The sequence below is a fragment of the Atheta coriaria genome, unplaced genomic scaffold (genome assembly GCF_025399875.1).
Source record: "Atheta coriaria isolate IRGN ID8LTWV9N9 unplaced genomic scaffold, Caltech_Dcor_3.1 hic_scaffold_1_pilon, whole genome shotgun sequence".
Classification (NCBI taxonomy): Eukaryota; Metazoa; Arthropoda; class Insecta; order Coleoptera; family Staphylinidae; genus Dalotia; species Dalotia coriaria.
In genome coordinates, this window is record NW_027045443.1 from 1,367,305 (window position 1) to 1,894,410 (window position 527,106).

A 527,106-nucleotide genomic window follows, 5' to 3' on the forward strand; every position below is an offset into this window, starting at 1 on the left:
TTGGCGTGTTAAGCAGCTACGTTCAGATCCAGATCCAGATTTGGCACAATGTGCTAAACTGCGAAGTGAACCTTGATTTTTTCTTATGAATTAAAATTTTATCTCTCAGTCTTCCGTTTAAACTAGCCTATCTTATGGAGAATTTTCCGTAAATTAAGAGTCCGCGATTCATTCTTGTTTATCTATCTATGTATCTGTATCTGTGGAACTGACGCATTCATAGATGGCACTAGGATGCACTAAAAATCATAAAATCGAGTTATACGGCTTGTTTTTATATTTATCGACAAACGTGGGCACGAGAATAGTTTTGTATACAATGTTTTTTATCGCATGTGTCTCCGCGCGCTGTCTCCTCGCGCCGCATCTACTTGCTTGCATGCAGCGTAAGTCTAGTTTGGTTTTAATCGCAGGTATCGTGCCTATTGCAATTCGCACACAAGGTCGCGTGCTGTCGACGCGCCGACTTTGCGCACTTCTTGCTTTCTTATCATACACGTCGTTGTTTAAGCAGTTTCGGCATGCACTTTCGGTGGATTGCAGCTAGTTTCGTGCCGGTCGCTGGTTAATCCAGTCGTGTTTTGAGAAACTTATATAGTTTATTTGGACTTCAATATTCTAACTTTGTGTTATACTCGAAGATCAATCGACTAATTATTTGTACTTTGCGACTATAGTAATTTGTTTAATGTTCAGTAATGCCAGATTTTGGTCGCGTTTGTTATGTTTATTACAAGTCACGTGATAGAGGATTTGATAACATTCTACACTCGGCGTTGTGTTTGGTGTCGGTTACTAAATTAATCAGATATATATCGCCCCCATGTTGATTCTCATCATTAAGAATGCTCCATCAGGCACTTGTAAGTATATTTTAACTAAACAGCACATATTGTTTATTTTGTGTTGATTGTTAATTATAACATAACTCTACTGTATGAAATATTTTTGTTTTAATTTATGCTTTCGTTTAGTTACAGCACTGGTTGTGCCTGGCAGTCCGATAAGCAGTACACTGGTAAGTTTATAATTCAATTATATTTTTCGGTCAAATTTACATTTGTTTATTAAAACCAAGTCGGACACAATTTGGAGATATTCGCAGTTAAAAAAGGGCCACAAAGGAAAAATTGCACTTTTTGTTACGTTTTTGGTCCTTTTATCCCACGAAATTAAATTATTGTAAATTCTTATCGAATGCAAAATTTTCCAATCTTTCATAACTTTCAATCCGTTGGTCGCTATCGCTTTTAGTTTAAAAGATATGCACTATCGTTTATTGACTCGAATATGTCAAGAAGGTTGATTTTTCCTTGTTTATTTAGTTATATTGCAATTAATCGCAATTGTATAGTTGAGTCTCATTCGGTTTACTGTAGCAGGGCGTCGATAGAAGTGACTTGTGTTCACAGCACCGTATGAGGGTAGCGGTAGAAGTGACTCGTGTTCAGGGCACCTTACGTGGATGAATGTATAGCTGACTCTCATTTGCTCATTTTTTCTTATGAATTGAAATTTTATCTTTTTGATTTTTAATTTAACTAACTTATTTGATAGAGAATTGTCCGTAGATAAAAAAAATCTGCGATTCGTTCTTCGTCATAGAAAACCTTTAGTTTACGAGATATTCGCGATTGAAAAATTTGAGCGCGATGTCTAGAGATGCAGAATTTAATTCTGTGTAAGGGTATATTAATTTGTTGAAGGAGATTTGTCTGCAACGTGAGTTATAGCAAAAAAATAATATTTTATCCGGTTTTTGCGCCCTCGCGTTAATTTGATGATCTTAAAAAAAATATTACTTGCCGATCGGGGGCGTCTCACCAACTTAAGCGTGGCGCCTAGAGATGCGGAATTAAATTCTCCGTCGGGTGGTATTTGTTTCTGTGTGTGCGCCGTTGCACTCGTTGCGCTAGGAATTGTAGTTTTAGTTTCTTTTTCATTCTGGAGTATGGTATACGTTCTACATCTTTTTATCCGATTCTTAGATTTAGTGCCATTAATTCGAATTATTGGTAAATGACGAGTAAGCCATTAACTGTTTTTCACACTCACACATATACACACGTAATGAAGAGCGGCCCGTTAGTGCGTATGTATGTAAACGATACAACTTAGCACTATTTGATATGTTTATTGTTTATTGTACAATAAAATTAAATGAATCATTTATTAAATACTGGTTTGTTTCGTGTATAACTTTCGTTGTTTTCAATTTCATTGCAATATCAGCCTTGTTGCATATTTGATGAATGTGTTTTGAATATTTTTAAGTTGATAAATATTTTCAAAGGTTAGATGGCGCTACGATGTTCGGTTTTGCATTAAATATTGCTTGTTGCTATTGTTGGTGGTAGTGAGTGCACACCGTGTCCGTGTGGATCACGCGATTTCGCGCAAGAGATAAGTTTGTTTACCAGCAGGTATCGAATCTTTATTTCGTGGAATCAAAACACACCGTTGCTGTTTATTATATTAGCATCGTAAATTTTCTTCAAATCTTTCATGGCTATAACTATCACTTTTATATTAATTCTAATAGTTTATTATAAAAATCATTAAGAATCAAGAATACCATACTAATCTAACTTTGGAAACTTCTGTATCATTTATACATGGCAAAAGCGTGGACTAAAGATTGTAAAATAAACTTTTCGAGAATTTTCCTGTCTTTCATAATCAGCAATTTGTTGGTTGCTATAGCTTTTAGTTTAAGAGATATTAATTATCAAAAATCGTAGAAAAAAAAAGTATCAAGCAGTATAAAGAATAGTCCGTAGATTAAGACGTTGCGATCGGATCTTAATTATCTGTTATAGTTTATGAGATATTCGCGATTGAATAAAATTGGCAAAAATTGCAAAATATCACTTTTTAGCACTTTCAGTCGCATGTTTCAACCTTTTACTCTAGGAAATATAATTATTTTATATTTTTATCTGATAGAGAATTTTCCAATCTTTCATAATCAGCAATTTGTTGGTTGCTATCGCTTTTAGTTTAAGAGATATTAATTATCAAAAATCGTCGAAAAAAAGTATCAAACAACCCCCCCTTGGCAATTTTTTCTTAAAAATTAAAATTTTGTCTCTCAGATTTCCGTTTTAACTAGCTTATCTTATAGGAAATAGTCCGTAGATTAAGACGCTGCGATCGGATCTTAATTATCTGTTTTAGTTTACGAGATATTCGCGATTGAATAAAATTGGCAAAAATTGCAAAATGTCACTTTTTAGCACTTTCAGTCGAGTGTTTCAACCTTTTACTCTAGGAAATATAATTATTTTATATTTTTATCCGATAGAGAATTTTCCAATCTTTCATAATCAGCAATTTGTTGGTTGCTATATCTTTTAGTTTAAGAGATATTAATTATCAAAAATCGTAGAAAAAAAGTATCAAGCACCCCCCCTTGGCATTTTTTTCTTAAAAATTAAAATTTCATCTCTCAGATTTCCATTTTAACTAGCTTATCTTATAGAGAATAGCCCGTAGATTAAGACGCTGCGATCGGATCTTAATTATCTGTTTTAGTTTACGAGATATTCGCGATTGAATAAAATTGGCAAAAATTGCAAAATGTCACATTTTAGCACTTTCAGTCGCGTGTTTCAACCTTTTACTCTAGGAAATATAATTATTTTATATTTTTATCTGATAGAGAATTTTCCAATCTTTCATAATCAGCAATTTGTTGGTTGCTATATCTTTTAGTTTAAGAGATATTAATTATCAAAAATCGTCGAAAAAAAGTATCAAGCACCCCTCCTTGGCATTTTTTTTCTTAAAAATTAAAATTTCATCTCTCAGATTTTCGTTTTAACTAGCTTATCTTATAGGAAATAGTCCGTAGATTAAGACGCTGCGATCGGATCTTAATTATCTGTTTTAGTTTACGAGATATTCGTGATTGAATAAAATTGGCAAAAATTGCAAAATGTCACTTTTTAGCACTTTCAGTCGAGTGTTTCATCCTTTTACTCTAGGAAATCTAATTATTTTATATTTTTATCCGATAGAGAATTTTCCAATCTGTCATAATCAGCGATTTGTTGGTTGCTATCGCTTTTAGTTTAAGAGATATTAATTATCAAAAATCGTCGCAAAAAAGTATCAAGCACCCCCCCTTGGCAATTTTTTCTTAAGAATTAAAATTTTGTCTCTCAGATTTCCATTTTAACTAGCTTATCTTATAGAGAATAGCCCGTAGATTAAGACGCTGCGATCGGATCTTAATTATCTGTTTTAGTTTACGAGATATTCGCGATTGAATAAAATTGGCAAAAATTGCAAAATGTCACTTTTTAGCACTTTCAGTCGAGTGTTTCAACCTTTTACTCTAGGAAATATAATTATTTTATATTTTTATCCGATAGAGAATTTTCCAATCTTTCATAATCAGCAATTTGTTGGTTGCTATATCTTTTAGTTTAAGAGATATTAATTATCAAAAATCGTAGAAAAAAAGTATCAAGCACCCCCCCTTGGCATTTTTTTCTTAAAAATTAAAATTTCATCTCTCAGATTTCCATTTTAACTAGCTTATCTTATAGAGAATAGCCCGTAGATTAAGACGCTGCGATCGGATCTTAATTATCTGTTTTAGTTTACGAGATATTCGCGATTGAATAAAATTGGCAAAAATTGCAAAATGTCACATTTTAGCACTTTCAGTCGCGTGTTTCAACCTTTTACTCTAGGAAATATAATTATTTTATATTTTTATCTGATAGAGAATTTTCCAATCTTTCATAATCAGCAATTTGTTGGTTGCTATATCTTTTAGTTTAAGAGATATTAATTATCAAAAATCGTCGAAAAAAAGTATCAAGCACCCTCCTTGGCATTTTTTCTTAAAATTAAAATTTCATCTCTCAGATTTTCGTTTTAACTAGCTTATCTTATAGGAAATAGTCCGTAGATTAAGACGCTGCGATCGGATCTTAATTATCTGTTTTAGTTTACGAGATATTCGCGATTGAATAAAATTGGCAAAAATTGCAAAATGTCACTTTTTAGCACTTTCAGTCGAGTGTTTCATCCTTTTACTCTAGGAAATCTAATTATTTTATATTTTTATCCGATAGAGAATTTTCCAATCTGTCATAATCAGCGATTTGTTGGTTGCTATCGCTTTTAGTTTAAGAGATATTAATTATCAAAAATCGTCGCAAAAAAGTATCAAGCACCCCCCCTTGGCAATTTTTTCTTAAGAATTAAAATTTTGTCTCTCAGATTTCCATTTTAACTAGCTTATCTTATAGAGAATAGCCCGTAGATTAAGACGCTGCGATCGGATCTTAATTATCTGTTTTAGTTTACGAGATATTCGCGATTGAATAAAATTGGCAAAAATTGCAAAATGTCACTTTTTAGCACATTCAGTCGCGTGTTTCATCCTTTTACTCTAGGAAATATAATTATTTTATATTTTTATCTGATAGAGAATTTTCCAATCTTTCATAATCAGCAATTTGTTGGTTGCTATATCTTTTAGTTTAAGAGATATTAATTATCAAAAATCGTCGAAAAAAAGTATCAAGCACCCCTCCTTGGCATTTTTTTTCTTAAAAATTAAAATTTCATCTCTCAGATTTTCGTTTTAACTAGCTTATCTTATAGGAAATAGTCCGTAGATTAAGACGCTGCGATCGGATCTTAATTATCTGTTTTAGTTTACGAGATATTCGCGATTGAATAAAATTGGCAAAAATTGCAAAATGTCACTTTTTAGCACTTTCAGTCGAGTGTTTCATCCTTTTACTCTAGGAAATCTAATTATTTTATATTTTTATCCGATAGAGAATTTTCCAATCTGTCATAATCAGCGATTTGTTGGTTGCTATCGCTTTTAGTTTAAGAGATATTAATTATCAAAATCGTCGCAAAAAGTATCAAGCACCCCCCCTTGGCAATTTTTTCTTAAGAATTAAAATTTTGTCTCTCAGATTTCCATTTTAACTAGCTTATCTTATAGAGAATAGCCCGTAGATTAAGACGCTGCGATCGGATCTTAATTATCTGTTTTAGTTTACGAGATATTCGCGATTGAATAAAATTGGCAAAAATTGCAAAATGTCACTTTTTAGCACATTCAGTCGCGTGTTTCAACCTTTTACTCTAGGAAATATAATTATTTTATATTTTTATCTGATAGAGAATTTTCCAATCTTTCATAATCAGCAATTTTTTGGTTGCTATAGCTTTGGATATTTTTGTTTCTTCTGTATTTCAGTATAAAATAGACTTGTATTCCTTTTAAATCATATCAGTGTTTGTGTATAAACCACTTTCTTATCGCATTCGCCGTGCGACATGCTACTCGTAAGATTCTCGTCGCGCTGTCGCATGCAGCACATTTTAGTTTAGTTCTTATCACAGGTAGTGTGTCTATTGCAATTAGTGCACATGGTCGTGTAGCATCGACGCGCTGGCTTTGCGCATCTATTGCTTTTACTTGCCGGGTTTATGCAGCAGACACAGAATCTTATTGTGAACTGCCACATCCATGCGTGCGCAGTTTCGGATTGCAGCTAGTTTCGTGCCGGTCTCTGACGTATCCAGACGTATATCGTCGTATTTTCAGACTTCTGTTTCAAAGTTTGCGTTATACTCGGTCATCAATCGACTTAGTCATAATATGCATCTGCAGTGTTTTATTAATAAGTTATTGTGCGTTTAATGTGCATAAATGTTTTTTTTTTGTTTGCTTTTGATGTTTATATTTTAAATCAAATATTTCGGTTATTGTGGGACGTGGTCGCTCGCTAGATCAACCGGAAACCTATTCGTGCTAGAGTAAGCTACTTTTATCTGAGTATTGCGATACTTAGCACAGAAAGTTTATTTTTGTTTTAACTTATGTTTTCTTTTAATTACAGCACTTGCCGTACCCTTGCAATCCGATGAGCGCTGCATTGGTAAGTTTATAATTATGTTATATTATTCGGTTAAATGTTTTTAGCGTGTTGCAATAGCCCGCGAATTAGGGGGGCTGTATATATATCATTTAATGGTAATATGGAAAGCAGATTATATTGCGGAAAACCTTTGTAAAATGTTTTAATTTTTTATCGGATTCTGATAGCGCAAGAGGGGTTTTGTTAATATATGTTAAAATATAGTTGTTTCTGAATAAATTTCTCTCGTCATGATATGAATATTGACCATATTCGTAGTTTTTAAAATTTTAATTTTGTAACACTCCGTATATTAGTTTTCCTAACAGTACGTAGAAAATTGCTTTTATTTGAGAGTTTTGAGTGTTCTTTGTTTTAAATTTGTGATTTTCCTTCTGGAACACCCTGTCTATTTGCTTTTCTTTGTGTCCGTGAAAATTTTCCTTCAGCTGTGGTTTTAAGGCTTTCTTCTTGCACTCTAATTTTTTGTAACACCCTGTTTGTTAGTTTCCCGGAGCATTGAGTGAAAATGAACAATATTTGTAGTGTTTAGATGTTTTCCTCTTTGATGATTGAATTTTCTATTTATGTCACCTTGTATAATCGTTTTCATTCACATCCCTGAAAATTTTGCTTTGCCTGTAATGAGAATTTAACTTCTTGCACTTTGAATTTTCTTTTTGTAACGCCCTGTATATTTGTTTCCCAGAGTAACGATGAAAAACGATTTTTGAGTGTTTAGATGTTTTCCTGTCTGCATTTAAACATTTTCTTTTGAAACACCCTGTATATTTGTTTCCATTATCCATCACCTAAAAAATAGGCAATTCGCTAATTTTTCTATGCCGGTAGAACATTTTGACGTGTTACTTGCTTATATGTGCGCGACGATGCAGGTCGAAAGTTCTGTATCAATATGGCGGCATGTATATTGTCGACTTGTAAAATCTAAACTTGTATTCTATTATTAATAAAATAGTATGATATATTGATTTCTTTGATTTGTGTTTACCTCTTCTATTATTTCAGGAACAGTTCCCTCTCTCAGGGGATGATCCCCACTATAAAAATTGTTAAGGTATCCTGTATGATTTGTGTACTCCATCTTTCATTTCAGCAACAGGTCAGAACTTGTAAGAATATTTTTAAATGGCCCCTCTCTTGAGACGACTTAAAACTTAGAAATATTTGAACAAGTCCTTTTAAGGATTGTCCTTATAAGGAGTTCCCTCTCTCTGGGGGTGATCCCCCACCATAAAAATTGTTGATATGCCTGAGTATTTCGGGGATGAAGCGCAGAGACATCGTAGCTGTAGGATGGGCCGGGAGCAATGCACACATCGAAGCTGTAGACTGTCTTATAACGACACGTGCCAAAAAATTTAAAAATTCCGTCCCTATTCTCTTTTCTTCCTGTACTCTCTCTCTCTTCTCTTCTTACTTCTCCTCTTATTCTCTCTCCTGCTGCTGCTGCTTTCTATTTGCTCCTCCACCATCTTCTACTTATTCCTATTGTTGCTCCGTACTCTGCTCTTCAACTTATTTCTAACATATGAATCTATATTCTTGTGGTATGCAACCCACATTTCTTAAATTTCTTATTATTTAATAAAACTGCTTTCTACAACTGAGATTCGAACCATAAACCTCAAGTCTCTAGCATGCTAGCGAATGCACATGCCACCTGAGCCACCGAGCTTTCATATCAAAGACTATTCGTTTCAGGTATAAATGTTGTTGTTTTTGTTACCTTTTTAAAAACAACAACATTTATATACTTGTTATTCGCATTTCAAACACGTACTATCAAATGTGGGCTTTAAATCTAATTCTGAAAACGACAAAAAGGAAACATAGACAAATATACTAGCAAATGCAATATTAAAAGTATAGTTTATTGCATACAATCACAAGAGTACATGTTGAATTTTGAAATTATTTGTTAAAATTGAATTATTTTCAAAGTATTTACTTATTCAACGGTTACCTCGCTTTTCCTTAACGTGTGATAAATTCATTTCGTCATTTTCATCTTCACTAATTGATTAACTCATCGAATGTTAATGTCGTAGTTACCTACGTGCACTTCCTCGGTTAAAATATTCCACACAGGGACAAACAGTGTTTAATTTCACAATTTAATATCATTACGCAAATAAAACCACTGGGACGGACCAACGTAAGATATCCGACGGCCGACGGTCAAAAACGTGCGCACATTATAAAACTACCCAATTCTGACTTCCATGCGCGATAATTCATTAACTGCACGCCGCACTAGTCCTAATTCAACTACCGACTTAAAATCACAAGAAACGCGCAAACTAGTTACGAAGATCGACTTGTGACCAAAACACGTGTGCACCGAACAACATCGCACGATCGACTAAACAAGGAAAAGATACCTATTGCAGGCTACGTGAATAAAGCAGGTATGAAAATGATAAGAATTTCAATACTCACAATTGAATGCGGGCACGATTGTACACCGAGGTCACGTTCAACTCCTTGACATCTAAAAACAAACACAAATCAGATGCGTTGTGATTTGTGACTTTAATTCATTTTTTATTCGCTAAATTAACTAAAACTTTATAGCACCTAACTATAAAGATAACAAAAATAAACTAATTTTTGCGGTTTGCAGGTCGAATTTCTGCAACAAACAAATACAATCTGACGGAGAATTTAATTCCGCATCTGCAGTTACTGCGCTGAAGTTAATAAGCCAATAAGGTCGCGTGCAAACACGAAAAAATACTAACATTTCACGAAAAAGGGTGAAAAAATCACACTTTTATGCTAATTTTCGCGGGTTGCAGGTCGAATCCCTGCAACAAACATTTAAACATTTTTCGGTGGAATTTTTTTTGTCAACTTTTTTTGGATCGAAATTTTTTGTAAACTTTTTTCGGTCAAATTTTTTTTTAACTTTTTTTGGTCGAATTTTTTTGTAAACTTTTTTTCGGTCGAATTTTCTTGTTAAAAATTTTTCGGTCGATTTTTTTTGTAAACATTTTTCAACAAAATAACTGGTTATAATCATATAGTTACAAGTTACCCACATTACAAAGGTTTTACAGGTGTATCTCCTAAAACAATAAAATATAACGCACAATTATTTTTATTAAATTACATTCGGAATTAAAACAAACGAAAATTGATCGTTTGCAACACAAAAACGCAATTTTAGGGGTCAATTCATGAGATAATCAAAAAAATTATTAAGGAAAATGATAAAGAAATATATTACTTACAATTTTCTGTAAGAATGGTTATTCTACGATATCGGACTCTGGCGGAAAATCCCTAAAACCATAAAAAATAGTCTATCGCAACACAAAAATGCAATTTTAAGGGTTAATTCGTAAGATAATCAAAAAATTTATTTAGGAGAATGATAGAGAAATTTACTACTCACAATTTGCTGTAAGAATGGTTCTTCTACGATATCGGACTCAGGCGGAAAATTCCTGAAACCATAAAAAAATAGTCCATTGCAACACAAAAATGCAATTTTAAGGGTTAATTCGTGAGATAATCAAAAAATTTATTTAGGAGAATGATAGAGAAATTTATTACTCACAATTTGCTGTAAGAATGGTTTTTCTACAATATCGAACTCAGGCGGAAAATCCCTAAAACCATAAAAAAATTGTCTATCGCAACACAAAAATGCAATTTTAAGGGTTAATTCGTAAGATAATCAAAAAATTTATTTAGGGAAATGATAGAGAAATTTATTACTCACAATTTGCCGTAAGAATGGTTCTTCTACGATATCGGACTCAGGCGGAAAATCCCTAAAACCATAAAAAATAGTCCATTGCAACACAAAAATGCAATTTTAAGGGTTAATTCGTGAGATAATCAAAAAATTTATTTAGGAGAATGATAGAGAAATTTATTACTCACAATTTGCTGTAAGAATGGTTTTTCTACAATATCGAACTCAGGCGGAAAATCCCTAAAACCATAAAAAAATTGTCTATCGCAACACAAAAATGCAATTTTAAGGGTTAATTCGTAAGATAATCAAAAAATTTATTTAGGGAAATGATAGAGAAATTTATTACTCACAATTTGCCGTAAGAATGGTTCTTCTACGATATCGGACTCAGGCGGAAAATCCCTAAAACCATAAAAAATAGTCCATTGCAACACAAAAATGCAATTTTAAGGGTTAATTCGTGAGATAATCAAAAAATTTATTTAGGAGAATGATAGAGAAATTTATTACTCACAATTTGTTGTAAGAATGGTTTTTCTACAATATCGAACTCAGGCAGAAAATCCCTAAAACCATAAAAAAATAGTCCATTGCAACACAAAAATGCAATTTTAAGGGTTAATTCGTGAGATAATCAAAAATTTATTTAGGAGAATGATAGAGAAATTTATTACTCACAATTTGCTGTAAGAATGGTTTTTCTACAATATCGAACTCAGGCTCAAAATCCCTAAAACCATAAAAAAATTGTCTATCGCAACACAATATTGCAATTTTAAGGGTTAATTCGTAAGATAATCAAAAAATTTATTTAGGAGAATGATAGAGAAATTTATTACTCACAATTTGCCGTAAGAATGGTTCTTCTACGATATCGGACTCAGGCGGAAAATCCCTAAAACCATAAAAAATAGTCCATTGCAACACAAAAATGCAATTTTAAGGGTTAATTCGTAAGATAATCAAAAAATTTATTTACGAGAATGATAGAGAAATTTATTACTTACAATTATCTGTAAGAATGGTTTTTCTAGGATATTGGACTCAGGGGGAAAATCCTTAAAATTAATAAAAATTAGTTCTTCGCAACACAAGTCTTCCATGTCACTGTCATATCAACATCTCAAGAAACGCGATTAATTAGTTTGATACAATTTGAGATCATTTACTTTCGGAATCCAAAAACAAAATTTAAAAATTAAAGCACAAATCGGAATTTTATTTTGAATCATGTAAAACAATTGGAAAGCGCAAACAAGTAAAGACAATAATGGATTTGATTTTCACATGCGAAAACATACCTTGATGCAAAATAAACTTTGCGTTTTGGTATATCCAATAAGTTGTAGGGACCTTAATTATGCACATTGTAGAACCGATGAAATACGCGTATAATACCAAAAGAATACGATGGCCGACAAAACACTCACGCTTTACCTCTGGGTAGGTACAATCAGCGTGGTACGAACCCCGCACATCAATCGCGCACAATTGAAGAAGCATTTAGCAACTCAAGAATTATGAAGAAAATGTGCGTGCAGATCACCTGACGCCAAAAATGAGACTAACGTGGTACACAAGCCAACCGCATGGCGATCGCACAAAAATTGCACGAGATAAGAAAACATGTTTGTTTGTTGTAAACACTGATACTTTCAGTGTGGTAGTGCAGAACATGAATAGAATTGTACTCGTACTAATCATGGAACTATTAATCACGATTAAATTTTAAATCGGATATCTGATAGATAATTTAATTTTACATCGATTATTTAAGTAACTTTTTATGCTAACATTAACCGTATAGGTCCTATTTGCAATTTTAATTAGGGCTTAACTTTAATCTGTCTTGTTCTATCGAACTAAATATCACTAAAATAATTTGTGCAAAATCGGGCAATCTTTCAATATAAGAAATCTGAACTACATATTTCATATTTTCATTTTCATTTTGAAATTTTGTTTGTTTATATTAACAGTATAATTTATATATGGGACTAGCATCAACCAAAAATTGCTGATTTATCAACGTTTGTGTATAAAGAACAATTTTTGTGTCGCGTTGGCATCTGCTCATATCGCATGCAGTATACTTTAGTTTAGTTTTGATCGCATATACCCCACGGAACAGTAACAAAACGTTTTCAAAATATTTTAATTTTGTCAAATTCATAATCCAATAAATGATTTTTAAGATATGATATTAATTTTCTAGGTCCACGTTTAAAGCGCCAGTGTTCACAAAAAATGGTACTTTAAACGCGGATGGCCAAAGCCGTAATTAAAGTACTTTAGGCACGGGTTTTCGTCACGGGGCGAAGCTTGCGCCTTGCTTACGGTATAGTACTAAGCTTGATACTTAATACTAAAACACTTCATACTTATTATACAATTATCTATATGTTACATGGAAGTTTAATTTAGTATAGTATGTAGTATTTTTAATAAATATTGTTGGATTTACTGATTATTGGATTTATTGGCACATCGCAACATTTTGTATAGAGTAAAAGAGGAAAACGAAACGAGTGGAAATTTCGAAGTAAAGAATAGCGGCAAACGCATTCAATGGTCGGGCGCCTGTAGTAGAGCATAGGAGTAACTTTAAAAGATTAATGATAAGTCACGGATGTGCCATAAACTACTAAAACAATGAAATGAAAACTCATGGAATCGCACAGCGGCGGCGAAGGTGGCGGGCCGCGCGTGCGAGCGCAACGACTTGCTGCCGAATGCCTTTTTGTAATTTAAAACCGACGCTCGAACAACTTTTCCAACCGAAGAACGCAACGCGCGTTTCGTTCGGATTACTTCCGAATGAACAGTCGACGCCCCGCGCGAAAACCAGCATCGCTCCTCGAAAGCCAACTAGCATCGCTAACACCTTTAGGAGAATTACTATAAAATATACTTTAAGAGAACATTAAAACAATATCCACTCGGTCTCGTGGAAGTGGTAACTTTGCGACTTTAAAAAGGAACACTTAAACTTTTTGCGCGCCGTGCTTCGGATGCTTATCCTTACGCGTGTTTTTGTTTGCGCGGATTTATGCGCCAGAGTAATAAAGTTTTTTTTAATTATTTGTTCGGCAAACCCATAAAAATATCATTTATCAATTGCAATAAAAAAAACATTTCTATCGCAAAGTTTACGGCCGCAATAAGAGAAATGGAACGTAACGTGTTTAGTTAGATTCGGGTTGATTCGGCGTTGCGTGCGACGACGGGCGAAAAGGGCTCGCGCCGGTTCAGGCGATGGCAATTTATTTTGCGGGTGGATAATTTGGCCGTGGTAATCCGTCTAGTCTCCGCCATCAGCGCTGGCGGGGGTGACAAACAGGCGACGACACATGGGCTCGTTTCGCTTTTAAATTGGCGGGCGACGAGTGGGCCGCGCCCGCACGCTTGGCGGCTGCGGCTGGAGGCAGCAGCAGTCGTATTGTGAGCTGCGGTGATGTTCGCTTCGCGCGCGCGTGTGTGTGCGCCGCACGGATTTTCCCATTAGTACGTAGATTAAAATGCCGCCCTTAACGCGTTTCATTTTTAACGGGTGGCGTAAAACAACCAGGCCCTCTTCTGAATTTTCAGATCCGGAGTTGCAACCTATGATTACACAATTTGGATCAAAATACCAAAAATAAACTAAAAATGCTTACGTTATAATCTGCTTCGCGTTTATTTGATTTGATTTTATTTAAAATTATAAATACGGCCCTTTTGCCTTCTATAGTATGTTTGTGTTTGCTTGATTTATTTATGGTGGGTACTCAGCCGGAAAAAATAACCGACATCTGTTCGTTATAACAACCAGTACACCAGCGTAAGCACCCTGCAATTTCACTTCGCTTTCCCCGATTCGAGCAGGACGCTTCATTCACTTCGCGTTTTTAATCGCGCGCCGACAAAACAAAAGCACGGACCTGACGCGAACATGCCGCGCGGATTTCTATAAAACATCAACAGGCAAAAGTCAGCCAAGACACGTTTGCCCTTGGTTCCCACGCACAAATGAAAATTGCGAAAGAAGCGCCCCAAGCCAAAAGAAAAGCGAGTTAATTGAGTCGGTGCAGGTTTAAATTTTAAAACCCACTTTTAAGGATTATAGTTACTCACGGCCGCCTGATAACGTCGTATGTTGGATGATGAGGGTCGCTCGTTAATTTTGACCGACCGCGGAACTAATTTCCCTTCTTTTTTCCTTGCCGGCCCACTTTTTCCGGTCGCGCAAAAGTTTCAGTGCATAATGTGAGTTCTGATACTGCGTGTATCGCACATATTCGTTTCGGCGGCGGCGCGAGACTGCGTGGCGCCGAGGAAGCGCGTTAATTTCATTCGGACCCAAGAAAAAGGAACGAGTAAGCCACGGAGATAGGTATAACGAACCTGGGGCGGATAGACTTTGGGTTTGGATTTAATGAACAAAATTAGTCCGGATAGCACGATGGACGTAATCTCATTTAGCGATAACGCAATCTCCGTGTTACTAAAAACCATTTTTCCATTTTTCGGTCGGGCGCGTCTTTTTATCCTGATGATTTAATATTGCGTAGGAAAACCTTCATAACGATGCGAAAGCGAAAGTGAAATTTAAACCTGTCGACTACTTTTCCCGTTTCTGTGTTTTTTTTTGCGGGGGGGGGTCGTAAAAAGGATGAACGAACGCGTGAAATTGCCATTAGACGGAATAGTGCCGGAGAGGAGATATGTTATTGTTGTCTCTAAACGTTGGCCCAACGGTTACAGTTCCGTCCTCGGATGGAATGCTTGACGAAATTTCCAAATGCCCCCTGTTTAAATGGCTTTCGTCACTTCGATGTTTTCGACGTGTTCGGTCGGTTCGGGTGCGCTTAGGGACCTCTTCGCCGGCATGAAACAATAGACGCTTTTAAACCTCAATGCCGGCACCTGCGCGCACACATTCACGGCGACACTATTTGAGCATGTTGGCCCGAAGCGTATCGAGGTGAGCGCTTCCATCCTCACCTTGAAGAGTGAAGCAACATGCTGCTTCTTGATGCCTTCAACTTGCGGCATAACGCCGGGGCGAAACTTAGAAAATTCAATGTCTCGTATGGCGTATTTATCGCCCACCTTCGCCTAAACTGATCTGAACACAACAAAGGAGCAGCATCGTCTCATTTGAGCCCGAAGGCAGGTATCCGACCGTCGACAGTTTCAGGCCTCTTATTCAAACGGGAAATTTACATGTTGAATGAAGTTTTAATCTAATCCAATAAGATTGTAGGAAAGCATTGGATGTGATTTTAATTGAAGTACGCTTTATTCAACCTCGACGAGAAAAAATAGTTTTTTTAATTTAAAATTAAATTCTTTGTGAATTTTTGTTTCCGGTTTTAAGATAAGAACTTTATTTCCACTTCAGATTTATCCGTAATGCCGGTAGTCGCGCGTAACTCATCTGACCGTAAACATGATACGAACGTGGCGGTCCTCTCTCGTGTAAGGACACCCGACACATTCCACCGGTACATTCGCCACCTGCTCGGGTGAATTAAGACTCCCCCGAGCATGCAATCCACGGCGACCTTTGAAAACCGGCGCTTCCCACATGCCTGCCAAAATTGAAAGCCTATTTTAATTATCAAGCCAAATTTAAAGTGCACAAAATGCTAATTAACGCGACTCGTATTGTTTATAATTGAGTTGTAATTAAAATTTGCACAAGTTTGCCAAGGGATGGCAATATCAATAGATGATGCCTGAATTGAATTAAGTTTCTTAGTTTACTTTGCAGGTTTAGGCAGGTTTATCGTCTACTTTCGTGTTGATTTACGCACACAACATGAAGGGAAATTCGGTGGCTAAACTATGCGTACACCGCACTTCGTCTTCGTGCGAGTTACACCCCTTTTGGCGGTATGTATACTTACCTCCACCTCCATAATCTTACACTCCCCATTACGAATATTAGAAGCCAAACTAATCAACCGCGTCACTAAGAAAATTAAGTCGTAAAGTTTACATCTTGAAATTATTTGTAATTGGCGGAAATATTGTGCCCTGGAAAGTAATAATTTAAAATATTAATTTACTTTTCAATTCCTGAGACTTGTGAGTGAATTTCAAGTCGTCAACAGTATGCTTCACTCTTCATACTCGTACGTATTAGATAAACATGTCGCATAGTTGGCATAGTTTCAATGAATTCAATGAAGACGTTAAAAGATTAATATAGAGTGCCAAGGGGGAGATTGCACCACACAACACGATAACTACAAGGGAGAGCAAACAGATTCCGTGCGCAGTCGGCTATGCCACACACTCGCACACACTGCCAGTTTTAGCAATGCGTTGAGAACGAAGGCACCGCATTCAATATTCAACGCCTATCCTAACGCTCAACGTTTACACTTATTTTTGCTCATGCGTTAGGAATGAAGAGAGAGAGCGTGAAATTAATTCGGTTGTTGAAATTCATATCATCCAAATATCAAAACTTAGTTAAACATAATATACCAAGTGATGTACCTTCATTTTGCTCTATCCCGTGGCTAAAGCTCGTGACTAACGTACTTTAATCACGGTTTTGGCCGCCAGTGTTGAAATTTTTACTTTTTTGTATAAAAACCGTGGAAAAATTGACGTTTTGAAGGTGGAAGCAGAAAAACAAAATTTTACAAGTACAAAAAACCCAATGAGAACATTTTTTACTAAATTATGGACATTTTAAAAGTATCTCGGAAACGACGATCCAGAAATGTAATAAAAAATCAACTGAGATAAAAAAATCTGCGACATCAAAGTAAAAAAATTTGCAGCTCTGCCCCAAATATAAAGTAATAAAAAGATGAATTGGTTGACATTCCAAGAATCCACGTCGTCTGATTCAAATCCTAAGTCGCCTCTTCCGTAATCAAGTTAATAGCCATGTGCAACGACAAGCACCAGCGTCTTTCTTGGCCAAGAAAATTCACCTCAATTCACGTATGCGTAACTGATCCCGATAGTGGATCAAACACTACTTATCGATGAGTGAAGGTTGAACGTCCCGGAGATAATAGTTTTCCTCCCCATAGAGGGCGGCGAAACGCTCGTGTGTGGATCGTCTGTGTGGCCGATATTGAAATCAAAATCTCTTCACTCGCAGAGCATACTGCATCACATCACGCGCCCTCACATCACATCCATATGCGCACATTCACAGCCACACGCTCGCATCAATATTTGTATCACCCACACACATACCCACGCGCGCATTGCTTTCCGTATCCTGGTGTCCTCGCAAAACGTGCTTTCAGTTCCCAGCCCAGCTGTGTGAGCTGACACACAGATTGCAAGGGCTTGTTGCCGAGAGGTCGAGCTTCTCTGTCTATCAAAATCAAGTCGATTGAGGTTGAGCGCATACGAGTGCGCGAGTTCCTGACGGCTCTCCCAAAACTATAGAAAGTATACGTATGTGCTCGTCCTTATCCGGCGTTATCTATATTCGTCGTCCTCGCTGCTAATTCTGTGCGTTTGTATGCGGCAGTCCCTAACGCGTGCGCGTCGTTACGTCGCTTCCCTGAATGCTTTCAGCTCGAGGTTTTGATACTTTACCACTACGCCCCGATTACGCTAGCCGAAACACAGGGTACACCAAAATCACCACCTACAATAACAATTCACGCACTGAAAACTAAAAATAAAATTGATAAACGTGGTAAAATTTATTCTAACACTCTAAGTATGAGTTCCAGAAGAGTTTTTTTTGTATTTTGTGAAATAATGCGTGATTATTATGATGGATACACTCAGTACATGGTTAGTTTCATATTCACCCCTTCGGCGTCTTCATCACTTCTGCGAGAATCACCCGGAATTGCCAGATTGAGCGTTTTAAATTAAGCAAATCAATGGCGTAATGTCGAAATTTTCTCCCATATAAATATGCGCCAGGTACCTATCGCTTCGCCCCTTTTCTCGGCGCCGAACTAGCAGTGTCACTAGGAGGTGCCTCCGGGGCATTTATCGAAGGGTGATTCGTTGGCGCGCTGCTTGCTCGTCTAATGCTAATGCTAATGGAAATGTCTTGTTACGGTTCTTGTTTTCTTGTTAACTTTAAATTAGCCACGGCTCGTTTGCCGTACAAAACGCGCTGAAATTTTCGTGCCTCGGCCTCGCCGTTTCATATTTTTAACGCTCCACCGAGCGAATCGATTACGTACCGAACACCATCGTCAGCTCGCCCGTACGCAATGAACATGCAAATGAACAAACAACTCTGATTCTGATTTTCTTAGCATTTTCGTAGCTTGTTAGTCCCCCGACTGCTTCCTGGCGCACGGTGATTTAAAATCGTTCCCTTGAGATTGCGTGCAATTGCACGGCCGCAGCGGGCAACAGCCGATAACATCAATGCCGGCGAGGTACATGGAAAAGGTGAGAACGTGCCTATATGCGATGGTGGCGGCGGAAAAGCGGTCCCCGATGAATGAGAGCGTGCGCTTTCCAGAGCGAGATGACGCGCGCAAATATTTGTTTGCATTTGTTAATAAATCCTAAGCAAATATTTACAGCCCAACGGTTTGCGTACAGCAAAACAGCTCCGCTCAGCAGCAACGCAGGCGGCGGCGTGCGGTGGGCGGCTGTGTAGCGGCAGGCATCTGCTCGTTACTCTCCGTTCAGCCGCCCGCTGCCGTTACGCGCGAGGGCATTGAGAAATCGGTCGAATCGACACCAGATCACGAATGTACGCCGTCAATTTCGCTGTGTAACATTACGGTGCTGGCGGCAGAAAGCTTGACCCAGCCGTCGCCACTGTGGATATACCCGCCGCCCACCATCCAAACATAATAACAAAGAGATCAATAGATATTAAGGAATAATGCAAATAGATACTGCTTTTCATTATTCAATTGAATTGCTCCCATTTATTTGTGTTTGCTCTCACGGAGTACGTAATTCTGTACTTGATCTGTACTTATGGGCGGCTCGCCGCCATCGTTTCGCGGCGGCGGCTGCGAGGGCGGACGAACGCGACCCTTTCACGCCGAGCGCACCCCACACTTTCCGTACGTTTATGCTTCGTATTCCCATCCGGTTTTGTTAATTTTAAATTAAGTTAATAAACGTTTGGGAATTAATTAAACGCTGTTGATTTTTGTTTATGCTATTTGGGAGTTTGCTTAAATACGGTGCGGTAACGTTTCATTGTGTCCGCGCATGTTTGCTTTCCAATTTTAAGCATCATTTCGTTCTGATGTGCAAATGCGTGGTAAATATTTTAAATTTTTCCTCTCGCATTCGCATGCAAATAAATGTGTTTAAACAAACATGAAATTGTTTAGCGTACGTACGTAGCAACGCATGAATACAGCATGCGGTACACTGCGCATGTCGACTACTTCGCTTTTCGCATGAACTGCATTGTAATTGAATACTATATCGATTATCGTTCTACCGCCTTGTTTTTTCTGGGTGCAATGATCTGGTTTGTAATTCTTTTTTGTCTCGCGTCGATTTATATTTCTGAATAGATACATTGTAGTAATATAATCGCTGACTCGGAAAAATTACTTTATTTTTTAAAAGAATTAGTATTATAAACATGGTGAGGTGAATAATAAAATAAAATATATTACACCAATTTTTTTTTTCAACTTTTATCTTTAAAGAATTAGTTTTTCACGGTTTGAGATACCAAAAGTGGTACTTTAAACACGAACGGCTAAGGCCGTAGACTAAAGTACTTTAGTCACGTGTTTTAGTCACATGGTGTAGTTTGCTGACAGAACTGCAAATATAATAATAATATAATGCTTGATACATCCACTAAAATTAGATATTAGTTTATTAAACATAATTCTTTCCATGAAAATTCCTGAAAGTTTCCGTCATGCAGGCCTGCAACACGATTAGAACATACCTCAATAGATCTCAATACAACAGCCATGGTGTATGAGTGGATTTTCATCGGCAAACGCGAAGTTTTGTCCTCACGCTGCGCGAAGGCAATTTGTCATCATTAGAAGATGGACGGGTGAAATTTTGCGTGGGAGTGCAAGAACAGATGACAAATGATACTTGTTGGAATCGTTAGAAAACTCCCCGAAACGTTAAAATAAAATCGGGAATTGCCTGCGCGAAGCAGCGTAGACATCTGATGAGCTGTAAAAAAAAAGAGCGGAATAATCAAGCGAGCGCGTACGTGGTCGGAATTAATCGTCATCGGGATTTAGTGTGCACATAAAAAACTCCGACTGGGACCCATGGCCCCGTATCTATTCTTTGCTTGCCTGGAAGTTTTATTGAAATTCTTTGTGCTGGCATATTTGGAAACTTGAGTAATTTTAACCAATTAAACTATTCATAGAGATTTAGTCCGGTTAACACATAGAAATCAAAAACGAGCGACTCCGCCAGTATTCAATCACTTGAAACCGGTGCGCGGAATGATTCCATTGACGTAAGTAATATAACTAGAAGCAATAAATCAAAGCAAAACCCCGAATGATGATTGGCCTGAGCCATGTCTCCACTAAGCAGCGCCGCTTTAGAAATGGAAGCATTATATTCGGATACATGCATTTGCATCATTCGAGGCGAATTGTGGAAACCAAATGCATCAAGTTATCTATTCAGGTTGAGTTGCTTGCATTCTGGTGTTCACCTATTAATGCAGTATCTCTTAAGTCCCACCGCTCGAGAAAGCCTTCGACTAATTGTTGCTAAGATTCGACGCAGAGCAATGCATTATGCTATTGCTCCTATGCCAGATCGAGTCTGCCTTGTTGTAGCCGCAAGGCCTCGCAATAGAGCAACTATCATTGTCTCCGTATCTCTTATTACCAAGTGATTGAAACGCCGCTATAATTGCTTCTTAATAATATCTCGTTATTGCTTCATTAACTGTGCTATTAAGTGTGCTAATATAATTAATATTGCTATGTAATGGCTCGCCGCCGTAGTCAGACAAGCTAGAGCGTTAATGCGAGCGTCTTAGGCTGGTTACGAAGATTTTAAGCGGCCATTAATGTCGTTAAAGAAGTTTTTAGACGGAGTTAGTAAAAGAGTTTGAGGCGCGGCTAACTTGAATCTTTCATTAATCAGAAAAACATGCTAAAGTGAGTATCTTCTTTAAAGTGGTGCAAATGATTATAAAATTATTTAATATTCATACATGTAAAATACTTTAGTCACGGCCTTGACTGTCCGTGTTTAAAGTATCATTATTGGTGTCTAAAAACCGTGAAAAACTGATGATATTTAAATAATGATATTTTAAGGTAATTTTTTTTCCTAAAAGCTCTTTGAATACAATAATAACATTAAAGCGATAAGCAACTTTTCTTTTGATAACAGGACACAATATCCACTACTAGTACTAGTATCGAATGAGATGTATCGATACCATACGAGTATAAGTACTCAGTAGTATCGTTTCATCCCTGGAAGGTAGAGCTTGAGGCCAGACCTTAAGCATAGCGCACTATTCAGTTAGTTGAGCTTTCTGGGTTAGGCCACTGTTTGCTTACCGTGCAGAGCGATTTTGCGTCTCTGCAATGTGCGCTTAAGCCGATGATAGTGTCTGAGGTACGCAGGACTACGCGACGCAGGTCTTAGAGAAACGGCGAGAAAGAGTACCGATTTAGAGATTAGCTCAAAAACCGACGAGATAGGATCGCTGTGGCAGATGATAAAAAGTTATGTAATTTGCGTTGTTGCATTTCTGTTAGAAAATTTTCTGTTTTGAAGAATGATGAAGGTGTTTATTCCTTCTGCTAGATTTGGTAACTAGAAAAGTAATGTCGTGATCATGACATATGCATATACCGTACATAAACAGCAGATTAAATAGAGAATCTGAGTACTCGTAAGCGACATTCTACAAGCAAACCAATTTGAGCTGTAAAGCTTCTTATGTGAATCCATATAGGCATGGAAAGCTTTACTAAGAATATTTTTCGCAGTTACATTTTACTCTATTCACTATTTACTGATTGTGGTCAATACAAATATTTGATTGATTAATGTCAAATAAAGCGTATTCCAAATTTAATAGTTGTGTACATATTAAAATCAATTTTTAGCATGACCTTAGAATATTCCAAGCAATTCTATGGTCTATCTTTACAATTCGGAGAACTGATATCTTTGCATAGGGGCAATATCTTATTTTCACAGAACAATGCGCTATTATCGCTGAAACGCTCCCGCCATCAGGTGCTATAAATAATTGATTGGCAATTAGTGGTTGATGCCTCGCAAAGCAAGAATACGTGGACCTGTGGGCCGCGTTAGACGGAAAGCAGGGATTATCGGCGAATGCATTAGGCCAGGAATAAGCGATGAGGGTGTCTTGGCGCGGCGCTGGGGGTGGCCGCGACTCGCTTCGAAACTTTGCGGTCTCCTTAGTCCTATTTATCACTTTTACATTATAACTTTTACTCCATATCCATCTACATAAGTTCGCCGTCGCCGGCACGCCGACGCTCCGCGGGCTTGAATTTCAAGCACGAACAAGAACAGGAAAAACTTCCCAGACGTAAACAGATGCTGCCTCCACATGCGATTATAAATTAATTATATGCCCCTGTGCGCAACGCGCCGCCCGGAAAATTTATCAAAAATGCGATCAAATATAAATTAATTTAATTCTAGTGCATGATTATGACGGGCTGATTGTTATTCATTGATTTTTAGATGTTTGCGTGAAAGCCGAATGCGAGCAGACGCGTGTAACATTTTAATGCGAATCATTTCAGCCTGGCGTCGAGTTCATTCGTTTCATTTCATTCCGGTTTAAATTAATTTTGCTTTTGTGCGCCGCGGTGATGGTGCGAGTGCAAAATTATTTACGTATAACAAATTGGAAAAGTTAATTTGTCACAAAACCGTGTGGCCACTTAATTTCGCCGTGATTAAACGGTACTCTTCCCTACTTAAACAATGCGTTTATGCGATATTTCACATTGAATGTCAATATCATCAAAATTAATTCTTATGTATAATTCAATAGAAAAATAATTTTTGTCTACTTCAATCTTTAAAGCGCCAGTTTTTCCACGGTTTTAAGACATAAAAAGTGGTACAAAGTGACTAAAGTACTTTAGTCACGGGCTTTAGTCACGGGGTGCTCGCTCTCAATCAATCTCGTGATTAAAACCCCCGTTTAGCCATTTCATACTTAAAAAACAATTTTCATCTTATTGATAGTTAGAAAAGCTGTATCATATTGCTTTAACGTATGCAAAAATGATGGCGAAGAGATGATACACAACAATGCAAAAGTTTATGCTAAACTTGGTGGTGAGTTTTTAGCTTTCAGAAGACATCCCGAATAACGACTGTTATGATGAATGGACCGGTTAGCGCACATATTCTTTACAAACCATTAGACAAATATAAATTATTAGCTATTACTGGAAGGGGCATCGCTCGCCATAAATCATTGTACAGTAGTCCGATGTTACGAACGATGGCCGGAAGGACGAACTGAGGGTGGAACGCACTGAAAAAAATCTAAATAAAACACACGTCAAGGACGGTTATTCAGCAAAAATGCATTTGCGTTTGAAGGATTATATACCGATCGCAGCCCGAGATGACTTAGACCGCAACGAAGAATTTATTAATATTAATTATGAGAAGTAATTTAATGTAAACGCGCGGTTGTGGGCTTCACGCACGTTTTGATGAAATTTTTGGCATTCGTGCTTCATCACAGCGCAGGTGAAATCCGACTGATGATGTTTCGCACCGTATATTAATTATTACAATCTACATAGGCATTAGGGCATACAAAAAGTATGAAAGTGAAAGTGAAAGTGAAATTAAACGTGAAATTAAAAATATTGCTCCGGAGCGTCTGGCGCCGAATAAATTAGTAAAATTTAATTTAATTTTAAATATGTTAATAGCAGTTAAAAAGGAATAGAAACATTTAAAAATAAAACACATTATGCGATCGGACAAGGGTGCGTCGTAAAAATATGGCACTTTTCTAGTGATGTTGTTTTAGGCACATCGTCGGACGGTTTTTACTCATTTATTAGGCGAGTGGGTACGAGGAGTGCGCTAGTATGGAAATGAAAAATGCTGCGGTGTTTTTCCCTGGCGTATAGATTAAACGATGCTGTACGCGTACACATCATTTTACATTACACTAAATCCATTCAATTTCTGGCAATGGACTGTTATTTCTACCATTCGCAAAATAACCTGCAGCCAAAACTAAAAATAAATTGATAAGAGTATATTAAGTATCAAGTGGCTAAACGGGAGTTTTAGTCATGAATGCGCAGGCGCAAACTGCACCCTGTGACTAAAACCTGTGACTAAAGTACTTTGGTCACAGATTAAGTCATCCGTGTTTAAAATACCATTTTTGTGTCTCGAAACCATGAAAAAGCTGGCGTTTTAAAGGTGGAAGTAGAAAAAAACATATAACCAGCCCTTTCCCCTCCAAAAGAAAAATAATTACGGTACTGAGCATCCCAAAAACACGTTCTCCAAACAACAGAAACTAGTAGGTACATAGCTATTTTTTTTTCCTCAAAGAAAAAAATACAAAGAAAACAACAGACTCTTTTCTTTAAAAAACCAGGAAAAGAATAAAAACGCAAAATTTAACAACGACAACAGTGCATTATCTCCTAAAATTTAATAAGTTTGAAATTCCGGTCAGGCGGAAATTCAAAAATGCTACGCAAAGTACGTTCGCGTTGTTTTTTTCACTTTCAAGCAGGATAAGCACCTTCCTTTGGCTACATAAATACATATTTAGAAGTTTGACGATGTTCTGGAGTGAGACAATGATAAGACTTATCATCATTGCCGACGATGCACGATCCCCGCAATTCCCATGTATTCAGCGTCAGATTCGCCGGGTCCCTTGGCTACACTAACTTGCCCCGTCGGTGTGTATATATATGTACGTATATATATCATGATAAATATGCCGAGAGTGCGACGTCGTCTCGCGACGGAGGCGGCGAACTGCGGTATAAGTGAGGAAACCAAGAGATGACGGAATGAAAAGCGGAATGAAAAGATTGAATGATAAAGAGATGCATGATGTAGGGACGGTTTTGAAAAAGTCTAGGCTATCATGCGCCACGAATGCGATGGAACTCCACCCTTAATGGCATATATATTAATATATACATATAGCTGAAAACCTTCTGCACGGCCTCCTTTCTTATTTTCATTTTTGTTACTTATTATGGCAGGCTAACGTGTACGCTGGCGCGCACAGCTTTCGCCACATGCGGGGAGTGAATTTCTGCGAAGATTTTAAAATTCATAGGCTATTAGTTTTTCAACAGCACGAGGACGCGCACCAACGCTGTGTTTATAAATCATCATGCTAAGAAAAGAATGACGTGATTAGGTAAATAAGTTTTCCATCTTTGGTACTAACTTTTTCATTGCGTGTGCTTTAAAAAGTTTGCGGGTCGCTCGATTCGAATTGTGTGTACTTCACGGCACCACATTGTTAGTTGTTGGTACAAAAGTTATACAAGTAGGTACTTAAATAACAGGGCATGGAGAAAGAGATCTTTTCAAATCTTCATTTTTTTTTTATTTTTTCTATTCTCACGTGAATAGTAAATAATAATTGTATAGTATATTTTGAAAGTTGTGGTGGCTAATTTGTTTGTGTTTGCATTAAAGTGCGAGATTGAAAAAATACCAGGAATTGCAGCTTTGCAGCTTTCGCGTCGAGCAATCTGCGCGGGTGGAACATAAAAAACATAAGAGGAATTGGCACGAAAAAAATCGACGCGTGCGAGGGAATGCGGGTTTGAAGGTTTGAGGGTGGCAGCACGGAGCGGGAGAAAATGGGAAAATGCGTTACGGTCGATTAGGCGGGCGCGAAAAGGCATCCGACGTCTTTCGTCTGCTAAACAAATCGTTTGCAAACAAAGCGCGCCAATGCAGTGTGCGTCGGGGTGGTGCGAAACATAAGAAAATATATTATGCTAGTGTATGTATACAGATACGCATGCAGCCAGACGCTTGCCGCCACCACCGGTGGTGGTGAAGGCGAGAGAGAAACGCGACTCGCGCCTGCAGCACGTAGATTTCAACTGTGTTCCCCTCTTGTTCAGCGTAATTAATTTCGTTAGGGACTTGTCACGTAAGTTGGAGCCGAACCCGTTGATCTTGCGCCGGCGAGGGTGTATGTTATACGCATGTCAATCAGAACAAAATCGCGGATGATGCAGCGAGGGTGTTTGCAACAGGGACGCGCAATTTCTTATTAACCATCCGAAAAGAAAATCAATATTGAAATTTTCCGCGTATTTGACGATCAAAGGCATATGAATATTAGTTACTTCATAAATAATGTTTATGTTTTCTTTTACATAGTACATTGACTGAGCAATTATTCAGCAAGTGATAATGGCAAAAAATTTGCCTTCGTAATGGTTGAGAAATGGTTACTTTTAGAAAGTGCATTCGAGATTTTTTGCGCCTTTTGGTTTTTCTAAGTCGCAGCGCGAGCTACTAGTGTTTGCTTCTGCTTGTCGTACTTGCGAAAACTCGTTTTTCGAGTGCATTAGCTTAACGGCACGCCGTTTCACGCAAGTGCTACTAGCAAAGTAATGAAATACCACCGAAAGTTAGGATTAAAATAAAATAAAAGAAGCATTTTTATAAAGCGAGCAAAACTGAAGACCGCCGGAAGCGGGAAACTATACGCGCGGACAAAAGGTTGGAGCGCTGGCGGAAAAATAAAAACATCGGGCAATGGAAGACCTCATCATCTTGATACTCATCTTAACATATTCGTCCATCAGCATAATAATGTCATAATAACATGATAACAAGATCGCTGGTACATGATACGCAATTGTAGCCAAATGTATCAAGCACATTACGAAATTAATTTTTTTCGTCCTTGTTTGCATTAAAATGTGTCCGTGACTGTTTTGTTACTCGGCTGCTCTATTTTTATATGATCTCACTGTGCTTTTAGGGCCTCTTCAAACAATTTACATATTTAGATGTTGATATTGCACAATCGTAAAATGCACGCGAAATAGTCTAAATGAAGAAACATACAAGCAGCGATGCTCGACATAATCTACCTTACAATAAGTATACCACTACTTGCTATCAGGTTACTAATAAAATGCTTATTTTGTCTTTGACAGAAGCGTAGCAGGCTAGGCTTAGGAAAATGCGCTTTCGCAGTTGCAAAGCTTCACGGACTTTTGAATAACTGATACAAAATGCGATTACTCTGAGGCCTGCCCTGGCTCTGCGAACACACAACACCGAAGAAATGCTCTTACTTTACAACACAACAAAAGTATTTCGAGTCGGGTGCACGCCGGGAACGGAAACCAATGGTAGAGCAGTGAGGAAAACCGAAACGCCGGACGGAAAAAGAGGATTTGAAAGTTATGGCAAGTCGTAACACTATCCATTTCACATATTACAATATCCATTTCTCAAGGCGGAATAACTGCGCCTCGCACTTCTTTGCGCGTCGCACCGTGTGTGTGCATGCCTCGTGAATAAGAAGATGGCGTGGGTGGCGGATAGTCAAAAGTCGTTCGCAGGGGCGCAACACAACGCGCGTGATGGTTATAACTGAAAAGCCGAAATGATACGCGCCGCACATAACCGATGATGTGCCATTTTTTTATGTTCGGCCGTCGATCGACGCGCTAACTCGGAGGAACGAATAAAACAGTCTCATACCCTCGGCACCGTAAGGTCGGGAACGTGTCAATTTTTTATACCAATGTTCAAATTGAATTCGCATGCGTCGCGTTCGTATGCGTTTACTTGTGTCGGGGGGACGTAAAGAACCGTACAGAGTCGTATTTGGCCAGATAACCTTCTCTATTTAGCGATAAACACGACCAGCAGTTGTGGCTGGATTTAAAAATGTAAGCCTGCGCTGTGGGCGGCCCAACACGTTAACAGTTTCGAGAGCAATGAAACTGCACAAAACAGAAACAGACGTAGGAGTGTGAAAGGCTAGACGGTGGCGATTTGGAATACGAGAAGACGAAATATTCGGAAAAACGATATTTTCACTGATACTACGGCAAAAACCAATATCTAATAATACTGTAACGCTTGCCGCAATGTATCTGTGGCAAAAATCGGATCAGTCTCAACATTTTTCTTGCGTTTTGTGTGTTTTTTTTTTTGGCTTCGGTGTGTGTGCGTTTTTCGTTTCTTTTGCCGGCGCTCTCGTTTTAACACTTTTCTATTTGTATTTATTTATTTCTACCCTCGCCGCCGACACGAAAATCGTTTCGATCAGCGCAGGCGATTTTCATCTAAACATATAGGATCCAAAGAGCGTAGTATGCGAAAAATTTATGGATTGAACGTCGCCCAAGTTATGCGCTCAGGTGTGCGGGAATTTATTAAAACTAATCAGACGTGACCATCGATCGTTGGGGCTCATCCTGATGCGAATCCCCCGCCTGCACCCTTCGCGCTGGTGAACGTCGACGGTCGTGAAACGTCTAGCTTTTTGATTTTCTTCTTTGCTGCACACATTATTACACGCTCCAATTGATAATAATCATTATTATCTACGCCACATTTGAATTTTTCCCGGATTTTTTTTGCGGTTACTTTAACTGCCAGCACATCGTTCGCGCTTCCGCACGCAGTGCAAACACATTACGTAACATAGCTTCGACACCGCGCGTTTTTCTCCTAATTTGCTTTTAAATTACATTTCCTAGGGGAGTTTTTCGGTATTGAATTAGCGCGAAATTAGTCGTTTCGACGATTCAAATGCCTTTGGATGAATTGACGCTCGAACCGTACAAGACTTACTCTGCCAAATTGAACAACCCGACGATTCAGGCAAAACAAGGCAAAAAATCTGCCGATGGTTCTTGCAAGAGACATTTTGTCTCTCGATTGCTTATTACGCTCCTTTATTCCTGCGTTTCTTTTATTCTTTCATCAATCGAAATGAGACTGCGTCGTCGATTCAATTGAAGAGTGTACGTCGACGCACGGAGAAAAGGAAATAATGAACGGGATAGATGGACAAACGATCGTACGAAAATTGTTGTGATGAGAACAAATACGAAATACGAAAAGGAGCGAGGCCCGCGACAAAGGAATGGGAAGACGCGGAGTAAATACAATACTCTCAACTATCTGTTGGTTCAGCTACGATGAAGTGATGGAAAAATATGAAAAAATCATCAAATAAATGTGAACAACCGCTGAACAATCGCTAGAATTATTTTGCAGTGTTACTACGCGACTCTTATACAGTAATACTGATCAAGGAAGCATGAAATTCCAGGAATACCTGATAAGATAAGCAATAAATCGCTTAAAAGTATTTTTCTTGTTTTTCAAGGTTTTGAGACACAAAAAGTGGTACTTTAAACACGGACGGCCAAAGCCGTGATTAAAGTACTTTAGTCACGGATTTTAGTCACGGGATGGAGCTTGCACCTGCGCATTTGCAAATCAAAACATGCTCTGCTAGCCTAAGTATCACCTGGCAAAACGTTATTTAACTACTTGATACTTAATATACTATTAAGCTACATTTTTCATCAGGTGTACATTTTTATTATTGATTTTTCTTTGCAATGAAAAAAAAAGTCTCCTCTAGACAGTTTACATAACACAAACCCTAGTCATTTCTACTGGTTACAAGTGCAACCAGTTTTTGTCGTTTTTTTATATTTGTCTCTCTCGCTTTCCCTGTTTTCCTGCATCACAATACATCTTCGAATAGTTGTAATAAATTATTGTGTCTAAAATGTGCGAAGAGAAATGTGCTGCGACTGTCTCGTCTGGGAGCGCTTTTGCGACGCCGGCGGGCCGGGTAGCGACATAAAAAAGACGTCGGGGTAAATTTCGCCTAGGTTTAGCGGCGCGTCGAAACGACGAGTTTATTAGATAACACCCGAATGTTACGTTTTGGGTTAACATTAGCGGCGGGAGTTTTTCATCTGCGGTCGAGCGCGCTTGCACACACGTTGGCGTGCACTCGACGCATACGTAATTCGAGGGTGGATATGTAAAAATAGCGCGCGCGAGCGCGGTGTAGGCTCGAAAGTTCAAAAAAATTGCTCCGGCCTTCCGGTCATACGAGAAAGTTAACTCACGCCCGCAACTTGATGCGATGCGGCGTTGCGCGCGTTTAGCTTCGGTAAACTTGCACTTTTTTGCGCCCCGCATTTCCCCGAAGTGTTTTTTGCATGTTGCTTGTTTTTGCCCGGAACGGCGCGCAACTTTTTAAAAGGGCCGCTTGAAAAATCGCATGTAAGTTTAGATTAAAAACTTCTTCGCGTATGCCAAACGTGTGCGGCATTTAAACCGCGCCTTGGACATTTTGTTCTATTCCCTAATTCCCACCGCGAGGCGCGTGACGAAAAAAGAAACGAGACTCATTCCCGGCATGAGTGACAGCGCACGGTGATAAGTTGAAATATAAAAAAATCGAACAAAATTAGTTTGATCGCTGCGAAACCTCCATAATAACTCGTTATATGTTGCCAACTGGTGAAGATAGAAGCATTTTTTTGGGGTCAGAAGCAGTCTTTCCATTGATATGTCTATAGCTTGACTTATGAAGAGGTTTGCACACAGCAACGATTTCTTCGTCATTTTTGATGCCTCCACCCCCCTCATCGTTATATCGTTATATATAGATATTTTGATGTGACCCCAGGGACATCGAGCGAAAGTTAACTCGCAAAGTTCATACCTGCTCGGACGCGTAGTTTGCGGCGGATAATTCTCAACTGGATGTGTTTGGCGTGAGTGCAGCTCAGCCAGCCCTTCAATGTTGTTGCCCACACGTTAGCGGTCGAAGATTCTGATCCTGCAAACAGTAGCATCGCAAAGTATAGAGAGGAGTGGAGAAGGGGAGTGCGCGGGTGACACCGGTCGTAAAAATATTTTAACTTGAAGAAAGCTGATACATTTTTAAAGAGGTTTCTATCCTATGACACTTGAAATATAGTCACAAAAAATAAAAATTAAAAATCAAACACTTTAGATTATTCTTTTCATATTCAAGAAAAACTGTTGAATCAGATGATGTTCAGTAAACTTTGAACATTGATTTACTCGCACATCCTTGGTCGTGATGTCTTGACGTTTATATTCCGCTGCACATCTCAATTACAACAAAATTTGCAATTAGTCACCATTGCTAATATCCTAATGCACGAATATGTAACGCTGGTACTGGGACAGCCGTCCGGCGATGTAATCGTAATAGATGCACCATGGTGTGCGCCATTCAGACCCAACGATCATAAATGTTACACATTGTGCGCTCGCTGCGCTCATTATGCACGCTATTGTCCATCACCGAGGCTTCGATTGTATACATAAGCTTGGCGTAATTGGATGTTATTTAGCCGATTAATGCTTTAATTATGAATACATCGTACGCGCGCGTCTGACGTGCGCTGCGCTTCGCCTGCAATTTTCAATTATGTAGAAAGTTAATCACTTAACTGCGGCAGCGATGCAGCACGCTGTGTAAAACCATCGGAAACAGCGCCGAAGTTTTGTTAGTTTTACGAGGGTAAGTCAACAGCACGCGCCGCATTGCTAAATAAATCCAAACGCGTGCAGCCAATGCCAGCGCGTTAAAATTGTATCGAAATAAATGTCACAACAAGCTTCCACTTTTAATACATCGTATTGACGTATGCATTATTAATAACCCTAAAAGCACAGTAAGTCTTTTCGAAATACGAAGAACACGAAATGCTTTTCAAATATTCCGGTAATGTGTTTTTATTCAAATTTAGAATCATATGGATGTGTGTTGAATTTTGTAATGTTAGCACACATGTCAGTAACACGTATTGTATATTATATTAATTATTATGTACCATCGAAATGCAGCATGCGCTAATAATAGATTCTATGCCATTTCATGTGTGTGCGCAAGCCATAAACACCAAATGTTTTCAGCTGTAAATTTCATGTATTTGTCATTTTCTGCGAAAATCAATGCGCTCTCGCGTAATTACAAAACATTCTTCACCAGTGACACGGATATTTTATCTATCAACGCTGGATTTTTATGATACTACTAGAAATTAATTATGTGAATAAAAAACTAAATTCTCGAAGGCATTAATAAATTCACACTACAAAAATCGTAATTTTATCAGACATATCCAAACAAACAAACGCGGCAACATGAACAGCAGAAGCGCATGCTTTGCGCTGGCACAAGATCCACCTCGTAACTAAAACCCGTGGATAAAGTACTTTAAACACTGTCTTGGTCGTCTTTACTTAAAATAACACCTATTTGTTTTTCATGTCTTCTATATTGAGGAATACGTAATAACATAGTAAAATTACATGAAACTTGGTTCCGTAACTTTAGCGCTAAAGCGTAACAAACAAACAAAACAAAGAAATTCCTCCAATTAAAGTTTCAATATTAATATACGCTTCAGTTAATACCGACTTGAATTTTGCACACTAATGACATCACCAGGTTAGCACAACCATTTTTGTACTTTAATTGTCATTATATGATTTTTCCTGCTTTGCATGTTTGGCAGCAGCTAGATTTCATAGAAAGTTATTGAGGCGAAAGTAAGAAACAGCCAATGTCCAAGACCTCTAGTCTGGCGTCTCTAATGGATGTAATTAATTAGGAAACGTGTTGACGATGTGTTTGAAGCAAGACAGATGAAAAGATCGCTTGTTATGGTTGCAACTCGACGGCGCGGTATTAACCCTCGTGCTGCCGCCGGTCGGGTTGGCGAGGAAATCGTATCTCTTCCGCTTTGATCCTCAAAGCGCGGCGGGCATGCACGGGCTACGCGAAAAGGGTCTCTCACTATTATAACTTAATGCAAAGGTTGTTTGCGGAAAGGGATCTGCAGATCAACTTCATAACGTAATCACAGCTTTTATTCATTTACGTTCGGGAATGATTCGCTCGAAGCTTCATACTTCGAAAGCGGTCAATTCATCCTAGAATAGACCAAACTAACACAAACATCAAATTATGAAATGTTTATTAGCAGTAAAAATCTCCAATTTTACATTCAAATGTATGAAGTTTCAATTTAAGTTGATAACATCCACAAACGATGTAAATGTTGATGCACTTTAGAAACGTGTTACGCTGTAGGGCCGTTTCCGGCTAGGAAGCATGCACCCGAGTTATTAGTTGCATTTTCCTCGGATGCTACTTCTTGGGGGACGCATTGGGTTTAAAGGTGCCTGTCCTGTTATGCGTTCCGTCCGTGTGAACGCGGTGTTGGGCAACCCCTAGACGTCCTCGAGTAGAACGAAGGAAGTGTCTCTTCCGCACTAACTAGGCCGGATAACGTGTTCTCGTACACAATGGCGCACTAACTAGGTACTTAGGGGTTATGCGCCTCTTTCAAATCATCCAGCGCCGAGCGGTGTGACACGTTCCTGCACCAACACAACGCAGAGAGTAGATTGCTAGGACAAGTGTGCGACAACAACGCGAGCCATGTCCGACGTACAACGCGTTTGGAGCTCCTTTCAAAAATAGACAAAAAAATCTGCAACAAAGTGCACCTCGCGGTATTCTCCATTCTAGAGTTTTCTGGAGCATGGCAAAGAAAATATTCGATTCGGAGGTGTCATAAGATTACGTTACTCGTCAGGCGAACGCACGATCATAAAAGAAAATGGACGCATAGTGTATAGTATAGCTTTGTGCGCCGCGCAGTTGTGTCAAACAAACGTTTGAAAGAGATTCTCAGCGAAATGTCATAGCGGGAGGATGTTGGCACGTTACTGGAGGAAACGAAAGGAAGCGGCGTGGATCCAGGACGGAACCATGCAGCGATGAAGCGAAGGAAACGGTGGAAGAGGCGAGGAGATGGAGGAGTAGGCGATGGGTGTAACGCAGCGCCGGAATTAGAAAGGACGATGAATCGTTATGACGCATAGTGAAGACATCCATTTGTGTGTGCTGTGTGCACACACGCAGGTAGAGAGGCTAGGAGATGCGAAAGTCGAGATTCGCGCCTCGCATGCCGCGGGGACGCTGCGGGGGCCGGGGGGCGGGCGGGCACAAAACAAAAACGACAAGGACGAAATAAAAACTTTCCTCATCAGCGGCGTCCTGGCGCACCCCGAGAGCAGAGTAGTTCGCAACGCTCGCGTCGCAAACGTCGAGGCTTAGATGGTTATTATTGAGTTACCCAGGGCGAAAGTTTTCTCAGTCTTAACGAGTGTAACATCGTTCAAGTATATAAAAAGGGAAAAATGCATGGAAAAATGGCGCACATCTGAAAAAGCATGGAGAACGGCGCGAAAAATTGTAGAAAACAGAAAAAATCTTTTATGGCGCTGCCGGCGGAAAGCAAGGAAAATGTAAACGTAAAGGGTATGAATTGTAAAGGTAGATCAAATCGGCAATAATGTGGCAATTTGTTTCTTTCATCAAAATCATGATGAACTAATAAAATATTAAAATTTATGTTTTAGATATAGTTATAGCTAAATCATTTAATCCGAGATGGCGCTAAAATGCATTATTCGCATTTATTTCTTCAAAATAAAACAAAAATTAGATAGTATTATATGAAAGGCAGACCAACAAACTTGCACACGATGTTGTCAGATAACGAATACTTCAAGCCAGTTTTTGTCATGTTGCTTGTTGTTTTGTTTTACAAGGACGTTTAGAATGCGCACTCTCATTTACTTCACAATTTCTTTCTATCTGCATATGACATGACATATTCAATATTTATCTGGCTGATTTCTTGACAAATTTCTTAACGTGCAATTAAATACATATATTACTTATTTATATTTTTCAATTTAAAGTGTTCAACTATCTGTACAACCACTACAGCAAAATTTGTCAAAGATTAAAAAAAATCTGTAACATCACACGAAAATTAATAACAAATCAAAATTTTTATTGAAATTTTTATCATTTGCAACGATGCGTTTTAGAGTTAAGAGTGCGAATTTTCCCCAATTTATATCACTTCTCCATTCTACCACTGCCGGCAGACGGGATTTTTTTTCAAACCGTAGCACATAAAAAAAGCGTACGAAGCCGCAAAGAAAAGCATTCGCATATTGTGTGCAAGAAAGGGCATTATCCCGTTTAACTTATCGCTTATAGTCAATAGTAAATCCCAAATTTCGTTTATGGTTTAACCGTAACAATCCCCACGAGCCGACGCAATGTTTTCGCCTTTTTTGAATCGCAGTCGAGTTCTCCGCTGCTTTTCAGCCCGCCGCCGTCGACCCGACAAACTTTTCTCCTATTTCGCGCGCACAATCTATAGCAGGGAGCGTGAAAGCAAGGGGAGGCTCGACTAGTCGTTGTCGACATTTTCCATTTACCGTTTCCAGCTGCATGATGCAACCAACATTGGCTTTCGCAGGACCGACTTAATTGTACCTCGCTGCGGAAATTCGAAAATAATCGAAGAACAACCGTAGAGTAAACAAGCCGATTCTCGGGCGATTGTAATTCGGTTTGCCGACATTGACGGATTTTCTATCTGGTCTACACTAACACTATTTGAGAAGAATAAGGCCAACGCTGTTTTTCAGGAATGTTTTTCGTTTATCACCCAACTTACTTCTTTGCATTCGGATCTACTATTCAACTATAGCGCATAGAGTCGGCTAGCGAAGCGGATGTGAAGAGGTTCTTAAGACCCAAGTCTCCACGTTGCCGTACCTATCTAATACCCAAAGCTAATGCCTAATACGACAATACCCCGGCCTGCATATGCTACCAGCCTGCCACCTGGCACAGGACACACAACTCTGCTGCGACACAATCCTGATCTGATCTGATTGTGGCGTTGCGTGTAATTCGAATACAATCGCAATCAACATATAAATACATTGTGACAGGCATGCATACTAATGTAATACGTGCGCGTTCGGCTACGTGAGAAGAAATTGACTTTGCAAACGGAGTGGAAGCGAAAATGAGATTAAGCGTCTTATTATCGAATACAACCAAGAAGCACAAAATTAGCGTTTTTATTTGAATATAAACCAAAATAAGAATATTCCAATGTGTTAGTTGAAAATGACAAAATATTGAATGCACGCGTGCATGCATGCGAAGGGAAGCAGAGTCGTTAGGACACGTTTCATAAAAATATAAATTATAAATGAATTTTCTTTTCGGTCGTTCGGCGAGGCCCATATTTTATGCTTAAGCCGCGCGGCACCCAAGACGGACGACTCAATTTGAGCGGTAGACATTCGGCGTTGGCAATACACTCGCCAGCAACACGCAATATCGAGATTATGTTGTTGTTTGCGTTACCATTACCGTCGCCATTACTTCACTTGATATTGTTCGACACGGTACACAAGAATCCACTTACAGATGATATTGAATGTGTCTCATTTATAAATAAATTTCGGTTTGGCTGATTTTTCGTTTTGGCAACTGCCAAGCTTTCAAAAATTACTCCCAATGCCTTTCAAACCCACCAGCGGGCTTTTAATGTATACTGATTATAATTATTGAAAATAAATTTTATATCAATTCCCAATAAAACAGAAATGATTGATGTTTGTTCAAATTTAAGAAGATTAAGACTTTTGTAGTTTAAATAAAACCTAAGCTTAAGATATTAATCAATTGGGACTTCAATTAGCCACAATAAGTGGGTTGAGTATCACTGTGCTAAGCCTTCCAGCTTCAGTAACATGCGCTGGTTGCCCGTGTGCCAACCCAGTTTTCTGGCATACTGGTCAGTGAACTTGCAAAGCATAACGCGCGCGCCGCAGCCAGACACTTCCTAGACACCCGGAAGCAACCAACGCTTCCTGCTCGCCGTGCACGAGCACAATGGCACATATCCGCTTACTATTGTTAGCTTTACCAACCTGACCAGTTTAGTTCCCGCGTCAGGAAGACGCACCCACCAAACCATGTACCTACCAGAGTCGTTTCCACGGTCGAAATTGAATGAAACACTTCAATAAATTACCTATACACAAATTTGTATATTCAAATAGATAGTTCTTGAAGTAATTATAAATGTCTTTTTGCATTATATAGTATCTAGTGATGATTATAATAAAGCGTCACAAATTAGAGAGAAGATTAGTCAAGCCGCTTAACATTAACCCGTCAGTCTCACTCTCGGTTTCCGGTCGACCAAAGCGCCCTCCTCTGCTTCGAGGGGTCGCTTGATAAATTAAGCTTAATTAGCGCGCTAGATAAGCATTTATTTATCCGCAGAATCATTGGCGCGCATATGTGCGCTGTACTAATAACTGTTCGGCGTGGGCTTTTGCCGGCCCCGACCACAAAAGGTCGCGCGCGCCGATGCTGTAAATAGTGACTAATAAGTCTTAATCACTCCCTTGTTAAATTAAGCTGGCTTGCGTCCAGTCGAACCCGGCCTTCGCCGCCGCAAACTTATAAATTAAGACTTATCGCCGTGGCAGCGGCGTCGCAAACTCGAACGGGTGGTTTCGCCTCCCAAGAATGCAAATACGGGTCGGCTGTAAACAATGCTGCGATGATGCGATAGAAAGTACGACAAGAGGACCAAACTTTGCCATTTTTGCCATCGCCAGCTTGATGAACAGTCACTAGTGAACAGCCAACACAGAATTTCCCGGGCTGACACCAAACAAGTCAAAGTGTTAAAAATTCGCATCTAAATCATTTGGTTTCATTTATTAGCCGAGTAATTAGGCTAATGCCTTAATGAAAATTTCTGTAACAAAATTTTTCCTAGGGATTCATTAATAATGTAATTTTCCTTTGGCTCTTCTTGGCTGCAAACGTTTTTCTTGCTGCTTTTTGTTTTATTTTTATATTTGCAGTCTTATGTATTTGTTTGCCTCGTTTTCTTGAAACGCTGGCTTTGTTTAGCGAAGTGCTTGTGAGGGAAAAGGCGCCGCAGCCTCCTCCGTCTTTCGATACGGACCTGCTTACGGCATATTTTATTATGCGGTGCTAAATTTAGCTGTCCCTCGGCCGCCTCCTGAAACCGTGCCCGACTTGCATTTTATATTATTTATTAGTGCGTCTTTAATGGTAACGCTAACGTGCAAAAGTGCTTTTAAGAGAAATCCCTTCGTGCATTTAACAGTAATTAATATTATAGAGCAGTGGGGCCGGTCGAGCGGGACGCGCTCCCTATCATTAAAATTTTAACCGTTTTAAAGTATATAATCGGATATCCGACATTTTTAAACCCGCCAAAGTTTTCTTCCGTTTTCCAGCTACAAGGAACGTAGATAAGCACTTTCGTTGGCACAGACAAAGTGAAGGTGCTGTGCACAAATGTCATTTTGTTGCTCTAACTGCAAACTGTAAGCCAATAATGTTTAATTATGAAAATGAAAGATAAATTATTGATTGTTTACTTATCGAGTGCTAGATGTCTTATTTCTTGCCGTGAGAATTTTTTATTTTATGGAATTTTAATAATAACTAGTATTTGTATATTAAGTATCAAGTGCCTAAACGAATGCTTTAGTCACGGGATTGATTGAGCGCGCGTAGCAAGCGTTTACTTTTTTTTACTTTTGTATTTTAAATCTTTGAAATTTGCTCGCACACTACAGGGAAATGTAAAGTTATAAATGCACCCGGTGACTAAAGTACTTTAGTCACGGCCTTGACCATCTGTGTTTAAAGTACCACTTTTTGTGTCTCCAAACTGTGGAAGTAGAATTCAATTATGCATTAGAAAAATTTTACTGGTTTTACATTATATAGCTTCTATCAAATCAAAGTATAAATAATAATAACGTTATTACCGGTTGTTTTATATTTAAATTTGCTCATGCAAACGCTCGTTCAAGGGAGAGGATTTTCGCCTAACGGGCATATCGTCAGTCGGGGAGAAAACGATGTCGTCGCAGTCTTTCTGGTGCTGAAATAGGCGTCGTTTACATTCGGCATTTCGTATTCACAATAATAAACGTTGATCGATGGTGAAATTTAAGTAAATTATGAACTCGATGCGCACACAACGCCCCACCGAAAGAAGCAGAACAAAAAACATATTTTTAGCGCATCATCATCACGCCGAAGAAGACAATAAAGGTTTTTTTAGCGCTTTATCTTGTTGTTTATTATACTGATCTAACACACAGCGTCATTAAGGACAAAAACAATTCATGTTCAACACATCTATTCATTTTTCGACGGTGTTAGAAATTAATCATTCATGCACCCGTTTTTAGCATACTAAATTTTTCGATTATCTTGAAATGTAATATATCTGGGACGGGAGAAGCAATGTAACTTTTGATAATTTTTGGATTTATGATCTGTCTTTTGCACCGAATTTGATAAGAAAGTTACTTTTATATCTCTTCCTCGCGGCGCAGCGTTACTGCTTTACTCTTTTATGAACGATGGGTATAATACGTTTCATTACGTCCATACATGTCACGACCGCGGATGTTGAAAACTCACTAGTTTCATGTTCCATTTCCAGGACTCCATAAAGACAATAAACGTGTGGTATTGCCGAATGCACTGGTTATTCATTCATATTTTTACTTTATTTCACCAACAGTATGTCCATTGATAAAGAAATAAATTTAACGAGGAATGTTTGATGTGAAAATATACAAAGGAAAATAAAAATGGAAAATAGACGAAGGCGAGAAGGAAACTCGTGGCAGAAAGTGGAGAAGCGCATTTTCTAATGGCGATATTGCGTTCAGTAATACGAAGCTTAAGTTCCGTTGAGTTAAGCACCGATTCGAAAATCGATTTTGCAAATTTTCCTCGCTGCTCCAACACAACAACCTATTACCTATTTCCCGTCAACCGACTTTTTGATTTCACTAACCCGCCGCACGTAACACTTCGTGTAATAGTGTACTCTTGCTTGGCGCATGCTTTTATGTGCTACTTCACAAAATAAAAAAGCTCATGAAAATGCAACCAATAATGTAATATGTTGTGAAACTATAATGGACTTTACATTTCCATTTTATGCTAATATTTTAATTTTGTTGCGTTTTATGGATACGATAACCCAGCGTACATGCAAACAACATAAATTATATTTCTATGGACCTTATTTTTGCATCACAAAAAAGCAAAAGGCAAATATTTCAGAGATTATTAATCGTTTTTTGGGCAACGAATATGATGATCAGTTTCATTTGCTCAAAACTAAAAATCACATAAATAATTCTTTACAAGAATTTTTATTATATATTTGAAACCGATTTAAGACTATTTTTGGTAAAAATTCTAAAAAAAGAAAACAAGTTCCACCATGTGCCTAAAACCCGTGCCTAAAGTACTTTAGTCACGACCTTGGGCGTCCGTGTTTAAAGTACCACTTTTTGTGACACAAAACCGTGGAAAAACTGTCGTTTTAAAGAAGAACGTAGAAAAATAACTTTAATGTATTACGTTTTTATAAGTAGGTAGTTGACTTAATAAAATAAAACTTATTGTGTCGAATGGATTCAAAGAACACAATGCTTTTCATTGATATTCAACAACATATAAGCTATTTCTATATCAATACTTTTTGTAGCTGACAAACACACACCGACACATCGAAGGTAATCTCGCAACATAATGAATATTAATTAATGATCTTACGCGGCAGATAATCATGTCTCGAAAGCCGCGTGAATAATGCACGTAATTAATTAATCGTGTTTGTGCGATTACAGCGTCAGAGTGCAGTTTATTATTTACGGAATAATAAAGTACGCCGAAAGAACTTCGCCGTCGTCGCGCCGTCTTCGCCTCCAACACCATTGCTGAAATGCTGCTGCATTGATGGGTATGCGAAAGCATGGCGCGAGTCGATCTCGATATTAAGTTACGATTCCACTGAAGCATGCCAGCTCACCCGCATTGACGGCTGGAAAATAGCGAACGCAAAGGAGTAAGAATCGTGCACGTACGAATGCGCGCACAACGAAACAGTCGCGCGACGGTGGCGGCGGCGGCAAAGATCGCGCGCGGCGCAATAAAAAGTAAAATGTCTTGTACTCGTAAATAACAAGAGTAACGATTCAGCCATACATTACGATTGACTATTTATCGTAGTAGCGCATAATAGGTAGCAAGTTGGGAGCATATAAAGCGCATGAATATCGATGAGAAATAAAAACTGATTCGCATCGCATAAATCCTTCACAGAAGAAATTCTGTTGATAGTCAGTCGCCCCACAAAGTACTTAATATTGTTAAAAAAAATGAAGAGAGTTCAACGCGCAATCAATTTTATTTTGTTAAAAATTAAAAGTGGCGAATAAAGTGCCTCAGAACGTATTAATATCCAACCCCACTTTGAATTTCACTTCAACAATGTGAATTGTTACTGGACTAAAATTACCGTGAACTTTTAATTAAACATATTCACATGTTTATGTTGAAAACGACATAATCAATATGTTATGTAAAATATTCTCGTCTGTATATATATTATTAAATCCCCAGCCGCATTTCCTAAATGCCGCCCAATTGAATGCAAACTCACATAATAAATAGCGTTTTCGTTGCATACATGCATGATATAAATGTGTATCGGTGAATGCCAGCGGCATGTACTGCCTGGTGGACATCTAGTGGCAGCCTGCATTAAACTTTCGACCTCGCCACATCATAATCATTCTATATTGCCAGTTATTTTAATCAGGGGCGAGAGTTAGTGTCTGCGCGGCACCATTGTCGCTCGTTGTTTGTGAATTACAATATTTGCATACTCGATCATCATCTACTTTTCTGCTTTAACTTACTTTCGGTGTTCACGTTACTTTATTTCGGTTTGAATGTGCGATAAATTGGATTATGTTGGATTTCAGTAGGTGAAGTTAAAAGTGTGTTGTATGACTAACAATTAAAACATCCTGTATACGAATATTATTGCGATGGGATGGTGATTTCATGATTGTGTCGGGCGGGCGGGATATTAGAGTTAATCGGGAAGTTGGGGTTTCCAGTTGAGGCCAACGGGATGTCGAAACTTTTGTTCTATTTCCGACGTCCGATTCAATTCAATAACACACACTCGCCTCGATACGATGGCTGCCGCAGTGCACATCAATAATAAGTCACAATTTTGCGCCGCTGCGGCGTGCGAGATGTTAGAAATAATCAACGGTTTGGGTGGTGGTCGCCGCTGTCGACGCCGCCGCCTCGACCCTCGACTCGTCTTTGATTATTGTCGCCGCTCCAATTTTCATCGGCCGACATCAATTCGAGCATTAGGAATTGTGCCGGCCTAAAATTAGCGCATTCAAGGGGTCAACACATTTTATTTTTAATCGGGTAGCGTAATAATCATGTATTAATTAATATTTAGAAAAAAAAAAAACAATCGATAAATACCTTTGATCTCGATAGACTACGCTGTTTTGCGCGTTGAAGTATTCAAAGCTCTACTAAGCCAAAATTAGCGGAGTTTTTTTTTAAATTTTTTTGCTGTAGTAAAAGTAGTAGCAGTAGTAAGCCAAAAGAATTCTGGTCTATAGATGAATTTTTTTTATATTTTCAGTCAATAAAATTAGAAAGTAAAAAATAAATATTATTACCAAAAACATAAATGAAAAATTTGTCGAAATTACGTTATGTCTAGCGGGTAAAACGAGTTTTGCTCGCTTCATTTTTCCACGGTCTTCGTGTTAGCATTTTTGACGGCGGCGATGCAAGCCATCGCTCACAGGAAACGATTGTGCAAGGCAATGGCGAATGCATTTGATTGTATCTGCGGTCTGTGCACTCGGCGCAGCGGGGGCGACGAACAATGCAGCCTACGCGCGGCACGCCGCCGTGACACCAACACCGGCGGCGCGCCGCCGCCGCTTGCACTCGCAGGCGAGCATGAACCGCACAATTCCCAAAACGCGCGCGCTATTCGTCGGAATTGTAAAGAGCAACTTACAATTTGAAACTCGAAACTTACCCCGGCGCGGTCGGCGCCTGCTTTGCCTCGGAAGTTGCAACTTTTCCCAGCTCTTGGTCAGAGAGGGGTGTCGGTGGGCTTTCTCTGCGTTGCGTCGCCTGTCGACGGCGGGGTGGCGACGACGGCAGCGGCACAATGCCACATTGCTGTCCTTGGCAAGCGGGCCGCCGCTGCCGCCGAAAAGCGTTGAATGCAGATGTAGTGTGTCCGCATTACGATTATTATTATCATCATGTAGCGCGCCGAAAACGTTTTCGCGCTCACGACTCGCGTATTAATTTCCCCGACGAAGTTGCCCACCCACCACTACTTGTTTACGTTCGCGACATGCACCAAAGCATCAGCAACATCTTGGTGCGCCATTTGTGCATTCAGTGCGCAGCCTTTCGGATAATGCTCCGGAAGAGGCAAGAAATAAACAATCACCGGTAGGACCAACTTTTACTCCACAATAGAATTATATATAAACAACAAAATGTAATTGAAAAAAAACCAGAAATAAACAACAGTTAACCTTATCAAATAAAAAGGTTTATTTTGTTTCCAGCGGTGGTGACACGCAGGCCTCGATGCGTGCACACGCCAAAATTAAGCGCAGATACATAACTACATAGCATAGATTGCATTTTATATGGAAAAGCGTATCGCACGCCGCAAAGGGCAGCTTTTTAACGTACGACTTTTTAATTTTTAATGGTCGGACGCGTGCGCTCCCATATGCCTGTGGTGCATATTTTGTGCGCATTTATACGTACGACTTTTTCTCGTGCTATGAGGTAAGCTATGAGGCAGTTTTCCACCCGTACAAATACTCCATAAAATTCCATTACGTGAACTGAAGCAAAAAGTTATAAATATAATAAATCAAAAACGCAGCGGGCCTTTTTTATACCCCCACATCAGACGGGATATTTTATACGAGTATACATAAACAATTCAAAAATTAGGTTAGGTTTAGTTAATTATTTTCTTTTTCTACTTTCCTCTTTGAAACGCAAGCTTTTCTACGGCTTTGAGACACAAAAAGTGCTACTTTAAATACAGGCAACCGAAGCTGTGATTAAAGTACTTTAGTCACGGGGCGGAGCTCTACGCTCGCTTTTAATCAATTTTATGACTAAAACCCCGTTTAGCTACTTGATACTTAATATACTATTTATTTCTACAACAATGGCCGCAGGTATAAACCTAATTATACAAATTACAATTCTTTAATGATTATAAGTTTTGTCAGGAGGTAGACTCACACGTGGGAAAGTGGATGGTGCGTAGACCTTATCCTGCTGCGATGGAGCTATTCATGTCGGGTTAGAACTTGATGCTTTTTAATGCGTGAGCTCCAAGTTCGAAAACTCGCCGACTTTCGCAACTTCAAAAAGGTGAAATTTCTTTAATTAGATTTCTTCATTTCTTTTTAAAGCATTTATTGGCATTAAACGATGTTGTTTACGGCTTTTAAAAGTTTCCCCCGAAAGCCGCTTTTATGCGCCGAACGTTTTTCACTTGCAAGGCGCACGCGAATAAAAGTAAAAACGTGCCATATAAACATAAAAAAGTTTTAAGTTTTTAATGTGTTTCGGTATTAACATCAGACGTGTTTTTCCTTTGTACCTGCAGGCAAATTTCAGGCATGAGCGGGGCGACTTTTCGAAAATGTGATTTTAATTATCCGAAGCTGTGTGCGGACGCGAATGATTCAATTACATGAAATAATGGGCGGTAATAATTTATGAAACAAATAAATCAAATATTTTTTGCCCGCATTGTCCGCACCGAGAGTATAAAATGAACGTTCAACGCACAATATGGTTCAATTCGTCAATACATCGTTCGATGCGTTCGTTTTGTTCCTTTGTGCGGCATGTGAGTGAGTTATAATCGTCGTTTATCAATTGGCGGCGTGTGCCCTCTTATTGCTTTTGCTGTTGTCGGTTGGTGTACGACTCAACGCTCAACGCCTGTTTAGTTTAGAAGAAATTACTAAACGTTCAGATAGATATATGAACGAGGCATTAGTGCGCCAACGCACTGGTACAAATACGCTGTTGTTGCTGACGACGCCGCACTCCACACTCATTAGCGAACCGACCGGAGAATGGAAGGATGCAGGCGAAAGGGGCTGGCGCGATGGATGGGGAGGCATGCGAGTTTGTTCAACATTCCTCGAATACCAAACAGTTGCATATTTGACCCTCGTATCGTTCGTTAAACGTTCAGATTCGCTCTTTTGCGTCTATCAAAACGTACGAAAACCCAACCGAAGCCATTACACGCCGCGAATATTAAGTACGCGCATGTATTACCGGCAGCAAAATTGGTAGGGGGTTGCGAAAACCGCCGCTTCTCGCCGTCGCGCCTCGTTGCTTTTGTCTTGCGTCGATGCCGCCTTTGTCCTTTTGCAATTTGAGCAAAATACATACCCGGCAAATAAAGAAGCGCAGTCGGCACACGGCTTGGTGCGACGTTGAGTAATCGCCGGCGCCGTAAAATAATGTTGATGTGGATCAACCCGACTACCCCGTCTGAATTCGCGATTAAGCGCACACCTATACAGCCGGGGAATAATATAATATAATATACCTACTCGTATGTGTACTTGTATTATATATTACCAGCATATATCTATAATGAGTTGGGCTTTTATTTTTACCTTTTGTCTGCACGTAGATTTTAATTATGAGAAATTTTATGCAAATATGTGAATATTTGCGTCAGCTCGATTCGAATTATAAAATTTAAACTTTAATTGTATTTTCACACTAACTTAAGTCATATTTATGTAATAAAAAGTAGTTTACTTAATTTTCTATGGCCTGTAATATAACTATACCAAAATTGACAAAAATTGCTTCAGTGGTTTTTGAATAAACGCGACAGAAGCAACCGAGCAAACTCAAATTTGCGTTTAGAATTAATTTTCAATGTCTATAATTTGCCACAACACATGAAATAGTAAATGTGTTAGACCTATCTATTAATTGCCCATTAATTTCCAGAATGTTTAAACAAAACCTGAAACCGTCATCCACTTACAACATTTGATTATCCAGGAATGAGCTTTATTATAAACAATGCAGCCCATCGCCAAAGTATTGAATTACCTATTTGTGTGTGATAATGAAATGCATTCATTTACTTTCCTCATGATACAGTGTATTGTATTAAAAGACAGTATGTAGGTATTTACCTTTTACTCCATATTTATCAAATGAAATTAATTTTTAAATACATTTCTCTCGGGAAATTAGCTAATTCCTTTCACACGTCATACGTCACGTGTTGTTACATTAGTTAATTGATTAATAAGATTAGCCAACATTAAAATATTGTGCAAATTGTATTTTAAAATTAAATTTTGGTTGATTCAGAAACTTTTCTCTTGTATGCATGATGATGTTTATGTCTTTGCGATTTTTTTATTTCGAGATATAATCCAGAATATAGTAGTTCATTAGCTCTTGTCAATTCGCAAAATTTAAATAGCCGCGCAAGATTCTATGTAATTTAAAACATTGAAATTCATAAAGCAGCGCACGCTTCCCCAGCGCAGACATGATGATACAATAGAACCACTCGACACAATAATTTCTTGCATCGTGCAAGATATCAAAAAGCCGACGTTCTTTGCAAGTTGTTTTCGGGGAGAACGTCACGACGTATCGTAATTTTCGGCTCTGTAGTCGCTCTTCCTTCCACCCGCCGCATAGCTCATGCTGCTGATGGCAAAATGTTTGTTTATTTTATTTCGTAATTTTTGGTGTTTCCCTACATCGCCCGGCTTTGATTGAAAGCACCACCGCGACGCGAGGAGCCAGTGCGGCCAGATGGCAGGGCGCAGGGCGAGTGCAATGCGAAAGGGTCGACGGCAACAATCAAGACTTAATGATATTCAAATGCTCTACGTAAATAAACCTGCCCGATCCTGATGACTGCTTGCCGTCTCCCATCAACCGCACGAACACGGACGTGCGCGCTGCCAAATCTGTGCCGCGAGCTCCCCGGCCTTTTCACCGCACCAGCCGACCCACACCGCCCGCCGCCACTTCGGGACCTCGGCCTCGTCACATTACCGCGCAGCGCCTTATACCCTTCGCCGAATTCCAATAAGCGATATTCGCAATATAAGCAAGCAATTACGTCGACGAGCGCAATTCGGGTGCGCACCCACTCTCGGGTCGAAAGCTTCTAAACTGTCGCGCAAACAGTTTTAATTAGCCTCTCAAACATACGTGCGGATTCACACGTGCGGCCGGATGCTGATATTTCGGTATACAATTTGTTACATACACACAGGTTTGACATTTCAATTAACCTCAAGATTACATTTGCAATGTTTTGCTATATCACCTACGCAGATATATGCCTAGTGCATATCACATTGTATATGCACAGGTATCAACTTCACATGCGCGGATTTGATTTATATTTTCATAGAACCTGCAAATGTAGAGTATTCTACATCAATATCAATAATTTTCAACAAGTTTCTGCAATATTTTTTCACCCCGTGACTAAAATCCGTGACTAAAAAATTTTTCGTCACGCCCGTGCTTAAAGAATCACTTTTTGTGTCTCAAAACCGAGTAAAAACTGACGTTTTAAAGGTGTAAGTAGTAAAAAATTGTTTAGAGCTGTATTCTTGCTCTTTTCAAATAAAACCAGAAATAAGAAATCAATAATGTGTTATTATTTGAAAAATAAATTTTACAATCCTATATTGATCCGTGTTAAACCTCATGAGACAAAAACAAAACGCATGCCTGAAGCACAGTTAGAACTTGCGAGCAAAGCAAGAAATCGAACTAGAAATTACACCGGTGCACAGTGGGCAGTTAGCAACCGTTGTTAGGAAGTATAAATAGTAGTTGTATCGCATCCGGTCACGCATAATGTTGATTACGACGATATTTAGCCGGCGTTGCGACCGCCTTGGTCGTAGGTGTGAAGAAAATTTGTTACAGATATTAATAAATGATATGCATTCATAAATTGGTTTGCAGCAAAATGAAAACCTGCTTAGACGAAGCGATAGAGAAACTAGCGCACCATGGAACGATTGCATGAAGGCGAAAGGGATGGGCATAAACAGGCTAACGCCGGCTAATTTCATTGCCGTGTTGCCACCGCCTGCTCGAGGTTGCGCTGTGAAAAAAGACGTGAAGCAATATTAGTTTCGTGCACGCCATATACCTCAACGAGTCAGTTATTTTTTGAATAGTTAATTAGGCAATTTATTCACGTGCATTATTTATGCACGCGCCGCCCCCGCCCACGACGCGGCATTTATTTAGAACATCGGCTCGCGAACTCTGCGCTGAAAATTACATGCGTTTGATTGTGATTGCGATTTTTCATCGTTTGAACAACGCTCACTCGGCTGGTTTGATGTGCGTTAAACACAAAATCCCGCACAGTTGTTTAGGTCGACGACGCGCGGCGGCGGTTTTGGCCACATGTAACATCATCATCAATGCGTGGAATTTAATTTGCTTTTTGGCGTTTTCGGCGCGGCAGGGTTTTCGGTGGCTTTTGTGGCGCGTTTCGCGTTTGTATTATCGATTGGCAATTGGGAAATAGTTTCAAAACGTAAACATAAAAGCGGGCAGCGGGCGGCCGGCGTTACTGGCGGCGGGTTAAATTGGCCCCCGCATCAACGTTTAATGTTTTCGAAGCTGGCTGGCCACGTCCGAGCAATAAAGCGCGTTCGTTTGCGACTAACATTATCATAGCGCAACATCGCGCGCGTCCACGCCGCCCCCTCGCAGCGCGCGTCCCGTGTGGCTTTGTTGTACCTTTATTATCGCAACTAATGGTGTTCTGGAAAATTTCTTGTTTTCTCATTGTGCGGTGCACTGAGATTTTCGAAACCATTAGCGCGCCGCGTCGGGTGTAAAATTATTGCCCTAAATGTGGATATTTATTATCTTGATTGAGGGCAAAAACAGCACGCCGGGACGTGCATGAGCTCACATGCTTCTGACTTATTTGTTCCGATTTGCGCCCGCCGCCGGGCGCAGCCCCATTGTTTGTTCAAAACTTAACCTTTCACTTATAGCAGAACCTAGGCATAGTCAACCTCGGTTTGCCAAATTTTCCAAGGCGATTATCAATAGTTCCTCAGGGCGCCTTCCAACTTCTGTTTCTGTTTCACATGTGAAGGGATACTTGATTTCGACCCAACTCAACCACATGAATATCCAAATATCCCTATAATATACAATTCGCCGAGATATAGATATTTGGGATTTTGGTCAAAGTTGATAATTTATTGCTTCATTTGCTCTTTCTTTCGGGCGTGCTGCGTGGGAGGCCAAGGATGAAAATCAGGAATCTGTGATTGGAAGTGGAGCAAACGAAGATATATTCGTATTCGTTTAAAATACGATTAAGTAAGTTTTCCGAACCAATCTTTTATTTTCTTAAAGCTCTCTTATAATTCAAAATTTAATGAATGTGTTTTTGGTTCGAGCAAATAATCGAAATAGTTATATTCACATAAATTTCTTCAGTGTACTTTAAATAGAATAACATTCCATTCTAGTTTGAAAACAATAGATAAGTAGGTACTATTTAATATGTAAATATCAAAAGGGAGCTTATTTACGGTAAATGCAAAGTTTGTTTATAGTAGGTGTGGATGGTAACTACAAATACTTTGCATAGACATTTGCGTTCTAGCAATAATAACAAGGGGGTTTACCTATTTATTCATCTGGAGAGAAATGTGATCAGAATTATTTAATACTCTGCAAAATATCGCCCCGTGACTAAAGCCCGTGACTAAAATACTTTAGTCACCAGTTTGGCCGTCCGTGTTTAAAGTACCACTTTTTGTATCTTAAAATCGTGGAAACTAGAAGTAAAAATACTTACTTAAGTTTTATCTTGTTTAAATATTTACTATTGTATTACAGACACGATCAGTAAACAATCGACTTTGTTATATTGCCCTTGTTTGTTATATTTAAAGTGCATATTGCGCAGTTTGTTATTTTCAAAGTGTAAATGAATTACAATTTTTCTAGGAGTTTTTAACATGTTTCGCTTCGAGGGTATCATCAGAAAAAGGAAGCCCTCGACGCGAAACATGCTAAAAACTCATAGGAAAATTGTAATTCATTAACACGTTAAAAATAAAAAAAAAAATAAAAAAAATTAAAAACATGAATTACGTAGTTGTAAAAGAAGATAAATGAAATATCAATAACTATATGAACCTATAACAATAATTACTAGTTAATAACTGGTGAAAATACTACTAAAAAATATTTATTATTAAATTCCCATTAAATATAGATTTTGACATAATGAAGGGCAATTAATTATTCACTAGAAAATCAAAAATATTTTTTTAGACGAATAAAACAAAACGCAAAACGCAAAACGTGTGCAGTCAAAAAACTGCGGGTTTGTTTGAAACGCTATATGAGAATTCAATGCAATATGAGTTTTACTGAACGCCGAGGGGCGGAGGGTCGCGAGCAGATTGCTTTTTGGTTTGAGAAGTTTTTTTTTGCCGACGGTGTGCATTCGTCTTCGGCGCTCCACGCTCCGAATTGGGAGCCATCGTTCCATTCGTCCGGGACATATGTATGTCAAGGTATTAAAAAATCTATTCGCGCGCGTCAAGATGAGAACGTGAACAAGCTCGTTAAATAAAATGTCGCATTAACGATCGGCTGGAGTGTCGATCGTCGACGACGAGGGTTCGCGCGCCGCCAGCGGGGGTGAGCGCGAGAGTAATTTGGATAGATTCGGAGGCAACCATTAAAGGAAAGTGCGCCCTCGGTCCCGGTAGCAGCGTATAGGCAAACATAAAATTTGTATTTTATGATGGTTTAAACGCTCGGCAAAAAAGCGTCAGCGACAAGAAGTCGCTCATTTTCAAGTCGGTGCGTTATGAATTAAAGGCGAGTAAAAAGTCGCGCAATCGTATTTCAACTCGCGAGTTGGAAAAATTGCGCGAGTGTAAGATGCGTATGTAAGCAATCTGAAGAACCTTTGATGTTTGATTGAGGCGCGTAGTTCTATTAAAGACCCCGCTCCCACCACGCTCCGGATTCCGGCGCGGCGAAATTATTTGCACCGTGATCGTGCGTCGTGCGGCGTTTTCGCCTTCATCCACATGTGGTTATTAAATTTCTGACCCGCTCATGAACGACGTTTCGATAACGAGAGATTTGCGCGCGCTGTGAGCGGAGACTTAACGAGCGTCGTTCTTTTCCAACGCGGCTGCAGCTTTTCGTGTTTGATTTTAAATCGAGTAGGGAAAACTATAAGATTACCAAAAGCGTTGTGCGCGGATGTCACTTGGATCATTAATCACGATTTGTTAATTAATTACCTCAAAAAAGGTAACTGCAATGACCGGAGGTGGTGCAGGTGTTGCCACTGTAATCACCTGTGAAAAAATGTTTTAAGTAAAAGTTAATTGGAGTTAATTAGCAGCACATACGTAGATTAAAACATATATTATATTTAAATAATATTCTGTGATTTTAATAAGGAAACCAAAATGACAAAAACAAATTATTTTGAACAAACTTTATGTCGCGCAGGATTTTCTCCTTTGTCGTTAATTAATTACCCCAGTGTAGACAGGGTTTGATTGTTCGGTTGTTTACAATTTGCACTGCCGTGAGGCAAAAAATAAATAAAACGCCTGCGTCGAAACTTAATTTTTGCTCTCATATATTCCAGCCTTCGTGCGCTTTAATTATGCCGGAGAAAGTACCGGAGCGACGAAAATAAGGACGCGAAAAATATTGAAATTAATGTCGCATCAACATCAGCACGACGCGGCGCGCGCGCAACGATGTTGACGCCCCGCATTGGTGCTCGTGATTAGGTTCCGTAATTAAATCATGTATATTTTGTGTGTGGCGGAGGGAAATTATTAAAAAACTTTGGCAGGATCTTTGAGGCGCGCACGCGTTGCGAAAACGAGGCAAAAATGCAAAGTTTTATAATTAAAAATCAAAATATCAACTTTGTATTAAAATTAACAAAATTAACATGATAAGTTTGGGAAATGATCTGGCAAGTTTCCGAAAGTACAGTTTTATGCATAAGCCGCCGGTTAATACTGCAACTACGCTCTTTTTTCTTCTCTCCACAAACTTGGATAGCTAATTTGTGCCACAACATATTTAATAAAATTAAAAAGTAAAAAAACTGACAAACTTGATTTTCATTCTGCCGCTGATCATTAGTGAGTTTAATTTTGCGGGTACGACGCTAGATGCGAATTCAATTTGGCGTTTCTTTTATTAAATTCTTCCCATCGTTCAACTTGGTTAAGTTAAGGCGTGCGATAAATTTATGGTTGGGAAATAATTAAGCAATATGTTATAGCATTAGATCCGTGCGTCAGTCGTGAGGTCTGCGCGCTTAATTAAGAAAGGTCTACCTAAGGAAGTAATTAATTAAGATGCCATAGCGGCGAAAGTACAGTTTGAGCTCGAAGAGGAAATCGTCTCGTCGCTGGTAATGCACTCTAAACGCGACGACTGCCACACGTCTATATTGCTGACAAAGTGCACGTAGTACTATGAAGGTGTAGCTAATTACAAAAATTATGCAATGGATGTCAGGCGCCTCCACCATCCGACAGTGTTATGACATTATTTGACCAAAAATTGATTAAGTGTGGGGCGGTCGAAGATACCCGACGGAGCTAATGTCAGATGAAAACTGAAGGAGCGCGCAAGCTGTCTACGATCACATCGCTGCTCTAGTTTCAAATGGCACTCGTCTACCCGCGATACAGGCGCAGCGGAGGTGAAGTAATCCCGCGGAGTTTTCAAGAGTTGCACGTCTTGAAATGTGCACCACGCAGTGAAGGCGCCGGGTAAAAGGTAGAATGTGCAGCGGGAGAGGCGAGAAGCTAAGGACTCATCGCTGGAAGTTGCATTGCATCTCTGGAGCGAAAAAGGAAGACGAGCATGAGAACAGTGATAGCGTGATGTTGAAATGAGGGCTGGTGCGGAGTTAGTGGGGCCACAGGCAGGAGCAAGATGTGTTTGCGAGCGGAGATAGATCGCAGCTAGACGATGGCGATAGTGACAACGATAGGGACTTACGTAAAGACGCGTCGAGACGCTACGTTACGTTGCAACGAAGACGAATTGCATGTGGTGTCAACCGGTATTCGAATGTCGGGCGACAAAATTACGGACTACCTATGCGCATCCAAGTAAATTACAAAAGACGAAATTGTTGGCGGTATTATTCTCAGTGCCTATTATATAAATGTTCATTAACCTATCACAGTATTGCCGGTCAACGTATGGTATAATCTATATAAAAATGTTCTATTGACAAATAGTTTTTGATATCAGTATCGATATCGTTATTTCATACTGTTAGTTAGTATGCGTGATGTTTTGTAATAAAAAAAGTAATCATAGTTTAAAGCGGCTTTTGCGGTAAATTTTATAACGTGTAAAGTATAGGTAGTTAAATTCATAAATATAGACGGAAATAAATGTATACAATAAGGAATCACGCTTTTTTATGTTATTGAGAGATTTTTATACTGGAAAATGATTAAAAAAATTGTTTTTTTTTCTCCCAGCTTTAAAACGCCAGTTTTTCTACGGTTTTCAAACACAAAAAGTGGTGCTTTAAACACGAACGGCCAAGGTTGTGACTAAAGTACTTTCTCTACGGGCATTATCTACGGGGCGGAGCTTGCGCCTGCGCATATGCGTAGGGTGTAGCCCTAGACCATAAAAAATGCCTTAAAAAAATTATACATTAATTTTCATTAATTTTAATCAATAATTGCATTTGTATTTTAATAAAAAATGTATTATATAATCAATATGATGTGAATTAACGATGTGGATACGTCGAATTCAGTAAATCCTAAACTTCCAAATTTGAAACATCGATGAAACAATACCTTTTGTATTTAGTGCGATAGTTTTTGAATGAAGTGCAAAAGTCCCGCTTAAGCTGAAGTGGAATTTGTACCCATAGTTATAGGTATATTCAATGCACTGAATTTTAAAATATACTGCGCCAAAAAGCATGTGATGCTCGATAGGAATAATACTTTTCTCTATCGTTACAAACAACATAAAATTAACGTGAATTTACTTGATTATTAATTTTATAAATCCGATTTTTTTGTGTTTTGTGTGAAGTAGCGTCATTCTTGTTCTTCCCATGTATTCCTCCAGTTATGTACACAATGACATAGCTACTGTATATCAAGAACGCAATGCGTGGGGAGAAAAGGGGTCCTTTAACGCTGAAAGTTTGGTAATTAAATATACGTACGTACCGGCCCGCGGCAAACAGTCCTATCTTTTTGAAGTGTGGCAATATTTAAAGAAATGCAAAGTAAGCAAATCTCTGTGGTCTTCTTGCTTGTTTGTTTCTTTATAAACGTATCTACTAGAGAAGAGTGACAGATCGTTTATGTGGCCTTGAGTTTTATGTAAGTATTTTCATGTTCGCCGATTGATGTGTTTATGTTAATGTTATTCAGATCGTTTGTTTACGTTAGACCGGGTTATCTCGAACACCACAATCATATAGTGATAGAATGTGTATAAAATTTGGCTGCACGAGTGCGTGCAACATTATGAAAAATAAAACCGTACTAGCGGAGAAGTTGGACGCGTCGCGCTCGCGCGGCGCAAAATAGCGCGCCCGCTATGGGCGGCGTTCGCGACGTTCCGCCGCCGGTCGCGGCGGTTCGATCGCGAGAGAGGCCGCGCTGCCGGTAGGAATGCGCTCAGTGTGCAGACAGTACGTCGGCGGGGGCGACGCGTTTCGTTTCGTTCCGTTTGCCCTTCTCCGGGCCTCGTGCAAGGAGCATTGCCGTAGCGGCAGCGCATAGACTCTTCGGTCCTCCTGCTGCAAACCCCGTGTACGCATTGGCAACGCGTGGCGTCGCACCACGCGTGCTTCGCGAAGAGCTCGCGTCGAGTACAGTGCAGTTGCCCGGTCGCCGCAGCTGGATTATTGTAAAAATGTGGCTCGCGAGGGCGGAAGTTTGACATGACTGTTCGTGCCAGCGCAAGTTGCCGCTCGAAGAATGTTAAGTAAATAAAGCTAGTGAAGAAAAATGCTGATTTCGACGCGATTTTAAACGATCGCGCAGTGGAAACAACGGACGTTGGCGAGAAACACAGCGCAGCGCGCGGCATCAACGCGATTCGCTACGAAAGCGCAGCATAACGTCAGCGTGGAGAGATTGAATTGATTAAAAGAGATGGCAACGCTAATGATGCAAAGGCTCGCGCTGGTGCTGCTGATGGTCGTCTTGTGCATCCGCTGCTACCACGCCAGCCCGTCACCAATCAAGCGAAGTAAGACTTTTTCTTGTTGTTTCATTTCTGTTTGCTGAATAACTGACGTGCATTTTGCCGCCAGAGTCGGTGATGTGCTCCGTACAAATTGTATGATAAAGGAGAGACCTACTCGTCGGATGATGTGACTTTTCCATTTTTGTCTAATTTAATTTAGTGACAGAATTTTCCAGCTTTAGGGAGACATAAAAACTGACTCAAATCGTGTGAATACTGTTTGTTTCATAATTGATTACTGTTTTCAGTGCCGGATTTACGTATGCGAGCTAAAACACGATGCACACCGAGTTGCGACGTATTAGACAGATCATATTTTCACGAAAAGGGTTGAGTAGTAAATCCGGCTCTGGCCGTTTGACGATTTCCAACTTGAAATTAATTACGTGCATTACACGCTCATCCGCATTGTATTTGAAGTGCTATCAAATTCCAGCGGGTTGAGTTTTTTCCTGAATATGTATTCAAATTTCTCGATCAGCGCGCGAGATGCTTGTAACTAATGGTAAACATTTTCAATTCGGATTTTGTTGTCTACGAGCCGTAAACGTATTTCAAATGAAATTCGATGAAACGAAATGAAATGACATATAATAGATATATAAAACGAAACACAAGAGTATATGATTCCCGTGGGCATAAAACTCGGACGATTGTTCCACTCGCTTGTGACTTGTTTCGAACTTTTGTCATCGCAATTAACTAGACTTTAATACCCAAAGAGAATACCCGACATTATACTCATGGTTGAGAATGATTGCATGTGCAAATTGAATAAACCATTTGCATATTTATGTATTTGGGCCAATTGGACCGACATCGCGAGATATGTTAAATTTTTATAGATTTATATTTGCTTCTCTTCGTTGAAATTATTCTATTGGAACATGTTGTGATACTGTGTATGGGAGGACATGTTTCGTCCATAACTTGATAGTGATACGAGTTATCAACAGGACGTTTGGAAATTTTTTCCTGTGTGAAACATGTTCTTCCAGTTCCGCTAAACATTACTATCGAATCATTTAAAGCTATATCATAATCCGCATCCGCAGCATAAAAATATAATTCGCTGTTTTCATTAAACATTGAAATTCAGACGTTCTGATACATCAATCAGAGATAATGCATGTTTATAAGGCTCAGAAAACATTCATATAAGAATTGTCGTCAGAGCAAATAAAATATTGTGTATGCGACGAGTGAGGAGACGAATTCAAAGAGTGCGTGATTGTGATTGTGTGCCGCGCTGGCGGTACGAGCGTATTAAAAGTTCTGTCAGACTTTTAAAAAGTTTTTAATACATTTAAATGAAGAGGAGAGCGAAGCGGGAGCTCTTTTGTGTCATAACTTTTTCTTGTGTACTCAGAGGTGGATTTAGCCATTGCCCTTGTTTTGTAATCCCCGCGGTGGCAAACTTTTGTCGCTCGTAACTCTTTTTTCGGTACTAATTTTTAATAATGTGGTGGGATAATAAATGCGCGTCCAGCTGTACACATGCCTGCTTTGTACTCATACATCGGCATACTTTTTGATTTTTATTTTATTAGCATATTTCAAAGCTGAGAATTTTACTTTGGTAATATCATAATAACGTTTTTAGCAAAAATGTGTGTTAATTTTTTTCAATTTGAAATTACGAAAATGTGATGCAATTTTATGACGGATTACAGTGATTGCAGCGAAGTGCACAAATCAAAAAATCGGCGGGTGCATGCGCATCGAATATTTTTATCATTACATATACATAGCGAAAAAAAAAACACATCGCACTGGATTTCGGTGTGTCAAAACGCTCAAAACGCTCAAATGAAAAAAAATTATCAATCTAGAAAATTGGAAGCGAAAATCAAAATCAAAATGGAAATGTAGCAGTTTGCTAGCGAAATGCGCTGAATATTGAAATATTCCGCACGGCGGCCGCTTGTTATGCGGGTCGAACGACGTGCGGTTGTCAGCTCGTAAACTAGCGGAACGTGAGTTCGCGGACGCGTCGCAACGCCGCGGACCGCCACCGACGCGCCTCCGTTGCCGTCTCCGCCTATGTGGATGTCGTCATTCGGATTGCATCGCTTTACATCCATATTTTATTCGAAATTCGAATTTCGATTTTGGATTTGATTTTAGCGCACTGACACCGGCCGTCCCGCACAGATGCACTCAATTCCCATACACGAACGTCGAATTATTATTCATTGACTGCGCGATGTTGTTGTATCATAACCGCTGACAGCGTCATCCTTGACCATTAACCGTCAGAATAACATCTGCAAAAGAAAAAAAAAACTTTTAAAGATTTTATATCTTTATTCATTTAAAATTGGTCATATAAACACAGTGTGTAAATTTCATAGGAAAGTATTAACGTTTTATTAAAATTGATTGAAATGCAATTACGAACATTCAGCGCCACAAAAAAAATTAATTTCCCAGCGATTCGATTTATTTTTAATGCAAACATCAGCCGTATGAATCAGAAAAATTAATAAAACTGATCAACATTTAATTGGAATACATCGATTTTAAATTTGTTCACTCAGAATTACTTTGATGCTTAACTAAAAGTTTATTTAATAATTTATATTTAAATGTAACGTGAAAAGCAAAATAGGATTAAAATAAAACAAAATGCATTACATTGCAAAAACAATGCTTTGCACCATTATTGAAATATTGAAATTTTTTCTTCAGAAATTTGAGTTTTTCCATTTTTTAATAAATAACTTATACTGGTGCCAATATATTCATCATATTCAGGTGTATTTTTTGCACAACTTTACGTCGATTGAATAAAATATTTCCACGAAAACTACACAAATTGATTTCGACACGGTGTGTATACAATTCTATCCATTATATGGGCAAATCACTGAACCAAATTGCGCAAATTGGCAAAATTTAAACTGCGCCGATAAAATCAATACATAATACAACCGAAAAGTTAAACTAAGCAAAAAAAATAAAATAACTGGCGTTTGTGTTTTCATAAATTGACACGTGGTTATGAAACTGCGCGCTTTCGTCTTCACGTAGAGCAAAACAATGAAGTGTAGTTCAGTATATCAAGAAGTTTCCCATCATGAAGTTTACGAAACTAATAATAAATGAAGAGTATGCGGTTGTGGGGCGGCGCTGACGTGTGGCATGTATGGCATCATGCATTTCTCCTTCTGGATCGCACCTAATTGTCGGAGTGCGTACGAAAAGTCCGCCGAAACAATATAACAAAAGCTTCATTAATTATACAAGCAGGTCGATGAAGCCCATGAAAACATGCATTATGTACGGATAATAAAAGGCATTTCCGGGTTTTAGCTGCCAGCCTCGCTTTGCATGCGGCAACATGATACATTTTGCTTGTCATTATTGAGCTATCAGAGTACCTATGGCTGAAAAATATTAAATATCGCTTTGACGGCGCATGAAATCATCATTTTTTTTTTGTTACCTCGTCAAGTTTTCGCCTTGTTGCTCATTTGTGTTGTTTCCAATTTCTGCACGGTTACCGTTGCCGTGGTTTTTTGCACTGCGTGTTGTATAACCGTCGATTACGCGCGCATTGATATCTTCATCAATTATTTTGTCCTCGACTGCTTATGCGGATTATACGTCTAGTAATTTAGTTGTCATGTATTTAGCACAATTGTTTGTTTTATTTTTTAATGGCTATTGTGTTCTTCAGGCGCATCACAATGTTCAAATAGCGTATATTTGACTTTTTAACTATCGTGTAAATTTGGCTGCATTCATTTCCAATAACCTATTTTTACCAAAACGTTTTCTTAATCGAATTTAAGAAAAAGTTGCGTAATGAGCAAAATATGATTTATTATTGATCATATTAAGGCTTTATTTAAATAAAAGTAAATATTCGTTCTAAAATGTACAAATTTAAGCAGATGACCGTTTTATGATGACCGCGAACGATATTCGTAGTTTAATTAGGAGTAGTTTGGTTGGTTGAATTCGCCCAAACCGAATTGCAATTCCTACACCTGTTAATATTTCTAATACCTTCCAAATACCAAAATAATTAAATGTAAATTAATTGACAATTCATTGGTATATACGCAATTTAAAATTTTGACATGAATGATGTCAAACCATGGCGCAAAAATATCAGTTACATTTGTACAGTATATATTTGTATGACAACATGTTCGTATATCCAGATGCCAGTACTTGTTTAAGGGCACTACATATTTATACTACAGTGCTGTATTTACTTGGCTAATGCATCAGAAAATCCGATTAAATAGCGAATTAGCGGATGCGAAGATCCATTTTCACGGCTCAAAGTTTCATGTGTTTCGCCGATCCATTTTGCGAATAAATGATCTGTCTAAATAAACTAAAATACGGTCAAATCCGGCACTGCAGCACGTGCAGCGCATGTCAGGTGCATGTTGGTACAACAATGTCGGAAATGTGATTTAGTGCATTCCCCCGTTCCGCAGCCGCCCCAATGGCTGTGTCTACGGGGCGCTCCCGGCATGTATTTTGACGTACGTCCACAATTATAAAATATAAATATTACGCGCGTTGTATGCGTGGTCGCACACAAGGCCGGTGCGGCGACTGGACGCGCAAAACGTAAACGAATTACATAAATTTGATAAATCTATTAGCGATAAAAATTAGTTAATTACATAAATGGATGACCCGGGCGCGCACGGCGTGTCATGAAATTTCTGTTTTAAATATGCATCTACCGCGCATTGGAGGCGGCAGATATGAGGTATATAATTATGGCGCACGTAACTGCGTGCAAACTGCTCGCGCGCAAATAAACCAATAAATTCATTATTTGCATTGGACAATTTAATGCGCGTGTTTTCGAAGCGGTGAAATATTTATTTTCTCGTTGGTGGGTCTTTGTGCATTATGTGTACGATGATAATTTACCTATAAATGTGAAATATAGCAAAATTAGGTATAATTAATTGAAAAATAAACGAATGATATTTATTGACTTATCTAAGGCAGAAAGTAATGTTTATTAAAAAAAATCAGCGATATTTGAATCTTGATCTGTCTGTAGTCGCCTTGGTTTGCATTGTTATCTTAGCTGATACGTAAATCCACAAATCGCACGTCTAGGCTAATTGAACACGAATTACTCAGGCACCTGGCGATGCAGGTCGGCTCGTCTAATTATGCAATGCGACCAAAAATAAGTTGCTTGCGATGGAAACACTCGAAGACGCCACGAAGAGAAGAAGATCGTGCACGCTCTGTTTAACTTTACCAAATAATTGCCAACCAAGTCAAACCAGAAAACCGGACAAAACTCATGCATGCAAATTTTGTTTGTCAAAAAAAATGGTCGACAGGACTGCAGATCTTTGCTTTTAACAATTAACCAGACATCGCATTACTACTGCCTTAGGTAAGTAAATCAACTAATCATTCATTCTAACGGCGGTGACATCAACATAAACATTTTTATGCGATAGATGGGAAAAAAGTTGTTTATATGCTTGGAGGTTGCAACATGCAATCGGTGGGCACATGTGCCCTCACGACTGACAACCGCATAGGATGCACAAGTTATTTAATTATGTCGGCCGTCAGCGGCGGATGCCTCCGGATAACGTGTCTTGTTACCATTGCAGCAGCAACTCCGGTGCTGGCTGCATTTAGTCGACTTGTTTTTACGCGGCATGGTTCAATGTACCCTTCCACCACCAATGAGTCGGGGGCGCTCATCTAGTTGGTAACTAGCAGACATGTCCGCTTCGACGAGCGTGTGCACATTCATGTGCATTTGTAGTTACACGTTCGTTTGCAAGAAGTTGTGTGTTCAAGCTTAATTTTCTCCGCCGGTTTTTTGGGAGTTTTTCGCGCTGCCCTGTGGACTTTATACTGATACTTGTAATTTTTAGGTGCGAGCATACTCATACCCTCTTTTAGAAACTTGAAATTAAATCGAAAACAGAAAAAAACACGCGCCGAAAACGAGAAATGTTACATTTAACGTTTTTTTTTTATACGATCTGTATATAAATTCTGTAACAAAATTGAAACATTTTGTTCTACCTGCAGGAAGTGAATGCGTTGCTAATTAAATCGAGATCACAATAACAGCTATTTTCTTATTGTTTGCCTGCCGGCAACGTCGTTAAGACACAGAAGAATTTCCGCTCGCTCGTGTTTTCGGCGATTGGTCCCCAGTATTGAATTTTCGGTCGAAATCGAATTAAGATCAAAAAGCACCAATTAGGAGGTCCAATTAAGGGGCCGCTTTTCTTCTCGGCTGTCCGTTCGCGGCGCCCCATCCACTTCAAGCGCCAAACTCAGCTCGTTGCATCACTTCATTGGCGTCGGCATCGCTTAGCAAACGTTCCATCATAGAGTCATCATCATCAAGCCGTCAATTTTGAACTTTTTAACGCTTACGTTCTCGGACTGTCGCGCTTTGCGCAGTGCTTTCGCTTTAACTTTCGATTCCTCTTCCCGTTTTCTCCTCGCCGTCGTTCGAAGGGTGCGAAGGACGTGTCTCCAAGACTTCAACTCCAGTCAATTAATATACTTTTTGGCTCGTTATATTCATTAAATTTGGTGTGTTTTTGTTTGAAAATTTTCGCTTTTTCTCCAACGGCCGGCGAAAGTGAAATTTCGCTGAACAATTCCGTCCGTGACTTTGCAATCGCTAATTTACTTTATTTTCACGCGCCACATTTCCTTCTTGCCAACGCGGCAGATAAACGAAGACATTTGAATGCCACTCAATTCTTTCCGCCAACTCCAATTTCTGCCAATTGCTTCGTTTTTTCTTATTATTCCGACCTCTTGTGATTTTAATTTCGGTCTCGAGGCGGTTACCATTTCGATTCCTTTCTTGTCTAATGCATTACGCGTTACCTTAATTAAAACTTATATTTCTTGTTCGAGCGCTTTCCTTGTTTGTAGGCCTTTTTAGTTACCCTACTTTTTCTCCGATCCGGCGCATGCCATTAGGCAAACGAAAATAATGAAAAACATTGTCACGGAAATTACCATCATGAAAATTGATTGATTCACCAATTTTGGCGTTTTTAAACACATTTCCTGGCTTCCTTTTTGTGCTTCTCAGTTATTATATAAAAACTGAAATGATTAATTAATCTAGAGGGAGCGATCCAAAAATTTTGCATTTCTGCTTCGTGGATGCAATAAATCTCGAAAACGAAGAAGAAACAAACGTAGCTTCAAAACATGTCATATTTTTATGCAAAAATTGACTAACTTTCATTGCATCTAATTTATTTTATTCCTAAAGGGAATAATATATTTCAGATAGATTGCAAATTGCTGAACAAAATGTATAACCATAATAATATGAAAAGTTACAAAATTTTTTAACGAAAAATAAAATATGCAAAAAATCTGCGCAAACTTTTTTGAACTTGGAGCGTGGAGACTAGACATGATTAATGCAAATGCCGCGTAACTCTCCTGGATGCCCGAACTCATAACTTTATTTTTTGCCTCGTTTTTGTCGTTTGCCGGTCGTTGTTGTTTTAAATTAGAACAAACTAAAAACTTCGCGCTCCATGCCCGTATATATCTATATGCACATCGGTTTTTTGTTAATCTCAAAGGGAACATTAAGCGCAGCAAATTAAAACCGAAAAATAAAAATAACGAGCGCCCACTATGCACCACAGGTCCAAGTGGACAAAATAAAAAGTTTAGGCAGTTGAAACTTCCATAGAAATTCTCCACATTATTTCAATGTGAATATATAAAATAAAAAAGCTCTCCAACAAAAAAAAAATAGAAAAAAAAGAGAGAGGAAAAAAACACAGTAAACGATTCTACAAGGTGAATTGGTGTTTTGCATTTCATGTCATAAAGTTGAAAATTTAGAAAAACTGAATTCGGTATTAATAACACTTATTTTTTTACAAAAGCTTACTTTTCTGTTGTTTTATTGCGTCTATTCTAACTTATAATACACTAAACTCAAAGTAGACTCACTATAAAAAATTGCCCGAGGTACGGATTGTTGGTCATCGTCTGCAGCAGTCGTAAAAATTACAAAAAGTCACGCAAAAAGCAACTCCCAAGAAACTTGCAATTCCAAGTTTTAAAGGCGACTTTTATTTACTCGAGACTTACAAGCAAACTTTGCTCAAACTGCCGCACCGCCGTCAAATCTTCATCGCTTTCTGACACTTTCGGTGCTTTAAATGATAAATGACAAATTTATAAATAGCGGATGCAGCGTGGGTTGACAGCGTCAGTTATGTGTTGTGTTAGAATCGTAGAAATGCCTATTATATTTACGCTGATCGCGAGAATCCAGGCATGTGGGGCATGTATACACTTGGGCGGTCACCTCACCCCCACGTCGCATTACAATAAGCATTTTGGGAAAATTTCCACACCGCACTAACGATATGCGTAGTTACGCGGTTAGCCATTGTCAGGTACGCGTACACGCGCCCGGCGCCTCCACGCGCTCGACGCGTTTGCTTTGCTGTACGATTATTCGAGTAAACAAGTGCGTTCGTGCCGTTCATACTCATAAATCAAGTTTATATGACGCACGACGTCGACGGTTTCAGCCAGGCTAAACTAAACAGTTGTTGTTGAAACAAAACGATTGGTAGCTTATCCCACCCCCCAAAGCTCGACGTTGTGGCATGCCTTTTTATTTGCGCTTTCATTGCGCTTTGTCGTTTTATATCGTGCATATTTCATTATGTTTTACGTACTTCTATTAATACTCGCGGCGGAGAAATGTGGATTTATTGAACCGCAAAATCATCAAGGTGCAGAAGTATCAAAGTGAGAACTTGGCATAATTAAATCAAAGCTCGGGGATCTTATAATGAAGCGATTATGGCTATTAGCAAACTTAGTAAATTCTCTGTTACAGTTATATACAGTCATTTGATAACAACTTATACGCAGTTTTGTTATTAACAAAAATAGCAGTTTGATATTGCTTTAGCAAATGTTCAATAAATTTGAAAAAAATATTTTTCTGTCCAGTTTTAAGTATATTGTTTGATGTTTATGCTATTTCTTCAATTTCCTACACACTACAGGGAAATGTAGGCAAATGCGCAGGCGCAAGCTCCGCCTCGTAGACAATGCCCGTAGCTGAAGTTCTTTACTCACGCACCTCGCGCTCAAGTGCCACTTTTTGCGTCTAAAAACCGAGGAAATCTTGCGCTTTATAGGTCGAAGTAAAAAAACAAATTTGTATATAAAAGATTGAAGGAAGATCAATTTCATATTTTCAAAATTAACAAATAGTAATAACTGACATATTATTAAATGAAAGCTTATATATTTGACCGGATGCACCTTTTATCCACGCGTTTTAAATCTGAATATTATATAGGCATTTATTCGTCAATATGCGTTGTAAATAGTTTATTAGAGAGGGCTGGCGATTATCGTATTCCATCGTGAATTTATTACATTCAAAAATTAATTAGGTGCCTACTGAATGATAGGTATGTTATACGCGGAAATAATAGGATATCTGCGGAATAATCCCTTGTTATATATTTGAATCGTACTTTTGAATTTGATAAATATGGCTTTGCAAAATTCCTCCATTTGTATAGCGGCCATTAGCGGCCGCGTATCACTCCAATTGCAGTTCTATGCAGTAAAATTTTAATTTACTTATTAAAAATCGTAAGAATGCGGTATATGGCGCATTTTTACGATAACAAAATAAGTAAGCATTAAAAAATTCTAAGCACAAAATTACCCTACAAAACGTTTACATAAAATTGTTATTTATGTACATATGCTAATTGCTTTGTTGTGTTTCTTTATTTCTTTCTTTACGTACAAGGCACGAATGAGGCACGAATAGCATATATATTTATTTTTGTGTTCAATTTAATTTCTTATTTTTGAATATACAACATGAATGTTAAGGAGTTTCAATAATTTTCATAAAAATATGATGCGCAGATATTTGTCTTAAGAATATTCGTCAAACGTTTAAATAAGAATATACCGTAGACAGAAATCTAAGAATTTGATATCTGTTTCTTCTTTGAAATCTCGCCACAAATGATATTTTTTTAAGATTTTTAATTGTAGTGCCTTTGCTTGATGGAATTCAAGCTTTTTAAAACCTGCGTTTAGTTTCCTTATCAACTCTGCTCGTTAACTCGGGTTTCTCATTATATTATTTAATGACTTTCACCATTTACTCACCGATACAATGTCTCCAACAAATGAAAACACAAAAAAAAATCGCAGGCAGTACATAAAAAAGAGCAATTTATGCTTCTCATTTGTTGACAATTCGTTAATTTTTATTTTAACTTTATCTAGGATTTGATGTACAATCTAATAATATTTAATAATGATGTTTAGTAGTATTATATGATGCATTCTGATAAAATTACGAGCACATTGTTATTACATACGCTTCATTACCTATTATTCTATGCTCCCTTACATGTAAATCATGTGGAAATTCTCCTTCAGCCTAAAATCCGTTTATGTGGCAATTTCGACCATTTCTTTCAACGCCGACCCGACTGTCGTCAACCAGAAATCAATTCATTTTGGTTTCCCTTATTTTACGAACCAATTCCTATATACCCCGGCATCCTTCAGCTTTAGCTAAACTTATTTCCCTTGCCCACCCTTGCTCAGCAAGGCTCGCATTCGTCGTGGCGAGCGTTTTTAGTAAATTTCAAGCCCCCACTCGTCACTCAACTCGGCCAAACAGACATCAACCGCCCTTGATTGATGGATTGGATTTCATTTGATGGTCTAATTACGTACCGGGTTTGCTACGGCCTAGTGGAACTTCAATCAAATTTCACGCATGCAAATCATTCGACGCGCGTAATCATATTTAAATCATCTTTGAGTACAATGAAAAAGTAAAGCAAATATTTAATAATATAACAGCATAATAAATGTGAACTGCATAATCTTAGACATCTTTCAAAGTCGGTGTCCTTTATCCCTTTGTATACAGATTTTATATACGTTATAGTTCATAATGATCCGCGCAATTACCGATCTTTATACTCTCGTCATAATCGCTTATAAAATGATCCCTTACGCAGCGTTGAACGATAAGCTATAAACGTAAAGTCGAACTGGGGAGATAAAAATAAAAACGACGTATAACGGCTGAGGGCCGAATATTTAAAGGAACGGTTCGTTTAACTCTGCGCCCGCAAGATATAAACAAATGACGCAATGGCTAAATGCGTTAGCCGTCGAATAAAATATTAAACATCCGGCCGGCCGGTTTTCTGGATTCATATTTGAAATGTGCTTACTCTACAAGTTGCCGTGTTAGTTTCGCGTGAGTTTGCCTACTTTCTAGCTGCAGAAAAAGGACGAGTGAAATATCCGACGGGAGGGAAATTGTAATCGATACTATTTGAAGGGTACTTTTGCAAATACATTGAAACTCGCAATACAAGTGAATATTATTAAACTATTTTTAGTGAAAATAGAACTTGGAGAAGTATGTATTTATAAAAATTGTATATTAAATATCAAGTGGGTAAACGGGAGTTTTAGTCACGAGATTGATTAATAGCGAGGTTTTAAATAATCGGGTGTTTAATAATGTTTAGTCACGTGTGCTGCACCGTAGGTAAATTCACAAACGCAAGCTTCACCCCGTGACTAAAGTACTTTATTCACGGTCTTCACCCATTTTAGTGTCTCAAAACTTAGGTTAAAGTAAAAAAAAATATGTTTCTAAATTGTCCTCATACTAAAAACGCTAGTAAATAGTTTCTTTTGTAGTAACCAGGGACAAGCAATTTTTTGATGGCAGCAACATTGAACATCATAGTGAACTGCGCACTTGCTTGCACTATTGGGCTGGCGCGGCAGGGCAGATTATAAACTAGGGCGATGTATGGGTGGTTCGGTAGCACGCGACACAACGTTTTGCTCTTATGGTGGCGGGAGTGTATATCCTCTAATGTACGCTCGACAATGTGTTCACGCCGCACGCACGCTCGAAAAGAAAGTTGAGGAAATTTTATAAAATCGCGTGAGCTAATAATAACATTCCATTAGATTGCAGTACATTAGGTGGATTATGCCTGGGGTGGGCGCTGTGGCATATCTTTCTCCTTCTCGCTTTCTCTCTCCTTCTTGTGTTCAGTAATATTCGCTCAAATATGTTTGAGATTGGGTTGTTTTTCTCGTGCACTCCGTACAGCGTCAATTATAAGGTCGTAAATATTATCACGACTGACGACTTTCTGAGATATTTTTTAATCAATACCGAGGCGGAAAACATTTCGCCGAAAAAATGGTTTGGGGAGCATAGTTGGCAAATCGTGAAATTTGTTACATAATTTGTATGTCGCTTATGAGCCTTAATGGAAACAAAAATAGGCAACGGGGTGGGGGGTGGATAATGTTTTTGTCGAATATCTTTTAAACTAAAAGCGATAGCTGTCAACGGATTGAAGATTATGAAACTATGTAAAATTCTTTATAAGATATGATAAGAAAATAATTAAATTTTGGTGGGTAAAGGTTCAGAAAACGCGATTAAAATTGTAAAAAGAACGAATTTTCATTATTTTTCTTCAAAATTTTTCGAATGCGAATATCTCGTAAACTAAAAGCGATAGAGAGGAACGGATTGAAAATTCTTAATCTTTCTTTGTGTTTTTAAAAATACCTGTCATGCCTTTTGCTACTTTTTGTAGCTTCAGGCTCTAAATATAAATCCAAATATCCAAAAAACTATTGATAATTCGGCTTAAACAATTCCTTTTCGAAGAACGAAATTCACAATCACACAAACTTCTCCCGGACGTTCCTACGTCTAAAAAATACTACTATCTGTTAAGAATTGTAGAAAAGGAAGCCGAAGAGACCGCAAGTTCAACAAAAGAGCTGCGGACGGTGGTGGCGGCTCCCGCACGTTGGCGCAGTACACCCGTTTCTAATCGCATGTTAGACCGTCACCAGTGTTGCGCAGAAAAACGCCAGCGCAGCCGGTGAAGAGGGTAAAAAAAGGGTGCAAACGACATGAATTAAGGGCGCATCTGTGGGTGATTGCGTGATTTGGTGGTGCTTATTTTCTGACGCTCAGCCACCACCGTCGCCCGGTGTGCATGTTCATCTCCTCTATTTTCCTACTTTATTATATCAATTTTCACCTCCTCTTCCTTTCCCCTACACGCCTTGAACTTATATTCATTTCGCATACTCGGTGCTCATTGTTGGTACGTGCAGGTGCAACAAGTTCACCACGCAATATACACTTCACTATTCTTGTTTTTTAGCAAAAATAATTTTTGAAACTATCAATTAAAGCAAATGTGTATGAAGAATGTTTTCATAGCTTATTTTTTGTGGCGCGCTGTGGGTCTTCTTAACCCATGTCAATCTGTCAATCAGGTTGCGTTGTACACAATTTGCGATGCGGGAATGGAAGCAGGATTGCGAAACGGAATTTGAGGCGAAGCGGGAAACGTTGCAGTCTTTCCTACGCGCGGTTTTTTTTTATCCGTCGAGTCTGACGGCCAAAACTGATGAAATTTTAATGTCGTAGCTGCGCGCTAGGTGCCAGGCAGAGCGCGTCGGGTTAACGCGCCCGAAATGATAAAGATTATTGAAAATGCATGCGTAAGAAACAAGGCACTGGACGTGGAAAACGCTTTAAACCGTTAGCATCCGGAGCGCGCGTCAATAGCAGAGACAGTGATAACGAATTGTTATATTTCCCATTCGGCGGGTCTTGCACATGATGCGCGTCCTGAACCATCGTCGCTGGAGCGACCGAGAACCCAATTTTTTCCGGTTATTTATCTTGAGATGCCGCAATAAATAAATGAAAGGAACGATAGGCAATATTTTATCTATTCGGGTATGTTATTTCTTAATAATCGATGGCATGAACGAGGACGCCGAATGCGCGCGAGCAAAGGACGCGTTTTCTCCGGTCACCCTACCGAGGGCAAATATCAAACCGGCCAACTTGCGACGAGACCTAACTTACGAGCGTCGTCCTGCGACGTGAATAAGGGAAAGATCGCACCGGCGCGTCGGCATCGAGTGGAGGAGTTTGTGAATGCGCGCGTTCAGGATTTATAAATTTAATATGAGAGATGTCTACATAGGGGATAGTACGAGGAGAGATAGGTGGAGATAGAGATGCGGGATGCTGATACCATACCGTGCGCCGTATGAGACCACGAATGGGGGCAGCGTCGAAGAAGCGAGATTGTGAAACCATGAAAACCATGCATGCGATAGCAGCGAGTTCTCGGGTTTGGCTGGCCAGACGTCAAATGGGATCCGCACACCTTGTCAGAATGTAGGTACGAATTTTCGAGAGCAAATTATTTACGAGCAACGCGAAAGTTCGCCCGCAGAAGAACATTGCGAAACGCATGCGCACATGACTGTGACCGAACTTTTGTCGGATTTGCAACTCCTGGGGAAAATAATAGACATTGTCCGATTTACGAGTTATTTCACTTGCATTTCACATGCGTCTGCATTGATTCACAAAAATAGAATAAATGCCGAAATTCTAGTCTTTCAGCTAAATAAATTGCCCAATAGATACAGCTTAGGAAAATTGGCTAATGTGAAAGAAAGCCGGCGTTGTTCTATTTTATTTGTGCACTCTAAATATGTAAAAGCGCTCGCAGTTTATCTAACTTTTCACGCAGCGTTTTATTTAGTGCGGTCTTAAGCTGGTGTGCGCTGTTCCTTCCTAAAATATAACCGAATGTAACCCTTTCGCGACGAGTGATTTACGTGCGATTCTTGCCAGTTGATAAAGTTAAAAGGGCAAAAAAGGAGTTAGCAGAAATACTTTAAACGCTTTTCTAATAGTCGGAGCATTACAACATTACCAGTAAATTTTCGCACTTTCCGCCGAAAAGACCATTTCGTACGCTTGAAGCTACTCCACCAATTTGTCAGCAATGCAATTTTCTTTCCAAGAATTTTTTTTGATAAAACATTGTTGAAAATAATTTATTGGCGAATCAAAAGTTCGAAATCTTAATTTAACCGCACGGACATCACTGGCGAACCTCTTACTCGTTCCGCAACCCGTATTTGTTAAATTACGGTAAATGCGAGAGAATTAAACAAAGTAATGCTGTTAGCACAGGTTAGTGCAGTCGAACGCGCAGCGGACAGTTTCGGCTGACCGGCCGGGAGCACGTATATCCTACACGGATCGTTGAGCGGTGGTTGAGGCGAGCGGTGACTTTGTGAATTGCGGCCGCTGCGGCCGGTGCTGCTGCTGCCGCCGCCCGACCGCCCCGCCGGCATGCACGACGGACGTGCGACCATCATCGTCACGGTGAGACCGAGCGCGCGCGGCGCTTGCAACGCAAATTTGCGCGCCGGGACGCAGCCAGCATGCAATAACATGCAATGCGGGCGCGCTTCTTTGCGCACGGACGGGCATTTCGCTTTGCATTAAACCCAGCCTCCTCCTGCCACGGAATGCATCTTCTGCCGGCGCGCGCGGCGCTAAACATACTAAACGTCAGCATCGATTCCACTGTGGCAGTCGGCCAGGCAGGGTTTTATGCGTGGGGTAGCTGTAGCGACAGCTTAATGCACGCGCGAACGTAAGACGATAATGCCGTCGGACAGAAGGACAATTTAATTAGGGCGCAAAAACGGGCCGAATATTATATAGTGGAGGTGTATGCGTGGGCCCAACCGGTACAACCACGCGATACGTAATGCGGCTAAGGATTATTTAATGCGGCGTTAGCCTTATTAAATCATCCAACTTGGCAGACTTAATAATAATCTAAAGATTTACTCATTACCATTAGCGACATTAATAGACATTAGTAGTCCGGGCAAGGGTGGCGCAAGATACAAGAACGAGCTTATCTATATTTATTCGCGCGCTTGTGTTGAAATTATCAACGTCTTCACGCTTCTTCGTTTTTTCTGACGACTGCCGGCACCTGATAAAGAATCCGTTCTCCCCTTCGCATGCAATGCCGTGCTTATTTAATTATAATGCTTGTGTTTTGGGTACGTGTTACATCCGAGTAACCGTGATGAATGATTCTCGGTAAAGCGTGAAAAAGATTATTAGAGTGGCGCGTTGTTGTGACCATGGATACAGCAGAAGAATGAGCAGGGTGCGCGCTGGGACTAGAAACCGATGCGAAAATTAACGAACGAAAACAAACCCGGTATGTGTGCTGGTGTGAGGGAAAATATTGTCGCCAAAAATGCTGCAATGCAGGTATAACACTTGTGTTCATATAATCGCCACGGAGAGAAATTCGGGAAGGGTGTAAATTGTACTCGGACAAGGGGAATATTATTCTGTTCAGTAAAATTGAAAATGTTGATGATTACAAAATTATTTGCATCATCTTTATTTCAAAAATAAAAAAAAATGCAAAAAAGTTAATTTTGGTCCATTGCGAAACATTTACCACATCAAAACGACAAATGAATCTTTTTAAATATTTGATAAAAGTGCACAAATCTGTTTGCCAATTAAATTCAACTTGTTTTTGACCCAAAACTTTTTTTTCAGCGATTTGTTAGCGTACTTTTTGTTTAAGTTAGTTTGCGTAACAACTCAGTTAAAAACACGTGCGTATCACCATTCATTTTCTATCTGTAATCCCAGTTGTGCATTTTCCTGTGAACCTACCAACGCTATTTGAACATTTATTTAACACTCGCTGGAGTCGCGCTGGAGTTGTTAGCGGAATCGAGGATGCAAATGCTCTCGGCCTGCCGTTTAATTCACATAACCAAATTCAGATTGCAACCTAGCGATATCTGCTCGCTTTTAATTAATACACTAGCGTGATTTTTACACAACAATTGTGGGCGGCTGTGGAGGTGTTTTCTGCGCGCGCTTCGGATTTAATTTGCGCGTTTGTTCGTTTGTTCCACTAAGCGCAACGCGAAGTGCTCTCCTTCAGAGAGGGTGGCAGTTTTGAAAGTGAAGCTGCCCGACGAGCGAGTTAATTTCCTTCTAGTCTGTTTGTCGTAGATAATGTCGGAATGGAATTAATATGTGTCGAAGAAGCGAACGGAAATAATAAGCCTTTTCTCTACGATACGTTTCAGTGAACTTCCTGGTGCGAAACGAAAGTATTTTGCTAATTGAAATGCACTTTTCAAGTTTCTCGCATTTGTAAAACACTATAATTACTAGTAGCTATCAATTTTCTTAAGTGTTATGTGAGAACAGCACGGATTTATTTATGATATGTCTTTGCTTTCCACTTCCCTGCTTTGTCTTCGATGTGTATAAGATTTTTTCTTTGCTTTTGCCTCGTTTTGATCTTCACTTTGAGCTGTTAGCTTTTTCGCCCTTTTCTCCCTCGACGCTTTGCCGTAACGGCGTTCCTCGTATTTCAGGCGCTAGCCATAACCATAAATTGAATATCAAATATATCGACCATATTAGATATATTGAGCTGAAACATGTAAATCTCTTTCTCTGGGCATTCTTCCGCAGAGCGGCAATTCGACTTCAGTTACGTTCGAGAGTCGTTTGTATTTGTTACGCCGTCACCGCCGCAACTGCCTCCGGCGCTAGTGGCGATTGCGATTACACCCCATGCTTTTCCATGCTTACGATTCCATAATACTTATTTTTATTTATGACTGCACGCCCTGTAACTACTATAATTCAAACTCATTGATATTTTCCGCGCTGCCCAATCATTAATATCAATAGTTTGTGCGGAATTAAAACATTGATGCATATTTCAACGCATCGACCATCGGAGTTCCATTTGTTTACAATGCTGATACAAACAGAGGGCTGCTGCAGCGTCGCGAGCTAAAAGTATAACCACGGAAAGCGAAATGCAAATATGCCATCGGAAAATATTTGCGCAGCGCTCTCCTGTTGCTTTAAACAACTAGACCAGCATTTTAATATTATTCAACTATACAACTGCGCTTTTCTATTCGTTTACTTTGTATTCTTTCGGTGGGCATGTTCAGTGCCAACAATGCTACCTGACCTACTCGTAAGTCGCCAAGTGTATACACATAGATACTCTTCTATCGGTCAGCAGGGTTTCTGTTATTACAAAATGTGAGCACCTCGACTCGTTCATCGCCCCGGACAATAAATTTGCGTTTGGTGGTTCATTTATCACGCTGCATTCATCTCGTTGAATGTTCAATAGCTCGTCCATCATCCCAATGCTGCCCCATGCTTAATATCCGATTTGGCGACGGGCATTGCCACATTGATAGAAATTCGTTCATGAGGATGTGATACGAGAATACGCCCGAAACATACACACTACTGCTATTTCGATTGATACCTTGCCGATTGATGAAAATCTCGTTGACGTCGCATTTTACACAATCTACGACTCTCTGTCTCCATCGTTGCGACGTACTGAAACGGTCCGATATTGTCAACATAATATCGGTTTTCGTTCGAGCGTTGTTTGTGTTTGCCTCGCCCTTCGATTGACTTAAAAACGACAAAAGGCAAACCGAAAATATACGCTGACTACCCATTCAAGCGCACAAGGCTCGAGCACACATCGGCATAGACCAAGCAAGCGGAAAGAAAGTTTCCTTGTCCATGCATTGCGCCACGCGTCAGTTGACTTGCCGTCGTTGCGAAAGTATTCACCTAGTTTTTCTACCTATTTGCGGACATATTCGAGTGGAAACTTAACAAAAGCGCATTTTACGATCCGCAATCGCCTCCCTCCAGCACACCACTCATGATATATGTAGCCTTTCTTGTATTCTGACGTATTCGGAACTCTTGTACACAAATTAAGCTGAATGTATTGCGAAAAAGGCCAAATAAGAAGTGTAGGAGTTCTTTCGACTAGCTTTTCAGACTGCTAGCAAACACGCGGGAAGACAGGAATTAGATCTCAAATATGGGATAAAGGCCAGTGGCCTGAAGACTGAGGTTGGGTCGATGGATAAGGTCTGGGTGCGGGGCAGCTTGAATTGCGCTATAAATTTTCTCAAACTACAAATTGGATATAAATTAGCTTATTTTCAAGTATAAATCCAACGACACTCATAGAGCAATTTCAATTTCAGTTTATAGCATGTTTTAAAGTGATAAACATTAGGTTCTGATTGCTTTCAATTGATCATAAACTATTTGAAACAGAATATAAATATTATTTTATTCAGAATCAACAAATGCAAATATATAGGAATAGTAAAATATAAATTTGCGATTTTAATGACTTAAAAATTCAAAGAAAAAACACAAGAACAATTGTTCCTTTAGAGGAAAATAGACAAGTTTTTTTATTATATGTGCCAAATAATTCAAAAATCTAAAAATGTATCAAAAGAATTAATTTAAAGTTGTATTTTTCAGTCAATTCTAGCGAATAAAATAATGCTGTTAAAGTTAAAGTGCTGTAAAAATTTTGAAAAGCATATTTATTACAATTTTTATTTCCTATTATATATTTAATATGGACAACCAGTACGGTCAAATAGATCATTTAATAGACGCGAAAATAAAACGGAAGAACATTGTGTGAGCACAAAAATATCATAAATATAGTGAAAGCAACGATATCACACCAATACATATCCATTATTATTATTATGATATACGAGTATGTATTATTAAATACCCATTTATACGAAACAGAGAAAAATTACCATCTACTAAAACGACTATCGATTTTTATCGTTTTATAAAATTGTTATATTTGTGTTTAACTTTTGCTACTATATGAAGTATTAGAAGATTTTATAACGTCGTAAATTTCTATCAATGTTTACTGATCCTTTATGAAACATGTATATTTATGGCGGGTACTTGACGCCTCGTTGGGGTGATAATTTAATACCATTACTTTTTTATTCAACGCCCGTTACTATTTCATGCATACGGGCAACATATGCATACGAACAATTCGCTTGTTTAAGTTCAATAAAAACACATGATTGATTTCTTTTGAGAATATTTGCGAGTGAATTCCGCTGGGTATTGAGTGCAAGCCGCATGAAAGAGTTGTTTGCAGGCCATACGCTTAGTTCCACTTGTTCTTGTCGAGTCTGCTTGTTTCTTGTTCTGGTTAGCCTCGCAGGAAAAGCGCGAGCTTTGGCCCGACTAATGAATTTGACGGCTAGCCACTCGAACCGTGTAAATTCTGTTCCGAAACATTTGTTGTTAAGAAGACCATTTACTCACTAGTTCATTCCAGCGACCACCTACCTTTTAGCTTCGACTTCAATTCCAAAATTTTCACATAATATTTTTATGATATTTGTAATTTATGCTCTTGAAGTTGTTGATGTAAATCAATCCATAAATTTCACAATTCGAAATGAAACCAATTAAAAAGATTGCGCTGCAAATAGAGACATTTCCTTAAATTACGTTCGCGCAAAATTTGGGTGCAAATTTCGCTTCAGTATCGGCCGGGCTGGGAATGCAAAAGCGCACGTCACGGGAGGACAAACAGCAGGAACCAACTTTTCTAATTATACCAATTTTACTTGTTGTATTGAATCGCGCGACACTGCCTTGCGAGGAGCGCCGGGTTCTGCCAGCGTACAACGCTATTACAGTCATTGATTTTACAATTTATGTACTCGTTTGCTGTGTTTTATTGTTGAAACTTTCGACGCAACTTCTTCGTACAGCGTTCGTGCGCACGACCCTAGCAAGCAAGCAAGTCGGCAAGGCGCGCCTGGAATATGACTTCGATCGGGCAGAAAAATAATATGGAAAATCTTGCAATTACTTCAATTATTCATTGAACGCATTAAGGTTTATTTTAGCTTTATATAACAAAAACAATTTCAACCTGAATTGAAGATGCATTTTAACGCCATTTAGTTTGATTTCTTATTTTTACCATGAAAGTTATATTTTTACATCAATAAAAGTATCTATTTAACAAACAATAAAAAGAAAGTTTATTAATTATTATTTACTTTTATTTATTTATTATTAATTATTGTTTGGTCCAATATGACAAACAGCAATTTTTGAATTTGAAATTTTCGGAGTTTGGTTTTTGAAACTTACGAGTAGTTTATGGTACCAGTTTATAGGATATTATGTTTGTTCAAATAATGTATATTTTCGAGGACTTCTAGTTTTGCATCCGCAGTATCTTCATATCTCGGTCGACATTAGCATCTCTTGAATCGACCACTCACTGCTCCGACCTCACTCAAATCTATGTCGCATATGTGACCGCCGCTTGTGGCCCCACTCTAACATTACTCCCTTAAGGGTGGAGGCGCCGGGCCTTGCATCTATGTGTATCCGGACCGGAAGTATTTTACGCCTATGAAGGATAACACATAGCGCCTTCAATCCACACCAACACAACGGAATTATATTAGAATAAGGTGCTGACAGAGGTGAAGAACACGATAGAAAAACAATTGTAGTAAGTAATCAATAATTGTTTTAATTTTGCGTTTTCTGAATTTCCGATTTACCATCCATTCGAATTAAAACTACCGTTTAGCGTTACGGTCGGGAGTTAAGTTCCTGCAATTCCATTTTCACATTTTCATATTTAATCGATGCCGAACTTGGCGGAAACTTCGCCCGAAGATCGAAACTCAAATTCGTAAATTGTAGCTATAGGAAAAGTCAACGCGCAAGTTTGCTTTTAATAGGGTAAGACGAAATAATTGCCGAAAATTGAACGAAATTGTTTTGATTATGTTTATTAAGTCGGGACGAGTTTCTGCGAATTTCTATTAGCGCTCAAGCGGTTCCGCACCGCTTCATGTTCGCGTAACGCTCTCCCCCGAGAACGGCGGCGTATTCCCCGTCATTAATGCGTACTTGCCCGAAGAAAGTATTTGCTGGTTGAATCGCTCTCATCTGCCAAACACAGAAATACAAGCTTACAAATAATCTTTAATACAAATCCACCGCCAGTCTCTAAATTTGTCTCTAGGAGTAAATCATACAGTAGCTAACCTACGACTAGAATTTAATTGTCATACGCGTAGTTTTATTTTTAGTGCACACTTGGCACTTACTAAGTCTGCGTCGGATATAATGCAATAAAGTAAAAACTAAAATCCAAAGTTGTTTTCGTTCGCCTAGCCTTGGGCGCCTGCAAACGGACGTGCGAAGGGTTGTTATTCTAACTGTAGTAGATTTAATGGCTTGTTTTCGGGAGGAAGGACTTCCAAAGAATGCAAGAATGCTCGTACAGCAACGCCGCCATCAGGCATGAAGGGAACGTAAAATTTGCATCTCCGACTTTCGTAATTTAAGTAGCACGTGTTCCCTTCCACATCGATCTGTGCGGCTCTTTTTCTGCGCCATTTTCGTCCTCCTTCGAAACCAACACCTGCAAACACTAGCGCCGGAGGACTCATAGAAGTTGTTGACAATGCATGAAATATACTCAATACAATTTCGCCGTTGTTCGCGAGTCTGTCGTAAATCTGGATGCATTTGAAGGAAAACAAGTACCTGGCTGCGCAATAACAACTTTTATTGATAATAACAAAATTTATAAGACTATTAAAATCGTCTTCGGGATAACAAGAAAAAAATGTGAGCGTGCTTAATGTTCGCATTAATAATTTTTGCCTCGGTTAAACTGTCGGCATTCCGAAGCTGTTTAAACTATGGCTTCATACATGCGAGAGACTTAATTAATGGACAGTTACGCCAAACTTATTACTAATTTATTGCATTTTTAATTAACACCAGGACAACGGGGCGGTGGAATAGCGTTCATTTACTATTCAAGTATTCACGACGCGAAGTTTAAGCCGCTTGCGAGCGTGCTGTCTCGCGCACATTCGCCCGCCGTCTGCACGAAAGGGAAACTTCTCGCTCGCTCAAACTTTAATCCTTCGCCAAAATGTTAAATAAAATTAATTTTCCTTTGGATTTGCATGTTTCAACCATTTGCAAATATTTTCTTAACGCCGCACAAAAACATCAACAAAAACGGGAGATAATTTCGCTCGGGATGTTATTATCGGTCCAGGCGCGGGTGTTGCGAATGTAACGTAATACTTTGAAGTACGATGCGGGCCGATACAAACCTGGAATGCTGCTAGGCTTTGTAGAATTAAAACGAACACCTAATGTGCACGCGCGCGTCCACCAAATACGACCGGGTGCGCGCAGCGCAGGACCGCGAGTGGAAGTAACGGTCGCGGTGACCGAATGGCGCCATTCGTGACTCGCAAGTAGTATATCATCCCGTGCGGGCGGCGAACGGCGGCGGCAGCCCGAATGGCTGGCCGGTGGGATCACGTCGCTGCCGTTTGTGCCGTTTTCCATTGCGGCTGCAACCGAAACCGCGTTGCGTGTCCTGAATTTAATTGCGTGCGTATTTCAGCCTCCGCGGGCCGCCAGCGGACGCGCCACACGTGATATCCAGAGTACACCCCCGCGAACGTAACATAATTCCCTGCTGCTACCGGCTCAAGTTGGTGCTTCGGATGGAGGAGCAGGAACTGCCAACAGTCTTTAGTCCTTTCGATGCGCAGCCACCTCCTAATTTTGGCCGACTTGCACACTAAGTCCAACTTTAACCATAACCAATTTTATAAAATTTGTTTACTCATTATAGGCCTAGAAGTTGTTTCTTGGAGCCTGTTTCTCAATTAATATTCTGTAAACCACTAATTTCATTTAAGAATCAAGAGAATCAAGAGATTGATTGAAAGGGAGCGTAGTGCGCATTTAATAAATTGAGTGTTTAATAACGTTTAGCCACGCTTACGCTATTTTTTACACATACACTTAATTTCTACGTGGAAGTTTTTATATTTCAATTTTTGTATTTAAATTCTTTGAAATTTGTTCACACACTCACAGAAAATGTAAGGTTATAAATGGATGCCGTGACTAAAGTACTTTATAACGATATAAATTGCCAAACTTTTGAAGTATACATTTTTTGTAAATATTCATACGTCGTTGGTTTTTGAATGTAGGTACTTTTGAAGTTCTTTGCCTTTTTTGAGTGTCCTGCCTGTTCCGCTATACAAGGGGTACAAGTTCGATAGCATTTCCTCATTTTGCAGCCACCCCCGGATGCTAAACTCTACCCGTGCGCATTTTCAGCTGCGACAAGGAGTTGCAAGCATCTATACTGCTATGCTCCACCGTATACAAGTGCCGCTTGTATGTGACTAGTTATTGGAGCTTATAAAGTGTAAGTTGCTACTTCAAGTCGGAATTTACGATAGAGTGAACAAGTTCATATTAAGTGGTTAAGCTGCGCCACGTGCACTCTGCATGGATCTTCACCATTCCGCATCTTGTTCGGCAATTCCAGTCGTATTGTTTTCCACGCAAAACAAAATCAATTTTTACCTGAAACAAATTCTCTCTTTAAAATTTTGTGTTTGTTCCGTAATACTTAAAATTTAAGTGAAATTAACATTTAACGCACGGGTATGGCATTGCGGTTTGCACGTTGGCATCAAAGATTAATAATGCGCTAGTTAATTCAGTATTTATCGCGGCTCGTTTTCATTTTGCCATCGCCGCTAGCAGCAGGAATGTGCATGACGCGTACATTGTGCACCGTACGTGCACGTCGCTGTCACTGCTAGCGACGTCGCGGGGGCGGCGCTCATGAGATGCGGATCTTACATGTAAACACATGCCCGCCATTGCCATCGCGGGGGATACCTTCTCGCCGTTACCTCATTTACTCTTTACCTAGTCATTCTTTAGCGGCGGCGGGGTGCGGCGGCGCCCTCAACAGACGCTTTTGTATATTCAAGCAATCCATCATGCTTACGCTTGAGTTATGCCAACATTTAGAAAATTTATTATGCACACACGCCCAAGTCGTGGTGCGCGGAACGCGGCAGGAGTTTCCAGTCGACTCGAAATGATCAAATGAAATTTGCGTTGGCCGCCCGACCCAACCAAATCCACCACACCTTGTAAACTCTCGGCAACACTTTTGCATATTTATACTTTTTTCGTGCAAATTAAATATTTCTTAATCGCTTGTAATTTATGGAAATAATTATGCATTTTGCTAGGCACTCAGTATAAAAATGGAAAAGAAACTTGAAAGAAAATAAAAGCTTATCTTGTTCACTAGTATATTGCAGGGCAGAGGTGTTCTGAATGCTTGAAACAAATTCATAGTTCCATAGAAACGTCTTGCGGTAAATATCATTGAATCTATCAATAATTCTTTAAATCAAGCGAAGATGGAGTTAGAATGCGCATATTTGCATTGAATTCTAAACGCACTTAACGCTGCAAGTTGTTTGTGAGTGAGTGAGTGGTAGTGAGTGCACATCGCCTTAAAAGGAAATATTCCTGTCCGATCGCGCCAATTGGTGCAGCAGGTTTTGTTTTTATCTCTTAGATATATTTGTTTACATTCATGAGGCAGTGTACCGCACAGCACAGGTCGGTTAGTTTGTGCGTTTCTTCCGCGTGCTACGTTGTTCAGTGTAAACCTGAAAAACTGAAACAATAAAAGTGCTTCATTTATAGTCTAATTGCAGCTATAAATGGATAGGTAAATAATTACAGTTATATTAATTCATTTTTCATATTCATTCGAAAATAATTGTAATCGGTTTATGAGAACCCAGGCCTCTAAAATGGCTTCTACAACGTAAATTTAGAACCTCAATATTGTAGCAGTGCGTTATCGCTTCAAGCCTCAACTACCTAAGAAACTATTGATGAAAAGTGCAGAATATACAAAGAAAAATAAAAATTTAGCGTTGATCCAATCGTATTTCCGCCTATTTTCCATAGAAAACTATTTATATTGTTAAGATATTTAGTCAATTATGCACGTTTGTGATATCCTAGGACCCAGATATCTCCTGTAATTATAACTTTGAATTGCGCTCTGAATTATTAATAAATCCGCCTGTGGATGTCCTGCGCCTGGTGCTATTGCTAATGCTCCTGTTTGATATATGTCGCAATGGCCGGCGCACGATTATTCGGGCCACGCCGGCAATAAAAGCATTTAATTTATATTAACGTTACATGTTTAATGCCTTTTTAATACTCTATTGACAGCCGGCCCGGGCTGGCGCGCCATATCGGCGTATTGACTTCATGAATAAGTCCGTTTAACATAATCTACCCCAATTGTCCCTGCGTATAGGTACTTCTACGCAGTACCTATGTGTTATCGTTAACCGTAATACACAATTAAACGTGAATGAAAAGAAATTAGTCGTCAATTTGCCTCGTATTCAGCGTGTGCTTTGCATGTAACTCCATAAATATATTACCGTATAAATTAATCGTGTGGTTGTTGTTTCAGCCGAAGCCACGAAAAAAGACCATTGCAACAAGACAGTGGACATCTACGATGACGTGTCCAGCCCGGAAGTAACCGGCGATAATGTCGGCAAGCCGATGACATGCTCATATCGCTTTCGATCGTTTCGCGGCACGCCGAAAGATTGGATCCTGCGCATCAAGTTCAACAAGTTCAAAGTGGGCACGCTGGTGAACGCCAGTCATTGCGATGGCGGGTACATGCAGGTGAGTGTCTCAGTTTTCGTATTTTACTGTTTTGTGCCGAAGAGGAGCACCGGGATACGCTTCTCTATCAAATTAATATAATTTATGCAAGCAACAGTTGTCGTGCGCCACCCGCTACAAACCGCTCGGATGTGTGGCTACGGTAAACAAATTGAGAACGTGTGTGCAACTCGTACTCGTTAGCAACTCTTGCACCGATGTTCCCAAGTTGTTCAGGCTGCGACGTGATGCGAAACAATATCACGTAGCTAATTTCAAGTTATAATGTGATGTGTAGCCGCGTATTCAACAAAACTAAGCATTGCGGACACCGGAACAAGTGGACGCTCGGTTTAACAAAATATTTTGCTTTGCTACTTAGTTTACCACAAATATTTTCGGTTTAATTTATGAGTGTAGTGTACCTAGCTTAAAACGAGAAAATATTTTTCAATACTTAAGTAATAATGATGAAAAATTGAAAAATTTGAAAAGGTTTAAAATTGTTATTGAAATATTGCACAGATCAGAATATATTAGATATTTAAGATGTCGATAGCGAAAGGTCAGCCGTACCTGGCTCTTAGACAATGAGCTGGAGAAAAAAATGAATGTAGTATCGGAAATGGGTATAGGCCAATACCAACGTCTAATATTAAGTATACTTTGTAACATAAAGCATAGTTTTAAAGATGTACCGAGTGCGAGGGACGACAGTTGTAAAATTGTAAAATATGAGAGCAGAGAAGTGGGAAGAATGGTTGCGAGGCCTGAGGGTCACTTTTCTGACCTAAGGGCAGGCAGAATAATTTTGGCGTACGACTAGTGAAGACGTGTTTTGTTATTTCTTTAAATATTTTGTATCAATTGAATAAATTGGTTTAGCTTACTCTCTGTTTTTTACATTGGTATTAAATCCGATCTTACATGAATACATTACTAATATAAGCCACATTTATTAGTTTAAAATACAATTCTGATTTGTATTGATTTTGTATTGCCAATGTACTGATTAAAGCCAATGCACCGTCATTGTATGCCTACTGTTGCCCAAAAAAGTTTGGAAGGATTGGAGTCACATGGTGCTGAGGTTTCTCGTTTCACCGTCACCGACCCGCGCGTTTTACTTCAAACAAGTTTATTCCGCTGTACTTAAAAAAGTATCAAATTTTCAGCACTCGTGCTCGCATGTTAAATGTTCCTGCGCCAGTCGCAGAAATATCCACTCACATAAACCGCATTGAAAGGCAATTCATTATTTTATGTTTCCTGTTTTATTTATCCAGTACGTAAGAAAACGTTGGTCCAGTATTTTTCAAATAAACATGACATACTTTCTATCATGTTTATTATAGATTTATTTATATTTTTGTAGAAATAATGATGTTTTGAAGAAAGTAACGATATTAAATTTTTGCTTGTTAATAAGGGTTAATCAATGGCGTGACGTCTTTTTAGACGTTTTCTGCCTCCCTTGGGTTAAATTTGCACTCCGCGACGCAATATTTCTTCCCGCTTGGTGCCAGCCCAAGATGAAGCATTATTACTAGGGATAATATGACGACGATGCGCTGATCCCACGACTTAACTCTCGATGCTTAATGACGATTATTACTCGCTGCGAAGAATGAGAAAAGAGACACTGAGTGGCGTGCGCACAGAAAAAAAAATATCATAGAGGGAATGTAGCGACAACGGACAGTTTAAGTTTGCTTGCGCTAAGCGCCCCAGCAAAGTTTATTAAATCTGATGATGACAGAAAGCCGGCAGGTCGTCTTAATTAAATCTAAGCGGCGTGTTTTCGATGCGCCTCCTTCGTGTGTTTGTTTCATTTTGAGTCCGGGCGGAAAAATGTGGATGTGGCGAGGTTGAAATACTTTGAAATAATGCGGACTCCCGCTGACGGTGTAATAAGAGTTTCAGCTGGTGGATGGCAATTTTTGATTGCTGGAATTACGTTGACTTACGTCGGAGTTATTAAATTCACAGCTAGTTGCGCTGCACTCTTGTATTAATTAAACAAGGGAGTGCACGGGTAAACGCGTACTTATGTGTGCGACGCAAGACTAATTAGACAATCAGTCGGTGTCTTTAAGGTGGAAGTTTGCTGAGTCAATTCGGGCGGGCGGGGAAGTTAGCGTTCGTTTGCACGCGCGGCTGCCTCGCGCCTGCACTCATAATCGTATGCGCACTCGGCAAATAAATGCGGCACATAATTGTGTGCAAAACACCAACAATGCGAAAGCTCTCTCATCGTGCTCGGAAAGCATCGAAGCGTTTTGCTCGCGCGCGCCCGCGCGGTAATATGGTCGCGATTCGTGACTATCGTACATCGCATCGCATCACATCGCTTTCGGTAGGTGCGAGCGTCTATATGTCGGTAAGAACAACGCCATTGTGTCGCCTCGTCGTCATTAGTTTGATGGTAGCGCGTCGTCGGCTGTCGCCCGAGTAGTTCACGCGCTTTGTTCTAATTGATGACTATCTCGGTGGATGCTGATAAAGGCGGTTGGAAACGGAACCATCTAGAGCGTAGTGTGCCGCAGGGTAGACGCCGACCTCCGCACTCAGCCTTCCTCCTCCTGTCTTCCTGTTTGCGAAGTGACGTGCGCCTGCTTATTGCCTACAGATACATATTTACGATAATTCGCAACAAATTGTGTCTAAACTTGCGCATCGGACTATCATGGCCAGCCGAGCGAATCCGTAATGCGCAACGTGATGTTTGCGCTCGCTTATCGCAATTTGCGTTTGTTATAATTCGGTCGAAAGTTTTGGCACGTAGCAGAAAACTAAATGACAACCACTAAAACAACGCCGCGGAACTTTCGCGGAAAACTGCGCCGCGCCGCACATCATGCCAGTAACACGATATCAGCTCAACAACTAACTAAATAAACACGATAGTCCCGAGAATGCAACGCCATATCCTCGTCTATTAAGTAATTAAGTTTATTCGCTGGTTACGTGCGCAAATATTTAATGCGTATCGAGTAACATGTACGCAAAGTTAAATATGTTTATCTGTACTGGCGTGCACGCAAACAATTGAACAGTTGCAACCGATCGTGTTTACCTAAAGATTCAGCATGCTGAGCATAGTTACCAGATGATGACACACACACAAAAAAAAACACGCGAAACTATGGTATGATGAGCGGAATGCTTAGTTATTTATTTATAAATAATCCCAGTTTCTTCTGTATGTAAATGAAACTCATTTTCGCAAAATGCGCCTTTGTTCACCTTCGGGGTTTTGTAGCAGCCTTAAAAAATGTTAGCGAAAGGAGCATGAACGCGTGCCCTCCAGGCCATATAGTGTTATTCGGTATCATAATAAATTCAAGGCGTAAAAAATGACCCATTTCGTTGCAGCGCGCAGGTCGGTTAGTCCATCGTTGTTACTGAGCGCATCACAGCCGCTCGTTGCCGCCGCCCAGACGCGTTATCATTTATTACCGTTCGTTGTTATTCTTCGCGTCATTTGTTTGTCCATTCGCTTCACTCCCGGCGTGATGCGAGGCGCGCGCGCTTCACTCACACGCATTTCGACGAAAACTACAACTATAATGGAGAAGCAAAGGGAGAAGCGCAAGTTGTGTGTTTGCGCGCCTTCCGTGGGTGCCAAACATTTCGAGCATTTATATAATGCGCGCCGGTTGCCGTCGCTTTCACCCGCTTGCTCATTCATTCATTCGTTCATTCGCCCCCGTCCGTTTGGCGCACTATTATTTGGCCGGTCGGGCGAAAGGGTAGGTAATAAACGTGGCACATTCTGCGCGGTTCCCATCAGTAATTACTCTCAATTAACGAACGAAATTGATATAAATCACTACAATTGCTGATTTGCTCCGAAGGCGTCGGTTTCGATTAGAAGGGATGTGTGCCAGCCGTGGTGGCGTGTGGGTTTTCTCAACGCCTCGACTCCACTTATTTCCACTCGCCGTCTAGTACCTTCTATTACTTTTAACTAGAGCTTTATGGTTGCATTTATGTGCGCCCTATATGACCGGGGCATTATTACACGGTGCTTCTTTTTCATTTTCATTTAAGTGGTTAGTTTGGGTCGAAGACGTTTTCGGGAACGAATGAACCGTATAGCGGACGCTATACCCCGTACGATAAGGAAACTTGAATTTTTCGAATGCAGCCGCCCAGAATAAATGCCGCACGAAACGCAGATCAAAAACGAGGCCAACATGCAGAATATTATTTTCGGAAACGTTTATTTATTGGCATCCCTTCGGCGATATAATAGGGGTGGTTGCATCATAAACAAAAGAATAATTTAAATAATTATAGCATAAACGCAGTCAACTTAAACCCCGGCGTCATTTAATTAATGAATTAACAAGGACTCGAGCGGATAATAAACGAAAGACAGGCTATCGACCCCACTACACTATTAATCATCTTAATGTAATCGCAGGCGGGTCGTAATTAAACTATAATAAGTAATTATGGACATCCGGTCGAAATATTAACATCATTCCTGATGAATACCAAGAAACGCGGGAATCTGGAGGGCTATAATAATATATTGGGTAACAAGTGCGGAAAATTATGTTTGGCAGCACGAACTAATTACACATCTGGAAGCTGGAAGTCATTGCCATACTGCAAAAAGAAATTTAAAAAATGAAAATTTTTTTTTTAGCGCTTGCTGAATAGGTATTTATGGGGTCTTTTTCCTTAGGGTTTTCCATTGCATATTGACTTGTAGTATTTTTATTTTTTCCTTTCATGGTGCACAACAATGCACAATGCGCAACAAATTTCAACACTTGATTGTCAGAAATCATTATTTTTCTTTACTCAGACTTTTTAGTACTTCTTCAATTGTTATTTTTGCACGCGCAGCATCTACAACATTCTCTAATGCAACTATCGAATCTCCAGGTGTTTTTTATGTCAGTTTACCTGGAATATAAAATTGATAGCATTATACAGAGATTTTTACCTTATCAACTGTGAATTAGTTTAGATGCTTTCTATATTGTTTTCATATAGCCCGATTCCTGGTTTTCTTCTTGACGTTGTCAATACGGTTCATCATAGTCAATGTGTGATATCATCGGTAATACCATTGATATACTGCCGTTACTCAACATTAACCTTACCTATGCATTTAGGCTTTCTTCAGGTCAGAGAGTTTCCTCCTAGGCATTGAATCCGCATTTTGACTTTGCTTCGAGTTCTGCAGCGAGTCCTCTACTTCAGTACCTATAGGTAGTTTTTGTGTCTGTTATATCCTTACAATTCCCATGAGTATGAAGGAAGTAAATGTCGCTGCGCTTAGAGCCTTATAAACGTAGAAGGTTGAAGTACTCTCCTAGCTTTCGTTCGGGATGCGTGGGTAGCCTCTTAAGTCCCTGGTTTCAAATTCGTACGGCGCGGTTCTAACCATGGGTTTTATTCATAAAATAATATAATTTTCAAAAATGAAAACCCAATAGAGGAGAGAGTATTATACGTCAAAGATACATAATATTTTTTTGGGTTTTACAAAACAAGCGTGACGTGAGTTCAATAATTTCTTCTTTGGAGGCAATATTAATCTAAATATACTATACACATAGTTGTCCAGCAGCTTCTCAAACTTTAATTGACTTTTAATTGTTAATTTAAATTGTTATAAAACTGCTTTTTTTTAATATGATTACATGAAACACGGCGGAAATCACTGAGAATTTTCTTCTACGATGTGTTGAGATGCGCTAGGTCATTCAGGACTGAAGATGTAATTACAAAAATCATTCTTCTCGTGCGAGAATTCTAACGGCCCCATTGAGGTCACCGAAGGTCCGACATAGCGCGCGTAGATTGGCGTCAGGATCAGTGTAGCCCATTCGTTGAAGTTGATCCAGTTGGTTTCGGTACCGTACCTGTGGTGGCTGGATCGGCGGTGGCGGACGTTGTTGAGCCATCTGAGCCATATAGTCGCGTAGCCCACTTGCGGAATCCATTGTCTCCAGATTCTCAAAAATGCTAGATAGATAGTGGCCTAGATTGGTGCTGCTAAGATTCGGCGTGCTTTCCACAAAGGTTTGCAGATTATTTGAGTCACTAGCGCCGTCTTCAATTGAACTCAGGGGGTTTGAGCTATTGAGGACCTGGTTAATACCATGTGTTGTTCCAAATTGTTGTGTTCCTTCCGTTGCCCAAGGGTTGGAATATGGGTTATTGTTGTTGTTTTCGAACTGATATATGTTGGGATTAGTCCGATTGACAAGACTCGGGAAAGTGCAGGATTCTTCTTGAGAATGAGGATACTGCAAACGGGGCAACGTCTCGAAGTTACCTACTAACAACAAAACAAATTCGATAAATATTAAAATCAGAAAAAAAAAGTAGGAAGATTAAGGTGCTATAAACAACTAAAAACACAAAAAAATTAAGCCAAAACACCAAGTAGATAAATGTGTTCGTAAAATGCATTTTTGATTAGAATAAAAACTGGGAGAGAAAAAAACCAAAAATGCGCTCAGTTTTCCCATACAGTATCGACGAGCGCGAAAAAATTTGCAATTACGTTTTTTATGCGCGCTCGTAAAACGAATGCCATCGGCATTAAGTAAATGTGTGCTAGAGGTCATAGCGCGATGCAAAGGAATGTTTCATTCGCACCAGACGCGTAAAACAAAAGGAGCTTAGGGTGGATGCAAACGCGGCAATAAAAATTACCCAGCGCACTAACGCCGCCGCTGCACTCACTAAAGTTGAGTGCCTTTCGCGTGTTGGTTTTTTTTTGACACCTGAACTCAAAGATTTGTCACCGGTTGCCAACATACCAGTCATGGTGTTCTCTAGATCTGCATCCTGGTCGTCATCCGATGTGTCCTCAAAATCGTCAGTAAAAGCTTTCAAGTATTCCTGAAGCATATTCGGATGTCGAATAATATTTACAACATCAGGATTTAATACGACGTTTTGGAATTCAGGGTGAAGCTTTCGGAGAGTTCCCAAAAACTTATCATTACTGAGTAAATGAGCTACGGGGTCTGCTTCATCCGTGGTGTCTTCTTCTTCTAACCTTGTATTATCTGTTGAGCTGGCCGCGATGCTTTGTAAAACGCAGTTCTTAAATCTGCATGTATCTACTTGGTCATCACGGATGACCAAGTGAACCGTACAACCATGCGTCATGTTACAATCGAAAAGGTTCTCCGTATCCGCGAGGACCCTACCCGCGTAGATCAAGCATAGTTGCCGCATGTTCACATTGAAGCGCCTCGCGACTAGTGTTTTCAATTCGCCAATCCTTTGTGAGAGTCTTACTGCTATTTCTTCGATGTGTTCATTGTTTCTTACGACTACGTATATTAGATCGCCCTGTACGCATTCTGGTTGTTTTCCCATTTTGATTCGGTTAATATTTCCGCCGGTATTTGATCAATTTTGTGAGTGTGTGGTATGTGATTGAACTGAAAATTTTGCACTGTCAACATATTGACATGATGATGTAGACTAGAAATATTTCAAGGCATACGCGATTATAAGAATAGGAGAATATGTGAATTTAATTTGTAAACATGGACATATTTTGCGCGTTCGATTTTCTTTCTCTGCAATTTTCTAGTATTCGATAAATACCGATCGCACACTAACGTCTTTCCGGTCAAAGCCATTTTAAATTCGTATGCTCCGAACAGATGCCCCTGGGGAGTTTTTTAATATTTTATGTTTTGGAGCGTTTATTCGATCCACGAAAATTAAATAAAAATGATTCCGGTAATATCCAGCAAATTGGTACATATGAGGCTTAGAAAACTAATCATATTTATTTCTAGGAATTATATTACTCTTAATTACTCAACTCAATTCAAGATATTAAATATTTCTTTATGAAGTTAAAGTTATTTCGATTAAATTTGGAATTTGTGTAACGATTTAACTCGTCTCTCAACTATAGATAGTCGAATGCCCTACATCTAGGTACAGAATAAATATTTACCATATAATTTTCCAGCGCAAAGGAACTGTGTCCTCAATTGCTAACTATAGCGAGATGGTCCATAATATTGTATTTGTATTTTCGCGGAGGATTGCCAACGTTGAGTTGTTACAAGTCGTACGTGAGTGAGACTTTAATATAAATCAAAGTTTATGTTTTGGATAAATTTGCGCCGCACGGACACGCAAGTACATCGCAATCCGACCCAGCTACCCGATGGGCGAAAACGTTATGTGGACATAATATATGTTCATTGTTTCCAGCAGTCCACTCCGGTGGCCGCAGCGATCACTAATACTAATACTCCTTGAACTAGTTGGGACAACTGAGACGGCGGAAAGCGTGCGCGCGTGTGGTGGTGCGGCATTTCGGGGTGAAACTAGAGCAAACAATAGCGCTGAATGTGTTGGAAGCGTAGCGAAACATTGGCGAAAGCTTCGGAATTCAATGGCCTGTCCGGACGGCCACGCGGCGAACGAATCAAATGAATAACGACTCTTGAATCGATTGTTTCGATCTTTTCATATGCTAACAACAAATGAAATATTTTTCCGAGATGTTGTTTTCATTGCTTTTGATCGCACACACACACGCCAGCCCGCCGCTTCGTGTCCGGTGTTCATTTGTTCGGTTTTTCAGCCGGCGGATGTGCGCGCAAAAAGCTAAGTGAAAAGTAAACATTCCTTAAAATTGACAGCAAATAAAAACTCGCCGGCGGCGAAACGAACCGATATAAACTGGCAAACGACATTAAGCGCCGAATGCACGCGTACGCGTGTAATCATTAAATTTCATACACTAGCGTGTGGTGCGCGCAAAACTGTTAGCGTTTAGTGCGCGCCGCGTACTTGCGAAGAATGCCACCGGTGGATGGATTCAACGGGGTTTGTTAGTTCTGCAAACGCAGACAGTGTTCCGGTGCGCCGGAGGGTTCACGGGCGCAAAATCAACAGATATACGCTCGCAGATTCGTTTTTCGAAATTTCGAATTGGAAAACACAGGACTGAATAAACGAAACAAATCCGATCAATCAACCCGAATAGACACTAACCGTATTAGCACTTTAAGTAAATTTCTAATTTTTCTCGATTTTTCAACCATCCAAAGTTGTATAGAAGTAGGATTCACTTGAAAGAAAATACATTTTTGCATTTTATATACGGACGGTGATGTCGTGAGTAATATTCATTATTTACGGGCCGGAGCTTGCGCCTGCGCATTTACCTGCGGAGCAGCACAAGATTGTTTGAAATGTCATGCGACCTCAGTCAAACACGTCAGTATGTTATTTATAACCTTACATTTTGTAGTAGTGTGTGCGCAAATTTCGATTATATAAAATACAAAAGTTGAAATACAAAAATCTTATCAATTAGGAACTAGTGTGTAAGTAGAAAAAATGGCGTAAGCACCACGTGGCTAAACGTTGTTAAAGACTCGATTGCTTAAACGCTCGCTCTCAATCAATCTCGTGAGTAAACTCCCTGTTTAGCCACTTGTATACCATCCAAAGTTGTATAGAAGTATATATTGATTGGTAATACATTTTTATGCTCTGGTTTACCTCGAATTCGGTAGTGGACTGCAATTTGCTGCCGCAACATTCGGTGCACTGCATTCAAACCGACCTGACAATAAGAATAATTGCTAAATCGGCGTTTGCAAATCGCGTATTCAATGATCGCACGTGCCCGAACTTTATCGGCTGGTACCTAATAACTTTATAGTTTCGCCAAGTAAAATTATTGCAACGTTTAGAATGTATTCATTCAAAGTTATGGAATTATTACCGCCGTCAACGTCGCCAGCGTCGCCCCTCGGTCCTACCGTTATCACACGCTACGACGGCGGCACGTTGACTCGTGGGAGTTTTATTAAGTGGCATATCAAAGAGGACGACGCGCGCGGGCCCGTCTCGAGATGAAGGCAGAAGGCAGAAGGCAGAAAGCAACGCTCCCTAGACGCGACGCGAGCCGACACTAAATGGCACTAAACTCGACAAACTTTCGATATCGAAAGATTACCTACCCCCGCAGCTGCATACCTGGATGCGAGGAGTGTAGGTGTGTACGTGCGTGGCGCGCAACAAAAGGAGGTGGCAACTGCGGCTCCCGACATGCCAGCGGATACCAGCGCCGACTTGTTTGTTTCAACCTGGACGTCAATTTGGTTAATTGAATTACCCTTGCGATCCCAGAAATTAATCAAGTTACATTCCGGGCCGACGCATGCAGTGCGTTGTACACCCCGCCCGCGCGCGCGATGCAAAATTTAATTCAATTACGAACAATTTGTACTCGTATCAATTAGCGTGCGCCCGCTAGTCGCACGGAATGCTGGACATGGATTTTCTATCTAATCTTGGCATGTCTTGTAGCGCACGCAACACGATAACAGCTTTATATCAAGGCGTATACGTTCTTTTTATCTACTTAAATCTTCTACATAAATTCGATTATAAAACTGTCCGTAGATTAATGAAGACTTTGATTGTCACACTTGACAAGCATTTAATTATGAAGTAGATGCAGATATTTTCATTTTTATTGCTTTTTATTAATTGCTATATTTTTTACTTCTACTCTGTTTCCATATTGCACTATAGGAAAATGCGCAGTCGCAAACTCCACCCCGTAACTAAAACCCGCGACTAAAGTACTTTAGTCACGGTTTTAGCCGCTCGCGTTTTAAGTACCACTATTTCTGTTTCAAAACATTGGAAATATTAGCGGTTTAAAGGTGAAAATAGAAATATGCATTATAAGCATATGAATAATGCATTAAAAGCATTTTTCATATTCTTTTTAATAAAATGCAGAATGTTATGAGAGGGATCGGCATATATTAGGCCCAGGAGACATGAAACTAATTTGTAATCTATATCGTAGAACCAATGCACGCACACAAGAAAATATTGCGTGTACCACTTGATCACCTACATCTTGTCAGCTGTTTATTATCAGCAATCTGCCCGAACTTGAGAAGTTTGCCGCAAATAAGCTAGATACGAGTATATACGTGTTGTACCAAATAACCAGTACCATGGCAGTATTGCCAACACTATTGATTTAAAACCTATAGATTTTAAAGAAGGCACATTACCTATGTACTTAATTGTATTTATACATTCAATTTAATTAGTTTCTGTACATCTGTGGTCATTTTCAATGTTGTTTTTGTCGCCAAGCTTTGTACATACACAATTAAATCCGCAATGTCTGTTTGCATGCCTGTGATGGTCGCTTGTATTATCTTATAAAATACTACTTACCAATTAACACTGTCCACGTAATACCCACGGTACACCAGTAAACACTAGGAATTGTTGCCAATAAGCTTTAAAACGGCTTGAAAACCAAAATTTGTTGGCACTTAATATGCAGTTTTCGCGGGAGATATAAATTGGCAATTTTGCATCGAACAGTGACTTTTCGTAATAAAATAAATAAGCCGGATTGTTATGGTAACCAAAATTATTTTCATAGGCATAGTGATCTGCGTTGAAAACATTTTGTGTTTCTGCCATTTGGAGAAATGCGCAACACATTACCACTCAATGAAATTAAAGCGGTTGCGAGATTGCATGCCTGCGCTAAGTAAGACAACGCGTTAACGGCGTCGAACGCGCGTAACTTTTCGAGTTGTCGAACCTGGGCGTAAGCGCGTGTCGAGCCGGTAAACTCTAAACTTTCGAACGACGCGAGTTGCTTCCCGGATTACGGAAGAGCAAAAGCTGAGTAGTTTTCCAATGCAATGGCAACCCAAAGTCCCAAGTGTATGCGGAGACGTTGGAGACGTGGTCGGGGTAATGAGCAACGGCGTAAATAAGGAAATGCGCGTATAGCTATCATGTTGTAAATTGAATGATTAATTAATCTGTTATTTGCTAATTACGAAATTTTCCGTGACTAATTCAAGTTCGCGTTTCTCGGGAAGGAAAGCAGCGCGCTATCGGAACGCTCGATGATTTTTGGATGCTATCCATGGAAGCAATTCAAAGTTTCATGACTTGATCAGTTTTCATGCTTCATTTACAAATTAATGTTAGGATTCACTTGAAAGAAAGTACATTTTGCATTTTATATACGGACGGTGATGTCGTGAGTAATATCCATTATTTACGGGCCGGAGCCCGCGCCTGCGCATTTACCTGCGGAGCAGCACAAGATTGTATGAAATGTCATACGTCAGTCAAACACGTCAGTATGTTATTAATAACCTTACATTTTGTAGTAGTGTGCGCGAAAATTTCGATTATATAAAATACAAAAGTTGAAATACAAAAATCTTATCAATTAGGAACTAGTGTGTAAATAGAAAAAATGGCGTAAGCACCACGTGGCTAAACGTTGTTAAACACTCGATTGCTTAAACGCTCGCTCTCAATCAATCTCGTGAGTAAACTCCCTGTTTAGCCACTTGATAGTTAATATACTATTAACAATAATTCATAAAATTAACCAATACTTATCAGATGTATTTTACCCGTTTTGATTTCAAGTTGTTTTGTGTTGTATTGCTGAATGTTTTCACCTTACCTGCTGACCGCCTTGAACACGTCAGTGGTTTCGTCTTCACACTAAAACCGAAAAAAGAATATATACCCCGTAAGTTTAACGCCACGTAAAATTTGATGGGCATGCAATGTGTGCATGTGCGTGTGTTAGCTTTTACGCGTAAGCCGCCAAAAGAAAATAAATCGCGCACCAAGGCAGGAAGCCACCCAGGCGGTGACAAAGTGCTGAGCAGGCATTACGCCACTTGTCATCGGGAAATAATAAAAATAATATGAAGCGACGCGCAAGTTTTACGAGAATTCTTATTTTATCATGCCATTTGTCTGCAACTGCTTCATTGTGTCAATTCGCCGAGCTATGCATTTGTCATTGAGAAGAAAAAGAGAGATAATGTAGGAAAAACCTTAGGCCTCCATAAGTGCTCCTTCGCCGATGAAATCTGCTACACTAGATAAAGATGATGATGGCCGAAAAGTTTAATAACAAATATTCGCTCAGTGGCGATGGCATGCCGTTGAGGATCATCTTTTCTTCGCTTCGCGCTGCTGGCTGCCGCTCTCTCGAGTGCAATTTGTCAAAAACGGGAAGAAGGTAACTGATTATACTACTCCCAGAAGGTGCATTAGTTCGATTACATCAATACCTAAGATTAATGTGCCGATATGTGTATATAATGGCGGTGAATTTTTCACCTTCCTTCGGCGAACGTGTATGCTTTGGATAGCGTCGAAGCCGGCGCGATATGAAAGAGAAGCCAGTGCGAATGGTAAACGAGCCGTGCATGTCAGGAGTGAAGACACAGTGCGCAAGACATGTAAAAAATACGATAGCCGACAGAAGGGCATGTTTTCCTACAAATATACAGCGAAAATAAATCGAACACAACCGACCCCACATATGAAAAATCTTTTTTGCGTAATAAACGACAACACTGAGTCGTAGACTGGTCCAGAGCGTAAAAAAACATAAACAGTTGACGATTCTATGTGAAGAACCTCGGACTGGCTTCAGACCCTCAAAATTCATAACAAATTCAGTTGGAGCATAGATAAATGTCTCGATTTGCGGTTCATAATATACCTGCATTGCATTATTAAGCGAAATTGTATTAAAATATGTTCTAGTGCAAATGGAAAACGATTTGCTATGGAGATACGCACTATAATCGGGTGAAATGAAAGTATGAAAAACGAATGCTTGCGCGGACAGCAACGAGGTGGTGGCCAGAAATGGGAAGAACGTGGAAAGTGGGCGAAACAAAAATACGGCTTTATAATTTCATTTTAATGGCGCCTTTCTAAGCCGCCGCGCGGTTGCGGGTTGTACAATTTTTTTATTGCCAACAGGAGCGCGTTTTTTCGGCGCAGTGTTCCGGGCGCAAGCACATTATAAGAAAATTTATTGGCCCCGACGGCGCGCCCGAGCGTCCCAGCGTGTTTTATTCTTATTAAATTTAAAAAATTAATTCGCTTTCTCAAATTATCTTCCCGGTAATACCATTGAATAACTTTGTGTTTTTCGCCGGCAAATAAAGCACGTACATGAACTGAACTGAAAAATGTGACGGAGGGGGAGGTAAGAAAGGTGTGCGAAAGTCGCGTCACACACAAACAAGGAAAAACTTTTTATAATACGCCGAGTATTACGAGTGGCCGTAAAGTAGTTGTAACGCTGCGCGGAGCCGCGCGGCGGCGGCGACGGCGGCATGGAAGTGCAACTGTATCGGACATAGCGGCGGCGGAACGTGTTTGTCGACTCGGCAGAGCGTCGACGTATATCGAATTCGGATCAATCCAGCCACAAAACGTTACGACCGGCTTTGTATGCTATGAGGCGTATGGGCCATCGCGCGCCTCGAACACCGCCGCCCGCCGTCCTCGGTTCTCCCAAGTTGGTTTGCGGCGGCGGTCCGCAGACCCATTTCAACTCCGTCGCGTTACTTATATCGTGGCAGCAGCATATAACTTTTTGGCGTTTATATGATCCCGATTTGTCACGATGTCGACTTTTTTTTTGTCTCCGGCCGCGTTTTTCTATTTTCCTTCGGTCCGGACGCCGCCGCCTGCTGCCATTCGATATTATTCTTCTTTTTGTCTTTTGCCTCCGTTTTAGTCATGTTCAGTGTGTACTATATAACGTTTTATCAAGGAAAATGTGGCGAAAGCGTGGCGTGAGTTTTTCAATACGTGCTTAAACTTTCGAGAGACTGCATCGAGCTCACGCTTCTTCTGGCGAGTAAGTAGTTAAAGTAAAACCAGTAAACCTATCGGATCATTAATAACTGACCGAACAGTCGATATCAATTTGGCAAATAAAGATTGATCGCCTTTTGCCTACGTTTCATTTTTTGCTTGTTTATTGCCGCGCGCAAGTTATTTACTTTTCCATCCAGGACCTCGAAGTTCGGTCGATGTTCCTCCGCGTATATACCACTCGAGTGCCATTATTGCTCGCCTTCCATTGTCTTAAAATCATCAAATTCGAGCGCCGAGCATCGTGAGGATCACCTGAGAACAGCTAGTTTGCATCGAGATGTGCTCGATCCTAGTCGAACACCGACGAATAATAATCCACGCGGAATGAAGTTGTCTGGGTCCTAATTACAATTTAGATTAATTATAGCCACTTGAATCGGGACCGGCGTGTATCGAATCCGAACCGCATGTTGCGGCGGCGTTGATGAACAAGACCGCATGGTAAACACAGTAAGACAGCGTGTGTACGTTGGCGGTGAAGATGACGGGCGATCGAGTTTGACGAAACGTAGTCATCGTCGACGAAGAAGTTTGACGATCCCCTTAGCGGCGGATGAAGACTGCGGCAACAACAGTTATCATGCGCTATAATTATTAATTAACCATCCAGGCTTGACATCAAACACTGGCGTGCACGGTGAGACGTCGAGACAGGAATGACAACAGTTGCGGGGGTGATTAATCGAAGTGGTGCGAAAGTGTCAAAGAAGTACGCGCGCGACGCTTGCATTTTTGATTCGGGCCAATCCACCCTTATCTTCGTATTCCGCTTGCTTGCGATCGCAGCTTCTAATTTCGAATTTACAAAACGAAGCGCCGCGTTCGCGAATTGTCTGGGAATTAAGTGGCCATAAAAGAGTCGCGCGCGTTGATGGCGCGCGCGCTCCCCGAGTTTGTAATCACAAATTAAAAAGAAAAGAGTTGAAGCACGACACGCGCACTCGCCTCGCAGAGGTCGGCGGCCGTTGAGCGCCCGGCTTTGCGAGAAAAATGGAGATTTGATCGATTTTGGAGGCCGCGCGACGGAAAAGCACTCAGCTTAATTCGGAAGTTGCACGCCGGGAACGCGCCAACAAGCCAACAAAGCGCGCTCGCTACGACTTCGGGAGTGGGGCAAGTATCCTCGTCCTGCTGCCCTTCGCATTGTGCGCAACCAACGCAGTGCACTCGACCAAGAAACAAGAAAACACACCAAGGGTCGAGGACTCGAGGCCAGGCGAGCGAGCTGACCACAAGTACATTGTTACTTTGACCACCATTGTTTACGATCTGGGGTTTATCCACATTTCAAGCCCGGCCGACTATTATGATACTTATACGAAAATAAGGATGCAGTCGGAACGCACCCAAGCAGCGACAGAATTTTGAATGTTTCGCCAATTGAAATAATTGAAAAAATTGAAATAATTTTTTATATTAGCGGATTACTTGGTTGGTAGCCTTTTCGCGTATCGGCGGAAACAACTAATTGAAATTGCAATTTTCCAAGGTTCAAAATGATAGCAATACAAATATGTTTACGAGCAACCCCCAGTGCAGAAATGATACCTCAAATTATACCTTATCGCCCTTACGTAGTACGAGCATTCCATATGAGTTTGGAGAGCCTAAATAGCAAACAAAGGCATTCATGTATATTTTGTACACATGCAGCAAGCGAGCATTCCTCGCTGTGCTCTATTTGTAACCCGTCGTGTATCTACGATCAGGACGTGCAGGCGTGGAGATGCTGTACCAGGGCGTATGATGAAATCAGGAATCAGTGCTGTTTTACTTGAATAGATTGAATTTAATTAACATACATGCATGGCTGCGGCGGCAGAATTCAACGCGCGCGCGGTACACGTGGGCGGATGACATGTACTGAGCGAAAACACCAAACGACGTGAACGCATTTCAAATGGCGATGCCAGTGCCGGGCATTGTTCGGACACGAGATCTTCTGCCATTTCGGCCATTGAATTTGCATTGCTGAATTTACACCGATCCGCATAAATTTCGCGTAAAAACGTCTTGAAGATTTATTACTTATTTATAATCTCATTCTGGCGGCGGCGGCGGCGGCTGGATCGGGATGTTTGTACGGTTGCTTACTCTGCGGCGCGAACGATGCGATTTTAATTATTGCGAGGGAAGGTGTTGGGGTATAAGGTGGCTGGGCAGTTCTTAAGCTGCATCAAATTACAACCTAAAGTTCAAAATAATCTGAGCGTAGAATCAAAATAAGTATAACCAAAAATATAAAATATTATTTTATATCAAATTGTTTGTCTTTCATGTACATAAGCAGGACCGAAATTTTATATAAACTAAAGTAAATCACAATTTTTCTACTTCCACCTTTGAAGCGAGAGTTTTTCTGCTGTTTTGAGACACAAAAAGTGGTATTTTGAACACGGACCTGCATGGGCGTGACTGAAGTACTTTTGCCACGGGGTTTAGTCACGGGGTGGAGCTTGCGCATGTGTCATGCGCCCTTAGCCAAACATTACACACCCGACAATTATAACCTTATGTTTTCTAGTTGTGTGCGAACGAATTTCGAAAATTTAAAATACAAAAAACTTAACGTTGATAAAAACTCCGGTTTAGCCACTTGATACCTAATATACTATTTTGAACATTTCGAGTGTTTGAGAACACTTAGTCGTGTGTGTGTGTGCTATTTGAATTCTCGTGCGTAAAGTCACTACCTGACGAATTCACTCCTGATATTCACTAGAATGCTGAATATTGAAATTAATATCAATATTTCGATATAGAATCGTCAAATATTAGTGCACGAAAATTTCGGGGTCGACCGATATTTATAAATTAAATAATTTCTAATTAATTATTTAATTAAAATAAATTATTTGGGAGAGCGAGTGTGGCAAATGAATGAAAATATATATTCTTAGTTTTAAACAACTCCGCTAACGCTTACATACAAGTAATTGGTCCTAATTCGTTATAAAATTTTCTGATACACTGCGTGCTTCGTTGTTCGAAAGGGTAACATCCGCCATTCACGATGTTGTTGGAAATTTCATTAATTAACGTAACTAAGTGCCTATTTAATTATATTCAGCAGCTTATATATACGTTTTCCGTACGCGTCGCGCGCTGATAGACATTTAGTCAGTCAGAAGCTCGGCGGCGGAAAGTTTTTAGCAAACAAATCGCGCGCAGGAGGCGGCAGCAGGTATCAGAGAGCTCAGGCCACGGCCTTTGCGCGATAATAAGAAAACACGAAAACATTGCTCCAATGCGCCTCGTACGTCGCACGCCTCCGGCACAGGCACACTTATTATCTACCTGCCTCCCGCTTCTTACAGGTAACTTAAGTCGACGTGCACTCTCCAAGCCACCGCTTTCGGGAAACATTAGTTTGGAAATTATTGCAATTTATGTCGGGCGCATATCAAAATAACTGCTGGAATTAAATTCCCCACGTGCTCCCACACATTTACCTACAACTGTTTAAGGCAACATACGAGTGCACGGAATAGTAACTTCCAATCTGCAAATTTCTGCAGCTGCTTTCAACCCTACTCTATGTAATCTCGCATATTAAAGCTTAAAAATTAATGCGTGTTTTTAATGGGATGTTTGCATTATATGAAAAAAATATAAATTTTTCACTTAAAATATCCGCTCACTCCATATTTACGTTGAATTAGCACCGAGTTTACATTAAAAGATGAAATTTATCCAAAGTCTACTTTCGCAATTTGAAACGGTGTGCGCGTGTGTTCGTGTTGGCCAGTTTTGCACGTCTCTCCGCCGCACTGTAAACGCAGATATGATGGACAGGCCGTGTTTGGTTTAGCAAAAGTTGGACTCAATGTACGCAGCGGAAATGTAACTGTGAAATTGGAAAAGGCTTCATTTCCCAGTTGCTTGCACGCGTTAATATGCTACCATGTCATGTTGGTACATGCATAAATGAGCGGCACTTTTGACTACTCGCTGCCGGGAACTGCATAGTGCGAAATACTCAAATCATTGAGAGCCGTAGTGAGGGTTTCCTTTTTTTATAAAGATTACTACTAACAACTGCTAAACTAGCAAACAGATGAACCAACAGCAACAAAATAACAACGCTGAATCAAGATTTGGGTTCGTAGTGCGCACGCAAATGTCGAGTAACAAAAATTTGTCGATTTACACCGCACCTAGAGGGAGAGCGGTAAAATTTTAATGGAGTATGCGACGGGATTTTGCGTTATGTTTTGTATTCACTCGAGCGCTACCAGGATGGTATTAAAAACGAGTATTTTCTGGTCACAAAAGCGCTTACTCTGGAGTTTAATAACTAACAAAAAACAATTATATTTGGATAGCTATTGCGCAGATATATTTCATTTCTAGGCCATACAGAGAATACCTGATGAGAAAAATGTGCGGTCTGCACTTATAAATAGTAGGTTATTATCATGCATGCTGCACTGCATTCGTGCTCGCAGAAAATGCACATGAAGCGTCGACAAAATCGAATTATGGTAGTTAATTGTAATTCCGATTAGTTGCGCAGGCGACATGCGATGCGGAGCTCTGGGCTGCTGGATGCATAGCTTTCGCGCGTTTGGTGTTTTTGCTCGTCCGCGGACTCTCCTGACCCCTCTCCATGCATGGGTTATAAATCTCCACGCATTAGTCAATAATCAAATTAAATTTTAATTAACAACGCTTCGCCATGCCCCCGATCGCGAATGCGATTTTTGAGGTTGGCGCCTGCGTCGATCATGTTTGCGCTCCTCGATGTCTAATCCTTTGTTTATGGCATGCGAACTCGTCGGTTTCGTTGCGCACGGGAGTCGGGCGCACAACGACGATTCAATTAGGAAACTCGAGAGGAGATTATCATGATTTCATCACATTATTACCAGACGACAAAGTAGCGCGCGTCTGCGACAACCTAATCGCGTCGGTGTGCCACCATAAAGATCAATCTAGTTTTAATAGATTCAACGACGATGTGATGAGAATCTGAGCGATTCCAGCTGGATCGAAGGAGTCTGGCAAACATGAATACGTCGGCGTGTTTTCTTTCAATGCGTTGCGCGTTAACAAGTCGAAATGTCGCATTTCACTTTACGTCTGGAAACTAATGGATATATACGAGTACGTTCGATTTAAAGTAAATTGTTTTCATTGCAAATCCACGTCACAATAAACTAAATAAATAAATAAATGCATTGCTAATTGCCAATTAAAACATGCCTATGGCAAAGTATTACTCCGGAACTTACCTTTGCTCCTTACCCCTAGCAAACATTTTTGTTTGTTGTACAGCAGCTAACGAGACACAAAAACAAACAGAAATCAACGACGTTTGTCACAAAAAGGACTTATTTGTTTATGTTTTGTTTTATTTTATTTCATCATTTTTATTCGGTATCAGACATGGAACTAGAATGCTTGGTTACCAGAACATATATTTGATTATAGTTTTTTCACGGTTTTGAGACATAAAAAGTGTTACTTTAGACACGGATGGCCAAAGCCGCGACTAAAGTACTTTAGTCACAGGCTTTAGACACGGGGTGGAACTTGCGCCTGCATAAAATACCAAAGTTGAAATACAAAAACTCAACGTGGAAATAAAGTGGAAGTTGAAAACATCACGTCGTTAAACGTTGTTAAACACTCGATTGATTTATCGCTCGCTACTCTCGCTCTCAATCTATTCTCGTCTGTAATGCCCACGTGACCAAAAACAACTGTTTACCCACTTGATACCCAATTGATCAAATTTATAAAAGTCAATTCATTAATTCTTCATATTAGCCCTCAATTAGTTAGATATTTGGAATACATCGTGATCAGATTAATCTCTCTTAATTATTACGCTATTCCTCAATTAGTCAAGCGTTATTCGATATACACAATCAATCGTCTCATTATCTTTATCAATTCTTCGCCGAGGCTCTTGTTTCGGGCTACATTCTTTTCGGTCCTGCGAATCTGTTCGCCTCTTTTAATTTGGCGCGCACAAAAGAATCCCATTTAATCTGTGCTCCGATGTGTGAAAGCATGTATGCGGGAAATTGGAGCGCAGCGGAGGGAGAAAAAAACTGAAAGATCAGCGCGCCATTCGCCAGTGCTTGCGGTCGCAGTCATGCGCGTAATATTGATATATCTTATGATGGCTTTTTCCTCGTCTAATTGTCCTCCACGACCGCCGTCTTTGGCGAGTAAGAGCGAAACATTTTTTCGTTAATTGATACAATATTCTGTTACGGCTCCATTTAATTGATCTCCTCGCAACCAACCACTCGAATTCTATATACCAACTGTTTTCAGCTGCTTTTTATCTCCTGTCGCTAATGCCGCGATTGTGGAAAAATTTGATACTTTCTGGATGTAGTTGTTAGGTGTGCGGTGGAGACATCTGACACATTGGACATGTGAGAATTTAATATGCCCTGACAGTCGGTGCGCGTCACACTCATCCCGATGTTTTTATTTTCGCCTCCGCGAACCGATTGGCGGCCGTCATCGTTGATAATTTCGGTCCCCATTTCTATGCTTTTATTTTCTGCGCGCGCTCGCGGTGTTTGTTCGCTGCGCGCGTGTAGACGGTAGCAGAATGTTTGCGGCAAATACTGCGGCCGTATAGTGCACACATACTCGGTGCCAATCAATTAGCTACAGACCAATAAACCTCTGCGTTTGGCGTCCTGCCAGTCGCAGCGAAATTCGTCCGAGTGCCGGGGCGCCCTACTTCTCCGCAATGCAAACCGACGAAAAGTTTATGCCGGTCGGCCGCGGCGCGGGCGACGTAATATAACCCTCTCTCGCCGCTATCGTCAATCGCCCACGACGCGCGTCAATGCTTTACTTGCTCCGCCCTTTTGCTTTATTGTTCCACTTCGAAACTGTATTCGCGACAATTATGAATGAATATTCAAAACTAAGCAAGCAAGTGTCGGAACTTCGTAAATAACGAAAATTTCTCCTTGTTCCAAATGATACATGTTATTAATATTGTACCGTATTGTATAAATTTCCAAAAAACTAGCTTATTTTGCAATCGGATCCTATATCTCCCTTATCTCCCCCTTGGCATTTTTTTCTTAACAATTTAAATTTCATCTCTCAGATTTCCGTTTTAACTATCCTATCTTATAGAGAATAGTCCGTAGATTAAGACGCTGCGATCAGATCATATTTTTATCTCTTTTAGTTTACGAGATATTCGCGATTGAAAAAAAATGGGCTAAAATTGAAAAATGTCACTTTTTAGCACTTTTAGTCGCGTTTTTGAACTTTTACTCTTAGAAATATAATTATATTATATTTTTATCTGATGGAGAATTTTCCAATCTTTCGTAATCAGCAATTTGTTGGTTGCTATCGCTTTTAGTTTAAGAGATATTAATTATCAAATATGCTTGATAAAAATTATCAAGCACCCCCCTTGGCAATTTTTTCTAAAGAATTAAAATTTTATCTCTCAGATTTCCGTTTTAACTATCCTATCTTATAGAGAATAGTCCGCAGATTAAGACGCTGCGATCAGATCATATTTATCTCTTTTTGTTTACGAGATATTCGCGATTGAAAAAAATGGGCTAAAATTGAAAAATGTCACTTTTTTGCACTTTTAGTCGCGTTTCTTGTCCTTTCACTCTTAGAAATATAACTATATTATATTTTTATCTGATAGAGAATTTTCCTATCTTTCATAATCAGCAATTTGTTGGTTGCTATCGGCTTTTAGTTAAAGAGATATTAATTATCAAAAATGCTTGATAAAATTGAAAAATGTCACTTTTTAGCACTTTTAGTCGCGTTTTTTGACCTTTTACTCTTTGAAATATAATTATATTATATTTTTATCTGATAGATAATTTTCCAATCTTTCGTAATCAGCAATTTGTTGGTTGCTATCGCTTTTAGTTTAAGAGATATTAATTATCAAAAATGCTCTATAAAAATTATCAAGCACCCCCCCCTTTGACAATTTTTTCTAAAGAATTAAAATTTTATCTCTCAGATTTCCGTTTTAACTATCCTATCTAATAGAGAATAGTCCGTAGATTAAGACGCTGCGAGCAGATCTTATTTATCTCTTTTAGTTAACGAGATATTCGCGTTTGAAAAAATGGTCTAAAATTGAAAAATGTCACTTTTTAGTACTTTTAGTCGCGTTTTTTGACCTTTTACTCTTTGAAATATAATTATATTATATTTTTATCTGATAGATAATTGTCCAATCTTTCGTAATCAGCAATTTGTTGGTTGCTATCGCTTTTAGTTTAAGAGATATTAATTATCAAAAATGCTCTATAAAATTTATCAAGCACCCCCTTTGGCAATTTTTTCTAAAGAATTAAAATTTCATCTCTCAGATTTTCGTTTTAACTATCCTATCTTATAGAGAATAGTTCGTAGATTAAAACGCTGCGATCAGATCTTATTTATCTCTTTTAGTTTACGAGATATTCGCGATTGAAAAAAATGGGCTAAAATTGAAAAATGTCACTTTTTAGCACTTTTAGTCGCGTTTTTGAACTTTCACCATTGGAAATATAAGTATATTATAGTTCTATCTGATGGGGAATTTTCTTATCTTTCATATTCTGCAATTCGTTGGTTACAACTGGTAATTAATAAAAAAAAATTTGGACAGTTAGCCATTTAAAAACATTAACTTATTGTTTCACAAACTCCCTCTGCAGATAAATTAATCTGTAGACTTCGCATACGGATAGGAACAGAATTTGCGAGGCGAAGGCACATAATATATTTATGAATGTTTCATGTAGAAATGAATAAAAAAATAAAGCGTGCGCATTCGGCGCGCAGATAAAAGGTGGAAAAAAGAAACAACGCGCATAATGGAAATATTTTTGCGGGCGCCAGTTCATGGAAATCATGAAAATTTCGACGCGACCGTACAGCATCGCGCTTCGAAGCGCGACTCTGCATTCCGCGCGTGGCGAATCCGATTTAACATTTTTCCATACATACATATAAATGCGCACGGCGAGATGCGGCTCCACCTCCACGTCCACAATGCATTTGTACTCCGCCACATCGAGAAAAGAAGAGAAAAACATACACTAATTTTGTTCTGCGCTGGGTTAGGTTACGAGTTTACTGTACAACGACGTAAATAAATGTTTGTTACAAATGTACATACAGCGCATTGAAACACAATCAACATGCATATGTCACGGAAACGCGAAGCGCTAAGAAATCGCGCAGGCGTTATACTGCGTAAATTGCTGACTCCAAACGCGATACGGTTGAGAATCGCATGAATATTATGCTTGTACATTTAATATTTAATATGCAATTTTTAATTTGTTAACAATAATGTACCCACTGAACCTAGGTGCAGTTGAGGAATAGGTAGCCAGTCAGGTATACTTGTAACATATCTCGTAAATTGGCAAAAACAGGTTTTTTGTTGTTTTTTTTTTCGCGTGTTTTCCACACCCTTGTTTTTTTGATTCAGGGAAAAAGTTAGGCAACTATTTGAATTGCCGTTTTTGGCAAAAGTGTGTTTCTTATCAATTTAGCCCATTTAAATATTGTACGTGTCAGGCAAAAAGTTTGCTACGGCCAGATGAGGGCGCCATCGCGGGCCTACTCGAACTTCAGTTATAACTTTTGTCGACTAGCTCGCTTGTTTTTGTTCTGCCGGTGTCGATGCGATGCGTCTCTAGAAACTTACGATCTTTTTCGATCTTTCTGCCAGGCAGCGAATCGCTTCTACAAAACTTACTAACCATGCTTTATTAAAAAATGCTCCTGGTTTTATCTTTAAAAATCGCGACTTTTTGAACAAAGTTTATTTGAATATCCTATGTCGAAATTTTCTTATTATTTAAATATAAATAATGAATTAATCACGAGAGCGGAAATCTCTTATTGTTATCGAAAACATTCCGCCGTTTTAATTGTATATTGATCTCAAGTATACCTATGCGGAAGCAAACGAGATAAATTTTTCGCCTTTGATGACTTTATTTGACATTTAACCTGGCGACTGGTTGCGTTCGTTCGCTCGGGATGTGCTCATTTCGTTGCGCATCAAAAGAAAAAGAAGCGAGGGCGCGGAACAGGGAACTTCTTTTGTTATCAGAAAGCAAGGGTTTCTTTCCCTCATTTTGCGACTCGTTTCTCGAACTATCTGTTGTTGCTCCAATCGTTCAATTGTATTCCAAGCGGACGGAGATCAAGAGATGAGACAACATCGATTTATTGTCCCGGGACAAATGCTACGTGGCTGGCAATGCAAGCCCGCTGCGCGAACACAAAACAAAAACGGAAGGAGTGACTATATAACTTGCGATTGCAAGCGCTCGACATTCCGCATTTTTGCGCAAATGCACAAAAGAAATCAGCGACGCGAAAATTCCTAACTTTAGCGTAATCGACAAATAATGCACGCCGCTTTCGTAATTTACTCGCAACGCACCCCGGCGATGCGAAAATCTTTTCGCTACTACTGCCGCCGCCGCCGCCGTGGAAATAACTAAGCCTTGCCTTGTTGTGCGCCTTGAAAATACTAATGTCATATTGTAATGCCAAAGCGCAACGGAATGTGATTATGCATTCCATTCCATCTCAATACACGCGGGTATCTTGAGACTTTATAGTTTTCTGCAATTTTCACCGTTCGGCGCGGCTGCGAAATGTGCAGCGCTGCGTCCCCATCCCGGCTCACAATAAACTTCCTCTTTATCCTTCTCTATGCATTTTCGAGCTGGAACATTTCAATTTTCAATTCGCACCGTTACAAGATCGTGCGTCGCGTAAATATTACAATAGAAATTGTGAATGTGCAGGCGTACTGTAGCACTTTACTGAAATGGCGACTCGCTGGGACTTGGTTACACCGAACACGGCGCGTCGACGAGACGTAACACGAAAGAAAAACAATAGGTGCGGATGGAAATTCAAGACTGCTGTGATGGTACGCGCAGCGACGAAATGCAAAAAAAAACAGACACGCGGCAAAGATGCGAATTATAACCGAGGATTGTTTTCCATTGCCAAAAAGTTGGCGGAGAATTCATATTTTTTATTTAAAAAAAATAACCTATACTTTGGTCTATGCTATAATTCATATGACCACTGAGTTCGCATGAATTAAATAAATTTAAAATAAAATCCGAATGATTTTTTGCTAGATTTTAGTTTTAGTGCATGAGGGCATGAATTATTCCGCAGCGTGGGTTGGTGTTTTTGTTGGAACACATCCTTCAAGCAGGACAAATAATTCTCACACATGGACGTTATTATTATTATTACTTTTTTCTCTTTTCGTCAGATTCGCATTTTTTTGCGTTTCTTTCTTTGATACACATTTTTTTCATTTCATATGCTGCCTGGCTCAGCGTGCCCGTATCACACGTATCCGAGGAAATATATTTTCCTTTTTGAATATAATGATTTAAGGATGGAGGCTCCCCTGACTGTCGTCCGTTCTGTGCATAAGTCTCCTTTATTTATATTTTTCTGGTTTTGTACCTAGCGTCGGTTCACAATGGGGTCATCTTTATGATTAAATTTATTAAAGCGCAATTTTACGCTTTGGCTCGTTTTCCATATTCGGCGCGCGAATTTGTATGGCAAATGTTTTTCACGCCGCACAATTTCCATTTGTAAACGTTGTAGTTGGGCAGTTCTCGTCGTTTCGTAATAGTAAATTGGTGAATTGACAAAAAACCGATCGCGCTACAACGATGGATATGCGAAAGTCGTTTGTCGTATCTGGTTCGGTCGTGCCCTTAAGGGTTTTCCCCGGCCGATGCGGGCGAGACCCGAAACGCACTATATAGTCATGGCAGGCCAGCGTAAGAACTGCAAAACCGACGTCGGCGGCAGCAGCCTTTCCACTCCGCCTTGCGCGCACCCTCAACGCTGAATTGCCCCGAAGGCATCGTCGGAAAATGATGATTCCGAGCACGCCGGACGAGAATATTTCATCGCGAATGGCAATGGCGTCCGGAGCTTTTAGTGCAAACCTGGTTGTGACAGCCCGGCGCGCCAGCCCAACCGACGGCGTCCGCCATCCGACACCTTCCACTCGGTGGCCGCGACGGCGGGTGCCCACTAAAAAGCCTCGCACATATACACCACCGATGCCGAAATGTATCATCGTATACACATTATGATACCGCAGCGACGCACCACTCACCGCTGGAGCTGTTTACTGCCGCCGGTTCGTTTAAGCTACATCACCTCTTCCTGGCACCACGTTCGCCTTTATATCTTGTAAATTGAAAAACAAAGTTCGCGCATAAATCTGATCGGTAAGCATATTCATGGTGTTGTGCTGGACCAGGGTGGCTTTTGCATAAACATGTGAATTACACCCCCACACACATAAAGCGCGCACGTGCCTACTGTGTCCACCGCTTGTTTCCGCGTGCAAGGAATGCGGAAAAACCGTGTCCACCCAAGCGAAGCGCTCGGACAGCTGTGTCCAGTAGGTAAGTGCGCGCTTTACAATTAAACGGTTTTATGAGCGCGTTGGCAAATATTGCGTTCACAATAACGTTTTCATTACACATTACACTTGCGTTCGCACCAGCGCATTGTAGATGTAGGTAGCCGGAGGTGGGACGCAATCTAAATGGACATAAGCTGGATGAGAGGACGATCCCTCTTTGACGGCGGCGGCGCGGCGGGCAAAGAAACCCTCTGGAAAACACCTCACACATTCCTACAGCCAGCGTGTATGCGAAATGCACGTTTATGTTTGTTTTATGGCCGGCACACTGACCACCGAGTGCCGTAAATCTTCGTACAACGCGCGCGCCGGCCAGTGTCGTCGTTTTATTCTCCCGCTCCGAAGCGAAAACTCATGCGTACATATATGAAGTAAAATATAGTCGGCGAATATTCGCTCGTTGCCTCCACTGCCACCACCGCTTGAAAGTGTTTATAGATGGAAGATAGAGCTGTGGATTTGCGAATGGCAATTTCGTTATTGGTGGGCACGGAAATTGCTTTACAAACTTCCCGAAACGAGACTTTAACCAGTGCAGCAAATAATTTGTTATAGTTAACGTTATAAAATCAACAGTGCGCAATATTCATAATTAACGATGACAATGTACGCGCTGTGTTTGCATTTGAGCGAATTGAGATGTGCGGTGAGTTGACGCTTAGCAAGTACCAAAAAAAAAAGGACGAGGAACAACAACGCCGACAACTAACGATGAGCAAAATCGGGGGTAAACTAGAAAAAGCCGCAGGGCAAAAATCCTTTTTGCACGCGATGCCAAACAAACATCTCGCTGCGTTCGTTAATTTGTAACTGTCCGCCACTGACGTCTCAAAAGTCGTCTCTGACTCATGTCCGGAACGTTCCGCCGCCTCCGGGCTGAGACACGCATCCCTTTGAGTAATCATACTGTCCCATTTCGCTATGACGCAGGCCAGCCCGCATACAAAAAAAAAAAACACACAGGATGCGTATTTGCTCGGCGCGCAAAGAAACGTCGCACCAAGATGGCAATCTGGCAACACCAGGCGACAAAAATCTAAAGAAAAAAATGCGAGATGCAGTAGCATCTACATGGTTAGAAAATCTGCCGGCGGAAAACGTTTGCTAGTGTCTAGATAAATCACGCATGTTTATCGCACATGGCGTCAACTTGCAGCGCGCGCGGCGAGTGCACAAAAAGAAAAAGGGAAATACGCCACAAAAGGACACTCATTAGCTCTCATTATGTCTCATTAGTTCTTTGAGGAATATGGGTACATCTTCCGACTTTTAATTTCTCTCGGCGTTGTGTTCCGCTTCTTTTGCATCTTTTTTTCCGTTGCATGAACAATGCACGTTGGTAAGTTCAGACGGAACCTTCATTCAGCGCGTTTTTATTCTTTGTCTACTACAATGGGAATTACGTAAAAACATAGTTTTCTATGCAATAAGGTGGCGTTAAAAATAATGCATTTATGTCAACAACACCATCGTGAGAACACTTGACCAAACACGATTTGCATGGTGGATAGTTTTCGTTTTCATTAATTTAATTATTTTTTCTGTAGAATTATAAAGAAAGTCGAGAGTGAAAGACGAGCTTCAGTTAGATTGGTTCAATACGTGACATATCCACGGTAACTCGATCTAATCCTTTCTGCTGCTTTCTACTATTCTCCAACATTTGCTTGCTACCAGCATTAAAATATAAATAATGCAAAGAGTGCCGCCAAGAATAGTTTAAATTAGGGAAGGCAAAAGTCACTTCGTGACGGAGAGATTCTCCTGAATGACAAAAGTTTTTCTTATTTTATAAATAGACCGTGAATGATAAAATTTGGGATTCGCCAATATTTTGATAATATTATTGTTTGGTATTCGATTCCACATGATGATTGTTGTGATTATCGCGACCCTCGAAACAAAGGTACAGAAGGGAAAAAAGCGCCTTGCTGCCTTGCAAAACCGATCCACGTCAAGTAAACGCATCAACGTTGGAGGCAAACAAAAAAGCGGCGCGCCGGCAGCTGTCCTTCGCGGTACAAAAGACGTTGTTTTTCATGCGGGAGGCTGACGTACCCGCCGCGCACTTAGCCCAAAAAGCGCGCTCAAGCCGAGGAAGACAACTTGAATCCGGCTGCCAAATAAATGAGACAAGGGACTGTCTTGCGGAAAGCAGCCCCCCAGAAAGACGATATACAATGGTGGGCGCAAGCGGAGCAAACCGAGCGCGTCCGACGTTCGGAGATGGAGGGCACCACACACAGGTAGGCACGCAAAAAGTTTTTGTCGAAGGTAAATAGAGTAAGCGGTAGGAATACACAAGGATACACGATATATACACGACTGGCGTCGGAAGGCGGTCGATACCGTGATGTGTCCTGAGACGAAGACAAGAAAAGTGGATGGAAATGAATGGCAAACGGATGGCAACTGATGGGTAGAAGAAATGAGCACGATGTAAAGTGGATGTGTCGATTTGGATCTCGAGCTGCCAGTATCTAGCGTTTCGCCGCCCGCTCCCTTTTTAAGTCTCGAGTAGAAAGCAGCGGCGGCACCAGCAACCGGAGTAAGTAAAGATGCGAAAACTCTGCTTGCCGTTGTTGAGCGTCGCTGAACGCTTCTGACATATTGATCTAATTCAGATTGATTTTACATTCTCCGCGTTTTCTTTCCCATTCACGACTTTTTTGCCTGCTGGTTCTTATTCAATTTTCTGGTGAACAAGGACGCGAAAGACGCTTGTTTGGTTTTCCCTTGAAAAACGACGGGAATCCTGAGCGTGCTTGGTGTTAGGGCTGGAGCAAATCTTTGAAAGTGACGGAAAAACCAGCATGCTCTCCACCCTCGCCGTCACCCTTAGCACGTTTTCTACATATTCCGCATTCAATGAGGTTGCTTATCAGCACACGATGGATGAAATATTCGTCCGCCCGCAATTGTTTGCAACTTTAATTCTTTCAAAGAATATTTCACCGCAGCCCTTTTTTCCGGTTGTCAGGTTTTCTCGCCGTTCCACCCAACACAGCAGCGGTGGTTTAAGAACAATTCGGGTGAGATTAAAAATGTGGGTCTAATGCTGCGTTACGTTTAATTTATTTGTTTTTATTTCTGCTTTCCGTTTCTACCACATTCTGTCGACAAGTTTCGCGACAAACCCAAAACACCGCTTTCGCTTTACGAACCATTGATTTGTCAAATCCTATTCTGCTGGCGTTCGTCCAAGATTTAGGAAACGTAGAGCGCACTTTGTTCGCTTCTACCGACGCATCTGCTACGTTCTTTCGGCAGGCCCGCCCTTGTATCGTGCAAAATTGCAAAGAGACGGTAACCGCAATATTGTGCGACACATATCTGTTCGATGCCTGCGCCTTCGACAAACAGCGGCACGTCTGCGGAAGAAAAAACAAAGAAGGCGAACCAGCGACGACTTACGATGCCGCCCGCCGCAATATTTACCACTCAAATGTCTCGTAAATATCTACGCGACACACACCATGCGCGTTCGCCACAATACCGCCCACGCAGAGCACGAAATTCATGTAAAATCACAAAAAACAAGCGCACAGCATGGGTGCTTCCAAAAGATTTCATGAGAAAATAATGGTGTAAGGTACGAAATGTCGAGCAGCCTGTAAATATGATTTTAACACATTACTTAAAATAATAAATGTGGAGGCGCCGAATATGTTTTCGCACAAGCAGAAAGAACAACCGGAGAATTATTGGCGGTGCGACGGCGGCGATGACAAAACACGTCGAAATGACAACGAAGGACGAGAGACAGTTATTTACGATGGTAATAAAATCAAAATAATATGAAAAGAATTCATTATACACCAATGAAAATAGAAGCTGAGCCGCCCAGTCTCGTCAAGTAGCTGTACGCCGGACAAAATATAATTACGCCTGGGTTTTACGAGGCGAGCATGTTGAGCAGATGCTAAGTCGACGTTTGACGAACAAAAAAGGATGATGAATCGCAATGAGCCAAAATCGCAGGATCTCGAAAGTTGAGAAGTTAAGCGCCGGCGGAGTGGAGGAAATAAATTTTATATTGACGCAGGGATTTATTCATATTTTATTTAATTTCGTCGGAAGCTTTAGTCGCGATGGTGGCCGTCGCGCTCCAGCGTGCTCTCGCGATGGGATAATAAAATAAGGGAGCAATAAGCTTTTAAAATCGCAAATGTCTGGCGCCCTCGCGTCTCGTATCGCATGCGCTAAATCCATACATGTCAAAACCGATCGTCGCTGTCGGGCTTAGAGACGAGCGGAGAAGAGGATTCGCACACAGATGACTTTTTTCCAATCAAACTTTTTCAATATAGATCAATCAATTTCTAAAACTGACGCGCGGTTATATGAAGTCTATATGAGTTTTTAAGTGGTAGTGAGGTGAGTGTTTGTCGAGACAAAAATAAAACGGATGAACAAAAAACACAAAAAAAAAACAAAAATAATAACTACGAATTTCTGTTTTGCTCTAGAACTGTCTAGATTAGAATCTTTGTATTTTTGTGGTTTTGGAATTTTTACGAATATTAAAATAAGTTTTTTCACGATTTTGAGACACAAAAAGTGGCACTTTAAATACAGACGACCAAGGCCGTGACTAAAGTATTTTAGCCACGGGCTTTTGTCATGGGGTGGAGCTTGCGCCTGCGCATTTGCCCACGGTGCAAACCAATATTTATAACCTTACATTTCCTAGTAGTGTACGAGCGAATTTCGAAGATTAAAAATACGAAAGTTCAAATACAGAAACCCAAACGTGGAAATAAAGTGGAAGTAGAAAAAATTGCGTAAGCATCACGTGGCTAAACGTTATTAAACACTCGACTGATAAATCCCTTGTGACAAAAACTGCCGTTTAACCACTTGATACATAAAATACTATTTTTGAGGTATTCGAATTTTTAAGAACGTGAATGGGCAATGTGGATATTAGATGCGCTCTCTATATGTGCGCAAAGACGAGCGCAAGTAAAAACCGAAGAATTTTCACAATTGAAAGACAGTCGATATGATAATGCCGCCTATGCAGTGATGCAGCATATTAAACGACAAGGACGTGACGTGAACCCAAAAGCAACGTGCTGCACTGCAAACGGAAAATTGGAATTGTAACAATGACGCAACGCATTCGCACACCAAGAATGGTACGCATAGCATGCAATGCCATCTCCGCACCTGTGCGGTTTTAATATCTTTTCAATGATCTACTACTGTCGTTGTCGCCGGAACTGCCGGCGCAATGCGGTGCGGTAGAGTAAAACTCCTGGCGCACATCTTGCAACGCGTTTGAAATTAAAACTTCGGTGGTGAGCGATTGACTAATCAAAAATACAAACAAAAAATAAATGCAAATTCACGTCACATCGCTCCTGCCGTAAGTTGTGGGATTGAGGGATTTCTGGAAGTTGCCATTGCACGCAAACACCCTTTTGTTAAATTAATGCAAGCGCAATATTGATTTCCGGATGTAGTCGCACATAACTCAAGATTTGCTGGCAAGTCGACAGCGCCGATTTTATTTTATCCGCGCGTGCAGGCCCTTTGTGCGGCCTGTTTTAATATATTGGGGATCAAAAACAGGAACAATGACCACAAGCGCCCAGTGGAGGTCCGCATCGGGCATAATCCAAGCGTTAACACGTGCACCGATTATGCATAACAATTAGGTATAGATTGAAAACAGGTTCCGCAATTTGTTCGAAATTAAATCATGATTACAACGCCGCATCCTGAGGTGATTACGTCGATAAAATGCTGCCCGAAAGTCCATTAGTAGGTAGATAATAATTAGCACACCGGAGTAGTCGATGTATTCTACGTAAAATGTGACCGCAACGAAATTTGCTGACAGAATTATAGAATTATAGACGAATTGTTTACTGGGTAAATTATGCTGGTGAAAATAAAGCGTTCGTTGCATTTTTTTTTTCGTTGTTTGTTTTAAAGACGTCGTAATTTGAGCCTGCTGAATATCACATAACAGTTGTTGGCTGTTGGTGCATAATTGAAAAAATATATATAATACATAAAAATAGAGGCGCAATCATAAACGACAAGTTTTACGTTTAATTTGCCGGACGGACGAATGCGCCGGGCATGTCGAGCAAATTCCGAGAGCAAAAATAAACTAAATTTGCGCGTAAAACGAGTCATGACGACTTAATTACACCGACTTTTAGAACGTCTGTCACTTTTCTGCAGAAAAAAAAATAACACGCGCTGGGATGAATGCATAATAAGTACGAACGGCCGCTAGCGACGTTCACTTACAAGGCTTTTCATTTGTTGTTTACAAATACGTATTAACAGCATATTTTCTGCTTGAAATTAATAAATTATTTCACGCAGAAAACTATTATCATGAAAAAAAAAGATTTTTTTTTTAAATTAGTAAAAATGATTATTTTGAGAAAACATAGCAATGAAACTTGATTGATCTACAACGGGTGGTTAGGAACCTAAATGCTAGTAACAATTTTTCGTTTGGTTGCAGATTGTGGACGGAAACGCCAAGACGGACGTGTCCAATCGAAAAGAACCAGGCATCTTTTGTGGCGAGAGCGAGCAACCGCAGACGTTCATGTCCGAGACGTCGTTCGTGAAGGTCGTCTTCCATACTGACAACTTCACGGACCAGACCTACTTTAGCTTCGACACGCGTGCCGAACAACAACTCGTCGTCTATCTGCGCTATGGCCAACATCCCGAGCTGTATCCGAATCGGCGCGGCGAAGTCGTCCAGGGGTACGGCTAATCACGCCCGCCGATTGCGTGTGTTTTGTAATAATTCGATGCAAATTGATTTTCAGGTCGTACTGCGAGCGCATCTTCCGTGACTGCCGCCTTCAGACGTGCTACGTGCAGTCGCCGGCCTTTCCCGGCGTCTATCCGCGCAACCTTCACTGCCGCTACTACTTGAACACGCGTCTGCCCTTCATCAAGCTGTACATCGAGAACGAGGAGTTCAACATCGATGGGCAGCGCTGCGAAAACATCATGACGTGTCCCATGCGGCCGATATCGTCAGGTTCGTGCATACCGGCCAGCACCTTTTGCACCATCCCAACCCATGCCCCATCACGTTTAGAAACTCGACTGCAGCGCGTGAAGATTACAATTCCGCCACGACGCGTTTTATATTACCCGACCATAGCCGCCGCCTCGGCGTGTATAATACCACCTTATAGGACGGTAATGTAATAAAGACGAACCCAGTGTACGGGCGCGTTGTCGTCGCGCTACAGCCGGAGGAATATTTTATTCAAATTTCATTTCGCAAAATGCTTTTAAAACGTTCGCCCCCGTGTAACGTGCGCTTGGTGCGCGACGTCGCGCAATCGTGAATGTTTCATGTTGAAACGTGTCGGATTTATATGCGCAAAGTTCATCGCCGAGCGCAAACCGTCGAACCTGATCAGACGATTTGATTACGTAGGCGTTTTTCTGATAGCGACAAAGAAGCGCGGCGAGACTGGGACATCGTTTTGCGTTATGCTTTAAGCGAACGTTACACAGTTTCTCGCATTCATTTTTAAGCGCTTTTGTTTTGTCTCCGATTTATTACTGCTCTCATCCCGCAAAAACATTTGCGACTATTTTTTAATAATTTTTGCATTTATACATTTACCAAATGAATTAAATTACTGGAAATTTTTTGCATGAGTTTCTCGTTTTACTTAATCTTTCTCCGCGGCATTTTATGCGCGAAAAACCTTTATGATTTCATAATGAAAAAATCTGCCAAATTTCCCAATATTCTGAGAGTGTCAAGGGATTAGGCGAGGTTATAACACGCACAATATTCGCGGTGAAAGTACGCGGTGCTTTCGTTTTACGGGTTTTCCGGGCTTTATATGAACTCGCGTTAGGTGTGAATGTAGCAGCGCCCACATTGCGCCAACTTCATAATGAATTTAAAAATCGTATTCTATGAAACACGCATAATAACCGCCGGTCGAGTTGTGCGTTGGCCTATCCATTGTTTGTGGCAGCAGGAAATAAATTTATTGGAATTACAAGCGCGAATATGTAGCCCGCGGGCTAACGATTGCCGCGGCACTTCGCTGGTTCAAAGCGCGCAAAACATAAAAGAGACAAGCCTTCTATTATATTAAAAGAATCGCCAACACAACAGATTTTTTTTATATACTTCCACCGTAGCAAATTCAACTCAGCGAAATGTAACGCAATAAGAAAGTTTTTTCGTTTTCATTCGGCGCGGCGGCTTCTTTCTATCCCCTGGGCTGTTAACGCTTGCCCTCGTCGCGCGGTGCTCAATCTATGAAACAAATTGCGCTAATTAATAACTAGGATTTTTACATGGCGGAGATACTTCGGGCTGGTGTGCTGCCCGCCGCGCTATTCGTTCGCAGCATAACGAACGTTACTGATCGATCGGGCCTGAGCAACCGATGTGAACTAATTGAATTTTCATTATGGAATTTCATTAGTATTCAACTTACATGAATGGAAATTTTAATTGATTTTCATGTAGCCATTATGTGCGCCCGAACTCTTTGCACTCGAGCGCACAAGCGCGTGCGTGGTCTAGAAAAGTTGTTCGCAATTATTTCTTGATCAATCATTTTAAATTGCGGTTTTTCAAAGGCACACGCCCGCATTATGCATCGCTTAAAAAATACCCAACCCCCGATATTCGCTAACCGCGCTGTAATATGCAATATATCCTCCGGGGTATTGTTAATGCGTAATAAACGCTCCTCGTTAATGCAGCAAACAAGAACGGGCTCATCATCATTTCGCAAGAAATCAATTTGTGAACTGCAAGCAAACTAGAAAAAAAAACAGTTACAATGCCGACTCTGCGCGACCAGTCGAACAGTGGAATAACCGAGCGCTACGAGCGTAATTAAGTTAATTAAATTTTAAAACTTTTGATGACACAATATAACTTTCCGGCTTGCGAGATGGTTTAGCGTGTATACTTTCGTCGCATCTCACATACTCGGGACGTCTGATATCTTTGTTCGCTCAAGTGCACATGCTCACATGAAGTATTCAAACAAACACAAGCTGCGCCCAGGCAAATAAACGAATCTTTTGAGACACAGCAGCGATATGCCATCTTGCTCCTTACCACCACGTCTCGGTGTGCGGCTGCCACAGTGTTGTCCGGGCGTCGTTATTCCCGACTATTAGTTACTCTTGGCTACTAGTGTTTGTTCGCCGCGTTATCTGGCCGGCCGTTATCCGAAACATTAAGTGTACGTGTTCGGGCGATAAGAGTGCCTGCAAACTGAGGGCAATTCCTTCCACATGATGGGACCGCAGAGGGTGCTGCTGCATAAAAGCTTGATTTATATTTATGTACGTCCTGTGCCGCGCGCGCGCGCGCGCGCACAAAGGACGACACTGCTTTCCTCTTGCGGCGGCGGCGTTGTATACAACGGCGGACAATCGAACACATAGAAAAAATGTAAAATTGGATATCCGCAGGCTTTTCCTAGTGTAGTGCTTAATTCACTTTTGTGAATTCCGCTCGTCTGATGTATAGGAAATGATTTACCTACATGATTCGTACTTCGCAGGTCAAGAAAGCTGCCCATATGATTACATCAAGATATACGACGGCAAGAACGAGTTCAGCCCCGTTATCGGAACATTCTGCGGGATGGGCAAGTTTCCCTACTCTATAATCGGAACCTCGCAGGATTTATTCGTCGAATTCGTTTCTTCACCAGCAGGTAGTTTTTCTATTACGTTTTGCTTATTAAAAACAATACGCAGTGTAAGTATGGTGGCGCATCTTGTTCACAACATAAATATGAAATGATATCATGAAGAACATAAAAGTTTAGTGTCTACACTTGACTCCTCATAAAATGTCGCGTTTATTCGCATTTTTATTGCACAGCGAAGGACTCAATGTGAGTTGTGTCGGAATGAACACAAAAGCGCACCTTTTCATGTTTAATTGTTTAATATGTTATGCCCGTAACAATTCGTGAATATTTGTGCCAGATTGATAATTATGTGTCTTGTGTTTGCATTTTTTGCTAGGCCCACTGTTGAATACTGGTTTCCATTTCAACGTCGGCAATTGGCCGGGACACGTGGACACAGCCGGCAGTCGGAACGGCACGTGCGACTGGCTGCTATCGTCGGAGAGTCTTCGCGCGTCCGGCGACTCCGAGGGGATCTTCCTGTCCGTCGCGCATTGGTATCCGCCGCACACGAGCTGCACGTATTTGATGCAAGGCGAGGAGAGCGAGATCGTTCGTCTTTATTTCCCCAGGTAGCACGCCAGCCATTTGCTTCAATTTTCCATGCTTCAGATTCGCTCTTATTCGCTCGACGGCTCTTATCCTCATCCCCCCACTCATGCACAAACATCATCCTTCAGCAATACTTCAGAATTTCAATTATTTTCAATATTCCATTCTTTTACCCTTACGGATTCTTTTTGTTCTCGAACCGGTTGGTGACGGCATCATTTCAAAGTTTGCTTTTTTCTGTCACGTATTTTCTCTGCTTTCATCAGGCATACTCTCGTACACGTAGGAATAAGACCTAATGTTTTTCATATTTTGCAAGCGCCTCTGCGCGCTCGCTCACTTTCGAATTCCCATTGGTTTATTTCTCGTTTCATTGTGCCAACAACGCGCTGCGCTGTTTTTATTCCATGGAATTATTTATTTGCAATGTAATGCGCGCCTTTTCTTTCCGAATGCAGCTTTCGTATAAATCGAATCGAATCGCCGATCCAGCCGATCGATGGCGATTGCGGCGAATCCCTCACTTTGTACGATGCGCCGTGGCCGGATGATTCGAAAATCATCAAAACTTTTTGCGACACGTTCTCCAAGGCAATGGAGAAGCACGATTTCGTCTCGACTGGGAACGCACTTTTTGTGCGCTTTGAAAGCAAAACTGGCAGCTACAGCGGGTACGTAATTCCGCGCGCGATAATAATAAGGAAAAACTCTAAAGTTGCGTCAATATTTTCCCCGAATAGATCATCATTGTACTACTGGGCACATTACGACTTCTTCAACAATACGAAGCTTGGCGAACCGGTGCCGGGGAAACAGTGTGATGAAGTGTTTGCTTCGTGGAGAACCACCAAGGGCTGGCTGCGCTCGCCACTTAACACGCTCGTTTACAAGCAAGCACCTGCCGGTGAAGACGTGCAGTGCTTGTATCGCTTTGTAACTGATAAGCGACTGTACGCCCGCGTCATCGTCACCGTCTTCAACATCCATTTCAAGGTAAACCTGTACTTAACCAACGACACGACTCGTTACATTAATGCGTGTGCACTTTTAGGATCATCCCTACAATCCAGGTCTTTGTACCAATTGCCTGGAGGACCGTGTAGATAAACTAGTGATCTGGGAACCTCTTCCTCCCGGCGTAAACTCATCCCATCCAATGACGCCATTATCGAAAGCTGCACATAGCGGAGAAGTGACCTGCCTTTGCAACCGGCACATTGGCTCCACCACAATCATCTCCCGTGGTGAACAAATGAACCTTCAGCTAATTGTGGACAACGCGCATGCAGCGCTCAGTTATTTCAAACACACCTCGCCGCTTTTTGAGGCGAGCTACGAATTTGTCCATGGTCCACTCTGTGGCCCACCAATTGTCAATCCGACCACCGACGGTGAAATCCACTATCCGTATTATGAGGCAATTGGATATGTCGAGCCACCGAAAAGTATTCGTTGCATTTGGGAAATCAAAGTGAACAAAGAGCGCGACTTGTGGATGCATTTCGATCGCATCAAGTTTGCTTCAAAGCACTGCGATGATGGTGTGGTTGATATTTTCATCAAGGGCAAGGTTGATCCGTATTTGAGCATCTGTGGCGAGAATGTCTCTATGACCAAAGAACTGCCCATTCTGTCCGCTGCTGAGCTTAGCCCGGATGGGCATGATCCCAGCATCACAATACAGTTTGTTGGAAGGACGTCCCCAACGCGTGCGGCTTTCAAAATCGCATGGACCGAGTTGTTCCATCTGCCGCGGAATACGGACGGTAGTCTGATGAGCAGTCGGTTGACGGAGGGTGGAAGCGTGGATGATGGGGGGTGTGAATTTCAGTGCCCAGGTGAAGCAGGCCTATGCATACCAGCTCGCTTGGTTTGTAATGGCGTCATAAACTGTCCCAACGTTACTGCTCATTCAGGTATGTTGAAAATTTTTGTTTAACATTGATATAGAAATTGATTTTTGTGTTCTGTTATGGCAGGTAACATCATAAGCGACGAATCAGAGGAAATCTGCAAAGGCGATGCGATACCGGAGATCAATCTACTCTACGTTGCGGTTGGCATTATACCCGTCGTAGTGATGTTGTTCTGCATATGTTATTGCTTGTGTCGATGTTGCTGTAAATATTGTTGTGTGGACGATTAAAACAATGCAGCAGAATTGAAATGCTGATCGGTCAACGTATATAAGTAACATTGTTTAAGGAACGCGCGGATGTATCCATTAACAATTAATAAAAACGACAAACATGCAACTAATCAGGCAGTGAACGAACGCTTAAACAAAGTGAAATAACAAAAACTTTTAACTTACTAATAAATAAATGTAGCGCGCGTTTCAATCGCGTATAATGTGACTACAATTTATCCTTTTTACCAAAAAGAATATGAATAATGTTACAAATTTAAGGGTAAAGCGCTGCGTGCAAGTTAAAAAGTAATTTTAAACCAATGTAAACACGCCGCGGCGATCCTCGTCGATAAGATACAAAACACCCACCAAACTTCAATCCCGTTGAATGGACTAACGTTTTAATTAGAAATTTTAGTTAAATAAAAAAAAATCAAACACTCTAATCCTAAATAAAAAAAAAACTCTTGCTCCTAAGAACGAAGTTCATAATTGATTCGAATCATACTATTACGAATTACCCCTGGCTGATGTCGCCCCGTTGAAACTAATGTTTAATATGTGACTGATGACTGTTGAAAGTGGAATTATAATAAAGCAGGAGGCGAAAATTGCACGAGCAGAGATGCTCAGTTTTCACTAATCCTTTCACTTTACTTTTGGAACAATTGCGATCCTTTGTCATGACGTGTTGCACCTAAAATGCAATATCGGAACAATGTTTTCTTTCCTTGTATTGTATATACTAACTTCTATGCAATTCACGTACATATGTGATAAATATTACAATTGCAACAATAATAAAGTATTGTTTTGAAAAAATACCCGAGTATATACACGATGTAAATAAACCATGTTATTTGTGCAAAATTATTTTAAATTTTGAATTTGTTTTTTTAGGTTATCGTTTCAAATAGTATTGCCATTTTCCTACATTAAAAGGACTTGTGGCACGCGTCGTAAAACCCAATAATATTTTTTGCCACAAGTGCGAAACATGTTTAATTTGAAGAGTATGGTTTCACTATACATTACCGGAAAGCAACTCAACATTCTAACAAGAAATGTTTTGAATTCTGAACCGACCCGATAAGCTAAATGTTATGGACATTCTATATGGACACCGCTAATTGTTATTCTCAACAATTTTAAATCTACTTAATTGTAATCTACGTCTACTTAGTAATCAATATTCACCTCTTTAGCAAAGACTTTTGTTTTTTACTTTTGCTGCACTTTTCGAACTTTTTTAGTGTGAAATGCTTTATCTCTCTTTTCTTTTATATCACAGCATTTCAATGGCAATTGAGAAGTGAACTATATATGTATTACATTAAATGTTGATTTTTATCCTTAAATCTATGTTTACTTCGAATTTGCGCTCAGGAAAGCTCAGCTGAATTTGGCTATTTTGAATTAATTTGAAACGTATGGAGCGCCTCTACAGGAACAAATCAAAACTAAAGTTAGCAGCGTGATCGCATGTTCCAATCGTTTGCAAGTCAGTCTGTTGGTCAGCCATGTAGCAGGTAAACACTTGTTTTGTTTTGTTTTACGAGGGTATTCTGTTTTGTGGGGTTTACGAGCAATTTGTGGGAGACTCTAAATTAATTACGCGTAGATTGAGCACTTTCGCGTTGTTTTTCCGCGAAATACTAACTTTTACATGGGGAGCCGGCATTCAAAGCACTTAACCAAACCAAAGAATTTTAAACAAAATACATATAGTAATCACAGCATGGGTTCAACGTAAAAAACATATTTGTTTTGATAATGTTCAGGATCCAAGTTTCCAGGTTAATTTTTATATTGTTTTATTTCAAATTTGAAATATTGCCTTACAACCGTTACTATGAATTCAGGTTATAACAAAAAAAAATTAGTTTTCAAATGATAGATCACAATGCAAGATTTACATCAGATCATTTGCAGCATTATGGCTGATGAAAAATACTCTGAGCAGTTTGATGACAATGGAAATGAAACCGAAAGCGCCAGTAAACGGTTCAAAGCTAACAATTGTGAAGAAGTCACAGAGAACAAAATTGAGATAAGAGTTCAAAATACATCAAAAGCTCAGAAATGTGTCATCTGTAAACAGTATGAGGATCAAGTCATTTTATACAATGGACATCCAACCGATTCAGTTCCTGAGTATATTGCATTGACTGATGATGACCTAATTGCTGCTGGGGATGAGGATGCCATGGATAAGCAGGATGAACGTCCTAGTCATAAAGTAATTTTAATCCAATGAAACAATGTAGTAAGAAATATAACCATTTCCATATTTTAGATTACTTTATATAATGTTTATGATAAGCTGGGGCACTTGGTGCCAATAGACACTGGTTTAATTGAAGAGGAAGTCTTATTGTTTGTGTCTGGCTATGTGAAGCCAATTTATGATGAAGATGAGTCTGCTGAGACTGGAATACCAACTCATGATATTGGACCCATCACAGCCTGGTATTATTGCCATTCTGGATTTACTAGTGATGATCTGACTGTATCATTTGAAACGCCTTATGCTGAGTATTGCATGATGGCGCCATGTGAAACATACGCGCCTATAATGAAATCATTAAAGGAAAAAATTCAAATATCCAAGATTGTGATGGAATTCCTAATGTCTGAATCATTGCAACAGCCTACTTATGAAGATATCCTGCAGAAACTCCACACTTGCAAAGACGCGAATATGAATGAGGAGTGTTTACTTCGGAATGCGCAGTTTGTATGTGATCAGATCCTGCGCGTTGATCAGACGGCTGATGAGGATGATGCTACACTCTTGACTTTGCCATGTATTCGAAGTCTGATCAAAATCGCAGGAGTTTCTTTTGCCGGGCGAAAATGGAATCAAATGATTAATGTCAGTTTGCAACGGAGTGTGAAGAAGTCTTCGAAGGGTTCAGCCACCACAACGGTGTTAGTTCGAAAAGTATTGGAAAATTTCTTCACCAATCATATTGCGAATAATAACGATGAGATTAAGACTCCAAAACAGACCGGTTGTGGAACATGTGAGGCTTGCCAACAGTCTGACTGTGGCCATTGCCTTGCCTGTCGCGATATGCTTAAGTTTGGCGGGATAGGGTGGTCGAAACAACCTTGTAAAATGAGGTGGTGCCCAACTGAGGCTCTACAAGAAGCAGAAGACTGCGATACGTTCGATGCGGATGAGGACTCTGAAACACTCGCAGTAGACGAAGAGACGTTTTCTTGTTCGAAGAGAATTATTAACCAAGTTGAATGGATTGGTGATGCATTAAGTGAACAAAACGGCCGGACATATTATCAGTTCGCTACTGTTGGTAAGTTTATTTGAATCTTTTTGAAATTAATTCAAAAATTATTCTGTATTAAATAATTATAGGAAATGCGCAAATAACAACTGGAGACTATGTAATTCTAAATCCAGTCGTGCCAAACCACCCACTTCTTGTAGCCGAAGTTGTCTACATGTGGAATGATACCGAAAAAGGTCCAATGTTCCACGCGCATTTTTTCATCCGCGGATCGAACACGGTTTTGGGCGAAACAGCGGATCCCAGGGAGATTTTTGTGCATGACAGTTGCGACAATTGCCCTCTGGGCACAATTGTCCGTAAGGCCATCGTAGAGAAACGTTTACCAACCATTGATTGGGCCCTGATTGGTGGTGGCGACAGCCTATCACCTATATTGGAAGATGATGGGGAAACGTATTTCTTTTCAAAACGTTACAATGCAGAACACGCCAGATTTGAGGATTTGCGGTCAGCAGATTTTGGATCGGAATCAATTTCCCCGTGTGAAGCATGCACGTTAGTAAAGTTTAACTTATTACGTTAATTATTTCATAATAATTACTTTCACAGTGCCAATCATCAGAGGCGTTTATTTAATACTCCTAAGATGGAAGATAACTCTGTGATATACCATGGTGAAGAATACAAAGTAGGGAGCGCGGTGTACTTAACGCCCGGAGTGTTCAAATACTTGAAAATCTCGTTTGACACTGAGGACGATTGTTTATCAACAAAAAGCGACTTCGATAGTGCTTTATATCCGGAGTCTTACCGCAAGAACCATGAAAATATTAAAGCATCTAATTTGGGTGCAACTGAACCATTTGCTATTGCATTGATCGAGGCAATTTTTGAGGAACATTCCACTACGAATGAATCAAACATCAAACTCAGGGTTAAGAAGTTCTATAGACCTGAAAACACGCATAAAGGCGCGGCTTTAAATCGTCAGTGCGATCTGAACATGTTGTATTATAGCGAAGAAGGTACTTTATTTTTGTTGGATGATTCTTTTTAGTTTTTTTTTTTAATTTCATTTCTAGAGGATATAGTTGACTTCCTCGATGTACAAGGTAAATGCTTTATCACTTATGGTTATAACATAGAGGGTTCTCTGAACGAATGGACGACTGAAGGTCCTCACCGGTTTTATTTTCTCGAGAAATACGATTCGGAAACGTTGACCTTTGAGGATGTTCCGTCCAGCGCGATGAGAATGGGCCAGAGAGGTAAAGATTCGAGAAAACAGAAGAATAAAAGCAAGAAAGGGTCAGTCAAGTCGTTCGAAGTTGCGCCAAACTATAAAAATATGGAAGAGTTGTCTTGTTTGGACGTGTTTGCAGGATGTGGAGGCTTCTCCGAGGGATTGCTTCAGAGTGGAGTTGCTAAAATACGTTGGGCTGTAAGCGCTTTCAATTTGATTCGTATCAGTAATTCTATATCGGTTTGCGCATGTCTGAATATTCCATCTTTACGTTGACAAATTCATTCACTCGTATAAGCAAAAAAATGTTTTCAGATTGAAAAAGATGCTGCAGCTGCAAAAGCATATCAGGTAAATAATCCGGACGTGCACGTATTTACCACTGACAGTAATCAGTTCCTAATGGATGTGATGGACGGCGATGGCTTTGCCCAGGGCATGCCATTCAAAGGGGAAGTGCAATTATTAGTGGGCACGCCACCGTGCCAGGCATTCTCCGGAATGAATAAATTCAACGCTGGAGAGTTTGCGAATTTTCAACATTCTCATATTGCTTCGTATCTCTCGTACTGCGAGTATTACCGCCCGAATTATTTAATTCTCGACAATGTTGGGGATTTCGTTTTCTTTAAGAAAAGTCTTGTGTTAAAGTTGACTCTGAGGTGCTTATTGGCCATGGGTTATCAGGCGACTTTTGGTGTCATTCAGGCCGGACATTATGGGGTGCCACAAAGTCACAGAAGGTTGATTATATTTGCTGCCGCGCCGGGATACGAATTACCGAATTATCCCGAACCATGTCATGTATTGCGAAAGATGCAATGTGAATCGTCGGTCCAAGTTGGAGATCATCGATACACTAATGGTACACGTTGGATAGGCTCTGCGCCACTCAGACCAATCACGGTGTATGATGCATTGGCCGATCTGCCGGCAATTCAAAACGGTGCCAGCATGCGTATCCTACCTTATGACACGGATGCCATTACGCACTTTCAACGCCAGATGCGGAACGCCGGCGGCCAGTTAAACACGATCTCCGACCACATCTGCAAAAACATGCCACCCTTGGTCGAAGCACGCATGTCTTACATCCCGCTAGCACCCGGCAGCGATTGGCGTGACTTGCCGAACCTGGAGGTGCGTCTTAAAGATGGCTCCTACACCAATACACTGCACTACGCATACCATACTAAGCAACAAGCCAATTGTGAGACACCCAGAGGAGTGTGCATCTGTGCCACCGAGGAGGCCTGCTGCGATCCGTCCGATCAACAGTTGAATACATTGATACCGTGGTGTTTACCGCACACGGCGGATCGCCACAATCATTGGACGGGACTGTATGGACGCTTAGAGTGGGATGGAGTCTTTAGTACGACGGTGACTAATCCAGAACCTATGGGCAGGCAGGGTCGCGTCTTGCACCCAGAGCAGCATCGGGTTGTTAGTGTGAGGGAGTGTGCGAGGTCGCAGGGATTTCCAGACAAGTACGAGTTTGCGGGCAATATATTCGATAAGCATCGGCAGGTGGGAAATGCGATGCCACCGCCTGTAGGCGCGGCACTTGGCAGGGAGATTTTACAAGCGTGCCTTAATTCGAAGGTTTAAAGATTTGAAGTATGAATTATTTTATTTTGTTATATTAAACTGTTTGTACCGCTACGTGATACTGCAAGATGTGTCGAAACGCATGTTAGAAAAAAGTTGAGAAGTTTGGCACTTCGAAAATTGTCAGATTGTTGCAATTGTTTGTGTTAATTTACGGCAGCAAAGTTTTAAGTCCATTTTACCATTGTTCTACCACCAAAGTATTTATATCCATATCTCATGTAATGATTAAGTAAGTTTATACGAATACCAATGCTAGTTTAATTCGAAATAGTCAGTTTTGGATGGTGAGATGTATGTAATAATATTTAATATATTTTGTAATTCCTTGCTGGGAATTTTGCTTGAGCGTTGAAAATTTAAAGCAGTTTAAAATATTTAAATTGTGAAATAAGCAGTTAAGCCTTGGCCTTGTGCCACTAGATTTAAATGTTTCGCATGCGCAGTACGGACTTCCGGTGCTGGCACATCTGCGCATGCCGTCCTGTATCTTGCATTTACCGCACGCTCGAGTCACGCGCATCTAGCCCGGCCTTTGAGTTGCAAGCATCTCTTTAACATTTTAATCGTGCTGTTCAAATCTTGTGAATGTAAGCTATCATAAATATTAGTTCTTATTGATCATGCATGTTCATGTACATATGTATATATTTCTCATTTCATTAAACCGAAGGCGCACTGTTCCAAAAGTTACTATCACAAATGTGAACAGTTTACACACGCTATATAGCACAGGTAATTTTAAATTTAATTATTTTTAATGTATCCAATGTAAGCGCACCAACACGCACTTCTGAACAGGATTTGATTGCTATTTAATAGTAATTTTTATTGAATAAAACCTCGAATGGAACCAGCTTCAAGTTTAGATTCGAATTTCGGCAGAGAATTGGATCCTATAAAATAAAATATATAAATCTGAAGGCAAATTAAACTTAAAGCGCACAAATTTGTTAAAATTAGTTAACTTACTATCGGTACTGCTGTTTATATATTTGCGTACATCTGAAACAATGTCTGTATTGCTTTCTTCAAATGTTGTATTATAACCGCTCTGACTGGTGGTGGTCGTGATGGAAATTGTTTCTTCGGTAGTGTCAAGACGTACGGCTTCAATCCATTCTGACTCTGATAATGCCGATAGCACTGCACAGCGTTTAATGCGTTGACGCTTTGGTGTCTGGTACACCCATTCCGACGATGGTATCCTAGGCAGTGTCGGCGATTCCACTGTAGGAGTTTGATTGCACATCGGATCCAACTTTGTGTTTAATATTTTACATTTTTTGCTCTGTCTCTTTTTCGCTGGTTTTCTTGGTTTCTTATCCATCTTGCCATTGTTTCCATTCAGTTTTTCAATTTCCTTTAATAATCTGCTCACGCTAGCATTGATATGGCATTTGCTGGACTGCACTTCAGCTTCTAAGTGTTTGCTGAAGTCGTCACTAATCTGCGTAGATGATTCTCCCATTAGAAATTCAGATGCTGTTGCACTGCGAGTACGAATCGGTGAACGAGCTGAAATTAATCATGTCAGATTTTATTTTCATTTACACGAACTAATGTTGTAATTATGACTTACCATATTGCTGTTTGCTAGAATTTTGTTTTGTCCTGCTAAGGTACATCTGTTGCATTAGGAGAACGTAGAAACAAAATTAGTATTTAGTGCAGCATTTCAGGGACATAAACAAGTAACAAGCTCATGTGTGCTTTTTACCGAAGTTTGCATCAAAATATTATGAATTTGTGGAGTTTGAAATATATGAGTACGAGTGAAACTAGTCAATCTACAAAAAGTGAACACTGACTCACCGTCATAATTCGAACTTGAACAATCAAATTTGAAAAATCACTGTAATTGATTTCAACTAAAATTTTCAACCAACTTGAACTCACTTAAATAACAAAAGAAAACTTTTCTGACGTTACCATGGAAACAGTATAGGCAACTTATGGTGCGTTCTGTAGTGTCCTAGACGCTATCCCTTCTTTACTTCGTCACAATCTCTTGATTGTCATCAGGAGCACCAAGGACATCGAGCGAAACGAGGGAAGTTTGATTCTTGTTAAATATAAGCAGATGGCGCAGGTATCGGAAGTCGTTTTGTCGGCGAGCAATATTTTGCACACTTAGTCGGTGTTACGCTGTCGTGGTGTTTAGACGCGTTGTATTTGTTCAGTGCAATAAGCGAAAAGCTAACGATTTACTCCGTGTGAAACTGAAAGTTGCGTGACTTCGTCTACTACGCGCTTATGTGCCGACGACCGCCGGATTTTTTTCCCTGGGTATGAATTCCAAGTGGATTTATTTATTAAACTTGTTCATTTGTTATTTCGTGTAAATACACAACGTGTGTAGCGCGTGTGAACAGATCGTAAGTTCCAGCAGATAACTTGCGGAAACGTGTGCGTGCACGTTTATTTTTCATCGATAAATGAATAAAATAGCATGCAAGTAAGGTCAAGTAAAAATTATGTCTTTTTAATATTTCAGGTTCAATCGCATTTTTATTATTTATGTTTATAATTCAGTCAATACATGATAATTTAATCTTATAATTTGGTTCACGTTTATTCCTTGTTTTCACGAAGTCTAATTTTTGAATGTTTTAGGAATTTTCCACCAGAATCCGATATCGTAGAAGAACCATTCTTTTAGCAGATGGTAAGTATTAAATTTCTCTATTGTTTTCATCAATAAATTTCGTGATTATCTTACGAAATAACTCAAATAACCCTTCAAATTGCATTATTGTGTTGCGAAGGACTAATTTTTGATGGTTTTAGGGATTTTCCACCTGAGTCCGATATCGCAGGAGAACCATTCTTTCAGCAGATGGTAAGTATTAAATTTCTTTATTGTTTTCATCAATAAATTTTGTGATTATCTTACGAATTAACCCTTAAAATTGTATTTTGGTGTTGCAAAGGACTAATTTTTGATTGTTTTAGGGATTTTCTACTTGAGTCCGATATCGTAGAAGAAACATTCTTTCAGCAGATGGTAAGTATTAAATTTCTCTATACTTTTCATCTATAAATTTCGTAACTATCTTACGAAATAACCTTTAAAATTGCATTTTTGTGTTGCGAAGGACTAATTTTGGATGGTTTTAGGGATTTTTCACCTGATTCCGATATCGTAGAAGAACCATTTTTCAGCTGATGGTAAGTATTATATTTCTCTATCGTTTTCATCAATAAATTTAGTGATTATCTCACAAATTAACCCTTAAAATTGCATTTTTGTGTTGCGAAGGACTAATTTTTGATGGTTTTAGGGATTTTCCACCTGAGTCCGATATTGTAGAAGAACCATTCTTGCAGCAGATAGTAAGTATTACATTTCTCTATCGTTTTCATCAATAAATTTTGTGATTATCTTACGAATTAACCCTTAAAATTGTATTTTTGTGTTGCGAAGGACTAATTTTCTATTGTTTTAGGGATTTTCTACCTGAGTCCGATATTGTAGAAGAACCATTCTTTTAGCAGATAGTAAGTATTAAATGTCTCTATCGTTTTCATCAATAAATTTCGTGATTATCTCTCGAATTAACCCTTAAAATTGCATTTTTGTGTTGCGAAGGACAAATTTTTTATTGTTTTAGGGATTTTCCACCTGAGTCCGATATTGTAGAAGAACCATTCTTTCAGCAGGTAGTAAGTATTAAATTTCTCTATCGTTTTCATCAATAAATTTTGTGATTATCTCACGAATTAACCCTTAAAATTGCATTTTTGTGTTGAGGAGGACTAATTTCGCTTCGACCTTGGCTTGCGCAGCATACTGTGCGCTGCCATTTTAATCCTTCATCGCGGGTTACCGGCTCAAGCCAGTCAGTGGTGCGCAGTTGTTCGGTGTGCACGTGTTTTTATCTTCTCCGTCGATCTTCATCCCGACTGTTAGCAATTCTGTTGTTTTAATACTGTAGAAGCGTTTGATCATCGATTGTCATCGACTACTGACTAAATGATTTATTGTGTATCGAATCCAGAATTAAGAGTTCACCTCGTTCCCGTGTGAATGCCATCAGCCACCGACCGTCGGATCTCCTCCGTTGGGCTACTGATTCCAATTAGATTGATTGTTCAATCGTTAATTCGTTGGGATAAATCACGTGTTTTGCTCGTGTGGAATGGTTGCCAGGGCAAAGGTAATACAATAGAGTAGTAATATCAGTTCTTCATTGTGCGATTTAGAACTTCATGGATGGATCAACACAGAAGTATGTAACATCAGGTAAAAAATTTCCTTAGATAAACCTTGTTTTAAATTTTACAGATATATTTGCATTGATAATACATGTATATGGTTCAGTAAATAAAGGATCATTTAATCTTAATTTCTCATTCATATTTAACCCTTGCGTTCACTTGTCGTTTTCAGTTTTAGTTGTAGTTGCAGGCATATAAGGCATCTTAGGTGTGTGGAGCGTACACAGCACAACTGTTGCTTATGTTGTGTTGTTGTTTTTAAAAAGTTGAATAAAGTAGAAATATAAATAGAAGAATCAAATATAAATAATAAAAATACTCGGTGGTCGAATGGAGACGTGCACCTGCTGGCATGCCAGCAGACACGGATCGAATCTCGGGTATGGAAGGCATTTTTCTCAAATATAAAAATATCAGGTGAAATTTGGGTTGCATATATGAATTGTAACGAAATATAAGAGAAATTGAAATACATGTGGAGGCAATGAGAGAAGTAAGAAGGTAAATGGAGAACGGGAGGAGAACAGAGAAATGGAAATAGAAGAATGAGAGTAGTAGAGATTAGGAGAAAGTGGAAGGAAGAGAACAGAGAGTGGAGTATAGAGAAGAGGGAGGAGATAGAAGAAAGAGAACAGGGGAGAGAATCAGATTTTTCAATTTTTTGGGCACGTGTCGTTATAAGACAGTCACAGGTCGATCTCCCAGAGCGCCTCCGGCGCTCTGGTCGATCACCTACTGCTTCGATCCGTCCATCGCTCCCGGCCCATCCTACAGCTACGATGTCTCTGCGCTTCATCCCCGAAATACTCAGACATATCAACAATTTTTATGGTGGGGGATCATCCCCAGAGAGAGGGAACTCCTTATAAGGACATCCTTTTAAGGACTTGTAAAAATATTTCTAATTTTTAAGTCGCCTCAAGAGAGGGGACACTTAAAAATAATCTTACAAGTTCTGACCTGTAGCTGAAATGAAAGATGGAGTACACAACTCATACTAGATACCTTAACAATTTTTATAGTGGGGATCATTCCCTGAGAGAAGGAACTCTCTTAGAGACCTGTACCTGAAATGATAGAAGGGGTACATTCAAAGAATAAGACATAATATTTCTTAACATTTCTTTATTAATAAATACAATGTAAAATAATAAAAGTTTAGATTTTACAAGTCAACAAAATTCATGCCGACATATTCAAACAGGACTTGCGACCTGCATCATCGCGCACATACAGGCAAGCACCAAATTAAAAACACTAACACATGGGCAGTAGAAAATAACTATTTATCACGGAAAACTAATGTACAGGGTGTTACCAAACGAAAAATTCATACTTCCAAAGGAAACTTGCAACAATAAACTTAACACATTTTTTGCAGATTGGAAAGGGATATTCAGGGTGTTACAAAAAGATAATCTACAGTTCAAGAAAGAAAACAGTTGAAAACAAAAAAATGGTCAAGTATTGATGTGAAATTAATAAAAACAAATATATAGGGTGTTATCAAAATAAAATGACAATATTTAAAAAGAAATGGTTTGGTCAAGCAAAAGATATCAGAAAATTTAAGTAGTTACCTGTTTCTCCCGGGATGGCTTAAAAATAAAGAACGAGAAAGTAACAATGAAGAAGGTGACAATTAAATGCAACACTATTATAAATATTATTGCAATATTGAGATTATATATTCGACGCAATATCTAGACAAAGTGCCGGCCGACGGCACGCACACGCGGAAGGAAATATTAAAATCGCGTATCATATACATTTTACGGACAGTAACTAATTGTCAACCTACTAGACGTATCAATAGCGATCCACGCGATAAAAAAGTTGTTTATACACAAACCCCGATAAACGGGCTGAGATGGAATTGCAACATGATGTGTAAATATAATTCTGCACTCTTCTGCATGCATTCACAAATGTCCCTATAACTCACGTTACGGAATTATCTCGCAACAAATTCAAATACAGGGTGATAAAGAATTAAATTCTGCACCTGGGAAAATTATTCCGAAGTTATTGTGATAACGCGTTCGCGTGTTATACTAAAAAAACAACAATTCCTAGCGCAACGAGTTCTAGTGCGTATACACACAACTTTCAATATAACTCGAGTTTCGGAGTTTTCTTGCAATAAATTTCAATACAAAGAGATACAGAATTAAATTCTGCATCTGAAAAAATTATTCCGAACTTATTGTGACACCCCGTTCGCGTGTTATATCAGAAAACTATAACTCCTAGCGCAACGAGTACTAACTAGTGCGTATACACACAACTTTCAATATTACTCGCGTTACGGATTTTTCTCGCAATAAATTGCAATACAGGGAAATACAGAATTAAATTCTGCATCTTGAAAAATTATTCCGAACTTATTGTGACACCGCGATCGCGTGTTATGCTGAAAAAACTACAATTCCTAGCGCAACGAGTACTCCGTAGCACACACACACACACACAACTTTCAATATAACTCGCGTTACGGATACTTTTTGCAATAAATTTCGATTCAGGGAGATACAAAATTAAATTCTGCATCTGGAAAAATAATTTCGAACTTATTGTGACATCGCGTTCGCGTGTTATGTTAAAACAACTACAAATTAGCAAATTTAGCCCATTTTCTAGGTGATGGAAAATGGAAACAAATATACAGGGTGTTACAAAAAGAAAATTCAAAGTCAAATTCTAATAACAGTCAAAGCAAAATTTTCAGGGATGTGAAGAAAAACAATTATACAAGGTGTCACAAATTGAAAATTCAACCATCAAACGTACGAACGTTTGTAGCGCGAGCTGGTTCAAGACGACAAAAAAGTTGTTTATATACAAAGTTTGTATTACAAACCACGAAAAGCAGGTAGAAATGAACACCAAACAAATCTCAAACGCATTTAATATTTAGAACTATTGCCTACGGTATTAAAAGAGCGCAAACGGTTCAGTAATAACCAATAGTGATAATAAACAATGTCTAAAAGAAGTGAAAATTACGCGTGAGATTTCCGGGACCGGGCACTCTCATATAAAATAGTATAAATCAGAGGTAACAGAAAATTATTACAACTTGTATTGTCTACGAGCCAAACAGAAAGGTATCATGAGGCCAGCAGTGTAACTATAAGACGACAGAGTTAGTAAAATTGACCGAGAAAATTTAAAATGGAAATTTAATTATTACAAATAATTACATGAATAAAACTTGAAAAATCTTTAAAATTCCCAAATTTACCGTAGTCTCTCACACACCAAAAGGAATTCTTCAAATCTCTATAAAATCATCATTTTTATTCGAGGATTTTCGATAATGAATATCTTTTAAACTAAAACCGGTAGTGCGTTAAAAGCCATAAAAGCGACCAGTAAATTAAAGAATATGAAAGATTAGAAAACTCTCTATAAGGCTTAAATTAAAAATAATATAATTCTGTGGGGAAAAGGTCCAAAATCGTGACTAAAAAGTGAAAGTTTTACCGCTACCCTCATACGGTGCCCTGAACACAAGTCACTTCCTCCGCTACCTTTGTACGGTGCCCTGAATACGAGTCACTTCTACCGCTACCCTCATATGGTGCCCTGAACACCACGAGTCACTTCTACCACTGCCCTCTTTTAAACTAAAAGCGCAGGCGATCAAATTATGTGCAAGATAGGAAAATTCTCTATCAGGTAAAAATTAAAAATAATTATATTCCGTAGGGTATATGCGATCAAAACTAAATTGAAATATACTGCATGCGATATGAGCAGATGGCAACGCGACACAAAAAATGTTGTTTATACACAAACGTTGATAAATTAGAAATTTTTGGTTGATGCTAGTCTCATCTATGAATAATACAGTAAATAAAAACATACAAAATTTCAAAATTGTCCTAAAAATGAAAATGAAAAAGTCTCAGAGAGATGAAACAAGAATTGTCCTAAGCAAATTTTTGTTTATGAATTATTCTCGACCTCTCCTATTTTCACAATTTGAATATTTTATTTTATAAAGTTTATGAAGATGCCCTCTGGGCGAAACATGTTAAACTCAACAAAAAAAAAAAAAAAAAAAAAACCTGTAAATCCAAAAAATCACGTTGTAATTTTAATCAATAAATATTTTTATATTTATAAAAAATAACATGGATTACGTATTCACCAAAGAAAGTAATAAATTTTATAAAGAATTCTCCGAAGATTTAGAATCTTCAATCCAAAATAGTTGGAATTGAAGAAACAGAGACAAAAGGGGATAGGGATGGTTAGGACATGATTCCGCGGAATTGCATCTTCAAGTACAACTCTTGCGCTTTTGTAAGCTAAGGAAAAACTAAACAATTAATTTTGGGATGTATCTGCCGGGTACGCGACTATCTTATGTATTTGCAAGACGCGGTGGAACGCGATAAATCAAAACAATGTAAATACAAACTAATGGAGGACGCAGAAATTAAAACGAAATATATGATTGAATTATAAACTTACCAATGCAGAAGTCATGGAACTCCAAGGCACGGCCACTACTGTAAATAACAGAAGAAAACATAAGTTAAAACAAAAATATTTCAAACGATTCAGTAATATTATAATCACACAGCGGAGAAAATCAAACAATCTGTGCTGAGACACAATAAAAAGCAATAATCACTAAGAACACCGAAAGTAATACGAGTTACCGAATTAAATCCGAAGAAAGGAGAATTGCGACGACCGCGTGCGAACCATCCGTCGGATACGGCGAAACTAATTTTATTCCTGCAGCGTGAGCAAACGACACACGCGGCGCCATCACACGGTCGCGTATATAGTAAAAAACTATACACGAATATCGTACGCGAATCACCTGACAATAAGAGATAAGAACAAACCGGTCGAATTCGAGTGCGACGTGAGATCGCAAGGCGGTTTAGACACTACCACATACAAACATTGGGCATGTATGTTCGTCAATGAAATATAAATGTTTGTTTACCTTTTCTTAAGCGGTCAAATCGCATCAAGCACCAAGCACCCCCAATTTTTTTTTAAGAATTAAAATTTCATCTCTCAGATTTCCGTTTTAACTATCCTATCTTATAGAGAATAGTCCGTAGATTAAGACGCTGGGATCAGATCCTATTTATCTCTTTTAGTTTGCGAGATATTCGCGATTGAATAAAATGGACAAAAATTGAAAAATGTCACTTTTTAGCACTTTTAGTCTCGTTTTTCGACCTTTTACTGTTGGAAATATAATCATTTTATATTTTTATCTGATAGAGAATTTTCCAATCTTCCATAATCAGCAATCCGTTGGTTGCTATCGCTTTTATTAGAGAATAGTCCGTAGAATAGTCTCTGCTATTTGTTCCTATTTATCTCTTTTAGTTTACGCGATATTCGCAATTGTAAAAAAAAATCATGGTATATCGAGGTAGAAGTGCTCCAAACTAATGGAGGACGCAGAAATTAAAACGAAAAATATAATAAATTATAAACTTACCAATGCAGAACTCCTGGGACTCCAAGGCACGGCTAATACTGTAGGTAAATAAACAAAGAAAAAATAAGTTAAAACAAAAACATTTAAAACAATTTAGTAATATTATAATCACACAGCGGAGATAAACAAACAATATGTGCTGTTTAGTTAGAAGTATCGAGTACTTACAAGAGCACGATGGGTCATCCTTATGATGAATATCAAATCAACATGGGGGCGATACACTTAACCGGCATTTATGGAAAATAAACGCGCAAACAGTAAATAACATTACTATAGTCGATTGATGATCGAATATAATGCGAATTTGGTGAGTAGATGCCCGGACAAACAATACTAGTCGCGTAAAATATTGGATCAACCAGATACCGGCACGAAACTGGCTGCAACCTGTGCAAGCAACGACGCGACAGTTTATGATAAGAAAGCAATAGATGCGCATAGCCAGTGCGTCGATGACACGCGACCTTATGCGCGAATGCTTTGGCACGTTACCTGCGATCAAAACTAAACTAAGAAGCGCCAACATGCGGCGTGAGGGGATCGCATGCGTTGCATTCTCGCGGCCAATGCGATAAGAAAGTGTAGGTAAGTTGTGTTCAAAACAAACACAATTCTCGTGTCGAATGCTCGCGCTTGCTGATAACTATGAAAATAAACAATACATGTCTATTTTACACTTTTTGTTAATGCTAGTGCCATCTATAAATAGTGCTAATAGTAGTCCCGGAATTTGGATTTAAGAAATATCAAAAATTTAAAATCCGAACTATGTAATTCAGATTACGTATACTAAAAGATTGCCCGATTTTACACAAATTATTTTAGCGATATTTAATTCGATAGAACAAGACCGATTAAAGCTTAAAAGGAACGTTTCGCAGGTTCTTAATCTACCGACAATTCTCTATAAAAGGAGCTAGTTAAATTCGAAATCTAAGAGAAGAAAAAAAAATCATCCGCATGCGGTTCCCTAAATACTACCGCTACCCTGTTACGGTACACCGAATGAGACTCAACTATACAATTGCGATTAATTGCAATTTTAATAAATAAACAAAAAAATCAACGTTCTTGTCATATTCAAGTCAATAAACTTTTATAGTGCATATCTTTTAAACTAACAGCGATAGCGACCAACAGATTGAAAAATATGAAAGATTGAAAATTTCTCTATAAGATAAAAATGAAAAATAATTCTATTCTGTGGGGTCAAAGGTCCAAAAATATAACTAAGTGCTAAAATGTGCAATGTTCTGATTTTTGTCAAAAGATAAGAAATAACAATACAACCGCTTCGGTTGAAGTGACAACACATGCCATGCAATTTTAAGCAAATTTATGTATATAACAATCTATAAAACACTACGAAAATATGATCAATGTGGTTGAGAATATTATTTAATTTACTTACTGGTTAGTACTGTAAAATTTCCATCGTAAACGGCATCCGTCGGCAGCCCGATCACAAACAAATACTTGCATATTTGCATTCCGCGAACATCTTATAAGCGATAAATCATTAGCGAGACACAATAAAAAACAATAATCACTATGAACACCGAATGTAATACGAGTTACCGAATTAAATCCGAAGAAAGGAGAATTGCGACGACTGCGTGCGAACCATCCGTCGGATACGGCGAAACTAATTTTATTCCTGCAGCGTGAGCAAACGATACACGCGGCGCCATCACACGGTCGCGTATACAGTACAAATCTATACACGAATATCGTACGCGAATCACCTGACAATAAAAGATAAGAACAAACCGGTCGAATTGTAGCCCGACGTGAGATCGTAAAACTACACACAAATATTGGGCGTGTATTTGCGTCAATAAAATGAAAATTATTGTTTACCTTTTCTTACCTTGAAGTTGCATCAAAACAATTAACAATTAAATCTTAAATTGGCTAAAATAAAGTTGGAATATAATTGATCAGTTTGAATTCGTTTAGTCGTCCTTAAAATTGCAATCGTACACATATATTATATATATTTATATAGATATTATATATGGTGTTACACATACCGCTATTTAACCGTTAATTGTTTTCTGCCTTCTTTAATTTGAAACAAATGAAACGGTGAGCAGACAAAAGGGATTACCCGTCACATGTCATCCGGATTTGATGATCAGCGGTTCATATGCAACTAGATTTTTTTAAATATAGGTTCCGGAGTGGTATGTTTTGCTAAAATTGATTCGTGAATTAATTGTCGGCTGTGTTGATAGTTTATAGTAGGCAACGGGCCCCCCTCCGCGCAGTCACCGAATTGCATTAGAACACCATCAATTCATTGCTGCTGAGGCATTTTCCTCCTGCAGTGGTCGTGCAACCCTTTTGAAATAACCATGCGAGAGTGTGGATGACTACATATGAAATAAATAAACACATAAATAAAAAGACATATCGTTATCATAAAATATATTTTTCGCGTCTTACATATAAAATACACTAGGTTTGTTAAGTTTCGATAAAAGTTTACCTGAATGCTTGTTCGCTTATCGTCTTAAATTAATCATGGATCGTATTGTTTCTATTTGCACATTACAATAGTATTATAATATATTCGCTTAACTTATTAAAATAATGGTCATAATTGTATAAAAATTTAATTGAATTCGCTGCCTAATAACAACCAGTGGACAAAACCACCAATTTCTCAAATTTCACCAAAAATTGTTTGCTTTCTTTTTTTCCTTTCTGTAAAAACTCAGTCAAGTTCATCGCAATTGAGCTTCGTTCGCGTTCGTTGTTTCTATCATCGGATCATTATTGTGTTCAATAGTTGTAAGGTCCATAAGCTGATCCGGTAGTGTAGTATGGTCCAGCAAACTGCTGATGTGCCATTGGATAACCAGCGTAGGCATACTGCTGCTTTTGTGGGTACACTAAAAATCAAATGTTTATTAGAATTGGTCGGCATTGGGTCCATGGCGGGTTAGTAATAAGAACGATGAAGGACATGCGACATGCAGGGCATGCAAACACTAAAAGCCTAAAGCATTAAACAATCTTCTATAAGCAAGTTACAAGCATAGCCACAAATAAATTGATTAAGTTGTGATGAGAATTTGATGAGTATGTACAATAATGGAAGCAGCAGTTTTTGATGCATCGAGTGAGTGATCAGATAATTAAAAGTGGAGTACAAGCGTTTGTCATATAGCGTTACCGGGCATAAGGTACTGCATATTGATAGCCTCCTCGCGTTCTCGCTCGCCTCGCAGACAGATTGCGGCTCCCGAAAAGAGGATAGCAGCGACTAGAGACCATGCGACACCGACCCACGCCAGCATGTAGCTCCAATCGTAATTGATGCGTGTGTTAACGCGCAACACCTACGGATTAGTATCGAAAACATCTGTGTTAGTCTTAACTTGTTAAGACGGCGCATGTACCTGGCATTATGTATTGCATATTGTTCAACTGCTCCTGTCGCTTTTCGCTGTTCAAACAGCATGAGCCAAACAGGAACAGGAAGAACGAAAAGCATGAGGCGAACACGCCCAGCCAGCCGAGGATGAAGCTCCAGTCGTACGATATCTCCGTATTGTCCTGCAGTATCTGTATTGTGCACAAATATATTGATTCTTAATATTGCTTAATAATAACAACGGCTTCTATCTCAATTGGAAGACAATTCCTATACGACACATAAGCACAAAGTTTGATTTGCTACGCCATGTAATAATGTTGCAATATTTGGATCCGGAATGAAATCTGAAATGACAATTGCATGCAAAAAAAAATTACTTACATTGCTCCACTGTTGATAGAATTCCTCTCCGACCACTTTCTCCTTTTCAAAATATTCCACCCCATGCCACAAACCCATCGCACCAGCGCTCAGTAAACCTAAAATAAATCATAAAAAGAACATTAGTTTCCCATTGCAGACAAATGGAAATACACATATAAAAGCCACTGCTCAAGATATGTGGAGTGGCTAATTTACTAGCTAAATTTTAAAAAAATGCTTCATTGAGATTGATATTTACTTTCGATTAGGCATACTAAAAGATGACCATCCGCTTGCCTACCTCTACTCCTTGTAGGCCACAACTACCTGTAGAATGTAGATGTACTAAAATGTTGTGGTTGTGGTAGAAAACTAAGGTGAACGAACTGACAATTGCCGCGTGTCGGTGTGCCACATACAAGAATTGCGTGAACCGACAAAAAGAGGTACGATGTTATTGGATTCAGTACCTGAGACGCGTTGAAAGTCGAGCCCCTACCTGGCAAACACGACCAACACAACAATTCCCTCCGCAAACAAGAGCGCATCATAGGCGGCGATGGCGTCTGTGCACATGGTGGGTTCGTCATACTATCTGTATTTTACTCAACAATTCGTGTAGAAAGTTCTACGCGCGTCTTATTCACCGTCCCGTCCGTAACTTTTGTTTGATGGTTGAAGGTCCGCTGCATAAAGAAGCATTCTGCATTGGAGCTCAATATAATTATATTGGAAAACTTTCAGAAATCATTGGCTTGCGTTGCTCTTGCAGTCGTTTAGTTTGTAAAGTAGCATACGCCCAATGATTTCACTAGCGGTGGTCAGAACGTTCACCAAAGATTGCCACGACCTCATTTTGGATGGATTTTTCGCTTGATGTTCGATCAGTTGACATATTTTACGCGATTTAAATTTAATTGTAATTGTTAAACTTTTAATGATTCATTTATACGGAACAATAGAATGACGAGTTTGCACTTCTTGTGTCTTTATACTTACAAGCTAAAAGCATTAATATCGCAGTGGCTGTGATGTTTCCAGGCGATCGTCGCCAGCAACCTGCCACACCAGTGCAGAATGCGGAAAATATTGACAGGAATGCAATCACGAAGAGGGCAATCATCGAACGACTCATATCTAAAATTAAATTAAATTCATCATAAAACTAGTTAAACTTTAATTTAAATCAAGCTAAAAACAGTAATGTCTTCAAATATTAATTAAAAACAGTAATTTGTAAATTTAATTTGTTGTCATTATTATTCGGCATTAACGCACAAACTAAAAATCCACATGCCTCTGTTCCTGAATTATTGTAATAACTGTATTATAGAATGAAATGATTATATATTCTTCAAAAATTTTTGTGCATGGTGTAAAGTTACTCCTATTCGCTTTGCGTTTGTGCTGCACCTCTTTGCAAGAATTTTATCTCAAACTTTCGAAGTCCAACTTTCAACAAGCACAAAAAGTTTATTTTGTTTCTTTCCCTGCCCTAAAATTAATTTAAAATCTTAAGACTCGAAATAATAGAAGAAATTGCCGGAATTTGCTTATTATTCCCAAAATTTCTTATTAGCCCCATTTAACCTGGTTCTATAATACAGATCAAATGAATACCAACTGAAAATTAAACGTTTTTTTAATGACATTGAAAGGTATGTAATTCACGTGGCAGCATATGCTTCATTGAAGCGTATCGACTTGACTCGCAATTGCACTACTTTCTTAATCACCTATTAAAAGATAAAATACAGAATACTATCGATTATCATAATCGACAATAGCCTCTATATATGTTCTACATAAATAATAAAAACCAGTAACAATAAATATGTGTACAAATAGGTACAATTTTAGGAAGTTTGTGATACGTTACGCTAATGACAGTAATAATAAATGACACTAGCACTAAATGATTTATTTATATAAGGTATAATTTTGTAAATCATTATAAAGTTGCACTTACGCAATTTCGTCCACGCGTCGTCGGTGAAATCCCTGGTGTCGTTGTCTTCGTCGGATATGTAGTAATTGATGTTATTGCAATGCGTTTCCACTGGACTTAAATAGGTTTTCACTGAAAGCGAAAAAAAATTCTTAAACCATTTTATCGACTAAGAGTTTCGTTGATTAGACTGAATAATTGACCAGAATTTGATTATATAAAACGTACTACCAGTAGGGAAAGTACATATTTATATTTACAAATAAAATAAGTATGTTTATTTTCTTTTAAAATTATAAATAGATAAAAAAGATAATCCTAGCGAATAATAAAATGATGGCCTTTCGCTAAAATCACATGAAATGGCACGTATGCATCCAAAACTTACATAATATGTATTATATCATATATGCTTGATTATTTCCGTCGCAATGGTTATAACCAAAATTTGCTTAATTGTGAAAATAATTGAGCAAATAACAAAGAACACCTGCTGTTCTTTGCATTTTAACCAAATTCCTGTCATTTTCAAGTTTAGAATATGAAATGATGATGCGCAAATAAATATTTTTTAATTATATTATATTATAAACGTTATAAATGTGACCCGTTGCGTAGGAATGTGTAGTAATACAAAATTTAATGTAAATTCATTCATTCACGATGTCGTCTACCAAATACGACGGTATTAGTGAACCCAATGTACAAACAATGCCATTGCGTGACTGCGCCAAACTGCAAATTGAGTTGTTGAGGATGTACGACAAAGTTCCACTCGCATAACTTGAACTACAAGGAAATAGTTAATTGGTGCCGTAGCCATACAAAGAAATCGAGTGCTTGATTAAAATTTCCACTATCACTTGTTATGTTATTGTCGTCTGCATGACTTCGTTTCTAACACCAACGATTCAAACGTGTCGACTGTAACCAAACAGTTTCAAGCCATGACGCTTTGAACTCATTATCAAACACAAAAGGAGTTCCTATGTTTCTTGGTATGCATTTATGCAGCTTCGCTTGAAACAAATATTGAAATGTTTGAAACTGAAATGTGAAATGCGAGAAACTCAAAGGTGGCATTGAAAAGTTTATGTAGGGCGTTTATAGTTAATGTGAGACACACGTTGGTAAAGAACTGAAGATGTTCGTAGCTTCCGCATAATCGAGCTCACAGTCGTGAGAAATCAGACGAAGAGAGCTACAACGTCCAGTAATTTAAGCCAAAAAAGAGGGTCAGCTGCGGAATGAAAGATAATAAGCTGTAAACTTGTATAAAGCCTTATTTTGGCATTCTACAGGTTGTCTCAAAGGTCGTAAAGTATGTGCCGGCGACTTAAAATATTCAAGGTCAAAGGTTTTTAATGCCATCTGCATTTATTATGAAAATTATATTGGACAACATTGATGCCGAACATCTTATATATTCGTTTTATATACTCAACCATTTTGAGATAGAGGGTGGAGAGCACGTCGCTCTTTGCGGTATAAGGCAAGTTCAACCCTAAATGCCGGAAAATAAAACGCTGTATGAAGGCATTTTAATCACATTTAAACCACATCGACATAAAATTTTCTACAAAACAGTTCGAAAACAAAATGTTGAAACTATTGCTTTCTATTTTGCAACACAGAGTATCTAGATGAAAGTCAAATCACCTTTCTAAGTGCTTATATTATCACACATGCTAATCAATTTTCCACGTTATTAATCCCAAATTAATAATATTTACACATTGGATTCGCAAATTGACGTTAATTGCGACTTGAAGATTCAAGTGCTGAGATACAGTGGATGTACTCTTATTGTTTGTTATGAAATCATTCAAGGCTACAAATAGCAAGTGTTGTAATGCGTGGACCATGCAGTTTTTGAAATGCAAATCAACAAACAGTGAGTAAGCTGGTATTTATAGTAACGGTATGCCAAGGTGTGAATTATGAATTTCACTAACCGTCTATCCGATCGACAATTCGGTCAGACCGATCTTTGTTGTCATATTTCGTGACATAATTACTTATAAAAGCATGATATAAAATAATATATGAAATTTTAAATTAATTTGATTTAGGGTAAACCTTATTCGTTATTAAGACGCTGTGACTCATCAAATTTATTGGCAAGTACTCCTTGCTACTTCGTACGTTATGGCATAAGAGCAGGAAAGCTGAACATCCCCTTCCCCCTCTTTTACTTCTTGTTGTGACTAATCATCGTAGCGCGCATCACATAACAGCGACCTACCCGCACCACTTTTTGCGGGTCACCCGCAGGTATAAAAGGGTAGCGCGCAGCGACCACGATGCTCAGTCGTGCCTGAGTCTTCCACCTGTCCAGTCGCAGGTCTATAGGGTCTCCTCTCCTCTCTTAGGCTTATGCGTAATGCGGTCCTGGTGGTTTAAATAGATCGAGCGGATCTCAAGTGATATTATTATTGTACAGATATCTTCAGACGTAATTATATACGCAGAAGAAGGTCGCGCAAATCGTAGTCCAGAAGCAAAAGTGTTTACAAATTGTGATATTCGCTATTAAAACGATGGTTATTATCCTGCTTCTGAACTACCTTAATTTATATTCTAAACAGCGTGCGTATTTTTTTCTTTAATATTGAAAACCTAATGTACAACCATTCGGTAATTACATGGATAATTATCTAACTAGAGTCATGTTTGATTTCGATGTGATGGTAACTTGTAATTTGGATGTAATCTAAAGCGCTCATGCCAATCCGTCTTTGTTCTTGTTCAAGCAGGTTGTATCGGTGTAAATCTCGATTTGTGTTTATTGGTACATATTACTTTAACAATCATAATCGGTTAAATTATAATTTTAAATTCGACACGTTAGGAAACCTTGTATAGTGATTGGATCGAAAAAGTTTCCGTTCAGTATGAATAGCCTTTGACACCGCGCCTCAAAACAAAGCTAATTGTATTCCAAAATGGTCAACAACATCTGCTTCCCAGCACTTCTTTTTTCAGGTTTGCCTACTTCAAGTTCAGCTAGACAGCACACGCCAGAAGGAAATTTAAATTAAAAATGTGACATTCAATTTTAGTCATATTCTTTGTTAACCATAATAATTATAAAAGAGCCAAAGTTTTCACAAGCTTCTCAGACTGAATATAAAAGAAGTATTACGATAAAGCTAAAAAAAAACAGGTATGATATAAAACATAATATGTAACATTTGGATTTATGAAATATTGCGGGAGTATCCAAAAAGTGTTTTAACATACGCAATTATGAGACTATAGCACAAAGTACGACATAAGTTGCAGAGGTATGAATTAAACTACCTACACATTCCCAACATCTCCCTACTTTTATCAAAAGTAATAAAACTAGTAAGTATCTAAAGAATGCATTCAAAGCTGCGTTACAGCAAGAACTACCGAAGACTTGAATCTGTGCGTTAACAACAAGAAACAGCAAGAAGCTTTCGTTCGATTGATTACACCGTAGTGCATAATGACCAAAAAATTTCGTGATGAGCAAAAACTATAACCAGATATGCAAATATTCATATTTCGATTTTGTTGTAGGCCAGTAATTAGAATTTAAAAAATAGAGGCCGGAAGGTTCGAATTGTTGTGTGCCACGTCAGGTATTCGAGTGGTTTGCCAGCGACGGGAATCATTGACACACCCAAATACCAACACAACTGCTTATTCATTCATTCCTGCATTTGCAACTACGCAATGGCGACAGCCAATGAATGCTGTATGAACCTCTGCGCCAACTTGTAATTATTTACTTATTTAAATTCCAGACTTTGTTTATTGTTACACAATTTCGTTTTGCTACTTTCAGAAACTAATGATCACCAAAACATTATGAGCATGCATTACTTTTAATTAATTGACTTTTGACTATTGATGAATAATATTTGGATGAACGTAGACATCATGTTCTTGTTTTTGAGTTAAGCTCAAATACTTTACTTCACATTGCATAATTAATAATTAATTTCACTTGAACACAATGAAACGAAATTGAAACCTTAATAAACCTCTGGAAAAATCTGTTTTTATTTCCTTATGAGTGAGTTTCCAGCAAATGCAAGAATGTGAATGGGCATACGTTGTTTTTATCTCTTTCAATTGCCAGGTAAAGATACCAGGTAAGTACCTTTTTCCGAAGTAAGTATAAACCACACCTTTAAATATTTAACATTTGACCACGCCGATACTAATTTCATGTGGTGTGTAATAACGATAAAACCTTATCATTCGGTCCTTTCAGAATAACCTTGAACACTTGTTTTTCTCGAAGTTCCATGAATGGTCTGGGGCAACAACCATAAAATAAAATATCGTGCCAAAACCGAGTTGTCCGTTATATGTGTAAAAGAATACGTTCTGGCAATTAAATTTCATTCATTCCATTGCATTCTGACTAAGGCATTGAGAATTTTGCAACGCGGCACTTGCGTGCGACTTGATTTAGATTCTAGTTTGGGATTTTATAATACCAACGTATTCACTTGTTTCTATTTTATTGCATTTGATTTATGGCTGGTCGTGTTTCAATATAATAGACATATTTACTTGTTTCGCCGAACCGAATAAAGTGTGAAATAAAATTTGAATAAACTTTTACAATTACCTGTTGGTGGGCGTTCCTTCGGGTAGCATATTCGAAATAATCCCTTAGTCCTCGTGAAGTAATAATACTTCGAGTTCACGCTCTCCAGCAGGGCTTGGCTCTGCGCATCAGAGTGTTTGCTCAAATAATTCTGCAATATAAAATAAAAAATAACATTTTAGTTGAAATTAGATTGAAATTGAAATTAGACTAAAACAAAACAACAGTAAACACGTTGAACGCGTAACGGATGGACTCCATTTTCAAAATAACCTGTAGGCCCTAAGCGAATTCTCCCCGCCACATCAATACCAGCATGCAGTATAGCATAAAGTTGCAATTCAGTTCAGTTACAATTTAAGTAATATTGCATGTTATAGGCATGTAAATATATTATATCCTTAAGAACAGTTTATGGAATATGCATGTAGCGCTACATTACTGTTACGAAAAACCTGCTCAATGTCAGAAGTCCAGCCGCTCGTTTGCGTGCATATTTTAAATACCCAGCGTTAAATGCAAGATTCGAAAACGGTTTCAAGATGTCAAGGGCGATTGTTCGTGTTCTTCGCACGTTTGACCCCATCACTTTTTAAAGCAGACGTACAACAATGGAAGCTGCTGCAACAACAGCGATGATGATCGTTCATGAAAAGCAGCAATCAAAAGTGACAGAAATGTTGAAAATCATTCCAGATTTCAACTTTCCCAACTTTTCGAGGCTGACATTCTCAATGCTTTTTATATTAGTTCAATAGTTCAATACAATGTATTGTGAATTTCATTCATTATGATCAATTAATGTATTTTAATTTGCATTATTAGTGAGTTTAAACTAAAATAAACTTAAAAACTTCATTTCATTTTCGACGTAGTTACAATTTATGTTACTACATCTCAGTGAACACCATTTACTCACAGCTTAAACAGATATCTGCCAAAATTAAACTTTGAGGAATGCGTGAATGAAATATACCTATATATAATTACATTATTCGCAAAATCTGTAGCTAATTTGCGGATAAGACTACATTTACAGAAAAAATTCGTTGCCCAGTCCGTCGTCGAAAATAATTATACCCTGTCGGGCGTAAAGAAGTTTCACTTTAAAACTCCAAACGACTTCGACCTGTATCAATGCAATGCTTGAAAACGGAAGTTAATGGCATGTGAGACAAGAAAAATGTTCCGCGTCACCAAAATGACCCACACTTTGCTTCATTGTGCCGTGATCGAATTCATGCGTTTGGTATGTGTAACATTTTGTAGCAGAGAATTTACGGCAAGTGGCACCTGTTTAAGCCAAGGGAAGCAAGCGAGCATTGTACCCTCACATTTTTGTATAATTTCGTGAGAAGAGGCAGCAACCGCCACATTAGCATTATTCGTACGGTTTAACAATAACTGCATGTGAAAGCAGCGCTGTTAAGAAACTCGTAGCTATTGCTATAAAATGTTTACTGATATAAATTACACTTATTATGTTTTGTCGTACCGGCTAACCCGATTTTCGATTTCTGTCATCGCTCTAATTGAGAAGAAATTTTATAATAATTTTGAAACTTGCTACTAAGTATATGTCCTATTATAGAGTTAAATTGCAATATGGCAACTGCTAAGCTGCGTGCGTGTATATACAATACATATATTTGTGCGTGCGTGCGTGTGTTGCATTCACATTAATCACGACCGTTAGATGCCAAGTTAGTTTGCTACGTATCTAGACATTTTAGCGCTGTTCTTCCGGCCTTCTGACCCGAATCGCACGCGGCAATATATTTCTTTCAAATTTAGCACGCGCCTTAATTCCTGGTCAGTTTTGAACCTAAGTACGAAAAATTCTAGATTGATAAACGCGCCATGTTCAACCCAAGTAGAATTCAATTGCTTTCTTTCAACTTGAAGGCATGATAATTCTTAATAATTCAATCCCAACAAAAACGTCCACCTCCCATCATAGACGAACGATCCGCGTTCGTCTGCCGGCTTTCTTTTCTGAGCTGACACACAAATAATTAACATAGTTTCCGATTCGAACTTGGCGCGTTTTCACTTCCAATTCAACCGCAAGTCCAAAACACATACATCGAATTCTTGCATCTACATCCAACGATGCAAAGATCAACTTTATATATTAAATACGGATTAATTACAGAGAGCAGTGGTATGAATATGTATTATTACGAGTTTCATATTGATTGTCAATTGCTCAACCTTCAATGACAAAAATGAGGAACCTCGTGCTGTGCGCACCGCCGTAACAGGTAGGTATTTATCGTCTTTGCATATCCAGCGTTAGAAATTCGCGCTGCATCGGCGCAGTGTAAACTATTTAGAAAGTTGTCCGCATGTCGCGACTTAACGCATTTTGAAACAGACCGTCCTGGGTAAAAAACACTACCAACTACAAACAACGAACTATGCACAATCTACACTATATATCGAAAGAAATAACAAGCAAACAAAAACATAACTTGGAGTCGTGAATTGTTAATTAAGTTTTTTTTTATTTGAGTCAATTGAAATTCAGTTCCATGATTGCTAACGGACTGCATATTACCGCGGCGTAATTAATAGCAGTTAGCACATTACATTGGAATGCAATTACCTGCCGATGGCTTCTCCCTCCCGCATTGACACATTCTGTTTGGCTTTACAACGAAACAGTTTGAAAACATAATTCACATTGGTTTTGAATTAAATTTTAAAAAAAGGCCAAGTTATATTTTTTCAAAGAAGAGGATGATGCCAAGGATGCCTGCACGCGATTGCACATCAAATACGCGAGACGAAGGAGACGGCAAAAGCTAGCGGGACAGTCAAGGCTTCTCGCATATTTTCGCTTTGCAACGCGTAATTATTAATTTCCTTCAACTGATGAATAATACATTGAAACAGTGACGTAGTAACGTAGACAAGTAAAAATAATTCTATGGATGACACCACCGAATGGTACCCGTGCTATCTACGCCACTGCATTTTAAATGCTTAGTAGGTTTTCTCCGCATAACACCTATTAGGTCATTAAAAATCGTGCGTCCTAGGCCGCCATTTACGGCAACTTCGATTTGTGCTTGAAATGACGTCGCTGTTAAAAGATGTGTAAAATGCAAGGAGAAGCCAAAGAACAGCTATTCGACTCATTAATATGCCGCGGTCGGGCATGAGCATTGAGCATGAAGCGCGTGTGGACATGGGCGATGGCCGCGTCAGACTTAAGCAAAGTTGAAATCAACTGAAGACACAGCTCGGTGAGCCAGAAGCCGAGAATTGCTGTAACTGTTGCTGGTATTTGCTTTGCAGTCACTGAGCAACTCTCCTTCTGGCTTTCGGCTTTGGAACTTTGTGTGTTTACCTGAATATTAGTCCTTTTCACTTCAATGTAGAGCCAGTTGTCGGTGGCAAATGCGATGGTGAGCAGCGCAACCGCAATGATGGACGTGATGGTCGCCAAGCTGAGCGTGACCGCCGAACAAGGCATCTTCGCTGCTGAGATGTAAATTCGAAACTCGGATCAAACTCTCCTCTATTCTACTGCGATTCCACTCTATAGCGTGCGCGTACACCACACAGGTTGATAAACAGGCGGTGTGATATGTAGTACACTTCAACAGCAGCAACTTTGTAAGCGCAGCACGTTCTTAGATCCGTCCCGATTTACCGGAGTTGCTGCACTTTCAGTCGGGCGCGTTATCAAATGGGTACTAACATTGGTTTTACTAACTATTGCTGCATACTTCGATTGAACAATCAAACTATACTAGAAGGTGCGCAGAACAGAGGCAGGTTTTTGCGAAACGCGGTACAGACGCGTCGAGTTCTGCCGGACCGCGAGACTATGGCTGACTAACTCCGGGCAAAGAATTTACTCCGGACTCCGGAGGCCATCGAAGAACCTGTCTACCTCTCGCTACCTCCACTTTTCTTCGTACCGCTCGGCGAGCCCGACCGTTCGTTCGTCCTTCCCCGCTCCTCGCTCGACACGACGTCTAGTCCGGTTTTATTAATTTCCCATTTATTGCTACTGCGGTGACGGTTATGCGCATCTCCGCATCATCGCATCACCATCGCGTGCATGCATGTATTCATTTAAAACCATCGGCATTATAAGATATATTTGCTTTATTAATCAACATCGGTATCATTTCCAACAATATTTTTAATTTATCACCGTTTTCGAGTATTTGCGAGAGAGAGTTAAGATAACCTTGGTTGCATTGTGACGTAAAATTTTAAATATATATGTGCTTGCAAACAAGTGCATGCTCACTCGTATAAACGATCACTATGCGCGGATTTCTCCGAATTGACTTGGCAGGCCGGCATTGTCCCTGAGGTCAATCAACAAATATATTGCAATGTTTTTGATTCGGGCGCGACGTAAAATATCACCATCACAGGAAACAAGATCAATGCGAAATTGCGGACATGCGAGTGCATTTCTTGAGCATGCATGAAAATTGCAAGTTATATTATTATCGTTAGCTACACAAAGACCTAACTCGCTGCGTGATTCCGCAGCACCTCCTTGAACCTGTCGAGACATGCGCGCAAACTAAGCTTGAGACCCTTGCTGACCGGCAGCAGAGGAAACTCGGGCTCCTTTTCGTGTACGCCGTCAATCCAAGCTCCCAGGCGTTGAATCATCTTGTGGCCGTGCTCGCGAAAATGCTTGTAAATCTCCGACCGGAATATCTCGTGCGGACTTTCCAACATGTCGGTCATGGACAGCACGAGACGCAACAGCACCAGTTCGTTGTATGTGCGAGAGTTTTCGTAGCCCTGCTGCGAGTTACACTGCTTCTCATAGCCGGCCTCGTTGTAGTACGGCTCAGCGACAAGAATGAGCCCCTGAATGCTGACAATGAGCTGTAAAAGAGTGCTTTTTGGGCCCCATACCTCTGTGCCGCGACCCATCCACGTGCCTAGCAATGAAACGCACACGCGTCCATTGGGATACAGGTTGGGGTTAAGGCGTTCTGTGTTATAGCTGATGTAACAACATTGGGGCGGGGACCGCGGATACTCCGGGCTCAATTGCAGGTCAAAAATAAACAAACCGTCCTCATAAGGAGTATTGTTGGGACCGCGAATCATTACGGAGTAGAGGTCTGTGCGGTTGGCAAACGCGTAAACCCACACGCCGGGCGGTAAAGACTCCCTTAATAGCATTGCTTCGTTCATTACAGCGCGATAGAAACATTGGTTGGCTACGGGTTGGATCTCCGTGCGGTAGAAGCGATGACTGTGCGGCGCTTCTTCAAGAACTTCGAACAAGTTGCTCATGTTTTCAGCACCTTTCACAACACACGGCTTGGTTGGTGCCAGGATTATTTCCAGAGCTGATGACTCGAGACTTTGCGATGTCTCGAACATCGCCTCCACATTGCAATCCGCCGGCTTGGGTGTCGTGAAACTAATACTCGTGAATGAATCGTCCGATGTAGGGGGTGCGCTTCGGATGGGCGTCGACGTGGCGGGTGTTGCAATCTCCGAGGACTTGGTGAATACGGAAAAGACCTGACTGCCGCCCATACGGCTGATCATTTCGGCAAGGGACAGATCCATACGACACTTAAGCATTGACAGCAGTTCGATACACAGACTTGTATTCGATTGGACATTTGTACCTTCGTCCGTTGTTGTGGGGGTCGAAGGTTCTACAATAGGATATTATTGATGATAAACAGGAATAGAAAATATAACAATATTTACCTTCATTGAGCTCGTTTGATTCGTTTACACAATCCTTTTGCAGATGGCACTCGAGTTTTAGCACCTTGTTGAGATTGTCCATCTCGGCAGCCTTCAGTTCATCAAGATTGTTTATATGGCACTTACTATGTATCGCGATGCCAGCTTCCTTTGCCTTCTCCTTAATTTTATAAAGCAGAGCTTGGTAGTGCCTGCTTCTAATGCTAAAAAAGTGTGTGTCAAGAAGCTTATCCAAATAAGTGGAGTTCTCGTAAACAGTGAGCAAATTTTTTAAAACCTAAAAGAAAATATCATTACCATCAGGACTGTATGACAATTACCCAATATCCTACCGATATATTTTCATCTGCACTATATTCCCGAGTTAACATGGCATCCCGAAGATACGTAATCCGCCCGCGCATTAACTCTAGCCGTGATACCAGCACGTGCCACGTTGGCTCCGTTAAAGTACAACCAGGACTAATATCAAAGCTCTCCGTCTCCCACGACATTTGCAAACTATTGTCCAACTCAAGAGAATCCTCGCTGTCCGTATCATGGGACATGTTCTCAGGCAACATACCGATGTGCGTTGGCCAGCAGTCTTCCTCCGTGCCATCCATCCACTTCACTTTCACGAACCCGTCCGGAAACGAATCAATCACAGTCCCTAGGTTGCCTGTACACGCTTTCATGCGATACACTATGCTGCTCGGCCGGAATACAAATGTCGGATGCCGTTTGATGTCATATACGCTGTGCTCTTCCTGATGGGAGAATATTGGCGTGTCCTCACAGGGGCTGTATATGAACCACTTGACTTGTGCAGTGCGTTCAAGGCACTCTACATTTTGTACGACTCCGTACATATCTCGGGTTTCAAAGGCACGAATCACCCACTCACCGGGAAAAAATTCGTGATCGTCCAGCGAGATGGAGTAGTACAGCTGGGTGGTGGGAACATCCGGTTCCATCGTACCGTCCTGCCAGATAATGGTGGCGTACGCTTCGGTGCACATAGCCTGTACCTCAACGGGATGGCCCAACGTCATTTTTTTCGGTTTCCGTTTCGGGGGCGACTCTTCGTCTTCTTCATCGGTGGTCCAATCGGTGTCCTCCTCATCTTTGGTGCTATTACGTAGAAACCGGATGTGACGCCAAGCGCGTACACCCTGAGTTCCATAAACAAATAAGTTGATTCGAAATTTCTCTTTCTTACACTTTTTCTGAATGACATTGTCTGGACGGTACTTGGCGGATTGCTTTGCAAACCAATTGCTTTTTACCAGGACGGTGTCTTCCGACGTGATTGTCACGCAGCGCGGATCGTTGAACGCTGGCACTGTCTCGTCCAGAGTTTGTAATACTTTTATACTGTAACAAACACAACAAACTAATTCACTACTATCCGAAAACTATGGGGAAACCCGAGACTTACTGCGAAAAGTCTTCTTCGGGTACGTCGTACAAGAAGCTGTTTTGGCCGCGAATAGGATGGACATGTATAGTTACCACGATAGGAGTAATCTTCTGCACCATGAAGAGATGACGCTTATGAGCAGCCAGCTTTATTGTCTTGGTTTTCTTTATCCATCTGGCGTATTTCAAATGCGCTGGTACTATGCTCTGTCAAAAAGAAAAATTGATAAAAACTGCCTTATTCCGCATTTTGGAGCAGAAGCAGCCTTATCCAAAACCAATTGATATCAACTTTAAAACAATACAAAGCAAAATACACGGAAAGTACGACGATAACCAAGCATACCTTAATATTGCCTACACTGAAGTCTTCTAGGTACATGCCGGAGTCCGAAGCAAAAATACGAGTTCGACTACTAGGCGCCATTGGATCTTCCGGCACAATCTCAATTACCGAACCATCACGACTGGTCAGTCTTACAACGTATTCACAGTTCTGAAAAATATGCATCTTGTGTAGTTTTCAGGAAGTTTTCATAACATACGAATATGTTAACAATCTCAAAAGAAAAAAAAACGAAAATATTTTCATAATTAAAAAAATATGGAGGAAAAGTTTAGAGGACCATCAAGATTTGAAAAATAGCAGTGCTTGACTTGAAGTTAAATAAAACTGGGCATGTTCAGGTTTAAAATGAATCAATTCTTACATATACACGTCCAATGCGCAATCCAACGCAAACAGGTGCGCCAACCTGAAGGGGATGCAGGTACATTAAGCGCGTGTGGGCAACATTCTCGACCACGGAATTGCAACCCACAATTTTTACCACCGAACGCCGCTTGATACTGCGGCAGTAACCACGTTGCGTCTCCTTTCCGTTCTCCAGGCGGCGCACAATGTCACCATCCAAGACATTCCGGCTAAGCAGCTTCACACGATTCTGCTTTATCACCTGCTCCCGCCCGACGGTACCTCTTAGCCAGTGCACTTCCATTTGGCCTTTGAGCAGCCCTTGGGAATCGTCAGAGTCCGAGGACTCGTATGTGTCCATCACAACGCCAAACGTGATAATTCCACGCTTGTCGAACCGGTAGACGATGTCATGGCTGTAGAACTCCTTCACACATTCCGTCATCCTTGTGTAGGCACCCCAGCGAAGCGAGCGAATTTCTTGGACCCTTCACACCGATCATGCACGCGGTACGCTCTCTGTGTACACTGGACCACGCCGGAAACGAATTTAATTAAATGCGCAGGATCTGCCCGCAGCGTGACTTCACGATGCGCGCAGGAAGCAAAACCGCTTCACGAACCTGATGCCGCGCGAACTTTTCAAGCTGCCATCGTGTTGATATTAAAAAACGAAAAATTTCGACGTTTACAAAAGGGGATAATATGTAAAAACTAACACCACTACGCATCAATTCGATGCATTAATTTGACATTGAATAGAAAATTAAAAACCGCTGCTATTCAACGGCTTTTTATCGATTGGCACCGGCAATGTGACAGCGCGCGCCACTATTGATTTGAATTTTCCGTTGCCCAGAAAACTGTTTTTAGCGCGCCCTGGTGGCTTGAACCCTCAGGTACAAATGAATGCGTATTTTTAATTACGGATCTGTAATTACAATTAAATAAGATATTCATAGCGTCGATTACAAAGTAGAAAATTCATTTGTTTCATATTTTTTGGTATATCTTCCTAATAAATAATGAATCTCAAACAGTAATCTAGACATTGTTAAATAAGACAAATTATGGTTTTGTTTAACTGGATTTTCCTTGGAATTTCTTTCAAAATATTTACCGTCTAATATAATGTTTTCTCATCAAACAGAAAATAAGGATTTGCTCTTTAAATTTAATGCTCAGTTTTCATCACCAAGGTTCCATTAATAACCTAAGAGGTACAGCATGTATTTCTTCCAAAATTTTATTGCCAGTGAATGAGTTGGTTATATTTCATTTTATAAAACAACGCAAGCGTACGTATATGCAGCTTTTTAGCACTGACGGAATGTAACATAATGATCAACTTATGGCGCACATTCTATGGCGATTATGACCTATTCAAATTTAATCAGTTATTAATTGTTTTGATTACTTTATCAACGATGAACTCTTTGCACACAGCAAACGCGCGGACTACTAGGTTGCATTATTTTGGTAAGTAAATAAAGCGCGCGAGTGCGATATTTTAATATTTATCACTCTTCTCACAGCCATACACATATACACAAACCCATCCACACGCATACACACAGAACGAAATCAAACAATCTGTATTCGCTTAACTAGATCAAACATTATGACAAACGTGATATCAATAAGAGTTTACTCTTTGGTAACCCACCGACTAGTAATTGATTTAGTAGAAATGAAAGATTCGTCATTAAATTGTAGATAGTCAGTGATCTCACCTAGTAGAGTATCACAGGTTTGGTGAGCGACATATGAGGGTCGAGCACATCTAAAGTAAAAATTTCCAGTCGAGTGTTGTGATGTCTAACTAGGTAGTATCTAACAAGCGTAACAAACGCGACTATGTGGTAACTTGGTTCTCCTTGTAGAAATCGCCTCGGATCGAGCTGCTAGCGTCTGCTGGCGGCGCCTCCGCGTCCGGCGACCGCTTATCGCTGTGGGCACCGTGCACGCCGACCGGAATTGTGTAGGTGATGCCGTATGGCCGCAAGTGGTAGATGAGATACTCCAATACGTACATCTGGTTAGGGCTTACGTAATGGAATGATATCGCGTTATCGCTGCAGCAATCCATGCCCTGCAAATGTTTGCCCAACAATAAATCAATGTAAAACTCGCATTTCGCAACGCCCCGCACACATGCTGGAAACTATGTGCAGCGGTTGTGTAACAGGTATGATGTAAAAAAATATAGTTCGCAAAAATATGTGAAAGTGTGAGACAATCACTTATGATGCGGGTAATCTCACCTCATGTGAGTCATAGTAAATGTACTTCCAGTACCAGAAGGACTTCGGTGAGTGCCCTGGAATAAGGTGGTGCTCGGGCACAAAAGGAAAGAAGCGGCCCCGACCTTGTGCATCTCGTGAGTCGCCTGCCTCTACTCCAACTGCTTCTAAACACTTTCCAATCTCTACGTCCTCGGAACCGCTATTACTCTGCTTACACAGAGTTGCATTTGGCAGAGCTACCTATATAAAAAATATTTTGTTAAAAAATAAGAAAATTGTTATAAAGTGCTGTTGCACTTACGTTGACGAAACGTTTCAAAGCATTTTTGCTCAGTACATAACCAGCACCGCCACTCATATACCCCTGCTTTACGTATGGCTTGAAACGACACCCAAAGTATATGGGCCGATCCTTGTCGTATGGCTTCAGCATGTAGCGCAAGTTCTCCACGACAACATAAGTGTCATCGTCAGCCTTGAGGAACCAGTCGGCTTTGTCGTGGTAGTGCAGATATACGTATTTAAAAGCCTCCTTAGTCTTACCCCAAAGATTATCTCGCCCCTCGGAAACGGGCAAAGCAACGCTTGGCAGCGAAGAATCTATAACATGCGTGGTTGTAATTCTGCAAGTTTCACCTAGCATCGTCTTACCTTCTGTGGAACTCATAAAAAGCAAGTGATTGCAGCGCTTGCCCCAGGTATTCTTCACGTGTCGCGCCTTCTTTTCGTGATTAGCAGGGCCGGTCATAACCCAACACAACACGCGCACTTCTTCAGCGAGTTGCTGCGCCACGGAGGCGTCTTCATCGTCGTGATTGTGCGTGCCCGGATCCACCTCGGGGCCCTGGAGATGAGCGATTTGGTGGCTGTAGTGAGGGTCGCCATAGTGCATCATGTAGCCAAGATCCGGTGATGTGAGCATAGTGTACGTCAGTGCGAATCCGATGAACATGCCGGCAATCAGCGGCGCCAGCGTGTAGCGTTTAACCACAGGCCTAAAACAACGTCATACAAATCTGGTCAAGTACCTCTGTTATTATAATCAACGCATTGTCAAGTTAAATATTTGACGATTATACTTCTACACAATTACACATATCATTGGAAAAATAGTAATGTTAACACATATTTCGATTTGTGGAATTCGCCGGAGTGTGAATAGGTGCCGCTTTGTGTGGACATTGGGTGCGAGACAATAATAAAATGCTGTATCAAGAAATCGGTAAAGATACGCGTTTTATTGTCACTATCAACATTGCATGCGGTATCACAGTAATACAATCAGCAATAAATGCAGAAAAAATACCGAAACCTACTAACATAGTATTCTTAGCAAACATACTCTCTTATCTTATGCACTCTATGAAATATGTGGCTTGCAATTGGGTATTTGCATGAACCGATGTAATGTGCAACATGTCTAAAGAAAAGTTAGCTTCGGATATGTACTCAGAATTATAGACACAATGGTGACTGTTTAATCACTTTTCTACGTCATGGAGTGATGGAGTTAGACATCTGTTACTGAAGACGGGAGAAACATATTTAACTCAACAAAGACAGTTTCACTACACGATTAAAAAAAAGCAATTAAACATTAAACATCTTTAAAAATTTCCTGGTATTATCAAAATGTTACACTACCCTATTTTGTTTTTTTTGCAGGCGTTTTCTGGACCTTTAAGAAACGAAAAATAGACATTCAAGGTTACATAAATTCCCTAAAAATGTATATATGTGAAACCATCACACACAAAAAAAGTTACATAAAAATATGTAATCTCTAAATAAAACGTATCAATAGCTAGTTGTCCGGTACCCAATTAATTCCGCAAACTGCCAACGACTGTCCTTGTGATTTGTTTATTATTTGTCGCTTGTTGATCATCACTCCGATTTTCACGTGACGCATTTGACTGACTTCTTCTAACTATGTCGTCAAATCGTCCTTCTTTATGGCCACAGCGACTTATTTTATAGAGAAAGGAATTTCCTCGATTTCGTCACAGGGCAAATTATGAAAAGTGCATGCTCAAAAATATGAAGTAACTGCCTGTGGCGCGCTGCTAATTGCCCCCGCTACGCCACTGGTAACTAAAAATTTGTATATTGCTACTCTATTTTTTTATGCAATTTAACATTTTGTTCAGAAACGGATGCACATTTATTTTGAATTCAAGTGGGATTATTATAGATTCATAAATTGTTGTGTTACCGCAGCTGACTAATATTATAAAATAACAATTGGCAAATGAGCAGCACATATTTGTGCGACGAATACATATCGTTTCTACACGTAATAAAATTGAAGGTATTATTGATAAATGTGGGCAATGTCGTGTGTTAAAATCGGATTGTCACAGCTACTGCTTTTTTACACGCAAACAAACACGTCGTTCAGTAAAGCAATACATGAGCAAAAATATGCTTGTGCATGGGCAATAAAAAGTGATTTTATTGTTTTGAATACTAATTCCAAATAGTTTTGCAGTAAACTCAAATAAAAAAACTGAAAAACGGTAGAATTGAGTTAGAGACGAACATTTCAGCATGTTTCTCATAATATAAGGGTAGTTTAAAGTACATAGTTTGATTAATTTTTAACTAATCAACTGCAAATTGTGAGACAAACACCATATTATTACATTAAAAAGAAAAACCGGACCTATTTATTTGTCTTTGCAATTTTAAATCAACTATAAAGGTTGATCGGGGCGAATAAAAGAAAATCAAAGCCAAAAGCACAATTACCATATTTATAAAAAGAGTTAGTACTTCAAGCAAATATAATTTAATACCTATTACATATAAATCGGATGCATGACTTTTACCATGAAGTGATTACAGATAGAAGAGTTGGTATTGTAATAAAGGTTATATTTCTATCGATAATTAATGGACTTCCAGATACTGTTTAACATGCATTACACTTTTGATACAACTCATATTGCTCATATTGTTGTATGATGGAATTACATGCATCAGGTTGCACTATCAACGAATTGATTTCATTACTGTTTCGCTGCACGTTAATAATAACTATGTATGTACGCAATTGAGCTGATACAAAACAAGGTTACTAAATTACAGTGAACTTAGTATTAAAATAAACAAAGGAATGCAAATTTGAATAGAAATGATAACGTAGCAAACACCACGAAGTAATGCACGATTCACCAGTAAAGTGCGCGTGAAATTTTAAATTAGCCAATAAGAAATGACAAATCGTTCCGATTGCAACATATAAACAAAGATAATTGAAGAGAAAAAATTGCAAACCTGTTCATTGTGGTCCAGAGCAGAAAATTCCTCATTAACGCCGCTGGTAGGATTCTTCTAGCGCGAATTTGTTTAATTTTTCTTGCGCCGAATAATGCCGATTGGTCCTTGGCTCATTATTATTAGTAGGTTCGCACTGCGTCAATTAGCCTGAGTGACCCAACGAGCCGCACTTTCCGGACATCATCCATGAAGGTTTACTTCGCCGGGAACACAATGGCACACAGCTCGACTAGCGAAGACTGTTACGGCTGATGGTTATGTTTTCCGTTGTCACTAGCCCTCTCTAAATTCAGTTTAGAATTTCACGCCGTTGCGCTACACGGCTACGCGACAACGCTCTTTGCGATTGCGACAAGCGAGGCAAAACCGTTTCACTCACCGCACTCAACGCGGCGAATAATTTCCTCCGACAGCGTATGGCCAGGAATCGCTCACGGCACAGAGTTGGTTTGGAGGGACTGTTGACAAACTTGCGTGTAGATTTGGTTGCCTACCAGACGGTGCGAACTTTACTTGTTTCAAATGTTTGTAAATGTTTACTGGAAAATGTTTGCAACTTTTTCAGTTTGCTCACATTTTTAAGGCTTACAAGTTTCTGTCATTTCATTGCTTTCATTTATTATCCAGATGAAAATCTTCGTTATGAGCTTTCCTACTTTTCCGCCGTGTGGCTCAAATTGCATCATTCCGATACTTTGTTTTAGCGCGAATATCTTGCCACTTCCTTCCGAGGTTCAGCCACAGGACCCATGTATAGAAGGAATTAGCGTGGTACCCTTATATTTAATAGAGATAGAGTCATCCTCAATTTGCCACTTGATAAGAGTTAACGGCTATTTCTAGCGATGAACACGTTGACTTTGAACTATGATTCGGAACGTTGCAAAAATTCTTGCCAAATTTTCTTCTCCATCTATTACAAATGCCGCAGATCGTTCCTAGACCCCATAGAACAGTGAGAAGAGCAGAGCCGGACCTCTTGAACAATAAAAGCAAATTAAAAAATATTTTAAAAAATGCAGCGTTTTTAATTTCAAAATCTATTATAGTTATTTGAAAATACACAAATATTACATGTACAAAGATTGATAAATTAAAATTTCTCCTTATGTAACTGGTTAAAAATACAATGAACATGAACGAACAAACATCCAGCCAATGCCATCGGCATTAAAGAACGAAAAATGCGGTTTTGTGAGAAAATGCAAAAATAAGCCGATGGGAAACGCATTGGTATTCGATGGTCAGCAACGTCACTCTTCTCTCCGTCACAAGTACAAACATAGGCCTTCGTATGCTTTTAACGCTGCCAAATCGCAACTGCGAATTGCATTTGACTACTAATTTGCACTGATTCGTTTGCTTGCCATCGTCAGGGAGTGTTGGGGGAGGTGATCCATTCGGAACGTGCCTCCGTTTAATTCCCAAGTAATTAGTTAATTATTATAATAGCTACCTACCTAAAGTTATAATTTGTTTCTTTTTATATGTATAATATATAATATATCTTTAAATGTATATTTCTGTATTGTGTCGCTAATGTTTCGCAAAGAAAAGTATTGACATCCATCCATCGGTTTACATAGCTAGCTTTGTTCATTTCAAATGTATCCACACATATGTATGCAAACATCATACATATTGCACTTGTGTCCAATACGTATGCGTGGCTTCTGTTATATTATAAATTTATTCAAATATTTCAAATATGCATTTCACGTTAAACGTACATAAGAGTAATGGTAGTAAAAAATATGTTCTGTATTTACATACACGTATGTATATAAATATATATATATAGCAGTATATATATAGATATACATAATCATTTAATAGTCTTATATCAATTCGAATCCTCATATCGTCGTAGTGTGTGTATGTGTGTGTGTGTACATTAGATCACCTCAATATCAAAAACGGTATGAATATAAACATCGCCAAATCTTAAGTGTAAACGTAAAGATTGTATGTTCATTAGTCATGCTCCCAAATGACGCAAACCTTTTTATGAAAAATAGTTCAGTCGGTTGTTTTGTGTATGCTTATAAAATACGTTGATGAACTGCAATGCTGCACATACCATGAACGTAGGTGCGAAAATTTTCAATTTTAACCAAATTGCAGCAAACCATAGAAAACTAAATCACATTTTTGTTCCAATTAAATAAAACCATAGAAAAATATATCTTTGATAATTTACAATTTGCTTCCAAGCAGTAATATCTACGCCCGAATATACTTTCTTCTGTTCTCCTATCAAACCTCAAACGTTTAACATCGTCACTTGCACCTTCGCGCGCGCACGAATTTAAGATTGCTTTCGATTTGCATCACCTCATATAGATGCGTCACATATTTTGGTTTCGGTATGAAAATATGAGTATAATATAAAATTCGTACAAAGATTAGGTATCTTCCAAAAAGTTGTCAATCTTCAGATTTTTGATATGTTCGTTCAGTGTTGCATCATGTTTGTTTGCTACTCGTCTTAGAATCGATTGTGCAGTCAAGTAAGCGCAGCACGTTTGAGTTCAATGAAGACGCTACGAACGACAAATTCGAGCAGTTTGAAAGAGAGAGAGAGAAGAAAGAAAGGGTGTTTGCATAACAGCACCCCCTTTCATATGCTTCTAATTTAGTCTCCTGAAGTGAGTAGTGGCAAATATCTATTTTCAAGACCTAATTGACTGCTTTCTTTAAAATACATATTTCATATTTCACATTAAACACATGTACACAAGCAACTTGAACACCAACCATACAACTTTGAATATTTCTCGCGTGTTCCATCTTTAAGAGTATTAATAAGTGCCTCAAAAACGACCAAAGAATATAAAAATATATTCCAGTGCATCAGCAACGATGCGTAATGTGAAAGTAGTCAAGCTTGAGAAATTGTATTTTGCTTGGACGAAACACGAACGAATTCGACAAAGCGTAGTAATTTAATTATAATATCGCAGAACTATTAATATTTGAATGAATCCTATTCATTTTCTTTTTGTTGTTGATGCAAGCTGATAGAAATTGAGAATATGCAATGATAATATGGAATTGTAAGAGATCATTAAATAATTCATTCCATAGTCGACGAACTTTGAAGTAATTCCTATCGCAATTTTGCCTATCTTCACAGATAGATGTCACATGAAAAATGCCTCTTGTATAATTTGAATCTTTTTCGCTTGAAAATTAACCGAATTCCAGGCTACATGCTGAATTAGACAAATTCGACGGTATGTAATATGCTTATGCGGTGCAGCAAATAAACAAGAACGCGGATGTTCTAAAGATTTAATACACACCGAATAGTCTTGAATGCCAAGTAAAATAATAACAGTTATATCTTGTCTTACCAAGAATTTAAAAAAAATGCATCTTTATACGATGCACACATTAGAAATTTACATAAACCTACTTATCTCATATTAAAATCTTCTCTTCGTCTCTGCAAATTTGTGTATGAAATTTGTTAAATTGTATGCAATAATATCCGTGTTCATATACGACGCGCTAAACTTTAGCCCTTACTTCCAGAATGATGCGCACCTCGCCATCGTAATAATGTAATACTGACGGAAATTTTATTGTTACCATATTATTGCGAATTTCGATCTTCCCATGCGCCCTCCACAGATTCAATTGCATACAGACCTAAAGCCCTAAGGTTCAGATGTTGTTGCCCATTATGAGCGTCTGGCAATAGGGGCATTCGTTCTGAGTCACCGCGCAGGTCTGGCACAGCACAAAATGATTACAATTTAGCGTTACAGTCCGATTTCTCTCTTCGCATACCATGCACTTGGACGCGGTCTCGCGATACAATACCTCGTCGACCTCTTCGAGGTCCTGGCGCAGCTGTGCCTGAATACCCTTGAGCACGGTGAGAGATAGCTTGCTCAGCTCCGACACCTTCCTAATACTGTGCAGATGCGGACCGCCCTGCAGGCAGTCGTAGTCATTCTTGAGCGCGTTGTACTGTTGTATTGTCTGCGCAAGCTTCGCCTCCGTCAGCTCCTGCTTGCGTTTCGACTCTTCAGTTTCGCGCTGCCATGCTTCGCAGGCGGCACGCGCCTGTTGCAAACGATCCTCCCAGTTGGTGATCTGCATGCGCGACGTGGATATTTCGTCGCGCAGACGCGCCAGCTCTAGATTAGCCATGCTCGGCGACATACTAAAGTTGTGATTCCGTGAGTTTGGTGAGATATTCTGCGGCTGGAAGTCGAAGAAGTTCGTGAACGAGTTGATCTTGGAGGCGCTACTGCTGAGCGGCAACGCGGTGTGATTGAGGAAAGAGTCCATGCTGGCACTGGGCGAGTAGTGGTTGGAGCCGAGGAACGATGAATGAATCAAAGGGCTATTTGGGCTGAATGTATGACGTGCGGCTCCCGGAATGTTGACTGGTGCAGAGCTGCCCAGCAGGCCGGACGATGCCAGGCCCACCGAGATCGAATTCGACACCGATTGCGGCTCGTCTAGATCCAGATTTAAAGAGTCGTCTAAATGCAAGTCGTCGAGTGCGGTGCCCACGAGGCTATCGACATTTTCATTATTGAAGTAGTTACCAATGTTGCCGTATGCCAGACAGAGGTTCTGTTTCTTCTGCTCGCGTTCAATAGCGTCTACAAACAACACAATGCTACATATGTTAACTGATCAAGAAGAAACCTGCGACGCGCGCTTACCCAATGCTGTATCGCTGTCGATTGTAAGCAACTGTTTGGTGAAATCTGCGGTGCCGACGGCGGCGCGATTGTAGGGTGTTTGGGTGTGCTTAAGCTGGGCGCCGGGTGCGCGATTGTGCGAGCTGTTCGAGCCGATTGACGAGGTCGACGCTGATTCGGACACTTCGCTGCTCCCGTTCTGCAAAGCGGCCTTACCGTTCCCATTTCCATCTTCCATATTATTAAACAGCAAACAACTTACGCTACTGTCGCTGCTCTTTTCCTTCTCGGTGATCGCGTTCGCAACCAGGTCAACCAGTTTCGTACCGCCGTCCAGCGGTCCATTCTCGCGCGATGCGGTCATCTCCTCTGTAACGAAAGCTGCATTTTATCTATAGTACGTCATGCTGGCGGTGAATTTTCGCAAGAGGATATTTTATTGGATGATTTCGGAATAAATGTAAAGCGCGTGTTTTTTTGTTTTAATGAAAACTCTTACGTTCAACGTGAGCAAACGCGCAGAAAACACCGCGTGGACAGTATCCGGCCTGCTGAACGTCGTTGCACTTGGTACTTTTGTAGATCTCCGGATGGAACTGTTGCTCTGTGCGAGTGTGACAATAGCTACACTGGTCGCCGGCTTCGCAATTGCCCGGCTCGCCCCATTCTTCCCCGTGTTTCACACTCGGGCATGGGGTCGATCTGAAATCACCTGTATATCAACAAACTGCTGCAATAATGAGACGCATGTACTTCATACCTATACTTATATTTCCTGGGACTACGACGCTTGTCCTTGCTATTATGATACTGAGGACACGCGTATCCTTGGCGGCACAACCTTGGAGGTCTTTTGCAGGAATCGGTCTTATAGTTTGATAACACGTGGTTGGTATCTAAACGAAAACACATCGATGAATACAAAATTGTAAAATGTGAGCTTTGTGGTACCAACCTTGCCACTTGGGATCTTCATTCATCAAGTTGCGTTCCTTGTCCAATGCATTGGGACCATTCGAGGCGCACCCGTCAGGTTCGGGGGTCTCCAGCGCCTGGATTTCTTTGATATCATATACGGGAGGCCGATGGTCCTGGCTGCCGTGCGCAAAGGCACAATGCAGGCCATTCTTAGCGCAAAAGCCGCGACTGTCCGTATCATGTACGCACATGCAGGTCTTGTAGTATCTCAAATGGTAACGACGCTCGGTATCCCCCGCAGTGCGATGTAAGTATGGGCAGCTTAAAATTTTAAAAATAGAAGAAAATATCAATTAGTGCGAAAACAGTATTTCGCCAAAATGCGCTTAGGTAACTAAAGTATAATAGGCGTAATGATTACATGTGAAAAACTGTCCGATCATTTTCGGAAAAAGATCTCGTTTACAAAACAATTCCGTGGAAATTGTATTTTTGTGATTTCGCAAAACATTCGATGCGTTCTGTGATTACAAAATTCGATTTGAACCAAATTTATTCGGGTTACACGTGACTGGGGTGGTAATAAATGCGTGCTTTGTGTTCCATGGCTCAACTTTCAGGTTTTGTGCATTCCTGTTACAATTATCCTCTGCCCACTGTGTCTATTAACAGAATTCCATATAATCGGAAAAAACAACGCAATTTTTATAAATTTTGTCTCTTCAATCTCCCGCGCGATGTGATCAGATAACATTTTCTAACGACATTTTTAATTAACACACAGAGGAATTTAGTCAATTTCATAAATTTGTAGCTTGCAGTTTTGTTTGAATACTGCTGAATGGCGATTAGCTCGTTCCCTGTGAGATTGGCAAAGTCTAATGCAACGCTTTTCATTAACAGGAGATAATATTCAAGGCTCTTGTTTGGTAGCATAAATTGATATCATGCAGATAGCTGCAGAGAAGTATTCCGACCATGTCCGCTTTTATTATTTAATCGCGACTAGTAAAAATGTGCGTAGTCTAAAATTTGAATCCTAAAAGCATCGTTGAAAATAATTAGATAAAAATGACCAACGCTCCTGGCCAGATCCTTTATCAGTAATCTCATTTTTTTGTACAATGTAAGATTTTTTTAATCTACACTCCACAACCTACCCTAATTACTAACACAAAAATGATTAATTTTGAACAAAACATTAGTAATTTAATGACATTTATGTTAGATTTGAATAAGTTATTACTAGGTAATGTGATGGTGCACAAGATTTCTGACCAAAATTATCAATCGTAATTGAATAATTTATATTTCGTAAAATATTAATCCGCATTAAACACATACACAATTAGCCTAAATATTTGATATCTGATGTTCTTAGAAAGATTGGATTGTAGTTGGTACGTGGCTAATGTAAAAATAAATAACTTATCTCAAATATTTCAAGATAACGCAGTTATCGCAATAAAAATTAGCACCAACACTCACCGAGATATTCTCACCCAGATCAGTTACATCATGAGAACCCACCAATCGAGGTGCGACATTTGTACCAAATGCAGTTAAGCACTAAATTATTAATCTCAAATAATGATCCTATTCAATATTAGATAGTGCGCATCAGGTGATAGTGCGATTGAATTTCAATCATTCATAACACTATTATGTAGATATTTGCAGATTGAATCAATATGCATTTTGAAATATTATTTTAATTATCACAAAGTCGATATTTCAAGTTCTTTGCACACTAATCAGCCATTAATGACCAATTATTTAGTAATGCCCAAGTAAACACAACAGAAGTGACTAATAAGTATAAAGTAGAAAACATGGCATGCATGAAAATGATTGGTAACCAAACTAAACAAACTACACAGTTTATGTATCACTTACAACTCATATCATTGATAAAACTTTGTTTACTATTAAAGTAACAATTAATCACATTGAAACGTTGATTAGTGTGCATTGCTAGAACTTGCTTACACTAGAATAGTAAAAACGCATATCTCAAAATACAGGAAAAATTACCCAAACAAAACGAACATGGTCAGGTAGAAAACACATCAATCTGCATTATTTTATGCACGAGATGTTTATCTAGGCGACTTGTGGGTGTTACAAGGCATGATCAGACGGAACAATACAATGTATTGAAGATGAAATATAAATCGCCAGAATCAAATGCAGATCGATGGCGGTTTAAACACGAATTATGCAATTTTACGATACGCGATTTCTTTTGTTGTGCTAAAGAGTTAGAGAGGAATGTAGGGTTATGTGCGTTGTATTACGCATTGTTTGGCCTCTTTGTGCACGCGGGGCATATGGAAAATCAGACACGCATTGATCGTCCGCGAATGAAAACAGCGCTGCGAATCCGCGACGCATTTTGCCGTCGTGAATCCCTGGTGCACCCTCAACTCTAACAAAACAATGCGAATGTACTTACTCGTCACCATCAGGACAGATCCCCGTGGTCTCATCGTATTTTGTGCAGTAGTTATCGGCGCTATAGTTGAAGGTACCATCGCGTCGGCGTACGGGCCGACGACGTCTTTGGTTCATGAAATGCCAATTGAAACATGTGAACGGCCGATGTTGGGTGCACTTGTGCTGCAAGAAGAGCGGGCATTGCTCCACGCGAAACTCTTTCAGATAGCTGGAAAACAAGACGGCGTTAGTGAGTGCCTTCGGCATGAGGAGCACGGGCGTGAGACGCTGTCACCGGTTCCGCAGATGTATCAAACGCCAAATGTACTTACGAGTAGTGATTCGGTTTTTCCGTTTGGGCTGTCAACAAAGGTTTTGCCTCTGACGGCATTTTGCAATCACTGGCGCGCAGGAACAACGCGCAGGGCACGCTCACAAAGGACCAATTATTCAGCGCTCGCGCGCGTCATGTGACCGCAGCGCGTTGTGCTGTGCACGCGTTTCAAGGACGGCAATGTTTTGGTCGAAATGCGAGACGTCGGACGACAGGGAGTATGCACCTGCACGAACCACTATTTGCATTAGCGCGCGCAACGTCGCAAGACGCACTTGATGGCACCTGATGGATTATTGTCGACGAGAAATTGATGCTCGGTGCGTTTGCTTCGAACTGCTGCACCGAGGAGAATTGAAGGTAGACGACGCGGGCTAGAGGCGAGACACAAAACAACGCCGAGAACGATTCGCGGGCTGTCTTATTACGGCGGCGCTAGAGTCGCGTAGCGAACGACGATGCGCGAACTAGCACGACCGTACGCTGTTTGAACATTCTGAATGGCTGCAAGCGGAGATTAGCGCACACGAAGGCGGCGCGCACAGGCGCACGACGAGCTAGGCACCACTGCATGCACCATTCGCTACGCAGCATCATGCGTCTAGGCTCGCACAGCGTTATCGGCTGTTGCACCCAGACTGGCGCGAACTGTGTTTGGAAAAATGACCCACCGAATATGTTCGATATTTTTGAGTAAAGAATAAATACTAGAGTTATCCCGATTCTCAAAACGATCATTGCTTTTGCCGGCGTGTTAGGGACTGTTTGTTTACATTTGCAAAAGTAGCCAAACAGGCTTATGGATTCATTGGACTTCTAAATATCCAATAATGTGCCTTGCTGTGGCTAACAAAGAACAACAAGTCCAGTCGTCCACTATGTTGAACCGTTTAGAGTAGCGGCCCCGAAAGGAGAGTCAGAAAGTCAGAAAGGAGAGATTTGGATTTTTTAATATCACGATTTACCACTTTTGAAATTTAATAACTTGAAACCTAATAAACTCATAGATTATCTCATTAATAATAACACGTTTTTTAATTATATTCATTAATTATATTGAACATTTAAAATAAGTTGCTTTATTATTCTAGTCGCAATATAATGTCAACCATGTCAATTCTTTATAAATACTGGGCAAACAGTTGTTTTTTACCGGCTATTAGACAACTAATCGCAATTAAATTGATGTTGAGTTATAATAATAGGTAATAACTAAACATCGGATTAAATACACTAGGAAACTGTTGAAATATGCATACCCATCTTATTTACTGGACACGTCTGGTCTTTACAACATGCTAAGTAAGTTTTTACTTGCACAAAGCTTCGATAAGCTTTCAAAAAGTCAAAGACGTCTCTGAAAATGCACTAATGCACCGTATTCACATTCAACTTCAAAGTCGTACAATGGTCATCGGTACTACCTATACTGAAATGAGATTTCGAGTAGAGACACATTTAAAATGCATTTGAAAATTCTCCATATCAAGGTATTCGTTAAGAATTGTGAGGAAGTAAAACAGAATTCTTTTAAGTTGAAAATTCATACAGCAGCGTATAAAAAGAAAAATAATTAGGATTTGAATATGTGCAGAAAAAAAATTCCCAATAGGACAATAGGGTCCCAATAGGATTAACAATTTCGCATAGAAATTTAATATTTTGTGTAATTTTACACACTGTTGTTTTGATAAACATAAATTACACACAGAAAACAAGTATACTAGAGTTCGGAGAGACACAGTTGAACTTGTTTCCTGAAATGTTTGAATTTTGAATGTAATGCACAATGGATTGAAACACAAAACTGCAGATTAGTGAGACAATTGACAAGTGATTCTGATTTAAATTCCAAGCATTATGTAAATATTTACGTGATTAATCAAATCTAAACATTGCGTCGAAATGCAAAGCCGAAATCGACAGGAAAATAGGTATTGAATGACAAATTATCGACTAATATAAAAGAGTTGGTAAAGTAGGTAAACATAAATATTACGAATGCGAATTCCTGAAATTGTTTTCTATAAGGGCCCATCAATTAGAAATTTGCCGCCTTGGAATACAATATGTAATATGTATATCCATATAGCACATTTTATTATTAAAATAAAATAACATTTGTACTCCCGATAAGTTTTGCTGTAGGTACTCTGCAACTACGCCAAGGCGATGTTTCTGAAAAGTTTGTATAGGTAGATGATATATTTTCGCGAAACGGGAAAAGAGGTAGGTAATCACGTCAACTAGAAAATATCAGAAGTCGTTACCGAATGGAAAGAAATGATCAAATCCTGACCCGCAGAATGTGATTGCGGTGCGCACTTTTCCGCGAATTCGACATTATACTCGTCTTCTTTTCATTATATTTTCTACAACTTCTTTTTTCTATGTAATACGTAGTAAACTAAACATTCAAACAAGTTGTTTATTTAATTTTTTTGTTTGCCTTCAACTTAAATCATAATTAAAATTCTAAAAAGTCTAAAAGTTGGTGAAAAACTGATTTGCTGGCTAAGGAATCTAAGGACATAGTATGAGAAGGATACAAAAGTACAACGCACAAGTAAAGAACTTCAGAACATGAATTTGACGAAAGCAAAAAAAAAAAAACACAATAATTTACTTGTGTTTGTTCAATTAAATACTATTTGTGTTTTAATATGCAACCCAATTATATTTTATTCAACATGTTTAACTTAAAATTAATGTAACAATAACTAAATGTATTGTTTACATTTAAATTTCTTAGTCGTTAAATTTGAGCCACTTTGCAAATCGATCCTCAATGAGCCTTCTAAGAAATAAATACTAAATGATAACACGTTTAATTGTAACGAAGCGTTGTAAATGAAACGCTGATTAAAGTAAGTGGCCTTATCTATTACCAGTTCCGATTAAATTTGATAGCTATAGTCGAGTTTAAACATACGTTGACAAAAGTATGAAAAAGAGTAAAGAAGTAAAGAATTAAAGATAATTTCATTCATATTACTTTGAAATAGTTGCCAAAATTCGTCAAATATTTGGTTTTAAATAAATGTACATATTGATATTTAAAATTGTGACATGTGAATACATTATTTCAATAATGTCTCAATAATTTGTCTTCATTTGCGTGTCAGTGTGAAAGTAGATACACTGGCTAATATTAATTGATAAACACAAACAATGCATAAATCTACTGACAACTAACCAATGGGTTTTATATATCGTATTTCTTTTAGTTTGGATCTCTCAAACAAATGCGGCAGCCCAAAGCGCAGCTCTGGAAAATCAATGAAAATTTTCCATACGCGCCATCTAGCGATGATTAAAACCACTATTCACTTTTGCGCATCTTAACCTTTATTGCGTAGTTAGGTAATATCCAAATAAAATGTTAAAACTTAACTATATACAATAATTTATGTGTTGAAAACTTAAAAATAACTATTAAGAGCATATCTCCCAATTTCGGTGCGGTATCAAATCCGTACCGGCTGCATTTGGTACTTTTTGCGAAGCGGACACCGCATTGTATATGTATCAATGACGTATTTGTTCTATAAATAACGCGTAGATTTTACAAATGTCATATAACGCTTATCACACCCAAAGTATACCATCAATTGCAAAGATTCATGTAAATTGTTTTGGATATCAAATTGGAAAATTGACAAAATTTGCGATTTTGTTCATTCAGGCACGCACAGATTTTTGAAATGGTGTAGTGTGCGACCGGCCGAGGCCCACGGACCAATCGCGTGGCTTGTTATTTCTACCAATCACACGCACGCTTTCCCGACCGTATGTCGGCCATCATGGAAATCGTCATTTCGCTGTCGTTCGTCGTGTGCTACAGTTCGTCTCTTTGTTAGTGCATTTACCCAGCGATTATATTGAAAAGGTATGTTTTTTGCATCTCTAAGCTACTATCGACATATCGATACCTTGATAATGCATGCACTAGTTCAATAATGGCGGTCGTACACATTTTGCACGATACATGGCGTCAGAGTGATTGCTCGCCAGGTGCAATAGTACAATGCAGGCGATAGCGAAGCTGAGCCGCCATTATGTTTGTTTTGTTTGATCGTGTCTATTCACCCACAACGAAATCGCACAAATCGCTCAGCTCGATGTCTTCGGTACATTCGAAATAACTGACGTTGATAACTAGAATGCACATGTATGATCCAGGCAACTGTTTGCGCCAAAAACAGTTTGCCGCCTTTTTTGTCTTCATGCAGTTAATTGTTCGTGTATTCTAGAACGGTGCTGCAATATGGCTCGTACCAAGCAGACAGCGCGTAAATCAACAGGAGGAAAAGCTCCTCGTAAACAGTTGGCGACCAAAGCGGCGCGTAAATCCGCACCGTCAACTGGAGGCGTCAAGAAACCCCATCGTTATCGTCCGGGTACTGTCGCTCTGCGTGAGATCCGTCGTTACCAGAAATCCACTGAGTTACTCATCCGTAAACTGCCCTTCCAACGTCTTGTCAGAGAGATCGCCCAGGACTTCAAGACTGATCTTCGCTTCCAGTCAGCTGCTATTGGCGCACTTCAGGTAACAACATTCGTTTTGTTTTTTTTATAAAATCATACTAATTTTTATTTTTTTGATTCTGTTTCCAGGAAGCCAGTGAGGCTTACCTGGTGGGCTTGTTCGAAGACACGAACTTGTGCGCCATTCACGCCAAGCGTGTCACTATCATGCCGAAGGACATCCAATTGGCCAGGCGCATCCGAGGAGAACGCGCTTAAGGCGTCTCGACGGTTCTCGTCCATCGCGTATCTTTACATTTGAATACTTATCATAACTTCATAGGAAAACAAGCAAACCTTGCCCTCAAATTCATCATAGCATTTTGTGTCCCATCATCTACACGTTCACACTTGTTCTCATTACTTTCGTGGAAAATTCGTGTCTATAATCTACATGATAACACAGTAAACTTGTAACTTTGGTAATAGTTTTTTTGATACATGTAATCGTACATACTTCTATAATAATCCGACGGCGTGGTGTTGATTCCAATTGCGGGAGCAGCACGTAGAAATCATGCAAATTGCTAGAGTACATGTGAAGGCATACGCCCGAAACATTTCGAGAGGGTTTGAGATTCGTAGAAAATAGGGTAGATCTTATATTTGTCACGCATCTAGCATAAAATTTATTTCAATTTAGTGTACTTGCGAGGGCGTCGTCGCACACCTCGAACATGTAATTATTATTAACATTTCTTAATTAGCACTTAAGTTGTATTATTTAGCACTTCAAAAAACACGACAACCACGTACGCCCTACACTAGATTTAAATTGCGTCGCTTGCCAAGTGTGGCGGCCGTTGTTCAAACGCGTACTTGGATATACATTATTCTGTATTTTGTTCTTTGAGTGTCAATATGGTATGATAAATTCTGAAATGCGATTTCAGTGAATATGTTCAGTTTGGTTCAGAAATCATTTCGGTGTTATTTTGTAAATGTATTCATTATTACATAAAAAAAAATTAACGACTAAGTTTGTCATCTCATCGTCATACTAATGTTTTTTGTAATTCATCATCATCTTAAAATACAGTGATTCAAAGAATTCTTGCTTTCTACTTTTTTATATTTCAGCAAATTCAACTCTAAACAAAGGTTTAGTTCCTATTTTTGGGTATATTTAAACATTTTCTATCGATTTAACGATGCTTCTTGAATTCTGTTAGCTCTTTTGGTGCGATTTGATGCAATAGTTAAAATGCAAAGTGCACACCAACGCATTTCTTATTTCAAAATTAATAAGAAATGCTTTACGGGTGACGTTATTAATTCCATTATGCCGATAAGATGTATTAATCGCTCGTTAATACAGTGTAGTTGCCAATACTCTGCACTTACTATCTTCGCGGAAATTCCAATTTTATAGAAAACGATTTTATGAATTTTAGTCTAAAATTGTAGAAAAATCATACCAAAAAAAGCTTATTAAGTGAGAACTGCACATGCAAAGTTGAGGCACTGCCCAGTGTCTTAAATACAAATAGAAACACAATGTATTTACATCCACAAATCTTCATTAATATTGTTTAATCTCATACTCCTTACAATTTTACATCATATGTTGCAATAAATATATCACCCTCATATATTTGCAAAAAGCAGACAATAATAAATCTTCATCCCCAAATGATAACTCAGTATCTACAATTCTACTTGTTACCTGAATGGTTAGCATCATTTTTTATCCTTGGCTAATTCAGACAATCGAGCTTCAAGCTCTACTGTACTTAAACCCAGGGATTTATTGTGTTCCAAAGAGGCATGCAATTGATACTCCTCCAGACCACTGATCCGACTGTACAAGGTTCTCTCCAACTCCTTGTCAATGTGATTCTCCTCCCTCAGGACACAGAAGTAAACTAGGAACACAAACAGGCTCCCAAGAATGACATAGGGTTCATACCAGAGTCTAGCCAATGTAACACCCGTGCGCGAGGATTTTGCCGTCCATTTATATGCTGGTGAACCTGTGTATTTAATAGGTGCATCGTCTTGGCTGTCATCTTGATCATTTGAGATGTTTTTGGTCGTAACTGAGCGCGATGAGGGTATTTTGTGCTGAGAGAGTAACCTAAAAGATACCTTATAAACACCGATGCTAAATTGTTTATTTTTAATGTTTTTAATATTACCTGGCGGGGTAAATGTAGGTTTTGTTGATGATATTGGTAGTGAGGCGCCCTAGACTATTCATTTTTAATTTATTAAATTGATTCACGGTTTGAAATTTCCCAGAGAAGATCGACCAGGTTATGTGTGCAGTCAGGGACGCATGTCGAGAATTCAAATCTACTATTAGTTCAAATTCCTGTCTACCAAAATTCGATGAAAACACATCGAATGGTCCCAAACTTTTTCTTTTATGTTTGTTTTTAAGGCAGATCATGTAAAATCATTTATGCGATTGATTCGTATCCCTACTTGGGTTTTTCGTAGTCTAATTAAATTGTCCTGGACAAATAAATCAAACGTTTCGTTCTGGGGGTTGATTCCAGAAGACTTTTAATTGTTTGGTAGTTTAATCAAATCAGTGTACCATTGTACTGCAAATTGTCTTATCACCGGTAAACGTTTCCTCCAGAATCTCATTTTCTCGTCACTCTTCTCCGGCACCAGTCGTTTTACTCGTATATTTTTAAATCTTACATACTAGGAGTGTGCGAACAAAGTTCGAAGTTTTAAAATACAAAAACCTAAACGGGGAAAAAGAGTAGAAGAACAATATACATACTATTATACTTACCATTTATGCTGTTTGCAGGAGAGAAGAAAATCGAAACAAATCGAGTCGTTTATAAATGACATACTTTCTTTCTTTGGAAGATACTATGTATATAAAGTGTTATAACCTAATAAATCAATATATAAAACAATCACTATTAAAAATACATAATATACAATATAATATCGTTGAATATCGTGTTCTTAAACAATTCGTTTTCTTCTCAGTAATTGGCTGCGTTCCGTTCTGTTTAATAACGAGGCTGGCCGTGCAGGGGCTGAACAAGCGCCGAATCATCTTGAGGTATAAAAGATCACAACCCTCTACAGTCTACGACGATCACACACTTATATAATGATTATTAACATGTTGTCTTGTCTACTTTTGATTGACTGGATTGCTTCAACGATTTGTGAGTTGATAAATGCGGGCGGTGTTCAGCCCGCGCGCGCCGACGAATCGAATTTCTATTCTGAGCACATTTCAAAGATTAAAGAAGAAAACGTCATCAAATCACAGAAACGTAAAATAAAATCAAAAAAATAATAAACAGAAACAAAACAGAACAACGTAACAATTACACGCATACATATACAAAATACTCACATCACTTAATGATTACCTGCCTGCTCACTAACGAACTGCAACGACTAATTAATACGCCGCAATACATTGCGCCTAATACTTAATATTCGATTATTTGTTTGAGTCAGTAGAGAATTGTTCATTTTGTTCATTTGTTTTCGCTCAATTCGTCTTTCGCGCTTTGTCGATCGATAAAGACGTCAAAAACTGGTGTAAATCTCGTACGAAATCGAAGCATTCGATTTTATATAGAAAATAGAAAATTGTATACTTACTTAGTTATTGTTCTTGTCATACCTTCGCATTTGTATTATTGTGTGTATTATTTGGCAATCTATGAGTTGATTTTTAAACTTTTTCGTTAGGTTGATTTTTAAACTTTTTCTTTTAAACTGGCACCCATTGACTTTTGCTGTGCACGGAATCGACGGCTGTCAAAACTTGTGTACTCATGTAAGTAACATTCACGCCTGCTGGTATAACAGCTGCAATAAAACATTTCAATACAATTCTTGCACCTAAAATACGATAAGTCAACTTACCAGTGATGAGATGTCGGTATTCCGCCTCTAATTTCTGGCAGTGTTCGTACATTTCCTTGGCAGCCTTGCCGGACAGCTTATCTAAGGAGAAACGGGTGTCTTTAATCTCCTTGATGTGTTTCGTGCTTTTAAACTTGATTAACAAGACGATAGGGTAGATCTGGTGGCGATGCAGCTTTTCAACGCACGATATCGGTATGTCAATCATACAATGTTGTTGCTAGGATAAGAAAACAAAAAAATCTGTAAAAATTTTCTCTCGGTGATAATTTATTCATTTATGACTCACCGAGATGCAAATTTGCTTGATTGCCGACACAGTCGTACACTCGAAATAGTTCCCCTTGCGCTTGTAGTCAATAATAAGGTTTTCGGCAATCTCCTGCTCCAGTTGGGCTTGATTCTGACGGATTTCAATGACGCACTTGCGGAATTTATCCGGGAAGTCAGCAATGAGCTTCTCCACGACACATTCGGCCAGTGGACCCAGAACTAGTACCGGCCGAAATTCTGGACCTATAATTGATAATCATAAATATGTTGCATAGTAATTTAAGCTGAAATCAATTTACAGTCAAGTCTTTCAACGCGTTGGTAGGAGCACAGCGACAGATCTTCCATTGTCCCATTGTCTGAATACCATCCCGAGGAGACATTACTAAAGGACGCTAGTTCTTTCGAGTCTCGTGATCCACTACGCTGATGCTTCTTGCGTCGGAAGAAACTGCGCCGCGCTGATGTTGACCCGCGTGACTCTAAATCACCGCTACTGCGGCGCAGCATCAATTGTTCTTCAACTCTGCACATAAAACAATCAAATATGAACACAAAACTCATAAAATCAAACATGTTTAACACATACTTGTATTTCGAAGGAATAATCCCCCATTGCATAGAGGGATTTCCCTCGCTATCCAGTTTCCAGGCTAACCAATGGCCTGGATTACCTCTGAACATGGTATTATCAACGTAGAGGATGTCATCCTTGTTGAAGTACAATTGATCGTTGTCTGTCAAGTCGCTGCCGCTCCGATCAAATCCACAACGCACATATAAAGAATCTCCCGGCTTGTCTTTGATTTCATTGTAGCGATCAATGCGATAGTGTGCGAAAACTGTGACTTTGTCAGCCGGTTTCGCTAAAATATAGGCAGCCTCTTCCGCAGTCAACACTCTCAGATCAGCCCCGTTGTATTCAAGAATCTGATCGCCTGTCCGCAACCCCGCATGCTCAGCAAGAGAATCCCTCTGTACTGAATGTATAAATATCCCGACTGCATTACCACCGACGAGGGAAATACCCAAATTGGAAGTTTTGTGCGTTTCAATATACAAGCAGCGCGGTTCATCTTCGGTGGACACAGTCGATTTTGCTTTGCTGCTGCGTGAAGTGCTCTGCCTCTGCTGTGAATCACGATTGGTCTGTTGCAGACTCCTTTGATTAGTGTTACTGCTACTGAGACTAAGACTCTTTCGGTTTTCTTTCGGAGAGTTACACGGAGTAGGTTCAGCACTACTACTGCAAGAATTATCCTCCGAACCAGATCCCTCTTCAATCTCAACGAATTTATCTGGTGAGTGCACCAGCATTGTGATGGAATTCCCGCATTGGCGCAATACATTCGCGGCGAGATCATAGGTGGCATTGCGCATATTAATTCCGCACACTTCCAACAATTGATCACCGATTTGCAGACCTACGCGACTCGCCAGGCTGTTCTCGTCCACTCTGGATACAAAAATACCACCACTGTCCGGGCAGTTGATCTGTATCCCAAGCGGTTCGTTGGATTTATCAATGTAAACCTTGCGCAACTCACCGGAGAGTTGTTTCTGCGACCAGCCGTACTCCGGCACATTGCTGCGTTTGAGAATCTCTACGTTAAAGATCGGCGACGGGCTGCCACGCTCCGAGGTGCGTTCAATCGATCCGGTACTGATCTTGCCTGTGGAGTTCTTCGAGTTAACCGACGGATTGCTCGGTATGCGAAAGCGCTGGTTCTCCTTACCTTTACGCGGAAACGTGCCGACATTCGGCAGCTCAAACCCACCGGGAGTATAATACTCCCGCGAGTCACGTATCTCACGATCTAGTTGCGAGTGCTGCGAGGCAATCGTGTTCATACCCAACATTGGCCGCTTTTGGTGTACTTCCGCCGACAGTGAATGTCCATGATAATGAATCGGATTATAAGCGGGTAGTTCATATCCGCCAACGCTTTCTCTTGAGTGACTGCTGTTGTTGCTATTGGTACTCGCCATATTCAAATGGGGATGTGGATGGGGATGAAATGGGAAAGGCACGCGCGGTGCGAACAACGGTGACTGCAAACGGACCTGATGCACCTGCATAGCTATATCGTGATGTAGCAAACTCTCTCGCTCCGAATCCGAGCTGTACTTCGGCTGCTTACTGACATGCGGCATGTAAGGCGACGTGTGATAGTACTTGATGTCTTTGTCACCGATGCGCGGCTTGATCGGCGGGTTGAAATCCAGAGAATCATCGCTTTTCATATTGATCGATAATCGATTGTGGCGTAGTTTCTCGTAGGAGTCGTTGCCGAAGCCGCTGATTACGCTAGAGTGCCGATTCGAGGCGCGCGGCAGCGGCATCTGGCTGTGATTCGACGATTCGTTCGAGATGTTCGACATGGCGGACATTGTCGAACGATTACTATTGATAATCGTGCTGTTGGTGTTGCGTAGTTGCGCCGAATTGGGCACACCGACTGACGAATCGAAGAGATAATCTTCACCGTCGGTGTTGCTAATGAGTAGTGACAATGGTGGACGTTGTTTGGTACGGTTAGTAATTGTACCAACATTTGACGCGGTACCCAAAATGGTTGCCCTGGTCTTCGGCCAAGTGCCACCGTTCTTCTCCTGCAGGGAACTTTCCTTACTGCGATGTTTTGGGCGTTTAAACGTTGAAGAATTATTCGGCTGGCCGTGTGTATCAATGATACTATCCAATTCAGCGATAACTTTCTCATGCTCATAGTTACCATTCAGACTCATATCTTCCGCGTGCCCTTGACGTTTTTTATCCTCCAGGGTCCGATTGCGGTCCTTTGAATGTCTACGCCCGCGGACAAGATCGAACTTTTCACGCAACCACGCATGACTTTTCTCTTGCGCCGATTTCGCACGATTGTGATCGACTGTCAGTCGGCTAGAATTGTTACAAGTATGGCCACCGCTCGAATTCGACGATGGATACGAACTCGGTTGACTATAATAATGCAAATCGTCCGTTTGCGAACTACGATTCTCTTTTTTATACCGCTGTACCGGAATAAACACATTCGTATTCTCTGTATCTAAGTAAGACATCTTTAAAGTTGTGATCGTAATCGAATCATTGCGTTCGTTCAAAATACGCATGGCGTCATGAATCGCATCGCAGCCATCCATGGATTTATGATTAACTCGCAGGACACGATCGCCTACGACAAGACTGGTATCCTTTCCAGCCAAACCACCCTCACATATTTTACTGATATAAACGCCCGACTCAAGCATGATACCGTGACTTAACCCAGGTGGAAGTTTAGCGGTGTGCACCCAACGCGCAACTTTCGCTGGCGTTTGCGGAGTATTCGGAGAAGTAGGCAGTGAGGAATTATTACTGCTTACGCCAGACCAATTATTTCTACGCCGGCGACGTACGAGAAGATGTACAATCGGCGCACTAGACCGTATCGTATCCATAACAATACGTTTCGTCATATTTTTCGTGCAATCCAAGTTATTCACTCGAACAATACAATCATTTATCCGTAATTTTCCGTCCGCTACAGTTCCCTTCGCGACGTCAGTCACGTAAACATCGTGATTCGGATACTGCGCGTCTTCTATACCGCCACCAAGATCAAAACCGATGTCTTTCTCGATTGACATACCAGTTAAATCCATTTCCAGCGTCTCTGTCTCCCATTCCTGCATGTCGCTGTCAATGGCGCTGTCATGCGAGTGATTATGCGCAAGAAAACCTTGATTCAAATTCGACTCTTTCTCCATGTGCATCTCGAGCGTCTCCTTCAACGTCTTCACTTCTTTCAATAATTCATTGCGTTGCTTTTTAATCGCATCGGACTCCCGCAGAGATTCAGCGAGTTCGGAAACAGCACGATCGCGTTCCTTGCGCATTTTGTCGCATAGTGTCCGGATGCTTTCGCGCTCCAACACTATTTTATCGCGTTCGGAGAAAGCCCAGTCACGCCGGCCTTTACTCACATCAGCCTCTTGCAGAGCTTCGGTGAGCTCAAGTTGTGTTTTGTCTAAACTCTTACGCAGACTTTCGAGTTCCTGATTAGCCTGGTCCAGGTTATCGAGACGCTGGCGTTGTGAGAAGTTAGCTACCTGGATTTCTTTGCGCATGGAATTCTCGCCCTGCGCGTAGTTGCAATTGAGTGGCGATTTCAGCACGTTGTCTTCCTTGGTTGTGTACTCGCCGAACTTTTCGCGCAGATCGTTGCATTCCTTGAGCGCCTTGTCACGATCATGCAGCGCTGACGCAATCTCACGCCGGAGTGATTCTAGCTGATTGTTTAAACCCTGCTTTTCTTCAAGGAGATCTTTATTGTCGGACTCGAGCAGCTTGTTTTTGCGCTTCGCCTGTGATAAGTCATCCGAGAGGCGCTCCATTTCCTTGTGCACAGTGTCTCTAAAAAAATTGCGTTAGTTTCACAAATACAACATCAATTCATAATCAGTAAAGACAAGAAACATCGTTTTAGTATTAGCAAGAGTAAGATCAAGCATTAATTATTAAATTACATAGTAATCATGCATGGATCACCTTTTACACATGTTTTTACACGACCTTCAATTGACTCTGTATTTAATATCATGCATTATTTATTCTCTGAGTTTGTTTTTCAAATAAAGTATTTAATTTCAGTGGAAATAAACTTAAATAAAAACCTATACCTTTCCGACATAATCAGATTGTATTCCGTCATTGTCGCATTGCGCTCTTCTGTGAGCCGCTGCACTTCCTTGTTGGCCTTCTGGCGGAAAGTCAGCGCCTGTTTGACTTCCTTAACAGCATCGTCATACTTCTGCTGTGAGATCTGCAACGCCTCGCGGAACTTATTGCAATCTCGAATTAATTTATCCATCTGACTGTACGCCTTCGTTATTTGTTGTTTCAAGCCCGAAACTTCACGCAACTGCAATGTATTACAATATTTTGTTATTTATGTACATATAGCATGAATGTTTTGAGGAACTTACAGAAGTATTGCGCTCTTGATTAACTTCTTCGTATTGCTTGCTGATGCGTTTCGTCTCGTCCTGCGCCATTTCCAACTTGAGTAGTGTCTGCGCGTGCGATTCGTCCAGCTCCTCATAGCACTTGCGCAAGTTGTCGAAGTCGATCACCTGGCCGGAGTCCATCTTGGCGTGATGCCGGTAGTAGTCAAGCTCCTTCATCGCGTGCGCAAGACGCGCGCGCAGCGTGATCGACTCCGAGTTGGCTTTGTCCAGCTGCTGCTTCAGCGCTTCGTTCTCGCGGTCGCGAGACGAGCCCGAATTCAGCGAGTAGTTGCGTGAGAGTGTGCCTGCAGTTGATTATTTCATGATGAATATGAAAGGCAAAACAAACGAAGAAACAAAACACTTACTGTTTCCAGGTGCGATATCGTTGTTCGTTGCCATCATTCGACTGCAGGCGAGCGCGCAGATCCAAGCAGGCGCATAGAAAAAAGAGAAAGTCGTTTCATAACAATGTACAAAGAGAATCGCAACAATCGCAAGAACAAAACTGGTGCGCTAATTAGCGCTGTGCGATTGTTACTCGGGTGGAAATTAACGACCGCAGGTAAATAAACAAGCTGTGTTTATTTATTAGCCCCCCGGACCCGAGCCTGCGTTACCATAGATACACGTCCAGAACGAAGGCGCAAAGGCATTCGTCACCGCCGACCGCCGGTGGATGGAAATTTGTACTCACCGGAAGACGAAGCGGCGTGTCACAAATGAGCGATGACGGCGTAAATAAACATAATCCGCGAGGGCGAGGAATCGTCAAACTCCACTCTGTTTCTACGAGTACATTTCGTCCACCATGTTGATTCGTTGACTTCTCAGCCTGACCGCAAGCGATCGTAGTGGTAAATGTCAAATTTACGTCAATCATAAATCTAAAATAAATTTCAACTTTGATTTGTTTTATATTGATTAAAATATCATCAATACTTACAAATAATTATTCGTGCATGTTTTAATGTTGTTGTAAGAATTGTTTATTTATTTATGTGTCATTTGTGTCAGTTTAAAACGTGGAGCGCTGTCAGACGGGAGTAGATGGCGCTGACAGCTTAAACGCATGCGTAGATTGCGTTGTAATCCAACAGGTATTCGCCGTAGCCGCAATCGCCGTTCGGCCGCGATTGTTGTTATGTGTCGTTGCGTTGTGTTCTTGTTCTGTTGACATTAATTTGTTCATATCGCCGCTTCGCGAGTTTTAAATTAGTTTAATGCGCCGCTAGCCGTCGCCGCCCGCCGCCGCAAATCAACGATTCGAAAGAGGTGAGTGTTGCTGTCCGCGGCGATCGGCATTTGTTTCTTTTTTTGCGCGCGGTCAACACCGCGTTTTGCATACGTATATCTCCGAGGAGGTACATATTTGCATGACTAATCCAGCGGTATGCTGTTGTATCCAGGTGCGACCCGGCGCGAGAGGATGCCGACCCCGCTAGCGCACATGGAGCAGAACAGCAATGAGATTAAGGCGAAGATCGCCTACAACAGTGAGATCCTCATCATCTACATCGACCAGAACATCACGCTGGACCAGCTGTGCGCGGAGATGCGGCAGATTTGTCGCTTCGGCTCCGACCAGGTGTTCACCATGAAGTGGGTGGATGAAGAAGGCGATCCGTGCACAATCTCCACACAGATTGAACTGCGTGAAGCCCTACGACTGTACGAAATAAATCGTGATTCGGAGCTTACTATTCATGGTATGTTGTAGTTTTGCGAGTATTAATAGAGTATAAGATTAGTATAATTTGGTCAAGTACACTTGAAGGTATTCCGCCTACGCGCTTTTCGAAGGGTTATGTCGGTTGCCGTGGAGACAGCGGGTTTGTTTACGTCGCGAAGGTAGATGCCGGCGCCCTCTGGGCGGCGGGCGGCGGGGTATCGATTTTCGCATTCGGGCCCCCGGAACGTCAGCGGCGGTAGTGTGGCGAGCGTGTCGTGCGAACCGTCGGGGCGTCGCGACGCTGACTAGCAATCGCTGAGTGCGCGCCAGACGCATCGAGACAATCACGCAATCGGACGCTTCCAAGTCGCGCGAGTTGAAGCCGCCCGTCGGCGTCGGGGCGCCGTTTTTTTAGCGAATTTCTATGGTTTCGCGAGCACGACAACGCCTACCCGCGCCGAAATAATGTGGAATTGATCCGCGCGTCTGCAACCGCGACCCTCGACGCACAGAAGAGTTCCTCGTCGCTTCCCCAGCCCTCCACCACCACCACCCTACACCACCTCCACCCTTCCAAACTTCCACAATCCTCTAAATCCTCCGAGTGATCGGATATAAGATAAAATGGCCTGGGGATATTGGAGCGCGACCACGCTGGGCGACCGCGGGCGTTCGCCGCGTCGCAACCAGCAGAACGGCAACGCCACACAGCCCCAGGGCGGCGGCGGAGGCGGCGGCGGCGGCGGCAGCAATGATCGTGGTGCTGCTTCCTCGGAGCGCACCGAACGCCCCGAACGGCATGCTGCCAGTCACAGTAGCAACTCCAGTAATGGATCCAGCGCTTCTACCAGTGCGGCGCTGCTCGACGAACTCGCTGCCCAACAGCAGCAGCAGCATCATCCGCACTATCAGCCGCCGCTGCCGCCACCGCACCAGCAGCAGATGGCGTCGGCGGCGGCACATCATCAGCCACCGCTGCCGCCGCCGCATGCGGTCCACCAGCACCATCAGGCGTACGCGCCCGGCGCGCATCACTCCCAATTGCCGCACGCCTCCTACCACCACCATCACGACACCACCTCCGGCTCCGAATTCGACCTGGAGCCGAATCTCTCGCGCCGCCCATCGCTGGATCTCAGCATTGGTGGGCCGCCTGGTGCCGGTCTTGCTGGCATCATCTGCTCGGCGCATGGGTCCAGCTCGCGCACGGGTACGTTGTCGGCGGGTAACACGCTGACGCGCGCCGGCAGCCGGCACACGGCCGTCAGCAGCGTCGATTACGCGGTGCCGCATCATTTGCATCAGCATCATCTGCATCACGCCGCTTACGTTGAGTATCATCATCAGACGCAGCTGAGCTTTTCGGACGATGATAGCAGCTCGGAGCCGGGCTATGCCACAGGTAACGGCGCACGTTCTTCCAAATTTCGCAGTGCATATACTTTTGAAAATCTCCTGTTTTTATCACGTTACTCCTTCTTCTTCTTGCGGCCAATTGGCTCACGTCCGATCTCCCGACCTTCGCGCTTTCGGGCCAGTGGGGACGGTGCCAAAAAATCCGGGAGCGCCGCTGGAAAATCGAACATTTGTGTTTTCGCAAAACGCACCCCCACGACGCCGCCTTTCTTCATTTATTTCGCGCGTAACAATTCATGCACGTTTAATTTATTCACGTGTTTTCTTAAGTTTATAAACGGACTGACCTTTTGCGCCGTCAACCCGCTTCAGAGCCACGCGTTACCTTCACACTTCTCCGCCCCGTGCTGGCATTCCACGTGACGGTTTTATTTTTGAATCGTACAACCACAGCGATATGACATCTTCGTATCGCGCCACATCTCTCTGCATTTATTTATGTTTCCGACTCGTTGCGCAAACTGGGAATAAATTTGATTTTGTCATAAGTTTACGTTTATTTTTAGCTATACTAATGCTTGCAATAAACGCGCATTTTACTGTCTTTTTAAAGGGGAAAGCAGGAGGAGAAAAAAAAAACGTTGCCAATTACACGTGCGTGCCGTGTGATGACAGTCGGCGAGTTTATTTAAATCGCGGTGGAGAAACAAAAGTAGCAGAAGAAAGTGTCGCACTATGTCGAAAAAATCGCGTGCCGCGAGCAAATTAATCTATTAAACTCGCTCGGTGTTGTGTTGCCCCTTTTTTTTTTGTTCTCTTCGCTCGTACGAGTCGGGCGCGCCTTTTCGCAGCCGAGTGCACATAAAACACGCCGGCCTACAATCGCTCCGCAAACAAACCGAACGTCGTGCAACCAGAAAAACGCAACGCGAAAAGCACGGATTTGTTTAGTCTAAAACCGGCGACCTGTTTCGTGTTTACAGGTACATGCTAGACCACCCGTAGCAAAAGCGTAGTGTGGTGCTTCGGAGGCGCATGAATGCAATATTAAATTAACGAAATTCGCCGCCCGTTTCGGGAGTTTCGCCGCCGAAATGAGGTCGCCGTATGCCAATATTAATCATTGACCACACTCTCTGTCCCAGCTGCATTATTTCGTCACTGCAGGGATGGCGCGTCACGAATTAAATATTAATTGCCGCCAAGCACCGGAACGAAACTTTGGCCCGCGACGCAGCTGCGAAGGGGACAGCAACAAACAAACAAAAAAAAAACACGGTCGCAAACTTGCCAAACTCGCGACTTGTTTGTTGTGTGCTGTGTGTTTTTTTTTCTGCACAGCCGGGTTATGGGACAAGTTGAAAACTTGCGTCCGAAACACATTCCGACTGTGGGGGGCGATGTATAAAGAGATTACGCGACACGCTCGGGGTAGTTTTTGCTTGATTAAAAAGTTTGCGCACAGGTGTAGTTCGGATTCGCGGAATTGGCGTATTTCGCGCCGGTCGACATTGACAGCATGCGCGTCCATCTATTTTCTCTTGAATACACAATATGTGCATTAGTGCTTCATCCCCTTTGGTTCATGGACGCGGCGCATGCATGATGTTCCATTGTTGCGGGGTTTTAACTGGGCCATGTCATTGCAAGCATTTTTAATCTTTCGGTGGAGTAAATTTTTTTGAAATGAGGTCATGATAACAAAAATTCAACGTGTACGCTCACAGCGGCGCGTTTATTTTATTCGATTTAACGCCGGCTTTCAAACAGTTTTTTGCATTTCTTTCAAAAACTATTGAATAAAACTGCATAAAAAATAGCCACTGCGCTAGATCAGGAACTAATACATTGTCTCACAAATTTTTAAAATTGAGTTTTGCATGGTTTCGAAGATAAACGCCCTTAAAAAGAGGCAATAAAAAATATACTGCCGGCCCATTTGGATATTTTTTCCACCACGTGTGTTTCTTTCAGTTCGTGCTGTAGCTTCAGTCAACAAATTGCGCTCTTATCGCAAACCCGCGCGCAATAAATACCGACGCGCACGGCGCGTAGATAAAACTTTATCACGATATCTCTATTGTGGGCAAGTGCGTGTGATTTTCGTCGCTGGTTTTTACACTTTTTTTCGGTGCGCCCACATAATGTAATGTAGGACGGCGCACTGGCGGCGTGCTTCGCGATATCTAGGATACTCTACTCCACATTTTCGATACTTTGATCGCTATTAATAACCGCGAGGAGCGGGCTAGGTGAGAGGCTTATCAGATTATCGCGATGTACCGCGCGCACTATCACAATTATTAATCAGCGCGCCGAAGGGATGGGAGAGTTGTTGACGAGCGCGGCTCGCGAACGTGTCGAAGGTGTGATGTGATAGATTTGCTCATCATCTCATCTCTGGAGCGCAATTTCGAAAATTTGTGGTGTCGGAAGAAAACACGCCACCCGTGCCGCAGCCCCACCAGTGTGCGACACAGGAGATACCTAGATACATTCTGTTTGTTTATTTTGGAGCACTTAACGGCGGCGTTCATTACGTGATAAGCGCGGCGCAATGTCGATATGGAACGACTTGTGGACGTATTCCTGGGTGCAGTCGAATGCGTTCAATTGTGACCCGTCTGGATTAGTGTTGGGCGTTGCTTTGCACCGAGGTAGAGATCTTCGCGCACCTTCATTGTGCTCGCGTTTGTTGTGTGCGTGGTTCATTCATGCGCGTCTGGAAGTGCGATCGGTGGCTCAGTTTGATCGCGATGCGATAACGTGAAACAATGCATGCGCGCGTTTTGTCATTGAGAAATCATTTTTGAGATATAATGCATGTTTGAGTGAGTCACACGACTGCAAATGTGATCTAATCAATCATTGAAACTTTCCCAGCGAAGATAAAGATGACTTAATACCGGACAAATTGCTTCGTTAAATCATCGGATTTGAAGGATTCATGAGACCGCACGCACTTCTGGAGTTAATTTTAATTTTATTTCGATCGAATGCCCATTTCGCTCATTTGTTAAGTCTGAAATATTTCTTGTGTCCGCGTGTGTGTGTGGGTTGTTGCGATTTTTCACCGAAAATCGCATTGTCCTCATAATAAATTTGCGGCCTGTTTGTCCCCGGCTCGACGTTAATATCGTTTTTGTTCGTTGCAGTGTTTCCCAACGTGCCGTCGCAGCCAGGAATGCCATGCCAAGGAGAGGACCGTAAGTACACGCTCATTCATTCTCAAAGACCTAAGTCTAATCTAATCCGGCCGCGCGAATGCCAAGAAACGCCAAGGAATCAAATAAAAGGAGCAATAAGCATTAACGGCGCGCCGGCCGACAATGCCGCCATTGAAATTGCGAAGACGCGAAGAAAAGCGGTGGCGGCGCGCGCGCGCGCCCGTTCTTCGTGACGCAAATAAATCCATTTATGCTTTATAGTCTTTGTCGAAGCGCGCATTATGAAATTTCCTCCGCGCAAAATGAAATCGTCAAATCGCCGATTTCCACCACACAAAAAGCACGGAAGAAAAAAATAAACGCTACCGCGCACTACCTCTGCGATTGTACCGACGGAACAAAAACATGAAACGTGACGGATTGATTAAACTGACCTTAGCGAAACCTTGCTAATTGTATGAACAATCGCATGAAGAGTGAAAACACATCGGGATTAATCAATGCCTGGGAGTGTCCGAGTGTCGCGGATTTTGCTCCATTTTTTTTTCTTCTCTATGCTTTTATTTCCGCCCGCACACGCGGAAAAACTTTGCGGTTACTTTGCGCAACTTTGTGGCTGAGGCGAAACGTGAGGGGAATCGCTTATGCAAATGAACACGCGCGCGCGTGCTACTCACTTCCACTATGAGTTATCACCGCAGTTTTACACAAAACTCAATTTCAGAAGTAGAAGTATATTATTAATAACTTTCTTGTGTGTAATAATTTAAGACAATCGTATTGTCACATATCCCATGGACCAAACAAGCTAAATTCTTATAGAAAAACGTATTTATATTGCGAATCTTTATTAATTAATATTATTAATAACTTTTTCTTATCGGAAATTGAAAACAATTGTATTGTTTCTTATCCTATCGGTCAAACAAGCTTCTTTTTATATATAAATGCGTTATTATTGCGTTTTTAACAAATGCGCAATACATTTCGAGCACTATATTGACAATTTTGTGAATCATTAACGTTGATTCCCACCAAAGCAATGTTCGTGTGTATATTATTAATAACGCGTGTTTATTGATAGAGATAATTGAAGTAAACTGTTAGTTTGTTCATTGTTTGGCAATAGGCTAATAGAACATTTTAGATAAGTAACAAATTTGTTTGGTTTCCGATTGGCTGACTCGAATTCCCATTAGTTGTCATTGCCATCGCGCTGCATAAATTTTTTTTGTTAGCAATATCTGTTTCGCTCACGGCCAAACTGATTAGTCACATTGAAGCGCCAATTAAACGCAAGAAAACGCTCGCGCGCACATCGTTACCAGATCAATTCCCCCCGTGATTCATTATTGCGTTTCCATTCGTCTCTCAATGGTATTTTTGCGCTTCCTGCACGCCGCGCCGTTTCCGAAAGATGCGATTGAACACAATGCGAGTGATAACAATGCCGCACGCACGATAAGGCGCATTGAAATCGTATAGAGTTGGGGTGTGTGCGCAGCGCAGCACGTTCACCTCGGCGATTTTTATTATTGCAATACACAAGGAAGTATTCTATTCCAAAGATGTAATCGAGCGAGTGTGTGTGGCGCGGTTTGCTGGACTCATTTGCTCTCCTGTTTGTTTGTGAATTTAACTCTTGTTTACCGCTGCTTTGCACATTGCTCACAACAATGTGTACGAGTGGTTGCGTTCGATTGTTAATTGAAGTTCGGTTTCCTAGACAATGAGTGATATCGAGATGGCTTTAATAGGGTTGCTTGCCCAACTAGGTTAGCGATGATAAGCTGCTCTTGCCGAATGATTCACGCTGCGAATGTGCATATATTGACGCTTGCTGTTGCAGGAAGCATCTATCGGCGCGGCGCACGACGTTGGAGGAAATTGTACCGTGTCAACGGACATATTTTCCAGGCTAAACGCTTTAATAGAGTAAGTGTGCCCCGATTGATTGAATTCTGCTGACTTAAATATAAATTAATTTGCTGTTTTTGTCACAGCGGGCATTCTGCGCGTTCTGCGAGGATCGCATTTGGGGTCTGGGCAGACAAGGCTTCAAATGCATCCAATGTAAGTTACTGGTGCACAAGAAGTGCCACAAGGCTGTAAAGAAAGCCTGCAACAACGAAGTGGTTGACCCTGTGACGCGTGATGGGCACCACAATGGCGAGAATATCCTGCAACAGATACAACACCAGCAGATGCCGTCGGAGGCCGCTAATCAGGAATTGGTTAGCGATTACATGCCAGACATCACCGGCGATTCGGTGCCTGTGGAAGACCCCACCTCCGATGACTTGGAGCCTGGTTCACAGCGGCAGTACTCGCTTAAAGACTTCGAGCTCATTCGAGTGATCGGACGTGGTAGCTACGCCAAGGTACTAATGGTGGAACTGCGCAAAACGCGCCGTATTTACGCGATGAAAGTGATCAAGAAGGCGCTCGTCACCGACGACGAGGACATCGACTGGGTGCAGACTGAGAAACATGTCTTTGAGACGGCGTCGAATCACCCATTCCTCGTCGGGCTGCACTCGTGCTTCCAGACGCCATCACGGCTTTTCTTCGTCATTGAATTCGTACGCGGCGGTGACCTAATGTTTCACATGCAGCGCCAGCGCCGCCTGCCCGAGGAACACGCGCGTTTCTACGCCGCCGAAATTTCACTGGCGCTAAACTTCTTGCATAGCAAGGGAATCATCTATCGTGACCTGAAGCTTGACAATGTTCTGTTGGATCATGAGGGTCATATTAAACTGACAGATTATGGTATGTGTAAGGAGGGTATTCGATCAGGGGACACCACGTCGACGTTCTGTGGTACACCTAATTACATTGCTCCTGAGATTCTGCGCGGAGAAGATTATGGTTTCTCAGTGGACTGGTGGGCGCTTGGTGTCTTACTCTACGAAATGCTTGCGGGTCGCTCACCGTTCGACATTGCTGGTGCGTCTGAAAATCCCGATCAGAATACGGAGGACTACCTCTTCCAGGTGATCCTCGAGAAAACAATTCGTATTCCGCGTTCGTTGAGCGTGAAGGCAGCGAATGTCCTCAAGGGTTTCCTCAATAAAAACCCAGCGGATCGTTTGGGCTGCCATAGTGCGGATTCCTTCGCAGAGATACAGGGACATCAATTTTTCAAGAGCATCGATTGGGAACTGGTAAGTTACGGTGTTGTTTTCCTCTCAATTTCAGAAAACGTTGTTTGCGGCTCTTGAAAAGAATAAAATCTGGGTTTTTAATGCAAATATTTGTTCCGGTAGTTGTTTGCGCGTCAAATAACAGCGCCGTTTCTGCCGCAAACACAAAACGTGATTGAGAACTTCGACGAGCAGTTTACGCTGGAGTCTGTGTCTTTCACACTTGACAACAAGTAACCTGAGACTTTTGTTTGTGATAGGCGCTAGTTGAGTAGTTACTAAGTAAGCTAGTAATGTTGTATGTATTTCTAGTTGGAGCAGAAGCAAGTGCCACCGCCTTACAAGCCTCGTTTAGATTCGGATCGCGATCTGGCCAACTTCCCACCGGAATTCACTGATGAACCCGTACATTTGACTCCTGACGATGCGTACGTTCATTTCTTTCACATTCGCTTCATAATGCTTTTTTTTTTCATTATCGATTTGTTGTGGATAATGTTGTATAATTGTATTTTTTGTGTTTTAATAGGCGTATTATCGAGAAAATCGATCAGTCTGAATTCGAGGGCTTCGAATACGTGAACCCGCTGCTGATGTCGCTGGAGGATTGTGTGTGACCCGACCCGCTGCCTCCGCAGTGCCGCCTACATCCGAACAACAACTCTTACACTTTCGACCTGGATCACCTGAACCTGACGCACCTCAAACACCTGAAGTTGCACACCACCTACCTGTCGTCGCTACCGATGCATCCGCTACCGCCGTTGCCACCGTTACCGCCACCGCCTAGCCGCTATCCGCCTCCGTTGTTTCCGCCACCGCCTCCGCCGCTCGACGCCGACTACTACGAGTACTACGACCTGCCCGTTCATCCGGAGGCGGGCGACGGCAGCACGGCCACGCACCAGCTGCCTGCGCAATCGGTGCCGGTGGCTGTCGACGCCAGCGATGCTGACAAACGGCTGGACGCCATGCGCCCTTCCAAATCCATTCTGCAGAACATCTTTTGCCTGCCGCTCAACTAATTCTTCCGCGGCGCAAATATGAAAATAATAATTAATTAAAGAAAAATACAAAAAAATGATAGCGAAGCTCATGCTGATCATGCTGATGCCATGATGATAAAGCAAAACAAATGAATTGATTATAAATTACTAGGCTCTTATTCGTCAAACTAACAATGTGCATCTTTTAAAATGAGCAGTTTGAATACTAAACACTAACTAAAGCAGGTTGCACACTACGGCAGCATTTTAGAAAGGATGAAAAATTAACAATTCAACGGCACTGATAAATTAATTAACAAGAAAATATATATATACATAAATATATATATATATATATATAATTACTATACATATAGGTACATATTGATTATATTATTGTAAGGAAATTATAAACAAAAATCAACCTAAGTATCGACGATTGATTGAATTTATAATGTTAGAGGATTATTTATTGATTAGGCACAGTTTTTTAATGAAAGCGTCGGAGAAAAACCACTTACTAAGCATAAAAGCATAAAATTATTAATATTGTTAAGTATATATACCTATTTATTATGGTGAAATTAAACATTTATGTAGTTGCTATACGCGGACAAGAACGATGTCATCGGCGAGAACAAACCTGGAAGAGACAAGTATTAATTCGCATTCCAATTTCTAGATTAATTCAAAATATTTAAATAATTGTTAAGTATTTTTACGATTGATTCATGAATAATTCGCATTTATATTATTACTGTTTCTTCATATATATTATTTTGTTTTGATTAAACTGTTTCTGAGACTTGACAATGAAAGCATGTATTACTTAGTAGTAACGACAAATCATTCCGATTGGCTACGGTTGAAGTTGGTAATTGTAAAGGTTTAGAAATGTTTTACGAATCGTACGACGAAAGCCGTTGCTCATTCAGTTGACTCTGTTGATGAAGACACTCAATATATATATATATATTACTGTTTGCTTCGAGATTGCGCCGACACAATCGATTTGATTGATTCCCCAGCGGGCCCTGTAGATGATGATTTGATTGTTTTGCAGTTATATATTCTATATATTTATGATGTTTGATGTGAAAAAAATACAAACTTAAATGGGGCGGTAAACGTGTCGGTCGATTGCGACTGTGTATGAATTCTAAATGAGTGTAATTTGTCCTATTGATACAGAAAAAACGAAAAATGTAAAAAATATTATCCGTATACAAATGAGACAAATGAATATTATGTTGATTTGTAATAAATTTCACTTATTACGCATTTATTCTCTACTTTCTTATCCTGTTTGGTTTTGAATTGCTGCCTGCTGGTTTGTTTTGACTGCCCGCTACCCGACTTTGACTGTCCGCCAGGCTGCCTAGACTGTTTGTTTTGCGGCGCAGTTTTGCGAGATTTTTGCACCTAATTAGATCATTAATTGTTTTATTCTGTTGCATAATAACATCAAACAGCAAATAAACGGAAATTTAATTAAATTATCGTGCAAAAACGATGCGCAACTGTGAAAACATCATTGTTTTTGTAAACTCTGCAATCTTCCTGTGTTCGGACAACATCGTTACGATTCGGATCACGCATTCAAACCACGCATTCTTGTCGTATGAGACTTCGCTGCTCAGCCGTTTAACGGTCGCCGCTGTGTTTTGATCACGTTCTTTATAACCGCCACGGAGGTGGTTTCTCCAAGTGCACGTTATAAAACCTCATCAACATACAAAACATTTAGCATCGGATCCATCAACAAAATGTCAGGAATGTCTGTGAATCATTCAGTGAAATGTGGAACAAAGGACAACTCAATGTACGAGTTCGATCGTGCAGTGCGCGATTTAAAATTGAATCGTTCAGATAAAACCTGCGCTGCCGTCAATAGACACCTAAAGGTAATGCATTTTTGTTTCCTAACTCTCATTCTGAACACTTTCATTCATCACTTTACATTTTAGTTTCTCAGCAATGCAACAGACACGTCCACATTCGACCCAAACACTGCTGTCACCTCCGAATTTTTCTCAAACCTAATCGAACTCTTTACCATTCTCGATCCACCATCGCCAGTGCTATGGAACTGTGTGAACGTCCTCAAAACCGCTTGCAAAAACCAGGCGACTCATTCGGCTTTAATCTCCACCTATCAATTTGTCCCATACTTGTCTCAAATGCTAGGTGATCACTTGCAACCAGCTGAAAAGATTTCCCTCCTAGGAGTCTTACAAGACCTAACATGTGGAATCAACAAGAACTGCTTTGTTCCCAATCTTCACCACATGATCACCACACTCTGCAGATGGATTCAGGCCAAGGAATCAGACCAGATTGTATTGCTATCATTGGGAGTAATTGTAAATGTCTGTCTGAACAATCAACCGGCGCAGTACATCTTCGCGAATGCGATGGATGTGCGAACATTGTCGAGATATTTACTCACATTAACCGATCACAAGATTGTTACGTGTGTGGCAAAGATGTTCATCATTCTGGACCAGATGCACGGCGTAGTTCCGCAGAAAACTTTAGGTCAATTATTGGATTGTACGCTGCGAAGCATAAATGATGCTATTATCGTGAAGGACCATCTTGACCTGCGCCAACACATCGAATTCTACCTCAACTTGAAGTCTGATAGTGATGATGTACGGCGTATTATTGCTACATTCGCCGATTTTCCCGAATTGATCAAAGATTTACTCTGTACGATGAATCGGTGCAAAGAAAGCAGTAACGATGAAGGAATGTCGGAATGTACAAGCCTTGTGTTCCGTTTTTTCTGTTCGATTCTTGAGTGTAACTTGCCTTGTATTGATGATTTGTATAAAGTTATGGCGAAATTAGCATTGGACTGGATCCGGCATGAATCCGTCGCGCCTGACGCGCTTTGTTTGCTCAAAACAGTACTGTTAACGTCAACAGACTCTTCCAAGTTAATTACCGAGATGATCATGCCTGAAATATATAACTTTACGCCGGATTTTCACCTGGTTAATGCACGAATGAGTATTGTTATGTGTACAATGTACTATCACGTGTTTGATTTGTTGAAAATCTTTTTACGGGGAAATTCAAGCAGGACGCAAGTATTGGAACACCTCAAAAAGGAACACTTCGAGAAGATGTTTGAAACAATTGTGAATAATACGAATGAATCGGGCGATGTGAGCAAATTTAGTCCTCAAGCTTTAGATATGTATATCAACGCAATGAGTGTTATCAGTGTCGTTGGGTTGTCTTGCAATGATTGGGGGCAGTTCTTACATGTGTTGTTTGAGCAGAAACCAGTGCAGACCGTGCTGGCGCTTGGGTTGACAACGGGTGACCAACAAAGACGAATCAATGCTTTAGAAGTGATCAGCCGGAATAATGTACAACTTTCTAAATCTGTCGGTGATATTCTCAATGAAATTTCTCAACCAACGCCAGTGGTACAGAGCAATCATATAAAATTTAGTCCTATATTAAATAGTAACACATCCGCAAATACTGTTAAATTTGATGAAATCATGCGTGTTCTCACAGAAATGAAAGCTGGAAAACAGTTGAGTGTGGATGTATGTGATGTGATGGATTTATACGAATATAGACTGAGTATTAGTGCACAATCCCAGCAGACATTGACTGCGTATGCGGAGGCGGCGGCTACTTATAGTAATCAATTACAACAACAAATCACGCAGTTGAATGAAGTACAGCAACGCACACAACAAATGCATTTACGCTCGGAACACATGCGGAAAGATGCAAAGAAGAAAATTGACGCGCTTGAAGCACAGATAAGAGAATTACGAATTGAGCGTAAGCTGCGCGCACAATTACAAGCTGAGCAGCAGGAGATGGAGGCAGAGATGCAGAAAAGAAACAAGCAGATCACTGAGTTGATTGCCAAACAGGAGGAGGTCGTTGCCGAGCGTGATAATGCGTTGTTCAAGGTAATTCCGCACCTGAAAGAGTCACTTATGAAGAGGGAGAAAGTTAGTCAAAGGCAGGAGGATAACATCAAAGCGCTGCAATCTGAAGTCAATGCGGCTAAGAGGGTAATCATATTTGTTTAAACTATTTCATTAGGTTTCCTATTAATTGTTTGTTTGATTTATTATAGAATCTGCAAGAAAAGGAGCTGGAACTGAAGAGTACCGAAGAAGAACTTCGCGCAGCGCATGATGATCTCAATCGGGCAAAAGATCTTTCTGAAGAAAGAGGTACATTGCTTGATGCTATAATGAAGCTTACAAATGCTAAGAAGTAGATACTTAGTTTAACGCTTTCAATATTTTGAGACTTATTTTATTTACAATGTATATTTATTTAAAAGACGTGCAAGAAACCTGAAGCCATTTAGCAAATTAAATCTTGCTGTTTTTATTTTCCAATACAGCTTTCTTTAATCAATATTTTCCTTGATCATGGAAGGAAATACCACTTTGCCTGGAAAACACACCATATATTTTGTACCAATGGAGCAAATCATATCTTGTGCTCATATGATACTTAAGAGTTCCTTAATAGCTTACGCATCATCCCAACCCTTTCAACCATCTACAAGTGTTCTAAAAACGGCTTACAAATCGACATTATTTTCGTATTTCAAAAAGTTGGCTTAGATAACAGCCTAAATGTTAATTGACAATATGTATTGCATACAAAAGTAGAAACACGTGGAAACATTAATTATTGATTAATTGTTGATAATAGTCTGAATTATGGGACTAGTATCTGTCGCATTTCATAGATGGCACTAGGATGCACTAAAAATCATAAAATCGAGTTATAAGGCTTATTTTTATATTTATCGACAAACGTGGGCACGAGAATAGTTTTGTATACAATGCTTTTTATCGCATGTGTCTCCGCGCGCTGTCTCCTCTCGCCGCATCTACTTCGTTGCATGCAGCGTAAGCCTAGTTCGGTTTTGTTCGCATGTATCGTGCTCACAAGGTCGCATGCCGTCGACTCGCCGGCTTTGCGCACCTCTTGCATTCTTATCATATACTGTCCCGTCGTTGTTTACGCAGTTTCGGCATGCACTATCGGTCGGTTGCAGCCAGTTTCAAGCCGGTTGCTAGTTAATTCAGTCGTGCTTTGAGAGACTTATATCGTTTATTCGGACTTCAATATTCTAAATTTGTGTTATACTCGAAGATCAATCGACTAATTATTTGTACTTTGCGACTATAGTAATTTGTTTAATGTTCGGAAATGCCGGTTTTTGATCGCGTTTGTTATGTATATTACAAGTCACGTGATAGTGGATTTGATAACATTCTTCACTCGGCGTTGTGTTTGGTGTCGGCTACTAAATTAATCAGATATATATCGCCCCAATGTTGATTCTCATCTTTAAGAATGCTCCATCAGGCTCGTGTAAGTATCTTTTAACTAAACAGCACAGATTGTTTATTTTGTATTGATTGTTAATTATAACATAATTCAATTGTATGAAATATTTTTGTTTCAATTTATGTTTACGTTTAGGTACTGCACTCGTTGTGCCTGGCAGTCCGATAAGCTGTACACTGGCAAGTTTATAATTCAATTATATTTTTCGAACATTTACATTTGTTGTTTATAAACAAGTTTTCTATTTATTACGTACTACCTACTTGAGACACAAATTAGACGGACACAATTAGGAGATATTCGCAATTCAAAAAAGGGCAAAAAAGGTAAAATTGCACTTTTAGTTACGTTTTTAGTCCTTTTATCCCCCGAAATTAAATTATTTTAAATTCGTATCTAATGCAAAATTTTCCAATCTTTCATAACTTTCAATCCGTTGGTCGCTATCGCTTTTAGTTTAAAAGATATGCACTCTTTTAGTTTACGAGATATTCGCGATTGAATAAAATGGGCAAAAATTGCAAAATGTCACTTTTTAGCACTTTTGGTCGCGTTTTTCGACTTTTTACTATTGGAAATATAGTTATTTTATATTTTTATCTGATAGAGAATTTTCCAATCTTTCATAATCAGCAATTCGTTGGTTGATATCGCGTTTAGTTTAAGAGATATGAATTTTTAAAAATCGTCGAAAAAAAGTATCAAGCACCCCCCCTTGGCAATTTTTTTCTTAAGAATGAAAATTTCATCTCTCAGATTTCCGTTTTAACTATCCTATCTGATAGAGAATAGTCCGTAGATTAAAACGCTGCGATCAGATCTTAATTATCTCTTTTAGTTTACGAGATATTCGCGATTGAATAAAATAGGCAAAAATTGCAAAATGTCACTTTTTAGCACTTTTAGTCGCGTTTTTCGACCTTTTACTATTGGAAATATAGTTATTTTATATTTTTATCTGATAGAGAATTTTCCAATCTTTCATAATCAGCAATTCGTTGGTTGCTATCGCTTTTAGTTTAAGAGATATTAATTATTGAAAATCGTCGATAAAAAGTATCAAGCACCCCCCTTTGGCAATTTTTTTCTTAAGAATGAAAATTTCATCTCTCAGATTTCCGTTTTAACTATCCTATCTGATAGAGATTAGTCCGTAGATTAAGACGCTGCGATCAGATCTTAATTATCTCTCTTAGTTTACGAGATATTCGCGATTGAATAAAATGGGCAAAAATTGCAAAATGTCACTTTTTAGCACTTTTAGTCGCGTTTTTCGACGTTTTACTATTGGAAATATAGTTATTTTATATTTTTATCTGATAGAGAATTTTCCAATCTTTCATAATCAGCTATTCGTTGGTTGCTATCGCTTTTAGTTTAAGAGATATGAATTTTTAAAAATCGTCGAAAAAAAGTATCAAGCACCCCCCCTTGGCAATTTTTTTCTTAAGAATGAAAATTTCATCTCTCAGATTTCCGTTTTAACTATCCTATCTGATAGAGATAAGTCCGTAGATTAAGACGCTGCGATCAGATCTTAATTATCTCTTTTAGTTTACGAGATATTCGCGATTAAAGAAAATTGGCAAAAATTGAAAAATGTCACTTTTTAGCACTTTTAGCCGCGTTTTTCGATCCTTTCCTATTGAAAATATTATTATTTTATATTTTTATCTGATAGAGAATTTTCCAATCTTTCATAATCAGCAATTCGTTGGTTGATATCGCGTTTAGTTTAAGAGATATGAATTTTTAAAAATCGTCGAAAAAAAGTATCAAGCACCCCCCCTTGGCAATTTTTTTCTTAAGAATGAAAATTTCATCTCTCAGATTTCCGTTTTAACTATCCTATCTGATAGAGAATAGTCCGTAGATTAAAACGCTGCGATCAGATCTTAATTATCTCTCTTAGTTTACGAGATATTCGCGATTGAATAAAATAGGCAAAAATTGCAAAATGTCACTTTTTAGCACTTTTAGTCGCGTTTTTCGACCTTTTACTATTGGAAATATAATTATTTTATATTTTTATCTGATAGAGAATTTTCCAATCTTTCATAATCAGCAATTCGTTGGTTGCTATCGCTTTTGGTTTAAGAGATATTAATTATTGAAAATCGTCGATAAAAATTATCAAGCACCCCCCCTTGGCAATTTTTTTCTTAAGAATGAAAATTTCATCTCTCAGATTTCCGTTTTAACTATCCTATCTGATAGAGATTAGTCCGTAGATTAAGACGCTGCGATCAGATCTTAATTATCTCTTTTAGTTTACGAGATATTCGCGATTGAATAAAATGGACAAAAATTGCAAAATGTCACTTTTTAGCACTTTTAGTCGCGTTTTTCGACCTTTTACTATTGGAAATATAATTATTTTATATTTTTATCTGATAGAGAATTTTCCAATCTTTCATAATCAGCAATTCGTTGGTTGCTATCGCTTTTAGTTTAAGAGATATGAATTTTGAAAATCGTCGAAAAAAAGTATCAAGCACCCCCTTGGCAATTTTTTCTTAAGAATGAAAATTTCATCTCTCAGATTTCCGTTTTAACTATCCTATCTGATAGAGATAAGTCCGTAGATTAAGACGCTGCGATCAGATCTTAATTATCTCTTTTAGTTTACGAGATATTCGCGATTGAAAAAAATGAGCAAAAATTGAAAAATGTCACTTTTTAGCACTTTTAGTCGCGTTTTTCGACCTTTTACTATTGGAAATATAATTATTTTATATTTTTATCTGATAGAGAATTTTCCAATCTTTCATAATCAGCAATTCGTTGGTTGCTATCGCTTTTAGTTTAAGAGATATGAATTATTGAAAATCGTCGAAAAAAAGTATCAAGCACCCCCCCTTGGCAATTTTTTCTTAAGAATGAAAATTTCATCTCTCAGATTTCCGTTTTAACTATCCTATCTGATAGAGAATAGTCCGTAGATTAAGACGCTGCGATCAGATCTTAATTATCTCTTTTAGTTTACGAGATATTCGCGATTGAATAAAATGGGCAAAAATTGCAAAATGTCACTTTTTAGCACTTTTAGTCGCGTTTTTCGACCTTTTACTATTGGAAATATAATTATTTTATATTTTTATCTGATAGAGAATTTTCCAATCTTTAATAATCAGCAAGTCGTTCGTTACTATTGCTTTGAGTTTAAGAGATATTAATTATTGAAAATCGTTGAAAAAAAGTATCAAGCACCCCCCCTTGGCAATTTTTTCTTAAGAATCAAAATTTTATCTCTCAGATTTCCGTTTTAACTATCCTATCTTATAGAGAATAGTCCGTAGATTAAGACGCTGCGATCAGATCTTAATTATCTCTTTTAGTTTACGAGATATTCGCGATTGAATAAAATGGGCAAAAATTGCAAAATGTCACTTTTTAGCACTTTTAGTCGCGTTTTTCGACCTTTTACTATTGGAAATATAATTATTTTATATTTTTATCTGATAGAGAATTTTCCAATCTTTCATAATCAGCAATTCGTTGGTTGCTATCGCTTTTAGTTTAAGAGATATGAATTTTTAAAAATCGTCGAAAAAAAGTATCAAGCACCCCCCCTTGGCAATTTTTTCTTAAGAATGAAAATTTCATCTCTCAGATTTCCGTTTTAACTATCCTATCTGATAGAGAATAGTCCGTAGATTAAGACGCTGCGATCAGATCTTAATTATCTCTTTTAGTTTACGAGATATTCGCGATTGAATAAAATGGGCAAAAATTGCAAAATGTCACTTTTTAGCACTTTTAGTCGCGTTTTTCGACCTTTTACTATTGGAAATATAATTATTTTATATTTTTATCTGATAGAGAATTTTCCAATCTTTCATAATCAGCAATTCGTTGGTTGCTATCGCTTTTAGTTTAAGAGATATTAATTATTGAAAATCGTCGAAAAAAAGTATCAAGCACCCCCCCTTGGCAATTTTTTCTTAAGAATGAAAATTTCATCTCTCAGATTTCCGTTTTAACTATCCTATCTGATAGAGAATAGTCCGTAGATTAAGACGCTGCGATCAGATCTTAATTATCTCTTTTAGTTTACGAGATATTCGCGATTGAAAAAAATGAGCAAAAATTGAAAAATGTCACTTTTTAGCACTTTTAGTCGCGTTTTTCGACCTTTTACTATTGGAAATATAATTATTTTATATTTTTATCTGATAGAGAATTTTCCAATCTTTCATAATCAGCAATTCGTTGGTTGCTATCGCTTTTAGTTTAAGAGATATTAATTATTGAAAATCGTCGAAAAAAAGTATCAAGCACCCCCCCTTGGCAATTTTTTCTTAAGAATGAAAATTTCATCTCTCAGATTTCCGTTTTAACTATCCTATCTGATAGAGATAAGTCCGTAGATTAAGACGCTGCGATGAGATCTTAATTATCTCTCTTAGTTTACGAGATATTCGCGATTGAATAAAATGGGCAAAAATTGCAAAATCTCACTTTTTAGCACTTTTAGTCGCGTTTTTCGACCTTTTACTATTGGAAATATAATTATTTTATATTTTTATCTGATAGAGAATTTTCCAATCTTTAATAATCAGCAAGTCGTTCGTTACTATTGCTTTGAGTTTAAGAGATATTAATTATTGAAAATCGTTGAAAAAAAGTATCAAGCACCCCCCCTTGGCAATTTTTTCTTAAGAATCAAAATTTTATCTCTCAGATTTCCGTTTTAACTACCCTATCATGTTGAGAATAGTCCATAGATTAAGACGCTGCGATCAGATCTTAATTATCTCTTTTAGTTTACGAGATATTCGCGATTGAAAAAAATGAGCAAAAATTGAAAAATGTCACTTTTTAGCACTTTTAGTCGCGTTTTTCGACCTTTTACTATTGGAAATATAATTATTTTATATTTTTATCTGATAGAGAATTTTCCAATCTTTCATAATCAGCAATTCGTTGGTTGCTATCGCTTTTAGTTTAAGAGATATGAATTTTTGAAAATCGTCGAAAAAAAGTATCAAGCACCCCCCCTTGGCAATTTTTTCTTAAGAATGAAAATTTCATCTCTCAGATTTCCGTTTTAACTATCCTATCTGATAGAGATTAGTCCGTAGATTAAGACGCTGCGATCAGATCTTAATTATCTCTTTTAGTTTACGAGATATTCGCGATTGAATAAAATGGGCAAAAATTGCAAAATGTCACTTTTTAGCACTTTTAGTCGCGTTTTTCGACCTTTTACTATTGGAAATATAATTATTTTATATTTTTATCTGATAGAGAATTTTCCAATCTTTCATAATCAGCAATTCGTTGGTTGCTATCGCTTTTAGTTTAAGAGATATGAATTTTTAAAATCGTCGAAAAAAGTATCAAGCACCCCCTTGGCAATTTTTTTCTTAAGAATGAAAATTTCATCTCTCAGATTTCCGTTTTAACTATCCTATCTGATAGAGAATAGTCCGTAGATTAAGACGCTGCGATCAGATCTTAATTATCTCTTTTAGTTTACGAGATATTCGCGATTGAATAAAATAGGCAAAAATTGCAAAATGTCACTTTTTAGCACTTTTAGTCGCGTTTTTCGACCTTTTACTATTGGAAATATAGTTATTTTATATTTTTCTCTGATAGAGAATTTTCCAATCTTTCATAATCAGCAATTCGTTGGTTGCTATCGCTTTTAGTTTAAGAGATATTAATTATTGAAAATCGTCGATAAAAAGTATCAAGCACCCCCCCTTGGCAATTTTTTTCTTAAGAATGAAAATTTCATCTCTCAGATTTCCGTTTTAACTATCCTATCTGATAGAGAATAGTCCGTAGATTAAGACGCTGCGATCAGATCCTATTTATCTCTTTTAGTTTACGAGATATTCGCGATTCAATAAAATGGGCGTTGCGCTAGGAATTGTAGTTTGTTTGTGACAACTCGCGAACGCGGTGTTACAATTAGTTCGAAATAATTTTCCCAGATGTTGAATTTAATTCTGTATCCCCCTGTATCGAAATTTATTGCAAGAAATTTCTGTAACGCAAGTTATATTGAAAGTTGTGTGTGTGCACCGTAGTACTCGTTGCGCTAGGAATTATAGTTTGTTTGTTATAACTCGCGAACGCGGTGCTACAATTAGTTCGAAATAATTTTTCTAGATGGTGAATTTAATTCTGTATCCTCCTGTATAGAAATTTATTGCAAGAAAATTCCGTATCGCGAGTTATATTGAAAGATGGGTGAGTGCGCCGTCGTACTCGTTGCGCGAGTAATTGTAGTTTGTTTGTTATAACTCGCGAACGCGGTGTTACAATTAGTTCGAATTGATTTTCCTAGATGCTGAATTTAATTCTGTATCCCCCTGTATAGAAATTTGTTGCAAGAAAATTTCGTAACGCGAGTTATATTGAAAGTTGTGTGTGTGCGCAGTAGTACCCGTTGCGCTAGGAATTGTAGTTTTATTACGCAGCTTTAAATTTGAACATCACGACTAATATAGGTTTGATTCTAGGAGTCTCTACTACCGCCACCTTCGTACGGTGCCTTGAATGGGAGTCACTACAGTCGCTGCCTTCGTACGGTGCCCTAAATGGGACTTTTTATGGATCCTGTAAGTATAATTAATTTAATTTATGTATATGTATATTTCATTTACATATATACCTATTTTCCAGTTGGATGAAGCATTGGCAATTCCTGAGATGCCCAAGTTTATCAATAAGGAGCAAGTTGAGAGATTCCGTGGTACTGGTAGAGTGCGTATTGAGGATGATGTTTTGACTACTGAAAATGGATGTGTCAACTGGACATTTTAGTCCAGTGGGTATTTTAACCCAGAACGTATGTTATATGTTGGCAATTTATAATATTTTATATTTTACTATTCTGTTATTCTTCCTGATTTATAGTGTCCACGAAATTGAAGATTGGATTGCCGGTGTTGATGATGATTCCAAACACGATTGAATGAATTTACAACATTTTGAAGCTGATATTGATATCATATTATGTATCTAGTTAAATGGTATAAAAGGGCATTATATAATTGCATATTATTATCCTGTTTTCATGCATGTATTGTTAAAAATGCTGTATATATTGAGGAATTGAGTTTGTGATTCTACATGTTTGAATAAAATTGTTGTTTTATATTTTTGACTATAAATTTTTATTGTTTTATTTGTTCCAAACGGAGAACATAGCTGGCAACATCGTTACTCTACATATAAGAAATAGTTCAAAATCAATTTTATATTTTATCAATATTAATTTAAAAACGGTATCACTAGTGTCATCTATCCACGAGTAACTAAACTACGCCGCTATTCAAGATTGCAGGAGATTCTACCTACTGCACTTTCTGCGATCCTAATATTCAAAAGAATTTTGTTAACAATTTCAATGGATTTCTCGACAAAATTTGTCGAGAAATTTGCTGAAATGTTGCTGCTCATCAGTCTGTGGTATTAGGAACGCAGAAAGTGGACATAGGCAGTTCCCGCCAAATTATTATATATATTATTTCAATTTGTTTCGGTACATATTCAATTTGTTCTATAAAATTGCAAATAGGGCCTAAGCAGTTAATGCTTGTAAAAAAGTTACTAAAATAATTGTTGTAGAATTAAATTGTTTATCAGAATTCGAAAACTGAATTCAAAAAATCCAACTTTCAATTTTCATCATAAAAAAGAGAAATCTTTTGCCTTTTTTATAACAAAATCTTTTTCTTAAAAATTTTTTGTGCCATTTTGATGATTTTTCAATAATGATGCCACCTTGTAGAGAATTTTTCAAGGATCAAGATTATGTAGTTCATAATTTTCTAGCCCTCTTAGTTGTCGAGATCCTCCAGAATTCGAAAACCAAATTTGCTGAATAAAGATTTTTAAACATTCATTTTACCCGCCATTACTAGCTACCGCCTCTTTTATTTACATACCTCCTCACCCTTTCTGCTATCCGAATACCAAAACCCGAGTTTCGACTGTTTCGAGTCCAAATTTTGTGTCATTTTGCCTCCCAGAGTCGACAAAATAAAGATTGAATATTAGGAACGCAGAAAGTTGAGGAGGCTGATAAAGTTTTGGAGGTAACTAGTAATATGCTGCCTCCAGTGGCGACGGGCCAAAGCTCAAAACTTTCGGTTGTTGTAGTTTCTTATTGATAGATGGCACTAGCATGCACTTTTCAAAATAAATGGTTTAAGGGAAAGTTAAATATGTGATCAGTTAGAAATAAGAGAATTAATTATAATTAGAAAAACTTAAAAATATTCTTTATTAAAGAAAACACACAAGCATACATTTTGGGAGTCAATTTGTGTAATAATAACAAAAGTTATTCAAAATAATGATAAGGAAATTTAATACTAACAATCTGATGCAAGAATGGTCCTTCTATGATGTCAGATTCTGGTGCAAAGTCCCTAAAACAAGCAAAAATTAGTCCTGCGAACATAAAAATTCGATTTTGAGGTTCAATTCGTGAGATAATCAGAAAAATTATTTAGGAAAATGATAAAAAAATTAATTACTTACAATCTGATGCAAGAATGGTCCTCCTACGATATAAGACTCAGGTGCAAAATCCCTAAAACAAGCAAAAATTAGTCCTTCGAAACACAAAAATGCAATTCTAGGGGTTCATTCGTGAGATAATCAAAATATTTATTTAGGAGAATGATAGAGAAATTTATTACTTACAATTTGCTGTAAGAATGGTTCTTCTACGATATCGGACTCATGTGGAAAATCCCTAAAACAATCAAAAATTAGTCCTTCGCATCACAAAAATGCAATTTTAAGGGTTAATTCGTGAGATAATCACGAAATTTATTGATGAAAACGATAGAGAAATTTAATACTTACTATCTGCTGAAAGAATGGTTCTTCTACGATATCGGACTCAGGTGGAAAATCCCTAAAACCATCAAAAATTAGTCCTTCGCAACACAAAAATGCAATTTTAAGGGTTAATTCGTGAGATAATCACGAAATTTATTGATGAAAACGATAGAGAAATGAAATATTTACCATCTGCTGAAAGAATGGTTCTTCTACGATAACGGACTCAGGTGGAAAATCCCTAAAACCATCAAAAATTAGTCCTTCGCAACACAAAAATGCAATTTTAAGGGTTAATTCGTGAGATAATCACGAAATTTATTGATGAAAACGATAGAGAAATTTAATACTTACTATCTGCTGAAAGAATGGTTCTTCTACGATATCGGACTCAGGTGGAAAATCCCTAAAACCATCAAAAATTAGTCCTTCGCAACACAAAAATGCAATTTTAAGGGTTAATTCGCGAGATAATCAAAACATTTATTTAGGAGAATGATAGAGAAATTTAATACTTACAATCTAATGCAAGAATGGTTCGTCTACGGTATCGGATTCAGGTGGAAAATCCCTAAAACAATAAAAAATTAGTGTTTCGAATCACAAAATTGACATTTTTGTTAGTTTCTCTGAAAATATTTGTCGAGATTATTTGAATAAGCTCTTTGCTTCTTGAAATTAGATCTTAAAGTAAAACCTAGTGGTTATATTTCCCACTGTTAACAATAAACTGCTTCGAAAGCTACAACTACAGCCTAATTAAATCAAAGAAAAAGTTACACAACAAATTTTATTTTCAGCGTGATATCACAGAGTAAAAAACCGAAATTAAACTAATCATAGCCATTTAGATACATGACTATTGGTAAACAAAAAAAAATTGTATTTATTCCCACTTTGCCTTGACTCGCTCGCTGTACGAATCGGTTTCGGCTTCAACCGGCTCTTCAGGTTGCGCGGGTACGTCATCCACTGCGGTTTCAACCTTAGGCTTGTTGGGAGCCAACAATTGATGTAGGGTCACCACGGCGACCACAATGGACATAATGAACGAAATTCTGTAAATCGAGACCACGCCGTACACCAATACAAGAACCGCTGCCAAATACACGACATAAGAGATCAGCCGGAAGTATTTCCTCTCAACTCGTGGAAACTCTAGTTGCCATAGCGGTGCTGCACAAGCACTTAAGATCAATGCCGGCAGGAATACTGGATCTGGTATCAATGATTTATTATACCTGAAAATTTCCAAATTCAATTGCAATGTTGCTATGACATAAAGAAGTGCACAACTTACTTGTAGTTTCTAGCCCAGGTTAATACCGATGGGATGTTCAATACTGCAACTGAAAGGTAAAGCAGAAACATGGTGAAATGAAAGAAGATTTCATTGTTCTCCATGGCTTCTTTAATCCATCCAATCCCAAAACTCAATTTGTCGGCAAACGACTGCTCGTCAACAGAGCTATCCCTGTCGGTGGTGCTGCCATCCTGATTGGCGTTCTCAGACATTTGATTGTTGAGCAGCTCGACTAATTTATTACCGTCCATCTTGGTCACTTTTTCTGGTTCTCCTGGCGTCAGAACTTCAAACTCCATTGGTTTCTCGAAACCGTCGTCGTCATCCTCTGTTTCTTCTAGGAGAACTTCTGGTTGATCACCAGACGAACCAGCATTCGCTCCCGATGTTCCCGGTTCTACCTGATCTTCAGAAGAAGGCAGAGCTAATTTTTCGTCAGTTTCAATACTCAAAGCTCCTTGATTTGCTGGCTGCTTCTTTTTAAACCAGCGTTCTTTAACTTTTCGCCAAATCCTATCCCTTAGCTTGTACGCAATTGATTTAGCCACGCCCTTAACAAGATCCTCAATCAAATCTTGAGCCATTTGCGTCAACTTCAGAAAATAGAAAATCGTTGCCAAACAAATAGCCAATCCCCCACAAGTCGAATAGCTCATCGCAATCAGCACGCAAGCGACAACGCCAGGAATCTTATCAAAAGCTTTGAGCAAATGATCCGTCCAACCAATACGACCTGCAAACGTCTTGGTGAAGAATTTTACACCAAGTTTGTGAAACGTCGACTCGAAGCAGATCAAAGAGATGGACAGCCCAAGTGCGAGCAACCAAACAATGCCAACACTGACCGAGTACATTACTAGTGGAAGCAGGAGAATATCGATGTTCTCATCGACAAGGATATGACTGTCGGAGGGTCCAATGATTGGAGCATCGAATGCGAGCAGACGCGAGAGGATCTTCACACTCGTCACCACATAATACGGCTTGACGCCCTCTTTCAGCGCGGTGAAAATGAACGAGCAGCGTTCTTTCGTCTCGATATTGCTCAATTGGCCACGCAACGTCAACAGAATCACAGCGGCTACGTTCGCAATCAACATTGGCATGTAAAAACGTGCCATCATGCCGTAGTCATAATTATTTGTCATGGAGATTTTATAACGGCAGGTGGGATCCAACGTCAGCCGCAGGGAAGCATACTCAACTTCATCTGGTGGACGAGGTTTGTACAGCTTGAAAGTCATTGGTTTCTTCAGCGCATCACTAAAATAGCAAAAGTAATTAGCAAAATTAGCAAAAATCTTGAAACTTCATGACGAACTTACGTGTAAAATTGGTGAAGATCGTGATGATTCCATGGAACTTCCAAAGACACAGTAGCATGATGTCCTTGTCCTGTACAAGTTGCCTCCAAATACAAGGTATACGATTGTATCAACTGCGTTAGCTGCGGTAACATGATGTCATAGTGCACAGCTTTTTCCACGGTTAAAGGCAAAACTTCCTTAGGTCCGAAAGAGAAGAATGAAGGGCCATAGTTGAAAATCAAGTGTCGGGTGTCGGGATCATTGATGTCAATGTGCAATGCAGCATAGTCCGAGGTGGGCATAACACGTACAGCAACGTGTGTTGCTGTGGTGTGGTTCATCTTCAAATCGTGCATGTTTATACGCAGCGTGCGGCGCTTATAACGCACTGATGGAGATATCTCGGACAGGTGGGTAAGATGATGTCCGTTTTCGCTGAAAGCAATAAAATATTCATGAAAATTATTTAGGCAAGATAATATCTTTGGATTTTCTTACCAAAATCTCTGATCATTTCGGACACTACTCGCCGCGCACACATAAACCCAATCGACAGCTTTCATGTTCACCCCGACCAAAGTAAGATGTTCGTGTTGGGGCTTCATGACCAAGGGGATAATATACCAGCGCGTCTCGCGAGTGCCTTTCGGTAAACGCACCGAAAATTGCCGGTACACACCTTCGTTCCAGTCACCACCGTGTGCCAGCTGAACTTCCTTCCCGTAACGATCCAACTCGTGAATGTTTGTACCACTGTGGCGTACAAGATGATGACGGAACACGGCGAGGACAGTATCACGATCTGTATATAGTTGCATGGTTCGTGGATCCACAGACTCAAACAACGCACGATTGTTAGCCAAAATCAGCTGCTTACACCACACAACTGAAAGGTGGTCGGTGGAGACCCAACTTTTGGGAACCTGTGTTGCTGCCACGTGGATGTGACCACCTTCAGTAAGGTATGGTGGAACTAAGAAGTCGTTGAAGCCCCCGGCAACGGTAATAAACGCGGTGGAATCAGGCGGTTGGAAATGGTCGTTCATTCTCGAATAGAAGCGCTCGAAGAAATAATCGAGTGAAAGAACTGGACGGGTTAAAGGCGCTGAGAGTGCGATTACGATAGGGACGAGGTTGGAATTGGATGGAAGTTGAGAAATGACTGCCTTTGCCAATACTCCACCCTATAAAAACACAGATTTAAATAAAAATAAATGCAAGAAGGCTAAAAAGAATTTACCATTGAATGACCAATGAGTATAACACTTTTGGGAGGAGCCCGGTTCTCAGAGTAGAGCTCCAGCACCCGCTGGATTGATGCAATGACATAGTCGAATTGATCCTGTAGAAGAGCTCCATTCAATCCGCTTAGTTCGTTGTTCAGGTCAACCGAAAAGTAGTCGAAGTGAAAGCGCGTACGAGAGTTTTGCGCCTTTCGCAGAGCAATTGATGCAAACGAGCGACATTGCCGGTAAGAGCCGCCGCTTCCAGGGATAAAAAGTACTGGAATGCCATCAAATACCATACTCCTAGCCTTTTCAGTCAGCTGGCCCTCGCTATAAGCGTACAGGCCGTACTTTTTATACTTCAGGTCCACATCATGCGAAACGCGCTGCAAATGAACAATTTTTTAAAAATAACGCAGTTATTTTTAGCTATCTGCTCATATCAAAGGAGACACGTATCAAGTTGATTATGAAATAGTAAAGGTGTGTCAACTGCACGTTATCTAATCCAGATCGGATTATCCAACGCTTAATTAAGGGAACCGGCACAGGCAATTATCTAGGATTTAACCTTACCACAAACTGCGGATATTCAAACATGTACGTCATCTCACATTTCCCCGTTTCGTAGTCGGTGAGGAAAGAAACAAGGCCGGCGAGGAAGACGACGGTGAATGCCAAGGAGAGAAGAATAGGACCGTTCACGGGCGTCATTGCGATGTGATGCACTTGAACTTACAAAACTCTACTCATTTTCCGACGCAAACGCGCCGAACGTGTCGAACTCGCCACTGCGCTCGTTCGAATGATTCGGTTTGGAATTGTTTGTTTGACAACTGCGGCCTGCAGCGCTGCAACGTGCGATTGTCTCGCGCCTGCGCAGTACTAAATGCGCAGAAATAATAAATAAACAATAACATCAATAACAACAATGTTAAATGAGTTGCAGCCTTTAAATATTAAAATTATGATTAAAACTTATCAATATTTCTAGAAATATGCTTTTTAAAAACTTAATGTCTACGTGGATTAGTTTTTCATTCAATTTTCATTTGATAAAAATAACGCAATGAGTAACTACTACGCAAGTAATTAATGAGTTTTTCCTGGTGAGTATTGGCAACAGCATCATGCTCGTTTGATTCACGGCTGTTTCAGTTTCTAAGCGATCGTTGACGATGTCTGATGTTTATATTTTACATATCTTGTTCATTTTGATCACTTTGCCATTTACGTAGCGGTTTAATAATAGTTTCCATTGGCGTAGAACGCTGCAATGATACTGCAAATCATCATATTTAAGTTGAAACTTATCCAAGTATCTGTCAAGCTTTAAAATGTCTCCATATATGTATTTTATTTCTTCAAACTATTTACTATCTCAACTTTCTTTTACCTCATAGATGGCACGATGTGTTGCATACGCTTCATAAAAAAGTGAATTTGCGCAAAACGCGCTTTTATCAGCAATATTCGCAAATAAATTCACGCCGGTGATATCCAGTTAATTCTAAATATAATAATTCAACACAACACATGCGCACACGATCCCACTGATGGAAAGGCAGTAAAATCATCGCCGGCTTCCAATCGACGGTACAAACGTGTTTATTACATAAATAAAATAAATACGATCTATACGAGTGCGCCGGCTGGCGCGACGCGGAATGTCATATGATGTAATAATATCATTTATTATCCACCAGAATAGTGTTCGCCTTATAGTCTTATACAAAGTACACAATGATAATAATAGCTATAATACAATAAATTCTCGAGCAGAGTGAGCGAGCGAGCGAGCGCTGGGCACCAAACTTACCTCCTGTTTCACAAGGCGATATGGAGATTACGTTGCCGTCGGGGAGAATAAAAATAGATACTCTACCAGTGCTACCAAAACGACACAACACGTACATAAGCGCATAGTATTGGTCTCTTAAGTAGTAGACTTCAAGAAGCGTCCATGAAGGTGTGATACACAAGATTAAAATGGCTACAGTACTATGTACAAGTGTTACAAGTCGTTTATTGATGATTGAGGAATGGAGTGCGCCACAATCTGGATCTTTCCGCGACGCCGGATACCAGCGCCGGCTGGAATACTGCAGAGCTTGTGCACGTTCTCGTCCGTTCAACAGATCTTTTGATTTTTTTGATTAGAATGGTTGCCTCAACGAAAGATGATGATTTCAAATCGACCGTCCAATTCGCCACCGTGTCCCCCTGCGTTTCCCTCCCCAACAGGCTTCAATTCGAAACATGTACCACGTGCGAAACGCCAATTACAAATAGTATAAATTTGCCTAAATGTTTATAAGATTTAGTTTAAGTTTAGCGTGTAGATAGGATTTGGATGCGTGACAACGCCGATGGTGCCGCGCGTGTGTCTTCACAGCGTGAAATGCCGTCATGAATTGGCTGCGGTGAGCTTCTCGAGTCGCTGGCTCAGGTCCTGCTCGGGTCCGCCGGCGCCGTCGGCGGGCGGCTGCCGGGAGCGGCTGTTCGGGTCGGGTTCTTTATCTTCGCTTAGGCACGCGCCAATCCAGCGGGCTTTTCCGCTCGAATGCGACTAAAATAATGAAATGGACAATAATAAAATTAATCAAATTATGTGTGGGATGAGTGGTTCGTACCATGGTGAGATCCCGCTTCCAGACAGCACCGCAGTGGCCATCACATTCGGGGCATGGTCGCTCCATGGCGTAACCGCCGCATTCGGAGCAGTCGAGCGAGACGTGGCGGTCATTCCAGGAGACGCCGCAGGTGAAACAGCTCGAGAGCTGGTGGCGGAGCTGTTCGATAGTCATCACCTGTTCGACAGAGGAACTCCAACTTGATACGTCGTCCAGACTGTGGCTGAGCGTTAAGGAACTGCAAAAAAAAAAATAGTAATGCACGATGTGTAATTTGGGCACACCCCGCTAAAACTGACAGTTGTGCTGTTTGTTGTTGATTTTTTTTCGGCGCTTTTATGTTTCAATGCCTACTTGGACGAATAGCGCATGCCAAGAATTATATAAAACAAGTAAAAATAAAATTGCAGCGAGCGTGCGACGCGCAGAGATCATGAGCAAGGCCGAACGCGTCGTTAAAACGTACTCGCGCGTGAAAAAAAAAATATAAAGCCATTCAAAAACAATGATGATAAATGAGATGTTTTTCGACGTGCGATGTGCGAGAGCTGGCTCGGCTTTGAAGTGAGCATGAGCAGGAACTGAGCGTTTGAGATAATGCGGATTTTCGAGTTTTGTCCACAACCAATTGGAAAATTCAATCCGCATCGTCATCATCGTCAAGAGTAGCCCAGTAAGTGTACAAAACACATTAATCAGAGTTAAAACCCCCGAATCGATTGTGAACTTGCTCTGCACGTGGACGTCGTTGGGAAAATAGGTGCACACGTGTGCCGTATTGGAAAATTGCTCGTATCCCGTGTATTATTCAAGCTCCGCGCACATATTCATACACACACATCCACATCATCATAATGTACAGTACTTTATTCTGTTTACCAGCGCCTCGAACCAATATTGCCCCGGATGTGCCGGTGCTGGTACTTTACAGAACTTTGTTTTTCGTTTATCGCGTTTTTCGTTGTTTTCGCCCGCCGGTATGTGAACTTTGATTAAAGCGATAACAATGTGAAAAAACACGTATTCAGAGTCCAAAAATACGCGCGCTTCTTAAACGGTCGTTAAGGCAAGTTGAAAGGCAATCGGTGAACATGCGACATGTTATAAACGGTTGTAAAATGCAAAAAAAAAGAAAAACACAAAGCCGTACCAGTTACACCACCGATTGACATTGCATTGATTGCATTGTTGCAGTAAACATTGTTTTTTTTGTTTCGAGAAGAAATAAATGACTAAAAAGACCTTAAACAGCATAAATCATAACATTATATTTACCTGTGACTGGAATGAATATCGACTGGATGCACGCTGGCCAGTGACATTTTGCTGGGCACTAGAATAAAGAGAAGAAGCCGAAATTAGCAACCAATTACATCGTACTCACATAACACGCTAAACATTGCAAAAGTTTGTAATTTCGGTGTAATTAGATACTATTGCAATACGCCGACTATTGTTGGACGGTCGTTCAACGTCTATTTACATAGTAAAAAGTTCGCAATTTTCGCCAATAAAAATTTGGCAACTTGTCGGGCAAAACTTGTGACTAGACGACGTCGTTAACGTGCATTACACTAAGCATGCATGAAAGAATAAAAAAAAAACAACATCGTACGTGTATTTAGTCAGTGCATTGAATTAAAAGTTCCACCAAAGAAATTGATTGTGGGTTTTGCGTCATTGAAGGCGAACGACGTCGACGAGTAATTGTTACTTACGCTACAATCGCCGGCCGAGTGACGCGTGAGGACTTAATAACAGGGTGTGAAAATACCGCACAAAAGGACGCAGAGAATAGACTCGTTAAAATTGGATATCCGACGTTGTTGTTGGAGAAAAAATGCGAACGCGTCTCCCCGCGTCCGATTGGCCTAGATCTAGAAACTCGTGTATCGCGTGTTTTGATCGAAATCCTGACCCGGGTTATTAGCGGCGGCGTTACGCATGCAACGAGACGTCCTGCGACTGTCGCGAGACTCAAACAACTGACTGAACAGGAACACGGTGAGCATTGAGCAGTGACTCGATAAATTTTATGTTGAGCGATAAACTCAGGTGGGGAGGGGAATAATGCAAACAAGTCGAAATTAATTTTAAAATTACGGAGAAGTGTTTAGGAGTTGGTTGCACCCTGTTGAGAGGTGTTAAGTGATGGCTGGAAGCAACACGTCCGTGCGGGATGCATTTATGCAGGCTGCAACGCGCCAGACAGGAATGCGACGACGAAACGAGGACGTACTTGTTGGCGGCACGCGCGCCTCCGCCACGAATTTATTGATTTTTCGCAATGGGAAGTGAACCGAACTTGGCGGCACGCACTGCAATGTACACTTGCAGTGGAAATAATGTCAAGCAAATCATCACAAACAAACCGCCTGATTTCAATCAATAACAAATCCAACAATCGCTCACTTTCAACACACGATTCACCGGCAATAATTGTGTATATAATTAATATTCTTACAGTTTAAGTAGTCGGGGCAAGAGAATGGGTTGGTCCAAACACCAGAATCACCGCTGGTCGAACAAGTTGACGATTCGCGATAGTATTATGTTGATTTGACGATTGTTTTCGTGGTTTTGCCAAGGTTTCGTTGCGGTCACCGTCCGTGCGCGTTTTTCAACCGGAGAGCAGTCGCGATGCAAACACGACGATGATTACAAGCGTACTGAGGCGGTCGACATGCACGCTGGTGGGAGCTGGCGCGGTTTTGCCGCCGACGACCGTGGGTGGTAGTGGTGGTGGTGGTGGTGGAGGAGCGAGCGCACGAGCGACCGTAAGCTCGATATCGAATCGCACGAGACGCGCGACTCTCTCTGTGACGAGCTTTAATTCGTTTATAGCGCCGACTGCGAAAGTTTTCCAAGCCGGAAACGTCCAGGAGACACGACAGTGTGCCAAATTTGCACTTGAATTCCACACCTGATTACCCGCGACTGCAAACCACTTTGTGTCTTTGTTGATTGTATTCACACGCGCTGCATTCAGTAGAAGAGAGGTTTTGTTTTCAAACACGTATGGTCTGGCGTTTAATTAATTGACTTTAACAAAAACCGATGCAAACCAAATCGAACGGGTCGTCGCTCGTTACGCGCGCGCCGTCCGTCGGCCGTGGATTTGCTCTCCGTGCTCCACAACTTTACGCCTAATCTAATAATAATTGAGTTGCGTTATGAATTGCGCCGCAAAAACCATTACATCGCAATAAACGCACAGCATGGGCGCTCGCGTGTGCGATCAGATCGCGTGCGGCTGATGTATCTCATTCAGGAATGATTCTCAGCGTGTTTTATTCGATTTTTTTCTCTCCTCGTGCGTCTAGAAGCCACGTTTTCTTCGGCGCGCACTTCCGCGTTTCTTAAAAATTGCGACACACGCGCCCAAATCACACACAAAGAAAAAACCTTATAAACAACGATTGTGTTTTATCGACAATGAATAACACAAATATGTGATTTGGCTTGTTATCAGCCGAATTAGCAATTACTAATTTATGCGTCCGAAGTTATCGGAGCATTGTGTGCGCGGCAATTATTCCAATTCACGCGTAAATTACTTGCTCCAGGGCATTATGAAAAATGAGAAACAAGAACAGTGCGTAGGCAATTGTTGCCATAATAATGTCGAGAGCTTGCACCGTTGCATAATACACAAAACAAGCTCCCGAATGCTATAAAAAGCGGGCGTCATTTCATATCAGAATTTAATCAAAACTGCGCTCGGTTATTGTGTCACAAACAAATACAAAAAAAAAACACGTTATAACAAACAGTTACGTCGGTGCAATTATACGTCAGCGCGGCAATTCTTAGAATCGCAATTGTCATTGTTATTATGTGCATATTTGCACTAATGAATGTTAATTGCATCGACAAGATGAATTGCAATTGTAGAAATAATTTAATTAACCTAGGTCCTCCTAGGATTCACTAGAATCGCACGAATACATTAGATTTATTATACTTTTAGAATTTGCAATGACAAATTGTAATTGCAAAAGTAATTTTTAACACTGCGTGCTACCAAGATACCGTAAAATTAATTATTTTTTGCTTTTGCCGGTGTTTTTCGACGAGGGGGGCACGTGAACTTTGATCAAAGCGATAAGCGCAAATAAACAGCTTAAATCCTAATTGTAACAAACAAAATTCTGTTGCAAAACTTCGTCTTTACGATCAAAACATTCTCACAAATAATCGAAAATAGATTTTCCAGTTTCGCGAAGATGTAGTTTGTAATTTGTGCGAAACACTCAAATTAGCATCTAACTAATACGCGAGTGGTTAAAAAATGATTCAAGCCGAATGAGTGTAGGTGTTAACTAATTGTTGACCTAATCTTCGTGATGCGAATATTTCCACTGATATCATCCGAGCGTGACTTGGGACTTGAGTCAGCCGTCTGGAGGTCTTGAGCATTGTTGGCGCACCTTATCAGAATTTCAAACGGCCATACACACGCGTCCACGGCGCGTTTCAATCGTTCAAAGTCGAAACAATCGATGACCCGACCGACCCGTGCGCATCTATCCGCTGCTGACACTAGCCGACGACGGAATGCCATTATGATGACAATGCAGCATTTTTCCATATTTATCTATTTACTTGTGCTCAAATTATTCGCAGACACTTTTTAGTAGCTCCAGACGCATTGCGCATTCCATGCGCCGCTCGTAAATGCATAAATAACGAATTTTGATCCGACTGGGTGGCGATAACGCGCGTACTCGTTTGAATTTCCCGCTTGGGCTGGGAAACGAAAAACAACATTGGACCGTGAAACATGTTGATACGATCGCGGCGATAACAGCGTTATCGAAGCGTTTTTCCAGTTTCAAGGTTCCGTACATTGCAAATCAACGCATTAAAAATAACGAAAAAAAAAACAACAATACATAAAATAAAAACATATTACAATGCCGGCGATAGCCGTTATCACAGTGCGCCTAATGCTAATTCTTGTATTAGTGTTATCGATGCGGTTTCGGCGTTGCGTAAATGGGAAATAATATATTTATGAAGTTTTCTAAGTGATATGCAACGTCATCACGTGTATTGTGTATATACTCGGAACTTCATACAAATTTTCACATTCAAAGCATTTCACACATGCTTATCGGCGGTTTTTAATGAATTTTGTACGTGAATTTTTTACGTAAAGCTACGTAAATTTAGCCGCTTTCGCATTGAACTTGTGTGAAGCGCGGCGCCGCGTTTCACAAAACACAATACGTATAAATAAACGCCTTGTAAATTAACAAAAATGTATAAATAAACACTGCACGGAGACGCGCGCGACGACAAGACAGGCCTAAATTTAGTAACAGGCCCGAATAGCTGAGCCCCGAGTCGACGAGTGCGAAAACGTTGTGTTTGTCGCGCGCAAAAAGACCAGCGTCCCATTGAGATGTTCATTGGACATTCCGATTGTGATCGGAGCGCGAGAAACGCCGGATGTTGTGCAGATGGTGGCGAAAATTGAGTCCGAAGATTATCTTGGTAAATGTCGAAACCGCAGAGTTAGATGCACGACAACGAATCATGAATGCATTTTATTTGTCGTGCAGGACCGCACAGAGATGTAAACAAATCAGAAATCGCTGGCGATGAGTCGGAGCGTGACTTTTTCACGAGAAACGCCGATGGCGAAAACGTGCTGGATCCAATTACGATCGTCACATGTTCAAACCGCAATAGCATTCAAGTAATAAGATAATCATACAGTTATTATATGCTAAAACAATGTTTTAATGTGTTTTAGTTTGTTATATAATGATGGTGTATCATGTGATTGGCATAATTGTTAAACGAATGCACTTTGCGACGATTTTTTTGAGGTGAATTGCGGGTCTGGCGCTGGGGCAAGGACGCGGCGGACATCGGAGACACTCAGACTTGACCGGCTAGTGTAAGCCGGTTGATGTATTTCGTTATTCGTAGCTAATGATGCGCAGATAATTTTAATTGCAAAACTAAACCGCAGAGTACTTGAACTTTTTAACACTCGAGCCACGGAACGAGTGGATGACAGTGATTGTTTTGCGTGATCACTGGGATTTATCGGAATCATTCAAGTGTCAATCGAGAATTGTGAATTCCCATGAATACGAAAAAATAATTCCTTACAATAAATAGTATGCAACTTATTCTACAAATAAAAAAATCGGAAAATAAATACAGAATCTGTCATAATTTCGTTACGATTCTCCATCTAAATTCTGAAGTTTTCATACCACGCTAATCGTAATCATTCCCATCACTTCCTACCAAAGTGAACATTCCTGCAAGGTAGTTGATTTTGATAGTTGGTGGTTTCATGATGATCGCCCCACCGACGAAAACATTAATTAAGAAAATCGCCTCCCGCACCGTTCAAATCTTCCCGATGCTCCTGGCGATTTCGGACAATGCCGCCCAGAATTTCGCTGCACTACCCGATCTACGCGACCTCAACCATGGACACAACCCATATGTTAGCGAGCATAAATACTGGACCACCAGGAGCACATCCGAGGTCATCGACATGGCTGACCGAGCTTACAAAGAGGAACAATACCTGGACGTCTACGAACTTCTCAATCGGTTCAAACACAGCGATAACATAGAAGTGCAATGGAGGATTGCCAGGTCCCTGTACAAACTCTCCCAGGAAGAGCACACCTACCCCACCCATATACGCAAAGAGATGATCACAGAAGCGTACGATCTGCTTTTTACCGCGAATGATTTCGAACCCAATCCGAATATCTACAAGTGGATGGCTATCGTGCTAGACACCAAGAGTGGTTTCGATGGTTTGGACAAGCGAGTCTTGGCATACCCGCAAGTGAAAATCCTTCTGAAGAAAGCCATCAAGATGAATCCGGACGATTCCACCTGTTATTATATCCTTGGGAAGTGGTGCTTTGACATGAGTCATATGAACTGGGTGCAGAGAATGTTCACGAAGGTCATGTTTGGCCCAGTTCCGGATACCTCATTGCAGGAGGCATATGATTACCTGCTGAGGTCCTATCAGATAAAACAGGACAACTACTACATTCCGATTATGTACATGCTCGGGGAGATCTGCTACAGATTGAAGCAGTATTTCCGCGCTGAGTTTTATCTAAAGAGCGCCACAGTTCTACCTCCACGGACCAAATTTGAATATGAATGCATGTACAAATCGAAACGTCTGCTGGATAAACTGGAACTCTACAACCTGGCCAAGGAGGCAGTTCTATTCGAATATCCCTTCAATATAACACCAAATACCCCGAATGATTAACCGATAAACAAATACCAACACTTTCGAATAAAGCGTTCGACCACTGCCACCTCCATCTTTCAATCTCCTCTGCTAAACATTCGATAATCACGTTCTAATGCGTAGTGCGCATTCGAACACCTCACACCTCAAAGCTGGCAAGGTGAAAGGTAAACATATGCACGAGGTAAGTAAGTTAGTAAGTTCGAGCGGACGGAAAGAAATTGATCAAAACACCGTGGAACTGTCGTTAGGCCGCCGCGCGATGGGAGAGGCCTTGAATGTGTTTTGTTGGGTGACAGCGAACGACGGGGCGGCGGTGAATTCGCTGCGAATCCGGCATCGCGCGCGATTCCAAAGTCCGGCCGAGGCGGCAAACAGATTTTCCGCTAAATGACTTTAAACGCTCGGCAAATATTTAGGGACGCACGTGACGCGCGCGCGCGGTAATTTGGGGGAGCGTCGTTTTTATTTCGCTGTCAAACGTTCGCTCATTTACACTTGGATTATAATTTAGCTATTTTGATCCTATTACAACAACAAGAGCGCACTCGGGCATTTATTAGCTCCGCACTAAAACTCCTCCTATCATCGACGGTAATCTATCCGCAGCTCGTCAATTATACACAGTGTATTTATTAAAGTATTATCGCTATCTCAATGGGGCGTTCAACGAAATTGCCAATTGTTTTAAAACGAAATTTAATGAGGCACGTCGTACATATAAACAATACCATCAAGTAAACAAAAAAAAAGTGGTTCTTGTAACGGAATTAAAAATACCATCAAATATTTATGCAATATTGACCCTGGGTGCCGCAGTATTATTAGAGTTAACATTAGCCAATATTACGAGAGCGAGTTCGAATATGAATACATAAGCATACACGCTCCTTCTCGGCGTATCTCTCTCTTCGCGCACCAAAATAATCCGAATGTGCATGCATATTCAGCGGCAAGTGAGGCAATTTACGGGCACGGCGCGACGACCGCGCGACAATGCACATTTATGCAAATCGCGCATATATTCACGATCTTAATTACATAAGTGCTGATTAATGCACGATCACTCGAAGACTAAACAAAGAGTGTCCGTATTGGACGAGATTTCTCTGAGGTTGGTGAGAGACGCGTATGTTAAATCTCAAATTCGCGTGAATTCGAGCTTCGTGCGCAATCAGCTCGTAAAATTCACGTGGATTTTTTTATAGCCGCGCGACGTAAGGCTTCTGATCCACATTCGCGACACCGCAATCACAATAAAATTGTGTTCATAATGGCGCGATCGGTCTTTGTTCTGATTCCCACGACGTGAGCAAAAAAAAAAAAGAAGTGCGACCGGCTCGGATTAAATTATTTATTAATTATTTTTATGACGTGGAAACGGCCGCGGGGCAAGGCGGCCAAATCAAATCGGACTTTTCCGCGAATTGAATTTCAAGGTTTCAAACACGCGTCCAACCTGCGTTCAACAGCACAACTCGATTACCCTTGGTATTTGAGCAATGCTCGAAATTGATTGGATTAAAAAAATAAAAAGTTTACCTTTGAGGAAAATGGGTACCGATAGTGGCATGCTTATGGGTGTGACATGCGGGTGATCCAGATCGTCGTCGCCGAAGTCCGGATCGTCCTCGTCGAAGTGAATATCTTCTTCGTACTCGGTGAAGCCTGGGACACCGCTGCCGTTGTTGTGCACTCGCAACATCGCACGCGTGTGCGCTCGGATTTCTATCGGTATAAATTAGAGCACCGTACGCAATCAGTACTTATTGTGCACATTGAATGCACAATATGGAATACTAGGCTACCACATCCATACAAGCATATCACATCAGTCAAATCAGCATATCAGCAATAAAAAAATCTTAATTTATATTTCAACTACACACTGACTGCACAATATTCGATTGCTGCGTAGTGATTGATTGATTGATTGATGAAATGCAGAAAAGTTTAAAGACAGGTTGACACGTGTCAAATAAATAATATGCACTGGGATGTTTGGTAAAAGCATCGGTGAGTGTTGGGTAAACATCAGACGCGTTAAGAAATGTTTGAAAACATTCGAAGGAAACTTGGGCAATAGGTCCGGTGTGATTGCCCGCACTTTAAGTCCGGCCCTGACCCGTGCTTGCGTCAACCCATGGAGCGCACCTCCAAAGCGTTTGAATGCATTTTCGAAAGTTTGCATGAGGGAACACACACACAAGGGGACTACTCGCCGTTCGTCGCTGTGTGCGCTCGAATGTTTGGAATGGAAGCGGCGCAGATCAGCTGTTCAGCAAAACACAACAACCGCACACACGCTGGGCGAGGTGAACTGAGGTGAATGCATTGCTTTGAAATGAATAGGATATATATTGATAAGAAAGGCAGTAGGCTACAATGGTGTCTCTGTAAGGTCCCGTGTAAATTTCCGTCGTGCTATCATGCTGACATGCATCCACAAATAAACTCCATCGACTTACCGTCAAAGCTCGGCATTGCTGCAACAATACCAAAAGTATGGACAATCAGAGCGTGGCTTTTGTTTCTTCGAGGAGTTTTCTTCTTGTAGGGTGGTTTTGTTCAGTCTTGTTGGTAAGTCTTCATCAGCCAGGCCCAATCGCGACTATCGACCACAGGATCCGGCCGTGATCAGCCGCGCGCGCGTCTTTGAGTTCACTGTACTTGGCCACGCCGCGTCTGCGGACAAGAAGAAGACGCGGGCCCGGGTCTCGCGACGGCACAGGCCGAATCCGAACGCGTGTGCGATGTGTGTGCCGTGTGCGCCGCACTGCACGCGGTTCGCGGATGGATGGATGGATGGTTGTGTCGCGTTGTTGTGCGATCGTGGGTCGTGCCATTCGCCGCTGCCGCTTTTACCGTGGTGCGGTGTGGATACGCGGTGAACGGTGAGAGCGCGCAAAACAACACAGCTGTCGATGTCACGACTGCGGCGGCGAGCGTGCAGCAGCGTGGTAACGTCAACAAGCGGGCGCCTACGACGCTCTCGCGGGTCTCCCACGCCGGAGGAGATCCCACGATCCCAGTAGCGGATTAAAGTAGCAGCGATTGTACTGCGCTGCCGGCGTGTTGCACCCGAGTGGCTTGCCTCTCGAGTGGGTACCACTCGTTACACTCGAAATGCTAGATAACCTTTTGTAAAGTTAGCATTTTAAAATATTCCGATAAGCGTTGATAAGCACCGAATTTCAATTTCAAATAGGAGTTTGAAGAGAGCACCAATCTGGACATACCAGATACTTACAAGATAATATTGCTTTATTTAACTGCTTGCATACACTTGCAATTGTTGCATTCTAGTGTCTTCCACTCTTGAAACAAACTCCTCTACCCTATTATCGCGGATATTATCAAAATCATCACACCTTAGTAACTTCCCTATACTGATCTGATGGTTCAAGTTCTCCTGGTACAGAAACACGCATGCCAGAAGGTCCCAGATTGAAAAATCCGGCCATAACACCTTGCGGAACATCACGTTTGTGTTCCATGTTTGCCAGAGAAGAAAATCACTGAATCGGACCTCCCCGGAAGTCCTGATAAGTACCTCCGGTCGGGAACTTCTTCCGCTATACATGCATCTTCCTATCAGAGCTTCATTAACGTCCTCTGTGAAAATTTCTTTTCGTGCAATTCCTTCTTTGATCATCTGTAAAGAATTCGTCATTTCGTCTTGTGAGGTGTAAGCGAATGCGATGTTCAAAAATGCGTCCGTGTTGTTTCTGGTAAGCAAAACTGACTTAGCAATGTGTCCCTTTAGTCTATCTGGTATTAAATCCAAATTCCCTATTAATCTAATACAGATTCCCTTGGCATGTAAATCATTTACTTCTCCGAGGAGTTTTTCAAACTTTTCGCATGCGAGTGCAAACAGAGCGTCTACTTCTTCATTGCTTCGGTTGAAATTCTCTATACTGAAAGCGTAGACTGTGACTTCCTTGATTCCCAGCTCTCGACACCAAACCAATGTTTCCGTTAACTTTTCAAAACCTTTTATGTGACCCATTGTGGTAGGCAATGTTTCTTTTTTGGCGTATCGCCGATTACCGTCCATAATAATGGCGATGTGTTTGGGAATTGGGCCTGATTTTAATACGCGAATGCAGAACTTGTGGTACCATGATAAAGTGTTCTGGAGAAGCCACGACATGTTTGGTAAACATTTGTTACACTGCTTTTGTGATCACTAGCAGTGCGATATAAAAAAGTTCACTTTTGTGTTGATCGCGTGTGTTTAACAAGTGACGAAATTAAATATTTAAGGTTTGCTGGGCTACCAACCGCGGCTTGCAACATTTTTAGTTTATGTTTGGCTACTTATAAATTACACTTGTTTAACTTAACGAAAATTTAAATACATTGTGTAACGTGTATGTGTGGTTGCCTAACTTAATTTTTAAAAATATTATCATCAAAATATAGAAAAAAATGTTTTAGTTTTGATTAATATTTGTTGTTTTATTAACTTTTAGAAGGATTTGTAGTTTAATTGATTTCGAATCATGTGGATTTAGTGTATATCTGATTGCCTAGCTGCGTGCAAGTGTACGAGAGGAAATAATGATCTGGCGCTGATTCAACACGTTTCACAAGTATGCTCAACAACAGTCGCTGCTTGACTGCCGACAATGGCTGATAATGTGAAAAAACCAAAAGCAAGACGAAAATTACCAAGAGTCGAGCGCAAGGACTTCAGCAACACGCACAAGTTGGTCAAACGGCCGCCTGCGAAACTCGAGAAAGCCGAGAACGTGATTTACGTGACAGCATTCACCAATATAAAAGTAAGCATTGACAATTCAGTAACCTCAATTTTGCGTTCAGCTTGCTCGCTGAAAATGCGCACATTGCAACAATATGATTGTATCTAGGCATTTGAGGAGCGTTGTTCCAAACTCATCTACGAGGGCGTCAACGAGATCACCATCTATGCCCTAGGGGCGACGATCAAGAAGGCAATCCTGTTGGCCTTGCAAGTTGCTGCCAAGCATCTTGTCTTTCAAATCTCTGCTAATACTTTCACTACTGATATCATAGGTAATAGACATGAACTGGTTTTTAACTGATAAAAATGAAATTGGTCATCACATTGATTTATGGTTTCAAATTAAGTGAAGTTGTCATGATTCAGACAGTTTGCTTTCATAAAGTTGATTCACTGAGTGGAAAACAAGCATAACCAGACGAGAAACAAAGTACAGTTCACTCTTGAGTCATATTATCTCCTTTTAGTCATTCTAGTGATAAATATCTTGTTTTTGTTTTGTTTCTGAAGATGATCTGGAGCCGGCAACAGATGAATTAGATTATGCGATCCAAATCCGCGCGAATTCAGCGCTTCGCATCGTGTTGACACGCGGCATGTAAAGATGTTCTTCACCATCGAGGAGATCGTCAAGTGGCTGGGCCTGACCGTCTTCGAAATATGGACGAATCTGATTGCCCTGCTGCTGTTCACCGTGACATTCGTGTGCAAGTACAACCCGGACAACTACAGCAATGTGTGGTGGACGATATTCTTACCACTGTTTGCTGGCGACGCGCTCAACGCCTACTTCTGCATCATTGTCTTCATTCGCATGCTGCTGGAGATGTCGTTGAAGACGGCATTGTTGCGCTTCTGCTGGTCTAGCACGTTCCTCTTCATGACGTTTCTCTTCAAATTCCTGCTCTGCAAGCGTCTCACCGGCAATCTCACACTCGATTATAACGAGATCTTCGCGCCTCTTTTCATCCTGCTGCAGTTAATCGCGGTGCGCGCCTGCCAGCAAAGTTAACATCTTGTGTGCCCGCAATGCGTCGCTCGCTTCTTGCTGGTTAACGTAAGTGACTTATGCATAGTATATGGATAAAGTTGAGGACAAGCTGACCACTTCATGGAAAATAAAGGGAATATATTTGTGTACAAGTGATTGGTCATTCGTCGATATTTCTATGCAAAATTTAAACACGTGCATGCTTTTTTTTTGTTTGTTTGAAATAATTACTTTTGCATTCACTTAAGTTTTGAGAAATCGGCAATTGTATTTTCGTACGCCGGCTTTAATTAAAATTTAATCATGCATGTAATACAATTGCGAGTCAATCAAAAGATAACAAAAAGACGTTGGAAGACCAACATAAGAAACAACATTTATTGTCTTTTTACGCACACATCTCCACGTTAATAGATAATTCCTGATTCGATTCGTGCACTTATTCTCTAGACGTTTATCATCAAGTGTAAAATGTTGTTGTGTCAAGTCATTGTCACAAACTAGTGTGCGGTTTGTAAACAGGAAGTGAGGATTTTGCATCAGTATCACAGCATGAAATAACTCTCTCAAGGCTTTAATGAAAATATCCATATAATCTTCGTAGTTATAGTTCGTTCATGCATGCTTACAAATATTGACGACTTAATCTCGCGCATTACAACATTTTACGATTGATGATAATAACGCGAACCGAATAATAAAATTAATAATTCAACAAAACAAGAAGCCAACAAAACGTAAAAACTTTGAGAATTTTCCAATGAAATAACAGAGCTGCGCCTGCGATAATCGAACAACTATTTATTTATACAAAATGCGGTTGGTTTTGTGAAAACAAAAATGCGTTTTGCAATGGTGTCTCGAGCCGGCTCGAACGCACCAATCTCCGCAGATAGCAACTTGCAATTATTTACAAACCCACGATAAATATCAAATGTGTGTACACTGTGTATGCACCGATATCGCACCGATACAGGAGCCTAATTTAAAAAAGAACGATGCCACCCGACGCACACTCTCAGAGCACCATCGTTACAGGATCCTCCAGATATTGGCGGAATGCTTGCAGCCATCTCGCACCGACGACGCCGTCCACCACTCGGTGGTCGCAGCTGAGTGTCACCATCATCGTGTTTGTCGTCCTGAATCTGAACAAGCAAATAATGCTCATAAACATGTTCGATTTGGGTGTGAAATTTAATCATGTTTACCCATTAGGCGCATTTGGATCTTCAACGAGTTTATCCATGCCGGTGCCGACCGCAAGGATGATACTCTGGGGCGGATTAATAATGGCGGTGAAGAACTTCACGTCGAACATACCCAGATTGGAAACAGTGACGGTGCCACCTTGGTAATCCTGCGGCTGCAGTTTACCCTCGCGGGCGCGCTTAGCCAACGACTTAACCTCCTTACTAATCTCAAGAACACCCTTACGGTTGGCCTCAAAGACAATTGGCGTGATCAGCCCGCTCTCGGTCGCCACCGCTACGCTGACGTCCACATTCGCGAACCTAATCAATACGAACGGAATATTACTAGTACACTCAATTGATAACAACCGGCCACATTTTTTATTACGTCGTTTCACGTTCGTTGGCGTGATAAAAAAAAAACTTAAAATTTCACTTACTGCCGAATAGCGGAGTCCATCCAATAGGAATTGGCTTCGGGAACGGCTACGTTGGACATGGCAGTGGCTTTGACGACGAAGTCGTTGACACTCAGACGGACACCCTCCTTCTCTTTCTGCTTGTTGATTTTTTTACGCAGTTTATTGATGGTGTCCAGACTCACCTCGGCGGAGATATAAAAGTGCGGAATCATTGACTTGGATTGTGTAAGGCGTTTGGCAATGGTAGCTAGAAACAAAACAGGGGTTTATATAAAGGAAGAAATGCGTTGATAAGAATTTACCTCTCATGTTTGAGTTAGGAATATCAATGTAGGAATTTCCCGCGGTTGTTTGAATCCGAGGCGCCCCCATCGAAGGTGGTCCCGCTGCCGGCGCCGCCGCTCCTCCTGCTGGCATTTGATCAAGATCAGATGATGTTATCGAACCAAACAGACCTGTACCTTTTCCTAAAAAAAAATCAGTTAGTATTAATTAGTTATTAATATGATTTACGGCGTAGAAGCCCAAAAGCAAGATGCGTTTTGTATAATTTTCCAATGCAAAAGCGCAATTACACTCGATGATGTATGATTTCTATGCAAAAGCGTAATTTTGATGTTGTTTAGTGTCGCCTGCCAATAGCACGTAAATATTTATGTGGCGTGCGTGCGTGCGTCGTGATATTGCCAAAAAAATAATTTCTAACGGAGATTACATAAAGCGTTTCCAATTTACCTTGTAAACGAATCTGTCTTTGCTCGGCAAGGCGTTTCGCCATGGGGCTCGCGTAAACGCGTGTACCTTGAGCGGACGCCTCCTTGGGGGCGGCTGGAGGCGGCGCTTGCTGCACTGGCGCAGGTGGCGGTGGTGGTGGAGGCGCGGCTGGTGCTGCCGGAGCCTCCGTGGGCGTTGCGGCGGCGGTGGCGGCTTTCGCCGGTGCTGGAGAGTCATCTTTGAAGTCCTTGAACGCTGCCACGTCGGCCTCGTTCTCTACAATAATACACACCAGCTTGCCGATCGGAACGCCCTTGGACCCAGCAGGAATTAGTATCTTGGCGAGATAACCTTCCTCGGGGGTCTCAAACGCCATGGTGGCCTTGTCCGTTTCGATTTCGGCGAGGAGGTCACCCTCGTTGAGCTTGTCGCCCTCTTTCTTGGCCCAACTAATGAGTGTGCCCTCCTCCATGGTGGGACTGAGTGCCGGCAGCACCACTTTGGTGTGCGCTGGGTATGACGAGGAATAGTAGCGGTGTGAATTGTTTGCGGGCCATATTTGCGAATCGTTCGCTCTTGTTGATCTAAAAATTGGTCGTGCGTTGAGTGAAAGAAGCGTGCGTTGACAGAGTGTGGAATAGTTACGTGACTAGCAGCGAGCGGCGATAGCTCTGCAGCATGAATGTGCGGAAGCCGTTGATGAAGAGCCGACGGCGCTGCTGTGGGGCTTGTCGCGCCAGGAGGCCTCGGACGACGAGCGTGCGGAACATCCTGTGGCGCCTGTTGCACTGGGTGGTGGTGGTGCGCGCTGGCGGAAGACGACGTCTGCGACGAGAGGGCCGACCACGTTGACGGGTTTCCTGCGGGCCGATTAGAGGGCGACTTATTTTGACCGAGCCGCTGAGGTCATTTGGAAGACTTACGTCGCGCGGAGAGCAGGAACCGGCCCACGCGATAGTCGCACGGAGCGCGTTTGCCTGGTGTGCCTGCTAGGCTGTATGTGCACACGGTGCTGGCGTGTGACGGTGCGTGGTGTTTGATGACGCGCGTGAACCATGTGATCGCGACGCGCTCAGTAGGTCGCTCCTTTCCTCCTGCTGCGTGTATGATGGAGTGTTACGGCACGCGCGTTGCACGCATTTGCGCACGTTGCAAAGCGCAATCGACGAATTCCAATTCACCGAAGGCGCAATGCTTAGATATATGAAACGAACTCGGAATGAACGGAAAATTTGCTACTGTTCGGTTTCAGAAAGAAGGATTTAGCGCATTGTTACGTTTGGTGTAAAAACACCCGTAACAGAGAATTAATTTAAAGAGGAATTTCGACGCAAATTGGACAAAAACATACATTACGAATACATATAATTTTTGAAACACTGAAATATAAATGATGTGACACTTTTGCTTTTGTTTAAAATTATATGTATGATTAGGCAACCAAACATACACCATGCACATGTAATATATGCTGACGCTGACTTGATTCGGTGATTGTGCTGTGTGCGGTTGTATATTTCTCGTCGGTCGCTATTTCCTTTATGATTTTGAGCCCATTCATTTATTTTTTCCGAAATCAAGTTCCTTTATCAACGGCTAATAATGTTTGCGATTATCTTAAACTATAAATTCGGAAGTATTCTTACGGTAAATATTTTTTGTGCGTACTTTTAGGTTAATTCGATTCTCTTCCAACTCTTTAAAAATGGTTAATGTTATGAAAGGCATTCTTGTTAAATGGTGAGCTATCCATAACATTACCCTAGTTATTTATATTTATTTCACCAACTAATAATTTTCTTTTGTGTCAGTGATCCTGCATTGAAACAATTTCTGCTTCATTTGGATGAAACATTGAAACTTGGTAGAAAGTTTATCATACAAGACCTGGATGAAGAATATGTTTTTATCTCTGAGGATATCATGGATGTCTTACAAGCCAAGATCGACGACTTGCTTGATCAGATAGCATTTCCAATTGTTGACAAGCACACATAACCTTCCAACTGATTTATTTGTGGAGAGTTTTGGCAGATTGTTGAAAAATGGCGCATGGCAAATCGCGTGGTTCAGCGCGACTTAAAGAGTCCGAACGTATACGAATCATCGATGATTCTTCACGTAAACGTCTGATGCGCAAATTCCACGAATTATTGGAGGCTGACAATCATCATGAGGATCCATATGCAGATCTGGTGATGAGCAAGAAGGCGCCCAAGTTCGACGATTCGTTTGAAGCACGCCCGCGTAAAAAGAAGGAGCGCACTGCCGAACAGTACCAGATCAAGTATCGCAAGACATTGCTGCAGAACATCGAAGATGACAAGAAGGAGGCGGCGGCATCGAAGCGACCATCTTATGCAAACATTGCGGCGCCGCCGTGTAAATATCCGCCATTTCATCTTTGCGCAGTGTGCGGCTACCAAAGTATTTACAATTGCATCTCGTGCGGGGTGAGACTTTGTCATTCGAAGTGCTTCGAAATGCATTTCGAGACACGTTGTATGAAGTGGATGGGATGAACTGTTTTCGATAATCATGTCAAATTGATTGTGTACGGGACAATTTCGATATTTTTCTATTCAGATATTTTCTTTTTAAATTTAGTGTTAATTTCTTTGTATGGCATGTCTCAGTACAATTTCTGTATTATTCTTATTAATTTTTACGTAGTACAAAATTCTTGTGTGCTTATTTATATGATGGAATGTTTAAAATTGATTTGTAGACAATTTACATGTAATACACTTAAATAAAACTTGTACTCGCAGTATGTTAATATGTACATTCATGGTAGGCAACCCACAGTACACCAGACCATGTGCTTTTGTATCAACCGCACAATTCACAGTAAACAACTGTTTCAAATCACACTTTTTTTCTGATAATTCTAATAATCGTACGCAATGGAAGTGAAAATTGACGATTTAGTGCTACCTGGTGATATATTTACTCCCAACAAGCCCCCGAAGAACGTAATCGTCCTTGGACCCGGTTTAAGGAGGTTCGAGGAAACCAACGAACTTCTGATAACAAAGTCCGGTTTCCTCAAACATAAACAACCCAGCATCTACTGGATCGACTGCAACCAAAGCAAGTACATTCCCAAGAGAGGCGACTTCGTCGTTGGTATTGTCTCCCGCAAAGCGGGCGAAATCTTCAAAGTGGACATTGGTTCAGCTGAACAAGCATCACTCTCAGTATATGCCTTTGAAGGAGCCACCAAGAGACAGAAACCTGACATTCGCATTGGCGATGCGGTCTTTGCAAGGGTTCTCAGCGCGCGTAAGGAGATGGAGCCGGACCTCGTGTGTGTCGACAGACAAATGAAATCGCGAAGCGTCGGCAAATTGCCGGCGGGTGGTTTAATTGTAACAATACCGATGAGTTTAGCATATCGGTTGCTCTCCGGCGAAAACGAGCTGCTGCAGACGATGGGCAAGAAGAACGCCTTTGAGGTGGCGATCGGCGTCAACGGGCGAATATGGATCAACGCGCGGACGCCCAGCCTGGTGCTGCGGATCATGAATGCGCTTGCCAGCGTTGACGGGCAGTCAAACAAGTCTATAAATGATTTATGTAGGCGACAAAAATGACGTAACATGATACTACCATAGCTAATAAACGATATCACGTTATATTTGATTATGTACTGATAATGACGTTTCTGCGTTCCTGCTGATTCATTGTGATGTCAGAATTAAATTGAACTCGTCGGCCGACGTCCGCTCCTTTCCCGTTGGTTGCAATTGCTTGTTACATAGGTCGACTTTCAGGTTATACGCTGCTCGGTTGGGAATAAGTGACGGTGGAAGCATTATTTCATTTCAATGCCTGAAGAAATGGAAAATGCCGCTGTGAATGGACAAGATGGTGAGTGGTATACTTTCCTATTAATTCTCATGAATCTTTATGTAATAATGTGCGAAATTTTAGCTAACAAGGTGATATCAACCATGAAATATCAAGAGATTACTATTCCAGTGCCTTGGGGCCACATTTCAGGTAAAATCTTAAGAAATTTATTATTATTTATCATTACTAATGAGTGAAAATCATTAAATTTCAGGCAAATGGTGGGGTCCTACTGACAAACAACCAATTCTTGCAATTCATGGCTGGCAAGACAATGCTGGTACCTTTGACATGCTTGCTCCTCTCATAGCTGTAGAGGGAATACCTGTGTTATGTGTAGATCTTCCTGGGCATGGCCACAGCTCACCATTCCCAACTGGCATGTATTACTACCTCTTCTGGGATGGCCTGCAGATTGTCAGCAGAATCAAGACGCATTACAAGTGGTCGAAGTTACGATTTATCGGCCACTCGTTGGGCGGAATCATTTCTTTTATGTACGCATCCTCATTCCCTGATGAAGTGGAGTCCTTCACTTGTATAGATATAGCTTCGCCTGCGGTAGTTTCACCCAGCAGTGTGGTGGACAAAATCGGCCGCACCGTTTCGCAATTCCTCAAGTACGAGACGCTTCCGAAGGAATTGCAGCCTTCTTATGACTACGAGGAAATGGTGAACACTGCAGTTGCTGGTTATAATGGTTCTTGCACTCGTGAGGCTGTCGAGATATTGTTGAAACGCGGAATGCGGCCGGTGGCAGGTAACAAGTATGTGTTTACAAGAGATCTTCGCCTGAAGGCCATGGGACTCGCGATGATTGGCATTGATGAGGCAATGGCTATGGCAAAACGGATCACCTGCCGGGTGTTGAACATCCGCTGCGAACCAGGCATGAAACTCGCGAATCCAGAGTATTACGAAATGGTTATGGAAGAATTGGCGAAGAATGCGACGCTCGAGCGTCACACTGTTCCAGGCATGCATCACTTGCATCTCAATGATGCAGCCAGCATCGCACCGATTGTAATTGATTTCCTGCAGGCCGGGAAATAATTCGGCGCGTGGATAGTTAATTAGGCGAAATTTCACACATTTTCCAATATTTTTTATTAGTTTCGGTTACTTATTCCGTTAGGTATTAGCTGAATTAATTTATTGCAATTATTTTATTGAACAATTGACTATTGTGATACGTTCAGGTTGATTTTGAGGAAATTGAACGAGTGGTGTGGTTTTGCACAAATTGTTACAATCTTAGGATATTCTTTGTTATATTTATACATTAGACTACTGGTAAATCATGTTTGTATGTAGATTAACTTAAATAAAATTTATATATTTACTTTGTCATTTGCAATGCGACGAATCTAAATATTGAACAAAAAATTCAGACGTAAATTGCATTGTGACATTTGTATGTTGTCACAGGCATGGATCGCACTTGATTGTAATTCTGGTAAATTCTTTGCCACTGCATCTCGGATGGGCTGAAGATCGCTTTCGATCGGAGATTAGCCTTTGCATTTTCTAATTCTAACAGGATTTGTTTGTTTCTAGCTCGCACATCTTCAATCTTGATGCTGGTTTTCTTTTGAGGCTCAGTTTCAACGACTGGATCATCGTCTTTTTGTCTGGAAGGATGGAAGTTTGATGAATTGTTTGTAAATAGAATCCTATGTAATATTAACATACTTTACACTCAATAAATGTTCGATTTTTACTTCGTTTTGTTTATATTTATTGAAAATTTCTTCAATTTCAGCGATGGGCATTGTGCAGGCAGGATTTACTGTTTGTATTGAACATGTTTGATGTGGTTGCTAGGTAAAGTGGTCGAGTGTTGTCAATTTGCATATAACTGAGTGTTTAAAACATTAATTAAAAATGTGGAGCGCGTAGGAGTTATTTGAAATCAAAAGCAAACAAAAGCGCGTACGTGCAGATAATCCTCTTGCGCAATAACACGCACACCACGCTTCAATTCGGTGGAGAGAAATAAAAACTAATTATGCAACGCCGTCTTCCAGATAAACGTACCGATAACGAATAAAACTACATAAATATTCAAGCGCGACTGCTGTTTGGGTATATTTGTGTTGTTTTATTTTGAATTTTTATTTCGACACTTGTTTGGTGGTCGGCAGAGGTAAAAATGAGGTGCATGCCGAAATAGCGGGCAATACATGATATTATGTGTAAACTGATAAGTGGCACTTGTTCATACATTTCAAATGGTAATTTCATGATAGCTACCTCAATTATGTTGTGCGTTTTTAAATATTTCTGTATGCAAGCGTGTCATTAAAACTAATCCTCAATTTCAATTTAAAGTTGAAGCATTGCAATTAGAATTTGTCTTATATCAAAATAGAACAGAAATATGTCATCAATGTTTGCATTTTCCTGTAAACTTTTTATGTTCTTATAGAGAACAAATGCTGATAATCAAAATTTACACAATATATGGTGATTAGTATCTGAACAATCACTCTGATAACAAAAGTTTACTAAGATAAAGTGTTCAGAATCACGGTATCTTGAACATTCTGCAATAAAAAGTGTAAATTTCAAATGTTCAATTTTTCCATAAGAAAAGTGGCAGAAGATTGATAATTCAGTTTTTTGGGCTTTTCTTGAACTTACATACTAACATATGTAATCAAAAACTATTTTCAGATTCCGCTGCAGGGAGGCATTCTATATTATATAGTACTTTAGATTTTTCAGTTTGCGGCACTTACGTAATTATTGAAAATGGTCAATAACTCAAAAACTAATTAAGATAGGAAAACAAAACCAAGGTTAATGGACTTTTTGCATGATTCTACACCATGTTAGAAAGTTTCGTGGAAATCTGAGTTGTGGTTCAATTTGGTGTGTTTCGATTTTCACCAAGTTTTTTTGAACTAATGGCGATGTCGAAAAACTGACAGGATATCTTTCATCCCCTTGCAATTCTCTATCAATTGGCGTTTTCCATTTTCTTATAGCTTCAAAAATAATTTTTGGGCCTTGAAATAGTTAAGTGTAACCTCTTGACTAATTTCGAGTGGTGTTTGGTCAACTTTTTAGAATCAAAGAACTAAATCTGCCATTTTATAGCGCCTTATCGTGTCATGAAGAAAATGCAAACACATTTGCTGTAGCGCTCATAGTTTCCACGGAAATCGCGGTGGAAAATTGTTTTTCATTGGCTTAAAAATGAGAATTTTAAAATCTTATCTGACGTAGAATATTATGCTGAACATAATGCAGTTTTCCGTTTTTGATTATCATTATTTGTTCCTGAGATAACCGGTACTGAAGTGTTGCGGAAAGTACTCGTTTTACTTAAATGCGTCTACAGGGTAAACGGTAAGTAATAATAAGTAAAACATCATATTCTTAAAGTAATTAAGAGTTCCCCTATACAATGGTATTATTAGTTTTTAATAAACATTCGAAATACTAATTAAAATGTCAGGCGCCTCCGCCACATTTTAGTTAATTATTTGCATTTTTTATGAATTAAAAAAAATTACATTTTTATTTCAGATTATGAATAAAAACAATTATCTCAATGAAATATTTTAGTACAGTATTTTAATTAGAAGTTTGGCTTAGAAGTTATACTCATAAACTAGTGTTTTACCAATACTGGCGTCAATAGGGCCTTAAATAATGGTTGTAGAACAAAAGTGGGCTAAAATAAAGGATTTATAATGTTCTGTTTCACCATGATCTAAAAGAAAAACTTTAAAATTGATAATTTTAATTTATGCCATAAAAACCATGCGAAGAAGCATCTAAAAGATTTCGTCATAAAAAAGGCAAAAGATAGGAATTTTCAAATTTTGATTTCGGATTATGATAAATAATTTAATTCTGCATCGAATATTTAAGTAACATTTTTTAATAACATTGACCGTTTAAGCCCTATTTTCAATTTTAATTAAATAGTCGAACTTCGCATGTGGTTCGAACAAAATGCAATATTTAAATTAAAAATTAAAATGGGGCTTAAACGATTGATATTAGACAAAATTTTTACTTAAATAATCGATCTAGAATAGCATAATCTCTCTGAATCCGAAATCAGAATTTAAAAATTCCAACATTTAATTTTCAACATAAAAGATGAAAATGTGCCGTTTTTATCATTTTTTAATTAAAATGCCATCTTGTAGAGAATTTTTCAAGGACCAAGAATGTGATGTTGTTTCTTTTCTAGCCCTCTTAGTTGACGAGATTATTACTATTTTAATCTTTTAAATTAGGCTATTCCAACCGCATGCACATGTTTCATTAATATTGCTAATAGGGCCTAAACGGTTAACATTAACAAAAAAAGTTACTAAAATAATCGATGTAGACATAAATTGTCTATCAGAATCTATAAACAGAATTTTCCTTATCTTACCGGTTTCCGATTCCGAATTTAATCTACGTTCAGAATCCGAAATCAGAATTTAAAAATTCCAATTATTTCAAAAGTGCCATTTGCTGAAATAAAAGATTTCGACATAAAAAAGGCAGAACATTTCTTTTTTTTTATGTCGAATGCAGTATTCATATAAATTGCAAATAGGACCTAAACGGTTAACGTCAGCAAAAAAATTTACTAAAATAATCGATCTAGAATTAAATTATCAATCAGAATCCGAAAACAGAATTAAAAAATTCCAACTTTTAATTTGCAACATAAAAAAGAGAAATCTTATTATCTTGAGAACTAAAAGAGCTAGAAAAAGAAGAACTGGATAACCTTGATCCTTAAAAAATTCTCTACAGGATGGCATCCTAACTGAGAAATAATAAAAGTGGCACAAAAAAATTTTAAAGAAAAGATTTTGTTATTAAAAAGGCAAAAGATTTCTCTTTTTTATGTTGAAAATTAAAAGCTGGAATTTTTCAATTCTGTTTTGGGTTTCTGATTGATAATTTATTTTTACGTTGATTATTTAAGTAAATTTTTTTCATACCAGTGATTTTTTAGGCCCTATTTGCAATTTTTATTTTTTGTTTAAGAACTGATGGAGAAATCGAGTGATTTAGTTTTTTTTCACTTTTCTCGGAAACCGATGGAGATTAACGAAAATAGTTTTCAGATTTGACTGCAGGGAGGAATTCTATGATATATAGCACTTTAAAATTTTCAATTTGCAGCACTTACGTAATTATTGAAAATGGTCAATAACTCAAAAACTAATTAAGATAGGAAAACAAAACCAAGATTAATGGACTTTTTGCATGATTCTACACTATGTTAGAAAGTTTCGTGAAAATCTGAAGGGTGGTTCAATTTGGTGTGTTTCGATTTTCACCAGGTTTTTCCAAAATAATAGCGATATTGAAAAACTGACTGAATATCTTTCATCTCCTTGTAAATTTCTATCGATTGGCGTTTTCCATTTTTTTATAGCTTAAAAAATAATTTTTGAGCCATGAAATAGTTAAGTGTAACCTCTTGACTAATTTTGAGTGGTGTTTGGTCAACTTTTCAGAATCAAGAAACTAAATCTGCCATTTTATAGAGCCTTATCGTGTCATGAAGAAAATGCAAACATATTTGCGGCAGCACTTATAGTTTTCGAGAAAATCGCTCTGGAAAATTGTTTTTCACTGGCGTAAAAATAGAAATTTTAAAATCTCATCATGTGTAGAATTGTTTGTTGAACATAATGCAGTTTTCCGTTTTTGATTATTACTATTAGTTTATGAGATAATCGGTCTTTAAGTGCTGCTGGAAGTATACGTTACACTTAAATGCGTGTGCAGGGTAAACGGTAAGTACAAATGAGTAGAAAGTTATGTTTTTACTGTAATTAAGAGTTTCTTTATTCAATGGTATTATTAATTTTAAAAAAACAAGTAGAATCATTTGATAAAATGTCAGGCGCCTCCGCCATATTTTAATTTATTTTTTGCATTTTTTATAAATTTCAAAAACAGTAGATTTTTATTACAGATTATGAAAGAGGACAATTATCTCAGTGAAATATTTTCATACATTGTTTTAATTAGATGTTTGGTTTAGAAGATATATTCATAAAACTGTTAAATTTGGTTCAAATTCCTGGCGTCAATAGGGCCTTAAATAATGTTTGTAGAACAAAAGTTTACTAAAATAAAGTATTTCTAATGATCTGTTTCTATCATATTCCGAAAAAATTAATTCAAAAATCGCATTTTTAAATTATGTCATAAAAATCGTGCGAAGAATAGTGTGAAAAGATTTCGTCATAAAAAAGGCAAAAGATTTCTCTTTTTTATGTCAAAAATAAAAGTTGGAATTTTTAAATTCTGATTTCGGATTCTGATAGTTTGTTGAATTCTTATTAACTTATTTCAGAAGCATTTTGTTCCAACACTAATCGTTTAGGCCCTATTGACAATTTTAAGGAAAAATTTGAATTCGCACAGAAATGAATTGAGTAATGATGAAATAGTTCGACCCTGTGTTTCGACCGAAAATATTTTAAAGAAATAGTTCGACCCTGACTTTCAGCCAAAAATATTTTAACAAAAAAGTTCGACCCTTTCTTTCGACCCAAAATCATTTTAACAAAAAAGTTTGACCCTGTCTTTCGACACCAAAAAAAAATTTAACGGATAAGTTCGACCCTGTCTTTCGACACAAAATAATTTAAATTAAAAAGTTTGAGCCTGCCCTAAAATACAATGGCATTTTGTTCAGCTTTAAGGAATTCTTATAATTCAATTAGAGATTATTATAGAGGATATAAATACGCATCTTTTATCTTAGTTGTACTTTCCAATATCCTGTTTAATATATGAGTTATTCACAATTCAAGGTTTAGTGTTAATCGTCAAGGAAACTAAGATGGCGCGCTTGAAAAGGACTTAGGAATTTGATCCCCAAAGGGCTGCTCTACAAGAAAAAAAATATGCATTCAATATTAATAAGTGTTTAATTAATCTAACCCATTAAGATTGTCTTTAATTTGAAGATAGAGCTGACTAAATCGAATTAGTCACACTGAAATGTGATGTTTTTATTTAGAATTGCTACCGCTTCCACATTCTTCAATTTAATGATAATGTTTATTATTCCTAGAGCAATGCAAGCATGCTTTCATAGAGAAAAGACAGCATCAAAATATGCACGCAGTTTGTTTACACATTGCAGTCATAAGTGTAGCAAGTTCATGTCCAGCACAAGCGCATTCATGAATCAAACTATGTGTTTGTTTGGCGTGCATGTTTAGGATGCGACGGTGGGCCTCGCTCGGCGCGTTTGTTTAAAACAATCATCGGTGTACCTACACGTCTGTGCACCGTTCGCGTTTAATATTTTAAAATGTTATCACTTAGGCGATAAGCGCTTTATCACTCGCGCAAGTATATAGACCAGAACAGCGCCGGGCCCGATGTGCCCGTTTCACAAGCAGCACAAGTCGGCGGCGTGCTCTTGCCTTCCTTCTTCGACGCACTCGATGCAATTGTGTCGCCTGCTGTCGAACACGCCGGGCACCTGGTGCGCACCGCCGCACGAAGGAAGCCGCGATAGCGCGGCACCTATATAATCGAATGATAAGCGCTGAGAATTCGGAAAATGCCTTATTGTTTTTTCGAGCGTCGTGGCTGCTCGTAGGCAACGCAGCACAGTGCGGTTTAATCGTGTCGCGCACCTCGAGCCACAAGTCACTCGGATCGGCCACAATACGGTGAGTTTTATTATTTCAATTATCTCCCCATCGGGACGAAATCAACACGCCACACAGGAAACAGTCTGCGGGAGGTCCTGGAAAAGATTCACTTACTTGATCCCTGCGAATAAGTTCTTGATTGGAAGCAATTTGTTCGTGCGGCTCGAGTTAGTGAATGCTAGAGACTCGACGAGCGTCACCTGGATACCTACCATTCGGCCGACGTTGTTTTTTTGCAATTAAAAACGGCAACCGCAAGACAATCGAACTGAGCCTCCGCGCGCAGCAAAATTAAAAGCATGAATCCAACAATTGCACGATTAAATCGAGGACAATGAACAGGAACACACCGTTGGATTATTGAATACCACCAGCTCATTCATATTCAATATCTAAGTTGGTTATATTTCTTAATTACGTTATCAATACACATATACAACATTATTAATTAGTCAATATCAATATCGCTTAGTCGGTATTTTCGACGTGTGGCACATGTTTGAATTACAATAGTCAATATATATATAGTCAATACAAGTCAATGCTTGATTAATTCTCGTCAAAGTTCAAAATTCATCAGCATTCATTTTTTGTTTATAAAAATATGTTAACGTTAATGCACGTCTCGCTTCTGCTTTTGTGCGCTACCGAACGAGTGCCGAGATTTGGTTTATTCGTCAAACACCAGATAGACACCAGTGACGAAAGCCGAAATTACCGGCATTACCTGGCGTAGATTAAAAAAATATCAAACAAAGACTGGCTGGGCGCTTCAGCCGGCGCGGAAAAACAAATATTTGAATTTTATTTTACATTGTGCTACACTTGTTACTCCGGTACACGTATGCATGCGTCCACGTACATCGTTGAGCAACGCAGCAAGAAAACAGCGCGAATTGCAAACAAAAGATAATAATAATGCGAGACAAAGTTTTACCACTTTTTTCTGTTGTCGAATGCGAGTGAAAAATTTTCGTTTTCAATTTAAATCCGCGCCCAAAATATTTAATACATTTAAATAAACAGCATTAACAGTGCAAACAAATAATTTTACACAAATATTTTCGCATTAAAGGTAAATATTTTGGACACAAATTGTTTTCGACCAAAATATTATATGACTGGTACTTGATAAACCAAATCCAAGTGCACGTCCCACATTCTAGCTGCTGTATGCACAAATAATTCAATATATTAGGCTCTATAGAAAATGTTTCGGTTTTTTGTAATATGTCCAGTAATACGTAAACACCAGGCGCGCTCTAGAACGAATTAAATTTAAACAATCATTACTTGTTTAATGGTAATATATGCTGATATTGTCCTACAAAAAACTCAAGTCAACTTTATGGTAATAGCACGCCGATGATTTACAATATTACATTGTAATGTTATACTTTTACAATGTAACACGATTTCAAAGTTTCAATGTTCGGTGTAATTTTTAATTGCCTGTTTCGTGCGTCGTTTTCAAATATCGTTTGCATTCTTGAACACTTATCATTCAACGACTGCTTCTTTGCGTATTTGCTACAGTATTTACAAAAGGGATTTTTACATGTTTAATTACAGCATCTACGCTTCGATACACGTGAAATGATTTGATAGATTATCATACGGGGTGACAAAATAAAGTTTTCTCGTGGAAAAACATGATATGTATCCAATTTCCAACAGCATTGTTGATATTCTTTACAAATTTAAGTTTTACATGCTTTAGGACCATTTAAATAGCTTCCAGTTATAAATCGCAGTTATAAGAAAGTTCAGCGAGTACTACATGTTAGGTAAATAAGTTTTAGGTGGAAAGTCGAGTAAGATATAAGAGTATTTCTAATAATTAGCGTTTCTAATGTACATTATCATGATTTTAATTTCTAATTTCACTTGATTTCATGTTCATTTTTAAGTTGCGCACACGCGATATCATTTTTAGAATTCACCTGGATCACCCATGCACTGATTGTTGCTTCTTTTACAGTTAAATGTTTTATAAACAATAAGCACTGACTAAGAAATTGAAAATAAGTCAATGATAATTAAATCATTCTTATTGGATATGTTTATCTTCAGATCGAAGTAAATATTCATCAAGTGTGATTGTTTCAAAGAAGTGACTAATGTTTGCAAGCCGACAAGTATGACGTCCGAACTGAAATATTTTAAATAATTATGTACAGTTAACCGAAGTGAAATATTCGTACGCGTGCTGCACATTTTTCAAATTACTTTCCCCACTTTTTTCTAAATAAGTTAAATCACTATTTCATGGACGTTCACTTAATTACAATCTACTTAGTTTACTTATTTTAGCCTAGTTCTGTTTAGTTTACATGACTACCACTGTATGTAGGTATACATAAAGCCTCTGAGGCTTTCCTGATCATAACTTAAAATATATTTCAATATTTACAATATCAACTTATAAAATAAAACACACGATAGCCTCTCTGATAATGACGTAATTTATTAAGTTTTAATTACTTTTGGAAGGCTTGGATTTTCATTTTCAAAAAGTTCAGTTCCGTTTGTGTTTTTTGTAGTTTTTTTTTGTGTGTTAGGTGTTGGGTTTTTATCTTTGCTTAAATGTAAATTGAATGCGTAACCAAAAATTTTACTTGCAAAAAACTTCGAAGAATGGCATTATCGCAATGCTATGATTTTCCATCGTGCGACATTGAGTTTGGTGACGTGTATCTAATTTAAGTACACGAAAATGAATATTAATGCAAACGTCGTTATTATTACCATTTGTGTCTCTATTATTTGTCACATTTTGCGCATAGTTATTTCGTTCGGTCGGCGGAAAAAACGCCCGCCGTCGCGCGCATGTAAAATATTATCCATTTAATAGCCGATAGATAATAATGTTTCCACTTATTTTATTTATGCCGCGCACGACGACGACGTCGACAGCGGGCTTTGCGATCACGCTCAGCTCGCTCGAAAAACAATTTCACAATCGCAAACAACTTGCAATTGCATGCAAAAAGACGCGACGCAATTAAGCAAATACTTTCGGCGTTAGCTGTCGGTGTCGATGCTTGTTATTATGATGGCTCGTCGCAGCCCGACTTAAAGACGTTCATAAAAATACGACGAATGCAATGAATTTCCTTCAAAGCGACGATAACGCCCGCCCGCACGTGCAACCTACAAACAAGTAACAACGAGACAACGCCAACATAGATCGACAAGAAAACTGCTTCACCACGCGTCTCTTATTGGTATAATAGCTCGATTAATGGCGGATAGTCTCCCTCCATTGATGCTGATGACATCATACTCTCATATTATACCTCAATTCGCTGCCCTCCCAGATACTTAATGTCTCTGATAATCCTGCCTAACTCTTAATAATGTAGCTTAATATTTAGTTCCTTAATTTTTACTTTACAACATGTTGCCCGGTTCACTGCGGGTCGACGGGTGATACAGCTGTTTATGATGAGGGGATGGTGTGAAACTGCTCAACTGCGGGGATGGGCCACGCCAGGACATTCCTAAAAATACAATCGACGATAATGATTCGGCTGAATATGAGGTGAATAAAGAAGGCAGTAGGTAATGTAATAAGATAATTACCAGGAGGTCCGACACGTGCGTACACCGGCTGATTATTAGGCGACACCAAATCCGGCTGGTTAGCATTCTTTCTTTCCTTTTTCGAATGTCTCTTCAGCGTCTGCTGGTTGCTGTTATTCGGAGCAAAGTAGGAATCCGAGTAGACCTTACGATTATAGTAGCCTCCATTAGAAGCGGGATAAACGTCCTCGTCCAATGCGCTTGCAGTCGTGGAAATACCATGATTGTTATTGGGATTCCAAATCTGAACAAACGTTATTTTTATTTTTATTTGGTTAGAAATGTACCAACGGTTAGCAAAACTCATTTAAATCATATTAAATCATAATCAAAATATCGTTGCACTAACAATATAATTGCTTAAAAAGATATTAAGTGGAATATGAAATAGTGTATTCGTTACTTTAACTTACCATTGAATTTCCAATTCGTCGATTGCCAGTGACCAAAGTAGTGGTAGCATACGGTGCCGGTGAAACTGCCCCGCCATTAATTCCACTTAAATTCGTATCCACCTCGGCGTAATCTGCAATCGCGCCGTTGCGATTCTCAACGTTCGGACTTGCATATTCCTGCACAATCTGCATGTTGCCGTAATCCTTGCCACAATCATAATCCAACTGATTAGGCCGGCTGTACTTCTCCTGATGCAACGGATTCGTGTGCAAATTGATGCTCAAGCCATTTTTACCCTTGCCCTTCGGACCAACTCCATTCAAACTATTGTTGTAATAGTCCGGCTGTTGACTAAGTTTAGCGTAGCCGGGCAGGGTGCTGGTGTAATCTGGTAAATTGTCTTTATCCATCCACAGAGGCGGATCAAGCTTGCCATTGATTGGCGTAGTAAGAACTCCACCATTCGACCGACTTTGAGGTAAAGCCTTTTTGGAAAGCAATTGTCTTCGACGCACCAGCAGCATTGCAGCAAAGAGAAGTACCATCACAGTCACCATACTTATTAAAAGAGCCATAAACCATGTTTCAGTGATAAAGTCCACCGGTTCCAGATTGGAGTTGATGGGGCGTTGATGGTGGTCCAGAGCATTCGCCGGATCCAATCGAAGTGTTGCTGGTAGAGAGTAAGGTCCCAACCCAGCTCGTGTCAGAGCAGCTACACGAATATTATAAGAGACCCCTGATGTTAAATTGCCCAGGAGTAGAGTTGGAGCTGTACCAACAGTTGCTATACTGGAAGTTTCCGTACCATTGGAATGCACCTCTACTTTATAACCTTGTAGTTCTCCATTGAGAGTCGCCATTGGAGGACTTTTCCATCGCAAATTGACAGCACTCGCATTCAAGAGGATTGCTTCCATGTTGATTGGAGGTTTCGAAGGTACATCCTCCAAAGTACGAACAGTTCGAGAGTTTGATGGCTGTCCTTCAATGGTCTTATAAAAAGGCACGATAAAGAATTCATAACGCGACCATTTGTTCAGATTATTGACGGTAAATCCAGATGACGTTCCAGTGTGTAAAACAGTCAACATGCTATAACTTTTAGGAAGGTCAGGTGCACTATCTAGGGATATGTAGTAGATGTATAGTCCTTCCACATAAAGTGGATCAAGAATATCCCAGTTTAATTTGACTGCTGTTGATAAAACTGGTATGACTTCAACTAATCTGATTATACTTCCAGAGATTAGATTGGCGCGTGCTTCGCTGAGCTCAGTCACCTCTGGATTTCCCCAATTTTGAGCCGCGGCGTCATTGCCCACAAAAATCTGTTCAGATAAATCGGAAGCTGCACCCAATCCGTGCGCATTTTCGGCCCTCACAAGAAACGTGTAAGGAATTCCAGGGGTTAACAAATGTTGAGTAAAAGTAGGTCCCAGAACCCTACGCGCAACTATTGTCCAGGTAGGTATCACACCCTCTTCTCTTCCAAACAACTCAATTTGATAACCAAGCAAGCTGGATGAACCGATTCGATTACTTTGTCCCCAGGTTATAGTCACGCTTGTTTCAGATTGATTGAGCGCGTGTGGTCTACTGGGCGGGCCTGGCAACATCACAGCTTCAGGAGCTTTAAAAAAGTTGATATTTGGATTTTTCGGATTTTCAACCTTCAAATAACCGGTCCAGGTTGCTTTTCCACTTTTGGAGGAGGCCACACATGTGTACACTCCCGAATCTTCATTTGGATTCAGATGAGAAATCTCAAGATTCCCCGACTTTGTAAAGTTAATTCTCATTGAGCTTTGAACAGGTATTCCTTCCTTGTACCAGGAAATCACGGGTTCCGGATTTCCAATCACTTCACAGGTCAAAACCGCAACCGAATTAATAGGCAGTGTTTGATTGACAGGTCCACGGATTATCACCGGCGGTGGAAAACTTTCTTTGGAGGAAACAGTCAGTCTGGTTCTAGTTGAAACTGAACCAGCCGCATTTACCGCCGAGCATACGATAACCGTACCCGAATGGACCACTTGAGCATTTTTCAAAAGAAGCGTGGAATGACCTTCACTGGTAATAAACGCTTCATAGCTACCGGAGTTGGTACCAGGAAAGATTAAAGTACGATCGCCCTCAAAGGACCAGAAAATAAACGGTTTGGGACTACCATGTGCGTTGCAGTGAAATGATACCTCATGACCAACTTCTACAGTTTGGGCCAAGGGCCGAGTACTAAACGATGGTGACGCATGAACTGTCAGCGTCGCACTGGCAGACAGATCACCTGCTGCATTGTCCGCTTCGCAAATGTATTTGCCTTGATCTGAAAGGGTCACCCGTTCGAGACGAAGACTACGATCTTCTAAAACGCGTACACGGCCGAGAGGCATTGCCCCACCAGGAGCCTGACGCCTCCAGAGGACGTCCGGTAAAGGATCCCCACCAACTTCACAAGTGAATTCAACACTTGACCCAACCAAGGTGGTCAAGTCTTCAGGTGGTTTTATCAAAAATGGTTTTACTGTTAAGAAAAAATGATTTTGTAATCTGGATTTTCTGTTAGGAGATTAATTGACTTACCATGCACTTTGATGAATGCACTAGCAGACTCACGAACACCTGCAGTGTTCTTCGCAATGCATTGATATCGTCCATCATCGCTGCTACGTGCATCGGTGATCGCCAAGCTAGCGCCATCGACCAACTTAAGCCGTCCCTCGATTTCCAACGTGTGCCCATCTTTGCGCCACGTGACTGTTGGCTCCGGGGTTCCCTTTGGTGGTCCGCACTCCAACACAACGTCTTCGCCGGCGGCAATGCGCGCGTTCTGCGGTTCCAGACGAAAGTCATCCTTCAGAACTGCAACAAAAATATAACGTTCAAGTTTTGACTGGATGGGAAAACCACGCGTGCGTCGATGGAATACAGCTACAATTTAAATCTTATCGAGTTGGCGAACCACGTTCCGCGATATGAGGATGTTATTTATGTAAACAAGCAAAGTGATGCACATTTATGTAAAATACTATGGCGAGGAGTACGCGGAACGACTCCCAGACGTGCGATTCCTCGCTGATGCAGTGCAGAAGCGAAGTTGTGCAGCAGGTAAATGTTTTCCGATAAAACAGAGCCAACTCGGGGATGCACCAATGCCCGCCAGCAGCGACCCTAACTTTGCACTCTTCGAATTTAAATTCTCAAATTTTTAAATAAGCAAAAAGCATCACAAATCGGAAAAAACATAAACGTAGCGCGCATAAAAACCGAGAGAAACACATAAGTTCACGTAGAAGGGGGCCCTTGCAATACGGATGGATATGACGAGCGGCGAACGAAGAACATATTCGTCCTGAAATCGACGTGAGCTGGAGTTGGAAATCGGTTGGGGGTCGTTAAATCCAAACGCGTCTTATATTAAGCGCGCGGGGAGAGAAAAAAGCCGGCAAGAAATCGCAAGAAACATCGGCGAATGTGGCAATGCACAGCACGGGGGCGAAGTGGAGCTCGCCGAGGACTTTAAGCGGGATTTACACATTTAGATGTCACGCTGCATATTGACAAGGCGAAGATGAACGACAGCCGCCGCCATTGTTACCCAAGTTGCGTGCCGTGCGTGCGGTGCGCACGTGTATGTTGTTATAAACACGTACGTCGCGGGCACGTTCGCGCTATCAATTTGAAAAGTTTTGTCGTTTTCTTCATTTCTACTTTCCGTGAAAAAAAATCGAGGGTGCAAGAAAAACGAAGGGTGGTGCGTCGTTGGCGTCGTGATGGGATTCGGATTCTCGGCTTGGTTTCTTCGAATTCGTGGATTTAGATTTGAATTCAGGACGACGACGAATGGATGTGTCGCCGCGTCGCCCGAGCATCTTTTGTTTTCTTTTCGATATTGCTATTAAGATTCCCGACGTTTTTTAAATCGAAAAGGATTTACTTGTGGCGCAGACGGTGAGTAATGTGCACTTCGAAAGCTAGAAAAGTTGCATGTAACAGAATTCAATACCCATACAACGTTCATAATTAAGCGCGTGTTTTTTGAACCTGCGCCGGGGCATTATGCATCCGACTCAATCCGCTGAAATTGAGTCTATGCGAAAATTCTCACTTTTCCGACGGGATTCGAGCGGGCCGAGTTATAAATTTAAGGATAATAGACTTCGATATTAAAACTAGTGGAAGGTCGACGGGCGGCCTGGCTGCAGTAACTTGATGCACACCTCGTGGCGGTGGTCGGAGGCGGCTAACGAGTAGCGGGCGGGTCAGGCCGCCTCTCGCGTGCGCCGCGAAGTAGAGTTTTAATTAAAACTACATGCGCACACCGACGCGCCGAGAGCCAACACTAATGCAATTATCATTAACTCCCGACGAGCGATGCGGCCCGACGCCGTGTTCTTTCACATTCGCGAGCGCCGTGTGTATTTATGCAGCGCCGGCGTCCTCGTAGATTGAAAATAAACGATGAAAGATATTAATGAAAAGTAAATTGAGTCGCTTATAAAATATTAGCGATGCGCTATTATTGAAGCAAGCGCATGAACTTCCAGCGCCGTTGCCAACCTTTGTGCGAACAAGATCAAATAAATACAGCCGAAAAATATGCAGTGCAGTGAAATTATCATCGGTACGTTTCGATTGTGAGGCGAAAATCCCCGGAAGACGATTCGAAAGCGGCGCCGATGAAAGGATGTGACTACTTTATTAATCATTGCGAATTGGGAACAACGGCGACAGCAGTAAGCCCATAAAAGGCCTGAAAAGATGCGCGACAAAAGCTGGAATTTAATTCGTTCCATTAATTCCGCTGCGCGTTTCATTATTGAGAAATTTATTAATTAGAGACGCGCGGAGAATGTGTATTCAACATTTCAATTATTGTTCGCTCGTCGTACATTTTTGCTCTTTGCATAAACTGACAAATAAACTCGCGCGAAACTCGCCGTTGTTCAATAATGCACTAGTTTATTTCGTCACAACATGATTTATCTTGATTACTAGCCCTAGCTGGCGTTGTAAACAACCTAATCATTGTATAATGCGGTAATTTGGTTTGGCTGGCGTGTTTTTTTTTTTCGCCTGTAGCATCAACGAACTGACATAGTGTTTGATTGATATTCGCCAGCGACGCCACCGAAAACGTACATTACCGCCGGCTCGGGCGTACGCTAATCTGAGGCCCCGAGACTGATCGAGTGCCAAACCCTGCTTACACTCACATTTACACGCCGTGAACCAACCTCGATACTCGCTGGGCTTGTACTTGATTTGACATGATGCGATGGCTCGTCTCCGAGCAGTTACCCTGTCGCGGGCATGTCTTATCGGTTAAATCACTAATTTATTTACAATCTACAACCTTCCAATTGGGCGTAGTTTGCAGCGCTCGATAAAAGAGAGCAATTAAATTATTTTTGCATGTTGTGTATTACTCGCATGCTAATAACGCAAACAGTATTATGGCGTACGGTACCGTATCAGGGCGGATGGGCCTAGCTATTATCTATCTATTATCCGTCTCGATTGCCAACAATAGCGCGTATCGCCGTGGGCAACGCGTAATAACATTATGCGGAAATATGGTGCGCGATGGACCGACCGGTGCCTGCAAATTCCACGATACCGACCAGACCGGCGGTAAACAACAATCCGGCTCGCAGGGGGAGAGGATCGTAATGATATTAACAAATTGTATTTTAGTTAACTGAGTTACGCCGAGTACAAAACTGTAAAAACTGTAAAATACATCGCCGGAAAACATCAGTTACTCGACGGCTTTGTGCAGCAATCCAAATAGTCGGTGCGGTTAATGTTGAAACATTGTTTATGGAAATGTTTGCCTTTGATAGATGCAAAGCTTTGCTTTGCGTAATGCGCAATATTTCATCAAGGACTCCCATTGTAATAAACATTCCAAATCCTTTAATAAAGAGCTGGGATACATCATTGGAATCGTTTTTTGTCATCCTTGGCCGCGTCTGAGGGGCTGCTGCCCATTCCAGTTGTTTATATCTTATATCCCATCGTCCTATCAACCTATCCACGCCACTCGCCACTCACTGCCCTGCCATCCCCTTGTATCCATCCTTTTTTTCCTTTTTTGTCTTGTGGACTGTTGTTTTCCCTGGCGTTGTTGTGTTGCTTGTTTCGTCGTTTTTATTTCTATTCGAGACATTTATTTCTATCCCGCCTCTCCTTTATTTTCCATGTCGCGCGGGGCAAAGAGTTGTTTAGTTTGGTTTAGGACGTGCGCGTTCGTAAAGACGCCCGACACCGGCTCGTCCTTTATTTCCAAATTTACGATAACGCCGCACGCTGGATTCGGAGACAAACGCTCCCATTTCGGACATCACCTATAAATGTCGCGTCCCACGTCTCGGGGTGTTCGGGGCGCGCGATTCAAGATTTCGTGCGTTGCAGCCCGCTCTTCCCGCTCGATCACGATCACGGACGACGATTCCTGATCCTGATCCCTGTCTGGCGTTGAGGCAGGGGGATGAGAAGAGCCTGTAGGGCGGCTTCGTTATAGGGTAAATGCTGATATATTATCCGTGCACGCTCCGTTAGACATCGCTCTTAATAGTCTTAAATAAATTATATCACTTTTGTTTTATTTATTCGCCCATTTTTCTACCTGTGATCATTTATTTCGCGCGTGTGAAATAATAGCGCATTATACTGCATGATTCGCGATTGGTGATCAAATTATCCGCAAAGGGTTACTTAAAGCAAGCTTCTTAAACATTAATTAATGTAATTTAACTTTCGCATCAAAGACTTGTCAAAACTTCGAACATAAGCCGAACATTACTTGAATTATGTGCACCGCAGGCAGGTAAATGTGCAGGGTTACTTCATGAGACTTTAATTTTACTTAATATTAATTAAATTATAAATAAAAACTTTTTTATATCAAAATTATAAAATCAGTTTATTCAAATGTTTAACCAAAAAATGCAGTAAATATTTCTGTGAATCTTTTATTTTTGAGAAGTTATCTATCACATATTTAGATGCGGTGATAACTTTGGAAAAAAAAACTGAAAATGTGTTTATTTTTGCTCAGACATTTGCTCAGCCATATGTTCAGCCTTGCGCTTCTTGACTTGCTGTATAAATCGATTTGTAATAAAGAATGAGACGTCGATGAAGCGATCGACACAGTTCTTGAGGCAAGCCTCCGTGCGGCCATCAAGTTTACTCGCAGGTTTCTCTACGCACTTATCCCAACACATATCATTAAACTCATGAACCTAAGGAATATTAAATTTGATTTGATTGACGTATAAAATGTCATATTAATGGGGCCTTGAAAAATGTGTAATAAGGACTTACATTAGAGTTAAACTGGGCCTTTTGTTTCTCTAACATCATAAAGTCTTGCAGATCTTTGTCGGTGATCTGATCGGAAATATCACCAGGATAAGCCATTTCAGATAATATGGATCTTTGTAAAAATGTACAATAGAAATATGCGTAAAGCTGCAGGAGCAAAAGGCGACTGAATTGAGATTACAAAATCGTGCACAATGACACCTGTCAGACAAAAATTTCATAATATAATATTTATAATAATAATGCTCAATGACATGACTCATTGTGATAAAGTGTTGCGTGTGTAGACATGGATTAACAATTAAATTTTAAAACGACTGATCAATTTCCGGCGAGCCGCTGATTGTTAAAATGGCTAATGTGATTGATTCGCAATTAAACAAGAAAAACGTGGCGCGCTGGCAGGGCACCACCGGAAATGAATACGCACGGATGGTTGATTGACCTCCGCGTGCAATTTCCTTTTTAAATGTGCAACGCACGCCCCGCCAGCCCGCAGGGGGTCGCCTCACCTATTTTCATTTGCGCTGAATAACGGCACGGCATGCAAATGCGACGCGCGCGCGAAATATTCGAAGCTTTTTTTTATTGAGTCCGCACGCGCCGACCGATTGCGGACTAATTCAAGATAATTCCGATCGCGCCGTCCTCGCAGAGACATTAATTTTTATTTGTCGGGGAGGGTGGCGGAGCGCACTGCATGCGAGCGCCAAATCGCTTTTGGTCGACGATTTAAAAATCGTTTTTCGCAGCGCCGGCGAGCCGGAAATAACCAAACGTCGGAGGCAAACGCTTTTTTCGCCTGCATTCCCACGCGCGCGTTGGTGGCAGCGCGCAGTCAAGTTGTTGCACACGATGGGGTTGTTCGGTTTGTTAGTTTCAAATTGTACCATAGTTAGACGCACAGCGCGACCACAGATAGAGAAACGTCGGGGCTGGGAGTGGAATTGCGAATGGAGCGCTTTCAGCTCCGGCAAAACGCCGGAAAGCGTCCAGGGACGGGGAGCGATTCGATATGTTGGTGTTATTACATTTGCATTTAGTCGCCCTATGAGTTTTATTACCTTTTGCTTCGCGCCGTGCTGAATTTTTAGGGCTGCACAGGTAATTGGGGATTAATGAATATTTATTCTTGAAAAATCTACACTTGCACCGGCACTCCAGACGCGATTATACGCAAACATTTGAACATATCTAATTCGACTCGTAATGAACGGACGTTCACAAAACGAAATAAACGAATTCCGCCAAGCATGATATTAAAGCAAAACAAAAACTGCCATTACCATAATACCGCTACATATGTAATATACAACTGGATCGTTAAAAAATGAGAAAAAATATGAAAGATGTGAATTTGAACTGGATTGCTCCCGGGGCAAATCTGGCGCACTGGAGCAAAATTGAGTTGTAAATATTTAAGGAGGCGCATGCGACACACATCAAATTCGAAACACTTCAAACACGAATTAATAATGCGGTCATAACAAACCGAATTTAGAACTTCAAAATTGCGAAATTCAAATGTACTGTAAATATTACGGTTGCGGTCGCCCGCCAGCTTTCCTGCAGCGAAATTTCCGCGTCGCAATAAAAATAAATATTTGTCTTCACTGATAGAATATTTTTCCGCTTGCTTCGTGCGCTTCTTGTGCGCTCAGCATGCGCTCGGTAAATAAAAGAAGATAAATATTATCGAAGTAAGGCAGGTGAATTGATTCGATAATACAGAATGTGCACATTTTTTTGTTAGTTTAACAATAAACTGAACAAAACCCGCCATAGGTATGCTTATTATTAAAAATGTTAAAAATATTTTTTGTCATTTTTGCTGGCTACACATGTTGCTATTGTGAAAACAGTGTATTTCATGGCAATGCATTTAATTAAACAATGACTAATTGATGAAACGGAACAAAAGGACAATTTCGGAGTGAAACGCTAACTAAATTTAGCAAATGGACTGAACCGAAGCCTACTAACACGGATCCAATCGCGCCGGACATTTGTACCTTTAACATTCGATCCGGGCGGGAATGAATGCAGCGCACTTGTACACGCCATTCACGCACGTGTGTTCGTCCGGACGGTTTAAACGGACAACGCGATAAATGAATGTTCGATTCGACGTCAAATTGGCAATGCGATACAAAGCAAGACAACTCAATATTCCATTCAAGAATTCAATTCGCTTCGGTTGGCTATTGAACACCTTGTTAGCGAATAGAACGCAGTCAACCATCAAAGAGCTCGCACAAATAAAACCGGACACATCAATTAGTGATCTGTATTCGTAGATGTCGCCCGAATTGCTGATGCTGATGCAGGCAAGTCAAAGAATTGCGTCACCGTGTGTTCGATATGCGCGGTGATGTTTCGTGTGTGTCTATGTTTTGCGAAACTTAATAAAAGCGACGCGAGGCATGGACAGCGTCGAGGCTGATTAATCCTTGACCGGCGGGCGGATGCCCGATTGTTATGTGTTTAGTCCGGCCGCCGCTCCTAGTTAGCCCACCGCCGCTGCAGCCGCATGCGAATATGTTTCCGGCCGCCGATGCGACGCATCGTGTTCTATTGATTGAAGCCGAAAACTCGTTTAATCAACTAACTGCCAATGCGATTTTTTCTCTCTTTGTGCGAGGGAAACAACGTTTGCATTCGGTCGGCGTCCGCATCGACGTTTCCGGATATTTGCATTCGCGCTGCCGAACCGCCGGCGAGTTTTGTGTCCACTAAATATTAGATTAATTAATTAATCAAACCGAACCGCAAGAATGCGGTATCGGTGTGGCGTTGATCCAACTAACAATATCGGTAAATAACTGACAAATTTAACAAATGCGGTTGCATCCCGAGTCCGACCGTTGTTATCACAATCCCGGAAGCCTAGTGGTATTTGCCCGCCTGCAATTATATCGGCTGCCTTATGCGCAGAACAATATTAGTTCAATCGGCCGGCGGTGATGCAGAAGTGAGGGTGGCATTACGCGCGATTGTTGATTTATAGTTTCTCCCAGCAAAACGTGTACTTTTATTTCACTTGTTCAGCGCTGATCCGAGCGCGGTGTGTTGCGCTATCTGAAATCGCGCTTCGATAAGCGCTATTTGCCCCCCTGATGTCCCTCATTTTCCCCTTTAAAAAAGCAAACGCCGACGCACGAGTCGTTCGGAGGTATGTTCGACATAACAGCGGTACCTGCGATCGGGATTGTTTGTATTGAAAACCGAAAGCCGAAGACCGTGGGGACCCAACTAAACGCGACTAAACATCCTCCTCCCTTCGACCCGGGTGGAAATGCGCAACTGGCGACCCGATAGCGCAAGGAAGGGTCGAGAAAAACGTCGACGGTGCGTATCTACACATTGAATAAACGTGCGCACATGCAAGGTGCATTCATGAGGGTGAGTTTTGTTGCATCGCTGCTGATCTTTCGCTGATCGCCGAAGCGGAAAACTGGAAGGTATTCGTTAAATACGTTTTTGGATATGAGCGTTCCAAGGGTAGGAAGGCTGAGAAATAGACATCGGATATTTGTTTCCTTGTTAATGACCCTTATGTAAATACCTCCATACGATCGGTATTTATCGGAAGCCGCTGCGACGTGAACAAAGCCAGACAATCGAAAAATTGATTTCGGTGAGCTTTTTAATCAAGCGCAATAAAACCGCACTCGGAGTTGAAGCCGAGAGTCGGCAACCACATTTCCGCTTATCATATTTTATCCGGAATCCACTCGCACACGTTGCACGTTCGGAGTTTTCCGCTGGCATCACGTACGGACGTAAAATTTAAGCAAAGTTTAAAATTTAAAGCCGCTCTCTTTGCTCGCCACTCCGTGCGCGCAATATAGATACAAATAAATAAATCAGCGCATAAATAAACAGAAAATGCGGAAATGCGAAAATTACGAAGACGCATCGCGAGCGCTCTTTGCGAACGCAAAAGTACGTGAAATCCTTTGAGATGACGAACGAGCGTAATGACTGCGCCGCGCTGTATCCTTGTTAGACCGGCGCTAATTAAAAATTTATTTAAGGGCAAACTCGAGCGCTTTGCGTCCGTGCGCAATACTTTTCTGCGTCGACTTGGTAACATTCTCTGATTCGGCCCGGCTAACGTGCGGCCAACAAAAAAGATCACCACATATTTCTTTTTAACTCTAGTCAACTTCAACTCCGAACAGCTCCGGTACTCCAGCGTCTTGTACAGCGAAAGTAACGTTTTATAATTAGGAAAATGTCCATAAAAACAACTTTTGAGCTGTTTTACGGGCGTACTTTTTCCGCGCGCGCGCGATTTACGTTTACGCGCGCCGCCGGAATCGGGGATTATGTAAAATGAATATAGAGAGATGTTTAGAAAGAATATTATGCTAAAAGTTTTCGTGGAAATTCATCGAAACGTCGGATTTTCGTAAATCGATTACGCCCGTGAATGAAGCGGAGGCGGCGAGCAGGCGGGGCCGAACCTTAATGCCCACTTAGCCTCTTCTGTCTACTTTGTTTATTTCGGGCGTGCGATTTGATTCGAATTATTGCAAACGCCTAATGCCCATCTATGCCTTCAATGCATAAAAGCCAACCGGAGCAATTCTCCAGCGGCAAGCAAAAGCCAAATATCACTAATGTCATGCTTCAAATTCGCAAAACTTTCCTCATTATAACGCACCGGGTAGTTTTCCGTCTTTTTCCATTCACCCGTTCCTTTTATGCGGCTTTTAGCAAACCAGGAGGTTTCAAAAACGATCTCTTTCAAAGACCACGCTAATAATATCAAGGACTATCGTACAAACTATAATCTGCGAAAATTGATTGCTCGCAGAGCAGCAACTAAACTTTTCCCTCTCAACGACCAGTCATACCAGCTGTGGCTATACGCAGCGAAAGTGATTTTTCTTTCCATGTGTTATTTCAGAGCAAAGCAAAGATTCGGGAATCGTCAGTAGAATATCTCCGTGGCGGAGAAAAACGTAAGAAGTTTGCGGTGAGGGCATTAGTGCATTTCGGGCGATCCTTACGCGTCCTCGTCGCGAATGCGAGCGATACATCAAAGCCGAAAAGATCCGGGAGGCCCCCCGGAGGCGGCGCAGGCATCCGCCAGCGGGGCAACTAATACGCCAGGCGCAATACGTTAATTATTAATAGATATTATTTTCCGCCTGTCTAGTTTCTTCCCGCCTGCGCTCCGTTTTATTTAATCTTGTACTCTGGCTTGTTTACGTCTTCGATTTTCCTCATGCTTTATTAATGACAAGAGTCAAATGAAAAAAATACACAAAATGAACGCAATAAACATTACCAGACGTTAAAATAAAAATCAACTGTATTTCTGTGTCCTAAAGCCATCAGAAATGACGTTAGAATTTAATTTTGTTGCCATTTGACAAAGAAAAACCATCTCGGACCACATGCAAATTAGTTTAGCTCGAATTCAAATTATTTTTACGCTGGCGCAGACTTTGGTCCTGATTTTGCGAAACAGATTTCGCAGAAAACGCGCCCGGCGCGCATTCCTCACGCATTTTAAAACACGAATCTCATTAATAAAATCGTACGCACGCTTTGCTATTTTGTTGCGTTTCGTTTTCTTTCGCCCTTCGCGGCGTTTTTCCAAGCATGATCCCTGCGCGTTTTTGACTCGCGCTCGTCTTTTTAAATTTTCCACCAAGCGCTTCCTGCCGACAGGAACCCTTTTTTCGTGGGCGCGTTTTTCTTGCGCCGCGACGCCGACAATGTGTGTACGCTCAATGTTCATTGTCTGTACGTGATTCCATTAAAAGTGCACGACTCGCGGAACGTGACTTCGCGCCCAAACGGCGCGACGTCACCTCGCACGCAAGATCCACCGCCTGGAAGCTGTTAACTCCTGCCGTTATGCTGCCTTAATGGTGGGCGACGGCACGAAAGGGGTGCGTGGCGGATGTCGGGGGGAATGCGGTGGCTTTTAAAAATATACACACAATGAAAACGAAATGAAAGCGAAAGCGTCTCACCAAGAAAAATTAATTTTAACATCACTTAGATTTTCAAAAAAAATTATCAAGATATTAACTAATTAAACCATAATATGGAGTAAATTATTATTTTTTTCCTGCATTAAATAACAGAAAATATCAGAAATTGGCACAGAAAAGAAAATTGCTAATTAATCAGGCGAATAATCCAGCGATAAACTAATCGCATAAAAACAAATAGGACACGTAAAGCCATAAAACATTTCTGTGTCTATTTTTGCTGATTTATGTGACTTTAAGTATTTATCGAAGAAACTAGGCAATAAAATTCTTCCGGCACACGCGTTCGCTTCGCGTTATTCGAAGTTCAGGCGGGCTGAACTGTGAAAATAGAAACAAGCAGAAACAGATATACTTAGTAATAATTTTACGACTGTCGAAAAGTCGAAATTGAATCTATGAATCTGATCATTTTAAGTTCTGCGCCGGCGAGACAAGAAAAACGGCAGGCAATTCGATTTTATTACCCAATATCAATTTTGTCAACTTTTGGATAATTTTATAACCATTTTTCTTGCGAGCGCGCGTGCAGTTCCATTCGCTTAATGTTTCCGATTCGTTTTATGAGAAATCCATCTGCTTTAAATTACTAAATTACTCCGAGACTATGCTATATGTGTCATTGTGTTGCGATACTGACTTCTTCAACTTTACTATGCCGTCTGGTAGTTTATTGCATGTCGTTTGTCTGTTGCCTCGTAATTTTTCCATTAAAACAAAATAAAAGATTCGATAGTAGAGCAGCGGAAGCCCGCATGCAGGTAGTTACTATATAGATTTTCCAATTCGGCAAATATATAGCTTTCATGCTATAGTGAAAATTAATTAATAATTTACGGCCGTGTTTTATATTCGCAACAAAACTATTTTTTCCGCCAGCGCTTCGCAATTTATCAATTTACTTTTCTATGCGGTGCTATTCGGCTTCATGGTGCATTGTTCCCCGATTTCTTTCCATTTTCGATCGCATTGTATGCCGTGTTTCGTTTTCTTCGGCTGCGTGATTTATGCCGGTTATTCACACAAAAACAATTCGCTTAATTGGCCTTTCTTCTCGCATTTTTCGCTTTCGCATCCGAGACGCATGCTGATGAATGAATACCCGGTCCTTGGCGCGCTCGTCGCACGTGAACCATCCCGATTAGCAACAAAATCCGCCAAATTAATTAAACCATAAATACACGACACGACGTCCGGTCGGCCCCGAAAATAAAAACGCCGGAGTGTAAGTGCGCGATTCGCGCGCTTGCTAAATCATGTCACGGGCCGGCTATTGAAATAAAGAATAAACTAAAGTACTGAATAAAAATTTAATCACTGGTAAAAGCACGTCCCGGCCGTCCTCCATTAAAAATCGCAACGCTAATTAAACCCCCTTACTTAGTGCGCGCTCCACAGCGCCAGGCGCGCTTCATTTTAACTCGCGAACTAGCACAGCCTTCATAATCGCGCGCGCCGGAGCACAAGGTGTGCCGGAAAAACGCATCGTTCGCCGACGGAGTTTTCCCGAAGTGGCCGCGCTGTTATGCTCGGCAAACGCCGAGTGTACGCGCGCAGACAGACATTCTATAAATTATAAAAAGCAACATCGAAAACAAGCTAACGCCTGTAAAAGTAAAAATCATGCCCGGGCGCTGAGCGCGCGCAGCAAAAGCAAAACGCTTTTCATTATTTTTCATTCCGGCATTTCTATTCAGCGCGTTTTTATTTCTTTGTGCGCCGGCTTTTTTTTTTTGCTGCCTTTTGCGCTCGTCGTTTTTAACGCTTCATTCATCGTTAGCGTTTATTTCTTCATCGTATCAGTATTTTGTAATTAGTAATTAGCATTGAGTAATTAATGCCGTAACATTCACAATGGTCGAATCTCGCGCGATTTTAATTAATCTCTTTAGACTTGTTCGCGGCGGTCGTTTGAGTTCTTTTTTTTTTTGGCGTGCGCGGAATTATGTTTACTCAAGAAGGCACTTGATGAGTGATGAGGTTGATGTGCGCACAAGCGGAAATGAAGCTCAATAAGCGTATTTATCAATTAATTAAGTTAATTATTTAAGCAGAAGCAAAAAAAGCAAGCAAACAGATCGAGTCTGGATGCGCTACCGCGTTCGTTTTGGGGATCTGCGGGGAGATCGCTGAGTAATGCTGTGAAATTTATGACTAATTAGAGAAATTCCTCCTCGTTCGCGGATGGGAGTGCACAAGATGATTTCTATTAGTGTAAACTCCCACCGTTGCCGCCGTCGACTGCATCAAGCACCATCAGCAGCTTCAAAAAGCTCCAAACGCGCTCGTGTGCGCATCAAGCAATGATAGAAAATGTACACAGCGGCGAAATGAAGACAACACACGCCGACGCACCCAACCAGGACGCTAACGTAATCATCATCAACGCTAAACAGCAAAACGACGAGCACGAAGCGCGCCGCCCCCGCACTCATCGACGAGCCAACAACAAAAACACGCTCGCAATTGCATGCTGCTTTGTTCGATCTGCTGGGAGCATCCTGGCGGACGCCATTCATGTGGAAAGCAAATGCAAGCAAATAAGAAGTTTGCAACTCGAGCGGGCAAACACCGCGCGAAAATCGCAGTTGTAGGGTTTTACGGCGTGGTTTTACATTGCAAATGAAAAACAAATAATTAATAGTTTCATGAGTTTTCGGCGCAAATTGCAGAAGTTCCCCGGTTCGACAAAGGACTCTCCCTAGTCCCAGAGAGCGCAAATAAAAAGCCCCGGCTGGCAATTTAATAAGAAAACTAATTGGCCTTGACTTATCGCTAATTTCCGCCGGTTCCGGTCGATGCACGCGCCGCAAAGTGAAGAATCAATCAAATAAAACTATTACGCCTTGACACGGAAAATAATCTAATAAAGACTTGTAGCCGACAAGGCGAACACGAAGATAAGCAGGCTCTGTGGGCACGGGAGCAAAACGCATTAATCGAGAAAATGTAACGGACCCGCGAAGGCCGCCGAACGAAAGGAAGTGGCGAACGAAAAAACCGCACAGATGCCGAGCACAACCAGCACATATGTGGAGGAAAGCGATAGATGAGGAACCTGGGAAATATCACATTGGTAATACGTTCCTACTCCACACTCCACGAAGGATAAAACCGAAGAGAAACACGCTGTTGCAAATATGATTTGATGCGATTAGATTGTATTAGATTAGATTATAAAGATGAATGCTGTGTCCTTTTCGTTGTGCTCGTATCTACGAAGACAAATGTTGCTCTTTGCGCGGGTTTTAATCAATTTTACTTGCTTTTAGTTCGCACTAATTGGATCCCAAAGCCACAAAGCAAAAAATAACTGCACCTACAGTTCTACTCATATATCAGTACATTCTCTGTGTGGACATGGACACAGAGAAACGTGGCGCTGCAGAAATCCTCTGCATTAGGATTATCGCGCCCACCTCCAACGTAGGCCCAAAATCCAGGCTTACGACTTACGAGATTAACACGTGGCATAGGTGCATAGGTAGCCAGACCCACTACACCTACAAACTACCGGCGATATCCGTGTGTACTCAATCGAGCTTGAGCTCGAAGGACCAGGACCCATCTGCTCGAGGAGCAACATCAGCAGCAACATCAGCATCCAGGGGAGCAGCACTAAGTGATGTAAAGCTAAAAGAGGTGAGCTGCGTGCCGGATGTGCCCGAATAAATTTTATATTCATAATCCGGCCCTTTTGCCGTATGGCACACGCTGCACACCGAGGGTTGACAAAGATCCACCTACTATCAGGCGACCTGTGTCCCACGATATTAACTAATGTAAAAGTCTAACGAGCGTACGTGACGCGTAATAATTAATTTCGGTGGTACTGGATTACCACCGTTGATACTCGCTGTTCTTTCATGATGCCTACGGACATCGCATAGTAGTAGTACAAGTATATGGTGTGTGCGCAATAAAATGTAAAATGACCATGTTGGTTTTCAGTTTGATGAAATTTTCAATCAAAACCGACGATTCCAACTTCGCTAATCAAGCGAAACATTGTTTACGCGTTCGGTGGAGAATTGCTGGGCGTGCTTGCGGCCTGCGGTTGGAAGTTCAGCTGCAGGTCAAAGCGAAAAGTGAAAGTCCAGCAACTCGCGATTCCGATCGCTACTACTCTGTATTCAAATACGAATTGGAAATTCGCAATCGGCCGCAAACATCCTCGCATGTTTTTTTCAGCTGCTGTTGTTCGCTTTTGTTTGCTTGCGACCTAGTCGGGAGCTGTTTATACTAAACACAACGCGGAATCCGTTTGAGGAAAAAATCCCTCGGAATGAATTCAGCCGCTCGGACTTATTTCCATTTTTGCCATGAGAGAGAACCGAAAGAAGTCAGAGCACATGGCATGATGTGCGAGACACGAATTTCGAAATTTCCAAAGTAGTCTGCCGAGGCGAGCAGCAGAGTAACTTAACTAACACCATGCTGTAAGCATACTCCTCGTGAAGCAGTCTGAAGTGAAGTGGTTTAAAGAACAACAACATATGCAAATATTCATACCCTCGTCGCGGTAACGAACAAAACAAGCATTCAGACACACAGAAAAAAGTGCAAACCAACCAGAAACAACACATTATATACACACTCGTGGAATAAAATTTCCGTCCCACAATGTTGGCCAACAATAATTTGTATAATTAAATCTGTATAAATAAGAACAACCCCTGTGGGGTGCAAACCGGAAGATGATGTGGATGAATGTGGTAATCGAAGCGTATTGTTGCCGTATGTATATGAGCTGAAGCTGTTATTGTAAAGTTATTTGTGCTCGAGGGTGAGTGAATGAAGGCGCCGAGATCGTTTACCAAACACAGTAGTATATTCAGCGCCGAAAGCTGTTTGGGTTTGCGAGGCGCAGGCCAAGTTGCTCGCAGTGATAAATTAATAAGAAACAACGTCAATATGTAATTAACATATTCATGAACGTTTTATCAACCGAGTCCATTCGAAATGAACGTCGTAAAGTTGCGCGCCGCAGGTAGCGCGCTCCAGAGGTGGTAAAACATCCTCTTCCGGGATGGCCACGCAGCATCGGCTAATCTAAATCGTCCTTATCTCGGGGCGATCATTCGCCGGACTCGCCCAAAGTTCAAGAGTTCAAGCTGCCTAATAATTTAAGCCTTTGTGTGGGTATTAACAAGATGCAAACGTTTAATTTTTTACACAGATTTACAACGCATGCTCATATATTGTACCGCAAGTCAAACGATGATATTCTATGAGAAAGATGGTGAAAGACTGCTGGAATTTTCATATAAAAATACAAAACTTTGTTTTATCTATTATCCTCTACGCTGGGTTTATGTAAGTCATCTTCACACACACGAGAGGATAAAATACTCCTTTGTCCTCTGGTGAGTCGATCGCGAACGCGATAATAACATAGTGCACAATGTGCGCATTGTACCCGCCGGAGTGCGGGCGCGCCCGACAAGACGCTGAGGTATTTCTAATATCAACGTACAAGTGAGTACAAGGCCTAAACATCCTTTATCGCCCTTATCGACGGCGTGTATCTCCCAATGGGCGCTGTACAACGCACAATATGCTCATGTTGGGCGCAGGACATCGCGGAGGGCGTCCTTGGGACAAACGTAGGCAAATACTAGGCGCGCGCGTGCATCCGAACGATTATATTGCGAGAAGGGTTGCTGCTCTGCTGCTCGGAAAGGTAGCGGGCGGGCGGGTGCGCGATAGCGCGGGAATTGTTTGCCCGCGCGCGCGGGGGTACATATTAATGCATCTCGGGGGTGGATGTCGTTTCGACTATTACGTTCGCGTTACCTTGGATAATTAACCGGTGCGCAACAAAGGGCGCGCGGGCGAAGACGATTCGGATATTAAACAAAGGGTGACGCCGACGAGCCGGGCAAATATGGCAGCGGATAAATAGATAAACAGATAAACAGGACTAAGTGAATTCCGCATTCACGTCGCGCCGGTTTATCATATCAACGACAAATTAATTAACTGATTCGATTCATTATTTACGGCTTTTGTCTCTCTGGCATACAGATACACGTGCAGCCGCCTCCGCGGCGCATAATTAAAATTGTGTTCTTGTTCTTTGGATATCCGGCCGGAAGGAGAATGTAATGTCGCCGAGCCTGGGGTGTGTGCGTCGTCCGTCCGAAGATTAACGAAAGCGCGCAGTGGTGCCAACATTAAAATGCCGGCGGGCATGTTACGCAATGCAAAGAATTTCGTTTTCTTCGCTTTTTTCGCACGCTAAAGGGGCATTTACTCTCGGAACAGACAGCAGTGAGGAGACAGATAGACAGTCTGCTGGAGACACGAGACATATTAAACTTTCGCATGTGTTTTCGGCGCTGGTCGCAAGACTACGCTCCGCATGCGTCCAACGGAAACAAAATGTCTGCGCCTCTTGATTCGGTTCAACTTATTCACAAAAAAAGAACAATTAAAACAACGCCGGAGCATTGTGCTTGAAGAACTAATAAAACCAACATTCATATTCCAATTTTTGTTTGTTTGTTTGCGGCGTGAACTTAAAGTTCAGTTTTGATCAACTTTTTTCCGTTCGGAATTCAATAAAAAATCTCGCCACACAATGCGTCGCTTCCCTTTTGCTTGATTAAAACTCGCCGCGGAATGTAAAAAAATGCGCAGCTCTAGCACTATTTATCGAAAGTTGTTCTATTTTTCTGGATGTCTAGCAAATATGAAAAGTTTTCCGGGTGCACGCAGAATATTCGTCGAAAAATTAATATCACGCGCCAGCAGTGCACAATTTACCACAAACATTTTATTCCCACCCGATCGTTGTATGCATAAAACGTAAAAATTGTACTACAAACCCGAACAGTTTATAACCGTGCGAGTAGACGCAGGAGAAGGAGTTTGGTGGAAGAATGAAAAAGTTGGGATAACAAATTATGTTGCAACAAAATGTTACCCAACTCGAGAGGAGTCGTGGGGAGGGCGGATTGCAACAAGAGTGTATAAGAAAACCACGACGGAAGAAAATAGGAAACGTTTTCGGTCGGAATTTGCCGCGCCGCGACGGTTTTCGGTTCAGCATTTCTTATTCTCGCATTCGCATTCATATTCTGCTTCTAATGCGGTGACATGTTTGCCATTTTTCTTTCCCATTCCACGCAGATTCTTTTTTGGCATTTCATGTACATTGTATGCATAGTTATAAATGACCACTCGTGTCACCAGTATTTATTACGTCGAGTGAATAATTTCGAATGTGGGGCACTTTTTTTCCGCTCGTAAACCGATGCATAATCTCGTTGAGTAGGCGACGTACAAAAACTATGTTGCGATCTGTAAGCGCCGCGATCGCATTTCGCCGGTTTTGCAGTTTATAGTGAAGCGTGCAAATGTCGGTTGCATCGCGGTGAAAAATGCCCCAGGGAGGAAAAAGTCCGCAAGGCCGAGCGCGCACAAGAACACAGCCAGATGTGCATTTCACACGCATTTATTCAGGACGAACGAGCCGAAGAAAGGACACATGCTCACCGGTATTATCCCTTAGTTTACATTAGTTCAATTCCAGGCGCAGTTTCGTTGAGTTCGGCAACAAAAAGCATGTAAACATTGACTGAATATTTCCGACGGTGCATCGCAATCTAAATGGTCGAAAACAAGCCGCCGACGAACGTTAATTGCATAAGACTAGTCGTCGTCGTCGTCGTTGTGACATTTCGCGGCATAACGACCGCGAGTCACATGAGCTTTCGTGACAATTTCACCTTTTACAACGTGGTTTGTGTTTGTGTTTCGTTATTTCCGCTTTGTTGGTTTTTCATTCTGTTTAAAATTCCAACTAAGAAGCGCTACACTGAGGAATCGTTGATCGTTGAGGTGTGCGGTTGTATTAGCATATTGATGACGATTTTTCGAAGCGATCGAGAAACAAAAGTTCGTAATCTCGAAGATTAAAGCGCGGCTGGAAATTTGGGTTAAGTGTACATTGCATTAGGATAAGAGCGATGCGGAGTGCTAACTAGGGACGGCAGCCGGGGCATTGTGCGCGTCGACGGCGGCGTAAGCTGTTTGTCGGGTTGTCCTTTCCGCAGTCGCCCCCTCGACGCGCGGCGAAGGTATCGCGCCGAAACCGAAATGAAACGACAACATCGCTTCGCGGCCACACAGGAGCATTCGGCGTCGGCGGTCTTTCGCCAACCAACGTCTTTCTATTTACATTGGTTGTGTTTATTCAGCCACCGAGAAAAGGACGATTCCGGAACGTCGTCGCTCGACGGAAATTCGCTCGTGACAGGCTAGAAACTGATTAACAAAAAAGTTTGACGAAAATCGATGCAGTCGATGTCGATGACAGTCGAAATTTATAGACTGCAGGTGTTGCAGGTGTGGCGAATTAGAGGCATCATCAATAAATGATGAAAAGTGCATTCTCCAGTCGCGTGCGCCGAGCGCGCGGAAGACGCCATAATCGATTTCGATTAGTCGCTTTTCCGCCACGCACGAAACGAGCCGCCGACACAATAGCAGCGCGCAGCGCCGGAAAAACGTGAATCGGAAAATACGCGCACGGAACATCCTTAACTTACTGCACGGGCAATGTCCGGCCGGAATGAAAGGACTCATCTCTCAAACGCGAAATAACATTTTTCCATTCGCTCGCTTCGCATTCATTTCGATCCGGCGCGATTCGATTATTTCCTCGTGCGCGCATTGTATCCATCATCATGATCAAAATGAAAATAATAATAAATAATAAAGGCGCAACGAGTCGTCGAACAGAATAGAAAATAAACTGGCGGAGAATAGAGCGCGCCGGCGGAATCGTCTTTTCAGTTAAAGAGAAAAGCTGCGCCCTCATCCACATAAAGCTTTCGACGATAAGTAGACAACATATTATCGATACGCGCTGCGTTCGTTTTTTTCGTTTTGCCGAGTGATGAGGGATTCTTTTTCGATCAGCGCGGAATCGAACGAATCATGAATGTGTATTTGTTCTACAAATGCGAGACGCGGAAACATTTGTTATCATCAGGTCCGCATTTGCCGCATATTTCGCCAACAATGGGAATATTACAAAAGATGCGACGCTCAGCCGCAGATGAACGAGGTAATAAACTTTCACAAATAAACACTCAACGTAATGATGTAATAATAAAACATACAACGTGTAGATTTGTATTTTTTTGTGTGCCAGTAAATAATAAATTGATTTCACTCCTGCTTTACTTTATAAGACAAAAGCAATAATGTAACAATCAATCACATTACCTAAACAATGTGTCTACCACCATATCTACCTCATCTACCAACTGACAACAGCAAACTGTGCGCAAATATTATTGCAACATTTGTGGTTTTGCTGTTGTGCTTGTTGATTTGTACTTGTGTTGTTGTTTCTCTTGTGATGTGTAGATGAAACCGCCAATTATTTGCACACGCGCCGTAAAAATAAAGAAAACTTAAATTATAACATGCTTATTAATCTAATATACTATTACCAAAAGTGTAATGATTCTATAAAATTGATCCCCCTATATTGTAATTCGATAATCCTTAAAAATCCCTAAAATAAATGTGGATATAATGATGTAGAATATCAAATTCCGATATTTGTGGATAGATGATTCCGGTCGGATAGGAGGTTTTTTTTCTAATTATGCAAATATTTATTCGTTCATTACTCTCGTCGGAACCTTTCCGCGAAAATCAAAAACTGAGCGCATTTTGGAAAATCCTAAACAAATACGGCGCGCGCCCGATTTGACGTGTCCGAATGTGCCGATGCGCAAATTTCCGTAATTTTCCGCCGCGCGTATTTGTTTAGGCGCTGCCTCCCACACACTTGTTATCAAAGTTGAAACTCTCTCGCAAGCCGCGTAATTTATGGCGAATTTGCATGCGCGGTAATAATGCAGCGTTTTTACGCGCGCGCGCGCCCGAGGAAAATCAGAGATGCGAGAGCGTCTCACCTTCGCGCGCGTAAAATTTATTTCGGCAATATTGATAACACTCGTAAAGCGCAATAAAGCGCGCGCGCGCGCGCCGGATAAAAGCGAATGCCGCAAATTTATGATTTAATTTACTTCGCGGCGCGTGCACTCGACGAGCGGCAATTCTCGTAAATAATGCTGCTCAAGAGGAAACACGCCGAAGAGAAACACAAGCGATTCAAAGCTTCAACAAAATCTGCAGCCGAAGAGATACTTGCATAAAAGTTGAAATGCAAACATCAATTTATAAAATTTCACGATTTTGCGCCAATAGATTGCAAATCCCTAGTAACCAGGCTGAATATCAATATCAATATGAATAGGAATATATGAATATCGTGGGTGCATGTAAAGAGCTCGCAGAGTCGACTAGTCGACTAATATCAATGGAAAATTTATAATGATTGCCAACATAAATCACGTTTAATATTTGCACGCGCCACCATAATTCTCGTACTTGTTACCACGCGCATTACTCGGGACGCAATTTAAAATTTTCCCGGCTTGCGACGAATGCGCACAGCGAGAACAAGTAACAAGCTGGGATGATGGTAACAGGAGTCGGCACGCCGCCGGTGAAAAAGATTCCGGGATGAAAAGGAAAGGTTACCGCTGAACAAATTTAATAAGATTTAGAGCAGTTCGATGCGTTGGGTGTAAATATGTGCTTCCCGTTGTATTATTTTCGCAATTTTCGATAATGCGCGATGATTTACGCGCGTATTTTCAGTTTTCAATTATTCACTTGATTTGTAGCAGTTTTATTTGCTTTGTGGGTTGGGTTTGAGGACAATTAACCGCTCAAGAAGGCGATAAAAAGTGGCTAATATGTAAATATCCAAGGATTTATTCACTCATTCACTGGTTGAGTCCCTGGGGAAGCCGTTAATATTCCTTTTAATATTCACCTCGGCTCGCTGTCGTCTGAGCAATTGCGCGTAGTTTTTACTCCCCGAGTGGTTGGAAACTTTAACCTTTGGCGCGCATTTGCATGCGGCGATGGCGCTTTAATGAGGACGATTGTTAGTTTTCCTGCTCGTCGTCGTAAAAAAACAATGCGGGGGCGAAATCGCGAGTGCAAGTCAAAGACTACTTAAATAAATTCCATTTCTTGTTTGCCTATGACTGCGAATGAATGAGTAAATGAGTTTCAGGCGGTGGATTTGCATGTTTCGGCACTCACCGCGCGCGGTTTCCCTTCTTCCGGCTTTCCTTGAGCAGCCGCCGTGTTATCTGTTATCGCGTTAATGAGCCGCGTTTATTGCGTTTTTATTTCGCTGTCTTTTATCTCGCGCCCCGAAAAACAATTAAAATAATTAGAATTAACGAAACGATGAAATTGAATCGGGCAATAGTGTTGAGCGTCTGGCGTTGAAAGCGGAAAAACAAATGCAGGCGTCGAAAGGACTCGGACTCCTTCCCCCGGCTGCGCACGAAAAAAGTAAATTAACCCAATTTGAATTCACATTAAGTAAAGTAAATTGCGCACAATTGGAATGAATTGCAACGAAAGTTGCGACCGTTACGGATGTTGACTGAAGTTAAAGTGGAATTTAAAACAGGTAAAAGTCAGGAAAAAACGATGGTGCTCGAAGAGAAACGCTCGAATTAAGGAGCAGCGGAAAAACTTGGCGCACAAGTGAATATAAACAATCTGCAGCAAAGAAAAACAAACTTCACGAGTGCTGTTACATTGAAATCGATTAAAAACTTTGCGCGCAATTTTTACGCAATCACTTTCCGCGGCAAATGATTAATTCTCATCATCTTTTAAAGCATTTAGGACACGAATGAAGTTATTTGCAAAGCGGTGGCTCGGCGCAGCTAAGAATCGTCCTTCGCCCGCGCCCAAAAATATAAATTATTAAATTACGCGAACAATTTCACGCCCGACGTCGTTCGCCACATGTTATCAGGTACTTCAATTTCACCCTCGCCTTAACGCCCGCCGTCTAAAGTGCAAAATCTAACGGCGAGGGTGGTGGTGGTGGTGCTTTCCGCACTTTTTACGCTCACGTGTCGCACCGGCGTTACTTATTTTTCCATCTCGCCGGAGCGCATCTGCGATCGGTGTCAATGCAATTGCGCGTACCGACACTGACACTCGAAGATCGTCAGCGCGCCCCCTTATGTCGTATTTTTCATTTCATCTGCATCTCTTGCACCCAAAACGAGAGATGAACCAATTTAAGGCTATAACACAAAGAGACATTTCTTTCGTTTTGCAGCAAGAAAAAAAGTTGCAGCTTAAGACGGCAAGCAGGTTCTTAAGATGCACCCGCGTGGATGTGCTTTATGACATCTGCTTTTTCTCTCGTTTTATGCGCCGTTACTTCCCGGGGGTGGATACGCCAGCGTCTGGTGCGTGTGCAACTGATGCGTTTCGCGAACCTCGAAACGCGAAACAAACCGGCCGGGATGAGCCGGATTAGAAATGGCCTCATTAGAATACTTCCCCTGCTTATATACCCTACTGCAACATCTACTCGAGAAGCGTAGGAAAAAAAAATACAACAAAAATTCGTGTAAACTCTCGAGTTAAATCAAACAAACTTTAAACGCTTTTGTTTGCATTATGTTATTATCTCGCACGGTTCGCGCCGTAATTAACGACTTTTTGTTGAATATATACTTTGTTCTGCACTTTCGCGTTTCATTTACTGCGCACTGAAAGAATTAAAAACGATAAAATAAAACGCCCTTTTCCGTCGAGTTGTACCGGCAGGACAAGGTGAAGAAGTGCAGAAGTGCTCCGCGCGGCGAAAAAGATGCGGGAAGTTTGCGTTTAGCGCTTTTTTTTTTCTTCATCTTGCCAAGCGGCCCGCAGCGCCGAGATGTGATCTTTCGGCGGACCGCCTGGTAAAAAATATGGAAAACTTTCGAGTTGTAACTTTGACGGCGAAATTAACTCGGAGGAAACACTTAAAAACGGCTTCAAATCATATTACTTGCGCGGTTATTTATTAGCGGGCTTAGCACTGGCAAGTAGTCAACTTAAAAAGGCCAAATTAATTGCTTTAAAATTACCTACTTAGAAAATGTTTAATGATTCCACTTCCGCGGACAAATTGCGATCTAATTAACGTTTTCTTTTTAGAGTAGTTCACCACACTCACAAACAAAAAGTTTTCTAAAAAAATTTTACGCGCAAGAAAAATATAGAAAACGCGTAAAAAGCGCTGATAAGATTTTTTTATACGTTGCGGGTGTATGCGAAGGGTGTATAAACGTCGCGAAGGTTCCGTTTTACAGCCGCGTCTAATAAAACTAATACCTGATTAAACCGATAGCATCGCGCTTTATCTCGGAGCTTTCGCTCGCGATCGTTCGATCTTTTAAAGTCCCTTAAACTCTCCTTAAAGGCGCCGCCCGTATAAACTCCGTGCTTGTTGTCGCACGCACGGCCGAGACAGCGAATCAAAGCGGCATGAAATTAGGTGTTTTATATTCAAAAGGTGTCACTCACTTTTACTTTTTTTACATTTTCCCGCTCGACGCTCGCGCGCTCCCATTAAACTTGAGGCCTATGCGCCAGCGTATACTCGGGAAAGCATCATTCCTTTATTTTTATTTCGGCGGTCTTCCACCTCGACTCGTTGTTTACCTAACTGCTTGCCGGTTGACTCTCGAAAATACGGCCTGCCTTATTGTTGTTTTTATATCGCTGCGAATCCGGGCGCGCAAAGAAAAAATGAGCGCGCATTTCCCCTGGCGAGTTTCACTTGAATTTCTCGATTTTACGACCGGCGCGAGAGTGATAAAATTAACATGTTATTATAACGAGGAGATAACTCACCGGCAACGGTGAGCGTCGCGTTCCGACTGCGCGCCTTGCCTAGCGCATTGGTCGCCTCGCAGAAGTAGACACCGCTGTCGGACTCCTTGCGGCCGTGTGCAACGCGCAGAAAGAAGAGACTGCCAGCCGGCAAGAGGACACGATGACTGCGCTGGTCTTGCGTTGCAGTGCGTACGGGTACACCATCGCGGTACCATGTGATCGTCGGTTCTGGTTCACCAGTTGCGTGGCAGTTCAACGTTGCAGGTTCGTTTTTTGCCACAGTCACATCAATCGGATGCTCGGTGATTCTCGGAGGTTGTTGCAACGTGTGTTGGTAACCTGAAAATAAAATAAAAACAAGAATCAGTATATTGTATTATAGTTGAGTTGTGAAGCAGTATCAACCGATTTTGATGAGGAAATAATTTATGCCTGTACTGTTCGTGCGCTTCTTGTGTAAATTTAAGATTTACGGTCGTAATATCCCCTAATATGGGCTGATTTTCCTAAGTAATCCCGGCTTGTACCTCCGCTCCACCTTGATCCCAGCCACACCACCAAAACACGCTGCAGCACAATGCGGGAGAATAGGAAGCAATAGAATATCAGGCACAGTGCCTGCGTGCCGGTGTTTGCCGCGCGGATGCTTAATGTATGCATAATTTAATTAAACGACCTTAAGCTGCTTCATAACACATCGGAATACGCCGGCATGCGGGCAACCCGACGGACCTGCCCGCCAACAATAGCAGCAGTGATTGGTGGAGGCGCCGGTGAATTTCATTCGATAATATGCCATTTAAGACCTTTCCCAACATCCCGCAAATCGAGCGATAAAACTAGTCCGACTGCGAACGAAACAATATTGCCGCGATTACACCGCCTTAATTTATGTAACAGTTTATCATGCGTTCTCTGATTAATTAATTATGTTGTATCGCGGGTGTCCGCGACAACGGCCGCAGCCAAAACGATAAATTAATTAAACTAACAACAACAACAATATTAATAGAATTAATTAATATGAAAATCAGTTGTGTGCGCGCATCGCGCATATCGCACATTACGATTTCATAATGATAGTTGTTTCGCGTCGACGAGATGGGCGCTTGCAGTGTTTGATTAGCGCGAAGTGAGACGCGCTGTGATAGCCGAGCGGGCGCGCACCACGCGGGCAATGTCATTAATCAGCGGCAAATTGGCAAAAGGTTTTAATTAACGACGCGCGCGCGTTCGAATCGGACGTGCATACCGATGCATCGTTAGAGGTGGCGAACGCATCCCGCATGCAGCGGCGTCCGCGGAGAGTTATTATTAGAATTATTAAACGTGTTTTTCGGTGCGGTGTGTGCGCTGGTGTCGATAACGTGACACGTGTAATTTATTTATTTATGCGTTTTGATTAGGTCGACGCGCCTACGCACAATTCATCAATTATTTCTCTATAAATCATCGTTTATGCGTTTATTTGTTTTTGCGAGTGTCGTCATGCGTTGCGGGCTTTTTTGTTTTGTTCCACCGCCGGACGATGGGTTGATGAGTTGTGACTGTTCATCGCCCGGCTGCATTTGGCAGGCATGCCCGCGGAATCTAATAAGTTTGGATGAATCGAACATTTCGATAACGAAATTCCGCGCGCACTGATTGCGTCAGGTCGGATCATAAACTGATTATGCGCAACATTCGTAAATACATGTTATTAATGCAGATTTTTAATGAACGTGTGCAATCTATTTATTCCACGCACGCAATCTCGAATTTCAAATTCAATCAAAAATAATTACACTAAATTTTTGTTTAAAAAATGTTATTTTTCGTGAAAATAAAAGAAAAAATGTGTGTGTGGTGTTAATAACATGTCGTAAACCCGAAAGAAATATGTGCGGCTTGTGTAAATATTTGCAAGCAATAAAATATTCCGCAAATATTTAGAAATAATAAACCACGAAAAGCGAACGACGACGCGCATGTGAAATACCAGCGCTGAAATTGTGGAGAAAATTGGCCGACGCGGCGCGCGTTGATTGCACTGTCGCTGTCGCGACATTCGACGGCGGAGGCGCCGGGCAAAAGCAGGGAAAACAACTACAATTATACTTTACGGCTCGCGGGGCGACGCCGTCGTTGGAGTAATACGTCTGGCCGACGAAATTGCTCCAAACGGCGCAATAATGGCACTGGAGATGCGAGAAGATCGACCGGCGGCACCGCTCGATTTGCCGCGACCTCTTTCGCACGACATAAACAATTCGCACCGGAATAAAAACCGCTTCCGCACGCACGCAGGCGCACGACAAAACGACGGCGGACAATTATTTTTATGTGCATTGCGGAAACAAGATAAAAATAATAGAAAATAAACTTTCCGGTTCGGCTCGGCGGTTAAATAAAATATGTAGACTCTTCGGCGTTGTCTTGCCGTCGCACCGAATGAAATAAACAAAGCCAGCGCGTACTCCAACCAGAGATAAAAAAATAAGAATAAAAATAAAAGGGAAGTGAAACGAGGGAATTTCCCAGCAGAAACGCACCGCCAGAAACACAAACAGAGAAGACAGAAAAAACGTTACCGACGCAACAAACAAAAAGCAATCTAGATGTTCGTCGTGGCGCGTTTTTCGCATAAACGCGAGATTCATCTGGATGTGACTTTTGGGCATTTTTCCATTCGTCACGCGGCAACAGGCCACGAAATCAAATCTTGATATGTGAAAACAAAACAACCACGCATGAAATATTCATCTAAGCTTCGTCTGCTAATAAGCAAACGCAAGAAACAAAAGTAATAAAAGTGCAGCGCAACCGGATGAAGTTCAAGATGAAGGACAATACGCTTCGCGTATCGGAGATGCGAATGCGAAGTCAATTTGATCTTGTGGCATGATAAAAATTATCTATTGCTGTTTGTCTGCTCGTCGCAGTCGGATGCGAACTTTTTTCTCCCATCTGCAGCTTCCTAAGTGCAGTGTAAACGTTCCAACTACATTCGCTTCGTCTCCTGCTGTTTCTTTTTCTTGGAAGCGATTGCTTCAATATATAAGAAGATTGCTGCGACTCGCTTCATTTTCGTTACTTAATGTCGGCGTCTAGTCGCATCCAGTCTGGTCAATGAGACGTGCCGAGTCTGGGCCTCGACGAAATGGAATTTCATGATGCGATCAACTGATAGCGACAATGCAAACAAAAGCGCATCCAGAATGAATAAAAAAGTTCTAATCACGGACACTAAACCTTTGATAAATATTAAAGTATTACAGATGTGAGCTGCTCAAGAAATAGATTTGAAGAATTGCGCGCAGGATGAAATGCGACAAACCTATCAAAACCTACTCGTAATAACATCTCGGACAGCCGCGGGTCTTTTTTGGCATTTTTCTTCTTTTTCCGTCGACGGTTTGCTCTCCCTTTGTTTTTTGCGTTTTGCGTTTTCGCAAGCGTTTTTTTTTTGTAATTTCGGCCACAAAGGCGATTAAAAGATCATAAGACTTTTTTGATATAAAAGCAGATCAATTAAAAAACCGTTGGCCGACGAGTTTTTACAGGAGAACATCACGATGAGCACAGAGAAGAAAAAAAAAACGCGCAGTCGATGAGTGGGCGATAGCGCAACGTTGTGTGCAGGATGTGCAGGAAATGAAGGAGAAGAATAAGTCACTAATCGTCTTCGTGCGCGTCGCGCGCGCGCCGCATCTCGGACCAGCACGAGCCGGTCGAATGATGAGGATCAAAAGCTAACGGTCCATGAGTGGTAATCCTCGAGATACGTCTGCACTTTATTTTCGAGGATTACGCGCCCGAATCTAATCTAAACAGGGATGTTATTTCGCGTCCCAGGGTCGCTCGGTATTTATTAGCGCACCCCCTGGCAGATGAATTACTAGCCGGGACCCAGCCAGGGGGTTGTTCTAATATGGACTAACGCAAACTAATGAGCGTTAAAACTCAGTGAAAGCCTTCTATCAGTTGAAAAATCAAACTTTCTGCGGTGGTGAGCTGCGGGCAGCATCATCATGAAAGCGAAAGTAAAAATCGCGTGTAAAACATCAGCGCTAACGTCGCCACTATTTTCGGGTCTAAGTGGGCTACCGTGTAACGCAATTTTCCAGCGAGCGTCGAAAATCAAATTAAATTACATTGATTAAAAGCCATTAGGTGGTCCTCTTTGCCGGACCTTTGCGCCGCGCGCGCCGAGACGCAAAGGACCGAAAGATGCATCCCACTAAAGAGCTTAATATGCCGGCGCATTACAGGTTGTGGCGTGCCCGCCCACGCCCGAATCCGTGTTGCGACCGAAAGTAATTTTCCGAGCGCGCTGCTCGCCAAATACGAATATTACACAGCTTCGCAAGCGGTGGTTCCGAGAGTTTAATTCCGGCAGGACTCGGAAGCCGTGAGGTCAGCGGCATAAGGACATGTTCGAGTGATGCGAATAACTGTGAATGCGATCGTGAGATGACTCGGGAAACACAAAGATTGTTTCTTAATTTATAGTTTTGCGCCAAGCGGCAGTAGAATCTCAACTGGCGACCCTACTAAAACATCCAATGAGGACTAGTTTCAACAAGCGCACCAGGTCTGAGTGGTATTTCTAAGGTGCCGCCCTTAGACGCGAAGTAAAAGGTTGGAAGCCGGACAACGCAAGTTCGGAGATGTGTTCGGGATTGTTATTCTGTTCTCGGGCAGCGCGCCGACGTCGGACGGGCGAGATATACGGCCGTAACTCTCCTTTGGCCGATGCTAATCCGGCAGGATTAATTCCTATTGTGCGCGGCGGCGCGCGCCCCGGGACGCCGCACCGGTCCTTACTCTTTGGTCGCGTGGTCATCGTCCTTTTCCTGCCGAATTAAACTCCACGGACATGTGTGCAAAGTAATCAGGATGTATTTATAACTACGACCGGGGAGTCCTTTTCATTTTCCTCCGGAAAGTATCCGACCCACCAATGCGACATGGATTCTACATTCCAACTCGTCCTCTGTATGTGGAGAGGAATTGAAAGTCGCGCTGCTCCAGTTTCAGTGTCCTTTTTTCAGGTATAATTCACTTTTTGGAAAGGATTACGGATTAAGTGCGCACCGAGGAGATTTCATTTGCATAGTTTTTCCTATCCGAGCCGGTCATCTACCGGACATAATTTAGATTTAAACTCCTTTTAGTCCTACCTTCCCGACTGGATTAAATGCACATGCGCGTTGCTTTTTTTTCCTTGCAGGATTAGGTATTAAACGCCGAATGTAAAGGAAGAAGAGTTGCAACTTGAGAATGTGCGCTGGAAATTTATTTCAGGAATGTTTTAATCAAAATCTATCCGATTTAATATCACCGATAGATACCGGTGGATAAGTAGATCGAGCAGCGCGTCGTGCGCCGGTATTCTGGTTCTGGTTATATTCGACATTCCAGGTGCAGGTACACATGAAACAGGCGCGCAAACGGGAACGAGGACGAGAGACGGCGCGCGTCTGCATAGATGTTCGATAATTTCGAACATGTTCGCATATTGGCCCCTTTCCCTCGTGGCCAGACACACAAAGAATGCACTAATAAAAATATGACTGAATAGGAAAAATAGTTGAGCGGAATATTTCAATGGAAATATTCAACAAATACTTTTGACGAAACTGAGCGCGCACAAATAAAGCGCTGAATTTGTTGTTAATAACAAGCGGAAAAGCATCCGGGCGAAATGATTTATCAAAAACTTTGTGCTTTAGTTTTCGATTTCGGGTTTATCTAAAGTACGCGTCCGGGTACTCGCTGGTCGTTGGGTACTCGAAATAAATTTGGAAATATTTCACCGGAGCGCGTAAGCCCTCCGAGCAGCGCACTAATACTCTAGTTTTAGAAATTATAAATGGTTGTTCGGGATTAATAATTCACTGCGCGCCGCGTCCGACTCAGAAAACTAACTATCCGCTGACTATTTACGAAACGCGCAGCGTTTTGCACTAATAACGACCACTATTTGTTTTAATTTTAATATTAACAGGCGCTTGCAGCGCGCATAAAAGCAGAAATGCTCGTGTTACAAATCGCCGGCGGTTTTTCATTTTAGCGCGCGGCGAAGGCACTTTAGGTGGGTCGACGTATTTTTGTACAAATGTGCTTTTTTGTGCGCCCGGCTTTATATCTCTGCCAAACGGTGTTTCCTTTTCTTACCGTGCTCTCTTTTTCAATATTCCTAAATGGAAACTAGGAAAACATGGCACACTTTGGACCAAATGCATAGTAAAGTATCATATCAAAAAAGGGCAAAAGAAGTGAAACAGACAAAAAAACGAACGGCATGTGTGTTGGGTTCGATGCTCGATATGAGGGATCGACAACGCCATCAGTTTTCAATGATAGTCATGCATTACACAAAGAAATCCTTGACTGGTTAAATATTTATGAGTAAAAAAAATATTTTTTTGCTTTTTTTACAATATTATAGATCGCAAGTATTGTGTTTAATTTGACGATGTACATAGAGTGTGGATGCTGCAAACATGAGAATCACGTTCGGCGTATTTTGCGGCGGTATTTTAGGCTTATTGACTTTCGTTTATGGTGCGTTTTTGGCTGGCGAACATATTGGCTTTCTCGCTGATGCTCGCGGCATGTGCGGCACGCGGCGAGCGTCGCTGATGCGTGCGGCGCACATGTGTAACACGCGCATTTGAGCGAAAAGCAGATTTGCATAATATATTTTTTCGCGCTTGCGGAGCGCGCCACACATCTCGGGCGATAATGCGTTTTCGACGTAACGTTAAGACGATGGGAGCACGCATGAAATCTACCGCCGCCCGGCGCCTCCACACTGCGCGCTCGTGCTGTGTGCGTCTTTTCTCTCTTAAGCCGCGTCGCATGCGAAATAAGCTCGTTGATGGGCGCGCAACACGCGAACGACTTGAATAAATATTGCAGCCGGCGCGCTCTTACGAGCCTTTTTTGCGTCGAAAGTTTTACTTTTATATTTGCGCATTTTGCCCCCGCCGCGCGCGCGCCGCCTTAAGACCTCGGTAAAAAGCGCAAAAAGCGAAGTTATCGTAAAGTTAACTCGTCCCGCCGGGAATTGCGATGCTTCGCTGCCGAAACCCGAGACGCCCACGTCTGACAACTGGTAAATATGTAAAATTGAACTAATTTCTTAATTAATTAATAAATTAAAAGGAAAACTCCGACGCTTTCAACTCAACGTCGACTCAAACGCCCTTTTAGCGAGACGATTATTTGTCCCTCGGTATTGCTAAGTTAGTTTTCGCTTTCGGATGCTCGGATGCTTTCGTTTGGCGTGCTAAAGGGATGGTAATTTTTAGGGTAAACAAACATCGGCCGAGCGCCTCCACTCTCGACGAGTGGAAGATGTGCGCGTGGCTTATTTGTTTGCGATTTGGATTAAGCAACTAAAACTTGCGACTTACGACAAAAATGAGCCCGGGCGAGCAAATTGCCTAACGAGGGGATTGCACCTAATAGCGCACCAGCGACGAGAAAACGTCCGTAGCAATAAACGTTTCGGGCATTATCGACGTGAAAGGGCACCGACGCCAGTACAAGCATGCTGGACGCTAAAGATAGGAATAGTTGCTAGTTAAACGTGCGTCGTCGAGTTGGGGGGACAAGCGTCTGGGAGGCATAAAACGGTGCGATCCCGTTTTGTAATCGTTATCTATAGAGGGAGTTAATACGCGTACGTGGGGTTGTATATTCATACTTAAGGCCGCAAACCGTTTAAGGGACAAAGCGTTCGCAACCGAAAAAAAAACTCGTTGGTGAAGCAACAGCCGGAGATAAAGGGCAAAGAAAAAAGGTTTTTTAAAATGGGTGAAAAATTGCTTGTTTATGTTATTCGCTTTGTCCCCGCGCATGGTCAGCCAACCCCTGCCGAGGAATAAAATACGAATAAAGAAATTAACGACTGGAAAAGACATCGAATTTATCCTCGATTGAATTTTATGCCTTCTTGCTTCTATTTTTGTTGCCTTCCCACGAATTTCCAATAAATTACTCTCCCCGACACCCAGAAAAAAATATATATAAAAATACACACAGCGGAAGAGCTCCTCAAACAAAGATTTTATAAATATTCATCAATCGCCGAACCATTGCAAACGCGCCAGCCAATTGCTTACTTAATTAGTCTGCTTAGTTTTCTTTCCCCGTGGCCTAATGAATAAATTCCCAATTAAGAAAAACGAGCGCCTGCAATAGGAAAACAAGAAGTTCGCCTGGTTGTTTCAACGAATACCAATGGAAGAAAAATGAAATGACCCACGACTATACTGACGCAAACTCGCGACTTGCAGACGGATTTAATGAAAGAAAATCTGGTGCAACCCTTTCCTTGCTCTTGCGTTTTACCACATACAATTTGCCCGCCAACACGAGCCAAGAACGGCGAAATGCAAACGAAGCGCGACGACCGCACGAGCTGCCTCCAGCCGCCAACCTCCACAACCCTTCCTCTTCCTGTCTCTGGACCCTCGTCAATGCGTCTTGCACAACGCGCGCGCCGAAGATGAAGTTCAAGTTGCATCAATTAAAGACCAACAGGGGGGCTGGTAACCTCGACTAACTCATCGGAATCTGCATTTTATTCAAACAAGCCGCGGCTCGCTACCCCGGAAAGTCTAGAAGATAATGAATTAATTTTAGATTTAATTTCAGACGCGATTGTTTTCCCAGAGCTGAAGAAGAAATGAGCCATCTCAGTGGCAGGATACTGTAGTACTCGTTCGCATAATATATAAATCAATATGAAAATTATGAGCGCGTAAAGTGCACGAACACTTTCGTGAATATCGCCAGTGCTCGCGCCATTGTTTGTCGCAAAATCTTTCCACTTCACGCCAGTATTTCAAGTTTACGGCCGCGGACCGTTGGTCGAAATGCCATTTTACAGACGGACACAATGTTCCCCGGCACCATTGCCAACGTATGTTCTTTATGTGTTATGCGCGCAGATGAATAGAAGTGGACCTTAAGATAGAAAGCTCCATTTCCACCCCTGCACATTCACACATTCCCACCTTTTCGACACTCATCGGCGCTTTAAAAAATAAAAAAGCGCCAAATCCCGTCGAAGCTAAGATTTTCACCATGTCTAGGGGAGCGTGGCGCACCGGAAAACTATGCGCGAAGAAAAGGGCGAGCGACGAATAAAAAGCAACGAGCGCGAGCATTAGACGCGAGACGCCCGGCCCCGCATGAAGAATGTTGAATATTAAGATCATATCTGCGGATATCAATACAGATATGGGCGAAGATAAAGGACCTTGCGTATGGCGTCAGGCAAAGGAAACCCACAGCGAAAGAGGGAAAGGTCCGTCGTTATGGCCGCGGTGCCACCCTGAATACCGAATGAGGGTAAGTACTGATTGTAAAGGAGCACCAAGGACTTCAAGTCAAACCGGAAAAAAAGGAAAAACCTGAAGAAAACACGACTGAAACCATCATAAGATTCCATTCACATGAAATACACGGCAGGGAAAAAAAATTGTGACACGATCATGATCAGAATCGCTTTGTGTTCAGAAACAATTAATCGCGCACGTGTGCGTGCAAAGTTCAGTATTGAAACTTTCACGCTCAATTTCTGCGAAGTTTCTTGCAGGAAAATTTCCATATTCTATTGCGCGACTATTCACATCGACTGCCGGCATTTGGTTCCTAATGAAGATTTAATATCCTGATGCCTGGTTTAAATTTCAATCTGATAACGTAAAAAACAGTGCGCAAATCCGAGCGGGAGTAAAGTAAAGAAGAAGAAAAAGAAGAAGAAAAAAAAAACGCTGAAGTATAAAACTCACAACATACTCCACCTCCATTTCCATCGTTCTCGCTTTTGTCTTACTCGATTTCCGGTAGTAGATCTGCTTCCTTCGTTTGGGACACACTACCGGAGGGTGCATTTTAAATCGCGCCCATCTTTTTCGGGTTCGCCGCCACCTCGTTTTCAATTCAATTGTTACTTGTTACTTTGATTCCTCGATGCGATTCCCCGCGTCAGGCAAGACACGCAATAGGCGTCGACGTACGCCACGCAAGAAAAACAGATAAAGACGCGCTCGTTGCGATCGTTAGAGAGGTGAAAGTTGCGCTCCGCTCGTCTGAACATGCAGCTGCATGCCGGCGTGCAGTTCTATTGATTGATGCGGCCGTCGGTTTCGTGACGTCGTTGTCGGTATTGATGGCACGTGAATTATTCCGCGCACGCAACACTTTCCCTTCTGCGAGATCGGTTGCCGTCTACGCGGACAACGATCTCCGCGCACAGGGTTGGCGCTGCATTCGCAAACAGGAACTAATGCCGAGGTGTGATGAAAATCTTGGTGATTTCGTGGAGTTTTTCCAACACGGAACAAGGGTAGAGGAATCAAGTTCGAGTTAAGATATGCCGGCGGCGTTTTTAATGTCCTTGGGTTTTTGGCAATCGTATTAAAGCCATTATAGATGTCCATAAGTCTGGATTTGCACGTGGAACACGATGGTGATGATGACGGCGACGACGAAACACGTTTTCACTCTTATTGCCGAGGTTTAGTCGCGCGGCGCGCCATGCAGTTATTGTCTCGGTGCATGCGGCGCGTGCATCCTTGCGACGTCTGGATGGCGGCACTTTCGACTACTTTGCATTCATATCCCCGCGCCTCATATACCTCGAATACCTTACGCCAACACCCGTACGTTACGCGCCATGCTACATGCTCGACTCTTCCTTTTGCGCCATTCCGCTGCTTCCTGCGAGCGGCGAGTGCCACATCCGAGAGGCGTGCTCTTCTTTTTATTGCAGACAGCCGACAAGTACGGCGTTACGAGCGTCGTTATAAGGGGATTTCGACATCATATGCGGGGATCTTATATCCCCGAGATTAGCTTAAGATTCCTCTCGCAATCGACACTTGCGTATTCGCCACAAGACAATACGTCGGCGACATTTCGACAACTTCGATGAAGCTGGATATGCCGCAATGTGACCATTACCACGCGCATGAGACGACAAGCAATGCCGAAATAAAGAAATAACTTTAACTTTAATGCCCCATTTCAGCTATTATTGGCACTCGCTGGTAGTTTCCCAAAAGTTCGAAAACGCATCATCGCGCGCGCGTTGCGAGGCAACACGGTATGAAATATGAAATAATACCGGAATAAAGCGAATAATGCTAAAGAAATATCATGAAGCACCGCGCACTCGAGGGGAGAAACAAGCAGATACCAGCGACGTGCCAGCGCTGCAAAGAGGAGTTGTCTCAAGTATTCGCCAGGAATTTTTATAAGATTTTCTTACTACCCACCGTCCTGCGCAAGTGCGCACAGCACCCCTCGAAACTCTTAATAAGCTTAATGGCCTTTACGAATTTGATCTATGTTAAGCCGCTCGTCGCTGCTAGTTTGCAGCGGCGACGCAATTAATCATTGCGAATCTTATATTAAACTATGTTAAATTGGCCGATGCATTTCACCACTTTTTCGTGGTCTAGGTCTTAATTCACAAAGAAAAGTTCACTAAACTTTGCCACGCCGAATTAAATTCAGATCATACCTATTTGTATCATGTCAAAATGTAAAAAATATGAAGCTGAGTTATTTGACAAAGAAAAATGAAACTTTTCAAAAACGACTTTTGCATCCACGCAGATCAGATCAATATCCTCCCCAAATGACGTCGGCGTGCTTCTTCGTTCCTTAAAGACGTTTACCCGGATCGACCAGATGTGACCATCACGCGCAACCCTCGTGCGTAGGCCCGGGCGTCAACTTTGTTGCTATTTACTTCCTCGTTTCTGGAAGTATGCGTGGATCATAGTGCTGCAAAAGAAATCTTCCTGCTGAGGGGAAGCTTTCATCAACGTGCATCTGCGCCCCAGCGTTGATGCTTGTAGTGCAAGAAGCGAACAGCAACCCAACATGCGAAACATCGAGCAGACGCGCACTTTTTATTAGTTCGCTGGCTCCAGCCAAGCCAGCGCTCATTAGTAATTTAGTTAATGATCGAATTTGACAAACGAAGCCTTAATGATGCACATTGTGGCGGCGGGCGTCGGAAAAGCGCAAATGTTGCGCGCCGCGATCTGTTGCCCGATTAATGGTGGCGCAGGCAGAAAGCGCACAAAGTGATGAAGCAATCACTTAATTTGCAAATTACACGCTCGATGGATGCGCATACGACCGCGTTGGTCGACGCTCGAATAGGCAATTTGCGTGCACCACATGCGGTGTTAAATGCTGCTTTGATTCATTTGATTCTTAGATGCAAACCCCATCTTTACAACCATCATGATGATGATTTATTTGCGTTGAATAAAATCCAGCGGGGCACCAAATTAAACATTGACGCAAGTCGTTGAATTTCAATCGCGGAAAAATCCAGCGCAATAATCGCGTCGTCCCGATGTCAAAACTTCGGCATTCAATCAAGTAACAAATGCAAGGGGCAAAGCGTATGAGAAAATCTCGCCATCTGCAGCGCGCGTTTCCCTCGGTTTTTCCTCGCACGCACTGCACAACTAAAACACGCACGACCGATGGAATTGATATGGAATAGAAAAGTTTTTCCGCTTTCGCTCACCCCGGAAAACGAGAAAATGCTCGACAATTATTGGAATGTCCGTCGAGCGATGACAAATGTATCGCCGGGGATATTGGATTGTTCTGATTGAGAAATAAACACCGGAAGAAATCCGGCGCAGGATGCACGCGGAGGGCGGGCGAAAAAATATGAGGAAAAAGCGAGCGGCGTGGAAAAACACGCGCTACGGTGCGATTAGTGAGGAAGCGCCGAGTGTGCTGCAGAAAACTAGAAATACAGATACACACACACAAAAAAAAGGGAAGACGAGTAAAAGAAGCAAGACAAGTGGCACAGTTGTTGCCGCTTTCTCGGCCGGTCCGCACCGCGGAAACACTCGAAATTTCGCAAAGAAAAACATTCCGCTTTGGGAAGAAGAAAGTGGACGTAATTTATATGGGCCGGCGGACAAAGAACAAAGAAACGAAAGTTTCCCTAGTTTTTTTTAATAGTTGATAAAGAATGTCTACAGGCGAGTAATGCGTTTATAAATTCACAAACGAGCTTGCGGGAAAAATCCGAGGAATTTCCACCCGAGCAATCTTCATTAATTCTAGTTTTCGTCACAATTTCCATTCACGACGACGGAAAAAATGCCACGCGAGCACGAAACTCATCATTATAAGATGTTTTATCAATCTTGCGGCCCATCTTCATATTTTATGTATTTATCTAGCTCGTATTCATATTTTCGCCCGGCTCGCCGGGGCCTTTTATTAAAATATAATTCCATTGTTGTGGGTATATTGCGAAACATTTTTTCATCGTATTTTGTCATTTTTATTCCGAGCGGTCGTAGTAGCTTCGCGGACGAACACAAAATATCCATTATGCTTACCCGAAAAGCATGAAAATCACCGCGCAGGCCATGGAAAACCGGCGGCGGCAAGAACTATGAACTATGAGTCGGGTTGCGCGTGGGCCGGCGCTTTTCATGCCAGACGGACGCATAATCGCCTTAAAGTTTTATCATAAATATGGCCGCTCTACCCCGGCAAGCATCAACTTGATGGCCGGTAAATGTAGACCCACCTCAAGGCCTCGCACACTTCATATTTTTAATGATTTTCCCGGACAATATTGAGAGCGCGTTCGTCCCAGATCGCCAAATTTCGAAATATTCGAATATCGAATTCCTATGGTAAACCATCTTGGCAGCGCTGCCTCCATCATTCCTTTATCATTATTTTATTTTCTGTATAACGATTACGATTATTATGATTATGATTATCGTTGGAACGTTCGACGTTCGACGGCATACGGCGCGCCGCTATTGAGTAAAGATGAGGGTATGAATGGCTCGTGTCGTGAACGGTGATGAGAATGATTGAGATGATGCTCGACGAGGATGCGAAGAGTGAATGTGCGCGCCGCCATTGGATGCGTTGTGCTTTCAGGATATTCCAAGAAATAATGAAAGAGGGTGAGCGCAACCTATGCTCGGAGCGCAGGAGTGCAGGTTGCCAGCGCGAGCAGCCTCTCGATACATCCGTTTTCGGGAAAACGACGAGGAAAAAACGAAAAAGCGGCGACATCCAGCGAGAGTGCGCCCTCACGTTGAATAACCAGCCAGAAGAGCAAGCGCGCGCGCGGATGATGAGAAAAATGCAAACCAAATAATTCAGCATTTCTGAAACGGCGGAATTAAATTAAAATTTTTAGTTTTCTTCTTGCGCGTTTTAACGAAATTGCCTCTCGCCCGCAAACTATCCATTTACCGCACGTATAAATATTTTAATTTCAAGTTTGCCAACTTGCAAACTCACCTTTTTTCCGCCCGAAGCAAATAAACGTCTACGTTCGCATTTGTGGATACGCTTGGATAACAATAACGACCTGTCCACGTCTAAATATTGAGGACTCTACAAGGGGCTTGAACAAATAAAAAGCAATTAAAGTTTGCTTTTAAGTTTCCAGGAGAAGGGCCGGGCGCAGGTCCCTCCAGTCCAGCGTTTAGTCCTAAAACGTCTTTATCTTTCGCAAGATAAATTCCGCATTCGGCGCTTTCCGGACACGAATCCGCGTGGAAAACTTTTACGAGTTGATGGGCGCGCAGATAGGTCGAAACTTTGGTGATAAATTAATGAGACACATAACTCAATGAGAAAAAACTACAATAATTGCCATTTCCTCCCCTGTGGCGGAAATGATCTCGTAATCGTATAAAGTTTTACACCTGCGAAGAAACTCGGCAATAAAAAAATACTACAATTTTTGCGCAAGGTGCCCCCGACGAGGATGAATTTTCTAATCTAAGGATTTATCAAGAGAATTTATAACTGTACCTCAGCCGTTCAGGGAATCTAATGAATGAATGAATGTCTTTTGCCAGATGGATTTATAGACGAATGAAGTCCGCTGAAGGACTTTATTGTTTTAGTTTCATAAGGATTAACACCTTCGGCACCTTGCGGGAAGCGTATTAACGTATTAACCAGAGAAAGGATAAAGACGAAACTTTTCGCGCGGGGGTCGGCGTTAAGGGCGCGAAACGGGTCTTAAGGTCTTTGCGCGACAATAAAAAAACTTTTCGTATTCGGTTCCAGTGGATTGCAGTTTTTCCGGCGGCGCTGCATTCGAAGTTGAAACGGCGTGAAAAAGTTGATTAAACAACGGATCTATTAGGTTTAGTGCGGAAAAGTTGCCGGCCGCGTTTGTGGTTTTTCACCGGGCGCTGATTATATTAAGCTCGTTTCGTTCGGTATTTTCGGAGAGAGAAAAAAGTGTGTTTTAATGGGCGCAGTGTACGCCACCGCTAAAAGCGGATTTTTAAATCCGCACGATGCGGAGAAGAGTACGCACCGCCGGCGCCGCCACCATCGCCGGAGAGCGCGCATCGGATTAACTCGAATTGGAAAACTAAATCCCACAAAAACGCGCTGAATTGCGGGGAAAATGTTTTTATTTACCTGTCTCTCGACGTTATTACAAAATCGAACGCGCACGTCGGCCGAAATGAAATGAAAGCATTTTTGGGTTGATGTCGTTTTTATTATTTTGTTTTATGAATTCCCGACCGAAAAAGCTCCCAAATTGATTTTGAAAATTACGCAAATAAGAGACGAGCTAATATCGGGCCTGCACAAACACTGGCCGTCGAAAAACTCGAACAAAACTAATATATCACACATCAACTGAATGTAAAGTTATCACACTCGCAGCACCCGCAAAAATTTCCATACGTATCCCTCTACAGAGTTAATTTTTGAATATAACTGAACTGCATCTACTAGCTGAACATTCTAAAAATGAGTAATTTCATGAGGGTGGCTGAATTAAATACCAAAACGCGCATAGTTGTCGTGCAGTTGGTTTGTCACCATTCATTTCGCCCCGCGGGGGTGGAATGCACGTGCAATGCACCTCACCTCAGAATTGTGCGAATTTCATTCATTCTTCATTCATTTTGTTCCACGTTGCGCGCAAACAAGCTGACATTGCTGACACGAGCAGGGAATGCGACGAATGCCAAACCCGGCGACCGCATGCTATTTTACTCCAATTGTTTAGCACAAACCCGACTAGAAATAGAACGCTTTTGGTCACTATTATTTTATCACACGTTACATATCGTTACAATCAAACAAAATAATAATGCAAACAAAAAAGCATATTACGGTTTTGTGTGTGCACAATTATATTGTTGTGTTCACTGTTTTAGCTGAGAATAAAGTGTGACAAGGTACTTTGACGCATTCGTACTCCAGACTGACGTGAAATTATCTGAAGAGTTGTGCATGCTCAAGTGTAGGAATGCGTGCGCGCCGTCGAGAAGCCAACAGGAGAGAATAAATACAACAAAAAGCAGCGAAGAAAACCAGAGAAACAAAACGACGCGACAACTATATCGACACAATAAACAAGAATATTGAATGCGAAGGCGCCGGGCGCAATGGCGCGAAGCGGAATTTGATCGAAAGTTGAAGAGATGCTCAGCGCGAGCGGAAAAAAGATGAATAAAAAAATTGGGAAATGAGAAAACGTTGTCTCGCCGGTTACGCTGGGCTCCTTATTTCGCTGGCTGCTTTTTAAATTTATGCCATTATTTTCAAGTTGACGTCGAAGATGTTTTGCGGCGATGTTTTGCGCGCTCCACGCGGCAAAAGAAAGCCGGTTTCTCCATCGTTGGATTTTTTTCCAGCGCGCATTTTCCCCGGTATTATAATGAGCACTTCGCCACGTGTTGCCAAATATTCAATACATCAATCAATCACATTCGCGATTCCTTTTATTTCCGCGCCGATTGTCTGCGAGGGCTTAAGCACCGTGCACGGTGCTCGTCGAATCCGGACAAACAGCGCGTGTAGTAAATCGGAAAACTTCATAAAAATGCTAATAAAATAAAAAGCTCCAAGCTGGCAAATTGTAATTTTTCACATGGCGCGGAGACCGTCAGCATCCTGCCGGCGATATAAATGGGAAATTGTAAAATGGATCGCCTCCAATAAATATTAGAATGTGCGCGCGCGCGCGATGAATGCGCAAATTCTTAGCGCCCCGAAATAAATTGTAAAACGTTTCGCGATTTTAAAACCGAAATTTATGGACGCGCATCGCGGCAGTTATAAAGTTTGGGTGGCAATCTCGCAATTTCGCGCGAATTATCGAAACGAACGCGGCGAGAGTTATTGATAACATCTTCGGAGTAATAAATTTTATATATTCTAATAAAAGCAGCGCCCTTCCCGCGTATGTTAACCGCCGACTTTTCCCAGCACAACCTTTGCCCCCATTTCGCTGATATTTTAAAATGCGTTGCAAAGTTTACACATCACGCGACGCGGCGCGGCCGCTTCTTTAATGCCCGAAAGTTTAGATTTGCGTCGCTACTTCCGTGATTGAAGATTAGAAATTTGCCAAATTGCAAAGTTTCTTATAGAAACCGGCTCGATACGTGACTATAACTTTTTAACGTTATGCGTTCACCGCCGAACTTGAGGCTAGTTTAACATCAAAAACTTTTTGTATTTATTTACTTTTGCTCGATAAGTATCTTCATGAGCAGCAGCAAAGAAAAAATACGCATCTTGTATTCGTACCTTCAACGAACACTTCGACTGGTCGTGTTTGTCTGGTGGGCTGCTGCTTGTGTACTTTACTTCGTCTGGCGTCGCATGCAAGCATGCATAATACATTCGCCATTTGATTTATAAACTTTAAATTCGCAACTTGGCGAAAGTTATTTTAAAAATTGAAAATTTCATCCTTGCACCAACAGCGACATGCACGACGCCAAATAGAAAATGGAAAAGTTTTAAAGCTATTGGCACGTTATCGATTTAAACTTGTGCGTGGTGGACTCGCCGCACACGAGAGCAAAGGGCACGGTGTGTGGCATGGGAAATGCACGACGCCACACCACCGCCGCCGCCGTTTGCGGCTTTGATTGAAATGTATGGAAATCGCATCGTGGGCTGCATCGCCGCCCGACACAAAGATGAAGATGGAAGGCACGCACAAACATCACACGATTGCTCCGCGGGAGACGGGGAAAAAACGCGCGCGCCAGACGCGCCGCAATCGTAAAGTAGATTCCTCCTCGCCCAGCACTAAGAAATCGCCGCGCACGACGCATCAATGCATAGGAATAGGTAAGAATGGTGCGCTGGTTGGAGAAGGATGCAGCGCGATGCGAAGACACTGTTAGCAGAAGGGTAGCAACTACTTGAAATTTATGGCGACGCTTCGACTCCGTAATCACGACGTATAAAAAATCTATAGGTACGGAAAGGACGGTAACGACAGAGGACGCAGGACAACCCGCATGGCGAGATGTTAAAAAGCAGGCGAGAGGCAGAAAGGCGGAGACGTGATAGCGCATCACCAATACTAATAAGTAACCAGTACTTACAGAATAAAGAGAGCGGCCTCCCCACAAAACGAAATTTGCATGATAATTCTTTTCAGATCTTGCACCAAACAAATACGCTATTCTCTGCGGGCGATTAATCATCGCAGCTCGGAAACAATTCGATTAAAAACGAATCAACGCCATCGTAAATTCAATCAATTTCCGCAAGGACAAAATCTCGCAGCGTCTTTATGACCACGGTCATCGGTCAGATTGGCCCGAAAGATAGAAACAATTTCCGACAAATTCGCCGAGCAAAAAAAATCTAATTTTATTCCAATCTTCCAATCTCTTTTTCGGCCGCATCAATCCAGTGGACGTCTTCCATTTATTTATTGCCCCGCGCGGGCTGCCAGCCGAAACTCGGACGGAAGGTCCTCTTATCGGACGACGCCGAGGCAGTTTGACCCTACGACGCTCGACGGGCGAATCTAATAAGAAGCCAGCTTCGGCGCCGGCTTCATCTTCACGAAGGGATTGCCAGCATATGGAATTCGGATTAAATTATGACCCGCGTCGTGCATTCGGGGCTTGCAGGTCTTACTATTATTACTTCGGAAGTTACGGCGAGTTTGCAGACTCCCTGCAAAGTGCGTTCGGGGCCAAGTTCCGGAAAGGTGCCCGCTTGACAATAGCAATCAAGTAATCAAGAGCGTATAATGTCGCGATTTACAACCGCTAAGTGGCTGGAAACACTTGAGAAAGTTTCAATTCAAAGGACTGCATCATACAGCCACACTCGAGAAGATAGTTTTTGCACAAATATGATAATAAGATAACTTGTTGGAGATTTCCGATGCATGCTCTAACTTAATATTATGTCTCGCAATCTCGGATGTCGAAACGTAGTATTATTAAACGATTAGATTTGATAGCGTGCATGTAAATGCTCGTTTTGTGCTCACCTTCGCCGGATACCAAGGTAGATTGTATACGGTAACGACGTTTACTGCCGATATTATAAACCGGCGCTGCGAGTACGCCATCCAGCCATCCGACCACCATCGTAAAACTATAACTATGACCTCTGGGAAGCACGCGCGGCGCACCCGCATTAAAATTTATATATTTAATATATTCGGCTATTTGCCGCGTTAATTCGGGCATTCGGCGCATCGTAGCGCTCAAATCACGGCGAATCACATAGCGGGGTTAAGCGGAAACGAGGAAAACACTCATGAAGCACTCGACGGGTTTTTACCGCCGATTGCCGGCCCGGAAAAACAAACAATTTCCACGGGAATTATGCGAATGCGAAGCAGAACGAGATTATGCGCCGCGATCGACATATACCCACACGCACGAGCGCGATACGCGCCGATGCTCGTCGATAAACGCGCCCCGACCGCCTAACTAACCCTCACGTTAAATATATTTGACGCGTCGTTTATCGCTAACGCTTTTCCGCTTGCTCGCCGCGCTTGCTTCCACTCGTCGCGCAGCCCCAACTTCCTCCAGCCGACGCTAGAGAAACATGTTGAATTTGTGTTTTTGGCATCGGGAGTGCAGCACCGCGTGCGCCATGGTGTACACAAGGAAATTGATTTCGCATTAAAAACGTTTCAGCCTTGCCTGAATGGCGAAAAAAATTCTGCCGGCGCTAACACTAGTTGATTCAGATTCGGGCCGAAAGCTTTTAGGTTCATCCTTCACATTTCCACCATTTGCATAATAATAACATTCCACTCATATTTGTTCATGAACTATTTTCAGAGGAAAATTGTCGGTGTAATTAAATTAAACATATTTTGCGACGGCGTCGCATTGTTTCGCGTCGCGGTCTGTTTTGTTTATCGGCGTGCACATTGTATGTCTCTGTGCGTCGACGCTTTTTAATTTGATTGCTTTGTTGTTTGATTCAATCAATTTTATGTGCGCACAATGCGCGCGCCTGATGAACGTAACGCAATAAAGCTTCTTGCGTCGCTTGCCACTTAAAAGAAACGCCTTTGAACGTGATAAATTCCCTTTGAAAATTATTGCCATGATACGCGCATTACCACCCTCGGAAATACATCAAGACGGGAATTTAATGCCCAAAAATTGCAAGATTTATGATCCGGCGAACGGAAAATCTCGTGTTTTGTTGTCTGCCCGGCGCCTCCACACTATTATCTCCATGCATTAAAAACTACAAAGTTTAAATCTAAAAACTCGCCGGAATATTTTCGAATTTACCGCTTTGCCACTCAAATATGTTGCAGGATGATGATGTACGAGCGCAACGCAATTTGTTTATAATTGAATAAAACTGCAGGTAATTAATTTTCTCTTGTCCGACGCGGGTCGACGCTCGTTTGCCCAGTGTGGGTGTGTGTATGCATTTGTAGCAAACGTCCTCCGCTATTATTTATCCCCGTCGAGTGTGGCACACACGCGCTGCGCATATTTGTCGCTCCCCGTTCGCAAATATTGAATAAATATGTAAATATAGATGTAACATGTAAACAAGCGCGCGTGTAAACATGAAACGCGGACACCGCGAGTGTTTGCCGGAGGTGCGCGCCCGGATTAAATATACGGTCACATCTATCCGGCCACCAGCTAGACGCTATTGAAAAAGGGGCTGTTTTTCAAATGTTGATTTTGATTTCACCGCCGCAAAGTTGATGCATCATCGCCGTGAATGATGGTTACGTTTCCAAAAGCTTGCCGGGATGAAAAGCGAAGTTTGTTTGTGGTATCAACCCGAAATTTTCGTTTTTTGATCAGCGCATAATGAACAAACATTAATTTGCGCGTTTTCAAAGGAGTTTATCAGCGCGTGCGGCCGTGATTTGTGCATTTGCAAGCAAGCGATGGTATTAATGATGCATAAAACTTGCTGGTTGCCGCCGGCCGCAACATGTGCGGCTTGTGTGGATGCAGGGCGATAATTCCTCTTTGCGCCTTTTTCGGCGGACGTTTTTACGCGCATAAAACTAACCGAGCGCGCATCCTTTCTGCCGAAGATGGCTTTGTAATTTTTTGTCGCCGGCACTTTTTAATTAGGGGGCGAGCGCGCAGACGGTCCTCCGGGGTGGCGAGAGTATTGGCGCGGCCAACACTTGAACAAAGTACGTGCAGAGGTGGACGTGACGCTTGTTTGCGACCGGCGGCGGCAGCGCTTTGCATGTGTCGATGAAAACGCCATTTGCGTTTAATGACTCCCCCAACGCGCTTAAACAATGGACCGGAGCCGCGTTTCGAAACGTTTGTTTTAAAACGGTTCGGCACGCTCACAGCAAAAGTGCCATCCACGGCCAGCCAGCCAAAGTAGGTATTATATAAAATAATAATAATTATACCGACGGGATAATCTTAGTTGGAAGTAGCCGACGCTGGTGGCGCTTAACTATAGGCGACGCTATCTAATTCCGGCACGAAAATAGTGTCATATCCGCAAACTTTGCTTCAACTTTAATTGCCGCTATAACTTCAACACAAACAAGTTGGGCGGAATATTAAAACTAAAAACTCCACAGTGACTTGTTATTTTTGTTGCAGAATCAAGAAGTGTGTCATAAACGAAGCGAAATATCGCACGCTTTTTGTATGTGTCACGACGGTATTCGGCCTAAACAGATGGCGTAAGTGAAAAATAACTCTAAACCCTTTCCCGGCGAAAGGGGGAGCGTCGAAAACCGTTGGGGTCACTTTATATTTCACCTTTATATTATATTTAAAGTCGGTTAATGAGCGTCCGCATGTACCTTCCCCCTGCCTACACCGCTGGAAATGATCCTTTTTCTGTAACATTATATCGCAATATGAGCGTAGGCAGGGCAGTTAGGGCTCCGACGCGACGAAATTCCAACCCATAAGGTTTGCTGGCGTATATAACGACGTAGACGCAAATGGCGATTAGGAGAAGTGGAAAAATGTGCAATAAGTGCATAGAATTCAATTCCAAAGCTTCGAAAATCAGCAACTACCACATTGATAAAAAGCAAAATATTTTCAATGTATTTTTAGATAATTCCAAGGAAGAGACCAGATGGTTAACTTGATTATCGCTAACAAAAGCACTAAACAAATTATGAACCAACAAAATGCTTAAAAACGTCAAGAAAACACCAAAAACGCCAAAAGTGAAAAACAAAAGGACGTCCCCAAAGTTGCGCCTTTCGGGGTCTGGCCCAAGACACAGCTCGGTTAATTTCGCAATTAATGGCCTGTAATAATGGCACCTGATGCCTATCCCTTTATCTCATTACGGCCGGCGCGGCGCGTTCATCAAATTCGCCATCCGGTGCGGCCACGAAGAAATTACCCCCATTGCGTAATTGCTTAATTAGTTAATTACAGGCGCTTTTTTTCAAACAACTGCTTAGCACCACATTCCGCTAAATAAATACGATGATAAATAGTTTTCAATTTACGCGCGCGCGAGTGCGCCACCTAAACACAATGCAGCGTTTGAAGGGTAGATCGGTGCAGGTGATAAGCGCGCGAATGAAGTAGCATGTTTAAGGAAATACGTTGCGCACGCTCTCGACGCCGAAGGAAATAATAGAAATCGAAATTGCACTGCGTTCGGTTCATCACGATAACGGCTTATTTTCCATTTGCAATGCGCCCAAGTTTCCAGAGCAAAGTTTTGAATCAAACGCAGGAAATATAAATGATACCAGAGTGTGGCAATTTAACTTGGGCGACGAATTGAAAAATGTTTAATATTATTTTAATACGGTCAAGCGCCAGTTATTAATACCCGAAAGTTGCGCATAATTTATCATCGCCGAAGGAAAAACGGACGCGATGCCAAAAAGTCATCATTCACGATGTGACACCCTCTCGGGCAAAAGGATAATGTTGCGCGGGCCCAAAAGTTACGCCGCTGCAAAGATATGAGTTTCTCGTCCTTCGTGGACGCGCAGCCTGCGCCACGCGCACTGAAATTAATCAACGTTTTTAGGCGCTTGCGGGTCCTCGCTTCTTAGTCCCGGGTCCGAAGTCGGAAAGTTGTCGCGACATGCGAGAGTAAATTACGGCGATGCAAAAGCGGCGACGTTGAATAAACAATTTGATTAAAGAGTTATGCGATGCGCGGCCGGCGTATCATGCGAGGATCCGCGCGCGCCCGGCGCCTCCACACACACACACATAGAGAAAAAAATTGCGCAAATGTTGCAAAGCGGCAGTGAACGCTGAGCGCTTTGTTGCTGCAAATGAAGCTTTTGTACAAACAAACGTCGCCCGTTAGCATTCGCGTTGATGTTTACGCTCGCGTAATAAATAACAAGCTGCGAAGAGTAAAAGGTAGGCGGTGCTAATGTCTTTATACGTGGGCGGTCGACGAAGGCCGAAAAATAAAAAAAAAGAAACACAAAACGGAAAATCCTCGAAAAGACCCGCGAGCCTTTGCACATATGTAATCAACGAGCTTAGCTGCAGCACACTTTGGACTAAAACACTTTTTATCACGACGTCACCTTTTGCTGCGGTTTAGCCTTTTCTCTGACGATTACAGCTTGTGTATCAACGGGACACAGTTCCGTCAATTCCGTGGATGTTCTGCATCGCGCCGGCAATTTTTATCGCGTTTGGTTTATCCCGTTTACGAGCAAATCCTTTATGTACTCGCGCTTTATACTTGTGCGCCTTTTTGCGCTTTTCCCGCTGCAGTTGGAAGCTACTTAAGAAGTAAATGCCTTATTGATGGCCACGGTTGCCGGCGCGTCCGAATAACGCGCCGCAATGGTGAGTGACTAAGGAGAGAAAAGCCTTTAGTCCTTCTTCTGCTTTTCCTCCTCCTCCTCCCGCGCGCGGCCGTCGCAAGTAGTGGCAGGCACTAAAGTAGTAGCACCCATTTTATCCTTTACTTTACAAGCGCCAGCCGCTCAAGCACCGCGGCAAATGCGACACGCGTTCGATGGCAGGAACAAGGAGCCGAGGCTACAACCACTCCAAGTTCGGAAGCGACGCTCGACGCGCTCCGTCGCCGGCGTCGAGGCGGGAAACAAAATAAAAAGGAAATAAATGGTAAAGCGCGAGCGGCAGGCGAACGCGAGTACCATTCATACATGCGGCGCGCTATTCACAACTCCGCTTTTATTTACGCACGCCTGCAAGAAGTGAGTAATGAAAAGTAGTGCGAAGTAGTTGTCGAGGGCGCGCCGAAGGTTGGAGGTTGACTTGCGCCACTTTAGAGCTCTTTTTTTTATTTCGCGAGTTGTCATTCGAGGAATGAATGCCGGCGCGCGTCGAGTGTTAATTCGAAAAAGTCATTTGTCTACTTCAGTGCCGTCTGCATCAAATGTGCCTAAACTTCTTGATTAATTCATCGTTGATTAAACGATTTCATTTCATTTGATCTTTTGCACTTCCAAGCAGGAAACTCGAATTATTCACTCGTGTATTGTGTTAAAAACGTATAAAATTGTTGCTTCAGTTGCTTGTTTTTGTACTGCACGGCGATTTGCTGTAGTTTTATGTGTCGTGTCATCGTTTTTATCATCTCGCGTCGCGCGCTGCTCTTCCAGGATGTCCCACGAGCACGCCACGCCGCGCCGTCCCGAAAATACGAGTGAATAGTCGCGGTCGTTGTTATAAAAGCAATAAACATAATTCACCCGACTGGAGGTCTCATTCACCGTTTTCGGCGTCGCCTTTTTCTAATACTTTTAACTCGCATCGAGCGTACACTTGGCCGAAATAGAGCGATGAAAAAATAACATGAAAAAATGAAGCGAAAACACATAACGGCCGGCCGCCAGACGACACGCCGCAAATAAATTCCTTGGTATAACATCGATTCCGCTTTTTCCATCAACGAAAATTCCATTCTTCCGCGTCGACAAGATAATTCAATAAATTACGACGCGCGCCGCTGATTTCTCTATCATTACGTTATTTTTTCAATATTTTCTAGCCTTCATTACTTATAATTCTATCAAGAAAACCAGCGCAGTAGAATATTACAGCGATAAAAATGTAGTGTATAGAAAAAATCGAAATAAATTGTTTAAATAAAGCGTTGCGTCGGCGGAACAACTCACTTACACGGAAAATCTTGACGTAAAACTTTGCTAAGCTGCACTAAAAGCGTTTACTGAGGTGCAGAACAACGCGTGGCGCTGGGCGAAGAAAAATCCAAGCAAAAAACCGGCTGAAAAAGCCTGGCCAAGAGCGAAACCTGAGCGAAAAGGGTGTAGTTAACGACCGGCCATCGCTTATTCTTTTACATTTACAACAACAATGAACCTCAATGATTTCCCCAACATTTGTCTTCTTTATGTTCTTTTGTTTTCTTCGGCGCTCGGACGTTTTATCTCGTGCCTGGACGCGCGCAAAAAAAAAACTATCCGAAACTTCAACTTGGAATACAAAATTAAGTAATTTATGCGGCATCGTAGTCGTTGCTGGTCCGCTACGGCGAATTAACGCCCTTTATGTGTCTGCGCGAGTTATGCGTTTAATAAAAACGCGTTGATAAAACGCCGGAGTTAATTTTCGAGCGCGCAAAAAATTATAGAACCAACGAAGCGTCCAACTTACGACACTTTTAGGTATGTTTTATTATTAACGCAATGCTTTTTAATGTTTAATTCAAGCGTGTTTCTGACGCGTTCGCATATTTCGAGCGCAAACGCGTAATAAAGTTAAAAAGCGCACAATAAAACGCGGGGCTCTCAGACGCGAAAACAAGATGATAAAATCGGGCAACGCATAACGGAAAAACAATAATGTACAAAAATTGCATCTAATTGGAAAGGTTTTTTTCTGCGCGCAGCAATGAAACTATGGATTGCTACTTTGTGTGCGTATTAAAAACGTTTTACGGCAGAAATTTTGTTCATTTCGACGTTTGAACGCTTCAGCTCGTTTCGGTGTTTCGAATCGTGTTTGTTTTAATGCTTCATTCTTCGTAATGTTGCAAACTGTGTTTGTGTTCGCTGCGCACATGAGATATCCACCCGAGCGCCATTTTTTACGACGCTTTTTCGCATGCAATATGCCCGAAAATCGGCCGGCAAACACACGAAAAAAAAAAGTTAAACAATTCGCAGTGTGCGCAGTGCAGCCCGGGACGCGCACGCCGTTTGTTGTTGTTAGTAAAATCGAATCGAGATTTACGGCCTCGGGCGTCTGGCGTTGGCCGGCGCAAGAATTATACGCGTGCGTGCGTGTGGTGTGGTGTGTGTCCAGCGCGATTTTGATTTATTTATCAGTGCCGATTGATAGAAGAGGCCCGGAACGACCAGACGCGCGGCCGGCGCACGACCACCGGGGCACCACCAGGGTAAGTAATGTCCGTAATCAAACACATGCCCCGCTCGGATGAATTAATGACAATCGTAACGCGACGTTGCAAACCACTACACTGGCGGATGGTGGATGCGCCGGGCGCACGATGAAAAATCCCACCACAACGAGATAAAAATTATTATTAACGATTGCGGTCCGCGATCCGCGAGCCGGACGCCAATAAAAGTTAATTAAAGAGAAAATTGATTGATTCCATTCAGAGCCGGGAAACTGGCAGGCAGACATTGTATAATGGCGGCGATTAAGTGCCTAATAAATATACGCAATAAATAAGTTGATTGAACGATAAAAAGTGCATTATGGAGACAACATTCCCAACGACAATCGGTTGATTAGCGATTGGTTAATGGTTTGTGTCGATTAGTCGTCGTCGTCGTGATTTTTCCAGCCGGCTGAAAACGCTGGAAATCCGGAATTGCGCACCGACTACTGAATTGGCAACTATTGTCTGCTATTGTTATTGGGTGATGTCGTGGGTGGTGCTTTCCGCGTATAAATTCAGGACATATTCTATGCACCCCTCATGACGTCTCGCCGTAAAACTACCCCTAGTCTAAGACGGTTTGCCGGCGCGGCTAAGAATGCGAATTCGGAATCGACGAGGCTGTGCCGGCGGTCGGAAGACAAAACCGAAGGTATTTTCATCGGATGCTCGTCGGCGTAACTTCTGCTACAATTTAAGCTCCTCGATGCAGCAGGCAACGCAGGCAGTAAAGATTGCTCGTGTTAGGGGTGTGCGCCGCCTCGGCGCGTGTAAATAATACCCATCGCGCAACGACCGAAGCAATTGGAACTACTTCATCTCGGCAATGCCTTTTGGTAGTAAAATGCAATTAGGAAGAAAGAATACGACCACAATAACATTCCGCCGTATAAAATTACCCTCGGCATTGCACAACGCGCGCTTACTCTCTTAGCGCAAGCGCCAATTAACAATAAATAACGATTAGGGGTGAAAATTCGCGGCTAAAGTTAAAATTTTATGCAATTTTACCCAGCAAGTAAAGAATTTTACAGAAAAAAAAAACAAACAAAAATTTTTTTAGTCACCAGCAATACAAATCCACTACAATTTAAAAAAAAAATAGTAACAAAAGACGTGTAGTGGTATGAATACCACGGCATGTCCAAGAAATGTCCGGTTTGTAATAAACCTCGTCGACGACGGCCGAAAACGCGCATCACACACAAAGACGAAAGGACACCAGCATCACAAGGGGGGGTCAGGGCGGTAGAGACGAGATGCCATGTGCCTTCGAGGGCCCACGGCATTATTGGATTACCGTGTCGCGCGCGGTGATGAAGAGGGCGCGTCTCGACTTTCACTCACACAGCAATGCATCGCAATGCGTTTTCGTTTCTACAAGAATGTATTCAAGTGTTCGTGTGATTATGTGTGTGTGTGTGTGTGTGTGGTACACGTGAAGTGGCACATAGTGATCTAGCTCCCCCTTTTCGACGCACATGGATACACTCTCGCGCTGTGCATAACTCCCCCCGCGCTTCACACCTAGCCTAAACCTCACGTTTAACGCTGGAAGCTCTTTATCCTTCGCGAGCGGCGCAGGATGGCCAAACATTGAACCCGGCGAGAGTCGCAAAAGCCCCGCGATGGCGGCGGCGGATTGCCGAAAACCACGTCGCCGCGAGTTGCTGCGAGTTTTCGAGTGTTTGCCGGTAAACCCCGGCGAAAAGTATCCGGATGGGAATTGATGCGCGACGCGAGCGTGTAACTGCGCGAAAGTGTATAACTTGAACACACAAAAAACAAACTTTGCCGAAAGCAGCGCGTTACCGGATTGCGACAATGTGCGGCAATATTCGCGCTGTGTCAATGCAAAATGAAACAATTTATGTAACGAAAATCGCGCATCGTGCCAACGAGTCGGAACTAATGTTCGCTTTACGACGGGAATAAAACGGACATAAACTTTACGTCCGAGGTGTAAATAAAAATTTCGTCAGCTGCGTCAGCTGCTTTTTCAATTTCCGCCGATAATCGCCGCACACACCCCGAGCGTTTAATTTAACGCCGCCGTTTACATCTTGCCGAAACGAGCTGTGCTGTGCTTCACGCGCATTGTGAATTCGCAGAAGATAAAAAAAAAAGTATCCGCGCTGATCGAGGCCGCGGCAAGCAGATTTATATCGGGACGTTAAGCGACCACCGATCAAAGTCCTTGCGGTGCGTCGAGCAGCACCATCAGAGAGACTAATGCACCGTTAATGAACTTGAATTCTCGCTCGCCTTAGGTGGCTTAGTGGTTTTTCATTTCGATCGCTTAACTCGACGACCGCTCCGATTCGATTTACGTCGTCGCCTTGAGAAAACGAACCGCTGCACAAATCGAAAATCGCACCGCTCAAACTGCTATCGTTCAATTCTGACACTTAATGAAGCGGGTGGAAATAGACGCTCAGCGGCAGCGATGAAGAATCGCGATTAAGCAGCAGCGCACGCCGGAAATAGTTGCTAATACAATAAGGAAAAGAGTTTATCCGCAATTTCCAATCACGTCGACGCGCATTACTTCGCAATTAGCTTTGATTATCTTTTAATAATCTTTGATTATTCGCCGAGCAAGCAGCTCATTAAAAAACTCATTAATTTCAAATTTGCGATCCGGTCCAATCATTTATTTCATCAATATAACATCGCCGACGACGGCGAATGAGATAAAACATAAAATCAAAACGAAAACGAATTCAATCAAGAAAATGCACGAAATGAGCATGCGGCACGAAATTCATCACTTCCACAGCACAAATTGCGCGTATAATTCACCGCTATCCGCGCGGAGACAAAGAAAAATTTTTCAAATTCACCGCAAATAAGATTAGACGAGATTAGATAGAATAAGTGGGAGAATAAGTTGAGGACATTAGGACTCACAAGACGTGGAAGATCCGCCCGCGCGCACGCCGTGGCATTTATACAAACGAGAAAACTTTCGCGTCTGCGGCTGTCGCGCGCGCCGTGTGTGCGATATTTTTTCGCGCGGGCGTCTTATTAGGGAGTCGCGGCACGTCGGCTACTCCCGACCGCCACCCGAGAGTACGTACTAACTGCGTAACTTTCTCTCCGAGACCGATATTGCCGCAGATCGAAAGAAACGCGACAAAAAACCCGAACGCGTTTTTAACTCATGTGGGGCTTTTCCGCACGACGGCCCGAGAAGAAATGTCTTATTTTCGCAATCGCTTGTAATTTCCTGAATGTTTTTTTTTACCTTCGGGACGAACCTGGACGCAGCCTGCATTCGGACGGTAAATCACTAGTACTAGCAGTGGAAGGTTGCAAAACTCACCTGGAACAAGACAAGATAAGACAAAATTAGTAATTAAAATGGAATTTAAATGTGCTAATGAAATATTCGTGTTTTCAATCACCGCACAGGATGCGCCCTCAATAGTAGTATACTTTTTGAAAGCTGTTTCCGGACAGATTGCACTAAAATTGTAGGTGTCGAGCCTGGACCTGGAGTGTGGTGGAGTGTTGAGGGTGCATTTATAATTCGTTTTTCACCAGGCTCAACGTCCCGCTTTGTTATAAATAATTAAATGGCAATAAAAGCATCCGATGGATGCAAAACAATGCGCCTCCCCTTGGACGTCCTGGCGACAGACATAAAACGCTTTCTCGTTGTTCAAGAAGCTTCCTGACACCGCCAACAACTGACAGTCAGGCGGATGTCAAAGATGAGTTTCACAAGCGAATAACTTGAATAAAAGCTTTTTTTTACTACAAAACAAGTAAAATTTAAAAATGACAATACTTTGACTTGCTGTACATGTACCGAACACGCAGTTTAGCGACGTGTCTGATTCACAGTTATTTTCACTAGCCAAAAAGTTCAAAAAATGTATTTGCGACAACATGCTATGCGATTGACTCTCATACATCTCGCGCGTTTGACAAAATGCCCATGCAAACAAATAATCCGCAGCGAGTGAAACATTTTTGTTGTTTTTTTTTGTGTGTGTGACAAAAAAAATTACACACGCCGGCCGGATCCGACAAGATCAATTTTCGTTGTTGCGCATTGTGTGCGTATGGGATCGCGAGAGTTGTGTAACAAACAAAAATTGATATTAATCAGGATTACGCCGAGCTGCATGTGCGCAACAAGCGCCCGACTGCTGACGCACAACTAGAAATTTCGGATTATATTTATTATTATTTTTGCGTTTGGGTATTTTATATTTTCTATCAAATCCGGTGTGTAGTTTGTAGCGGCCCGTTTGGGCGGCTTTCGGCTTAAAAAGTTCAATTTCAGCGCAAAGCCGACTTCGGCCGATGTAAACGGTAATGCATTTTAATTACAGTTATGATGAGCGACGTGTGCATGCGATCAACATTTAAATTATCAGTTGAAAAACATTGTTATTTCGAGTGCGCAAATATTGATATTTTTAACGAGGATTTACCGCCGCTCTTGATGAATTCACCCGCGCTGGATAAAATATGAAACTATTGAATTTATGTACTGAGATACGGGTGATCCAGTCCGTACGGAGCCTGCCGCCTGCAGACCACCCGCCCCCGCTGGCTGGGTTGCTGCAACATCATCATTATTCTTCGAGTCGCAGCAGCCGTTTTGCAGTCTTTATTGTCGGGCGCATGCACGAGTGCCATCCGGCGCATTTCGGGCTTTTGCTTTTTTAGCATTTTTCATTTTTATGTCGCGAATGCATCAACTTCGCAAAACCTCCCCGGACGAAATAAAATGCAGAACGCACGCTTCGTCCGCCTGGTGCACACGCATGCTCCACCTTCAGGTCTCGTTAAAGTGAAGCCAAACTATCCGGGTAGCGTCTTACAACGAATCTTTTATTTTCGCGCGCGCGCGCTGGATAACTTGTGGATAAATCCAGGACGACACAATGGAGTAATAAATGCAGTTGGAAAACTACCGCATAAACGACAGCATAAAAGGTGATCATTACGCTGCGACGCGAATGCGACAATCGGGCGAGCTAATGCGATTTCGATTGGATGCGCGCCAGACGGGCGCGGATTGAAAAATCGGCAGCTACTATCGATAGACGATAACATTACGCCGGTACGCATTTAGCATACGGCTATAAAAAGCCAAATCGGTAAAGTTGAAACTGAGATAAAAGTAGCCTACGACCGATTGTTGGTAGCGACTGCATTGAGTCATTCGGTCATCGGTTAGACTTAGAGCAGCACTGCATAGCCGTCGCATGACTGATGGCAGCTTTGTGCGCTTTTGTTTTACGACCACCCGAATCTAGCTTCCACTTGGCGCTTCACCAGCGCCAGCCGCACCATGAAAGCAACTATTGTTTAACCTCAGGCGCCGTGACGCGCAGATTAAAGTCACGTCCGGATAAAAAATCGCGCTTAAATCACCTTTGACTAATTGAGCGTCATTCGTTATTCCGTACAACAAAGTACACCGCTCCTTGGCACTAGTAAGTTCTTTAAACTTAAAAAAAAACTTCCAACGCGTGATAACTCATGTTTTCCTAGCCCGAATTAGATTCCTTTGTGCCTCGACTTTCGAAAAGTTTCGACGTCTTCGGTGTTTAAAGTTGCGCCGGTTCCTGACATTCGTACTAAAGTTCATTCACGTTGCAAATTGCATTCGCGACATCATGTCCTTTGGAATTCTATTAGCGGTGTGACTGTGTAATGACACCACAAGCGGCTGGTAATCAGTCTAATCGAATCGCGTCGCTGTGGAAGAGATGCACTTGCTCCAGTTACCGCCGACCTCATACAGTGGCATCAAGTCGCTTTGTGCACAGCTGTTGCCAGTACATTTGTTGTGCGCGCGGCGAGCGGTTAAGTGAAATAGAGACAAACGCGATCGCGATACATAACAGTGTGCAAACACCAACATCCCAACAGCAAACATCTCGTCTCGTCTCGGCAACTCAATTGCCGCTGGTGATATATATTCGCATTCGTAAATGATGTGATCAAAGACCATGCGAAAGTAGAAGATTTGTCACGGCGGAAACTTACAGGTGCAAATCTCTGAAGCCAGACCAAGGCAGCGTCCCGAGTATTACACCCTCGGTAATAATTTATTTATGGAATTTTCCGCTAAAAGGGTGCAGTTCCAGGCGGTCGGTTTCTGACTCTCCGCACATCCAGTTTGCAGTTCATCCCCCGGTCCGACCTGGCGTAGGCAAATAGCGAAGTGAAGTGGCAGCTGATACAAGCCGCGCGCGCCGGCAAATATCATGACAAAGATATTCGGGATTTGACACGTGACGCTTTCCTTTTGTTAATTATGAATGCGACTTGATTAAGATTAAGTGTATTAGGGTCGTTTCTGGTCGCTTGGTCGGCTCCTTTGTCTGGCATCAACTTCAACCAAACTCCAAGCAGATCGCCACTTTCTTTTGTGTCGTATTTATGTGTTAAAGTAAAAATTAATAATGAAATTCTGTGGGAAATGGAGTGTCAAAGCTTGAAAAATCTGCTGCTTGTTTTTTTTCAAATGTACCTCATGTATAAGAGATGATCGTGACGAGGAGTGGCGGATACTGTAAGGATGCGTTTCGTCAATTGACTTTTCTGCGACGCCACCCCTCGGGTGCCGCCCCCACGCATATAAACGTTCCCTTAAGGGAATCGCACGCAGCGCGCAGTCAATCTCGCTGACCTGTAATAAATTTCGCAAACGCCAATACACCAATGCAATGCTGGAGGCGGAAGGTATGTCGCCGTCTTCAATTGCGCACTTGAAGCAGCAGAAGTAGACGCTGAAGGGGAGCGCATCCCTTGCAAGACATACAATCAAAATTAAACATTTACTTTACTTACTATAGATATTTTGCGCTTTTTGCAATTCTCTAGTCAAGATTTTTCAAAAAGTAACAAAATAAAGATGTTGCTCGTAGAAGGGGAATTGCTTTCATCATCAGATTGGTTCTATAAAGATTTTTGGAACGATATCTCTGCACTGTGTATATATATGCACAAAACATTAAGTAAGTAAACGCGCTGCAAAACGCAAACGCATAAAAAAGAACGCGCAAAGATAAAACACGGACGAAATGAGCGCGCGGATATTCATCGCATGCATACGACGGCGGCGGCAGGCGCCACGTTATGATAAGTCGGTGTCATAGGCCGAGCGCAGCGGCGCGGACCGTTAAAAAATTGCCACTTTTATCGCCCGCACATACTCGCCGCACACACACATCCCCTCCCATCACAAGACGCAAACGCGCGCATAAAAAATCGGCGCGATTTATCAACATTGCAGTGCGCAATTTTTCCGGCCGGCTGCGCGCCCCGCTCAGTCAATCCACTCGTCCATACGAGCATTACTAACAGCATCAAGCCAACCACCAGCCCAGTCCAGCTAACGGAGATCAAGCGTCCATTGTCAACGAGAGCAAAAACACAGCGCTACAAACTGCGAGAAAAAAAACCAACACACAGAGAGTTTCGTCCGGCTGAATTAAACCGTCTCCGCGTACGCTGCTTAAACGACGGTCATATTTCACCCAGCTAGTTGACAATACAATAATCGTCGAGGTGGAGGACATTTAATGGGGAGACGGAGGTGATAATTTACCGGCGCGCTGACGAGAAGACCACAAATCATTACATTATATTAATACAAGTAATAATAGTCATGTCTAGTTCTATGCGGGCGTGCGTTGTTTGTATGCGAAATGGATATATCAACCGCCCCCTAATAACCACCGTCGTCCTTTATGCAACCTGCTCGCGCACACATCCTTGTCTATTAATATGGTATTACGAGGCTAATAATACGTGTGCGCTACCAATTCTCTACAATACCACCACCGCGTCGTCGTCGTCTTCCGGCTGCGGGCTTCGTCTCCGAATGGAGTTTTGCCGAGTTTAGTTTGTGACTGTACGATTCAAAACATACATGGAGCACTCCAGAATAGAACGGAAGCTTAGTTCTTAGGTAAGTGCAGTGCGCAATGAGCAATGCGGCAAGCTGCTGGGATCGAAGGCCTCGCAGCAAAGACGGAAGTGAAGACCACCTCAATGGAATGGCACTGCCGCAGCGGCATTGTGTTGTTTGTACGCGTGCAAACCAGACGGCGGCGGCCAATGTTCCAATCAGAAGTCCAATTAGTCAATGGGACATCCCCAGTGTGGGGGGCATTCAGTCGTCTGAATCGGCGATCGCAATGCCATTGAATTACTTGGTAGGAGAAGGTGTTGCAGGACGAATGGCTTTCAGCACATTACTTAAATTATCATCTGCAGAGACGAATTCAGAAAATTTCCAAATTTTGATTTTTTGCATTTTATTCTAGTGAGACTGCTTGAGAGTTCAGAACGTGTTCCAAGTGTCCGCGGATAGAAATGAAAGTGATTTATCACTTTCCCAACTCAACTCCCTATTCCCGGCGCGTTCGACACCAATGCGGAAAAGTAACGAAGGCGATGAATGAACGAACGAGTGAATGATAGGCGGCCGTGATTGTCGGCCGGGCAAATTAGTAAATTAGACGTCTTGGACCTAATCGTTTTGGTGCGGAATGCTGTCGAAAGTTTTTGCTGCCGATTTTCCGCCGGCGTGTGATTGATCAGCTCGCAAAGCGACACAAAGCCGGCGAGACGCTTCGCAGTAATTGATATTTAACACTTTTCCAACCCCCGAGATTCAGGTATTCAGGCTGCTTTCAACATGTTCAACACCTAATAATGTCGAATACAGACAAAGGAAAAGCCAGGTTGGTAATGTTGATGTTACGAGCATTAGGTAAGTTCATATCAATGTAATTATCTTTAGCATTCGCCGCTCGCGCTGCTCATTTGCATTCCATTCGCGCTGCGCGCATGTATTAATAAGTCATGTAAGGTGAAATGTGAGCCGGGCGGAGTGAATGGATGGGTCGTAAGTACGCTCGCCGTGTTTTGTGGTTTCGGCAACGGTTCGCTAGGTGCGGTATTTATCGTTTCGGCGCGTATTGCGTTGTTTATTGCTTCGCGCCCTTCGAGCAGCGCGCGAGTAGTCAGCCCCGGCGGGATCGCCGCGATTGGTTGTTTAAAGCGCACTTATTCGCTGCGCTTTAAAGAGAGTTAATGGTCATTAAACTGAGTGACTATTTATTTTCGGCGCGCGCCGCATTCGTAACTTACCTTTATTTTGGGCGGGCGGGCGATGCGCGTGCTTTCCGTAATCGCAATCGGCGATTTGTTTGCGTTAATTTATTGTACAGCAAGGTAAAACCGCACATTTTTTACGCGTTGAATGTGCAATAATTAAAACCCATTCCATTGAGTTTGCACAAAATTCTAAAGTGATAATCACACAGAATAATAAATGTCCAATGCTTTGAGTTGCAGTATAAGTATCGAACACGACGTTTTTAACAATGTTGTATATGTTATTAGATTTTGTTCTTCGTTTAATGATACAAAATCTTTCGGAAAGTCGCCTGGTGTACAATTACAATTAAGTAAGTAAAAGCAAAGAACGAGAAAATGGCAAAAGTGCATTAAATGCAATTAAAGGGATTAAGATTTGAAAATCGAAGTGGCGACGCGCGCTGCGACGTCGAAGTGCACACGGCGCGAACAAACGAATCAAATGCGCGATCTTACTTTGTAGCATTCTGGCGCGTCTCGACGCCCCCGCGTTTTTCCTCCTTTCTTCCGCCGGCGCGCGCGTTTTAACTCGTTTGGCAAATGATACAATTAGTGCGAGTCTAATTAGCATTATTATTTCCCTCATTGCGTTATTGCCCGTATCGCCGCGCGCATTCCGCCGTCGTCAATTACGGATATTACAATTATGATATTAATTAAAGTCGTTTACCCCATACGCCTCCAATGTTGCAATGTCCACCACCACCACCCTTCCACAGCGGAATTTGAAATTTTTATTCGCACCGCCGGCCTGTTTTCGCTAATCATTTTCGTCGAGTTTAATTCCTGCGTTTTAATGACGCCAGTGCGTTTCCTCATCCGAAGCCATTAAATTCGCGCAGAGATGAGGCCGTAAGTGATAAATTTGTTATGTTAAGTGCTGAATCGATAATAAAAACAGCCAATTTTACTTATACCATTTCATTACTACGTTTTGAGTTGTAAAATGAAAAAGCATCTGTGTTTTTTTTTTTGCAGCGAATCGTTGGATAATAAAACGCAACTAATTGTTTGTAAACATTCTCGTTTGCGGGCTTTGGGTGAAGTTTAATCCGCGACCCGGGGCAAATTAAATCGAGGTAAAAAATCTCGCTCGAAGAAGACGAGCGACGCGCGTAACTCGGACGCGTGCACGCCACAAAAAATAAATAGGTTTTTCTTCTGCTTGCAGCCGGCGAAAAACTGATTTAAATAAAACAAAAAGTACGCGCCGACCGCGTGAGTTTACAGTCGCGTTATTATAACCGCGTCGAAAACGAACGGAACGAACGGAAAAAATCTCTTAATACAATCCCAGCCACGGCGCACCGCGCGCTCGAAATTGGAAAAGTGATTTATATGCCATTATATGGGGCCTGAAACCTAAACACACCTCGAGGAGAAGATGCGCGCCACGCATCGAAGAGCACCGCAGCACCGCCGCGCGAAGGCAAACAAGCGACGCCGCCCCCGTTACATTAAAATAATGCAATTTTTAATATAACCGACGCGACACTTTTCAGCAATGCCGCCGCAATGCCGGCGTAAACATTACACTAAGTGACAAACAATTATTCATCCTCGCACAATGTGAGAAACGCACTGGCGAGCACCCACGCGCAGATCACACACACACCACCCAGCGATAATATTTCACAAAGTAAACAACTTCTTCTCTCGCGTGTGATGTGATGTGATGCGACTCGATGCATATCGCAATGCGTGGATATTAATTCAATTTCAGCGCCTCTGCCACTGGGTGTCAATTTCATAAACACGCCGGCGCGTTTTTTTCTAGAGTTTTGTTTGTGGCATTCAAATGAAAACATGTGTTTCGTCGCGGAGTTATTTTCAGTTGATTTATAAACATTTAACCTTTTTGATGTGTAATGGAGTTGCTGGGCCGCTGAGAGCGCGCAGCTTCATAAACTCACGAAATCAAATGTAGATAACCCTAATAGATCATAAAATCAATTAATTTTTTTGTGTGCATCGCGCGTAAATCATTCCGGATGGGAAGTCTCGAATATATTCTTGTTTTCAGTGGTTGATAGAAGACGTAAGCGTTAAAAATTCAACAAGATTCAAAAATACACACATTTCGCAGCGGAAAATTTAAGTGAAACGTTGAAATGTGGCGAAACCGTCAGCGCGTATCAACACACTTGTCGAAGTGCGGCTGTAACCCCGCCGATTTTTTGATTTCATATTCGTTTTTCGATTTAGAAAATATTCGCGCGGCGTGTTGACGTCGTTGGGGGTGATTCGTCAATGCGTGTCGCGACGCAGTGACGCCCGCTGTCTGACTGTCAATCGTGTAGAAAACGCTGATAACACGAGGGCGCTGCCGGCAAATATTTACGCGCCACAACCTTATTTTCAACGCGGCGGTGGCGGCGGCGGCGGATTTGCGCGACCCGAAATTAGCCTATTGGCATACGCTTTAACTAAAATTGATATTTCCATTTCCATTTCAACGACAATGCGACAGGGGGGCGGCTTGCAGATATCCGGTGGTAATATACGAACGTGCGAAATGGCTAATTGAGATGCACTGCAGCTTCAATGTCAATTATCGCGTTTTACACATTGGCGGCGGCAGCATTTCGACGCCGCACGAGGATCAATGGAATTCCGGCTGGTGGATGCAAGCTGCGTATCAGACGGGCGCCTGAATTATTATCGCGCGCTCGCCATGCACAAACACATTCATCATATGTCATTCCGGAGCAGTGCAGACTGCAGGCACGCCAACCGCCTGCTGTCCGCCAAGGACGCGCCAGTATGATACAAGCACCACGCGTGTTATCACCGAATTGGGACGGCAAACAAACCCAGCGCCAGCGCTGGACAAATAAAACGTGCAAATACGCGCGATACGATAAACTTAAACAAAAACCGGACCGCGAAGGCTCGCGGGAGCCTCCTGACTCATTAGTTAATTGCACACATGGATACCATTCGCATTAAAATATGCGAAATAAACAACAACAAAACGAGAATAAACCATTACGGAAATTAATAATAAAAGACACGCGCGACGAAAAAATATAATGACCATTAGGGCTAAAAATACGAAGGAAGTCAAGTTGCCTTCTTACACTTCAAATACAGTACCGGACTAGAAACTGAAAGAAACAAAGCGAGAATTTACATGCGAGACGTTGGTAACAAAACAATTCGACCCCAAAGAAATATTTCGCGTTATCTGGCTTGGAATGTGAGCGCAAACGTTTTTTTTTTTTTTGAATCATATGATTCAATTGTGAACTTCAATTGGCATTCAAGTTTGGTTTACGCCTCGTTTGTACCCAACGCCTCGACAATCAAAGTATGCAGACTTACCCATTGCCGATAGTCAACAATCGCCGGTCATACAAACGCATTATCGTGCATTATTTACGATTTTTCACAATTTTCAACAACATGCATGACGTGAGAGTGATGTGCTAACAAGCAATGACAATTGTCTTCCGCCGCTTTCAGGTCTCTTCCTCACTTTCGCGAATGTGAGCACTGAAAAATGCGAAAATTGAAGTTTCATATCATAAACGATTCACGCTTGCGTTACGCTGCAAGTGTATGTATATGTAAACCAAACAAAATGCCATTTGAAGTTCAATCAAATTATGCGACATTTTCACAGCAAAGCGAATGAAAATCCGGTCCTGTGTTGATCTTACCGCGCTGTAACTCAGGAGTTAGAAGTTGCACTAATGAGGATTGTTAAAGACACTTGGCACACTTCAGCAACTCGCACACATGCGAAATAGTTGCAGTTGCTCGACGAAGTTGGCTCGTGCATCTTTCCAGCAGCATCCAGTGTCTTGCTGAATGGAAGTTTTGTGTCGTCGCGGCCATTAGCCGCGCGCGCAGACGCAAGATGGAAACGAACATGCAAAGTGATTCGAATAACTCGACGCGCACTTACACTTATTATAGTTGGCGGGCGCGCGCTGAAGTTTATCGTAAGTGGGCGCAAGATTAGTGACTCGGTCATTAAGTGCCGAAAGCGGCGGCATTCGGACCCGCGCGGAGGATGGGAATGACAAATTGGGAAAACACAACGGACATAATTTCATACGCTAATTTCGTAAGCTCGGCACAATGCCGAGCAGACTACTCGCAGACGCTCGCAGAACCGTTATTTTAATTAGCGCTGAATGCGCTTGCACATCGAGCACTTAATTGCATTATTAGTACGTCGCCTCGGACTAGAAATACGACTCAATGATTCATCGCAAACGCGCCACTTTTAATACTTTAATTGAAAACGAACGCGCAAAAAAAAATACATGAATTCTCGTGCAAATAGTCGTCCAATAAAATGATCACTTTTAAAGTTTGCGCGCAGCGTGATTTTAATTTCGCAAAGTGTTTCTTTCAAGCGGATGGGCAGTCGTGTCTTCGTTTACAAAGCAAATCGACGAGCGGCGCTTACAAAGCTCTCGCCCCGAAATGGACGACATAATGCAGGTATTTTATATAAATCGAACCCAATATTCGCAACAACCTTAATGCGTCCCCTTTTCATTTCCCACCCACACTCACATCTCGGGCCTTTCTTGTGAGTGTTCCGCGCGGTAAACAAAACGTGTTGCGATGATTTCGCAATTCGTTGCTGAATTCGCTCGCTCGCTCGCCTGAAATGAAATCACTCAGTCAGAGTGTAGAGGTGTATGTGTGTGTGTTGGACATACAATGGCGCGCGGCGCGAGTGAGGAGACGCACGCAAACAAGCCGAGTGTAATAGAGGAATGTCAACAAGAGCTGATTGCCGGGTCCTACGTGCCATTAAATGATTAAAGCTTGCAGCGCGCAGGAGGACCGACTTCAAACGGCGGAGGGCGCGCGCGCGCGCGCGCTCACGCCATCCATCACATTCTATCGGCACTTGTTACGCCGCCGCCGCTGCCGACGTCGCGACGGACTCAAACGGAATGCCAGAGCGCACGACCGAGACGAACAAACAGCACACGCGGAGACAACAAGGACACGCGGCGCGCGCGCGCGCGCCGAATGAAGAGCCAGAGAGATTAAAGGTGTTTCAATTTAGTCTGCTAGCCGTCGAGTATTAGCAAATAGAGACACTCGGCGTGGTCCTGCGGAGGCTTGGGAAAAGGCCTTTCGGCATCCAACGACTTTCGATGATTGCGCGCCGATGGGAAGTCGCCGCTCGACTGAATGGCACCCGGAGTCAAGAGTGAAGCGAACGAAACAAGGAAAATGCATTTCGTCATTTCATCAATTGACACAAGGCGCCAACTAGGTACGCACACACACAATTGCACGATTGTATCCCTTGGAAAATCTTTATTTTGACAATTATATTCGTTTCCCGAGCGCGATGTTTTCATTAAATAAGCCGGCGCGCGATTTTTCGCCCCCCGAATTCCATTCAAATTCAAATTTAAAAGCTTTTAATTCCCGCGGTCGTCCATCACGCCGAATCCCCGCTTATCAACCGGCAATTAATTAACGCGCGAAATAAAAATCCAGCCCTAAATCATATCTTTAACTCCGGCGGGCCGAAAAACCAGCGCCGGTCTTTAATCTTAAGCGCCAATTCAACTCACTCCCGACACCGAGGTGGCGGCCGCGAGGGTAAAACATAAGGAAAACGTGTCCCGTTGTCTCCGTCTCATTATCATATCGCGCGTCTCGCTCGCGTCCCTTTTAATTATTCACAGCCGTCCGAGTGTTCGTCCTGCGCCCCGGCATCGCCTACTTTATATATTATTTCATACAAGATAACACTTTTAGAAAGTAATTAATTCACTGCGCGCCCCAGCTTTTTTCTTCGCTTCCACGCCGAGAGTTGTGACTTGTGACATGCGCCCAAGTTGTGTTATCTTTTGAAAAAGTGCGCGCGCAGAATACAAGGCACGCCGCAAGTTTCCCGCCGCGTGGAAAGATACCAAACGAGTTAAGCAAAAAAAAATCTATTCATGCGGATGCTCTTTGAGGACGCGAAACAAAAGTATGAGGAAAAAATCTGTTTGCAAAGTTTTACAGTTTCCCGCTAGTTGCGCGCTGTTGGCTGTTGAACTTTCATTGTTTCGGGAAATTTCAAAATTATTGCGCGGAAATTTATTACCGCGCCGGGGTATTTCTTATTTGCGATGTGAAATTTATTAAAAAGAACCTGCAGTGAAAAGAAATTGTAGACCGCCCGCGAAGACGCGCAGCAGCGCGCTCTAAAGACGTGAAAAATGTTTAAACTTATAATGGCGACGCTCTGCGACGACCATGTAGCGCACGTTAACTTCGGCCATTTATTGTTTTATAAAACAAAGCATTTCGAAACGCGTGCTTTTAGTAGCCTTTTCAATTTTTCAATCCGTAAGCCGGGCGCGTGTTATATTTTAAGCGTATTTTATCAGCGGAAAAAGTGCGCTTGTTTAACATTTAGAAAATTCGCTAGGAACAAAAATACTGCTACAGTACCTGCCAATGGTCCGCCCAGAAACAACAGCAAACGGAGAAGTTTTCTAATTGTCGAGAGTCACATTCAGTTCTCTTTATACACAAATGTTCTAAGAAATAAATCGATTTGTAATTCGCGTTACATAATGCACAAAATACCGAACACGCTTGGTTAACACTAAAGTCGATTACCGACCGATCGAACAAAACGCGGCGTACTAACTTAAAATTCGCTAGAAACGCGTCGAGTTTAGTGCGAAACGCGAGTAAAGTGACGATAAGAGATAAGCAAAACCGGTCCTTTTTCGACAAGTGCAGATTGCAGTCACTGCGCTGCTAGAATTGAATACAATAAATAAAAGCAATCACGCCAACACATTTAAAAGTTTTTGCATGTAAGAGGCCGTTTGTTTGTTTTCATTTAGCACGCAGCGCACGAAAAATCCGACAAAATATCACCGCGTATTTACTCTTTCATGCGCTGCTCTGCACTGCTTTGTTTTCTCGTGCGAATTCATCTCACCAGCGTTTTCTAGTTCAGGTCCACTTTTTGCTGTGTTTTTTCCGCGCGGCCGTGGGACGAAAATGATATAACGTTTCGGGCATGCTTTTTGTTAATAATTTTTTGGTGCGTTTCTGTGTCTGCATATGTCCCGCGTCGCGAGAATCCATGTTTGCGCAAAATCTACGTTACCAACTAGCAAAGGACATGCGGAGCAAACACGTTAAATATATTTGCGCGCCGAGGACGATGCCGGCGTGACAAAGGACGGATAATGGAGCGGCGGAGGTGGACAAAGACAGCCGCGACAAGCGCAACGAAACGTCCGGCCTGATCCACCGCCATACATTCAGCAGCACGCGGTGCCGGGCGCACGAACTAATCCGAATTTATGTGATATTTAACTCTCACTGAACGCCGCGAACGCGATTCCAGCAAATCCAGCCGCGGCGAGCAAAACGTAAAACCCGAACTGTACCTGAAACATTGTCCTCGAAGCACTATCGTCGCAGCACTCATGAATTTTAATTAGATTTTCATAGAAAAATAAGCATTAAACGACTTCATAAACGAGTTGTTTTTTGTGTTGGCTTACAAAAAAAAAAACGTTGAGATTGAATACAATGTGGAGAATATACACTTTACAATGTGTTAATCATCTTGATAATTTGTTTTAAAATGTGTGCACTTGGCACTTGGCACCGAACAAGACCTTTTACAGAGAAGAAGCTTTCATCGCGTCGTTTATCACCGATATTTATTTTGGAAATTTCGAGCCGGATGCACTTTATCTGCGCCAGCACCAACCCCAAATTCATCGTCGCCCACCACAACCTGTCATTTGTTTACTAAAAACCGCGTTCAACAGTCTCAATATTTACAGTTGCTTGTTCTCATCGCTGCGGCGGGGTGTTTTCGTTGCGCAAGGGCCCAGCGCGGGAGGCTTGTAATAACACGAATTATATTAAAGGGTGCCGCCGTTTTCGTTGTGCGCCCCGCCGGCGCTTTTATAGTGGCAAACTTGTAAAACCTCCGTTTAAGGTGGCGCAACCTGAAATTCGGTCCACATCAAGCGTCAGCTGAGGAAGCACCTCGATAGACTCCCCCTCAACATCTGCGCTCTTGCTCTCACGCTAAAAGTGCGCAAAAGTAAAGTCGAGGATAGCAAGAGACAGGGTTGTGTATGTGTCGGCGTGTCGGCGTTTTACAAGGGGTCGTAATAAAGCGCACCAGGTGTTGTTGCTAACTACACGTAACATAGTTTCGCGCGCGCGTGAAGCTTCTTCCTTCAGGTGGGCGCCGGAATTTTCAATCTTCATCGCAAGCGTCGCACCGCCGTTATCTCTGTCTATTCATATTTTATTGTTGCGCTTATGCCGCGCGATAAATTACAAACTTGCGAGGTAAACAACTGCAACTACAACGAAACTACTAAGCTGAACACAGCAGAGCAAAAACGCACTGGAACAACTTCATACCCAACACAACGCCTAACGTTGGTGCTGTTGTGTATTACTCAACGAGAAAAGAATCAATTTATCACATTCCATCGAAACGCTTTTTTTCGTATTGCGAAGCAAGTTTCGTCTTGAAAGCGTTTTAAAGCGATACCAGTCCGCAAATAGGAAATATGAAATACGCCGGCTTGCGGTGCATTAATATTCAGTTGGAATCGGCGGCGTAAAATAGTTTTGACAGTTTTATGGGGTGTTTACGCTCGCGCGCACGAGTTTTCCACGTCGAACATGAAACACTGTGTGCTTTCGAATTTGATTGTGTTTGCTTTCGCGTTGAATTCGCGCCCGACGATTGATCTACAAAGAGCTGAAAGTTTCTTCGAGTCCGAGCACTAAAAATATAAATAGTGCATGTTTATGCGAATAAATTCGCGCACGCGTGTGTTACGGGTGTGTTTAATGTGCGCGCGTAGACGTACATTCATAATTTAATTAATAGTGTCGTTGCGCGTTATTGTTTGCTTGTTGATAAGTTTGAAAGTGCCGAAAGTTTGCGGAATTACGCTGCGCGTCTTCAAATGCGCCACTGGCGGGTAATGTATTATAATAATGTTTATATTCCCCGAAGTACGAAATGTGCTTAGTTAAATATTTAATATAAAAAAACCTTTATGGTAAATATTTATTCAACAAGCATAAGGATACAAAAATGAAAGACTTTTTTGTATAAATTAAGAATTCTCGGCTAAAAAATTATAAACAGTCGTTTAAAGTGGGTTTTAGTTGAGCATGTAGCAAACATCTCTGGATAATTGATAGTTGCTATGATTTAAGCACATTCTTCAATAGACACACCAATCAATAATAAACAGCTAGGCTGGTGTTGGAAATGGCGCGCAGCGAGCGCGCACAACCGCACAAATGGTGCTGATAATTTATTATTAATAACGTCAAAAGTTTTATGACTCGCCGCGGCCGGTTTGTTTATGTTAAAAAGTGTTAAAACGTCCGCGTGCGCGCGTCCGAAAACATAAACTGACCTCGATTTGCATAATAACTAATGTACACATAAATCAACTAACTGCTACTGATCCCAGCGACTAATTCGATGCGATGTGGCGCTGCCATTGCGAGTCCGTGTTTTCGGCCCGCACAAAACCGACGCGGGGTCGAATATCGAATGTTGCGAGCTGCGAGTGTCGAGCTTTCAAGAGGAATTACAACTTGCAGGCGAGCAGGAGGGATTATTACATCGGATAGATATGCATTTGCAAGTTTAAAAAAAATAATAATAAAAAACGCAAACATGTTTCTTCTAAGCAAATAAATATGATTTTTGAAGTGGTATTTTACTGACTTGGAAATAAAATTATTAAAATTAATTTATCTTGACAGATTCATTAATTTTTTTTATTAAAAAAGTCACTAAAGTAACTATTTTTATGTTTAAATCATTTTTCAACTTTCATATTTCATCAAAAACAAAATCTTATAATTGCAATTATAAACCAACTTTAACTTTAACGAATACCTAAAGAAACTTAGCTCTTTCAGCAGCGAGAAAAGAAGCAAATGAAAAGAAAATCTTTGAATTAGTTTCATTAAAATTCCCGGAATGTAGTCATAATGCAACACACAAAATAGTACAATCATAAATGACTGATAACAAGCCAAATTCAACGAATACTTATACTTTTAAAAGTAGGATATATCATGCCGAATACTTGGAATTTGGCAAAAAGGATCAATTTACATATAAAATACCTATGTAAGTGAGCTGGGTGGTTCAAAAACGTATTTTTTATTTGAAAGCGTTTTTCGCTTTGAAAATTGTTGAAATTGTTTTTATTTGCCGGACGCTTTGGAGCGTTTAAATAAATTTCCGAACAATTTCACCGTCGGCTCAATTTTTATTCCCGCATTTCCGTGTTTGACCGCGCACGTCTGCGCGGAGCATAATTGCCGTTTTAATTGTTTATTTTGCCTTGCGCGCTCGAAAATGTTTAACGAGATGAAAATGTATGCCGCTGCGTAGGTATAATAAACGCAATTGCATTTTATTAATTTTCCACAGTGCCAAAAACGAATCATAATTAAATATATCATTACCCGTACAATTTTGCAGCCGGAGCGCGAGCGCGACTTTTACAACTGAATAAATAATGGCGCACGTTAAATTTTAAAATATGTACATTGTAAAAGTGAAACTTAATTACCAATGCGTTTGTTTGCGTCTAATAGAACACGAGCGAACTTTATATTTTCGTATTCAATTCAATTGTGCGCTGCTGAACAATCCGGAATTTCATATCGTATGATAATTTCATTCCGGGCGCGTACGCGTGTGCGGCGGTGGCGCGCTTTGTAACGCACGGACGTATGATTAGACCTGCGGTTGGTGGATGGGTAAAGGACGGGTGCAGGAAGCCGCACACGATGCACGAACGTGCAAATGAACAAACGTAACAAAATATTTGCGGAGAGTTGGTGCGCTGCGTATCCTTGCACCCTGTGCTCGGTGTAATTACTGCTTGTTTCACAAGCGAATTTATCCACAATACGTAAAGACACCGACCGTTTTTAATCATTATTTTTTAGCATTGTTTTAGTCTAGTTCATGATGACTAACAAACAGGTGTAATTACCTTGTGCTCGTTGTTGCAGGAGGCATAATAAACCCAAGATGACTAAATTTCCCATTGGTGAGTTGCGATGCATCGTTGATTCACTTTTTTATTTTTACTTTGTTGATTTTAATTATATTGCTTCGGCAATGTCTCTGTGCGTGTACTTTTAAACTGTTAACTTCATGTTGTCCTTCATGATTGAAAATTGATTGTAGTTATCCTTCGGAAAAAGTTGTCAAAAAGTTTGTTTTCTAGCGGTGCGAACGTAGTTTAGAAATCACAATTGTTCACATGATATTTGCAAGTTCCGCGAAAGCTTCAAACACGGAAGCACGCGTCTCTGGTACGCACGCTGCGCGTCGAGATGCGGGAGAGAGCCTGATCCAAACAGCACCGATGCCGGTTTCAGACTGAAGCGTGTGCCGGTGCGAAGCGCTGAAACTGAAAGCGCACCGCCGCGCGCGGGACCCTCAAAGCTCGTCGGAGCATCCGCGAAGCGCAAACTCCCGCACAAACGCGCGCACCACCGCCACACGCACTCGCTTATCATATCACAAGTCGCGCTACATAGAGTTTTTTTCTTCTAGTGCAATGAAATCAAAACTGATTTAATTAAATTTCTACGCAAATATAATAAATGTATAATATGTTGAAACAGTACGAGTATCACAAAACGAATTTAAATATTAAGTCGGGGTGGTGGACCAGTCCGGCGACGGAAACTTAATTTAATTAGTTCGGGAAAAGTTGAATTAAATCGTTGTGTCCCGCGCGGGAGGCGCGATGAACCGACGACCAACATACGTACATCATCCACCTCTCGACTCTCCTGGAACAGAACAATTGCCTTTTCTTCGTTTGCCCCTGCATTCCATCGGCGCGTCTCATTTCCATCCACAGCTGCATCTCTCTCATGCAATCATAACTTTACATGTTTTACTGCATTTTGCGTTCGAGCATGCGTTTCTTTCCGTCTTCCCGGAAAGTTTTCCGCCATCTCTGTCGACAGGACAGATTTTCCGGGGCCGGTAGGAAGTGAGTGCGAATTTTACATCTGCGCGGCGAGGGGAAACGCGCAGCAAGTGCAATGAAAGTTTATTATTCCCAAAATTATAATATCTGCGCGCGGCGTGTACACTGGTGGCAGTTTAACCACCGCTAGCATATTCCGGGGGCGCGGGCGCGTTTAACGTGGCAATCGTTGCGATGCGCCCTTATCAAGCGCTTCGAAGCAAGGAAGGTGAAAGGACGCATATTCCTGCCGACGACGACACCGCACGACAACAAGGCGTAATACTTTATTAACCCCTTTTCGGTCCTTTTTCCACCCCGCCTGCCTGACGCGCACCCTTTGCGACATACGTCTGCGTGCCCGGAAGCATTACATCCAGGGCTAACAAGCAAGCGGCTGTGCTGGATGCTGCCGTGTAACATAATAACACAAAGCCACTTAAAACAATACATTTTAATGCCGGTTGCATATTAAAGTACATTTTGCACTCGGCCTACCCACACACAGTCAACAACCAACAACACAACGTACATAACCCACTCCAAAACAGATCCACCACTATAGTGTTCGTCATGTTTGCATCCAGCCCCAGCTACCTTTTCAGACTCAACCAGGCCACCACTCAAACTCCACACTGGATTGAATACTAGCGTCGCCAGGGCCGACATGGAGGGTCAATCATTCATTTCGAGAGTTTACTATGACTATTTTATGGTTAAACCCGTCCCTGCGGATGCCACTAGTAGAATAACTACAGCTCTCAGGAGTTCCGGACTAGTTCTGCTCTCCGCAGTGGTAACAAACTGGCGAAATTAGTATCAATGGCAAAGTTGGGCGCGCGCGTGCGATCGCACGCAGCAAAGTTGCAAATCGCGAACGACACCTCGCGGTTACTCAACACCCGCGACTAGTGTTACACAGGCCCGGGCGTATTAAGTGCCCGACAAGAATACAACTTGCCGGTGGAGGTATCGTGTTACACGTGATTCCCTGGCGCAATGGCACTTTCTTTGCAATTTCATGTGAGGACGTGTAATGTGTGATCTGAACGTGGAAAAAGTTTTGTTGCAGGTTTAGAGGAAAGTGTACGCTGCGCATGCGCGTCCAATGCTTTGAGTTGTCGTATAAGTTCCGAACACATCTGTTTTTAGTGCAAATTTCAGTGTATTACAAAAACCAACCCTTCACAACGAGGAAAATACCTGTAATTGATTAAATCACTCAATGTGAACATGCGTGTTTAGATAGGTATGTTGTAAGTACAAAGGCCAACAATCAAAATCAAGCTTTAATCTATTAAAGAGCGAAGTGCGGACCACCCAGCCGGATGCGATCGTCGTTCAACCCCTTTTTTGTGCGGCGCGCACGTCCCTCACCGACATAGGTGTTATTATGCATTATGGGCGCGCGCACACGTGTAGCGTTTAAGTCCTTACGCTGCATAATCATAATAATTATTTTAATGAAAGGGTGGAAATTAGAAGCTCCGGAGCATTCGTCATGTCTGCTGTGCGTAAGGAGAAGTGTTTTCAGGTGTTGGGCGAACGATCTGAGGGCACGGGTCGCGTTAAATCGCGCGCCCCGCTCGCCGGTGATTAATGGACGTTTTTCGATTCGTTATTATTTCGGAGAAAAAAATTTAAGGGCCCTAATCGGCTTACATACTTATGTACTTCACATCGACATGGATATTCTCTCGACCCTCGAGCCTTTCTTCTTGCGGCGGGTCGCTGAGAGCCACCACCATCATGAATGCCTGATGGAGATTTTTTGGTGCCTTTTACTTTCGCCAGCGCGCACAATCCCTCTATACCTTCGTCTGTGCTTTTCAATGCGCGCGGACTAAACAAACGTTTCGACTTAAAGAAATGAGAAATGTTGTACATGCCGAAAATGTTTCCACAAAGCAAAAGGTTGCTTCATTCACCAAACACGGCAAGAGGGAAAATATGTGTTAGTGTTACATAATTCAGGGGTAATAATGATCTTGAAAACTCCAAAAATCGACGGGGTGCCATATCTCTTCAAGGGTGTAGCGTAGCATTCATTCATGTTTACAGAAAAGATCTGCTTGTATTGTAAACAGAACCTGGTATTAAACATGATTTTACACACCTTTAGATTGTGCACAAACTCGTTACTTGTAAATAAATTCTTGGAGAGTAACAGGTCGTTCCAAATAAAAAAAAATTAGATTTTTAAAATTAATAAATTCAGTCCTATGCATTTTCTGCGCTTGAATTGTGCCTTGATACAAAAAATAATCAATTTTTACGAGTTTCACTCTACGGTCGGATTTTATGATGGAAATTAAATTCGTTCCTTTGCTCACTGATTTAACCCCACAGAATTTGTATTTGCTTTGCTGCATTACGCACAGCTCGCCCGAATAGGCTTCGATTTTTTCACTATTCTTTGATCCAACTATCATTATAGGCGTGTCAGCATTATGCACGCGCTTATTATGTAAGCGTATTTTTTGCTTGGTGCTTTTGCGCCGGGGTGGATGAATAACGATGCCCCATGATGCCATCTGTCCCATTTGCGATACGAAAACGGCAACAAACCAAACTACCTACTGCATTCGGAAAGAAAACGCTCGCAGCTATTGTGTTTATTAGTAGGGTGATGGCGAGCGCAATTCTGCCGTTTGACTCGGTGGTAGACTAAAAAAAAAAAGACGAAACACAACAAACAAGAAGATTTACGGTTTATGGTTCACATTTTAAATAATCGTGTTTTGACTTGCAGTTTGTAGCGTCAAAACGTTGGAAAATCAAAAGCTCACACCAAAATTACCAATTAGATTGATGGCGTCGCTCGTTTGAATCGATTTTGTCCACGCGCTGAAATAATCAAAAGAAACATCTCCATCGCAATCCATCTGATAAGCGAAAGGCGAAAGGCAGCGACGCTCCGAGAGTTAATCAATTAATCAGCGGCGTGCCCCCCGCGTGCGGTGCGCGTATTGTGGCGTGAACTTTGCACATTTTCAATTCATCTTTAACACCCCCGAGTGCGCGCCGAGACCGATTGTCTGAATCTCGGCGCGCTCGTCTGCTATCATCAATAGTCCGCCCGCCGAATTCATCCATTCGCTAATTACTCTTTCGATCCGGGCACGCAAACGGCGTATTTAAGAAGCAGCCTGGATCGAATTCAGCCGAACGTGTTACCATATTCTCTGTGCGCTGATGCTGGGTCACCCCATCTGGAGTTAAGACAAAAAAGATTACTAATGACCGTCGAACCCTTTTGTTCTCCTTATGCGCGCCCTACGCCATGGGGCCCCCTGAATGCTGGCGACGGGTGCTGATTTCAATGGATCGCTGGATGGTTGCTATTGTTTGTTTCTTAGATTTTCCGAGGAAAGACGTAAAACGACGTCGGCGCGCGCGGAAAACGTGATTTTTTACGCGAATGCGGCTGACAGTGTTGTTTTTACAGTGATTTATTCTCGAGTTTGATGTGATGTAATTAATCGACGCTGGAATTGTCTGCTGAGGTTAATTGGTTGTGACGATATGCATCCGCGGTATGTGATGCGATATTTACACAACACCTCTCTCCTCGAAGCGGCCGACCACAAAAATAGACACACGACTCAATGATCGACAATTGTTATTGTTGTGAGCGTTTAAGCTCCTTTTCATTCACCGCTGTCAATGCTCATATTTACCTAGTAAGTAAGCTACTCTACTCTACTCAATAAGAGGGAGGAAGTCCATCTCACTCTGAGTGTAACACAATTGGACCCATCTGCGCTGTTGAATCTGTCTCCCTTTTTTTTACATTCAGGGCCGAAAATAAAATCGATGGAAATAGATTTATTGAATATACCCGCACGACGTTTAATACACGGGCGCAGGCATCAAAATATCGCCAAAAACCTAACATCTGTCAGTATTTTCTGCTTCCATGCAGAATCGACGTGATGGTGGCGGTCGGGTCGGTTCGACGCAATCAATGCGGAAACGCAATAAAGCAGGAAAGAAAGGATTTTACGCACGAACAAATATTAGATAATGCCGACGCATGAATGTCGAATAAGCGAAATAAGTAAAATTGGCGTGTCGAAGTGCCAAAAATGCAAAGTCTGCCACGTGAAAGTTTCAATCGTCAAAACACACATCCACACACACACACAGGCACCAACACAGGAAATGTGTACTCAAGGCAAACAATGCACAATGCACACGACACCCATAACAACACTTATCCTTAAACTTATACGCAGCTAATCATCCCTAATACCTGCGAGACGCTTTTAATCAGAGTTCAGAGAAGAAAAAAAACTGTTGGAGTAGTTCGTTTATTTCTTTTGCGTCTGTCAACTTTGTCGATTTAATGTCCCAAATGTAAAGTTTTCTGACTTTGAATGGCGTCACTTCATTTTCCGCCAAGTTGCAATGTTTCCGTATTCATTACGGGGCGAACGTTTAAACATTTAAAGTTTTTTCTCCTCGACGCTGTCCTCCTCTTCGACGGCGTGGAGGCGGAGTGTCTGGAAGTTAATTTTTCAAATTTCATCTCGCATATTTCGCTTGATTTGCATAACTGTGAGGCGGTGCGATGCGAATCAGGTCCCGCGACAGTCGTCAATGAGCAGCGAACAACTGAGCGCTCTTTGTATCTCAACATTTCGTTTTTTCCATTTTGTATTTACTTCTTTTCAGCGACTCGGCTGCAAAACCCGGATCGATTGCAACAAGCGCATCATCGGCGAATTGTTACCGAAACACCGCAATGCCAGCAACTTTTCAAAGAGATTGCATTTAATTCTTATAGGTACATGTATGCACTAATAATACTGACAATACTGACAATAACAACTAATAGTGACAAAGAGTGCACGTGACATTATTTTAATTTTGTGAGCATGCGCTTGCGCATTTGCGCCATCTGTGAAACCTGCTCCCATGAATTTCTAACCTTACAAATCCCGGTAGAATGCGAAGTTCGCTCGCTACGTTCACGCTTAATTAATTTTGTGAGTAAAGTGCCGTTTGTTTCTATTAACTAATAAGTTATAAGTTATAAGAACAAAATGTATTATATTGATAATCGTTTGTTGTGTTTTAAAAAGCGAGAGTTCACACTGATATCAACAAAACAACGATTTGCTGCATGAAATCGTGTGAAAATCACCTTGCAATTGGTAAGCACGTGTTTTGCTTATAATTTAATGCAAATAAGTGCATGTTAGCGACATCCATTGTCACAATATAAAGTTATAAATTTATACTTGAGGAAGATGAGCATAGCGTGCGATTTTTCAAGGCCATGACAATCTGCACGACATTTTTACTACCACCAAAAACCAACTCAACTAGTGTAAACAAATCGTGTGTTTAGTACGACACTGTAAGTGACACTGACTAAAACAATCTTCCTCAGCTATAATTTCGCCATAGATGCAAACAATTCTCTTCAAATCTTCAATTCGAACGTAAGTTGCAATTTGGCCTATAGCAATCACATTATGCCCTTATCCAATCCCAAACTATACCTAATAATAGTGTAATCGATAGAATGACGCCGACAAAAAAAGGGATAACGATCAAAGACCTAAGCGCGATAAGTGACGAAAGGCATGCCGAAGCAACAAAGTGCGGCAAAGTGCTACGTCTTAATTTAAGAACTTCTCCTCTCGCAAACGTCGTCGCCTGACTGACGTAATTGATGATGATGTTGACCTAATTTCGCGTCAATTCCGTTTTATCGATAGCTGGTTGACTTAACTCAACACCTCGTGCGTTCGATTTTTCGGCGGCGGGACCACTAATATGCTCGTTGCCAGCGTCGAATTGAACTTATGCATATAACTAGGTTCAAGTTAATTAAACTTCTATGCGATAAAAACTCTCCGGAGACAATCGGCGAGCGAGCGAAACAATCAAACGCCATCATAAACACATGCTACCCGTTGTGTGTTCATCAAGTCCCACTGAAAGGGACATCTCCCGCCTCTGCCGCCGCCGCCAAGGGACCGGCCACCACCGAATAAACATTTTCGTTTCCACTACTCGTGGCAGCGACCGGTGGGGGCGGCGTGCTCTGCCGTTCAGTATGTATCTCCTAATCCCGAATACTTTATACCCGGCGATATCGCAGCGCTTTAGTTGACGACGTCCATTTGTCAACCCTTTTTTGCATGCGCCGCGCGACGTTTTAACCCCACGCGCCGGGCAAATTCCCCGAACGGGGAATCCGCTTACGGACTCCACCGCCGCCGCCGCCACCAGCAACCAGTCCGATCATGTTTTGCATCCGACGCTGACATCCACTTTAGTTTCCAACTTGCCGTTTGTCCAACTCCCAACTTGCAATATCCATATCGTTGTATCATGTCTTGAGGAGCCACGTCTTTCGCTTAATTCATGCGTCATAGATAATATTCCGGCGTCGAGGAAATCCCAATAAGGCCGAGAACATGGAAATACACGCCGAAATAAACGGCGCGAAATAAAAGAAACACGTACTGCTCGAATGTCGTCGGCACGAGGGGATTTTCGAAATCGCTTTCAATTCGCCCAAATCGCTGCCATTTTCGTGTCGCGCTGCGTTCAAATTGCGCCGGTGCACCCTTTCCTCGGCGCGCGTTACGTCAAGGATTGTTAGTTTAAGTGAAATAGATTTTTTCGCATTTCCGTCCGACGCCGCCCCGCCGCGCATAGCAAACCGGTTTTTAAGGAGATGCCAGGACATCATCCGAGATTATTCCCTCGCTGACAATTTCGATGCGCACATAAACTTACTTCATTCGCTGTAATTATGAAATTAACTGACATTGTCTTGGTTCATGTCGTACACTATAACCTGATTGTGATATGAGATCACATCTCCTCTCGCGCGAAATATTAATTAAAACACACACGAGTAGATCCGCAATAAGTTAGTTGTTGATGTTATGCGCTATCGGTACGTTAATAAGGGGTGGATGACCGGATGTGAGCGGTGCGCCATTATCACTCTCCGAACCATAAATAACGAGTACTTTAATTCCGGGACTTTAACTCGGCATTCATTCGGCGAGATATAGACTCGTGGACGCACTTACGCACATTGTACACTTTGGATAGGGATATTCTCCAGTCATAACATAAAAAAATCATAAACAACTCAAAAACTCATCGAGGCAGTAAATAAATAAGTTTTTTTTTTTTAATAAAAAATTCAAATGTATAATTTATTTTAAAGTTTTGCAGAGAAATATTGTAGATTTTGTTTTTATAGTCGCTTACTTGGTATTAATGTCCAAATGGGGTGGCTCTTCGACCATGCACGAAGTGGACACAACCACACATACATTTCCTGATGATTGTACGTTTCATTAACAACTTTGACAATAATTCACGCCGCAAGCTCGGCGCCGGCTTAACCTCCCCACATGTATGTGTATCGGGGGGCACGTAGAGCGCTATGCGATTAACGGAAAACCTCCATTGATACCCGAAAGATACCAAAAGTCTGCGGCATGAACATATTGCATATTCCACGCGCCGCTAGATGCTATAATTGATAAGACACGTTTAGTTTTAATGCGTTCAACTTCTAATTACTTTTCCATGATATCACTAAAGCACTACCCGTGCGCCGAAATCCATTAATTATGGTTTTCGAAGATTTTGAAAACGCTGCGTCTCTCGGTTTGGGGATTGTTTCCGGAGTTGCATAGTTTGGTTTCGGGTGTTGTGGCGTTTTGGGTATTGGTTGGCGAATTAAGATGCCGGACGAGGGCCGTTTGCGGTCGTCGGCGGCCCGCTCCGTGTTGTTCTTAACAGTTAAAAGCAATTTGCCGGTCGCGCGGCTCGCCCTCTTCGGCGAAACTTTCGCCGAGTGACCGCCGGCGAGCGTATGCCACGAAGACGCCGTAAATGTGACTTGAATCGCTGAACGGCGCGACGAGACGACGGACTTTCCTGCGTACGCGCGTGCTTCGAGAAGTTTGCGGCTCGGGGGCGAAATGACAAAACGAGCAGGGCGGCCCTCCGCCGATCGCTAAACGGCCAAATGACATTATGAAACCAGAGCTGCTTGTTATCACAACTAACAGCCCAGCAGCGCGAGGTCAGCAAGAAATTTGCTTTCATTCTTAGTTCGTTAGCGAGGTGTTAATCAGACGCGCTTGGAATCACTCCACAGTTTCCTGTTTTTTTTTCCGCTCTGGGCTTTCTCAAAGTTTTTTTTATGAGCTTTTCGCTGGAAAGCAACAAACCGATGGTTATTTATTTTCTGACAACGCACTTTTTCTTTTTTCTATTGGCGCACGTCGCGGAAAATGAGAAAAACAGAATGCCTAATAAAGTATGGTTAATGTAACGTGCAGTTTCCAGAAACAAGCAAGCGGGATCATGCCGACGGTGGTGGGGGCGGCGAAACTTTTGGGCAATATCAAAAATCGAAGTGCATTCTCATTAGGATGTAATCACCGGCGCGTCGGCCCGTGTTTCATTAGACGGGAAATAGCTTCATAAATCTAGCGCTCGCGCGCCCCGCTGCCGCCCTGGCCGCCCCCGTGTGCGTTTGCGTCGCGCGGCGGCGGTTTTCCCTCGTGCAACAACCGACGGCGGCGGGTACACAGGCACGGCACGTTCGGCTGCGCTCCCTACCAGGCACTTCAACTTATATTAAAGAAAGCTCGTCTCTGTTTAGTCTTTAGCTGGAGTCTTTAACGGCTGTAACGTCTTCGCCGGGCGAAGGCAATAAGGCTTAACCTTGTGCATCGAGGGTCCGAGCTGGATTCCAATAATGAAAACTCGAAACTTTCGACTTTTCCAGCGGCTTAATCTCGCCGTAATCACCTACGTGAATGTTTAGCACAAGATCGCATTTTTCGCCGGACGGAAAACCCCCCAAAAGATCAAGATCTTCTTGCAACGACGCAAACAAAACGAATATTCCAAGTGCACTATAAGTATAAGACCGGTATTAGGTTGTTTCTAGAAACAATTCGAGAATTCAAGCCCGCAATGAGGCAGAACGAGTGTTGGCCGCCCCGGAGGCACGACGGGTTGATTTTTCAAGTGCCGGCGCGTTTACGTCGGCGACTGCCTGGAAGAACGAACTAACCACGAGGAAATTCGCAAGTACCGCGCGCGCAAGAAAACACGAGCACCGGATGAAACTTGCGGTTAGGCGATTGTGGAAAGAAAAATAAGAACGCATCGCGCGCGCGAGACGCAATCATGAGTGTCGGTAACAACGATCCGTAACAAGAACACGGCCGGCGGCGGCGGTGGCGGTGGGCGCTCGCACGCCGTCCATGATGAAGTCGAGCCGAGGGCGGCCTGTGTACTTCGTGCTTGGCCTGCATAACAATCGCCGAGTGGTGAAACTCGCAACTCAAGACTGCTTTTACTCGCGCACTCGGCCGCACGTTCCACGGAGAACAAACAACAACAACGGATTATTCGAACATTCTAAGATATTCGAAGGCGTCGCTCGCAGCAGAAAAATACGAAAAATATCACCGGCAGGTCAAAAATTAGATAATCGAATCATACGTGCACACAACGCAATAAAACTTTGCGATTAAAAATAAACAGCGAAGATAAACAAGTTGCCAACAACTTGAGAGCAAAACGATGTTCTCCACCAAATACATAATATATTTATTTCGGGGGGAAAACAAAAACGACAGCGATAGATTTTCAAAGTTTTAACGAATCGTCCGGGCATCAAATTGATTTCCTCGCCGCTCTTATTTAGGTATGCACAGTAGACTGGCTACATTCGGCGCATTGCATTCGCATATTTACATTACATTCATTCTAGTCAGGAGCTTACTTCAGAATTTCCTCCGGTGGCCTTTCGGAGAGATTCAATTTTCTCCACGGGCGCCGCTGGAATCATACAAAAAATAAAATAAATTTTCAAAGATAATCTTTTATCCGTGTTATTGAACATTTCAGTGGAGAATTGGCTTCGAGCCTGATGCGTCCGAAGCGAATGGTCTCGAAGAGATTGCCGCCGCTTCTAAGATTTGAATAAAATACTAGATGCGCATAAAGCGTATAATTAATCTTCGCATTCTCTCGCACGCCATAATGCCAACTGAATTCAATTGAATTACACTGTGACTTCGCTGCTCGTTACCATTGTCTGTTTGTTTGTCTGGCGCGCCGAGATCGCGACACCCGCCTCCGCGCCACAGCGTCTGTGTCCGGCAGATTTTGCGCCGCGCTTTATTACGGAGCATTATTAGGGCATTTCGGGGAATTAAAACGAACTGCAGGCGCCGCATCGCGCTGATACTTGTTACACGCATCACTAACGCGCGCCGGCACACAAAAACCAAGCGGCATTATGCACTTTAGCGGCTTATTGTTCTTATTGTTACGGTTGCCAAGCGCACGGCGGCGGGCACCCTGCTACGGCGGCTTATTGTTGCTTTTGTGATTTTCACCCGGCGCACGCAAGATAATACGTGTGGAAAGTAAGTTAAAACGGTAAATCCATGAAATTCATCATCGCCACAAAATATCCACGATATAATAGTGAAAATAGTTCATAATAAGTTTTAAAAAATTAGCAGATAGTATAACAAGTCGTTTTAAACGCGAATAGATTTCCTGCGCTTGATTCTGATTTTGATTCTGATTCCCAACGCCTTAAGGGCGTCGTAAAGTTTGTGCGGTTATGCGAGTGCGAATTGCGCGACTTCGCGTACGCGTGTGGCGGCGGCGAAAGTTTTTAAGGGTTTCGACATTCGTACAATGCAGCTCCAAGGCGCGCGCGTCTTTCGCCAGTCGTATTAACACGGCGCGCGTACATTTATTGCTCATACTCGGTCGTCGGGGTGTTTGGCGCTCGTGTTCGAGTTAATTAAAAACTTGTTTAACTCGCTTCGGTGGCAAGCTAAGTGCTCCAACACTACCCGCCGGCAAGTTGATTAACATATATGTTTTCACGTTACGAACGCCGGATGTGATTTATGTGTTTTCTTTCCATTATTTGACTATTTCGGCGAAACATTCACATTCTGGTGCAGCGGAAGTTCTTCACTTAACATATGGAACGATTTCTTTGTGTGTCACAAGCAAAGTTAAAGTGACTTCCACACTTAAAGTCAATTGAAAATCATAAGGAGAGACGAATGCATGAATGAAATTGACACACGCAGTGACGGCACATATCGCAGGATGCGTTTTGGAGTTGATTCGAGGAGCGTTTGATGCATTTTCCTGTTAATTTAAGTGCGGATCTCGAGCGTGAATGCGAATGTGAAAAGCGACGCACTCGAGTCATCCATGCCAGCGCATAATGGCGAGGAGAAAACGCACAGGAAGTGCGTAGTTGGTACAAAGGCGGGGTGCATTCGACAGTCCTGATGTGATGTGCGGACGTGAATGAAGGACGTATGCAACCTGCGCCTGCCGAGGTGGTTGTCGCCCGCACGTGATTATTTGTTCGCTGCGTTTTTACAACGTCCGCGAGAAGTCCAATCCATTAATGCGTTTTTTTGCCGCATTTTGTTTACCTTTTCGAGGGCGGTTTTTGAGTGGGCGAGTGTAGCACATTATTTGCGCAGCAACAAAAACCCGATGCGGAAAGAGCGAAAAGCCGTGATAAAAATAACAAAACGGCAAAAAGCGCGCCAAAAACATATCGCCACTTGTACTCGAATACACCAGAGAATAATTAATTGAAGCGCTCGGTCGTACCTTAATGATTTACTGCCGCCAATGGTCCAGATGCCGGCATTGTGTCCGGCCGATGTTTTTGTCGCGGTTTTTCCTCTTCATTGGCCATTTCCTCGTCGTAGCACCGAGTACATATGTCCGCTCCTTCCGCATGGACGCGCCCGATGCTTTTTCTAATTGAATCCGTGCTGTTCATCATCGTGCAACAAATAAATCATCTTATAAAGCGGCGACAACAGTGTACAAAACACAACGTAGATATACTTTGTTGCGGCAATAATACCCGAGCGCCGTGCGTTGATTTATTAATAATTAGCCGGTAGCGGCTTATTGGCGCTAATAAAGGGGGTGTATTATGCGCTAATTAATATTACATAATAAACAAAACAACGTTAGCCGCTCGGATGCAGTTCGACGCGAGGCTGCGTGCACGCAGTCGGCGCATAATATGCTTCAGCGGTGCGCGATCCTTTAATAGACGGCGAACAATCGGCGCGCGCGCGCGCTCGGATGGCCGGCATTGTTTAGCGCGCGGGCGCCACCGACGGACGCAATATGCGTCTGGCTGATTGCGCTGCAATGCTGTCCGCGATAAAGGTACGGCGTGTTTCAGGTCGGCGGGGCACGCACAATTGATGCAATTTCAATAATCATTTATCTACACTCTATACACAAACTACTCATAAACCCAACACACATGCGCAGTACACTCTATGGGCGGAGCTCCCAGGAAAAACTCCAAAGGTAATCAACTGTTTAACAATATTATACATATTATAAACATAATTGCTGCACGATAATGACATTTTAAATACTATAGTCTACTATAAACGACACGTCAAGCTGATAGTAGACTGACGCACATGATACCTAGTTAAAACCGGTAATCACGCCATGAGGGAGTATTGTTTGCATCAACAATTAAATCATGTCCCTATGCGCTGGTACGCGCTGCAAATCGCGTATTAATTATTAATCGTGTTATTAACAAAATTGTCGCCTAAGTGAATAGAACGCCGCCGAAAATTGAATGCGAAATGACTTTCGTTTTCCGTCGACGCGCCAGTGTCGAAGAGGAAATCACATTAGCGCGCCATGCGTCTTCGTTTCGGTCGTCTAATCTCGGTTAAGTCACCCTTCTATAAACAAATCACTTACAATCGAATGAAGGAGGTATCATCCCTCTTCGGGCAACCGGTCGAATATAGTCTTCCCCCTTTTCTTTGCATGTCATACGGGTCTCGTCTGTTGCAATAGTTTTGCAACATGCAAGCGACCAGAACGAGCATGTAGAGCTTGTAAGCCCTCTTCAACCAGCTCAGACCCACAGCCACATGAACTGGATAAATGCATAACTGCATCCAGATCCTGACTAAGTGATAGGAGCAAAATGACGAAATGACTGGCCGAACAAAGAATACCCACATACGCACACTCACACATCAAAACATCCCCTTGGGCAAAATCTAGGTCTAGGACTCTGGGCGGACAAATCGGACGATCGACCGATGCAGATTCACAGATTTATCGAGTGTTTAGCGCTGGGTTAGTGCTGTGCGAGCTGGAAATGGGTTTATTGAGTTAGAGAAGGGTATGGCTGTTTGCGGGGTGGATAAGCCGTGGGGTTTTTCGTTATTGTGGAGACTTAAACGTCATGACTATTAAGATTATTAGCATCGTATTATGCTATGGACGGTGCCGGTCCATTCCAATGATCGTTTTTGTATGAAACGCCCGAAAACCGATGAGAATTACCCCTATATCGGGCTGTAACGCGTGGATCAATGCGACGAAATGATTCATTGCAGATGTATAACAATGGGCATGACATAAAATAATTATTTCGTTGAGCTGGCGACCGAGTTAATAGAGAAAAAAATAATAAAACTAATTTACCAGCCCATTTCGTGGGAAATTAAGATGAAAGTCATATTTTTACCAAGTGTTAATTAATGGAATTATTTTTATCATTGTAGGGTTATCATAGATATTAATGATTGTGGGATATGTGCTACAATAAAAGACATGGATACAATTATCATAAAAATCAATTTGATGTTTCCATTGGATTTTGTATGTTCGGTTTGTGTACCGCATCTCAATGCATAGGAACCGCAGTCGTAATTTTTTGTTTTTTTTTTTATGTAAAACCTAATTTTTTATATAAATTTACTTGGTTTGAGTTTTAGTAGTGCACGCGGAAAATTTTTCTCAAGCAAACCAATAAATAACGTCACACTTGCGGCTTTTACATGAACTCGAACGTGGTGTTTATGTACGGCAACAATATAGCCCGCACACGTTCCAGCCGACTTGTCAAGGTGTTAAAGAAGCACTTTGGTGTTTAGTGTTTCGGCTTAGCGAGTTTCCTTGCGGTCCTTAAACTCTCGCCGCGCACACGTTTCGCCGAGCCATAAGTAAAACACACCTACCAACTGGTCCTGCTGCCGCGAGTCCTGCACTGCGCACATGTAAGTCACAACTACTCGAGTAGCAACTACATTCAGCTGCAAGAAGCAACGTGAAAACTAAGGACGCACACGGGGGTGGTTGTTGTTGTTGCCCGCCGGCGGCAACAGCACTGCGGTGTCGGTGTGTGGAGCCGGAGTTAGTAACAAACAACGAATTTATAGTTATACTGCCAGCAAGTGTTGGAAACAAGTGTTGCCTCTATTTAGTTTCGGCTCGGCTCGGGCGGGCGTTGATTTAGTGCGTTGCGCGTTTGGCGTTTTCGCACCCTCCTTGGTTCGGAGGCACCGCCAGAAGTTGCCGCGCCGAAGAAGAAACGCAAAGGAAGACGCCGCACGCGCAGTGATAAAGATATACTTGTAATTTCCTATTTTTGGCATCGGATAGATTTATTGTTTTGACGTAATTATCTTCAAATTTCCCTACAGCGCGTGCCTGCCTAATTTTCGGCAGCCCGGAGGGCATCTTTGAAATTCCATGATAATAACATGATGATCATGCAATTAATAACTTTCTGCGTGCGCGTATAACAAGAAATATCGTCGGGTAAAAATCAAAACATTTTTCATCAATGCCTCGTCATTAGTAATGACGCTGTCGGGGAACGCACCACACACGGCTCAAATGAATTATTATTGAGTGATTAGCGTGTTATCATGCGGACCCCTTTCGCGCCCGCTGCACGACCGTTATCATCATCTATCGATGGTCGATCAGAAACAGAAAGGCTGCATCAGTCATCACAGCACAAACAACGCACCGCACACGCATATCCTGCGCCGATCTGCACGTATCTGGAGCGCAATGAATTATATTTTCGCAAAATATATGATGAATCAATCAAAACGCGTGTTGGTGCGGAGCGCACATCCAAGCATCCAGTTCAATAACAGCTGATTAGATTTAAAATCTGAGTCATGTCTGTTTCGCGTGCGGCTGTCGCCGATTCGCATCATCGCGGGCATCAGGGGTGGGTGGCGGTTCGCATGTGGCGGGTGATCGCTCACGGCCAACTGACACATACATGGACCAATATTTTCATCTTCGTTTTCCCTTCGCCCGGGCTTTCAGATTCATATTGTACATAGTACCTACAACCCCTAAAAACTACCCTTCAAAAAAAACCAAAGGGTTTTTCGTATGGAACTTAACAAAATCCGATTTTGTATTGATTATTATCGTAATCAGGGCCGTAAAAAAATCGCCGTCAGAGTGGAAATCATTTGTATCATTAGAGGATGACATACAAGGCCCACGTGCACATGCGAGAGGGTGGAACACGTCACGTCGCATTCACCTTCGCGTCACAAGTTGGAAAAAATCATCGACGCGCGTCATTATAATGCGTGAGCGTTTATCAACACACCATCAGCGGCGGCGTACCCTTTTTGATGAACATCACACGCACAATACTCGGGCGCCTCCACCATCAACACCATCATCAGCGTGGCATCAGCTGCGCGACACGTTTTTTTTCTCCCGCGCGCGTACATTTTAAGTAATCAACTCGATTGTTCTACTTCCAGTGAAATCGAAATAAATACCTCGTCGTTGATATGATTGGAGGTTCATTCACGTTAATGCGCACTTATTTGCGCGCTTGTACACAGCAGCGAGCGCATTGAACACATCGCGCACTTGACTGCTGGCAAGTGTGTTAAATTGCCATTTGGCGAGCGTGCAGCGCGCGCGCTAATGTAAAAAGACCGCCGGCAATCGCAATCGGTAATATTCGAGGGCAACATTGCGCGAACGTGTGCGCCGAGCGGTGCACGCTTCGTGCATCACAGGGGATGATTAATTGCAGGCGGCACTTGCTTGTTTAATGGCTGTTTTCGATCGGTGAGAGTTTTTTTTTATTATTATTATCAAGAAGCACTCATGTCAAAAGTAAAGCAATTTGAAGTACTCTGCATGGAAACACTACTTTTACACAGCAGAAATAGATTTTTTCAACGCAATTAATAAAAAATCGCTTTTATGCCTTTTTTGTCGTTTTCAATTTGTAGTTGCGCGCAAACGAGGGTTTTTGTGTGTTTTTGTGTGTTCAGCTCGCCGCGGACTACACCGCTTAAATAGTGTTAAATCGGTTTAATTATTGTACTCGCAATTAAAGTAATAATCACCCCATTACCTCGCTGTATTACACGTAACACTGGCAGCGACTAATTAAATTAACCCCCGTCGTTTAACTCCGACTACTTATGCGACAATTGCGTTTTGAACGAAGCGGTTTGCAGCGACTGTTTGCAGCGGATTTGCCGTTTAGCGATTCCAACCGACCTGAAAAATACCGTGTGCACGTGCAAAACTAGTCATAATCCGCGTCGCAAGTGCACTGGTGTCGTATTACCAACGCTGGCCGTGTGGACGGGGTACCACATGAATTGCTACAGAAATTTGTCCCGCCGAAATTAATTGCATTGTTCCGACAATTAGCACGGCCGCTATAATTTAACATGCGAATGTAACATGCCGTGAAACTTGTCAGGAACACGAAACCCAGTCGAAAAATCGCGAACAGGATTTTCACAAAATTACACGCGGATTGTTTTGCTCTTGTTGTAGTTGTGTTTATTTTATTTTTTTAATAGTTGTTTAGTGATATCTTAGCTACGGAGTAAATATTTTGATTGATGTTGAAGAAATTCAGTGCGTGGGTGGTGCATGCGGTGAGTTTTACACCCAGATGCGTGGAAAACACACACGCTGGTCATGTATGCGGACAAGCGGTCGGACACTGGTCAACAACAATATGCATACGCCGGACCGAGAGTGCGCGCCCCCTCGCATTGGGACATACATGTGTGCGGGGGTGTGCTGCACTAGCGCTGGCTGTGTTGGCCGGCGGGCGCTTTTAACCGGCGCGCCGCTCAAACGCTTGGCGCGGGCGTCGAATGCTTTCACATCAAACAACGCGAACAACAGGTCCGGCGATCCGTCAATGCATTGCCGCCGCCGCCGGAGCCATCACCGGTGGATGGTATTTGCCTAATCCAATTAATTAATCAATTAATCAACTTTAGTGCTTTCGCTCTCCGTTGATTTAAATACGGCATAAGTAAAAATAATATTTTTGCTGACGATGGCGCAAACAAATGCAAATGAAAAATTTAAATTAATTAAAAACACTCCATTTCAACTAAAACAACACGTATATTAATAATCGAAATGAATGGCTCTGGTAGTTAATTAAAGTTCTCTTTCTGGTTAATTATTTATTTCTCAAACTGTAATTTATGCAATTTCAAGTTTTTTCATTCCCATTTGATTCAAAACTAAATTTTATTAATAAAACTTGAACAATCAACACGTATGATAATTAGTTTACGAAAAGCTAAATCTTGCCGACGATTAACATGCAGCGTCCGCTGATAAAGTTCAAGTTTATGCTGCGGCTTAAAATAATCCACGAAACTAACGTCAAGCGACGCACTTAATCTGCTTAATGTAACTTATTAGAACAACTACTTAACACCGAATTAACTCGCAAAGGTGTTTCGCGCTTATTACACCCCGAACTTCGCAGCACTTAAGTGGCGCTGCTGACTCAGGTGAACAAAACCAACAACGCGCGGCCGGATTTATCATAAAAGTCGAAATAAATTCCATGCCGTAACAAGTAACACGATGTGAACGGGTTGTTGACGTGGCTGGTAGCATTTGGCACACATGAAACACTTAAAATGCAAAAAGAGGGTGGAGGGTGGCGCACCCGGTGATATCCAGCTCGCGCGCATTAACACATAGTTTTAAATCTTCGCGCGCCGACTGAATGCGATCGAGTCACATGTGTAAACTTCATTAAACGCATTCAATTACATCGCATGCACAGCGCAATAAAATCGCATGTGGCGTAGAAGTTCTTCAAACCGCCTCCCTCGCGTCTAATATTTTTAAATGATAATTAAGAATGGTGCGTTGGATGTACGCTCCGCGCACAGCCGGGTTGGTTTTATGGCCGGAGCGAATATGTGCGTCAATTAAGAGCGCTTTAATTAAACAAGATTTACGCGCGATGCCTCAATTACACGCGTCGTTGTTGCGTCGTTGTTGCGCACTTGTTGTCTCGCGAGTAGGCGCGCGCGCGCCCGCGTTTCTTGGTGAATTATTCAAGTCGGCGCACGTACGCCGAATTTGTTGTGCGGAGCGAAAGGTGGAGCGCGCCGAAGGTGAAGTTTGGTAATCCGGAAGCGCGCCCCGCCGCAGAACCGCACCGTGGCGGCAGTTATGCGAATGCTAGTTTCCGGGCGGTAGTTTACGAACAGGTGCGCGCATAATTCCGGAACTCGGCGGGCATGATCTTAAACTAACCGCGACTGCACGAGCGAACACCCCGAAACATCCGAAATATAAATTACACCTTTTGGCTTCACGCTGGATTTCCGGGGCCAGGCTTCCACAAAATCACAACCGACCGATAAAAATTATCATATTTTTTGCAAGATAAAAACAATAAAATATGTAGTTTTGTATTTGTATTTTGCGTAATTTGCTTGTGGAAGTGTTTGCGATGTTGTTTCAAATGAATTCTCCAATATTTTTCTACGCAACCGCAAAAACTGGGCAAAAAGAGAGAAAAAAATCCCTGTATCAATAGGTAAATCCACTTTTACGGCTCTGGATGCCGTAAAAGTTGTACGCAAAGTTTGAACGGTGCCGTTGCGCGCGTGTTTGCAAAAGAGTTGATTAATGTTTATTTATTTTTCATCCGGGCGGCGAGCACACCGCAACAAAACAGAGCAAATAGTTTCCTCCGCAATCAAAGGTCCGCGCCACGGCGCGCAATCGGGAATTGAAATTGAAAAAGGGGTGACATTTCTTTTCGATTAAAAAGTCTAGTACGCGTGCATTGTGAATCATCGCCGGGGATGCATCATTAAAACCAAAACGCGCCGGCCCTCGCTTTGTCTCCGGGCGCGTTCTTATGTCGCGTCGAGTGTGTGTGCACATGTGGCCCAAGCATTCGATCTCGACCTGCCCGATTGTGCCCGCGCATTCGATGCAAATTGAAATCCGGCCCCTCGCCGCCGCCGGCCGCGTGGATGTCGATTTGCAATTAATTTTCTATTAGGCCGCTCCGGATGCGATGCACGCCGGGTTCCAATACAAGAAAAAAAGAGTTTGTTGGCGGTGACGTCAGCGACACACAATTGGGGGGCATTGAGAGAGTATGCCTGGGCAATTAGCACCGGCGAGTGGGTGGTAGCTGCACGCGATTCAAGAATAATGCGCTCGCTCTTGAGGCCGGCATTAAACGAATCATATTCAAAATTGCGATTGAAATGATGAAGTGTGCTGTGAAATGAGTATTTTCGCTCAATTAACAAAATCAATGCGTAATTTCGTTTCATATGCGCTGCAAAATGATATAAATGTTATTTGCTGGTGTGAAATGAGCGCGTGGATCAGTTGAGGCGTCATCAACGCGCGCGAAGTTATAAGCGACACAATCTAATTAAATTTAATTAAGTGTGTAATTGATTTACCGCTCAGAGCATGACTCCTTTGAGCACGGCGCATCGAAAGAAAGGCAAAGAAGAGGGTCGCGACTTCTTTGTGCGCGTTCGGCAACGCAGAAATGAATTATGAGCGTTTTGCTCGTTGTGCGCCGCCGGCCGAGCATAATAAGTGTGTTAAGAATATTCGAACATCCCCTCGATGAACAACGCGCGCGTATAACTTCCGCAATAGAATCACGACCATCGCCACTCGAAGGGTGGTGCATCATGGGTCTTGGATTGGCAGATATAGTGTGTTTGTTAGCGAGATGCGAGGGCCCGGATTTTTGCTCATTACCCTAGTATAAATGCGATAGTGCGAGCTGTGGGCCAGTGTGGTAGTGTGCCAGAGATAATGATCCATTGATCCGTATTGATTTATGGCACCGGAGAGATTGCGTGAGCGTGCGGCTTTACAGGACGTCTTTCCTCAAGGGATTTGCAACTGTGTGTGCTAATGTCGCCCTTCGCGTGTCGCCAACCCGCTCGCGACTAACTACAATAACAAGCAAACAACCCCTTTTTTTATTGAGGGGTCTGCACTCGCCTTCACGTTGACAAACAAAAATAATAAACTATCAGCGTAAATCCACGGGCATCATTAAATTTTGATTGAATGCAATATTTTCGCTCGGCTGGAATTATTATTTACGTATAAATCAAATAAAACAAGATTGTGATATAGTAACTTTACAACACAATTTACAACATTTCTCGGCGTGGGAGAATCGCGCGAAATTGCAAAAGTTAATTTAGATTCGCTTATTACTTGCGCGATTGCCCGGCTTCGTTTTCTTTGTGCCGGCCCGTTAAAAGCGGATTTGGGTTGCGCATAATATCCGCTTATCGCTTCGCGTATTGTTGCAACAATGAAGTATTAACTCGGCGCGTTTCGGCGCGCCGGAGCACACAATAACTGCGTCATTATACTGCGCCGGGTCGAGGGTACGCAAAGACAACCAACACCCAGCAAGGAAGCGCGCCCGGGCAAGAGTACACAGCCCACCCCCCAGGCCCCAGACCGGGAACAATACGCGAGACCCCTCCGTACGCGATTTCTATGTAACGAGGTCAGTGTGTGCGCCTAGAAAGACTCCGCACGTGGGGTAGGTTTGTTAATCTCATTTTTTTTGCATCCCTCAAACGCAGACGCGGATATCATTGAATATTCAGCGAATAAAAATAAAGAAAACGCCGCGAACAGAGGGTTTTCAACGAATCGAACTCGTTTTGCGTGGATATTTGTTCTTAGAAGTTGGGAATATTTGCCGCGCGGTTACATTGTGGCTATGAACCGGGTATGGTATGCAAAATTAATTAAAGGAACGTTTATTTTTCCAGCGCGAGGGTGAGAGCAGCGAATGTATGCGTGTGTGTGTGTGTGTGTGTGTGTGCAGTTTCGCTTTTCATAAAATAACAATGGCACATAATAATGGCCGCGGCCGCATAGAAATGCACGCGTGTGTATGAAGAAGGCCGGAATGGGAAACGCGCGCGCAGAAATAGCGAAATAAAAATGGAATAATACGTGCGCCACCCTCGTGGAAAGCGATTTCAATTGCTAATGAAGTTCCATGACGAGTTACTGATGCATAATTTCCTTTTCTTTGACCTAGGCCGATGAAAACGGCATCGGATTTATAAAATCAACAAGCATAACAATCGGATGCATCGTTAATAGCCTACATTGTTAATATTTACGTTAGTATTATATATAAAATAATTTATTTAAAAGTAGGTAGGTGCAATTTTTGTGTGTGTATATTTCACTATTCATCATTTTGTGTTCTGTAGATAATCTTATTTTAAAGTGGTGTTTTATTAATGTACGTACAAGACTTCCCCCGGCGAAAGGGAGAAAAATGTCTGGATAATTCCTGTAGCAATCGAACGTCGGCGACGACGCGCAATAAAATCTATTGCGGCGCGCAACAAAATTAATAGCCGACGCATGTGGAAGCGGGCGACAATCGGCGGCGTCCCTGTTGCGCGTAAATCATAACAACGGCTCTCGGCCGTCCGCTTTTTACTCCTTCGACGGCGGCGGGCGTCGTGAGAGCGCGGGCAAGAACCGCCAACCGCGGCCGGGCCGCACGTCGCCGCTTGTTAAATGGCACTTTCGAAAGTTGCGCGCGAGACGCGTGCGATGCACGTGCCGCACGAATGCATGTGACTCACATAACAACGTCCTGCAGGAGGACTCGGGATTAATAGTCGTCGCGGCAACGGCGAGACGCGCTAAAGAAGCCCAATGCAGCTACAATCTGCGAACTAACTAACGCGCTTGTCGTCGACGCTGTAAGAACATAAATAAAAAGCCGGCCCAGGCTTCTAATTAATCCCTGAGCGTGTGCACGGGTAGGGGCGATAGGCGACTGCATGTGGACGGGTGCGAGACATCAAAAAACATTTTTCGGTTTCGTCTTACAATCGGCTCAGAGCTCATGTGCGTTCGATTGATTAGAGGGATGTTAAATTGCGATTGCGATTGATTGACGTAGCAAATACTAATTAATCGTGCGGTATGCGTGCAATTTGTTCTTTCAAGAGAACAAGAGGACGACACATGAGAACATCGACTAAAACAAGTGTAACACGTGCGCGAACTATTTAATTACAAATGCAGTCATCGCCTGCGAATGAAAAAATCAGAGAATTCCGAAATCGATATTTCCGACTTTGTTGGGGATACAAACTGGAGGATAATACTGGTAGTTACTTGGTATGCACTATCGAATGCGCTGCAGGACGAATTTTAATTACGACGTCCTCGAAAACTATCATCTTCTCGAGCGTGGATTTGTGCATTCATTGTTGGACCGCGCGCGCGGCGAAATGCGTGCGAGGGTTGATCGGCCACATCGGCATGCGGCTCACGCACGCCGTCTCCGGACCGATATCGCGTTTAATGCGCGCACGGCGACAACACAAAGCGCGCCCACAATAAGCTCGCCCGCGTTTTGCATTAAGCCATTTCCCGGTTTCCGGCTGGCGCATTATATTGCGTTATGCCACGAAAACAACACGGGGGTGGCAAGCGGGGCGAAACGATGAAAATTCACATGCCGTGCGGGCTGTGCCGGGCGACGCACTTCACAGCGACCCTTCACTTCACTTGACTAAAAAGTAAATCTTTGGATTTGTGCAGCACGCCAAGTGCAATGTTGGATTTTTGCGCCGAATGCAAATTAGCCCAAGGGTAAATAGTGGCGGGAAATAAATATGCGGTTCGTATTGTTAATTGCTCAATGATGGGGTTAAACGTCAGTTTAGCGCGGAATTAATGGCCTCGCAGCGGAGGCACGACCTGAAGATGGAAGTTCGTCGCGACGATCCGAGAGATGAAGGGGGCGGCGAAGAAGGATGACGGCGACTTTAGTTGCTGGCGCTGGCGAGGAGGGCTGAATACCGAAATACCAAAAATCCTTGTCTTAATTACACGTTCCCGAAGAGGTTTAAGTGTTCTTCTTGTCGCGTGCTCTGTTTTCCGACGCGCAACCGCCGCCGAAAACGAAGAAAACTTCACATAATCAACCCGCGTGAATTATTAAATCGCATACACACACACACACATGTCTACATGTACACAACCGCATAGTTCGCATGCCACCTCGGCGAATAAATTTTGATAACGCGCGGAATGTGCGATCGGCTCGTGTGTATTGACACGATGTTCATTTCGCTAATGAATAAGAACAAGTCGTCGCGCAGGGCGCACCAGAAGAAGACACTCGAGTTGATCCGATATCATTTATCAAAGGGAGTCAGGCGAGTCACCGCAGGCGCGTACGATCCTCCGAAGAACCGCGCACCGTTCTTGTCCCTGCCGCCTTCGTCGTCTACACTTTAATCCCGCCACTCGGGAACTTATGACGCTGCGTAGGTCCTGTTATTTTCATCATCGCATAATACAGAACCGCCGCGCATCAAGCCATTTTTTATCGAAACTAATAAAATTAAAAATTCTTTATGCAGTGAAGATGGCGTGTCAGTCGGGTTGCCGGAACAGGAAATGAAAATGTGACGTTTCTTAGCGTTACTAGGGTGGATATAAAGTGTGGAATTTTGAATTTTGCGAGAGAATGGCAAGAAATGCAAATCCTGCTTGAATGATGTGAAATTCTAGTTAATTCCGTGCTTTATTACACACACAAACTTTGTCTTGGCATATTCTAAAACTACGTCAACTAAATGGTAAATACAGTGTCTCGAAATGCCTTCTTTTGTAGACGCAAAAGCAACCAAAAGAAAATTTGTGACTTTTTTTGTGTTTTGTATAAAATATCAAAGCTGAGAAGTAATTATTTAATCAAGTAAGAAAAAAATCACGACAAAGTCTATAAAGATGAGACATCCTTTCTTCCCCAGTCGTACAGTAATTAAATATCGACAAAAAGGCATAGTTAAAAGGACCTGCGCCCCGCCGGCACGCGCTCGCGCCGTGGAACCACGAGCACATATAAAACATAAAAGCACATAATCCGTAAAGCAAATATTTAATTTCGAAAATCAAAAAGAGACCCTCTTCTTTCAATAAAGTTAGCGAAACGAAACCCGGCCCGCTGCATACAAGGTTTCGTTTATGATTCGCTTATACATATACTTACTTGAAGAATTTGATTTAAATGTGGTTCAGGTTTTTTTTTGTGGATCATAAGCCTCCGCGATGTCGATGAAAATTTAAAAGGCAACCAACCACACGAATTGTGTGTACGCAAATGTTGATTCAGTTTTATTCGGATTTCAATCGAGGGGTGGGTCCCTCTGCAAATTGACTGTGCACGTCCTTTGTGCTCGGGAAGAATGGGAAATAATTTTCAATGGCGTTTGTTCATTGTGTCACCCGAACACTTACACTTCGTTTCGATACGTTTAGGAATTAATAGCCCGCGACGACCCAACGATTTCGACGAATATATAAATATAAATATCGGTGGAGGTTTGGGTGAAAGTGTGAGGGAGTTGATACCGGCACCACTTGCGGGTTTATTTGACGGACAAAGAAACGCTTTATTTATATTTATACAAGACATCCAAGGAGGTGTCGACAAGCGTCGAGAAGCGCAGCGCTGCGAAAAGTAATATGTTGCTTGGGGGACGTGAAGGAAAAAACTTTCCCCCGGTAAGAAAAACGCTTAAGAACAATACTTAGAGTTGTTTACTCGGAAAATCCTTAATAGGGAATGATGGATTTAGTTGCCGAGACGGGCGGAAAAGCCCGCCGCACCGCAAGCAGCCACGCCGTCCCCGGCGAGGTGAGAGAAGACGCACACGCTGGCACGTCGCGCTCCTGCAGTTTGCAGTCTACTTGGCTAAGCCCTCTTGAGAAGTATTAGAAGTTTGCTGCGGCGGGTTTCGGTGGCGCGGGATCATCCGGTAAACTGTTTACCATAACGGCGCGTTCCGCACGCCCCCGGTGGCGGTGAGTAGTTTCGCCGGCGGGTGCGTGCCGGCAACCTCACGATAATAATGTGACTTTTACTTCGTGACGGATTTTCGTCTTAGGTGGCTTGGAAATTTTCCGCCAAAAAATAAATAACAACCACCAAACAACTTTTAAGCAATATTAAAATTTTCTGGATTAGTACCTACCTTCATATCAAACTTGTGTTGTAATCTTTGCCTCAGCTAAGAACAAAAACGTCTCAGGTGACTTTTGTTATCTGTTATCAACATATGAGACTTTCCCCCATGGAGATATAGATTGAGGGTAAGTATTCAAGGGCAGAACGAATGTAAAACATACACGAAGAAAAAACATTTGAATATTTCATGCGCGAGTATTGCATTGGATTGCACATCACATTGCATGTTATCAGACGCTGGCAAGCCGGATGGCAGGAAACGTCACGTCCGCGTGACGAACGCCGAGCCACTTAGGGCCGTCTCTAAGGGTCAACTATCCGACGCTCTCCCCCGAGCCGCCTGCGGACGTTCTATCATATCGCCGCCGCGAGTTACACCTATAAGTTACACGCCAGCAAAGCAACTATCAACCTGTCAGTCATTTTCGGTTCTGGTCGAGTTCTACTGTTTCCAGCTACTACTGAAAAAAAAGAAGAACAAAACGAAGAACGACAAGAAGCGTAGGACTAAAAAAGATTACGTGGATGGACTTGACTTGAAGTGGAGGAAAACATGAGCAAAGTGCTGAAACCACTGGGGACTTTGATTGTTTGCCGTCGTCTTGACAATTCTGGCAGTGTATCAGAAAGCGAATCGACGCGTTGTTTGTTGTGAGCGTTGCAGGATGCATTAAAAAGTCGTGGAGGGCCAAAGGTAGCAGTTGCTGGAATAAGTTGTGATTGAATTTAAAAGTTGGCGCGGGTGACGGGCGCGTAGGTGCGCGCTGCAGGACCATCCGTCTTCAAGATAACACGCCGAATAAACGACCACTGTGTATCCACGTCCACATCCGCATCCACATCCACATCCTGTCGAACGTCGAGGCGATAATGTATAAGTTGGAAATCAGGTAATGGAAAATGCCCATCTGATAACGCTCATTGGCTGCCATTCTTTTCGGCCCGCCATTTTTTCCATGCTCGGCGCGCAGCATTCGCAGCGAAGAATACTATTACGCCAAGCGCGATATATCGAAGTGATAACAGCCGGCAATATCTCTTTCTCGCGACGTTGAAAAGTGCACCTTATATGGTCGGGGACGCGTTTAACCCCAGCATCTTCTCCACGTCGATAGATTTATAATGCAATTTCGGCGAACATCGGACCGTATGGATGCCATCATTGCGCCGCCAGATTGTCGGCCGTTTTGTTTTATTCAGCGCATCATGCGATTATGCCGGCGAAACGTTGAAACGCGAAATTATAATAACTCACAGCGGTGCACACGTGCGCTCGGCGGCGGCGGCGGCGCGCAGACAAAGTGCAAATTGCGTGCAATAAAAAAGAGCACGTAACGCGTTCGCGAAAATGCGCTACAAATCTTCATATATTGCTTAAATTACATCATCTGGAGGATTTTGGGCGCGCACGTGAGTACGACGCGCCGCGAATTTACATTTTTTTCTTCGTCGGCGTGCGCGCGCGATATAATGTCGTAATAACGACGCGATGACTCTGTCTTTGCCGGCGGGCGGCGGTTAAACTACACCTTACAACCTCGCCGTGCAAATAAATAAATAAAAAGGCGCGACGAACGAAAATTTGCGCCCGCCGGATGTGAAAAAGAAGCGATGACGGCGAAGTCTCGAGTGTAAAAATCTTGTTAACTTGTCATTTATAAGTGAAGTGTGTTCGGTGCTGCTAACGTGCGAATATTTTTTCGTTTATGCCGAGACGTTACGTTTTTTCTCTCTTCTTCTGCATTTTATTATTTATGTAGGTACAAGAGTGCATTTAACGATTGATTATCGTGCAGTGCGACCGGTGGTGGCGGGGTTTTGGGGGTGAGTGCATTGCGAGGGGGAGCGGAACGGCCGCCCGATGAAAAATCACCGGCGGTTTTAAGATTAATGGTGGCGGCTAATTGGAAAAATTAACCGTCCACCACTTCGCCGCACAGCGGCACGGTCGCTGAAGTTGAAGTTGCTGCCGCTTAATGTTTTGATATTTTCGAGTGTATGCAATGCGGGGGAGGGACGGCGGCGGTAGTGGCGGAAAGCGCTTTCCCTTTCTGTTCCGTTCCGCGTGCCGCCGTCACGTCGTGAAATTGTGACACGGCGGTGCGGCGAGGATGCGGTCGTGTTTGTGCACGTCACTCAGGCGGGGCGCGCGGGCCGACAGCCAGTTAGTTACGCCGGTTGGGTTGCGCTCCCCGAGGACTAGTCGCCGCCACCGACGTCGGAGAATATTCACGACGACGACGACGACGACGATGCCGCTCGAACATATTGCCGGAAAACGCCGGCGTAGCCGCAACGGCAGGCGGCGAGGTCGCGTCGAGACGTGACAACTTTATATCTGGCGGCGCGACGTGCCCGCCACCCGCCGCCCCCCGAGTCACGCAGCGTGCTCGCATTCGTCATTTGCAAATTGCGTGCAGTCGTGTACCGCTAACGGGCGTTGGGACGTGTCGAAAAAATGTGCCGCGCCTAATGCCACCGCCGCCTCCGCCCGTGGGTCCTCGATGAAACAATAAAGAATAACGCGCGAAGACATCGGCGCCGAAACTTATATAGGAAAGTTGTAAATCATCGGGCGGCCCCTTAATATCGCAACGATTGCCGAACAACTAAACAATATTCGCTGCCGCTGCCGGTGCTGCAGGCCTTGCAGGGCGCCGCATGGTGTGCTCATTGACCCCCCTCGGGTCACATCCACCGCGCGCTTATAACTCACGGCTCACTTTCGCCGACTTTCGTTGGACCTTTTTCCAACAACCGAACATGAACATGAACATATTGCGCATCGATAGGCGAAAACTTTTTCCCGGTGCCGGGGAAAAACTTCAATATCTCAATGTGTGGCGGCAGCTTTCGCAAATTAGAATCGGCATATTGTTCGCCGCACCATGCACATCGTCGTGCGGGGGCAAATCGTTTAAATAATAAACGTCCATCGAGTATGCAAGACTCCACGGTTTAAATATTGCATTAGATATTTATGCGATGCAGATATGCTATCGGATAAATATTGCTTTCCGATACGCGCGGTTATGACGCTGCGGCGTTTGTCGTTTGTGTATCCGATCGGCGGATATCCTTCGATATCCTTCTTACTTTGAACCGATGCGTGCACGCCGCCTGAATACGGAATCGCGGAAAAACGCGTTCCGCGTGTCCCTTCTGCCGAGGCTCAGATGTTTGTTTTGTACGAGGCGTGCATATGCCTCTCTCGTCTTGATTTTATATTGCTTTTTATTTTGATTTTTATAGGTGCATGCAGGGATGCCGATACGTTTTATGTCATTGCGATACTTAAATGATAAAAAATGACCCCGGCCGACAAGAAAATCACCAGCATGCATGAGAAAATCAACAACATTCAAAGCGGAAAGAGAAACAAGCATATAATTACAATACTGACGAATGATTTACTTTGTGCACACTCGAAATTAATCATGAAATAATTATAACATTGCCGGCAGGCAATCAAAATAATTAATTAACAAAATGATCAAATAATAATAAATAATCAAGCAGATAACTGCAGGGCATGCATGAGTATTGTGCTCAAACGCAGCATTCCGAATTCGTGTGCGTCATAAATATAAATTTCCGGATTGCCTCCATCAAATAATCATATTTTATTAGAATCCGAGGCCGTTCTGTTGTTATTGCTCCCGATGGCAGGGATGCTTTTATCGGCGATTGACCGATGTCGCCGCATGAATAACGTTCGCGCGCGCGCGCGCCAACCGTAAAAAAAACTTTTGATGAAAACCCTCGAATCGCTGAAGGATTTATTAGAAACTATGAAAAATGTAAAATTGCCGGCGTCCGCGCGCGCGCACCCACCCGGTGATATATGATAATCTCCGAAATTTGATAGTTCGAAGGAGACGCCGAAGACGCCCGGCGATAAATCAATCGCGCGGGAACAAAGCGCGACCGAACGCACATTTGCCTTCGACGGCGGCGCGAAAGTTCGCGCGGAAATATTTCATTTCAGTATTGCCATCGTCGCACATGTTGGCAATCGACGCCGCGACACGTGTGTGCAAATATAACACATCGTGATGATTTACGCCAAACGCAAAACTTTGCCGTGAAAAAAATTCAAAATCGAAGAGCACAAAGGAGGAAGGAACGCACAAAATTTGCAAGAAAGATAAATATTTGCTTTAAGAGGTATTGTACAATCTTGTTTCTGCACCGATATATCAATCATGTTTAGTAAATAAAGCCGTCGTCAAGATGTCGGAGAATAATCACCATCGGATACAACCGTGACCACAGCATGACCTAGTAATCAGAAATGTATCAATAACACCGAAGAGCACACAAAACGCACATTGTTACCTCATCCATAGTAATCTTCGAACAGAATGATATATCAAGCAGTTTGAGATGAGGTAATGACGCCAACGCATAACCCACTAATTCCGGCGAGATATTTCGTATGCCCAGCAAATCGAGCTGGTGTAAATTCTTGCAAGTTGTGATTATGGGCAATAGCTCATGATCAGTTAGGTTGCGCCAGTTGGAGATGATCAATCGTCGTAGATCTTTACACCCATGCGCGATTCTTTCCAGACAGTTCGACGTTTCGGCGAGGACCAGCACCCAGCCGACGTCCAGCTCGCGCAACTGATGGCAGCGCGATAAGAATTGAATACCGCGAGGTGTTGCCGTCCGCACTTTCCAGGCACTCAACGCGACCAGCTTTGGATTGTAGTTCGATAGCGTCTCGAATATGTCGTCGACTTGCGATAAATTTTGGCAATGATCTATTGTACCAATAAAAAAGTTACGATTTCAAACTTGATAGATGACATCGCATGTAATTTACCGATAATTAGATGTCTCAGATGTGGATTTGCTTTAAGAATTTTTATCAGCGAATCGCTGCAGATGTTTGTACCGCACAGGTCGAGCGATTGTAACTTTTGCAGTTCGCTGAGTAGTGTGAACGTCCACGAACTGGGCTGGCAATTGTTCAGACGCAGATCGACCAGATGCGGACACTTGGCCATCGCACCCAGAGAAACATTCCGGATAAAGTCACAGCTTCCCACAGACAGGTGTGTCAATTGTGTGCCGGAAGTACGCAGGAAGCTGAAGCATCATTAACATCAAACCGCTCTAGATTAACACAGAAAAGTTCGACTTACTCCTGAAAGAAATCCTCCGTAATCATGCAATTGTTGCCGCACCAACTCAGATCAATCTTCTTGAGCATGGTGCAGCGCCGCTGGAAAAATTTCAGCGTTTTGTTATCCACCTTCATCCAGTACTTCTTCAGCGCGAGGGCTTTGTAGATGGTAGGGTCCAGTGTCACTTGGTAGAACATCTGATTGACGATCGCGCAACGGAAAAGTGATTTCAGATCCAGAAATTTGAAGATGTGTAGAATGATTTCGTACTGCAAACAATACGCACTGCACCATCGCTTATAAATTTTCCAGGTCATCTGAATACTTACCGGTAACATTTCGAAATAATTAACTTGTCCTTCCGCCATTGATAAATCGGTGCAAGATTGTTTACTTTTTAAATTTGGACCGGGCGTTTTTTCAAGACCGTCGGTGAGTAAATACAATTGAATTTTGGATAGTGGTCTATAGCCTGCCAAAAGGACCGCGTCCAACCCGGTGCAGTTGGTCAGAAGTGATTGATTTAATTCAATTCTCAATTCACTATGACAGTTCGTTGACGTTAGCAAGTTTGGTGCAAAGATTTCACATGAACCAATTCATGTTCAAGGGGCAATTGCCGCACTATTAAAAATTGTGCAAAGTTTAGGAAAACTAAATTAATCTAAGATTAATTTCAACAATAAGGGAACCCGGGATGAAGTAATATATTCAACACACATTTAAGACTTTATTTTTCGTTTTTTTTTTTAGGATGCTTGCCCTTGGCCAATTCCCCATTCAACATGAAGAGGTTCAATTGATAAAATGAAGAAATCTCACTTAATAATCTTCTTAATCCTCCGCAGAGGCGGCGTAAAACACCTGGCGGCGTTTTTTGGAATGGTCTCAGGTCTCTCAGGATAAGTCTCATACAGCAGATGCCAATCGCACCCTGTAAGTCGACCATACAACCGGACAACCGCGCCTGGATTGTAGGTCTCATAAATGATCACTTTTGTAGGGACAACTGGGAACTCATATTTAACAACAACAAAATCCTCAGATTCAATCTCCCAAGAGTCTTGGGGCATGTAGTTAGGTTGGATCGCTTCGGACTCCCGCCACCATTTGCCGTACGTCCTCTTTTGTAATGCATGTAATGCAATAATTCTGTTTGTAAGCTAGATTGTCTAATTGAATTAACCTCAAATAACTCACAAGCATGAATGTATCAGCAAAATCACCGTACTGCGGATATTTCCTTGCCTTTCCAGTGAGATTGTCGGGTGAATACGAAAAGCTGTACGTACTGTTGTATCTCGACGAGTAAGACACCACGCTGTCGGCGTATTGCTCCAGGAACTCCATGGATTGTAAGAGGATATCTAAGGGATCTTTGTTGGAAGTCGACGGTTCATTGTCGGAGGAGGTAGGTTCGTTGTTTGGTTCCATAGCTGTGAACTGATCCAGTCTTCTTCGTTACGTTTGTTGCTGGGATGTTTTTCTACGCACCGCACACATCCCGTAAACGCACAAACAACTAGAAATTTACAAGGGGCCCGGAGAACTGTTCGAGACTAAACTGGAGGCAAAACAAAGGTCAGCTGATGTATTTAATTCTTTGCTAGGCATGGTAGCGCGCTCTGTTGGCATCGATTGGAATTAGTTTGAAATTCCTGCAGACTGCCAATGCATTTCAAAGGGTAGCTTTTATGTTGCAGGAGTTTGAAATAATATCAATAATTGATGCAAAATACGCTTCATAATTACACAACAAATTTATTTATTTTATTATTTGTAACTTGTTTTGCCTAATCTGCATTTTCAACTGTCAATATTTGTAAAACTGGAAAAGTAAAATGAAAAGTAAAAAGTAAGTGTAAAAGTATCTTGTTAAAATTTATAATTGATCAATTTCAAGTGTTTCAATTATAACAATTTGTTATTGAACAATTTAATATTACCAACCAAATTTTGAATTGTTCGAACTTGAATGCGAAGTTGAGTACTACTAGCCTCTGCACCATGGCTAAAATAGTCAGCCTATTTTTAGCAGTGCATAGTTGTAGAAATATAAATAAGTGAACTACTTGCACGTGCTAGTCGTCTATCTACCGGTATCAAAGTACCACGAAACCCACGTGTAAATCGCGCTAAAATGAGTGATATTCAAAGGTACATGCAAATATGCAGTGAGAAAACCCTTCAAACCAATTCAAAGGGATTCTTCATGCAGTTTGCCGATGCTGTGCAGGACGCTGCCGGACGTGATTGGATTCGCGGTGTTTTCAGTAAACTGAAGACTAACTCTGATAGAATTTCGATTTTATATAGTGATCCCAAAGTAAGTTTTGTGTTAATTATGTCACAGCTAATTAAAAATGAAATTTTAATGGATTTATTAGCTAAAAGACATTGTTTTAACGACTTTATCGCACGTCCAAGAAATTTACCGGAAGAAATCAGCAGAAGTATCCTTGGCCAGGAGATTTGAGGCTCAACAAGCGTTCAATAATGATCAACTTCAGAAAACTTTACTGCTTCTTTGTCAAGCTGTTTTACGAGCTCCGAAAACTGGAGAGTTTCCGCAGATGGACGGCGGTCTATCTCTTTGTTTAGCTCTCTGGGCAAGGAGTGATGTTCTCATGCGGCTTAATAAGTATAATCTTGCACTACAAGACGTTCAAGTGGCGATGAAGGAAGGTCTACCAGCTGCGCAGAAAGCGGAAGCTTTTTGGCGTATGGCAATTTGCTACAAAGCTCTAAACGAAGACAAAAAATGTCAAGTTTCTAAACAATTAGTTCTCAAACTACTCAATAACAACGAAAGCAGCAGGATTCTTTTAGAAGACAGTCTCAGAAAGACTTACAAAGACGCAGGTAGTCTTATTAACCCAAGAAGATGCTTAAGTTACCTAGAAGAGAACGTGTTGCTGCCTGGAGGAAGTCGTAAACTGGAAGTAAAAAGTGCTCCTAATAAGGGACGTTTTATTGTTGCAAAGGAGTATATTCCCACTGGAGAGTTGATTATACAAGAAGATGCTTACGCCTCTTGTTTACTGCCTGAAAATTTTGGTACACATTGTCATCATTGCTATGACAGGTAAACTGTTAAGTGTTTTGTGTTGCGCAGTAATAATTATTGATTTTGTATGCTGAAGATTGGAAGCTCCTCTCGGTTGTTATGATTGCTCTTCAGTGGCATTTTGTGGAGTCACATGCCGCGACAAAGCTTTGAGCACCTATCACAAACACGAGTGTCACTTTGTGGATTTACTCATTGGATCAGGGATGAGTATTTTAGCTCATGTTGCTCTGCGAATGATTACACAAAAACCTTTGGACTACCTACTTGAAAGGCATAAGGAGATGAAAGAAGGAAAAGCAAAGGGCGTTTACAACTTGTGTACATTGAGCGAGTTTCGAAATCCGGCGGACTTCCTACAAAGGAGTGTCATGGCCGCGTTTCTATTGAGATGCCTACAGAAATGTGGATATTTTGGGAAAGAAGCAGATTTGGGTACGTTGAATCAAAAGTAAAAGAAATTATTTTTAAATTAAATACATTCGCAGTGATCCCAAATGAAACGCAGATGAAAATCGGTGAATTGTTACTGTACAATTTGCAAATGTTGCAATTTAATGCGCATGAAATTTACGAAACCAAAATTACGTCGGAAAATCGATTGCTCGGAGCAGCCAATTATATTGGTGTAGCAGTTTATGCTTCCGCTGCTTTATTTAATCACGATTGCAGTCCCGCAGTCACCAGGTAAGTGCAAACTTTGAATCCGGATTTCTTGCTTTTTATAATCATTTTGAGTGGTTTATAAATGTGCAAGGCATTTTGTTGGAAAATACATTGTTCTGCGAACTTGCCGTCCAATCAAAACGGGTCAAGAAATCTCCGACAACTACGGCCCGAATTACTCGCGCAAGAATCTCAAGGAGCGCCAAAAGTACTTGAAAGGGCGCTACTGGTTCGAGTGCAAGTGCACGGCATGCACACAGAATTGGCCGCTATTGGAAGGCTTGGAAAAACTCGATTCACGTTTGAAGTGCCCATACTCGGAATCCAGCGTATTGAAAAGAAAGGAGAATGAAAGAAAGAACAATAGTGATCGAAAGGAAGGCGAAACTTTGAAGGAGACTTCTTGCGATTACATGTTCACATTACCAATGAAAGTGAACGATGGGAAATGTCCACGTTGCAAGAATCAAGTCAACTTTAAAGCTATGAGCGAAGAATTCAATAGGGTGGAGGGAATTCTTGATTTGGCAACTAAGTGTATTGATATGAAAGATGTCCAATCGGGGATTAAGTTATGTTGTCAAGGATTAGATGCTTACTACAAGTAAATACTATTTTGATATTACAATTCTATCAGATTTAATATTTATAATTTTGGTTTAAGAATTTCAACAGCTCCACATTACACTGTGCAATTGATTGAAGAATGCCTAAGAGCTTTGTTTGCGGACAGTGGCAATATGTGGGAACCCACAATCGTCGATGCCAAACCAATGAAAGCCAGATTTGCAGCACCTGAAAACAACAGTGCTACAATTAAAGAGATTACCGATGGTTCTAAATCGTAAACAAAGCATTCTACCGTTTTTTTAGATATTTTATAAAAAAAGACACCGTGTTTTACTTGTATGGATAACTTCTATTTATAAATGAATTGCTGTTCTTTAGTCTCGCTTATTCAAACTAATTGACAGATGTATTACGGAGCATCACTTGAGTTCAGTTCAACTGAAGAAGACCCGAGACCGCTGAGATAAAACGCGCCCGACCCGCAAAAGATGGTGGGGGTGTGCTACGTTACTGCTGGGTTGTGGCTGGTTATGTATGAAGTCACAAGGACTCTCTTTGGTATTTAAAGTGTTTCGATTTGTTTCAATTGTGCTTTACACCGCATTATTTTTATTCAGCATTCAGGAACAACAACAGGTATGATTATTATGTAGGCGTTTGATAAAAAATGTAATGTCTTGAAGGCAGTAGAGCGCGTAGTTGAAATTCCAAGTACAGGAATAGTCTCCAGGACTGCTCCATTTCGCTTTGTGTTGGATGATACGAACAGGCGAACCGGAATGCTCCGCGGGAGCGACTCTAGCCCACGTTGCTGCGATGCGCCTCTTGCTGCCATCGTCAGTCGTCCGACAGTTTGCAAACGTGCGCGACGTATTTGCATGCCGCGCGCGAAATTTATTACTCATTAGCGTTTTATGTGCTCGCGTTCGTTTCATCAATTAAAAAATAATAACAAACTAAAAGCCAATATCAAAGACACAACTTACAAGATAACAATCTTGAAACGTCGGTGTATTATGTGTGCAATACGTTAATTAATATTATTTATAAATTTTAAAAGACAATATTCACTTAGTTAATTCGTATAATATAATTTTTGTGATATTTTAAAATGCCTCGTATCAAATTTCATTGTGAAAGTTTCTTGTTCTTGTAAGTATTTGTTATTGTGTTTTTATCTAAACAACAAAAACTTGTTTATTGTATGTGCATTGTTTCGCTTAGTTCAGGGATACATTAAATTGAGCATGCAGTTTTCAACTAAGTTAAAATTGTGTTTCACTAGTTTCTAATTAAAGCAATATTCTGATAAAAATTATAAAGTTTAATTGCATAAGAAAATTGCAATATATACAAATGAAGAGTGCTATACCTGTTTATAACGTAGTATTTTAATGATTTTCATATATAAAACAAAAGTAAACAGAAACTTGTAACTTAATTAACTCACAGCTTCGGAGTTGTGTCTGATTAGCACTTCTACACTTTTTTGTGCTAATGAAGTTAATGGTGTTAAATGTATTTGTATTATTGGCAATGGCACTATCATTGCCAACGTTGTCAACATGTAACCGCTTAAAGCAGTACTAATATTACGTACTTCAAGGAAACATCAACGGTATATTCGAAATTTCATAAGTTATTTCACTAAGATAGTTTTGAATGGCTGCAATCTCTCTTTAGAACTTAGTTTAACATTTACCAAGCGCACGCAAATGCTGCAATTCCCTGGAACGCTCCAAATTGGAACGAGCACAGTTTTGAACAAGCGCAGCAGCCAGACTGTTTATAAAGATTTAATTATTAATGAAAGCTTACATTTACTGCACGACTCAGTCGAGAGGAAGTCTTTGTAAGTTAAACTCGTGAGTGAAATAAAGTCAAGAAAAACGCTGTTGCTTTTAAAACTTTTAAAGTTTGCTAATATGTATTATTGATTACTTGCGAATTGCGAGAGAGAAAAAAACGTGCGATCAGACAAAGTGTAGTTTTTTGGAACGGTTTGCACTCGAGCTGGCGTAACCGGAGCAAGGGTATTATAGAGTGGCATGAGCAGTTCAAAAATCTTAATTGTACTTTTCCAGCACACAAACATTCCGACAGCACTTCGTCCGACGGTCAACACGATGAATCGCGACAGGTTCCCAGCGGTATCGCACAGCTATCTATCTATTTTCTGTTTTGTTTAATTATTTATCATCGTTATGCTAATTATTCCGCGCTTGACGCGTGTATGCGTGAGTCCGATCGACCGTCGTGGCGCAATCGCTTCATAAAAATATATGCTTCACGCCCAAAATGTAGGTCACATTTATTTAGCTTCGGCTTTAATTTAAACAAATCCGCGCGCACAATAATCGTAATAAAATTGAAAAATAAAACGTGCACGTGAACCACTCTCGTCAGAGTATCTGGCGGGCTGGTGAGCGGTCGTGTTTGCCGAAAAATATAACCGACCACATTTCATTTCGTACGCATATAAAGGTCGCACGGCGTGATTTTGTTGCGAACGCACGTTTCGTACCTTCTGTAATTCTGTAATTAGCTACGCGACCCTCGAGGTAATCGCATGGGAGAAGAGAAATGTTGCGAGTTTATTGTTTGATGCTGGTCGACAGCGACCTTTGCTTGTGCAACATTGCCATTCAACTTCCAAGATCCATCTCCTTTTGTAATGTAATTAATGATGTTGCGATTTTCGTGACAGCGCAGATTGAATCCACCTGCGGCTGAGTTTGCCAATGATTTCAACATGCCATAAATCCATAAAAGTACACTCAATTCATCAATTCTACTTAATTGTATGACACATTATACAAAAACTGGTTCTGATTAAGTTTTAAACAATTTGGTGCAAATTGATTTATTTCAGATTTATTTGCATTGTGATCACCTCAACAAACCAACATAATTGTCCCGAAACGGAAGGATGCCAAAGATTACAGTCACACATTCAAAATGAGACACACAACGAAATCATCTGCAGGCGGGTAATCGACGTCGAGTTTTCGATTGATGTGCACGCAATTCATCTGTGTAAATACGACAACGCAACATTTTACCTGAAGCATGTCATCAAGAAGTTACCAAACGTTCGCCAAGTTATTATTTTCGACAGCAAGTTATCCTATCTCATTGGACCAAACAGATATAATCATATCAACGTAGGTGATAATTAAGTTTGTGGTTTGTCTATTGTGCAACTAATGATTTGATCACACTGCTAGTTGTTGCGGATAAATAATTCGACGTTAAAGCGCGTTGCCGACAACCTGCTGCACAATATGAGTCAATTGCATGTCTTGGATTTGCGCAACAACTCGTTTGATCGCCTGCCCAATCAATTCACCCAGTATCCGGGGCTCCAACTCAAGGATGTTTATTTATCCAGTAAGTATGCTACTTTTATTCAGCAACAAAAAAAAACAATAAAACGTGATATAATTATTGTAATAATAAGCGCCTTGGGTTCATAAATTCAAGCGTTATTATATCAGTAATTATGCATATATCAACAATCAATTATTGTGCAGTTAGAAGAACATTACACTTGGAACATTTGACTTGTTCCTTTTTTTTCAAACTTTTATGAGGTTACATTATACAACTCTAGTAATAATCTGCAATTATTGTTTTATTATTTCAAATTGCTGAATGATTGATAAACAATATTTGTTAGGATAATTCGCTTGTTTCTTTATCCCTCAACGTGGTTAGCTTCGAGTACATGTAAAACAGTCAGCCATTTTTGAAAACTGACATTTTCTGGAAAGTCTGTATCCGTGAGCTCACGCGCCTTGCAATCTTGAGCGTTCATGTAACCAATCATCTTAGCAATATGAGGAAAAAGCTTGTACAATTGAATCATCGAATACTTTGGCGAGTTTGGGTTGATGATGGACCAATCTGCCCCAAGAGCTTTATCAGGTTTTGCTTCAATTGGGCTTGCAAGCAGCGGTGCTGTAGCGGCGTGTTCAACATCATCGTTTTCCACAATAACGGTTCTTGGTTTGAGGGATACTGGCCTAGCTGTTGGTAGGACAATTTCACGCTCGGCCACAGGAAATTTTATTACCGATGGCGAAACTTGTGGAACCTGGGAATGTTGAGCGTAACCGATGGGAACAGCCACTTCTTCGTATCTTGGGTAAATAGGAGTTTGGACTGTTTCTGGCTGAATAGATGCTTGAGTTTCAGAAATTGTCACATCAGATGGAACGAGGGCCGGCTCAATATTTGACTCTTCCAATTCGTCATCTTCTCGGAGATGCAGTGGTTCCGTTGGCGGGATGTTATGATTAATAACACGAAAAGAATCAGCTGGTGGAACAGTTGACACCAATTTCACATCGTCGTCTTCGCTGTGATAAATTGTTGGTTTTGAAGGTTCTGCAACGATTACTTGTGGTACAACAGGTATTGACGGTTTAGGAAGTACTGCAGCCGAGCCATACCGTTCCAGTATTGGCGCGTAACGATGTTCTGAAAAGTCAACTCAATATCTATGGATTTATAAAATTTTGATAAATAATTTACCCTGGCCCTTGATGACCGGCATGCGCAAGATAAATCCAACCGTATCAAATTCACTCTCAAACCATTTCCTTATATTTTGAATTTGGAGATCCTTGAAACTGTCTTCTAATTGATCCAAAATGACGTCTATTTCTTCCAAATTTCGTATGTAGAGGTAATAAGAGTCCACCACTTCAAACGGATCGGCGTCAACCGCCTTATAGTAATGAGGCACCTCGTTTGAATTATATGGAGGCGGCAAGGAAAGAACATCTGTTAAGCTTGCGCTCAACAAACCTGCGATAATTGTCAAGAAAATACCTGAAATCAAGTTAATATGAAATTCTGGTGTAATAAATGGCGTGGTTTAAATATGTACAGTTGGCCATGACTCTTATCAATTGAAGCACACTTTATGATGTTGAGTCTTAAATGAGCCGCGTATTTATAAGGCCAACTGCATAACACCAATTTAGTAAATTTCACGCCTCGTAATTAATTATAGTGAGGCGCGAAATATTGAAAATCGATTTGTCGCATGTGTGAAAGTAACTGCATGAGTGATAACAACTGAGAAAATTTAGAACTCTAAAAGCAAACAGAGATGCACATTATTTTAATTATCAAATATCATTGCAGATAATAAATGGAACTGTCGTCCTGAAAATCTCATGTGGACCCGAAATATAACCACGTCTTTAATCAGAGATTTAGAAACAGTGGATTGTGACGATCCGTTCAATGGTAAACCAGTATTTCATATCAGCAAATTCCAACAGGTAGATATTTGAAATAAATTGGTGAAAAATTTTATAAAAATTGAAAATTTTTCAGGATATAATGTCAGAATGTCCAAGATATTGCGATTGCGAACTATTCAACATTGTACGGGACTTTGAAGATGTCTTAAATCCTATAATAGCAGTGAAGTGTCTGAATCAAGGACTTCTACAACTTCCCAGACATCTTCCTAATTTGACGAAAATTTTGCATTTGGAGAACAACTCCATCAGTGATCTTTCACCTATTGTGACGAATAGGTCTTACAAAGACCTGCTAGAGCTTTATTTGGATCATAATAATATAGCCAGCATTGCTATCTTAGAAGGTGGTGACTGGTTGCAGCGGTTTAATGTATTGTCTTTGAGATCCAACAAATTGGTACAGGTACGTCGCACATTATGATTATTTGCCACATGAAATTTAATTAATAGTGATTAACTATAAGAATCACCTATTTGAAAGGTTAATTTCATGGGAAATTAAGTTTTGCGTGTTTGGTGTAAAAGCGCGTAATGACCTGTAAATCATTCTTGAATTTAAGGTTGATTAACCATCCATTGAAGTGGTAATCAACACGGAATGTAAACGTACCAAATATTCAATTAATCTGATGTAATTTACAGCTACCTACGTACGCTCTTGATAATGCACTCTCCAGGAACGAAAATATGCCTGATGCGGTATTATTCTACCTGGCTGATAATCCGTGGCGATGCGATTGTGCTTACACACCACACTTTCAAGAGATGCTGATGAAGTATGCTCCACAGATTAAAGATTTGCATGAAGTGCGATGTCGTTTTGCGGTGGGTGATGAAAATTCGTTACTTCCTGTAAGGCAATACATTATTTCAAAAAGCCAGCTGCCGCCACTAAATTTTTGATGATTTATTTTGCAGATTGTGAGTCTTACCAGAAATTCTATATGTCGGCAAGCAAATGATTACGCCATTAAACCATTAGATCTAGTGAACATTATTCTTGCATCTTTGATTGTTCTTGTTTTGGGTAAACTGGTCTACGATTATTATTTCTTTAAAAAGACTGGGAGACTGCCCTGGATTGTTAGCAAAATGCCATAATTGCTTAAGACGTTATTATAAAATGGTCCAACTTTTGTGGAAATGTTAAATATTTGTATACGTATTTATTTGTATTTTAGTTTATGTCGCTCTGGTGATAATTGCGTAATCAGCTTTAATTGAATGTTGAGAATGTTGATTCATTTATTTTATGGACAAATCTCCAGTGAAGAATATTATCTTGTACATTGTTAATCTTAAGTTTTCAAACATTTCAATAAATATAACTGGCGGCACTTGTGATTCAACTAGAAGCTTGTTACTTTGTAGGCATTTGTTAGCATATTAGGGCTCATAAATTTAATATTTACTTTTCTGATTTATAAATGGGTATTTGTTTAGACAATGTTGTAGGTTACTCATTACTCTATGCAAGAAATTAGTGTATTTCAACAACAAACAACCATACTTTGAAGCATTGATTTTTGCTTGTTTTAGAGGTTCAACACCATAACTCGCTATGGCCCAAATTTTACACTTTCAGTAGCGTTTTTAGGCCTTTTACCCCATTCAATTAAATTAGTTTAATAGTTTTCATCTGATAGAGAATTTTCCCATCTTCCATAATCTATAATTTTCTAGTTGCTATCTCTTTTAGTTTCGGAGATATTCACTGTCGAAAATCGCCAAATTTCCGTTGATTATATAATATTTATGTATTGAAGGATAAATAAATAATTCATATATTCTTCAATATTCAATAAACACTTGTTAATTTGAATATTATGCCTCATCTAGGTTTGACTTATTGGATTTGTGTACAAAACTGCTATTCAGTTAGATTGGGTGGTGCTTGCACAATTTCGTGTACGTGTGTCACACGGACGCTTCTATTTAAGTGCGTGACCACTCACTGACTGCCTCATAGACAATTCTGCACTGACACATGCGCGCCACATTGTTTGAAACACTTTGTTGTTTTGTGAGGTACTATAAAGTGTCCTCAGATGGCGCAACGATGTAGATTTACCTCGAAATATTCCAGCTAGTGAATTTTGTTTTGTTCAATCGGTGCGATAACGACGAGCACACATTCCACACTTTCGGCTTGTGTTATTCGTTGTTGCATGTTCGGTACAACGTGTTATATTTTCTAAATTGCCGGTGATAATTAGTGTTAATAAACGTATTTGATCTTTTATCAGCTATTTATCGCGTGTGTAATCTTCGTAATTCTAAATTTTGTGCGTTTAATTTATTAACGTGTTTGTGAGTCGGTTGTCGTCGGGCGCCGACCTGCGATATATTGTGAACGCTTATCAATTAATTGACTTGTGAAAAAAATATTTGTCATCAACAGAGGAGCATGGATCATTCTGCTACCAGGTAAATATTGTCATTCCTATGATTATTATGCGAATAACAAGAATTTTAATTCAAAATTTGGGTTCCGACGGAAATCAAATTTATTTTAACATCGCACGAAACGCTGTAACTAATGTTTTGTTTCGCATTTATTTCAGTGTTCGCCAACTTGTCGTCGATATCCAATCTTCCATAACCGGTAAGTTAAATAATTCATTTTTTATAAATCATTTATAAAAAATGTTTGCCGTGTACAATGTAGTTTGATAACGAGAAAAAATGCGTGTTCGAATTAAATATCACTGAAATATTTGATGTAAAATTTGACAATCGGGCAGCATAAGAGATCAGAATTACATTAATCAAATTTTAATTTTTTATTAATTTTTATACTTAATCTATATTCCGGGACCATGTATCATTCATAGATGGCAATAGCATGAACTAAAAATCATAAAATAGACTTGTTTTGTTTATTTCTACATTCTCATGTGTCGTCGTTGAAAACCCCTCACGCAGCACGTTGCCGCATCGTAGTTTAGTTCTGATCGCATGTATCGAGCCAAATCCAATTCGCGTACAAGGTCGCGGGCAGTCGTCGCGTGCCATCGACGCGCCGGTGTTGCGCACCTCTTACTTTCTTCTAATAAATTATGGGGTCCTTCCTTGCTCGGTTATGGCATGCACTATACGTGGATTGTGGCCAATTTCGTCCAGGTATCTGGTACTTTCAAACATATTTCTCGCGACTCGTATCGAAAATTCTCGAAAAACATGATGCAGCACACATACACCATCGGTGGATGTTTCACCCTACGAAATTAAATTATTTTCATTATTCATCAATTTTTCTTAACAATTAAAATTTCATCTCTCAGATTTCCGCTTTAACCAGCTTATCTTATAGAGAATAGTCCGTAGATTAAGACGCTGTGATCAGATCCTAATTATCTCTTTTAGTTTACGAGATATTCGCGATTGAATAGAATGGACAAAAATTGAAAAATGTCACTTTTAGCACTTTTCGACCCTTTTCTCGACCTTTTACTGTAGGAAATATAATTATTTTAAATTTCTATCTGATAGAGAATGTTCCAGTCTTTCCTAATCAGCAATTCGTTGGTTGCCATAGCTTTTAGTTTAAGAGATATTAATTATCGAAAATCCTCGATAAAAATTATCACGAAAAAGTATCAAGCACCCCTTGGCAATTTTTTCTTAAGATTCAAAATTTCATCTCTCAGATTTCCGTTTTAACTATCCTATTGAGAATAGGCCGTAGATTAAGACGCTGCGATCATATCCTATTTATCTCTTTTAGTTTACGAGATATTCGCGATAGAATAAAATGAGCAAAAATTGAAAAATGTCACTTTTAGCACTTATAGTCGCGTTTTTCGACCTTTTACTGTAGGAAATATAATTATTTTATATTTCTATCTGATAGATAAATTTGCGGTCTTTCATATTCAGCGATTTGTTGGTTGATACCGCTTTTAGTTAAAGAGATATTAATTTTCAAAATTGTCGAAAAAAGTATCAAGCACCCCCTTGGCAATTTTTCTTAAGAATTAAAATTTCATCTCTCAGATTTCTGTTTTAACTATCCTATCCTATTGAGAATAGTCCGTAGATTAAGACGCTGCGATCAGATCCTATTTATCTCTTTTAGTTTACGAGATATTCGCGATTGAATAAAATGGGCCAAAATTGAAAAATGTCACTTTTAGCACTTATAGTCGCGTTTTTCGACCTTTTACTGTAGGAAATATATTTATTTTATATTTCTATCTGATAGAGAATTTTCCAGTCTTTTATGATCAGCAATTTGTTGGTTGATATCGCTTTTAGTTTAGAGATATTAATTTTCAAAAATCGTCGAAAAAAGTATCAAGCACCCCCTTGGCAATTTTTTCTTAAGAATTAAAATTTCATCTCTCAGATTTCCGTTTTAACTATCCTATCTTATAGGGAATAGTCCGTAGATTAAGACGCTGCGATCAGATCCTATTTATCTCTTTTAGTTTACGAGATATTCGCGATTGAATAAAATGGGCAAAAATTGCAAAATGTCACTTTTTAGCACTTTTAGTCGCGTTTTTCGACCTTTTACTCTAGGAAATATAATTATTTTATATTTTTGTCTGATAGAGAATCTTCCAATCTTTCATAATCAACAATTCGTTAGTAGCTATCTCTTTTAGTTTAAGAGATATGAATTTTTGAAAATCGTCGAAAAAAAGTATCAAGCACCCCCCCTTGGCAATTTTTTCTTAAGACTTAAAATTTCATCTCTCAGATTTCCACTTTAAATAGCCTATCTGATAGAGATTGGTCTGTAGATTAAGACGCTGCGATCAGATCTTATTTATCTCTTTTAGTTTACGAGATATTCGCGATTGAATAAAATGGGCAAAAATTGCAAAATGTCACTTTTTAGCACTTTTAGTCGCGTTTTTCGACCTTTTACTGTAGGAAATATAATTATTTTATATTTTTATCTGATAGAGAATTTTCCAATCTTTCATAATCAACAATTTGTTGGTTGCTATCGCTTTTAGTTTAAGAGATATTAATTTTCAAAAATCGTCGAAAAAAAGTATCAAGCACCCCCCCTTGGCAATTTTTTCTTAAGACTTAAAATTTCATCTCTCAGATTTCCACTTTAAATAGCCTATCTGATAGAGATTGGTCTGTAGATTAAGACGCTGCGATCAGATCTTAATTATCTCTTTTAGTTTACGAGATATTCGCGATTGAATAAAATGGGCAAAAATTGCAAAATGTCACTTTTTAGCACTTTTAGTCGCGTTTTTCGACCTTTTACTGTAGGAAATATAATTATTTTATATTTTTGTCTGATAGAGAATCTTCCAATCTTTCATAATCAACAATTCGTTAGTAGCTATCTCTTTTAGTTTAAGAGATATGAATTTTTGAAAATCGTCGAAAAAAAGTATCAAGCACCCCCCCTTGGCAATTTTTTCTTAAGATTGAAAATTTTATCTCTCAGATTTCCGTTTTAACTATTCTATCTGATAGAGATTGGTCTGTAGATTAAGACGCTGCGATCAGATCTTATTTATCTCTTTTAGTTTACGAGATATTCGCGATTGAATAAAATGGGCAAAATTGCAAAATGTCACTTTTAGCACTTTTAGTCGCGTTTTTCGACCTTTTACTGTAGGAAATATAATTATTTTATATTTTTATCTGATAGAGAATTTTCCAATCTATCATAATCAGCAATTCCTTGGTTGCTATCTCTTTTAGTTTAAGAGATATAAATATTTGAAAATCGTCGAAAAAAAGTATCAAGCACCCCCTTGGCAATTTTTCTTAAGACTTAAAATTTCATCTCTCAGATTTCCACTTTAAATAGCCTATCTGATAGAGATTGGTCTGTAGATTAAGACGCTGCGATCAGATCTTAATTATCTCTTTTAGTTTACGAGATATTCGCGATTGAATAAAATGGGCAAAAATTGCAAAATGTCACTTTTTAGCACTTTTAGTCGCGTTTTTCGACCTTTTACTGTAGGAAATATAATTATTTTATATTTTTGTCTGATAGAGAATCTTCCAATCTTTCATAATCAACAATTCGTTAGTAGCTATCTCTTTTAGTTTAAGAGATATGAATTTTTGAAAATCGTCGAAAAAAAGTATCAAGCACCCCCTTGGCAATTTTTCTTAAGACTTAAAATTTCATCTCTCAGATTTCCACTTTAAATAGCCTATCTGATAGAGATTGGTCTGTAGATTAAGACGCTGCGATCAGATCTTAATTATCTCTTTTAGTTTACGAGATATTCGCGATTGAATAAAATGGGCAAAAATTGCAAAATGTCACTTTTTAGCACTTTTAGTCGCGTTTTTCGACTTTTACTGTAGGAAATATAATTATTTTATATTTTTGTCTGATAGAAAATCTTCCAATCTTTCATAATCAACAATTCGTTAGTAGCTATCTCTTTTAGTTTAAGAGATATGAATTTTTGAAAATCGTCGAAAAAAAGTATCAAGCACCCCCTTGGCAATTTTTCTTAAGATTAAAATTTCATCTCTCAGATTTCCCTTTTAACTATCCTATCTGATAGAGATTGGTCTGTAGATTAAGACGCTGCGATCAGATCTTATTTATCTCTTTTAGTTTACGAGATATTCGCGATTGAATAAAATGGGCCAAAATTGCAAAATGTCACTTTTAGCACTTATAGTCGCGTTTTTCGACCTTTTACTGTAGGAAAGATATTTATTTTATATTTCTATCTGATAGAGAATTTTCCAGTCTTTTATGATCAGCGATTTGTTGGTTGATATCGCTTTTAGTTAGAGAGATATTAATTTTCAAAAATCGTCGAAAAAGTATCAAGCACACCCCCTTGGCAAATTTTTCTTAAGAATTAAAATTTTTATACTCAGATTTCCGTTTTAACTATCCTATCTTATAGAGAATAGTCCGTAGATTAAGACCCTGTGATTCGTTACGTTTTATCTTTTTTAGTTTACGAGATATTACGATTGAATAATATGGACAAAAATTGAAAATGTCACTTTTAGCACTTTTAGTCGCGTTTTTCGTCCTGTTACTGTAGGAAAGATTTTTATTTTATATTTTTATCTGATAGAGAACTTTCCAATTTTTCATAATCTGCAATTCGTTGGTTGCTATAGCTTTTAGGTTAAGAGATATTAAAAGACACTAATTTTGCTGGTTTCAGGGGTGTTGCAACTAAACCCGACTTTGTAGAGTGACTGTTCTTATATCGGATTGTATGTATTGGAATTCTCTATCAATTTTTGACGTGATAACGTCTTTAAAATCGTTTTAGTCGGGTGAGGTAATTAACTGGCGGGAAACCGATGAAAATATTTTTCGGGTTTGCACGCGATCTTGACGTCTTAGTTAGCGCTGCATCATACCATACTATATCTTATTTTTGTTATCTTTATATTTAGGTGCTATAAAGTTTTAGTTAATTTAGCGAATTAAAAATGAATTAAAGTCACAAATCACAGCGCATCTGATTTGTGTTTGTTTTTAGATGTCAAGGAGTTGAACGTGACCACCGTGTACAATCGTGCCCGCATTCAATTGTGAGTATTGAAATTCTTATCACTTTCATATCTGCTTTGTTTACGTAGCCTGCAATATCTTTTCCTTGTTTAGTCGATCGTGCGATGTTGTTCGGTACACACGTGTTTTGTTCACAATTTGATCTTCATAACTAGTTTGCGCGTTTCTTGTGATTTTACGTGGGTAGTTGAATTAGAATCGATCAGCAATGATAACATTTAGAATTAACGGACTAGTGCGGCGTACAGTTAATGAATTATCGCGCGTGGAAGTCAGAATTGTGTAGTTTTACAATGTGCGCACGTTTTTGGCCGTCGGGCGTCGGATATCTTACGTCAGAGAAGTCCGTCCCAGTGATTTTATTTGCGTAATGATATTAATTTGTGAAACTAAACACTGTTTGTTCCTGTGTGGAACATTTTAACCGAGAAAGTGCACGTAGGTAACTGCAGCATTTACATTCGACGAATTAAACAATTAGTGAAGATGTTTCATGGACGAAATGATTTTATCAGAAGTTAAGGAAAAGCGAGGTAACCGTTGAATAAGTAAATATTCTGAAAATAATTCGATTTTAACAAATAATTTTAAAATTTAACATGTACTCATGTGATTGCATGCAATAAACTATACTTTTAATATTACATTTGCGAGTATATTTGTCTGTTTCCTTTTTGTCGTTTTCAGAATTAGATAAAGATCACATTTGATAGTACATATTTGAAATGCGAATAACAAGTACATAAATGTTGTTTTTAAAAAGGTAACAAAAACAACAACATTTATACCTGAAACGAATAGCCTTTGGTATGAGAGCTCGGTGGCTCAGGTGGCATGTGCATAAGCTAGCATGCTAGAGATTCGTGGTTCGAATCTTAGTTGTAGAAAGCAGTTTTATTAAATAATAAGAAATTTAAAAAATATGGGTTGCATACCACAAAAATCGAATGTTAGAATAAGTTGAAAAGCAGAGTAGAGTACGGAGCAACAAATAGGAATTAGAAGATGGTGGAAGCGCAAGTCGAGAGAGCAGCAGGAGAGAATAGGAGAAGTAAGAAGAGAAGAGAGAGTACAGGAAGAAAAGAGAATAGGGGTGACGGAATTTTTAGATTTTTTGGCACGTATCGTTAAAAGACAGTCTACGGTCGATCTCCCAGAGCACCTCCGGCGCTCTGGTCGATCGCCCACTGCTTCGATGTACCGATTGCTCCCGGCCCATCCTACAGCTACGATGTCTCTGCGCTTCATCCCCGAAATACTCAGGCATATCAACAATTTTTATGGTGGGGGATCACCCCCAGAGAGAGGGAACTCCTTATAAGGACTTGTAAAAATATTTCTAATTTTTAAGTCGCCTCAAGAGAGGGGACACTTAAAAATATTCTTACATGTTTTGACCTGTAGCTGAAATGAAAGACGGAGTACACAAATCATACAGGATACCTTAACAATTTTTATAGTGGGGATCATCCCCTGAGAGAGGGAACTCTCTTAGAGACCTGTATCTGAAATGATAGAAGGGGGTACATTCAAAGCATAAGACATAATATTTCTTACCATTTCTTTATTAATAAATACAATGTAAAATAATACAAGTTTAGATTTTACAAGTCAACAAAATTCATGCCGACATATTGAAACAGGACTTACGACCTGCATCATCGCGCACATACAGACAAGTACCAAATTAAAAACACTAACACTAGAAAATAACTATTTATCACGGAAAACTAATGTACAGGGTGTTACCAAAAGAAAAAGTCATACTTCCAAAGAAAACTTGCAACAATAAACTTAACACATTTTTCGCAGATTGGAAAAGTGATATACAGGGTGTTATAAAAAGATAATCTAGAGTTCAAGAAAGAAAACAGTTGAAAACAAAAAATGTCAATTATTGATGGGAAATTGAGGAAAACAAATATACAGGGTGTTATCAATAAAAAAGGACAATATTTAAAAAGAAAATGGTCTGGTCAAGCAAAAAATATCATGAACTTACAAGGTTTTGGTAAGAGAGGAGGAAAATGTAACATATATAATTCTGCATCTGGGAAAATTATTCTGAACTTATTGTAACACCGCGTTCGCGTGTTTTATCAAAAAAACTACAATTCCTAGCGCAACGAGTACTAGTGCGCACACAAAGAACTTTCTATATAACTCGCGTTACGGAATTTTCTTGCAATAAATTTCAACACAGGGAGATACAGAATTAAATTCTGCATCTGGGAAAATTATTCCGAACTTATTGTGACACCGCGTTCGCGTGTTATATAAAAACTACAATTCCTAGCGCAACGAGTACTACGGCGCACACACACAACTTTCAATATAACTGGCGTACCGGAATTTTCTAGCAACAAATTTCGATACAGGGAGATACTACTACGGTGCACACACACAACATTCAATATAACTCGCGTTACCGAATTTTCTTCCAATAAATTTTGACACAAGGAAATACAGAATTAAATCCTGCATCTGGGAGAAGTATTCCGAACTTATTGTGACACCGGGTTCGCGTGTTATGCTAAAAAACTACAATTCCTAGCGCAACGAGTACCTACTAGTACGCACACAAACAACTTTCTATATAATTCGCGTTACGGAATTTTCTTGCAATACGTTTCAACACAGGGAGATATAAAATTAAATTCTGCATCTGGGTAAATTATTCCGAACTTATAGAGACACCGCGTTCGCGTGTTATGCTAAATAAACTACAATTCCTAGCGCAACGAGTACTACGGCGCACACACACAAATTTCAATATCAAGCGCGTTACGGAATTTTGTCGCAATTAATTTGTATACAGGGAGATGCACAATTAAATTCCGCATGTGGAAAAATTATTCCGAACTTATTGTAACGCCGCGTTCGCGCGTTATATCAAAAAAACTACAAATCCTAGCGCGTGAGTACTAGTGCGCACACACACAACTTTCTATACAACACGCGTTACGGAATTTTCTTGCAATAAATTTCAACACAGGGAGATACAGAATTAAATTCTGCATCTGGGAAAATGATTCCGAACTTATTGTGACACCGCGTTCGCGTGTTATATAAAAAGCTACAATTCCTAGCGCTAAGAGTACAACGGCGCACACACACAACTTTCAATATAACTGGCGTACCGGAATTTTCTAGCAACAAATTTCGATACAGGGAGATGCAAAATTAAATTCTGCATGTGAAGAAATTATTCCGAACTTATTGTAACGCCACGTTCACGTGTTATACCAAAAAAACTACAATTCCTAGCGCAACCAGTACTAGTGCGCACACACACAACTTTCTATATAACACGCGTTACGGAATTTTCTTGCAATAAATTTCTACACAGGGAGATACAGAATTAAATTCTGCATCTGGGAAAATTATTCCGAACTTATTGTGACACCGCGTTCGCGTGTAATGCTAAAAAAAACTACAATTCCTAGCGCAACGAGTACTACGGCGCACACACACAACTTCCAATATAACTCGCGTTCCGGAATTTTCTTGCAACAAATTTCAATACAGGGAGATACAGGTGTTATTTATACCCAGACGTTGATTAATCAGCAATTTTTGTTTGATGCTAGTCCTATCTATAAATTATACTGTAAATAAAAAGAAAGAAATTTTCAGAATTCTCCTAAAAATTAAAATAAAAACCTCTCAGTGAGATGAAACAAGAATTGTCCTTAGCAAATTTTTGTTTATGAATTATTCTCGACCTCTCCTATTTTCACAATTTGAATACCTTATTTTATAAAGAATTCTCCGAAGATTTAGAATCTTCAATCTGAAATAATTGGAATTAAAAAAAGCGAGACAAAAGGGGATAGAGATGGTTAAGGCGGACTTCCGCTGAATTGCATCTTCAAGTACAACTCTTGCGCTTTTGTAAGCAAAGGAAAAACTAAACAGTTAATTTTGAGATGAATCAGCCGAGTACTATCTTATATATTTGCAACACGCGATGGAACGCAATAAATTAAAACAACGTACTCCTAAATACAAACTAATTGAGGGCGTAGAAATTAAAACAAAAAATATATGTAATTGAATTGTAAACTTACCAATGCAGAACTCATGGGACTCCCAGGCACGGCTAATACTGTAAATAAACAAAGAAAACATTTAATACAATTTAGTAATATTATAATCACACAACGGAGAAAAGCAAACAATCTGTGCTGTTTAGTTAAAAGTATCGAGTACTTACCCCAGCACAATTGGTCATCCCAATGATAATATCAAATCAACATGGGAGCGATACACTTAACCGGCATTTATGGACAATAAACGCGCAAACAGTAAATTTCATTACTATAGTCGATTGATGATCGAATATAATGCGAATTTGGAAAGTAGATGTCCGGACAAACAACACGCGTCGCGTAAAATATTGGACCAACCAGATACCGGCACGAAACTGGCTGCAAACTGTGCAAGGAACGACGAAAGTTTATGATAAGAAAGCAAGAGATGCGCATAGCCAGTGCGTCAACGGCGCGCGACCTTGTGCGCAAATCGCTTTGGGATGTTACCTGCGAACTAAACTAAACTAAGATGCGCCAACATGCGGCGTGAGGGAATCTCATGCGATACATTCTCGCGGCGAATGCAATAAGAAAGTGAAAGTTGGATTCAAAACAAACACAATTCTCATGTCAAAGGCTCGCGCTTGCAGATAGTTATAGAAATAAACAATACATGTCTATTTTACAATTTTTGTTAAAATGCTAGTGCCATCAATAAATAGTACAAATAGTAGTTCCTGAATTTGGATTAAAAAATAATAAAAATTTAAAATCCGAATTATGTAATTCAGATTTCTTATAATGAAGGATTGCCCGATTTTACACCAATTATTTTAGCGATATTTAATTCGATAGAACAAGACGGATTAAAGATTAAAAGGAACGAATCGCAGATTCTTAATCTACGGACAATTCTCTATAAGATAAGCTAGTTAAATTGGAAATCTAAGTGAAGAAAAAAGTCATCCTCATGCGGTTACCTACATTCGAGTCACTTCTACCGATGCCCTGAATGGGAGATACTTTTACCGCCACCCTGCTACGGTACACCAAATGAGATTCAACTATACAATTACGATTAATTGCAATATAACTAAATAAACAAATGTAATTAAAATGTGCAATTATCTAATTTTTGTCAAAAAATAAGAAATAAGAATACAACCGTTTCGCTTGAAGTGACAACACATGCCATGCAATTTTAAGGACATTTATGAATATAACAACCTATAAAACACTATGGAAATATGATAATAAAGAAAAACAAACGGCAGACACAGAATCAGTCAATGTGGTTGAGAATATTATTTTATTCACTTACTGGTTAGTACTGTAAAACTTTAATCATAAACGGCATCCGTCGGCACCCTGCTCACGAACAAATGCACAATACTTGCATTTCGCGAACATCTTATAAGCGATAAATCATTAGCGAGAGACAGTAGTCAGCAATAATCACTAAGAACACCCAAAGTAATACGAGTTACCAAATTAAATCCGAAGAAAGGAGAATCGCGACAACCGCGTGCGAACCATCCGTCGAATACGGCGAAACTAATTTTATTTCTGCAGCGTGAGCAAACGATACACGCGGCGCCATCACACGGTCGCGTATATAGTACAAAACTATACACAAATATCGTACGCGAATCACCTGACAATATGAGATAAGAACAAACCGGTCGAATTCCAGTGCGGCGTAAGATCGCAAGGCTGTTTAGACTTTAGACACTACCACATACAAACATTGGACGTGATGTCCAATGAAATATAAATGTTTGTTTACCTTTTCTTAAGCGTTAAAATTTCTTCGAAACAATTAAATCTTAATTCGGATAAAATAAAGAGAAGCATTAGAATATAATTGATAAGTTTGGGTATACAATTACAATCGCACGCATAATATATAGATATATTTTCCTGGCTGTAAGTTTGTAAACCGGAGCAAACCAAATCAGTATATACAAATAATATATTTAAATTCCTTGCAGCTATAAATCCTTAAATTATTATATATACATATATGCACATAATCGCAACGGCTTTATTTGTGGCATGAATGACTGCAACCTGAAACAAAATGCAATTATTATCCCACTCCTGATACTATTTTCGTCTGATTCTCTCGTAGTGTGTTGTAATTTGAAAAATTACAATTTTTAGCACTTTTAATCACATTTTTCGCCCTTTCACCCAACGATATTTAATTATTTTATATTCCAATCTAATAGAGAATTTTCTAGTCTTCCATAATCAGCAATTCGTTGGTTGCTATCGCTTTTATTTTAAGAGATATTAATTATTGAAAATCATCGAAAAAAAGTATCAAGCACCCCCCCTAGGCAAATTTTTCTTAAGAATTAAAATTTCATCTCTCAGATTTCCGTTTTAGCAATCCTATCTTATAAAGAATAGTCCGTAGATTAAGATGCTGTTATACGTTCCTAATTATCTCTTTTAGTTTACGAGATATTTGCGCAATTGTAAAAAATCGTCAAAATTTGAAATTTTTCAATTTTTAGCTCTTTTAGTCACATTTTCGCCCGTTTGCCCAACGATATTTAATTTTTTTATTCTAGTCTAATATTTTTCAATCTTTCATAATATGCAATTCCTTGGATTCTAGCGCTTTTAGTTTAGATGATATTCAGCTTGCCCATTTTTTAAATTTTATCTCTCAGATTTCCGTTTTAACTAGCCCTATAATGCCTGGAACACGAGTCACTTCTACCGCTACCCTCATACGGTGCCCTGAACACGAGTCACTTCTACCGCTGCCCTTGAACGGTGCCCTAAACACGAGTCACTTCTACCGCTGCCCTTGTACGGTGCCCTGAATACGAGTCACTTTTACCGCTACCCTTGTACGGTGCCCTGAATACGAGTCACTTTTACCGCTACCCTTGTACGGTGCCCTGAACACGAGTCACTTCTACCGCTGCCCTTGTACGGTGCCCTGAACACGAGTCACTTCTACCGCTGCCCTTGTACGGTGCCCTGAACACGAGTCACTTCTACCGCTGCCCTTGTACGGTGCCCTGAACATGAGTCACTTCTACCGCTGCCCTCTTTTAAACTAAAAGCGCAAGCGATCAAATTATATGAAAGATTGGAAACTCTATCAGGTAAAAAATAAAAATAATTTTATTCCATGGGGTATATGCGATCAAAACTAAACTAAAATATACTGCATGCGATATGAGCAGATGCCAACGTAAGAAAATGTTGTTTATACACAAACGTTGATAAAGCTGAAATTTTTTGTTAATGCTAGTCTCATCTATGAATTATACAGTAAATAAAAACATACAAATTTTCAAAATTCTCTTAAAAATGAAAATGAAAAACGTCTCAGTAAGATGAAACAAGAATTGTCCTTAGCAAATTTTTGTTTATGAATTATTCTCGACCTTTCCTATTTTCACAATTTGAATACCTTATTTTATAAAGAATTTTCCGAAGATTTAGAATCTTCAATCCGAAATAATTGGAATCGAAAAAAAACGAGATAAAAGGAGATAGAGTTAGGGCAGAATTCCGCTGAATTGTATCTTCAAGTACAACTCTTGCGCTTTTGTATGCAAAGGAAAAACTAAACAGTTAATTTTGAGATGTATCAGCCGGGTACACGACTATCCTATGTATTTGCAACACGCGGTGGAACGTGATAAATCAAAACAACGTAAATGCAAACTAATAGAGGACGCAGAAATGAAAACGAAAAATATAATTGAATTCTAAACTTACCAATGCAGACCTCATGGGACTCCAATGCACGGCAGATATTGCAAATAAAAAAAGAAACATAAGTTAAAACAAAAATATTTCACACGATTTAGTAATATTATAATCACACGGCGGAGAAAACAAACAATATGTGCTGAATAGTTAAAAGTTACTTACACCATACACCAGCACGATGGGTCATCTGAAGATGAATATCAAATCAACACTTAACCGGCATTTATGGACAACGAACGCGCAAACAAAAAATAACATTACTGTAGTCGAAATTAAATAGACCATTGATGATCGAATAAAATGCGAATTTGGAAAGTAGATGTCCGGACAAACAATACGAGTCGCGTAAAATACGTCTAGACCAACCAGAGACCGGCACGAAACTGGCTGCAAACTGTGCAAGCAACGACACGACAGTTTATGATAAGAAAGCAATAGATGCGCAAAGCCAGTGCGTCGATGGCACGCAGCCTTGAGCGCGAATCGCTTTGGCACGTTACCTGCGATCAAAACTAAACTAAGATGAACCAACATGCGGCGTGAGAGGATATCATGCATAGTATTCTACGCGGCGAATCCGATAAGAAGGTGTAAGTTGTGTTCAAAACAAACATCATTCTCGTGTCGAATGCTCGCGGTTGCTGATAGATATAGAAATAAACAATTCATGCTTATTTACCAATTTTTGTTAATGCTAGTGCCATCTATTAATAATGCAAATAGTAGTCCCGGATTGGATAAATAAAATTAATAAAAATTTAAAATCCAAATTATGTAATTCAGATTTCTTATACCGAAAGATTGGCCGATTTTACATAAGTTATTTTAGTGATATTTAATTCGATAGAACATGACGAATTGAATATTGAAAGGAACGAATCGCAGATTTTTAATCTACCCACAATTCTCTATAAAATAAGCTAGTTAAATTGGAAATCTAAGAGATGAAAAATCATCCTCATGCGGTTCCCTAAATACGAGTCACTTCGATCGCTGCCTTGCTACGGTACACCGAATGAGTACACTCTTGCACTATTTAAATATGCAACGGTATTAAAATTGTGCAAATCGTTCCTAGATAAAGTGCAGTGTACACAATACATTTACAAAAATGACAAAACTTGACGACTTTTGGGGGCGGTTTTCAGGTACTTCGCGCTTGATTTACAGGGTCGGCTAAAGCTCACCGCTATCTAAATATGCAAATGGCAGGAACCCACAGCTACCTTGTGCTACCTAAATAACCGCATTGCTAATATAATACTGCGAAAGAAAATAATCGAGGAACCAGCAGCGTAACTATAAAGCAGCAGCGTTAACAAAATTAGCCAGAAAATTGTAACACGTAAATTTAATTATGACAAATAATTACATGAATAAAACTTCAAAAGTCGATTGCTTTATTAAGATTCTCAAATTTACCGTAGTTACTCACACACCGAAAGGAATTTGACGAGCGAAGGCGATCGTACACGTATCAACAGGAGATAACAAATAATATGAATACGCCGGTTTGCTTGAAACGACAACACTTGCCATGCAATTTTTCGCACATGCTTTTAAGAATATAATAACTTCATGATAAAAATGCTGGTTCACAGCGCGAACTGCGAACAGTGTTATATCAATGTGTTTGAGATTACCTATTATTGAGTTTACTTACCGATTAGTACCAGCGCTGGAAACCTTCCACCGTAAACGAAAACTTTAGCGAAACACAATACACCACAATAATCACTAAGAGCATCGAATATAATACGCGTTACATATTTAAATCCTAAGAAAGGAGAATTGCGAGGAACGCGTGCGAACCATCCGTCGGATACGGTGAAACTAATTTTATTTCTGCAGTGTGCACAAACGGTACACGCCGCGCCATCACACGGTCACATATATACTACAAATTTATATACTACTATCGTACGCTATCAACTGACAATAAGATATAAGAGAACAGACCGGTTGAATTACAGTGTGGCGTGAGATGACAAGACTGTTTAGAGACCACCACAAACAAACAATGGGCGTGTATTGACGTCAATGAAATATAAATTTGTTTACCTTTTATTTCATTGAAATTTCTACAAAACAATTTATAAAATAATCGCAACCGATGATTCCTGTTGAAAAATGAAAGAACTTTCTGCCTATTATTCCCTATGAATTATTTTTCACCCCTTTTATTTTCCCGATTTTAATATTTTAACTTAACATAACTTATGGAAAGTTTAGAAACCCCGTCTCACATATAATTGTTTTGTCGCAACGCGCATTTCGAAGGCTGAGACTCCCTATTCAGGCTAAGAAATTGAACTGAAACGATGTTTTAGGGCATCTGCAAGGGTTTTAAGGAAACTATAAAAGGACCGTATTTTACAGGCTCCACAGAAAATTCGCAGCACTGCAATAGATGAGAAAAGAACTGAAACATTCCAACAAGGAAATTTTCTGAAACAACAGGATTATAACTTTATTCTTCCACATAGTGATTTTTGTTTTAAAATAATCAGAACGGTGCATCATACTAGTGCAATACAGTTACAATTGCATATTACAAAAAAGTGAAACATTAAGAATATAAAAACTAAACGTAACATTTTGCGAATGCTGCAAGGCTCATACCATCCTAGCACACATCGCACGAATCAGCTTATCGTAATTCAATAACGAAATGAGAAAGTTTCTCTTTGCTTATTTCATAATTATTCCTTCAGCGCGAGTAAGTGTTGTAAACGTCAAACAAGGTATAATAATCAACTATTTACAATGTTAGTTCTTCATTCTCTAACTAGCACATAACAAAGTCAATAAAATAGCGTGAAGAACATGTTCAAATTAATCACGTAATTTGAATAGACTTATAATACAAATCAAGTAATAAATATTTCACAATTTACATAAAATTTAAGTAGTCAACCTATCCCTGTGTGTTAAATGTACACGACTTTCTTTATACACCCTGCCTATATACAATTCTTGAAAAAAAATCCTCCTTCATTGATGTAAAAATAAACGAATCTTTATCCCAAATAAATACGACTTTCAGCTGTTTACACTAAAAGTAGAACAACGAAGAAATGTGTCTCTTATCGTTAAGTGCACAGCCTTTGTGTTTGAAACGTAATTACAATTAAATTTACACGATACACAATTGTTCATCATCTCAGCGACGCATGGTGCCGTTCAGAGGCACGTTGAGGTAGCCATACGTGTACATCGTGTTCTGCGGCGCCCGCTGTATCGTGGTTGGATCCTGGTACTGACCTTGCGTCATATTCACCATCTGCATGGGAAGCTGATTATTGATGAAACCGCCGTTCGGCAAATAATTGACGGTGGGTGCTTGTTGCTGCGCCATGCGATAGTTGCTCAAGTTGTACTGCGCCATGATGTTTGACGAATTGAGCGCCACGTTAGGACTCACACGTGACGGTGGCGTCTGCATGTGCTGAGCGACGTTTGGATTGCGGGTACGACCTAAGTTCTGACCCATTGGCGGCGTCACAGTACCCCCAATCTGGTTTAAATTCATGTTTGGCTTGTAGTACTGTGGATAGTTAAGCTGAATGTTGGGGGGCATAGCTGTGGGCGGCGTGGAGATATTGCGCTGATTCTGGAGCACTTGATGCGTCGGCGGTGGGGTCATCGTCGCGTGATGTGACGGTGGCGGTGTCAACGTCATGGCCGTCGCCGGTGGCGGAGTCATAGTATTACAAGCACTCGGCGGGATCATCTCCAATCCGTTGGTAAGCTGTTGCAGCTTAGCCAAGCTGCAGCTGTTATTCTGGTTCTGAGCCTGCGGCGTGGGAGTCGGCGTCGGTGTGGGAACTGTGTGTGCATGATAGAAGTTGCTGCCGGTCGTAACCGCGCAGCTGGTCTTCTGATGGCTCTGCGGTGTAGACATGCGGTGCGGGATCACAGATGTCACGTATGGGCTTCCTACCTGCGCGGTAAACGCCTGAGAGCTAACGGCCATTTGAGGCACCGGGATGTAGTTTCCTTGACTTATCTGGTGATGATGGTGCTGTTGATGCATAGCGCTGGCGGCACCAAGCTGGTGATGCGGATGTTGATAGCCAGGATGCATCGCATGATGAAGGTGGGCCTGCTGCTGTTGCTGCATATGATGTCCTTGGTGATGTTGCGCTTGATTTGCCTGCTGTAGATGCTGTTGGCTCACCGTCTGAACCGGGGGAGTCGCTCTTTGTCTCTGTTGTTGGACCTGCTGCACTGATGGAGTTGGTGGAGTACTCCTCATATTATGTTGTTTATTCGATGGTGTTGTGCTTCGGTTCCGGGGCTGTTGTACCTGTTGCTGCTGCTGTTGTTGTGACTGCTGTTGCTGAATGGATCGCTTGTTTTGCATGGGACTAGATGCCGGCTGCACAACTTGTTGTTGCTGCTGCTGGTGCAAATTCTGTTGCATATTATGTTGTACGGCGCAGTCATAACTAGGTGTTTGTGTGATGGAAGGCGGCCGTACTGATTCGACTGAATTCTGCGACGCCATATCGCTGGAGATGCTTGCTGGCGATTCCAAACCTAACTGGGATACGTCCAAGTCGCACTGGTTATAATGCAAACTATGAACCGAATTAGTGGTAGAATCCGGGGTGTACACTCCCATCGTCGACAACTCATGTTGCTGCTTCAGACTCTGCTGATGGTGATGATCATTCTCCCCGTCCACGCTCTCCTTCATTTTGTGATGTTGTTGATGCTTGTCAAGCTTGTCTACCTTGGAATCATCCTGCGCCTTCTTCAGACGATCTTCCTTCTTGGGAGCTTTTTCTGCTTTGGTTTTTGACTTCGCACTAGCTTTCTGGGGTTTTTCCGGTTTCTCTGGGTGTTTGACACTTGCTGGCGCTGCGGGTGTGCTTGGTACAGCAGGTGTAGACGGTGGTACAACGTCCAGAGGAGGAAAATATGGATACTGATACATGCTGCGCTCAAACGCTATGCGATGATCCCAGTGCCATTGTTGGTACTGTGATTGGGCCATCTGGTAGTTAGGTGTTCCCATGGAAAACTCCGGATTCGTCATTAATTTTTCAGCGGACATCTCCGTTGGCTTAGGAGCGATGCGTGCCTCCTCTTTGGGATACCTTACTTTGTCATCGTGCCGTTCCTTGTGTTTCTCGGACTTTTTCCGGTCGTCTTTTGCCCTAGCTTCCTGCTTCGGTTTTTTATTCGGGGGAGCTTGCACCAAATGTGCTTGCATCTCTTGTTGTTTAAGAGGCAATTGCTGGTAAGGCATCTGTACAGACTGATGTTCATGATGTTGGTGTTGAAAAGCTGTTTGCGGCATCGATGGATGGTGTAACTGCGGCTGAAGTTGCTGTACATGTTGTTGTTGAATGTCCGGAATCGAAGGGTGGTTAGGAGTGGGATGAGCCTGCATCATAGGCGATAAGCACGAAGACGGCATTTGTTGATTCACAACGTGCTGTGGCATTGCATGTTTGATATCATGAGTAGGCACCATTTGCTGCGGCAGCTGATGTTGAGTTGATGGTACCTGCGTCTTCACTGGCGATTTTTTAATGTCTGCTTGTGATCTAGATTCTTCGACGACATGGTTTAAATCCCTTTTGGGTTCTTCTTTAACTGGGTATGTTGCTTGTGCCTGCATCATTGGGGCAGGAACTGCCGGAACCGCCTGGTGATGTTGAGCAACGATTGGTTGTTGGGGTACCACCGGTTGTTGTTGTTGTTGTTGCTGCTGCTGATGAACAACAGCATGTTGTGTCTGCTGGATTGACTCATTCTGTTGCAGGGGAGGCTGAGGTGGCATAGGAGTATGTTGCGGGTGCCGCTGTTGGACTGGCGGTTGTTGCTGAATCAAAGGCGCTGGTTGGGGTTTAACGGGTGCAGATACCTGATGCTCCTGTACAGTTGGTTTCGGTATAGCAGCAGGCATCTGATTCATTTGTTTCGGAGCATGCTCCTCGAGAAACAATGGCTTCTCAGGATTTTCCGGCTTAACCAATTCTGTTTGTGCAATCACCTCTACTTTAGTCTCAGGCGGCGTCTTTGTGTTTAACATGGGATCATTATCAGCTTGCGCTTTTAATTCGGGAACTGGTGTAATACTTGCCACTGGGGTCTTCAGTACTTCATTCTGTTGCGAACTTGTCTGCTGATCACATATTTGCATATTTAAATCTGTGGTGTCTTGCAGAGCACCAATTTCTTTAGATTGTTCTGTGTCAATACTTGCGCTTTCATTATTCACTATTGTATCGGTCGCTTCTTTAACTTCTTTAACTACCTGTTTATCACCCAAGTCATCCTTTTTTATCGCTTCCTTGGGACTTTCTTCCTTCTGATCCGCAGGTAACAATTTAGTTTCATTTTTTAGCGATTCATTTGTATTTGTCACATTCTCGTCTGGCTGCACAGATGTTGTCTCAGAAGTCGTCTCAACTGGTTTGTCTTTCGCAGGGAGCAATACTTCTGGAGGTGGTACTAACAGTGTAGGCGGTGGAACAAGAGTACCAAGTATGGGTTGAGGAGTTGGAGGGGATACTTTCTTGTCAATTTCCTCTTTCTTATCAGCAGTGGACTTTTTAGGGACAATATTTTTAACTTCATCTTCTTGTTCGTCATGAGTGGGACTCAATATACCGTATTTCTTTGTAATTTCTCTGATTTCTTCCTGTGAGATGATTTTGATCTTCTGTCCATCGATTTCGGTTTCGGATTCCGATGTACTTGAAAATTCGTTTTGTATCCTCTTTATCTCCTTTTCTTTCGACTCCTGTTTCGCGGGTGGATCGGCTAGTTTCAACAGATTGTTATTTTCTTTCTCTGGTGTTCGGTTGACAGTCTTCTCTGGTGTTGTGTTCGTGCCGGTTTGCATTTCCACATCTTCCTCCATCTCATCATCGGCTTCAGCTGAAGAATCTTCTTCACACGAAGGCCGCTTAGAAGACCTTTTATTGGAGATTTCTTTCGGTTTAGCTTTGAGTGCGTCGGTAGAATTGGATTTCTCGGCAACTTTCTCTCCGTCGTCCTCAGATTTCACCGATTCAGATTCACTCACTTGCTTCTTGAGCATTTCAGGGATGGTTAATTGCGATAATGGCTTCTTCTTCTTTGACCGTCCGCCCCAGCCAGTTCTCCGTCGTGGTTTCACCGGCGATCGATTTTTTCTTGCCGTAGGACTTTGATCTGTGATGGCTTCAGACTTGACCACCTCGATCAACTCAGTTTTCTCTTCGTTTTCCACCTTATCTTCTACCATTTCTTCGACAATTGGTTTAGCTTTTGCACCAGATTTTTCATTCTTTATTGGAGACTCTGATTTACTGTCCACAACCTTCTCCTTCTCTTCTGCTTTCCTCATTTTGCGCTGACTCCATCGCAATCCTTGCTCCTTGGCCAGTGTTCGACGCGATCTAGTCGGCGTTCGCAAGTCTGTCTCTTTCCTCAGCTTGTCTTCCTTATTTACCGAATCGGCCCGCTTCTCACCATCGCTTTCTTCGGGCGCACTATCCAGCACACTACGTTTCCGTTTGCGCTCGCTGAAAGTATTCACCGTCTCGTTGAACTTATTCGGCCTTGTTCGTTTCCGACCGGACGACGTGGCTTCTAACTTCTCCTCCGCTTTATCCTCTACAACAGTTCTCGTCTCCTTAGGCACTTTGGGTGTTTTTGAACTAGACACCGGGCGTCGCTTCTTGCCACGTTTCAGCTTTACACCGGTCGTTTCTATAATTATTTTCTCCGGCTGTGGTACAATAATATCAGCCGTCTCCTCCATGCCGTTATCCTTGTCAGTGTCTTTATCTGAATCGTCGCCGAACGGATTCACAACAGTAGTCAGCAGAGGCGTCCAGCGCAAACATTCCGGATCAATTTTGATGCGAGTTTTTGACTTTGCCAGGCGTTCAGCATACGCGTCCACTTGGTTCCAGTCGACCGCGATGACCGCCTTTTGTGTGCCATTCTCCCCCTTACTCCGCCTGATAAATTTGAGCAAATCCAATGCAGTCGCAATGTCGTGACAGTACATGCCTGTTTCTTTACTGATGGAAGTCAATTTCACTTCCATCATATCCCTGTGATTGTGTAGGTATTCCAGCAATACCGACTTCCAATACGCATGATAGGATACGCGCCCCAAGTCCGATAATGGTTTCTCCGGTGTTCCTGGTTGGCCCTCCTCCTTCGACAACAAGTAACCTGCAAGTTTCATTAGTAAGTACACAATTCCGTGCAAACATAACAAATGAATACTTACTGAAATCGATTAAAAATCTACCATAGCCTTGTCGTTGGTATTGTGGCATCGTCATAATACAACTGACGTTGTACTTCTGTTGACAATGCTTTTCCTTGCTAAAGTATCCTACCAGATGACAGCCTTTCCTGTCGTTTTTCGTAAGCACGTAGAACAGGAAAGGCTCCACGTCGTAGTACAGCGTCTTGTGGTCCAAGAAAAGTTTCGCAAGCAGGCACAAGTTCTGGCAATAGATCTTATTGACATTGCCGTCCACCTCAAAGACGGAGATGTCACCGCAGCGGTAAATCTCAGTGGCGGGTGGATGCTTCCAAGTGCATTTGTCCTGATGTCGCTCCAGTACAGCCTTGCTCTTGGTGTACTTCAGACAAAATTCGCAAAGAAACAGTTTGGGAAGGCGAGCGTATTCTTGTGGGAACGGTGACGAATACCATGTGTCAATTTCGTACTTGCCAAACTCGATAGCGGCCGGATTGCGGCCCTGTACAACCATTGCATGACTGGGCGAGATAAGAAGTCCGTCGGAAACGGCCGTGGTTTGATTAGCGCGTTCGCGCGTCTCCTTAAATAGTTCGACATCCTTTTGTGTCACGCCGGGCGGCAGCGGCTGCTTGGCATCTGCAACATATTAACGCGCATTTAGAGAGGGCGGGACGACGCTAGCGCAGAAAAGGAATGGAGCCTTTTCCGGGTGGGTTAGCGTCGTTCAACAACGAAGAATGCGACAGCGAGTGCGCGTTTCATTGCTGAGCGATGGAGGTAAAAATGGGGAAAATACGCATGCACGGTAATTAGTTGTGATATCTCAACCCTAGAATATAAAAAGCATCAAAAACCTCGTATACTGCCAGCCAATCAGACAGGTTCGCTTACTTTATATATCTTTAAAGTGTTTGCAAGCTTTAACTTGACCATTGCACCAATTTAACAGCCAGCCAGCTCCTTGACGGAACAATATTAGATTAAGTCTATTACTGCAATGGTCAAATTAATAAAAATCACAAAACACACCAGTGACCAGTGAAATATTATCAACATGCAAAGTAGATTATGTATGGATAAAGAGTGTGTGGAGTAGTTAATATTAAGCGAATCGTGGGGGAGAAACAGTCTGAGGAGATTAATCGAGTGGAGAGGATCGCAAATTACTCTGAGCCAAAGGTGAATTGATAGAAATTAGTTGCATTTGAGCGGGGGGCCGGACGGGAGGAATTAATCGGTTAATCAGCACCGATCCAGTGATCGAATGCTGATGTTGCAGGGATTGCGTTGTGGTGATTGTGATAAATATTGGTAATGGTAATATAATCCTCTTTTTGTTCTGGTGGTGTGATCCTTACCCGTCTGATTGGTGGCAAGCGGCAGCACCGACAGAGGTTGGGATTGTTGTGGCGTAGAAGTGGCGCTGGTTAGCGACGTATCGTGATTCGATCGCTTTTTGCCGGTCGAATTGTGGTGCGTAGCTCGTTTCTCGCTTTCGTTGCCGCTCTCGCAATTGTTTTGCGCGGCGGGTCTAGAACGTCCGGATGCCGGCGTTGCCGGTTCGCTCGTCGCCTGCGACGAGTGCTTCACCTTGCGCGAATGCGTCTCCAACCGCTTGGAGTTCACCGCCGTCTTGACGAGATTCGAGGGCGTGAGCGACTTTTTGAGCTTGTCGCGTCGGCTCGCCCGCTCCGACTCCAACTCGATGTCGGAGTCGGTGGTCTCGGTGCGGCGCTTCGCTCTGCTGGTAACATGCACGAGAGGCGATGGTTGCACCTCGTCCTCTTCGGTCGCATCGGCATCATTTGCCTCGATCACGGGCTCTCTCCGCTCGGCCAGCGGCGTTTCCGATTTGTCCCTCTTGGCTCTGTCCACGCGCTGACCAGTCACTTTACTGTTTCTATTACGGCCTTCGAGTGGCGTCGCAAATAAATGAGACAGGCCGTCGAAGAGGTTCTTCAATTGACCCATACCCTTTTTCAACTCCTTCGCAACGGCGCCGCCCTCAGCGAGAATACTATCACCGGCATTCTTTCTGCCGTCTGCTTTCATCGGAGGTTCGCCTTCCTGAGCCTGCGCAGCGGCTGCGGCGAAACCCCAGAGTTTGCAGTCGGCCTGAATACCTCCGATCTCACCAAACGTAGGCTGCGGCGCCGGTTTTTGCGTCAACTGTTGTTGTTGCGCACGAGTGGAGGTACGGCGCAGCACAGAAGCCGCTACAGGTGCATCGTCCGAATTATTCGACTCTGAACCTGAACTCCCCGAGTCCGAGTTCGAGCTGCTCGAGGAGCAGTCAGAGCCGCTCGACGACGATGACGACGGCGACGAGGACGTTCTAGACGCCGCCTTGGTGGCGTGCGCGTTGTTGGTTTGACGTTTCTTTTTGTCGTTGAACGCAGAGAGCCGAAAGAATTTCTGCTTCTCCTTCGACATGCGATCGGAGCTGGCGATGCGCTGCTGGTTCCGCGCGGCGTTGTGGTTATTGTTGGCTATTTGTGGTTTTTGGTTGGTGGGGGGATATGGGCTTTTTGTGGGATAATTTATGTTGGGTTTTGGCGTACCCTCGTGATCGCTGCTATCGGACTCACTCAGGTGAACGGCAGGCCGATGCGTCGGAAGCTTTTTGCGTGGCGACGACGGCGTTGCTTTCAGCGTGGACGAGGTCGACGCGCCGGCATTGCCTCGGCTCGACGTCGGCGTACTGTTGATGTCTTTTGCTCTGCAAATACACGCACTTCAGTCACACAACTTATGTATCCGAAAGAAATTCAATACAGAGCGCTGCATGATTTAATTTGATCAAGTATTAACACACACACACACACACACACACTTCACCAACCTCAAGTACCAAACGTGCCCTGCATGCATGACCATATGTTTTTAACTTTCCGTCCTCTGACAGTAACAAAAAGAAGTCAATGGGACAAAATAAGACAAAACTAACATTGAATTTCTTGAAAACGTTGTGTATGCATTTTTGTGAGTGTGTAAGTTAGTGATAGTTACAAAATTTCTACACATATTGCGCTATTTTTTTTTATCGAAGCAACCACGTACCTTTGCGCCTTCTCCTTGTTCCGCTCCCTTCCTTTATCAACCTTCTTCCGGGCGGTGGAGGCGCCCTCGGGTGTCTTAGGCATGCCTAAACACTCTGCGCATCGCCATGCAGTCTTGACCTTCTTGTCGACAGGCACGTCCAGGCATTCCATATGGAACTTGCTCTTGCAGTGCGCGCAACAGATGAGACAAGTGGACACATCGTTACTGTCTGAAACGCCCAAATAAATTCGCGTTAGAATCACCCGGGGGGCGACGCTGCGCGTGCGTAAAATACTTACTGCACACCGAGCAGGACTTGCACTCTTCGCAGTACCATCGATTCCCTCTGCCGATGAGGAGTGCGAGTTCCGGGCCGGCGTAAGCGCAAGATAGATGCACCGCATTGTTGCACTCATTGCAGGCGCTCAGCTTCTCGAACTCGCCGTGCTTGTTCTTCTGGTCGGTGCCGAGGCACTCCATGCAATACTGGGAGGCGGCCGGCGAGATGGAGGAGCCAACCTTCGACGTGCCGGTCGTCGGGGATTGCTGTAACAACAATAACCATCGCGCGCAATTAAATTCGTGTTCAGCACGATGCTGCAATTGGCATGCATGACGCACGCGTTCAAGTCACGTTGGTGTGTCGCGTTCACATGGCCCTTGCACGCATTCACGAGCGACTGCACGCAAATGTGCCAGTGACAGGTGTTCGATTAATCAACCCAGCGAACAAAAACGGACGCGCACGTTATTTACATACACAGAAACGGTAAGTGGGTGCACAAAAGAAAAACAAGTAAGCGCAAGTAGCGCGCGCGCGCGCGCGTTCCGACGGCCGTCGGACGACGCAGTTCGCTTCATAGGGGTGAGTTACAACTGAAGGCACTTACCAAATCGAGCGAATCATTGCTGGAGTTCGCCTTCTTGTGGCATCTCCGGCTGCTGGGGCTGAGGAAGTTGTAATTGTATTTGAAGCACTTGCCGTCCTGCACTACGCATCTACGACTAACGGCGCGCTTCACACCGAAACGCAGCAATGTTTTCAGCTCGACCTCGTCACCTTCGATGGTGTACGACTGACGCACGTACTTCTCGATGCTCTTCAGCGACGAGCCTTCGCGTTCACCAAGCTCGCGCACCGCTTTGGTGACGACCTTGCTGAGATCGGAGCCGCGCGTAATATGCAACGGCCGCGGCGGCAAGCCGTCGGGGTCTTTGTAGCTGCTTTGGCCCTTGTTGAATACCTTGAGCACATCACCCTGCCGCACGGCCACCTCCAGCCGCTCGGCGACGACATCCTCATGATAGTTGTTATGCTGGCGGATCGCGTGGCAAATGCGCTCGACGCTCGGCCGCTGCTTCTGCGAGCGGATCTTGCGGATGGCGTCAAGGATCCAGCGCGACCAGACCGTCTGCGGCACGTCCGGCTCGGTCATTGTCTCTGCGGGGCGAAAAGCGGATTCGGACGCGTGTTTCGGTCGGCCGCTAGCCGTCGGTGGCCATCTTGGGCGAGGAGCACGGCTCACGGCTAAACTCGGTGCGCGACGGACGCGGGACACGCGATTCCGCAGCGCATTTTCGTCCAAGAGGCCGTGCACAACCCCAGAGGCGGCCACAGGCGCTTGCCGCGATCACTTGTCCGACGGGCGACGTACGCCGCTGCGCGCTCCGGCGGCTGGTGCTCCAATTCGACGTCGCCACACGCACGCACGCACGCACGCACAGCTCACAACTCGTGCCGCACTGTCTTCTTTCGATTACAGATCACTGACCAGGAAGCGGGCACGTTGTTTTGCAGACATCGTGTTCACAACAAAAGGCGATTGATGCCGTCGCGCGCTATGTGTTGGTGTCGCGATTTGCTATATTTTATTGTGACAAAATGGCTATATCGGTAGGCTGAAAGCGCGCGCGCGGGCCCGCGTTGATGCCATGTTGATGCTGGCGATATCTTTGTCTACTGCACGCGTACATCCAGCACTCGACGATTGCTGTTTGACAGCTGCGCTTCTAGTTGGCGCCAATCACCACTATGTCGCCACCAGTCGCACCAAATCGTACACTGTGAGCTTGTGGGCGCAACCGTCGCCAATACTACAAACAAGCGAGAAAGAAAATTATTACCATGCGCTCAGCGATTGCCTCATTGGGTACATTTTACAGCTATCTCATGTTTCAATTAAGTTTTCCTTTTTACTCACTAACTACCTAAACACTCTGACGCATGCGTCCTACCCTCACAGCAGAAAACTCCGAAGAAAGAAAAGAGAGGACAGAATGATTCACTCCGCATCGGAAGTTCAAAATATTTGGAACGACGCCATTTACCGACGATCACGTCATTCATTTAACACGTGTGCGCCGTCCGAGCCGTTGGCGTTTTGCGCACATCATGCCATCAGATCACTCAAGCAGCGACGAAGATGACTCCGTCGAACAGAGCAACGGCGAAGAAGAGGAACAACCAACTCACACAACACAACCAGACGACGACGACGACGACGCCGATGCTGATTCCAACTTAACCTGGCAGGACCTGGTAAGACCCACGTGTTTCAACAAACACGTTTCGCACATTGATACAGCAATTAGTAACTGCAGGGCCTCGTCGATGTACTCTGCAAGGCATGCGAACAACTAAAATGGAAGTCTCCGTCGAAGATTCAACGCGAATCTATTCCCGTGGCGCTCCAGGGCAAGGACGTTATCGGCCTGGCTGAAACCGGCTCCGGTAAAACAGCTTCCTTCGCGTTGCCTATTCTACAATCACTACTGCAAAACCCACAGCGATACTTCGCGCTTGTACTCACCCCGACCAGAGAATTGGCGTTCCAAATCTCCGAACAATTCGACGCGCTCGGCGCTTCCATCGGCGTCAAATGCGCTGTGATCGTCGGCGGAATGGACATGATGTCGCAGGCGCTGGTACTCGCCAAGAAACCACACGTGCTGATTGCAACACCCGGCCGATTGCTAGATCACCTAACGAACACCAAGGGTTTCAATTTGAAACAGCTAAAGTATCTTGTTATGGATGAAGCAGACAGAATCCTCAACATGGATTTTGAGGTGGAAGTCGACAAAATCCTGAAGGTTATTCCGCGTGAGAGGCGCACGTTTTTGTTCTCGGCGACGATGACCAAGAAGGTTAATAAGTTGCAACGCGCTTGTTTGAAAGATCCTGTAAAGGTGGAGGTGTCCACCAAGTACCAGACCGTGGAGAAGCTGCAACAATATTATATATTCATTCCAGTAAAATTCAAAGTAAGCCAAAACAGGCGTTTATTAAAACGAAAATTTAATTTTTATTTTATTTCTTGACTAGGATGTGTATTTAGTACACATTTTAAACGAAATGGCAGGCAACACATTCATGATTTTCTGCTCTACATGTAATAACACGATACGCACGGCGTTAATGCTGCGAAATCTTGGATTCACAGCAGTACCGCTGCACGGGCAAATGTCACAGAATAAACGACTCGCGGCGCTGAATAAATTCAAAGCGAAAAACCGCTCGATACTTATATCTACCGATGTTGCAAGCAGGTAATTCATCCCTGTAATCTAACATTTCTTCATTAACCAATTCAAAAATATCTACTATAAATTACAGAGGTTTAGATATTCCGCACGTTGACGTAGTGATTAACTTTGATATCCCGACGCATAGCAAAGATTACATTCATCGTGTTGGGCGAACAGCGCGCGCTGGTCGCTCGGGCAAAGCCATCACCTTTGTAACACAATACGACGTTGAATTATATCAACGCATCGAAGAACTCATTGAAAAGAAACTACCACTCTACAAAACGGAAGAGGAAGAAGTTATGGTGCTGCAGGAACGCGTTGCTGAGTCACAGCGACTCGCCAAACTCGACATGAAAGATCTGGATGGTAAAAAGGGTGGCAAGCGGCGCAAAGGCGATGGCGATGATGACGACATGGAAATGTCTTCTGGTGTGCGCAAACGTTTGAAAGGCGGCGGTGGCGGAGGCAAGAAAAAGTTCAAGGGCAAGGGGAAAAAGTAACAGGATGAAAATATCTTGTATTTTGTTATTTTAAATGTTAATAAATGCGCAATATCGGTATTAGTTTCAAAGATTAATATAAAAACGCGCAAACAATTAAAAAAAGGTAATTATTTCACATTATGTATCATATAACTGTTTCTAATCAGTAAATATTTTATTTTTCTAGATATTCCCATAAATATCTTCAAGTCTATACAGTTAAACAGGTAATTCTCTTAAAATACAAATTTAATCATGCATGAAAACTGATTTACAGTCAATTAATTAAATGATGCATAAACCTAGCACAGTATGAATCAGATGATTTCTATATATTCGTCACTACCACTGATTTTGTTATTGAAATCATGCATGCATGAAACAATCTCTAAGAATGTTAAAATAATAATTTCTGTTTGTCTTCAGATTACGCTGTTTACCTCCATCTACATTATGTATCATTTAAAAGGTAAACTAATACTAACTTTCTATTAGCAACAGACATACATAGAGATAAAATAATTACATTCCTTACCTGCACGTTTCATCTTCTCAAGTTCACAATAAATTAAAATATGATTGCGCACTTATTGAAAACCCGTACGTGTTGTCTTGATGAAAGTTGATTTACTAATGCCAAATGTGTTCCTCTTTCAGATCGTCACTTAAAGTCAACAACATTATTTCCACGACGTTTCAAAGGTAAATTATTGATTGTTTCACTTAAATGTTTACACATGCTATGATAACAATGATTACTATTCCTCATTTCCACTGATATTGATAAAATGTGTCAATATCTCTAAAGTAAATACAAATTTTTCTTATTTTTTGCAGTGTTGCGACCGGAAAATTCGAGAATGAATGAGTTTAAAGGTAAATATTTTATGCATACTTTGTATATCTACGCGTGAAAGTTCAAATGATGCATACAAGTTGGAAATGATAACAAATAACAATGATTATTATCATATTCGTCACTACCACTGATTTTTTACCAAAGAATTTGCGTTTTTTTTTTGTTTCTTCAATTTTACCGATAAAAATACAAGTTTTGTTTCATTTCCAGGTGAATTTGAAGAAGCAGATGCAATTTCCCTTCAGGCAGAAGACATTTACAGTTGTATTAATAAAAATAAACGAATAAAATGTTAGAAAGTTATTTGTGGCGTGGTAATTTCAAAGAAATCCTACAAAAAAAAAAACAACCGAGCGCACCGTTGCCTAGATACTGGCAATTTTTAATATTTTCGCGACTTCCTACTGGCACCCCATTGAATGACACCCCTATGAACTGTCCACAGCTTGCGCTACAAAGAGTGCTCCGCCGTCGGCGCCCGATGCGGCCAAGACGCAGGCACAATTCAAAACGATCTTCCGGAAATGCCGCTGACGTACGGCCGGTGACGTCACGCACTGGCAATAACGCGCTCGAGGCAAATGGCAAAACAGTGGCCGTCTGCAAGCTGCGCACCGACATGGCTACCTCCAAGCACCAAGAGGTCGAGGTACTGGACAATTGGGAAGACATCGAAGACTCGGACGTAAGTGAGGCGGTGGTGCGATGGTGAGGACCGACAATGCACGGTGGCAGCCCAGCGCTCGCCCGCGACGCACTTCGCATTGCCTGGCGAGGTTAAGTTTGCGCAAAGCCATTGCTTGCGAGTGCTACACATTGCTGCATTTAGACCACTACGATCCTCACCGCTAATCGGACGCAATTCTCTTTCAATTCCAGGTTCTCGAAAGGAAGTTCAGAAATTTGCAGCCGCCCAGTCAGAACAAGTACGTAACGCAGTGCAAAACTGCAAATAAACTAAACTACATCTTGTGCACTTATATACATGTGTGTATTGTTTAACCCAGATGTAATGGAATGAGCAGACAATTTAATATCATTTTAAGCGAGGATGACGCGCTGCGGTCACAGTACGTGCAGCCGGAACCAACGGTGACGATTTTAAAACGGCCCTCGAAACAAAACCACGCCGGCAGCGAGAATAAGGTGGTGCAGCCGAAGAAAACGTTAAAGCAACGCGAGCAAGAATATGCCGAAGCACGCCTGCGGATACTCGGCGAAGCCTCGAGTCCGGATCGACCTGAAGAAAGCAGCAATCGCTATGCGAGTATACAACACAAGGGCGGACGCAGTTGTACACCGGCCGTGAAAGCGGTGCACAATCCACAGCCGCTGCCGCCCCAAGACGATAATGTGATAAGACTGCCCAAGGGCCCCGACGGCTCCAAGGGCTTCGTGAAGAGATAGTACAGGCTGCGCCGCGATTTTACCCGCCTGCCCATCACCACATCGCTATTTTAAGTTCATTTTCGTGTAAATATGGTAGTTGAGTTCGTTCGGTGGATAATTTTACAAACGTTAGGCTAAGCGTAGACTATTAAGCACGGCGGCGCGCAGCCCTTCATCGCGATGGCTGCCCGCAATCGAACGTCGTCGATTTGTTTTTCTTTTATTCTATCTTCTTTTTTTTTTACTTCACGGACGTGTTTTCCTTGGTTCTCTTTTTATATATACCATAGGCTGATTGTACAAGTATCACCAGTTAATATTTAAAATGTATAAAATGATGATATTGAAATCGGTGTGGCGCGAGCTCGACTCGCGCGCAGAGGGTTCCGTGCCGATACTGATCGAAAATAAAATTCATATTGCTTTTATGCCACCACACACACACGATTTGACGCAATTTTAAGTTATGAAGAGCAGCAGCAGCCGCGGCTACGTACCGGGACCTCTGCGCAACAGTCTGCGGTTGCTTCACATACCCGACCTTATCCTGAGCCTAAATTACAGGATTATAAAGTAATAAATATTTTAAATTAATATCTGACTCGAATTTTATTTATATGCGCGTGAAAATGTGGACATTTTTGAAAAGCGACCTCAAAACGCATCAAGAACTAATGTCCTGCAATAATACCCTCCCAAACATGAAGAAAAATCATTTTTTTTGTCAGTCTGTTGAAAATTTATCACATTTTATAAGAAACTTCGAATTTATGCATTTTGTTAGCATCGCTAACTAGCGCCCTCTACACCCTTAGACAAAAACGAAAAGTACTCAGCCAGGTGATCTGTTCAAAAATAAAAGGAAGGGCACTCGCTATCGTACAATTGCGCCGCAAATTCTCTTGAGCAACTACAGAAAATGAAACGATGAAATTCCCCATCACCGGTAAATCGTTTCCCTCCAGCACAACATTTCATTTTATCCCATTAGCCTCATTCAGACTTGCTGAGTAAACTATAAGTACATGCACATTTTCTTTGGGTGGCTGCTAGCTCGGCCGAGATTTGAACCGCAGACCTTCTGAGTGCCAAGAAACGGCCGTACCACTCGGCTGTTATTGATATTAACCTAGTACACTTGCATTGTTTACGCCGATTTTGCAGGAATTGAAAACAATAAATTACTTACATATTATTGTTGTTGAATTACTGCTACTGCTTCTGGGCAACACTTTGCGTGTATTACACTCTGTCTCATGTGCGTTACTATTAAATTCACGATTAAACTACAGACGAGAATAAAAAACGTACTGACTTCTGCGAGGTTCAAACTGTTTGTTGTCAAATATCACAATGGCCGCGACTTAGATATCCGTTGTTTTTCCAGGCGGCTCTGGTGGCCGCTCTGCGAACTACTAAATTTTGCATGAAACAATTGCAAGAAACAGAATAATATCTCTTTTCTCTCTATGGAAAATATTAATTACACAAACCTGCATTGGTTAATTAAAACAGGACAATTTAATTAGCTCAATGACGGCAATGCATATGGCCTTGAACAAATGTCACGGCCTTGGCTGTCCGTGATTAAAGTACCACTTTTCGAGTCTCGAAACCGTGTAAAAAGTGGCGCTTGTTGAATGCATGTTTAAGTTTATTTCATGATATATTTTTTTATCCACATGACCAAGTTAACATTCTATACAACATTATATGCGACCTACAATGTTAAATAATTTAATTAGCTCTATACTAATATGCTTATCTCATCAGTATCACAGTTTTAACATTTTAATTACACGCACTCGACGGGATTAGCCATCCCAAAACGCGGAGTAAATAAAAATAAGTTGGATTCACTAATTATGACATTTTAAATGGTCAAATAAACAAAAAAAAATCAACAATCTCTCTAGCAATATCACTTTCAAGGCGAAAAGAAACATTGACTGAATATCAACGAGTATTGAAGATTCTTGTGAGACTTGTCAGTTGGAAGTGATATTAGTCGAGCATGGAGCGAGCTAGTCTGACATTTACTTGATACACGGATGCGGTGATGATGCGGATATTAATGAGTGAACATGAAAATGATCTCCCACTTCTGCAGCATGCCCATTTCCAACAATAACAACGCGAACGTATGTAACAGTAATTGTCAGAGATCGTCGCGCCAGGAACGAAACTGTCCACCAATGAACTTAATCAAGACGCCGCGCAGCGACGTCCGGCTGAGCATATCTAACTTACCACGCACCTGCTGCAGACGTGACAATGCACTCGTCTCCACAGCGAGGTTCATGTGAATTGTCTTAAGCAATTGTAACTTACGCAACACACGCTGGCGGTGTCTAGGTGGCGCCATGCGCCATTCTCGCAAAGTGCTTTCAATATGCGCTAAGTTTTCTCGACGCACGATTGACACGCAGTGTGATCTATCGATTTCGTGCTAAAAACAAAACAAATTGGTTTAGCTTAACAATCAAACGCAAAACTTAATAATTTGTAAAACTTACATTAGAATAGTAGCAAATTTCCCACATTGCTTGCAATTTAATGGACGCATCCAAATTTGCAAGAATAAAGCTAATGAGGTTTGATAATGTTACAGGCATTGATTCTGGATACGCTCTACTCTCAGATTTATGCAAGGCCGGAAACAGTAGAATCGACGGATATTTTTCCATTGTGTACTCCCACGGTAAAGTGTTGCGATCTCCATCGATGCGTACGAATTGAATACTCGACACATTTGCGAGAATACGTGCTGTTTCCAGGAAGATATAAGACACTCCACTGCAGAATGCGCATTGCAGTGAATGATACAACACTATAACAACCTTTGACGGATTCATTATAGTTGGCATAAAATTCACCGAAGTCAAATCCGGAATGCACACATCTCCGGGACGACACACTGAATGTGTGTATCTATGCGTATGCTTAAATGTCTGCGCGCTGTCGACTTGCGCACGAGGTAAATTATTGGTTGTGAAATTCAACACAAACTCTCGTAGATTTTTGTCATTGAAGTCGCCTTCCATTATCGCGTGCATCTCATCCTTCGGGTTGACAATCACCAGCGCTGTTTTTCGCTTTGCATTGAGCACATCCACGCCGAGACTCTCGGCGAAATGATGATACATTAAACTATCCATCGCTAACATAGTCAAAGAACCATTGCTAGCGCATGCTAGGCCTTCAATACTTGTGCTGTCAGCGTTCGGACTTGTAAAGAACGCCGGATGATACAGTTTGCGGAAGTGTGCCAGAGAGCATTGCAACTCCTCCTGCAAGCGCAGGAGGTTTTTGGTTGTGTAGCGGTCACGCTCAACGGAATGCAAAGAAGTAACGTATTGATTGAGTTCCTGCTGGCAGGCTGGTTTTGATTGCGTGTGAGATTGTGAATTGACATGGCAATACTTTAGACATTGATTTGGCAGGTTGGCTTCACACTGTGAAGACTGAGATTGTTTCGACTTGCAGTCGACCACGTTTGTACTGTTGAAGAACAAATTTGGCGTGTACGATATTGTCGGTTGATGCAGGTGGAGTTTTTGGTTGAAGTTGCAGCGCGATTGGGTTTCTGAGTATATTTTGCGGAGATTTAATCGATGTGAGTGGATTTTCGCAGCTGGCGGGGACGGTATTGTATCATTACAAGAGAAATATTCCAATGCCGCTTGTTTCAGCTGCAAAAAAAAAACACAAATTGATATTATTTTTTGATAAAAATTAATTTCGCATGAAAATTGCAAAAAATGATAACTACCGCAATATAATAGTCCATTTGATTCATCAATGGATTCTGCGGCGTGAATAAAATCATGGTTGGTCCTTGCATGAAAGAGGAGAGATGTTGGCTCTTACTGCCGCTTGGTGCCAGCCACATTGTCACCTGATGCATGTGGTTAGAAAGCCAGTGTGTCATACTGCGTGTTCGGAACACGTTATCTGCGGGGTAAATCTAAAAGGACATCAACAATTCTACTCACGCCAAACACACCAGATGTGCAATATATATTTACCAAAGTCTCATTCCATAAATAGAGTTTTAACGTTGGGATTTCGTTTGGGGGCGCGGTGCTTATGGCAAAGCCGAGTTCGCGGAGAGGGTCTTTTTCTAGAAGTTTTAAAGCAACGTTGTAGGCAGCCGCAAATGACTTACTATTTGGTCGGCAGTCAACTGTTGCTAATATCACAGCCTAAAAATATAGAACTCAATATTTGTACACAAAAATCATTCACATAAAACCACACATAAAAAAGGTAAACAAGAAACACATGCATGATTGTCTGTAGCAGCAGAATTCAATCTCAAATTCGCACTTTCACTGCGCGTTCAATGAAAGTAACACTCAAGCAATGTTACTCTGAAAAGCATTCTCTTATATTGCAGAGACTTTCATGCATTATTTTATATTTTATGTGAAATTTTTAAATTAATTTTAATTCTTTGGACAATTTTTAACATGCAATGAAATATTTTACGCTTCTTATTTTTTTACAAACAAAATAAGAGAAAAAAAGAAGATTTTTTTGCTTACATCATGCTCCACCATCATGTCCATAATTTCATCAGTCAAATTTACCCTTCGATATGGATTGATAACATTAGTTAGGAATTTTATCATATGCACAGCATTCTTTGGCCCATTATATTGAATTGCTCTACCATCAGATGTGTAGGCCAAAAGAACTGGCCATTTAAATACCTTTAACACAAAAAATTCGTCAATTTCACCTTAAATTTGCATAAAAATATAATATTACCTTATTATATTTTCTTCTACATTCACTACCAGGCTGCCAACAGTTGACAGCACTGAACTCAATGTGTCCTTGCAAAAACTCAGCAGCAGTCTCAAATTCTTGCCTGACTTCCTGACTCTCAGCATCCCAGGGAGCATAAAACATAACAAACCCAATATCTGACATACCAGCACTGCCAACTGCTGATGAAACCTCCCCCCTGTACCAATCACTAACAATTGAACCTTTTTTGAAGAAGGGAAATGCTGCAGGGCTTTTTGTCACCTTAGGAGGGCTAAAACTAGCACAAAACATGTATGGTGATGTTATCTCTCAGCAGTAAGCATATGAGAACTTACTCATGTGTGAGCACTGTGTAGACAATGCACACCAGGAACATCAAGAGGATCTCCTTGAACAGATTCATCATTTTCTTGTAGAGGAGCTCATAGGATTGCAGCTCATCCAGCTCAGTGGGTCTGGAGCAGAGGGCGGCGGGACGGCTGTGACTGATCGACGTCCTATCACCATCCGCATGATTATCGGCCGTGGAGTCGCGGCCTGGCCCGGTTTGTCCACGCAAGATGATCATATGTGCGCTGCATAACACGCTCCACCGCAGCGGTGCGACGCGCTTCCAGCGGGCTGGTTGAGGTTACGTCGGTGCTAATTCGATTTGTGCGGCCGGAGCGCCGCATCCAACTTCAGTCTCGTGATGCACACACGTTGCTGATCGATATCGAGATTATTACGTTCGTTGTACGTTTCGGAGAAATGTATACGTTGGCAGTTATTTGATTATTTGCACTCGCCACTGCTTTGACTGTTTTGACAACTGTCGACGTCATTCTGTGCTGGATGCAAGTGGATGTATACTTGGTTGCCTATATGACGCGATCTGCTTAAATCAGAAGTAAAAAATTTTAAAAAATGAACAAAAAATCTAATTTCCAAATGGTTTTTAATCAAAACTCATCAAAATAATTATTTTGATTACATTTTTTAAATTAAAAGTGACAAATATTGATTTGTAAATTAATAAATCCGTAAAATTAGATTTTTATCGAACAAAAAACGCAAAATACGCAAAAATATAAATTTATCTAGTTTATAAACAAATTAGTGCTTAAAATCACAAAATACACAATATGCAAATGATATTGAATTTATTCATATATTTTTTTAAATCGGATTTATTAAATTTATTTATTTATTTAACTCCCAAGTTCATGAACTTGCCGACATCCTCGAAAAATACAAACACATCAATACATTAGAAAATCATTAAAAGAATTCACACGACGGAGGTCATTAAGATCTACAATGACATAATCGAATTCCGTCTCATCGGCCATGAAACAATTCTCGGAGAAGTGTGTAATTGGTGTCACGAAAATCGAATTATTTCGCTCTCTGCGCGCACGTAAATTTGGAAAAACCAAAATGGGACACAATACCCAAAACAAGACACTAAAAACAATGTATTCGCGATAAATTTAATTAAACATTTATGACCAAGCCAAAGTTATCAAATACAAACATAAAAATTATTAATATTAGAAAATAAACACAAATATATTTCTGAATTCGGTCATGATTGTACATAGGTCAATGTGTCAAGTAAACTGTATCACAGCAAAACTTAATTTATTTAATGTAATCTGCACCTAGATTATGGCTAATGTTGGTCAGCATATGTTATCTTACCGCCGGCTACTGGTTGGCCATTTTCCTACATTCTGCTAGACGCCTAGATGACATCAAACAGGACTTACAAGTTCAGGCCGTCAGTTATCTCGTCTGTCGATTTGGCTACTCTGCAGGTCCCCATCACGTTTACCGCTTCCAGAGAAATAAACTATCAAAAAGTCCGGTCTAAACGCCTTTGCGTATAAAAGGTGAAAGACGTCCAACGCTCTTCATTCAGTCAGCGGCTGCCAGCGAGCGAGCGTACGACGTTCATTCAAATAAATAAATAAATAAATTCGCGAGAAGCTTGTTTCGTTGAGTTTCTATCGTAGATCGCCGGGTTTTAGTTCGAAAATACACGAGGACAAGATGTATAAACAAATTTTGCTTCAAGTCTGCATCATCGGCGCCTTTTTCGCTTTACGTAAGTACAAATATTCATTTAATTGTGTTTGAAATGGACACGACAAGAAGTTGACTTAAGTTGCGATGTGTTGCGTTGAGTCACATCGACAGCAAGTTACCGTAATTCAGTCAGTGTTCAAGTTGATCACTTCCTGATTTTTTTTTTTCATTTTGTGATGTACGAATCAACTCGAGACGACAAGGCATATTGACTGAACAAGTATTGGTCAAGGTTTTTGGTCACGCTTGATGCAGTCGCACATTTCATTACAAATCTGTTCTATTTCTATGAATCAGTCTGTATTTGATTATTTTCCTGCGTAAATTGCAATTTAACGCGTTTAAACAACTCATTTGAGTTTTTTTTTTTTTTTTTAACTTTTGTGCTGGGGAATACCTAAATCGCAAATAGTAAAGGTCGTCGAACAGGATCCGATCTCTCAAAAACAGTTTGAATTATGAATAATAAATTATGAATGAATGAATTCAACGTCGACGTGAGTTTGAGTAAAAAAATGTAACTGTTATTTTTGTTTTTATAGCTGGACTTATTCCAAACAAGATTTTATATTAATCGATAAAATAATAAATTTTTAGAAGCGGCCAGTCAGGGACCCGTCAATCAGCCCTGTCTAGGATGTCTTTGTGAGGCAATTTCCGGCTGCAATGCCACGAAGGTCTGCCAAGGAGATGTCTGCGGTCCATTCAGGATCACCTGGGCTTACTGGGCCGACTCCGGCAAACCCACATTAAACGGCGAGAGCGACGAATCTCCAACGGCTTACTCCAACTGCGCTTCCGATATTTACTGCTCAGCACTAGCCGTTCAAGGATACATGGATAAATTCCAAAAAGTAATTCTAAACATTTACATTATTTCTTAATTTACGTACTAAAATGCAATATTTTAGGATTGCAATGGTGATGCCAAAATCGATTGTGATGACTTCGTGCAAATTCACATCCTGGGCGGCTACGGATGCGCTGGTAACTTACCACAAGCACATCATGATCGCTACCATCAATGCAAACGGATCGTTGGTAATTCCAATTAAATTCGCATCCACAACGTCACAAAACGACGCCGAAAACACTCACCTACACAAGAACTGAGCTTAATAAATTAAAATAAAAACACAGATGATTTGACTTGCAAACACATTTGCAATGCATGTATTTAAATAAACATTAATTTAATAAAAAACACAAACAACCCAAACAATGGTTAATTATTTGTTTTGCACATGCATGATGATGAATCACACCGTCAAAAATTTTATTAATTTTGTACGCATTGTAAATTCATGCATTATGTAAATGCAAATCCGGTGGAAATCCCAGCACGCCCCCGCTGTATCGAACAGATCTCGATAGGTAGTAGCCGGAATCATTTGCATAAAAAATCAACATGTTACATTTGATGTCATTGTTATTTCCAGCTGGTTGTATATCAATATAAGTTATTATTAAATAAACAACGAAACTAAATCGAAATTAAACACTTAAAGGCATGCAAACGCGTCAAAACTAATATTTTATTGGTTTTATCAAGTATCCGTTTGTTAATGCTTGTCATTAGCTGGAATAAGTTAGATTGTAACCGCGCACGACGCTAGAAACGAGTTTTCTATGACTTTATACTGCGCTTGAAGAAAATTGCGTTCTCGTTCTAATCGCCTGCGCAGAGCCGCACTAAGGTACAACTAGGAAGTGATTATCAACCGGTAGCGATTTCTTTTACCTACACAAATCACTTGCTTACAATTCATTCAATCGGAATCTATTTTAATAACTTCCCAGTTTATTCAAGCAGATTTGAAAGTAGATTGCTGTATTATCCTCATCATCAATACAGCGATAAATACAAATCTGTCTATTTAATTCACCTTTAAGTGTTGTTTTGCAGTTGTATACAATTTTATAAAATCAGATTTCTTTGTATTTCCAATGCTACACGTCACACTTGTATTGCCTGGAGTGTGAAGATGTTGCTAGTTAATTAATTTGATAAATTTAGTTACTGTACACGCTTCTCCAAGTCCACATCATATTTTTAAACTGATTAAGTGATACTTCTTAATGATGTTGTGAGCGTCGTGAATCAGTGGAAGTTTTTTTGACACTCCGAGGTGATAAAAAAGAAACGTGCTCGGATTAATTCACGTGTTTACTTCTTTTGTTGATGGTGCATTGTATTTACAATTTCGACCACTGAGACGATGACCGCATTCATGAGGAATGCCAGGACCTCAACGAGAAGTCCAAACAAGGCATGGAACACCTTCGCGCTGCTCTTATTGTTGCTGGTATTCTCACAATTCATAAATATCCAGACAGGTAAAGTTTAAGCGTTGTTCTTTTATTTGATTGAAATTGAATTGAAATTTGCGGTCATGCATGCCATAAATATCACGGATTATAATTTGATTCTGGGTTACAATGCGTTTTAGATGAAATTTACGTGGCGAATTTGACGCCGCAATGCATGCGATGTCTGTGCGTGGCAGCGACGAACTGTGATTTGACTTTGGGATGCAAAGCTGGTTACTGCGGGCCGTATAAAATCAGCAGGGTGTATTGGATTGATGCAGGCAGGCATGTCATGGATGAGGATGATCCTGAACGTGCCGGAGGTCAGTTTATTATAACTTATTTCCAAAATAAACAATAATTCGGTGATATTTTGTAGCTTTCCAAGATTGTGCCATTAATTACCAATGTGCACAGCGGATGGTCAAAAATTACATGGCGAAATATGGCAGGGTAAGTCTACAACGCAAAAAATGATTCTCTGAAGTGTTTTACTTTTACTTATTTTTAGGATTGTAACGATGATGGAGTCACTGATTGCACAGACTTTTCAATGATAAACTTCAATGGTGGCTGGCAATGCTCCCCGAGTTTAATGCGGGATTCCGCAGGACGAAACTGGACACTTAGATACAACCGTTGTTTACCTTCAATCTAACCCCAACCTTAAAAAAATTATAGAATCGTAGAATTAAAAAAAAAAACGCACAGTTTTATATAATATTTAGTCCGTTATCCATTTATTTCTTGCACTCCGTGATCCTCATCTCACATTCGATATTCAACACGTAACAGCTCATATACAAAAACGTACGCTTATCATTTTGGTAACACTTGCATTTCCACGCGAAAATCTTGCTGCGCAGCGCGCAAAAATGTGTAAATTTCGCACGGTTCGTCTAAAATAGTTTGAAATAGCATTGGTAGCTTATAACTCTCTTTAACTCTCTTAAATTTTATCGTCTCAAAGTTACAAAACTAAAATTCTATTCACATTAGTATATTATTTCATCTTATCGGGTAGTCATAGTCATTGTAGGTAGGTACAACTCGCGTACAACACTTACATGCCTATATAATTGCTAGGGTTTTGAAGTTTTAGTTTTCCACACATTTGCACGTCCGTCACAGTTTACGTGTTGACATCTTACCGAAATCATTACATTACATTACATTACTTGCTTTCATTGCCAGCTTTTTTGTTAATCATAACAATTAATTTATTACGTCGTACTTATTAGTTATTGGAATACTATTAGATGACTTAAGGTCTTACATTAATATGTTTAGTTTTACGTTTGTTTTTTTCTCTTTTGTTATTAGAAGATTATTGCCACATTTTGCATCTGCAATATTTCTTTGCTGTGTGTTGATTTTGAAACGTGTTACATTTATACTGTCAACTGTATACGAATAGTAATAGTGTGCCTCTAATCGCCGCCGCCCGCAGTCTGTTGTCCATTTTTTGGTTTTGATTATATTCGTTAACAATTAATTATTATCAGTAGATATGTACGTTGCTACAGGCATTGGGTTGTCCATTGTCCACATGGACACACATCTGAGTGAATTTTGATTACAATTGATGAACGTCTCTCGCTTGCGTTTTATTTTTGCAGGTATTGTGCGCACTAATCAACAGTTTTGGCACTTGTTAATTGCGTCATTCGCAATTTGTCATTTGAAGATTTTTTGCATTGTGTGGCTTTGCGCGGGCGCTTCGATTAGATGCCGGGTGTGTTTGCTTTTTGTGGGGACTCATTTGTTTGAACTTCTTTGTAGTTTAGTTAAAACGCTAAAAACATGGATCGGCATTCGTTTTCACATCACATTATGATATCGTAAACTAGTTACTTAGTTCAATTACGTTTTTGTTAATACACACGGCCCGTAGCCGGTAATTCTTACAATAAAAACAGCGGCTTTTTGCATGAATTCCCAATGGTTTTGAGTGAGATCCAAGAATGCGATTCAGTGCAGCTCACGAACTTTTTACATTGACTCTCGTTTATAATTTCATTTATATATTACACGCATGCATTCGCTCATCTGCATCTCGTTCGTTTTGATATATTTACATTAGTTTTGATTGCTATGTAAGTAATTAAACCGTTACATTAAATATGTTACAATAGAGTTGTATTCTATCAACGCTCAGCGCTTATTAACGCGGTGTGTATCCGTCAATCAGGGGATCAAAGGATTGAAAATCAGTCTAAAAATGCTCGCGCTCGCTTAGGCTCGAGATGGCGCGCTAATCATTTTATAAAGTAATTACTGTGTCACACATCGAGCTAAAAAACATCATCTACGTCTTGTAATCGTACTTCATGAGGTCTTGCTCTAACATGAAAACGTTTAAAATGGGTTCATCTCTGAGGGGCAGTTTAAAAATGCTATTAAGTTGGTTTCAAATATATAAGAAATTGACGAGTGGCTCTTTAATTTTGAGAATTTTATGATTTGGTGTCTGTCTCGTTCCTTTGATTACTTGGATGCTTCGATTCTTCACTTCGATTGACTTTTGAGGTTTGTCAAGCGCACGATTGTTTATACTTTGTTTTCCTTGATGGCGCCATCTTTGCATTTGCCTTTCTGCTCCTTCTTGGCGTTCTTCTCGTCGCGTTTTAATTCATTAAGGAAGAGCTTGTGCTTCATCTCCATGTGCTTCTCGGTGATCTCGTTCTTTTTGTTATCGATGCGCTCTTCGCTTTTGGTGCGTTCCTTGTGCTTGCGATCGCCCCACCAACGCTGCTTCTCCTTGGGCTTGACAGCGTCTTTACTGGTGGACGCAGTGGATTCGCATGGTGCTTTCGATGAAGAAGAAGTGGATCCAGAAGAACTGGCGGAGTTGGATGCGGAGGCGGCTGGTGTTGTTGAGTTAGGAGGTGCCACAACCGGGTCTTCTTCGTCCTGCTGCGGTAGCTTCTCGTATTTATACTTTCCTTTACGACTGCTCGTGGATATCCTTCCGGTTTCTAGTTGAGTAACTATTTTTTGTGCACATCTACACAGAGGATTAAATAAAATTTATTTTTTTTTATAAAAATTGTTAAAAGTTTACCTGATGCGAGTAGATGCAGGTGGTGGAGCATTGTGCGTGGGACTAGCAGTGCTGATTTCCTTGATCGGCGGCAGACGATTGACAGGATGACCATTTTTGTCACTCCTGCAGTACTCCTGCAGTTTCATCTTCATCGCATGTTGCTGGGAGCGACGAAGTGCTCCGGTGGGTTGCCGTGGATAAGCACCACCAAGGCAATGACCGCTGATACAGCAAGCGGCCGTGCCGCCCCCGCCTGCTGATCGGCAGCCAGCGCTGCTCTCGGAAGAACACGACGTGGAAGATATCGACGAGTTGCCGCTGCTGACGCTGTACAGACTGTCCGACTGTGGCACTGAGGAAGACCTGGAATTCACCGAGTAACCGCTCGCTGACGATGGCAAAATCGGACCAGTCTGGTAACAAAATAAAAAATTCAATATATTCCCAAGTCACAATTTGCATCTTATCACTTACCTTGAGTCTTAAAATCTTGGCTCTGCATATAACGCATCTGAGTGGAAGCAGACGTTGCGATACAGCGATTTGGATAGTCTTGACGAAGCACTTCCGGCAGACGACTTGATGGCCGCAGGGAGATGTCTGCATCGTCGCCTTGGCGTTGATGCAAATCACACACTGAAACAACACACCCACAACTGGTGATAGTAACGACAATAAATTGTGATTGCGCTATTGATGGCAAGTAGGTACGTCGTCAGGCCGGAATCCTGCGATGAACAAGGCAATGGGCGTCATCGCCGCATCGAGCGCGAAGCGTTCGTGTTCTTGACCCATTAACACTGAACAACTTTCTGCACTTACCTAGACGCGTTTTCATTTAAAAAAGACAAACACAATGCTCATACCTTTACAAGGTCCCAGTTGTGTTATATCAGTGAAATAATTTAAAATGATTGTCTATCACAAACATCAAAAGCATCAAAATATGTAGCGAATTGTAGTAAATTGGCAATTGCAATGAAGGCAATCCACTTTAAATTTATTTCATTTACGCGCTTTTCAAAGAGCTCAACACCGCGCCAACGTCACCGACAGACGCATGGAAAACATAACAAATTATTTTTTTCAATCGTATGTTATTGACAAAAAAATATCATGCGTGTGCTCTTGTGCACGAGCGAACAAGTTTGCAAATTAACAAATTAACCAGTTTGCATATGAACATGTGAACATGTGAACAAGGACAATCATTTTATTCACAGTTGGAAAATGGTGAATAAATGCGCAATCGATTAATTTTTAATTAAATTTTCGCTCGGTTTATTAGCAATAAAACGAAGTAGCTTCTCTAAAATGAAAAAAAAAACAACGAACCACTCAGATATGCATATGAAGTGCACATCTACATAATTTCAACTTCCTGTTGCTGTTGCCTCAATCTGAATGAATTGGAGCTGCTGCTTCAAAGTGTCCTAGTTATAATTGCAAATTGTTTGTAGTATTGCAGCGTTTACTCGAATGAATAATACTGGAGCAAGTCCTAATCATGCATACATCAATTTGTAAACGGCGCCTACCTCTTCCTCCTGACATGTTGCCAGTTCCGGTTCGTTCTCCTCGAGCTTGTTCAGCAATTTGTCCTGCAACAAAAACATATCTAGCGTCAAAACCATGCACTTTATGCAAACATATTCAATGTGTATTCCAAAATGTGTTCCTAATGTTTTATTTCGTACATAAGTTCTTTACACTTGTCATTTAAATGAGGAGGTGAGGATGGGTGACATGCAGTTTGTTGCCTCCTGTGGTCTGCGGTTTGCGGTCAGCTTCCGTGATCCGAATCATCATTTGCGCGTGGCGAAACATATCGTCAAATTGTGCCGTGCATTTTAATCTCGCCACTTTGCGTCGGCTTGTTTTGTTCGAAGTTGTGAGTTGGAGTTTGTTCGGACACTGCTCGGACGTTTGGTGTTTTACAATGAACCCGGCGTGTATTCGGTGTCGTCTTGCGCATCCGACAAGGTTGCGTGTTAAACACTTGCGCTTTCAACGTTTTGTTTGACCGCCGGCTTTGTTTCCTTCATTTCAATCGAATTGTGTGTACTCGTAGATACGCACATGGCGCGTGCGCGCACCACATGAAAATTGTCTGTTTAGAAGACGCAGAAGTGTCTCAGGTCGTGAGTTTCCGTCGTAGTCATTACCGATTCCCGCGACTCATTAACTTATACAACAATAGGCCACAACTACACGATGGATCCTGTTTACATCGATTGTAATCATTGAGAATGATTATCGCCGGTGGAAATTTTCACAATTAAAAAAATACATTCATTCCATTACATACCATTAATGTGAAGGTTTATCCTGATATATTACCGCACTAGAGTGATAATATTTCTAAATATAGTCAACAAATCAATAATGAACAATGTGTCGTACTCAAATGATAATAGAATTTTCTTCTATTTAGAAATTAATTTAAATATCAAAGTCCGCGTTTGACCAATCTAATAAACCCACGAAATAACATTAATTACGAAGGATAATTGCATCAATTAGGTTCCAATCAATTGCCATTTGAAACACGCGAAGTAAATACAAGCGCACACGGCAATAAATTGTGTAGTCAACACGTGCAGCGCACAAAAATGCTTAATCCCAATGTTTTGATTATTCTAATGAGGCAACAACAGCATTTGCATAAGTTTTAATTGTCAACCGCCCGCATCGAAATAGGTATTTAAAAAGAGTCCGCTTTACAAACAGCGATGACAGTTATGTAATGAATATCCGCACGAAATGTTTTGTTAACTTGCGAGTCGACAATATAATTGGATTCGGAGTGTTTATGGAAAGGTGAAAAGGTGAGAAACGAACATTCGGAAGTGAAAACCGAAGGAAACTCCAGCGCAACTTAAACTATCGCGTCACGAACCTCGAGAAAACATTGCGATTTTCAGATATGATGCAATTAGTGCAATTTTTGTTTGTTTTTGTTTTTGTTTGTTGTTTTTGATGAACAAGAACCGTCTTTTTGACCGTCGGAAGTCATTCTTGGTTGTGTGTGAGTGAATGTTGGCCAATGTTCGATTCGCTGACTTTCGTAATCAACAAATTTAACGATCAAAATTCATTTATTCATATAATATACTCATTTTCCACGGCGCGATTGTTATTGTTATATGAAAACTTGATTGTTGCGTCATTTTAATCGCATGGATACACGCGGATGCTATCAGTTTTGGAAGCTGACAAAATTGTGCATTGTATATACAAAATAAACGGCGCGCGCTTGTTGAAGGTGTTACTGTCCACTGGCGGTGGTAATCATTAAGCACCACAATCACTACGCAGCCTAGCATTAATAATGACATTGAAAAGCGCTCGCAAGTTCATTACGAAAGGCGACGGGCGTACGGGGGCTCGACGAGTCTTCACTGCGTGTTTTATCTGTGTTTGGTTTTTTTTTTTTTCGCCGGCGTCAAAAGACGCGTGCACCGTGATACAGGCAGAAAAACGCGCCGCACTCGCAGAAAGCCGCCGGCGCTCCGATGGTGCGGAGCTGCGTCGAAGACGACGACGAGAAAAAAACCTGTCCCGAAATTTGTGCACACACGAAACGCGAGCACATCATGCAGTTGGTGCGTTTCTTGCTGCAGATGCTCAACGCGTTCGGCAGCGCGCCTCCGCAGGATGTGCACGTGCAGGACATCACGACGCTGGACAACACCGGCGTGCGGCATGAACGCAACGCCAGTCAACCACCCACACTCGGATTCCAGGCAGCCGCCCCCAGGGCTGGCGGTGACTGCGAGCCCATCGTGCTGACGCTGGGTGAGTGCCGCTGATTGAATTGTTTTCATTAATACAAATCGCACTCGATGCCGGTGGACCTCATCTGATTGCCACTCGGCTGCGTATCGATTTATTAATTAAGAGAGTTATATGAATGGTCAATTAGCGTTGATGAGAATGGCATTTGTTGAAAATTGCAATTTGCACGTTACGAAATATTCATATTCATATTTGGGTCGTTTTAAATAAATAATACGCGCATAAAATTTTTTAAAAGTAAAAATCTCATCAGAGAAGTTTAATATTCTGCATTATTGAAGCTGAAAATTACATTGGATAAAAAGTCATTAAATCTTGAGAAGTAAAATACTAGTTATTCTCATCCAAACCTACTTGTTATGTTGATATGGTGCATTTTGTTTGTTTGTCTACATCCAAAAACTAGCTAAAACCCATATTAATAATTATTGAGTAATTAGCTGAGTTTGCATTTGTGGTTCGTAAAATTTTCTGGTTTTTAATGGCTCCAACCAGTAGCTGGGAGCTTAACACAACAAAATAAAAACGTTTATGATTTTATGTAAGTGTATTTGCGATAAATTTGGATTCATCATGCATGACTTTGTTGTTCTGATTTATGTCCCAATATAATTAAGTAGCTCAACATGCATTAATTGGATTTTTGATTCCTATGAGATTTTTGAATTTTGTCAAATCACAAATGCATTCCTTCCTAGTACTAGTAATGGATTACATAAAGTGTGTACCTAAAAACTTGAAACGCGAAAAAAACCTCGATTGTCATCGGCAAATATTGAATGTCTTTGAATATAAAAGGCGATAATTGCTGCTCGCACTGCTGAGCAAATAATTACTGTTTGGCTTCGACTGGTTTCCGCGCAATCAAAAGTGCGACGTTAATTAAACAATACTTGGCGCATGATGCCGTAAATGGTGAATCAATAAGCATCGCCAGGGAGAATTCACTGTGTTTGTCCATCGTATAAAACGAGCTGTTTTTATCGCACATTACCGTTAAGTCGATATTTTTCGAAATGAGTGCTTTCCTTGAACGTTGCTATCATCGCGTATCACGCCGTCGGTGAGTTATCGAAAGTACTTGGATCGGTAATTAATCATGCGTCATTAAGTTGTTCCATTGTGTGGTGGATTTTGTTGCCGGGCGTCGGGTTCGAAAAACTGCTTTCGAAGCACTCGAGGGCTAAAAAAGCGATGCACTTTCGGGCGCGATAAAATTCCTTTCCACGCGCGCGGGGCCATCCTACACCTTTTCGGCTGCTCACTTTATTTAAGTGGCAAAACATTCCGAACGTTTTCGGCCACGCCGGTGAAACCGTAAACGCATAAAACTCGCTTTCTTTTCAAGGACGTGTAGTCGGAGGAACGGTCCGAACGAGTTATTTAAGGTCGCCGAAGTACTTGCCAGCACGATGACTGCGTTGTTGTTGTTACACACGTTTCGATATGGCATGGTCATGACACGGTGCGTAACAGTAATTGCGGTATATCGGTATAGATATAGGGAGGTGTCTGATTTCATGCTCAACATGATCAAACGTAAACACAGCCCGGGGCGTAATAGTTTGATCAATTCAAATAGGAAGTGATCTAGACTAGAATCACGTTTATGGCGAGGACATCACCGTGACCCGCATAATGAATCTTTTTTTCACTCTGTACGCAGGCGTAAACAAAATCAAGCTGACGGCACGTCCGATCGGCAACTGCGAACGCTGCTGCAATATGAAGATGCGCAAGGACATCCGCCTCTTGCTCTACACGAAGAACAATCCGACTAATGAGATCCCGCTGCAAATACGCGCCGGGAGCCTGAAGCGCGCTGGTTTCAATCCCGACCATCCGACGGTTGTGTTTGTGCATGGTTTCGTCGAAGTGTGCAAAACCTCATCGAGTTCATACGCTATCCGTGATGGTATACAATCCAACAACCAGTGTAGTGGTTGTAATTTGTTGACTGAAACAATTGTGACGTTTGTTACAGCGTACATGGGCCGCCCGGAGCCGTACAATGTCATCTTAGTAGACTGGACCAATCTGTCCGCAGGGCCCTGGTACGGCCAGGCGGCTCAGAACACAATCGTCGTCGCTGATGTACTCGCCAAGTTCCTGCGGGCTTTCCACAAGTCGGGCGAGTTGTCCCTGGACCGCGTGCACCTGATCGGCTTCAGCCTGGGCGCGCAGGTCGTTGGCATGGCCGGCAAGCACCTGCGCGCGTGGCACCTTGTCAATCGGATCACCGGGCTGGACCCAGCGCTGCCGCTTTATCCCGTCAAAGGTAAAAAGCGATTTCCGGCTTTAATCTACGGTTGGAATTAATTGCGCTTCTGTCACATAATAGACGTGGCGCACCGCGTCACCAAGGACGACGCGCAATTTGTGGACATCATTCACACGAGTCCTTTACTGCTGGGATATCCGGTGTCAATCGGGCATGCGGACTTCTACGTGAATCCCGGGGCGGACTTCCAGCCGGGCTGCACATTCGAGGATCTAGTCTTGCGTAATGAAATCGATGACTATTGTAGGTTTCAAGTGAGATTCCAATGAATTATTTGCATTAAACGACCAAATTTTCAGTTTCCTGCAGTCACCAACGCGCGTGGAACACCTACGTTGATACAGTAAAGTACCCAGACAAATATCCTGCCTACCAGTGTGATTCGAAGCAAAGAAATTGCAAATTCAGCAATGTTTACATGGGCTACAATGTTTCGAGGTAGATGTTTAGTGTAGCACATTTCACAATCTGCAATATCTTGTGTTTCATTGTTTCAGAAGCAGCAGAGGAGATTATTACGTCAGAACCGCCTAAGAACCCCACAAACCGAGGCGTAGAAAACTCCTGACGAAGGATAAATACGTATTAAATGATAGAATAGCACCAGATACATATTTATCAGGTCGCAATCTGAGTACTGAGTACAATTTATGTATTTATGACCGATTCTTCGATCGGTAGCGTGTCTCTCCAATGGAATTCAGGTGACCTGTACATAGAAGTGCCATTTGAACCTAGCTGCTTTTAAAAGATTGGTGTCATCGTGCCGAATTGAATTGTAGCCGTAGGTGGCTGTAGATTGCACCCTCGTGGGGCCCGATTTTGTTGCCGAAATAAGTCGCAATAAAAAGTGCCAATAAAACTCCCCCAAATAAAACGCTCCAATCATCGATGGGCGGTAATGGTTTATTGCCGAGTGTTAAATTTTTGTGTTTATCTCGACGATGTGATATTAACAAACATAGCTGTAAGTACGCGTAAATCCAGATGAGAAATAAATGTGTTTGTGCCTCACCCACAAAACTACTTAAATTCAACGTTATTTAATCCATTGAAATTATTTATTTATTTATTTTGCAAATCGCATTAACTTGCGCTGTCCGTGAATTATAAATGTAATTTGCCGTGCTGTCTTACTAATGAAATATTTAATTTAAGCTTTGAGTTGCGATACTGGTATTGAGCACGTCAGATCCGATCCGGAGGATTACAATTTATTCAACGGTTGCTATAGCAATAACTAGAACTTCCCGAATGCATTGAATATTTTATTTTCTACGCCGGTGAATTTTTGATCGTGATACATTTGTAAGAATATTCATCACTTTCCGGGAAAAATCCGGTGGCCAATTACCGGCTGCAGCCGGTGCACGCGTTTGCACATTGAAATGATGAATCCAATGCATGAGGGATAAGCGCGTCGTTTCGTAGCAAACGGCCGCATAAACGCGACAAACGCCGAGGAATCATTTATAAGCGTCGTGCGCCACGAGGACGATTTTCGTGTGGCGGTCCGGAAACACCGCCGCCGCCGCCGCCGCCGACGGAATGCGTGAACATCGATTTTATGACAAGGCACGAAATGTAAATAGTAATAGTAAGTGAGTGGCTGGCTGGCTGGCTGGCTGGAAAGTCGGAAAGTGTTACAATCAACGAACTCGCCGCGCCGCCACGAACGAATTCAACGACACCGTACGTACCGGCGGCTTGAATTATTTATCGGGCGCACCGGCCACACAAAACATTATTAGCGTGATTATTCCTATTCATTGCTGTCGATGTTGACAACCCCAGTGATTTCCTCGCTCGCAACGAGTAGGTACTCGACGGCGCCGACTGTTTAAAGTGTCATGATTGAAGCCCTATGACTTGTTAAATCGTCGTGAAATTATTCAAATCACCGAGTTCAAGAAGCGCTTTGTCAATTACGTCGAGTAGTAGTGCTCTAAAATGCCAACGCCAATGTTTTTCAGCCGTTTTAGCAACACGAACGTTTTTCGGTGGAAGTCCACACGCGATTGTGAAAAAAATCAAATGAAAATGCGTCATTATTTACACACAAGGATTTGTTGCATGCGGTTAGTATGCAACGCATTTCTTGCGAATTTGCATTATTAGCATAAGCTATTTACGCGCAACAAGTAAGTATCAGCTATGAGATCATATTAACGGTTTACTTTGGTATTAGTACCAGCCGGAGTGCGAAAAAATGCGCAGATGAGTTTCTAGTGTTTTCACATAGATGTGGAAACACTCGATTTTGTTCATTAAAGCCACTCAATTGCTTTTCATTACGGTGGCAATTTCGACACTATTATGCTCGCGCGCGTACAAAGGGCAATGCGCGAGTGGAAGAAAATTGATTTTGACGTCATCATTATAAATCTACACCTAACGTGAGCCCGTACGCGCGCGTTTAACGCAATTATCTCGCCCCAGTAAATTAACGAACGATGGCATTAAATTAAAAACGGCGAGTGCCTCAAATTTCTTATGCAAATTTGATTGCGTTCGCGCCAGTGCTCTCGAATGTGCACTGAAACGCGCGATGAAAATGTGAACGGTTTTGAACGCGCTGCTTTTTTGTGTGTTTTATAAGCTTCGATTTTATTTCAGGGTTGACGCTGTTTTAACGATATGCAAAAAAGCGGGTTTGACCTAGTAAAATGTTTAAATAAAAAATATCGGTTTTTATTTTTTGAACGCAAAAAGATTTAAATCCAGTGATTACCGATTGATTGGCAATTCAGCGCAATTACCAGCGCAAAAAATATTACAAAAGACAGTTAAAAGCTTTTTTAACAAGTTCAAGGTTGTCTCAGTTTTATATTCAATACAATTTCGTAATAAATCAAATTCTGACGTTTCTTAAATAATGTGCTTTATGCGAAAGTTAAAACATCAAAAACTAGTAGAATGCGAATCGATTGCGTGACTGCAAGTAAAATGCGATCGTGCTAAAAATGACAATTAATTAGCTCCCAATCGGCTCGAGCTATTAAGCGACGCGAAGCTGTAGTAGGAAACGCGTCGGCATGAAAGCTTCGCTGGAAACTTGCACACCCGACGTGTTACGCAGCAGGCCTGCACGTGATGTCCAACGCCAATCCGAGAAACATGAAAACTTATTGCATAATCCACATGTTTGCGTGGCATGAACAAATCCTGACAATCGCAACAAGAAATCAAGATTAGAACTTAAATGAATTAGCCCCACACGAACCAATCACCATTAGCAAAATGCTAATCCACGTGACTCATGATGAATATTTCCCGTGACGAGAATTTCCCTGATGTCCGCGTTCGTATCCGAAATTGACCACTTAAGCAACCGAAACAAAACCTTGTCAACTTTTGGGCGAATCAAGGTTACAGCGAGAAACTGATTGTGATTTTTCGGTGAGTAAAAAAATCATTAAATATATTAGGTACCAACACGCAAAATGAAAATAACAAAAATTAGTTTAGTTCACTTGGAAATTGAAAACTTCACCAGCAAAGGTCACAAAGTTTTCAATTACTCATACAGCGAATAAATGACATTCGTAATGATGCAAATGATGTAAAAGTCAAACATTGCAATGTTTCGCATGAAAGAAAAATGATGATTATTTATGACGTGCATTTTGTTGGATATGCAAATATCATAGCAATCGTCGCAACTGATTAAAACAAAACAAAACACCGAAATATGAAAATATTCACACGACAGTATTTGTGTAAATTTTTTTTAAATTGTCATTAATGTACAGAGACGCGTAAATCGTTTTTTTCTTTAAATTCAAATTCTACCATTACTAGGGGGCCGAAATTCATCAAAATGAATAGACGGGTGATAAACATTCATCGTAAGTTCCAAATGACTCATTAAACAATCACATTTTCTTCCCGGAATTTGATTTTCAGTTATAAAGCGTGGTTTAAGAAGCATCACCACAATCGCGCATGATAAAGTGATATCTTTCCAGGAAGAGGAGAAATATGAGCAGAAAAGTTGCCGTGTGGCTGTGCTTGGTGCCCAGAGCACAACCGGCAAGGCTCTGGCATTGCTCCTCAAACAAAATCCACTAATATCGCAGGTATACCTGCATGACTTCGAGAGTACGATTGGTCTTGCTGCTGATTTGAACCACCTGGATACACAAACCATTGTGTTTGGTTTTACTAGGCAGGATCTTCTATGCGCGCTGAGGGTAGGACAAAAATCAGGATGAAAATTCATTGGAGAAAAATTCTGACGTTTGTTTTACAGAATGCTGACATAATAGTCATGTTGGGTTTGGAGACGATCAAAGCCGACTCTCCGTTTGATCAAAAACTAAGCACCGAGGGCAAACGTATAGTTGAATATGCGACCGCTGCTGCTCTACATGCTCCCAAGGCGATCTTCGTGGACTGTGTTGTCCCAGTGTCCATCACCCTACCAATTATCTCCGAGGTATACAGGCGCAATCATTGGTACCACCCCGGAAAGATCGTGGGTTCTGTCTCGCAATTACAAGTAAATTTTGCTTATCCGCTTATTAGTTTTATGTTTATATTTTTGCTTTTTGTTTTTTATTTCCTGGTACTAGATGCGTTTGAATTCAATGTTGGCGCTTCATCAAAGCCTCGACCCTGCCTGCGTGCACGTCCCATTATTGGGCGGCCCCGAAGAGGATATTGTGCTGCCACTCTTTTCGCGCGCGGCACCACAGCCCATGGGTGTGTCCGAATCGCACTGCATGATCAACCGCTTCCGGAAGGTGGACACCGACGCATCCCCCTACGTCACTTCGGACGTGAAGCACGAGTACGCACCGCACGGTAACGCGTATGCCATCAATCGATTACTGTCAACCATCGCCCTGGGTTTAATGGGAGATTCAAAAGCCATTTCGACTGCGTTTGTTCGCACCAACCTGGTTGGAGCATGCAGGTGAGTGGTCATAATAATTTTCTTGGATGGTTTTATCATCAATGTGTTTTTTTTTTAAATTTAGACATTTGGTAACGACAGTATTGTTTGGGACGCAAGGCATAACGTACAATTATGGCGTGCCTAGACTGACACAATTTGAGCTACAACTTTTCGAGAGAATAACGTTAGAGCTGAACAATCGTGAGGAGATGGCCAAGGGTTTCCTGGAAGCGATATCTGGAGATGAGCAGTTGCTGAAGAGTCAAGCGGCGGCAACGGAAGCGCTCTACTTCCCAGCGACTGTATCGTTCTGCGCGCCGGACGACACTATCATTTACGAGACGTAATTCGCCGCTCCACTGACCACTCGACACAAGCTATCACTAGCGCTCTGACGCATTTATGAAAACTCAAATTCTAAATTACCAAGTTTGCTGTATTTGTTCCGACATGCCCTTTCGGTGTACTAATAAACAATGACAATCATACGCAATTTGCAAAATATTTCGATTGCTATTTTGTTTTGTAAACTAAACGCAATAGAGAGGAATGAATTAAATATATTTAATCAACGGAAAACTCTCAATAAGATGAGATATTTGAGTTTTATTTTTGAGTATTTTTGGAAACGAATATCTTCTAAACTAAATGAGATAGCAACCAAAATTTTGTACATTATGAAAGATTTGAAAATTCTCTATCAGGTGGAATTTTAAAATAATTTAAATTAATGTGGTAAAAGGTCTAAAAACGCGACTAAAACTGGTGAAAATTGCAATTTTTAATTTTTTTGATAATTTATTTCCACGATTTTCGACAGTGAATATCTTTTGAACTAAAAGAGATAGCAACTAGAAAGTTATAGATTATGGAAGATTGGAAAATTCTCTATCGGATGGAAACTTAAAATAATTTAATTTAATAGGGTAAAAGGTCTATAAACACGACTGAAAGTGCAAAAAAATTGCAATTTTTCAATTTTTGACTATTTATTTCAATTGCGAATATCTCGTAAACTAAAAGAGATAGCGACCAACGAATTAAACATTATGAAAATGAAGAATATTCTTTATAATATGAAATAATAAAATATGTAAATTTTAGAGGGTAAAATTTTTCATAAGGAAAAATGTGCAAAGAAGCGGAAAATTGTGAATCCTCGTGGAATTCTCAATAAAATATGGTAATTAGAGGGGCAATTATTGACCATAATAAAAAAATACACAAGTCTTCTTAGTTTGTTTTTGATGTTTGCATTGACTTACAATTTTATTATTCAAATGCTGCAATTCACGTTCGGTGAGGCGTCGCTTGGCATTCTCCTTCCGCTTGCGCTTGTACTGATTGTACTTGTAGAAGAGATACATGCCGGGTAGGGCGAGCACCACGAAGGGCTTCATTAATGGGTTCGGCGCTTGCGGCATTTTTAACGTCGCTCCCGCAGATTCGCCGAGACCTTCTGCAACACACAAAGGAGAAAAGAGGACGTGAGTTAATATTAAATCAATATCCATTTGCGATTGGCGAGGCGCGCACGCGGCTGCCATGCCCTGGCGGCCTGTGCCAGGACACCGATTTTCGTCCGCTTCGTTTTTCATTAACAACATCATTTTTCTTCATTCGCGTTTTGTTTTCAATTCGTTGTTTTGACAGCGCGATTCGGGAAGCATCCGCGCGCGCGCCGCTATAAATAAACTATACGAATACGAATCACTTTCGGCCTTGTGGATGCGCGCGAAGCAGCGGAAATCTTTTTGTGCGCGAAATGATTTCCATCGCAAGATTAATACGCTTCGATTACGACCGAAACAAATCATTCCAGCTAGCAAGTCTTCGTATGCAGCGAACAATTTTCGTTTAATTATTCACAACGCATGTGAATGTCGTGCGCCGCTCAAATAAACACACACAAAAAACGAAAGAAAGCATTTTTTGTTTGCTTGGCGCGCGCGTGTTGCGTCGCGAATAATAATACATAATAGGGAGTAAAGAATAAAGAATTAAGCAGCGGTAGCGAATGTGTAAGCAACGGCATGTTGGCCTTGTCCTTCGCAGGCTCTAAAGTCCTGTTTTCGCACGAGCGCAGCGCGAAAAAGCACTATGAAACACACGACTAAGTGAATGTACATAAAGGAAATAATATACAGTAAATATACGCCGAGTTGTGTATAACACGCAATAACTTCAAATTTGATCATTGCCAGCGTGAAAAAATGCTTCGTTTCAATCCATTTGGGAATTCATCTCCGGGCGTTTAACAAATACGCTCATTAGAAATTCCAAGTTGCATGCAGTGATCTACGAGTGTGCAAACCGAGCAAAAATAATGTGGGCCTTTTTAAGGCAAATGCCGAATGCAGCCGCGCATAAGTCACTCGACCTGCTACTCTGTATATTTATTTATAAGCAGCTCTGCGTGAAGCAAGATAAGAAAACGCCTAAGAAGCTCTCCTTCCGCGAGGCTGGGGAAGATGGAGGTGCTTGAAGGTCGAATTTATATTCTATCCCGATACCTTTCTTCAAGCCGTACGCATTCGAATAGATGGCCGACGTGCCATGAATAAAAGAATCGTTTATTAAATCCAGCGCCGAAAATATTCATTAGGAGCGTGAAATTTGCGCGACATGCGACATGCAACATGCATATTACTTGTGTCCGCGTATTTAATTAATGTTAATTTGACGTCACGTTTATTTATTACATCTGCAGAGGTGTTATTCGGAATTAAAGTCAATTTAAACACGCAATACGTTTGTTGTTTGTTCTCTCCTACAATGAAATGTTTTCACTGCGCTTTAAGGCGTCAGTGTTTTTCTAGTGCTTCCAATCGATGAATAAATAATAGTCCACAAAAGAGTGATATATCGTCGTGATATCGTTGTGATATGCAATATTGGAACGCGACGATACATCGCCGATCGGCTGAACCAATTACTCGACAATGAAATGAAATTATCGAACGGGCGCATTTGCACCGATCCGATATGCAATTAATCATCGTGGCATCTCTACAGTTCGTCGGCGGGGCTGTACCAACGCCGCTTTGCAACGCGCCGCTCCAACTTGCCAGTGATGGATAATAATGAGCCTAATGAAGTTACTCACACATCGCTGAATATTACACGCAGTTACTGGAAATCTACACCTGTTTGCGCCGACTGGAAAATCTTGCATTTTCCGCGCGCGTTTGTGGTGCTATACTAGTTTGTTTACAACTTGTACTAAAGTTTTGTAGTTTCACGTCCCGCGCCTGTCTACGACCTGCACTGGAAAACAACTTTCCGAGTGTCAAAGTGTTTATGAAACTTTCGCAATTATGCTTAGAAAACATACACAACGGACGGATCAATTGTTGTATAGAATTCTGCTTTGACCCTTCAACAAAATTTATCAAATATCGGAATATTCATAAATAATTTGACATTTGGTCGAAAAATCAAACGACGTGAATAATTCACCGACCGCAAACAAAAAAAACGTGGAAAAAATCTCCCGTCGAAGTCCTCCTGTCAACAAACAAATTATTTTTCTCTACAACTGCTTCGATCCGTCGCATATGCTTTGTTTTGATGCCAACATCGCTCGACTCTAGAGTTTTGTTATTTCCAGCTGAAAAAATACATAAAACTACTCGCTCCTGCTGTACGCTGTTAATAAAAGAATCTCGCCAAGCAGAGTTGTGCGAAATTGCGATTACAATGCGCTGCAGAACAATGTGCGCGCCTGACACGGCTCAAAAATAAACCCCACATCGCCACGCAACGCGAAATTTAATTAACGTGATAATGGCCGGCTGCGAAAAAGAAAAAAATTAAGCGATGTCATTATGTCATTTTATTCGCGGCGTGTAATTATGATTTATGATTTGCGCAGGTTTTTATTAAATAAAAGCGAGATATTACATCGAGGAGTTGATTGTTGTTGTTGAGGGGTTGAAAGGTTGAAATGTGACGAGGGAGGAACGGTTCGGCGTGTTCCGCATTCGCCTGTAGTTCTGCAGTGAAGCTCCGCAATAACATTTTATCTTGGCGGCGAGATTCGCATAGATCTTCATGCAGATACTTTGGAGTAGAGTCGCGTCGAGTGGAGTTTCATTGTGCATCGATTCAATCTTCAGAGTTTTGCTGCTTCGCTTGAATTGGTACGAGATTGTGAGTTGTTCTTGATTCTTAGTTTGACTATATTGTGAGATATATCGTGCTAAACTATGGAACTTTTCTTATTCTTGGTTACTTTGCTCTGTTTAGTGCGTTGAAGAACTGAGGGCATGCATTAAATCGTACAGCAAGCATCTGACGGAATGAATTTTCTCGCAGGCATGGATGGTAAGGATATGGTAGGCAGATGGTAGAAGGATATAACTGGTGATAACTTCTCGCTTTCGATTATATTGTGCGCGCCGTGGTCTTAATGGACCTCGCGGACTATTTACGAGCGCATAAATTGCGCCCGCCTCGGACCTCGACTCTCAAACCGCTCTCCTGCTTCCCGAATTTCTTGTTAACCGGGTTTTGGAGGTGCGAGCGCGCCGCCAACCAGCCGAAAATGGCAAATCAATAAGATATGGAGCGCAATCCGCGATCCGCCGAAAACGGAGCACGTTAGGATGGAACGTAAACACGCATAGTATGTTTGGCGGCGGTGGCGGCAGCGGCGGCTCTCGTGTTTATCGACATAACTGTACAATATTGCAATTACGATTGGATTTGCATGCGGCGCGCGCGCTAATGACGGACACATTATACCGGCGCGCAACTTTCAATATCAACGCGTAATTGTGCAATCAGCGCTGATTGTATATTAAATATGCTGTCATATTGTGCGAGAATTAATTATGCGTAACACAATGCCTACCTGGAAAATTCAATATGCGTTCAGAGACGATTTGATTCTGATGGGTGAGATTGGAAATGCTTTCAGGACTTATTGCTTGTTACATCCATGCCGCTTCGACGTTTCTTCAACCATTGCACAGGCAGTAGTTAAATAAAAAACACAACAATAAACGGCGAAAAATTTGGCACTTAAAAACTTAAAACTTAAAGATTTGTTAGTTTGCTTTGCTGAGATTTTTAAAAGTTTAAGCGTGAATTGCGAATTCACAGCGTTCGTTTTGTTTGCACGTTCATATTTCAAGTCTGTCTACGTCAAAAACCAAAACAATTTATTGCACTTTTTACGAGCTTCTCGATCGGATGATTTCGGCAGAGTTTGCTAGTTTAAATTTATGCCAGCGAACGTAAGGGGTTCTTCGATTTAGAGCGAGTGTTTTCCAGCGGCTCGAGACGGCGCGGCGACGACGGCGCGTGACGCCCCCCAGAATACCATCTCCTCGTGCATCTCCACCGTGGGCGCAAGTTTCCTCTCGCGTCGTTTCGCGGGCGGCGTGTTACATTTTCGAACTGGCCAGCACTCGCAACTGCACGCCAATCCTCATGTACCCATGTCGGTGGTGCGGCGTCGGCGTCGGCGGTGGCGGCTGCGGCGAGAAAGCGGGGGACGGTGTCGCGGGAGACGCGCTCGCTCGCTGTGCTCGTCGAGGGGGGCGAGGGCGGCGCACGAGAACGGACCCGCACCGGAGCGGGCGCGATGCTATACTGCGGCGCCGGCGGCAGCAGCGGCGGCGGCGCGTTCGATAAATAGATCCGAGTCGCGAGAGAAGCGCGCCGCGCGTTTGGTGGGGGGCGGCTGCGTATGTGCACCAACACAGCGGGCGCACGCACCTCGCGCCGCGTTCTTTCGACTGCGGCGGCGGCGGCGGCGGCAGCGGTCCGACTATCGACGCAGGCGTCCCGACTCCACGCGCCTCGCGCTGTATTTGCATTTTGGGGAAACAATGCTGGCGCGTTTTTTTTTGTTCCTTGGATCTTGATTCTGATAATATAAGCAACATGACCGGTAATGGTAGGAGGTCAGGGTAGAGAGCAGGCCCAGACCTCCGGAAAGGTTACCCTTAGTTGTGAAAGAAACTCGCTTCCTAATGAATCATGACCAGGAAATCACAAACAAAAGTTGCTCCAATTCCTCTAGATCCACCTTTGTTATCCAAGTTCTTGGTATTCCAGCGGGTACCATGATGAAACTGTTTCTTGCTGTGTGATCTCCCTCCTCAAATAAGCCCAACTTGATTGTGAACAAAAACAGATCCAGAAAAACAAAATTGAGCCAAACCCAGTTAACATTTGATGAAACCTCCACCCTGGGAGGTCCCACCCCTCGTCTACCCATCGATTATTTACAGTTTCATTTCGCAATTTTCCCACATCTCAGGATTGTTGGATCACCGCGCTATCGAAGCAAAAGAAAAAGAATTCCAAGCTGTTTCGGAATGCCACGTCGTCCATACCGATCCTCCGCAATATTGCTCGGTATTATCAGTTCGGATCGTTATTCCTAGTATGGATCACAAAGGTAGACAAAACAAGAATCATCGATTGCGCTCGCTGCGAGGGCGAGTACCTGCTGCACTCAATTCCTTGTTCCTCGTTCCGGCCTCCTTGTTGTTCACAATCGGGGCGCAAGCGTTAACCACCACTTCCCTTCCCCCATTGTCGAAGAACGCAAGCATGGCATGCAACATTGGGCATTGAACTCTGCATTTTCATTTGTGCGAGCGCGCGCGTCTTTTTTACAATTTTTACGCGCCTCAATACAACGCGCAATAAATGTTGGAAAATTGCGCAAAATACGAACGCAGCGGCTACGCTTTAGTGCTTTGCCTCTGTGTGTGCGTGCACTGTTCATTTTTCCTATACGAGCCAATTTAGGGCTATTATTACTACGTACTTTTCCGCGCGCGAGTGCGCTATTTGGATATTTATGTCTCACATAACCGCCGTTCATGTCGACTTCAGGTACACGCTTGACCTCATGTACTCGGCTTGTAAACACGCTTTACACCTATATATTCGAAGTACTTACCAGTGTTTGAAAAGAGTCGAAAACAATGACGAAGCTATTTGTGTGAAGAATCGAACTCCAATTCGGAAACTCACACAAACACACAAAACGAAACTCCGGCAAAAAAGAGAAAATGTTTTTAACTGTCGCAAGCCAGCAATCAACAATGTAAACAGTTGCTACGTTTGTTGTTCGTGTCCGCAGACATTAAATTACATCAATCATATCGAGCCCCTCGATAAGCGCCCGCACGAAACTATCTCCCAATTCGTATTCCATGCACGCGTTTGATGAATCGAGTCGAGTTTAAAGTTTATGTCCATCGCGCCGCGGGCCGCTTTTATCCGCGGGTTTATCGCCGCGCATTTTTGCGCTCGCCGGGAATTGTAGCGTTTTAACATTGTAGCTTATAAGTATCCGGCGTGCTGTGGCGAATGCGGCGCACGGTGGGACATAAATTCCCAACAATTTCCAACTCGTAGGACTCCCGAGACGCGTTCGCTTCCCGCGAACCACGAGAACTTCGCCGTCTTCCCGCCGCCGCCGTTCATGTTTTATCAATACAATGAGCATTGCACTCACCTAAATTCCGGCACTGTTTGCACATTTAGCAACGGGAGGTATAGGTGACCCGAGGTGGCAGGAACAGCGGGAGCGCAGGAGTTATTAAGCGAATAAAAAGAAGCAGCAGAAGAAGAAGCAGCCGGAGCAGAAGTAAACTAAAAGGGTAGTGGTGGTACTCGCAGGTATGTAGGAAGGCAGAGTACTTGGCTCGCTTGCTCGTCGCTTTAATAAAATATTCAAGAAAAGTGGATGTTCCGTCTTCATTTTCTCGTTAAACTTTGCCTAGCGCACGAAGTTCGCCTGCCCGCGACCTGACCCGTCGCGCTGCTCCCCGTTAACACTAATTAAAAGCTGAACGAAGCGATAACTCACACCTAATTCGGCGAGAAGTACATCTTGCATCTGAGCGTTTCATTATTCACACGAGCTGGTCGCCCAGCGCTGGATTGGGGTTTGCCCGGTTGCTCGGTTTGTGTTTCACTATTTATAACGATTTTTTGCCGGGTCCGTCCCACCGCCGATGATGAATCATACATCAGCGTCGCATAATTTACCAACAAGGGGTTGGTCACGTCCGGTGACGAACGCTTGGCGCGTTCGCGCGTTCCGTACGCATATCTCGCGGCGACGATCCGCGGCCACGTGCAAAGTACATTGTTGAAACATTTTAATAATTAAATTAGAATGAAATGATAGCGGCACTTTAGCCGTGCCCTCGAAATGTTCCCAGTGGGACCTGCGTCCGGCCGTAAAAAAAGCGACCAGTGTACACATACCTACTCTCTCCGCACGAAAAAAGCTGTGTGTTGTTTTCGAGCGCTAAATGCCCGAACGCGTCTGCTGTGTGTCCGCGCCGACGCATTTATAGCCCGAATAATCCCTGCAATTCGACGTGTAATGCTAATGCAGGCTGGCAGATAGCGGGGCATAAAAATCGAATGGACAACGGATTCGGCGTATCCATTCACATGCGCCGCGCGACTTTTACAACTCCCGAGTCAAGTCTCGAGCTCGGAGTTGCGTGATAAAAAGACATTTGATCGTAATAACAGATAGACAAATAGGCAGACAGATAGATAGGTACACTCTATTCGGGCATTACGAAGGGAATGGAAATAAAACGACGAAGGGAGACGTCAGGGACGGAATCGTGCGCATTGCTCACACACCTACTTAATTCACGAATCTGGTGGAACGCCAGCACATCGAAACAAGATCCCAACCACAACACATTTAATCCCACACCTATCCATTATTCCAATCATGCCACATAATCAAAAACCTTTCAGCTGATGTGCGCGCGGTACGATTTCTGCAGCTAAATCCACTTCTGTGGAAAGTGCTCCCTTCCACAACTGGGAGCAGAAAAAAATATACTACTAATGCGATGTTAATAAGCCGTTATGTTATACAATCGATTGTCCGCATAATTCAAACAAATATCCCTCTTCTATTTATATTGGCGAATCGACATAGACAAGCTTTTGGCTTTTCCGATACCAGAGTCGAAATTGACTTCCAATTTTAGACCGCGCGAGTCGATGGAGCTTCGTTCGACGTACTGATTTTGAATCACGTTTGCAAACTTGGAGCTTTAATTGAACTTCTCCGGGTAGCAGAACTTCTAGGGTAGGTCTGTAGCGTTTCTTAGGCGAGCATTACGCAAGCTTCCGGTGTGGGATATCTCGTTTCACGCGCTCGGAGCGTTGGTGTTTGGTTACCACAATGCTACATAACCTACACTCATCTATTGCTACACCTACAATGCATTTTTCGCATTATTTACGCTTCCGCGGTTATTTAATTAAGGCGTATACCCTGAAAACATGTGAGGATACAATAGGTCTAGAGTTACACCAAATCAAAAATAAAATATTTCAAAATAGAAACGAGAAAAATGTTTTTGATTAAATTTCATGTTGTGAAACACACGGTGTATTAATAAACCGCTAGATCCTGGATGCGTTTACATCGGGTGTGTACCTACATGTGCTTAGACCAAATACAATCTTTGTGGTCGACCTGATGTCGGCGCTCTAATAGAAAGTAATGTAATTTGCTGCAGCGACGTCGGCGACGCTTGTAGAGTTGTATTACGAGGCGGTTGGGTGCACACCAAGCTCAATAATTTGATTAATTGGCGCGCTGGCACCGACTCACGTCATATTTAAGCCTTGTAAGCAACTAAGCAGTGGAAACCCTTTCAAGACAACGCAAAGAATAGAAAAGACCAACTGGAACCCCCCGTGCGTCTATTGATGTTAATCAGTACGCTCGGTAGGTGAGAGCTTACCATAATCACATATTGATCGGTAACATTATGTGAACTAGGTATGATTTATTTGTCTCGGAAAGCAAGTCACAAGGCCGGCCGTGAAGAAATTAAGGAAGTCGTGCATAATTTGATTACGAAAGTAATCTGCGTCTGACCGGGGCGAGGAATGATTGAACAATTGATTGTGTGTTGCGACCTCCGGCTGGTGAATAAATCATGGAGCTCGTTTCACGTGCGCGTAAGACTTTGCCCATGGGGGTGTCTCTCGGTCTGGGTGAGACGACAAATCGACGCGTCGGCTTTTTTGTCGCCGAAGGGTGCGCATTGCCATCGCCGGCATTCTCCAATTTTCCAATTTCCCGCATACGGCTGCAATTTGCGCGCGGTTCCTGTGCGCGCTTCCTAATTCCCAGCTCGCGGCCGTTTCCTTTCCGACACGTCGCGCGCGCCAGCTGAAATCCGCTCGTGTTCGATATTTAGTGCTGTTAGTCAAATTCCTCCAAACTCCTCTCGTAACAACGCGGCCGGCGGGGGTGTCCTGAGCAAATGTGCGCGCGCGTGCGGGTTCCCGTGCGCCAGACGCACGTGACCTTTATCCCTGCAGTCGTGACGTCACGGGGCAGCCGCGGGCTGCGGGGGTGCGCGCTGGTGACGTCAAACACGTAACACATTCGCTCTGGCCCCGCACGGAAACATCGAATTCGGGGTGTAACGCTGGAAAATATCCACAACCTAATTACGGCGACACTGCTCCGACATGTTTTGTTCGTTTTTCGGCGAATTGCGAGCCGAGAAATATTGCCGCTGCGTTTATTATTGTTTGCGCAACGATTTCAATCGAAAAACGTGATGATTTCGAAAACAATACGCGACCCGAGTTGATCGTGATGGATATGTGCATTTCGAATCGATCAGCGTACGCCGAATTGCATCCACATGCCACTCATCGCATGCTCATCCCATATCCCACTCAACCCTCGGCATTCCGTGCATAGTTAACCGTGCGCTATCAATACCAGTTTAATAACGCCTTCAACCACCTCACGTGGAACATACGCATTTAGCGAAAAAAGATTTCACCGCGGGTGGGAAATGCGCGGACGTCAGCCAGATTTATGACGGTATTATTACATTGTTTGGGTGAAATTCAATGATTTCAGCTGAATGCGCGCTATAAATAAGTCATAAACCCTGTTGTAAAATGATGGCGGGCGAAATTGCGGAAATAGATGTTATATAATATACACACCGACACCGGGGAGCTGTCGGCCTTCTCCAAACTGCACGGCGCAAAAATTCGCGGATAGCGTGCACGTGACATTTATTATTTTATACACTTTCAACATTTCGATGACATTTATGCCTTTTGTGCGCTCGGTTTCTGCTATCTCCGCATATTACTTTATAATACCTAATATGTACATCCAGAGGTATTCAAAGCCAAACTGTGGGCGAAAGGTTACTGCGTTGTTGGCATTGGCAAGCACTAAAACACTGCGGAGAGGATTCGACAACTCTCTGCGGAGAGCAACTGATGCATTTCATATCCATCCCTATAACTACACTCTACAATCCCAACACGATACTTCATGCAATCAATTTTGCCATGTTTATTTTATTATAAAGCATGCGCTGCATTTTAATAAAATATTTTGATTTGTGTCTCCTCTGCGTATAATATTCCGCTACATTGTATATTTTCTAAAGTTGCCTACACTTGTGGATTAACCTTTTATTCGATTCGTGAACTCAACATGCGCCACAATCTCCACAGAAACCGATTGCAACGTTCCAGATAAATCCCTACTTGATATCTACGTTTATACACAATCAATTCTAAGCAGAATACTACTGTGGCTGCTAAAAGACCTCCCAGGAGCAAGAAAAACATTCCTTGCACATGCATCAATCCCAGAACGCTGATTTCAAAATTAGAACGTCCTTTCATATACTCCTGGAAGCTGAGTTCAATCTCATGAGTCAGACGGTCGTCTAAATTATCAACAAAACCGCTGGTTCGGATCCATAGGAGCAAATCATTACTGCGTTGGAAAAGGGGATGACCCTTTGTGTAATATTGCACGGTTAAGTCTTTTCCCATGCATTGCTTGAACAGGTACAACATTTCTCTACCACTTTCTGTTCTATAGTGTTGTGGTGACATATATCTACATAAAACAGGTTAAATTTTGTTTGAAATTTAATAAATCTACGTTACCTTAAAATTCGCTTGGTTGCAATTGTTACCATATCCGCCTGATAAGCAACGCGATTCAAACAAGCATGTGACGCATCACATATATGCCTGTCAGCATTCTCACAGACGTAGTCTCCTTCTGGGGTACCTTCAGCACACTGCAGATCAATCAACTCATAATAAACACCGAAAATTAACTTGGAATTGATAATATCGCGTAAATTCTGTATCTGGTATTCACTGATGTCATGTGTCAACGAATCAATGAGGTATGACTTCCAGCCGGTAACCAGAATGAAGCAGAATACAAAGATGACCATTAGTAGAAATCTCGTCGCCCAGGATTTTGGTTCGTGTACGATAGGTAAACCAAGAAAATGCAAAAATGGTACTTCCATACTACACCAAGGAGTCTGGTAGTACCTGTAAGCCGCAGGTTGAGTATATGGTGATCCCCAAGTAAAGAATTGCCAAGCCACATAGGATAGAAACATCGAAATGATTGTCATCCACCAAGTTGCCGTGTTGAATATGTTCATTATATTCTGCCAATGGGAACGAATCGATGCAATAGGGACGATCCAACATATATCATCATCCATGTAAGAAAAAGTCGTGTCAAAGTCAATTATACGCTCCTCTTCACGAAGATGAAAGTGTCCAATGACGAAATCAGCTTCGTAGTTCTGAATTGCACTGATGGGTCCACTGTAAGTGTGGTTTTTCGCAAAGTAGACACCCCAGTCGAAATATTGAACTGTTGAATATGACACGTTATACTTCATGAAGGCACTCATCATGTCCACTAGTTTCACTTCTATCCCTTCATGTGCAGTAACATTCAAAACGTATGGTTTGAGAGGCATGTAAGCGACAATAATCGTTGTATTCCTCCATTGTTTTGGGATCTTTTCTAGACTCAGAGATCCCTTTGATGTATCATGGTCCCAGCATGAACCCAAGTTGAAAGTTTCCAAATCTGGTTCACGAAGATTTTCGTACTTGTATGGGAAATACGTGAAAAGTTCTAAATCTTCTGTTTGGACTACCACCACATTGATGATATAATATCTTACTAAAATTCTCCAAATGTTTATAGATACAGATCCTTCCAGAATGATGATGAACTTTGCACGTGGATTAAATCTTATCATACTTGCTAAAACCTTTAAATTATCTTCGAGGTTTGTTGTCTTAACGACAATGACATACGCGGAGAATTTAATGAAAATATTAAGGAGTACCCGGAATGTTTTCCCTCGCGAATGGTACACCTGTGTAGGATACTTAGACACAATTTCTTTCAAATCTGTCACATTCTTATTCCAATGGGAATACAATACATGTTCTTTCATGCCAAAGTTTAATTCAGACACGTTGACAACGCATTTCTTCAATTCTTCGTTTTTCGTTTGGATGGTGAGCAACTCCTGGAGGATAACACTCGTCGCAAAGTGAATGGATACAATTGCGGCGAAAAGTTTCAGCCACATTCTGGTATGACCAGCGTTGCGTGTCTGGCGCCAGATTACAAGGTACCTGGATGAAGTAATTTGGGTTTTACAAAACCGAAATCAAATTGGTCTAAATATAATTGAGCTAATTTTATGTGGGTCATAATAATTGGGAATGATTTATATCGCGTGTTGGTTGTTGCCCGGACCTATGTTTAGCCGGGTATAAATCTACAATCCAGTGAAATTAGTTAGTCTACCGAATATTATAATCAGTTGTTGCCAGTTACGAACACCTCAGGTAATAAATAATTTATATTTAGGATGTCATTGTTTCTTTGTTTTAAAAAGGATTAATATTTGTCATATCTGAAGTACAAAGCGTATTAAACGACAAAAAACAAATAAATTATTATTGTATTCAATTATATGTAGCTAATTTGTTCATTTGTTAATGTGCTTTCTGTAGCAAAGAGAACATTAGTGTCATAAACGCTCAACGTTTGTATTTATCAAAAGCAAGCACTATTACTGTATTTACGGACAAAATTATTGCATGCTAATATCCTTTGCAAGCCATATTAAAGTTTGACCAGGAACCAAACGAGTGCAGCGCTGGCTAACTGTAGAATCAAACTGGTACCCAGCGGAATTGCCGAGTTGCAGAAATCATCATTGCATTCCCGGCATCCCCTGATGTTAATGGTATTATCAACCTGCTCCTTGATGAAATCACATGCATTTTCAATGTTGTTCCTCATCGGGGCACAAGTACGAATGAAATTTTTTCTATTATCTATATACAAGAGAAAAAATATTGTCTTTAGTTAATATGTGAAAACATTTACATTTACTCGCAGTCATTTTGAGTTTGAACATTTGATTATCTTATCAGAGCTTTTTAAGAGATGACTAATCTGAGCCTTGAACATGCATGAACCAGCTATGGGTGTGCCACTTTACATGTAATTATAAAGAGAATTACTTACTCTCTACCACCTCAACCGCAATGCATCTGAAATCAGTTATTTGTGGGGCGGTGAGCGCTCTGGATGATTCCCTTTGAAACACCTCCGACAAGATCTTATTCTGCTTTTGGCCACCGGAACGACTCAAGCTATTGCCGTAGTCCAGGTCTTTACAGTACACCTGGAGGACATCTTGGGTATTCTTCTCGCATTCTGGAGTTTCATCGCTTTCACAGAAATGGCACTGAAGAGTCGAATCTAATCCAAGATTAAACAATCAAATACTTAAATATAAACAAGAAAAATTAAGTTAATATCACTTACTGTGCTGAGCGGACGCGACAACCACAACAACCGCAACAAGTAATAAAATTTTCTGCATTGCTAATGTAGTTTAGTCACTACACTTGATAAAAAAGAGACTGTGTGCAATGAAGTGTGAAACCGTAATGGCAGAGCCCACAATTTGATGCTTCCAGACTAAACGATAATCAGTAATCACCTCTATTGGCGCGATACAGATTAGATAAACAAATATATTTCATCAGTGGGGCGATATGGGAAATTTTTGTTTACGCTGGAACGTCCGGAAGAATTGTGAAAGATGCTTTATGAAGGAAACGTTCGGCAAGTGTAAATAAACGATGATCAAACCAGGATGATCAAAAATAAATGAATACATTGGTATTGGATGATTTACAGGATCAAATTAGAACTTTGATTTAACCAGAGCATTTCATTAATTGGCTGAGTCAGGTGATGTGGCTGTAGATAAACTATATCATACAAACAACAAACATTTTTTCACCTAAACTAGTAATACTGAGATTTATAACATTTCAACCAATGAATATTGAACAATGTTCAATACTCAGTTTTATTACTTATTTGGCAAGCTGTTTAAAAGTGAATGTGTTACATTTATACAAATATTATATTTCTGATAAAATGAAGCAAAAAATGGTTAGCATTCATTTATTTGTCAGAACATATTACATTAGGTGTGTTTGCAACTCATTCCAATAAAGTTAGTGTAACGTTGATTGATATTTTATTGTACGCAAGAATTTGAGATTAGATAGCGATATGTCACCACCTTGGCGAATCTGCGTAGTCGCCGCATGCTGAAATATTCCACCTGGTATTTGGATTTGTTTATTGATAGTGAGAATTCCACATCGCATCAAAATATTCTTATTTCGCACATGGAGCGACATCTATCGTCGCATATATGTGACATTTATATCAACTCTATATCTTTGCAAGTAAAAAACCAGAATTTGATCAAACGTGTTATTCTGCGGATTTGTACAATAACAATACCTGCGTCGTGTTGAATATTCGTGGAGAATAAGAGTTTGTAGACTAGTTTTTATTAAATTTGGATTTATTCTTAAAATACTCAGAATATTAACATAAATAACAATATTAACAAGCTAAAAAGTGCAAATTGCTTCACAAAACATTACCCAAAATGATTTATTCATACGTATTACTTAAATGAATTTAATTTAACGATAAAAACGAATACGAGCTGCTGATAACTTGATGTTTTTCATAAGCAATGAGAAATTTTACGAGCGCAATTTACTAAGTTGTGCCTCAATTTCTGAATCTGTGAGTTTGCCATCTTTGGAGCTTGACCCCATGTCAATTTTCCCTTGTTCTGGCAGTGGGACACCAGACATCTTAAGTAAAAAAAGCAATTATTTAAAATATGCAGTAATAAATGCAATTTTGTTGAAGTTTTACCTTGCCAGACATCTCAATACCAATTTCATCAAGCACTTGAGTGACAATGTCATTGGACTCAGTCTCTTCATCACTGTCTGCTAGGATATCATCAAAGGCATCATTCATCATCTCCTCAGTCATGTCCATCTTCATGCCCTGCTTCGAGAACTCTTGCATGGTAGCTCCAATCTGTGCTGGATTCATCAACTGATTCATCTGTCCCATTGACTTGCCTGCCACTGCCATGGCATCAGCAAGTTTTACATTTGCACCCATTGCTTTGGTCTGCACACTGACACCTTGCAGCTTACTGTTGGCAGCATAGGTTCTTGTCTTTTGCTTTCGAAGTTGCACCAACTGCTTTGCCAGAATCCTACAGCCTTCATTGTTGCCCTCTTTGGCTAGTTTCTTGATTTCTAATTCCTGAACACATCAACATGCAATTAAATTTCAAGTGCTTGAGAAGCAAGTAGCCAACATACTAATTTCTTTTCCTCTTTTTCTAATTCACGCCTGTCGCGCTCGATTTCCCTGGAAGCTTTCCTGAGGGATCTGTCCACCTGCCTCTGCTGTTCTATTAACAAAATATGTATTTATTATATGTCTACAGTAGTTTTGTTACTAAATATTATGAAATGACTTACCTTTAGGGTCTGGTTTGCCAAAGAAGTTGTTAAACATCTTGACCAGTGATTTGCTGACAACTTTCAAGAATTGGCACAGCAATTATGCATCAATCAGCGAAATTAATACAATAATATCACAAATGATTCATCACCAATTTTGTAAATGTTATAATTTCATGTACATATAATTTTGAAGGCTAACCTCCAGTGAAATACAAACATGCATCAGGGACGTATTAATGTGAAAATTCAAACGTAAACTATAACTCAGATAAAATTCAATGCGTTTAAAACTATTTCCTGCTAAATATTGTTTAGCTGGCTTGTTTTGAGAAGAAACTAAAACATAAATATTGTGTTTTCTAGCGCATAGTTCATTACTTTTGAATTGTTGTGTGATTATTTCCGAACTTTGTATTTTTACATGCATCAAACATGTTCAATTGGATATAAATAAAGTAAAAATAGGTTCTAGATAAGCATAGATATCTGTGTAGCATTGTTGAAACATTGCGATAACAACGATCAATCATTTCTAGTCAAAAAGTGCATCCTAGCGCCATCCAGGATTCATTTTTAAATTATTCGCAGTGAATGCGCAATTGAATTGAATGAGAAGCATCCGAGTCCGTATAAACATACAAAAACAAGATAAACAAGAACCTAAAAAATAACCGAATGTATTTATATGTATAACTCAATAAATAGACACTAGATGACGCTAGCATGTCGTTTTTAAGTTGAAATATCAGCGTAGATGAATGAAAAACTTATTATAACAACACAAAACAACAAAAAGTACAAATAAAAATGTTTTGACAGGTGGCAATCATCAGAAGCAAAGTTAAAACACAAAATATTCATCATATATTTGTCATATAACACCAAAAATATATCGTTATATTCTTTTACATAAATAACATTGTTAACAACATTAAATCTTATAATATTGTATCATTCATCTTAATTATCTCTGTGTACTTAGTAGTTATTTGACTTGATTTAGTTATACACACATATATCTATCATTATCCTTAAAGTTAAGTCCTAAACCGTAACACGCGCTCGCGCCGTTTGCTTCCATTCGACAATTGCTGTCTCAGATGGAAACGCCAACCCAAATGTGTACTCATAGGTGTGCGTGATAAGTTAAACTCGTGTTAACATTACCAAATTCTAACGTTTACTTAATGCATCGAAATGCGCTCTAAACAGTATTCACATCGTAACCTAACGCATATCATATCATGCTATCATTGTAAATAGTAACATTCTTTGGCCGTGCGGCGTGAACATCGAATTTCGTCTGGAATTTTTTTTTGTTAATTTGTACGAGTAATTGAATGTGAAGTTGAATTTCCGTTGAGTAGTAGTTTTGCATAGAACAAACATTTACGTATACCCATTTAGTTCGTGATAATATATGCGAATATGTGAATAGACGTCGCAGAGTGGCCAGCAAGAAAGAAACGGATACGTCACAACGCGCACATCACACTTAAGTCGCGATTGCGATCCGTGGCTTTTTTGGAATAAAATTAACGAAACCCAAACGTAACAGTTACCTTTATTCAACATGCTAATTGAATTGAATTTGATTTGCATTCGCATGCGTGAATGCGCCGATAACACTTCACGCATGCCAACAAATGTGTAACATTTTACCAAACATAACAAGAATAAACATAATCAACATAAATAATAATTGCGTACGTGACTAGAGAAATTGATCAAAAACGTTTTTGTTATATAAAAAATAAAATGAGCATATAACTCTGTGATTTGAAAGCGTCTCAAGTTTCCAGTCATTAAAATTCACATTTTTTCCAACGCTGCGAAATTTCAACCCACACACACAATATTAGAACTAGTTTTGCCTAAAACATATCAATTAGTACGAATCAGTCGCAAAGGGCTCATATAAACGATATGATTCGTGCTATTTGCACGATTATTCTATAATAATGATATCATTTGTTCTCTTCTTGTTACTTAACATAAGGTTGAAGTTCAATTTTGTTTCGAATCTAATTTTGATAATACAACACAATACACACATTTAGATATATTTTATTCCCACGCTTTAATTATCTAATTTAATCTAGCATTACTCATAAACACTTTCTTTTACCTAATCTAATGGGACTTAGTATAATTGTTTTTTTTTTTATCGTAACGATGATATACAATTCTCTTAAATTTATATTTGTACTATCCGTGAAATTTCATCGCGTTGGTTAAAAAAATGTGAAATTTCATGAGTGTTTCTGGAAATGTGCACCCATCAGACGCTTGCACGAATAAAACCAGTATAAAAACACAGTAATAAAAGCAACTGCATATAAAATCATTAAAAATTGCAAATTGCAAGGTAATTTTAATCGCAGGTACATATTTACGGTAAATTTACGACAGCTTGCATATGAACATTCAATTATATACTTGGGTAATTGCAGTTTAACGCGAAAGAAACATCTACTTTCGGGCGGCGCCCTAACATTTCCTGTCCAAAGTGAAATCGTGCTAATTCATCGGTTACTTGTCTTTTATTTCGCTTGTGTCATTTTAGCTTAAAGTTGTTTGTTTTTGTCTTTGATTTAACCTTATGCTACGCCTATCTAGCTTAGTTACGTAATTCGCATTAATTCTACTTCAGTTCTAATTTCATTGAAAATAGCTTTGTTCTGATACGATAAATTTCTAGTGTGTTTTTTTTTGTCACATCACTGCTAGTAATTGCAAATATTGTCATTCTGTTTGAAAGTTTGCTTATTGTAAACATATCAACGAGTATTCCGTGAATTGATCTCTGCGTTTCCTCTATCCCTAGCAATCAATTGGATCAAATTGCATGCGCTTGCATTAATCGACATCTTCACATAATTGCGCACAATTATTTCAACGTGTGTAAACTTTCAGTAACTTCTTAACGCACTAATTCTAACATCCTACAAACTTTAACGTGTCTTTAAACTTTCAATTCTCGATTTCCATTTCATTCCATATCCACATCTAGATTTGTAAGTTTTTTTTTTCTTTATAATATAGCATCTTCAAAATTTCACTACGATTTGTCGCTAATAGTCGTCACTTTAATTCTTCAACGCGCGCCATACTCACGATCACAATTATAATCCTTGAAGCATTAAATTACATTTAAAACGGTTTAAAAAATCAGTCGACAGTCAGACAAGACGTGTTTTAATTGAACTGCTTTCAGTTTTTAAAGTTTTTTTTAAGCGTTTTGTGTCGCTTCTTAGGTGAATGTTTGCGAATGGCTTGTTTGATGTCTTCATTGTGCATACATCAAGTTTTAAGTGGTAACAATCATGGTAGGTAACAGTTCCACACCATTGACGGAGACATCTTCGGGAATAGGGCAGCTTTTTTAACACAACATGCATTATATTACTCAATTTGACTATCATGACTTTTGTTCAATGCAAAGACCTTAAATTATATTTATGCAAAATGAATCATTAGGGATCTGGATGATTTACGATTGATTTATAAATCGTCACTGCTGGTTTTCGCCAGTAGACAGCCGGCTTTCGCCATTGGACTTTGAATCGCGGGAGCAGCGAGTGAGCTAAAGTATCCGCCAGTTTTCGGCTTCACATGCCTGTTGTTCATTTCCATGTGAACGATTTTCATGAATTCAATCTGCCCGGCCAACTTCTGGATCTCCTCCTATAGAAATCAAATCGGTTGAAATAAATTCCCCAAGGGACCATACAGTCACAATATAATAGTACATCTAGCAGTACTTGCAAAATGCAGCTGCATACCTTCAATTCTTCGTTTTCTTGATATAAATCTGGCGGCTCCTCAGGGACCAACCCAATTCCGTTCAAGGAGAACGATGCAGTCACGCCGCGACTCCTCGCACGGTTATCCCATTGATCGCCTTGCCCTTTGAGCACTCTTATTACCTGACAGTACATAAAAACAAATTGACTGGCGTGTGACTAAAGCGCAAACAGCTTCAGCGAATCGAACGTGTTGATTTTTACCTTCGGTCCAAAGACGAGAGCGATTGTGACAGTCGTGGACATTTGTGTGCGGGCGAAGCCCAACAAATACTTAATATCAGGTCCAGCTTTGGGAAATATCAATAAACTAGAACACAAAGCAGTGTGATAATGACGATAGTAACAATAACATTCAATGCGGTTGGATGGCAACTCACTGGAATGCAACCATCGTGCAATTGACCAGAGCAATGTTATAAATTGCGTAGCTGATCAAGCGCGCTTCATTGAACAAAGATTCGGCGTTCCTTACATTATAACATACACGAATACCCCACGCAAGAAACAGAACTTCACCTTAAAACATTGCAACATGTAAAATTTTAGCAGTGCTATATTCTAATATGGAGCTTACCAATGGCAAGACTATGGTCCCACCAATTGTATGAGCACTGTTTGAATTTCAGCCCTTCCTGATCTTCGATTTCCTCGGCAACGGGTGTGGCGCTCAACGTCCAAGTGCTCAGGTAGATGAGCATCACCAGCAAAATGGGTACCATCCACTGAAGCAGTTGTTTGTCCGTCAGCTTGACTTTGTGCGCTGACTTCACTCGATAGGTGAGCGACACCCGCCAAGTCTTCATCAGGAGGGCTGTGTACGTGATGCAGAAACCTAAATGTCTAGACCATTTAGTTGCAACACAGGCATACATATCCAATACAGGATAAATTGCAGCCATCTAAAAATAAAACATCGCATTCAATGATTCATTCCTGTTGTATAATAAGCAAATTACGGGCATACCTCCAGGTACATGGTAGCACATCCTAATAACGTGATAGACAAAAATATAGGACTGGCCACTTTGAAGACCTTCAACTTGCGATGTTGAAACATGTAGATGATGAGAATGACAGTACAGAAAGCGCAAGTGACGCTGAATACGAGTAGAGTTATTCTGGAATCATTAGAAGTGAAATTGAAATACCTTCAATAAAGGAAGCACTGGTATTACCTAAACGGCCAATGATATGTAGCCAGACATGGTTCAGGGCCTTTACAGACTTTACATCCGGGTGCACACTGCAGGCACCCAAATACCTGTGACCAAACTTCACTTGAGTTCTCCAAGTGTTCTGAGTAAGCAACCTCAACGAGGGTTCCATTGAATAAACCGTCATTATGAGTTGTATAAAAACCATCGCGACATTTGCACATGTAACATCCTGTTTTCCAGGTACCCTCTGACTGATTTTGTTGATAAAGACACTGGAAACATTCATATTTCATAATATTGTACTTGTGAAACTTTGATGGTTCAAAGTACCTTGGATGTTGAATTATGACATTTGTGGGTGCCATGGAGGATGTCCACCTCGTTGCTACTCTCGGACTCTTCGCATTGGTTCACTTCCAAGTTGGAAACGTCGATGTCCAGACTCAAAAAGCCCTTTGTTCTGAAAAATGATAAATATATCATTTTTTTGCACCGCAAACGAAAATAATTGATCAGGTGTACCCATGTCTGCCTTGTGACGGAATGGGTACGCTATACGAAATCAACCACTTGCGTTCGGCGCAGGAATAGTACGGATATGTCCACCAGCCGCTGTAGGAGATGTTCGTTGGACTGGGCATGAATTTTGGTGATCGGAGCGCTGGTGTACTATCCGCATCCTCATACCTGTAAACACGCACCAAAATTCATCACAATATAACAAGTTGTTTGTGACAATGCGTATATATTCCCGAAATAGTCCAGACGGCACGATATCGATTCGACGCACGCGGGAAACGTACCATGGGTATTCAGCATCCGGTCGTTGTCCAATATGCGGCGTGTTTTCCGTCAGCCGTCGCGGGCCGCCCATCTCCATCGCCTGCCGCCGCCACCAGGCGCAGTTCTGCAGCTCGCCGGTCGTCACGTTGATGGCGAGTACGCGCGCCGACAGGATGTGCTGATCTGACACCAATAGGTTGCGCGAGATCGCGTCCTGGAGGCCTGCAATTGTTCCACAGCTCAATTGAACATTGCTGAATAGATTTGTTGGTGGACATTCACACGATGCTACGCTTCTAATCGAATGCATGACACAAATATATTCTAAATAAAATCATGTTATATTTAATATTTTGACTAAATTCGGAATTTTTAAGTTATTTACTGCTAGATTAAATGAACCATAATCGTAAATTCATCAATTGTGATTTTATTGCTCCAATTAATCATTATTTTTTTTTTGCAATCGGAATGACTCAACGTTGAATATTCCGCGACATTTAAGCCAGAAATTAATACGCAGCAAAAGTGAACAAAGTTTTTATCGCGAATAAACATCAAAGCATAGAAGTATAAATACTAAATACATAATAAGATACGAATAAAATATGGCCGTGTCGACGTAAGTTGCAAACATGTTGACTCCACGGAATCCAATAAAGTAAGTTGAAGCAAAACGTACGCGTAGTACTGTAATGAATTTCGGTTGAGTAAGCAACGCGCGGCAAGTGACTCACTTGGTGGTATTGAAATTTCAGCATAAATAAAATATTGTTACACCTTGCTCGCGTTATCGCTAAAATTAGCAATGTGATGCACATTGAACTTCGGTAAAGTGTGTTGTGTGGGGTATATGTGGCATGAATGCGGGCAGCGAAATCAAATTCGTGTATAAACACCGTGTGCTCTAATTCAAAGCGGCTTCATCGCAAGCATTTGATGATAAAAACTAATTATCTAATCTCATCCAAGCAATCAATAAGTTGACACATAAGTGGAATGGTATTTTATCATCGTAGCATCAAATGCGCAATAATCAGGCAGGCGTTTCCGTGGATTTTTATTTCGCTGATTTTCTTGGGTTAGACGATAGCCTAGTGATTCGGTGATTTTGCGTTAGTGTGAGTGATTAGTGCGCGCGATAATTACCGACATACGAGCGTGCCATATAACGCTGTTATCTATTAGATGAATCCGGAGGTGGATATCATTGATTATGGTTATTTGTTTGTCAAAACGCTATCACGCTATTTTGTCGGCTACACGTACTCGATTCCCACTCGGGTGGCAGATCGCCTTGAGTGCGTTTACTGCTTTGTTGTAAGTTTATTACGTTTGCGCTCTTAACGACGATAACGTCATCATCCGCATGAATATTCGGCACTCCGACGACTGGTGAGCAGTAAAGCGCGACGCCATCGGCAAACGCATACATTCATCTAGTTCCGAGTTCCGAGTTGCTAGTTCCGCCCGCCAGCGAAGTCTTACGAGTTGTGCGCGGCGCATAATTAATGCGCTCGCAATTAAATTAAATAATGCGCGCCGCCGAAGACCGTCGCGATTATTGGAGCTTGCTAGTTTAATTAGTGGCACCGACGGTCGTTTAGTGTACGTCCGGACGCGGAGCAGTGCAGAACACGACGAACCCATCACAGGATGAGCCGCCCGAAGCAGCTGCCGCCACGGCAGATCCTGTTGCGCCTTGTGTGCTCCCAGTGCCGGGACTATTTGTCCGTCGACCCGGTGCGTATCCTGCCCAACAACGAGGTGCGTTGCGGGCGCTGCTCACGCGGTCACCTGTCGTCGATGCAGGCTGTGCGTAGTGTCGCCTTTGAAGATGTCGCCAACTATTTTGTCTTCCCCTGCAAGTTCGACAAGTGCAACCGGGTGCTGGAGCGCCACGAAATGGGCCTGCATGAGTTGAAGTGTGAATACGGAGCGGAGGGATGTTGCTCCTGTTGGAGACGCTGTGGCGTGGAAAATCTACCCCCACCAAAACCTAAAGGTAAAACCTTTGAATATCAAAAATAAAGACCTCGGAAGTAAATCAATTTATTTTCAGGTTTATACTACATTAATGCCGATGATAAAACCCACGAACTCATCACTTGCGTTCACTGCTTTGGCTATCTCTCGGCTCTACCAATATTCATCCGCCCTAATGGTACCTACATCTGTTACCGCTGTGGGCCTGACCTGCAAGCACCACCAGTGATCCGCGACAAACCCCTGGAAGAACTCCTAGACTGTTTTATCATCAAATGCTCCTACAGAATGAATGGGTGTCAGGAACGCTATAGGTTCGGCCAGGAGATCATCGAACATGAAGCTAACTGCAATTATAACCCACAGAAGCAATTCCACTCTGAACCGCCACCTATAAACCCATCCGATGGGCAACCCGGCGGAGGTAATACCAAGATCAAAGGTGTCATCGCCACCATTGCTTCGGGTCACATCTACGCCACCATCACACCTAATCATTTCAACCAGTACCAAAAGTATGGTCAACAGATGGAAGAGAACAAGATGCGTCAGTCGCAGATGATTCCGAGGATATCCGCCGCAGGACAATCGTGCGATTCCAGTGCTGGTGTAGCACCAGTGCACGCACATAGCACCAATGGTAGCGTGCGTGGTCATCGCAAGCAGGAGAGTCAGGATTTGAGCACACGCAGTAGCATCTCTATCGAAAACCATCATTGGGACCAATATAACGGCGCTGCGGGTGCCGATGACACAAAGTACCAGGAAGACGATGACGAAGACGATGCTAGGAAGTACATCCGCACTGCGAAGGTCGCTGGAATCGGTGTAACGCGCAACGAAAGCATTCTCTACAATAATGTCGTCACCGAGATGAAATATAAGCAGCACCTGAAGAAGACACCGGCGCCGAACGTCCCGGAATAGATCGCCTCAGTTCATTTTCATGATAAGTCTATGCCAACATTTGATTAAATCATCGTTTTGCCGTAATTGCTAAATAAACGTGACTAACAGCTAGCGGAGAGGATAAATATTGTTATAAATATGCTGAAATATGAATCGTCGGTGTCGATGGCTTTCGATATTTTATTCGCGCGATCCGATTCCTTTGCTAGAAAATATTTATCGTCGAGATTAATATTTCAAGTTAAATTATCAGTCGAGTGAAAAATTTCTATAGAAAACGTTTATCCAGCCGCATCAAGATGAAACAATACCCTTCGATTGATCTATCTCGATTGTTTACGGCGCATTTGCACTTTTTTAAATGGCAATTAAAAACTTCACGCGCACGCTGATTGTCGGGTTACGTATTTGATAAGCGACGCGTTGTCTTGTATTTCGGCAAAATCAACGAGTGAAATTAGCATTTTAATTATTGATCATTATCATCGGCGATAAGTCGTATCTATATACCTTGTCGTGTTTTAATATTGTTCTATTATTGACTCGCGATAATCCCGGGCGCGCATTTAATTATTAGGCAATTGTTTTCGTTCTTATATTTTTGATTGGATTTTGTTTTGTGGTTGGTTGGCTGTGCGTTGATGAGAAATAAAGTTGATAGAGTAAGCGTTGGTTGATGTTTTGTGTGCATTTATTTTTTGTTGTTGTTGTATGACTCACCGTTGTGATGCACCAGTCCGAGGTCCTGCAGGAGCATGGCGGCGAGATCTGCTTTCTGTCGGGCGGCATCGTAGCGCTGAGCGTCGATGGGCACCGACAGCAGGCGGAATTGTTCGGTGATGCAGAGATCGCCAAAGCTGTTGGTCGACACGTCGCGTATCTGCTTCAAGTTTACTTCCACCACATCCTAATGCATGAGAACAGCAATAATAAAACCGAAATTAATCACTATCTCAATCAAATTGCTTGAAATTTGTGTGTGTGTATTGCATGACGCGGCAAACAAAGCACTCTCAAAATGAGTTATTGCAGTTCATTTCGTTCGTCTAGTAGAGTCATTACTCAGTTTGTTGACTTGACTTTGTATCTCACTTTCGTGACAGTGCGCCGCTTAGTAAATTACATTGTTTTCGCATCGATTGACACGTGATGACGTGATTACTAGAATTCGACCAGCGTGACAGCGAGTTCACTCGCCGTGTGGGCAGACGTAAGTCGCGTTGAAGTCTGTCGCGCGCAAGAAAACGATTTGGTGCATTCGATGGGCTGCCATTCAGCTGCAGATGTGTGACGCACATTCATGAATACCGCGCTGCATTGTCGCGCGTTTGAGGAAAAATCGCCAAAGAGCTTTCAATTCAATTTCCCATTCAGATTTCGCACAAAGACGAACGCGATGACGTCCGCAGCAGGACAGCGCGCGCGTTGATCCCTTTCAGGCGGATTGAATTCCCTCCGTGCGCGACCTACTGGCCCGCGCACCTCTCCGATCGTATTATTTTAGCAACGGGCAATAATCGCGGTGTTGAATCTGAATCTATTCGTAGCCAGTTTCGCATCGGACAATCGGATACAAACATGATTACAAGAGCGCGCGCGCGCGCTCGCTATCACGGATCAAAAATAATCATAAAGCGTTTCCAGCAATGTGCAATTTGCCCGTGGAGATCGCATCAAGCGCTCAGCGAGCACGAAGCGCGGAAAATAACATCGGCGTCCACAGAGGAATGGAGCGCGCACACTATTTAATTTTATTTTTGAGCGGGGCAATCACTGATTAGGGTCATTGTTCGCCGATCGACGGGTGTAATCCACGCACGCAATTGCTTTTTTTCTGTCGATATATTCATCGTAGTTCTATTCGCGTTTGCGTCAACCAACGAATCGTTTTGATTTACGTTTTATATACTGCGATTTTTTTTGTTCGACGCGTGCTGCGGGATGCTTGAAATATGAATACTTTTATGCTATACTGGGCGACGCAACCTGAGCGGATACGTCGCACAAATTGACCAATAAATTATCTCGAAGCCTATCGAGTTTCAGGTAGGATAGGAATGCGTCGACCTGGAAAAAGCGCCGAGCACCGCGAGTTTTCCCGCGTGCGATTTTTCGTCCACACACACGCGTGCGCTCGCGCTCATAAACTGTATTCGTAAATACGCGTTATTCGAAACGATTGCCATTTAGTAAACAAATGCTTTTGCGTTTATTTTTAACTCGGGGTATTAAATCGAATGGAAAACGTTAAAAGTCGTATTTGACTAACAAACACAAATCCGGCACGAAAATAAGTACCTTGAGGGATCGCGGTAATATGGCTGCACAATTTTCATATGAAAACAAAAAACAGCAGAAAAAAGGCAAACAATTCTAGGAAATACGTATTAGGATATATTTGGCTTGAAACATTTGATAGATGATGTATATTTGCTTTTAAAAGTTAAAAATTCCATTAAAAAAAATATTTGCGTGCAAAATGCAAAAATAACTAGTAATACGGCTTTATTTAATGTGTGCAGTACACATGTTATTTCTGTTATTAAGATTAACCAATTTACGAGTTCATCTTACCATATCTTTTCCAATTCATGCATAATAACACGAAGTTAAAGACCTTGTGAGATGGTAAGTACGCCGCACATTACGGCTGCGTTTATGACTCGTCGACGTGAATAACATATCAAATTGCTATATAAATATGAACATCACCTTAAAAACCACGCAACGAATTAATCTATAAAATTCCACCCCACCGCGATGTCAGCCGCCCTCTCATACGATGAAATATGAAGTGAGCGCAGGCACAAAAGCCGCCCGCACTCGTAAACGGTTACTCGGCGTACATGTCAATGTTATGAATATTACATTTTGTTATGTAGAACGTTGAGCGTTTTATGTGCTCGCCGCTGCGAGGGATATTAGTCCCTTTGTTGGCGCAAACATGTTTAACGTTCGGTTGAGCATAACTAACATTGACGCACAAATCCAGCGAGAGATTTCGCACGTTGGATCACAGAAGGATTTGCAGCCCGCCACCGGGGATCACAGCAGGTATGCAACGGGAAGGAATCTTCAAGTGAGATGCGGAAGCTGTGAGATGAGGTCGCCCACCTTGAACCAGACACGTGTCAGACTATGGCATTGACAATGACCTAGACCTAGACCGAGAGAGACCCAGACGATGGACGAACTTTGATGTTTGCAAAATATGCTTCAATGCACTTTTGCGCTTTCAATTTGATATATTCTGCGTAGTATACGCTGGAAATAGAATTTGCATCGCACTAATTACCTGCGAAGCGCGCATCTATTCATCTATTCAAACTGGGTTTATATTTCAGGTCAGCAGCGGCGCATTCGGAACGGAGTTTTCCCGGGATTCCAATTTAACAGAAAAAAAACTTGGACGGAAAAAGTTGCTGATTATAGCCATATCCACCTAGCCGGGGGAAGTCAGCGAATGCAGAAGCAGCCTTCGAAATTGATTGATTAATGTGCGCTCCACGAGCACCCAAGCGACGGATGTAAACAAAATCCTCGCCGCGTTCCGACTGCATAAACATCTCGAACTCGTGCCAAAAACTTTCGAAAAGTACGCTCCAAGAGCCAAAAAGTGACCAAGAAACAAAAACAACGCAGCGTACGCCATCTACTGTGCCACAAATTAAAAGCACTGCCTGCAACAGTGCAGAAAATTGTTGTGTGCGATGAATGCGACCAAATCAGAGCACAAATCAATTAAACTCGGCGCAGTCGAGGTCTGAATTCAATTGAAAACTATCGAAATGTCTATTTGGCTGTCGAAATGATTGAGCGATTGAATTCGCGCACTCACCTTCGGAATGGTGTCGCTTCCTTCTCCGTCGCATATCGATACCGCGAGCGTTGAAATTATCAGCAGGAACGTCCTCGCCGAGAAGCCAAATTCCATTACGTGCTTCCATTAGTCCTGCAACAAATGCAAAGTTAAAGTTGTGTGACTGCTGGTTGCTAGTGGGCGCACACGCGCACCGGCGATAATAGAGTTTGTGCTCCGAGCTTTGTTCAATCGTTTCGAAACGATTTGGTGCAGCGCCGTTTGAAGGCGTCTAACGCACCGCGTTCAGCACCGCCTTCGGAAATTTGTTTGCTCGCGGCTTAATCTCTCTCTCAGCGGTGGCACTCGAATGCAAATATTGTCGTAGGTCTTAAAACGCGCGTCCTTAATCAAAAAGAAGTTGCGAGTATAACTCGAACTCAAACTGGCGCTTCGGTAAATAAACTCTGTCTTATAAAGTCGCAATTTGCAACGCAAAAACGCACGAGTCTAATCATATTACAATGTCAAGAGTAATAAAAACGACGAGGTAGAAAGTCGTGCGCTCCGGCTAAATGTCGCATCGATTCACCGACAATGTGACTGAAAGTTTGAAGTTTAATCACATAAGTAGCTATCCGAATAACAGACGAAGTAGCAACTTCCACGGCGTGGCTGCGTTCTCGCTCGCGCCGCCTACGATCGCTTAATGCTGTTAACAGTTCATCAAATTCATGAGCAATTACGCGTTTTCGACGTGTCTTGTCACGCGGGGCGTATTGATTTTCCTCCCCGCGAGCACATGTTCGAAAAAGCCGCGCTTCGAACGCAGACAATGCCGGATATTGCGTTTCTGGCAACCGAATGCGCGAAATCCAATCAAAATAAATCCAGCGCCCGGCACGTTTGTAAATACCACTCCTCGACATGGTATTTACACATTTATCTGCGCATCGGACATCCCCCTGTCGGGACACAGTATTGCGAAGTATTATGTCGCCTTCGGGCTTTTTTCCTTTTGTGCGTCGATTCGAAATTTGTTGATTCACCATCGACGCCGAACGGAAATCAACAATATATAAAAAAACATCGTGTTGTACAAATTGAACGCTTGCGCCGATAATTAGTTGATTAATTAATTAATTAATTAATTAATGTTATCGTTGCGAGCGTTGCTGCGATTTGCCGCTGCGCAGCGTTCGCCAGAAATAACACCCCCGCGTTGCAACCCGAACACAAACAGCGGTGGGAGATGCCTGGAACCCGACAACGACTTTATCCCGTCCGGTGGGCGCATTGCAACCGGCCCACCGCGTGGGTGTTTACGTTGGCGTCGCTGTTTGTTTGCAATATGTCATCATCTATCGCCAGGATATCGCAATGCTGTTATCCGGCTTTCTTCTGCGAAGATGGCGAGAGATTCACTCGGCGAATTTCAGCGCGCACATTCGATTGGTAAACAATTACTGGAAAATTCAATCCAATTGCAAATACGAGGACGAGCGTTGGACTACTGTCGCTTCGTGGCTTTGAATTAATTACCGCCGCATTACAGTCGACAACGTTCCGGTGTGAAAACCCTCTCGGCGTTAACGTTAGTTAACTCACTGAGTTGCATGCGCCAACACGACCAGCAAAAACAAATGTTAGCAATTATTATTATCAATGCTTTCCCTATTCTCGGACTTGTTTCTTCATTAGTCTCAATTTTCGGGTTGGAAGTAAAGCTGCCCGGTTACAGAGATTAATGTAGGAAGCGTCTACTACCTACATCTCATCATTTGTACAACACGAGAAAAATGTAGGCGGTATTTCAGTGGAAGAAACAAAAAAAAAAAACAAGAATTTGTTTATAAATGTAACGTTGTTCTTGATAAGACTACTTAAAGAATAAAAATACACTTTTCCCAGGCAGCCGCAAAGGATTTTAACTTTTGTGACCCTTTTTGTGAATCGAAAATAAACTTTTCCTCGGAAGCAGACTTTTAAGAAGCTGTATAACCTTGCGCGCTGCTAAAAACATCGAGTTCATTGTTGTGTTTTCTTGTGTATTGTTTACAAAGTACATCAAACGCGATTGAAAAAATCGCTTGCATTTTACGGATATCAAACGCAGAATTCAATTTTCTGCCCTTGAAATACACAACAATCCAGCCAGGAAAAAATGATGATAAAGTGCGCAACAAGTGCACCGTTCACAATAGCAGACGTAATTATAGTCTAAACATAGCATCCAGTTGTTTGATAGCGCAGAAAGAAAAGCGGCAATTGAAATTCTTTTGTAATATTTGCACAAATTTTATTTTCAATGTCAATATTTATGAGCGCAAAAGATACTTGTTGCACGCTCGAAAAGGTGGATTGTTTGATTTTTCTAATTTTCGCGTCTGCCCACGCCCGCTTTTTGATCTCGCCGTCAAAGAAAATGCAAGGTTTCATTAGTTTGTTTGTTTCCTCATTCGCCGCTTCTTTCGCACCCGTGTGGCGTTGCTATTACGTTGTTTATCTTGACTAGTGACTACCAACTACCTCCACAACGGCACGTGATTGTTAATAATTCACGCGTCCGTTTTCTGCCCGCTGCAATCAGAGAAGACCTCGTGCGGGCATTAACTTGATTAAACTTATTTGCTTAGTTTATTATTCGCGAGATGCGCTGATGTGCGCGTTTCGCGCTGCGAGCCACCGCAAGGCAAATTAGCGGCGTGTGCTTACGCTAATTGCGCGCGTAATTGCTGCAATTAGGTGTTTCGAGACGGCAGTGTCTCATGAGACAACTTGCGAAGGTGCCGGAAGGAAATCTTGGAAGAAAACGCGGTTTGGAGTGACCCTTGAGTTCAATTAGGATAGGTACATTTCGTCGCGACCCAGATCTTAATCGGGTGAAGCGTGACACAAACCGCATACGGCAAGAACTACAAAACACTAAAGAGTAATATTCACGGTGGAATTATGCGAGTGGTGGTTTTAGTGCGATTGCGTGGCGGGATTTAAGATAGTGGCGCGCGGGTCAAGATCGAAAAGCATAAGCGGTTGTATGGTTCCGGTTCGAATCTGCATGGAATTGACCCGTTTTATGCGCATCACGCACATCGAAGTTGTTTTAATGGCAATTGAATCTCCAACACTCGGCGCGCAAACTTCCACCACAACCAGTTGCTCCCTTTCAGCGACCTTTGAGGCAGCCGCAAGGTGTTGAGCAAATATTAACACAGATGGAAAACTAAATCACCCGCCGTGCCGAATTTCCTTCGGATGCATCTTTGCATTTCCGCTGGACGCGCGCGTGGCGGGAACTGGTTGATTTTAGATTTGTGGATGCAAGCATTTCCACTTCCATGTGATAATGTGCTGGCGGGGGTGTGCAGAGAAGCACGAGCGAATATAACATGTTTCAATTATAATTTCCGGCCGTTGCTTGCATTCGCTCTCCTCGACGATTTCCTTTTCACGTTTTCGCATTTTGCCGCTAGCCGCGTCGCCCGGCTGCGAATAGATTGCCGGGAGGAGGATGGTGCGGGTGGTCTATATTTTGAGTTTGTCGGCCACTTTGATCTGTCCGTGCCTACGTCGCGCGAATTTGCGCTCGAGTTTCCGCATTTCCGGTGGACCTATTTAGTTGTTTGCCCATCGGCGCGCGAATCCCGATCCATCTCGCCCTCTGCGACACTCTGCGACACATATTTTCATATTTCTTCGGCGTGTTTACCTGCACCTGTGACCGCCTGGAATTCTTCAGGCGGAAACTCGTGCGTTTATTTCCTCGCTGGTGACTTGTGCGACTTCATGCAGAATGCAGGGGCTTCCGTTGTCCCTCGACAGAAAAGTCCATCGCATCATATGTGGAATGCCGGCTCGCGTCGATACTTCTTCATCCGTCGTCCTGCGTTGGGCGCTTCGTCTCACGCCTCACTGGATGCAAGTTTCTGCTATGCGCGAGCATAATTCGATCTCGCTCATCATGCGAGTTCCGTTCGCGCGTGCATTTCCCACGCGACGCGAACACCCCAGAGTGCCGGCGGACGGCGCTGCCTCCAGCGGCCCGGTTTTCGAAGCATCGATCCTCGACGCCGCACCGTTTGTGTATATTACCCGACCGCATTTCGAGCAGGTTCTCCGGCGACCCGCACCGCCTGTTGGACCGCGGGGACGGCGCGATCAGAGCCACTCAACAAGTGCTATTTTTCCCGCTTACCAAATTGCCCCCGCTAATTTCCATTTGCAGGGTTAACATTGTTGTAAACCTAATGTGATTGGTGGCGGTATAGGTTCCCAGCTAATCGGTTGTTACATCAATCAGGGATGAATATCCGGACTGCGGGTATTATTAATCCGGATTAAAACCAGCCGTCCCTTTGCCTCGCCCCAAAATTTCATGGCACGTGCCAAAAGATATGCGATAAACCCGAAAATTGCCACAAATTAAATAAATATTTCAAAATCCACCACCAAAATCCATGTATTCGTAATTATTAAATTTACGAGAGAAAAAAACCTCTCGAGTCCATATATGCAACGTCAACTTCAAAAGCAGCACGCACATTTGTTTTATGAGTTGCCTAACGTTTCGATAAATTAAAAAATCAATATCGAAACAAAATAAAAACAATTGTCACGTCGCGTTGCATTAAAAACTCGTGCGTTTTGCAACAAACACAAATAAATTTATTCAGTCAGCGTTATGCGTTTAATTCCAATTATTTCATGCGGACGTTGAACCCGAATGTGGGTCAAAATATGCGAACAATATATAAACTAAATATTGCTTCTAATTAAAATAGAACTCACAATGCGCTTTGTATTATTTCGCGAATATTTCGAGTAACCAAACGATAAAAATGACGTTTGTAATATTATATTTACTTCCACAAAGGTTGTGTCACTTGTTGTTCTTCGCATTCTCGAAATAAATAAATATTATTAGGTGCACGCGTCCTGTTCGTTGCACGCTTTGCGGAAAAGGTCTCCGTATCAATACTGCATTATTATATGAAATCTATTTTTCGTCGAATGTATAAATTGCATAAAATGTGTGCGATTGACAAGCGATCCGCAATTCGAAAATCTATTTCATTTCACTTACAGAAACGCAGCTTGCGTTGCGCAAGCAAAATGCATTTGTGGTGTTGGGTGTGAGTAACATTTATCTAAATCAAAGCAACAATTTTCAATGACATTCAATGCGTAATAGTGCATGCTAAACACGCAACAAGCACCGCGCTCCAACTAATTCAATTGATGAGTAATCATTCCAAGTTTTGCGCCACAACCTATTGAACTGATGCTCCCATGAGAGATGGGATCGTGTTAAATAGAGCACCGAGGCCATCAGTTTCCAAATCAGTGCTATCTTGAAACACATGCGGAATTGAAATCGATTTGAATTCGATCTCGGTACAAAACGCCGTCCAAAGCGGATTCCAACTGGGAAATAATACTTCACCGAAATGCTACTAGACTGGCATCAAGTACTACCCCCAAAGTGGATGCACAGCATACTTTATACAAGAATAAGTATGCTTAGGAGTCAAGTAGCTGCACCTAACGAATTTCCGTCAAAGTACACAGTTTCCGAAAGAAACTACATTCAAACCGAATTAAATTCCACGTATTGAATTAGTTATAAAGTGTAAATGTAATGTTCCGCATTAATTTATAGTTCAATAAACTAGCGTATTTAATTAACCGAGTTGTTTGAAACAACAAGGCTAAAAATAAAACTTTTCTCCGCACCGAACAATAACAACATTTTAATTAATTATTTAGTTAAATAATTGTGATTTTCTCGTGCGCTGTTGTTGTTGCTGTGCCAAGTGTTTTACATGGGCGTACAAATCGATTTGCAATTTATTCCTTGAATGTTTCATTACGCCTAATGAGCTTGGATAAGGAATTCAAGCAGGTAAACTTTCTGTTTTGAGTCTGCTCGTTTCCCATTGAATAATTACCGTACGAATAACACTAGAAAATAACAATTACATTGAGTCGCGAGCGATTTTCGCGAAACTAGTTTGTAACTTCAACTGATTTCGAGCAATGCAAATTGTTCTAAAAATAAACATGCAATGAATATTGAATATGAATTCGTCACTTTGTTATCGCCTTGTGTTGATGCTGATTTTATCCATACGCAATCGAAAGAGTATGCATGCATGATTCGGCTTTAACTAACAGACTTTTTATGCGTTCAATCAATCTGCTCGAAATCGAGTTGCGTCAAAAATTGAATTTTTTTCCCTTAATAAACCTGGAGAGTGAAAAATTTCATTGCCCTTGTAACATGAATAAATAATTAGATTGAGCGAGTGGTTCCATCTCAATTTGCATGTTTTGCCCGGCGGCGGCGACGCGCGCGTGTTTTTGCATTTTTCCCGGTCGGCGGGTCTTTTGTTAACGTCAAGTTCAATATCGCGCGCGCGACCCACCGCCGCCCGCCGTTGTCACATGAAACATCAATAAATATGAACCCTAATAAAATCCGTCACGTATTTGGGTCAGCTCGCACTCAATTCAAATCTTTGCTAACTCTGACCCAAACCAAACACGCACGTGATACATTTTCGAATCACGCCGATAACACCAATACAGCAGACCCGCTGCGGCCGCCGAAGGTCTGCACTCGATATTGCCTTTTGTTTTCCGGCTGAAAGTTACCCAAAACTTCAACGGTGGCTTTGTGCGCTTGCCGCGGTTAGTTTTCACGCTGGGCTGCTCATAACGAAAGTAAATTGAAGTTAACTTAAGCAAAGTTATAACAAGATGCTGTTCGAGTCGGCGGGGTTTTCATTTAAATTAGCCTGGCGTCTGGATGCTATTTGCTAGTTTTCCTCTGGTCGCTTTTTCGTCGCCTTCTATCGCTCCTGCCGCTCATGTAATGATTTCTTTCTGATTCCGCACGAAAGTTTCCTTCCTTCCTCGCTCGGCGCGTGCTATACGAACGAGTACATTGTAATCATCCCAGAGATTTGCCGGCACGACCCAGGCGAGTAGTTTCCTGGTCCCCCCCACCTTTCCGACTTTTTTCCGAGTCCCGTTCGGGACGGGAGATTACCATCGAGACGTGTTTTTACCGGCTAGCGTGGCCGAAATTCCGCTACCGACAAGATTTAGTCATTAGGCGGAGTGTTCGCTTTTTCCGTTCCGGTTGCTTCCGGTTCTCGTGAGTGCCATCATCTCGTGCATCAGGCAATCGAATGCAGTTTTAATTAAACTCGGCTGGCCGCTAAAGCAAGTGCCACTCCGTCAGAGCTAGAGTGCGTGCTCTTAAGCGGTCGGGGAGAATACAACAAGTCAGAAATGTCAGGAAAAACCTTCTGGTGTCGCCACCGAGCGAAATTATCACTTTAATTAAATTTGCCTGCGTATGATGGCTCATATTTTGCAATTTGTTTTATGCATACAATGTGCTGGTAACGAATTCAGTCCATTTGCCTACTCGGACTTGCTACTAATCGCTTGCAATGTGTGGTTTGCTCATTTGCGCCGCTTTGGGGCTTAGCGAGGAAGTGTTAAGGATGGTAAGCATTTGCAACAGTTCATGCACAAATCTACGGACACATAGACACCTCGAAACGCACGCGTTATGCTTTATGCAGCGACAAGTAGGTCAAATATTCATTGTTCCCCCTGGCGTGTGCATCGCTTCAACCGCTCCGGGGAAATTCTGCATCTTCCCACGTACACTGTCCGTGTGTTACCGGGAACACGGTGCGAGAATGTGCGTTCCCGCATGAAATATTGAAGCAATCGCTTCGCGCATCGCAAGGACTATGCGCGCCGCGTGGAAATATGTGCGAAAAGTGTGAGGTGAATAAATGTAAAGCGGGAAACGTCGGCGCCGGCATACGGACGCTTCCTGCCGCCGCCTCCGCATTTTGTCCCGCCAAAGCTTCTATTTCTCGCCCATGTTCACACCAGCGACCGGAATCCTGCAGCCCTACACACCACCTGATGGTAGCGATAGCAACGATGGGTTGGTCGGTCCGCCGGTCGGATGCAAGCATTGTAAATACGGCCGCCGGGGGTTTAGTCTCTGGCTGTTAGCTGACGCAAATTTAAGAAGCATAATTTATTGATTTTTTGCCGCGCGCCCGCCGTCCTCTCAGGTTGATAAACTAATATAGTGGAATGAAAGGGCGGCGGGCGTCTGTGGGGCGGCTGCGAGAGAACACATCATCAAGGTGAGCGCGTCAAGTAGCGCGGAAAATTCGTGGCCGCATCGATTTTTCTATGATATTTTTTTCCAGCGGCACTCATTGTGCCGTCACACCACTACCGCCGCCGCCGTGCCGACGTTTTTACTACACGTCCTTCGCTTCTCCACGCTCATCTGCTTCCGAGCGTATGGATATTTTGTTGTGGTTGCTTTTCGCCGGAAGAGCGAAAACAACGCTCGGCGCTGCCCAACGGCAGGCGCGCACATCCAGGTCAGATATGAATTAGTCCAGTTTTAAACATTCGAACGTCCGCGGTAATATAAACACACCGCCCAAGGCACATCGAGACGGTGGCATTAATCCCTATTAACAGCCGCAGCGCATGTTGTGAATGCTGCGTGAGGGATTCGGCAGCAGCTCGAAGGATTTCCGTGCTTGCCGCGCTTGTTTTGTCGTGTCTTGGAGTCGACAAATGCGCTTACACATTCGAATGATTCATGCGAATGCCTGCACACGCCGTGCGTCGACGTGAATGGATGGTCTTACGCAATATTTGCGCGCTGTTGTTTCAGCCGACAGCTCCGACTTAAAACAACTAAATGCACTGCTTGTTTGGACTAGAAGCGATTCTTTAAAACGAGCGTAAACATTTACATGTTTGCATCATCTATTGACTCGTGAATTCAATTAAGTACTGATAACTCTATACTCCGCAAGCGCTGTGCGAGCAAACACAATGTTATGATGAGTATCAGGTATTAAGTGGCGAAACTTAATATCCATGCAGAGTTTTAGTCCTGCGCGGTCATTATTTTCATGAGTTATGAACGAAAAAAAAAAACACTTTTTCAGTTCTCTGCGCTCCAAAGTTTACCTTACAACCTAACAAAATTTCTTAAATAGTTGGCGTTGATAATAAAGAAATCCTTTTAATAAAGTTGAATGTTCCTGGGCTCCTGGAGTGAATGGAGTTGAGTTTAAGTTAGTTCGAGTATCGACTCCCAATCGGCACTTTACGACCATACTCCTAATATCCAACAATACCCCCCGACCCAGCGAAACATAGCCTGCCGCCCCAATTCACTAAACTCCCCAATAAAGTTACAGGCAGTGCCACAGGCGGGCGGGCTGCTCGTTTGGTATCAGTGCATCTGTATTGACATAACGACCATAACGACTACAACGACATAACAGATGCGAATGACGTTCGAATATTGTTAACAGCGGCAAGCTGACCTCGTATAACTCGCACTCCAGGACGTGAGTGAGTGCATAAAGCGCTCACAAAGCATAAACCACTCCAGTTCTGAATGCGCGACTGTAATAGGCTCACTACCTTCAGACTGGTCCGTACTTCAGGGCACGCATCAATAAATTCACCCGCGCGCCCGTGTGTATTGTTGCGCATTATGTGTCCAAAATAGCGAGTTGACAGTGCTGACTGGAGTACCGACGCGTCGAGGTGTCGTCGTGTTTGCTCATACGCTACGAATTATTTCGCGGCGGTGTAACCGACGCGCGGGAGATGGATAGGTGGATTCCGAATCGATGCGAAGCGGTTGTTGGAGCCTTCAGAGACCTCGATGGCTTGTTTGTCACCTCGGGCTGTGCTCACATGAATATAAATTCGCCGATGCCAAGCTATTCTCCATGCGGATGAAACTTGAACAGCGCGCCACTTGAGGCCTTAGAACGTCAACGTTGAAGACGCGTGCAATGTCATCGCATTGCGTCTGCTGCGAACTTCGGAGACATCCGAGTAACTTCTCACCTCGGCGTGTGAATTATTTATACTTCTGTTGGAAATTTCCGTGTTGCTTGCCGGCGCTAATCTGGGAGTGATACCGGATGGCGAATGCGGGTAAAACTTTCGTCCAGCGCGAACAAACGACGCTATTATGTAACGCGTGCAAACTTTTAATGTCGCCGCGGCTGCAAAACTGCAAAACTAAAAACAGCGTGGAAATCTATTGCACAGGATGTCCAGGATTTTGGCCAACCGGGCGAAATGATAAATGTTGCGGAAAAGCAAACAGCGAAATTTCATTCGGTGGTGGGTTTACAGCAGTTTTGTACCGAAACAAGTTATTTCAACCGAATCAACCTCGCCGCGTATCAGTTTACCAATTACTGAATGAAACAAAAGGTTTCCACGAGCGTGATATTTTCCCTCTGTACCCGAGTGGCATTTACCACCACACACTGTCATTATTATTTAAATCTTCCCCAATCACAATCATCTATCACCTTCGTAACATTAAATAAAAATAAAGACGCACGTAACCATGGCGAGCGCGTGTAACACGGTTTCCACAAGACTGAAAACCGACAAACGTGAGTGCATTATTTATTCATTGGATTCTACACGAAGGGCGACGTCCCTTTCAATTCCACGGCGGCCCAATATTAAGAACAACATGTGTGCCGGTATTCATGCGCTCACATGTGAAATGCTAATGCCACATGTCCACACACGCACACTTTTTCGCGTTTTCAATTAAACTCATTCTGGACGCCAGTCTCGGTCATTCATTGACATTGCTGGACATTTCAATTTTCGCTAAGCCCTTGCCACGTGCATCGGTCACGAATGACGGTGAACATCACAAAGTTAAGCTTGAAATTAAAGTTTTGTTCGACAAAGGTAATTAGGATATGTTTACGTTCAATTTAAATGCGAACAACTATTACCTACGACTGACTAACTAAGTCAATAATACTATTAATATTGTCTGGCTTCCAATTCAATTGAATTTAATTCATGAGTAAATATATTAGTTTGATATAATTAATAAATGTATTAACTTAACCCATGCTGATTACTTGTCAATATATGAAATGCAAACTGTGTGAGTTGTTAACCGCGCAGGTAATAACCACAATCCTTGGATAATTAGGTAATATGCATTGGAATATTCTGCTCATTTTGATGATTTTTACCGCGAGCGCGGATTAGCCGCCTTTGTCCCGACACGAATGCAATCGTGTATTATTTATTTACGCCGCGCTAAATTATTTAAATGTCGACAAGCTGCGTGACGTTCACGAATTTTCCCATTGTGCCATTATTACGCGCTTGTGTTTCGAGTAACATTTCGCCTCGGGCATTTCCGAGTCAATTTGCTGTTGACATAGATTTTGACCAAAACTCAACTCGACCACGAATAATTTGATTCGAGCGCAATTTGTGACCAACGACATTGTTTTTTCTTCTTTTTTTATTTCGGATGTTTTTACTGATTATACACAAAACGGTTTCGTGCCGGCCATTCTTGGGCGGCGTTCTCAGTTGAGCAATTACATGCGTGATGATCAAATCAACGAAAGTGTTGTGAATTAAAATGAATGCGAGCCCGCCGGGAGCAAGACTCATTGCGCTCGTACATCTACATAATGCGCGCGGTTTTCGCATCGGCTCGACGCGGGCGCGCGCATGTGAAACAATTGCCGTTTAATTGACCCTAATGTAATAAGAACGGAGGCGCGCAGAAGACAGGAATAACAGACAATTTCGCCGCAAGCGCGCGAGTTTCTTATCGCGGACGGCGTCGTTGGCGCCCGATGGCGATGTGTTTTGTCACAATGAAAAGCAAAAAATAACCGCCACTATGGAAACTGTTAAGAAATCGAAGAACAAACGGTAAATTAATACTGCATCGACCGACCTAGCGACCAACCGACCAGAAGACTCCGGAAGCGAAAGCTCGCTGATGGAATAAATGTCTATAAATAACGCGAAATAAAGCCCGGAACGCAGAAAAATGAACATAATAATAATGTTGACTTCTTTTAAAAGGCGCGCCTGAATCCCTGAACGGACAATTGCGTTGATGTGCGGGTGAAATATAAGGGATGCATGCAATAAAGAAGTGTTATTGTCAGCAGAAACTTTCCTATGAGTTGTGCTTGACGGAAAAGAAATGGCGCATTAAGTGCACAACAAACTCTTCGTCTTTGAAGTAACTTCCCCGGCTGAGACGTTAGCCGACTACGGATGAATTCCGTGATGAAAATAACAAGTTATGTGATGAAATTCCGATTTTTATCGCATGGCATGCGGAGACTAAGCCGGTGACTGAGACAAAAACGAAGGCTCTCGGGCATTCCGGTAATACCGCATCTTGCGCCAACTTGGGCCGCATGAAAATTGTGTTTGACTTGAAAGCTTCCGCAAAGTTGCGCTTTGTTTGTGTGATTTAAGCCGATTTCCGATACGAAGACGAAATTTGCGCGATTAAAATTACGCGAACAACTCGCGCCGAACTTGTATTATGGCGCTTGCCAGGGGGATGGCGTTTGATTTCGTAATAAATTAGCAAGCAGAAAGTTAAAACTTGTTGAAGCAGCGAACACAATACGTACGACGAGCATTAAAGCTCGCGGCCGATCGCGCATCACGCCGTGTTTTCGTTTAATTAGAAAACGCGCGCGTTTGATAACATAATGTACGCTCGTGTCGCTCGAGACATTTAATCAGTCGAATCTTAGTTTAATCTTGTCTCTCGCGCATCCACACTTCCGGTTACATCATTGCGCCCGCCGTAGGGGGTGGCGAACAAGACAAACACATTGCGGCCGATAAGCAGACACACAGACTGGGATGGAGGAGACTTGCAGGAAGGCGGCTGTGATTGAACAACATCGAATGCATTCGCCAAACACAATTTCGGTTACCTTGGGTACATGCATATTTCCGCAGGAGTTCGCCTTCTGCCGCCCGCCGCCGCCGCCTCTCGGTGATTCCGCGCCGCGAGATGAAGCCGCGCTCTTCACGTGCACTCGACTGACTAGACCGCGCGCGTTGCGTAATTAATGCGATCGCGGGACCGACCCGACTTCGAAACAGTCACAAGCGATCCGGGGGCGGCCGGTGCGGTGCGGCGACTGGCGTGCGGTGTCGTGCGCGGAGCTCGTCGGGCGCTGGAGCGCCGGCGGAAAATGCGAGACCGTCCGTCGATGCTAGCGGCGATGCACTGCGAGGACGCGCGAGGCTTTCGCTCCGTGCCTTGCGTCGGTTTTCCCGGCGCGGGACCGAGCTGCCGCCACCGCTGCCGCCGCCGTGCAAGGCTACGGGTGTGCGGGTGCTTACGCAGCACACGTATTCACCGGTCCCGACTTTTTCAACTCAGCTCAGAACCGTTCTTAACGAAAATTTACATTTTGCAAACATCATTTGCAACTGAGAAACCATCGCTTCAACGCACTTTTTAAACAAACTTTTAAAAAATCAAAATTATAATAAAAATTAATTTATCTACGCGAAATACAATTCTGTACGGCATTATAGTATTGTGTTTCATATCTGACTTTCACGCGATCAGTAGTTTGCACAAACTTTTTGCGAAAACTCCCGGGTTGTATTAAATTAGAGTTTCTAATAATTAGCTGGAAACTGTGAATGGTGCAGTGCGGGGGCGGTGAGCACATGTCACGGCCAAAATTCATAAAACTTCAATCCGCGTTTCATTCAAAAACATTGTGCGTGAACACGCTGCGGACAGGATTCGAACCTGCGCGGGTAGAACCCAATGGATTTCAAGTCCATCTCCTTAACCACTCGGACACCGCAGCCGATGAAACACCGTAGAATCCTAGACAACTTTCTCTAAAACCTTTAACAAACACATGATAATAATAATAATAAACAGGTAATATAGAAACAATTAGTTCTATGACGTAAAGTTTAAATGATGCTGGATTTTCAATGGATTAATTTGTGTTGTTAGTGACTCCAACATGTTGCTATGACAGCAATTGCCCACAACAAACATTACAAACACAACGCTCATCAGTTCTATGACACTTTACACGCGTTTACAAAGCTTTACAAAACCCAACAAACCACACACAAAGTGCTATTAAATTTACGTCGCTGTTTTTGAAGCTCGATTAATTCACACTGGTAACGAAGTATGGTTAGTTATCCAATGATCAACTCATTGGGCCCATTTTCGTCTACCTGTTGATTATAGCACTCAGCTATTAATTGATTGTTGCAGATCTTGTCACGAAGCAAGCCGGCGTTGAGCGTGTCGAGCGGATCGGCGAAAAGCGTCCGCAATGTAAGCGCCACAAACAAAAAGTCACCCCAATTCGAGGACTACCTGGCGAAACGGGATTACACCGGAGCTTTCACCTTTCTAGAGGTACCCGCGCGCTAAGCCCATCAACGCCCCGGCTGAAAATTGCGTTCTGTTTGCCTGAAATAAACTCGATTTCTAATAATACTTTTCTATATTTTTAGTTCAAACAACACCAAGAGCACAGTTCCCTTATCGATCTCTGGATGGCCTACTGCTGCTTCCACAAGGGCGATTACAAACGCGCCCTCACGCTTTACGAGCACGGCAACAGTGTCCATCCAGAGTGCAAGCACCTGATGGTCAATCTGGCATGCTGTTATTTCTATTTGGGAATGTATAATCATTCCCGTGATGTTTTGAGTGCAGCCAGTGCATCTGGATTGAAAAACCGGCTCAATTTTCATCTCGCTCATAATTTGGGAGATGAGGCCGCACTTATGGAGCATCATCAGGATTTGCAGGATGTGCTGGAGGATCAACTTAGTTTGGCAGCTATACACTACCTGCGTGCTCACTATCAGGAAGCTATAGATATCTACAAAAGACTGCTTTTGCAAAATAGAGAAAATCTAGCTTTGAATGTCTACGTTGCTTTGTGTTATTACAAGCTGGATTATTACGATGTTTCCCAGGATGTCCTCGGATTGTATTTGAATCAGTATGCAGATTCTGTAGTCGCTACAAATCTCAAAGCATGCAACCATTTCCGATTGTACAATGGAGCTGCCGCAGAAAGTGAAATCCGCGGTATTGTTGAACAAAGTGCAAATGCAGGATTTGGTCATGACCTGGTTAAACATAACTTGGTTGTATTCCGAGGTGGGGAAGGTGCAATGCAAGTATTCCCGCCTTTAGTAGACGTAGTCACTGAGGCGAGACTCAATCTTGTGATTTACTACCTCAAACAAGATGATACCAAAGAAGCCTATGATCTCCTCAAAGATCTACAACCGGCTGTTCCTCAGGAATATATTTTGAAAGCGGTCGTGAATGCAGCGTTAGGTCAAGATTTGAACTCGGTAAGTATCTCTTTCAACTTGTTATAGAAAGTTATAATACGTACTGTTTTCTTCAGGCTGAACACATCAAAACAGCAGAAGAATGTTTCCACCTAGTAGGCAGTTCCTCCAGTGAATGCGACACCATCCCGGGGCGACAATGCATGGCCGCCTCTTTCTTCCTCGCTGGACAGTTTGAGGAAGTTCTTGTTTATCTAACCTCAATTAAAAGCTACCTACATTCTGATGATGTTTTTAATTTTAATTACGCGCAAGCGAAGACTGCCTGCGATCAATACCGCGAAGCAGAGGAGACGTTTCTGCTCATTGAAGATCCAAAGATAAAAAATGACTATGTGTACATTTCGAATCTGTCGAGATGTTACATTATGAATGGCAAGCCGGACGCCGCCTGGGAGTTGTACTTGAAAATGGACACGTCGTCGGAGAGCTTCAACTTGTTGCTGATGATCGCGAACGACTCGTACAGAATGGGCCAGTTTTGGTATGCGGCCAAAGCGTTCGACATGCTGGATCGCTTGGAGCCCAATCCGGAATTCTGGGAGGGCAAGCGCGGCGCGCTCTGCGGCGTGTTTCAAGTGAGTTACAATTCAATTCTTACCATTTTTACTGCTTCTACGCTCCTAGTATTTTACTATTCCTCACACGTACTTTAATCAGACCTGCAGGCGTGATGTTTGCTCAACAAACAGCGGAGGTAATCAAAAAGTGATTTTTACAAGGTCCTCCATCTTCGAAACATGAACTATCTCGTGTTTTACCTGTTTATCTGATTAGAAACACTCATCAGCGACGCGAATTTATTCACATATTGAACTGGCAGTGCAACCTATACGTCTGCGCGATCAAAATCGCGCGGGAAAGCACCGGTGGACGCTAGATGTCGCGCGGTGTACTGCGAGTTGAATAACCGTCAGCTGCTCTAACCACAGACCACACGTTCTAAGTCCGTTATACCGGCACGCTATTGCGCGCGTTTTCCTTTTCGGCACTTGAATGAAAACGATTTCATGTGAAAACCATTACCAATCTCGTTGTGCATCTAACACAGGGAGTCGTGGCGAAGAAGTTCGCGCCGGACGTGCTGTCCGATGTTCTGCAACTCCTGCGGAACAGTACATCCAACCAGGCTGATCAAATCGCAAAGGTTATTCGCAAATGGGCTAAGGACAACCGCGTGAGTGTAATCTAGGACCAACGGACAGTATCCACATACAGTAAGTTGAATATAGATAAAATATTTTCTCATTTAGGACGAGCATGTTACGAAGGTATAGTCAGATCTATGAATAGATCTCTGCAATCCCAAAACGATTGTTGCTTGAATGGGGCCCAGTGTTTGTTTTGCAATATAATAACTATGTGTACAAACACAGGCCTGACCATGAGGTTTTAAATTGATGTTTGTTTTTGTAATGTTGATGAGTTATCGATGGGACGCTGATAGATCGTAGTAAACAAGTTATTACTATTGTTATTATACAGACATTGTCATTCAAGGGGAGTGTCCCCTTCAAAGAATTTATTAATAACGAAAAACCAACGATTTTTTGCTATTTTTTGCTTCAATATTCTTAATTAATACAAACACAGTATAGTTATACTTGTATAGCCATCTTTTCTATGTCGGTAGTTGTGTTGTCGTACAAGTTCATCATTTTCGCACACTTGACGTGTTAATTATCGACAACTAAACGCACTAGTTGTTTTCAGAAGCGAGGAGCATAAACGCGCGCTAATGGCTAAAACCCGCCCAGACTGCTCTCTGCGCAATAAAGTCGACTCGTTTTAATGATTTATCGGAATTTATCGATGTAATTTATTTTCCTGCTCCCATAATCCCTCCAGTGTCTTCACATGTCTGAAACAAAGTCAAACCTTCCTGCGACTCATCTTCATCGTGTTCTTGCCGAGTTTCTTGCTGCCGTTTCATCGGAGAAAAAAGTGTGTTTTACGCGACCCATTAGAACAAAATGGCAATTGATTACCGCACGTAATCGCAATTAACTTCTTGCAAGCGCTTAGTCTGACAGGCTCATCCTTATTGCATCTTCTCAGCGTGTTCGTAGAAAACTTGATAAGCAAAAAGTGTCACGCGCTCTGCGTGAAAGTTCCGCCGATGTAAGTTAAGCGATGAAAAATTATATGTTTGCTCAGAGGCCGAACGACTTTCCTGTATTATATAAAAATCGTCGGCTAAAATTAACTGCGCTTCGGCGAAATCAATTTGCCCAGACAGCTGGGAGAGTGTAATTGAAACCGACGCCGCGTTTTTTTTTTATCAATTACAGCCATTAAAAATTATTGTAGAAATCGGTGTCACGCTGGTCTCGCCGGCATGCAGGTTTCGTGTTTGCGTACCTGGACAATACCGACCGACGGGCGAGCATTCGTTCCGCGAATTTTAGAAAATCGTCATTACGTTATAATTGCCGTAGATTAGCTCAACTGCTGCAATTATGAGAGCGCCGGGCCACGCGCTGCACGCACCTATAATTAGTTTTTTGTCGGGCGTATTTTTCCGGGCAGGTAATGATAGGATTGCTTGCGGGAGCTGTTTGTTTTTGTAAATGTTCGATACGAAAATATTTGAAAAACACGCGGATTGTATTCGCTTCCTTTTCCTTAATAAACATCGCATCTATTTTGATGCAAATTCGAGCATTTCGCGTCCGTTTAAAAGCTTTAAGATTTCAGAAGGATAATTCACTTAATAGTTAGCGTAAAACTTTAACGTCCGCTTTAAAATTCATGGAATACGTATTAAGAGAGTTGAGACTGTTTAATGTTAATATTAACATCCAAGCGAGGTCTTGGTTCACTTTTTGTTTGCACACGTTTTTTCCTACCTACGCAATGTTGACAACTGAACGTTTCATGTTGATCATTTAGATTTTATGCATAAAACTTGAATTAAAAATTACTCGCAGGTATTTTATAAAGGATATCAAAATGTTTTCGTTCCTTATTTTGGCCACACAAAGCTTGTGATAACATAGTCCTCAACAAACAAGACTTTCTCCCGTACATTAATGCCAAAATGTGTTTTTCAGTTAAATTTGTTTACGTATGCTTTATTCCGCTGAAAAGTTTACTTAGAAACTTCAAAAGTCTGCTGTAATGAAACAGTCTCAAGTATCAATGTAAAGATAGACGCGTAGATTTGTAGAAATGCTAATGTCTGCGTCTGCCCCGCCTAGGTTGAATTAGTAGGAGACAGGTTGGCTGTCTCCCCTCATGGTCCTGACCTCACGCTCAGAATTCACTACGCGGGCGATAATAAAATCGATACATCTAATCGCAATGGAAGGAAAACGCACAAAGAAACGCTTGGCGGCGCATTATAAGCAGGCGCAGAAAGAAAGGAAGAAAAAAAAAACAATGCGCACGTCGCATGCCATTCCGATATAGCTCAACAGCGCAGGTGTTTGTTGTCTGCATGCGCTCGAACGCATCGAGGAGTGTCGCGCATTTTCATAATTTACACCCACACTAATGATTCTTCCACCGAACGCACCTTCAATGTCAGATGACAGCGTTATGCAAATGCACAGCGAATCAATAATCATGCATTCAATTCCATGCGTTAATGCGTAATATTATTAATTGCCTGCTTATTGTATACGTGCGGTGTGTTATTTTAGTCCATGTGTTCGCTTTTCGCCGAAGCAGGAAAAAACAATTCTCGATGTCGTGCTAAAAATAGACCGCGCCTGCAAAAAAATGTGATAAACGAATAAAAATCTCGACTTCCACGAAGCGACGCTGAATATCAGACGGACGTCAGATCTGTCTAAAGGTTTTGTCAGAAAGATTTTGTAACAATCCACCCCGAAGGTCGCAGTTAATGTAAATATTGACGTTTGCCGCCTGCAGATGAAAGTTATTTTATTTTATCGCTTGCAACGCGAAGAGAAAAAAAAACTGCCCTTTAAATCGGCGATGGGTCTCATTTGAACCCTACTGCTGCTACAGTCTTCCTGCTGGTCATCCGCCTATCACTTCCAACTTCAATGTTTTTTAGCCTGTTTTTATAAACAGCCGCGCTTTGTTCCTGGAATTTCATTATGAAAACTGCCCGAAAATATTAAATGGCTTTCCCGGAAGTACCCTCCATTTGTTTTCGATTTTGATAAATCCTGAAACTCAATAATAACGTAGAAATCCATGGCGAAGATAAATAAAAAAGACACGCTGTTGTTTTTTTATCATAAATAAATAATTTACTTGAACTTCTCTTCTTATTAAAATCGTGTCCAGCTTTATAATAATAATAAATACAATTATCTACTTACGTATAATAGTACATTGAGTTTTATAATACATTTATTTACACTTTTCATATGGTTTGATATATATTACTGATGTAGACGTATAGAGATGAGTGGATTTTCCACTCTGATCGTAACACGACAATACAGTTATATTGAGGCTGAGTAAGTGGATGCACGCATCGGCGAATGTTTACTTTACACACCGATAATAACGATTGATTTAATAAAGAGTGGAAATTCCGGGCGCATTGCAAACTGAAATCTCGGTGTGTGTCAGTGTGAAAAGTGAGAATGAAATTTTTTGTTCGTTGTACGCCTTACATTATTTTTATACGCTCCTGACGTCAACGGCGCAAACATCAAAGTTATCGTAACAATGAGTAACATAGGAGCAGAATGCTAATGCTAATAAATAAATAAGTGAATACAAGTGAAGCGCATGTGTGAGATGTGTTGATGTGCAAGGTGTCAACACCGATCGTTTCATTTACACTTGTTATGTACATACAATTTATTATTCTATCTAATCGCCAACTTATTATGACCGAGATGGTTATGCGTAGTTCACGATGTGTGATGGTGACGCTCATGTTGATGATTACACTACACAGTGAAATGGCAAAACGGCAATGATAGATGATACAATACTGTGTTCCGCGACTGCCACCAAATTCTCCATCGCACTCGCACTGCTCTTCGAACGTCCATTTCGTTCGTTTCCGGTGTGTGAGAGGAGTATGTATAGGTACTCCGCGCTATCCCTATTCGTATTAAATTCGTTTATGATAGATATATCTTTGGTTAACGTCTGAATGCTGGGGGGAGTCCTTCAGATCGAATACGGATACTCAGTGAGGTATTGACTAACACTCGCGGGTAATTCGAGCTGCGATATGGTTGGGGCGGTAATGGGCGAAGCGGTATGCCGTTTCACAGCGGCGTTGACCGCGAGCCGCGCGAGATGTTTGAGTGTGGATGGTTTCTGTCCCTCCTTGACCAGCGGTCGTGTGATGGTGATCGGCGAATACATCTTGCCTTTGGGATCGACCCAAACGTGCGGACTGTTGGTTCGCCGCGACTGCTCCACATAATGCTCCACCAGTTCGATGACGCTCGGAAATGAGGGCATCGATGATTGGATATGCTGCTGGGAGTCCAGCCGGAAGAGCCCGTTGGTATAGTGAATACGGACGGAGGTAGGACCGCGCTCAGTCTGCACGCTCAGTGAATACAGGAAGCGTGCGTCGGAACTATCGCGAACGATGAATGTACCCAGTTGCTTGTCCTTTAATAACTCCTGACTGTCTTGGTAGGTGATGTTTTCGTAGTACCAGCCGGACCGGCGAAGAGCCCGAACGGTATCTGGCGCTGGTAGGTCTGGATGCGCGTTGCCCACGGGCGGTGGTTGCAGTTGGATGATAGGAGCGGGTGGTGGTACATGGTGATGATGGTGGTGTACCACGTGTACGATCGGCGCCGGTTGTGGCATCAGCTGTGGTGGTACCATTGCGAATGGTGGCGGTGTGATGAAGACGTTGATAGACGCCGGATCGGGGGATTGGAGGGGGCTGAGCGGCGTCTGGACGATGCCGCCGCCGTTCATGTCGTGCCGGCCGCGCCGCGCGCTCGTCCATTGTACGGGGAACTCGTGCTGGCATTTCGGGCACACAGTGTTCGTCTTACGGCATATCATTGCAGGCACATGCCATGCCAGTGTTAAACTTCAATCTACAACAAGAGAGCAGAAACAAAACAAGTTAGCTATTTGTTTACGCATCAATGAAATAAATCAATCATTGACGACATTCACATCGTCAACTCAATCTGTCGACATATAACTGACCCTCGTGCGGGTGTGGCGCGCGCGCTATGGCCGCACAATCGGCGGTCGTAAACGTATGTTATGCACACAAATATGATTTACGTCCATAGCGGGTCGTAATTGCCTCATTGCCTCAATGGCACCGCGTTTTATTTATAAACATTGATCGATCCGCCCTGGCCGACAGTGACGATGCGGGTCGATTTGACGCTATCGGAGTCAACTGTTCAAGGAATTATCATCCGGAGAAAGGTGACGCAAGTGAGCAGCAAGCCGCGGCCGGCTGTTACAGAGCGTAATTGGCGAAAGTGACGACCCGCACCGTGGAGCCGACCTCGATTCGTCAAAACGCGAATTTAAGCCGACCGACGAAAGAAGCTGATGATACCGTTACCTGACACGAAAAGCGGCCCCGAACGCTCCTCACGCACACACACACACACACACACACACCGCCGAACGAAGGATGCTTCTGCTTAGATCAATACTTTTTACGACTGTCTCAGGCGAAGCGTGTAAGAGACACAAAAAACGCGCGATCCGTTTTCGCGACCAGCCACGAGTAGCGCGCAACGCTTTAAAATACACAAATTAACACGCGATTACATCGACCTTGAGTGTATAAATAATGACTTCATAGAAAGTTTGGCGAAACAGAATGAGCGTGAGCACGACAAGTAAACAACATTCTGCAAATTGTACCTCGCGCCGAAAATAAGCAATTCCTGGAAACACGGTCTTCCGTCAGTTCTTTTCGGCAAAAATTATAAAACGCACACACACTGTGTTCGGGAGTTCTACGTATTTGTGGTGTGCAGGTGGGTGTCCTTTCCATTTGTCAATTTCTATAGACTTGTTGGAACAGAGCAGCATTCATACGATTTTAACAAAAGATGCTTGCCTATTGCTGAAGCACGTGAGCCCAAGTCCCTATAACCCACCGCTACCTAGGCCCCGAAGTGTGCGGCAAGGTGTTTCGCGGTGCGGTAGCGTCTTGCTCGAGAATCTCGGCGATACGGCGCGCGGTCGACGAGACTGGCAGCCGGCTGCAGGAGAGTGGAAAGGCCTTCCAGGAAGACCGATTGGCGCACTTTCGCGGAACTCGACACACCGAGATAGGTTTCGCAGCGGTGCACGAACCGGCCTCGACTTGATGAAGAAGAAAAAAAAAACTCCTCTCTCTTTCTGCCGCTCGAACGCCAGACCACCGTTTCTCGCAGATAGAGAACATGAACATAATCGACCTCTCGGAATCGGACCGATTCTGTATACAGAGACGTGCATGCATGTATTGCCCCGCATGCTGTGCGAAGGAAAAATATGCGCGTATAATAATCGCGATGAATTCGGCGAAAAGATTTCGCGTTTTCTCTCGGTGTTCTCGCAGCGCGGTCCGACCAACGGTCAATTTGCAGAGCGAAGCGCAGCGCATTCCATTCAAATCGTGCGCATACTTTGAATATAATCCGGACAGATGCACCGGCACCTGTTAGTTACACAGCGATAACGATAATTTCGCATTATCGAAAATTTTCGCTCGGGAGGCGGATGTCGACAACAACCACACTCAGCGTGAATGAACATCGCGGAACAATCGCAGAGTGCGACCGCGATGATGTTCATCGAATATGAATGGTACCATTCATTCATCGGCGTGGTATCGCCGGTGCCGACCGGTTATCATCGTTTTTCCAATGCATCATCCACGCGGGGGGACGACTCGCGCGAAATCGAGTTCAGTCAGCTGTTCGCCGCAATCGCATGGAGGCAGGCGGCGTTCCACGAAACCAATGCTGCACTCAGTCGGTTGATGGCGCTTCCAGGAACGCCGAGCGCAAATGCATTCACGATTCCAGATGATTACATTATTTACATTTGCGCATTATAATTACTGGTATAAGTGGCTTAATTAGGACGCCGTAATTACATCGTAACAGAATCAGTGTCAGCGCTGCATCGATCGCGCGCGCTAAAACGGGAAGGTCAAACATTTGCACGTCATTGAAAGTTCGAACGGAAAATGCACGCTTTCGGACACATTTCGCACTTAACGACGGACAATGTCATTAAAAATAACATTTTTGTGCGCGCGTAAAAGCGCGCGAGCGCCTGAAATGCAGTAAACCACCGCGGCCGCGGCCTGGCTCGATACTTTGCGCAACTTTCCGCGAATTCACTCAATTTCCACGAACGCATTTCGGCCGGCCGCGAATTCGCGATATCATTGTGGCATTTTTGCCGGTTTTAATAACCGTTCGTGAATGGATACTAAAATCACAACATTAATAACGAACGCAAGACGAGACATGGACGACACGTGGGTGGAGAAAAGTTTTAACTCAATGCGCTTCTCATATTATTCAACATGCATTACCTTCAAGCAAATCTTATACTTAGCTGAACACGTGCATTACAATTGACAATACATTGTTAGTGGGCCAATATCAGAAGTGTGGCGAAGGCATTGAGCATTGATCTATGGATTTGCAGATCCACCTGATTGACGGGGCAATTAAAATAGATAGATGAGTTAATTAAAGCGAAGACCCTGGCGATGTCAGAGTGAAGAGCGCTTTGAATAATTGATCATGCAATGAGCGCACGACGGGGCAAATTGGTGGTAGAGATAATGACCGTCTCGTCTCGCGTCCGCTATTCTATTGATCATCGGCGATCCGAGGGCGCACATCAAGCATTTGAGCGCATACGGCTTACACGAAAACTCATTACAGCCGCGGGCACGGCAGGAAATACCTACCTATAAATCGGAAACGTGGACATCAACTTGGAACGACTCCATCCAGGCGTACTGCTGCTAGGAATTGAATTTTTTATCGTTCCACGTATTCAAAAACGTCGCCGGTTATTATTAGGCGATTCGTAGTATTCCCTGGCACACAAACTGAGGAATTGTTCAATGTTAATCCAAGTTGCGAGAAGCTGGTACGTATCAACGTGCACTATACGAGGATTTAAACCGATATCTAGTTGCTAGTTCCACCGCTGCGCGTGGACTGCTTTGGAGACTAGAGTTTGGAATTCCGTCCGAGCCACTGAACGTCGGTTCAATCAGAATGCGATGAGAGTTGTTAGTTCGTCCGTTGCTTCACTTTGTAGTAGCACATGTTTCGCCAGTTCGTGTTTTGATACGATGCACACGCACTTTTCCTCTCTCCGGGGGCCTTCGTCTCGGAACGTGGTTCTATTTTTAATAATCCGTTTCCTTTCTACGCCCGAAGAAGTTGCGCGCACTCACTTTGTCTCTTTGTGGCAGCACCGATCAAACTATGTAGCACTAAATTTCGCGCTTTAATTTTTTTTAAATTGAGAGTTGCTTTTGAGGATATTCTGAAGTGGTACCCGATTGATGGTATACCTTCCAATGCAGTTGGAAGAGTTTTCGAAGTTGTAGCAAACTTGTAACTTCGCTCACGACTACTCGACGCTGCGCACTCGAGACCGCAGGACCGGGCCGTACGACGAGCGCGTTGCGAATGAATTTTGTTTCGTGCTGCTCGATCCACTACGCCGCAGTCCACGAGCGAGGAGAGTTGGTAAGTATACTCGTCGCAGCGTTGCCAAGTACGCGCGCGCACGCCATCGCTACCGTTTGGCCTACGCTCGCCGCGAAAATCCGTCTCGTAGGGCAATCGGGGCTATCTTCCACCCCACCAGTGCGCAGTGCCGGGTGCATGGGTGCAGCGAGCTTTCATTATTGGATTCTGCGAGCCTTCAACAACGCCTGTGCTTCGGAGTACCGCATTGTGAGTACCTCACAACTTTACACCAAACAGTTTGAAGGAATTCGGTTCGATATGACAACGTGCTCATGAGCTCAAGCTCAACCTCAAGCATCCCGCGTGAGCGGCGCAGCGCACGCGTGGCGTGGGAGCGCGGGGAACGGCAGGGGCCACCGTCGAGCGTCGGGGTTTGGAGTTTTGGGCTTTGCGTGCGAGTGCGCTCGCGTCGCCGACGATTCTCGGATGCCAGCGCGTTTCTGCGTACCAAGCGTAGCACGGCGCGCGTATCCGAGGAGAGCGGTATTATGTGTCCGCTTTCTGAGCTCGGGCCGGCTCTCCGCGCGTATCCAAATCGTGCGCCATCAGACCGCAGCCGTTCCGAGAAACAACCGGAACGTGTTTTCACTTCTCGCTAAAAGCCTCCAAAGACGGACGGGCGCGGGTCTCACAAGTCTATGGAGGCTTTCGTGAATGCGGGGCCTAGCTTACAGAAAATCACCTTCGGCTGCAATTCATCTCACATATTCCGAAATAAGTCCTCTTGGTTATGATACAGCGCTTTCATCCCGCATCAAAGGGCTCAATACCGTCTGACTGCCGGAATCATCTCCTCTTTACCATAGTCCAATTACTCTACCGCGGCTTGCCGCCTCTTCGTGCAAAGCTCCCCAGCTTTGTTGAGAGACGTATCGCATCACAATGCGCATTGAATCATGACGGGTCGTGCATGAACATGCACGCCGATACTGCAACATAAATTTCGTGCCCGCCGCGGCTTAGTTCACGGCGGATTTTTCGCGAAATCCTGCTGGATGGATGCACGCCGTGTCGCGCGGACGTGCCACCAGAGGCACGGCCACCGCGCTTCAGGGAATCCTCGCGCTTCGCGGAAGGTGCGCGACGAAAGCGCGCTGGCCACAATTACACGAGCGCAATTACAAATAGACACATGCCTTGCGGGCGCTCAGAATACACACACACACACACACACACCGAGACAAATAATTGTACCGAATAACAAACATTACGTACGCTCGTGTTGCGTGCACGTTCGGTCGCCAGACGCTGAAAATTACGATCCGAGTCTCGAAATCGTCCAAATTCTTATTAGTAATTTATGTTTTGGATGTCGTTTTATGTGTTCCAAGGTAAGAGCCCGCCCAGACAAGCGCGTTCCGCTAGAATTGAAAGAATTTCGTCCGAATGTTTGTAAAGATTGAAAAACTCGAACTTTTTTTTCTCTGCTGTGTGTTTTGTTTAGTTATTCTGAAGAAATGTAATAAAAGGAAATTAACCGTGCATGACTAAAGAGCTTCTCGTTATGCCGTAACTATCTGCATAACGCAAACGCATGACAACCGTGTCTCGTTTTTCGTTTTCTTCGGCCAAATGCAGATGAATCACGGCGAGCATTGACGCCAACGCCCCGCAATCGTACCTAAAATCGACGAAAATATCAAGAAACATCCTGATTAACCGAATACGTATTCCAGTGAATCACACTCGACTGTGACTTATAAATAGTTCGCTTCAATCGATTCGTAGTAAGGTTGAATCTTACTATCCGATACAGACCCTTGTAGATAAGAGTTCGGAATAACCTATTATTAGTTTTCCTCGTAAATGCACATCGGTTCAAACCGGTGCGTTTTCTTAATTTCGCATTTTGGATACGAAAAAAAAAAAAACACTTTCGTTTTGTTTTTATTTCGCAATATTTTATCATCCAAAATACGCGTAACAGGTTTATAATTTCCCGGGCCACTCGAATAAACAAAGCGCGAAATTTTATTTTATTGAAATTCGTTCCATTTAAATCCGAAATTTGCGCGCACCTATAATGGCCGGGTGAATTCATGGATTTTTTTGTTGTGCGGCGCCTGCATTACAAGTGGATTGCACCGAGCGCGCGTACCAAGTAGGTATTTACTATTATTAACGTGCATTTAATATTTGTGTATTGATTACATATATTTGAAGCCCTATTCAAATGCGATTTTTATCTGAAACTGGAATAAAACGCATGTACAAGTGTGTATAATAACATATTATGGCGTTAATTGCTTCGCGGAAATATGAATTAAGCGATTTTTCGATTCGACGAAACCCAATTGCGGCAAATCCTTATCTATAGAATACTATGGTGATAGAGTCAATAGGTATGTAGCTCATTCACGGAACTGTACTTGCAAACACACAAAAAAAAAACAGAATGATTGAGTGATGAATAATAAGGCAAGTATAATGATAAGATTGACAAGTCATCATTCGAATGTACTGGTTCTAATACGTATAATGAGTATTGGTAGTAATGCAAAATGCGATGGGAATTTCTCGATAATGGTTTCGAAATAGGTGTGCGATTGTGCGATGCGCGGCGCCATATGTCATGGATGCGGCCCGTGGAGACTGGAGATGTGAGAAGAGAGAACTTGTTCCCTCCTGGTGCCGCGCTGAAATTCTCGGTAGTTGCGAGGTACCCTTCGCGCCAGCATCTGCCGGTTTCTCGTCTCTTCGTACGCTGCTGCTCTCCAACTGCCGGTGGTGACGTGTTGCGCGCGCGGTTGTGTGTGCACACATTATGTAAGTCAACTGCATCTCTTCGGCGTTGTCGTCATCCGTGACTTCCACTTACCCGCGTCGCATCGTAGCGCCGTGTGTTCGTGGTAGGCGCTCCCCAGCTGCGCTAATAGTTTTCGCGCAACGTCTTCGGCGTAAACGTTTCCACGAGTCGACGCTTGCTCGCCGAGGCGCAATGCGCAAAGTATTTCCAACGAAAACGGCGTGCGGATCGCGACCGACCGACCGTCCGCCGGCCGGCGACGACGACGACTTTTCAGAAAGCACTTTTAGCGTTTTATAGTTTCGTAAACATTCGGCTCTGGGAACCGTGCGAGACGCGTGAAAAGCCGAGCATTTCTGCATTTGCAAGATGCGAGAAAACGAAGAAATCATAAAACTTAGCTACTGCAAAATTCAGTTTTATTGCGACTGTAAAAACCGTTACGGCTCTCACAGCTTAAAGATCGCATACTAAACGAATAATACTGCCGTCCAACGATTTGCATGACGGGAATCGGTGGCATGCATCGAATTGACAGACGTATCGATTTCTGTCGTGAATAAGAAATTCTTGCGTAAGATATTTGCCACTGCCACTGATTGTTTCGTTTACAGCCGCGTGCTTAATCTCTGCTCTATTAAATTACAACTGTTAATTCTAAATATTCATTAAGCGCTTGTGTTCATAATTAAAACATTTCAGTCGACGAGCGAGCGACATCACGACTAGTTGTTTGAAATCTCGAATATCGCGTGTGTGTACATGAGATGTTTGCTGGCGTTCACATCGTTTCTTACAAGTGCTGATTAATTCAAATTCGTAAAACATGCACATTCGATATGATTACAGCCTTTCGCACAATGAGTATGAGTGTACACACACACACACACACACACACACACACACCCTACCTTGAAATGAGACAAAACAAACACATCTGTCACATCTAATTGTTTACTTTCCGTGAAAAGGAGCGCTGCAATCAAAAACATTGTTTATCCGTGTGTTCGCCATTAAAATGATATTTGTTCTATCAACGCCTGTGCTGTGTTTTTTTTTTATCGCAATTAATTGTCTCACCTCTAGTTCGTAGAAGTGATCAGCTCCCTGGTATTTCACGCATCGCTGACTAATTGTGCAGCGATTAGTTTTCGTTTCAAACGTACGCGTGAATTCTCCTGTAATCACAAAACTGATAATAGTAATCTCCGCGGAAAGATATAAATCACACAAAAGAGTAAATATTTTCAACTTTTTTGAATGGCGATAATAAAATTTCCGTTTTATTCTTTCATTATTGGAAATTTAAGGCTTGCTAGAAAATATGATTTTTTTTTTGTTCGTCGAGTATGGTGTAAATACGACGATTAGTATGCCGGTAATGTTTACCGTGCTCGTCGTTTTCGTTTTCTTTAACGTTTCGCGCGAATCGCCGACGATTACGCGCGTGTGTAAACACGCCAGGTGAAAAGACATTACGCATCGTCTATAAATAACACAGAAATTCATTTTTAAAAGGAATAATACGAGCCATAATGGCGTATAAATACAATACGCCGGTGGTAAAATTAAACAGACGCCGAATGTGAGTCACGTACGACCAAAATTGACTGCACCCATACGAACTGGCGAGTAACTAGAACGCGCGCATCGATTCACCACCAGGAACGCGTGGGAGTTCTGCGAAATCACTCGAAACAGACCACCCTCGGAATTCACATACGGTGCGAAGCCACTACACATTACCGATTAATTCATTAGAGCGTATGTTTTCTCATTATCGATGCACAATCACGCTGTAACGAGTCGCATACCGCAGATTCCAGTTGTTGTTATGCGCCTGGATCTAGTACGCAAAACTATGCCGAAATTAGAGTCGAAATGCAAATTGGATGTGCAGGCATTTTGGTATTGTTGATGTAACCCACTATATTACCAGTGAGGTAGGCGTGAACAAATGCATGGATGGCACTGTTGCAGATTTAGTGAAAATTTCACTCGAAAATCGATTCCTGGCGGGGCGTTGCCGCGCATGATTTTTGGAAACGGTTACCAAAAATACCTTTGATATTATTGTGAAATCTAATAATATCAAAGAGTTAATGTAAATACGGTTTTAATTCGGCGAAACGTGCAAATTATTATTAATTTAATAACAGTTATTGCATAATCGAAGCCACGTTCCGCCAACCGTGACTTTAACGAGCATTGCATTTTGCTGCATCCAGTATTGTGCTGAATTAGTATTATAATTTATTTTAAGGGTGGTGGCAGGCTGAAATGAAATCATGAATTGTGAAAACTCGAGCGGTATAACTGGAATTTCCCACCTAATATTTGCTGGAGTGTAATCCTCAAGTGAAGTGTATCTGTAAGTACTTTCCTGCTAGGAGTTACGCATTGTGCAAGCAGCACAAATAATAATTTCCAACAAGTTTCATTCTGTGCGGGGATTTCATTTCAAAGTAATGTGAAATGCCGAATTATTGGTAGAATACATCAATTATTCAATTCACCTCAAATGATTTGGAAAATTTAATTAGCTTTTCATTAGGAATTCCCGCGTTGTTTCCTACTGACTAAAAGTAAATAAAAGTAACTTCACTTCGGAGGAAAAAGTAGTTAAGTTTCAAAACAATTCTTTGAATAATAGTCGCAGTTTTATGACTATGGAAATAATCAATATGCAGTTGAAGATGGGAAATGTTCTTCATTTGCGTTTCCATCAATTTCTGATCGCATTTCCGCGCATAAATTGGAATGAAACGTAGACATTAAGGCATAATACGACGCGCGCTCTAGCACGAGCACGAGCACCAAGAGATACCTTCATTTAAATAATAATAATTCCGAGAATGACGGCGTATATCCCATCCATATTTTTACGAAAAGCACTCTAGCAGGGTTTTGGCTCAAGAGAAGTAAATAAACATGCGCGCTTTACGTTCGACATTCTCATTTATTGTAAATACTTTCCGAAACGCTTTTCGGAAAAGCGTGCGTAGCTACCTACAGTATCTATCAAATAATAACCGCGCCGCCTTTAGCTGGAATCGAAGCAAAGTAAATAATTAATCGATTAAGTGGAAGCCTCCAAATATAGACGTCCCGGAATAAATAATCCATAAATACTATAAAAGTATAAACGAAGCGAGGTTCTCGGTAGTCAATTACATTTTTTTAATCAATCGCCGCGCATTAAATTGAGATATATAGCGCGCAATAAACATTGTTTCCAGCAACTCGCGAGTAGTTTATACATTTCTCAATCGTCGTGTTTGTTTGCGTTTATTCTTCGTCCTCCAACGCTTCAACAAGGCAGGCAGGCGCACACAATTGGGTTAATTTCTAAGCGCGTATATTTTCGTCGTTTGTCCTGTGCATGTGTGTGTGTGTGTGACAGTATGTATGCATGCAACATACGGAGTACGGTAATTTCGATGTAATAATACTCAGAATTTAGCGCCAGCCAAAAGGCGAGCGGCTCGCAATATTCGGCTTCTCGGAAATCATCCGTTTCGTTGGACGCATTAACTTCACCTATCAACTTTATGTGTTTCTAGTTGCTTCTTGCCAAAACAGAAAAAAAAAACTAGAGCAAACAAACATCGCACCTTTATTTCCCGCGCCGGGGAGGGCCGGGAACAACTAGTTGCGTGAAACAAAACGCTTGCGGCGTTTGCGCCGTATATTCACAAATCGATAATTTATTATTAATGCGTAGCACGCTCCGAAGTAACCACCTGTTAAAAATACACACCACCCTCTACACTGCTTATCAACAGCGGCGGTGTGAAAATTCGTAGAAGTCGCGGATAACGAGGACATATCGGTAAACAAACGCGGCGAGCATTTTTTTATTTCGTCGGGAGTATCGTCGATACTGGGAATCCGATGTTTATTGTTGGCGCTCGTTAAGCGACATCAGCAATAACACTTCGCTCTCTATCATAGGGCACTAATGCGCCGACGAAAAATTACGCCTTTGTCGACACATGCTGCGTGCGCGTGTGGACGCGTATTTTCGGAAAATTAATATTCATATAAACGCCGCGCGAAAGTCGCAAGTCACACGCGCGCGCTGCGATCGATGCGAGCGACCGCGCATTTTCTAAGAAATTGAATTTTACGTAACGCCGGCTTCGTTTTATCAGCGTATCAACATCCGGCTTATGATTAATTATCACTATTCTTGTTTGTGTTCATTCTTGCTGGCCTGCAGTAAGCCCGTACGCCCAGCTAATCGCAATTCCTAATCATCATCGAGCGAGTTTACACTTTGGGCACTTCCAAGGAAAGTGTGACCACGCTAGATTACTCCTTAATTAATAATCTTGCTCGAACAATGCGTGTTTGTTTCTTTACTCGGAAAGTCGTTGTCGCGCTCGACAGCGAACCAAAAATGTTAATGAGCTCGTAATTAAAATGAGCATTCGACGAATTTCGAGCGATATTGTGGTTTTTGAATACTGCTGACAAGTAGTACACGTGTGTTAATAAATTTCTTATCAGTGCATTTCATTAGAAACAAAATTACCTTGGAAGAAAAAAATTGCATTGTATTTTTTTAATTGGGTGGTGGCAGCTTTCGCGATCCAGTCTCATTACTCGTTGGTTACATGATTTTTCAGTTTTTTCATTGATTGCACGCTTTACACAGGCTTCAATTTGTCGGCACACGGAATTCTTGGTACTCATTTGTTTACATTCTGCGGAACTGTTGATCACACCGATTGCAAATAATTTTTACCGTATTTTAACTGAATTTCAATTTATAGGTTTTCTCCGTACCTGCCTCAACAATATTTTCCTATTTTGCCATCGCGTTCGACGTGTTCCCAAGATTCTCATTGAAACGCATCTATTTTTTTGTAGGTACTACCTTTTCCCGGCACAGCAAACTTTGCCTTCAGCGAACTCTATCAACATTTAATTAAACTTCTTGTAATTAAAAATATGCGTACGCAACGAAATTGCAAACTTTTGCATGTGCAAAATATGCGATAGTCAATGCACCGATGTGCAAACCACATGACACAGGCTATTGTTGAAAAGTACTTGACCTATAAGAATCATTTACGGCGATGACCCAGTAAACTAAATATACCTACTTACACGTATTAAAACCTGCTGAAACTATACATAATCTACGCTTTTATGAAATGGTTTAATGCGTCGCGTACTTATATTGTCAAAGTTTTTTCTATGCTGGCAAATAATAAGAAAATGTGCCGCAAGCCAGGATATGATATTCATTATTACTGCATGGCTTCGGTTCCGCGAATTTGTTTGCGCAGCAAAATTTACTTCGACGGTAGTACCAATCATTTCGGTAGGTGCATACATACACACATTCATTCATTTTGCATTCGATTCCAATTAAAACATGTAAACTGATGTTATTATATTGATTTGATTTGGTTTTTATTTTTATTTTTGTTTTTCATTCATTTGTCGCGATTGTATTCCGAAAAAAAATGCAATAAAATGTTCTATTATCACTTTGGCGAGTTTGTAACTCAGTTATTATAGGTTCCGATACAATTCGTGGTAGAATGCTGTTTATTGTAGTTTGTAAAAGTATTTTTTGCGCGTGTGAAGCCGCATTTAGTTAATGACCGACTTTTATGAAAACTCGTGTTTTGAATCGTTTTTCTAATGTGTATTGTTAGTGGTTGACGGGCGGCGCGCCGAATCCAAGGTAATATATATATATATATGTGAAAAAGAAAATTGGCATCGATTTTCCGAGCGGCGGTACGTTGTGTCACGGTCTGCCGCCCCACTGTGCACTTGTTTTTCTATACGTATCCCCCTGACCCCCTGACGCCGCGGTTACGTTGTTCCGAATACACAAATACCTGGAAATCTATTTATAAATTGACGAATCGATGGGGCGATTTAAACTAAATACGCCGAAGTTTGCGGTTGTGTGCTCCACGGCGCGAATAAGACGAACTAAGTGAATTCCAAGACTTCATATTTTTTCTTGTCGCGCGCTGCTCACCTTTCGTAACGAATCGCTTCATGGTAACTTCGGCGGCGCCTAGAGTATTTGGTGTAGGCTTGCGTCAATATTTACTTGACGTTTTTCTATCTCGTATAAATTGCTTTCTTGTTTTTTTTGTTACAGGTTTTAAATTTCTTGTAATCATGTCTACGCCGGCAAAACGTAAGTCCCTCATCGATTCGGGGACTTCTCAGGATTCATCAACGAGTAACAAAAGTGCACAATCCTCTGCAAAAGCATCAAAAAAACCTACGAAAACTTCCAAACTTGATCCGGTCTATTCTGTGACTGACATGGGCGCAATCAAAGTCTCGCGTCCTAAAAGAACCCTTTCGAAAGAGCCCAAGCCTAAAAGTAAAGCAAAACGTGCTAAACTAGATCCTTCCGTTGCTCCGGTTCCTGAAAATGACGCTTCCATTCTGCAATCCAGCGATCAAGAAGGTGACGTAAGTTCTCAGGTAGAGAATGAGGGCGAAACTGGCGATACGCAAGCGGAGATCTCTGAGAACCTGATTTTTAAAGAAAGTTCTATCGCAATACCGGGGGACAATGCGCGTTTTAGCGGATTTGGGGGTCAAAATATAATCGCGACGGCTTTCGATGAAATTGCGCTTGAGGGTTTGGACGGGATCACATTAGAAGCTCTCTGGTTACGCCTAGCAATAAGTTTATCTATCGTGAAACCCCTCGGTCGTCATCTGATGGAGTTTGTGTGGAACAATGTGAAAGCGATGAATCAAATACAAGCTTATAAATTAAACAATCCTCGTGCCAAGCTGAAATTTTCCCCTGGAGATGAAGGTGATGATCCTTATCCGTACAAGCCAATAAATAATGTTCTCACTAATGAGATCGGTTCATGTTCCACCTACGATGAGCGGCAATCAATTGAGGTTCAAGAGTTTAGTTTAAAGGATGCGGAAGTTTTGGGCAACTGTTTAGTGTTGGTAGCTTCCCAAACACTTCGTATCATCACTCTGATAAGTCCTTTTGTGGACCCGCGATTATTAGACATTGAAGGCATGTTGACTCCTCACCAGTATTATATTCTGGAAAGGATAGCTAGAGGTAGGCGTCAAGGAGTAACCACCACCGGACCCGAATCTCTCTCCGAGGTGGTGAGTGACCCGAAAACACTGTTTTACTACAGAAATCTTCTCCAAATAATGCGGTTAGTCGATAAGCAGAATTATAATCAGCGGACTGAGAAAAATAATACACAAACGAGTGGTTTGATTCATCTCCGACGGTTTTATACTGAAGTGAAGTCCCAGCGTCAACGGATTACAGAATTCATAGTCAAGATGATTCAAGACAAGCCGGAATGTCGAATGGAGTACATGGAACTACGGCATCTACTCGGAGCAACTACCTGGGACAAATATCAAATATCGAAGATCATCAAAACTCCCGAATTTCGGCAGTACGTAAAAACTGATGTGACAGTGCCTTATCGGATAATGTATCCCAACGCAAACAACGCCGAGTGGCGGAAGAAGAAGGAGAAGGAACGAGAAAAACTTCTACGTGTGTTTGAACTGCGCAATCCGAACCTAAACATTCAATCAATGTTCAAAGGTGATAAACAGGATGAAGAAATAAAGGATGCTTGTGATACAGAGCAGGCCAGTGTTGCCCCTTTGGGAATTATGAGCAGGCAGAGGGTATATCAGGTGATTCGGCAAGCTGGCCCCGAGGGTATCACCCTGCGGGCGCTCAGCGTTCTTGCGAATGTTGATCACTACACAGCTAGAAATATGTGTAAAAATTTGATGACCGCACGTCTAATAAACCATAGCATGAGGGATTCCAAACGCCAACATTATTTAGTCTACTATTCGACGGAATATGATAAGAAAGATAATGATGTTACATCTGAAGAAATCAATGATGAAGAAATGAAAGTCGATGATGAAACTTACGATTTTATTTCGGATGTTCTCAAGATAGAACCAAGCATTCTAAAGGAAACCTCTGATTACACTTCGGAACAGGAGACAATAGAGCCCAGCTCTAATAACTACACAATTATAGAGACTCTGCGACGTGCCAAAGATAACGACAACTTAAATACGTACTTCGCGAATCAACATTCCTTTGAAGTCGAGAATTTACGGCCTTTGAGAGCGTCTAAGGATCGCTCGATTGTAAAGAAAGATAACATCTTTAGCTTCCTGGAATGCACGAAGAATGTGGGAGTATTAAATACTGGCTCGTCCTTTGTGCCCAATTGTCTGTTTAACATTGCATCTACAAATAGTGATAGATATGTAAAGGATCGGTGTAATATAATTGTGCGGCATTCAAAGCGAAAGCTTAAAACTTTTGAACCTTTTAAACTCCTGCTCGACTCGGAATTCACTCCAAAGCCGATTGATGCCTATATTGCTGACGAGATCGACATTTCCGAGCCTTTATCATCCTCGGATGATGAACGCTTTGAGGAATTAGATACATTGGAGTCTGTGGCTAGTGGAATGCATGCCACGCATACGTCTACAAGGGAGCAAGTTCCGGAATCGGTGAAGACTGCGATCATAGAGCACTTTGAGCTGGAGAATGCGCAGCTTCGTGACAGGTTCAACGCACAAAGTATTCCGCTCGCTGATGCAATTGATTCCACCCCCGCGTCCTCAGTTGAGGAAAGCATGACCCCGGAGAATTTCTTCAATGTGGATATGGAAATGTTCATGGGTCCCAAGCCGCGTATTCTGAGCCATACGAAAGATAATCAAGACATTGAAACAATGCTTGTATTGTCGACATCCCCGGAGCATTTCACATCATGGAGGACGTTGATTAGTAATTCAGTGCGTCTACAAAGCCGCGTTAAATTAATCAAAGAAACAATTTACAACCAGAAGACGGTTATTGATCTAATTAAAATGTATTCGATTGTGAATCAAAGCGAGCAGGCCGAAGGGTATAATGCCAGAGTGGATCGAAAGAGCTTGCAGCGAATTTTCACCATTCTTGTTCGCGGAGGTGACTTTGTCATTATTAAAATTATTCTTAAATTACACAATTGTATACGCACAAAGAACGTCATCACTGATCCGAAAGCCGATGCAGAAACTTTAATACAAAGTATTGTAGATCAATTTAAAAACAGTTTTCTGATGTATGCTAAACGGAAACTGTTTGAAGAAGAAGATCATGGACCAGTTGTTCCGCGACGTTTTAAATACAACCGATTCATTGGCAGGACCTATGGATCGAGTCCAAAGGTGACGAAAATGCGTATCATGCACGAGTTTTTGTTTTATGTCATGCGTGGTTATACGGGATCAGCACTCTCACGCGAAGAAGCCCGCAATGTACTCCTCAACCACTGTGAGATGGAAAGCATTGACAGTGTGATGAAGGAAGCTACTACGTTGTATCAACGCGAAGCAACTTGGCGTATGTTTGTGCCGCCTCTGCCTAAACATAAGAATTGGCCTGATGGTTGGGCATTGATCTCGGATATTTTTCTGCGTCTGCCTGTTTCACTCTTTGTGCGGATGTACAATGTGACATACGTAATTCCCGAGCTGCCCAGCTATCTGAATCATCCAGTGCGGAAACACTTCATCGTGAAAAACCTGCCGGTAAGCATGCAGGACGCGTTGCTTGGATATCGGAAGTATATTTTTTCTCTGCACGAAATTATCTGCTACTTGGCTTATATGGGTCTGGTACAATTTGGACCACAGAAAATGCGCGAAAAGGACCAGGTTTTCATTTATCTCAATACAAAGGCGGTGATATATGATACCACTTCTAGTGAGCATGGGTATCACCATATTACCCAAAAAGAATACCCTCGGATGGAGTATACGCTGTCGGATGCAACAGCTGTTGAAAAGTATTGGTCTGATATGTATTATTTTGCTATCAATACCAAACTGGGAAGTCGTGGGTCAGTCATCGGTCAGAGTATCAAGTTGGAGTACGTGCATGCGAAACCGCTCTTGGTAGCTACCTTAAAGCCACAGACAATCGAAAGTGCCGCAAGGAATGATATTGGGTACCTTCCTGGTGATGGTCTTGGGGCATGTTGTTCCGATAGTGCTATTTGGCTCTATGTACAAAAGAACTGGTACTGGTATTCGCGAACTCCCCAAAACAACTCTAGTAGTCTACATCACACCACTGGTTTGCGACGAAAACATTTGGAGGAACTCAGACCCATCAGGTCTCATGATGTGCAACACATTCGAAGGATCCGGAAACTCAAGGTTTGCAACTCACGAGAGGCGGAAAGCATAGTCACACGTGTCCGGAAAAGCAAGGCCAAGAGGCAAGCACGTTGTTATAAAAAGAGCGTAGTTCTACGAAAAGTTCATCCGCGCAAGGTTGTCAAGAAGAAGCGTATTCGCGTGGATATGATCGATAAGAATATTTTAGAGAAAATGGGAAAATGTCGAGCGATTTTCAACGCTGAGGAGGATAAACTTGTCCTTGTGTGCTTGGCCTGCACGGAATATCTGACCGCATTTAACAAAAAACGTTCTGTGGGAACTACAGCGATACGGGATTTTATCCATCGGGTTTTGCCTTTGGAGAATAAGAAAACTTCACTGGCGTATAGACGGAGGTTAATACAGCTGCGGAAACGGAACACTTTTAACGATCAGAAGGATGGGTCGAATGTTCAAATACAAGCTGATTTCTACATGGAGAAACATTTTGGGAAACTTCGTAATGATCTCAAACGAACCTCAACTAATATTATAACTGATTCGCAGTTGAATATTGCTTTTACCTATTTGGCGCTGTATGCCTGGAAGCGTTATAAATTAAATCAGAATCGAGAACAACCGGAAGTGAATGAAGTGGTTTTTAAGGATTATCTTCAACCTGGAATGATTGATAGATTTGATTCACATATGACAAACGAAGATAACTTCTGTAAGGATCCTACAGATGAAGAAAGTGTCAACTTGGATACGATCCAGTCTGTTATCCATTGTTCCCTTGGTGGTAACGCCACCAATGATCAACAGTGGCCGTTTCAACTGCTCAAAGTTTACCAAACATTTACAGAGGACTTGTTACGTACTGCATTGGTAAACATGCGGGATTATCAAATTATTTCCGGGAAGAAAATGAAGAATGGTTGTGAAGGTACTATTCTAATGAGTGGTATCACTTACAATCTGTCTTTCAATTACACCTTCAAACAGATCACACAGTTTCCGCATTGTATTTTTACTGAGGCGCATGAACTCTTCATGACTATGATGAGACGCTTTGAGCATTTCAAGACCAAGGGTCTGTCTTTTGAGAGATTTGAACATGGTCATGGTTTGTGTATTGGCGAGTTCCAAGCAGCTCGAAGAATCAATTGGGTATTTGATTTGCCGGATGATATTATCACATTGAATCCGAATATGAGTGACTTCAGTGAGCTTATCAAAGAGTTGACACAGCGTTACACCGAGCTGATGAAGAAGTCCCAGGAGACTGAAGATGGAACCTATGATCCAGATACTATCAAGCAACTGGAGACCACTTTACGTAGCTATATGCAAGATGAAAGTGGTAAGAAGGAAACTGAAGAAGCAATGGAAACTGAGGAAACCACACCTGATGAAATTCCAACTGAAATAGTACCTATAGTAGCAAATAAGGAAGAAAGTTCTTCTGCTGTTGGTGTTGTAGATACCACTGATGCTATTCCTGCAGATGTCCCAGTTTCTGCATCTGAGGATAACGTTGTGGAGTCACAGGAAGACTCGGAAGAACGAGCAATCAAAACAACAAAAATTGCCGATTTCGGAAACTACGGCAAAGCTGATCGGCGCCACAAAAGCTGGCGCATTTCCGACATGGCGTTCATGCTCACGAAGGGTCTGTTCCCCGAACTCGACGACGACGAGCGCCTCGAGAAGCTAAACGAGCACTTCATCGTGCGTTATCCGACCTGCCGCATTCGTTTCAACGAACTGCAGACCAGAGACGATGCGGTCTTCAAAAATTGGCACGAGGACATCTCGAATGCCAGTGACGGAATTCTCCGAAAAGTACTCAACGATGCGTTAATTCGCAACATTCAAATGGATCAAAGTGAATTGCACTTAGAACCTGAAGCCGAGGAACTCGCCAATTACATTTACACGAAAAACGTCTTGGGGGCATCTTCCACTGACATAAAAGTAAAAATAATAGCTTTGCTACATCAGTGGATGATACTAATTAATTCTGATTGTTGCAGAGGAAATTTCCCGGAATTGACGTTAGGCATCTACAGCATGTGATTGAAACTGGTTTAGTGTTACGTGTGGGTGTCTGTAATCACTTCTTCGTGCATCATAACTTTCGCCATAGTTGGAGTATTTATTTGCATAGCGAGAATCCACAAAGTGACAAGTAGGAGATTATGTTTTATAGTTCTTCAGAAGACACATGGCGTGCCTGTTTGTTACAGTATTTACGGAGGGTATCGTCTAAGGATCAGTCCGTGGATTCGTATTGACGGCACCGTGGACGATAAAATTCTAGAGAAATGGATGTCGATCATTCTGTCCCACTGCCTGAGCTATCCGTGTATCACTTTCAATCGCCTCTGCACTCGCTTCAACATCATAAAACCCGTCGACATTTATTATCTTGTGGAGGTGAGCACTTTATCATTATTTTGGTTTCTCTGCAAATATGAGTGTGTGTTGTGTCTGGTGTCTAGATTCTTCAAACGCTGAAATGCTTGCAAATTTGGAGTTATGTGCGCGACGGCGAGGACCAAGACATCTTCGGCGATTTCGGCATCCTGCCGCAAGGTAATAAATCAATCGCGCCGCTGCGATCCCACGAAAAAGTCGTATAAACAAAAACCGCTGGAGCGCTCATAAAAATATCGCTATTAAATCGTCTTTTACAGTTCCCAGTAGCATGCTCGACGACTTCGACGACGTGTTCGTGGAAACCGAATCGTCGGTGATCACCAAGTTCGGCGCCTTCCTAAATCGGCACAAGACCGACTTTGCATACCCGTTCGAGGAAGAAGAATAATTACGATGCACACCGCAGACGCGTTGCCGATCGACCCCGCCCTCAAGTACTATCAAGCTGTATGTTAAGTTATTACCATTAAAATTTCACGCTCGCACGTTTGCGGCGTGTCGCAAACAATTTTCGCATTACATGGAAATGAAAATGAATACGATTCGCGCGCCGGTACGCACACTGACGTGACGAATCGCCGGAGACACACATTCTGCCTCGCGTTTACTACGAACTTAACGGTTCAGCACAGAACACACATATACCCACACAATGCACACCACGACTGATGACCTCATTGTGTGCAACCGCAATTGAAATTTACTCGGAACCTGCGAAGTTGCGACACGTTGTTGAATCTTGCGTATTTCCCAATATTTATACATTCATTTTGATACCATTTGTGGAACCGTAGAAAAGCTGAAAGCCGGGATGAGTCGGCTTAAGTTTTCGGTTGACTTTGAAATAAATAAATGCCAGAAAAGAAAGAAGTTTCTTTTCTGACGTATGTACGTGAATTATTAATATATTTGGCACCGCAAAGTGTTTGCTTCAATTGGGGACGTCATCGCCGACGACGTCAGCCAGCAAAACAAAGTGTCCACGACTGTGGGGACCCCAAATCTAAAAATAAATCGAGAAGTAAAAAAAAAAAAACGCCGGACCGAATTCTGCGTAGAATGTCACACGTCACGCGATCCCAGCCTCGCCTCGTTAGTGTGCAACAAACGCACGCCACGTGCACCTCCTCGCACATCTGACATCACACATGTGCCCCCGGTCTAGGGCAGGGCACATCAATGCATGCAACGTCACAAAAAAAAACTCGCCCGTTTTTCTGAAATTCGGATGCATTGCGTGCGGGGCATATGTTCGGTGTGTGCGTTTCGTGGAAGCGAGCGGAGTGATTTCTCTGCCCCAGGGCGAGACCGGGCCAGATGGCTGTGGGGTGCCTCCTGCCATCAACAATCAAATCATTAATAAAAGCCGGACGATAAGCACTGCTTCCCGGAAAGTCACACAACAACCACCTTGTTGTAATCCTAGCGCACCGCAATTCTTTCAACGGCGCCGACTGGAGAGAATTCCCTTCGTAGGATTGGTGTAATCTGCGGATCAGTCGTACTTCCAATGAAAGAGACATAATCCGTGCGCTATCTGTCGCAATGAGACATAATTAATACGCGGAAACGACGCGCGCATTGTTTGCACGCTGGTCTGTTTGATCAGATGCGCTGCCGGTCGGCGGTGTGCTTGGCTTTTTACCGCGAACGCAATTACTTTACAGTTTTGTGTCGTCGCGCCGCGATTCTCCGAACATAAATTATGCCTTATTGATAATGCCCGCTGTTTGAATAATTGTTGTTAATTACGTTTTCGTTTCGGAAGACAATCATTCTGTGTGGATGTGTTGGTACGTTGTTCGCGGTAAACGATTAGCGGGCAGATGAACGAAAAAAAAAACACACACACAACAAACAGCAACGCACACGCAAGTCGCGCGGTCGCCGCTCTGAGAATCGAGACGGGTTGTGACATCCGAGAGGATGCCATCATCGGCAGCGTTTTGTTTCTTTTCTTTCGGTACCCGTATTCTGGGCGTTGGTGTCGCGCGCCTTATTCGGTCGTTAAATCGACAATCAACCATGCGCAATTAACGGCGTTGCGTAATGAATTCGCCTAACTCAATTTTATTACTAAATTTTTTCGCCAACACATTTCGTATGTCATAAAAAGAAAAATTTTGCGCATAAAGACATAAATTCTTAGCCAATAGTTTTCTATGTAAACATTTTTTTAAAGTGGACATTAGGCACTTAAGTATTTGTCACACACTTGTGACACTTGACGCGCAAAAAATCGATGCGTCCCGTGTTTTTCTGTTAATTATGTTTGAGTGCTTGCGACGCGTAAATAAAATGCGTCGCATTTAGATGTAGAGTAACGTTGACGGCACGCCGCGGTTATTTCGTGTTCATTGAAAATGTCCGCCACTGCGCGTCCATTCAGTCCCATTTCAATTCATTCATGGCCACGTGGAAAGCGCTCTCGTAGCAGCAGGAAAGAACGCGTCGAATAAATTACGCGCTGCGTTGCGCGTTTCGTAGCATCCCGAAAAGTGGCACATGAAATGAATAAAACAAATGCGCACGTGCGACCACCGAAAGTAAAAGCTCCCTGGAAAACCTGCAAATATAAAACATAAAATGCTTGCGCCATTGTTTATCGACGATGCTCTCTGGAGTCATAAGCGCATTAATAAATTCATCCGCAATGAGCTATAAATAGAGCTGGATAACACTTTACACATAAGCGGCCTAGATTCCCAAATTTGCCGAATTGTGCAACTTATTGATAAGTCTTCACGTGAGTGGACTTAACGAATTTCGAGCATTGTTTGCCGCCTGCTTCTCGGAACACACGCCGGTTAGAAAGTGAAGGAATAAATAGCTGGAACCGCTGCAACTCGAAACGGAGAGCGTCGCACGCAGAACAAAAAAAAAAGCACAACAAATATAAGCCCGTTGCCCGAGTGTATAAAATTCTCGGAGATGACGAGGGTTTTTTCTTCGTGGAATTTCGGACCCAGGCGCGCGCGCGCGCGTCGGGCCCTCCAGAAGGGCCCCTGTTTTCCGAGTATTTGTGTATTATGCATGTGAAAGGAGCCATCCCGCCACACCATCCAACTCTCGAGTGTCCGGCGTGTGAGCGCGCGGACGTGTGGCCTTTTTTGTGCATTTCAATTTTTATTTTCTACTTCCGAGAATGGCCATCGTGCGGCAAGCTGGCGAGAGCACAACTACCTCTTCGCGCGTTTTACAGCCTGATTCAGCTGTCTAGTATCAAGCGCCGAAGGGTGGGCGCGTGAATGAACCGAGAAAAAGACGACGAAGACGAAGAAAGCTGTGTGTATGGTAGGTATGATCATCGACATCAACTATTTCATGGTGAACACGCGTGCGGGCATTCAACCGTACAAATTCAAATCACACATAACTAATAATATTAACAGATGCACACAAGGAAAAACGGTTTCGACACGAAATCATGCGTTGGTTTTTATAAAAACGGCAATTTCATTGTGTTACACTTTACAATACGTATGAACATCAAACACGTGTATGTTTTATCGCGCGGGTAATCAAAAACGAAACCGGATAATCGATTTCTCAAAATTCATTCACTTATCGCACAATACCGAGAACTGCATGCGCCCACATCTAATAAATTAAATAAATATTTGATTGCAGCGCCTGGTAATTTCCAGAATGATAGTAAAATATTGACAAGGAAGACGCTGCTATCGGGAAATTGATTTAGGGACGTGTTTGTTTTGGAAGGCGGATTTCCGGTGATCCAACGATTCAATTAGAGTTGTAAGTGATGCGAACGTGGAAATATGCCCGTCGACTTTCTCGGAATCCGATTGCGCTCCCAAGTGAGCAAACAATTCATACGTTATCTATTTTTTCAATTAAGAGGCCAATAATAAACATTTGAAAATCAATTAACTCGTTGGCACCCACTCGATGAGCCGGTGCACATATTCTAATTCTCTGAAAATGGGGATTTTGTTCGTTCCGGGAATAAGTGGCGAAATTCTAATTTGAGAACTCAAGTTGTAATTGAATTAGCTTTTGCTTTTACTAGAAATTATAATATTCCAATTTTAGACAAGATTCCAGGATGCGTATAAATATTCTGCAAGTGGATTACGACTTCTTTTCGAGAATGATTGATATGGAGGAAGTTCTGCTGTAGATCATGGCTGGCCAATCCCAGGCCCGCGGGCCACGAGGTGGCCCGCCAGGACATTTGAATTTGCCCGCCGCACAAACCAAAGTTGGAACTTTTGTATATGTATAATATTTTATGTACGAATGGCCATAGTCTGTGGCCCGGTGCTGCCGCATTCTAAAAAAATTGGCCCTCCAGGAAAATCCATTGGCCAGCCTTGCTCTAGATAATAATAAAATTCTCACTAACTGCATTTTGCGCGTTGATTCAACGCCTTTTCTCTACATCCTGCGCACGTGTTGATCCTTGTAGAGCTTCAACCGGGCTCGCTTTTCATGTCGCAGTGCTGGAAAATAATGGAAGCGGATGTAAACGTTTTGCAACTGGCGAGGAAACGCGTCGCTTTTATTATGCGTTTCGCGGAAGTGATACCATTTGTGTTCGAAAACGTGAAATGTCAGAGGTGTTATAACGCCTTTGGTATGAAATGCCTGGAATGAAAATTTGCGACCTGACAGTGTTCGTAATTCGCAATTTGTTGAAGATACGTCTGAGTTAATGAAGATATTTAGTGCGACATAAATCGCAATTCCATTGAAATCTGAACTAAACCTGTGAATCGTCTCAGTGCCTTTGTGATTGAGGTCTTAACGCTTTTCATTTTCTCCCGGCGCAATTCTATGAAATTCACTTTTATTTCACGTATGAATCAAAGCGAGCATTAATGTTATTCGTTATTAATGAACTTCAACAGCAATAAAACCAATTGAAGCAAATAATTTATATCGTTTATGATTCCCGGAAAAGTTTTCAACTCTTTTATGCCTTTTCACTGTATTTTATCAAGTTTGTAACATGTTATGATAAACAACTTGTTATATTACTGAGAATGAGTCTTACTACACGATGCAGATTATTTTTTATATAATTAATACGCGATATTTGATTTTTATTTACAATTTATTCAATATTTAATTCACGTCGTATCAATATTTTGAACAAATATTAAACTTTTCTAATAATACTGATCTTGCCTTTTGGGTTATAGTCATTTTAACGTATGCAACTAACATTACAGCAATCCAGCTGAGGCTGAGGGCGTACGCTGCGGCGGACATATTGGCGAGTTCTACGATGATGCAGAAAGGATGAACACGTCTTGTCGTTGATACTACACAATCGTACAATAAAAGTAAGTGAAATTAATTATCTAATCAGTTAATTAAGTTCTACTATGTACAACTTCTACATTAAATTAACTAGCATATTCTAGAAGCATCAATTGTAAATTATGGTACTAATTTTAAGTCCATTTCTAAATTTAAAGCAGAAGTTTCTACATATATGCACATAAAACAATGATTGTCATCATTGAGTCAATATTGAACTTTGAAATCACATTTTAGTTTTTAATGCTTAATGATTAACTTCACTATTTAGTGCATGTTGAATATGATTAATGACTTAAAAAACTGGAGGTACTAATTTTGCATTATTTTGTAAGTGTAAGTGGGATGTTTTCTAAAATTATTTATAACAGATTGAGTATCCAAGTGTTACTAGTGATGTTGCAGTTTTCTATCTTATCTAGTTGTTACCGTTACAACTAGATGGCGCTAGTTACGTGCAAATTTTAAATATATGTTGACAAATGTTTAGATCTACAACGCCTAGATGGCGCTGCTATGAGCTTTGTTGGCTCTAATGTTTCTTTTCATATCACAGTTTGAATTTGCGCAAGATAGTGAAACCCTTATTGCATTCATTTTCAATTCATCTATAGTGCCTCGTTTATGCCGTACTTTGCGTGCGTATTCATAACAATTTGCGTTCTCTTGCGAGAAGAAATTTCCGTATCTCTTCAGTTATTAAGTTATTTGAATGTTCAATTATTTTTGACTGTCTAAAAGTTGTCTCATATTTGAAAATGCCACTATTCACCTAAAGAAATTTATGAATCGTAGCGTGGATTTACGCGTGGGAATGATGCGTATTTTGTTTTAAATTTTTTCGACAAATAAGGCCTTTGCGACTAAGTGCTTATATGAATATATAAATCACATAAATTTAATGATATAGAATTGCAACAGGTTTAAACGACTAAGGAAATTCATATTAATCAATCAAGAATTAAGATTTATTTGGCGAGTTTCGAAGTAACTACAATGAAAGAAAAGGGAAACACGAATTTATATATTGTTGTTGGCGTAAATACACAACTAATGTTTGTATGTGGCAGTGTCTCAACAGCCTTGCGATCTCACGTCGCACTGGAATTCGACCGGTGTATTCTTATCTCATATTGTCAGGTGATTCGCGTACGATATTCGTGTATAGTTTTGTACTATATACGCGACCGTGTGATTGCTCACGCTGCAGGAATAAAATTAGTTTCGCCGTATCCGATGGATGGTTCGCACTCAGTCGACGCAATTCTCCTTTCTTCGGATTTAATTCGGTAACTCGTATTACTTTCGGTGTTCTTAGTATTTATTGTTTTTATTGTGTCTCGCTAATGATTTATCGCTTATAAAATGTTTGCGAAATGCAAATATTGTGTATTTGTTCGTGAGCGGGGTGCCGACGGATGCCGTTTACGATGGAAGTTTTACAGTACTAACCAGTAAGAAAATTAAATAATATTCTCAACCACATTGATTGATTATGTTTCCGCCGTTTGTCTTTCTTTATTATCATATTTTCGTAGTGTTTTGTAGATTGTTATATTCATAAATGTGCTTAACATTGCATGGCATGTGTTGTAACTTCAAGTGAAGCAGTTGTATTCTTACTTCTTATCTTATGACAAAAATCAGAAAATTGCACTTTTTATCGCTTTAGTCATATTTTTGGACCATTACCCCAAAGAATAGACATTTTCCATTTTTATCTTATAGAGAATTTTCCAATCTTTCATGTTCTTAAATCTGTTGGTCGCAATCGCTTTTAGTTTAAAAGATATGCACTATTCAAGCTTATTGACTTAAATATGTCAAGAACGTTGGTTTTTCTTTGTTTATTTAGTTATATTGCAATTAATCGCAATTGTATGGTAGAGTCTCATTCAGTTTTTTTTTCTTCTCTTAGATTTCCAATTTATCTAGCATATTTTATAGAGAATTGTCCGTAGATTAACAAAAATTATAAAATAGACATGTATTGTTTAATTCTATAGCTATCAGCAAGCGCGAGCATTCGACACAAGAATTGTTTTTGTTTTGAACACAACTTACACTTTCTTATCGCATTCGCCGCGAGAATGCAACGCATGAGAACCCCTCACGCCGCATGTTGGCGCATCTTAGTTTAGTTTTGATCGCAGGTAACGTGCCAAAGCGATTCTCGCACAGGGTCGCGTGCCATCGACGCACTGGCTCTGCGCATCTATTGCTTTCTTATCATAAACTGTCGCGTCGTTGCTTGCACAGGTTACAGCCAGTTTCGTGCCGGTATCTGGTTGATCCAATATTTTACGCGACTCGTATTGTTTGTCCGGATATCTACTTTCCAAATTCGCATTATATTCGATCATCAATCGACTATAGTAATATAATTTACTGTTTGCGCGTTTATTGTCCATAAATGCCGGTTAAGTGTATCGCTCCCATGTTGATTTGATATTATCATTAGGAGGACTAATTGTGCTGGTGCAAGTACTCGATACTTTTAACTAAACAGCACAGATTGTTGGTTTTTCTCCGTTCTGTGATTATAATATTACTAAATTGTATTAAATGTTTTTGTTTTAACTTATGTCTTCTTTGTTTATTTTCAGTATTTGCCTTGCCATGGAGTCCATGAGTTGTGCAATGGTAAGTATAAATTCAATTATATTTTTTGGTTTTAAGTTCTGCGTCCTCTATTAGTTTGTATTTGCGTTTTCTTGAATTATCGCGTTCCACCGCGTGTTGCAAATATATAAGATAGTCGCGTACTCGGCAGATACATCTCAAAATTAACTGTTTAGTTTTTCCTTCGCTTACAAACGCGTAAGAGTTTTACTTTAAGATGCAATTCAGCGGAATTCCACCTTAACCATATCCCTATATCTCTATAAGATATGGTATTCAAATTGGGAAAATAAGAGAGATCGAGAATAGGTAATTCATAAATAAAAATTTGCTAAGCACAATTCTTGTTTCATCTCACTGAGAGGTTTTTCATTTTCATTTTTAGAAGAACTTGGAAAATTTGTTTGTTTATATTTACAGTAAAATCATAGATGGAACTTTCTTCCACCTAAAATTGCTGATTTATCAACGTTTGTGTATAAACAACAATTTTTGTGTCGCATTGCCATCTGCTCATATCGCATGCAGTATATTTTAGTTTAGGTTTGATCGCATATACCCCAACGGAACAAAATTATTTTTAATTTTTACCTGATAGAGAATTTTCCAATCTTTCATATTCTTTGATCCTTGTGATTTTAGTTTAAAAGAGGGCAGCGGTAGAAGTGACTCGTGTTCAGGGCACCGTACGTGGATGATTGTATAGCTGATTCCCATTTGCCCATTTTTTCTTATGAATTAAAAATGTCATCTCTTAAATTTCCAATTTAAGTATATTTTATAGAGAATTGTCCGTAGATTAAGACCCTGCGATTCGTTTCTATCTATCTCTTTTAGTTTACGAAATATTCGCAGTTGAAATAAATCGTCAAGAATTGAAAATTTGCATTTTTTAGCACTTTCAGTGGCGTTTTTAGACCTTTTACCGTATTAAATTAAACTATTTTCCATCTGATAGAGAATATTCCAATCTTCTACAATCTACAATTTTCTGGTTGCTATTTCTTTTAGTTTAGAAGATATTCACTATCAAAAATTGTGGAAATTAATTATCAAGCACAACACAAATTTGAGCGCAATGTCTAGTGATGCAGAATTTAATTCTCTATAAGGCTATATTAATTTATTAAAGGAGATTTGTCTGCAACGTGAGTTATTGCAAAAAAATGATATTTTACCCGGTTTTTGCGTCCTTGAGTTAATTAGGTGCGTTTTTCCATTTTTGTGGGCAAACGGGGTTTCACACAAATTTGAGCGCGATGTCTAGAGATGCATAATTTAATTCTCTATAAAGCTATATTAATTTATTAAAGGAGATCTGTCTGCAACGTGAGTTATTGCAAGAAAATGATATTTTATCCGGTTTTTCCGTCCTTGAGTTAATTAGGTGCATTTTTTCATTTTTGTGGGAGAACGATGCCTCACACAAATTTGACCTCGATGACTAGAGATGCAGAATTTAATTCTACATAGCGCTATATTAATTCGTTGAAGGAGATTTGTCTGCAACGTGAGTTATTGAAAAAAAAAAGATATTTTATCCGGTTCGTGCGTCCTTCAGTTAATTAGGTGCGTTTTTTTCATTTTTGTGTACGAACGGGGCCTCACACAATTTGAGCGCGATGTCTAGAGATGCAGAATTTTATTCTCTATAAAGCTATATTTATTTGTTGAAGGAGATTTGTCTGCAACGTGAGTTATTGCAAAAAAAAAAGATATTTCATCCGGTGTTTGCGTTCTTGAGTTAATTAGGTGCGTTTTTACATTTTTGTGGGAGAACGGGGCTTCACACAAATTTGAGCGCGATGTCCAGAGATGCAGAATTTAATTCTCTAAAAGAGTATATTAATTTATTAATGGACATTTGTCTGCAACGTGAGTTATTGCAAAAAAATTATATTTTATCCGGTTTTAGCATCCTTGAGTGAATTAGGTGCGTTTTTAGTGTTTGTGGGCGAACGGGGCCTCACACAAATTTGACCGCGATGACGAGAGATGCAGAATTTAATTCTCTATAAGTCTATATTAATTTGTAGAAGAAGATTTGTCTGCAACGTGAGTTATTGCAAGAAAATTATATTTTATCCGGTTTTAGCATCCTTGAGTTAATTAGGTGCGTTTTTTAGTGTTTGTGGGCGAACGGGACCTCACACAAATATGAGCGCGATGTCTAGAGATGCAGAATTTTATTCTCTATAAAGCTATGTTAATTTGTTGAAGGAGATTTGCCTGCAACGTGAGTTATTGCAGAAAAATGATATTTCATCCGGTGTTTGCGTTCTTGAGTTAATTAGGTGCATTTTTTCATTTTTGTGGGAGAACGATGCCTCACACAAATTTGACCGCGATTACTGTAGATGCAGAATTTAATTCTATATAGCGCTATATTAATTCGTTGAAGGAGATTTGTCTGCAACGTGAGTTATTGAAAAAAAAAGATATTTTATCCGGTTCGTGCGTCCTTCAATTAATTAGGTGCGTTTTTTTCATTTTTGTGTACGAACGGGGCCTCACACAATTTGAGCGCGATGTCTAGAGATGCAGAATTTTATTCTCTATAAAGCTATATTTATTTGTTGAAGGAGATTTGTCTGCAATGTGAGTTATTGCAAAAAAAAAAAGATATTTCATCCGGTGTTTGCGTTCTTGAGTTAATTAGGTGCGTTTTTTCATTATAGTGGGCGAACGGGGCCTCACACAAATTTGAGCGCGATGTCTAGACCTGCAAAATTTAATTCTCTATAAGGCTATATTAATTTATTAAAGGGGATCTGTCTGCAACATGAGTTATTGCAAGAAAATGATATTTCATCCGGTGTTTGCGTTCTTGAGTTAATTAGGTGCGTTTTTTTCATTTTTGTGAGAGAAAGGGGCTTCACACAAATTTGAGCGCGATGTCTAGAGATGCAGAATTTAATTCTTTATAAGGGTATATTAATTTTTTGAAGGACATTTGTCTGCAACGTGAGTTATTGCAAAAAAATTATATTTTATCCGGTTTTAGCATCCTTGAGTGAATTAGGTGCGTTTTTAGTGTTTGTGGGCGAACGGGGCCTCACACAAATATGAGCGCGATGTCTAGAGATGCAGAATTTTATTCTCTATAAAGCTATATTAATTTGTTGAAGGAGATTTGCCTCCAACATGAGTTATTGCAGAAAAATGATATTTCATCCGGTGTTTGCGTTCTTGAGTTAATTAGGTGCCTTTTTTCATTTTTGTGGGAGAACGATGCCTCACACAAATTTGACCGCGATTACTGTAGATGCAGAATTTAATTCTATATAGCGCTATATTAATTTGTTGAAGGAGATTTGCCTGCAACGTGACTTATTAAAGAAAATGATATGTTATCCGGTTTTTGCGTCCTTGGATTAATTAGGTGCGTTTTTTCATTATAGTGGGCGAACGGGGCCTCACACAAATTTGAGCGCGATGTCTAGACCTGCAAAATTTAATTCTCTATAAGGCTATATTAATTTGTTGAAAAGGAATTGTCTGCAACGTGAGTTATTGCAGAAAAAATGATATTTTATCCGGTTTTTGCGCTCTCGCGTTAATTTGATGATTTTTTTAAAATTAATACTGTCTATCGGGGGCACCAAGAGATGCGTAATTAAATTCTCCGTCGGGTGGTATTTGTTTGCTGCAGCAGGAATTCGACCTGCAACTTGCGAAAATTTGCATTAAAAGGTGATTTATTCACCGTTTATAGCGAAATGCATTGTTTCGGGTTTGGAAAATTTCACTTTTGAGCACTTTTAGTCGTATTTTTCGACTCTATGAAATTAAAAAATTTAAAATTTTTATCTAATAGAGATTTATCCAATCTTTCATAATCTACAATCAAATTTTCATTTTAGCCAGCTTATCTTATAGGGTATTTTGCGTATATTAAGAATGTCAAATCCGTTCTTGTCGTTGCACCGACAAGTGCCGTTGGGCACCGTACGAGGCTAGCGGTCAAAGTTAGTCGTATTCAAGGCACCCTACGAAGATTGCGGTATAAGTGACTCGTATTCAGGGCACCGTACGAGGGCAGCGGTAGACGTGACTCGTATTCAGGGCACCATACGAGGGCAGCGGTAGACGTGACTCGTATTCAGGACACAATACGAGGGCAGCGGTTGAAGTTACTCGTGTTCAGGGCACAGTATGAGGGTAGCGGTAGAAGTGACTCGTATTCATAAAATATAAAATATAATTTGTGCTATTCGGAATTGACAAAAAAACTGGGAAAAAGGGGCCGTACCGCCTCATGTATTTTTTTGTTATGAATTTTTTTCACTTCTTATTTTTCCGATTTTAATACTTTATTTTATATAGGTTATTTAAATTAGTCGCGGTGTTCTAAACATCAATTATTTAATTAACTAAGGTATACAGTAAACTTATACGAAGATAATAAATCATTTATTTGCATTGGTAAATTACAAATTCCTGTTTTTGATCATCTTTTCTGATGCCGAGAAATATTGAAAGTAAAAGTAGATTTCGTGGATGTGTGTTATTTCAATATTGTGCATTTTTACTTTCGTCTTCTCAAGTACGTGTTTACCACTACGTTTGTTTATAAACTTTTTTGTTTGACTGACGGGTATTATCGCGACGCACTTGCCTTGTACCTGACACCTCGCAGCGCACACGGCAGTAGTTTCACCACGTGGTCCGCGAGCGCGTCTCACTACTAGCCACGCGTTTTCAGTCTTCAATTATTCAATTAATCGTCGTCTATTCTTTTCGTCATCAGCAAAATATTTGTAACGACAATGTGTGGCTGTTTTGTTTGATGAGTTGTGGCGGTTAAAGTGTTCTTAAGTAAGAAATAAGTGTCTGCTAATTTCTGCACAAGTTTTTAGTTGATAAGATATATTCCTGAATCTAAAATCTCATCATCATTGCAATGGTAGGTGGCTAATTATTTTTTTTTCGCGGAAAGTTAATACGGTTTATATTAAATTGATTATTCCATTTGATATTAATTTTGCAAATTACAAACACGTGGTAGCATTTTTTATCTAAATTCATAGCCCTGTTTCCGAAAATAACTTTGCCGTCGACTGTCGGCTCCTTCCTTTTTTCGCTGAACAGTTTTAATCGAATTACCCTCCTTAGCATCATTAAATTAAAAAGTTTTTTGTTGATCTAGTAAAATCTTGTATGTTGAATAGTTTTTCGCTATCATATTCTCCATATATCGTAATATTTACAAGAAATTGGTAATTTTAACGTATATTATTTACCTACTTTATTACCACGCGCCTTCGCTTGCCGTCTGCTGATTTGGATGTTTTCTATCAATTTATGATGATGCTTCACCCGTGGGTTACCTTATGCAGTTGATGCTATCATCAAATGATAAATATATACACAATATATTTAAATGTAAGTGTTTTATTCTTGTAGCACCTTTTTTACTCAACTTTTCCGAAGATTTTCGGGTGAAATCTTTGAATTTTTTACAAAATATAATTGCTTCGGTATAAATTCCTCTGGTCATGATGTGAATATTGACCGTATATGAAGTTTTTAAAAGTTTCATTCACCCTGTATATTAGTTTTCCTACCAGTACGTAATAAACTTTATTTGTGAGTTTTGAGCATTCCTTCTGGAACACTCTGTATATTTTTTGTGTCCGTGACAATTTTCCTTCAGCTGTGGTTTTACGGCTTTCTTTTTGCACTCTAATTTCTTTGTAACACACTGTTTATTAGTTTCCCGGAGCATCGGGTAAAAACGAGCAATATTTGTAGTGTTTAGATGTTTTCCTCTTTGATGGTTGAATTTCCTATTTGTGACACCTGGTATAATTGTTTTCCTTCACTTCCCTGAAAATTTTGCTTTGAATGTTATTAGAATTTAACTTCTTGCACTTTGAAATTTCTTTTTGTAACGCCCTGTATATTTGTTTTCCAGAGTAACGGTGAAAACGAGCGATATTTGAGTGTTTAGATGTTTTCTTGTCTGCACCTAAAATTTTTCTTTTGTAACACCCTGTATATTTGTTTCCATTTTCCATCACCTAGAAAATAGACAATTTGCTAATTTCTCTATCCCGGCAGAACATTTTGACGTGTAACTTGCTTATATGTGCGCGACGATGCAGGTCGTAAGTTCTGTGCCAATACGGCGGCATGATATTGTTGACTTGTAAAATCTAAACTGGTATTCTATTGTTAATAAAGAAATAGTAAGATATATTGACCTCTTTGATTTGTGTGTACCCCTTCTATCATTTTAGGAACAGTTCCTTCTCTCAGGGGATGATCCCCACTATAAAAATTGTTAAGGTATCCTGTATGATTTGTGTACTCCCTCTCTCATTTCAGGTACAGGTCAAAACTTGTAAGAATATTTTTAAGTGTCTCCTCTCTTGAGACGAGTTAAAACTTAGAAATATTTGAACAAGTCCTTGTAAGGATTGTCCTTATAAGGAGTTCCCTCTCTCTGGGGATGATCCCCCACCATAAAAATTGTTGATATGCCTGAGTATTTCGGGGATGAAGCGCAGAGACATCGTAGCTGTAGGATGGGCCGGGAGCAATTGATACATCGAAGCAGTGGGCGGTCGACCTGTAGACTGTCTTATAACGACACGTGCCAAAAAATTTAAAAATATAATCCTCTCCTGTGCACTTTCTTCTATTCTACTCCTTTTTCCTACTCTGTGTTCTCTTCCTACTCCTCTTCTCTACTTCTCTGTTCTCCTTTTCCCCGCCTTCACTTGTATTTCTTATAAGAGTATATTTCGTTGCAATTCATATATGCAACCCAAATTACACCTGATATTTTTATATTTGAGAAAAATGCCTTCTGTACCTGAGACTCGATCCGCGCCTACTAGCATGCCAGCAGGTGCACGTCTCCACTCGACCACCGAGTGTTTTAATCATTGCTATTTGATTCTTCTATATATGTTTTTGTTTTTATCATGTTTTTAAAAACAACAACACAATACATTGTACACGCTTCACGCACATAAGATTTATATACTATATGATTTAAGACACCGATACTGAAAATAACAAAAGGGATCTAACAAAGAAATAAGATTTAGTTTATAACATTACAATGTGTTTTATTGACAACATTAAAAAATACATATATCATTCAAATAAAAAAACATTGACGAATCTCAAATCTCGTAGCAGTAAAGACTTACCTTAAAATGTGCGCATCTCCAATACTTCTTTCATGGATATCGGAGATTCCATGACTCCCATACTCAAAAACTGGGCACCAACGGTGTCTATCAGCAGGAATTAATAATAAATCTAAGTTTTGCCAATATTCGAAAAGATAAACGACTGCCGATGAACACGCAGGCGGCGCACATAAAGACCAACACGGTTGTAGATAATTACACAACCGAATAATATCTAGCGACGGCCGGCCGAACGGACATCCCAAGCGCACAGGCGAACCGATGATTAATTGGGTTTCCGCCACATTAGCCTGTTACGAAAGGCTGATGAAGGCAATTACAGAATTAAAGTAAGAAACGCGAAAAGATCGCCAAGAAACGCCACGAAGATCGACTGACGAACAAAACACGTGCTAACCGTAACCCAGCGCGCGATCGACTAAAGTGTAAAGAGAATTGATATCAGGCGAACACAAAGCAGATAGCCCCTACCAGTACTATCTAAATAAGAAAGAAAACTGACGCGCTGCGCCGGCACAAGCAACATATCAGACACAAAACAAAATTAAAAAGATCAGGGTAGTATTTATTACTTTTGATTTATTCAAATTGGTTTGAGTAAAATCCTAAATAATTAAGTGAAATCCCTAGAACCAGCAAAAATTAGTCCTTCGAACATAAAAATGCAATTTTGGTGGTTAATTTGTAAGATAATCGCAAAAGTTATTTTGGAAAATAATAAAGAAATTTAATACTTACAATCTGATGCAAGAATGGTCCTTCTACGATATCAGACTCAGGTGCAAAATCCCTAAAACAATCAAAAATTAGTCCTTCGAACATAAAAATACAATTTTGGGGATTAATTTGTGAGATAATCACAAAATTTATTTTGGGGAATGATAGAGAAATTTATTACTCACAATTTTTTGTAAGAATGGTTCTTCTAGGATATCGGAATCAGGCGTAAAATCCCTAAAAGCATCAAAAATTCGTCCTTCGCAACACAAAAATGCAATTTTAAGGGTTAATCCGTGAGATAATCGAAAAAATTACTATGGGGAATGACAGAGAAATTTATTACTCACAATTTGTTATAAAAATGGTTCTCTTATGATATCGGACTCAGGCGGAAAATCCCTAAAACCATCAAAAATTAGTCCTTCGCAACCCAAAAATTGAACTTTAAGGGTTAATTCGTGTGATAATCAAAAAAAATATTTTGGGGAATGATAGAGAAATTTATTACTCACAATTTGTTGTAAGAATGGTTCTTCTATGATATCGGGCTCAGGCGGCAAATCCCTAAAACCATCAAAAAATAGTCCTTCGCAACACAAAAATGCAATTTTAAGGGTTAATTCGTGAAATAATCAAAAAATGTATTTAAGAGAATGATAGAGAAATTTAGTACTTACAATTTGGTGTAAGAATAGTTCTTCTACGATATCGGACTCAGTTGGAAAATCCCTAAAAGCATTAAAAATTACTCTTTCGCAACACAAAAATGCAATTTTAAGGGTTAATTCGTGAGATAATCAAAAAATTTATTTCGAGGAATGATAGAGAAATTTAATACTCACAATTTGTTGTTAGAATGGTTCTGCAATGATATCGGACTCAGACGGAAAATCCCTAAAAGCATTAAAAATTAGTCCTTCCCAACACAAAAATGCAATTTTAAGGGTTAATTTGTGAGATAATCACGAAATTTATTGATGAAAATGATAGAGAATTTTAATACTTACTATCTGCGGAAAGACTGGTTCATCTACGATGTCGGACTCAGGAGGTAAATCCCTAAAACAATCAAAAATTAGTCCTTCGCAACACAAAAATGCAATTTTAAAGGTTAATTCGAGAGATAATCACGAAATTTATTGATGAAAACGATAGAGAAATTTAATACTTACAATCTGCTGAAAGAATGGTTCTTCTACAATATCGGACTCAGAAGGAAAATCCCTAAAACAATCAAAAATTAGTCCTCCGCAACACAAAAATGCAATTTTAAGGGGTAATTCGTGAGGTAATCACGAAATTTATTGATGAAAATGATAGAGAAATTTAATACTTACCATATGCTAAAAGAATGGTTCTTCTACGATATCGGACTCAGAAGGAAAATCCCTAAAACAATCAAAAATTAGTCCTCCGCAACACAAAAATGCAATTTTAAGGGTTAATTCGTGAGATAATAATGATATTTATTGATGAAAACGATGGAGAAATTTAATACTTACCATCTGGTGCAAGAACGGTTCTTCTGCAATGTCGGACTCAAGTGGAAAATCCCTAAAACAATCAAAAATTAGTCCTTCGTAACACAAAAATGCAATTTTAAAGGTTAATTTGTGAGATAATCACGAAATTTATTGATGAAAACGATAGATAAATTTAATACTTACCACATGCTGAAAGAATGGTTCTTCTACGATATCGGACTCGTGAAAAATCCCTAACACAATCAAAAATTAGTCCTCCGCAACACAATAATGCAATTTTGATGGATAATTCGTGAGATAATCACAATTTTATGTTTTGGTATTGGTAGCGACATCTACCGTCCACTTTGTTGAACACACTAACAGGAATGTCATGTATTGCAGCGACGTTAGTAATGCAACTCAAGCGATTCTCGTTCTTATTCCACGCAATCATACAGAATTTCATGATTGCGAAGGCATGTTTACGCTTTTCAAACATTAGTTGTTGTAGGCGCGTTGCCGTTGACAATCCTAAATGCCCGAAACGGCTCAACGACGGCGTTATGACGTCACCGTAATTTTTAATCGCTTGTCTCAACGTAGCAACCACACACAAATCCGTTAAATTTTAACGAGAAGCGTTCCGGATTCCGGGTGAGTCGTACGTGAAAATCGCATCAATGTGCATCGAGTGTTTGCTCAGCGCTGTTGACGAGATCTAAAATTCGGGCAGGGCCCACATCTCGACGCCGACGACGGCCCACTTCTACTTTTCTATTGCGACCGTGAGTAACATTGCGCTGAAATTTTCACTATTTACAATCAGAACCATCGTGATGGTTTGCGCATCCGTCGATGTAGCTATTAATAGCCTGCGCCTTTCCGTGGGGAATGTGCCGGCAGACGTTTGTGCCTTTATATTAATAGTCATTGCTCAGTAGGAGTTCGTCGTGAAAGGGACGCGATCCAGATAACATGGAGCTGAGGTCGAGATCACGCTCGACGACGCCGCTGCGTGCCGCCGAAAGCGATCATTCGCACTCGCTGACTCCCAATAGCACTGACAGAGTACTACGAAGTACCAAACTCAGGTAAAACATCTCATAACATTGATATATTCTTACTAAAAACTGAACTCTTTACTTTCATTCACAGGACAGTAACTGAGGTGAATGAGGACTCAGTGACAATGAAAGTCACTACAAATTCCAGCCACAAATCAAGCAAGTTGATTAAAGAGCAGCATACCACGTTCACATCAGACTATTCGTCTGAAGACGGTGAACATGACCTCTCCCGCACTGAGAATAACACCAATCACGCGTTGGAATTCAAGCAGGAGATGCACAAACAGAGCAATGATCATGAGTTCATTGCATTGAAAATGTACAGGGATGCCAAGGAGTACTGGAAGTGAGTAGGCTTCTAATGTGTTTAGCCCTAATTTTAGTCAAGTATGTGCTGCTTTTGGTGGTTTCTTTAACATCTTCCTGTTGCGGGCTATAAATATCTCAAATAATGGCGAAGACCTTCGACGATCATTGGTATTGTCGCATGCATGTTTTCACACGTTTCATGCACGCTTTTTAATTTACAGAATAATGAATGAGTTTTAATTAAAAAAATAATAACTATTAACTATACTTTAATTTATTTTTGCATGTTTATTGCTTTTTTATTTGCTAATAAATAAATAATTATGGACCTAGGCGCTAAAATCTGTTTGTTTTGTTCTTGGTATCAAAGACAACAAAACAAACTGCTGTGAATAGAATCAGATACACATCGATGACCTTTAAATCAAAGCGCTGCATGCAGTTTTGATCGCACGTGCTATTCTCGTCCGCTGGCGCAGCGCACACACGCCTCAGTTCATTTTACGCTTTCGACATTGCCGCAAGAGCGGCACACAATTTGTGTTCGTCCTATTGTCACTGTAATGTCTGTGCGCACGGTGGCGTCTAAGTTTGTTCTGCGTGTTGTGTAATTGTTGTGTAACCGCGCGCCTGTTTCCAGTTTCTACCCGAAGACGGATTACACTTACTCGCCGCACTCGAAGGACCGCGTGGAGCTCGCGCCCGGCGTGGTGAACATGCCCAACATGTCCCGTCGGCCTATCCATTCCGGCGACGGCGTCGAATTCGACCACAAAGAGACCAGCACTGATTTTATCACGGAAAACAGACGCGGGATTGTTCCACGCGCGCTCTTCAGCTCGTCGAGTAACAATAATGAGGAGTACTTATACAAAGAGAGCAAGTATACTTCAACGCGTTCACGTACGGAAATCTCGATTTTCCGCCGTGTGTTTTATTCGGTTTTCTACGTCTTGTACATGGCGAGCCGACCGCTGGCGATGGCGCATAGTTTGACTGTACGCATCGTCAGTAGGGCGCATCAATTTGCGTCGCATGTGATGATGTTTGATACCTGGTTATTACGGGGAGTATCATCGGACGTCCGCAGCGAGGAGTCTTCCAGGCAGCGGCGTAAACTCGTCAACGTGTTGGCGTTGTGTCTGTTGCCGCTTATCTTCTTCGGAGGTGGGTATTATGCGCGCTATGGCTACGGCTTGGTTCTTCTGGGTGTTTAACACGACTTGTGTTGCAGGATTGCACTTCCTGCTCGACACCACTTCCATACCGTCCACGCTGCACGAGCTATAGTTAAATTCCAAAAATTCGCGTGCAATATTTTCGCTTTTCTTTTATTTGTTTGGGCATTTTGGTATGTTTAATGCCACCAATATTAGGTTTTTTTTTACTTTTATATCGTTTATTCTGTGTTTGTTTGGGTATGCGACGAGTTTTAGCTCGGGAACGGCAAAAGATCAAGTTGCATCATCGGAAGATACTTTTACGCACGTCACGCACGCTGCAGTTGAATAATGCATGCTTTAAGTATTTTACTTTTACTATTTATTACGACTAGTTTTATGTTGGTACTGTTTTATTTCGATTTATTGTGTTTACCGTAACAAAGTTTATTGTTTCATGTGAGTTTTCATTTAATATAATGAATTTTGACGATGAACTGATGCATTCATTTATTTTCTTGGTCTTTTGCCAGTTCCTTGACACTTTAGCTTTGGTGCAGCGTGGAATTGAACAAAATATATTCCTTCTTTTTAAAGTTCTCTATCTGGTCAACGTTTGTAATTGCAAATCATTTTCTATTTTAGGTATTTGGTTGTTATCTGCTCTGGGGCAGGCGTTAGCCCTATTAATGGCAACTTCTTCTGATAAAATAACTCCTCCAATCACTGCCACAGTCTCAGCACCATTGGCAGCGGATCATGCTTCCGAAACAGTGATCAAAATCCAACTAGATTCGCCATTCCGCGCCGGCTTAAGTGGCGTACAGCTTAAACAAATAGCACACTCACTTAAACATAATCTGAACTTAGATTTAGACGTCGACACGATTATGAAAGTGTTACTTGTCGACCCGAATGTGCAGCGCTTAGACGAGTCTACACCAGCGGACGTTGCTGCCGCACTTACCAAAGAACAAATCGCCGGAATCGCCCTCAATCTCAAGCACGTACAACGCGAAAGTGTCGATAATGTTGTCGAAAAAGTCCTCGAAAGTCCCAGTATTCAAAATTTCATCGCCTCATACAACACCAAAGACCAATCCGATCAAATAACAGCGCAAGAGGGTTTAATCAATGAATTGCGCTTACAAATAGAAAAACTTCGACTTGATTTAAACGCAGCTATGATGGGCAATTCAGCTAATTACGTACAGTTATCGCATTCAATTAAACGTTGTTGTAGGCTGAACGCGCTGCAAATGGAGAAGTATTTGCACGGACTGATTACCGCCATTTTGAACTCCAAAGACCACAAGGATAATTTATCTCAGTGGTTAGGAACTTTATTTGTAGCACAAAATGAGCTCGAACTTAAATTGCATAATGCCACGGAGAAGTTAAACAAACACTTTGATGATTTGATTAAAGAGAGTGCGCAGGTAATCATGGAAGATGTGAGTTTGAAACTAGCAGGACGTATTGCTAGCACAGACGCATCATCATCGGGTATTCCGCCGGATGAGATGCAGATTCGTGCAATTGTAAAAAGTGCACTTGCGACCTACGACGCTGATAAAACCGGACTGGTTGACTACGCGCTGGAATCAGCAGGCGGTCAAATTCTTTCTACGCGTTGTACAGAACACTATAGCGCAAAAACATCAGTGGTCTCCATCTTTGGTGTACCATTGTGGTACCCAACTGCGACTCCAAGGACTGTTATCACTCCAGGTGTAATTCCGGGCGAATGTTGGGCGTTCCAAAGCTTTCCCGGTTTCGTCATCGTGAAACTATCGCATAATGTAACGATCAACGCGTTTTCCTACGAACATGTCAGCAGATATCTGATACCAAGCGGTAGGGTTGATTCAGCGCCGAAAAACTTTCAAGTTTACGGGCTGCATCATGAATACGATAAAGAGCCGGTCCTCTTAGGTGAATATCAGTACGATGCGTACGGAGACGCGTTGCAATTCTTTCCAGTAGACGATGCGGCTGTTCTCATGCGCAGCTTTCAGGTCGTCGAGCTGAAGGTGAACTCGAATCACGGTAATCCGAATTATACGTGCCTGTATCGGTTTCGGGTGCATGGCAAAGTTGCCACTTAGTCGGTCTGAATCGGCGGTGATCCGTGTACTAGATGTACCTGATTCGCAATTTAGTCAAAAGTCATAAAAGTCTAACAATTGTCTGCCAAAAAAGTACTTAAATCCTAACCAACTAACGGTATTGTCTGAATCGTGTACTGTATTGTTGAAAGCCGTGGGGCATTCGTAATTTGAACGATTTTCTCGGAGCCATTATAGTGTGGTAATGTTAGAAAACGTTAAAAAGTCACTGTGATTAACGTCGCCTTAATGGAGGAAAGTGAGTTGAATAATAATGAAAAGCCCGTAACGTACAAATCTCATTAACAAACGTGTAGATATTAATATTGTATCATAAGAGTTTATTTTTACATTTTTTCGCATCTTAAAAAGAATTTAGGTGTTTATTTATGTCTTAGAATAGAACAAGAAAGTCGTATATTACGAACGAAAAGTTTAAAATGATGTATCAGTAATAAGTCTGGAAAGGCCTGTAGTTTAATAATCTAATCATATCTTTAAAGCAATTCACTGAAGTCTAGAAGCAACATGATTGCCAGTTTGTAAATATGTCTTTCGAATCTTTTATGTATTAAGTCTTAAGTCTGTGTTGTAGCTGCATGATATTTTTTCACGAATTAAATTCATAACTTTGATAAATATTGTGTATGTTAGAATAGTGACGACAATTCCAAACATTTGCGTGAGATACTGCGTCGTTGATGCTAGATTTGTTTCGATCGGTTGCGACACCCAAGCAGTAACATAACCTCCACAGTTGTTTACTTGAGAATGAGTTTAAAAGGCTGACTGAAGAAACATTAAGCAAGGTAATAATTTCACGAATATCTTGATGTATTTTTACTAACATTGGCGGTTGTTCCTAGATGTCTGTTATAATCGAGACCACGTTAGGGGACATAACAGTTGATCTCTTTACTAAACAGAGGCCTTTGGCTACTCTCAATTTTCTCAAACTATGTAAGCTTAAATATTACAACTATCATCTCTTCCACACGGTTAATTCTAAGTTCGTTGCGCAAACTGGCGATCCCACCGGCAGCGGAGACGGTGGATCCTCTGTGTTTGGTGTTGTTGAGGGTCCAGACCATAAATTCTTCCCCATCGAGAAAACACCCAAGATAAAACACAATCGACTTGGCCTGCTCTCATTTGTAGGCAATGAGAAAGCTATGATTGCCTCACAGTTCTTTATCACACTATCTGATAATCTAGCTTTCCTTGATGGCAAACACTGTGTGTTTGGGAAAGTTGTTGAAGGATTGGATGTGCTTGATTTACTCAATGAGGCAATTTGTGATACAAAATTCAGACCATATGTTGACATTAGAATAACTCACACTGTAGTCTTGGCTGATCCTTTTGAAGATATAAAAGGATTGGTTGCTCCATCACGTTCACCGTCGCCCACAGCTGAGAGATTACAGGGAGGCAGAATTGCCCCTGACGAAAACATTGATGACACTGCAGGCAAAGACATGGATGAGATTACTGAGATGACGGCTGAAAGAGAGGCTAGGGCGCGTGCAACAATTCTTGAGATGGTCGGCGATATACCAAAAGCTGACGTTGCTCCGCCTGAGAATGTTCTGTTTGTTTGCAAGTTGAATCCAGCCACCACTGACGAAGACTTGGACATTATATTTGGTAGGTTCGGTAAGATTGTGTCAAGCGAGGTCATTCGCGACAGGAAAACAAAGGAATCTATGCAATATGCGTTTATTGAATTTGACAGTCCGAAAGCATGTGCAGAAGCGTATTTAAAAATGGACAACGTGTTGATCGATGACAGACGCATTCACGTTGATTTCAGTCAATCGGTGGCCAAATATCGGTGGATGGGTAAAGGAAGGCTTGTTAGATCATTGGACGACCACGGTAAGAAGATGTCGAGGAAAGCTGACGCCGATTTGGGCAAAGGGATCTACCAGAGGAACGACAAGCGTGATAGAGAACATACCTTCAAGAAGAGGGAACCTTCAAAACGTGAGAGGTTATCGCCGGAACGTCGCAAGCATTCACATGCGAAGAAAATGGATCAACAACACCGTGACTCAAGTTCTGAACGCTTGGAACACCGGGGATCTCGGGTACACCATCAACATCAATCTTCCAGCAATGGCAACAGGTCGTCACCACAGAGGAAAAGTTCTGAGAATGTTCGTCGCCAAAGAGATTCGCATCAACGCGACCATCCAGATATGCAGAGAAGTAAAAAGAGTCCTTTACAATATCGTAAGCATGCTCTGATAGATAATTCTGAAATCTCTGAAAATCGTGGTTCTCGTGTTGAATCCGAAAAACGATCTTCCCGCAGTGGGCGCGGTGTGCCACGCGAACGAGAAAGCCCCGAACGTGGTCGTCGCGTGGACCCGTTACGCCAGATTGAAGATCGTGATCGAGTAAGTCCTTTGCGCCGTAATTATCAAGATTTTCCCAAACAGAACCGCCATGCTTCGCCACCACGATATAGAAGTCCGCAGCGAGATAGTTCCACTTTGCAATACCGGCATAAATCCTCGCGCACTTCAAGTGATGCGAATCGTGCCCCCGCAGATGACAGAAGCCGTTCATCTAAAAGAAATAAACGTGAGGATAGTCGCGAACGAGCGGATGTTATCAAAAGAGGACGTCATCAGAGTCGTTCTCCTAGAAAGGCCGTAAATAGCCCACGGCGTGATTATCAGCAAGACTACACCCATGATCGATCAGTTTCTCCGAGCAGAAATAGACGCCCTCTGATTCCAGAAAGGCGGCGTAAGTCTTCAGAGAGGTCGATTGATGCTAAGTATGACCGTGAAGAGAAGCATCGTCATCGGAGCAGGAGTATTAGTAACAGCACTCGAAATAGACGTGAAATCAGCGCTGAAAGATATGCTGTTACGAGACCAAAGCGAATCTCACCAGAAAAAGTTCGGCGAGATGTTCCTAGGCAGAGAGAACGTGAAAGGTCACGTAGTCCTGGCCGTGTTCATAGCGCACGGAATTATAAAAGGAAATAAATGTTCCGCAAGGCTTTACTTAATTTATGTTTTTAAATTTCATTCTGCAGCATATCTTATTGTAAAATTGAATGATGTTGTTAAGTTTCTAACTGCATGTTCAAACGCAAACTACGTTCGAATGTCTGTATGAGTACAAATTTATTAAATTTTTTAGAAAAATCAGCGTGTGAATTCTACGAGTTCTTTTCTTGTCAAGCCGACCAACCGGACCGTCCGTTTATTAATGCAACATAATTAAGTTTGTTTACGCATGGAGGACTGAAGAATGACGCGAAATTGATTAATGCGCCGTGAAAAACACTTACAATTACCCGTTGAATATTCAACAGGACAAAATGTAATTACCATAAAATGCGCGTCCCGTTTAGTCGAGGGCGAGCCATACGGAAAGATCGATACGGGCTCTCTAACATGAAGGTAGAAACGACAAAATAATAAAAAAAAACACAGCGTACATTCGAGCCTGCTAGACATTGAAACGTGGAAAGCGATCGGCATCCTTCCAAGAAATGTAAATTTCGTTTGCACTGAGGGAGATTTACTGCGCGCCACGTACTCGAAAACGTGAGAGAGGCGCCGTAAGTGCATGTCACCCTAATTTTCGTCTCCTAGGCGTCCATTTAGTCTCGCAACATGAGACCTGCACATATACCGGATGTGCGCAATCAATATGCTTGAATTTAATTTCGTTTCAGATGATTACCTTCCGTCGTTCCAGGTTTGATATCAATCGAAATCTTATAATAATGAAATTATGTGATAGGATGAGGAGGCGGGCTTGGGCGAAGGTCGTAGGTTGCGCATTGGGATGTTTCTGGGGACGTAGCACGGCACGATTGTATGGTTACACCCGAGCGGGAGCGGCGGGACACATTACTCGGGGGCGGTCGCGCGTCGCTCCGTCAGTCCACTGGAAGGCAACGCACGAGCAACATGTCGCGGCACATTCACGTCGGGAAATCGTTCACGATTTTCCTGTCGCTCATCCTGGCGACCCTTGCACTCCCAACGTCAGTTCTTCAAGATCTCATGGCGAATGATGTCACCAATAAAAAAGGTAACAACTTTAAATTATATTTACGAATTTTCCAAATTTTACCTAAATTAGATAAATATATTTACATTTTAACGTTTTATCGGATTGGTGACATTGAAATAAAAGGTTTAGGGTACTTTATCGAATATTTATTGGAATAAGAAGAGTAAATATACCGCGACATTGATATTTACGTGGGCGAACTGTTGCCGTTCTACGTATGAGTTTTCTACCTCAACAAAATCGATATGTGGGGCAGAGCACAGCGTTTACCTGTTGCTCGATTTCATTCAAGCTCGCAAGCTTTGTAATGCATGCAAATGGACGATTTGTTCTGCGAGGCGCGACGATTTCTCGTCGTCACGTCATTTATATTCTTTCCTTTTAAGTGGAGTGCTGGAGTGATTCTTATGATAAATCGCTGCAGCTGACAGCTCTGAGACAATTTTTCTTTCCACTTTGCAGTGAAGCGCGCTCAAACCATGCCCGCTGTCGAGAAACCTTTGGAATCTCAGAAGGAGTATTTTTATCCCACAGCGATCAAACGTGGCGGTTAGTATAATACTTAATTATTTATCCTCGGGGTTGTCTGATAAGGTCAAGTTAAAGGGTAGACGTCATACGATTCTTGAAAGTAAATCAAATCGACTCCGATGCTTGCTTCCATGAAAGTTGTAATTTGATCAGTTTTCAAATTGGAGTGAAGTTTGAATGAAAGCGTTTTCTGCGGGACTGAATTACTTAGCACACATCCGTCTCCGGTAATCTAATATTAAGTAAAAAGTCAAGTTGAGAGTTTTGAAATGCAGCGCTGGATTCTTCTGAAGGCCTTGCACTGAATTAATTAGGTTTCAGTCTTTATTGATACCTTGAGATACGAGTTTAATCCGCTTCGGAAGCGCGCTCTTATATCAAGGCATTGGTTTATTTTCAATTTTACAAAGCGACTGCTTGCTGGGAGGAAACCCATCGAGATTTTAACTAAAACTTGATTAAAACTTAATAGGCGGCGGCTTGAAGACGAACCAGCTCCCGCTGCTTACCGAATGGGATCAACAGCGTTATAGGGAGCAGGCGGCCGCTGAGGACCTGCCAGTATCGCTGTACTCCCCGTTGGATGAGCTGGACGACAAATCGGTCTCCGACTACGAGAAGGGATATCGTTATGCGACCAACCGAGATAAGTTGGACGAGGCGCTCGAGAACGCCATCCTCAAGTCTGAACTGTACGGAGAACCAACAGCGCTCAATCAATATCGATACTACGAGGACGACGATCGTAAACGGAAGCGGCGAAACGCCAGTACGACGGCGAAGAAGGCGGCAGCGCGCACGCAACAAGCCCGAAGGTAGTACCACTCAGTTCCTGATTGCTTGTTTACGTCCCGGCGCGTTCGATGCTTGCTTCTAATTTAATTCTATCCCAGTAGCGCACTTTCGTCACCCTCGACATATCCTTTTGCCTGGTTATTTTCTGAACAACATGATTGTTTTCCATTTTCCTGCTGGCCTTAATTCCTAAAGGGCAACTCGTGGGTTCAACTTCCTTCCTAGATTCTAGCACAAACACAGTTTAATCGACATTCGAGAAAAACTTAATGATGTTTATGTATCCAATTACCAACTCTCTTTTAGTGGCACCTAAGTAAATATCATCGGGCACGTTTGTCCAATTTCTACTCTTTTTTAGAATAACGAATCGATTGAAGCGTGAAACTGATCTTTCGCCTGAGGACATCCTTGCAATTCTTACACTTTGGGAGAATGAACGTCTGAGCGGTCTCAACACCCAGAACCGTCGTCCCTGGCAACCAAACTACGAAAGTGACTACTCCGACTTCTCGCAGGACTCTGATGAGGATTGGCTGGACGCCCCCGTTTACCCGCATGCTTCTGATGAACACATGACTCCTCCATCGCCGAATTATTACTATGACGTCGCTCCACAGTACGCCGAGAAGCGTGGCCGCTGGGGAGGATTCACTGAGAATCGAAGGAAGCGGTTCATGGTCGCCAAGAAACGCGCTGATCCCACTCGCGAATTGCGCTATTTGAACGGGCCATCCCGAAATGACTACTACGCGCTCAGCGAGTTTCTTGCGAATCAACGCGACGCTGCGGACGGTCCTCTCTATCAGCGCTATTAATTCTGAACTGGGGCTGGTAACTTGATGCACTATCTGAAATAAAGCTTCAAGCTGAACGCATCAGGCATACCCCTAACTAATAGATGTGTACAATATATCGATGTAAAGTCAGATTTCTCTACCTTTGCAACTGGGTCGTGGTATAGATGTTACTTCATACGTACGATCCCCATTGGCCTTATATTTTCGGAAGAAATATTCTCCAGGTTATCATAGAAATATTTTGATGTAGAATATCACCAATATCCAGAGGAAATATCAAACATCCACTTGCAAAGTTAGATAATCCTTTGACATAGTAAGTATATTTTTGAATCGATTTAATGACGTGTACTAACATCAACGCAACTTATATATCTCTATCAATCAGTCAGTATAATAATGTTATAAACATAAAGATATAAAAATATGGATGTTATTTAATGTTGAATACTGTAATCTACAAGGTAATTATAATTATTAATCTAATCGACACCTTACAGTTATTTAGAACATAATAAATTAAGCGCAAAGAAATTTCAAGGGGAATTCGTTTGAGCTTCCGTAGATCTAATGAATGAGTTCATCACACTAATTGCGTCGCGGTGTTGGAATTGTTTGGCCACATCAAGTGGGGTGCGATTTGTTTTGTCCCGCACCGTGATATTTACTCCAACATGTAGCAGGTAGTGGATAAGCGATGGCAATCCGCCAATTGCTGCATAGTGCAGGGCATTCCTGCCAGATTCATCAACATAGTTTACGAATGCTCCATGCCTCACCAGCAGTTTCAACAACACAATATCATCACTCTCAGTGCAATTTAAAATTGCCTCTAGAAATTACTAGTGACTGCATGAGATACAAAAGCCTTGCAATTTTATGATAACCTACCATGGAACAGATATAATGCATGGAATCTACTTTTGTTTACTCTCGCGCCATGCTTTATCAGTGTTTGGCTGATTTCAAAGTCCCTTAGATCCAAGACTGCAATCGAAAGGGCGGTGTTACAGAAAATGTCCACTGCATTTAGGTTTATTCTGTGCTTTATCAATAATAGAATGATGCTTATTGATTTGGTCTTCACCGACATGTGAATTGCAGTTGAGCCATGCCTGAAATTGACATACAAAATCATAGTTTTCTTTTTGATGGGAGTTTTAAGGAGTTGTACCCATTGGGGATATTAATTTTAGCACCAGCATTAATATATATTTCAGCAATCTCATCCCGTTCAGCTAAAACAGCTTCATGCAATGGCGTCAGCATAAAATCGAGTGAGCGAATGTTCAAGTCAATGCCTGGATAGTCAATCACAATTTTGACAAGAGCCAGAGAGCCATTGGCTGCGGCAATGTGGAAGATTGTCCTGCCGGACATATCGTATGTATTGATCGGTACGCCGGATTGAAGGCATTCCTGCACTCTTTCCAGATCGCAACGCTCAATGGCAACAAAATACTGATCGATCAATTCATTATCCGCGTCAGGATGTGCGCTGTGGTATCGATCCGGACTAATATCCTCTTCTTTTTGTAGAACTAATTGCGGATGTTTACGTGGAGGCGTCGACATTTTGTGTTTTGATTCCAATTTTGATGCATTACTATTTCACAATATTATCGAAACTTCATTGTTTCGCCATATATGGTAAACTTCAAAAACATCAAGGTCATTTGTCGTAATTTGCCGTGACATTTGTTTATTATAGTTATCGTGATACAAAGATTTGCTAGCTTGTGTTTAAAAAGCGATAAAAACTAAATACTTATTGATGATTCATGCAGTTACATAAACGGTAAAATATATAAATTTTTCTACATAAAGCCGTTATCAAACATATGTTGCGTCAACAATTTCAGCTTGTTATTGATAAACGCGTCGTGTTTCGATTCCTTGCCGAATTCCTTTGTAAAATCGGTTTCCACGGTCATATTCACGAAGTCTATTATTTCGTCGCCTTCGCTTGCCATAATTTTAGAGACGACCAGCGACATGTTGTACCCTGCAACGGCACCCCGTTTCCATTCCTTCTTCAGGTCCTCGAACGACATCGTAACTTTGCATTTCATTTCCAACAACGAGCTGGTCAAACTGTCGTGATAAACACGTAGATACTTATCCAATTGATCTAAATATTGTTTCGGTGCGCTGACGTAGAAGAAATAACTCAAATCGCTCACTGGCGAGCCGAGGCGCATGATTTGAAAATCAAGCAGACATATTTTGGTTGGTTTAGTGGGGTCGTTGACATCGTCGTATTTGAACATCATATTGTTGACCCAACAATCGCCATGACAGATCACTGGATAATCACCGAGATCTTGAATCATAGCCTCCCAAATTTCAATGGGGCGGTAATCATTGAGTTTTTTTGATGCCTTGGCGTCATCTGCGAATAATGGCTTTACCCTTTGTAATGCAGCGTCAAAAATTTCGAACATCGCTGGGTCTACATTATCCAATCTGAAAACATCCAATATCATCTTCTCCTTAAGACGCGCGTAACCTTCGGGGTCTTGTTGTTGCATGGCATAGGAAACTGCATGGTACTTCCCGTATGTCTTCAGTACCAGCTCGATGTGTTGATTATCCATGTACTTCATCCTGTCCCATAGCTTGAAACCTTTGGTTTTGATGTTTTCCATTACGAGCACCTCCTTCATGTTGTCTTTGCACGCGTGGTAAAACTTTGCGGTCGCGTCAAAAGGTTCACGAACCGGACAAGTCTCGGTTTGGAATTTACGAAATGTTGGCACCACTTCCTCGTAGAATAAAGTTTCGCGCAGAAATGCATCATGGACAGGCGTTAGTTTACGAAATTCTTCAATCCGGGGCGCACCCTTCATCACAACGTGCACCTCCTTGTCATCATCGGTGGTGATATCAACGCGCGTCAGGAAACTCATGTATCCATCACCAGGATTCGATCCGGTTTCAATGTTCACATTTTTTGGCCGAATTTTAAGTTCGTCGTAGACCGCCTTCAACAGCTCGTCCACTTCGGCGCGCTCCAACAAATTGCCGTTGTTACCGTTCATGACCGAATGTGCGACTTTACTGAGTTATTCGATATTAAATACTAGATGATATTAAAAGTCCGACGAATTTTTTGGTCGACGCGTAAGAGAAACGCGCGCGTGTTGGCTTCCCGACTCGCCACACGCGAACTCAGACCGCGCGCAGCCGAATCCGCGACGATATAAATTTGAACAATTCAATCAACCAGTTATGTAATGCATTCATCTCGTTAAATCCGTTCGAATTCGCTGTGTAACGCAAGCATTGCTATAATTATTAACAACGCCACAAGGTCAGTCAAACATTGACGAGTGGTAAATAACCGCCGGCGAAGTCATTAGTTCGCAACATGCGCACTTGATAATAATGTATAATTGCAAGCACCCGATGGCCTCTATTATTATTGAGCTAGCATTCCAAACCAAACACAACTAGCAATTAAATTGTATTTAACATGATATCTATGCATTAACCATTTTTGGCGCTTGCCTGTCAATTGCAGCGCGGATTACGATTAGAATACGCTTCACGCGCAACTTAATGCGAATACAAACAGACCCATTGTAAAAACAACAATGATAATTTAAATATAAATTGTTATTCTAATTGTTGTCACAGTGCTTCCACTGCGGCTGGAATTTTTATCATCTGTACACAGAGAGAGTGCTATTCTATTACTCAATAGTACAAATTTCGTGTTTGAATAATATAATCATGCATGACTGGACAAGGTCAACAACGCACGAGCAAGTTTTCAAATTTGCGCGTAATAAGCGACAAAAACTGAGTTAAACATTAATTTGAACTTTTTTATTTATTTATTTCTCTACAGTATTTTAAAATCAGATGATACAACATATTAATAGAAGCACAACACAGAATGACGATTCTAAAATATTAAAAATTAAAAATTTACTGAAGGAAATCATATTCATGCATGTGGATCGATAGATCCTTCAGTTTTTGTTTGACAACATTTTCGTGTTTGCCTTGCCGATGCATGAGCTCGTCAAGGTTGTCCTCGGTAACATCCCGGAAGTCGATCACTTCATCCTTCTCCATCATCATCGCCTTGCTGATCATCATCGACATCAGAAAACCAAAACGCGCGAATTCTTTCCATTCGATTTTCAACTCTTCAAAACTCATTGCTTTATCCATATCACAGTTCATACTTCTCATAGCGTCTATCAAACTGTCGTAGTAGATAATCAAGAGGTCGTCCAGTTTATCAAGAAGGTGTTTCGGTGCGCTGACATACAAAAAGTAAGATAAATCCAGCACCGGTGAACCAGTGCGTGCCAATTGAAAGTCCAGTAAACAAATATCGGTTGGTTTGGTTGCATCGTCAGCGTCTTCGTATTTAAACATCATGTTATTAACCCAGCAATCGCCATGGCGAAGTACTGGATGATTTCCAAGATTGGTGCCAATTGACTTCCAGAACTCCATGAGACCGCCATCCTTGAATCGGGTGAGTTTTTCGTATATCTCTGTGTGTTCGGCGTCATTTTCGAATGTTTCCTGGAGTTTAGTTGACAATAACTGTATCATCGCAGCCATACCGGGGTCAAATTTGTCCGGACTGAAGATTTCAAACAAGTTATCGGTGAATTTATCGTAGACCTCGGGTTCTTGCTGTTGCATCGCGTATGAAATCGCGTGTAGTTTGCCATACGTTTTGAAGACCAACTCGATATGCTGCAGATCCATCGGTTTCATTCGGTTCCACAACTGGAAACCCTTCGTACGAATGTTTTCCAATACAAGCAATTCTTTACCCTCTGTAGATTGGGTCTTCAAACATTTCGGAATATTATTAAACGGGTGTGGAACACCATGCTCTCTTTGGAATCTTTCAAATTCGGGCATTATCACTTCGTAGATGTGAATCTCGCGCATGTAGGCGTCATGGATCGGCACGAATTTGCGAACCGCTTCGCTTCGCGGTGCGCATTTAATCACAACATGCAACTCTTTACCGTCTTCAGTAGTTACGTCTACCCTGGTGAGGAAACTCAGGTAACCGTCGCCCTTTTCGGCGCCCAAAGAAATCTCCATGTCCTTGGCGGTGATGTTCAGGTCTTGAAAGATGCTATTCATTGTCGCTTCGACTTCCTCGCGCTCCAACAGGACGACATCGTCGGTCTCGTTCATTTCGTTTTATTTTATGCGTTTGAAACAACGAAGCGCGAATAAATCGACTCACAAAGTTGGATGGAATACTGCGTGCGTTGATGATATGAGGCGCGCAACGCGGTTTTGAGCATGAACTAAATTTCATCTGTTAGCAATTTTATTTACAACCGTTACGAAGCCACTTATTGTTCAATGACACATACTGGTTTAGTGTTTTATTTGAGAGGGGACGCGCACTGCACAATAGGTACGATAATTATTAAATGCTTAATTTTTTCTGTTTTATCATGCGAGTTTTATATTTGTGCAAACTTTTCGATGGCGATCGATTGCGCAACATTATGTCCTAGTTTTTGCAATAACAAATGATAACACCAGCTGTTACAATCATACGAACATGATATGCGTTATGTTTGTGGCTAATGCATAGGGTCATTCCCCAGTGGGTTTATTATTTCAACAGGAACAAGTGTTAATGTAGATAGATTAATAAACAGTGCATCAATTATGTAAAAATCGCTCTTATTTTCTTTTGTACGCGTTTTATATGAAATTTATTTTTAATTTTGCGTTTTTTATTTAATCTGTTATGATAATACTTATGCACTTAACGTTTGCCCGTCTCATTGACTGCATATTTAAATTCTTTAAACAAAACAATACGTTAAATATTTGTTACTAAATTCTCTTTACAGTTCGCCAATGCTCAGTTATTCTTCGCGTCAACAGTCGGCGCTAGTGGTAGAGTTTTGTGATTTATTTCTTGATTCTAAATTATCTACGTCGTGAATTGTTGACAATCAATTTTTACTATCTTACAGAACATCTCTTGAATCTCAGTAACAGAATTGTACGTTTGCTTGCTCTGCAAATAATATTCCTGTTTTTTCTTTGCTAATTTGTTATATTGACGGTTACAGCCATAACTGCCTCAACTAAATGTTTAAATGTAATTAACTGCTTATGTGTTGATGTTCAGCCGCCGACAGAATTATTAGACTTCAACGACATGTAATTAATGTTCGGCATTAGTTAATACCTTGTTAGCGGCGTGCACACAAAGCAAGTCCCACGCGTTCAGTGAAATCCCAAAAAATAGTTTCGCCAGAAGCGCGCGTTTGCGTCGGAAAGTTTTGAGGCACGGCCGACGTGATATAGGATTAAAGCGCTCAAATGATTTAAAAGCAATCTAAAAAATAATCGACATTACAAAAAGAAAGTCATTGTCCTATCAATCAGAATCTCTGCTCATGATGATATCACGAAACATCTCAATGCAGGAAGGCAGCGAGTTTACCAAAGAGATAATCTCGCAGCTCGCCGTTGAACATTTATCTTATTGAGCTGCGTCGGGCGGCTAGCGCAGCAGATACATTTTTCACATTTCCTCGACAATTTCCATTCGCATATTTGCGATGCACCTGCAATAAACCTGAGCCTACGCGCGTCGCGTCAACATGGAAAAATCGCCTATCGCCCGCGCACTCGCGATTTCCCCGTGCTTCGCGGTGAGTTGTGATCGGCATCACGGAACGACGACGAGCGACGAACAAGCAATAAGAATCGCGACGACTTCATTACAAGTACAAATGTAAAATCGCGAATTGTAAATAGCAATACGCATTCAGATGTAAATGCAAATGGGCGCATGCAAAAGTTGTGAAATATAAATGATAGGCCGCGCCGCGAACACGTAGGTACGCTTTATTCATATCAATGTAACGTTTTTCCGCGTCCACGGCTGAATGCTCGACGCAGCCTACTTAAGCGAGATGCTCGCGGTTGGCGGCCGCTGCGCCGAGAGCATCCGCAGTTGGCAATAATATCGATTGCTGCTGATCTTATCATTTTAACGCAACTGACAATCAAACGACTTCGCAGCGAAGTCAAATCAGCTCGACTTATGCACATACGCAAGCAAACCTGCGCTTCTTGATGGATTCTTCAACCGCACAGATACCTACCGAGATTTCCGATAAAATCGAATAATAAAGTTATTCGAAAATCATTTATTGATTTTAAAAATCATCATCGCGCAAGCGCTTTCCCTTTGGGTACACAGTATAATTAAATGTCGGCGCGTAAAATCAAATTAATTGACACTTTTCAATTACATTTTCGACACACGTGAAATTTATGTTTACACAATCTTATTGATTTCGATCTACTTCTACGCATTTGAAATTCTAGTTCTAATATTAAACCAAATCCAATTCTAATTGTAATCACACATGCTTCCACAATACTTATACTCTTGGTTGTTGATGTTGTTCATGCGCAACACCAGCGAGACGAAGGTACTCTTCTTTCTTCGACACATTTGTGCCTGCAGCCCGCAGCTAGCAAAAGTAATTAATTTTTTTCATGTCGATTAGAGAGAGTAACAAGTGAACAACGGCGCGACGAAATTTTGCTAAATCATCAATTGTTAATCTATTCGCTGTAACGAATTAATTTGCCTCTGACCATATATACCTTTTACTGTCAGTTGCACAAGGCAGCGGAACGCTGGAAAAATAATAAGCGCTATAACGCGTATATTGAGAATGATTATGTCGAACGAACGCTTTTTAACGCACATACAGTATTGTGGAATTATTATAGTTAGGTAAAAATCGGTTATGGCATGCAGTCTGATATTTCCAAATCATTCTATCGTTCGTTATGATGTTGCTAATATTGCATGCAAATACAAAAAGAGCATGAGTTGACTTAAAAGAAAGTTTCACACCTTTTCTTTGTCTTTCGCCCGGCGATACCGCTGAAAATTTTAATGTTTTGTATTGATTGATGTATTGGGTCCGAATATGGTGATATCATTGTGTGTAGATTGTAGAAACGTAGCCCTCCTGATCTACGAGAAGGAAGAAGAGACCGAAGAGCACGCGCTTCGCGAAGGCATCCGTGCGGTCGGTGTACGGTACAGGAAGTCGAGGCACTGGCTCGGCAGCCGGGCGAAGAGCGCAAGAGCTCCTAAGGTAGTTAAATGCCGGAGCGGATAGCGTTTGCGCTGCGTCGGGCGTGCATGCACTTAGCCACCAAGGGCTTGGTCTCTCCACGCCGGTCTTCGCAGTCTTCTGCCGCGCGGCCGGCGCGCACGGCAACCTCACGGCTACGGGTGGGGTCAACATCGTGTGCCCCGCGGTGCATTCCCTCGCGCTAATTATAAGTTATGATTTGGTTTATTGCTCCGGATTAGATATTCCTCGGCCCGATCGCTCCGGCCCCGGCCAGCAGGAGGAAGGAATGAATCGCCGTGGAGCAGCAGCGCGCGATTCATGCGCAACGCCGACCGATTGTTCGCCGCATTGTCTTCTGCCTTCATTATTTTCCGCGCGCGCACACACTCGCACGCGCGGTATCATACATATTCAAATTTTCTATTAGACACTGGCGTGCTACCACCGCAGGAGCCGCAATAAATGGCCGAGATGCACGTGTAGCCGTCCCTTCGCTATCGTCGGCCGCTCGGCAATTAGATTAGAACCGCAAAGACAATGACAACGGCGACGCGCGCATTTGTTGCTCACAGCCGCGTGCGCATTTGCATGCGCTCATTTGATATTTATTATAATCAACTACCACTTAACTACCAATATTCCAGCGCCGGTAATGCAGAAATGCCTTTAAAGGCTTATCGCAATCTTCACAAATAAATATATCCATTTATTTACTCTTATCGTGCCAAAAAACGCCCGATTATTTTCAATTGTTTTAAGAACCAATTTCATCTCTGTTTTTTTCCTTGTTGCAGATTCAATACGTTATGAAGTGCCTCGTAAACGCTAGAATCGAACGAGTAGGTTGGTATAAATTTTGATCAAGTATCAAGTTTACATATTCTAGAATAGATAAATCCCACAACAATAAAGCATCATTTTTGTGATGTCCTCGTAACTTACTCGGGCCTCATTATTTGTTGCTTCGATTCGATATTTTCTAGCGAACCTGCGCAAACAAAATGATAAACTCGATGCCTCCGCGGTAGTTCATGTTACACGAAACATCTATGCTTTTGAAAAAGCTGGCTGGCTCGACGGAAAATCTCGTAATTTGCGTCCAAAACAGGAGACATCCTCGGCGCCACTTTGTAACCGCACGCACGCTGCGAATCCCGATCCGCGCACGCACCATCTAAAGGGAGTATTTAAATAATAATCCCGCGTCCACTCGCGAGTTTCGAGTGCCACTATTTATAATGCTTTATAATCTGCGCGCCGTCGAAGAGTTACCGCTCGCCGCGCTCGTTGCACATGTACGTACGCGGCGCAACAACGCGGCCTAATGTGAAATAATGTGTTAAATCTGAATGCGAAGCGTAACCGATTTATGATCTTCACAAATCTAAGATTTTGTAATTGTGCGAATACGCGAGCGGGGCGATTGTGTGTGTACCGACGTACCGACACATGAATAACATCCATTTCGATCCGGCGAGCGCTCATAGATATCGGAATCTAGCCGAGATTTGCGACCGAAGGAGCTATCTGCAGCGAGTACGTGCGCGAAATGACAAATCGTAAATTCTGCCCGGCGGAAAGAAGCGGCCCGAAACGGGCGCGAGAAGAAAGCGCCGCGCGGGCACCGAAAATGATTTACAATCGCAAATTAACTCAACTTGGAGTCACATTTCGCATTCTATGAATGTGCCGGTGAGCCAGTGGGTACACGCTGGCGAATAATAATAATAAATTTAATAAATATAATAAATCATAACCGGACCGTTTTAGTCGAAACACTCTTAATTAAGTTGACAGTTAAAGTTTATGATTTGTTGGCGAAGAGCGCGCGCGCGCGTGCATACACACCGCTCTCAATCTAATCGCGCGTTAATACCGAGATAATTAATTAACACAATGTACTAAAAGTCTACCGGTGATTAACTCGTTAATACCTTAATTAGATTGCTAATTGATAAGTATATTTGGGAAGTAATTAGCGGCGTCATAATTACACCTCGCGCGCGCACGTCTTGTGCGAGCGATTCCAGGTATTGTTCTTCGATGCGTCGGGAGGATAGGCTGCAATTTGTAAAGACCCGCCGCTGAAATGCAAGCTACTTAAATAATGGAAAACATGACGCGGCGACTTTTCGTTTACAATTCACCATTGACAATTTGTACACGCCATAACGAATCTAATTCTTTCGTGGGTCCATTGATCGAGCTTATAAAATTAAAGCATACAGTGGGTCGCGACGCTTGAGCGGACATTTTGAGACATTTCGCCGAAATAATATTCAGCGAATTTACCGCAAAGCACGTTGTAATAAGACACACGAAGAGATTCTCACACCGCATGATTTTTGTTACCGAGAATCGCAACGTCTTGACTTCGTCGTGCAAAGCGACACTTCTGAACTTTTCGCAAACAAGTTTCGATCGGTCGGTGAAGCGGTTTAACTAGAATGTTAGAATGTAACAGAAGCGCCCCGGTTGCATATTATATTGCATATTTATATTTATATGCGTCGTGCGCGATGCTGGTGCGCGTGTTTCAGATATGTTCAACACACGCCGAACAAGCAAAAACTTATTATCAATAAAAGCATTATAAACAAGGGCGACTCTGTCGGAACATTAGTTTTGGGACGCCGAGCGCAGGTACACTGGTACGCCGCCTCCATTGTTGCTTATGACAAATGCGACATCAAATACAAAAGCCCTTTCTTCCCGCGCTGAATTTTTTTTTGCGTTCCTCGGTGTTCGGCTTCACGTATTTAACGTATGCAAGTGCAAATACTCGTACTTCACGTGCACAAAAGCAACGAGTAGAAAATAAATAAGAAATAATCAAAAATACGCCCGAGTCAACGAGGTATAGATACATTTTCCGATATTACTGGCTGTTATTACTTATTACATGATGCCTAATTGCATCTAATACGACTTTAAATATCCACTGTCCAGTGTGATTCTCTCTATGCGGTGTTCCGGGATGCTGGCGGACGGGCAGCACCTTTGGCCGCTCATATTGCGGCTGGATTTTTTTGCTCTGGCGGTCACGTATCGGGCATTGGCCACGTGTGGTGATGCAACGATGAAAACAAAATTCATTAATCTTCCGCACGACGATACGCGACCGGCCGCGGCTGACAATAAAATTATCGCATGCGCCGCGCTTAATTAACAACAATTTTCACTCGTATCGAGCCTACCAACAATCTCGCGCGGCTATCTATCTTCGATCTAATAACAACGCAACAATGACGCGGCGCGCTTTTTATTCGCGCGCGTAAATCTCAAACTAATAGCAAAACTAAATATGTGCCTATACAATCTATAAAGCACCCGAACAAACAATCCGCATTGTTGTGAGCAGATGACTTCCTCATTCAAATTGAAATATTTACGTACGAAATAAATATTTATGATTAATTATATTTTATATTGTGGCGCGCTGCAAATCTGTTGAAGATTAAATTGTAAAGTTATGAAACAGTTTAGTTGATGTCTCAATACCGAATATTTATGAATAATTTAATTGTTAATGAAATTGAGCCGCTGGAATTCAGCGGCTCTGGTCAGTCTCGTACGGCTTTGTTAATCCGCGCGCGGCAGCGTTAACAGCCTCATGAATATGTATTCGTTATCTTATCAACGCATCGCGCTGCCCGACGATACTAATTACAAACTATTAATTAAAAATATCGCCGACAGAAGTCCTGCTGCACGGTAGATGATCGTCGAAGTCGACGAATGTTTTACAACTTTACAACCGCAGGACACAACGACACCCGACTTATTATTTCATTATCCTAATCAACTCGCTGCAACAACACGTCGGGTCAAAACGCGAGCCATCGATAAATGGCTTCGGAAAGAGAATATCATTAAATCAGAACCGAAACGTAATGGACACTCAGCTTAGCTCAGTTTAGTTTAGCAATTATAGAAATTGACGTCTCAATATCATCCCAGTCTCGTGTAAGCGGAGCTGAGCACGCAAGCCCCCAACAGCCGAAACACGTCGACGTTCGAATGTTAATAAATTTTAATAAAATATTCGTGGAAATGAAATTAGAGCTTCTACATTGCCGGTAACCGACGGCGGAGCTATTCCGCAACCGCACATTGTAACCAGAACGCGCACATATTTTATGTCTCGAGCGCGAGTCGCGAAGTGTTTTCGAATTTCGGTTGTTAGACGCCCGAAGCGCTGAAGACCAAGCTGAGCTATCTAAAGCTGTGCAGCGGCGGTATGAAGGAGCTGAGTCGATGATATCCAAGACGGCGAAGATTGGAGCGCTCGAAAGCTGAGCGGCGATTCGGCTCGCTTCTTCTTGCTGCTGATAACCGAATATACACCGTGCACCAAACAATAAACGCCGGTCACAGATCGAGACTTTCAGCCAATAAACTGCTCCGCAGCGCTTTTAAGCGTGATTTGAAACAAATTGTATCGTTTCGAAGATTCATCTCACTGCCTTGCTCATTCTTCATACTCTTCAATCTTCAATTCTCAATGATCTATCTTGACTCCGCTTATGTTGCATTGTCTTTCTTTGTGTTGCAACATTTGTTATAACACCGTCCTGGGCTCTAGATTGATCTGTTAAACGCGTGTATAAGTACCAGTAGACTGTTATAGTTACAGCCTAATTTTAATTTTAATTCTAATCAGACTACTCGTATTAGAATCCATTGGGCCGGATGAGCGCGCGTTTTCGAACGCCGGCCGGTTGTCGAGCACATCGCAGCCTCCGAACGTTCGGCGGAACGATTAAAAAGATATAAATAAGTTATTGCACTTTTACTCCGGGCTATTGTTGTGTTACGTGTTCGAATTTCGCCTCGCTCGCTCTAGGTGCCTACGGTTTTTCTGGCCGGTGATTTATATTAGCTGCGTTAACGCAGCGGCCATTTACTTCCAGTTAAAACAAGATTAAATTTGTAAATTTGTACTTGTCTTATTATTTTTAATTTCTCGCAGATGCGAACGAGAAGCACGAAGATGCGAGATGCAAAGAGATTGAACTGCGTAGAAGGAGAAAAAAAACGACAACATGCCGACACCCCCGAGTGTTTAACCCTGTAATGGAACAAAGTGACTGAGAAATGGTGAGTATTGAAGTGTAAGCATGTGTATTCCAGTGTTAAAATGTATGGTGTGCGGATGCAACATTGTTTGGCGGAGAGCAGCTGAAATAGTTTATGTAAATGAATAATTCTATTATTAAGTAACTCGGCATGGTCATAACTATAATCAGATGAAGAAGGTACGCGCGGGTTGCTCACACGCGCACAGCAACATCGTTAATTCGCGTTTACGTCCAGCTGATGTGCATTTACGCGGCCGCGGATGGCGGCTGATGGTGAATTGGCCGCCGAAGAGGTCTTCGGGCGTGCGTCTACCGCGCGCACGAGCGCTGCCGCGGCTGCTGCGGCGCGGCGTGGTACGTTTCTATTTTATCTCTGTAATTATTCAGCCAGTAAGTGCTTGCTTATATTCGGAATTTACGTATGCAATTGTGGTAGCAGACGCATCTCGCAATAATAAAGCAACAAACTAGCGCTGGCGCGCGCCTTGATTAATGACGCGCGCACTTTTTACGAGCGCGCGAACGCAAGCATTCGTGATGGGGCCCGCGAAATCGCCTGTAAGTATGGTTAGACAGACAGTCCCCCGGACAGTCGCTGCCACGTGGTGCCGCTTGCGTGCACGACCCCAGTGTTCGTCAATGTTTGCGATATCGTTTTGTTTGCTCGCTGCGCCAGTCATAAATAAACGGCGCAGCACAACGATCGGACGCAGAA

The 527,106-nt window shown here is 41.5% G+C and overlaps 50 protein-coding genes, 8 long non-coding RNA genes and 1 other non-coding gene across 92 annotated transcripts; 30 read left to right on the forward strand and 29 right to left on the reverse strand.

Annotated features, from left to right (window-relative positions):
• The first annotated feature begins 55,209 nt into the window (after positions 1 to 55,209).
• LOC135791465 (uncharacterized) lies at positions 55,210 to 122,353 on the forward strand. Of its 3 annotated transcripts, XM_065301863.1 has the most exons (11): positions 55,659 to 55,771; positions 60,893 to 61,157; positions 81,961 to 82,184; positions 115,838 to 116,088; positions 116,154 to 116,371; positions 118,893 to 119,048; positions 119,365 to 119,599; positions 120,038 to 120,250; positions 120,320 to 120,572; positions 120,631 to 121,495; positions 121,559 to 122,353. In XM_065301863.1, the coding sequence occupies exons 3-11, from the start codon at positions 82,056 to 82,058 to the stop codon at positions 121,723 to 121,725; spliced, it is 2,487 nt and encodes an 828-aa protein (XP_065157935.1). In that variant the 5' UTR covers positions 55,659 to 55,771; positions 60,893 to 61,157; positions 81,961 to 82,055; the 3' UTR covers positions 121,726 to 122,353. The 3 variants fall into 3 exon arrangements, with proteins under 3 accessions (XP_065157933.1, XP_065157935.1, XP_065157944.1); XM_065301861.1 differs by lacking the exon at positions 60,893 to 61,157 and having other exon boundaries at positions 55,210 to 55,771; XM_065301872.1 differs by lacking the exons at positions 55,659 to 55,771; positions 60,893 to 61,157 and adding an exon at positions 81,174 to 81,192.
• LOC135794802 (ubiquilin-like) lies at positions 87,755 to 93,555 on the reverse strand. 3 transcript variants are annotated; one of them, XR_010548956.1, is made up of 2 exons: positions 93,390 to 93,555; positions 87,755 to 88,467 (listed from the first exon to the last, which is right to left on the reverse strand). XR_010548956.1 is itself a non-coding variant. In XM_065306224.1 (2 exons), the coding sequence occupies exons 1-2, from the start codon at positions 89,520 to 89,522 to the stop codon at positions 87,917 to 87,919; spliced, it is 1,116 nt and encodes a 371-aa protein (XP_065162296.1). In that variant the 5' UTR covers positions 89,523 to 89,623; the 3' UTR covers positions 87,755 to 87,916. The 3 variants fall into 3 exon arrangements, 2 of the variants coding, with proteins under 2 accessions (XP_065162296.1, XP_065162286.1); XM_065306224.1 differs by lacking the exon at positions 93,390 to 93,555 and adding an exon at positions 88,955 to 89,623 and having other exon boundaries at positions 87,755 to 88,464; XM_065306214.1 differs by lacking the exon at positions 93,390 to 93,555 and adding an exon at positions 88,955 to 89,622.
• LOC135794905 (uncharacterized) lies at positions 94,318 to 94,715 on the forward strand. Its single transcript, XR_010548977.1, has 2 exons — positions 94,318 to 94,512; positions 94,620 to 94,715. It is a non-coding gene; the product is annotated as an uncharacterized lncRNA (long non-coding RNA).
• Positions 122,354 to 123,186: 833 nt separating the features above from the next.
• On the forward strand, positions 123,187 to 131,554 carry LOC135792514 (DNA (cytosine-5)-methyltransferase PliMCI-like). 2 transcript variants are annotated; one of them, XR_010548358.1, is made up of 14 exons: positions 123,187 to 123,239; positions 123,643 to 123,949; positions 124,007 to 125,027; positions 125,090 to 125,519; positions 125,574 to 125,989; positions 126,047 to 126,405; positions 126,523 to 128,408; positions 130,435 to 130,486; positions 130,609 to 130,660; positions 130,774 to 130,825; positions 130,939 to 130,989; positions 131,103 to 131,154; positions 131,268 to 131,319; positions 131,433 to 131,554. XR_010548358.1 is itself a non-coding variant. In XM_065303185.1 (7 exons), exons 1-7 carry the CDS (start codon positions 123,193 to 123,195, stop codon positions 127,816 to 127,818), a joined length of 3,876 nt encoding a protein of 1,291 aa, XP_065159257.1. In that variant the 5' UTR covers positions 123,187 to 123,192; the 3' UTR covers positions 127,819 to 128,675. The 2 variants fall into 2 exon arrangements, 1 of the variants encoding a protein (XP_065159257.1); XM_065303185.1 differs by lacking the exons at positions 130,435 to 130,486; positions 130,609 to 130,660; positions 130,774 to 130,825; ... (2 more) ...; positions 131,268 to 131,319; positions 131,433 to 131,554 and having other exon boundaries at positions 126,523 to 128,675.
• On the reverse strand, positions 128,630 to 129,743 carry LOC135792523 (uncharacterized). The gene is made up of 4 exons (XM_065303191.1): positions 129,634 to 129,743; positions 129,401 to 129,446; positions 128,791 to 129,336; positions 128,630 to 128,714 (listed from the first exon to the last, which is right to left on the reverse strand). Exons 1-4 carry the CDS (start codon positions 129,637 to 129,639, stop codon positions 128,647 to 128,649), a joined length of 666 nt encoding a protein of 221 aa, XP_065159263.1. The 5' UTR covers positions 129,640 to 129,743; the 3' UTR covers positions 128,630 to 128,646.
• A 1,595-nt stretch (positions 131,555 to 133,149) lies between the features above and the next one.
• LOC135789515 (uncharacterized) lies at positions 133,150 to 139,148 on the reverse strand. Its single transcript, XR_010547589.1, has 3 exons — positions 138,933 to 139,148; positions 137,519 to 137,556; positions 133,150 to 136,559 (listed from the first exon to the last, which is right to left on the reverse strand). It is a non-coding gene; the product is annotated as an uncharacterized lncRNA (long non-coding RNA).
• A 788-nt stretch (positions 139,149 to 139,936) lies between these two features.
• Positions 139,937 to 151,709, reverse strand: LOC135802715 (transmembrane protein 114). Of its 2 annotated transcripts, none has more exons than XM_065316831.1 (7): positions 151,164 to 151,709; positions 147,830 to 147,959; positions 143,239 to 143,349; positions 142,269 to 142,406; positions 141,288 to 141,385; positions 140,703 to 140,868; positions 139,937 to 140,418 (listed from the first exon to the last, which is right to left on the reverse strand). In XM_065316831.1, the coding sequence occupies exons 1-7, from the start codon at positions 151,287 to 151,289 to the stop codon at positions 140,309 to 140,311; spliced, it is 879 nt and encodes a 292-aa protein (XP_065172903.1). In that variant the 5' UTR covers positions 151,290 to 151,709; the 3' UTR covers positions 139,937 to 140,308. The 2 variants fall into 2 exon arrangements, with proteins under 2 accessions (XP_065172903.1, XP_065172712.1); XM_065316640.1 differs by lacking the exon at positions 140,703 to 140,868 and adding an exon at positions 140,929 to 141,094 and having other exon boundaries at positions 151,164 to 151,705.
• Positions 151,710 to 151,912: 203 nt separating this feature from the next.
• LOC135800881 (uncharacterized) lies at positions 151,913 to 156,719 on the reverse strand. Its single transcript, XM_065314573.1, has 6 exons — positions 155,635 to 156,719; positions 155,271 to 155,420; positions 154,944 to 155,131; positions 153,856 to 154,879; positions 153,524 to 153,800; positions 151,913 to 153,468 (listed from the first exon to the last, which is right to left on the reverse strand). Exons 1-6 carry the CDS (start codon positions 156,061 to 156,063, stop codon positions 152,306 to 152,308), a joined length of 3,231 nt encoding a protein of 1,076 aa, XP_065170645.1. The 5' UTR covers positions 156,064 to 156,719; the 3' UTR covers positions 151,913 to 152,305.
• Positions 156,720 to 156,850: 131 nt separating this feature from the next.
• LOC135801783 (glycoprotein-N-acetylgalactosamine 3-beta-galactosyltransferase 1-like) lies at positions 156,851 to 161,591 on the reverse strand. Its single transcript, XM_065315636.1, has 5 exons — positions 161,144 to 161,591; positions 158,516 to 158,859; positions 158,166 to 158,464; positions 157,883 to 158,104; positions 156,851 to 157,710 (listed from the first exon to the last, which is right to left on the reverse strand). Exons 1-5 carry the CDS (start codon positions 161,176 to 161,178, stop codon positions 157,474 to 157,476), a joined length of 1,137 nt encoding a protein of 378 aa, XP_065171708.1. The 5' UTR covers positions 161,179 to 161,591; the 3' UTR covers positions 156,851 to 157,473.
• A 579-nt stretch (positions 161,592 to 162,170) lies between these two features.
• On the reverse strand, positions 162,171 to 169,953 carry unk (RING finger protein unk). 4 transcript variants are annotated; one of them, XM_065300074.1, is made up of 8 exons: positions 169,497 to 169,952; positions 169,184 to 169,393; positions 166,766 to 167,049; positions 166,571 to 166,706; positions 166,310 to 166,512; positions 166,073 to 166,191; positions 165,832 to 166,009; positions 162,171 to 165,768 (listed from the first exon to the last, which is right to left on the reverse strand). In XM_065300074.1, the coding sequence occupies exons 1-8, from the start codon at positions 169,553 to 169,555 to the stop codon at positions 164,816 to 164,818; spliced, it is 2,142 nt and encodes a 713-aa protein (XP_065156146.1). In that variant the 5' UTR covers positions 169,556 to 169,952; the 3' UTR covers positions 162,171 to 164,815. The 4 variants fall into 4 exon arrangements, with proteins under 4 accessions (XP_065156146.1, XP_065156153.1, XP_065156130.1 ...); XM_065300081.1 differs by having other exon boundaries at positions 166,073 to 166,179; positions 169,497 to 169,950; XM_065300058.1 differs by having other exon boundaries at positions 165,832 to 166,191; positions 169,497 to 169,953.
• A 3,283-nt stretch (positions 169,954 to 173,236) lies between these two features.
• On the forward strand, positions 173,237 to 175,076 carry LOC135795682 (histone H3.3A). The gene is made up of 3 exons (XM_065307446.1): positions 173,237 to 173,387; positions 173,752 to 174,047; positions 174,116 to 175,076. The coding sequence occupies exons 2-3, from the start codon at positions 173,766 to 173,768 to the stop codon at positions 174,242 to 174,244; spliced, it is 411 nt and encodes a 136-aa protein (XP_065163518.1). The 5' UTR covers positions 173,237 to 173,387; positions 173,752 to 173,765; the 3' UTR covers positions 174,245 to 175,076.
• Positions 175,077 to 175,705: 629 nt separating this feature from the next.
• Positions 175,706 to 176,225, reverse strand: LOC135793506 (uncharacterized). Its single transcript, XM_065304508.1, has 2 exons — positions 176,164 to 176,225; positions 175,706 to 176,102 (listed from the first exon to the last, which is right to left on the reverse strand). The coding sequence occupies exons 1-2, from the start codon at positions 176,223 to 176,225 to the stop codon at positions 175,706 to 175,708; spliced, it is 459 nt and encodes a 152-aa protein (XP_065160580.1).
• A 594-nt stretch (positions 176,226 to 176,819) lies between these two features.
• Dlg5 (Discs large 5) lies at positions 176,820 to 184,004 on the reverse strand. 2 transcript variants are annotated; one of them, XM_065307408.1, is made up of 10 exons: positions 183,840 to 184,004; positions 183,511 to 183,551; positions 183,122 to 183,447; positions 182,816 to 183,057; positions 179,890 to 182,549; positions 178,743 to 179,826; positions 178,453 to 178,679; positions 178,170 to 178,396; positions 177,881 to 178,100; positions 176,820 to 177,823 (listed from the first exon to the last, which is right to left on the reverse strand). In XM_065307408.1, the coding sequence occupies exons 2-10, from the start codon at positions 183,545 to 183,547 to the stop codon at positions 177,726 to 177,728; spliced, it is 5,121 nt and encodes a 1,706-aa protein (XP_065163480.1). In that variant the 5' UTR covers positions 183,548 to 183,551; positions 183,840 to 184,004; the 3' UTR covers positions 176,820 to 177,725. The 2 variants fall into 2 exon arrangements, with proteins under 2 accessions (XP_065163480.1, XP_065163474.1); XM_065307402.1 differs by having other exon boundaries at positions 178,743 to 182,549.
• Positions 184,005 to 184,250: 246 nt separating this feature from the next.
• On the forward strand, positions 184,251 to 194,750 carry aPKC (protein kinase C iota type). 3 transcript variants are annotated; one of them, XM_065307426.1, is made up of 7 exons: positions 184,251 to 184,417; positions 184,552 to 184,851; positions 189,326 to 189,376; positions 191,187 to 191,272; positions 191,341 to 192,504; positions 192,796 to 192,911; positions 193,013 to 194,750. In XM_065307426.1, exons 2-7 carry the CDS (start codon positions 184,572 to 184,574, stop codon positions 193,098 to 193,100), a joined length of 1,785 nt encoding a protein of 594 aa, XP_065163498.1. In that variant the 5' UTR covers positions 184,251 to 184,417; positions 184,552 to 184,571; the 3' UTR covers positions 193,101 to 194,750. The 3 variants fall into 3 exon arrangements, with proteins under 3 accessions (XP_065163498.1, XP_065163491.1, XP_065163508.1); XM_065307419.1 differs by lacking the exons at positions 184,251 to 184,417; positions 184,552 to 184,851 and adding an exon at positions 185,032 to 186,216; XM_065307436.1 differs by lacking the exons at positions 184,251 to 184,417; positions 184,552 to 184,851 and adding an exon at positions 188,471 to 188,827.
• Positions 194,751 to 195,090: 340 nt separating this feature from the next.
• LOC135794661 (protein CIP2A homolog L) lies at positions 195,091 to 197,854 on the forward strand. Its single transcript, XM_065306007.1, has 3 exons — positions 195,091 to 195,373; positions 195,437 to 197,518; positions 197,584 to 197,854. The coding sequence occupies exons 1-3, from the start codon at positions 195,236 to 195,238 to the stop codon at positions 197,728 to 197,730; spliced, it is 2,367 nt and encodes a 788-aa protein (XP_065162079.1). The 5' UTR covers positions 195,091 to 195,235; the 3' UTR covers positions 197,731 to 197,854.
• Positions 197,855 to 198,366: 512 nt separating this feature from the next.
• LOC135789360 (uncharacterized) lies at positions 198,367 to 205,951 on the forward strand. Its single transcript, XR_010547535.1, has 5 exons — positions 198,367 to 198,845; positions 198,957 to 199,000; positions 205,298 to 205,396; positions 205,461 to 205,626; positions 205,695 to 205,951. It is a non-coding gene; the product is annotated as an uncharacterized lncRNA (long non-coding RNA).
• A 1,096-nt stretch (positions 205,952 to 207,047) lies between these two features.
• Positions 207,048 to 212,277, reverse strand: PGAP1 (GPI inositol-deacylase). 4 transcript variants are annotated; one of them, XM_065300547.1, is made up of 12 exons: positions 212,045 to 212,277; positions 211,483 to 211,854; positions 210,741 to 211,426; positions 210,261 to 210,677; positions 208,933 to 210,198; positions 208,152 to 208,873; positions 207,987 to 208,038; positions 207,822 to 207,873; positions 207,657 to 207,708; positions 207,492 to 207,543; positions 207,327 to 207,378; positions 207,048 to 207,214 (listed from the first exon to the last, which is right to left on the reverse strand). In XM_065300547.1, the coding sequence occupies exons 1-6, from the start codon at positions 212,180 to 212,182 to the stop codon at positions 208,519 to 208,521; spliced, it is 3,234 nt and encodes a 1,077-aa protein (XP_065156619.1). In that variant the 5' UTR covers positions 212,183 to 212,277; the 3' UTR covers positions 207,048 to 207,214; positions 207,327 to 207,378; positions 207,492 to 207,543; positions 207,657 to 207,708; positions 207,822 to 207,873; positions 207,987 to 208,038; positions 208,152 to 208,518. The 4 variants fall into 4 exon arrangements, with proteins under 4 accessions (XP_065156619.1, XP_065156629.1, XP_065156635.1 ...); XM_065300557.1 differs by having other exon boundaries at positions 207,048 to 207,236; XM_065300563.1 differs by lacking the exon at positions 207,822 to 207,873.
• An 864-nt stretch (positions 212,278 to 213,141) lies between these two features.
• On the reverse strand, positions 213,142 to 224,428 carry Pino (protein pinocchio). The gene is made up of 5 exons (XM_065306567.1): positions 223,822 to 224,428; positions 222,896 to 223,081; positions 215,377 to 215,434; positions 214,102 to 214,339; positions 213,142 to 214,037 (listed from the first exon to the last, which is right to left on the reverse strand). The coding sequence occupies exons 1-5, from the start codon at positions 223,835 to 223,837 to the stop codon at positions 213,876 to 213,878; spliced, it is 660 nt and encodes a 219-aa protein (XP_065162639.1). The 5' UTR covers positions 223,838 to 224,428; the 3' UTR covers positions 213,142 to 213,875.
• On the forward strand, positions 219,210 to 221,420 carry LOC135794972 (regulator of microtubule dynamics protein 1-like). 2 transcript variants are annotated; one of them, XM_065306512.1, is made up of 2 exons: positions 219,210 to 219,805; positions 219,863 to 221,420. In XM_065306512.1, the coding sequence occupies exon 2, from the start codon at positions 220,418 to 220,420 to the stop codon at positions 221,369 to 221,371; it is 954 nt and encodes a 317-aa protein (XP_065162584.1). In that variant the 5' UTR covers positions 219,210 to 219,805; positions 219,863 to 220,417; the 3' UTR covers positions 221,372 to 221,420. The 2 variants fall into 2 exon arrangements, with proteins under 2 accessions (XP_065162584.1, XP_065162593.1); XM_065306521.1 differs by having other exon boundaries at positions 219,210 to 219,600; positions 219,669 to 221,420.
• A 171-nt stretch (positions 224,429 to 224,599) lies between the features above and the next one.
• Positions 224,600 to 225,867, reverse strand: LOC135794994 (dehydrodolichyl diphosphate synthase complex subunit DHDDS-like). Its single transcript, XM_065306542.1, has one exon. The coding sequence runs from the start codon at positions 225,507 to 225,509 to the stop codon at positions 224,622 to 224,624; it is 888 nt and encodes a 295-aa protein (XP_065162614.1). The 5' UTR covers positions 225,510 to 225,867; the 3' UTR covers positions 224,600 to 224,621.
• A 47-nt stretch (positions 225,868 to 225,914) lies between these two features.
• Positions 225,915 to 226,859, forward strand: Rpp20 (ribonuclease P protein subunit p20). Its single transcript, XM_065306587.1, has 3 exons — positions 225,915 to 226,143; positions 226,231 to 226,396; positions 226,635 to 226,859. The coding sequence occupies exons 1-3, from the start codon at positions 225,988 to 225,990 to the stop codon at positions 226,724 to 226,726; spliced, it is 414 nt and encodes a 137-aa protein (XP_065162659.1). The 5' UTR covers positions 225,915 to 225,987; the 3' UTR covers positions 226,727 to 226,859.
• On the forward strand, positions 226,729 to 227,267 carry LOC135795044 (transmembrane protein 203). The gene has a single exon (XM_065306599.1). It carries the CDS (start codon positions 226,729 to 226,731, stop codon positions 227,134 to 227,136), a length of 408 nt encoding a protein of 135 aa, XP_065162671.1. The 3' UTR covers positions 227,137 to 227,267.
• Positions 227,268 to 227,896: 629 nt separating this feature from the next.
• Positions 227,897 to 230,531, reverse strand: muc (dihydrolipoamide S-acetyltransferase muc). 2 transcript variants are annotated; one of them, XM_065306491.1, is made up of 7 exons: positions 230,368 to 230,531; positions 230,090 to 230,304; positions 229,466 to 230,028; positions 229,033 to 229,197; positions 228,749 to 228,977; positions 228,327 to 228,629; positions 227,897 to 228,263 (listed from the first exon to the last, which is right to left on the reverse strand). In XM_065306491.1, the coding sequence occupies exons 2-7, from the start codon at positions 230,212 to 230,214 to the stop codon at positions 228,134 to 228,136; spliced, it is 1,515 nt and encodes a 504-aa protein (XP_065162563.1). In that variant the 5' UTR covers positions 230,215 to 230,304; positions 230,368 to 230,531; the 3' UTR covers positions 227,897 to 228,133. The 2 variants fall into 2 exon arrangements, with proteins under 2 accessions (XP_065162563.1, XP_065162573.1); XM_065306501.1 differs by having other exon boundaries at positions 230,090 to 230,531.
• A 510-nt stretch (positions 230,532 to 231,041) lies between these two features.
• Positions 231,042 to 231,595, forward strand: Tfb5 (transcription factor B5). Its single transcript, XM_065306611.1, has 2 exons — positions 231,042 to 231,184; positions 231,256 to 231,595. The coding sequence occupies exons 1-2, from the start codon at positions 231,150 to 231,152 to the stop codon at positions 231,440 to 231,442; spliced, it is 222 nt and encodes a 73-aa protein (XP_065162683.1). The 5' UTR covers positions 231,042 to 231,149; the 3' UTR covers positions 231,443 to 231,595.
• LOC135795023 (zinc finger HIT domain-containing protein 1) lies at positions 231,490 to 232,214 on the forward strand. The gene has a single exon (XM_065306578.1). The coding sequence runs from the start codon at positions 231,490 to 231,492 to the stop codon at positions 231,964 to 231,966; it is 477 nt and encodes a 158-aa protein (XP_065162650.1). The 3' UTR covers positions 231,967 to 232,214.
• A 23-nt stretch (positions 232,215 to 232,237) lies between these two features.
• Rrp40 (exosome complex component Rrp40) lies at positions 232,238 to 233,084 on the forward strand. Its single transcript, XM_065306554.1, has one exon. It carries the CDS (start codon positions 232,351 to 232,353, stop codon positions 233,038 to 233,040), a length of 690 nt encoding a protein of 229 aa, XP_065162626.1. The 5' UTR covers positions 232,238 to 232,350; the 3' UTR covers positions 233,041 to 233,084.
• Positions 233,085 to 233,138: 54 nt separating this feature from the next.
• Positions 233,139 to 234,641, forward strand: LOC135794985 (probable serine hydrolase). The gene is made up of 3 exons (XM_065306532.1): positions 233,139 to 233,317; positions 233,381 to 233,449; positions 233,514 to 234,641. The coding sequence occupies exons 1-3, from the start codon at positions 233,275 to 233,277 to the stop codon at positions 234,350 to 234,352; spliced, it is 951 nt and encodes a 316-aa protein (XP_065162604.1). The 5' UTR covers positions 233,139 to 233,274; the 3' UTR covers positions 234,353 to 234,641.
• Positions 234,642 to 241,332: 6,691 nt separating this feature from the next.
• LOC135791400 (roundabout homolog 1-like) lies at positions 241,333 to 319,187 on the reverse strand. 2 transcript variants are annotated; one of them, XM_065301805.1, is made up of 6 exons: positions 318,800 to 319,187; positions 272,034 to 272,354; positions 247,516 to 247,794; positions 244,947 to 247,456; positions 244,534 to 244,777; positions 241,333 to 244,451 (listed from the first exon to the last, which is right to left on the reverse strand). In XM_065301805.1, the coding sequence occupies exons 1-6, from the start codon at positions 318,870 to 318,872 to the stop codon at positions 244,342 to 244,344; spliced, it is 3,537 nt and encodes a 1,178-aa protein (XP_065157877.1). In that variant the 5' UTR covers positions 318,873 to 319,187; the 3' UTR covers positions 241,333 to 244,341. The 2 variants fall into 2 exon arrangements, with proteins under 2 accessions (XP_065157877.1, XP_065157886.1); XM_065301814.1 differs by lacking the exon at positions 318,800 to 319,187 and adding an exon at positions 311,115 to 311,195.
• On the reverse strand, positions 251,885 to 252,462 carry LOC135792462 (uncharacterized). Its single transcript, XR_010548328.1, has 2 exons — positions 252,265 to 252,462; positions 251,885 to 252,182 (listed from the first exon to the last, which is right to left on the reverse strand). It is a non-coding gene; the product is annotated as an uncharacterized lncRNA (long non-coding RNA).
• Positions 319,188 to 325,190: 6,003 nt separating the features above from the next.
• Positions 325,191 to 361,062, forward strand: swi2 (Protein singed wings 2). 3 transcript variants are annotated; one of them, XM_065317801.1, is made up of 8 exons: positions 355,143 to 355,580; positions 357,301 to 357,592; positions 357,656 to 357,818; positions 359,583 to 359,722; positions 359,778 to 360,110; positions 360,350 to 360,559; positions 360,626 to 360,833; positions 360,889 to 361,062. In XM_065317801.1, the coding sequence occupies exons 1-7, from the start codon at positions 355,540 to 355,542 to the stop codon at positions 360,806 to 360,808; spliced, it is 1,362 nt and encodes a 453-aa protein (XP_065173873.1). In that variant the 5' UTR covers positions 355,143 to 355,539; the 3' UTR covers positions 360,809 to 360,833; positions 360,889 to 361,062. The 3 variants fall into 3 exon arrangements, with proteins under 3 accessions (XP_065173879.1, XP_065173873.1, XP_065173866.1); XM_065317807.1 differs by lacking the exon at positions 355,143 to 355,580 and adding an exon at positions 325,191 to 325,242 and having other exon boundaries at positions 360,626 to 361,062; XM_065317794.1 differs by having other exon boundaries at positions 355,144 to 355,580; positions 360,626 to 361,062.
• Fbxl4 (F box and leucine-rich-repeat gene 4) lies at positions 349,129 to 351,559 on the reverse strand. The gene is made up of 7 exons (XM_065317781.1): positions 351,326 to 351,559; positions 350,948 to 351,249; positions 350,455 to 350,668; positions 350,144 to 350,394; positions 349,822 to 350,087; positions 349,332 to 349,759; positions 349,129 to 349,274 (listed from the first exon to the last, which is right to left on the reverse strand). The coding sequence occupies exons 1-7, from the start codon at positions 351,557 to 351,559 to the stop codon at positions 349,203 to 349,205; spliced, it is 1,767 nt and encodes a 588-aa protein (XP_065173853.1). The 3' UTR covers positions 349,129 to 349,202.
• Positions 351,733 to 354,805, forward strand: LOC135804012 (SET and MYND domain-containing protein 4-like). Its single transcript, XM_065317770.1, has 6 exons — positions 351,733 to 352,451; positions 352,513 to 353,210; positions 353,269 to 353,627; positions 353,681 to 353,879; positions 353,950 to 354,462; positions 354,523 to 354,805. The coding sequence occupies exons 1-6, from the start codon at positions 352,266 to 352,268 to the stop codon at positions 354,704 to 354,706; spliced, it is 2,139 nt and encodes a 712-aa protein (XP_065173842.1). The 5' UTR covers positions 351,733 to 352,265; the 3' UTR covers positions 354,707 to 354,805.
• Positions 358,045 to 359,378, reverse strand: LOC135804050 (uncharacterized). Its single transcript, XM_065317817.1, has 3 exons — positions 359,323 to 359,378; positions 358,965 to 359,264; positions 358,045 to 358,910 (listed from the first exon to the last, which is right to left on the reverse strand). The coding sequence occupies exons 1-3, from the start codon at positions 359,330 to 359,332 to the stop codon at positions 358,126 to 358,128; spliced, it is 1,095 nt and encodes a 364-aa protein (XP_065173889.1). The 5' UTR covers positions 359,333 to 359,378; the 3' UTR covers positions 358,045 to 358,125.
• A 744-nt stretch (positions 361,063 to 361,806) lies between the features above and the next one.
• LOC135792292 (uncharacterized) lies at positions 361,807 to 367,837 on the forward strand. The gene is made up of 3 exons (XR_010548235.1): positions 361,807 to 362,134; positions 362,272 to 362,312; positions 367,162 to 367,837. It is a non-coding gene; the product is annotated as an uncharacterized lncRNA (long non-coding RNA).
• A 9,575-nt stretch (positions 367,838 to 377,412) lies between these two features.
• Positions 377,413 to 388,326, reverse strand: enok (enoki mushroom). Of its 2 annotated transcripts, none has more exons than XM_065309451.1 (6): positions 387,128 to 388,326; positions 386,537 to 386,783; positions 386,256 to 386,466; positions 384,554 to 385,914; positions 383,214 to 383,831; positions 377,413 to 383,155 (listed from the first exon to the last, which is right to left on the reverse strand). In XM_065309451.1, exons 1-6 carry the CDS (start codon positions 387,671 to 387,673, stop codon positions 378,132 to 378,134), a joined length of 8,007 nt encoding a protein of 2,668 aa, XP_065165523.1. In that variant the 5' UTR covers positions 387,674 to 388,326; the 3' UTR covers positions 377,413 to 378,131. The 2 variants fall into 2 exon arrangements, with proteins under 2 accessions (XP_065165523.1, XP_065165530.1); XM_065309458.1 differs by having other exon boundaries at positions 385,757 to 385,914; positions 387,128 to 388,321.
• A 164-nt stretch (positions 388,327 to 388,490) lies between these two features.
• On the forward strand, positions 388,491 to 391,412 carry pths (probable ATP-dependent RNA helicase DDX47). Of its 2 annotated transcripts, XM_065309469.1 has the most exons (9): positions 388,491 to 388,776; positions 388,839 to 389,501; positions 389,563 to 389,786; positions 389,854 to 390,374; positions 390,438 to 390,477; positions 390,677 to 390,719; positions 390,908 to 390,952; positions 391,088 to 391,126; positions 391,320 to 391,412. In XM_065309469.1, the coding sequence occupies exons 1-4, from the start codon at positions 388,630 to 388,632 to the stop codon at positions 390,266 to 390,268; spliced, it is 1,449 nt and encodes a 482-aa protein (XP_065165541.1). In that variant the 5' UTR covers positions 388,491 to 388,629; the 3' UTR covers positions 390,269 to 390,374; positions 390,438 to 390,477; positions 390,677 to 390,719; positions 390,908 to 390,952; positions 391,088 to 391,126; positions 391,320 to 391,412. The 2 variants fall into 2 exon arrangements, with proteins under 2 accessions (XP_065165541.1, XP_065165548.1); XM_065309476.1 differs by lacking the exon at positions 390,677 to 390,719.
• A 161-nt stretch (positions 391,413 to 391,573) lies between these two features.
• LOC135797242 (SUZ domain-containing protein 1) lies at positions 391,574 to 393,092 on the forward strand. Its single transcript, XM_065309489.1, has 3 exons — positions 391,574 to 391,794; positions 391,989 to 392,035; positions 392,117 to 393,092. Exons 1-3 carry the CDS (start codon positions 391,591 to 391,593, stop codon positions 392,514 to 392,516), a joined length of 651 nt encoding a protein of 216 aa, XP_065165561.1. The 5' UTR covers positions 391,574 to 391,590; the 3' UTR covers positions 392,517 to 393,092.
• Positions 393,093 to 394,151: 1,059 nt separating this feature from the next.
• On the reverse strand, positions 394,152 to 398,099 carry LOC135791519 (thioredoxin domain-containing protein 11). Its single transcript, XM_065301919.1, has 7 exons — positions 397,610 to 398,099; positions 397,272 to 397,551; positions 397,046 to 397,213; positions 396,527 to 396,703; positions 396,271 to 396,465; positions 395,015 to 396,190; positions 394,152 to 394,947 (listed from the first exon to the last, which is right to left on the reverse strand). Exons 1-7 carry the CDS (start codon positions 397,840 to 397,842, stop codon positions 394,657 to 394,659), a joined length of 2,520 nt encoding a protein of 839 aa, XP_065157991.1. The 5' UTR covers positions 397,843 to 398,099; the 3' UTR covers positions 394,152 to 394,656.
• An 885-nt stretch (positions 398,100 to 398,984) lies between these two features.
• Positions 398,985 to 400,566, forward strand: LOC135792747 (lysozyme-like). The gene is made up of 3 exons (XM_065303454.1): positions 398,985 to 399,363; positions 399,942 to 400,198; positions 400,256 to 400,566. Exons 1-3 carry the CDS (start codon positions 399,309 to 399,311, stop codon positions 400,397 to 400,399), a joined length of 456 nt encoding a protein of 151 aa, XP_065159526.1. The 5' UTR covers positions 398,985 to 399,308; the 3' UTR covers positions 400,400 to 400,566.
• Positions 400,567 to 401,548: 982 nt separating this feature from the next.
• On the forward strand, positions 401,549 to 403,249 carry LOC135791395 (uncharacterized). Its single transcript, XM_065301792.1, has 4 exons — positions 401,549 to 401,681; positions 401,795 to 401,977; positions 402,034 to 402,107; positions 402,166 to 403,249. Exons 1-4 carry the CDS (start codon positions 401,564 to 401,566, stop codon positions 402,310 to 402,312), a joined length of 522 nt encoding a protein of 173 aa, XP_065157864.1. The 5' UTR covers positions 401,549 to 401,563; the 3' UTR covers positions 402,313 to 403,249.
• LOC135791378 (mediator of RNA polymerase II transcription subunit 1) lies at positions 402,366 to 422,663 on the reverse strand. Of its 3 annotated transcripts, none has more exons than XM_065301773.1 (6): positions 422,602 to 422,663; positions 416,945 to 417,138; positions 406,239 to 406,301; positions 405,175 to 405,336; positions 404,719 to 405,113; positions 402,366 to 404,661 (listed from the first exon to the last, which is right to left on the reverse strand). In XM_065301773.1, exons 2-6 carry the CDS (start codon positions 417,101 to 417,103, stop codon positions 404,205 to 404,207), a joined length of 1,236 nt encoding a protein of 411 aa, XP_065157845.1. In that variant the 5' UTR covers positions 417,104 to 417,138; positions 422,602 to 422,663; the 3' UTR covers positions 402,366 to 404,204. The 3 variants fall into 3 exon arrangements, with proteins under 3 accessions (XP_065157845.1, XP_065157837.1, XP_065157852.1); XM_065301765.1 differs by lacking the exon at positions 422,602 to 422,663 and adding an exon at positions 420,535 to 421,249; XM_065301780.1 differs by lacking the exons at positions 416,945 to 417,138; positions 422,602 to 422,663 and adding an exon at positions 406,411 to 406,931.
• LOC135791350 (endothelial lipase-like) lies at positions 407,990 to 411,816 on the forward strand. Its single transcript, XM_065301736.1, has 6 exons — positions 407,990 to 408,498; positions 410,165 to 410,413; positions 410,483 to 410,776; positions 410,840 to 411,022; positions 411,079 to 411,217; positions 411,277 to 411,816. Exons 1-6 carry the CDS (start codon positions 408,216 to 408,218, stop codon positions 411,311 to 411,313), a joined length of 1,185 nt encoding a protein of 394 aa, XP_065157808.1. The 5' UTR covers positions 407,990 to 408,215; the 3' UTR covers positions 411,314 to 411,816.
• Positions 414,341 to 416,258, forward strand: LOC135791360 (malate dehydrogenase, mitochondrial-like). Its single transcript, XM_065301746.1, has 5 exons — positions 414,341 to 414,627; positions 414,686 to 414,972; positions 415,032 to 415,280; positions 415,354 to 415,697; positions 415,762 to 416,258. The coding sequence occupies exons 1-5, from the start codon at positions 414,600 to 414,602 to the stop codon at positions 416,024 to 416,026; spliced, it is 1,173 nt and encodes a 390-aa protein (XP_065157818.1). The 5' UTR covers positions 414,341 to 414,599; the 3' UTR covers positions 416,027 to 416,258.
• Positions 422,664 to 429,367: 6,704 nt separating the features above from the next.
• Positions 429,368 to 430,524, reverse strand: LOC135803945 (uncharacterized). The gene is made up of 3 exons (XM_065317695.1): positions 430,363 to 430,524; positions 430,060 to 430,296; positions 429,368 to 429,866 (listed from the first exon to the last, which is right to left on the reverse strand). Exons 1-3 carry the CDS (start codon positions 430,418 to 430,420, stop codon positions 429,652 to 429,654), a joined length of 510 nt encoding a protein of 169 aa, XP_065173767.1. The 5' UTR covers positions 430,421 to 430,524; the 3' UTR covers positions 429,368 to 429,651.
• Positions 430,525 to 431,407: 883 nt separating this feature from the next.
• CHMP2B (Charged multivesicular body protein 2b) lies at positions 431,408 to 432,721 on the reverse strand. Its single transcript, XM_065317518.1, has 4 exons — positions 432,417 to 432,721; positions 432,255 to 432,346; positions 431,791 to 432,195; positions 431,408 to 431,726 (listed from the first exon to the last, which is right to left on the reverse strand). Exons 1-4 carry the CDS (start codon positions 432,451 to 432,453, stop codon positions 431,613 to 431,615), a joined length of 648 nt encoding a protein of 215 aa, XP_065173590.1. The 5' UTR covers positions 432,454 to 432,721; the 3' UTR covers positions 431,408 to 431,612.
• A 521-nt stretch (positions 432,722 to 433,242) lies between these two features.
• Positions 433,243 to 457,961, reverse strand: LOC135803799 (probable G-protein coupled receptor CG31760). The gene is made up of 13 exons (XM_065317505.1): positions 457,675 to 457,961; positions 444,884 to 444,997; positions 441,766 to 441,952; positions 438,171 to 438,372; positions 437,890 to 438,054; positions 437,698 to 437,827; positions 437,386 to 437,639; positions 437,175 to 437,328; positions 436,785 to 437,109; positions 436,588 to 436,726; positions 436,412 to 436,517; positions 436,187 to 436,330; positions 433,243 to 436,088 (listed from the first exon to the last, which is right to left on the reverse strand). The coding sequence occupies exons 2-13, from the start codon at positions 444,977 to 444,979 to the stop codon at positions 435,906 to 435,908; spliced, it is 2,085 nt and encodes a 694-aa protein (XP_065173577.1). The 5' UTR covers positions 444,980 to 444,997; positions 457,675 to 457,961; the 3' UTR covers positions 433,243 to 435,905.
• Positions 438,832 to 441,716, forward strand: LOC135803809 (uncharacterized). Its single transcript, XM_065317513.1, has 2 exons — positions 438,832 to 440,155; positions 440,213 to 441,716. The coding sequence occupies exons 1-2, from the start codon at positions 439,807 to 439,809 to the stop codon at positions 441,061 to 441,063; spliced, it is 1,200 nt and encodes a 399-aa protein (XP_065173585.1). The 5' UTR covers positions 438,832 to 439,806; the 3' UTR covers positions 441,064 to 441,716.
• On the forward strand, positions 449,897 to 450,590 carry LOC135792778 (uncharacterized). The gene is made up of 2 exons (XR_010548468.1): positions 449,897 to 449,976; positions 450,036 to 450,590. It is a non-coding gene; the product is annotated as an uncharacterized lncRNA (long non-coding RNA).
• Positions 457,962 to 458,489: 528 nt separating the features above from the next.
• Positions 458,490 to 458,571, reverse strand: TRNAS-UGA (transfer RNA serine (anticodon UGA)). The gene has a single exon. It is a non-coding gene; the product is annotated as a tRNA-Ser (tRNA).
• A 95-nt stretch (positions 458,572 to 458,666) lies between these two features.
• Positions 458,667 to 486,013, forward strand: Ttc26 (tetratricopeptide repeat domain 26). 7 transcript variants are annotated; one of them, XM_065309772.1, is made up of 6 exons: positions 458,667 to 458,915; positions 459,000 to 459,146; positions 459,245 to 460,102; positions 460,159 to 460,680; positions 461,154 to 461,319; positions 478,635 to 478,777. In XM_065309772.1, exons 1-5 carry the CDS (start codon positions 458,913 to 458,915, stop codon positions 461,292 to 461,294), a joined length of 1,671 nt encoding a protein of 556 aa, XP_065165844.1. In that variant the 5' UTR covers positions 458,667 to 458,912; the 3' UTR covers positions 461,295 to 461,319; positions 478,635 to 478,777. The 7 variants fall into 7 exon arrangements, with proteins under 7 accessions (XP_065165844.1, XP_065165850.1, XP_065165840.1 ...); XM_065309778.1 differs by lacking the exon at positions 478,635 to 478,777 and adding an exon at positions 461,816 to 461,907; XM_065309747.1 differs by lacking the exons at positions 458,667 to 458,915; positions 459,000 to 459,146; positions 459,245 to 460,102; positions 460,159 to 460,680 and adding exons at positions 484,711 to 484,865; positions 484,924 to 485,113; positions 485,179 to 485,272; positions 485,374 to 486,013 and having other exon boundaries at positions 460,775 to 461,319; positions 478,635 to 484,651.
• LOC135797421 (suppressor of cytokine signaling 2-like) lies at positions 464,300 to 469,734 on the reverse strand. Its single transcript, XM_065309788.1, has 2 exons — positions 468,957 to 469,734; positions 464,300 to 466,104 (listed from the first exon to the last, which is right to left on the reverse strand). The coding sequence occupies exon 2, from the start codon at positions 466,067 to 466,069 to the stop codon at positions 465,206 to 465,208; it is 864 nt and encodes a 287-aa protein (XP_065165860.1). The 5' UTR covers positions 466,070 to 466,104; positions 468,957 to 469,734; the 3' UTR covers positions 464,300 to 465,205.
• A 4,306-nt stretch (positions 486,014 to 490,319) lies between the features above and the next one.
• Positions 490,320 to 499,214, forward strand: LOC135793270 (uncharacterized). Its single transcript, XR_010548595.1, has 3 exons — positions 490,320 to 490,425; positions 493,009 to 493,045; positions 498,942 to 499,214. It is a non-coding gene; the product is annotated as an uncharacterized lncRNA (long non-coding RNA).
• A 1,537-nt stretch (positions 499,215 to 500,751) lies between these two features.
• On the reverse strand, positions 500,752 to 502,791 carry LOC135795754 (uncharacterized). 2 transcript variants are annotated; one of them, XR_010549135.1, is made up of 11 exons: positions 502,578 to 502,791; positions 502,413 to 502,464; positions 502,248 to 502,299; positions 502,083 to 502,134; positions 501,918 to 501,969; positions 501,753 to 501,804; positions 501,588 to 501,639; positions 501,423 to 501,474; positions 501,258 to 501,309; positions 501,093 to 501,144; positions 500,752 to 500,980 (listed from the first exon to the last, which is right to left on the reverse strand). It is a non-coding gene; the product is annotated as an uncharacterized lncRNA (long non-coding RNA). The 2 variants fall into 2 exon arrangements; XR_010549139.1 differs by having other exon boundaries at positions 501,093 to 501,166.
• A 69-nt stretch (positions 502,792 to 502,860) lies between these two features.
• LOC135795693 (Sad1 and UNC84 domain-containing protein klaroid) lies at positions 502,861 to 507,659 on the forward strand. Of its 2 annotated transcripts, none has more exons than XM_065307463.1 (5): positions 502,861 to 503,161; positions 503,315 to 503,467; positions 503,532 to 503,789; positions 504,393 to 504,919; positions 505,558 to 507,659. In XM_065307463.1, the coding sequence occupies exons 2-5, from the start codon at positions 503,352 to 503,354 to the stop codon at positions 507,018 to 507,020; spliced, it is 2,364 nt and encodes a 787-aa protein (XP_065163535.1). In that variant the 5' UTR covers positions 502,861 to 503,161; positions 503,315 to 503,351; the 3' UTR covers positions 507,021 to 507,659. The 2 variants fall into 2 exon arrangements, with proteins under 2 accessions (XP_065163535.1, XP_065163530.1); XM_065307458.1 differs by having other exon boundaries at positions 503,318 to 503,467.
• A 37-nt stretch (positions 507,660 to 507,696) lies between these two features.
• On the forward strand, positions 507,697 to 510,184 carry LOC135795709 (peptidyl-prolyl cis-trans isomerase sig-7). The gene is made up of 2 exons (XM_065307473.1): positions 507,697 to 507,829; positions 507,887 to 510,184. Exon 2 carries the CDS (start codon positions 507,887 to 507,889, stop codon positions 510,020 to 510,022), a length of 2,136 nt encoding a protein of 711 aa, XP_065163545.1. The 5' UTR covers positions 507,697 to 507,829; the 3' UTR covers positions 510,023 to 510,184.
• A 125-nt stretch (positions 510,185 to 510,309) lies between these two features.
• LOC135795733 (prohormone-2) lies at positions 510,310 to 513,676 on the forward strand. Of its 2 annotated transcripts, XM_065307509.1 has the most exons (4): positions 510,310 to 511,082; positions 511,527 to 511,613; positions 512,068 to 512,410; positions 512,752 to 513,676. In XM_065307509.1, exons 1-4 carry the CDS (start codon positions 510,866 to 510,868, stop codon positions 513,206 to 513,208), a joined length of 1,104 nt encoding a protein of 367 aa, XP_065163581.1. In that variant the 5' UTR covers positions 510,310 to 510,865; the 3' UTR covers positions 513,209 to 513,676. The 2 variants fall into 2 exon arrangements, with proteins under 2 accessions (XP_065163581.1, XP_065163590.1); XM_065307518.1 differs by lacking the exon at positions 511,527 to 511,613.
• LOC135795749 (serine/threonine-protein phosphatase 6 regulatory ankyrin repeat subunit B-like) lies at positions 513,610 to 514,765 on the reverse strand. The gene is made up of 3 exons (XM_065307528.1): positions 514,365 to 514,765; positions 514,082 to 514,305; positions 513,610 to 514,022 (listed from the first exon to the last, which is right to left on the reverse strand). The coding sequence occupies exons 1-3, from the start codon at positions 514,763 to 514,765 to the stop codon at positions 513,727 to 513,729; spliced, it is 921 nt and encodes a 306-aa protein (XP_065163600.1). The 3' UTR covers positions 513,610 to 513,726.
• Positions 514,766 to 514,875: 110 nt separating this feature from the next.
• On the reverse strand, positions 514,876 to 516,407 carry LOC135795729 (uncharacterized). The gene has a single exon (XM_065307497.1). The coding sequence runs from the start codon at positions 516,229 to 516,231 to the stop codon at positions 515,008 to 515,010; it is 1,224 nt and encodes a 407-aa protein (XP_065163569.1). The 5' UTR covers positions 516,232 to 516,407; the 3' UTR covers positions 514,876 to 515,007.
• Positions 516,408 to 517,006: 599 nt separating this feature from the next.
• LOC135795720 (uncharacterized) lies at positions 517,007 to 518,530 on the reverse strand. Its single transcript, XM_065307484.1, has one exon. The coding sequence runs from the start codon at positions 518,366 to 518,368 to the stop codon at positions 517,124 to 517,126; it is 1,245 nt and encodes a 414-aa protein (XP_065163556.1). The 5' UTR covers positions 518,369 to 518,530; the 3' UTR covers positions 517,007 to 517,123.
• Between the last annotated feature and the right edge of the window lie 8,576 nt (positions 518,531 to 527,106).

What these genes read in the sequence shown, in the direction of transcription:
- LOC135794994 (XM_065306542.1), bottom strand. Translation starts at nt 225,509, where the DNA reads ATGTCGTGGCTTCTCCAGAACACTTTATCATGGTACCACAAGTTCTGC.
- LOC135791395 (XM_065301792.1), top strand. Translation starts at nt 401,564, where the DNA reads ATGACCGCATTCATGAGGAATGCCAGGACCTCAACGAGAAGTCCAAAC. An exon ending in ATTCATAAATATCCAGACAG is followed by an intron (nt 401,682 to 401,794) that starts GTAAAGTTTAAG and finishes AATGCGTTTTAG; the next exon opens with ATGAAATTTACGTGGCGAAT. An exon ending in ACATGGCGAAATATGGCAGG is followed by an intron (nt 402,108 to 402,165) that starts GTAAGTCTACAA and finishes ACTTATTTTTAG; the next exon opens with GATTGTAACGATGATGGAGT.
- LOC135792523 (XM_065303191.1), bottom strand. An exon ending in TTCTAGCAAACAGCAATATG is followed by an intron (nt 129,337 to 129,400) that starts GTAAGTCATAAT and finishes GATTAATTTCAG; the next exon opens with CTCGTTCACCGATTCGTACT. An exon ending in TATAAACAGCAGTACCGATA is followed by an intron (nt 128,715 to 128,790) that starts GTAAGTTAACTA and finishes TTTATTTTATAG; the next exon opens with GATCCAATTCTCTGCCGAAA.
- Ttc26 (XM_065309738.1), top strand. Translation starts at nt 472,257, where the DNA reads ATGCGATGGGAATTTCTCGATAATGGTTTCGAAATAGGTGTGCGATTG. An exon ending in ACATTTATTATCTTGTGGAG is followed by an intron (nt 485,114 to 485,178) that starts GTGAGCACTTTA and finishes TCTGGTGTCTAG; the next exon opens with ATTCTTCAAACGCTGAAATG. An exon ending in TTTCGGCATCCTGCCGCAAG is followed by an intron (nt 485,273 to 485,373) that starts GTAATAAATCAA and finishes CGTCTTTTACAG; the next exon opens with TTCCCAGTAGCATGCTCGAC.
- LOC135795023 (XM_065306578.1), top strand. Translation starts at nt 231,490, where the DNA reads ATGGCGCATGGCAAATCGCGTGGTTCAGCGCGACTTAAAGAGTCCGAA.
- LOC135795729 (XM_065307497.1), bottom strand. Translation starts at nt 516,231, where the DNA reads ATGAACGGTAACAACGGCAATTTGTTGGAGCGCGCCGAAGTGGACGAG.
- swi2 (XM_065317801.1), top strand. Translation starts at nt 355,540, where the DNA reads ATGCCTCGTATCAAATTTCATTGTGAAAGTTTCTTGTTCTT. An exon ending in CAAGGATGTTTATTTATCCA is followed by an intron (nt 357,819 to 359,582) that starts GTAAGTATGCTA and finishes ATATCATTGCAG; the next exon opens with ATAATAAATGGAACTGTCGT. An exon ending in ATGAAAATTCGTTACTTCCT is followed by an intron (nt 360,560 to 360,625) that starts GTAAGGCAATAC and finishes TTTATTTTGCAG; the next exon opens with ATTGTGAGTCTTACCAGAAA.
- Fbxl4 (XM_065317781.1), bottom strand. Translation starts at nt 351,559, where the DNA reads ATGGAACCAAACAACGAACCTACCTCCTCCGACAATGAACCGTCGACT. An exon ending in ATTATTTCGAAATGTTACCG is followed by an intron (nt 350,395 to 350,454) that starts GTAAGTATTCAG and finishes TATTGTTTGCAG; the next exon opens with TACGAAATCATTCTACACAT. An exon ending in TCTGAGACATCTAATTATCG is followed by an intron (nt 349,760 to 349,821) that starts GTAAATTACATG and finishes TTGGTACAATAG; the next exon opens with ATCATTGCCAAAATTTATCG.
- LOC135791400 (XM_065301805.1), bottom strand. Translation starts at nt 318,872, where the DNA reads ATGCATCGCAACTCACCAATGGGAAATTTAGTCATCTTGGGTTTATTA. An exon ending in CCTGCAACAACGAGCACAAG is followed by an intron (nt 272,355 to 318,799) that starts GTAATTACACCT and finishes TTTTATTTTCAG; the next exon opens with GTTACCAACACACGTTGCAA. An exon ending in CGCACGTGTCGGACCTCCTG is followed by an intron (nt 244,452 to 244,533) that starts GTAATTATCTTA and finishes TTGTATTTTTAG; the next exon opens with GAATGTCCTGGCGTGGCCCA.
- LOC135795693 (XM_065307463.1), top strand. Translation starts at nt 503,352, where the DNA reads ATGGAGCTGAGGTCGAGATCACGCTCGACGACGCCGCTGCGTGCCGCC. An exon ending in CTACGAAGTACCAAACTCAG is followed by an intron (nt 503,468 to 503,531) that starts GTAAAACATCTC and finishes TTTCATTCACAG; the next exon opens with GACAGTAACTGAGGTGAATG. An exon ending in GCCGCTTATCTTCTTCGGAG is followed by an intron (nt 504,920 to 505,557) that starts GTGGGTATTATG and finishes TTTCTATTTTAG; the next exon opens with GTATTTGGTTGTTATCTGCT.
- LOC135803809 (XM_065317513.1), top strand. Translation starts at nt 439,807, where the DNA reads ATGAGCCGCCCGAAGCAGCTGCCGCCACGGCAGATCCTGTTGCGCCTT. An exon ending in ACCCCCACCAAAACCTAAAG is followed by an intron (nt 440,156 to 440,212) that starts GTAAAACCTTTG and finishes ATTTATTTTCAG; the next exon opens with GTTTATACTACATTAATGCC.
- LOC135795044 (XM_065306599.1), top strand. Translation starts at nt 226,729, where the DNA reads ATGTTCTTCACCATCGAGGAGATCGTCAAGTGGCTGGGCCTGACCGTC.
- LOC135792747 (XM_065303454.1), top strand. Translation starts at nt 399,309, where the DNA reads ATGTATAAACAAATTTTGCTTCAAGTCTGCATCATCGGCGCCTTTTTC. An exon ending in CGGCGCCTTTTTCGCTTTAC is followed by an intron (nt 399,364 to 399,941) that starts GTAAGTACAAAT and finishes ATAAATTTTTAG; the next exon opens with AAGCGGCCAGTCAGGGACCC. An exon ending in ACATGGATAAATTCCAAAAA is followed by an intron (nt 400,199 to 400,255) that starts GTAATTCTAAAC and finishes GCAATATTTTAG; the next exon opens with GATTGCAATGGTGATGCCAA.
- PGAP1 (XM_065300570.1), bottom strand. Translation starts at nt 212,182, where the DNA reads ATGACGCCCGTGAACGGTCCTATTCTTCTCTCCTTGGCATTCACCGTC. An exon ending in TACTCATTGGTCATTCAATG is followed by an intron (nt 211,427 to 211,482) that starts GTAAATTCTTTT and finishes GTGTTTTTATAG; the next exon opens with GGTGGAGTATTGGCAAAGGC. An exon ending in GATCTTCACCAATTTTACAC is followed by an intron (nt 210,199 to 210,260) that starts GTAAGTTCGTCA and finishes TTGCTATTTTAG; the next exon opens with TGATGCGCTGAAGAAACCAA.
- CHMP2B (XM_065317518.1), bottom strand. Translation starts at nt 432,453, where the DNA reads ATGTTTAACAACTTCTTTGGCAAACCAGACCCTAAAG. An exon ending in TGGCAAACCAGACCCTAAAG is followed by an intron (nt 432,347 to 432,416) that starts GTAAGTCATTTC and finishes TTTTGTTAATAG; the next exon opens with AACAGCAGAGGCAGGTGGAC. An exon ending in AAAAAGAGGAAAAGAAATTA is followed by an intron (nt 432,196 to 432,254) that starts GTATGTTGGCTA and finishes TGATGTGTTCAG; the next exon opens with GAATTAGAAATCAAGAAACT.
- LOC135795733 (XM_065307509.1), top strand. Translation starts at nt 510,866, where the DNA reads ATGGTTACACCCGAGCGGGAGCGGCGGGACACATTACTCGGGGGCGGT. An exon ending in CACAGCGATCAAACGTGGCG is followed by an intron (nt 511,614 to 512,067) that starts GTTAGTATAATA and finishes AAAACTTAATAG; the next exon opens with GCGGCGGCTTGAAGACGAAC. An exon ending in CGCACGCAACAAGCCCGAAG is followed by an intron (nt 512,411 to 512,751) that starts GTAGTACCACTC and finishes ACTCTTTTTTAG; the next exon opens with AATAACGAATCGATTGAAGC.
- LOC135792514 (XM_065303185.1), top strand. Translation starts at nt 123,193, where the DNA reads ATGTTCCAATCGTTTGCAAGTCAGTCTGTTGGTCAGCCATGTAGCAG. An exon ending in TTATCAGTTCGCTACTGTTG is followed by an intron (nt 125,028 to 125,089) that starts GTAAGTTTATTT and finishes AAATAATTATAG; the next exon opens with GAAATGCGCAAATAACAACT. An exon ending in TCCCCGTGTGAAGCATGCAC is followed by an intron (nt 125,520 to 125,573) that starts GTTAGTAAAGTT and finishes TTACTTTCACAG; the next exon opens with TGCCAATCATCAGAGGCGTT.
- LOC135795709 (XM_065307473.1), top strand. Translation starts at nt 507,887, where the DNA reads ATGTCTGTTATAATCGAGACCACGTTAGGGGACATAACAGTTGATCTC.
- LOC135804012 (XM_065317770.1), top strand. Translation starts at nt 352,266, where the DNA reads ATGAGTGATATTCAAAGGTACATGCAAATATGCAGTGAGAAAACCCTT. An exon ending in TTTTATATAGTGATCCCAAA is followed by an intron (nt 352,452 to 352,512) that starts GTAAGTTTTGTG and finishes TGGATTTATTAG; the next exon opens with CTAAAAGACATTGTTTTAAC. An exon ending in TGCAGTCCCGCAGTCACCAG is followed by an intron (nt 353,880 to 353,949) that starts GTAAGTGCAAAC and finishes TAAATGTGCAAG; the next exon opens with GCATTTTGTTGGAAAATACA.
- LOC135803799 (XM_065317505.1), bottom strand. Translation starts at nt 444,979, where the DNA reads ATGGAATTTGGCTTCTCGGCGAGGACGTTCCTGCTGATAATTTCAACG. An exon ending in CGGACTGGTGCATCACAACG is followed by an intron (nt 438,373 to 441,765) that starts GTGAGTCATACA and finishes GAACAATTGCAG; the next exon opens with GCCTCCAGGACGCGATCTCG. An exon ending in CTCTCGTCTTTGGACCGAAG is followed by an intron (nt 436,331 to 436,411) that starts GTAAAAATCAAC and finishes ATGTACTGTCAG; the next exon opens with GTAATAAGAGTGCTCAAAGG.
- LOC135795749 (XM_065307528.1), bottom strand. Translation starts at nt 514,765, where the DNA reads ATGTCGACGCCTCCACGTAAACATCCGCAATTAGTTCTACAAAAAGAA. An exon ending in AAAATTAATATCCCCAATGG is followed by an intron (nt 514,306 to 514,364) that starts GTACAACTCCTT and finishes TGTCAATTTCAG; the next exon opens with GCATGGCTCAACTGCAATTC. An exon ending in TGCATTATATCTGTTCCATG is followed by an intron (nt 514,023 to 514,081) that starts GTAGGTTATCAT and finishes AGTAATTTCTAG; the next exon opens with AGGCAATTTTAAATTGCACT.
- muc (XM_065306491.1), bottom strand. Translation starts at nt 230,214, where the DNA reads ATGTTCCGCACGCTCGTCGTCCGAGGCCTCCTGGCGCGACAAGCCCCA. An exon ending in AAGACAGATTCGTTTACAAG is followed by an intron (nt 229,198 to 229,465) that starts GTAAATTGGAAA and finishes ATTTTTTTTTAG; the next exon opens with GAAAAGGTACAGGTCTGTTT. An exon ending in ATGGACTCCGCTATTCGGCA is followed by an intron (nt 228,630 to 228,748) that starts GTAAGTGAAATT and finishes CGTATTGATTAG; the next exon opens with GTTCGCGAATGTGGACGTCA.
- Rrp40 (XM_065306554.1), top strand. Translation starts at nt 232,351, where the DNA reads ATGGAAGTGAAAATTGACGATTTAGTGCTACCTGGTGATATATTTACT.
- LOC135800881 (XM_065314573.1), bottom strand. Translation starts at nt 156,063, where the DNA reads ATGACGGAATGTGTGAAGGAGTTCTACAGCCATGACATCGTCTACCGG. An exon ending in TCAGTGTAGGCAATATTAAG is followed by an intron (nt 155,132 to 155,270) that starts GTATGCTTGGTT and finishes TCTTTTTGACAG; the next exon opens with AGCATAGTACCAGCGCATTT. An exon ending in ATCAAACGAGCTCAATGAAG is followed by an intron (nt 153,469 to 153,523) that starts GTAAATATTGTT and finishes ATCCTATTGTAG; the next exon opens with AACCTTCGACCCCCACAACA.
- LOC135794802 (XM_065306214.1), bottom strand. Translation starts at nt 89,522, where the DNA reads ATGGGAAAACAACCAGAATGCGTACAGGGCGATCTAATATACGTAGTC. An exon ending in TCTAGAGAACACCATGACTG is followed by an intron (nt 88,468 to 88,954) that starts GTATGTTGGCAA and finishes TTTTGTTGTTAG; the next exon opens with TAGGTAACTTCGAGACGTTG.
- Dlg5 (XM_065307402.1), bottom strand. Translation starts at nt 183,547, where the DNA reads ATGATGGCAACGAACAACGATATCGCACCTGGAAACA. An exon ending in ATTATTCCTTCGAAATACAA is followed by an intron (nt 178,680 to 178,742) that starts GTATGTGTTAAA and finishes TTTTATGTGCAG; the next exon opens with AGTTGAAGAACAATTGATGC. An exon ending in ATACCGACATCTCATCACTG is followed by an intron (nt 177,824 to 177,880) that starts GTAAGTTGACTT and finishes GTTTTATTGCAG; the next exon opens with CTGTTATACCAGCAGGCGTG.
- LOC135803945 (XM_065317695.1), bottom strand. Translation starts at nt 430,420, where the DNA reads ATGCAGAAAATTTTATTACTTGTTGCGGTTGTTGTGGTTGTCGCGTCC. An exon ending in TGTCGCGTCCGCTCAGCACA is followed by an intron (nt 430,297 to 430,362) that starts GTAAGTGATATT and finishes ATCTTGGATTAG; the next exon opens with ATTCGACTCTTCAGTGCCAT. An exon ending in TGCGGTTGAGGTGGTAGAGA is followed by an intron (nt 429,867 to 430,059) that starts GTAAGTAATTCT and finishes TCTTGTATATAG; the next exon opens with ATAATAGAAAAAATTTCATT.
- LOC135794985 (XM_065306532.1), top strand. Translation starts at nt 233,275, where the DNA reads ATGCCTGAAGAAATGGAAAATGCCGCTGTGAATGGACAAGATG. An exon ending in CGCTGTGAATGGACAAGATG is followed by an intron (nt 233,318 to 233,380) that starts GTGAGTGGTATA and finishes GCGAAATTTTAG; the next exon opens with CTAACAAGGTGATATCAACC. An exon ending in GCCTTGGGGCCACATTTCAG is followed by an intron (nt 233,450 to 233,513) that starts GTAAAATCTTAA and finishes ATTAAATTTCAG; the next exon opens with GCAAATGGTGGGGTCCTACT.
- LOC135791350 (XM_065301736.1), top strand. Translation starts at nt 408,216, where the DNA reads ATGGTGCGGAGCTGCGTCGAAGACGACGACGAGAAAAAAACCTGTCCC. An exon ending in TTCATACGCTATCCGTGATG is followed by an intron (nt 410,414 to 410,482) that starts GTATACAATCCA and finishes CGTTTGTTACAG; the next exon opens with CGTACATGGGCCGCCCGGAG. An exon ending in TAATGAAATCGATGACTATT is followed by an intron (nt 411,023 to 411,078) that starts GTAGGTTTCAAG and finishes CCAAATTTTCAG; the next exon opens with TTTCCTGCAGTCACCAACGC.
- LOC135801783 (XM_065315636.1), bottom strand. Translation starts at nt 161,178, where the DNA reads ATGAGGAATTTTCTGCTCTGGACCACAATGAACAG. An exon ending in CTCTGGACCACAATGAACAG is followed by an intron (nt 158,860 to 161,143) that starts GTTTGCAATTTT and finishes ACGTTGTTTTAG; the next exon opens with GCCTGTGGTTAAACGCTACA. An exon ending in CTTTGAAACGTTTCGTCAAC is followed by an intron (nt 158,105 to 158,165) that starts GTAAGTGCAACA and finishes TTTTTTATATAG; the next exon opens with GTAGCTCTGCCAAATGCAAC.
- LOC135791519 (XM_065301919.1), bottom strand. Translation starts at nt 397,842, where the DNA reads ATGATCATCTTGCGTGGACAAACCGGGCCAGGCCGCGACTCCACGGCC. An exon ending in TACACAGTGCTCACACATGA is followed by an intron (nt 397,552 to 397,609) that starts GTAAGTTCTCAT and finishes GTTTTGTGCTAG; the next exon opens with TTTTAGCCCTCCTAAGGTGA. An exon ending in ACATGATGGTGGAGCATGAT is followed by an intron (nt 396,704 to 397,045) that starts GTAAGCAAAAAA and finishes CTATATTTTTAG; the next exon opens with GCTGTGATATTAGCAACAGT.
- LOC135797421 (XM_065309788.1), bottom strand. Translation starts at nt 466,069, where the DNA reads ATGATATGCCGTAAGACGAACACTGTGTGCCCGAAATGCCAGCACGAG.
- LOC135795720 (XM_065307484.1), bottom strand. Translation starts at nt 518,368, where the DNA reads ATGAACGAGACCGACGATGTCGTCCTGTTGGAGCGCGAGGAAGTCGAA.
- LOC135797242 (XM_065309489.1), top strand. Translation starts at nt 391,591, where the DNA reads ATGCGGCCAAGACGCAGGCACAATTCAAAACGATCTTCCGGAAATGCC. An exon ending in AAGACATCGAAGACTCGGAC is followed by an intron (nt 391,795 to 391,988) that starts GTAAGTGAGGCG and finishes TTTCAATTCCAG; the next exon opens with GTTCTCGAAAGGAAGTTCAG. An exon ending in CAGCCGCCCAGTCAGAACAA is followed by an intron (nt 392,036 to 392,116) that starts GTACGTAACGCA and finishes TGTTTAACCCAG; the next exon opens with ATGTAATGGAATGAGCAGAC.
- LOC135791378 (XM_065301773.1), bottom strand. Translation starts at nt 417,103, where the DNA reads ATGCCGCAAGCGCCGAACCCATTAATGAAGCCCTTCGTGGTGCTCGCC. An exon ending in CAACATGTCAGGAGGAAGAG is followed by an intron (nt 405,337 to 406,238) that starts GTAGGCGCCGTT and finishes GTGTTGTTTCAG; the next exon opens with TGTGTGATTTGCATCAACGC. An exon ending in CCAAGATTTTAAGACTCAAG is followed by an intron (nt 405,114 to 405,174) that starts GTAAGTGATAAG and finishes TTTTGTTACCAG; the next exon opens with ACTGGTCCGATTTTGCCATC.
- enok (XM_065309451.1), bottom strand. Translation starts at nt 387,673, where the DNA reads ATGACCGAGCCGGACGTGCCGCAGACGGTCTGGTCGCGCTGGATCCTT. An exon ending in GCAATGATTCGCTCGATTTG is followed by an intron (nt 386,784 to 387,127) that starts GTAAGTGCCTTC and finishes TTGTTGTTACAG; the next exon opens with CAATCCCCGACGACCGGCAC. An exon ending in TAGATTTTTAATCGATTTCA is followed by an intron (nt 383,156 to 383,213) that starts GTAAGTATTCAT and finishes TGAAACTTGCAG; the next exon opens with GTTACTTGTTGTCGAAGGAG.
- LOC135804050 (XM_065317817.1), bottom strand. An exon ending in GCCGGTCATCAAGGGCCAGG is followed by an intron (nt 358,911 to 358,964) that starts GTAAATTATTTA and finishes TTGACTTTTCAG; the next exon opens with AACATCGTTACGCGCCAATA.
- Tfb5 (XM_065306611.1), top strand. Translation starts at nt 231,150, where the DNA reads ATGGTTAATGTTATGAAAGGCATTCTTGTTAAATG. An exon ending in AAAGGCATTCTTGTTAAATG is followed by an intron (nt 231,185 to 231,255) that starts GTGAGCTATCCA and finishes CTTTTGTGTCAG; the next exon opens with TGATCCTGCATTGAAACAAT.
- Rpp20 (XM_065306587.1), top strand. Translation starts at nt 225,988, where the DNA reads ATGGCTGATAATGTGAAAAAACCAAAAGCAAGACGAAAATTACCAAGA. An exon ending in CAGCATTCACCAATATAAAA is followed by an intron (nt 226,144 to 226,230) that starts GTAAGCATTGAC and finishes GATTGTATCTAG; the next exon opens with GCATTTGAGGAGCGTTGTTC. An exon ending in TTTCACTACTGATATCATAG is followed by an intron (nt 226,397 to 226,634) that starts GTAATAGACATG and finishes TTGTTTCTGAAG; the next exon opens with ATGATCTGGAGCCGGCAACA.
- Pino (XM_065306567.1), bottom strand. An exon ending in GGTACCCATTTTCCTCAAAG is followed by an intron (nt 215,435 to 222,895) that starts GTAAACTTTTTA and finishes TCTTTATTCTAG; the next exon opens with TGCCCAGCAAAATGTCACTG. An exon ending in GATATTCATTCCAGTCACAG is followed by an intron (nt 214,340 to 215,376) that starts GTAAATATAATG and finishes TTTTTTTTGCAG; the next exon opens with TTCCTTAACGCTCAGCCACA.
- unk (XM_065300058.1), bottom strand. Translation starts at nt 169,555, where the DNA reads ATGCCGTCAGAGGCAAAACCTTTGTTGACAGCCCAAACGGAAAAACCG. An exon ending in ATCTGTCCTGATGGTGACGA is followed by an intron (nt 167,050 to 169,183) that starts GTAAGTACATTC and finishes TAAAATTTTAAG; the next exon opens with CTGCCCATACTTACATCGCA. An exon ending in CCCAGGAAATATAAGTATAG is followed by an intron (nt 166,513 to 166,570) that starts GTATGAAGTACA and finishes AGGTGATTTCAG; the next exon opens with ATCGACCCCATGCCCGAGTG.
- LOC135794972 (XM_065306512.1), top strand. Translation starts at nt 220,418, where the DNA reads ATGATGATCGCCCCACCGACGAAAACATTAATTAAGAAAATCGCCTCC.
- LOC135794661 (XM_065306007.1), top strand. Translation starts at nt 195,236, where the DNA reads ATGTCAGGAATGTCTGTGAATCATTCAGTGAAATGTGGAACAAAGGAC. An exon ending in CCGTCAATAGACACCTAAAG is followed by an intron (nt 195,374 to 195,436) that starts GTAATGCATTTT and finishes TTTACATTTTAG; the next exon opens with TTTCTCAGCAATGCAACAGA. An exon ending in AAGTCAATGCGGCTAAGAGG is followed by an intron (nt 197,519 to 197,583) that starts GTAATCATATTT and finishes GATTTATTATAG; the next exon opens with AATCTGCAAGAAAAGGAGCT.
- LOC135793506 (XM_065304508.1), bottom strand. Translation starts at nt 176,225, where the DNA reads ATGAATAGTCTAGGGCGCCTCACTACCAATATCATCAACAAAACCTAC. An exon ending in ACCTACATTTACCCCGCCAG is followed by an intron (nt 176,103 to 176,163) that starts GTAATATTAAAA and finishes GGTATCTTTTAG; the next exon opens with GTTACTCTCTCAGCACAAAA.
- LOC135791465 (XM_065301861.1), top strand. Translation starts at nt 55,675, where the DNA reads ATGGCAACGCTAATGATGCAAAGGCTCGCGCTGGTGCTGCTGATGGTC. An exon ending in CGCGGCGAAGTCGTCCAGGG is followed by an intron (nt 116,089 to 116,153) that starts GTACGGCTAATC and finishes ATTGATTTTCAG; the next exon opens with GTCGTACTGCGAGCGCATCT. An exon ending in ATTCGTTTCTTCACCAGCAG is followed by an intron (nt 119,049 to 119,364) that starts GTAGTTTTTCTA and finishes ATTTTTTGCTAG; the next exon opens with GCCCACTGTTGAATACTGGT.
- LOC135791360 (XM_065301746.1), top strand. Translation starts at nt 414,600, where the DNA reads ATGAATAGACGGGTGATAAACATTCATC. An exon ending in GTTCTGTCTCGCAATTACAA is followed by an intron (nt 415,281 to 415,353) that starts GTAAATTTTGCT and finishes TCCTGGTACTAG; the next exon opens with ATGCGTTTGAATTCAATGTT. An exon ending in AACCTGGTTGGAGCATGCAG is followed by an intron (nt 415,698 to 415,761) that starts GTGAGTGGTCAT and finishes TTTTAAATTTAG; the next exon opens with ACATTTGGTAACGACAGTAT.
- aPKC (XM_065307419.1), top strand. Translation starts at nt 185,439, where the DNA reads ATGGCCTGGGGATATTGGAGCGCGACCACGCTGGGCGACCGCGGGCGT. An exon ending in GGAGCCGGGCTATGCCACAG is followed by an intron (nt 186,217 to 189,325) that starts GTAACGGCGCAC and finishes TGTTCGTTGCAG; the next exon opens with TGTTTCCCAACGTGCCGTCG. An exon ending in AGGCTAAACGCTTTAATAGA is followed by an intron (nt 191,273 to 191,340) that starts GTAAGTGTGCCC and finishes TTTTTGTCACAG; the next exon opens with CGGGCATTCTGCGCGTTCTG.
- LOC135802715 (XM_065316831.1), bottom strand. Translation starts at nt 151,289, where the DNA reads ATGCCTTGTTCGGCGGTCACGCTCAGCTTGGCGACCATCACGTCCATC. An exon ending in TGAAAAGGACTAATATTCAG is followed by an intron (nt 147,960 to 151,163) that starts GTAAACACACAA and finishes TTTATATTGCAG; the next exon opens with AATTATTTGAGCAAACACTC. An exon ending in TATGCAGTACCTTATGCCCG is followed by an intron (nt 140,419 to 140,702) that starts GTAACGCTATAT and finishes TTTGATTTTTAG; the next exon opens with TGTACCCACAAAAGCAGCAG.
- LOC135795682 (XM_065307446.1), top strand. Translation starts at nt 173,766, where the DNA reads ATGGCTCGTACCAAGCAGACAGCGCGTAAATCAACAGGAGGAAAAGCT. An exon ending in CTGCTATTGGCGCACTTCAG is followed by an intron (nt 174,048 to 174,115) that starts GTAACAACATTC and finishes TTCTGTTTCCAG; the next exon opens with GAAGCCAGTGAGGCTTACCT.
- pths (XM_065309469.1), top strand. Translation starts at nt 388,630, where the DNA reads ATGCCATCAGATCACTCAAGCAGCGACGAAGATGACTCCGTCGAACAG. An exon ending in ACTTAACCTGGCAGGACCTG is followed by an intron (nt 388,777 to 388,838) that starts GTAAGACCCACG and finishes TAGTAACTGCAG; the next exon opens with GGCCTCGTCGATGTACTCTG. An exon ending in TCATTCCAGTAAAATTCAAA is followed by an intron (nt 389,502 to 389,562) that starts GTAAGCCAAAAC and finishes TTTCTTGACTAG; the next exon opens with GATGTGTATTTAGTACACAT.